Source organism: Kogia breviceps, chromosome 5, assembly GCF_026419965.1.
Source record: "Kogia breviceps isolate mKogBre1 chromosome 5, mKogBre1 haplotype 1, whole genome shotgun sequence".
Lineage (NCBI taxonomy): Eukaryota > Metazoa > Chordata > Mammalia > Artiodactyla > Physeteridae > Kogia > Kogia breviceps.
Genome location: NC_081314.1, coordinates 42,260,849 through 42,797,385, shown reverse-complemented (window position 1 = coordinate 42,797,385; position 536,537 = coordinate 42,260,849). Strand labels below are relative to the sequence as shown.

The 536,537-nt window shown below is 39.1% G+C and overlaps 2 protein-coding genes, 5 long non-coding RNA genes, 1 other non-coding gene and 1 pseudogene across 15 annotated transcripts; 5 read left to right on the top strand and 4 right to left on the bottom strand.

Annotated features, from left to right (window-relative positions):
- Nucleotides 1-59,990: 59,990 nt before the first annotated feature.
- Nucleotides 59,991-60,097, bottom strand: LOC131757913 (U6 spliceosomal RNA). The gene has a single exon (XR_009336060.1). It is a non-coding gene; the product is annotated as a U6 spliceosomal RNA (small nuclear RNA).
- Nucleotides 60,098-65,777: 5,680 nt separating this feature from the next.
- On the top strand, nt 65,778-68,646 carry LOC136794321 (uncharacterized). Of its 3 annotated transcripts, none has more exons than XR_010840917.1 (3): nt 65,778-65,936; nt 66,260-66,540; nt 67,945-68,646. It is a non-coding gene; the product is annotated as an uncharacterized lncRNA (long non-coding RNA). The 3 variants fall into 3 exon arrangements; XR_010840915.1 differs by having other exon boundaries at nt 65,795-65,936; nt 66,395-66,540; XR_010840916.1 differs by having other exon boundaries at nt 65,795-65,936; nt 66,257-66,540.
- Nucleotides 68,647-74,311: 5,665 nt separating this feature from the next.
- CCNL1 (cyclin L1) lies at nt 74,312-97,629 on the top strand. Of its 4 annotated transcripts, none has more exons than XR_010840651.1 (12): nt 74,312-75,320; nt 75,613-75,687; nt 76,191-76,300; nt 81,852-81,972; nt 83,004-83,068; nt 84,777-84,876; nt 85,000-85,104; nt 85,195-85,336; nt 85,581-85,692; nt 85,801-85,899; nt 87,997-88,215; nt 97,069-97,629. XR_010840651.1 is itself a non-coding variant. In XM_067033902.1 (11 exons), the coding sequence occupies exons 1-11, from the start codon at nt 75,018-75,020 to the stop codon at nt 88,010-88,012; spliced, it is 1,248 nt and encodes a 415-aa protein (XP_066890003.1). In that variant the 5' UTR covers nt 74,312-75,017; the 3' UTR covers nt 88,013-89,605. The 4 variants fall into 4 exon arrangements, 2 of the variants coding, with proteins under 2 accessions (XP_066890003.1, XP_058921577.1); XR_010840652.1 differs by lacking the exons at nt 87,997-88,215; nt 97,069-97,629 and adding exons at nt 83,307-84,423; nt 86,534-87,337; XM_067033902.1 differs by lacking the exon at nt 97,069-97,629 and having other exon boundaries at nt 87,997-89,605.
- Nucleotides 97,630-118,046: 20,417 nt separating this feature from the next.
- On the bottom strand, nt 118,047-129,488 carry LOC136794320 (uncharacterized). The gene is made up of 2 exons (XR_010840914.1): nt 129,329-129,488; nt 118,047-119,393 (listed from the first exon to the last, which is right to left on the bottom strand). It is a non-coding gene; the product is annotated as an uncharacterized lncRNA (long non-coding RNA).
- Nucleotides 129,489-139,052: 9,564 nt separating this feature from the next.
- Nucleotides 139,053-148,031, bottom strand: LOC136794319 (uncharacterized). The gene is made up of 3 exons (XR_010840913.1): nt 147,934-148,031; nt 146,295-146,352; nt 139,053-139,169 (listed from the first exon to the last, which is right to left on the bottom strand). It is a non-coding gene; the product is annotated as an uncharacterized lncRNA (long non-coding RNA).
- A 39,827-nt stretch (nt 148,032-187,858) lies between these two features.
- LOC131756798 (large ribosomal subunit protein uL29 pseudogene) lies at nt 187,859-191,170 on the top strand (annotated as a pseudogene).
- Nucleotides 191,171-192,752: 1,582 nt separating this feature from the next.
- LEKR1 (leucine, glutamate and lysine rich 1) lies at nt 192,753-435,250 on the bottom strand. Its single transcript, XM_067033492.1, has 12 exons — nt 435,182-435,250; nt 434,606-434,820; nt 337,188-337,307; nt 328,350-328,525; nt 313,890-314,075; nt 275,869-275,950; nt 261,330-261,407; nt 260,794-260,997; nt 232,500-232,593; nt 212,859-213,020; nt 209,052-209,351; nt 192,753-193,240 (listed from the first exon to the last, which is right to left on the bottom strand). Exons 1-12 carry the CDS (start codon nt 435,248-435,250, stop codon nt 192,836-192,838), a joined length of 2,091 nt encoding a protein of 696 aa, XP_066889593.1. The 3' UTR covers nt 192,753-192,835.
- A 28,159-nt stretch (nt 435,251-463,409) lies between these two features.
- Nucleotides 463,410-500,358, top strand: LOC136794234 (uncharacterized). 3 transcript variants are annotated; one of them, XR_010840647.1, is made up of 6 exons: nt 463,410-463,526; nt 463,952-464,129; nt 468,557-468,642; nt 478,586-478,657; nt 498,433-498,588; nt 500,152-500,358. It is a non-coding gene; the product is annotated as an uncharacterized lncRNA (long non-coding RNA). The 3 variants fall into 3 exon arrangements; XR_010840648.1 differs by lacking the exons at nt 478,586-478,657; nt 498,433-498,588; nt 500,152-500,358 and adding an exon at nt 469,301-470,285; XR_010840649.1 differs by lacking the exons at nt 478,586-478,657; nt 498,433-498,588; nt 500,152-500,358 and adding an exon at nt 468,823-469,076.
- Nucleotides 500,359-501,822: 1,464 nt separating this feature from the next.
- LOC136794235 (uncharacterized) lies at nt 501,823-520,368 on the top strand. The gene is made up of 3 exons (XR_010840650.1): nt 501,823-501,867; nt 516,731-516,880; nt 520,283-520,368. It is a non-coding gene; the product is annotated as an uncharacterized lncRNA (long non-coding RNA).
- Nucleotides 520,369-536,537: the final 16,169 nt, after the last annotated feature.

The window sequence follows — 536,537 nt, the reverse complement described above, 5'->3', positions numbered from 1 at the left end:
AAACCAAAGCAAAAGATTTTGAACAAAATTCAAGAAATTCAGCAAAACAAACAAAGACCTCTCTGAATTTTGGAAAGGATTTATCAGGCCTACAGACATCATACTAATGCAGATCCCGAGGCCCCTGAAAATATTAGAGTGGTAAATTTGACCTTTTGGGGCAAAGTGCCTCAGGTATCAAGAGAAAGTTGCAAAAATTAGATGGGACATTTGGAATGAACCCTTCTCAACTGGTAGATGTTGCTTTTAAAGTGTTGAACAGGGAACAACAACAGAAGAAAGAAGATGCAAAATGAAATGCCACTTTTTTGGCATTGGCATTGGATTCCCAGAGGCGAGTAACTGGAAGAGAGGTAAGCACCCATTGGGGAAGGAACAATGTGCTTACTGTAAGGAGGAGGAACACTGGAAAACAGATTGCCTAGGCTAAAACAGAAGAGCAATAAAAGACGAGAGCCTCTCATGGTAGAAAGAGAGGAACCCTCTGAAGAGGCCCAGGGGCTCCCTTGGACTTGAATGCCTAATTCTCCACAAAAGGATCTCCCTGGGTAAAATGGACAGTAGGGAATGAGCTGATTAAATCCCTGACAGACCTCACCCTGAAGTTTTTCACCAGAATAGCTTGACATCAGAGTCCCACCAGAACATGCTTTAAGCCTACAGATGGCACTCATGAAAACCCCAGAAAAGGAGACAGAGCTCTTTCCCCCACGGTCTTAAAAAATAACCCAAAGACTGCTGTCAGACATCCCCAGATGGGAACTCAACACAGAGGATCCTGTCCCACCAAGGACTGAAAAATAGACTTTACTCACATGCCTTGGACTGCGAGAAGTTTCAGATAACCTGCTAGTGTTTGTGTGGACATTTTTTTAGGATGAGTGGAAGCATATCCCACCTGGACAGAAAATCTCTGCAGTGATTCAAGCCCTCCTAGGGAAATTACCCACTGATTTGGATGAAGGCATTAAAACTGCATTCATCCTGGAGACCATGATCAACAGGAAAAAACCAAGAAAATGAATTATACATTAAAAAGGAATGTCGCTCAATACATCAAGAGACTAATTTAACTTGGGATAAGGCCTCACCAGTTGCCCTGCTCTTGAGGTTGTCCCCCAAAATGAAAAAGCCATTATGGAAATTATGATTATTTTGGTGTCTGTTACCACTAACTAAGCCCAGGCAGTTTGTTTTACATTTCAAATCACTGGAAAGGACAGGCTTAGGGTAGCGGTGTTGAGTAAGGTGAAAGTTCAAAGGCTGCTGAGGTTACAGTGATGGTAGCAGAGCAAAGTACTTCCACTTCAATTACAAAGTTCAAGAGGGCAAGGAGCCCCCTGAAGATGGAATTAAAACAGCAGATGCCACAGAGCTCTGGCTGCTGAGAATGCTGAAAACATGAAGCGACTAAATTGACTGTCTGGATTGCTGTGGGAGCAGACACTTTTGGTTTATACCTGCAAGGAGAGATGGAGAGATGCTTTCTGTAAATGAGAATGAATGACTTGAAGGTAATCTACTTAAATAGTGAGCTTGAGTCATCCTTACCTCTAAGGAAAACAAGCAGCCCCATATAGCTGAATATCTTTTTGGTGTTATTAGGGAGAATGACACCATTACTGTGATGTTTGTACACTTTACAGGTGTACCTGTTTTATTGCATTTCACCTTATTGTGCTTCGCAAATACTACATTTCTTTGTAAATTAAAGGTCTGTGGCAACCCTGCATCAAGAAAGTCATTTTTTCAACAGCATTTGCTCGCTTCCTGACTTTGTCCCATTTTGGTAATTCTTGCAGTATTTCAAACTTTTTCATTATTATATTTGTAATGGTCATCTGTGATCAGTGATCTTTTTTACTGTTGTAATTGTTTGGGGGCACCACAAACTGTGCCCGTATCAGATGCAAACTTAATTGAGAAATGTTGTTTGTGTTCTGACTGCTCTGCCGACCAGCCTTTCCCCATCTCTCTCCCTCTCCTTGGGCTTCCCTGTTCCCTGAGACACAATAATATTGAAACTCAGCCAACTGTAACCCTACAATGGCCTCTAAGTGTTCAAGTGAAAGAGTCACACACATCTCACTGTAAATCAAACACTAAAAATGACTAAGCTTAGTGAGGAAGGCATATCAACAGCTGAGGCAGGCCAAAAGCTAGGCCTCTTGCACCAAACAGTTAGCCAAATTGTAAATGCAAAGGAAAAGTTCTTGAAGAAAATTAAAAGTGCTACTCCAGTGAACACATGAATGATAAGAAAGAAAAACAGCCTCATTGCTGATATGGAGAAAGTAGTAATGGTCTGGACAGAAGATCACACCAACCACAACATTCCCTTAAGCCAAACCTAACCCAGAGCAAGGCCCTAATTCTCTTCAATTCTGTGAAGGCTGAGAGAGATCAAGAAGCTGCAGAAGAAATCTAACAGAGGTTGGTTAATGAGGTTTAAGGAAAGAAGCCATCTCCACAACATAAAAGTGCAGGGTGAAGCAGCAAGTGCTGAATGGAGGTGGCTACACTAAACAACGGATCTTCAGTGTAAACAAAACAGCCTTATGTAGGAAAGAGATGCCATCTAGGACTTTCATAGCTTGAGAGGAGATATCAATGCCTGGCTTCAAAGCTTCAAAGGACAGGCTGACTCTCTTGTTAGGGGCTAATGCAGCTAGTGATTGTAAATTGAAGCCAGTGCTCATTTACCATTCTGAAAATCCTAGGGCCCTTAAGAATTATGCTAAATCTACTCTGCCTCTGCTCTATAAATGGAAAAATAAAGCCTAGATGACAGCACATCTGTTAACAACATGATTTACTGAATATTTTAAGCCCACTGTTGAGACTTACTGCTCAGAAAAAAAACCCTGTCAAAATATTACTGCTCACTGATAACGCACCTGGTCACCCATGAGCTCTGATGGAGATGTACAATGAGATTTCATGCTTGCAAACACAACAGCCATTCTGCAGCCCATGAATCAAGGAATAATTTTGGCTTTCAAGACTTATTAGTTAAAAAAATACATTTTATAGTTCTATAGCTGTCATAGATAGTGATTCCTCTGATGGATCTGAGCAAAGCTAATTGAAAACCTTCTGGAAAAGATTAATCATTCTACATGCCATTAAGAACATTCATGATTCATGGGAAGAGGTCAAAATAACAATATTAACAGGGGTTTGGAAGAAGTTGATTCCAACCCTCATGGATGACTTTGATGGGTTCAAGCCTTCAGGGGAGGAAGTAACTGCAGTTGTGGTGGAAATAGCAAGAGAACTAAAATTGGAAGTGAGACCTGAAGCTGTGACTGAATTGCTGCAATCTCATGATAAAACTTTAATGGATGAGGAGTTTCTTCTTATGGATGAGCAAAGAACGTGGTTTCTTGAGATGGAATCTACTCCTGGTAAAGATGCTATGAAGATTGTTGAGATAACAGCAAAAGTTTTAAAACATTGCATAAACTTAGTTGATAAAGCAGTGGCAGGGTGTAAGAGGATTGACTCCCAATTCTGAAAGTTCTACTGTGGGTAAAATGCTATCAAACAGCATTGCAGGCTACAGAGAAGTGGTTCATGAAAGGAAGAACCAATTGATGCATCAAACATCATTGTCTTATTTCAAGGAATCGTCACAGCCACCCACCCTTCAGCAGCCGCCACCCTGATCAGTCAGCAGCATCAACATCAAGGCAAGACCCTCCACCAGCAAAAAGATTACAACTTGCTGAAGGCTCAGATGACGGTTAGCACTTTTTAGCAATAAAGTATTCCTTAGTTAAGGTATGTACATTGTTTTTTTAGACTTAATGCTATTGCACACTCAATAGACTACAGTATAGTGTAAATGTAACTTTTTACATACATTGGGAAACCAAAAATGTCTTGAGACTCACTTTATTGCAATATTCATTTTGTTGTGGTGGTCTGGAATCAAACACGCAATATCTCTGAGCTATGCCTATATATCTGCATGCCGCAGTTTCAATAGTAATGTTTCACCTATACGACTGCTTAACTCCACAGCAAGTATTTGAAAGGATGTGATTGTAGGTAGGCTATTATTTATTATGAAATTATTCAAAATAGGAAGACCTATAAAGAATAATAAAATGAACCTCTTACAACCACTACTTATGAAGAAAGCATTGCAAATGGATTTGAAGCTATGTATCTCCTCCCCAAATGTAATTCATTCCCTACCTTACACATGTAACTACTGTCCTGAATTTGGTAATTATCATTCCAATGCATTTCTACACATGTTTACTATGTATATATATAACCATAGCATTGTTTTATACTCTGTGTATTTAAACTTTACATAAATGGTGTGATACTGCATGAATCTTTCTCTATTTTTAAGTCTCACATTTGTGAGACTTATCTATCTTGATATATTTATCTCTAGTCGATTTTCAGTGCTATATATTATTCCCTTGCATTTGTTTCACTTTTTTATCCTTCTGGGTGATGGTTGTTTCTGGTCTTTGCAATGACAAAAAATATGAACATATTGAGTTTTTGTGTGCAAAGTCAAATATTTATTTGGCTGATGATTCTCAAAGTATGGTCCATAGACCCCTGATGGGCCCAAGACCCTTTCAGGCAATGCATGAGGTCAAAACCATTTTCATAATAACACAGATATATTTACCTTTTCCATTGTGTTGAGATTTGCTGGTGTAAAAGCAATGGTAGGCAACGTGACTGGCGCCTTACACAAACCAAGGCAGTGGCACCACTAGCAGTCATTGTATTCTTTACTACTGTACACTAGGGGTTAAAAAAAAACACTTAAGAATATTAGTTTATTAAATGTCAACTCTTACATCCTCATCTATTTAATGTTCTGTATGTCACAAGTAAGCACAAAGTACTTCTGTTGTGTGTCTGAGTGCAATAGTGTCTCAAGAAAAAGCACTTGTACAATTGAGTTGCAAAATTAACCATAATTTTTCTTTGTGGAATACTTTTTATTTGAAAGAACAACTGGCAGACAAACCGTGATTATTTCAGTCTTAGGTATTGGACAGACATTTTATCAAAATTAATGACATGAGTTTTCAAGCAAAAATTTGAATTTTTGAAACTTGAATCCAGTTGTCACCTTAACAACTTCTCAGTATTTCAAGATTTCTCTGATGAAATGAACAGTGACTTTTTTTTGTTATATAATGTAATTAAATACATCAACACTTGGAAAATCTGTATAACTCGGTAAACCAATATTTTCTAAATGACCAATACGAAATATTACAAAATGACCTATGGGTAAAAAAATCCTTCCAAAGTACAAGATAGATCATACATTTTAATAGATTATAAAAAGTTCATTGATAATGTTCAAATTCCTAATTTCAACTGACCTTTAAAAAACTACCACTTGTGGGCTCCCCTGGTGGCGCAGTGGTTGAGTCCGCCTGCTGATGCAGGGAACACGGGTTCGTGCCCCGGTCTGGGAAGATCCCACATAACGCGGAGCGGCTGGGCCCGTGAGCCATGGCCGCTGAGCCTGCGCGTCCAGAGCCTGTGCTCTGCAACCGAAGAGGCCACCGCAGTGAGAGGCCCGCGTACCGCAAAAACAGACAAACAAACAAAAAAAAACTACCACTTGTTAAGTTTGGAATATAGTATCAAGAAGAGCCACAATTATCTGAAAAGTCTACTATAATACTCCTCCCTTTTCTGATTCTATCTCTGTGTGAGTCTATTTTCTTCACATACTTCAATCAAAACAATATACTACTATAGACTGAATATAGAAACAAACACCAGCTGTCTTCTATTAAGCTAGAACTAAAGATATTTGCAGAAATGTAAAATAATGCCACTCTTATCACTAAAATTTTTGTTTTGGAAAATATAATTATTTTGTAAAAATGTTTTTCATGTTAACATGTAGTGGGCTTTTTACTTTTTAAATGACTTAATAAATGTATTTTTAAATTTCTCAACTTTATTTTCTAATACAGTAAATACTGATAGACATCACTCACATAAACAAAAGGTCTTTGGTATCCTCAATGATTTTTCAAGGTTTAAAAAGTTCCTGGGGGGACTTCGCTGGTGGTCCAGTGATTAAGAATCCATCTTGCAATGCAGGGGACACCAGTTAGATCCCTGGTCAGGGAACTAAGATCCCACATGCAGTAGGGCAGCTAAGCCTGCACACCACAACTGGAGAGCCTGAGTGCCGCAACTATGGAGCCCACGCACTCTAGAGCACATGTGCCACAGCAAGAGAGAAGCCCACGCACCACAACAAAGGGCCACTAAGACCCGCCACCCAACACAGCCAGTAAATAAATAAATAAATTTTTTAAAAATAAATAAATATTTTTAAAGAAAAAAGGTCCTGGGGCCAGAAATTTTAAGAACTGCTGCTAGAGGATATATCCAAGAGAAGAATTGCTAGATTGGATTTTATCTTTGCTAAATATTTCCAAATTATTCTCCAAAATCATTATCAATTTAAACTCTCTCATTTGCAGTATATGAGGATGTCCATTGCTCACATCCTTCTCAGCATTCTGGAATTGTTTCAGACTTAAAATTTTGCTATATCTCATAGGTGCCAAAGTGGTGATTGGGGAGATTATACACTTTCCATGTATTTATTGGCTCTACAGATTTTCTCTTCTTTGAAATTTCTGTTTACACTTTTTGTGCTTTCCTCTATTAAGTTGTCTTTTCATGTGAACTTTTAGGGACTCTTTACATTTTCCAGGCATGTATCCTAGCTAGTTTCTCTTTTTACACCTTTTAATTTTTAATATTTTTCTTTTATATAATGGATTTTATTAGAGATTACGTAAAATGCATAATAGTTATGGGTAACATTGATGCAAAACTCCTTCTATAATTAATTTTCCATAGTACCAGTTGACTTATCATTACAAAAAAATCTATTCATGAACTTCCCTTATTAAAATCTTTTACTGATTTTCATTGTATGACATCTAAGCCATCTGTTGTTGGATACCACTTATCTTTTCAGAATTCATTTTCCAGAATACTCTCCCAAGAAGCACATGGTTTAGTGCAGAATTTCCCAGACATTTTTGGTCACATAACACTCTTTATTTGTAAGTATTATAATGACAAAACACTAATGGGGCACAAAATAAAAGGCTCTCAAATTAAGGAGAGAAGTATAACTGATTTAATTATAGTAAAATATTATTGAAATTTGATGTATGATTTTATTTTTTAATTTTTATCTTATATTGGAGTATAGTTGATTTACAATGTTGTGTTTCAGGCATATAGCTAAGTGATTCAGTTATTCATGTACATATATCCATTCTTTTTCAGATTCTTTTCCCATATAGATTATTACAGAATATTGAGTAGGGTTCCCTGTGCCATATAGTAGGTCCTTGTTGATTATCTGTTTTATATATAGTGTGTATATGTTAATCCCAAACTCCTAATTTATTCCCTCCCCCCCCACATTTCACCTTTGGTAATCACAAATTTGATTTTGAAGTCTCTGAGTCTGTTTCTGTTTTGTAAATAGATTCATTTGTATCAATTTTTTAGATTCCACATACGAGTGGTATATGATATTTGTCTTTCTCCTTCTGACTTATTTCACTTAGTATGGTAATCTCTAGGTCCATCCACATTGCTGCAAATGGCATTATTTCATTCTTTTTTATGGCTGACTAATATTCCATTGTATATATGTGCCACATCTTCTTCATCCATTCCTCTGTCAATGGACATCTAGGTTGCTTCCATGTCTTGGCTATTGTAAATAGTGCTGCAGTGAACATTGGGGTGCTTATATCTTTTTGAATTATGGTTTTCTCTGGATATATGCCCAGGAATGGGATTGCTGGATCATATGGTAGCTCTGTTTTTAGTTTTTTAAGGAACCTTCATACTGTTCTCCATAGTGGTTGTGCAAATTTACATTCCCACCAACAGTGTAGGAGGGTTCCCTTTTCTCCACACCTTCTCCAGCATTTATTGTTTGTAGACTTTTTATGATAGCCGTTCTGACCGGTGTGAAGTGATACCTCATTGTATTGATAGTTTGTTTTCCACCACGCAGCTTGCATCTTAGTTCCCTGACCAGGGATTCAACCTGGGCAGCGGCAGTGAAATTGTTGAGTCCTAACCACTGGACCACCAGGGAATCCCCAACCTCAGTGTAGTTTTGACTTGCATTTCTCTAATTAGTGATGTTGAGCATCTGTTCATGTGCTTTTTGGCCATCTGTATGTCTTCTTTAATGAAATGTCTATTTAGATCTTCTGTGCATTTTTTGATAGGATAGTTTGTTTTTTCTGATACAGAGCTACATGAGCTATTTGTATATTTCAGAGATTAATCCCTTGTCAGTTGCCTCACTTGCAAGTATTTTCTCCCATTCTGTGGCTTGTCTTTTAGTTCTATTTATGGTTTCCTTTGCTGTGCAAAAGCTTTTAAGTTTCATTAGGTCCCATTTGTTTATTTTTGTTTTTATTTTCATTACTCTAGGATGTGGATGCAAAAGGATATTGCTGAGATTTATGTCAAAGAGTGTTCTGCCTATGTTTTCCTCTAAAAGTTTTATAGTATCTGACCTTACATTTAGGTCTTTAATCCATTTTGATTTTATTTTTGTGTATGGTGTTAGAGAATGTTCTAATTTCATTCTTTTACATGTAGCTGTCCAATTTTCCCAGTACCACTTATTGAAGAGGCTGTCTTTTCTCCATTGTATATTCTTGCTTCCTTTGTTGTAGATTAATTGACCAAAGGTGCATGGGTTTATTTCTGGGCTTTCTATCCTGTTCCATTGATCTATATTTGTGTTTTTGTGCTTGTAGCATACTGTCTTGATTACTGTAGCTTTGTAGTGTAGTCTGAAGTCAGGGAGCCTGATTCCTCCAGCTCCATATTTCTTTCTCAGGATTGCTTTGGCTGTTCAGGGACTTTTGTGTTTCCATACATATTTTAAATTTTTTTGTTCTAATTCTGTGAAAAATGCCATTGATAATTTTATACATATTGCGTTGAATCTTTACGTTGCTGTGGGTAGTAATAGTCTTTTTTTTTCATTTTTGAAATTAATTTTTATTGGAGTATAGTTGCTTTACAATGTTGTGTTAGTTCTTGCTGTACAGCAAAGCGAATCAGTTATACATATACATATGTCCCCTCTTATTTATTTATTTATTTTCCCCTCTTTTTTAATTGGAGTATAATTGCTTTACAATGGTGTGTTAGTTTCTGCTTTATAACAAAGTGAATCAGTTATACATATACATATGTTCCCATGTCTCTTCCCTCTTGCATCTCCCTCCCTCCCACCCTCCCTATCCCACCCCTCTAGGTGGTCACAAAGCACCGAGCTGATCTCCGTGTGCTATGCGGCTGCTTCCCACTAGCTACCTATTTTACGTTTGGTAGTGTATATATGTCCATGCCACTCTCTCACTTTGTCACAGCTTACCCTTCCCCCTCCCCATATACTCAAGTCCATTCTCTAGTAGGTCTGTGTCTTTATTCCCGTCTTACCCCTAGGTTCTTCATGACATATTTTTTTCTTAGATTCCATATATATGTGTTAGCATATGGTATTTGTCTTTCTCTTTCTGACTTACTTCACTCTGTATGACAGACTCTAGGTCCATCCACCTCACTACAAATAACTCAATTTCGTTTCTTTTTATGGCTGAGTAATATTCCATTGTATATATGTGCCACATCTTCTTTATCCATTCATCTGATGATGGACACTTAGGTTGCTTCCATCTCCTGGCTATTGTAAATAGAGCTACAATGAACATTTTGGTACCTAACTATTTTTGAATTATGGTTTTCTCAGGGTATATGCCCAGTAGTGGGATTGCTGGCTCATATGGTAGTTCTATTTGTAGTTATTTAAGGAACCTCCATACTGTTCTCCATAGTGGCTGTATCAGTTTATATTCCCACCAGCAGTGCAAGAGTGTTCTCTTTTCTCCACACCCTCTCCAGCATTTATTGTTTCTAGATTTTTTGATGATGGCCATTCTGACCAGTGTGACATGATATCTCATTGTAGTTTTGATTTGCATTTCTCTAATGATTAATGATGTTGAGCATTCTTTCATGTGTTTGTTGGCAATCTGTATATCTTCTTTGGAGAAATGTCTATTTAGGTCTTCTGCCCATTTTTGGATTGGGTTGTTTGTTTTTTTGTTATTGAGCTGCATGAGCTGCTTGTAAATTTTGGAGATTAATCCTTTGTCAGTAGCTTCATTTGCAAATATTTTCTCCCATTCTGAGGGTTGTCTTTTTGTCTTGTTTGTGGTTTCCTTTGCTTTCCGAAAGCTTTTAAGTTTCATTAGGTCCCATTTGTTTATTTTTGTTTTTATTTCCATTTCCCTAGGATGTGGGTCAAAAAGGATCTTGCTGTGATTTATGTCATTGAGTGTTCTGCCTATGTTTTCCTCTAAGAGTTCGATAGTGTCTGGCCTTACATTTAGGTCTTTAATCCATTTTGAGCTTATTTTTGTGTATGGTGCTAGGGAGTGTTCTAATCTCATACTTTTACATGTACCTGTCCAGTCTTCCCAGCACCACGTATTGAAGAGGCTGTCCTTTCTCCACTGTACATTCCTGCCTCCTTTATCAAAGATAAGGTGACCATATATGCGTGGGTTTATCTCTGGGCTTTCTATCCTGTTCCATTTATCTATATTTCTGTTTTTGTGCCTGTACCACACTGTCTTGATTACTGTAGCTTTGTAGTATAGTCTGAAGTTAGGAAGCCTGATTCCTCCAGCTCCATTTTTCATTCTCAAGATTGCTTTGGCTATTCGGGATCTTTTGTGTTTCCATACAAATTGTGAAATTTTTTGTTCTAGTTCTGTGAAAAATGCCAGTGGTAGTTTGATAGGGATTGCATTTAATCTGTAGATTGCTTTGGGTAGTAGAGTCATTTTCACAATGTTGAATCTTCCAATCAAAGAACATGATATATCTCTCCATCTGTTTGTATCGTCTTTGATTTCTTTCGTCAGTGTCTTATAGTTTTCTGCATACAGGTCTTTTGTCTCCTTACGTAGGTTAATTCCTACATATTTTATTCTTTTTCTTGCAATGGTAAATGGGAGTATTTCCTTTATTTCTCTTTCAGAATTTTCATCATTAGTGTATAGGAATGCAAGAGATTTCTGTGCATTAATTTTGTATCCTGCTACTTTACCAAATTCATTGATTAGCTCCAGTAGTTTTCTGGTAGAATCTTTAGGATTCTCTGTGTATAGTATCATGTCATCTGCAAACAATGACACCTTTACTTCTTCTTTTCTGATTTGGATTCCTTTTATTTCTTTTTCTTCTCTGATTGCTGTGGCTAAAACTTCCAAAACTATGTTGAATAATAGTGGTGAGAGTGGGCAATTTGTCTTGTTCCTGATCTTAGTGGAAATGGTTTCAGTTTTTCACCATTGAGAACAGTGTTGGCTGTGGGTTTGTCATATATGGCCTTTATTATGTTGAGGTAAGTTCCCTCTATGCCTACTTTCTGGAGAGTTTTTATCATAAATGGGTGTTGAATTTTGTCAAAAGCTTTTTCTGCATCTATTGAGATGACCATATTGCTTTTCTCCTTCAATTTGTTAATATGGTGCACCACATTGATTGATTTGTGTATATTGAAGAAGGCTTGCATTCCTGGGATAAACCCCACTTTATCATGGTGTTTGATCCTTTTAATGTGCTGTTGGATTCTGTTTGCTAGTATTTTGTTGAGGATTTTTGCATCTATGTTCATCAGTGATATTGGCCTGTAGTTTTCTTTCTTTGTGACATCTTTGTCTGGTTTTGGTACCATGGTGATGGTGGCCTCGTAGAATGCGTTTGGGAGTGTTCCTCCCTCTGCTGTATTTTGGAAGAGTTTGAGAAGGATAGGTGTTAGCTCGTCTCTAAATGTTTGGTAGATTTCACCTGTGAAGCCATGTGGTCCTGGGCTTTTGTTTGTTGGAAGATTTTTAATCACACTCTCAATTTCAGTGCTTGTGATTGGTCTGTTTATATTTTCTGTTTCTTCCTTTTTCAGTCTTGAAGGTTGTGCTTTTCTAAGAATTTGTCCATTTCTTCCAGGTTGTCCATTTTATTGGCATAGAGTTTCTTTTAGTAATCTCTCATGCTCCTTTGTATTTCTGCAGTGTCAGTTGTTACTTCTCCTTTTTCATTTTTAATTATATTGATTTGAGTCTTCTCCCTTTTTTTCTTGATGAATCTGGCTAATGGTTTATCAATTTTATTTATCTTCTCAAAGAACCAGCTTTTAGTTTTATTGATCTTTGCTGTTGTTTCCTTCATTTCTTTTTCATTTATTTCTGATCTGATCTTTATGATTTCTTTCCTTCTACTAACTTCGGGGATTTTTTTGTTCTTCTTTCTCTAATTGCTTTAAGTGTAAGGTTTGTTTGCTTATTTGAGTTGTTTCTTGAGTTAGGATTGTATTGCTATGAACTTCCCTCTTAGAACTGCTTTTGCTGCATCCCATGGGTGTTGAGTCATCGTGTTTACACTGTCATTTGTTTCTAGGTTTTTTTAATTTCCTCTTTGATTTCTTCAGTGATCCCTTGGTTATGAAGTAGTATATTGTTTAGCCTCCATGTGTTTGTATTTATTACAGGTTTTTTTTTTCTGTAATTGATATCTAGTCTCATAGTGTTGTGGTTGGAAATGATACTTGATACAATTTCAGTTTTCTTAAATTTACCAAGGCTTGATTTGTGACCCAGGATATGATCTATCCTGGAGAATGTTCTGTGCACACTTGAGAAGAAAGTGTATTCTGTTGTTTTTGGATGGAATGTCCTATAAATATCAATTAAGTCCATCTTGTTTAATGTATCATTTAAAGGTTGTGTTTCCTTATTTATTTTCATTTTGGATGATCTGTCCATTGGTGAAAGTGGGGTGTTAAAGTCCCCTACTATGACTGTGTTACTGTTGATTTCCCCTTGTATAGCTGTTAGCAATTGCCTTATGTATTGAGATGCTCCTATGTTGGCTACATAAATATTTACAATTGTTGTGTCTTTTTCTTGGGTTGATCCCTTAATCATTATGTAGGGATAATGTCTCTTGTAATAGTCTTTATTTTAAAGTCTATTTTGTCTGATATGAGAATTGCTACTCCAGTTTTCTTTCTTATTGTTTTCGCGGTACGCAGGCCTCTCACTGCTGTGGCCTCTCCCATTGCAGAGCACAGGCTCCGGACGCACAGGCTCAGTGGCCATGGCTCACGGGCCCTGCCGCTCCGCAGCATGTAGGATCCTCCCAGACTGGGGCACGAACCCACGTCCCCTGCATCAGCAGGCTGACTCCCAAACACTGCACCACCAGGGAAGCCCCTCCAGCTTTCTTTTGATTTCCATTTGCATGGAATATCTTTTTCCATCCCCTCACTTTCAGTCTGTATGTGTCCCTAGGTCTGAAGTGGGTGTCATGTAGACAGCATATATATGCGTCTTATTTTTGTATACATTTAGCCAGTCTATGTCTTTTGGTTGGAGCATTTAATCCATTTGCATTTAAGGTAATTATCAATATGTATGTTCCTATTATCATTTTCCTAATTGTTTTGGGTTTGTTATTATAGATCTTTTCCTTCTCTTGTGTTTCCTGCCTAGAGAAGTTCCTTTAGCATCTGTTGTAAAGCTGGTTTGGTGGTGCTGAATTCTCTTAGCTTTTGCTTGTCTGTAAAGTTTTTAATTTCTCCAAAGAATCTGAATGAGATCCTTGCCAGCTAGAGTAATCTTGGTTGTAGGTTTTTCCCTTTCATCACTTTAAATATGTCCTGCCACTTTCTTCTGACTTGTAGAGTTTCTGCTGAAAGATCAGCTGTTAACCTTATGGGGATTCCCTTGTATGTTATTTGTTATTTTTCCCTTGTTGCTTTTAGTATTTTTTCTTTGTATTTAATTTTTGATAGTTTGATTACTATGTGTCTTGGCATGTTTCTCCTTGGATTTATCCTGTTTGGTACTCTCTGTGCTTCCTGGACTTGATTAACTATTTCCTTTCCCATAGTAGGGAATTTTTCAACTATAATCTCTTCAAATATTTTCTCAGTCCCTTTCTTTTTCTCTTCTTCTGGGACCCCTGTAATTTGAATGTTGGTGTGTTTAATGTTGTCCCAGAGGTCTCTGACCCTGTCCTCAATTCTTTTCTTTCTTTTTTCTTTATTCTGCTCTGCAGTAGTTATTTCCACTATTTTATCTTCCAGGTCACTTATCTGTTCTTCTGCCTCAGTTATTCTGCTATTGAGTCCTTCTAGAGAATTTTTAATTTCATTTATTGTGTTGTTCATCATTGTCTGTTTGCTCTATAGTTCTTCTAGATCCTAGTTAAAAGTTCCTTGTATTTTCTCCATTCTATTTCCAATATTTTGGATCGTCTTTACTATCATTACTCTGAATTCTTCTCCGGTTAGACTGCCTATTTCCTCTTCATTTATTTATTCTGGTGGGTTTTTACCTTGCTCCTTCATCTGCTATGTATTTCTCTGTCTTCTCATTTTGCTTAACTTACTGTGTTTGGTGTCTCCTTTTAGCAGGCTGCAGGTTCGTAGTTCCCATTGTTTTTGGTGTCTGCCCCCAGTGGCTAATGTTGGTTCAGTGGAATGTGTAGGTGGAGGGGACTAGTGCCTGTATTCTGTTGGATGAGGCTGGATATTGTCTTTCTGGTGGGCAGGTCCACATCATGGTGGTGTGTTTTGGGGTGTCTGTGACCTTATTATGATTTTAGGCAGCCTCTCTACTAATAGGTGGGGTTGCATTCCTGTCTTGCTAGTTGTTTGGCATAGGGTGTCCAGCACTGTAGCTTGCTGGTCATTGAGTGGTGCTGGGTCTTAGAGTTGTGATGGAGCTCTTTTGCTGTTTGATATTACGTAGAACTAGGAGGTCTCTGGTGGACCAATGTCCTGATCTCGGCTCTCCCACCTCAGAGGCACAGGCCTGACACCCAGTCAGAGCACCAAGACCCTGTGAGCCACAGGGCTCAGAAGAAAAGGGAGAAGGAAGGGAGGGAAGGAGGGAGGGTGGGAAGGAAGGAAGGAAGGAAGAAAGAAAGAAGGCAAGAAAGACAGAAGGCAAAAAGGAAGGAAAAAAGAAGGAAAGAAGGAAGGAAAGACAGGAAGGAAAGACAGGAAGAAAGGAAGGGGAAAGTTATTAAAATAAAAAATAATAATTATTAAAAATTAAAAAGTATTTTTAAAAAGCAAGAAAAGAACATAGAAAGAAAGAGCAACCAAATTGAAAAACAAATCCACCAATGATAACAAGCACTAAAAACTATACTAAAAAAAAATAAATGGACAGACAGAACCCTAGGACAAATGGTAAAAGCAAAGCTATACAGACAAAATCACACAAAGAAACACACACATACACACAAAAAGAGAAAAAGGAAAAAAATATATGTATCATTGTTCCCAAAGTCCACCGCCTCAATTTGGGGATGATTCATTGTCTATTCAGGTATTCCACAGTTGCAGAGTACATCAAGTTGATTGTGGAGATATAATCCACTGCTCCTGAGGCTGCTGGGTGAGATTTCCCGTTCTCTTTTTTGTTCACACAGCTCCTGGGGTTCAGCTTTGGATTTGGCCCTGTCTCTGAATGTAGGTCCCCTGAGGTCATGTGTTCTTCACTCAGACAGGACAGGGTTAAAGGAGCAGCTGATTTGGGGACTCTGGCTCACTCAGGCCACGGGGAGGGAGGGGCACGGGTGCGGGGAGAGTCCGCGGTGGCAGAGGCCGGCGTTACGTTGCACCGGCCCGAGGCGCACCATGCGTTCTCCCGGGGAAGTTGTCCCTGGATCACGGGACCCTGGCGGTGGCGGGCTGCACGGGCTCCTGGGAGGGGAGGTGTGGAGAGTGACCTGGGCTTGCACACAGGCGTCTTGGTGGTGGCAGCAGCAGTAGCCTTCGCATTTATGCCCGTCTCTGGTGTCCATGCTGATAACCGTGGCTCGTGCCCATCTCTGGAGCTTGTTTAGGCTGTGTTCTGAATCCCCTCTCCTCGTGCACCCCAAAACAATGGTCTCTTGCCTCTTCGGCAGCTCCAGACCTTCTCCCGGTCTCCCTCCCGGCTAGCCATGGTGCACTAACCCCTTCAGGCTGTGTTCACGCCGCCAACCCCAGTCCTCTCCCGGCTTCCGACCAAAGCCCAAGCCTCAGCTCCCAGCCCCCGCCCACCCCGGCGGGTGAGCAGACGAGCCTCTCGGGCTGGTTAGTGCCGGTCGGCACTGATCCTCTGTGAGAATCTCTCCGCTTTGCCCTCCGCACCCTGATACTGCGCTCTCCTCCGTGGCTCCGGAGCTCCCGCCACCACCACCACCCGCAGTCTCTGCCCGCGAAGGGGCTTCTAGTGTGTGGGAACCTTTCCTCCTTCACGGCTCCCTCCCACTGGTGCAGGTCCCGTCCCTATTCTTTTGTCTCTGTTTATTCTTTTTTCTTTTGCCCTACCCAGGTACGTGGGGAGTTTCTTGCCTTTTGGGAGGTCTGAGGTCTTCTGCCAGCGTTCGGTAGGTGTTCTGTAGGAGAAGTTCCACGTGTAGATGTATTTCTGATGTATCTGTGGGGAGGAAGGTGATCTCCGTGTCTTACTCTTCTGCCATCATGAAGGTCTCCTCTCCCTTTTTTTCTTGATTAAAGGTTTATCAATTTTGTTTATCTTTTCAAACAACCAGTGTTTAGTTTCATTGATCTTTTCTATTGTTTTCTTCCTCTCTAAATTTTAAATTTTTTACTGAGATATAATTTACATACAATAAAACTTATACATCATAACTGTTTCATTTATGAGTTTTGACAGTTGTATAAGCCCACAATATCAACACCCAAAACAAGCTATAACATATTACTGTCACTCCAGAAAGTTCTTCATGTTCCTCCATAGCAGCAACCACCATAGATTAGTCTATTTCATAACTTCACATGAATGGGATCATACAGTCTATATTCCTTTGTGTCTAGCTTCCTCTCTCACCGTATGTTTAAGATTCATTCATATGATTATGTGTATCAGTAAATAATTCATTCCTTTTTATTACTGAGTACAATTTTGTTATACAAATATACCAACATTTGTTTATTCACTCTCCAGCAGATGGACATTTGAATTGCTTCCAGTTTTCAGCTATTGCAAGTAAAGCTGCTCTGAACATTCTTGTCACATTTTTGTGTGTGTGACACATGTTTTCATGTCCTTTGGGTAAAACACTTAGGAATGGAATGAAACACCTTCTAAATGTATGACCTAAATGTTTGACCTACACATTTTATCTTCCATACGTTTTTATTCATCTCTCACATATTTTGTCTCTTTGTACTACATTATATATAATCTCTTTAGATTTATCTCCCAGTTCACTCATTCTTCCTCCAATGATGTCTATCCAGCTGCTTATCCTATACACCAAGATTTCATTTCAATACTTTAATTTTCATCTCTAGGATTTCTATTTCATTTATTTTTTAATCTTCTAAGTATTTGTTAATAATATTCCTTTATTGTGATATTTTTATTATCTTTTGGGGGGTTCTAATCACAATGCTTCTTGTTTCTATTTGTTCTCACTCTTAGTAACATTTCTTCATGTGTTTATAATTTTGGTTTGAGTTCATGTTAGTGAGGTTTATTTGTGGGGTTTATGCTGTGGGAGTTATTTTGATCACATATGTGTGTGTGTGTGTGTGTGTGTATGTATATATATATATATATATATATATATATATATATATATATATATATATATATATATATATATATACACACACAGATCTGAATTCTTTTTTTCTACTCAGAGCCCAGAAGCAGACAATTTTTCCTGTCATTTCTCTTTGCCTGGACATCTCTTTTTTCTAGTGGATAGCCTTTGGAGAGTCCTCCATTTATGCAGAGCCTCAGTTCTACCTCCCCACCATTCATAGTTCAGGGCCTTGCCTCTGTCCCTACATGTCAGAAACCCAACCCTCTTGACTACCAAGCTCACCAAATGTTCCAAAGCAAGGTTGGGGCTGGTATCAGCACCACCTCACCACTGTTGGTGTCTTGTCCTGTGTTCAAGAGCTCAATATCTTAAAGACTACTGGTTATATTCAATCCCTCAGTTTCTAGATGTTTTCTATTGAGAATTTTTCAGGGTATCTAGTCTGTTAAGATGACAGAAACAGAAGTCCACAGGCTGTTGTTTCCTCCCACCAAAGTCAACAATGAGTAACAGCCACTATTCTGTTTTTCTGCAAGTCAGAGGTCAACTGCTTAGTGCTTAGAAAAGGGATATTATCCAGTTAACAAACAGACATACAGAAACTTCTTCCTATCTAAAAGTTCTTGTCTAATCCCTTTATCAGGCTATAAGAATTCCTGGATTACTCAAAAAGTTGGTGAATATGGAGAGCTTCCTGTGGGAGCATTCCAGGAAGTTTAATTGGGTATAGGAAATATGGAGGCATTTGAAGTGATCCTGGGCTCTCAAGCAAGTTCCATGTTCTTACAGTGTAAGGACACATTTGCTTAAAGATTCTACTCCATGTTTGCTTTCTTTTGCTTTGCTTTCAATCAAAGAAGCAGCTGATCTAAAAATAATTGAAACCTAAACTTAGCAAAAAAGACAAAAATTTCCCAGTGAATCTCATGAGGCAGAATTTGAGAAAGAGTATTATTAATCTAGAGAAATTGCAACTTGTTGAACTTGCTTGTTTAGCAACTGGACTGTAGGTCTGAGGAGGAAGACTGTGCCATTTCCCTGTAATCTCCAGCCCCCATATGAAGTGTTTTCTTTCCTAATTACTCTTTCAAAATCAAAACTTCTGTGTTAAAGGCCTTTTACTGAAAGGCAAATAAGAGAACAACATAAATTAGTGGTCAGAGAGGAGTGATTTTTTTTTTAATTGAGTGTAGTTGTGATTTACAATATTAATTTCAGGTATACAACAGTGATTCAGAATTTTTATAGATAATACTCCATTTAAACTTATTATAAGATATTGGCTATATTCCTTATGCTGTACAATATATCCTTATAGCTTATTTATTTTATGCATAGTAGTTTTATACCTCTTAATCCCCTGCCCTGGTCTTGCCCCTCCCTCCTTCCCTTTCCCCACTGTAACTACTAGTTTGTTCTCTATATCTCTGAGTCCGTGTTTTGTTATGTTTGTTCATTTGTTCTGTTTTTTAGATTCCACACATAAGTGGTAACATACACTTTCTGTCTGACTTTTTTCACTAAGCATAATACCCTCCAGATTCATCCATTTTGTTGCAATGGTATTATTTCATTCTTTTTTATGGCTGAGTAGTATTCCATTGTATATATATACACCACACCTTCTTTATCCATTCATCTGTTGATGGACACTTAGGTTGCTTCCATATCATGGCCATTGTAAATAATGCTGCTATGAACATTGGGGTGTATGTATCTTTTTGAGTTAGTATTCTAATATATACCCAGGAGTAGAATATCTGGATCATATGGCAGTTCTATTTTTAGTTTTTTGAGGTGCCTCCATACTGTTTTCCATAGTGGCTGTACCAATTACATTCCCACCAACAGTGTACAAGCGTTCCCTTTAGAGAAGAATGAGTTTTTAAAACCCCAGCCATTTACACAATTCCAGAGAATAAGATCTGATGGCACAAAAAAACTGTGACAATGGCTACCTCCTGATATGAAGAAAGTAAAATCCCTATGATGACTAAATACTCAAGAGTTAGACCTGAAGAATATTCAGGGGTAGGAGATGAAATGGGAGGGAAGAGGGTAATGTCATGAAAAAGAGTCACTAACTACAGAAATACACCAAAGCCCTAATCCATAAGGACTCACAGACTAGACCTTTCAAGCAACATTATGATGCTTTGGTCTTGGTGACCCGCCTTCTGTCCCTGCAGCCCTTCTTGCAGTAATTCTCTTTGGTGCCCTCGTCACATACAGCCTCCTACAGCCACCTCACACCCCACATCCCTGCCTCCCACACTAGAATACTCTGGTGCCCTCCACCCTCCTGTCGAGCAGAGTGGCTGGGTGAGGTAGGGAGGTGATCTGGGAAGATCCAGCAGCTGTACCAGGAGGCAGATGGAGGTTCCCAGAGGAGAGAGTAGGTGAAAGTCTGGAAGGTAGACAGCTCTGTGGTCAAAATGATGGTCTAGCCAAAGAGGGTAGATTCTGAGACTCTGGTCCCTGGGAGGATTGGTGGTGAGGGAAGCCAGGCAAGACTCCAGTTCAAAAGGCAGTAGGGACTAAGAAAGAGCAGAGGAAAGGAACTGTGAGGACCAGGGAGCTGTTAGTTGAAATAGATCCCATAACCAGTGGAGTGGTCACAGGGATGGAGACAGGAGTCTACGGGCCAGATCAAGGACTTGGTGTTGCAGATTATTTTGAGATATTAACAAAGGCCCTTCCCATGGGTCATTCTCCTAGCCTTCTTTGTGTCCATTACTCTTCCCGATTCAGCAAGAACAAAGAATCATATTCTTAGCCACTAGCTCCAAAACATGCTCTTAAAATTCATAACAGAACTGAGCTTATTAAAAGCCAAAATATTTTGATTTGTATGAATTGAGCTTTTGAGAGACAAAAGATTGTTTTGGTCCCAGAAGCTTGGCTTTGACTATCAGAATCCAATGGACTGAACACAAAGTTTATAATATAGTCAAAGTTTGTACTGTAAACAAGGGAGTTGGAAAGTGCAGGGTGATGATTATGCCATTTTTTTTCCTCCCCCAACAGCCACTGCCCACTCCCCAAGACCAGAGGAAAATCTCACAGATTTGAGGAAAGAAGGTAGTTGGGAAAAGAGAGCAGGGCAGTGAATAATTGATATGAATTCCTGAGAAAGGCATCTCCATATCCTGTGTATTCCAGCTTCAGACTCATGGTGCTAGAGTGGGAACCTGTAAGAGAAATCCCAGCTGGCTTTTTAGGGGGACATAAGAGCACAGGAAACTTCTACCTCTCATCTCAGGGTACAGCCCAGAGACGCTGAAAGCCTCTTGGAGAAGCCCATATCCAACATGAGGCTAGAGCGGATAACTGGCAAAGGCTAAGAGATGCCCATGTAGATGGGCCTGAGCGCAGCTTCATAGGGACTCAGCACCTCGGGGTGGTGCAGGAAAAGCAGTCAGGAGTTCCCTGGCCTCCCACTGAAAAGGGCTCAGATAAGCTAAGAGAGGTCCTGGAATGGGGAAGGAGGGCACAGGGCCCTGGAACTAGCAAATGGAGGCCCATTGGCCAATGTACAATGGTAAGAGCCAGAGAGATTGAATTACATTTTGTAGATGCCAGGAAAAGATATGAAGATGACTAGTAAACAGATTCATCCCCTTCACAAAAGCCTGGATAAGAGAGAAGCTGTCATCATCCCAAACCCCCAGAGCTTAGATCATCCATGGGAGACAGAGATACCTTGAATTAGCTGAATTAAGTGTTCTGCCACAGAATGGACATGGAAGCTCAAGGGCTAAATTAAATTCAGTTGTAGAGAAGTAAAGATAAATCTTTTGCACATCTGAACTTTGCAATTGTGAAATTTACACCTGTTAGGCAATCTAGATCCAGAATAACACTGGTTTAATACTGGAGCTCCTGAACTAGTGGTTTAGGGCACCATAAATTTTCTCTGATTAAATTTTACAGAGTTGAGATATACACCTAACTATATACCAGAATTTAGTATAAAAGCTACATTTCAGACCAGTGAGGAAAAGATTATTCAATAAGTGGAACTGGTATAACTAGGAACCACTTGGGAAAAAAATTATGCCAAATCCTCATCTTCTTATATGAAAGTAAATTTCATATAGATCAAATATTTAAACTCTAAAAAAGAAACTATAATAACACTTGAAGAAAACTGGATTGATTTATTTACAATCTTAGAATGGAGAAGACTTTCCTAAGAAAGAAACAAAACTCAGAAGCATAAAGAAGATTGATAAACTTGACTACAAAAATTTTTTAATTTATGTGTAATAAAAATTAATAATGAACAAAATCAAAAGACAGTTGGTAAACTTGGAAAACTGTTTAAAACCCATACTGTAAACAAAGAGCTAGTTTCCAAAATTTACAAGGAACAAGTATAATCAGTAAAGAAAAGGACGACCAACCATATAGAACACTGAACAAAGGATAAGAACAGGGAAAGCAAGAAAAGAGATACAAATGACCAATACACATATGAAAAGACGTTAAACCTCATTAATAATTATGGAAATGTAAACCAAAATAACTTTTTTTAATCTTTAAGATTGGCAAAAATCTAAGTTTGCTCTTATTGGTGAGGGCATGGAAACCAGACATCTTCATACAACTTTGCTTATTCTTTTTTTTTTTTTTTTTTTGCGGAGCGCAGGCTCCGCGGCCATGGCTCACGGGCCCAGCCGCTCCGCGGCACGTGGGATCCTCCCGGACCGGGGCACGAACCCGCGCCCCCTGCATCGGCAGGCGGACTCTCAACCACTGCGCCACCAGGGAAGCCCTTCATACAACTTTGAATAAGGGTAGTTGCTACGCTATGGCAACATGTATCAGATGTTTTAATCCATGTGCTTTTTATTCAGCAATTTCATTTTTAGGAACTTACAGTACAGATATACTTGAAAAAGTAGACCATTAAATATGTTCATTGCAACGTTGTTTTTAGTAGGAAAATATGGAAATTCTCTTTAAGTAGGCATGTAAGGAAAGATTGTTCAAGGCAGGCCACACCAATGGCAGGAACCTGGGGGGAACAAGGGGATCATAGACAATACATTCGAGTCACATTGAAGTTCAGTTATATTTCTCGGCTAATGAAATAATCCCTCATCCTTTATTCATACTGTGAAGTTTTGGTATCTTCTTTTTCACTTAACTCAGCCCCAAAATATTTGAGTCCTACTATGTTGTAAACATATTTTATTATATCTTTCTAATGGAGCTGGACCTTGAGGGACTGGTAAAATTTGACCAGGCAGAAAAGGCAGGAAGGGCATTATAGGAGGACAAACAAACATGAGGCTGTGGAAGTTTATGGTGGCTTGATGAGCAAAAAACAGCACATGTGAATTACAGGGTGTAGATGGGAGAAGCAGTGAAGCCAGAAAATGAGGCTGAAGCCAGACTGTGTTGCAGCAACCATTGCTTTTTCGCAAACAATCGTTATTATTAGATTTGTGTTTTAGAAAAACAACTCTGGCAGCCACATGCAGAGTGGAATGAAGAGGCAAGGAGGCAAGGAGGCCAGTTAGTTGATTGATGCACTAGGTGATGATGTCAGAACAAGGACAATGGAAGCCAGAACAGAGAAAGGAGAAAGGAATTGGCAACATTTTAGGTGATGTAGATGGAATATGGCTACAATTGACAGGACCTGGGCGTTTATTGGAAACGGAAGGCAAAGGAGGTGAAAACGTTTCCAGTTTCATAGACTATGAAAAGGTGACACTGTTTATCAACAGGAGTCTGGAAAGAAAGTCATTTTAATGGAGGGCTGGAAGACATGCTAAATTCTGGAGGTGTTGGGTTTGAGGTGCCTAGGGGGCACCCAGGCACAGATGTCTCATAGATATTTGGAAATACGGTTGGAACCTCCAAAGTGGAAAAAGACCGCTCCAGCACAGAGGTAATGCAAGATGAGAAGAGGGTAAAGGTAGAACTTTGGAGAACCCCTGCATTTCAGGGCCAGGTCAAGAAACGGGAGTCAGCAAAGCAATTGAAGGAGCAGCAGTGAGAGAGGTTGGAGAAAAAGTCATCCTCCGGAAGCCACATGTGGAGCCCGCCCTGAATTCAGGACTGCAGGGCAAGCCCTGCAGAGCCCCAAAATAAGATCAGCAGAGCAACCCGCCCCGCTCAGCCCCATTCTGATTCTCTCCAGCTGCTATATGGTGTTCGAAGTATTGTTCAGCTTTTCACATAAAACCTCTCAAACACTTTCTAAAAAAGTAAGTGGTATAATCCCCTTTGTCCCGGGATTCACAAATATGAAAAGATGCAATTTCCCTATGCCACCTGGCAAGTGAAGAGCACTGGAGCTCAGGGTTCTTCAGGCCTTAGTCCAAGAACCCAACAGCCCAAACCTTCCAAGCAAATGAACAAAAGCAACAAGATAAACCAGAGTTGGCAAAAAGTCATGCAGATCAAGTTACGTTTCTTTTCCATTTTTATGAAGAAACTTGCTACTCACAAAAATATTGAGTTCCTTTCCTACGTTTTATAGCATGGTGTTCCTGTTTCTTTTAAAATTTTATAAGAATTTCCCAACAATCCTCATGTTCCTTAAATCCTGATGAAGCCAAGGACATTTCTCAAGGCTGACTTTAGTTAGAATAATAAGGAATTGCTGGACCTTTTACTACTAAATGTTTAAGCATGTAATTAATCCTAAAGCCCTTCTGATTATCTGTTTGCTCAGAAAAAAATTGATCCTGATTGCAGTGACAGACTCTTAGACATGCCTTGGAATTTATATAAGAAACCAATGAGTTATTACAAAAGTAATTCAGATCTGTATATTGTGACTTAAAGCTGCCAAAACAAACTTAAGATGCAAAGATGTTTTTAATAAAGAATGTTTAAGAAAACAGCTACACAAGATGTATCCAAAATCAGAATATTTTATTAAATAGTATTTTTTAGAGTAAGAATACAAACCAGGCACTAGAAGTGAACTCAACAGGTGAAGGAATAGTTTTTTTCCTAAAATAGAGTACTAAGGACTCTGGAGCATAACTTGGAAGAATTATAAAAATTTTGTTTTATAAATCCAGTTTTTATATACATAAAGAAGAGTTCTCACATTTTCACAGACTGTCAGATATTTTAATAACTGGAAATTTTAATTCTGAATTAATCTAAATGAAAATTGACTTTATTTGGTACCAGCATGGTAAAATCCGCTCTCTTGGTGCCAAGGCAGCTGTGTCTATCCTATGGTGGAGGGGTGACTTTTTCTAATTTGCCCAGAAACTTCATGTAGGCTTCCAATGGTCCTGCTTGCTTCTCCTACAAATGCAAACTATATAGACATGTACAAAGCAGAAAAGCAAATCCTATCATCCACTCCCCAGGAAGTAACCACTATTAATATTTGATGTATATGCTTCCAGATGTTTCTTTTTACTGCTCAATTATTATATCTGGATAGGTAGATTTTTAACAATAGAAACATACCATAGTATTCTTCTTTAACTCACGCTTTTTTTGCTTTTAAGAATATATCAAGGGCTTCCCTGGTGGCGCAGTGGTTGAGAGTCCGCCTGCCAACACAGGGGACGCGGGTTCGTGCCCCGGCCCGGGAAGATCCCACATGCCGCGGAGCGGCTGGGCCCGTGAGCCATGGCCGTGGAGCCTGTGCTCCTCAACAGGAGAGGCTGCAACAGGAGAGGCCGCAACAGTGAGAGGCCCGTGTAACGCAAAAAAAAAAAAAAAAAGAATATATCAAGAACATATTATCTTTCCCAGCAACCTGTTTACATGAAACACTATACCAGGCATTCTTCTAGAGGCTAGGGATAAAAGTGAAAAGTAAAAAGAAAAGTTCTTGGAAAGCTTACTTTTTAGAAAAGAGAAGAGGGGGCAGAAGATAATAAATTTCAGTGAATAGTATGTACTTGAAAAAAATAGTTAAAGGGATAAAAAGTGGAGATAAAGGATATTTTATGTAGGGTAGTAGGTTGATCAGTGTGCCAGCAGGAAAAGAACTTCACTCTCAGATGATTCAAATGAAGTGGCTGATGAAGGAGCTGTTTACAGAGGCATGGAGAGGGATGCAGGGCAAAAGAGGGAAGGTGATACTATCCCAAGGGCTGAAGTGGCAAAGAAAGGAATAAACAGGGTCACAGGAGTGCCCAGTACCAGTGGGGACATGAAGAAAGTGCCTCTGGTGTTGTGGGGATACAGCTACTGCTAGAGATGCAAGCCTGAAGCAAAGAAGGATTGGGGAAGAAATACCTTGACCTTTCTCTGGTCCCTTTCTCTGCTGTCCTGCTGGTCCACTCGTTGGCAGAACCCCAAAGGAAGACAGAAGGCATGGGAGGTGGTGAGAAGTCATCAGATTTCAGATAATGTGAAGGTAGAACCAGTAGGTTTTGCTTATTGGTATAGGGACTGAAGGAAAGCAAAGTACCAGGGACGACACCTACGTTTTTAGCCTGAATTACTGGTTGAATAGAGTTACCATTATTGAGATGGAGATGGTTGGGGAAGAAGCTGGTTATGGAAGATAAAAGTCTGGGTTTTTCGGGCTTCCCTGGTGGCGCAGTGGTTGAGAGTCCGCCTGCCGATGCAGGGGACACGGGTTCGTGCCCCGGTCCGGGAAGATCCCACGTGCCGCGGAGCGGCTGGGCCCGTGAGCCATGGCCGCTGAGCCTGCGTGTCCAGAGCCTGTGCTCCACAACGGGAGAGGCCACAACAGTGAAAGCCAGCTTGTGAAGGAGTTTATTAGTCAGTGGCTTACCAACACACCCGTATATATCCCCACATGGGTCTGCAAGTTGGCTGGGTGCAGTCAGGGGGGCCAGGTTCAACCTGAGGCTCTCAGTTGGGCTCAGGTCTTCTTTCTAAGGCCCAGGCTGAAATGGCTGTATGTTTTTCTCATGGAGATGGCAGAATACAAGAGGTGGGTGCAGAAACATGCACTGTCTCCTAAGATCTTGGCTCAGAACTGGCACTGTCACCACTGCCCACATTCCATTGGCCAAATGAAGTCACATGGCCAAGCCCAACATCAATAAGGTATAAAAATATTATCCACCCACCGTGGGAAGCCGTTCAAATTTCCATAGCAAAGAACATGGATGTATCTTTGTATTATAGGAGAGAACTGGGAATCATAATCCTGATTTCTGCTGGTAGGATAAGACTTCTTAACATCATTGAGATCTTCAAAGACAGATGACTGGGGTTTCATACGTACGAGAATTTGATATACACAATACAATCTATTTGAAACCTCAGAAGCTCTCTGGATTTCTGGGTTCAGAATGATTAATCAGTGGTCTGAACCCCCATCTATCCCTTTCTTAATCTCCTAAACTGGTATTGAATTGTTGTCAGATGGGTCCCGATGATTTTATATTTATGAATTGAACACAAGCTTGCCCTCAGAAAACAGCCCTTCCCATCCTAATCTGGTTTGTGCTTGGAAAATTTCCTGCTTTAAGAACCTTAAGGTCTATAAATTTAAAAGAACTGTCTTCTCAGGCAAGCATTTTTTCATACAGATAGAGTTTCAGACTGGGGTCTGTCTGGAAATGGTGGGAGAAGGGGGACTGATAAGGGCTATTGCAAATGCCTGACTAAAATACTGGGCATAAGACAGTAGTGCCCAAAGTCCACTAAGCCATTATCAGATACAGTTCTACCACTGAGTTCTTAAAGATTTAAACAAAAAGAAATGAAAAAGGAAGACAGAAAAAAAAGATTTTCTTTGAAGTCTCAGAGTTGTTTGCCTCTGCAAACAGAAGTGTTGTTCTTGCCTCTTAGCAAAGTACTTTTCCTACTGATTCAACACTTCATTGCTTTTCTGTCTTCTCAGGACTTGCATGGGGGTCTTGTTCAGTGCTCAGGAATCTTTTTACTTAACTATTTCCAGAGACTTAGATCCTTTCATCTTTGTCCACAATTTCCTTCAGTTTGTTTCTTTTGATTCTGTTATTTGATGCTCTTCAGAGTTTGTTGAATCCTTGAAGCCATATTCCAACTCTCTTTAATGTTTTTAAACACACACACACACATTCATTTAAAGAAAAGTGAAATGTAGTTTGATGATCATGATGAATCACTAAACATATTGTTGGGTATTTTGGTCATCTTTCCTTTTCAGTGAGAAATTTTAGCTTCCATGTATTCTGCAGAGGCACTTACTCGCAATAACCCCTTCAAACCCCTCAGTACATTACCAAGTGCAAAACATCTCACTTCTTTTTTGGTCTGAATTTATGAGACAACAGTTCCAGAATCATGCCTTGCATTAAGGCCCCCAAATTCTTCCATGTTATAGTTCATATGAATCCTGAGGCAGAATCATGGAACAATGCAGTGTTAGGCCAGTCAGGGACAGAACGCCTGTATTTTATGCACTGTCATTATTTAAGCAAATTGCTTGGCTTCTTGAGTTTTAAAAGAAAAAGAAAAGGATAGTCTTGTGGCCATGTTTAGGTCTTTTACCTCTAAGTTATTTACCTTAATTTTATCTTGTTACTACTTTTGACATAAGAAAATAGACAACTGACTATATAGACACATTTTTTAATCCAGTTTATTAACTAGGTATTAAAATTCTCAGTCAAGGCACTGGATTGTCCACCTTTGTTGATGAATTTGAGATGTTTGCCATATTAAGAATTTGAATAAATAAAATTATTTTACTACCCTAAGCCACCCCAGCTCCCAAATATTAGAAAAATGTTTCATTTAATGAGGATTTATTAAGTGTCTTTTTGTTTAAGTGAAAAAGAATTGTTCCTTCTCTATTATCTCCCTCAGGAAATAATTTCTTGAAGGTAGATAGATACATTATATTCAATTAATTCCTAGTATAATATCCTAAGACAGTTTTATTAAGCCAGTGGTTATTCAGTTAATAATAATTAAAAGCATTTTTTCAGACTCAATCACTGATCACTTGGTAATAATTACCTCAAGAGAATAGCAAAATGGAGTCATAAATAATTGTTTGATTTCATCTGGTTTAAATTAATAGTATTTACCATGCCTTTCAATGGTTAAAGACAAGAATAGATGCCTTCGGGGTGAAATTTCATGAAGTGATTAGAGGGAGCAATGCTGACCCTTATTTTATACTATAATAGCTTTACAATCTAGTCTCTTCACCAGTAATTGTTAATTCCCACTATTTTCCAATCCTTCTGGGCATATTAAAAAAGGAAAGATTGTATATTAAAAGAGACTACCCTTCTGGCCCCAAATAAGAATCTAAATAAGGAATCTGAGTCTAATTATCCAGCATTACATTAGTCCCCAGAAGAAAAAACATGTTTAATCTTTTTTTTTTTTCGGTATGCGGGCCTCTCACTGTCGTGGCCTCTGCCGTTGCGGAGCACAGGCTCCGCGGCCACGGCTCACGGGCCCAGCCGCTCCACGGCATGTGGGATCTTTCCGGACCAGGGCACGAACCCGTGTACCTTACATCGACAGGCGGATTCTCAACCACTGCGCCACCAGGGAAGCCCAATCTTTTCATCTTTTTAGAAGACCTAGAGAAAGCCTCACTTCTCGTTGGTATGGAAAACAAATATGTAGTGTACATTGTTTCATTTCTTTTAAATTTTAGAATTTCAAATAGACCTTACTCTTCTTTTCCGTTTACTCCCTCCCCTTTTCCCTCGCTTTCCCGCCTCCAAAACATAGTCCCGAAGCCGCGAAGTGTGGCAGATTAAGGCAGGCATCTGCCCTCGAAGGAGAGGGCCACAGTGGCCCAGAGCAGGGTGTCAGAGCTCAAATCCAGCAAGACAGTGACCACCCAGGATGGCTGCCCTATGTGAGGTCAGAGCCAGAGCTGGGTATGCAACATGTCTGCAAAAGGGCAGCCTGGTGTATGTAGCCTGTCAGAGCCCATACAGGGTGAGGAAGACATCCAGGCACTGGGCTTGCCCAGCACAGAATGCTGAAGCCCAAGCAGGGTAATCAGGTGTCCCTGAGGTGAGGACAGCCCAGGACAGGGCATCTCAACTCGAGTGAAGTGAGTGTCCATGTGGGCAAGAGGGTGGCAGCAGAGATGGGTTACATACTAGGGGACTGATGAAATAAGTAAATAAATTAAGGACATTAAGAGTCAGGTTCCCCATGGTTGGAGAAGGAAGGTACAAATATGAGAAGGAAGAAAACTAGAATGGACCCCATGGTGTTGGATTGGAATTGGAGATATCAGTGTAAACTAATGATTTTCAATATAAATGGGTATAGAGACATAGAAAAGCATATAAATGCAAATGTGTCTTTATACATGCATGTAAATAAAACCATATTGTTTAAAGATACATTTGCATCTATGTTTGAGATATAGATATAGATGCCGATATAGATATAATAGATATAAGTAGATATAGATATAGATATGGATATTATATGGATATAGATATGGATATAGGTATGGATATAGATATGGATATGGATATAGATATGGATATAGATATGGATGTAGATATAGATATGGATATGGATATAGATACAGATATGGGTATGGATATAGATATGGATATAGATATAGATATGGATGTCTATCTCTTTCCACTGACAGGGCTTGGGAACAGCCACACTCATAGCAATGAACACACCTAACACCCAGATCTTGAGTTATAAATATGATTTGCCACTAATAGCAACCTAGATTTCTTAGAGAAATGGATGATTCTGGAACTGGGTCAGAGAGGGTATAAGATGAGCCTATAACATCTTATTATATCAGGAAGCAAGGAAGTGCTTCAAGAATGATGGGGGGGCTTCCCTGGTGGTGCAGTGGTTAAAAATCCACCTGCCAATGCAGGGGACAAGGGTTTGAGCCCAAGATCCCACATGCCACGGAGCAACTCAGTCCGAGCACCACAGCTACTGAGTCTGAGCTCTAGAGCCCGCAAGCCACAGCTATTGAAGCCCGCGCGCCTACAGCCCGTGCTCTGCAACAACAGAAGCCACCGCAATGAGAAGCCCTCACACCTCAATGAAGAGTAGCCCCCGCTCTCCGCAACTAGAGAAAGCCCCTGCGCAGCAACGAAGACCCAACACAGCCAAAAATAAATAAATAAAATAAACTTTTAAAAAATTTAGCATTAAAAAACAAAAAGAATGATGGGGAAATGTCAAAAGGACAGAGAAGCCAGCTGGAGGGGGCTGCCACTGGCCAAATCAGGGATAATTTGAGCATCAAAATAAAACTAATAATTACAACCTATTGAATAAAACAGGAAACCGTGACTCCAAACAGATTTAAATCATGAATGAATTAAAAGTTTCGTGAGAAACAGTTTCAAAGTACCAAAGAGAGTAAGAGTAACTTTCAATGGAAAAGCAGATGCCACCTTAACTAGGTGATCAAAGTGAACTTCATTAGCAATGGGACAAATCTAAAATTGTACATCACCTGATAGGTGTAGCAAAGAGAATGTTGTGGCCTGAATATAATCACGAAGAAATGTCAGAGGAGCCCAAATTAAAGGATATTGTACAAAACAACTAGCATGAGATTATTAAGTGTCAAGGTTGTGAAAGTCAAAGAAAGACCGACTTCAAGACTGAAGGAGACTAACATGACTGCTAAATACCATGTGTGATTCTGAACCGGATCCTTTTACTATAAAGTACATAATTAGGATTTGGCAAAACTGAAATGGGGGCTGACGATTAGAAGTTAGGAATGGGGCTTCCCTGGTGGCGCAGTGGTTGAGAGTCCGCCTGCCGATGCAGGGGACACGGGTTCATGCCCCGGTCTGGGAAGATCCCACATGCCACGGAGCGGCTGGGCCCGTGAGCCATGGCCGCTGAGCCTGCGCGTCCAGAGCCTGTGCTCCGCAGCGGGAGAGGCCACAACAGTGAGAGGCCCGCATACCGCAAAAACAAAAACAAACAAAAAAAAGAAGTTAGCAATGATTCAGTGTTCATTTCCTGATTTTGATGGTAATGGTTATTCTGTGGTCATGTAGGAAAATGTGCTTGTAAGGAAATGAACACTGAAGTATTTAAGAATGGTAAAACATCAGGTGAGCAATGTGCTCTCCAGTTGTTCAGGAAAACAAAAAGTTTTCTGTCCTGCGCTGTGCTTACAACTTTTCTAAATATTTACTACTGTTCCAAATTTTAAAATAAAATATTATATTTATAAAATATAATATTTATTTGAAAAATGAAATAAATCTCATTATTCAATTTGGATTGTTCCCACCTTTTATTTTGTATTTTCAGCATTACCCAAAATACATCTGGAGCTCCTCAAAGGTAAAGACTGCATCTTGATCAGTTTTGTACTGTCAAAGTACCTGGAACACAATAGTGTTGCTGAACTGAAAATGGATACATCTCTGTCACCTTCCTTATTTATAGTTGCAATTGTTACTTTTTCCTGTCAACTTTAATGATGCTTCAGGGAAAATATATTAAAATGGCAGTGCCTCTGAGAAATATTTCTCACTTGTCTCTTTTTGCCTCAACACATATCTCATTTAACCCCATCCCACCCCCCAAATAAAATAAAATAAAATAATAGAAATGCATGTCTTAAACAATCAAAGTCTTTATTATGTTTACAACTTAGTCATATCATTGTTGTTGATGATGATGATGATGTTGTTGTTTAGATTTTACCTTTAGGCTATTTTTTTCCTACCTTATCCACGTTTTAATATACAGGTCCCATATTTCCCTCAATACAAATTCCGCATAACCCACATTTTTTTTTTTTTTTACACACATCACACGTTAGGGCCCTTTAACTGACGTTTGTTGGCCACATTCTGAATTTTTTCTTGGCTTCCAAACAAACAATTTGAGTCATGATATGGGGAGCTACCTAAGGCCAGTCAGCCACTTATTTTGTCCAGCACAGCCATCTTTATACCAAGGCGGTGCTGTAGAAAGAATTTGACCGCTTTATTATATTTTGCCATTAGCATTTTATAAAATGTAGTGGAAAATAGGAAAATGAAATGGTTGATATTGGTGAAAAATATAGGTTTCATAAAAGTAATACTATTGAGATAAAGATGAAAATCAGTGGACATGCCAAAAGCTGTAGATTGCATTCCTATTCAAATGTTTTCATTGAACTTAACCCAGGTGACAGAGTGTTCTATTACAGGGGGAAAAAAGATCAAAATTACAGCACATATCATATGATATGTTAGAAATACATCTTTAAAGATTGTGTTTAAGTTGGTATAATTAGACTTACCTTATATGTTTGATATTCAATTTTCATTTATGCTATCAAGAAGGCTTTATATATGAAAGTAGCAGACTTCCTATAGGGTTCATGAGAGAAAAAGTCCACTCCTCTCCTAAAATTCAGATAACTTTTCCGGGTTTTTAATTTCCAGCAGCTGTGACTGAGAATGGAGGGACGGTTGAGAGCAATCATGTTGGTGGCCAAGACGATCACCTCCACCCTCAGCAATGATGCTGGAATTATAGATTCCCCCACCCACCCATAAATCTCATATATGAGTGTCCAGGAGAAATGATCATCTTTTTTTAAGCTGTGGGCTTGGTTAAAGCCAAGATTGTCATAGATTTTTATATAAGTTTTTCACTGGGTTTCAAAATTCAAACTCAATTCTAAGGGCTCTGTCCTACTGTTCTTTTCCTGTTTTGACAGAAAATGTCTAGAATGCAGGTCAGTTAAAGATAGAGAAGGGAGAGGAGAGGAGTGGACGGAGATGAGGAAGAGGAAGAGAAAGAAGAAAAGAAGGAAAAAGGGGAACAAGAGAAAAGGAAAGTGGAAATTAAGCAGAGAAAAGAAGGAAATGCTGATAAGAAGGACAACAAAGAAAACAAGACTAGCTCAGAGGGGTTCAGATTTGACTTCATGATCTATGGTGTCCATAAATCATGGACGCTAGATTCAGAGTGTTCCTTCTAACTTCTCCTCTTTTTCCTCATTATTGTCAAGACCACGTGGTCAGGACCCCCGTCACGGGGCTCTTATACAACTTCCAAGGCACCAGGTTAGTTAACAAGGACAATAACATTTGCATTTGCACAGTGCATCCCACTTTCTGTGTTTTTTTTAATTGAAGTATAGTTGATTTACAGTGTTGTGTTAATTTATGCTGTACAGCAAAGTTACTCAGTTATACACATATATACATTCTTTTTTTATATTCTTTTGCATTATGGTTTATCCCGGGAAACTGGATATAGTTTCCTGTGCTATACAGTAGGACCTTGTCGTCTATCCATTCTAAATGTAATAGTTTGCATCTACTAACCCCAAACTCCCAGTCCATGCCTTTCCCAACCCCCTCCTCCTTGGCAACCACAAGTCTGCTCTCTATGTCTGTGAATCTGTTTCTGTTTTGTAGGCAGGATCATTTGTGCCATATTTTAGATTCCACATATAAGAGATATCATATGGAATTTTGTTCTCTTTCTGACTTATTTCACTTACTGTGATAATCTCTAGTAGTGTCCATGTTGCTGCAAATGGCATTATTTCCTTCTTTTTATGTCTAAGTAATATTCCATTGTATATATGTACCACATCTTCTTTATCCATTCATCTGTTGATAGACATTTAGGTTATTTTCATGTCTTGGATCTTGTGAATAGTGCTGCTATGAACATAGGAGTGCATGTATCTTTTCGAATTACAGTTTTGTCCAGATATATGCCCAGGAGTGGAACTGCTGGATCATATGGTAATTCTATTTTTAGTTTTCTGAGGAACCTCCATACTGTTTTCCATAGTGGCTGCACCAACCTACATTCCCACCAACAGTGTAGGATGGTTCCCTTTTCTCCACACCCTCTCTAGTATCTGTTATTTGTAGACTTTTTAATGATGGCCATTCTGACTGGTGTGAGGTGGTACCTTATTATAGTTTTGATTTACATTTCTCTAATAATTAGCAATGTTGAGCATCTTTTCATGTGCCTATGGCCATCTGTATTTTTTCTTTGGAGAAATGTCTATTTAGGTCTTCTGCCCATTTTTCGATTGTGTTGTTTGTTTTTTTCTTGTTGAGTTGTATGAGCTGTATGTATATTTTGGAAATACATACATACATAAGCCCTTGTCAGTTGTATCATTTGCAAATATTTTCTCCCATTCTGTAGTCTGTCTTTTCGTTTTGTTTATGGTTTCCTTTGCTGTGCAAAAGCTTGTAAGTTTGATTAGGTCTCATTTGTTTATTTTTGTTGTTATTTCTATTGCCTTGGGAGACTGACCTAAGAAAACATTGGTACTGTTTATGTCCAAGAATGTTTTGCCTATGATCTCTTCTAGGAGGTTTATGGAGTCATGTCTTATGTTTAACTCCAAAACTCAAAACTCCATTTTTAGTTTATTTTTGTGTATGGTGAGAGAGTGTGTTCTAACTTCACTGATTTACAGGCAGCTGTCCAACTTTCCCAGCACCACTTGCTGGGGAGATGATCTTTTTCCCATTTTATATTCTTGCCTCCTTTGTCAAAGATTAATTGACCATCAGTGTGTGGGTTTATTTCTGGGCTGTCTATTCTGTTCCATTGATCCGTATGTCTGTTTTTGTACCAATACCACACTGTTTTGATTACTGTAGCTTTGCATTATTGTCTGAGGTCTGGGAGGGTTATGCCTCCTGCTTTGTTCTTTTTCCCCAAGATTGCTTTGGCAGTTCTGGGTCTTTTATGGTTCCATATAAATTTTTGGATTATTTGTTCTAGTTCCATGAAAAATGTCATGGGTAATTTGATAGGGTTCACATTAAATCTGTAGATTGGGGACTTCCCTCATGTCCAGTGGATAGGACTCCACACTCCCAATGCAGGGGGCCTGGGTTCGATCCCTGGTCACGGAGCTGGATCCTGCACACATGCTGCAACTAAGAGTTCACGTACTCAACTACACATCCTACATGCCACAACTAAACATGCTGCAACAAGGATCCCACATGCAATAACTGAGACCTGGCGCAGCCAAAATAAATAAATAATTAATTAATTAAATATTTTTTTAAATCTGTAGATTGCTTTGGATAGTATTGCCATTTTAACAATATTAATTCTTCCAATCCAAGACTGTGGGATAGCTTTTCATTTCTTTGAATACTCTTTAATTTCCTTTATTAATGTTTTATAGTTCTCAGCATATAGGTCTTTCATTTCCTTGGTCAGGTTTATTCCTAGTTTTGGGGGGGGGGGGGTTTTGGTGCAATTTTAAAAGGTACTGGTGTTTTACATTCCCTTTCTGATATTTCATTGTTAGTGTAAAGAAATGCAGCTGATTTCTGAATGTTAATCTTGTATCCTTCTACTTTGCTGAATTCATTTATAGTTTTAGTAGTTTTGGTGTGGAGTCCTTAGGGTTTTCTATATATAGTATGTCATCTGCATATATAGTAAGTCCCCTACATATGAACCTTCAAGTTGCGAACTTTCAAAGATGTGACTGTGCATCGCTCATCCAACTTATGGACCAGGGAGTTATAGTGACTTTCAAGAAATATTATTTATGTCACACTTTTCATCAGTAAAGGCAAATGACGAATCAGGAATAAACTTGTGACAATTTTAGATGGACTATAACATCTACAAGGCCATAAAAAACATTAACTTTGCTTGGAGTAAGGTTACGGCCATCACCATGAATGGTGTTTGGAAGAACCTTTGCCCACAGTTTGTTCACAATTTTTGTGGATTTGAGAAGGTGGATGAGGAGTCCAAAGAGGTCTTCAACAACTTACTGACCTTCATCGAGAAGCTGGAGCTAGATCTGCAAGAGGACGACTTCATTGAACTGCTTGCTGTGCAACATGAGGAGCTTACTAATGAAGGCCTGATGGAATTGGAGGCCCAGAGAAAGGACAAAGAGAAACAAAAGGAAGAAGAAGTAACTGAAGAACTGAAGAGATTCATGATGCAGGAAATGGCAAGGGGATTTTCTTTATTTGAGGAGGCACTGTTAGTTTTTGAGGCACAGGACCTGAACATAGAATGGTACACAAAGGTTGCAGCAGCCATTCAGAATGCAGTCCAGTGCTACTGTGTCATCTATGATGAGATAAAAAGAGCTACTACCCATACATCACTGGATCTTTTTTCAAGAGGGTAGATAGAATTGAATCCAGCAAGGAACCAGAACCTGTGCCAACAACGTCAGGTGTGAATGAAATTGCAACTTGCCCTCCATCTCCTGTTGCTGACAATCCTTCAGCTCTGCCATGTCCCACCTCCTCTTCCTCCTCCAGTCAGTAACTCTTCTTGCCTGTTCACTCGTTGCCAGCCTCCTTATGCCAGCTGTTGTACTGTACTACTGTACTTTTCAAGGTACTGTACTGTAAGATTAAAAATGTTTTCTTTATTTTTTGTGTTTGTTTTTTATTATTTGTGTGAAAAGTATTATAAACCTATTACATTACAGTACTATATAGCCGATTGTGTTAGCTGGGTACCTAGGCTAACTTTGTTGGACTTACAAACAAATTGGACTTACGAATGCACTCTTGGAACAGAACTCGTTCGTATGTAGAGGACTTACTGTAGTGACAATTTTACCTCTCCCCCTCCAATTTAGTCACCTTTTATTTCTTGTCTGATTGCTGTGGCTAGGACTTCCAACATCATGTTGAATAGAAGTGGTGAGAGTATGCATCCCACTTTCTGAAGCACCAGCACTTTGGTAACATTTTTGCTTTGTGGAAGCTGAGACCTAAAAGGATTTATTTTTTTTAAGAAAGGGGTAGGTGCCAGTTGTGAATGTCAGACTTTATCTCAGGTTTTGGCCTTATACTCAAAGCTCTGTTTTTGTGTTTTTCTTCCCATTCCACATTACTTGTGTGTTCAAAGTAAATAGAAAATCAATAGCCTTGCTTAGTCATAAGTAGAGAAACTATGGTGTTTAGTTTCTATGGCTGTGGTTAGGTAAGCCTCATAAAATTAGGAAACTAAGCCAATGCATACACCACATATAAAGACATATACTATATAACACCTCAAAGGTATTTCTAGGTGGTGAGATTTTAGACCATTTTTCTGTCTTGTATTTTCTAAATCTTCTACAATGAACATGTATCACTTTCATAAAAAAATTTGAGTCTAATGCAAACACAGGAAACATGTAAGAAATTTTATTTGAATCTCTTAACCTCTGCCCTCTTTCGTCTATACACATGCTAAAAGGTATAGGAGGAATATTCAAATAAATAGCATCGAATGACAGTAAGCAATAGTAATAATAACTACTCAGTGAAATTAAGAAAAATTGTATTTACCTCTGAGATTAAAAATATATATGTAATTTTTTGATTCTACATTGGCTATACCTCAGCTGCCAAAGTATTGTTGCCTATTTTAATCTAGAAAAACAATAACATTTTGCCATCTTCCCTTCCTCAAAGATTCCTGAGCCATAATAAACTATACGCAGCTCACAAATAAAAAACATTTCTGGAGAAGTGAGTATCAGCCAGCCTCAGGGCACACTGGATCGTAGAACAACCAAATAAAACTCATCACTGTACTTACTCAGGGGATATTGCTGAGGACTTTGTTTATTATTTTACTATACCCTCTATGAGAAGTTCTCCTGTTCCTCATAGTATCAGAAATGGCTTTTCTCCTGCTAAGTCAGTTTTGGGCCTATGTCTCTTTTTATATTAGCTGCTGAGCAAATATAACCCAACATGTAGCAAAGAGACATGTAGCAAAGAGCCCATGTAGCCCAACATGAGCAGAGACCCATCCTTACAGCACACACTGCAGGTACTAATATCACTCCTAGCTTCATCTGCATCTTTCCTACCCTCTTAGGGCCTTAGTTACCTTCATCCACTTGCTTTCTATTTTTATTTATCTCTTTATATCATGTATATTTTGGTAAATAATCTTAAATCCTTTGGGGGATAAGAAAGGCCATAAATAAATATATGTATGTATATAAATATATGTATTTATATATACATACATATACATTCTTATTGTGAACATATGAAGCATTGATTTTTGACTGTCAGTTATATTTTTCATAGCTTGTCTACCTACCACAGGTAATACTCAATAAATAACTTAAAATGTACTACCCTAAATTCTTGTTATTTATAATCTTTGCAGCCCATAGCCCTTAATATGTCATGAGCAATTAGTGGCAAAGCCATTTCTATCCAAAGTAACTACTTCAGGATCTGAATTCAACTATATGATCCCCTTGGCCTTGCTGTAGTGATACACACCTCTTAGAGTGTTAGCAGAATTTTCTAGATTGCCCTCAAGGGGAAATAGAAGTATTTCCTCCTTCAAGGTACTCTTTGACTGTAAAAACATCCATGACTTGTTTCTAGAGTTGGATATGGGAGAAGAGGGGCAAGAGTAGGAGGGAAACAGGGAGAGAGAATAATTTTGACATAATTTTAACTATATGCTCATAGAAAGACATGTATAACTATTTCCAGTTTTTGAAAAAGAAAATCAGATGCACATTAGGTAATGGTAAAAGTTATACAGTGGTTTACCATATTAGTGAATCAATAAATGTTGACATGGAGGCTGATGGCAGGGAGACCACATTTTCTCAAAATATTCCAAATAGAAACAAACACGCAAAAAAAGTGTGTGTGTGAGAAAGAGAGAGAGAGAAGGTGAGGCCAGCCAGGGAAAACCAGGACCACAGGAGAGTCAAAATGTGCTTCATTGAAAAGCCCTCCCTTTGATTATAAACAAAATTAGGAAGATCCCCAGCTTGATACTCATGAAAAACATATTTTCTAAGAAAAATATGGTTTTGATTTCTTAAGCTCTGATGATTACTTCTCTGTGGAGCTAACAGTCAGTGAATTTCTTTCTAACCAGTCATCACTTGCAACAAGTATGTTTTCAAAATGCTTTAGCTTACAGGGAATATAAAGTTGTGGTTCCAAAACACCCTCTCGAGATGTGGCTTAAGAAAGATTTCAAAGGAAGCTGCAGGTAGTGACATTTTCTTCTACTTCCACATCCTTTAAAGCTGTCATTGTTTTGGTGGTGGTGGTGGTGGTGTTTTGGGTGTTGTGGGGTTTTTTTGTTGTTGGAGTCCTCCACTGATATGGCTCTAGGGCAGGTAATACAGACTGAAATCTCAGAGATTGGCATGCAGATTCCTGAACTTCCACAAACCTTGAACAGGCACAACCAAACCAAACTTCCTAGAATCATAAACAACAGGGTGCAGAGGGAAATTGGGATACTACAATTCCCAAAGATATTATTGAAGTATTCCAGAAAAATGTCAGAAGTTATTTTATACAAAAATTTCACATCTTGTTCCACTAAGCACAGGATGAAATGAGTTTGGGGGTTCTTTTTAATTTTTTTTTTTAAATTTTTTAAATTTTTGTTTGCATTGGGTCTTCCACGTTGCTGCGCGCAGGCTTTCTCTAGTTGCGGCGAGCGGGGGCTACTCTTGGTTGCGGTGCGCGGGCTTCTCATTGCGGTGGCTTCTCTAATTGCAGAGCATGGGCTCCAGGTGTGTGGGCTTCAGTAGTTGTGGCTCTCGGGCTCTAGAGCGCAGGCTGAGTAATTGTGACGCACGGGCTTAGTTGCTCCGCGGCATGTGGGATCTTTCCGGAGCAGGGCTCGAACCCGTGTCCCCTGCATTGGCAGGCGGATTCTTAACCACTGCTCCACCAGGGAAGCCCCAGGATGAAATGGGTTTAAGATTCCTCTAGCAATTAGAGGTCACGGGCTATTTACATAGAGAAAGTGACAGGGTGATTAAGTGGGTAAAACTCGGCCCAGGCACATAGTCCTAGCCACTTCCACCCTCTCTGTAAAGAGGGTTAGCCAACATTTGCTGCACCATTATTGTGTGCCTGGCCCCATTTAGGCTGGGGGGACACAGGGATCAATAGAACTCTGTCCTCAAGGCTCTAATAGTCTAGAGCAGAAGAGAAGTTACCCAACAATTAATGCAAGAGGCAGCAAACATAGTAATTTAGAAGTCAGATATCTGAGTTTGAATTCTGGCCCTGGCTTGTAGCCTATAAGTGGCTGTGTGACTTTGAGAAAGTTATTTGACTTCTGTGCCTCGGTGTTTCATACACGCACGCACACATGTGCACACACATACATATTTACAGATACCCTTGAACAACACAGGTTTGAACTGCACAGATCTCCACTTAAATCTACTTAAATGGGGATTTTTTTCAATAGTAAATACTACAGTACTACACAATCTGTGATTGGCTGATGACTCCTCAGATCCAGAGAAACTGGGGCTATGGATGGCAGACTATAAATTACACATGGATTTTCAACTGTGGAAGATCAGCGCCCCTAACCCCTGTGTTGTTCAAAGGTCACCTGTACCTACATACACACATGCACACACACACATGCGCGTGCACACACACACACACAAAGCAGTTCCTCTTTCATATGGTGGTTGTGAGAGTTAACATATATTCATCACTTAGAAGATTGCCTTGCCCTTAGTAAGTGCTACATGTGTTTATTAAATAACTAAATAATAAAATTATAAACAAAGTCCGTAAGAGAACCCTGCATGACTCTGAGAATGAAGGAGGCATCTCTGCTAGCCAGAGAACATTAGGAATGGCCTATCAGAAGATACCGTGCTGGAACAGGTGCTATATGAGACTCAGCAAGAACAAGTCCAAGTTAACCAGAGGGGCAACTGAGAAAAGATGTGCTCCTTACCTCTTCCCCCAGTGTATCCACACAGCAAAGGAAATCAAACTAGAAACAGAGCCAGACTTCCACCCAATTTATAGAAGAAATTTTCTTATAGTTCTAGATTTAAAATTCAAGAGGATTTACATTTTATTCCCTAATGTATTTATGTTTGTTCCAAAATAAAAAAAAATAATAGTTTTTATTTCTCTCCATTGAGTAAAATTGATGTTGGGGCAGATGTGCCATGCCCCTCCTTGCTTCCCAGATCAGGTCAGGGGGTGACCTGATCTGGGAAGCAAGGTGGCAGAAGCATTAGAAGATATAAAGGCATGAAATTATTAGAAAGGGTGACATATTCAGGGTCAGTGTTAGCAGGTAAAACAGCTGGAGTATTGGTGGTTATGGAGTGAGCAGCACGGTCTCCGGGCAAACCCCACACCAGGCTATGCCAGGAGGAAACTCCACAGCAAGTATCCTACAAAAACCTCAGAAACTGCTATGGGGAATAGGACAGGGAGCCTGCTAGAGATAACTAAGGACAATCCCCCAAATCCAGATAGATAGATACATATATACTCTGCCCTGGGGCTCTTAATATTGAAAATACAGCTAAGATCAGAAGGAAAAATGTGACTGAGCAATTTTACCTCAGAGACAACTGTCCCCAGGATGTGACTTCACAAGGTGGTGTTTCTATGTGGTTTCTAGGTAGTTTTTATATATGCAGACCCAGAAATATGATTTTATCAACACTCTGAGTATGAAGCAGCCTCTCTGATTTTGGCTCGCATTAAACAAGCTCACAGAAATATATAAAGTGGGATGCTAATTCATCCACTTACAGTGAGAAAAACAACTTTCATCAAAGTAAAAAATACCAGATAATTATTGAGAAAACTATCTACCAAGCACTGACCTGAATACTTTACAAGTGTTATTGTATATAATTCTCAAAACAATCTTACAAGGTAGATGTCAGAGAAACTATTAATGCCCATGGATATCTCTGTGTACATCTACCTTTTCCTGCTTCCCTTGCAGCTCTACTGGACAATAGAATGTAAGCAGAAGTGATTGATATGGGTCACTTCTGAGCAGAGGTAATTACGTATATGATGTGCTTTCCCCAGGCTCTCTCTTTCCCAAACATGAAGCTGGGAGCAAAGGGTATGGTGGGCCAACAGACGGGAAGAAGAGGAAGGGAGGTGTTAAGGGGCAGGACGTCACAATGAGATCAAGACTGTTCTCCTTCCTAAATACACATTCCCAAGAACCAAGTCTGGTCTAGATGAGATTCCAGGACCCAAGTGAACAGAGAGAGACAAGAGGCTAGAATGGGCCTGTCGCAGGCTACATGGAGGAGTGCCAAGGGTGAGATTGAAAGAACAACCATTTCAGAGGGGTTGAGAAATGGGGGAGGTTGAAGAAAAAGTTGTGGTCAAAGGGAAAAAAAACAATTCAGTGGTAAAGTACTTCCATGTGATGATGAGGTCTAGGGTATGAACATACCAAGGGTTGGCAGAAGTGGAGAAGTAGAGGCTTAGGGATAGTCAAGGAATGATGATGAAAGGGTCTGGATGGGTCATTGAAATATCAAAATCTTAAAACCAAGACAAGACCTTAGATTTACGAAATCACAAATCCATTATTTAATATATAGCATACACAAACATAGACATCTGATATACTTGGAATCCTGCCTTATTTTCATTAGTGATTTTCTGCATCATACCCATGTGTCATCCAGACTGTTTTACTTTAAGTCCTATAGGACAGAAGTTTGATATAAAGCTTTAATTCAATATACTGGCCCTTGTTAACAAGAATAAATCATATATGCAAACTGACAAATCCTTGGAATGAACTTAATGAATTTATATTTTGATTTTGAGATATGTGATCATGAAGACATGAACTCTGCTCTTGTCTTCAACCAAGTATTTCCTTTTTTATTTTACCAGACAGAATATGGGTGATGTTTCACAGGTATAATAGAGTCATTCTTTTAAAACATTGTGCTTAAACAGTCCAGATTTTTAGTATTTTCTATTTTACAAATTTGCTATTTGTTTTCTTTAATTAAAAGTCTCTCAAAAAAAAAAAAAAAGTCTCTCCCAATACTCTTGGGGTAGATGTATTGGGGAAGAACTGTTATTAACTTGGTAACATATGCTGTTGCAATATTTCCAGAAAACACACCAGTGAAGACTTCTTGGCTTATGTCAGGGAACGGCCAAAAAATGCTATTAATAGTATGACCATCTCAAAGTTACTTGATGAGTTTCCACTTAATCAACTGAATCAACTTAATCAACGTGAAGAAATATTTATAGACAAAAACCATCAATACATACAGATGAGGCAAGCAGAACTGTACTAGCAAGGACTCTCTACTTCAAAAAAAAATGTTCTTCATAACCCTCTGTTGACTTTGAAATTCCTTTTACTGAGGACAAAGCTCATCTTTCAGAAAGAAAGAAAAGACTTAAAATATAATGTATCTCTAAAGGAGGTAATATACTGGCTGAAATTCACAAACTGGATTCTAGAACATTCTTAAGATCAGGTTTAATTAAATACAAGAATGTTGAGCTGTTGGGAAGGAAAGAGGCAAAAAATGAAATAAGGTGAAGACTGGTTAGAATTACATTTCCAGATTTATTTTGGCTAATGTTGTTATATACATTTCTCCTTAATTTTTATACTTCTTACCCACTCCGGCCTCACCTAGCACTGAACACTGCCTTTAAAAGTTACTTTAATTCCTGCCATCCACTATTCCCACTTACATAAAAACAGAACTATAATAACAATGCTTTTTCTTGGAAAATGTCCAAGATATTTAGACCAAAATTGTTATGCAAATGTAAAATATTGTAGTGGTGGGTGTGCTGTGGTATGCTTTATTAGGTCAAGGTCCCCAAAATATGTGCACTATTTGATAATCCTTTCTTCTGAGCTTACAAGATTGCCCTCCCCTGACATCAGGTCCAGCTCTCCAGAACTGCCTACATCCCACCTCATTGCACCTCAAGTGTGATGTCACCTCTGGTCTGCCTACAGTGATGGAAAACACACAATCAATGCCAGAAGAGACAGGGGGACTCAGGGTAGGTGAACTGCACCTGTGTCACACTTTTCAAGATGTAATGTATCCTTTAGGTGATTTAATGATTTTTGTGGGGTTGGGTGTTGGTAAGTGGATGCCACTAGATATGTGTGCTCTGGACACAGGCACGTTAATTTTACTTTCTGAGTCTAATATAACCACGGGGCACTGGAAACTGAATTTGCCCCATCTTCCCTCTGTGCCCTCATCTTTTTATTTTCTTTCTCAATGCATCTCTGGTCCTCTCTCACCAAGGACTGCATTATGATTAATGAGTTCACTGACTCTGAGAAAATAAATAGGCAAACTTGAGAACTAAAGCGCATCCCTGACCATTCCCTTTCCAATTTGAACAAAAGAATTAATGGAAACAAAAAAGGGAAGAGTCAAAGAAATTAAAATAACCAAAGTGGGTACTTTGAGAAAATATGCCCTAATGGCTGGGTACCCTTCAAGTAAGGCTCAAATAATCTACCTCCAAAATGATGCAAACAGAAAACAAACAAAAACATTTCTAACCTTATCACTTCCCAGTTTTGAGGCTGATTCTCCATAGAACAAAGTCAATTCAATGAAGGATTCAACTTGAACTCACTTTTGCCTTTAAATGAATATTTCAGACTTTCTTATTTCTTACCTAGAAAATCAGCTCAAATTTTTTACTTTGCTTTGCACCTATAACACTGACTTAAGCATAGCTTTATTTTTCTATTTGTTTGGTCAAAAACAAAATAAAGTACTTGACATTTCAAAATACCTTTGACCTTATCCAAAAAATTTCAACAGAGCCTCCAGAAAGCCTTTAAAACCACATCTATTACTTCATGCCTGGGATCATGTGTACTGAAGTATTTGTTAATATTCTCAAACGTCACAGGACTTTCTCCACTTAGTCTTTGACTGTGAAAGATGCTCTCAGTATAACTAATCCAATTGGCTATTGCAAACATTATTTTCAAGCCTTAAAGTGGGCCACAAAATTTACGCTGAGACACAAAGTCAATATATTTTAAAATTCTATAACCCCTTCCCCAACTTTTCTATACAGAAAAATATTCTTTAATTTTTTTCCCAGAAAATTACAAATTTACCATTTTCTTCTTCCCGTCTCCTCTTAATTAAATGGAATTTTTCCATTGTCTTGGACTGAAATTTAATCCTTCAGAATTCCCAGTTTCTCCCACATGGTTGAATGGAATGTTCAGCGGTTTTTAAGTAATATGCCTCATTAGGCAAGTAATCAACCAAAACAGACATTTATGATAGACTTAAAGTTCTCTAGTTTTAAGTAAACATATACTCTAAACGTTTTAATAAATCATACTTCTAAATATTCACTAAGAGTTTTACATTGAAAATAGACTACCAGATAAAAACCTCATATAACACCAGTCACGACACGCCAGCCAATGTTGTTGCAAAAGGCAGTGAGATCTAAGTATGAAGGAGTTAGAATAACTCAGCTGATAGTTGAAATCACTGGGACCATTGTAACTAAAACTTGGCCTTTTATTTAATTAAGTAAATAGTCTGAAGAAATATAAAGTCATTGAAAGAGATAGAGCTTGGCTCAGAAATACACAAGCCAAGCACTGTTTGTGGTGTTTGCTAATCCTCCTCCAGGCTAATTAGCTGACGAAGTCCATGGCAAATCCAAAGAAGGCTAAAGACGATTAAAGGAGTCAGAAGGAAAGCCTACAGCAACCTAGGAGGAAAGAATAAAGAAACTGAGGGACTTCCCTGGCAATCCAGTGGTTAAGACTCCGCTCTCCCAATGTAGGGGCACAGGTTTGATCCCTGGTCGGAGAACTAAGATCCTTCATGCTGCACAGTGCAGCCTAAAAAGAAGAGAAAGAAAAGAAATTGAGGTATTCCAGTGAGGAAAGAAAAATTGGGAGGCTGATTTCCAATAAGACTTCAGTTTAAAATGGCTGTTAAACAGGTCAGGGACAGACTGCTCTCCAATAGGACAAAACAAGAAAGGATGTCATGAATGTCAATACAAGGAATTAGACATAAGACAGACTCCATCTGACTGTTAAACTTTAGCCTGGATCACCACTGTGTGAAGAATGTGTGACACTGAATCCTCCAACACACCCAAGTTTCAAGATGGAAACAGGAAAGCAACTGGAAAAGAGGGGAAGAGGAATGTGTTTCTTGACAAAAGGTCTTGAGGAGATCCTGAGGGTGTCACACCACACATTATAGAGCAAGACTCCCTGCGAATCCTCTCTAACTCCTCTTTCCCCCCAAATTCCAATCCTTCTGGCAAATTCCACTACTCCAATCATCTCTGAGTCCGTGTCCCCCCTCGGGTCTCTCCTTCCTTCCCACTCTCTCTCTCTCCTCCTTCCTCAGGTCACTCCATCTCTTCCTCCTCGTCTCCCTCTAATTTTCTTTTTCTCCTTCCCAGCCTCTTTGTACTTCCTCCTCTCTCCTTCCCTCCAGCCCTCCCTCTTTTTCTCTACCCACCCCACACAAACACCTTTCCCACAGTAAGAAGGTGAGGAACTAAAAGCACTTGTGGTAGAATTTCTTTTTCTTTTTTCATTTTCTTTGTTTCTCCATAGAACAAAGTCAATTCAATGAAGGATTCAACTTGAACACACTTTTGCCTTTGGTTAGTAGTACTAACCAAAATCCAAAGCAGCTAAGAGACCAAAGGGCACTCCAAATATTCTGATCCCTACTCAGCCTTTTACTAGTGGGCATTCTGTGCCTCTAGTTAGTGTTTTGAGCTCTGGACCCTTTTTGTCAAACACAGGGCAATAGAAAAAGTCCCCCTTGCCATCCTGTCATTCTCACAATTGCACTTCCCCTATCATAGTGGAATCCCTTTCTTCCTAATTCTTTGAAAACAGATAGACGTACTTCCCCAGATGGGTGAAATGAGTTCTAACCAGCAATCACTGAACTATGTCACGTGAAATTTCAAGGTCCCTTCTAAAAATCCTGTGATTCTATAAAAACAAGGAAAGAAAAAGCAAGTTACATTTATGAAACTAGGTAGATGATTAAAACTAATTCATTATTATCCTTATTTCTGAATGAAGTAAAGCGTTTTTAATCTAAAGGTTATATTTTGTTGATCAAATACCTATTTTCTACAAGTTTCTACAATAATCGAACCATTCATTTTCCCTTTCTTCTACTCCAACTTCTGTTCAACTCTGTTTTGATGATTATCTTTACTGAAAAACAGTTCTTATCAATGGATTTGCTACTTGTAATTTTAGATGTGTTTGATCTGAGCAGGATTTGGATTTTATAACTGTTCAATATGCAAAGCTCTGGTGATATCCAAGAATCTTTGCCCTGAAAGATTTTTGGATGTGTGTGATTAGGTAGTCTACAACTTTAAAGAAAAGGAGAAAAGACAACTTGTTAGAATCTTTGCAGAAGCATCAGTTTAATAGTAAAATGCTGCCTCCTTCTGGATAAATTGTGTTAGGCATGATAAGCTTGTAAATCAGCTTATTTTATACAAGTAAAACATTTTTTAAAGAATTATAATCCTACTTTTTTTCATTAAAAAATAAAATTAGAGGACTAGACTAAGCCTTGAAAGATTACCTAGATTCTGCCTATGAGAGAGAGTATAAAACATCTAAATTATCTAACCTATAGTGGTGATTTAACTGTCTGACTTAAGATCTCTAACAGTAACTGAGAAAGTAGGAGATAGCAGATAAAATTGCAGTTAGCATGGTTTCACTTTTATATGAGGCTACCTTACTTAACATGCAGTTGGCATCGTCATTTATTCATGCACACATATTCATCTGCGTGCCTGGAAAAATGTGTGTGTGTGTTAATAAATGCAATGAAATACCTAGGTGTTCTAGTCTTAATTTTATGCCCGCAGTCATGTGTATTTTGGCAAGCCACTTAATCTCTCTGAGTCCCAGTTTCCTTATCTGTATACTGAGGATAATGGAACCATTGTTATCGACCTCAAAAATACTTTGTGAAGCTCACTGAAATCAACAAAGCACTGTGTGAGGTATTAACTTATTTATTATCGTTAAGGTTTTAACTGGTCACATGCCAGAAGTGAAAGAATAGAACCAGATTTGTGACCAACAAGAAGAAGAATGCTTAATGATGTCCTATTTATTGCATAAACACAGACAGCTAGTTTGGTTACACTCAATCAACTCTCTACTATCTGGAGTAAAAAGCTGAAGAGGAGGTTATAAATAACCTCAGATCACAATCATACAAAAGTCAAATTTACTCTCAATTCTCCAGGGGCAGTTTACCCCCACAGAGCCAAGAGAGCAGGTAGGTCTAACCAAGGTAGATCAAGGACCCAGCAGGTAGTTCAGGGACCAGAGCGAACCCTGTTTGCTCCACCTCATCCCTGAGCCAACATCTCCAACCCTACGTGGAGCCCCAGCCCAGGATGATCAAGGCTGACTGTGCCCTGGTTCTGTTAAAGGGACTTTTCATGATTCTCCCCAAATCCTTTAACCAAAGTAGTACTAAGCAAAATCCAAAGCAGCTAAGAGACCAAAGGACAGTCCAAATATTCTGATCCCTACTCAGCCTTTCACTAGTGGGCATTCTGTGCCTCAATTTTGTCTATAAAATGGGTATAACAATAGTACCTATTTAATTAGGTTGTTGTGAGTTAATGCAAGCAGAGTATTCAGAATAGCGTCTGGCACTTAAGCATTCAATATGTTAGCTGCTGCTACTACCACCACCATTATTATATCACACTAATTTGCTTGCCCATGGCACTCATTTATGGGCAATGATATGTCTCATAGCTCTTCAATTTTGTGAGACTGAAAATTGTTGATCCTTTAAACCCTTTAGCCATCATTATTTAGAATTTTGTTCCTATACTAGTTACCTCACAATACATATAATACTTCTTTTTACTTATCAGTTACAAAGTAATAAATTATAACTACTGGTGCTATTTAATGACCTAATAGCCAAACCAAGCAACAATTCTTTGTTTTGCAGCCATACGAGCAGATGCATCTGGAATAAGAGCTAGGACTTAGGCACATTTCAAGCTGTTAAACACTTTTTATGGTCAGGAAATAGTCCAGTTCCATTTCACTCAAACAACAGAAGCAGCTATAATATCCCTAATTCAAAACTATCTGGTAAATCACTCTAAGTAAAATACTAGAAGGCACCAAAACTGTTTTGATTGAGGACTAAAAATGACATTTGGCCACTAGATGGCATTTACATTATGTAGCAAGTTTCAGCTCATACTTGACCTATTTAAAATCCTAATTGCTTTGCACTTGGCTCAAGCACTGGCTGTTCATATATTTTGACACTGTGGGAACTCTCATGATTTGGCTGAATGGAGGCTTAGGAATATCTACAACCAGTCCTGCAGCTATGGACATAAAAATCATTAAATCCTTTTTTTTTTTTTTTTTTTTTTTTTTGCGGTACGCGGGCCTCTCACTGCTGTGGCCTCTCCCATTGCGGAGCACAGGCTCCGGGCGCGCAGGCTCAGCGGTCATGGCTCACGGGCCCAGCCGCTCCGCGGCATGTGGGATCTTCCTGGACCAGGGCACGAACCCGCGTCCCCTGTATCAGCAGGCGGACTCTCAACCACTGCGCCACCAGGGAAGCCCTAAAATCCTTTTGAGTTATGAAATAAGAAAAGTAATTTTAAATTTTTGCCTGAAATCTCCAGAACAGGGTATTTTGTTTTGTTTTTTTTTTTTAAGTAAATTATTGAGGGTAAGATTGAGAGACTGGATAACTTACGTCTTTTCAATTCACTGGTGTAACATGAAGTCTTAATAACCACAGAGCAGCATAATTCACAGGCAACTTGTCTCAGCTGGCCACAGGTACCTCCAGGCCTGGCCTCTAATGTTCTACTGGGTCCAGCAGCTTAATCCTATCTGCCATTTCCTTTTCAATTAATTCCTAGGAAAGGCCAGCCATAGACTAGTGAAATATCCCAGAGGAGAAAGAAATAGAATCTAATCCTCATTGAATAAAAAGCCTGTTATAAAGAAAGGGGAACAGTCAGATCAGTTATTTTTTCATCTCCCACAAGGATATTAGTAGAGAAACATTTTAAATTTCAACAATTAGACTTTAAGATAGCCATAAAGATGAAATAAAATATGTACTAAAATAAACTACAAAATAAATATGTGTATGTTCTTTCCATATAATAGAGGAAACACTTCTATTTGGGGAGATTTTGCACACAGACACCAAGGTAAGTGATGGTAGTAAGTGATGCTTTCTAGCTCTTTTCCTAGGTTTCAGAAAGTGCCCTGCTGCATTTAAGGCCTTTGGTGCTAAATTCAAGTTGTCCACTAGATGGCCCTAATACATATGAGTTCCTTTAACCGGTGGAACATTTAATCCCATGATAAAATAAAGTACTAACATATTTAATTATATTTGTGATTGAAGAAGTCCTCTTCTAAGGGAAAACCATGCAGTGATCGTCTACAAAGTTTAATAATGAATTATTAATTACCTAAAAGATAGAGAATTGAACGTTTGCTTTTCATCTCCTCTCTCAAACTCCCCTCAAAAGACAGAGAAGTAAAAGTTATAAATCCACAAGGAAATAAAGAAAAATATAAACAGTAGACCAACTCACATTTTTAGGAAGCTGGCAACCCAATAGCTGAATGTGACTAACCTAAGAAAAAGCTGAAACCAAAGCACCCACAGAGCAGGGAGCAGTGATTAGCAAGCCTATCCCATCCCAGGATTCTGGAGACTCAGAGATCAAAAGTGCCACTCCCAGGCTTCCCTGGTGGCGCAGTGGTTGAGAGTCCATCTGCCGATGCAGGGGACACGGGTTCGTGCCCTGGTCCGGGAGGATCCCACGTGCCGCGGAGCGGCTGGGCCCGTGAGCCATGGCCTCTGAGTCTGCGCGTCCGGAGCCTGTGCTCCGTAATGGGAGAGGCCACAACAGTGAGAGGCCCGCGTACCGAGAAAAAAAAAAAAAAAGTGCCACTCCCCCTTGCCCGTGGAAAGGCAGGGGCCAGAAGTAAATTGAAAATAGAATAATTTGGGGGGAAACCTACATACTGGTCTGCAAGAGTTCCCAGCCCCTTTGCCCACTCATTTCCCTGAAAGCTTTCTGACCAGACCGATTTACCCCCTCCAAAACTAGAGAGCCATAGATCCTCCTGTGCTCTAACAGAGGGCAAGGCTTCTAGAGATGGGCTCACTCCCGCCTTCATCCTCCATGCATCAGGCTTCCCCTTCCCACCAAAATCAGCTTTTTCAATCCTCACTCTTACGTACAAACAGACAGCCAAGGATCACCAAACATTTTAGGGAAATCTCCAACATAAGAGACACAGAGCAAGGCAAAAAGGAAAAAAAAAAAAAAAAATTGAAGAAACAGAATGCAGACAACAGAAGAAAATTTCAAAGTAACTAGTGTCCTCTGAAAAAGAAGAAAAACTGTTGGACCCGTGACGCAAGAATAAAGCGCTACTTTAAAGTTTTTGTAAAAAAGAAAGAAGCAATCAGAGAAAAATGGGCTTTTGAAAACTAACCCTGGGCTTCCCTGGTGGCGCAGTGGTTGAGAATCCGCCTGCCGATGCAGGGGACACGGGTTCGTGCCCCGGTTCAGGAAGATCCCACATGCCGCGGAGTGGCTGGGCCCGTGAGCCATGGCCGCTGAGCCTGCGCGTCCGGAGCCTGCGCTGCACAACGGGAGAGGCCACAACAGTGAGAGGCGCGCGTACCACAAAAAAAAAAAAAAAAAAAAAAAAAAAAACTAACCCTAACCCTAATTAGGGTATAGTATAATAACCAGAATGAAAACTATTTCAAAAGAAAGGTTAGAAGAGAATTTTAAGGAAACTTCCCATAAAATAAACAAAAAACAAAAAAGGGAAAAAGGATAGGAACATTAGGAGAAAATTCCAGGTGCCCCAACATTAGACTAATAGAAGTTCTGGAAAGAAATGAGAACAAAGCAAAGGGAAAAAATTATTGAATAAATAATAAAAGAACATTCCCTCAAACTTAAAGAAATGAATTTCCAGATTGAAAGCATCTACTTAATACCCAACTTACTGAATTAAAAAAAAAAAATCTAAGTTACATCACTGTACAATTTCAGAACATTTGGGCTAAAGAAATGATCCTAAAAGCCTTGGAGAAGGGGGGTATAGTATAGTTATACACATAGAACAGGTAATCAGAACATACTGGAGGGGCTTCCCTGGTGGTACAGTGGTTAAAAACCCACCTGCCAATGCAGGCGACCCGGGTTTGAGCCCTGGTCCAGAAAGATCCTACATGCTGTGGAGCAACTAAGCCCGTGCTGTACAACTACTGAGGCTGCGAGCCACAACTACTGAAGCCCACATGCCTAGAGCCCATGCTACAGAAGAGAAGCCACCACACTGAGAAGCCCGCGCACCACAACGAACAGTAGCCCCCGCTCACTGCAACTAGAGAAAGCCCGCATGCAGCAATGAAGACCCAACGCAGCCAAAAATAAATGATAATAAATAAAATAAATATTTTTTAAAAATCTTATCTATAAAAAAATAAATAAATAAATAAATTTTTTAAACATACTGGAAACCAGAACTCAGGAAAGTAGCAAGGCTGGAGAGATAGATTTCAGAGTCATCATACAAGTATGTGGAAGCTGAGGCAGGTGAGTAGGTGAAAGTTCTCAGGAAGAACACACACAGCCGCCTTCTAAGTCTTGGACCACAAAACTGATATAATAGCAGCTCACTGGGCAGTGGCCAGCCTATGCTTGCTACTAAAATGGGGGAGACCACGCTGAGTCATATTAGATCCTGAGGCAAAAGGGAAAATCAGTAATACTGATCCTGTCTACAGTGTTAAATAGTGTCTCCCAAAGATTTATGTCCACCGGAGCCTCAGAATGTGACCTTATTTGGAAATAGGGTCTTTGCAAATATAATTAGATTAAGATGAGATGAGATCATACTGGATTAGAATGGGCTCTAAATCCAGTGACTGGCATCCTTAGAAGATGAGGAAAGACACAGAGACACACAGGGAAGAAGGTCAGGGGTAGATGGAAGCACAGATTCGAGTGGTGCAGCTACAAGCCAAGAAAGTCCAAAGACTTTAGCAATCACCAGAAGCTAGGGGAGAGACATGAGGTTTCTCCCTGTAAGTGGCCAGCCTCCAGCACCGGGAGACAATACATTTCTGTTAAGCCATCCAGTTTATGGTGCTTTGTTACAGCAGCCCTAGGAAACTGATATGGCTTTATTTAAAATTTTGACATTTTATTATAGATTGCTTGGCATTAATTTTGATTTTTTTAAATACTACATTAAAATATCTTGATAAATGATTTTTGGACACCCCCTTAAATTTTGCCCCTGAAATCCAGGCCCTGGGGCATGTTTTAACTACTTTTAATGAATTGCTAACACATAACCTTCTCCTCAGTCAGTCATTTTGCAGAGACATATACTGTATATCCAAAGAACAAAGAGTAAAAGCAAGCAAGAATGATTTTTTTTTTAATTTTTGAATTTTATTTTATTTATTTTTTTATACAACAGGTTCTTATTAGTTATCTATTTTATACATATTAGTGTATATATGTCAATCCCAATCTCCCAATTCATCACACCACCACCACCACCCCACCATTTTCCCCCCTTGGTGTCCGTACATTTGTTCTATACCTCTGTGTCTCTATTTCTGCCCTGCAAACCAGTTCATCTGTACCATTTTTCCTGGCTCCACATATATGCATTAATATATAATATTTGTTTTTCTCTTACTGACTTACGTTACTCTGTGTGACAGAATCTAGAACCATCCACGCCTCTACAAATGACCCAATTTCGTTCCTTTTTATGGCTGAGTAATATTCCATTGTATATATGTACCACATCTTCTTTATCCATTCGTCTGTCAATGGGCATTTAGGTTGCTTCCGTGACCTGGCTATTGTAAATAGTGCTGCAATGAACATTGGGGTGCATGTGTCTTTTTGAATTATGGTTTTCCCTGGGTACATGCCCAGTAGTGGGATTGCTAGGTCATATGGTAATTGTATTTCTAGTTTTTTAAGGAACCTCCATACTGTTCTCCATAGTGGCTATATCAACTTACATTCCCACCAACAGTGCAAGAGGGTTCCCTTTTCTTCACACCCTCTCCAGCATTTGTTTTTTGTAGATTTTCTGAAGATGCCCATTCTAACTGGTGGGAGGTGATACCTCATTGTAGTTTTGATTTGCATTTCTCTAATAATTAGTGATGTTGAGCAGCTTTTCATGTGTTTTTTGGCCATCTGTATGTCTTCTTTGGAGAAATGTCTATTTAGGTCTTCTGCCCATTTTTGGATTGGGTTGTTTGTTTTCTTAATATTGAGCTGCATGGACTGTTTATATATTTTGGAGATTAATCTTTGTCCGTTGATTCGTTTGCAAATATTTTCTCCCATTCTGCGGGTTGTCTTATCGTCTCGTTTGAGGTTTCCTTTGCTTTCCGAAAGCTTTAAAGTTTCATTAGGTCCCATTTGTTTATTTTTGTTTTTATTTCCATTACTCTAGGAGGTGGATCAAAAAAGATCTTGCTGTGATTTATGTCAAAAAGTGTTCTTCCTGTGTTTTCCTCTAAGAGTTTTACAGTATCTGGCCTTACATTTAGGTCTTTAATCCATTTTGAGTTTATTTTTGTGTATGGTGTTAGGAAGTGTTCTAATTTCATTCTTTTACATGTAGCTGTCCAATTTTCCCAGCACCACCTATTGAAGAGACTGTCTTTTCTCCATTGTATATCCTTGCCTCCTTTGTCATAGATTAGTTGACCATATGTGCATGGGTTTATCTCTGGGCTTTCTATCCTGTTCCATTGATCTATATTTCTGTTTTTGTGCCAGTACTGTATTGTCTTGATTACTGTAGCTTTGTAGTATAGTCTGAAGTCAGGGAGTCTGATTCCTCCACCTCCGATTTTTTCCCTCAAGACTGCTTTGGCTGTTTGGGGTCTTTTCTGTCTCCATACAAATTTTAAGATTTCTTGTTCTAGTTCTGTAAAAAATGCCATTGGTAATTTGATAGGGATTGCATTGAATCTGTAGATTGCTTTGGGTAGTATAGTCATTTTCACAGTATTGATTCTTCCAATCCAAGAACATGGTATATCTCTCCATCTGTTTGTATCATCTTTAATTTCTTTCATTAGTGTCTTATAGTTTTCTGAATACAGGTCTTTTGTCTCCCTAGGTAGGTTTATACCTAGGTATTTTATTCTTTTTGTTGCAATGGTAAATGGGAGTATTTCCTTAATTTCTCTTTCATATTTTTCATCATTAGTGTATAGGAATGCAAGAGATTTCTGTGCAATAATTTTGTATCCTGCAACTTTACCAAATTCATTGATTAGCTCTAGTAGTTTTCTGGTGGCATCTTTAGGATTCTCTGTGTATAGTATCATGTCATCTGCAAACAGTGACAGTTTTACTTCTTCTTTTCCAATTTGTATTCCTTTTATTTCTTTTTCTTCTCTGACTGCCATGGCTAGGACTTCCAAAACTATGTTGAATAATAGGGGTAAGAGTGGACATCCTTGTCTTATTCCTGACCTTAGAGGAAATGCTTTCAGTTATTCACCATTGAGAATGATGTTTGCTGTGGGTTTGTCATATATGGTCTTTATTATGTTCAGATAGGTTCCCTCTATGCTCACTTTCTGGAGAGTTTTTATCATAAATGGGGGTTGAATTTTGTCAAAAGCTTTTTCTGCATCTATTGAGACGATCATATGGTTTTTATTCTTCAGTTTGTTAATATGGTGTATCACATTGATTGATTTGCATGTATTGAAGAATCCTTGCATCCCTGGGATAAATCCCACTTGATCATGGTGTATGATCCCTTTCATGTGTTCTTGGATTCTGTTTGCTAGTATTTTGTTGAGGATTTTTGCATCTATATTCACCAGTGATATATCTGTAATTTTCTTTTTTTGTAGTATCTTTGTCTGGTTTTGATATCAGGGTGATGGTGGCCTCATAGAATCAGTTTGGGAGTGTTCCTCCCTCTGCTGTATTTTGGAAGAGTTTGAGAAGGATAGGTGTTAGCTCTTCTCTAAATGTTTGATAGAAGTCACATGTGAAGCCATCTGGTCCTAGACTTTTGTTTGTTGGAAGATTTTTAATCACATTTTCAATTTCAGTGCTTGTGATTGGTCTGTTCATATTTTCTATTTCTTCCTGGTTCAGTCTTAGAAGGTTATACCTTCCTAAGAATGTGTCCATTTCTTCCAGGTTGTCCATTTTATTGGCATAGAGTTGCTTGTAATAGTCTCTTAGGATTCTTTGTATTTCTGCAGTGTCTGTTGTAACTTCTCCTTTTTCATTTGTAATTTTATTGATTTGAGTCCTCTCCCTCTTCTTCTTGATGAGTCTGGCTAATGTTTTATCAATTTTGTTTATCTTCTCAAAGAACCAGCTTTTAGTTTTATTGATCTTTACTATTGTTTTGTTCATTTCTATTTCATTTATTTCTGTTCTTATCTTTATCATTTCTTTCCTTCTACTAACTTTGGGGTTTTTTGTTCTTCTTTCTCTAGTTCCTTTAGGTGTAAGGTTAGATTGTTTATGTGAGATTTTTCTTGTTTCTTGAGATAGGATTGTACTGCTATAAACATTCCTCTTAGAACTGCTTTTGCTGCATCCCATAGGTTTTGGATCATCGTGGTTTTGTCGTCATTTGTCTCTAGGTATTTTTTTATTTCCTCTTTGATTTCTTCAGTGATCTCTTGGTTATTTAGTAATGTATTGTTTAGCCTCCATATGTTTGTGTTTTTTATGGTTTTTCCCTGCAGTTGATTTCTAATCTCATAGCATTGTGGTCAGAAAAGATGCTTGATATGATTTCAATTTTCTTAAATTTACTGAGGCTTGATTTGTGACCCAAGATGTGATCTATCTTGGAGAATGTTCCATGTGCACTTGAGAAGAAAGTGTAATCTCTTGGTTTTGGATGGACTGTCCTATAATTATCAATTAAATCTATCTGGTCTATTTCATTTAAAGCTTGTCTTTCCTGATTAATTTTCTGTTTGGATGATCTGTCCATGGGTGTAAATGAGGTGTTAAAGTCCCTCACTATTATTGTGTTACTGTTGATTTCCTCTTTTATAGCTGTTAGCAGTTGCCTTATGTATTGAGGTGCTTCTATATTGGGTGTATGTATATTTATAATAGTTATATCTTCTCCTTGGATTGATCCCTTGATCATTATGTAGTGTCCTTCCTTGTCTCTTGTAACATTCTTTATTTTAAAGTTTATTTTATCTGATATGACTATTGCCACTCCAGCTTTCTTTTGATTTCCATTTTCATGGAATATCTTTTTCCATCCCCTCACTTTCAGTCTGTATGTGTCCCTAGGTCTGAAGTGGATCTTTTGTAGACAACATATATACGGGTCTTGTTTTTGTATCCATTCAGCAAGCCTATGTCTTTTGGTTGGAGCATTTAATCCATTCAAGTTTAAGGTAATTATCGATATGTATGTTCCTATTACCATTTTCTTAATTGTTATGGGTTTGTTTATGTAGGTCCTTTTCTTCTCTTATGTTTCCCACTTAGAGAAGTTCCTTTAGCATTCGTTGTAGAGGTGGTTTGGTGGTGCTGAATTCTCTTAGCTTTTGCTTGTCTGTAAACGTTTTGATTTCTCTGTTGAATCTGAATGAGATCCTTGCTGGGTAGAGTAATCTTGTTGTAGGTTCTTCCCTTTCATCACTTTAAATATATTATGCCACCCCTTTCTGGCTTGTAGAGTTTCTGCTGAGAAATCAGCTGTTAACCTTATGGGATTTCTTTTGTATATTATTTGTCATTTTTCCCTTGTTGCTTTCAAAAATTTTTCTTTGTTTTAATTTTTGTCAATTTGATTACTATGTGTCTTGGCATGTTTCTCCTTGGGTTTATCCTTCCTGGGACTCTCTGAGCTTCCTGGACTTGGGTGGCTATTTCCTTTCCCTTGTTAGGGAAGTTTTCAACTATAATCTCTTCAAATATTTTCTCAGGTCCTTTCTCTCTCTCTTCTCTTTCTGGGACCCCTATAATGCAAATGTTGTTGCACTTAATGTTGTCCCAGATGTCTCTTAGGCTGTCTTCATTTCTTTTCATTCTTTATTCTGTTCCGCAGCAGTGAATTCCACCATTCCGTCTTCCAGGTCACTTATCCGTTCTTCTGCCTCAGTTATTCTGCTATTGATTCCCTCTAGTGTATTTTTCATTTCAGTCATTGTATTGTTCATCTCTGTTTGTTTGTTCTTTAATTCTTCTAGGTCTTTGATAAACATTTCTTGCATCTTCTCGATCTTTGCCTCCATTCTTTTTCCGAGGTCCTGGATCATCTTCACTATCATTATTGTGAATTCTTTTTCTGGAAAGTTGCCTATCACCACTTCATTTAGTTGTTTCTCTGGGGGTTTATGTTGTTCCTTCATCTGGTACAAAGTCCTCTGCCTTTTCATTTTGTCTGTCTTTCTGTGAATATGGTTTTCCTTCCACAGGGTGCAGAGTTGTAGTTCTTCTTGCGTCTGCTCAAGCAAGCATGGTTTTTAAATAAAAAGTTAATTTCTTCAACAAGGGATGATAATATGTTTTCCTCCCTCATTGCAGAAATGCAGCCCATCTCTCAGGAGGGACATACAGATATTGGCAGCCTTGTTTAAAAACAGTAAGCACAGTCTGATTATTCCATCTGCTTCCCCTGAGAAAGAAAAATAATTACATGGCAGTTTCAGTGGCCTTGGATTCCATGTAGGGAATTTTATTAATACATTGTATTCACTTTGAGAAAACATCTGAAGGAAAATTATTTTAGAGTTGAATGGGAGAGAGTTGGTTATTAGAGTAAGTGGCAGTTTTAGAACATGGCCCCAAGTCTTTTGACACTCCTTTCATGGAGAGGTGATGGTGCGTGGGGGTCCTATGGGCACACTTTTTTTCTTTTAATTGAAGTATAGTTGATTTAAAATGTTGTGTTGGGGCTCCCCTGGTGGCGCAGTGGTTGAGAGTCCGCCTGCCGATGCAGGGGACACGGGTTCGTGTCCCGGTCCGGGAAGATCCCACATGCCGCAGAGCGGCTGGGCCCGTGAGCCATGGCCGCTGAGCCTGCGCGTCCGGAGCCTGTGCTCCGCAACGGGAGAGGCCGCAACAGTGAGAGGCCCGTGTACCGCAAAATAAATAAATAAATAAAATAAAATGTTGTGTTAATTTCTGCTGTACAGCAAAATGACTTAGTTATACACATATATTCATTCTTATATTCTTTTCCATTATGGTTTATCCCAGGAGATTGGTTATAGTTCCCCATGCTATACAGTAGAACCTCGTTGTCCATGCATTCTAAATGCAATAGTTTGCATCTACTAACCCCAGACTCCCAGTCCATCCCCCCCACCCCCCTCCCCCTTGGCACCCAGAAGTCTGTTCTCTATATCTGTGAGTCTGTTTCTGTTTTGTACATAGGTTCATTTGTGCTGTATTTTAGATTCCACATATAAGTGATATCATATGGTATTTATTTTTCTCTTATTTCACTTAGTATGATAATCTCTAGTTGCAAAAAATATGGAATGCTTCACAAATTTGCGTGTCATCCTTGGGCAGCAGCCATGCTAATCTTTTCTGTATTGTTCCAATTTTAGTGTATGTGCTCCCAAAGCAAGCACTGGGCACACTTCTTGATTCTGGGCAGGGTTATGACTCCTTCAACCAAGAGACTACAGTGGACACAATAATGAGGCTGGGTCATAAAAGGTAATGCAGCATCAGCCTTACACACTAGAACACTCAAGCTTGGAGCCCTGAGCTGCCATGTAAAAGTCTAACTACCCTGAGAACATTAGCTGTAGGGAAATCAAGCCACATAAAGAAGACAAGTGCAATTACTTCTGTTGGCAGTCCCAGGCCCTGAGGCAGCCCAGCCCAAGGGATGAGACCTGAAATCTGAAGGAGGAGAGGTCCACCATCCCTGCTGTGCCCAGTCTGATTCCTGACCCACAAAACCTGTGAACATAATCAAATTGTTGTTTCAAGATGCTGAATTTGGGTCAAATCGTTATGCAGCAAAAGTAATTGCAAAAGAGTATGAGGGTCGAAGACATGTCAATATGAATGGGTAGATTCATTATCCAAAAATATTCCAGTCATCTGCAGAATGGAAGTTTATAATACTTTGGAATAAAAGTTTTTCCAAAATAATCTGGAGTAATCTTTGCACTTGTTTTCTATTATAGCTTCAGAGCAATGAAACATATAAAGCCCATCCCTTGTTCATGCTTTCTGTTCAAATTGCTTCTTAATTGTGAAAACCTCTATCTTAGTCATAAGACAGAAGGATAAAGTTAGTCAACCTTGCTGTTTGAACCCCCATTTCAAATTTTATCCCGTGAATGCAGATGTGAGTAAACTGCATCCTCAAGCTTCCTAATAAGAGAATGGATTAGCATAACTTCTCAGGTGACAATGCTATTTCATGTCTATATGTTTCACAGTTCTAGCAGTAAAAATGCTAATACTATTGCTGACATTTAAAAAACTAATATGACCCTTATTTTTGTTTGTATTTTAAAGCCACAAAAAATAAAATTAACCCCCAACAATGCTCCTGCTTTTTTTTTCCTTAAAACACAGTATATGATAAGGATAATGATAAAGTCCTATTAATATATAAAATGCTCATTAGAATAAGCAAACTTTGTGTCTACCATCCTGGAATCCAGGTTCTCAACTTATGGTAAGGTACAAGGTATACAAGTTGAAGAATCACCACCCTGGAATGTAGAATTTTTAAAAAAATGTAGTGAGGTGGACGGACATAGACTCTGTCATACAGAGTGAAGTAAGTCAGAAAGAGAAAAGCAAATACCGTGTGCTAACACATATATATGGAATCTAAAAAGGCGGTACTGATGAACCTAGTGGCAGAGCAGGAATAAAGATGCAGACGTAGAGAATGTACTTGAGGGCACAGGGAGGGAAGGGGAAGCTGGGATAAATTGAGAGAGTGGCATGGACATATATACCCTACCAAATGTAAAATAGATAGCTAGTGGGAAGCAGCTGCATAGCACAGGGAGATCAACTCGATGCTTTGTGATGACCTAGAGGGGTGGGATAGGGGAGGGAGACTCAACAGGGAAGGAATATGGGGATATATGTATACATATAGCTGATTCACTTTGTTGTACTTTGTTGTACAGCAGAAACTAACACAACACTGTAAGGCATCTATACTCCAATAAAGATGTGAACTATATAAAAAACAAATAAGATAAAATTCAGAAAAAGAAAGATGTGAAAAAAATGTAGAACAGTGCTTCTGTGAATTGTTGAATTCAAGGTAGACAAATAGTATTACACAGATATTATGGGAATAATAGAATTTATCATTTTCTATTTTTACTATTCAGCTACCAAATGTCATTGAAATGAATAATTCTTTTTTATTTTTCCTCCAACTCTATCAAGATATAATTGGCATATAATATTACATAAGTTTAAGGTGCACAATGTGATGATTTGATACAAATATATATTGCTAAATGTTTACCACAATAAGAGTAGTTAACACATCCTTCACCTCACATACAGTAATTACCATTTTTTGTTGTTGTTATTATGTTGAGAACATTTAAGATCTACTCTTACTGGGAAAACTGGATAAGCACGTGCAGAAGAATTTGACCCTTATCTTACGTCACTCAAAAAGATTAACTCAAAATGGATTAAAGACTTAAACATAAGACCTGAAACCCTAAAACTCCTAGAAGAAAACATAGCTGAAAAGCTCCTTGTCATTGGTCTTGGCAGCAATTTCCTGGATATGACACCAAAGGCACAAGCAACAAAAGCAAAAATCAATAGGTGGGACTACATCAAATTAAAAAGCTTTTGCACAGCAAAAGGAACAACCAACGAAATGAAAAAGCAACCTACAGAATGGAAGAATATATTTGCAAACCATATATCTGATAAGTCGTTCCAAAGTACTTAAAGAATTCATACAACTCAGCAAAAACAACAAAAAACCTTATTAAAAAGTAGGCAGAGGAATAGAATAGAGTTTTCAAAAACAACAGACAAATGGTCAACAGGCACATGAAAAGATGCTCCACACTACTAATCATCAGGGAAATGCAAATCAGAACCACAAGATATCACCTCATTCCTGTTAGAATGGCCATAGTTAAAAAGACAAGTGATAACAAGTGTTAGCAAAAGGTGTGAAGAAAAGGGAATCCTTTTGCACTGTTGGTGGGAATGCAGACTGGTACAGCCACTATGGAGAACAGTATGGAGTTTCTTCAAACAATTAAAAAATAGAACTACCGTATGATCCAGCAATCCCACTTCTGGGTATATATTCAAAGGAACTGAAATCAGGATCTCATCAAGATATCCACACTCCCATGTTTATTGCTGTATTATTTCACAATAGCCAAGATCTGGAAACAACCTAAGCATCCATTAATTGATGAATGGATGAAGAAAATGTGGTGTATATATAATGGAATACTATTCAGACATGAGAAAGAAGGAAATTCTGCTGTTTGAGACAACTTAGATGAAACTTGAGGGCAGTGTGCTAAGTGAAATAAGTCAGACAGAGTAAAACAAATACTATATGATCTCACTTATATGTGGAATCTAAAAAAGCCAAACTCAGAAAGCAGAGTCACCAGGAGCTAGGGGGTGGAGGAAATGGCAAAGTACTGGTGAAAGGGTACAAACTTCCAATTAGAAGATTAACAAGTTCTGGGGATTTAATGCACAGCATGGAGACTATAACTAATAATACTGTATTATATTTGAATGTTGCTAAGAGAGTAGATCCTAAATATTCTCACCACAGAAAAAGAAATGGTAATTATGTAACAGGAGGGAGGTGTTAGCTAACTATGGTGGTAATAATTTTGCAATACATGAATGTATCAAATCAGCACATTGCACACCTCATACAATGTTGTCAATTATATCTCAATAAAGCAGGGGGAATAAAAAAATCTACTCTCTAAGCAACTTTCAAGTATATAATACAGTATTGTTAACTATAGTCACCATCCTGTACACTACATGCCCAGAACGCATTCCTCTTACAACTGTAGTTGGTACCCTATGACTAATATCTCCACATTTCTTCTACCAGCCCCTGGTAAACACCATTCTACTGTCTGTTTCTGAGTTTGACTTTTGAAAATTCTACGTGTGAGATCATACAGTATTTGTCCCTCTTTATTTGACTTATTTCACTTAGCATAATGCCCTCAAGCTTCCAATTATTTTTAAATGATGGAATACAGAGCAGTGTATTTTCTTTCATGAAGGGAATTAAGACATAAACCAAACTTCAGGAGTAACTTTGAATGCTTTAGCAAAATACAAAGTATGTTTCCAGCCAACTTCTGCAAGTTATTGTTAACCAAGCAGAATAAGACAGACACCAAAGAGAGAAATTGATAATAAGAGAGCATACTTCAGTCAGTTGGCAATAGTGTACTTTAATGAACTCTATTATTCATTTTAAATTAGATGTTAATTCCTTATTATTATACATATTCACTCAGAGGCTATGGAATTGGAAATAGCAGCAGAGGTTCTGCTGCCTGTAACACTGGGCAAGGGATTCTCTGGGCTTTAGGTTCCCCAAGTGTAGAACAAGGATAACAAAAACCACCGGCAGGACTGGGCACAGGGGCCAACACGTTGAGAAGCCTACGGGGTGGCATGTAGTCTGCAATCACTGGTATATTATTTTATTATTTCACAGGTAGAACCCCTGTGATTGTTTCTTCTGGGGCAGCTAAAGCTACAGGTTTATTCTGTGAAAGACACAACTTATCTGAGGCAATGCATCACAGAGGCATGTGCAGGGACTGATTGAAAGTGATGTGTTTCTTGAGTTTTATAGAAACTACCTACAGCTATGTTGTTATTTTACGTTGAGTTTTGTATAATTTAGAGCATGTCTCTGTTTATATATATTTTTCTCCTCTTTCTGATTCTAAACAGCTCACCACACACTCCGTCCTTTCTTCTGTCTCTCCCTCTCTTTTCTTTCCTTCACTACTCTCTCTCTTACACACTCCTACTTTCACTGAACATCTATGGAAAGAAGTAGGAGGCAGCTTTTAGAAGAGGAAATTTTATATCTAACTATATACATACTATATATCTAACTAATCCCCCCCCCCAAACAAAACACCCTTAAAACAAGGAAATAAACTTTAAAAAGTCTTCTATTTCCTTTTATGGTCATTTAGGGAGAGGCATTTAAAGGAGGAAGGAAAGGCTGGCTCAACTATCACAAAACAACAACAAAAAAACCAGAGGAAGTTAAAGAAATAGAGAAAGCAAAGGGGAGGGAGGGGAGAAAGAAAACTCAGGAAGAAAACGAAAATCATGGAAAGTGGAAAAAAACAAGTGAGGTAGGAAGACAAGAAAAGAGGCAATAAAAGCTCAAGCTCAGCGGGTTCTAAAGACAGTCTTAGTCACGCTGGCCAGATTACTCGTATGGTGAAAGCAGTGGCCTGAATTCCACCCCTCTCAGGCAAATCACAGAAATCTTTGGGTCAATTTCATTGCCTGTAAAATGTAGACAAAACCTTTGCCCCTTATAAGTTTAAATTCTCATTTTATTTCTGATAACTTTTCACGTTGTCTTTAAGCAGCTTACAAAATGATTAATCACGGCTTCAAGTTCTTTAATAGCTTTTTATACCCAGCATTTCAAAATGCCACCCCTGGATTATTCAAATGGAAACTAAGTTAAAATCACATTAATCTCATCAAGCCGGACTAGGTACTGCTTATCCCAGCCTCCATACACAAAGTCGTCATTTTATGGATGTCACTCTTCCACTTTGCACACTAAGGGCACACATAAAAACGACAAGCAAAAGCCTTCAAATAAACCCAAATAACAACACATTTTACAGTTCTCTTTTAACAGAACTCCCAGTTTGGAAGATCAACTAGGGTGAGAGGGCGTGTTCACCCTTATTAGGAAACGGGCACAGTTTAAAGGCTTAATTCGAAGTCAGGAAATTACAAAAGAGGCTTCCTTTCCAAGAGAGGTTCAGGCCAGGGGAGGAGCAGACGACCTTCCTACCCACCCCGCCCTGCACTCGGCATCAGATTAGGACTAAGCCGCAGGATTCTGCCGCTGACGTCAAAAGAGGCCGGCTGCTGGGAGGGGCGGCGGGAAGGGCGGGCGACGACGCGACTGCGCAGGGGCGGAAGGCGGACGCACGGAGAAAGCACGCGAGCTAGATCCGGCAGCTGGCGGAGGGAGCCGCACGACCGCGGCCACGCGAGGGCAGGGCGCGCCGCGCGTGCGCGGGGCGTGGCTATAGTTCTGCAGTTTTTCCGGCATGTGAGCGTCTCTTCCCGGCCGCCTTCGCGGCCTGGCGGGCTCAGGCCTTCCTAGAAATGATGGGGTTGGCCCTCTCCTCCGTCATGACCGTTGTGAAATCATTACGCCCCCGGAGTCCACGGCAGCCCAGCCAGGTTTTGCACGTGTTCATTGTCCCCGGGCCGAGTACGGTCAAACTTTGCGGGGGTAGCGGGGCTTGGGGCGGGGCGGTGGTGGGGTCTGCACTCCCGGCACTTGTCTCGCGGGGTGTGGGCCCCAGGCTGACGCCGACTTGGTTGAAGGGGTTTCCAACTGACCACCCCCTTCGTTCACTTCCCCCACGGTAGAGCCCTCCGGGAAACCCACCTCTAGATCTGGGATGGCCCTTTAGCAGCTGGAGAAGGGAGTTACCGCCAGAGTCCTTCCGTAAAAATTGTAAATGCTGTAATAACTAATTAAATTCACTTTCTCAAAGCAGGCAGAATGTTGTGAGGTTCTTTATTGAGAAGGGCGAGCAAAGGGCAAGTGATGCTTGGTCTTCGCGTTTAAAAACAGTTCCTGAAACTATTGAGGGGATACAGTGGAGCTTTTCCAGCTTGTCTCTTCCCTGCAGCCACCTATTTCTCCCTGAACTTCCTCAGCCCAAGGAAGAGAGACCAGCTTGGGATTTCCGGGTCTACAGATGCAAAGCAGCCTAAAAGGAATCATATTAACAATGCCTAAAAGAGCCCACCTCCAGATCCTTTTTTAACTTGGAAGGTGAGATAGTCCTGCTGGGACTGAATGAATAAATATACACTAGTGATTAAACGTATGTATAAGACTATGTTCGTTATGTTTCTGTTCTGAAAATTAGGTATGCACTAGATATTTTTAAACCGAAAGGCAAAGCAATTAGTAACCCAGCAGACATCTCCCACTGACTCATGCTTCCCACCTTAAGGAGTAACTGGATTGCTTTTGAGATTCCAGTGTATGAAAATGCTATACACTTAAAGCAATTATATGTCAGCTCTAAGTAGTTGCTCTCAGGCTGTAGGATTTAGATACCTCTGAATTGTTTCCTGTTTTGTGAATAGAGAACTCTGTGGTAGTTTTAATTGGACGTCATGTGCCCCTTGCTGTGAAGCTTAGAGAAAGATTCAACATCATCTATGGAGTATTCCTGGGAAAATATTTAACCTGAATCTAATCATAATCTAATCACTGACAACTCCGAATTAAGGAACATGCTGCAAAATAGTTGACCTGGAATCATGAAAGATATCATAAAAGACAAAACCCTAGGGAATTGTTCTAAATTAAAGAAATGTGACAACTGGATGCAGGGAACTTGATATGAGGCTCATTTATTTTTATTTTATTATTTTTTAAAGAGGCTTATTTATTTTTATTTCATAATGTTCAAAATGGCTAATGTGGTCCTCAGATTCCCAGAAGTTACCTGCTGTTCCCTCTGAGAAAACTAATTAAATGTGTAGGGAGCTTCAGAAAAGCTGATTCTTATTATTCCTAAAAGTTTCTTCCGTGAAAGACCACTTGCGTTAAACACTTATCGGAAACAGAAAACACTACTAAATGAGGTCAGCTACTTCACTGCTCAAAATTATAACTCAATCCTTAAAAGGAAAATGGAATCATTTTTAAAATGTCATTTTTAGGGACTTGCTGGCCCTTTCTATTTTTAATTGCCTAGGCCCAGTTAGAGGGAAACAAACAAAGAATAATAAAAATGAAACTACTAGAAAAGCTTGAGGAAGTAAATGTTCTTTTATTTTATTATTCTTAATATTATAGCTTGAAGTAATTACTGCTTTACACCCTCCAGAGGTCCTGAGAGCCTCTAGAAATGAGGGCCTGTTCCTGAGTCCTTCACCTTCCAGCCCCTACCTACCTCTGCAGACTCATCAGTCCCTGGTGTACACACACTGTATTCTCACACACCAGAATATTCCTGGTGTAAGTCTTCTTTCAATTAAAATAGGTTTAAGATGAAATGGATAAAAAGGAAGTTATCTGTTCACATAACTGAAAATCCCAGGGGTAGCATATAGGATATGACTACAAGGAGGGGCCCATATGAAGTCTTGGATTGGGTTTCCATCTCTGGTCTCTGTTCTTTTTCTCTGCTGACTTCATTCTCAAACTGGTTCTCTTCTGCAGCTCCAGGCTTACGTCCTCCTTTCAGCAGTCCCAGCAGGAACAAGCACCTCTCTGCCTCCCCTGGCCAGGAGTACAGCCAAAGCCCTGGACTTGGCTGTTGTCCTGAACCAGTCACTGGGAGGAAGTGGGGAAGAGGTCAGCCCCACCTCAGCCACCTACAGTGAGAACGGAGAAGTTGTGGGTCCCCCAGGGAAAATGAAAGAAGGGAGACTGAACGCTGGGCAGGCTGAAACACAGTGTCCACTGTGTTTCTCAACACACCCAGCAATCTCATACCTCCCTGCCCCGGCCCCTGTTTTTCCTCTGCCTAAAATGCTCCTCCACAGTTATCCTTCTGACAAACACCTGTGCAGCCTTTAAAAGCCAGACCACACGTCACCTCCTTTTTGCCACCTTCTCTGTCTGTAAAATTACTCCATCCTTGGAACCGTTTCAGTACCTCATACCTATTTTCTATTATTATCAGACTGAATTGGATATTTTTAGAATAATTAATTGCAATTATATAAGTAATATATATTCATTATTAAAAAATTCAAAGAGTAATATCACTCAAAGAGTGGCCCATGGACTGTCACCAAACTCTGAACTGTTTGTTACGGTCCTCAATAAGTAGAGAAATTGAGAGTGAGTCTAAAACTTGTTTTGGCAATTTGACAGAACTTTATGTCTGTTGAATCTAACAATAAACAATTCACGGGACTTCCCTGGTGGTGCAGTGGTTAAGAATCCGCCTGCCAATGCAGAGGACATGGGTTCGAGCCCTGGTCCTGGAAGATTCCACATGCCGCGGAGCAACTAAGCCCGTGCTGTACAACTACTGAGCCTGCTCTCTGGAGCCCACAAGCCATAACTACTGAGCCTGGGTGCCACAACTACTGAAGCCCACACACCCCAAGTACTGAAGCCCATGCGCCTAGAGCCTGGCTCCACAGCAAGAGAAGGCACAGCAATGAGAAACCCACGCACCACAATGAAGAGTAGCCCCCACTCTCTGCAACTAGAGAAAGCCCACGCGCAACAACGAAGACCCAATGCAGCCAATAAATAAATACATTAATAATAATAATAATAATAATAATTTGCCTCTATTTGCATGGCTATTTATTGAGTGACAGGATTTTTTTTTTTCCCAGTAAGTCAACTACGGAGCTTCCAATACTTTCAGCCATTGGGTTCCACTTCCTCCATACCGAGATTATTAAAAGAGGTAAAATCATCTAATGTGCTTTAAAGCCTTGCCACTTAGTAAAGCTCTTAGACTAGCAGTATCAGTATCACTTGGGAGTTTTTTTGGAAATGGGGCTCTCAGTCTCCACCAGGTAATTTGTATACATCTTAAAGTTTGAGAAGCACTTCTTAAAGAATATCAGGAAATAGCAACTCTCACTGCACTGGTTTTCTATAACTGCTGTTTAAAATTACAACAAATTTAGTGGCTTAAAGCAACTAAATTATATTATCTTACAGTTCTGCAAGTTAGAAGCCCTAAATTAGTTTCAATGGGCCAAAACCCAGGTGTTGGCAGGGTCACACTCCTTTGATGTGGTCTGTTTGGAAGTCATGCCAATAAGCTCTTCTTACTCTTGAACTGCTGACTAAAACTAAGACTGGTTGGCCAATTTTTGACATGAAGTACCATAATGAATAAATCCATCCAAGGACCAGCTTGACTGGATTATTTGCAATCAGCAGATAGTTACTGAGTAGCTATTTGCAGCCTCATCTTTGGACCTTAATTTCTTTGCTTGAATAAAAGAGATGAGAGTAGATACTAACTTTAATCTAGCTCCAAAAGCAAACCTGTGGTTTTGTTAGCTTTACAGTTCAGTTTATCAAATTGGCACTGGCCTTAACTCTTGGTCACACATGCCCAGTTTCTGGAAACACCTCCAAAAACTCTCAGAGCTTTGGTCCATACTCAGTCACCAAACGACTTCACTATATTATTTCTGTGAGGTCCTGTCCTCTCAACTGCAACTCTCTGGGCACAGCAATTCCAACAGGCCTCCTGTTCTGCAGTCCAGGCCTATACAGAACAGAGGTTGTGGGCTATTTAAGTAGCCCACTGTGAGGACACAGAATAGAGCAGAAGTGGAAACATGGCTGATCTGCTACAAAGTGCTGCAAAAATAACAGGATAAATTGGGACCTGTAGCTCTCTGTTAGGGAGAGAGGGCTGTGGTGATAGGACAGGCACTTGAAGATGGAACTGACTTCTGGATGGAAAGGAGAAAGCAAGACCAGGCTGCCTATGGAAGGCCCTCGGAGAAAAACATGCAATTCAGTCCACAAGTTCTGATTACGTAGCTACCATATACACAGTGTCTATCAGGTTCTGTAGAGAATGCAAATAAATGCAAAAATGGTCTTATTTTTAAGGAGTCAATGAATTCACCCATGAACTAATCAAGTAACAACAATGCACGATAGTATGGAATCATATGTCAAAATATATACTAAAGGTCATAAATGCTAGGTCTTGGTTCAAGTTGAGACATAGAGGGGAATAAGGTGAGGTGGTAATGGGATAAGGAAATGAGTGACAAGGTAAGTTAAGATTGTGGAAAGCCTCAATTGCCAAAAGGTGTTTGATCTCTATCTTTTATCTTCAACATTTTTTTTTGAGGAAGTGGAAGAAGTAAACTGATATTTCAAGAGCAATTTAGAGATGTCCCAGGATGAACGAGGGATGGGAGAGACTGTAGGCAAGAAGACCATTTAGAAAGCTACTGTGATGGTCCAGGCATGAGATAACAGCAGATATAGTAGAATAGAACAGGCAGATTCAAGAACAATTTCCTTCCTTGAAGGAAGGAACAACAGGACTTAGTGACTAAAATACAATAAAGAAGAAATAACCAAAGATGAGTCTGAGGTTCAAGATGTCTGGATGATCAGAGTCAAAGAATTTTAGACCTGCAAGGGGTCCAGTTGGACTCCCTCACTTTAAGAAATAAGAAAACGGTGGTTAAGTGTCAGAACTGGTTCTCTGCAGAGCCAGCAGCAGAATGCCCAGGCCAGTGCTATTATGAGATTTACCAAGCAGTATATGCCTGAGTGTTAATTACATATAAATCATGTTCGGTCCCAACCAGTGGACCACCAGGGAATTCCCCAGAATGACTATTTCTAATGATGAGAGCAACCAGACCAGAATGCATTGTCATATAACTGCCACAGGACTAAATGAAAAAGTCATGTAACTACATGAATAGTTCATGTGTAAAGTCAGATAGTGTCTGATTTCTGCCATAAATAGAAACTTGATGAGCAACTTCTTAAGGTTCTAAGTGCTCCCTGTTGACATTAACCGTAATGACTTATACCTTCTCTGACTGCTTTTTGCACTTACTAGTCACCTTGACATTTGTCTGTGTGTGTACCATTCCCTTTATTAAGAGTGTACCTCCATCTAGGCGGGGGACTTACATTTCATTTGTCCTTAGCCTAAATTACAGTGTTGTGTTATTAAATTCTGCTGGTCTAACCAATTGCTGAAGAAATTAATGAAATTATGCCAATTGTAATTTTAGGATTAAAGAACCTGAATGTTTAAATATTAATGAAAAACATGCTCCCCTGAGAGGCTGCAGAGACTAATGGAATGAGAACTGATTTAAGTATCAGGAATATGATTCTTCAGTAGCCCCCAGGAGGTTACAGATAATTCCATTTTTCTCTTCAGTCATCATCTGAAGTCTGCAGGTCTTGGTAAGTAAAACTGCAACTTTAATTATCATTGATTTCCTTTTAGACATGGGAGAACTCAGGGTATACTAGTACTACGACCTCTGTTTGTTGAGAAAGAATATACAAAATATAATATAGACTTACCATTCTATTTTTATTTCGAATGACAACTCAGTCATTTACCTTCTTTTTAAAAAAATTTATTTTATTGACGTGTAGTTGATTTACAATGTTGTGTTAATTTCTGCTGCAAAGTGCTTCAGTTATACATATATATTTTTTTCATATTCATTTACCTTCTTAATGGAACAGTCTCACTTGTCTGAACTCATTGCTACTAAAGATTTTATGCAATTAAAACATACGCTTTACCTCTCCCTATTCTGGATCCTTTATAACTCTGAATAGGTCTTAGTCTTTCCACATTTTAATGTTGATGTTTTGGAAGTAGGTACATGGAAAAGCAACTTTCTTCAAAATAACTCAGGAATAATGTAACCTTTTCAAACCATGATTTTTCTGGAATTTGACTCTTAAAAGGATAGTCAAAAGTTTTTTTCAACTCCAGTCCTTAGACAACCTTGTGGAGCAGAGCCACTGGACCCATTACTTTCCATCTTCTGCATTAGTCATGAATTTTTTTTTAAAGTTAAAATTATAAGTATCAATAACATCACAGTTTAATGAGTTAATGCTAATCATATAAAATGTCGGCCCACTTCCTCTACCACCGTTGTTGAGCCTGAAGGGAGGAACAGTGAAAATAATCATGTCTATTGGATATAATTTGGGGTAGAGTCAGAAGGGAGTGGGAAATGGGCACAAAGTCGTGGAATAGTTTGTGTGGTTCTGCACTTCTGGAAATGATTGCCAGACACAGGAGGTGTGGGGAACAGGGAGGTCCACCTGGAAAAGATATCAGGAGTAGAGCAAGTAACCCCTCCTTCTCCCGGAACTTCTCACTCCTATGCTTGTGAACTTTTTTAGATTAATCATAGACCTAGAGATTAAAAAAAATTATGAAATATATCAAGACATCACCAAATCAGCCTGTTGGAGAGGCATGGTGGGAGACCCTCTAAATATTAGAAAAATGTTCCATTAAGAAATTAAAAATAAATATTACTCTCAAGTCATTACAAATATAGGTGGTGATTTATTTCACTGAAGCTCAATGTTTCAATGAAGCATATCACCAATTAGGTTTCTTTTCCCCTCTTTATTTTGAAATAATTGAAGCTTACCCCACTGATACTATCTTACACAACCATACTAGATGATCAGAACCAGGAAAACAGCATATCATCAATTAGTTTTTAAAGATTTCAAAGTTTGTTAAAGCATTTTAAATCCCTCCTGAATATTGGAGAGCGAAGTTTCCCTGGAAGCAGCCTAGTCAGAAAGGTGAACATGACATGCAGAGAGGTCAGGTATCTCTATTGGAGCAATGTTTCTCAATCCTGGCTGAGCATTCCAATATCTGGAGGATGGGCAAAATTCAAGCACTGGCTGGGCCCACCCCAAATCAATAAAATCAACCCCTACAAGTAAGACTCAGGCATCAGTATGTTTTAAACAGCTCCTCTGGGGAATTCCCTGGCAGACCAGTGGTTAGGACTCTGTGCTTTCACTACCAAGGGCCTGGGTTCAATCCCTGGTCAGGGAACTAAGATTCCACAAGCCACCGTGGCTCGACCAAAAATAAATAAAAGCTCCTCTGAAGATCCTTACGTGCAGCCAGAGTTCAGAAATACTGATGTAAGATTGATTTAATGACTTTTTAAAAATGAGGTTTTTGAATTTTTTTTTTTTTTTTTTTTTTTTTTTTTGGCTGCATCGGGTCTTAGCTGTGGCACATGGGATCTTCGTTGTGGCATGCGGGATCTTTCGTTGTGGCACACAGGCTTCTCTCTAGCTGTGGCCAAATCCTCCAGAGCGTGAAGGCTCACAGGGTCTGTAGTTACAGCTCGGGCTCTAGTGCGCACGGGCTTAGTTGCCCTGCAGCACGTGGGATCTTAGTTCCTCACCCACGTCCCCTGCATTGGAAGGCAGATTCTTAAGCAGTGGACCACCAGGGAAGTCCCTTGAATATGTTTTGCTTTAGTGACGTCACTGACAAATATTTCAATGTATTCAAACTCCCTTTGTCCTATAGATCCAGGCTTCAATTTTCTATAATTAAACTAAGCCTTATAACTGAGCTATGTAAGAGAAAGGCAATGGGACTTCTCATCCCTGGCCGTCTCCGAGGTTCAGGCAAGGGACAAAAAAATGGCTGGAGTAAATCAAGATTTACTCCTTTTCCTCCCACTCTAGCTTCTAGTAGTCTGGATCAGTATCATTATTTTCACTTCAATTCTGAGGAAATTTGGAGAACTGCTAATATCACAGAGGGAAAAATATGTATACAAAGGAGATTTTATTTCTCCCATACTACCTAATTGGAGTAACCACGCAGGAATACATAGACCCCAGGCATAATCAAGTTACCTCTGTAAAGTCTCGGCCTAAGACTATTTTCGGAAACTAGGGATTTTCCAGATTAGCGAAACCTGTGGCGTTGTCACTGGCTCAGGCCTGAGTTTCGCAAGCGAAGCTGCTAAAGCAGCCGCCCTCCCAGCCAATACGAAGCCTTCGCCTTACTTCAAAACCCCTGTGAACCACACGCTCATCGGGGAGTTTTTTGTTTTTTTGGGGTGGGGGGCCGAAGTAGTTCACATTCCTGTTTTCTAAAAATACTGTAAAGCACCCTTCTCCAGATTCCTTGCGGGTCACTTTAAATTACAAGTTCGTCCGTACACGACATCGGAGTAGCCTCTTCCACCCGCCAATGTGGGCGAAGGTCGACCCAACGCCTCCCTTTGTGCTCGCCGAAACTGCGCCACCTAAATGCGAAAAGTTAGAGGAAGAGAGACGGGAGCACAGGGACGCACATTCTAGACAAGTTGTCAACGCGCAGGAGTTACAGTAAATTTTGCAGACTCGAACTTGGGGATAAGGTATCTTGTAAAGCTATCTTGTTCGCCTCCCTTATTATACTTGTGGTTAAAAATATTACAAACGAGGCGGCCTGGGCTTGTTTTAGGAAATAGATCACCTCCTCGACCACTCTGGAGGCCCATCGGAGAGGGAACCCAGGTCACCCGAGCGTCCCGCCGCTCCCGGGCCAGTGCAAGGTTGAGGCGCCGCGGGTCCAGTCGAGGCCTGAAGGGACTAGTTGGCGCACGCCGGAGGGGCGTGGTGACGTCAGGGCGGAAGCGCACGCTGCGTGAAGCGGCCGAGAACCCGGCGGTCACGGGAATATCCGTCGCGCCGAGGACGCTGGTTAGTCTCTCTCCGGGTTCCGGCTGCGTTGGGCGTGCGTGCAGCTCGTTGAGACCATGGCGTCCGGGCCTCACCCCGCCGCGACCGCTGCCGCCGCCGCCTCCTCGGCCGCCCCGAGCGCAGGCGGCTCCAGCTCCGGCACGACGACCACGACGACGACCACGACGGGAGGGATCCTAATCGGCGACCGCCTGTACTCGGAAGTTTCGCTCACCATCGACCACTCGCTGATTCCGGAGGAGCGTCTCTCGCCCACTCCGTCCATGCAGGACGGGCTCGACCTGCCCAGCGAGACGGACTTGCGCATCCTGGGCTGCGAGCTCATCCAGGCCGCCGGCATTCTCCTTCGGCTGCCGCAGGTCAGTGCTCCGGCCCCGGGCCGACCTGCTGCGCCTCCCTCTCCGCTGCGTCCCGGTACCGCCAGGTCCCGGCCGGGTTGGGGGTGTCCTCCTGGGGCTCTCCAGCCGCGAGTCGCAGCTGGAGCCCGGGCATGCCGAGAGTGGGAGGGCGCCGGGCGACGGGAGGACGGAGACGGGAGCTGTTCGCGGCGGGGAGGGGGAGGGGAGCGAGCGGCGGCGGCACAAAATGGCGGCGGCGCCTGGTGCGGGCCCGCCTGACCCCTGCGCTTCCGTTTTTCTCTCTTGTCTGCAGGTGGCGATGGCAACGGGGCAGGTGTTGTTTCATCGTTTTTTCTATTCCAAATCTTTCGTCAAGCACAGTTTCGAGGTAAGTAGAGCGGGGGCGGGTGAAAGGGGATTTTTTTTCATCCGGAAATGGGAAGGAGGGCGGACGTGGTGTCAGCAGCCAGTCTTTCCAGAAAGGGAGTGGTTAGTTTCAGGCCTTTGTATCTAGTTCTCACCCACCGGGAAGTAGGGACTTTAGGAAAGTGTTTTAGAACCAAAAGATGGATCCTGAGCCCAGGTGCACTGTTATCAAGAATTAGAATTTTCAACCAAATGCAAAATTTCCTGTGAGATTGAGCTTGGCTCTGTATTCACAAGGGGGATTAAGCAATAAAAAGAAAGCATTACACTAGCATAGCCGGTAACTCTATGGCTTAGAAATGTCAACTGCGATTTCATTTCACCAAAGGTCCTAAAGTTCCTAGCTATGTCTTAAAGTTTTTTCAACAAGTTAAGTTCCTTAGACTTTGAGAGGGGTACTTTTTTCTAGCAGTACTCTGTAGTGCCATAATCTAACAACTTTTTATTGGATCATGGTTTTTTCAGATTGTTGCCATGGCATGTATTAATCTTGCATCAAAAATCGAAGAAGCACCTAGAAGAATAAGAGATGTGATTAATGTATTTCATCATCTACGCCAGTTAAGAGGAAAAAGGTAAGATTGGCATTATTGAACACAGATCTCTTGATACTGCTGTGCTGTGCACCAATCATCAGATCAAAACATTCTTTCCTCTCAAATTAAAACCGATGCAAGGGAAAACTAACTTTAATTTAGGTGTTAAAATTCACATAGGAATACGCTGATACTTAATTTGAAAAATCACAATTAACCAGTTATCTAAAGTTTGTAGAGGCAGTTGCATTTATGGACATTCCTAACAGTGCTGTGAAGCCAGTCCTGTGGTTTAAGATTAAACAAGAAAGGGGATACGTTTGACTCAAGTGTGAGTGTATTCTGTAAGTTATTTTTCCCCTCCCTTCTCTGGAAGACTGAAGGCTGGAAGTGTAAACACTGCAGTTCAAGTTAATTCTGTGGCAAAATTTTGTGTAGATTGTTTTTCCACGGGAAGTCCCAGTTAATTCCTTACCAATTGAGGTTGGTTTTTGTTAGAATACTTCTCAACATTGAACTACGATATATCCTATAATACCGGATCTGAAAGGACTGCAGGATGATAAAGTTTGGAGTCAAAGGGATTAAACAGGTATTTTGTTTTGGTCAGATGACCGTCTCAGTGAGTGGATTGCATTTAGATAAGGCCCATTTATTTATCTGATCTTGTAAGAAAATAGAGACCAAAATAGTGTTGTCTTTTAGGTGTCGTGGATACCTGGTAACACTTCATGTGTTCGTGTGAGGCAGTACCAAAAAGTTTTAGTTGCAGTGTTTTTGTCTATAGATGATCTCTAGTATGTGCTACAAAAGAATATACTTGGTGTAGATTAGTTCTTGTGTTCACTTTTTAAGGAATTGTGATGTTAGGTAAACTTGTATTCAGTTTGAAAGGAAGCTAGTTATAAAAGGATTTTAAGTCATTTTGAGGTTGGGTAACGGTTAGTACCCAATTAGTATCTTACGTGAGTGGTCTTTATTTTCTGAGTCTGTAAGTTGGCAGTAATGGAATTGTTCAGAGACAAGCCAATAGTAACCTTAAAATCTGAAACATTAATACCCAGATAGTTTTCACAGCATTTTTCAGTTTTCTACATTCTTTATTCTGCCGTCGTTTGTCATTAACTGTAACCATTTCCAGGGATAGACTGATTTTTTTAGTTTTCATTTTAAAATGTCTTTTAGCTTCTTAGTTGAGGAATCCCTAAAAATTGCGAAGTTTTCAAATTGGTATTTAGCATGGTGTGAGCTAAAACTTATATTTAGATTTAAGTGATTCTTCAGGGTGTTTAAACAAAATGACACTAATAAAAAGGTTTTGTATCTTTCGTCAAAGGATTCTGTGTTTGCTTAAAGGAAATAGTTTTGTTAGTATTCTTTGGACTATTGAGTTAATTATTATCATTTATTATTATCTGCTTTGAAATTTTTCTTTGAGTAGTGTTCCTTGATTTCAGAGTAGGTCCTCTTAACTATAAAAACCTTGGAATTTAAAACATCTCACCTAATTTGACTGTCGTGTCTGATGTAACTGTGGTTTTTTTTTTTTTTTTTCCTTTTGGTCATTATCGCAGAGAAATTGTGTCTCAATCGTAGAAGTCTGATTATAGCATGAAATTTAAAAGGAGTTGTTAATTGCATGGAAGTCTTTTTTTTTTTTAAGGCAGGATGTAAAAGTGTTCTATGCATATTACAAGTTTACTCAGACAGGTAGCTTGTATATGTTATTAACTTCAACTCTTTTTTCCCTTGCAACCGACTATACAGCGACCAGCTACATTTACCAAAGCCTGGGTGATGTGGAGTGGTACATAGCGATGAAGCTGTCGTCATGGCAACAGTGAGTGAAGTATCGAAAATCCCCAAGGAGAAGCCAGTGCTCTGAGAATAGGTCACTGGAATCGGGGACTAACAGGTTGGCCACTGGTGAACCATTTAGAAAAACTCCTGTTTCTTGTTATAAGCGTTTGTCTTTGCTGTCCAAGTTATTAGAACGATAGTTTAGTAATTTTTTGCATAGGTTAATGTAATTAGAAAGTACTATCAATATCACAGTTTAGTTAGGTAAAGTTATATATCAGTTTGTCTTATGGTGCTGTTTAATTTATGAGTAACTTTAAATTGAAGTGTGATCTTGCTAATAACAGAGGCATCGTTTTTATAGACTTTAGGTCACTGTATTTAAGTCCTGACTACGTATTAGAATCACCAGAGGAGCTTTTAGAAAGAACTAACGCCCAAGCCCCATCCTGGATTTTTTTTTCTCTCTCTCTTCAATTTTTTGTAGTTTGAGAATGGTTTTTTAAGCTCAGAATAAATGGCTGAATTTTAAAAGTAAGATTGCTTTTTTTTTCAGTAGTTTCCAATTATAATTTGCTTTTGAGATGTAGCATACTCCCAGCAAATTAAGAGTTTTATGTAGTTTTAAGGCACCTACCTTCATACTATAAGGCTTCTCTAAAAGAAGACAAATATTCGAAGCCTGGTGCAACCCACTCATTGGTGAATATGGTGAGGTATTTTTAACATGCATATAGATCATAGATTAGAGTTGGGAGGGAAGAGATCTTGCCGTTTAGTCCAGCCTTCTGCAGTTTATTTTGGTGGCTCTAAAAGTGTTTGTTTAAACACTGCCAAAGAAAGAACGTTCTTTTGAGGTTGGAATTACAAATTTCTGTAGGTTGAGTAGCAGTCTGCCTTCTTGTAAACTGATCTCGTTTAAGTATAGTCTCTTAAAGAACTTGTTCTTCATTTTCTTGGTCCTTTGTACCACGTGAGTGAGACAAACCATGTTTGGATCTGCTCCTAAATTTGTTATGGTTGTATTTCAAGATCATGTTGAAGGAAAAATAGCTATTCTAAGAGACCAGATAATAAACATCAAATGACCAGAACCCAGAATTTCATACTAAGATTAAAATTAGAAAATACTTTTTTTCATATAAATTAATCTGAAAAATCTGACCAAGTTAAAAGCAGAGGAGGTAGGTAGAGTTAGGTTTGGGTATTTTTTGAGCATGAAAATTTTTTTCTGAACAGATGGTTTCTTTTAAAAACATTTTAAAATGTTACCTCTTCAGACTTTTATTTGAAAGGAAAGTTTACGTAATTGGGGAGGAAGAAATTCTAGTAAGCCTTAATTCAATTTGATGTACTTGTTACCATATAAGGTACTAGTTGATACTTTAAAGAAACCATTTGCTTAGGCAGTTTGTATCTTTTTTACTGCTGTTATATGGGGACACTTTTTTTTTTTTTTTTACTTCTGATACAAAATAGTCTTTGTTAGTAGTGTAAATTATATATTCATCGAGCCTTCTTTGATTTGTGAGGTAAAACCAGTTCTGAGCAAAAAGAAGGTATCAGATTATACACCTACAAAGTTAACTTTGAAGACTACAGGTAATAGTAGGCCTAAGCAATAAGCTGCATACTTAGTGGAATTATAGTAGATAGTAGTTTGGTTTCCTTAATTGGTTTAATGTTGGGATTTTGACACAAAAAAATGGGAAAGTAAAGATTGCGGCAGAATGGATGGGAAATAATTTGCGTAAGCAGAATTAATGATTAAACCTGATTTGGGACTAATAGCCATAATTCAAATGTTTAGTTGGTTGATTGCAAAAAAATGAATTTTAACAGAATTTGAAATCAACTCTTAAAGCAAGTTTAGTAAGAGGTATAATGAATTTGTTCAACAAAAGTGGGGAAAAAAATGAGACAAACTGCTTTTATAATAATTTTATAAGGATCCTAATGGTGCAGTTTACTGTTTGAGTTGCACGTTAAGGGTTAAGGTGATGCTCAACTATAACACCAGAGGTATTCTGTCTCCTAATGAATACCTGATGAAAGGGCCATCAGATAACTAGTCCATCAGTTAGTTTTAAGTAGATTTGACTTTTTTTTCCCAAATTTTCTGTTTTAACATCTGAAAAATCATAAACCTTAAGATCTTTGGAATATGTTTTCATACATACATTGTTTTCATTTGAGTTAAATTTGGTTTTTTTCCAAAGAACAGTGAACCTGTAGCCTATTTGTCCTGATAAAAATGGGTTCATTATTAGAAATCAGCTCCCTCCCCAATTGTTGGCCGCATTTCTCACACCTTTCAAAGCTGTAAGAAGAATTGAATTGAGTGAAGGCCATTTTAAATATTGTTAACATGCTATTTCCCACCTTGTCAGCTTTGCCAACTTTTGTCTTATATCCAACTTGATAGAAATCGTATAGTATAGAATAACTAAAAATACTTAAGCATTCTAGTTTTATAATTTGAAAAAGAAAGAATGGTAGCTGATTGTTTTCACTCTGGAAGCATATCACTACAGGGTAATGAAGCTTATTTCAGATTCTTTTCTGATCTTCAAATGGGTCTCTAGGTTTTTGGCTAACATGGGCTTAAATTTTTCTGGATTTGGTGTGCATGGTAAAATGAGTTATAAGTGGGGACAATGTTCAGAATGACTGTCTTTTAAAATGTTGTGTTCTGCCCAGGGCAAAAGCTCTTGAATCTTTTGGCTGAAAATGAATTGAGTATGGGGAAAAGTATTTAATTGTTCTACCCAGATACATACCTTATCAGGGTCTTAATAAAAACATATTTTTTGTTGGTTGGATCTAAGAATGTCTCAAATGAAGGACATTGGGATATTTTATAGGCTTTAAAGTGAAAGTCTAAGTCCTGACAGACTTCTCATTAAGACACTAGTTTTCAATTTTAAGACTTAAAGATGTTTTAGTTGAAAGCATTTTTCCCCAGAGCATTGAACCACTGATACATCACCTTCTGCATCATAACTTTTGAAGCTATCATAATTTAGTCTGGCACAGAGACCTTGAGTACTCTTCTAGTTCATTATGGTTGGTCTGCCCATCTCTTTTGCCATTGCATACTAAAGTTACTATCTAATAATGACAACTCTGACCAAGTTTTGGCCTGGTTTTTATTGATCACTTCGAATTTTAAATCTGATTTTTAAAACATTTCTTTGGTAATTGAGCTGAATCTATAGTTCCCAGATTATTTTCTTTAACAGAGATTCTTAGATCAGTTTATTTAAACAAATTGCCCATTTAGGGCAATCTGAATTAGCTACCCACTGTTTTTTCCCCTAATTTTAATTTTGGCCTTAAATTAGCCAAGAGTTGATATTTTATAAAATGAGTAAAATCACTATAATCTTACGAGGCCTTTATAATACGTATTTTCAAGAGCACATTAGTTTTGTTCCTGGAGACTGTGGAGACTAACGAGGTTTGTGGAAATAAATCAGGCCGTCTGTCACCTAATATATATACCTAAAATATCTGGATGAAAAAAATCAACAAGGATGTATCTAAGAGCATTAGAGTGAATTTTTTTCATTGTAGGGTTTTGTTAGTAAACTAGGAACTGAGTCTAGAAAGTATATATTTAATTAGCATAACTTGGACAGCACAAGATTAATGCTTTTAACTTGTTTGCAGGAGTTTAAAAAGCTGGTTTCTGTTGCCAATAGTTGGTTGGAAGGGAAAATGGAGATGCCACAAATAAAATTTTTTGGATGTGCAAAACAGTTTTGATTTTATTTCTTACGAACTATAGGACTCCAAGCCCCCTGATCCTTGATCAGAACTACATTAACACCAAAAATCAAGTTATCAAGGCAGAGAGGAGGGTGCTAAAGGAGTTGGGATTTTGTGTTCATGTCAAGCATCCCCATAAGGTGAGTTGTAGAATACAGAAATTACGTTCGTAAGTATTAGGGTTTTTCTTAAAATTTTATTTTACATGAATTTATATTTGGGAGTTGGTTGTAAACAACTTTTTGGATATTGATATTTATCAGTAAAATGGGAGTTGAAAAGACTTGGGTTCAAATCTTTACTCTTTATTTTGTTCTTTTTGCTTCTGAGGTAACCCAGTTTCCATACCTAGAAAACAGATATTTTTAGATATTAGCCAAGGAATAAATAATATGTGTATCTGCAGAAGTACATGACAGTATGCTACCCTGTTGCATGGTGAAATGCTGAGTGTGGCTGCTCACTTTTAGCATTATTGAATGTTCTTAGGTTTCTCCAGTGTCTCTTGGCTTCCATATGCTCAACATAAGCCGTAGTGCGATGGTTAAGAGAACAAGTGCTCTGGGGGCAGGACCATCTGCACATAGAAACTTGTTTCTGCCATTAGTTGTGTGACCTAGGTAGATATCTGTTTCTCAGATTCTACATCTCTAAAATTGTAAAATGAGAGTGATGATAATACAGGTCCAGAAAGATCAGAACTGAGGTAAACTCATTTATATGAGTTTTTAAATTTATCATACTTCAGTGTGATAAACTTCACTGTAGAAATATTAGTGTTTGATTACTTCCCCACTCTGAGTTGTATATAATATGTATCATACCCATTGTGTAACTTTAAAAACATAGCAGTCTCTAGGGTTTTTGTACCTTGGGAAATTAATGAAATAATCATTTCCTGTCACATAAAACTTAGATACTGTTCTTAACTGATTTAACTTCCATTTTTTTTCCTGCACAATTTTGGAACATTACGTCTCCATATGAACTCTAGTAGCATAATAACCTACATTGACTCTCAGGTACATCTTAGTTGGTCTGTATTATTTATACAGTTCGTAGAAGAATTAAAACTTGCACCTAACATTTTCAGTTACTTACGTTCATTGAACTCTGTACTCTGAAAGAACCACCAGTATGCTAAACTGAGTTTTTTTCCCTTGTCCTTCAGATCATTGTTATGTATTTACAAGTCTTAGAATGTGAACGTAATCAAACCCTGGTTCAAACTGCCTGGTAAGTTGCTTTTTTACATTTCTTTCCTAGCCAGGAAAACAGAAGCAGAAATAAAGTAAGTTTCATTTTCCCTTTCCAAAATAATGAGATGAGTTTGTTTTGGTGGTTTTTGTTTTTTTGTTTTTTAATGAAAAGGTAAATAATGCTTATTTCTGCTTCCTGTTTTCTTGGCTTGACTAATTACTTTTAATGGAGAACTCAATTTAACTTTGTTCTTTTTTCTACTCTTTAATTAAAGGGTAGTCCATGATGGTAAGTCATAGAACTCTGCCCTCTGCACTTCAGCCCATGACCTCAGGATGGCCTGATTGGCTGCCCTGCTCTCCAGCCAATCCAGTGCAAGCTCTCATCCGAGATTCACTGAAGTGGTCCATATCCATCTGGCAGCATCTTCTAGTTCTGTCGGGGTGTCAAAAGGATTTGTATATTTGCTTCTAGAAGTAACTCTTCAACATGCCTATGTATTTAATGTATACCTGTAACTATCAAAATGAATAGTTCATTTTTGATAGATTTGTTGTCCAGCCATTATGAATTAAATGATTTTTGTTAGGAGTTTGACTAGATTTCTATTTTTTTTGGTATGTATAGCATGAATTCTACCAATGGAGACGGCAGCTTAAAATGGCACCATTACCATACTTGATGAATTCATAGCTGCTGGGCTATTGGAGGCAATAGTATTAGAAGAAGTACTTTATTTTTAAGAGATGTTAATATTAACATAGCACTTTAGAACTTACTTTGTGTGATTTGCAGTGCTTATTTAAAGTTAAAACAAGGAGTTCGTGGTTCAGCCACAACTACTGTCTTAAGACTGTTGATGATGTGCAGTACTTAAGTGATGTAATTCTTATGTTCTGGACTTATGACTGCCATGGTTCTTTTTGGGCTCAATAAATATTAGTAATACTAGAAAAGTCTCATTACTTTTATAAAATGCATGACATTTTTTAATATATGTTCTATAAAAAACAGATTTTTAGCTGTTTTCATGGGTAAGGAATTTTAAGAAATAGTCTTTTAGTTTAACCTTTTGAACTATTTGTAAAATTTCTTTAATACTTTAGGAATTTTGTGGGGAGGGTTCACTAATATAAAAGTCCAGTAATTTATTAACTGAAGTAGTTACTGCTTTTATTTATAAGTCACAAAAAGGTATGTAAACAAGGCTGTTGTATGTGTTTTTTGCTCTTCACTTCCCAACCTAGGTTTTCTGAAGTAGCTTACTTAGCTTTCTTAATATAATTTGGTGAGTGCTTACTGAAAATGCCTTTTTTACCCCTCTCACAGTATTGAGTTTTTGAAAGAACTTGATTGACACTGCTTTTCATTGTGGATAAAGGAGAGAGATGGTCAGTAATTAATGGCTTGAAGTATTGTTGGAGTGGTTTATTTCTGAAACTAGTCATGTCAGAACTAACTTCCATTGCTTTTCATAGAAATGTTTTTAAAAACTTTACGTTCTATTTGGAATAATAAGGAATTATTTTAAAGGACTTTGCTTATATATAGGAGACATGAAGAATGATTCTAGTGTTAAATTCTTATCTCTTACTGATTTTTGAGTTAAGAATTGTTATATGCTAGAATATTGAAGATGAAAATATGAGAAGAAAAAAGAATAAAGTAGATTGAGTCTCCAATTTTATGTAAGCTTCAGAAGAACTGGTTTACATACAAAGCTTATGGTTGAAATATTTTTCAGGAATTATATGAATGACAGTCTTCGAACCAATGTATTTGTTCGATTTCAACCAGAGACTATAGCATGTGCTTGCATCTACCTTGCAGCTAGAGCTCTTCAGGTAGGTTATATATATAGCCTGATATATATATTCTATAGTCCTGTAGGATAAATCACAAGAAGTATCAGTTCTCCTAATAAAAACTGAAAATTTCATCTAAACTGTTGTGTTTTTATGGTTTAGATTCCATTGCCAACTCGTCCCCATTGGTTTCTTCTTTTTGGTACTACTGAAGAGGAGATCCAGGAAATCTGCATAGAAACTCTCAGGCTTTATACCAGAAAAAAGGTAATTCTGTTTACTAGTGTTTGTGTTAATATTTTGTCATTGCTAAGAATCTACACTTCTGAGAAATACTAACTCCACTTCCTTCAACAGCCAAACTATGAATTGCTGGAAAAAGAAGTAGAGAAAAGAAAAGTGGCCTTACAAGAAGCCAAATTAAAAGCAAAGGGATTGAATCCCGATGGAACTCCAGCCCTTTCAACCCTTGGTGGATTTTCTCCAGCCTCTAAACCATGTAAGATTAATTCAGGATTGAAATGACTTGAGTACTGAAGATGTATGGTTATTAGAAAGCTTTAGCACTTAACAGTTGCATAGAAACAAAGATGTTAAGAAACTATTACTGTTTTCTCTCATGACAGCCAGCTGAGGACTGACACTTGGATGGTATTTGGAGTCACATTTAGAAACAAAACTGGCACTCTGTAAAATCTAATAGTTAACATGCCTTATTATGTTTTGTTTTGTTTTGTTAACAGCATCACCAAGAGAAGTAAAAGCTGAAGAGAAGTCGCCGATCTCCATTAATGTGAAGACAGTCAAAAAAGAACCTGAGGATAGACAACAGGCTTCCAAAAGCCCTTATAATGGGTGAGTATACTTGAGTTAGAAAAATGGCCCGAGGAATCTTTTTATGCGTTTAATTTCTAACGTACTTAGTATGCAACTAAAATATTGTGTGGGGTTTTTCTTTTTAAGTGTAAGAAAAGACAGCAAGAGAAGTAGAAATAGCAGAAGTGCAAGTCGATCGAGGTCAAGAACACGATCACGTTCTAGATCACATACTCCAAGAAGACAGTAAGTAAATACTCTCTTAGGGAAAGCAGTCTTATTTGGAGTAAAGGTTCTGGCTTTTTAAAAAAATTGCACATAGACTATTTTCAAAGTTAGGCTAGATTTAGGCTTAATATGAGGTAAATTGTGAGAAATGAGTTTGTAAATACGCTCTGTAGGCATGTGGCTTTTTTGTTTTGTGGTGGTGTATGTAGGGCATATTCTGTTTTTGTCCACGTTTTGTGAAGTATAGGGCCTGGCTGACCACTTAATTAATAACTAATAATCAGGACAGCCATAGCCAGAGAATCTTCGCTAATTAGCTTTATAATTAGATGGCTAGCTACTTATGGCTCTTCAGTGGTTCTTTTGAGCATGTGGGAGATAATTCAATAAATAGCTATCTAGGGCACTAAAAATTAATTACTCCCCTCCTTGGAATATAGACATATAGTAAATTTGTTCAAGATTTGTCTGATTCGTGAACAGGCTGGAGGAGAGGTAGCAAGGGGTGGGGAAGTACAATAAAAGTCTTCAGTCTGGCCTGTTACTGACACCATTCAATAGTTTTGTTTTGAACCTGCTATGATGAGCACCACCAAAACTAATCCGTCCCCAGTAGAAACTGAATCTAAACATCAAATTTTTATTATCTAAGTTATAATAATAGGCGGAGTCGATCTGGAACATACAGCTCGAGATCAAGAAGCAGGTCCCGCAGTCACAGTGAAAGCCCAAGAAGACATCATAATCATGGTTCTCCTCACCTTAAAGCCAAGCATACCAGAGATGATTTAAAAAGTTCAAATAGACATGGTCATAAAAGGAAAAAGTCTCGTTCTCGATCTCAGAGCAAGTCTCGGGATCACTCAGACGCTGTCAAGAAACACAGGCATGAAAGGGGACACCATAGGGACAGGCGTGAGAGATCTCGCTCCTTTGAGAGGTCTCACAAAGGCAAGCACCATGGTGGCAGTCGCTCAGGACATGGCAGGCACAGGCGCTGACTTTCTTCCTTTGAGCCTGCATCAACTTCTGATTTTCGCTATCTACAGTGTGATGTATGGACTCATAATTGAAACAAACATTAAAAGCAAACTGATTAGGATTTGATTTCTTAAAATACTCTAGGTCTCTAGAAACACTGAGGACATTTTCTTTTGAAAAGAACTATGGTTTTTTTTTGGGTTTTTTTTTTGCACATAAAATGCCCTAGCAGTATCTAATTGAAAACCATTGTCAGGTTCAATTGTAATTATTATAGTTGTGTATTGTTTATTGCTATAAGAACTGGAGAGTGAATTCTGTAAAAATGTATCTTATTTTTATACAGATGAAATTGCAGACACTGTTCTATTTAAGTGGTTATTTGTTTAAATGATGGTGAATACTTTCTTAACACTGGTTTGTCTGCATGTGTAAAGATTTTTACAAGGAAATAAAACACAAATCTTGTTTTTCTAAACAGCTTCATACATCTTATTTAAATAAATTATTGAGAAAAATTTTAATAGTAAAATGGCTGTACTGATTTTCTGACAGACCTGTTCTTTCCTCCGTTACATAAAGTTGGAGATTATTAAAATGTAATTCTTACCTGCATTGGGAGCTATCGTAGAAATCTTCTCTGTGTATATGGAAAAAGCAAATGGGTGTGGCCCAACAGTGTAACATTAAATGTTTTATTATAGCATGAAACTAAGTCAAAACTTGATTTGCACATAAATGGCACCATAAGGTTATTTTAAGTCGGTTTTAAGTACTATTGCAAAGGTGAGCAAACCAGAACTTTCAACATGACAGCAAATTAGAGACAACTATTGAACGTTAACATTTTTCTTGAGGTATTTAGTGACGCTTTTTATCTAAGCTAGGAGAACTAAGTAATAAGGTGAGCTGCCCACCCCCCCAGGCTGGCTGTTAAAGTCAAGTCTGACCACAAAGAAAAAAAGCCAGAAGTCATAGCCAAAATAATATTTTTAGAATTATTCACATGGAGTTATTTCCCCAATATTTTAGAAGTCAATTTAGAGATCATAAAGGCCATAATAAATATTGCTTTATAGTTAAAATTTTCCATTAAAATTTTTACCCATCTTGATTACTTACCTTGTCCACTAGACTTGGCTCCAAATGACTTGTTGCTGTTTCAAAAAATCAAATACACCCACAAAGAGATGAAGATTCACTGCCACTAAGGATGTTTAAAAAGAATAGTTACAGCTTCTGAAGAGGATTCCAAAGATTTCTGAACACGTTTCAGCAATGGCGGGCAGTGGGGCTGGAAAAAGTAGAAAGCCTCACAGGGAGACAAGATTCACTTGGATATAAAAATGTCGGGTATGATACTTAATCAGTTACATTTCTGACTATAAAGACTAACATGGCCTAGTATGAATGAGCAACTTCTGGAAGGATAAACAGTTATTTAAAGTGTTCTTTCTACATGTGCTTTTATGATACAGTTGCTGAACTGTATTTGTGCAGAGCTTAAACTGCCTCTAGTTTCTTTCCTTTACAAGACTGGCATGAAGAAAGGCACAGGCAAATGTCAAGGCCCTGTTTAACAAATTAATCCTGAATTCCTAATAGTGTAGAAATTTTTACCTAGCCTATCCTTGTTTGGAAATAGTACGCGGGTGAAGGGGTTTTGTGAAGATGGAGGATATGGAGGATACATCTGCGTGTGAGGTGAGGGTTGCATGTCAGACGTTGCTTTGGGGTGATAACTTTTCCTTGTGTCCTCATTTTAGTCTTGTGCTTTACTGAATCAGTTTTCTAGGTTGTCAAGAGCGTGACAACCTTACGCTGCTGTACCCAAATTGAAAAACTTAATTTTCAGACTTACCGGGAAAGTCGGGTACCCACCTCTTGGCTCTGAAAGTGATGATCAATTCTAGGTCAGGCAAGGTTGTTTATACCTCACCAACTCACCATTCCACCTCCCACCCTTACTTGGAAGAAAATTCCAGACAAATGATTTCATCACGTTATTTCAGTCCAAAAGGTAAGGACTTTTTAAACGTCCATAATATTTTTGTTATACTTAGAGTAATAGTAATGTCTTAGTATTCAGATTTCCCTTACTATCTCATTTGTTTTTATAATTGGTTTGTTCAAACAAGGTCTATATTTGGTTTAAATCACAGATTGTCCATCTTTTTTTTCCTTGAAATTTAAAGAAATTGGGTCATTTGTCTTGGAATTTTCCATATTCTGGGTTGGCTGATTGTAACCCTATGGTGTCCCTGAACACATTTTTCTGTCCTTGTAGATCTCAAGGCTTGGTAACTTTAATTTTTTTACTGAAGTTCAGAAGTCTGGGAACCCAGGCTATGTGTTATTCTGAAACGTACTAAATTACGGCCTCATTCACCAGGTATCTCACCAAGTTCCTGATGTTAATACATTACTGCTTGTGCCTCAACAGCCTTGTATGTATGCGCCCCATTTGTGTCTGTCCGCTCACCTTTGTTTTCTGCTGCAGCTGTAAATCTACAAATAAGATGTTTAGTATTCGTGCTAATGATTCTTAAGACAAGCCCTTTCATGGGGAAAGTCGAGTACCCACCTCTTGGCTCCAAAAGTAATGATCAATTCTAGGTCCAGCCTTGATCCCCTCGTGTCCCTTAGAGTGGCCACTCCTGTAGCTGGAAGACACAGTTTGACTTTGTAACCATTTGAACTTTGTCCATTTCTGGAATAAAAGGAACATGGGCTTCCATGTCAACTCTGCATTCAAGTTATTCCTCTTCTAAGGTGATGTGGCAAGTTATTTAACCTCTTGTCTGCAAACTGGCCCTTACCTCCCAGCATTGTGCACAGTATGTGTGTTAAGACATAAGGGGGTTCTATTTTTAACCCTGCAACCCAAACAATTCATGTTAGAAAGCACCTAACTACTTAGAGAAGTTTGAATTCTACATTTTCTATGAACACAGTTCAAAATACAGCTATTTCAGAATGCTGCCTTACTGAGATTAGCTCTGAATCTGAACAGTACAAGATTTTAATAATTAAAGCATGAAATAAACACCAGCCTCCTTGATTCCAGCTGTCCTCTTGACCCTTCTGCTTTTGCCACCTCTGCTCAGGATAATTCTAACCTAGTTCTAAGGACAGGAAATTCCTACCCTGCCTGGTTCTATGTCATCAAATTCCTTTCCTCTATCAACTGTCATCTCAATAGTAGGTGTAATAGCATTTCTATCGGTACGTCTTTGCCACGGTCCTTCAAACAGTAGCTAATGATGTATTGGAAACATTAATCCCATGTTGTTCTAATACATAAAACTTGCAGTGGTTTCTCATTTCACTCTACAAACCCCTGACTCCAACTGTATGTGATCTGACCCCTGCCAGCCTCTTCCTGATCAACCAACCTCTCCTCTTCCTCAAATGTGCACATCTATTCCTGGTCCTTCCCACTTGCTGTCCTCCCTGCTTGGGATGCTTTTCTTCCATATCTTGTGTGATAGGCTTCATTCAGGTCCCCTCTCCAGAGTCATCTCTCCAGAAATAAGCCCCTCTTGACAACCCCCATCAACATTCTATTCCTTGCTAACATTAACTTTTTCATAATGCTCGCCACTATCTGAAATTACCTTATTTTACTTTATCATTGACTCTCTTATTAGAATATAAGCTTCAAGAGAGCAGCAGAAATGTGATTTATTCATTACCGTATGGCCCTTACCTAATCCTACAACAGTGCTTGGCCTGCACTAGGATATGCAATAAATAATGAGGAATGAATGAATTTCACATACACTGATTTGCTGAATGGGACTTTTAAGCCCTCATCTTTCAAGTTTGAGTGCATGTTCTTATTCCAACTGCCTTTCAGTGAATGTGTATATTCCTTTCACCAGGTTCTAGGGTCCTGGAGCTCACAGACAAAAGGGGGCAGATAGATAAAACTACAGCCCAGGGGTAGCCAATTAGTGGGCCATGGGCCGAATCTCAGCTTGCTACCGGTATTTGGTTTGTGCAATGTTTGTTTTAGTGAACTAGCTGCTAACATTTTTTAATTGGAAATACATAAAAACCTAGACCTCCAACTTTTTTTAAAAATTAGAATACATGAGATCTACAATCCCTCAAGGCAACAATTGATTAGCACCAAGCAGCCCTCTGGTTGGGGTGTGCACACTACAGTGTGTTACAGTTCTGTCTACTCCCTCTCAATTGCAACAGCGAAGCAGGTATCAGTTTGCATTTATCACTGTGTGGATGGTGGTACCGTTCTTGGATCCTATGCCTTTTGCTCACTGATGTTATCTGCCTGAACCTTGCAGTAGACCCCCGACATCTCGAAAGATATCCAAGACCTATATGAATCCCCACATCTGTGAATGTGGCATTGTTTGTATAGGCTCCTGGGTCAGTTGAAAATCAGATTGTTTACTGTGCCCAACATTTCTCCACTAGTTAACCCGCAGTATAATGTGGTTTACCTTTTCAAACTGGAATTCCTCACTCGAGTGGCTTCATTGCTGGAGCACTTATAGAAAAATTCCACAAGTGGATTCTTCCTGGTTCTACATAGAGCATATGACACATCGGATCTTTGAACAGAGTACGAGGCACACCATCACGCTAAGCTGCCCGAGGCTCAGTATTCCACCCTAAATTACAAAACTGATTTTCCGCTCAAAGTATATTCTTTTTTGGGGCTTTTTCAAATAAACCAAGTTTCATTCATTGGACAATATCACACACACATGTATGTATATACACATATATATGGGGGGTGGTATAGTTGATGTAGTTTCAGGTGTACAACACAGTGATTCACAATTTTTAAAGGTTACGTTCCATTTGTACTTATAAAATACTGGCTATATTCCCTGTGTTGTACAATATATCCTTGTAGCTTACTTAGTTTATACATAATAGTTGGTACTTCTTAATCCGCTGCCCGTCTTGCCTCTTCCCCCTTCCCTCTCCCCACTGGTAACCACTAGTTTATTCTCTACATCTGTGAAGCTTTTTTGTTATACTCACTAGTTTTTTTAGATTCCACATGTAAGTGATATACAGTATTTGTCTTCCTCTGACTTATCTCACTTAGCATAATACCCTCCAAGTCCATCCATGTTGTAAATGGCAAGATTTCATTCTTTTTATGGCTGAGTAGTATTCCATTGTGTGTGTGTGTGTGTGTGTGTATATATATATATATATATATATATATATATATATTTATGTCACATCTTCTTTATCCATTCATCTGTTGATGGACACATGTTGCTTCCATGTCTTGGCTATTGTAAATAATGCTGCTGTGAACACTGGGGTGCATATATCTTTTCAAATTAATGGTTTCATTTTCTTCAGATACATGCCCAGGAGTGGAATTGCTGGATCATGTGGTAGTTCTATTTTCAGGTTTTGAGGAACCTCTATAATGTTTTCTACAGTGGCTGCACCAATTTACATTCCTACCAATACTGTACAAGGGTTCCCTTTTCTCCACATCCTCCTCAGCATTTATTTGCAGTCTTTTTGTTGTAGCAGACAACTTTTTTTTTTTTTTTTTTTTTTTTTTTTTTTTTTTTTTTTTTTTTTGCGGTACGCGGACCTCTCACTGTTGTGGCCTCTCCCGTTGTGGAGAACAGGCTCCGGACACGCAGGCTCAGCGGCCATGGCTCACGGGCCCAGCTGCTCCGCGGCATGTGGGATCTTCCCGGACCGGGGCACGAACCCGTGTCCCCTGCATCGGCAGGCGGATTCTCAACCACTGCGCCACCAGGGAAGCCCTTCAGACTACATTTTATACACGATTGAAAGTGAGAGTCAGCAAACTTCAGTCAAATTGCAAATGTCAAGTTTCTACTGTAATTGCATATACACCTGATGATAGCTTTCATGATAGGTTTCTACCTAGAGGAATAGGGCAGCGAAAGTCTTGATGCTCAGGTATGTGGCAGATAACCTGCATATAATTAATACCTGCTTGCAGGATACTTGCTATCTGGGTGGAGACAAACAATTTTTTTAAAAGCCAAGTAACATCCAAAGTAATCCTGAGTATATTTTAGGTCCAAGCAAGCAGTACACTGAGGGCTGAGTTCAAGAAGGAAGAGAGGGGCTTCCCTGGTGGCGCAATGGTTGAGAATCCGCCTGCCGATGCAGGGGTCACAGGTTCGTGCCCTGGTCCGGGAAGATCCCACATGCCGCAGAGCGGCTGGGCCCGTGAGCCATGGCCACTGAGCCTGTGCATCTGGAGCCTGTGCTCCGCAACGGGAGAGACCACAACAATGAGAGGCCCGCGTACCACAAAAAAAAAAAAAAAAAAAAAGGAAGAGGAACCGCTGTGGCCTAGGCGCCTTGGAAAGTTCATAGAGGATAAGGGAGCATGGGCTGGGCCTAGGATGGGAAGGATTTAAAAGGATAAGAAGGAAGAGGCAGTACAACCTCGAGGCAAGATTCGAGTTATAGACTCAGGGCAGCTTAGAGTGTGCCCAAGAGGGCACACTAGGCTCTGACAGGAGGGGCTCATGTGAGGCATAATGAACTAATATTGGAGCAGAAATGGTGAGGCTTATGGAGTCACACTGCCCAGGGTCTGCTGTCTAATTTTGCACATACTACTTAACCCCTCTAAGCTTCCATTTCCCAGCCGTGAATTAGTCGTTGAACCGGCTGTATTCAGATAAGCATTAAAGGAATTGTGCATATAATATACTTAGTGCAGTGTTAGGCTTGTAGTAAGTGTTAAATAAATAATGGTATTATCATTATTAACATCATCAGAGGCTTGGGGATGCCAGAATAAGGTGCCTTGTAGACCGGAGAGCCGTTTTAAGCAGATGGGTGGCTATTATTTTCCTAAGATTGCCCCAACAAATTACTACAAACTTGATGACTTAAAACAAATGTCTTCCTCCTCACAGTTCTGGAGGCTAGAAGACTGGAATCAAGGTGTCAGCAGGACCATGCTCCCTCCGAAGACTCTAGGGAAGAATCCTTCCTAGATTCTTCTGGCAATCCTTGGCTTGTAGCTGTGTCACTGCATTCTCTGCCTCCGTCTTCACATGGCTTTTTTCTCTGTATGTGTCCTCTTCTCATAAGGACACCAGTCATTAGATTTAGGGCCCACCGTAATCTAGCATGACCTCATTGTAACTAATTACATCTGCCAAGACACTATGTCCAAATAAGGTCACATTCTAAGGTTCTACATGGATGTGAATTTTGGGGGGACACTATTCAACTCACTACAGGGACATAAGAAAAAAAATGTTGAAAGAAATTGGAAACACTTTAAAAAACATTTTCATTTTGAAATAATTTTAGACATAAAAAAGTTGGCAAAAATACTACAAAGAATTCCTATATATCCTTCACCCAGGTTTCCCAAATATTAACGTTACCACACTTGCTTTATCACTCTCTCCCTCATACACACATGTGTATGTGTATGTAATGGATCTGATATTTTTGAGAGGAAGTTGTTACAGTCATGATGTCCCTTTACCTGTAAGTATCTCAGTGCATACTCCCTTAAAAAAAAGGACATTTCTCTTACATAGTCACAATATAATTATCAAAGTCAGGAAATTAACTTAATTGATCCCAAACTATAATCACTGACATTTTTCAAATATTGCCAATTTTCCTACCAATGTCCTTTTCCTGGTCCAGGATCCAATTTAGAATCACACGATGCCTTTAGTCCTTTCATCTGCAACAGTTCCTGTCTGTCTTTCATCACTTTGACATTTTTGTTTGGGGGAGATTTGTTTTATTTTTCCCAATATGATAGTTTGATAAATTTCAAATCTTTAAGGAAAATTGTAAGAGTAGTACAAGCACTACCCTTCTATTCATTACCTAAGATTCATTAATAGTTGATGTTTTGCTACACTTGCTTCGTATCTCTATGTATCTCTGTGTAGACACATATTTTTCATTTTCTTTTCTGAACGATTTGAGTTACTTCACCCCTAAATACCTTCACATGTAACACCCAAGATCAAGGACATTAGCCTACATAGCCACAATACAACTGTGCTCATGGTCAGGAAATTTAAACACTGATATGTGATACACAGTTTATGTTTCAATTCTTCAGACAGTTGTAGTAATGTCCTGTATAACTGTGGGTTGGTTGTTTGATCCAGGATCCAATCAAAGATTATCTATTGTATTTCGTTGAGTATCTCTTAGGCCACATTAATCTAGAAAATTCCCTGTGATTAGATTCATGTTAAACAGTTTTGTGAAGCATACATACTATATAGATGATTGCATATTCTCAGTGTATCACTAAGAGGGCACATGTCAATTCGTCCTACTATCGGTGATGTTAAATTTGATCACTTGACCGAGATGGTGTCTACCAGATTTCTTCACTGTAAAGGTATCTTTAACCTGTACTCTGTGGGGTTATACATGAAGACTGAGTCCTGTTCCTTGAGAGTTTTTACCAGTGGCTTTACCATCCATTCATGGCCTTGGCTGGAGAATGATTTTTCCAATTCTAGCTTGTTTAAACATTTATTCTTCTGAAAAGAAGAGCTTTCCCTTCACCTCTTCAATTTTTTTTTTTTCCTCTGGGTTGGGTCTTTGCTGCTATACATGGACTTTCTCTAGTTGTGGCGAGCGGGGGCTACTCTTTGTTGTGGTTGGTGCACGGGCTTCTCATTGCCGTGGCTTCTCTTGTTGCGGAGCTTGGGCTCTAGGGCACAGGCTCAGTAGTTGTGGTGCACGGGCTTAGTTGCTCTGCTGCATGTGGGATCTTACCAGGCCAGGGCTCAATCCTGTGTCACCCTGCACCGGCAGGCAGATTCTTAACCACTGTGCCACCAGGGAAGCCCCTCCACCTCCTTAATTTTTTAAAGTATCTATGGATTCATAGATTTTTAAAATTCAATGTGTTATAATTCATTCCTATCATTATTCATTATGATGTTGAAATCATGCCAAATTAGGCCAGTGGAAGCTCCTTTGACCTTTCAATATGCCCCCATTTGTTTTGGGGCATTACATTACTTTCTTGTACAACAAGATTATCCAGGCTCACCCGGTACTTTTTCTGCTTTCAACCTGGGAATGAGCCACTCCTCTAAGAAGTATAGGTTCCTTTAAGTGAGGGACCAAATTCTGGCTATTGGGGTGTCATTGTTTCTACACCTTTTTGTATGAAACTTCTGATTCCAATCCATCACTATAAGATTCTTTCCCTCTCCCCCACCCCCCACCCGGTCTAAAACAGTGGTTTTGTAGAATGTCCCTTAATTGGGGATTTTCCAGTATTTCCTTGTGGTTAGATCTGGGTTTTGATGCAGCAGAAGTGAGTGTCCTCTCAGTGCACCCTCTTAGGAGGCATATCATGTCCATTTGTGCCATTACTGATGGTGTCAGCTTTGATCATTGTGTTAAGGTAGTGTCTGCCAGTGTTCTCTACTTAAATGTTACTATTTTTACCTTTGTAATTAATCAGATACTTTAAGATCATATATTTTCATCATAATTCTGCCTGCTAACTTTAGCATCCATTGATGATTTTTGCCAGAAACATTTACTGAAAATAATTTTCTGGGACTTCCTTGGTGGACCAGTGGGTAAGGCTCTGCGCTCCCAATGCAGGGGGCCTGGGTTCGATCCCTGGTCAGGGAACTAGATCCCGCATGGATACCACAACTAAGAGTTTGCATGCCGCAACTAAAACATCCTGCATGCCGCAACTAAGACCAGGCGCAGCCAAAATAAATAAAATAATTTTCTAATTCTATAACATCATCCCTTCTACATGTATTAGTTAGAGTCTCACTGGAAGGAAGAGCATTTCTTCATTTGTAAATGGACTAATTTTGTGGGTTGTAATTCATTACTATCGTTATGTATTTTGTTGTTCAAATTATCCCAAATGTGGCCAATGGGAACCCCCTTAAGCTTTGAGATGAACATTTTAAAACTTTTCTTCACATGTGTGATTTACTGAACGATTCCACCATTTGTACATTCTCTGGAAGTGTAAAGAAGTTCTCGGGCTTTCTCATCAGCACTGGCTTTAGAGGGGATGAAGTGACTTTTGAAGGTCAAGATGCCTACAGTGCCAGTTCTTAGGGCTTCACATGGCTGAAATTTCCGGAACAACTGTCCTTCAGTCCAGGACAACCTCCCTCCCTCACGGATTATAATATAATAGTTTCCGTACTCTGACAATCTGTTCTTTCCCGACAGGGGCCTTTTAGTTTGCAGTACGAGGTAGTAATAAGCACTACCGCCACTAGAGGTCACTGTTTGGCTGGAGGCGCTGGAAGATCTCTCTCATCAGCTGACTCGTAAGCCTTATTCTGAACACAATAAGGACTTGTCTGTTTTCAAAGGAGCAGCAGTATCTTTAGACATGTCCACTTAAGCCTCATTTGGGCGCTTAATCAGACTTGAACCCTTGATAACAACTCTAAGAGTATATGACTTTGCTAAGTTCTGCTGGCAGAAGAATAGACAGCAACCCCAATATATATGTGCTCCGAGTTCCAGGTGCCGTTCTAGTTCACATATAGTAACTCATTAAGCATCTTTCAAAAACCCTGTGGTGGTGGGGAACCCACGAGGAGGTGACTTCACCCAGCTTACTAGCTGGTTGAGCCAGGATTCAACCCGAAATGGTTTGTTCATGTACTTACCCACGGTACTGTGTATCCACCTGCACGGCTTTGCTAAAGTCCCATTCTGATCTCATCTTTCCATGTCAAGCCTGGAATCACTGGCCTCTTTATAAACCGCTCACAGAATGAGATTTGAAATTGTCGAGTCTTTCATAGCCTGGCAGTGGATGCCGCTCACCTGCTGTGCCCTGGGAGCTCGTCCAGCAGTCGTGCCCTGGCCCACACCTCAGCCCAGCCTGCCTTCGTGGCGGCAAGCTGGCCAGTCTTGGGGTTGCTCCCAGTAACCCTGTGGCCCTGTTTAGTGTCATGCCCAGAGTATCCGAGGCCACCAGCTTTCCCCCACTTGGCCCTTTCTTCCTAGAAGCAGTAGCAGCCTGCTTTGGAAGCTGCTTCAAATTAAGCCCAAAGAGAGATACCTGATAAGGTCTGAGGTCTTTCCTCCTTGGCAGTGGGTGGTGGAAGGGTCATGGGTTCTGGAGTTAGACCAGCCTGCATTAGAAACCCGTTGGTCCTGATCAGTGCTTTGTGGCCTTGGATAGAATGGCTTAACTCCTCTGAGCCTGAGTTTCCTCATCTTTGCGTAAACAGTGATAACATTTCCCTGAATGCTGTGAGAATTAATGATATACATAAAGGACACCGGTACAGGGTAGGAGGTACTTGATAGATTTGACTGTTACCACTTCCTTAAAGGCACAGCCCAATCCCCACCAATCAGAAACGCTGAACCTGATGTCACAGCCTCGGTGGAGCTCTCCTTTTTACCAAACACGGGTGCTTCCTACTGCCTGTGTTATTTCTTGAGCAATGAAAACATTGGCAAGTGTCATCTCTTGTGCCTGGACTAATTCTCCAACTCGACTCCAATCAGAGCTGGGACGGTCCTTTATACAAACTCTAGACACCTCGTCTTAACCAGGGACCCAAAACTGTGCCCAGCACATGACTGTTGATGACAGAAACTAACTGAAGTCAGTTCACAAGTATTTATGGAGTATTTACCAAGTGTCAGGCCATGGGTGAGCCTCTGGGAACAGGGAGGAGATTAAAACCCAGAGCCCCACTGAAGGAGCTCCTGCTAAGGCTAACTTTTTCTGCAAAGGCCTGGAATAGTTCGTGCACTTTTCCAAGCATCCGATTCCCAGGGGAGGGCTTTCTTGGTCGAGGCAGTCTGGTTCACTGTTTTTCAAACAGGAGGCAAAAGCGAAGTCCACAGCCCAGAGCCTTTCACCCTGGAGAGCACATAACATGGCCTTTAGTGCTCGAGGACCCGGGGGGCCACTCTGGACCTCACAAGCTGCTCCAACCACCTGCTCCTTAAGACCCGGCAGCAGCCCCTGCTCTCACGGGGGTAAGAGATGGTGAGAGGAGATGGCCACGCCCTCCTCACCACGAGGGGGCAGTGTTAGACCGCAGGCGGCGGAGAACTCAGTCAGTGATGGGTTCCCTGGTGACTCACTCCAGCAATGTGGTGTCTGCATGATTTGTTCTTGGGTGGAGTGGAAAAAGGAGAGAGAATGGGTTGGAAAAAATGAAACCATCTGTGGAATTCGCAAGCTGCCACAGTCATGAGTTCAACTGATGTTCAAGTGACTCTAAGTATTTTTAGTGCAAAGCAATAAGGTAATTTGAGGGTTTCAGAAAACAAGCCCTGTCCAGAAACCCAAATGATAATTGAAGAAACACTATTCATTAGCAAAAGCTTTACTCTTTCCTTTGCAAAAACAAAATGACATTTTTTTTTTTCCAGGAAAAGGAAGGCTTTCAGAAGTTAAAAGAAACACAGTTGACTGAGTAAACCCCTCCCCACCCTTTGCAATTGAATAGAGAACCTTCCCTCTTATCTAGGTTCAGAACGCACAAGCTACCTCGGTATGGGCACTTCATAAATATTCATCGGTGATGAAAACGTCGAGAGTGCAAAGGTTCTGTCATCTCAAGAACCCTTCTGAAATGCCAGCAACTGAAGCAGGATCTCCACTATCCTCGGCAAATCTTGAACAAGAAAAGCCCAGTTCTGCTGGTTATGTGGGAAGAAACCGAACAAGGACAGTGGATTAATCCCTCCCAGAGTCTGGGGTTGTGACTGTCCTTACAAAGAGCAGAGCAAACTGAAGCCATGTGTAGGATTTTTTAAACAACCACTCCCAAAACATCCAAGCCATTGGGATTCAGTGAGTCCACTTTGTGGAAAAAACCTTCCCCACTTCCCTGTGCGTGGGAGAAGCAGGCTGTGCCTGTGAGCACACAGCTAATGTCAGAGCAGGGTGTGGTAGTGCATCTGTCATCTCAAACCATCCTGATCACGCTGTATCCATTGAGCTGAGGGACATTCAGAGAGAACATGGTGAAACCAATACATTGGTATGTTGTCGGGTCAAGGTCTGCTTGTTTTGGCCCGGGGAACACCCGGCCTTGGCCCGCGTGATCTCGATAAACAGAGATGAATGTACCTCAGTAACCATTGCCCAGACTGCCTGGGTTGGTGAAGCCGGGTTCTGGCGGAGTTGTGCCAGCAGGGCTTGGAGTCCTTCCATCAGAGAGCTGGGCTCCGTTGGCCCCTACAGAGACCCCTTTCTGGTTCTCTGTTTGCCAGTCGCTTACTCAGGCCAGAACAGGGGTAGGGCAGCCACTGCTTGGGTGTGGGCCTGGGCTATCTTAGGCCTGGAACAGAACAGCCCTATTTCCTCACACCAGCCCCCCAGGCTCCACCCACCGCCCACACCGCCAGCCCAAGGAATAGCTCTGTCCTCTCTGCACTAGAAGGGGACAAGTGGCTTCCCAGCTGTTCGGGGCTCCCAGGCGCTGGGGGGTCTCTGAGGCTAATGCCATTAGGAGCCGAAGCCCCTCTCATGGATTTGAACCCACAGCCAGCGTGGTGGCACGTGGGTGTGCAGGCCAGGCCCTGGGAGCACCATGGCACCAGCCACAGCTTCAGCCCTCTGACCGCGGCCTCGCTTGTGCACCTCTACCTCTAGTGCCCCCTCCCTCCCTCCTGCCATCCACCTTGTCCAAACTTGCCCTTTCATTCATCCTTCAGAGACTGATCCAGGACCTACATGCGCAAGGCAGACCTTTGCTGAGAGAGGTAGGCTATGGCTCCCTCCTCACAGATCCAAAAGGCCAGGAAGGAAAAGAGCATTAACTGAGGCCGTGCTTTGTGCCAAAAGCATCAGATGCAGGGTCTCTCTTAATCCTGCCCTCTCACCTGAGCAGAAGGTCTCATTATTCCCATGAGAACCTGAGGCCAAGAGCAGGGCCGCTGCCACCTGAGCTCACAGCTCAGCTTCGCTCCTCACCCTGTGTGACCCTGGGTGGCTGATCTGACCTACATGCCCACCTTGCCAGGAAAATGGGAATCAGGCTGTTGAAAGCACAGAAGGAGTTAACTTATGTAAAAAGTGCTGGGGTCTGCCCTGGTGGCACAGTGGTTAAGAATCCGCCTGCCAATGCAGGGGACACGGGTTTGAGCCCTGGTCCGGGAAGATCCCACATGCCACGGAACAACTAAGCCTGTGCGCTGTGACTACTGAGCCTGCGAGCCACAACTACTGAGCCCATGCACCACAACTACTGAAGCCTGCGCACCTAGAACCCGTGCTCCACAAGAGAAGCCCCTGCAATGAGAAGCCCGTGCACTGCAACGAAGAGTAACCCCCACTCGCCGCAATTAGAGAAAGCCCGCGTGTAGCGACGAAGACCCAATGCAGCCAAAAAATTAAAATTAAAAAAAAAAGCGTCAAGAGCAGCTGTGTTAGTTATCATCATATAGTATTAGCTTTATCATCATACAGTATTAGCTTTATACGTTAAAGATGAGAAAGCAGAGGCCACGGATCAGGTGTAAAGCACAGATTCTGGTGGGCTCCACGCAAATGCTCCCTCCAATCCCATGCTGTTTCTCTTTAACATTGTAAAGTGTGGTCCCATCCCAGGGATGGTTACACTGAGCCTTAAAAGTGAGTTTTAGACCACTATGTGGGAGAGAATTTGGAGAACCAGAGGTGCCGAAGTCTTATTTGGGCCCTGAAATTGTATCCCTTGAGCTGAAGGCTGCCAGCTGCCAGCGGTGGGCTCATTCCCCATCTCCGGGCAGGAAGGTCCAGCCTGCTCTGGAGAGGGCTGGCCCTGGTTCCTCCCCTCCTCTACTTGGCAGCCAGCTGAGACCACAGGATTCTGACTCTAACATCCTCGTCCCCATCCCTATCCTAAAATCTGAGTTGTTTTTCCTGAAAATATGGCAGAGGTGGAATTTAAACTCAAGCCCTCCTGGCTGCAAAGCCCATGGACTCTCCATCCTTATCTTGGTCAGCTGCCCATAGCTGGCCAGACATCTGTGGCAGACAGACAAATGAGGCCACTGGGATTGACACAGTCAGGACTCGGCCTTCATGTGTGGTGGAGGCAGGGAACAGGAAACTGGGCCAAAGGCCGAGGCTGCAGGCAGTGGAGCAGGACGGGCACAAACACATAAGTTATCCAATCACTCAACTTATAAATCCAATCAGTGGGGAGACCATACACACTAACCTAACATGCTTAACATGCTACGAGGGGCTCATTTCGGCCCCAAAGCAGAAAAGTATCCAGAGGTGTCTTGGGTCAGGCAAACTATGGTCTCAAGGGTGCAACATTTTCTGGAGCTAGGGGTTCCCTGGTGGCACAGTGGTTAAGGAATCCGCCTGCCAATGCACAAGTTTGAGCCCTGGTCCGGGAAGATCCCACATGCCACGGAGCAACTAAGCCCGTGTGCCAAAACTACTGAGCCTGCGCTCTAGAGCCCACGAGTCACAACTACTGAGCCCACGTGCCACAACTACTGAAGCCCGGGGGCCTAGAGCCCGTGCTCTGCAACAAGAGAAGCCACCACAATGAGAAGCCCGTGCACCGCGATGAAGAGTAGCCCCCATTTGCTGCAACTAGAGAAAGCCCGCGTGCAGCAACGAAGACCCAAAGCAGCCAAAATTAAATATATAAAATAAATTTATTTTAAAAAACCAAAAGAAAACATTTTCTGGAGCTTATCTCATGCCCTGAATTGATACTCTCCTAAGTAGCTTTGTGATCCTGGCCAAATCTCTCAGCCTCTCTGAACCTCAATTTACTAATACGTAAAGCCAGGCAGATAATCCCTACCTCACGGGGGTTTCCAATGGTTAAATGATTTGACGTATGCAAAAAGGCCAGGGGCTGGCATACAAGAGAGGTTTATGAAATGTGAGTATTCCTAGCCTGTGTAAGAACCCACATATAATCTCACTCAGTCTTTTCTGCACACTTGCTCGAATTTTCACGCCTCATATGGATAAAGAAGCAAGTCTTTGTGTCACTTCACTGCACTGTGGGTGTCAGAAGCCCTTCTCAGCAAACCCAGCACCTGTGATGGGTTGTCAACTGCCTTCCTGGGTCCCCGAGTCCTCTGTGATATGGCTGCCCACCTGCCGCTCCACTGTCAGTCCGTGTTTTCAGTGTTGTGCTTACAGCTTCCTCAAAGCAAGACGATATTTGGCACCAAACTGACAACATTCTTTTCAGTTCTGCCCATCATCCTGCCTGTTTAGGAGGAGGGGCTGGAGGGAGCCATGGAGGGAAGCCTCCAGAAGTCCAGCAACCTTTCATCCCTGTCCCAATGCCAGGAGGCTAAGTCTAAAAGGAAGCTCCTCTGAAGCCTGGGAAGAGGCCTGGGAGGGGTGTGAAGAGCTGTCTGGAATGTCCAAGGCTCTCAAGGAATCTCTGTCAGATGAGAAGGGAAAAGGAAAGTGCTTAGCCAGGTGAAAGGGCATGAGATTTCAGCTGCTAATTCATCATGACTAAAGGGTGACTATTGACTAGATTACTAATTCCACAGGTATGGAGGAAAAAGGCTTGTTGATTTTTGTGCAGCGTTCTCCTCTCCACCATGCAGAGTGGGAGTGATTCAACTCCCAGCACTCGAGGGCGAGGGGTGTGAAGCCAGAATCCCTGGGTTCAAGCTATGGTTCCACTCTCACCAGCATGTGACCTTTCAGACCCCAAATTCCTCATCTGAAAACAGGGGCAGTTGCTACCTGGGGCTGCTGCGAGCAGTCTGTGAGAACACTTCTCATAAAGAGGGAACCCAACTGTTATTTGTCACTTGTTATTGTTAATATGCAAGAGCCCTAATTTCTCTCCAGGCCAACTAGTGCTGCCTCAATATCAGCAAAGAGAAAGGTAGCTATTTATCAAGGCATTTTGCAATCTTTGGGGGTTTTAAAAGGCTTTTTAAAGGCTGAAGAAAAGCAGCCAAGCTGCTTTGGTTTCTCCATCTGTTCCTCCATCTTATCTCCATCATCTTGGGGGAAACACAGGCCCTTTTGGGGACGGCCTTGGCAAGTGGCCACCATCAGTCCCCAGGGCAGGCCTCCCCGTGGGCCTGGAGGAGCAGGCAGCAGCCGGGTAGCAGCCTGGGGAAGGGCGAGCTCCAACATGCTTCCCACCTCGGGACCAGGGCTGCATTATGCACTTTTGCCCTCATGGGGCACTTCCTCCATTAAAAAATATTTTAACATATATTTTTATGACTGCATTGGTATAAAAATAGATTGAATCCACGCTGGGTTCATTATTACATATTCATCCTTAATTTTTCTGATGATTTTGAGAAGATTGAAATTTAATTGGAAAGAAACTTATTATGGGCTTCCCTGGTGGTGCAGTGGTTAAGAATCCGCCTGCCAATGCAGAGGACACAGGTCCGGGAAGATCCCACCTGACAAGGAGCAACTAAGCCCGTGCGCCACAACTACTGAGCCCGTGTGCCACAACTACTGAAGCCCGAGCGCCTACAGCCCGTGCTCCGCAGCAGGAGGAGCCACCATGATGAGAAGCCCCCCGCTCACCACAACTAGAGAAAGCCGCGCATAGCAACGAAGACCCAAAAGCAGCCAAAAATAAATAAATAAATAAATAAATTTAAAAATTTTTTAAAAGAAACGAATTATGAGGAGCGGTTTAGCCACTAGGGGGCAGCACGAGCTCACCAAATGCTTATGGGACCCGGGGTGGCGGGTAAATCATGGGTGAGGACCCAGCAACTGGACTCCCACCACTGACTCACAAAGGCCTTTTGCTTCTCCCAGCGCTTCCTCTGAGAGGGCTGTGTTAGCGCCTCTCAGCCCCAGGAAGCAGGCGGGCGGGGCGGGACTTACTGCCCCTCTCCGGGCAGAGAGGCTCACCCGGGGAGGCGCGAGGTCACACGGTGACAGAGACGGGCGACCAGAATTTCCTGGCTCCTCCTGTGAGACTCTCCCTCGGAGCCTCGGCGGGGTGGGTGCTCCGAAGACCTGAGACTTTGGTGATGCTGGCGGCCCAGCCCTGCCACGTCCCACATCTCAACACTCGCCGGGGAGCAGCAGCCCCCGTTCCCATCCCGGCGTGGTGGTGGTGGGGGCCCTACAGTGCGACCCAGGCCCTGCCCCCCATCCCAGCCCCACCCCGCGTGCCTTTGTTCACTCGCTCTGCCCGGCCCCCAGGGGAGCCTCGCAGGTGGGAGATGTTCCCTCCGCTCCCCCCAGAACTGAGTGAGGACATCAAAGGCTCACACAAGGCGTTCGCTGTGCACAGGGTACAGGACGGACTCAGCGCGGGGCCGGGGGGCTGGGTGGCCTGGGCCAGGAGGTACAACAAAAAAGGAAAGACCAGAAACAAAACCAAACAGAACACCAGGCAGGAGATGATCTGATCTCCCGGAGGCTTTTCTGCCTTTCGGGGAACACCCAGCACGTGGCCGGCGGGAACAATAGGCCTTTCTCCCTTCCCGCAGCTGAGCACACGTCCAGGAGGGGGGCAGACCCTCTCCTGGAGGCCCCGTCTGCACGGAGCCTGGACCCCAGGGGAGGCTAGTTTACACACATAATTTGCGTTGTGTCCTTCTGCAGAGGTGAGGGTGGTGCCTAAACCCATGACATAAATACATGCTTCTCCTTGCTGGATGAGCAGAAAAAGGTTGTTTTTTTTTTTTTTGCGGTACGCGGGCCTCTCACTGTTGTGTGGCTCACGGACCCAGCCACTCCAGGGCATGTGGGATCTTCCCGGACAGGGGCACGAACCCGCGTCCCCTGCATCGGCAGGCGGACTCTCAACCACTGCGCCACCAGGGAAGCCCACTTTTTTTTTTCTTTTAAGGGGATACATGAGATGCCCGCTGACTCTGAAATGGATGTGGCAAAAGGCAACCCTGCTCTCTTTCAGAGAGCACCTGTTTGGTTCAAAGGGGCCAAGAAGGTTCTGGAACCTTGGCAAAGTGTGGCAGGGCCTGAGGCAGGGGGACGAGGCCTTACACAGAGGCCCTGGAAGGGTGGAGTGGGTGGATGGGGGCCCTGGGTGCTCCAGAGGCTCCAGGGACAGAAGTGACATCCACCCACTGAGCAGTGCCTGCCCTTGGGGTTACCACACAGGCAGGAGTCTCTCCCATCTCTCACACACGGTGACCCCAGTGCTGGTCTGGTTAGGCAGGCCCGATGATGAAGGAGGAATGATAGGCTTGTCACATGGATGAATAATAAGTCCCGGTCCAGTTTCTGGTCTCCACAGTCGCAACTCTGACCGCCTCCCCCAGGGGACTGGCACGTAGAGGTGACAGTCTAGCCTATCACCTAGATAGGCTGGCAGGAGCAGGACTGAGAAACCTGCTCAGGAAAGGAAAGGGGCCCTCGGCGGAATGCCTGGGTGCAGAGGCTGTGGCTCAGGAGCTTCGTGGCAGGGGGACAGATGTGTCTGTCAAGAGTCACAGGAAAACCTAAACCAAGGAAGGCTTGCATTGGGGGTAGCTGTGGCTTTCCCCAAGCCAAGTCAGACTCACCGTATTCAGGAATTCTGTGACAGAGGATGACTCACTTCCAGAACCAAAGAGGACTTTCAGGATGATCTATTCTGATCTCCTCAGATGGCTGCTGGAAGGGGCTTTGGAAGAAATATCATCAAACCCCTACATGGCCCAAAGGGATGGTGTGACTTGCTGAAGGCCCCAGAGCTGCTCAGAGGACAGGAACGGAAAGCCCTGGTTCCCTGATCTATGGCCCAGAGCTCTTGCTGATAGATGACACGACCTCGAAAATGGAAGGTGTAGGTGGCCTACAGGAGTCCTGAGGACCTGGGTGCCTCTCTGTGGCCCATGGGGCTGAGGGTGCAAAGTGAACCTTAATTTTAAGGCCAAACCAGGGAGGGAGGTGGGCCACCAAAACAGTACAATTTATCCGAGTAGCTGGAGAGCCAAAACACAACCAGCTCTAGATCACGTGACAGGGAAAGACATCTGTGACATGGTGTCTGAGGTTCCATCCATCTCCAGTGTTCAGAGACCTGCTGTTCTAGGATCCTGAGGCTCCAGGGAGATCAGAGGGAGCCTGTGTTCCAACTTGAGAGGAGCAGGCCTAAGAGGGCCGTGATTCATCTTGCTGGGCTTCCCTGGATCACTGGAGCAGCTCTGAGTCAGCAGGCATTTCTGAGATTGGCACCATCACCCAAGGCCTTTGATGGTGATTCAACGCATTGCCTTCCCCTGGAGAGGTCTCTCAGCCGGAAACTCCCACCTGTGCCTTCCAGGCCCCTCCTCTGCCTTTGGGAGAGCAAAGGGCTGCCTGCTTTCTCCCAGTCTCCTGTCCAGCGGGCTGTCAGAGCCTCCCCAGCCCAGGGTGGGGCTGTGGGCTGGGCAGCGCGCACTGGAACAACATCAGTTTGGCTTCTTGAGTTAAGCAACCAGATTTCTTCAAATCCTTATTTTGCCAAAGAAAAGAGGAGCATAGGGTTTAGATTTGGAAGATGCTTTAGAGCCCATTGTATTATTTCACCGCTGAAGAAACTGAAGTATGGACTGATTATGTGCTTTCCCCAAGATTACCCAGAGGTTATTTCCTCGAGGCCACCGTTTTGCCTGGCTAACCAGTAGGCCAGGGTGAGGGGTCCTCTGAGAGATGAACCACAGGCCAGCTCCTGTGTGGTGGCAGGTGGAATAATGCCGCCCGCCCTCGCTCCACAGACGTCCACCCTCTAGTCCCGGGAACCTGTGAATATATCACCTTACATGGCAAAAAGGACTCTGCAGGTATGATTAAGTTAAGGATCTTGAGGTGAAAGATCATTCTGGATTATCTGGGTGATAATCCCACAGACACAAGGATCCTTATAAGTGAAAGGAAGCAGGAGAGGCAGAGGCAGAGAGATTGGAAGATACTCTGCTGCTGGCTTTGAAGATGGGGGAAGGGGCTCTGATCCAAGGCGAGCAGGCTCTAGAAGCTGGAAAACTAAGGAGATTCCTCCCTGGCACCTCCAGAAGGAATCAGCCCTGCCTGCACCTTGATTTTAGCACAGAGAAACCCATTTCGGACTTCTGACCTCCACAACTGTAAAATAATAAATTTGTGTCGCTATACGCCACTAAGTTTGCGGTAATTTGTTACAGCAGCAACGGGTAAGTGACACTTGTCTTCTTGCCCCGCCTTCCCACACTGCTGTTCAGTCGGTGGTTTTAAAGATTATGTTTGAAAACTAATTTGCCACCCCTTGATTTCTACTTAATGTGATATAAACATAATTTAGAAGGTTACAGTAAAAATATGAAGTCCCTTTTCTTCAATAATGAGAGTTGTACATACTTGATCAAGTTGGACTCAGCTGGATCTAAAAAATAAAGTTTTCCTCTCATCATCACCCTTTTAAGCCCCCTCTGTTGAATTATTTCTTCAACTTTCGGGGGTGAAATGTGGGGCGTATCCTAAAGCTTTTTCGGTCACTTTCCGGTATTAAGAAACATCTCATTTTTAGGTATGGAAGTCCAGTCCAGCCTCCCATCAGAGCTTTAATCTCTCATCTAACTGGAAGCTTTCCCCATCTGAAGCCTGCAGACGTGCGGAGTCGGGCACTGGGCACAAAGGTGGTTGGCTTCCTGACTGGTCTCCCCCAACTTTTGTTTTTTGTGTTTTGTTTGTTTTTTGCGGTACGCGGGCCTCTCACTGTTGTGGCCTCTCCCATTGCGGAGCACAGGCTCCGGACGCGCAGGCTCAGCGGCCATGGCTCAGGGGCCCAGCCGCTCCGCGGCACGTGGGATCCTCCCGGACCGGGGCACGAACCCGCGTCCCCTGCATTGGCAGGCGGGCTCCCAACCACTGCGCCACCGGGGAAGCCCCCACCTGACTTTCCTACTGTCTGCCACTCACTTTGCCGGCTCCTGCTCCCAGAAGGGGGGGAGGCAAGAGGCAGGTCGATTTCACAGACTGGGAAGTGGCTGACGTCCAAATGACTGCTCCTTGCTCAAGGAGCATTTTGGAGATCTCCAACCACATGGGTCTCCAGCAAAGTGTCCCCACCCTTGGCTCCCTCCTACCAAACACTTCCCTCAGTCCCTCCACCTACCGTGCGCCTGGAAAGAACCCGACTTTCTATCAGAAGTGTTGCACTCCATCTTCTTGGGTGGGGACGCCTGCCAAGTCTCCACTTGACCACAGTGAACATACTTCTTTGCCTTCACCCAGCACTGCACCTGCAGGCCACCCTCACTCAGCCCTTCCTCTCCACTCTCCTGTCCCAGGCAGCTCTAGTCAGGGTCTCACCTTTAGATTTTTCCAGGTCAGTTTCCGTGTTATGAACCATCCTAGGCCAATCTGGCCTGGCACGACCATTGGGTTATTTGTGGGAAGTAATAGCAGCTGCCGATCCATAGAAGTAGGTGAGGTTGATTATTTCTTCACAACTCTGCTATTAGCTTATCATGAAAGCTCTTTGTCTTTGCACAAGAGACTCACTCAAGGGAAACGTCACAGTGTTGTAGAGGTAAGATTCAAATAAACTACAGGTTTAGCATCAGACAACCAGATTCCTTTAAACCAACTGCTAGCCACAGAACCCTTTAGGGATCAAACCTCTGGTGCCTTTTAGGGTACAGGCTACAGGCCCCTAGATCCACACTCAGTTCACACAAGTGTGAGGAGAGTCACAAACACTTGGCCAATCTACATAACTCCAGCCCTGTTAGTTTCACAAAATAAAATCCATTTTATTATGCTCATTATGCTAATTAGCAAAGCCTCTGATATCGTTCAAAGGTAGAGATAACTGTATATCCTCCTGTGGTAGCTGCCTCTGGAGTGTGTGGAAGGGCACAGTTTAACACACACAGTGTCACCCTGCCTAGTCAGAAGCATTTCAGTGTATATTAGACATTATGGCAGTCAGTATCGGGTCCTCCTAAACACCTGGGGACACAGGTCAGGCTCTCCTGAGAAGCCTCTCCCACATTCTGTCCCAGTCCTGTGACAGCAGGGGGCACAACCATTTCCACTGCTCTGCTTGGACCAGCCAGGAGACAAGATGTCCATCTCCCCTCCTGGGGGGCACCCCACCTTTTCTCCCAGTGGTTCTCTGGGAACTCCCTCCACTTGGCTTGAGGTCAAGAGTCATGTTCTCAGCGTACTGACAACTCACCACTCTTGTCTTCCACATCAAACCCCTCCCCTCCTCCCCACATCCCGAGGTGCTGGGCTCAGGGTCACTGAGCTCCATTTTATGGGCCACTGCTTAGCAAGTTCTGTGTGGATGGTCTTCTGCCCTCCATAGAATGTGGAATGGCCGCATAATACCCCTTGTTCTTAGCTTTAAGGGACTGGCTGAGATTCTGCAGCAGGAGGAAAAGCCCCCCTTAACATCCTGCTACTGAGCAACAGAATTTGTCGTTTCCCTTTTTGCCTCTATTGCTAAGACTAAGTTTAACACCCATCTGCAGTAACTTCTCCTTGGCCTAGAGTTTGGATACTCGTGGATCCGCCTCCCACTCTGCCTCCTTCCCCCGCCTCCCGGCAAATTCATTCACACCTTCTCTCTTCTGCTCCCCCCGCCCTCTGCTGCTGTTCTTTTGCCCTTGCTTTGATGATTTTGTTGCTCATTCACTTGCGAAGCTGAGGCAAAGTCATCTAGAAGTAAATGAATCATTTTTTAAAAAGTATAAAGTTTTACTACAAGTTTCTCCGTGGATGGTTCCATGAGGCATGAGAAAAACACGAGTGTTTTTCCTGCGAGAAGTTACACCACCAAAGATGCACAGATGGCATTTGTTTCACTACAAGTTACAATGGCCTTTCTCTTTGAATCAGATGATGAAAGCTACACTGTGTGACATTGGAGAGACATCTTCTGATCACAAGTTCCACAGAATCTGGACAAACACTGAAGGCAAAAGTTTAATGCAAACATTTCTTATTTTCAAAAGAGACTAATGATGGCTAAAGGAGCAGGAAACAAGACACAGGTGCCAGAGAATTCTGAGTGCTCTGGGAGTTGCTCTATAAGAAAAAGAGGGAAATAGACATCCATGCCTCTGAGAGTGTCAGAGCATCGTGTCAGGTGTCAAAACAGAGTTATACAGAGTCACTAGAAGGGACAGAGTAGCTCTATGGACTGCAATATCCAACTAAAACCTTCTGAAGTGTATTAATACAAGACAGACTGCACCGATTACGGGAGAGGGAGCAGGGTGGCGGGAGCAAAGGAAAAGGACAGTAACCAAGGCAAAGGATAGCAGTACCCATCCCTCAGTGCCCAGAAGAGGGGAGGGAGTTTTAGGGCCCACAGGCCTGTGGCAGGGCTACTCTGATATGAGGGGAGGGGCTGCAGCCAATGGACTCTGGGTAACGTGGATTCAGAGGAATTCCACATTTTTTGGTTCATGGTTTCATGATCCCCATCATGAAATGTGCAAATCGGGCTATTTTAGCTTGACGTCCTTCAGCATTTAATAAAGAGACTTCTGGTGGGGGCCTGGCTTTCCTTGGGGCTGGGAGAAGATGGGCTGGTACAGTCACAGCATATTAGGGTTCTAGGGAGACTAGTGTACTAGTGGTTCACTGTTCAGTGTAAACGAATACATAGGTCCTCTAGGTCAGCCTCAGTCTCCAGGCCTTGTACTTAGGATAAGGTTATCTCAGGGCTCTGCCTCCCCTTAGAGCAATGGCTCTCAGACTTTCATGGATGCCAGATCACCCAGAGGACCTGTTTTGCTGAGTTCTACTCCCCAAGAATCTGACTCAATAGGTCCAGGGTGGAGCCTGAGGATTTATGTTTTCAACAAGCAGCTCCGCGGTGATACTGAGCCGCGGGTCCAGGGATCACACTTTAAGAACCGCTAACTTCCCCCTGCCTAGGCTACTCCCCAGATCAACTGAATCTGGATTTCTAGGGGTGGGAGACAGGCATCAATATTTTAAAACCTACCTAGGCAGTTCCAAAGATGACCCCACTATCGAGATCTACCATTCCAAGTAAATGATTTCTTAACATAGGCAGACATAAAAACACCACCATCTGGGCAAGAAAGCAGCAATAAAATAACGCCGGGGGTATAACTGGGGAATGACAAATAACACCTATTGAAGGCTGACACTGTGCCAGGATTAACTACTTTGCTTCTCACAACAACTATACCCATTTTGTAGATGTATGAAACAGGCGGCCTGTGAGGTTAAGTAATCTGTCCAAGGTCATGCACCTGGTGACAGGGCTGGGCTTTGAACCCAGGCACCCTGGTCTCAGAGCCCCTGCCTGAGGCCTGCACTGTAGGACCCCGTGTCCTCAGTTCGTGGTAGTTTATTAACAGTCTTGCTCTCTGAGAGCAGAATTTACAGTGAACATGGAATGAGCCCCATCATCTATCAAACTGGGTTAGAATCTGGGACTCAGCACTTAATAGTCATGTAACTTGAGCAAGTCCTTTAGCCCTTCCGAGCTTTTTTTCTCAACGGGAAGATGAGTATAAAGTGCCTCCCTCAGAGTCCTGCAGGGAAGGTTAAAAAAATTTGCCTAGTACTCGACATATATGGTGTCTGGCACACAGCTGAGGCTCAAGAAATGTTTATTCTCTTCCCCTTCTCCATCAGCCATTCCTCTAAACGTCCTCAGAACCCCAAGAGTTTTTCCCAGTTGCTTCCTGAGTAACTTTGCTAATACTCCTTTCCTCACAGCTGGCAGATACCTTTGTACAAATAAATTCTAGGGAAATGAGAAAGTTTTCCTGCGGTATGGAAGGAAGCACAGATGTCAGGCTTTCTTGAACAATGAGTTGAGCACACTTGAATTAAGGAAATCTGTGCTACCACTTGAGGGAAAATAAGGAATGACTCATGAGCTGCGGTGTCCCAGCACATCCCAGATCAGCTGCACTGCACCCCCAGGGCCCAGGCACTGAGTGAGGCCTCCAGAGCTGCAAGGTGTGCAGAGTGTCAGTTGTTACTAAAAAAAAAAAGTACTGAAGCTTGTGAGTGACTCACTCGAAACAGTAATACATTCGACTAGCTATCTTTGTTGAGTTAAGAGAGGGTGGGAGAGAGGAGCAGAGCCAAGGACTGCTGGGACTGTACACAGCTCTGGTTAGGCCTTTGGTAGCCTTGAACGTGAATGTCACCTGAACAGACAACAAAACTAAAAAAGATAGCAGACAGTGTTGGAGACAGATTGAAAGAACATTTTGAGGCAATCTAGAATAACTAATTTTTATATCCTCTCAATTCTGGGAAGTTTCGAGGGGATCGTAAAAATAAGATATGAACAAAGATGGTATAAATAAGTCAGAAAAAGAAAAATCTGGTGGTGGTTGGGGAAAAGGGGTCATAGAATGGGAATTAATCCAGAAAAGCTAGGTTAGGAGGGATTCTTGAGATGGAGCAGAAAACGAAGCTCTGAGATTCCTGGCGCTGAAGGCAAAAAGAGCTGTATGATGCCTTCCGTGGCTTTCATTAATTGATAAAAGAAAGCACAGCCAAACTTTATCTTAGTACTAAAGTCCAAGTGGAAACTATTTGCAAGGGTTTTTTATATTCAGCGACATAATGAAAGTCTATGGCATTTTTACAGAGAATTTAAAGTTGCTCTTCACCTGACCATTTCTTAAAATGACATTGGATAAAAGCTTAGGGGCATGATGTTAAAGGATCTGAGAACACATCTCTATTGAGTATCAGAGTAATCTAATCCAGGAAGAGAACTCTGTGATTCCAGAGAAAGAAAAGTTTAGAGAATTGCCAAGTACCTTACATATTACCATCGCTGATTGTCTCAGCAACATCTAACTCCCTTTTTAAATGCAAAGATAAACATTATTTGAGAGCAGCATTTAATAGCTGTTTAATAAGAGTGTTTAACGACGAACAGTTTGATGTGTACGCAAGATATCGGAAATGCAGTGTGTGGAAGGAAAGAGAAGTACAGTTTTGTGTTTCTATTTGGACAAAAGGTGTTGAGGTGAAAGCCATTTGTGTAAATTCCAAACAGATTTTCAAATCTAGAAAAACAAAACCTCCATTGTGGATTAAGTCCTATTTTGAACAAAAGCTGGAATAGCTTCCTTTGGTTTCTGAAGCTAACAACAGCAAAAAGGGCACCTGTTTTGCATTTAAAAGAAGCAGGGGGAGACAGAAGTTCAGGACCAAAGAATCACCATAGTCTCCCTAAATGTATTACTATCATTACCATCATTAAATATATTTGCTTCTTAAGGCTAAAGAGGGCTTTCAGATGGTCAAAATATACTAGATGGTCACTGAATTGTGGCCTAGGACATCCTTCATTACAAATCTTGGCCTAAGGAAGCTTTAGGACTACCTCAGTTTAGGGCAGGGACCTGGGGTTCAGCTCTTCACCAGCTGACTTGAAGGTCTGGAGGGCCCCCAAGACCCCCTGGCATCTGGAAAGCCCTCCACAAACCCGGCCGCCACCTGCCATTTTCCGGCTGCTGGTCGACTGCTGAACAAACACAGGTCGTTTGCAAAAAGTACAAGGTTCAATTTGTCAGAGAGGGAAAAACAGACACCGAAGCACAGGAACACAGGCAAGGTCAAGGCCCGCCTGCGGCCGTCAGGGCGGAGACGGGAAGGGAGGCCTGAACGCTCGCTCCTCCGTCCTGCGGTGGGTGACCCTCGGGCCGCAGACCGTCAACCACACACCCCAGCCGGTTTCGGATTTCTGCCCGCGGGGCCTACCTTGCTTCTGACGGGCTGATAACGTCCAAAGTCCCAGACGGCAGGGGGATCCCTGGTACAAAGCCGCGGTTGGCGGGGCCACTGCCTTCCTCCCGACGCCCGTCTGGGCCCGCGGTGGCGGCCGAGGACGGAGCTTTGGGTCTGGACCGCGCGCTGCCGCCGCTGCCGTGACACACAGCGAGACCCTGCATCTTCCCGAGGCTCTGGCTTCCTCCTCAGTGACATGGGGCCAAGCCCAACACTAAGCGTCCTACCCGCATTAGCGGGATGTGAAAATACTTAGAAAATGGGAGCCTTGGTTGTCCTAAGTTAACTCACCTGTGAATCCCATTTCCTTCTTGACAGCTTTCCTAGATTAGAGTTGATTTTGGCCAATGGGTTTTCTCAGTTTCTCTTCCCTTATATTGATTCTAATTTTAAATGGATCTTTGCTTCCCACACCTAAAAGAATTATTTGACCTGTGGTTTCATGTTTCTACTCTGATGTTTTAAGTCCTATGTCTACATAGGCCTATAGGCCAAGAGCCAGATGTAAGATTTTCTGGACAGGGCCTGTTTTAGAACTACTTTTAAAATTTCTTTCTTTCTTTTTTTTTTTTTTTTTTTTTCTTTTCTTTTTTTTTGCTGCACCACAGGGCATGCAGGATGTTAGTTCCCCCACCAGGGATGGAACCCATGCCCCCTGTATTGGGAGCACGGAGTTTTAACCACTGGACCCCCAGGGAATTCCCCAGAACCACTTATATTCTCTTCTCCAAACATTTAGAATTGGGTTGATGGTGAAAACAATTTCAGGTATTTTAACCTTTGCCTGAGTATTTTTCTTCATTTTTCTATGTATAAAAATAAGTACATGTGGGCTTCCCTGTGGCGCAGTGGTTGAGAATCCGCCTGCCGATGCAGGGGACACGGGTTCGTGCCCCGGTCCGGGAAGATCCCACATACCACGGAGCGGCAGGGCCCGTGAGCCATGGCCGGTGAGCCTGCACGTCCGGAGCCTGCGCTCCGCAAAGGGAGAGGCCACAACAGTGAGAGGCCCGCGTACCACAAAAAAAAAAAAAATTAAAAAAAAAATAAATAAGTACATGTAATAGAGCAGGACCCTATGGGGCCTTCCCAGGACAGACCCCTCCCCCATATCCTCTGCTGTAGCTCCTCTCTGAAGTACCTAGATAATATTATCTGATGCATGTTTCCTAAGTTGTTCCACAGATGCTAAAACCACCACCAAATGGAAGAAATTAACTAGTTGATGATCATGAGCACATAGCCCCCAGACCTACTGGCCTCTAAGGGTTGATTATATTCACCCTTGTGACTCAGCCCTGTTACCTCACCATCAACCAATCAGAGGATTGTGCACGAGCTGATCAAGTACCCTGGGACTCCCCTCCCTCACCTTGCCTTTAAAAATGCTTTGCTGAAACCCGTCAGGGAGTTTGGGCTTTTTGAGCACTAGCTGTCCTTGACTCTGTACAGCACCCTGCAATAAATGCTGCACTTTCCTTCACCACAACCTGGTGTCAGTAAATTGGCTTTACTGCATGTGGGCAAGCAGACCCAAGTTTGGTTCAATAACATACATAGTTGAGATTACTCAACTCCATGTAATTTAACTCATAGATTAACTCTGCGTAATTTGGTACGCCCTACATTTTTTATTCAGTATCATAAGTGTTAGTGTTTTACCACATCATTTAAAAGTCTGTATGTAAAGATCATTTGTGATGGCTATTTCACCATTTAGTAGGCTATATCATATTTTACTAACTCATTCCCCTGCTATTAGACGTATGAGTGGTTTCCAAAGTTCTACTATAATAAATAATACTGAAATGAACATCTTCATAAAGCTTTTTCTGCTGCTTACCTCCTTAGAATAGATTTCCAGAAGAGGAAGTCTGGGTCAAAGTTTATGAACAGTTTCAAAAGACTTTTTGATATAATGATGTACAGAAGTAGCACTAAGATAGTTTGGAGCAATAGGGATTTCAACGAATAACTATGAAAATACCTGAAAAGAAGACAGAAAGGGAAAGATGGCATGGGGAATCTATTTAGAGTTGGGGCCTTGTTCTGAATAATATAAATAAATAGATGAAATTTCAAAAATACATGAAATAATTGTATGCTTTAAAATCTTATCCCTGGATGTTTAACTAGCTTTATTCATAGCTTACACTGAAGTATAAAGTCGGGGGAGTACCTGGCAGGGTGGGTAACAGCTGCTTACTCCCAGTACATTGGGACTTCTCAAGGAGCAATGCGTCCCCCACAACTGTCACCACAGTTTTGGTGACTACAGAAGTAGACGTGGTGACTACAGAAGTAGACTACAGAAGTAGGTATGAGCTTAGAGCTGTCCATCTAAACTCCTTCTTGAAGAAACCGAAGCTCAGTGTACCTTACACAGTGGTTCTTAACCCTAGCTGCATATTATAATCATCTAGGGATTTTTAGAAATCCAGGTTCTACCCCCAGATATTCTGATGCCATTGGTCTGTGGTGGGACCCAAGCCATCTGTATTATTTAACAGTTCCTTAGGTGATACTAATATGACCTAGGATTGAGAAGCTCTGGTATAGCAGGAAAAATATGGGCTTTAGAGTCACTCATATCTGGGTCAAATCCCAGTCACTCAAATCTGGGTCAAATAACACAGCTTTGTCATTTATTAGCTGTGTGATTTTCATTAGGTTAATGACCTTTCTCCTCCTCAGACTCCTCATTTGTAAATCATAAGATTGTCATGAAGATTAAATGAAATAACGTATGTAAAGTGTGTTTCAAGGTTCCTGGCACACAGTTGACATTCAAAAATGTTGGGTCCTTTAGAGTATACCTAAGGTCTCAAAGCTAGTTAGTTAATGGCCAAATTTAAAGCCCAGTCAGAACCATGCAGTACAACCAGTAGGCACCCACTGAATACTTGTTGATATTCCTTTGATAGGATAGTCTTTGAACATGAATATGCATGTTACTGAGAAGTTCAAAATCCATGTTGGGTTGATATTAGAACAATAAGACCTTACCTCATAGAGAGAGATTAATCTCACTTACTAGGCATTAATTTGCATCCAATTTTTAGATCTTTAGCTAAAAAGGAAACATTTTTATTCTGATAAAACAATTGATTATGATTGATCTCCTGCTAGGAAAGAAATACTTTTATAATTACATGAATGTTTGAGAATGTTTATGTAACTCATATAATAAGCTAAGGATATATTAGTTAAAGTATCATTTTTTTAAAATTGACATGACAATTTTAAGACCTCTCAAGCAATGAGCTAATACTATTTCCCTTCTCACTAACTTTAGCCTAAAGGTCTTTAGCATAATATTTTTTGTCTCCATTCTATGATAAATGATAGACAGGTAGATAGGACTGGATTTAGTTTCAAAAGACCTGGGATTGAGGCCTGGATCTGCCATTGACTGTGTGTAAACCCTGGATGATCATTTTTCTTTGCCCTTTGCCCTCTCATGAGTAAAATGAAGGCCTTCCTGGCATGATCTGGCTTTAGGACAAAGTGAGTGTAGAACTGTGATGCTGACCCAGTAGGACATAGTTATTAAATATTTATTAAGCACGTGCTGTGTGCCCAGCACTATAGTGGGAGGCCCTAGGGGAATTACAAAGCCTTGGGCCTTATGGGCAGTAGCTCGGAGGGTATCTAGAAGAAAATAAATCCCACAAATGAGGAACAACTAGGGGCTACTTTCCACCTAAGAGCTGTGATAAGTCCAGCCAAGCGACTCATGCAAGAAATAACTGGGAACATGTAAGAGATTACAACCACGGAGAAATGGAAGGGAGCTGAAATTCAATTTCTGCCTCTTAGCGCTTTTATTTCTCTTTGGTCTCAGGCACAAAGTCCTGGATGGTGATAACCTGAAACAAAACTGCGTAAAGCTCGATGGAGCCAGGCATTTCCTAACTGCACACTCCAGCCCTTCGTCCACATTCTACATCCCATTACTTTGCGCAGTTTCCAGCAGCCTCTGCAAGCCCCAGGCTTGGCCCCTTTCCTGCTTAGAACTTGTGTGCCTCCTACAGCTCTCGACAGAGCCCATACTGTGTAGTGGCTGCACAAAAGGGCACAGTATGCAAATGGCCGTGTAGGAAGTGTGGCAGCAGGAATGTTTCAGCTGTGCCATCTCACAGATGGCCCCTGGGGGGGCACGTTCCGAGCTGTGAGTCATAACCTTCGGCCGGGGTGAGCCGCTGATGAGGCTGGTGGGCATTTTTGTCTGACCCCATTGTAAGCAACTCCCCGAGTCCTTCAATTACCCATTTGTAACATTCTCTTCCAGCAGCCTGGGTGGGGGAAAAACAACCATGGCATCCCATATATAGAACCTCAAAAGTAAAGCTGCCTGGATAATGAAGATAGAAGATGAAGTTTGAGAAACTCACGATGGAAGAGTTTAACAACAGCTGCCTGTGAGAGTGTTGACTTGGAAGCTCTCGGAGCACTGGAAATGATTTCCTTAACAACGGAAGGAAAACTGAGCGGGGCACATGAGTGTTTCATTCATTTTTCAGACGAGTACAGCAGCATTGCCAGGGAAAGAGAATGTCTGCTCTAGTTCCAGGTTTTCGCCTTTGGCCCAGCCATGGACTCCCTGTGTTTTCTTGTGCAAATCATTTCATCTCCCTGGGTCTCAGTTTATCCATCTGTAAAATGACCGATTGATCCAAGTAAATTGTAAGGTCCTTCGTGACTGGAACATCCTGATTCTAGTCAAGCCATCTTGAAGGTTGCTAAATTTTGCAATGCTTCACCCAGAGAGCTCTAACTTGTGCAAGAGATGAATAAAGCTCACTCATTGACTTTCTGACCCAGTGGGTTGGGGCACCTCCACACCGCTGTGCTGTGCTGTGCTGCGCGGTGATGACGGGTCTCTGCCCTAGGAAAGAGAGAGCTATTTTGAGGCCGGGCTGATTAGAGATAAGGTGTCTCCTTTCTTCTCCGGGCTCTGGCCCTGATTCACCCAAAGCTCTTGGGCTTAAAGCTTAACCCTTAATGGAGGATGTAAGCTAACCCCTCTGCTTGCCTAGGACACTGGCGCCCGGTACCCAGCTTCCCGAGCCCCTGCTTTATCAGCGTCCGTTAAAACATTCTTTGACCTCTCCTTGCTTAGAGAGCATCTTTGAAGAGCAGCGCTTGCTTGTAACCTCTCTCCTTGACATCTCTTATTTGCTCTTTCCTGTTGTTCCCAGAGTCTTCTGGATTATATAAAGGAGAGCATCTCAGTAATCCTCTTTACAGCAAAGACATCTGGCCGCCCCTGTTGGGTCAGGGGATGGAAGTGTCACAAGATTCTTGAAAGTACTGGGCAAAGCTGCAAAATACTTTTGCACGGAAAAGCTCAGAACATGAATACATGAGTGACACAAAAGATCACTAGAGTTACGCTGCTTTTTTTGAGTTATGCTGCTTTTAGTGCCAACAAAATTAAACTATAAGGCAAAATTATTCTAATATTTTAATTTAAAAATTTCTATAAATCAACATATTTTTTTAAAAAGATATGTTACGAAGTGCTTGAGTTTTTTCCGTGTGTGTGTGTGTGTGTGTGTGTTTTCCATTTATTTCCACTCTTGGTGTGTTATCTCTGATTGATTTGTTTATTTTTTGGCTCGGGTATGTTGAAAGTGCCCTCGTGACACTTGACATGACAGGACTGTGAGGCTGTGGCTTGGGCTGTGCCTGATTTTATTCAGTTGCTCCATTCCTAACAAGCTGGATGCAGATGGAATTGTTAAGAACTGACTCATGTTTCAAAGACACTTGAGAGAGTTCATCTCTTTAAAAGAAATGTGCACCAAAGCCATTTCTAATGAGAATAATCACCCCTCTGTTTGTTTTGAAAATTAAGGTTTTTGAATTTTAAGTTTTCTTAAAGTAAGAGACAAAATACAATATGGAGAACACTGTTCTGGAGAAAGCTATGGAGTCACAATAACCCAAGACCGTGAGAAAATTATATTTACTTCTTTGAAGTTCTCGTTCTTTACCTGTGAAAATAGAATTGTGGGTATGTGTCGAGTTCACAGCTGTGGAGCTGGATGGTAGAACAAAAAGAGGCCAGCCTGGGCTCTAGGAGCCTGAGTTCCAGTTCAGGCTCTGTCCCTACCAGCTGTGTGACCTTGAAAAGGTCACTTTCTTCTTTGCACTTTGGTTTCCTCATCTATCATACGAGAAGTTTGTACACAGTGGTCTCTGAGTCTCTCTCAATTCTGACAGTTTAGGATTTGAACAATTTATTGTTTGAAAGCAGCTACAAAAAAGAAAGAGAGGTTGGTAGTATTGATTTCAGTTCAAGTTATGAAGCAGTTCGTGCACCTGTGCCATCTTGGGGCTGCGTTAGGCCTTGTGGAAGATATGAATTCAAGCTTTCATTTGCTCAACAAATGCTTATGAGCACCTATTGTGTGCCAGGCACTGTGCTAAGGGTCAGGGATATAGACATGAATAAAACCCAGCACATGTAGGGAGCTGTCAGTTACACAGAGGAGACAGGCACAGAAAAACCCATTTAAAAAATAACAATTTGCATAGTAAACCCATTAGGCTCTCAGATTCTTGATTAGCAACTAATATACCAAAGGGACATTCCTCACCCCACCTGCTCAGCTGTCACCTCACACCTTCTCACAGTCACTGGGTGGAGGTGAAGCCAGGGCTGCACAGTGATTGTCTTTAAAATTTTATCAAGTGTGTGTGTGTGTGTGTGTGTGTGTGTGTGTGTGTGTGTGTGTGTGTGTATGAGAGAGAGAGAGGTGGAAAACCTGTATGTAAACATTACTCAGTTTCAATAATTATCAACCTTGTTTAATCTGTACCTTTCCTCAACTCCAGATTATTTTGAAGCAAACCAAAGATTTCATATCATTTCATCTGTAGATATTTAAGAATGTATTACTAACAAAACAATGTTTCTTCTTTAAAGAACATCCTATAATGCTTGCAGTGGTCTGTTTCTTGATCTGCAGGCTGGCAATCTGGGTGTTTTCCCTTTACAAAAATTCATCAGCTGAACACATATGGTTTGTTTCAGTGTATACATTATACTTCAATAAAAAGACAAAACAAAACATAACCACAACACCATTACCATAGTTCAAAATGTAACAGCAATTCTTTAATAATAGGTCTTTAACTAGTGAGGAACGAGTTTAAGCAATGTGGGAATCCAGCAATAAAGATAGGTGTAGGGCATGATGAACGGGAGGGTCAACTAACCTGGCCTGGAGTTGGGGTGGGGGACACAGTTGGATGCCTATAAAGTGCCACGGTCATGTCCCTCACTTCCCTGTCCTGTAGTGGCCACAGGAGACGCACACACGGGCATTCACAGGCGTGCGCACGAAAGCGAGTGAGCGTGGCCTCAGAGGGTAGAACCTCTGGTAACTGCCTCTTAGTAGACATTTGGAAGAGAGGAGAAAGTTCTCAGGGTTAGCTAGGGCCTCCACAGGACTGTGTAGAGATGGTGAAAGATCTCCCTGTCTGCCCACAGAAGGGAAGCCTGGGGCGCTTAGCATTCTCAGAGCTGCTCCAAGCTGGGGGCCCTCAGAGCCGGGCCCAGGCCACGTGGGTGGCTCAGGGTTCACCCTGGGCACACCGCCAGCGCACACATGTGGCCATCCTGAGTGATGAAGAAGAGGCAAGAAAACGTACCTTTCTCACAGAGCTATTTTCCTTGCTATGTGCCCATACGCTCTATATGTTTTGTCTGGAATCCCTGGGAAGGCTCCCTTCTTGCTACCCCCACCTCAGAAGCTCTGCACATGGTTCAGAAAGAGCCAAGTATTTTGCACCTCCCCTGCCACCACCAGTACCACCCCATCCCTTGGATTTTTTCAGCCTCTAGTCCTGCCCACGCTGTGGAGGCAGCTCCCTGAGGCTCCTTTCTTCCCTGCCCTCAGACAATTCCTCAAGGCCCAGCGTCTCTGCTTGGGGCTGCCCTGTGGGCCCACTCTGTGGCTGACCTCTGCGGTCAGCATCCTCAGGAAGGCTGCAGTCAGGGCACAAGCAGTCCCTGCCTCCAGGGCAGTTGGGAAGGCAAGAGAGGATGATGCAGCCAATGCTCTCACCATGCAAGGAAGCTTTAATAAGCTTGAGTTCGGGGTATTAGTCCTGTTTTACTTTTACTTAAAAAACTTTCTGTGGCAGGAAATTTCCACGTTCACAGAGTAGCAGGGCACTATGAGTCTCATTCATTCATCACCCACAGCTTCCGCAGTTATCAACTCACGGCTGATCCTGTCTCACTTGTATCTCCACCTCTTCTCTCCCTCCTATGTTTCCTTCAACAACTGGATTATTTCAAAGCTAATCTCAGGGAATCTGTTCAAATTTTAAAATTTGTAGTTCTTTTTCAGTAGCGTGTATTGGCATGACTCAAATTTTAAAAGTACGAAAGGCTACAAAGAGAAGGGCGCTCCACCCCTCCTTGCCTCTGCCTCACTGTGTGGTGGATTAATGTCCACTGCATTTTGTAGCTTCTCCCAGTAACACACGCAGTTGGGAATTCCCTGGCGGTCCAGTGGTTAGGATTCTGTGCTTTCACTGCCAAGGGCCTGGGTTCAATCCCTGGTCAGGGAGATCCCAAGAAGCGTGGCCAAAAAACCCCCCAGAAACAAAAAACAAAAACACGGAGTCCATTTCTCTACCTTGAATTTGGGCTTGGTTGTGTGAATTGCTTTGGCCAAGGGGACTTTAGCCAACATCATGCAGGTAAAGGCTTGAAAGTGTTTGTGCACTGGGCTCGCTCTCTTGCTTCTAGGGACTCTGTTGTCATGTGCAAAAGCCCCAGTCGAGCCAACCCACATAAATGTGAACTGGGTAAAATGGTGATGGTTTTCCGCTACTAAGTTTAGCCTGGGTTGCTGTATAGCACAAGTCAACTGCTACCTTCCCAGCTCTCCCACCCGCCCAGGGAACATTCCTTCCCAGGGGATATAATACTAGCAGCTCGTGCAGCCTTCCAAGACAGTCCATGCATAAACAAGCATGTAAATACATGTTCTCCCTTCCCCACTCCCCTCTTTTTTTAAACAAACAATAACATACAGTTCCTAACCTAGTCATATTTGTTGGACGTAACTGTATTTTGGAGATCATTTCCTACCAGTGCACAAGGAGCTTCCTTTACAGCGTGCCATTGTATAAACACACCTTTGTATAACACACATTGTATAAACATCAGGCCTTTGTTGATGGCATTTTGATTGTTTCCAGTCTTCTGCTATGAACTCCATCATCGGCACACATGGGAGTATGTCTGGAGGACAAATTTCTAGCTGTGCTCCCAGGGTACAAGCACAGTGGGGCACCACATGGAACCCAAGCTGTAGGGAAGGACAAGCTTTCTGTTCCTCGGGCTGCCTCTTTTCTATGGGCCACAGCTGTGCAGCCGCCTATCCCCACAGTGTCCCTACCTGTCTCTTCTGCTGACAAGGGCAAACCTGCCAGGAATGAGCCCTCTTGAGTCTGTCCAGCTCACCTGGCCCTCTACCACCCAGGACACCATGGTGAGGGGTGCTCTGCCCCCGCCTCTCTTCCAAGCACTAGAATGTGACAACTCTGACATGAGAAGCTTCAGGAGAGTGCACAGCTGTGATTCTGGGGACAGTTCAAATGAGTTATCATTTACTGACAGACACTAACAAGGCCAACAAAGGCAAGAGTCCTGGTACAAACAAACCAGTGTCTGGGGCAGCAGGACACAGGGGTCTGTGTAGAATGAATTCTAATCAAACACCCTGCCCCGACGGCACCCCCAGGCCACGAACCCCAGGGAGTATTCGAGCCACAAACCTAAACAAACCAGAGCGGCCTGGATATGAAGTGTCCTTGCTGTATGGCATAGGGGCTGACACGGAGCAGTGGAGCCCATGCCGTGGACCCGTGAGCAAAGGCCCCCACCACCTCCCTGCTCCCCAGCGGGCTCCTCACTTCCTGTTCCAGTCCCCCAAGACCCACTTCTCAGAAGACTGGGCTCAGCTGGATCTCCCTGCTGCCTGGGAGGAAACAAGTTCCCAGAGGAGACTGGATCCCCACCCTGACCCGCTGCCCTCTGCGTGCTGCCCTCTGGGGAGCCGAGGCGGGAGTTGCTGTCTTTCTCTGCCACCGTGCCCCCCTTCCTCTCTCCTGCTTGGTGGAGCTCAGCATTTGCTCTGTTCCTTGTCAACACTTACGTAAACCTCCCCCTTCCTCCCGACTCTGGGCCTCACGGCTTTGCTCGCAGACCCCTGTGGTCGCTCCCGGTTTGGCAGGTGGCCACCATGTTCAGTGCCAGAGGTGGCTGGCCCTCCTCTGCCTGGGTGTGGGGAGAATCCTGGGCTTGGAGCTCCCAGAGTCGGGAGACGGTTCTGTCCACACCTGATAAGACTGACGCCGAGGTGAGGTCAGAGCCCGGCCAGGAGCCGGCTGGCCCGGGGCAGATAACCTGAGGATACTCGGGGCCCTCGGTGGCTCTCGGGAAGGAAGATACCTGCGCCAGCAAGTTAGCAAACTCCGGGGAACAGGGAGAAAGGAACAGGGAGTGGAAAGAAAGCCTGTGAGGGGGACCTGTGGTGCAGCCTTGGGGGTCCCCTAGGGGCCTCCATCTACCCACACTCATGGTCTTTATCTCCAAAGCTCGAGACACTCTGGAGAATTTTATCTCTCACTTCCTGTATCTCGGATGCTTGAGCTGCAGGAGAGTTGCACATTGCCAGGGGTTTTATTTACTCCCTGCCTGGGTCCCTCACGCCTGCAGAGGGTGGGCAAGGTTTCTCTTGATCTTCCTGCTTAAAAAATGGATCTTTAATAAATACTTGTTAGTTCATGGCTTAAAAAATCATGACTCTGCTTCTTGGGTAGAATTTAGTTTGGACAATACTAAATGGCTACTATTGATTGAGCCACAGCGGGCTGACGTTACCGCATTGAACCTCTCTGCAGGGTAGGTATGGCCTCCATTTAGTGGGGGAGAAAATGAAGCCACAGAGAGGCTGAAAGGCTTGCCCAAGCTCACACAACTTGCAAAAGGTTGGGCTGGGGTTTGAATCCCAGTCTGCAGGGCTCCAAAATTCAGGTTCCTTTCCCTCAGCACCTGAATGCTGCTCTGAGGTTGACGAGAAAAAACACTCAAGCTGGGAGCAAAACTTCCTTCTTCTCCTCCTGCTTATTGTTTTTGGTTTGGGGCCCATGATCAGCCCTTGCACCATGGCCATCTCTGGGCACCATGCAGAGGGCAGGCATCAGCAGGTCACTGTGAATAAGCAGAGAGCAGGGCCCGGTTGACATTTGGCTTTGCACATAGCAGTGGGAGAGTAAATGAGGGCAGACCTCTTTCCCACTCCCCTGGCATGAACTGGGGCTTGTTCTGGGCTAGTGAGAGAGAGGCTCACACAAATGTTGGCTGAGTATTTCTAAGGTTACTGAAATGGAACTAAAATGATAATAAAAATAATAAACTGTCAGATTCTTTCCCTTTATTCCAATCCCAAGTCTCTTATAAACTCTGTGCCTGTGGGCAATTTGGGGAAGTTGTATAACCTCCCCGAGGCTCATCTCTCCATTTTTATTTTTTGTTAATTTTTTATTTACTTATTTATTTAATTTATTTATTTTAAACATTTATTTATTCGGCTGTGTCAGGTCTTAGTTGCGGCACTTGGGATCTTCATTGTGGCATGTGGGATCTTTGTTGTGGCGTGCAGGCTCTAGAGGGCGTGGGCTTAGTAGCTGTGATGTGCAGGCTTAGTTGCCCTGTGGCACATGGGATCTTAGTTCCCCAACCAGGGATGGAACCCACGTCCCCTGCATTGGAAGGTGGATTCTTTTTTTTTTTTTAAGTTTTTTTTTTTTTTTGGCTGCGTTGGGTCTTCTTTGCTGTGCACAGGCTTTCTCTAGTTGTGGCGAGTGGGGGCTACTCCTTGTTGTGGAGCACAGGCTCTAGGAGCACGGGCTTCAGTAGTTGTGGCACATGGGCTCAGTAGTTGTGGCTTGCAGGCTCTAGAGCACAGGCTCAGTAGTTGTGGAACATGGGCTTAGTTGCTCTGTAGCATGTGGGATCTTCCTGGACCAGGGACCAAACCCGTGGTGTCCCCTGCATTGGCAGGTAGATTCTTAACCACTATGCCACCAGGGAAGTTCCAGAAGGTGGATTCTTAACCACTGGACCACCAGGGAAGTCCCTCTTTACTTTTAAAACAGGATCGTAACTGTAATGTGTTGTAAAACCCAATGCCTTGCACAGTGTTTGGCACATAGAACAGCCTCAATAAATGTTTAATGTTTGTGTGAATGCAATATAGGGACTGTCTGACTTATTTTGCTTTTCCTGTAGCACCTAGCATGCTCCGGACTTGTGCACGATGAATAAACATTTGTGACTTTGAGGTTGTCTTTATAGTTAAGAATGAGGACAAGCCCCATTGAAAAAAAAACAACAACAAAAACCCCCCAAAGAAACAAATAAACAAAAAATCAGCTCCACTTAAACACAGAGAAACTCCTGTTAAGAGAGCCCATGATTTGCTGCAGAACCCATGGGGCGCTGTGGTATTGGAATTAATAATAAAGGTGTGTTAATTCTCTGCCTTTGCCCTGGCTGCCTTCCAAGATGTAATGTGGAATCCTGCTGTTTCTGCTCCAGATAAATCATTGATAATCTTCAACCCACTGAGGGGCAAGTAATGGGGACGTACTCCCGTGTCCATGGCACTGATGAAATCAGATTTCTTGGAACCCATTTACCAGCGGATTTGAATCGGCCAGATTGCTTGCTGAGACTAAAATATTGCACACACGTGGCGACCTTGACTTGGCTGTTTCCATGAATCCTCTTTTCCCTTAAGCCATGGTTGACGTTTCCAAGTCAGATGGCAGGGATCGGGCTTCATCTTTATCTTTCCACTAATAATTATTGTCCAGATCTGGCCCACTCTCTGTGCATGCTCATTTCCTGGCATTGAGTCTGCTCTGATGGGAGCAGAGAGGCTGGGAGGGGAGAGGAAGGTGGCTGCAGGTGACTTTGAGGGCTGACACCTTCTCTTCTCTTCTTGGTTCCTCCGCTGGGGCTACTTTTGGGTAGCAAAACATTTCTCCCCCCACCTTCTGTCCACTCATCCATCTGTGCCTTCCTTTGTTTATCCACCCATTTATTTAAGACACACGAACTGAGACCCTGTTGAAGGGAAGCACTGTGGTGGCTGTGAGGGTACACAGAGAGGAGGGAGATTTGGACTTGGCTTTTGAAGAGCTGAATGCAGGCAGAGAAAAGACATGAACCTAAATAGGGCTAACACCCCCAAATACCAACAGTGGTTACCTCCAGGTAGCACATTTGAGTGGTTTTTAATCTCTTCTTTGTGAGTGTCTGTGTTTCTAATTTTTCCTTCAATAAGCATATATTAGTATTTGTGTAACAAAAGTTATTCAAAAGGTGAGGGCTTCCCTGGTGGCGCAGTGGTTGAGAGTCCGCCTGCCGATGCAGGGAACACAGGTTCGTGACCCGGTCCGGGAAGATCCCACATGCCGCGGAGCGGCTGGGCCCGTGAGCCATGACCGCTGAGCCTGTGCGTCCGGAGCCTGTGCTCTGCAATGGGAGAGACCACAACAGTGAGAGGCCCGTGTACCACAAAAAAACAAAACGAAACAAAAGGTGAGTACGTGGTAAACAGGTGCTAAGTGTACAGGGAGATGCAGATGAAAACACTGGGTAAGTAGAGAGGAGGAAAGTGCTATTTCCAGCCCAGGTGGATTTGCAAAGACTTTAGAAGAAGGTCATCGTTGAGCTGGGCCTTGAGGCTGGAGGGAGACCTTGCAGTGGTTGTCTGTGGGGTGCCCTGCCCAGCAGCTCTCCTCTCCTCTCCTCTGACTAGCTCCCCTCACTGTGGCCTGCAAGGAGTTACCTCTTTCCCAGTTGACCTTGCCCTCATCCCCATGGTATCATGCGGCTCCTTAACAAACGCCCTTGGGACTTCCCTGGTGGCACAGTGGTTAAGAATCCACCTGCCAATGCAGGGGACACGGGTTTGAGCCCTGGTCCGGGAAGATCCCACATGCTGCGGAGCAACTAAGCCTGTGCGCCACAACTACTGAAGTCCACGTGTCTACAGCCCACGCTCCGCAACAAGAGAAGCCATCGCGATGAAAAGCCTGCTCACTGCAACGAAGACCCAACACAGCCATAAATAAATAAATAAATTTATTTTTTAAAAAAGAAACGCCCTTATCTGAAAGCTTGGGAGGGCCCATCCTGGGGGAGAACGGGAAAGCTAGAGACACAGGTTTCAAAGGTGAGGGTTAGAGGCCATGCCCTCTGCCCTCTCGTTCTATAGATTCCCTGAGTAAACCAAGGACAGGCAGCTAGATCCCACGCCTTGCACAATTCCAGCTATGTGACATACTGGCAGCCGCACACTCAAATCATTTTGATCCCTCAACCTCTGCCCCCCAGCCAACCCCGGCTTCAACATCTTGTCTGCTCAAGAACAGTGTTCAGAGAATATAGGCTGCCACCCAGCTCAGGCGTTTCTTCTCGGGGAGGGGTTCCTGACCCCAAAAACACGCCTGGATCCGCTGGCCTGACTGTGACTCTCTGGCTGAGATGGGGGCTGTCTGGATGCGTGGGTGGAGGCAGCAAGGTCACGTGGCTTGTTTCTGTTTCATCTCACTCAGTTACTTTAGCAACAGGAGACAGCAGGAGGCCAAGCACCACCCACCACGGCCTCATCCATCAGTCCCTGGAGAGGCGTAGGGGGCGGAGGCAGCTCTTGGAAGTCAGGAGGCAAGGGTCCTGCCCAGGCTCTCCGGGTCCCTGGCTGGCTGCTCCCAACAACTTACCTCCTCCTTGGGCCTGTTCTAGACAGAATGGGCACCAAGTGCTCTCTGGACGCAGCTCAAGGAGGCGTAGAGGAGCACAGTCCTCTGGGGAGAAGACCGTACTGTTTCTGCTCTCGGTGGCTTTGGCAACTATTTGTCAGCCTGTCTTCTGCGACTTAACTTGTCCCTCGCCACCTGTGATACAGAAATGTTTGCTGACCAAACAGGCGATTGAACTCCAAGGAGGCCAGCACTTGGCAGTGCCTGGCCTACCAGGATGGATATTTCTTTAGCTGGGGAAGGAGGTAAACCTGGCTTTGGTTCTTAAGCATGAACTTGTAGAAGAAAAGAGATTGAGATAAAAAATAATTATGAGCAGCTCAACTCTACAAATATCCGTAACAAAAAAATAAAATAAATAAAAGTAATACCTTCGGCATGGTCTTTGAAATTCTCAGAAAATTGTTACATCCATTCTCGTGTCATGTTCTTATAACCATCCAGAGAGGCAGGCAGAGGAGATAGGATGACGTCCATGCTGCAATGGAGGACACTGAGTTCCAGGGAGGCTGATCCCAGGGTTTCTTGGATAATGGCTGAGCCAGACCTGGACCTCTGCCTTCTGGCCCCAGGACCTTTTCTTTAGACATGACTCATGAGAGCTATTACAAAGCAGAAGCATTCTCCAGCCTTGTTTGTGGTCATGATTCTCGGACTTAACACACATCAGACATCTTTCTGAAGAAGAAAGAAAACAAAGGTGCATTCATCCAACAAACAATTTTACTGCACATCTCCTATGTGCCAAGCTCTGGCCTAGGCACCAAGGATTCAAAAATGAACAAGGTGTGGTCTCCACTTCAGAGAAGCTCCATCTATAGGCACTTACTCTTGCTTAATTAAATCTCCCATTTTGGTGTTGGATGGAATCACCAACCATGAGATCCTCAAAGTAAAACCTCCCACTCTGCAACCATTTTTGTATCCCACCAGAACTCTAGCAGGCTGCAGCTATGATAAGAAAAGGTACGCTTCTCCTAAAATTCCTGGGAGGATAACCAGGAAAAGGGAGCAAAGATGAAAAGACTTAAGCAGGTGTTAAAGCCACCCCTGGCTCTGGGATGGGGCCTGGGCTGCAGGGAGGTGAGAGAGGCCCCCTGGCTTGGTCAGGAAGTGCTTCCAGGAAACCAGTGGGAAGCAGCCCGCTGGCCCAAGGCTCAGGGGCTGACAGGGTGTCAGAGAGGCAGCCTTGAGAACAGGTGCAAAGGGATGACAAAGGAACCTGAAGTCCTTTCTCTGAACATGCACAGCCATTAAAGTCCTATTTCCACAGATGGGGACTTAGGGGGGCCACACCCCACCTACAGCAAATCACTTTCTGACTTGATGTGTAGGATCTAAAAGGCAGAGGGGGACTTCCCTGGCGGTTCAGTGGTTAAGACTCCGTGCTTTCACTGAAGGAGGCACAGGTTCGATCCCTGGTCAGGGAAACCAAGGATCCCGCATACCATGTGGCAGCTTTGACAGTGGGGGACCAGTCACTGCAGCCTAAGGAAAACTGTTTAGCATTTTACCTCTTTCCCTGCACTGGGGCCAACCATGCCTTGTCCTAGGAACAGAAAAAGTGTTCGACAGCCTTTAGACTCCCTTAAAGCAGCTTTTATCTGCCCAGTGACATGGCAGTGTGAGGACACATTTCCACCTGAAGAACCCAAACTTTCCAGGTCTACATAGGGTTCCAATGATACACTCTTAACTGACAGGAAACAATCTCTACCTTAGATTTCTGCTTTCCTCTGCAGAATTTGTAGTCCAGCACACACTGCGGGTTAACCTCGGCAGCCCCAAAGACACAAGGGAAAGGGATTCAGAAAAACCCCACGGCTGAGTGAGTTGATGATACAAGCAGGGACATCAGAAGGCAAGTTAGGGCTCACAGGTTTCAGTTGTAATGTATAGGGATGTAACCCGTAACACAGGAAAAGAAATTCCTTGTGTTGTCTTGTTTTGTTTTGCTTATTAAGACCACCTCTCCCATCTTTAAAACAGCAAAGAAATGCTATAAGACCTGGACCACTGGTGCAAGTGACAAGCAGAGTTGAATTATCCTCGTGTGATAATCATGCAAAATTAGACCTGCAAAGTGGAAGAGGCCTTAGAGATCATCTAACTGACTGATTATTTTTCTGTGAAGAATCTGAAGCCTCCATCATAAAAATAATAGGAGTGGGGACTTCTCTGGTGGTCCAGTGGTTAAGAATCTGTCTTGCAATGCAGGGGATGCCAGTTCAGTCCCTGGTCAGGGAACTAAGATCCCACATGCCACGGGGCAACTCAGGCCACATGCCACAAGTAGAGAGCCCATGTGCCCTGGAGCCCGTGTGCCACGACAAGAGAGAGAAAACCCACACGAAAAGAGAGAGAAAACCTCCACAACTAGAGAGAAGCCCACGCACCACAATGAAAGAGCCCGTGTGTCACAACTAAGACCCAATGCAGCCAAAAATAAATAAATAAATAAATAATATTAAAAATATAGTAAGCCTGGTTACCTACCATTTATTGGCCTCCCACTCAGAACCCAGTGCTTGTGTAAAGAACTTGTACGAGTTTGCTAGGGTGGCTGTAACAAGGTACCACAAATTGGGGGTTGGGGCTTGAACAACAGCAATTTGTCTCGCGGTTCTGGGGGCTACAAGTTTGAGATCAAGGTGTTGGCAGAACTGGTTCCTTCTGAGTGCTAACTAAGAGAAGCTGTTTCATGCCTCTCTCTCCTAGCTTCCGGTGCTTTGCCGGCAACCTCGGGCATTCCTTGGCTTGTGGAAGCATCACCCTGACCTCTGCTTTCATATTCACCTGGTATTCTCCCTGAGCACATGCCTGTCTGTGTCCAAATTTCTTTTTAAAAATAAGGACACAGGTCAGATTGAATTAGGGCCCACCCCAATGACCTCATCTTCATTTAACTAACTGTATCTGCAATGACCCTATTTCCATAGAAGGTTATATTCAGAGGTACTGGGGTTAAAGCTTCAACAAATGAATTTGGTGGGGGGGACACAATTCAACCCATAACAGAACTCTGCTTACATTGTATCTGGTCCTCAGAGCAAGGCTGCAAGGTTGGTATGATCCGTATTCTACGGATGGGTCAGGCCCCGTTCGAGAAGTGGGCAGTACTGAGGGGCACAGCCAGGTGGTTGTGAAGAGCTTGGAGTCTGGAGCCAGGCTGCCCGGGTTGGTGGCCCAGCCTCACCTCCCACGAGTTAATGAATGTGGGACATTGTTTCACCTCCCTGTGCCTCAGTGTCTTCATCTGAAGAAACAGGGAGAATATAATTTCAAAACCTTAAAAGTTCCAAATGCCAAAAATTATAACTCATTTGGCAGCAAAACCTGATCTGAAATAAACACATTTGCTAGAGAAACCTGTCTTGAGTTACATGAGGCTACTTTACGTATGCACTATATACATCTCACTAAAGAAATATGAGTACATTTGATTACAGGATGCTGTCACAGATGCTACAGGATATTATGCAGCCTACAGTACATGCAATGCATTCACTTTCTCAAGACCCCAAGTTCTGATGCACCAAACACCGCTGGCCTTGAATATTTTTTTTTTTTTTTTTTTGGATACATCTTTACTGGAGTATAATTGCTTCACAATGCTGTGTTAGTTTCTGTTGTACAACAAAGTGAATCAGCTATACATATACATATATCCCCATATCCCCTCCCTCTTGTGTTTCCCTCCCACCCTCCCTATCCCACCCCTCTAGGTGGTCACAGAGCACAGAACTGATCTCCCTGTGCTATGCGGCTGCTTCCCACTAGCTATCTATTTTACATTTGGTAGTGTATACATTTCCAGGCCACTCTCTCACTTTGTCCCAGCTTACCCTTCCCCCTCCCCATGTCCTCAACTCCATTCTCTATGTCTGCGTCTTTATTCCTGCCCTGCCACTAGGTTCATCAGTACCACTTTTCATTTTTTTAGATTCCATATATATGTGTTAACATATATAAGATTATACTATACATACACAGTATACAAAAATAACATACATATTTGTTTTTCTCTTTCTGTCTCACTTCACTCTGTATGACAGACTCTAGGTCCATCCACCTCACTACAAATAACTCAGTTTCGTTTCTTTTTATGGCTGAGTAATATTCTACTGTATATATGTGCCACATTTTCTTTATCCATTCCTCTATCAATGGACATTTAGGTTGGTTCCATGTCCTGGCTATTGTAAATAGTGCTGCAATGAACACTGTGGTGCATGTCTCTCTTTTTTAAAAAAATAAATTTATTTACTTATTTATTTATGGCTGTGTTGGGTCTTAGTTTCTATGCGAGGGCTTTCTCTAGTTGTGGCAAGTGGGGGCCACTCTTCATCGTGGTGTGCGGGCCTCTCACTATTGCGGCCACTCTTATTGCGGAGCACAGGCTCCAGACGCACAGGCTCAGTAATTGTGGCTCACGGGCCCAGTTGCTCTGCGGCATGTGGGATCCTCCCAGACCAGGGCTCGAACCCATGTCCCCTGCATTGGCAGGCGGGCTCTCAACCACTGAGCCACCAGGGAAACCCCCATGTTTCTTTTTGAATTATGGTTTTCTCAGGGTATATGCCCAGTAGTGGGATTGCTGGGTCATATGGCAGTTCTATATTTCGTTTTTAAAGGAACCTCCATACTGTTCTCCATAGTGATTGTATCAATTTACATTCCCACCAACAGTGCAGAAGGATTGCTTTTCCACCACACCCTTTCCAGCATTTATTGTTTCTAGATTTTTTGATAATGGACATTCTGACTGTTGTGAGGTGATATCTCATTGTAGTTTTGATTTGCATTTCTCTAATAATTAGTGATGTTGAGCATCTTTTCATGTGCCTCTTGGCCATCTGTATGTCTTCTTTGGTGAAATGTTTATTTAGGTCGTCTGCCCATTTTTTAATTGGGTTGTTTGTTTTTTTTGATATTCAGCTCCATGAGCTGTTTGTATATTTTGGAGATTAATCCTTTGTCCGTTGTTTCATTTGCAAATATTTTTTCCCATTCTGAAGGTTGTCTTTTTGTCTTGTTTATGGTTTCCTTTGCTATGCAAAAGCTTTTAAGTTTAATTAGGTCCCATTTGTTTATTTTCATTTTTACTTTTACTACTCTAGGAGGTGGGTCAAAAAAGATCTTGCTGTGGTTTATGTCATGGAGTGTTCTGCCTATATTTTCCTCTAAGAGTTTTATAGTATCTTGTCTTATGTTTAGGTCTTTAATCCATTTGGAGTTTATTTTTGTGTATGGTGTTAGGTAGTGTTCTAATTTCTTTCTTTTACATGTAGCTGTCCAGTTTTCCCAGCACCACTTATTGAAGAGGCTGTCTTTTCTCTTTTGTATGTTCTTTCCTCCTTTGTTGTAAATTAGGTGACCATATGTGCATGGGTTTATCTCTGGGTTTTCTATCCTGTACCATTGATCTATATTTCTGTTTTTGTGCCAGTACCATACTGTCTTGATTACTGTAGCTTTGCAGTATAGTTTGAAGCTGGGGCACCTGATTCCTCCAGCACTGTTTTTCTTTCTCAAGATTGCCTTGGCTTGGGCTTCCCTGGTGGTGCAGTGGATAAGAATCTGCCTGCCAGTGCAGGGGACACAGGTTCGAGCCCTGGTCTGGGAAGATCCCACAGGTCACGGAGCAACTAAGCCTGTGTGCCACAACTATGGAGCCTGAACTCTAGAGCCCACGAGCCACAACTACCGAGCCCAAGTGCCACAACTACTGAAGCCTGCATGCCTAGAGCCCGTGCTCTGCAACAAGAGAAGCCACCACAATGAGAAGCCCACACACCACAACGAAGAGTAGCCCCCACTCGCCGCAACTAGAGAAAGCCTGCACACAGCAACAAAGGCCCAATGCGGCCAAATAAATAAATATATATATATATATAAATTTATTTTTTTAAAAAAGATTGCTTTGGCTATTCGGGGTCTTTTGTGTTTCCATACAAATTGTAAAATTTTTTTGTTCTAATTCTGTGAAGAATGCCATTGGTAGTTTGATAGGGATTGCATTGAATCTACTGATTGCTTTGGGTAGTATAGTCACTTGCACAATATTGATTCTTCCAATCCAAGAACATGGTATATCTCTCCATCTGTTTATGTCATCTTTGATTTCTGTCATCGGTGTTTTATAGTTTTCTGAGTACAAGTCTTTTGCCTCCTTAGGTAGGTTTATTCCTAGGTATTTTATTCTTTTTGATGTAATGGTAAATGGGATTGTTTCCTTAATTTCTCTTTCTGATTTTTCCTTGTTAGTGTATAGGAATGCAAGAGATTTCTGTGCGTTAATTTTGTATCCTGCGACCTTACCAAATTCATTGATTAGTTCTAGTAGTTTTCTGGTGGCATCTTAGGGCTTTCTATGTTTAGTATCATGTCATCTGCAAACAGTGACAGTTTTACTTCTTCTTTTCCAATTTGGATTCCTTTTATTTCTTTTTCTTCTCTGATTGCCATGGCTAGGACTTCCGAAACTATGTTGAATAAAAGTGGCGAGAGTGGACATCCTTGTCTTGTTCCTGATCTTAGTGGAAATGCTTTCAGTTTTTCACCATTGAGTATGATGTTTGCTGTGGGTTTGTCATATAAGGCCTTTATTATGTTGAGGTAGCTCCACTCTATGCTCACTTTCTGGAGAGTTTTTATCATAAATGGGTGCTGAATTTTGTCAAAAGCTTTTTCTGCATCTATTGAGATGATCATATGTTTTTTATTCCTACATTTGTTAATTTGTGTATCACATTGATTGATTTACGTATACTGAAGAATCCTTACATCCCTGGGATAAATCCCACTTGATCATGGTGTATGATCCTTTTAATGTGCTGTTAGATTCTGTTTGCTAGCATGTTTTCAGGATTTTTGCATGTATGTTCATCAGTGATATTGGTCTATAATTTTCTTTTTTGGTGAGATCTTTGTCTGGTTTTAGTATCAGGGTGATGGTGGCTTCGGAGAATGAATTTGGGAGTGTTCCTCCCTTTGCAATTTTTTGGAAGAGTTTGAGAAGGATTGGTGTTAGCTCTTGTCTAAATGTTTGATAGAATTCACCTGTGAAGCCATCTGGTCCTGGACCTTTGTTTGTTGGAAGATTTTAAATTACAGTTTCAATTTCATTACTTGTGATAGGTCTGTTTATACTGTCTAATTCTTCCTGGTTCAGTCTTGGAAAATTGTACCTTTCCAATAATTTGTCCATTTCTTCATGGTTGTCCATTTTATTGGCATATAGTTGTTTGTAGTAGTCTCTTATAATCCTTTGTATTTCTGAGATGTCAGTTGTCATTTCTCCTTTTTCATTTCTCATTTTATTGATTTGCATCCTCTCCCTTTTTTTCTTGATGAGTCTGGCTAAGGCTTTATCAGTTTTGTTTATCTTCTGAAAGAACCAACTTTCAGTTTTATTGATCTTTGCTATTGTTTTCTTCATTTCTATTTCATTTATTTCTGCTCTGTTCTTTATGATTCCTTTCCTTCTACTGACTTTGGGTTTTCTTTGTTCTTCCTCCTACTGTTCCTGTTCACTGAAGCAATCAAAGACGAAATAAACAAATACACAGAAACAAATGACAATGAAAACACGATGACCCAAAACCTATGGGATGCAGCAAAATCTATTCTAAGAGGAAAGTTTATAGCAATTCAGTCTCCCCTCAAGAAAAATCTCAAATAAACAATCTAACCCTACTCCTAAAGCAACTAGAGAAAGAAGCCTTGAACATTTTGAATTAAGTGATCGTGAACCTGCTGTCTGTCTGTCTGTCTATCTATCTATCTATCACAGGATTGTAATGAGGATTAAATGAGTTAATATTTGCACAGTGCTTAGAACATTACCTGGCACATAGTAAGCACTATGTGCATATATTTTAAATAAAATAATTTTAAAAAATAATGACTGTCTTGTTTAAATCACTCAGGTGGTAACCAGGAGAGAAGGTTCTGGCCACTGAGTGCAGGCATGTCTGACACTGGAAGCTGTGCTTTCTGTGTAGCCTGAGACACCTCTGACACACCAGCGCTGGGACTCATGTCCTTTGGTCCTTAAAACTAGCCTTGTTTATACAGTAAGCTGAAGCACTCTCTACCTTCTGAGAGGATTATTCAGTGAAACCAGGTCTCCTATTTGTATTAGTTTGGTAGGGTTGCCATAATAAAGTACCACAGACAGGGTGGCTTAAACAACAGAGGTTTATTTTCCCACAGTTCTGGAGGCTGGAAGTCTGAGATCAAGGTGTCTGCAGGGTTTTTTTCTGAGGCCCCTCACTAGCTTACAGATGGCTGCCTTCTCCCTATGTCCTCACATGGTCTTCCCTCTGTGTGTGCCTGTGTCCTAATCTCCTTTTCTTATAAGGACACCAGTCATATTGGATTAGGGCTCATTTAAAGACCTTATTTGAACTTAATTACCTCTTTAAAGTCTCAGTCTCCAAATACAGTCACATTCTGAGGTCCCAGGGGTTAGGACTTCAATATATGAATTTGGGGGTGTGGATCACAATTCAACTCCTGCCTCTATTTTAAGACACTAGATGAACTACCTCTCACACTAGCTGTACCCCATACACGTGCTGGCTCATTCCTGCCCCAGTGTTTTTCGAAGTGTGGTCAGGATCACCTAGAGTCCAATCACTTGGGCCCTTAATAAAAATAAGTTTGCCCCCTCAGCCTGTGAATCAGAATATGGGGGAGGGGATTGCAGGCCCCAGGTATGGAGCTTGCTTGGTTTTTTACATTTATATAAAGGCTTAGTTTAATTAAAGAGATTCAGGAAAAGTCAGGTAGCATGGTAGCTCCCACCTCATCCCCAACCCCCCTGCAGTCTCCTCCCCCACCTCTGATACCCCATCCCCAAAAGGGTTGAAAGAGGAGCTAGAGAGAGAGGGGCAGCCCTATGGGAAGTTGGAGGGGAGAGCACAGTGCATCCTGATGTCTCTTATAGTGTGGGTCACCCTACAGGGCAACATAGAGCCTACTCTCCCACTCAGAGCCTCGAGGTCCCCTTCAGCACAGACAGGCAGAGCTTTGCAGTGTAGGTGCCAGCAGGGGAGGCCGTCCTCCCAGGCAGTGCCAGGGTGCAGCCTGACCTCGGGCTCCAGTCATTTCCCGTGCGCAGCACCCCTGCCCCTGTCCCCAGCTCCTGGAGACCTGGAAGCTCTCCCTTGCCCCTCAGATTAGCAGAAGACCTGAGCCTTGGATCGTATTTAAGAGACAGCGATGGGGCATTTTCCAGAGCCCCAAGCTGAAGCAGCGAGCAAAGAGTGAGGTAGCTCCTGCATCCACGGACTCCACTCCAAAACATCCAGTGATGTTGCGGGAGGTTGGGTCATGCTGGCTTCCCGCAAGCTGATGTCGGGCACGGATTTACCATTTGCACGAGCACAGCCGATCAACCACGACCCAACCAACGTGAGCCTCTGGAGTGGGTGTCTGCTGCAGGTGTGTGTGCACACACCCTGTCCCACACTCGTGTCTGGGTGGCCACTAGCAAAACAGCAGTGAGCTGGACCCTAACCTGAAAAGGTTTTCCCAGCACCGTGACAACCATCAAAGCGAATGGCGATAATCCATCCTTCACCTTTCTTTGCTGGCTCTGGCTTAGATTCCTCATGTCTTAAAATACTTGCTTGGCTGGCAGTGACTCACCTGGACTAGCATTGAACAGAACAGGCAGGAGGTGCTTCCTTCTGAAGAACCGTCACAAACTTGCACAGCATCTGAGGTCTTTCATGTCACACATTGTTCCTGTCAAAGCGGAGACGTATTTCCTACTCTCTCGTCAAGGTTGGAGCTGCCAAAGAAAGTAAAGTGATTAGGATGTGTCAAACTTTGGCACTTGTCCTAAACAGTGTTTAAAGAAATCAGGTTTATCTGAGAATCTCTACCACATCCTCTACCCAGTGCAACAGGGGCCCCATTTTTGATAGGACACTCTCAAAACTGAAAGTTCATAGGTAGAATCAGTCACCTCCGTGTCGGGTCCTCTAGTGGCATCTCAGGCAGTGTCAAGCTCTAATTGTTGGGATTTCATGAATTCTGAGTACTTCACTGATTTAAGAACTCTCTGGAAGCTGGTAATTTTGAAACTGCATTGTTTGTAAACTGGAATTAATAAAAAGCAGGGTCAAAAGTTTTACTGTCCAGTAAACTGTGTTTATTCGTCCTCTCTTGATTCCACCTGAATTCTACAGGCTGTAAATTGAGGTTTATTGGAAGTCAGACCTGGATTCAAATCACAGGCTCACCACTTATTAGCTGTGTGACTTTGGCCAAGTTACAGCACTTCTCTGAATGTTTCCTCAACTGCCAAAGTGGAATTGATTCGATCTCCCACATTGCACAGTAGTGAATATTAAAAGAGATCACGAATGTCACAGTTGCTGGCACAGAGTCTGACCCATAGAGGCACATTCCCTTTCACATCTCTCCCTTTCCCCCTGCTATTTGAAATGAGCATCATTTCTGGCTCACTAATGTTCTAATATTGGCACATTTCAGTCTGTGGTTTTGCTTTTAGAATGTCATAAATAAACCTCCGGGAAAAATTAGAAATGATCAGTACACAGAGCCCAAGACCAGCAGTCTCTGAAGTCAGGAGAGATGGTTTTTATGTTCAGACAGAAAGACAGGAGCAAAGATACTTGGCAGGAGTAAGCAGCAGCAGGTTCCTCTTGAAAGCTTCCTTAAGAATTCTCTGTGAAGTGTGATAAGTCGGGGGCAGCTCCAGGGGCACAGGCAAGGTCCCCGGGAGCCCAGCCATCGCCACACGCGGCCTCCATCCTACACACCATCCCCCGTCGTCCACCCCTGGTCGGGTCCGGCTCCAGTCCCCGCTGACTTCTCCAGCTCTTCCCATCAGAACCTCAGGTTTTATTATTTGCTGGGTTTTCCCCTCATTCCTTCATCTGCTTGGTCTCAGCCTCCCACCAAAGAAAGGACAGGTTTGAGCCCCGCTACACCCCTTATTAGTTGGGTTATTATGGATAAATTACTTGGCCTCTTTGAAACTCAGTCTTCCCATCTGTAAATGGGGATCCTACATCGTTAGGTTGTTATATAAAGACCAATGTGAATAAAATGCATGTCAAAGTATTTTGCAAAGTGCTGAGAAAAAAAAGAATTCAAATCCCTCTTAGCATGTATACCTCACTGGCACATAGCAGGTGCTCAAAAATATACTTTAGGTCACGTTTTGATTACAAATCTTTGCCATGGGAATGCTGTGCAACACTCCAACGCACCAGGGGTCATCCCAAACAGTCCTCCAAGGGGCCCAAGTGTTCCTGGGTGGTTTCTGCAGAGAATGTGACATTTGCTGTGCGTTCGCCGTGTCCAGGCTCAGACTTGGGGACAGCTTGTACAATCTCCAAAGGATAGGTATTAACTAAGGTTCCCTCACCACGTGTGTGGCAAGTGAAGCCACATCAAGACTAATAATCCAGATATTAGTTTGTTACCACCATCTCTTACACAGAACTTAATCCCAGCAAAGCGCCTTCCCTCCTGTACATTTGGGGAGCCCCTGGGGTAAGATGTCTTACCCGTTCTCACCAACAAATCAATGGCTGGGTGCCAGGCCCCACCCCTTTCCCTGCCCTGCCTCTTCGCCCAGGCAAGACTGCACTGTGGAGAAGATGCCTTTCACCCCGTTATGCTCATTTCTGGGGTCCCCATTACGGCGAGCTTGTACCTCTGCAAACAATCTGTTAGCTTTTAGAGACAGCTTTGCCCAGGAATCAGACTTGGGGTAGGGCCCAGAATAGATTAACCACTGTTAGCACAGTGTACTCCAACCTACTCCCTTCTTGGACCTGGATGCTTTGCCCCTTGGCGAGCTTACCATGCTGGGCTCCTGGCAGCCACTCCAACCCCCGGGGGTTTCCCCACTAGCTCAGCAGATGGGACTGAATCCCAGTGCAGGCTCCAGCATGCAGGCTCCAGCTACACCAATGAAGAAAGGAAGGCTCAGAGGGGAAAGGAACTTACCCAAGGTCACGCAGCCAACAGGCGGCAGACAGCCAAACCCAGAGCAAAGTCCAAATCCCATGTTCTCTCTGATCCAAATCCCATGATCAAAGTGGCAACGTGACACACTGTTCTGACCCTGCAGTCCCTACAGCAGGGCACACTGTGCCGGTCACTGTTTACTGTACGTACTTTTCTCCTCCCCAGAGACTTCAGTCTCTTTCTGCTTGGTTTCTATTTGGATTTATGCTTTCAACATAAAAAGCTGGGGATTCCTTGCCATTTCACCCTCCTTAGCTCCCTCCCATTAGACTCATAATTTATCTCCATGTTATTTGGCTCATGGTTAAAAGTACCGTGGTGCTTATACAGAGATGAGAGAACAAGCAGGTCAACCTTAGCCAGGGTTAGTAGATCTGAGAAAAACACAAACCCCTTGGCTCGGTTCCCAAAGCCCCTACAACTTGGCCACCCTACACCAACCCTCTGCTCCAGCAGAAAGGTCCTGACCCTGAGTTCTCCTCATTCTGTCCCCACTGTAGCCTGGTGCCTAGAGGGGTGGGGCCTGTGCCCCCCATGTGCTCACACTAACACAGCTGTCCCTCCCAGCCCATTCCAATGACCTGGCGTCTGCCCCCCTTCCTCACTGACACTCCAGTTCCCAGCAGGGATCCACACCCAGTCCTGGCCCCAGCCCTCTTGGCCCAAGAACTTGACTTTCTATTGTGGCCTTGCCAAAGCTCTTCTTGGGGCGCTAGATGCCCCTTTTTCCCAAGATGCTGCCAGGGGACCTGCCTCCATCTAAACAAACCTCCTGACCCCCATTTCTTCCCCAAGCTTGAACTCTCTCGACTACCCTAGACTTGGGCTGTTATCAGCTCCACTCATCAGATGAGGAAACTCTTTTTTGGGAGGGAGGGGATGCACACCAGCCTGGCCTCCTGAGCTGGCCACTTCCTGGGGTCAGGCGACTTGTCGCTTTCTTTGGTGGGCTCCTAATGTACCAGCAGCCATGGCTCTTGGGTGCTCAGTCAATGCAGGGGTGAGGGTAGGGGGACTGAGTCTTCAGTTGGACTTCTTAAAAGACCTTAGTTTATACCGCATACCCCCCCACCTCACATTCCTGGTCCTTCCATTCTTTCTTTGTTCTCCATAGCCCTTATCACCATTCTGATAGCCTATGGGTCCCCTTCTCCAAGTAGAGAAGTGAGCTCCCTGAGACCTGAGGCTGCTTTGCTTGAGCACCTGGCCCACGGTGGGTGCTCAATAACTCTCTGTGGAACGGATGAGTGGAACGCCCGTGGCCTTGGCAGGCAGCACCAGAGCGCACACACCGAGGCGCTGGGAAGACCAGGAGCTCTCGTTTCTCAGCTGTCACAGAGGCCAGCTGCCTCAGGGCTGCCAAAGAGGATTTCCACACCTCCTCCATCTTAGCCGGGGCAATACAACGTCTACAAGGGCTTCCCAGCACTGCACTGGGTGTGGGAAAGGAAAAGCCTTCCCGCAGCTTCTTAACCTGCCTGGACTCGGCCATCCACCCTGCTGAAAAAGGGATTGTACCTGCTGCTTCTGCACGCCCTAGGCCTGTCATACCCCGACCCCGCGGCACCATCTCTCCTTCCCAGACATGAGCTGTCTTACCCACCTTTACACCCCAGTGCCCGGCGTGTGATAGATATTTGATGAATGCCTAGATTCCACGTGAGAAAGGCAGCCCCTTCTGAATTAATTATGTGACTCAAAATGCCAGGGCAGGATGAGTTTATTTCTCCTTTATTATGATTAATGATTTTATTTTTCCAAAGAGTTTTTCAATTCTGAGATTTAAGTTTTATATACTGTAAATTTTAAGATATCCCTCCTTTCAAAAAAGACACAGCATAAATTTTAGAGTAAAACTGATGGTTATGTTTTCTCTCCCTAGAACTTAAATATCTCTTTTATTGAGGGCCGATTTAAAAAAAAAATAATGTGGAGTGTTTTATGATACTGAAAATAAAAGTCTGTGAGGAAAAGCTGATGTTGTCTTTACTATCTCTCTTGGAATAATTAAACTTCGTATTTATTACAAAAAGCTTTTCTTAAAAAAAACAAAAAACAGGCAACAACTAATTATCCAGTTTCTCTTGGATTTAGGAGAGGGTGATTTACTTTCAAAAGAGGAAATAAGACACAGAGAAAAAGTAAGACAGTTGTTGTCACGTCCAAAAGAGGAGAGACCAAACAATTTCTAAATGGAACTATTTATGGATACTAAATAGTACTAAGTTTTAAACCAGACTGGACATTTCATTGATTATATTCCTCAAATTCAACAATCAGAACTTAATTTAGTCAGTGTGGTAAGAAAATTTAAGAAGAGAAAAATTCTGCTTTATGATTTTCTTCTTTTTTTAAAAAATTTATTTTTGATTGCATTGGGTCTTCGTCGCTGCATGCAGGCTTTCTCTAGCTGCAGCAAGCAGGGACTATACTCTTCGTTGCAGTGTGTGGGCTTCTCACTGTGGTGGCTTCTCGTGTTGTGCAGCACAGGCTCTAGGCTCGTGGACTTCAGGAGTTGCAGCACGCGGGCTCCATAGTTGCGGCATGTGGGCCCTAGAGCACACGGGCTTCAGTAGTTGTGGCTCGCGGGCTCTAAAGCACAGGCTCAGTAGTCATGGAGCACGGGCTTAGTTGCTCCGCGGCATGTGGGATCTTCCTGGACCAGGGATCGAACCCGTGTCCCCTGCATTGGCAGGCGGATTCTTAACCATTGCACCTCCAGGGAAGTCCTATGATTTTCAACATTAGTTATCTACGCTGATCACAATTTATGGATAAGTGTACAGGGGCCAGTTCACTTCATGCCGTGGAAATACTCCATTCGTCCCTGAGAGTTTTCGAAAGTTAAACCCCAGAAGGCAGTGTGGTGTTCCTCTGTTGTGCCTGCCTACATAACAATCAGTATGGCATTCCTGCTAACAGCATTCAGATTGTTTCTGGGGGGAGCCATGCCCCACCCCCTCTCAGTTCCAGAGGTTAGGAATAGTCATGTGACCTAGGCTTGGCCAATCAGGAATTGACTCAGAAGCGGGGACATGAGTAAAGCTGGGCCAATAGGAATCTGATTTGGGATTGTTGCTGGCGCTATTGAAACAGGTGTGCTTTCCTTTTGGGGATTGCTAACACTTGGAGCTGCGGTGTGAGAGTGAAGGCTACACAAAGGAAAGCAGACAGATGGTAAATTCAACTCACACTGCAACTTGGATGTATCAACAAACGTAATTTCTCTAGCTTACCCATAATCAATCTGGCCCTCCACTGGTTAGTAGGGGTTGAAACCGGTTTAAATCTTGGTGCAATCCAATAATTCCAATATCCTCTCTGAGAACAGGCTCAGTTTCTCAGATGGCCTCCCCCATCTGCTGCTCCACCAATAAAGATGATGGTGTCTGGCCAGTATTCACCTGTACCCTTCATTATGACTGAACTTGCTGATAAAATACTAAGATATGCCTGGAGCAGCTGGTAAACAGGTGCTGCCTTGAGTTCCCTAAGCACCTCCCACTGACCCCTCCCTGGGACTTTTCCCTAAGCTCCCCACAATCCATCAGTGAAAATGTTAATCCTGGAGACAGCAGGGCACTCCGTGCAGACTGGTCAATGAGCCTGAGCCCGTAAGATTTTAAAATGTTTTGGCTATCATCCCTGTAGGGTATATATAGTGGGGGTAGAAGGAGGGACTGTGCTTCTGCATCCTCATGGTGTTGAGAGAAAGGGAACTCCTGGCCTTGCACACACCCTTGAGTATAGCTGCCCGGTGTCTGCCCATGTCAGGACAAGGTCCACTTTTTGCCAGGACTGGGTGTGCTGCCAGCCTCTGATGTGAAGTCTGTGGATGGCGAGTTTGTAGTCTATCCACAAGTCTGAGGCATTGCTCCCTGGCTGACACAGCTTCTTCTTTGCTCTTCCAGGTGCTTCTGACTTCTGGCCATGAATTCCTATCAGTCCTGGCCCCAGGGGTCCGCCCTGCAGCCTGTACCACTGCATCACCCCACCACAGTGATCACCCTGGCAAGCTGGCCACAGACTTGTTGCTACATCTGGGTAGGGTCCAAGCTACACGGGGACCTAGCATAGCTTAAAAAGTCCATTGTGGGCCTCCCTCTGTCAGACCAAAATCAGGCTACCCAGGCTCTCCCTCTCATACTTCTGGAACCGTGGCAGGGGATAAGGTCTTCCCATGCCTGTGGGGCTAATCATTACTTTTCCACCACAGTTGCTCCTCCCAGCCCTCTGGTCTTGTTCTGCTGCTTCTGTCCTTCCACAGTCCCCCTTTCTCCCTCTATCTAGACCTCTCATACATAAAACCCAAGGTTTAGTCTACCAAACCCAGTCCTTGATCTTCTAAAGAGGAAGGTAATGGAATGTAGAGGCTATTTTCTCAAGGTAAGAGCTTGGATTACAGGGCTTTCATTTTGCTACCAACTCTTTTTTTTTTTTGCAGTACGCGGGCCTCTCACTGTTGTGGCCTCTCCCTCTGTGGAGCACAGGCTCCGGACGCGCAGGCTCAGCAGCCATGGCTCACGGGGCCAGCCGCTCTGCGGCATGTGGGATCTTCCCGGACCGGGGCACGAACCCATGCTCCCTGCATCAGCAGGCAGACTCTCAACCACTGCTCCACCAGGGAAGCCCCAAACTCTATTTTTTTTTTTTTTTTTTGTGGTATGCGGGCCTCTCACTGTGTGGCCTCTCCCGTTGCGGGGCACAGGCTCCGGACGCGCAGGCCCAGCGGCCATGGCTCACGGGCCCAGCCGCTCCGCGGCATGTGGGATCTTCCCGGACCGGGGCACGAACCCGTATCCCCTGCATCGGCAGGCGGACTCTCAACCACTGCGCCACCAGGGAAGCCCCCAAACTCTATTTTTGAATGTCAGAAGCTGAGTGTTACTTTTTCTTTCTCTTTGCATACCTTCTGGAAAGAATCTTCATCCCCTCCTCCAAACTTGAGTAGACTAAATTCATATGCTCTGAAAGGCAAAAGAGAAAAGCACACTAATAACTTCAAAACATAATCCCTATTCCTTGTGACAACATCTTTCAAGCACCCTAACCTAACCATGCCTGAAGCCAGTAGCCCAGTTTAGCAAACCAGTGGAATCCATTTTGGGTTTAGCTGGTTAGAGCTGGGTTTCAGTCACTTGCTACTTGGAGTCCTGACTGACGCGGGAATAACAGCAGCTATTTCACATGATTGTGTAGCATTCGGCACAGCTTCACACGCAAGTGGGGCTGGTTAAATGCATTTGATGATCAGATTGCTGCCATGGCTAGAACCTGACAAGGACAAAGCTCGTTTTGAAGAACTCCCCAAGTCCATTCCTAAACCTTGCAAATGCATTGCTTCCTCTCATATGGTAGAAGGAAAAGAACCAAGAGAGGAATCTTTCCTTTGGGTTATCTGGGGTCAGAATCCCCTCTCCTCCCATTCACCCCTGTGGAGGCTCTACTGAGACCCCATCCTATTCCTCCCTGTTAACCCTTCCTGCTTCTCCTTACCCTTTAAACATGTTTCAGTTTCCCGTAGCAAAAAGACAATAACAAAAAACTCATACCCAGGGACTTCCCTGGCAGTCCAGTGGTTACGACAATGAGCTTCCACTGCAGGGGCTTGGGGGCGCAGGGTTCATCCCTGGTCGGGGAACTAAGATCCCACATGCCCTGCAGCTCAGCCCAAACAAACACACAAACGAACAAACAAAAAAACAACTCAGGCCCAGTTGTAACTTCCCCTTGCGGGCCAACCAACTCTCCTGCAGCAGTGGGCCATAGCTACTACCCCTGCTTCCCCTCTGCCCTGACTCCATTGACTTCTAACCCACCGCGGCTTGGTTTCTGCTCTCACATCCCCACCGAAACTGGAATCACACGCGCCAATAACTTCCTCATTGTTGAGATCAACAGGCACATTCCAGGACTAGTGCGCTGAACCTCTCTGTGTCATTTCCCACTCCCAACCACCTCCTGAGCCTGGATAATCTCTTCATTTGGACTGTTTGATGCCACTTTTTTCCCCAGTTTTCTTCTCACGTCTCTGCCCCCTCCTCAGGATACCTATTTGATCCTTAGAAGCTGGTGTGTGTCAGGGTTCAGTTCTCATCCATCCCATGATCTTCTCCATCTGCCTGCTCTCTCTGGGTCATCTCAGCCCCGCCCCAGCTTCAGTGACTACCTGTGTCGACCCTTTCCCAGTGGGCATCTTCGGGCTTCTCTCCCATGCTTGGCACCTACAGTCCTGACTGCCTCCTGGATGTCTTCCCTGGAAGTCCCATAGGCACATTAAAATATATATTCAAAACAGGCCATCTTCCTCTCAGATTGGTTTCTATTCCTTTACTTGCTATCACAGTAAATGGTATCACCATCCGTGAAGCTGCACAAAGTACCTGGGAGTCCTGAATTCCTATTTTCCTTTCCCCTTTCCCTGCTTACTGAGGCAGACCCCTTGTACCTGGGTCCCCCAAAGCAGTGTGTGTAAATGGACGAATGAACTATGGGGGACACAGAAAACCAGGGCTCTAACTTGAGTCTAAAATTTGATGCTGGTTTACCTTTCACAGTTTTTCACTGCTTCTTCCTTAACAAGAGGGACAATCATTGTACCAGATGGTCTTCACCGCTGGTCATCTATGATTCAAGATGACTCCAGTCTGTTACCTCCGGTGCTTACCCACCATTCCTTCTTATCCACTTAACCCCATTGCTCCTGCTTGTGCCTGTCCCGCCTAGGAAAAGAGGAGAGAGGCCCCTGTGATAAAGTAGAACTTCAAACGTAAATTGCACCACCTGGCAGAACACATTTCACCCTGATAAGAGATCCCGATGTATCCCTGCAGCCACCAGGAGTCACAGTGAGGGTTGGGAGTGGAGGAAGGAAAGAGGGAGGGGGAAGGACAGGGCAGTAGGAGGAAAGATAAACAGAGGTCATTTCCTCCCTTCCTTGTCTTGCCAGGTCACGTAACCCTGTGTGAGTCTTCCCAAGTGCTGCGCGGCGCGGGAAAGTACCTGCCCTCTCTTGCAGACGACTTCTGTTTGGAAATGAGTACCCTGACCGTCTCATGAAAGCCTGTGCGCCTAGCACTTTCCACTTCTCAAAACATCGCATGAATATGTTTGAGTGACTTCCAAGTGCAGGCTTTGTGCTAAGCAATGTGCTCCTTATCTCATTTAAGCCCTGCGACCTTAGCAGGTAGGTCCTGTTTTTTATCTCCGCTTTGCAGACGAGGAAACTAGGGCTTAGAGAGGTTAACTGCTTCACAAGGCTATCCAGCTAGCAGTGCAGTCCTGCAAATCATCAAATCAAACCCAGGTCTGTTTCATTTTATGTCTAAGTCTGGGGTGGCCACGGTTACACTGCTTCTGATGTATTCGTGGTTATCTTCCATACCATACATACATTTAGGACATGGTACATCCAGGCGCTAGATAAACGCTCAGTGAAGTAGTGCCTAAACCACGCCAATAAGAGCTGGATCTGGTCCCAGCTGGCAGAATTCAGAAATGCAGCTTTAGGCGGTTCCCAATGCTTTCTTGTATCTCAATTTCCTCATCTGTAAAATGGAGGCACGAAGCAAACGTCCTCCAAGGAGCCTGTAGCATTCTGTGGCTCTATTCCAATAGTGCAGTGTCCCCAACACGCTGCCAGGAATCTGGACGGAGAGCGTGATCAAACGAGCAGTATTCTCCGCGGGCGCTCCCCTGCCCCACCGCTGACGCATGCGCCCTCGCCCGCCGCCCTAGCGCCGAGCCCAGAGCAACGCGGCCCCTCTCCGCGCATGTGCAAGCCCTGGTGGCCCGAGTGCGGACCGCGGGTGCAGAGACGGCTCCCTCCCCCGGCGCGGCGGAATCAGTGCCGTGGGTAGGGATGGGGTGATCCTGCCAGGAACGAGCCGGGGCTCACGGGGGATGCGCCCGGCCCTCGTTAGGAAAGGCCACAGCCTCCCCCAAGGCCCCTGGAAAGCTGTTCCCGTGCGGAAGAGTGTGTTCCAGCCTCCGCGCCTTCGCTCTGGACGTGCTGGGCGGCACAGAGAGGCCGTTCTTTCCCAACACAGATGGAAACGCTCCCCTGGCACTGCTGCCTGGGGTGTGGAGGAGGGGAGGGCCCCGCAGCTCTGCCGAAGCCAGGGAGGACTTTCCTCTCAAAAACCATACTGGTGATTAAAATGAAAACGTCTAAGGTCACCGAGGACATTTATCCAACTAGGAGTGGGGAATGGGAGGTGTGAGGCATCACCTGATAGTAGAAGCTCCTAAAGGGCAGCTGGCACTGCAGGGAGGCCCACCCTTCATTGCTGCTTAGGGATGAATAACAGAACCTAGACAGCTATTTTTACACTGGTTGAGAGAGAGAGGGGTGGGGGGAGCTACAGGGGACAGGACCTAGGGAGAGAGCAAGTGCAGCCTCTTCCCTACTCATCCCGTGATCTTTCTTATTCCTCTTCCCAATGCGGATTCCCTTCCCAGAAGTTAAGAATTATTTATTATTTTGAAATCAGAAAAGGAAGAAGGGTGCTAATCAAAAAGTTCCCTGAACAGTGAAAATAAATGAGATCTCAACATTCTGAAATTGCCCCTGTAGGTCGGTCCCCTCAGTCCTTTCTCCCCTTGTTTGCCATCTTTTGAATGTCCAGGTCTGAGGTTATGGATCTGAATTTTCTTTTCCCTACTCAGGGATCATGGAATGGCCTCTAGGAGGTTTGGGTCAGTGGGCTGGAGGAGACAAGGAAGCGGAGCCCTTCTACCAGGATGCTATTCAGGTTGTCACTGTTTACTGTATGACTTTGTCCTGAAAGGCCTGCTTCTTCAAACGGGGATTTTTAGGCCATGTTAAGTTCTGGGAAGGCAGAAGGATGTCCAGAAAGTGTGGTGGTTGCTTTCAATGTTCAGCTGATACGAGGCAGCCAGAGCCTGTGCCTGTGCTTTCGTCTGTCAGAATAAATATGGTGCTGAACTCACCAGTCCAAGGAGATGTACTATGGGAGATAGTCGCAAGTTGCGTGGGGAACCACTGCTGACATCAGCTCACTTCACACCACTCAGGCTACTTTGATTCCATTGAACTTCATTTCGTTTCCTCCCCAAGCCCTAACAAATCTGGAAAAAGGAGGCACAGAAAATAATTTCAAAAGTTAAACGAGGCATGAAATGACCCCTGACATTAAAGGGAGGTTGTAGAGGTTCACCATCTTAAGAGTTTGCTTAGAGGAACCGTTTAGAAGTTTTTGTCTGAGAATGATGGTGACCAAAAACAGAACAAAACAAACCCCTTACCGAGGAGGAAAGGTTACTTGGAGCTCTTTATTTCATTTGGCACTTCGAAGATTCACCAGATCACATTAAGGGTATAGGGTTGGGGATGTGTGGGGGCAGGATGAATGTGCTTCATCTGTGACTGATGTCTCCCACAAAGAGAAGAAAGTAATCTTTCCCTCTGCAAAGGGAAGTTGGAAGTCAAAGCTGTGGAGAAGCATCCAACCCAGAAGTACCACAGCCTCCCAGGTTCCAGCACAGCTGGACTCTTAGATATTCATCCACTTCTTCCAAAGGCAGGTCAAAGAAGATGGTGTTTTATTAAGGAGACAGTACAATTCAGGGGCTCTTTCATAGCAGAAACCACCCCCTGCCCCGGCCGCCAAACACCCCCATTATCTGTATTCCAGTTCCTTTTTAGCTGAGGTTGAGGGGAGACGCCCCCAAATGATCATTATTATTGTTTGCATGTATGTTTGTTTATTCTGTTTGGCTTTTAAAAACATAGCAGAACTTCTGTATCCAAATGGATAAAGACCCTGAGAGCTTTCAGATCACTAAGAAAAGTGGGAGCACAGCCATCCATATCCATTCCAGCAGACGATCCTATGCTAGTCCCCTCTCTTCTATCCCCAACAGGTTTAATGGTGGTGCCACACAGTATATTCAAGTGTGGGCAAGTTGATCCCTCCCTCCAGTCACCTTTACCGGACTGTCACTCTGTGTCTATAGCAAGTTAACCCAGGTCTGAAGATCAGAAAACCAGGCTCCTGAAGAGATGAGGTCTCACAAGAGATTAGTATGAATAATCTGCCTTTGCATATCTCCTATCAGCTATCATATTTATTTTTAAGAAATCTAAACTATTCGAGTTCAAAATTCAGTGTCTTTTTCCTGTGATATGGTACAGGAGAAGGGGTTCCGGAAGTGGCAACTTAATTTGTATCTAATTTCAGCAAAATAATTGCAGACTGCTCCCAGCCTGAATAAGCAGTGAGGTATAGCTCACAGTAGTTACTTATTTTAGAAGCACTCCCTCAGGATGAATGCTAGCTATTTTCAGTTGCATGTGGGAAAACCAAGGGCACTGCCAAGCTGTGGCAAGTTGGCATCGTGTATGAGCTGTCAACCTCGATACTTAGTTCCACTCAGATTCACTTCTGATTTTCAGTTGGCGTGTAACCTTTTTCTTTATTCACTTGGGGGTCCTCATCACTTCCTCTGTCTGCCTCCCTACCTTCCCATCTATCTCTATCCTCACAGGCAGCTTTGGCTGAATCCATCTAATAATAACAGTATGAGTACCAAGCGGGTTGTATAAAATCCTTAGGGAGAGATGTGAAATGAAGCACATTGTTCTTCAGGGCTCCTGGGGACCAGAGTGTACCCACTGACAAAACCAAACTAATATGCAGTGAAATTATACATCTTTCCCTATAATTTATGCAGAATACGATAATGCTGGGATCGTGCCTGAAATAGCTATGGTACCTATGGCAGGCAGCCTCTAAAACGGCCCAAAGATCACCACCTACTAGTAGTCACTCCCTGTATGAACCGTCCTCTCATGTGGGCTGGACCTAGCGACCCTCTAAACAAACAGAAGATGACAAAAGTGACAGGATGTCACTCCTGAGACTAGATAACAGAAGATGTCTTTTTGTACATCTCTCTCTCTCTCTCTCCCTCTCTATCTCTCTATCTCCGTCTGTCTCTCTGCCATAACTGCCATTTCATGAGCTTCCCTATGGATAGGTAGGTCCATGTGGTAAGGAACCGACGTCTCCAGCCAGGAGCCAGTGAGGACCTGAGGCCGCCAACAGCCATGTGAGCGAGCCTGGAGGGGGAGCCTGCCTCAGTGGACCCTTGAGATGACCGTAGGCCTGGCTGACACCTTGACTGCAGCCCGTGAGACCCGGAGCCAGAGGACCACTAAACTATGTCCGGACTGCTGACCACAGAAACTGTGAGATAATACATGACTGTTGTTTTAAGCACCTAAGTTTTGGAGTAACTTGTTATACAGTAGAAATACTATTATTAATACTAATATTCCCTTAAGCAGATAATTAGGAGCTTCCAGTGACCTCACCAGGGGTCTGTCTCCAGTCTCACCTCCTGCTATAGCCCCTGCCATCACCTCTGGGCCCACTTTTTGGCCACATCTTACTCCTAGGTATTTTTGTGTCTTTATATGAGCTGTTTCTTCTGCCTGAAATAAGCAGTCTCCTCTTCTCCATATAAATTCCTGCTCACCCCTTGACACCTGGCTCAGATGTCTTCTGGAAAACCTTCCTAACCTTCCTAACTCCGCCAGACAGAGCTCCTGTCCCCTGCCTTGGGCTTTGCCTCTGCCTGTGCTTCGTCACTCACGCTGTGCTGTCCTGATTGGCAGATGGGCTAGATTGCAACTCCTGGAAGGCAGGACACTTTTATTCATCTTCCAGTCCCTGTTACCTAGCACAGCACAGTGATAAAACACCATTTCTGGAACAGATCAATGGCTGTTTTGCAGAAGCAAGGATCCTAGGTAGCTAGTTCCACCACCAGCTGATGCAGAAATTTTACATAGCATCCTCTAAATGTGTGGTAGAAGAGTACTTTGAGTAATTGGACAATACATGAATTTTAAGCACTCAACTCAATCAGCAGATCCAACACTGTAGCAGCCTACAGTGTTGTAAGGCTCTCTTGGTCTGCTATCAACTCCTCAGCCCTTCAGTTAAGGTCATGGGAGTTGACAGTCCTGTAATCTGAGTTGTTGTCATTTCAACCCATGACCTTTGATTTGTTCCAGGCATCACAGACCTTCCTTCCCTTCATTTTTAGAGGAAGCTAGAAAGAAACCATGAAGGAAGGCATCCTTAGGGATAAACCTGGAAGAGGGGGGAGTTTTATTTGTATCCCAGTTGTATTTGTATAGCAATCTAGCCCATGAAGAGAGGGCTCATTGCAGGGGAGGTTGCTGGAAGATGGTATAGGTGTGGAATACGTTGTAAACCTATCTACTCTGTCACCACGTCCTGACAATTGTGCCTCCTATATAGAATCTTCCCCCTTTCTCTCCTCTGTAGCTCTTCTCCTAGTCTTGAATTCACCTATAACAGCTTCCTAACTGGTCTCATGACATCCACTTATGACCCTTTCCAAGCTCTTCTTTCCAAACTCTTGTGGCCAGAGCAATCTTTCTAAAATGCACATTTGATCACATCGCCTGTCCACTTAAACACTTCAGTGGCTCCCTTTGAATGGCCTAGCTCGAATCCAGCCTTGTCATGCATGCTGCCCACCTCCCTGTTTGTGCTGTGGTCACACTCGAGTCTTTCATGACTTTGAAGACACAAGTGCCATGCCACACGGAGATGCACAGACCCTCCTGCCCTAGTTAATCCTATTCCTTCAGATTTCATTTCACTCATCAATTCCTTAGAGATTTCCCTGATATCCCTTATTAAATCAAACCCCTTATTATGTACTTGGGGCACCACACATTGCAATGTCATGTTAATTTGCTTGGTTATTTGATCAAGGTCAGCTCCTTTTCTATTGTGTAAGTTCCATGAGGGCAGGCATCATGTCTGTTTTTGCCGACATTGTATTCTTGGTACCTAGTATGACCGGACAAAGAGTGGGCATTCAATACATATTTGTTGACTTGAAGTGAGTGAATTATGGGTGCTATTAAGGGTACATGGAGGAAAAGCAGAAATGCAGGAAGAATAAGGACTTAATGGAACCCAGAGCTGGGGCACAGGATGATAATTTGAATGCACGCCATCCTAAAATAGGATGTTGGAGTTTCTTTAGACTAATTGCAAAAGTTGCAGAGCGCACAACATTTATAGTTACATGTAACTTCCCTTCCCCCAGGCCACAGCCGCCTCAGGGAAAACCAAGGATTTCGGGTCAATTCCCAGAGGTCTTTGGCTCTGCCTTCTGAACAGCTCGCAGGCGCCACCCGCCTCTGACCGCAGCTCCACCCTTCTCCGCTGGGGGTGTAATGACCGCCTTGCTCTGGCTGCCCGTGCTGGCGCTTCTGCGCCCTCTCAACAGCGCCCCCGCACCCCCTCACCCCGGCGGAGAATTGTCCCCCCACCCGCTCCTCTCCGTAGGCGATTCCCATCCTTCCTCGGCTGTCATATCTCTCAGTAGTTTCTTAGCACACAAGTCATTTCCTCTTCTTTGTTTATGAATCTTAAATGGAAGCGTCTAGGGCCTGCCAGTTGGTGTCATTTCCCAGTCCTTGTTTCTTCCAGGGCCTGACAGGGCTGGAGGTGGCAACCGTTCATCCCGCAAACATTTACTGCATGAGAGAGAGAGAGACAGAGAGAGAGAGAGAGACAGAGAGAGAGAGAGAGATGAGCAGATGCGGCGCTGGTCCCAGGAACTTGTCATCTGCCGGGGGCACCTTCAGGTACCTTCACCTCTGAATGAGGTATTCAGCTGTCAGACGGTGGCTGAGAATCCATCCTCGCGACACTAATTTTTGCCCCGAGCCAGGAGTTCAGAAGAATGTTAATCTGCTTTTCTTCCAGCTTTCCTTACGCAGATGACAATATTATTACTCTCAGCTTTTACAGTGCAGGTCGATACACAGATCACAGGGTCCAAGAGGGCTCCTGAGTCATTTGAGAGAATTATCTTTTTTTCTTTTCTAGGTCTTCCATCTCTGCGAATCAGCGATGTGGAAAACCCGGCCCTCAGAAAAATTAAGGGAGGCTTGAAGTGAGCAAGCCAGAGCAGAGTGTTGGCAGGAGCTGAGGGCTGCTACGGTGGGAAAATCGAGCAGTGCGTCATCTGAGGGGCTCCGGGTGATGTCTGCCTCCTGTCAGCACCATCGGATCTCTTGGGCAGGGATGAAAATGCGCAGTACAGCTAGGGTATCCTAGAGGTGTGTGGTGTCCGGACAACCCGTGCCAGCCGCATTTACTTTTCCGAGTCATTTGAACAAAGCAGCTGTGGGGCTAAGCTTGCTGTGACGAGAACCCACAACAGATCCAGAAAGCCTCTGCCCTCACCGCCTTCGCTCCCGCAGCGCCGCACTCTTGTCTTTTTAGAGGTGTGAGCCTCATCTCACGGCAGCTGATGGATAAGCTGTCCCTCCGGGCTGTGTGCTCCTCCAGGCAGGCAGGAGGAACCTTGGCCCGGTTTCCTCCGTGTCTCCAGGGCCGGGCGCAGGGTGTGGCATCTAGTAGGTATCTGATGAATAAATGAATGGCTATAGGGACATATAGGAGGCATAAGAGGCCCCTACAGTGGGAATGGGTTCAATAGCACCATACTGTGTTGGTTCTCTACATTCTGCAGGACCCAAAGAAGGAATACTCTGTCCTTTCTAGAAAAGACATGTCTCGTGTGGGGATTGCACAAGGGAAGGTGCCGGCCAGCGGGGGATCAGGCAGGCAGAGGTAGAGGAAAATGGGGAAAACGACATAGGAAATGATGGTGTTCATCCTAGGGAGACTAAAGAGTATGCCAGGCGGAACCCTGATTCTCCAGGAAATTGACCGAGAATTCCTGGGAACCGGGCTGGGGGAGGCCCGCTCTCAGGGAGCCGCATCTCAGCCCCCGCAGAGACCCCCAGGCGGACTCCCGCGCTTTCCCACGGAGGTCCACTAGGGGGCAGGCGGAGGCAGGGGAAGAGGTCGGGCGGCAGCCAGCCGGCTCCTGGGCTGGGCGCCTCAGGCCGCAGTGCACCCAGGCTCACATCCAACACACTGGGCTGTTTGTATTACTCAGACAAGGCCCCGCCTCTCTTCCTGCCTGTTGTGGCCTCTGTGATTTTATACGGTGTGGCCTGTGACATGAGATACCACGAGACCATGGTAACCAAAGTACACAGCTCGGTGTGAATGTTAATAAACAGGAAAAAAAAGTAATCCCTGGTTTTCTTATTTTACTCACCATTTGTGGTTTTTCTGTCCCTGTTTCACATTTCCTTTATTATCCTGAACAATCAAGATGTACCCGAATTCCACTACTCTTTAAAATGAAAAGATAAATGGAGAAAATATGCCCTGGTCTCCTGTCATGTAGCCTTGAAAGTAGCGACTCATTTCCTCATGTGCGAGTTATCAGTTCCTCTGGATATCCTGCCAGCACGCCTCTTGTGTACCAACACATCATCTCAGGAGAAAATTATGTTCTTGATAATTCCCACATGCCTTGAAAAGTCATTTCCTTCTAAGAAACTCCTGATGATGGGAAATCTTAATTGGTTTAACTTTTTCCTAATCCTAAAGTATTGAATATAAACAGCACAACTGTCTTCCCATATAAATTATCCTCCTATACATATTATCAGGCCCACAGACCTGGGACTCAAATAAACTAGACTGAGCATGAAGGAATAAACATTTTACCAGGCCAGATCACAGAAATGAAAGTCTTTGTATAGAAATGAGCATTGCTTCATACAAAGTCAGAGGGTTTGAAAGTTGTTTTCCTTCCTGCTGAGAATGTCCGATTAGAAGCCCATCAGTGCTTGATAACATTAATAGAAAGCCTTGCTTTAATGAAGTTAAAGACTCTTCAATGAATTGCATCTTTAATTGTCATGAGAACAAACCAACCATATTACATGGGCCATTGGAAAATGGTAAAACCATCTTAAAAGAAACGGTTTTCTAGTGGAATCTGAATTCTTAAGCAAACCTTTCAGGCTGCAGACTTTCTTGAATGCTTCCCCTGATTTCATTCCAACAGCAATCACAGCTGGGAAATATAAAGTATGATGTCAAGTTACTTTAATGGTATGCAAAATTCTCAAGAATTTTCTAAATATATGCATTTCCAATGATACCATAGACCAGTTGGTCTAAAATTGTTTGACTTTCAATTAAAAACATAAACAAACAGGCTTGGATATATTTGGACACAATATTGCTGGTGGTTCCAGATTCCATTGTTTAAAGGTATTCCATAAATACGACAAAAAGTGTGGAGAAGGCATCCATCTGATGAGGTATTCAGGTTTACAAAGAAAGTAATTACAGGGCCAGAGACTCGGTGTCAGCCCTCATTCATCTAAATTCTCTTTCTCACATCAGCATAGCTTGACCTTGATTTTTTTAGAGGCAAGTAAAGGATACTGATGTAATTTGAATAAACCAGTTTTTAAAATTCCCTGAGGAGTCTGGAATCAGAAATTACAGGCTTGATGGACATAAGCTTGAAGGAGTAACCAACTCTTAAGTAATTATGGTGGTTTTAAAACAGTATCTTCCCTTCTTATTGAGCTAAAATTTCATCTTCTTTCTAGGGAACATTTATTTGTCCTATTCTTTGGAAAATACCCCAACGCTGGTTTCCATCCCTCCCCTCCCTGACATCTCCACCAGGCCCTTGGTGCCTCTGCAGTGGCCTCTGTGGTCAGTGGCCATCTCTGCTGCTAAATGACCTCCAACCTTCCTCGCCTTTCTCTGAGGGCAGGGGCCTCGCTTCTCTTCCTGACAAAGCACTTTCAGTCAACTCCTGGTTTTCTTCATGGTTGATTAAACTGTCTGTGTTTACTCAGGACCCTTCTCCTCTTTCTGTGTCCGGCTGCTGACCTTTCTGTGGGTTCATGGAAGAGGAGAAAGCTCACAGGGCAGCCCATCTGACTGCTTGTTTGCAACTCTGGTAAAGATTTGGTCCTGGAAAATGTTTAGGCCATTGAAATATTAGTATGTCTTCAAAGCATGTGACTTTCTGCCTGGGTAGGTTTCTGAGTTGCTGTTACTGAGTGAGGTCAGAGGCACGTAAACAACACTAGATGCCCTGTGAGTAAGAACTGCTAACATCTCTCTTGAACCTCACGGATGTTGATCATCTTGCCACTAGGCTCCACAGGGCTTCACACAGTTGTGGTTCCTAATAAGAGTAGGTATGGTCTTAATTGCTTGGAAATGGGAAGGAGAGAGAAACTGAAGCACAGGGAGTTTTGCTGAGTGGCCAAAAGACAAGCCAGAACAGATGCCTTAAATCAGAACGCCCTTTACAGAGATTCTTGTCAGCATGATACCTAATCCCCAGCCTGCATCCCTGGTCTGGGGCTCTCAGGCAAGCTCAGCTCCCCCCAGCGGCACCCAGGCTCTGGGCCCAGGTCAAATGCAATTTCTACCATGTGCAGGCATCCCCCCCTTCACCAAACACTATAACATCTACTTGTTGTACCTCTCAAAATGACATTTTTGTATTTTGCTTATTTGTGTGAATCTTAGGGGCACAGAGACTGTGCCTTCTGTACTTTTACTGCCTGGAAGCATGCAGTGCATACTTTAGTGAAAGTATAGATAAATGAAGGTACAGGTGGACATCATCTGAAGGCCGTCTCTTACGTTCCTTCAGTGCCACCTTACTCACCTGTGCTGACTCTTATCCTCCCTCACCATCTCTCAGAATATAGTCATCTCCCAGCTTGTACAACTGGCATGGCCTGACTTCTCCCTTTATTTGTTCATCTCAGCTTTATATAAAGCGCTACCTAGTTATCACTCTTCATCTCATATTGTAAACTCTTAGAGGACAGAGGTTCCATTGAACTCCCTTTGTCAATTAACTTGACTGTAACACAGAGAGAGGTTAGATGCTTAACGGACTTCAGAAGACGATGCTTAGAATCAGAGAAGTGGCTCCGCAGAGCTGACTGCTGGTCTTCTTCAAAGTGTCTGATGGTCCAGGACTTGCTGTATGTTCTCGGTCACCATTAAGCCCTCTCTTGTTATGAATCCCCCATATACATTTTGTTTGGTTTAGCAGCACGTGAGTTGGTGAGAGACCAGGAAAATCATTCTCTGAAGGCAAGGTTTCTCAGCAGCGGCTCTTTGACATTTTGGGATAATTCTTTGTGGTGGGGGCGGGGTGGTGGTGGTGCTGGGCGTGTGTGTTGCAGGGTGTTTAACAACATTCTTCATCTCTCCCTTAACTAGATGCTGGTCGTGTTCCCCAGCTGTGGCAACTAAAACCATCTCCAGACATTGTCAAATGTCCCTTTTAGTTGGGGTGGGGGCAGACACGCTGCTGGGGAGCCACTGTCTAAGGGATAAAAGCTGGAGGGAAAGAATGATCATAACCAGGGTTTCTTCCTTTCTTTGGAGGTTTCCTGGGTTTTTTTTAGAAAAATATAACCAGTCTGGTGCCCTGGCCTAACCAGTTTCAGGGAGAGTCTCCCAAAATGCATTTAAATTATACAGTACTTCACCTCTCTGCCTTTTTTTTCCCCTTAGGGGCCATTTTTTTCTCCCGTCATTACCACTGGGTTGGGCCCTGATTTCTGTGGCTTAATCCCATCTTGTTTCAGGAATCCCACTGACTTTTAACAAATTCTGAGGGGCACACGATGAACCTCTAGGAGAGGCAGCTGGCCAGAGGTGCTGGGCAGGGCTGCTTGATGTCCCCAGCCTGGACACTGCCCTGGTGAGGACATCGTGCTTGGGGATGTGCTCCTCCCTTTTGGGAAAAACTGGATTTTTAGCTCTTCCTTGGGAGTTAATAAGCCATTGGGGGCAATAACTCACACAAAACCAGGCTGCAAACCAGACCGCGACCGTATTTCCTTAAAACGCTTATCTCCTCAGAGCTCTGCCCAGGGTTTGAGCTCTGAATGTGGGCAGCGTGGATGTGGTCCAGAGTACATGCAGGGCCCCCAGGCCACAGGCTCCAGGCCCTGGCTGGGTACCTGGCCCCTTCTGTCTGTCTCAGCTGCCCAGGGATGACCCTTGTGTGCTGATGGGGGAGGGAGGGAGGAGGCTGTGGGATCTGAGAGGACAGTGAGAGCTGAAAAGATGTGCACGATCCTTAGACATCATTTACAGCTTCTGCTTCATTACAGGCCGAGCGCCAGTTACCCCTCCTGTGCAGACATCTTTCCAGTAGACACCGTGCCTTCCATTATCAGGAGGCCTGGGAAACAGCAATAGCTGTGATGGATGTGGGATCAGGACAGAGGTACTTGGATGACCTCATGAGATATTCTCTTCGGGCTGTGGGAAAGCCTGATGAAATAGCCCTGCTTCTGAGGAAAGTTCATTTCCCTAGAGAAGGGAACAGTCCCCACTGCCCTGGGGGAGCTGATCACTCGCCGAAGGGGGCTGATGGCCCCCGCAGGCTCTGGTTTTTCTGATCCCCATCTCCCTCCTTCCCTTGAGGACCATCTTCCTCTGTCATAATATACTTTACTCAAGGGTCTCGCCACTGTTTTTGCTAACACTGGGTCTCTCAGGAGTGACCTTTGGCATTCTGTGCACAGCTTTCAGAACCCAAGCATCAGTAGGGGTTTTTCCTGAGTGGAGCTGCAGCCTCATGGCTGCCCTGAGCGATAACCCCGTGTCAGGTGTGTTCTCCAGGCTTGTCACTGGGCCATATCCTGTGGGATGTCTTCTCCTTGACTGTGGTCTGATTTTGATAGACATTTCTGCTAAGTGGACAAGGAATGCCTTTGTGAAGTTCGTATGTCTCCTAATAGAGGGGCAGAAAAAAAAATAAAAGAACACCGTGGTCCCCATGTTTTTAACCAAGGAAAGCAGAAAGCCACCTCTTTTTCCATGCCATCAAGGTATCTGGTGCTGTCTTTGGAGCCTTGTTCATCAGAGGCTCTCTCCAGCTTGGGCTCTGGAGGGAGTGCAGCTCCACGGGACTGGCGGTAGGTCCTCAGAGGGTGGAAATGCATCAGCTCGACCCACTTTTCTGTCACAAACCAAGTGGGGAAATAAGCGAACCACATCGAGAGCCCTTTTTGCCACTTGAGTCATTCTCACTCCCATTGCTGGGCCTTTGTCGGAGTCCTTTGTCACTTCTGAAAATGTTATTTCTTAGGAAGTAAAAGAACAGTATGACCATGGTTAGTGCTGCTGTTAAGTTCTGTTACTTGAGGCACATTTACTATAATAGAAAAATGTGAATCTGACCAGTGTGTTACAAAGCTGGTTACTACCACAACTGTCAGCTTTGCCCCCACGGCACCTGCACTTCAAAAGCATGTTCTTCAAAAGCCATTGTGTTGGGGAAACGGGATGAACAGTGCTGTGAGGCTGATTTCTGTTCAGAAGGAAAGAGGAGAGAATGAAAAAAAGCCGTGTGGTTGCAACAGGGCTCTCTGCAAGTGTTGTTTCCACAATGGTCTGGTTCGTTGGTCAAGGATCTTGGTCAGGGATGTTCTGTATTTTCTCTGTGTATCTAGTTCGCATGACTTCTTGTTCAGCCCTGTCTCAGTCAATATTCTTCATGCTCATTTAGGCTAAATGTGCCTTTTCTTCCTTATAGGTGTCTCTGCTTCTCAGAGGCTTTCACACTTGGTGTGAGCATCCTCTACAGACATGAAAAGATATGAGGTCCTGGATCCCTAGGATCAACATGGAGCAGCTTTCTAGATCACTAATTTTACTCACAGACTTTTGGGAAATGATGTTTTATATGAAATAGTGATCTAACAATGGAGTTGTGTGCTCAGTTTGCATACATTTTATTTTTATTTTTTTTTACTTTTTTTAAAGCAAAGGCAGCAGGGCTGGAGCAAGGTGAGGAGGAAGGTGACAGGAAATATGGTTAGAGAGGTACTCACGGTCCAGATCTCAGAGGTCTTTTTTTTTTTTTTAAGATGTTGGGGGTAGGAGTTTTTATTAATTAATTTATTTATTTTTGCTGTGTTGGGTCTTCGTTTCTGTGCGAGGGCTTTCTCTAGTTGTGGCAAGTGGGGGCCACTCTTCATCGCAGTGTGCGGGCCTCTCACTATCGCGGCCTCTCTTGATGCAGAGCACAGGCTCAAGATGCGCAGGCTCAGTAGTTGTGGCTCACGGGCCTAGTTGCTCCGCGGTATGTGGGATCCTCCCAGACCAGGGCTCGAACCCGTGTCCCCTGCATTAGTAGACAGATTCTCAACCACTGCGCCACCAGGGAAGCCCTGCATACATTTTAAAGATAATGCACGATGCTTCAGAAACATTTTGTGCTGGTAGCAGATGCCATAAGCCACACCCCTGAGACTCCTGAAGTGGGTAGTATTATGGGTTGAATTGTGTCTCTCCAAATATGTTGAAGTTCTAACTCCTAGGACCTCAGAATATGAACTTATTTGGCAATAGGGTATTGCAGATGTAGTTCCTTAGGTGGGCCCCTAATCCAGTGTGACGGGCATCCTTATAAAAAGTGGAAATTAGACACAGACATGCACACGGGGAGAAGGCTATGTGAACGTGGAGGCAGAGATGGCAGTGATGTGTCTACCAAGCAAGGATGCCAAGGGTTGCCAGCAAACCCCCAGAAGCTAGGGGAAGGCCTGGAACAGATCCTTTCTCACAGCCTCAGAAGGAACTAACCTTGCTGACATGTTGATTTCAAACTTCTGGCCTCTGGAATCATGAGACAACATATTTCTGTTGTTGAAGCCCGTGGTACTTCGTTACAGGAGCTCTGAACAAACTAATCCAAGGGGTCAGTCTTTTCTCTCGCTGGAGGTGCTTCATAGGCGGGGTTTGAGATCCCCTGAACAGTGCCATTTAGGGTCAGACAGACCCAGCTTTGGATTCTGGCCATGCCATCTACAAGTCATGTGGCCTTGGGCATGGATCCAAAAGTCCCACTGCGAGGATATACTTATTTTTAAAATTTTTTAATTTTTAATAAATTTGTTTTATTTATTTATTTTTGGCTGTGCTGGGTCTTCGTTGCTGCACGCAGGCTTTCTCTAGTTGCGGTAAGCGGGGGCTACTCTTCGTTGCGGTGCACGGGCTTATCATTGAGGTGGATTCTCTTGTTGAAGAGCACAGGCTCTAGGTGCGTAGGCTTCAGTACTTGTGGCACGCGGGCTCGGTAGTTGTGGCTCGCGGCTCTAGAACGCAGGCTCAGTAGTTGTGATGCACAGGCTTAGTTGCTCCGCGGCATGTGGGATCTTCCCAGATCAGGGCTCGATCCTGTGTCCCCTGCATTGGCAGGGGGATTCTTAACCACTGTGCCACCAGGGGAGCCCCTCCATTGTGAAGATTTAAATGAGAGGCTGAGTATGATGATACCAGGCACGGGACCTGGTAACCTGGTGGGTTCTCGGTAGATATTACTCCTGTTTCCTTTTTCCCTTCTGACTTTCGTGTCCCTAGAGGTAATTTTGTCAGAGAGACAGGAGCTCAGGAGCCCTGGAGAGGTAAGATGACATCCTCAGTCACACCATGAGCTGGTGCAAGGTTGGATATCAAATCCAGGCCACCCGACTCCACACCTGTGCTGTGGTTCCCTATGATGTCGTCTTTGGGGGGCTCCCCACCGCCTGTTATAAAAATTCTCTGCACGTTTTCTCCCACAGACAGTTGCAAAGGTGATGAAATAGGTGACACTCTAGGCCCTGGATGCTCTTTGTACCATCTAGTGAGAAGTTCCTGCTATGGGTTCTTGCACTGTCCAGAAAGACTTCTTAACAGAAGAAATGCCTGTTACTTTATTGCTTACTTTGTTCTTCTTTTTACATATTCTTTAAAAAAATTTTTTAGTTGAAGTATAGTTGTACAATATTAGATAAGTTACAGGTGTACACTATAGTGATTCACAATTTTTAAAGGTTATACTTCATTTACAATTATTATAAAATATTTTCTATACTCCCTGTGTTGTGCAGTATATCCCTGTAGCTTAGTTTGTACCTCTTAATCTCCGACCCCTATATTGTCCCTCCTTCCCTCTCCCCACTGGTAACCACTAGTTTGTTCTCTATATCTGTGAGTCTGCTTCTTTGTTTTTGTTATATTCACCAGTTTGTTGTATGTTTTAGATTCCACGTATAAGTGATATACAGTATTTGTCTTTCTCTGACTTATTTCACTTGAGCATAATGCCCTCCAAGCTCATTCATGTTGTTGCAAATGGAAAAATTTCATTCTTTTAATGGTTTTAATAGTTGAGTAGTATTACACTGTATATATATACCACGTCTTCTTTATCCATTTATCTGTTGATGGACACTTAGGTTGCTTCCATGTCTTGGCAGTTATAAATAATGCTGCTATGAACAATGGGGTACATGTATCTTTTCGAGTTAGTGTTTTGTTGTTGTTTTTTTTTTTTTGATATATACCCGGGAGTGGAATTTCTGGGTCATATGGCAGTTCTATTTTTGAGAAACTTCCATACTGGTTCCACAGTGGGTGCACCAATTTACATTCCCATCAACAGTGTATGAGGGCTCTTAACATGTTAGCACAAAGTAACTATTCCTCATGAAAAGATTATATTTTGTTCAAAAGTGTTTTGCAATGTTCATTACAGGAAAAAAGGGCTTGGGCCTTTTAAGAAGAAACCAATTATAAAGTCTGAGGGCTGATCAAGGTTGTAACAACTGCGGAGCCCTGTCCTGCGGAAACACAGCCGGGTCCATAGTAATAAGCCATTGATAAGCAAGGGATTAAATTAGTTGGTGGTGACTAATTTCAGATGCAAAGTGGCTTGAGTTACATCTTCCTGATAGAGGAGAGTATTGGGGAAAAATCAGTTTGCAAATTTAGGAAGGTTGCTTAAGTTATGATTCAGTATCGATAAAGATCAAGGGTTTGGAGTCAAACCTGCACAGCTCTCGCCCTCTGCAAGAAAGCTGGACACCCTCCAGAGGAAGCTACAGTCTCCTTCCCCAGAACATGCCCAGGGCACCTCTCCACACAGTGTTGCAGACAGTTGCAGGGGGTACAGGTTTCCTCCTCCCACTCACTCTTAGGCCCCCCAACCTTGGGTTAAGAGCCATCACTTTCTCCCTTATTGGCCTCTTAAAAAAAAGCTAAGTGCTAGGTTAAAGGAAAGTTTATGATTTCTTTTCTATTTCATGCTAGAGCTGACTTGGGAAAAAAATTGTGTGGCCTGGAGTGAAGAATACTTATTGGTATAGTAGTGCTGATGAAAGAAACTAAAAATCAAGGTTTACTGAATGAAAAGAACAGAAGAGTTGGGAAGCTGTGGCTGGGCTTCAGGCTGACAGTGTGTGGTCCTGGGGCTTTGAGTCAGTGGCTGAGCCTCTTTCAGCCTCAGTTTCCCTGCCTGCACCCATGGAAGTAACAGTGCACACCTCACAGCTGCCTTGTGAGCAATAGATGGGACAATATCCTCGATCATAATGCACCGTGTAAACTGTTGTATGAATAGAAGGTGATATTAAATGGAAAATAAAGTTAGTGACAAAAATACCTAAGCATTTATATTTTTTCAAACTTTGTTCTGAAGTTTGAGGATTTTAATACACTCTAATAAAAAGTATATTTCATGAAAAAAAAAATGGGTCCTGTTCCATCCCATGTTTGAATTTCTATATCTCATGGAAAACCTAACCTAGAAGTTGCAAACCAGCTCCCAAATGTGTTATTTCGCTTGCAGGGTGTTAAACAAGTTTTGTTTCATTCATTTTTTAATCAGTTGCCAACATTTAAAACTAGAAGTTTTCTTATATAAAACAAAAACAAAACCTAGATTTCAGCTGCTTTGGGGGAAACAGAAGCTGAATTACTGGTGCAGCTGTCTGGGATTTCCCATGATTTACTGCTCCCCACCTTGGGTTGTTTGCTACCTCAGGCCAGCCATACCCAAGGCACCCCCATCTCCCTGGTATCATTTTCCCAGTAGTAGGACTAGAGTATCAAATAGCAACTCGATTTGAAAAATCATACCTGTAAAGAGACAGCAGGTGCTATAAGGATGCTCAAACAGGGGCTGTCTGGTCTCCTACCTTTAGCCGGGTCTACGTGGGTCAGGTTGGGTGAATGTGGCCGGCGTGGACAGAATTCCTTTCTCGTAAAGTGAGCACAGGATCCCTGTGAGGATTAAGTTAGATGACATATGTAAACAACTTGCAAGAATCAATGCTGGGTAAATGATAGCTCTGAGCAGGGCATCGGGGCATCACAAAGATTCTGACGAATAATCTGCAGTTCAAACTCCAGAAGTGATGGCCACAGTCAGGCAGCAGCCGAGCACCCGGGAGGATCAGGCTGAGGAATAAGGTGCCCCCTGAAACCACAGTTTCTGAGAACAAGGTTGCAGGCCCCCAGACTCACACAAGAAGACCAGGGATCCAAGGTGGAAACAGACCCTTGGTGTAACACAAATGCCCTTTGCCTTTGGCAAATCACTCCTATGTCACCAGGAGTATTAGAAAGCTCAGAAGATATGAAGGGCCACACACAGCAGATTTGATGTGTACCTGCTTCTACTCCAAAGAATATTAACCAGTGACAGCTTGGTGCTTTTGCCCTAAGCACTCACTTCCAGTGCAAATGCACAACTGACTTCCTGTAGAGAACCAGTGACCAGGAGCCTGAAAATCCATTGGGCAGCCTGGGCGTCTCCTGGGTGGGAGGGAGGCAGCTACTATGACCCTGGTTGGCGTTATCTTGGAAGGTACTGCCAATCCCTAGAAGCCATGCCCAGGGATGATCTCCCCACTTTCTTCTTCTCCCTGCCATGGATTCCTCCCAAGTCTGTTTTATAGGAAGTTGCCTTTCTTCTATTTCTTCTGAGCAGAAGGGGACCATCCCTGGGTTGAGCAAAAGATGAGTGAGTGATTAGTGGCTGCCGTAAAAGGAGCTCGTAAAGCATTTATGTTGTCACACAAAAAGGATCTGGTTTTTACACATCTGTCTTTTCAGTTCATTTGTGGCAGGTAGAAGGCTGCCAAAGTCATTTTATGACTCCAGGGGAAAGGCTCGCTTTAGGAAATGGGGTAGCCAAGGATCTGGTGTTTCCCCACACTGTTTCCTCCTTCATCTCATGACCTGACAAAAGCAGCTCTATGAGTCACACGCTGAGTGGCCTACTATTGAGGAAATAATCCATTTGCTATGGTAAACTAGGGATGTCCCTTAGAAAGAAAATCAGGGCTTTTCCTGGGTGGGTCTTGTCCTGGAGTGGGACAAATGATGCAGCAATGAGCCCCACATTGTGGATGTTGACGTGAATAGGGGTGCATTTTTCACAGGAAAATACAAGGTCATCTCGGTTCAAGCTGTAATCAAGGCAGAACTTCTGAACCAGGGTGGGAGGGTCCCCAGGGAGCCTGGATTCAGGGAAATCTGGGTTGGAGTGCTTCTTGGTAGCCACAGGCACTCGAGATCCCTGGGGAGTTCCACCCTCCACCCCTGTCCCCACCAAGGGAGGCTGTCTGCTCTGCCAAAAGCCTGAATTTCCTAAAATGGCTCCAGTATCCAAGGAATCCCTGGACAGACACTTTCCAGATGGACTATGGCTGCTGACTATTAACAGTCTCAACTGTTCCCCACATCTGCTTCTAGGAGATCTCACTGGCTCTGCTCCCTCAATCAGTAGAGATGAGGACACCTCACCTCCATAAATCTTGAGATTGGTGGCTTCTAATTGCCCTTTAGCCCTGCATTCACTCTCTCTCTCTCTCTCTCTCTCTCTCTCTCTCTCACACACACACACACACACACACACACACACACACATACACACGCACGCATGCACACGTGAGCTAAGATTATCTCCTTAATCTCTGGGCCATCAACTCTGGGCCGAACCACTTGGACAATGGTTACTCCCCTAAATCTGAAGAAGTATACCCCTTAGCCAATGTTTCCAATAAAAAATCCTGCTGTTTAGTATAGGTTTATTCTCTGTCTGAAATGTACAGAAATGTAATGGTCTCATGTGTGAGAGGGTGATGATCAGAGCTTGTCTGCTGGACCGGACAAAACTGAACCTGAGTATTTCTTGAGGTTTCTTTCATTCCTAGAATCTCATGATTCTGAGATCCTTCCAAATATACACACTCAAAGTGAGCTTTTCTAAAAACAAATTGGATGTCACACAAAATTAGTAACAACTGAACCAAGTACAGATCTTACTTGGTTCTGGCCCCAGGAGGAACTTGATAATTTACATTTTAGGTGAAAACTCTTCTCCCCTTTAAATACTGCATAAAAATGGCAAGATTCTCGACTGACTAGTAATGTTACCGTAGCAAACAAAGGGGAAACTATGAAAATCTGACACAGAAATATGTGGTCTGTTGTTCAAAAAAAAAATAAATGCAACCAAAAGAAGAAAGTTGGCCTCATCCTCCGTCCCAAAGCACCACGCAGCCCATGCCAGCCACCAGCACAGCCCTCTGGTCCTCTCCCACCAGGCAGGCCCCTGTCTTTGCTCAGTTCTTCCCAAGCCTTCAGCGCTTCCTGTCCCACTTTGAAGGCAGGGGTTTCTTCTTCTGTATTCACAGCGTGAATTCACAGTGTGAATTCTCCTTTCAGAGGACTTCTGAAGCCCACCTGCCCTCCAGGCCAGGGGGAGTTCATCTCTCTGTCTCAGGTTCCTAGCCCTTCGTATGAGGAGACAACTCTCAACACCGCTGGCTTATCTTCCCTTGTGTAGTTTGTACATGTGTCTGTCTCCACTGCTGGGATTAGACTTCCAGAAGGCAGAGACGCAATCCTATCTGTGGGCCCTTACACAAGTAGAGACATTTGATACATTTTAATGAAGTTTAAGTGAATTGAAGAAGGGTGACAATACCTCCACTCTAGATTTCTCTGTATATACCACAGATTACTTGGAATGTCATATGAGAGTGGGGATGACTTAGCAGATATTGTCAGGGTTTCTCAACCTTGGCACAAGTGACGTTTGGGGCAGATCATGCTTTGGTGTGGGGACTGTCCTGTGCATTGCAGGGTGTTTAGCAGCGTCGCTGGCCGCCTCCACCCTCCAGATGCCAGTAGCATTCCCCCTCCTCTCAAGTTGTGACAACCACAAATACCTGCAGACGTTGTCAATGTCCCTTGGGGTCAGAATGGCCCCGGTTTAGAACCACTGATATAGGTGATTCCCGAAGGAGAGGGAATCTTCCTGAGAGGAAGTATAAGACACTTTGCCCAGTGAGGAGCCTGCCCAGACCTGCCCCCTACTCCTATAATCATCACTGTTTTAATACATCAGCAGAAGGCAGCTATTTATAGCTTCTGGCCAAATATTTTACTCTGACAGGCTGTCACTGACAGGTTGCCAAACACTGGAATTTTCTTAAGTGGGGTGTGGAAAGAGAGAACAGGGTAAGGCCCATCCTCTGTGAAATATGAATATCTTTTTTTGGGAAGTTGTCGTCTTGGAGACAGCACAACAGCTACTAAGAGGTGCCTGGGGTCATGCCAGGAAGACAGAACAGGCAAAAAATAACAACAACAAAAGCTGAAATGAAAGACGTTTTTTCTTAGCAGGATGTGGGGAAACACCACTCTTAATAAATCAACACATACAAACTCAAGGAAGGTGTTCACCTATTTTGGCACAAGCCACAGAGCTGTGGGTGGAGATGGTTGGAATATTTTTGGTGTGCAGGGAGGTAACCCCACGGGTCATCCCTTTGGCCTCCGGATGCTGGGGCCATCCATCAGCCAGGCGGCAGCCCACAGGCAGGTGGAAATGTGATGAAGTGCGTTGGCTCAAACATGGCAAACAGTGTTCGGTGTTGGCCAAACCACCACCCTTGCTTTTCTTTTACACTATGACACTCTTTCATGTCAGGGAGCTGAGTCTGAGTGAGGCCCCAGTGGCCATGACGGACTCAAGGTCCAGGGCCCGGGAGAACTGCGGGGTTGTTTTTTTCCTCGCTGAGGCATTAAAGGTTGGTTTGTGAAGCAGTGACTGAGGCATTACACATTAATGGCTGCACAGGGACTTTGATTCCATGTATCTCGCGCTGACGTAGAAACTGGAGCTGTTATATAAGGTGTTGACTCACCACCCTTTCACGCAAGCCCCCCTCATCACATCATGTACCTCTCGGGGCCTGGGGGTGGGGAGAGTTGGGGGGTGGGGAGAGGGGGAGTGAGGCCTGCAGAGCTGCAGGGGTGGGACAGCTGAGGAAAGGCCTGAGGTTTGGGGGCAGCGCATCTTAGCACAGCTGCTGAGAGGACGTCTGCCTGCAATAGTGATAACCACCTGACTGCTCTCACCTTTGATTTCTGTTGGCTGCATTCAGATGTGGGGAGCCAGCTGGGGGCCTCTGGTGAGAAAATCAAAGATTGGAGGCAACAAACAGGTTGTCGATACCACACGCTCCTCTCTGACACTGAAAGAGAAACTCTGCTGAGATGCAGTTGGACTTAGCAAGGCCCTGTTGCATCAGGAGCAAACATGGGAACAAGGGCAAGAATGACATGAACTACAGTTTCTGCCCTGATGCACAGGTGCTGAAGCAAGATTTTGCACTTCTAAGGACAAGTCTGCAAAATAGGTACTGAAGGGGATGTGGGATCTGGGTGAGGGCAAGGTGGCCACACCCGGGATGCGGGGGCCCTCTGACCAGGACTGAGGGGCCCAGAGGAGAAGGAGGCTACGGGCACAAGTCAGTTCCGGGGTGACAGTCCGCCCTGGATAGCCCTGCAGACACTTGGCCTGCTCTCCGTCCCTCAGCCTTGCTCCCCACATGGGGCTAAGGGGCTCCCCTGGAGCAGCCCGGGGGAGGACAGAGCTGGCCGGGACAGACATTCTCTTCCTCGGGAAAGCAGCCCGGTGACTCACATATTCCAGGCAGGCAGTGCTGCACGTCTAGACTTAATTCTTGCTGTGATGCATCCAGGCTGCCTCCACACAACTAGCTATCAAAGTCCCTCTGGTCGGGCCTCATGGGGCCACACCCAGCACTTAGTTAGCCCAAAGCACACTAAGCAGACAAAGCCCTGGAAAATGGGAGGAAAAAAATGGGAATAATTTCATATTTCAGAAAAAAATATTGAAGTGTTCATCATGGGCAAAATCAGAACGTTGTTAATGTCTTTACACATTGTACGGCCGGGCAGTTTCTCACTTCTGTGTGTGCTGGGGCCACCGTAGCCCCTCCTGCCCCTCCGTCCTGCTTTGACCCTGGCCCCTGATGACGAGGCCACCCTCCCCTGCTCAGCAGGGGGCCTGGACCAACAGCCACCTCCCCAGTCCCCTCCGAGGTGCTGGAAGGTCTTTCTAGGGAGGTGTTGGGACCTTGCCGCAGCCCTGCAGACGTGAAGATCCTGTAGTTTTTTCTAGAACATGCCCTTGAAGGCAGACGTTGACCCTGGCAGCCAATGCAGGACCCTTCTTCCCACCTTGTGCCCCAACACCCACTTCCCAAGGGAGCAATTAATTAACTATAGTCCTGATCACCAGAGGGAATATCTTACTCAGCAGCATTCCACGATGATTCTCCTAATAAGAGAAATGATGGGAATCTGAGACCAGGGCTGCTGCCCTCTTCCCAGAAAGGGCAGAGCTGCCATTTGCTGACCACCCTCCTGTCCCAATGGGCCCTCCTTCCCCTTTATGACACTCTCCCATCCTAGGAACAGCCCCCTGACCCTGTGACATTTTGTGTCCCCCAAGTGCAATAAATCTTTGTCACCTTGCGTCTGTGCCTGAGATTTACCCGCCCTCTTTTCGTTCTGTCACTGCCTGGCTGAATGATGGGGTATCTGACAGGGCAATCTGGTCTCTTCTTCCTGTTCCCAAGTACAAGATGCACCTTCAGGGCTGGTGACCTTGTTCATCCCCCAGAATGAGGAGTAACTCCCATCAGCTGGCAGGGAAAGACAAAGCTGGGAGATACTGCCCCAAGGGGGAGAGCTCTTGGGGAGAACCAGCCTCCTAAAGTTAGCCCATGTCCTGATCCGTGTCCAGTAACCCCCCAACAAAGCCAGGCGACAATATCTTCTGGCTCCTCTGTTCCGCATCAGCTCACCAGGCGGAGGAGGGGACTCCAGCCAAGCAGAAGGCAGCATGAGGGTCCTGGCTTTCGCCCTCTGTCAAAACTCCTTCCAGCCCCCTTGCTCCCTGGTTGCTTTTAATCAGTCAAAGCCCAGTGTTCCAGATGAGACAGGAGCAGGGAGGGGAAGAGGCTAAAACTCTGTTCAAGCTAAAGTGGGATTTATTGTAATTGGTTGTTCATACTGACTTCCAGCACAGTGCCTCATACATTGTGGCTCAAATTTAGTATTTCTTATCCATGTCTCATCAAAGACTGATGGTCCCTGGGTCTCTTTTCATTTCCACAGAACCCTACTTTGGTGGGAGCGTGGCAGGGCGGGGAGGCAGGGGCTCAGTCTGGTAAGCGACTCTGGACTGAGAGATGAACGCTGGTTAAGTATTAGTGTACTTCCCCTGCCAGGTAAAGTGGTATGGTAGATAATTTTTGGTTTGGGTTGGCTGTGCCCTGAGTCACCTCTGGGAATTACTTCTTCCACATACCGGAAGCTGTTAGTCGAGGTGCCTGCCTGTCCCTGGCCCAAGGTCAGGCACTCAAATTTTTTGAGGTCAGTCAGATCTGCCTTCCCTGGAATCCGAAATTGGAGCAAAGTCATCAAAAGACAGAATCCAATTGGAGGTCATTCCTTATTCACAGCAGTGTACCCAGGTGACACTGGTGAGGGCGTCTTGTGTCTTAGACCCTTGATTCTGTGCTGCTTTCTGCCCATGAAGTTCCTCAGTTCCTGTCCATTTTGTCCTGGTTTCTGAGCCTGGTTTCCTAGCCATTGAGAAATTAGCTGTTTTTCCAGTAAATTCCCTTTTGGTGTAGATTATCCAGGGTTGGTTTCTGTTGCTTACCACCCAAGGAGCCCCAATTCACACATGCAATGAACCTGGGTTTCTGAGCATCCCTTAAGTCACACTTGGTTTCAGAATGTTGCCCCAAAATTGAAGCCAGGGAAGTCTTTTCATTTACCCAGACTCCGTAGTAATCATCTCCCAGCATCCATCTCTTTAGTTGCCAAGCCCATGCTGGTTATTAGCTGACTATGGTTTCCAACTTGCCTTTTGGTTTCTTGCAGTATTCTTTTGCTCAGTTCAGACTGGGCCAAATCTTTCCACCCTGTACCTGGGGAACAGATTTGCTTCCCACGCGTTCTGCTGCTCGATGCTCCTCAAACACTCACTAGGGAAATGCGAACTGGGACAATATTTTTGCAAACCAAATTGCAAAACCATAATCAAGAGCTTTAAAACATTCTTTCCTTCTGAACTAGTAATTCAACTAATTGAGGACTTTATCCTAAGAAAATTTTCAGAGAAGCAGAAAGATGACTAAGCATATTTATTACATTATTATTTTGTAGTAGCCAAAACTTGAAGAAAACTTAAAGGTCTAGCAGCAGGGAAATAAACAATGATCCGTTCATACGATGATATGTGATACACCCATTCAAAATCACAGTTCTGTGGAATATTTAATACTATGAGGAAACTCACACTATCTTGTGTACCAGGTGTAAAAAACCAGGACACAAACCTCTAAGTACGGAATCATCTCAATCCATTTTATTCAAATTGGGAAGGACTGCACCAACATATTAGCAGTGGTTATCTCTTTATGGTTTAGTAGGAAACCCTCTGAGGTAAGAACTATGTCTTACTTAAAGTTATAGCTCTAATTCCTAGCTCAGGTCCAGTCATACAGCTTGCCTGGTGAAGTAATGAGGAAGTTTCTTTTTATTTTTCCATAATTTTCATTTCTTTTAAATAATGAATGTGCATTCAGGTAAAATCAGATAAAAAACATTTTAGGCAATAAAGCTTCAGTGCATGAGGTTTATTGAAATTCTATTCATGCTTTAGGGTCCACAGGGAAGTTTTAAAACATGGTAACAAATATTTGATTGCTCCTTCTTAAGAGAGGTGGGTTCTGTGTCCCCTCCCTTTAAGTGGGACTGCTTCAACCAATGGGCGTAGTGGCAACGATGTTCTGTGACTTCTGAGGCTGTCATAAAAAGCCATGCAGTTTCTGCCACATTCGCTGAGGGTACTTGATACTGATGCCCTGAAGTGCAGTGTAAGAGCTCAACCACCCCAAGGCTGCCATTTTGGAGAGGCCATCTAAGGTGCTCTGGTCGGCATTCCAGCTGAACCTGTCCTTCATTCCAGGTGCCAGGCACATGAGTGAAGAGCCACCTTGGAAGTGGATGCTTCCAGCCCCCTGTTGTTTGACTCACTGCTAGCCAACTGGGGTCCAGACACTATGGAGCAGAGACAAGCTGTCCAAATTGTGTCTCATCCAAACTCCTGACCCACAGACTTCCTGAGCATGATAAAATGGTGATTGTTTTATGCCACTAAGTTTGAAGTGGTTAGAGAGCAGTAGATACAAAAACATTTCTCCTTAAACTCCCTCTTTGTGAAGCCTTTCCTGATCCTTCCTGTCCTTCCCATAATTCCATGACCTAAATTAAAACTAGTCATTCTTGTTTTCCAAAGCCCTTCTCTATACCTATATCAAAGTACTGACTCACCTTGCCTTTGGTTTCTCCAGATGATGAGTTCCTTAAGGGAAGCAACTGTGTGAGTCACTTTTGCATCCTCAGGGCAGTGTCCAGCACATGGAATCTAACTGATGGTCATTCTATTCCTTTTTCTATTAGTATAATGCACAAGAGAGACAAGAATTGACAGAGAAGCCAAATTTGGTGTGTGCATCAGGCTTTCATGGAGTTCTGGCTATCTCCATGCTTCTGGGCTGCAACTCAGTGCAGCAACGGGATGCACTGGGATGGCACTATGCCTGTAAACCACCCCAATTCTTAGTTTACTCAGGCTGCCATAACTGCAGGGTGACTTAAACCACAGAAACTAATTTTCTTACAGTTATGGAGGCTGAAAGTCCAAGAACAAGGCATTGGCAGGTTTGGCTTCTTCTGAGGCCCCTCTCCTTGGCTTGCAGATGGCAAGTCTTCTCACTGTGTCCTCACATGGTCTTTCCTCCATGCATGCACATGCCTGGTATCTCCTCCTCTTCTTATAAGGATACAGTCCCATTGAATTAGGGTCCCACCCTTATGTCCCCATTTATCTTTACCTCTTTAGAGATCCTGTCTCCAAATCCTGTTATAATTGAAACTGGGTCTTCCACGTATGAATTTAGGGTTGGGGAGAACACAATTCAGTCCATAACACAGTGGATTCTTAGTTATTGTTTACACTCCCTGTAGTTGTAGATGTCAGTGAAAAGAATGAATGAGCTCAGTGATCTACATTCTACCCACAGATACTTTCCTGGCTGTAAGTTCAGGCTTACGCTGTTCTTGTTCCCCTATCCATTTACATGATGGCCTGCTTAGGGGATAGACGTCTGTGAAAACTTGTCCTTCTCCACAGCCAATGGCAAGATCTGATCTCAGGTAGCTTTTGTTTGCTTGTTTTCTGTTTGGTGCCCAAGGAAACCTCAGACAAATCTTCAGTATAAGACAGTGCTGACTGCAAAGTGACGCACGACATGTCACTGTGTACAAGTGGGTGCTCTTCTGTTGCAACCTGGTCAGTTTACAATAGCTGAATAAACAGCATCTAAAATGGGGCTTGGGAGGGAAGCTGCCATCAGCAGTTGGAGGATGATTTAAGGACATGCAGGAATGCCAGGAGCTAGGGTGACTGGCAGCTAGTCTTTAGAACTTTTCTTCGTAAATTAATTCCTAGCAGTGTCTTTTTTTTTTTTGTCAATCTCTGTTTTATTGTTTTATATCACATTCCAAAAATGAGAGAGAGAGAGAGAGAGAGAGAGAGAGAGAGAGAGAGAGAACACAATCGTCTACTGAGTTGAATTGGACTTGGAACTATTTTACATCCATATCTGTGAGCTACAGGTGCTGAATAAGGCATGGAGCAAATATTCAAGGTCATACACTTGCCCTTTGCAATTCAAATTAAAGTGCACCTACCTTGCAATTTTTGCCCTTGTTTTCAGCTGGTCTTTGTCATACTACCTCACTATCAAACCAACCCTCTCCCCACCCCTCCTCCCACCTTACTTTCACCTCTTAAGGAATGAGAAAACGTTTCTTGTTCTGATTCACGCTATCACTAACGCATGCTCCACAAGAATCAATCAGCTTTCATTTTCACATAATGTAGCATGTTTACACAATTACCAACCACCCTGGTTGCATGGAGTGTTCTAATATTATAAAGTTCTTTATGTGAAAATCAGTTCTGAAATACATTTTTATCTGCCGGTTGAAATTGGTAAGAATTTTGTTCCAGTCTGTAAGAAGGCTTTATCCCTGCTCAGGATTATAAAGCTCTCAAGATTTTATCTTTCTTGAATTATCTAAAGGTAGGAAGAGATTCAATTTGCTAAGAGTCCTTGTTTCTGACACAAAGACAAATATCTGCTCCTGAGCTATACTTCACAAAGCAATGATTCATTTTAAAAACCTCTCAGGATCATGAATTCTCCAGATAGAAAAAAATGAACCTAAAAAAATGAACCTAAGTCTTGCTTTCTTCATTAATCTTAGTATATCCTCTCTCTGCTGCTTCATTTTAGAAAAGAGATATAATTACTATCTCTATGAGTCAGACTCATTGCCCAGCACTTGTTAGAAAATTAAAAAATATTTTCCCCACATCACACTACAAAGTGAGGCCATTGTTCTCATGCAGTTGCTGATGTTCATTCATTTGCCAAAATGACTATATTGGAGGCTTTAAAAGCCATAGTGATAATGAAAAACAACGACTAGAGACTTTTCCAAATGCCAATACATAAAGATAGTAACATGAACTTGATAAACTCTGATTTTCATTCTTTTTAAATTATTCGTAGATCAATAAGGGAGCGTCTGTTTCTCCCAGGCATGACGTAGCAGCAGATGCAGGCAGTTCAGAGTTGTCTTCTTAAACCATACCCCAGGTAGTTACTTAGGCATTAGGTATGGAATTCAGTCAATGCTAATTACAGAAGGAGACTCAATATGTGTGAATATGTTATTGACGTAAGAGATTAAGGGATAATTGTAAGTAAGGAAAACTGATATCATGACATAAAAACTATCCAGCTCAGGAAGGAGCAGAGTAAAATAAAAAATCTTTACACAGTCCATTTCTTGCCTAAATGCTATATAAAGAGATAAAGGTCAAAATACTCTCATTTTTTGGATAACAAATGTAGTGTTTGATCCTAGTGCTAAAGATCACTTAGATCATCACTTCTTTCAACTCTGCCATGCTTTTCATGACTTCAAAGGTTGTTTCTGTACAAACTAACTTGGAATTTACTTTGAATGAGAAATACAGGCTGCACAGTCACAGATTGTTTGGGGTAAGCAGGAGAGCTCTGCTAATGCTCTCACCCAGCCCAGCGTATAGGTAGAATGTCCAGGCCTTTGCCATGTGCACCGTGGGGGAAAAGCAAATGAGACGGTGCATGCCCTTGGCCAATGGTGATAGTAAGTGAAACAGAGTTTGGAAATGCCTCCAAAGTGAGGGACACTGTTACTAATTTTTGTCTTAATCTAGGCTTTTTTTTTTTTTTTTTTTTTTTTTTTTTTGCGGTATGCGGGCCTCTCACTGTTGTGGCCTCTCCCGTTGCGGAGCACAGGCTCCGGACGCGCAGGCCTAGTGGCCATGGCTCACGGGCTTAGTTGCTCCGCGGCATGTGGGATCTTCCCGGACAAGGGCACGAACCCGTGTCTCCTGCATCGGCAGGCGGATTCTCAACCACTGCGCCACCAGGGAAGCCCGGCTTTTTTGATTAAAAGTATTTTTTATATTCTTCTTTTCCTGAAGCCATGAATCTATACTGAATGAATTAGTGGAGAATTCATTCAACAGGAAATATATAACTTATGTTCTTCATCTCTTAAAGAAATTTCTTTTTTGATCCATTTCTTTGTAAATAATTGTGAGTTCAACAGTTTATTTATGACACAGTCATTGGAGCTCTTGGGGTTCATTCAAAATGCATTGGAGAATTGTTTAGAAGTGATTTGAAATCAGGTAACCAATGCTTTGTGGTCAAACACTGACTTGTTATCTGCAGAAAAGCAGGTTTTCATCTTCCTCTCTAAAATTTTTTACAGTATTTAATGCAAGAAATTAACTATCTGGTACAGATGTTTCTTAATTTATCACCTCAGCATAATGATTGGCACAAAGAGCTTAATAAATGTTTGTTGAATGAATGAATGAAGAGAAATAATATAAAGTTTAAAAGTATGGATAATTTTACTTAAAAATCAGCATTTCTTTTCAGGTTTAATTTTAGAGAGCAATGTCTGTTCTAATTTGCTATGGACTAAAAATAACCAAAAAATCAAAATAAATAAAATATATCCTGGGTATTTTCCAAACAGAAAATATATTCTACATTAAACACTATGTGGATTTGCTTCTCCCAGAAGCAGATGACTGGAGGAAATTTCTAGCTTTGACTTCTTATATTAAGAAAAAAGAGAAAGGTGGTCATTGGAATAATGGTAATTGAGGCCACTTTTGTTTCCATCCTTTGGTTCCCAGACCTCTGTATTCTTCTGACACAGTGCTTTATAGAGGTCTTCAATTCAGCACATATACTGCAGGGGGGTGGATATGTCCCCCCCATCTCCACAGAATATTTACTGCCTTTAGTTTGCTGAACTAGATATGCTAAAAGATTTACCCAGTGAAAACAACCAGAACGCTAGACAAAATAACAAAGAAAACACTTTTTAAAGGCATCAACAGATGGCACAGAAGTAAGGAATCTGCAGAAATCAAAAACAAGACAGAAGTAGCGACTTTGGGAGAGGAGAACCAAAGCCAGCTCTCTCAGTATTTCTTCCAAAACCTGGAAACCTTGTACTTTTTGGAAAATGTCTGATAGTGGAGGGGAGGAGATGAAGCCTTGGGCCCATGCAAAACTGGAAGTTTTATAGGAGACTCTCAGATAAAGCTGGAATCTCAAAGGGCTTTACCTTCAGTTCAAAGGATGAGTAAAAAATAACCTGCTATGCAGGAGACAGCCATGTATCTGATTTGATCTTTATGCTGGAGGAGAGTTGGATGAATTCTCACCTGAGAATCTGTACCTGCAGCCTGGCCCTCACGTGGCTTTTTGTATGAATTTACTTTATCTGCATCTGAAAAATTGAAAGAAGAGAATTTTAATATAAGTGCTCCAAGAATGTTTGTATAATCAAGAGCAATTGCAAATCTTTTATGGAAGAATGCAATCTCTACCCAGGTCTCAAAGAATTCCTATAGATAAAGTTCCAAGGAACTTAAGCTCACATAAAAACACACACAGGCATATTCTGCCCTTCCCCCCCACCCCACACAAGAAAATAAAGCACCATGAGTGAGAACCAACAGAAAGAGGCAGAAAAATCAGATCTGTAAAGATGATCAGACACAATATAAAATAAGCATGTTTGGTATGTTTGAAGAAATGAAAAGTTTGTGAACAAGGAATAAGAGAATTTTTAAAAACAAATCTAGCAGATTGGAGAAAAATTGAATGAAACTTTTAGAAATGGAAAACTGCTTTATGCAGAAAGATTATGAGGTCAAATGGAAGAAAGTCTGAGATGCAAGAACAAATGGTGAGCAAAGAAACTGATGAACATTGACTACATATAACAATAATAGTCATGTCTAATTTGTGAGGTTAAACAAACAAGATAGAATTCAAATATGGTCAAAATATAATATAAATTGGAACACTGTGAAAGTTGTAGTTATAATATTCTAAGGTACTTGCATTGTATGGGTGAAGCATCAAGAGATTAAGTAAGCATGTTAAAATGTCTGGGTAACTCCTGGGACTTCCCTGGTGGTCCAGTGGTAAAGAATCTGCCTTCCAATGCAGGGGACGTGGGTTCGATCCCTGGTCGAGAAACTAAGATCCCACATGCCACGGGGGAACTAAGCCTGTGCACCACAACTACTGAGCTCGCACGCCTCAGCAAGACAGCCCGCATGCTGCAAACTGCAGAACCTGAGAGCTCTGGAGCCCACGCACCACAATTAGAGAGAGAAAACCCGCACACCACAAGTAGAGAGAAGCCTGCATGCCACAATGAAGATCCGACGCAGCCGAAAAGTAAAAAATAAAATAAAATATTTTTTAAAAATGTCTGGGGGGCTTCCCTGGTGGCGCAGTGGTTGAGAGCCCGCCTGCCGATGCAGGGGACGCAGGTTCGTGCCCCGGTCTGGGAAGATCCCACATGCCGCGGAGCGGCTGGGCCCGTGAGCCATGGCCGCTGAGCCTGCGCGTCCGGAGCCTGTGCTCCACAAAGGGAGAGGCCACAACAGTGAGAGGCCCGCGTACCGCAAAATAAATAAATAAATAAAAATTTAAAAAAATAAATAAATAAAAAATAAAAATAAAAATGTCTGGGTAACTCCTAAAAATAGTTGTAGAGAAAATTACTTCCAAAGGAACAGAAGTAGGGTGTGATTGTGGGAATAAGAAAAAGAAACGAAAAAAGAAAATCTATTCAGAAGATGGCAAGTAGGAAAAAGAGAGAGAGTGGAAAGCACATAATAAGATGGTAGAAATACATCAAAGGAAGAAGAGCAAAGACAGAGTCTTAAGATACTTTGCTCCGAAACAAAACAATGGGAGTCCATCCATACTCTAAAACGTTCATTCACTCTATAATTTCATACTGTTAACAATGAAAAAGAGCATAAATGACTTTTGAGAACAAAAGGCTTTAATTTCAAGTATCTCAAGTACAGTAGTAGTTCAGCATATCAGAGACCATTCAGCTTATCAGAGACCAATGTTTCCCATAACAGGGCTTTTAATGGGATATTGGAAGGGGCTGCATCAAGGCCTTCTGTTTTATATTAATTTTATTTAAAGTTAAAAGAAACTTGAACTTTTGAAGATCTATGTCTCAAAAACGAACTTTTATAGACAATTTTTAGGAGCACTTTTATGATTACTAAATTTAGAATATGTTTTTATTCTTATAAATTTTGACCTTTGTCTTTATCTGGAGAGTTTTATCTTATGAACAGCTGTATAATTTGTTATTTCTCTCTCCTTCTGTACCAGTCTTAATACTCTTTTTCTCCTTTGTCTGTATTTAGAAGAAACTGCTTTTTTAAGGCTATAGCTAGGACACCATATTCTAGAAATAAATCAGGAAGCACAGGACCTAAAGACTTAATATAGAAAATGACATATTTTAAAAAAAGGAATGTGAGGCCTGTAATATTTTGCTTCTACAGGATGCTAAATCACTAGAGGGGCCTCATAAGATTGTGCAGTAGATCTTTTCTTAGGTCTGTTTTGTTATTTCCTATATGCTACTTACTTTCCTTTGTTCTGTAATGCTTTTTTCATAGCTTCTAAGTTGTTCCTTCCTTCCTTCCTTCCTTCCTTCTTTTCTGCCTTCCTTCTTGATTGCCCACTCTCAAATGAAGCTAGATCTTTATTTCAACAGATGATAGGTTACAGAGACATCTCTTAAGTTTGCTCTGGAATGAGGGTAACATCCCTTCTCAGAGACAAAACTAGGGAGTGGGGGAGGAAGGTGATGTACCTGGTCCCTGGTCCAGTTTTCAGCTTACAGTGCCTATTTGCCAGTCCAGGCTTTGTCACTTCCTAGCTGTGTGACTTGGGTGAGTTGCTTAACCTCTCTATGCCTCAGTTTTATCATCTGTAAAAGGAAGCTAATAAATATGTCAGCCTCATAGGGTTTCTGGGAGCATTAAATGAAATACTTTTAAAGCCCTTAGTATTGTACATTGCCCATGATAAACAATAAATATCTGCTATTATCATTTTCTTTATTATTGCTACTACTACTAGTAGTACTAGACTGTTGTTACTGCTGCTACTACTACTCCTACAAGTACCATCAGGTGCCTTTCTCTACCCAGCTGCTCAGCTTCTGTTATGCTGATCCACTGCTATTTGAGAGAACCCCACTTCCTAGGGTATAGTGCATCACTGCCCATCTCTCCCTCCTCACCACCACTCACACAAGATTCCTCTTTTCTTTTAGGAATGGCCATCTCAGAATGTTCCCAGCAAAGTAGCTTGGGTGCCTTGAGGGGCAGCACCCATGTGGTACAGCAATAGGGGGCCAGGCTCTTGCTGTGACTTGGTTGTGTGTGTTGTGCGTATGTGACCTTTCCTTTTCCATCACAGGGATTTTAATGGGATATTGGAAGGGGTTCCATCAAGGCCTGTTAGATGCCATGCCATTTTACACTGGAAATCTACTTTCTGCTTTTAAACCAGGGACACAGGTGTGGGCATAAGCCTGATGCCTGTGAAGACCTCGCCTTTCACTAGGCAAGGAGGACTCCATGCTTTTTTATTCATGCCATTTTGGTAATGAACGAAAACCCCTCAATCTAACCTGCAATGAGACCCTGATCCTAACCTGCGTTAACTAAAGGAGTATAATAGCCTCATTTTTACACACATTTAGATAAGTTAGAAGATCTGAGGCAAATTATTCCCTCAGGAGTACTAGGGACTAAATCTAAAGGCAGCCAAGGAAAACTGCTGAGACAACATTCTTATCATATTTTCAGGAAAGTTCAGAACTTTTACAAGAAGAGCTGTCCTGAAACTCATGATACTACATTTAGAGTAAGGTTTGTATTAAACTTTTAATGACTGAATTTCAATACTGTATGAATATACAATTTCTTCATTAAAAGTTTAGCTGCTTTTACACTAAAGAAGGTCAGAAGAGGCGTAAACAACAAAAATAAATAAATGGACATTTCATAAAGATGTGGTTGAAATACAGTCAGGATCATATACTCAGTCAGGTCACATGCCCTCAGACCCAGGCAGAAGCTCACCCTTTCTGGTGTCTTTCCAACAGCAGTCCCAATCCTGGAGGGGTTGGACGGTTGCAGAGACTCTGGGTATCTGGGGGCCATTGATAATTAAAGAGTGCACCTATTAAGTTAGTATTAGAAACATTTGGGATATTGGTAACTAAATTAGGAATAGCAATATAGATTCTATATACATATGCTACTGAAATGCATTATTACCAGTTTAAAACATCACATTACAGATGTTTTGACAAACATTTTCAAGGGCTTTTAATACATAAGCAAAATAAACTCTCATATTGGTTGTATGACTATATTTGATCATAAATAATAAAATCAAAACATGGAAAAATATCTCTTTCTATCAAATAGGGCCATCTTTCCCTACCAATATACTGTGTCCAGGGCACAAATGGTAAAAACAAGTATAATCTCTTTTCCCCAAGTTAATGTAATGTAGATATCAAGAATTTGACAGCATTAACATTTATTGGCTCAGAGTTCCAACCATGTACTTACAAAGAATTTAAGCCCTCCTTGACCCCAAACTTGATCTTTGTGTCTCACATTTCTCTTCACTGCTTCTCCTACTGCTGCCAGCTGGATATTGAAGGAGAACTTTTTCTTCTTGGTGATTGCAGGTCTGCCTTACACTGCGTAAAGCGGATGGGCTTGGTCGGTTCCGGGGTCTCTCCGGTTAACAGTATATTAAGCGTTCCATGGGAACATGGTCACAGAGAACCACAAGGACCCCACTGATGCTGCACTCAGAAATTTCCTCTTCTGTGATCTGGGCTCATGACTAGAAGAGGAAGGAGGTGGCTCTCAGGTCCTCTCCTTGATATTGGGAACTCTTGGGTGGAGGCAGGCCCAGGGAGGGGAGCCCAGCCTCTGTCTTGGATCTGAGGTCTGGGAGACCAACCCTCTGACCTGAGGTACCCTACTAAGTTATGCCCAGAAGGTCTAATGCTTCAATGCAAACAAGATTCTGGTTGATTTGACTTGCTAAGTTAGAACAGTGGCCTTTAACATGGAGTATGTGTACCCCAGGGGTACTTGAAGGTGTTGATGATCTGAAGTTCATAGAGCTTCCTGGATTTCCCCAACTTATAAATATTTCTGTTGAAATAAAGTGTCATGCTAGAAATGATATTTTAGTCCACGCTAGGATTTTCTGAGTTCACACACAAGTAGATTGTAGCCATGGGAATTAGACAATTTTGGACTGATGGGTCTCTTTTTTTTAAGCCTTGGCTTTGTCAAAGTATGCATTTGGAGGACAGTCTCATGAAAGCAAGGAGAAAATAACACTAGTAAGAAAGGCTGACTGTTAAAAATTACCCTTCCTGCAATGCATTTAAATATAAGCAGCTCTTTTCAGGTCTTCTTTAAAAAAAAAAAAAAAAAAAGATAAGTAAATAATTTATTTATTTTTGGCTGTGTTGGGTCTTCGTTGCTATGCACGGGCTTTCTCTAGTTACAGCGAGCAGGGGCTACCCTTCGTTGCAGTGCGTGTGCTTCTCATTGTGGTGGCTTCTCTTGCTGTGGAGCACGGGCTTTAGGCATGTGGGATCAGTAGTTGTGGCTCAAGGGCTGTAGAGCGCAGGCTCAGTAGTTGTGGCACACGGGCTTAGCTGCTCTGCGACATGTGGGATCTTCCTGGGCCAGGGCTCGAACCCATGTTCCCTGCATTGGCAGGTAGATTCTTAACCACTGCACCACCAGGGAAGCCTCTCAGGTCTTCTTGATATTTGTCCCCAGGACACTTCCTTATCTGGAAAGAAAAGAAACTTTAAATAGCAAAGCAGTATAGGTTAGTGTCACTAATTATTTTAAATGTAATTAGAATGTTTTCTTAGACTATCAAAATTTTGGAGATATACTAGATAAACTTTCTATGACATCTTTCCACTTGGCACTTATTATTCTATGAAGTAGTTAAAACAATTTTTTACCCGATACTGTTTCAAAGGTTTATTATAATACAGTAAAATCCTCATCTTATTTCATCATAAAATGTTTAATATTTTCTACATCTTACATATAAAATGTAAATAAGATCCTATGTACCGATCAATTATTTCTGACTGCATCTACCTCCTTTTTCATTAAATGTAAAGAGAAATATTAGATACTGATTCATGGTATCAAGAAATGCATTGTCAGCAAAACTTAACTTTTATACTTAATTATTTGTCAAAATTTATAATATATTTGTTATTTTAATAGTAGTATATTAATAACTGTAGTAACAACTCAATCCAGAAGAACTTTGTAAAGTTATGTACATGCTTTTGTAGTAATTTAGTATGATAGGAGAGCAATAAAAGGTTTACAATTAGAAAAATATATTAAAGTAACAGTTTTAGTTTTAAATGTACATATTTATAATATACTGGTTATCATTACAATATCCTTTGCAACTATTTAAATTTATGATGAAATGTTTTAGATGTCAACCTAAAAACGTGCAAGAGGTACATATTAAAAAAATATTTTTTTCAGGGTACATCAGCAAAAATATTGACCAACAATTCTGGAGGGAACATGTGTATAAGTCCTTACTTAATCACTGTTATTAAATAAGGTAGTGGATTCTTTTCTCCCTAACTTCACCTCTTTTCACTAACCTCAGTTCTATACTGAGTACCATCTTCCCCTTGGAAAAATAAAAAGATTCTAACTTTGAGATCCCATGAGATTCCAGATTAAACCTCAACCATTTAAAAAGTCTAGTAGTAGAAAATGGAAACCTGGCTGCCCTGGGTTTTAAGAAATTCTGCTTTAAATGAAAGAAGTAGTCACTTGAATCTTGACAGTAACCTTTATTCCCTAGAAATTTAAGGTTCCAGATAGGAAATTACAACTGTAGAACTCATTCACTTTAAGAAGGCAGAAGGCAGAAGGTGTCTCTTTAGATTAATGTGTTAGACCACATCAAGCTCACTTGGGAGAAAGGTGGATGTATCTTTCCATGGTGCCCAATGCAAAGCCAGATGTTTGTATTTTTCAGAAAACAAATATATTTCCAATGTTAAGTCATATGAAAGCCTCTACTTAAAAGTGCTTCAATATTCTAAATTATATGTCTGTCTAATTTTGGGGTTTGAATTATTATTATTTATGAGAATTAATAGTAATAACAAATAACCATACAAGTTAAATAACAGCAGTAAGTATGTTAATAAAAAGTATTCAAAATTTTTTAATGGCAAATGAATTCAATCCCTTTCACTATTTTCAGAATTCAAAAAGATTAGAGAATATGGCCACCCTGTGGTATAATGAGATGAGCTGACTTAATACTCACAGACAAGCGAGCATAGTGCCTTACTGTGTTAAATACAGATTTTGAAATTGAGAATCTGAATCAAATTCTCATTCAGTTCTACCTTTAAAATAAACTGATCTAGGTGTAATACTCAAGTTACTGTTTTATATTTAAGTGATTGCGAACTACTTTCAGGGGGAATAATGATACTCTAATATTTCCTTCATAATTCTAACAACTTATCTAAGTATTCTGTTTCACAAGCCTCAAAAGAAAACCAGCATTGTCAAATTTTCTTATGGGAATCAGATATCCAAATATATATCATTATGAGATTAAAATGTAAGGTTATTCAATGACTCACCAATGATCAAAATGAAAGTATTTCTATTGGATTTTTTAAAAATAACAAATCTCTAGTTCTTTTCAGGCTCAGAAATTTGGGTGATGATATAAGCTATTTATGAATATTGGCTGAATATTGATTTCCTTTAATTCACTAGTTTTCCTAGAGAGTTACAGATTCACAGTCAATAGGCAAAGAAGTAGAATTGAGTGCACTGGAAGCTGAGATGTTGAGTGGGTACACATGATGTGGGTGGCGGTGGTCTCAGATTAGGCATAAGGGAACCGAGTATGGCGAGGCAATTTCCATCTAACACTAACGCACAGCTCTTAGAGGTGGAATATGCCAGGGGCAATGGCACCACTGTGAGCAGTGATTCTCATACTTTTAACATGTATACGAACCACCTGAGGGTCTCATTAAAATCTGATTTCATGCAGCAGGTTTGGGTGTGAGGCCTGATATTCTGCATTTCTAACAAGCTCCCAGGAGACACTGATCCTGCTAAAGCACTCTGAGTAGCAAAATTTTAGAGCACTGATACTGTTCTTCCAGTGTAGAAATGAGATGTGTGGCCAAGAGTTGGAGGCTCAGGCTCTCTTGTCAAGTCAGCTGTTAAGCAACTATAAGAATGGAAAATTATTCAACATTTAAGGGACCTATTATCGCCTTCTGTAAAATTACAGGTCTGGACCAGATGATGTGTCAGGTCCCTTCAGAACTATAAAATTTAAGGACTTTAAGATAATCCTTACTTTTATTTTGGCTGCTATCTTCTGTATTTTCCCTCATAAATGGTTAGCAAAAGTCGGAAAGAAGTTTGTTGCATTGTATCACTCCCAAAGCTCACCACTGAGTTGTGGTTTGCATTCTTTGAGCCAAGATGATAGCTATTTTTAATGTCAATTTCCACATTCTTCTCTCATAATTCTTAGAACACTATTCAGATTTGTAGTTTGCTTTAAGGAGAATTCTTATGAATACTGAATCTGTGGGTTAGTTATCTGTTGCCCAAATGAAAAAGTAGTTCCTATTATTTCACATTTTCAGAGAAGCTGTAATATTCTTAAATAAAGGGTGATCCTTTAATTGGAACCAATTTCATACACTGCACCCCTGCTAAGTGGCAATGGCTGGTAATGGTTTCAAAGTGCATTTAACAGGGAACAAATTCTTTCCCTTCTCTGAATAGAATTTGAGTCAGCTGCTTCCTGTTTATTCCCATTATCAGCATCTTTATTCAGAACTTCATTAACTCTTGTTTGGACTACTTTACAAATCTACCGACTGGTGTTCCACCTCCAGCCTTTTCACTCTATAATTATTCCAATACAGCCCTGCCAGAGCTATGTTGCCAAATTTCAACAAAGTGCATGCCACTTCTAAGTCAAAATCCTGCTATGGGCTCTTATTCAACACCTCCAAGCTCTGGGGTCAACCTACCTTTTTCAGGTTCCCACTACTTCCCTTCACCAAGTATTTTCTACATATCTATGACTCTGTTTATACATGTCCTCTACCTGGTATACCTTCTTCTATAAAACTCTCCTCCATTCTTCAAGACCTATTGTAAATTCCAATTCTTGCTTAAAGTGTTCCCTGATTCTTCCATCAAAAAGTTGAACTCATATAACACCTTGTTTTTGATTCTCTTCCCAACACCTGCTGCCCTATATTGTAATCTCTGCATACACTTCCTCACTGCCCTCTACTATACAATTCTTGGGCATCTGTAGTACATCTTAATTATCATTGTAACTTTCACAGTGCTTTTTCAATTCTCCATATCTGTTGAAGAAACGAGTGAATATATAATATAGCCTAAGTATTAAGGCTATATTATGAGGGTAAGGGATTTTTAGTACATTTTTTACTCACTTAATGGATATAAAGCATTATACTATATAAATGCTAGAGCAGAGAGAAAACTTTCAATTTTCTGGATCATGGTAAATATTGCCATAGGATAAGTGTGTTTCAGATTCAACTATTGTTAAAACCTTTTATCTGTTAATTCAGAATATACAAAGATGATATAATTTATATTTCAGATTCTAAAGAAGCAACACAATTACACTGGCTTTACAATTTATTATTACACAGGGTTAATATTTTCAAAAGAAAAAGTAGAATTTCTTCCTTAAGATACCACAGACACTGCCTTAGGAATGCTTCCATTATTGTCTATCATGGTTTGGGATCATTAAAGGTGCCCTGCACAAGTCACAATATACATTAAATTATTTTCTTAAAACATGAAAGTAAAAAAATCCATAATTATTATGGGATTTGTGAACTTTGGACACACACCAAATTGATTTCCCATGCTCAATAAGAGTCAACATGATGGTTTGGAATTTTCAGCTACAGAGAATTAACCCTTTTAGGGTACCAGGTTGATCTATAAGTGCAATATTATAATTATCATAAGAAATTTAAAAGATAAAGCTTGAGAAAACTTGTTGCATAATCAAAAAGAAATTGGCTATAATCTGTAATATTACAAAAACTTTTAGACTAATAGAACATTAAAAGATCTTAGCTAACATAATTTTCAATATTAATTTCTCTTCCAGTCAATTCTATTGCCAGAAAATATAACTTTTAAGTAGTTCTGACTAACTATAGTCATTGAATTCAATAAACTTTTAAAAAATAGTGCTTGAGAAATCTATGTTAACTATAGAAAAATTCCCCCATCTTTGTCTACCAATCTAAGTTTAAAAGAAACAAATAGTATTATAATTTCCTAAGGAATATTTTCTATGATTTTCTTTTCTTTTGACACCTATAAATTCTTCCACTGAAGTCATGGAAAATGTATGTCTATAGGGAAATTAAAACTATTAGACTTAATATCCATTATATGCATTTGAGAGTCCTATTTTGCCATAATATTCACTGGTTTCTTAACATTCCTGATACTCTTTCATGCCAGGAGTTAATCAGTGCAAAAATCAAGGAAAGTTTGAATGTGTTCTTAACCCTCAGGTTACATACTCTAATGTTATTCTCTTTTCTAAGTGTCTTTCTTCAAAAGATAGAAGCACACAACCTAGACTGCTTCAGATGGTCTAGGTTGAAATAAATGTAAATATTGTCTCTGTGTTTATCTATGGAATTACCTCTCTGATATACGTGTGGAATATAATACAGCCTGACTGCAGATCATGATTCTATTCTCAGAGTGCCTATTTACTGAATTACTAATTGTAAAGTAAGAGTGTAACAACAAACTGAGAAACCAGGTTTTGCATGGATGGTCTTTATATCACTTTAGAAAAGCTTATGGGTGACGTTCTTTACAAATTTAAATATGTTCATAATTTAGAAAAAATGTATCCCCATGGTTCCTGAAGAGAGAACTGAAATTGCAAGATTGTGGAAAAGCATGTATAATATGACAACAAAGACTGTTGCCCAAAATATTCTCCTGTGCTTTTACTAGAGTTTCCACTAGCTTTTGCCATCCACCTTATGTCATGAGTATTTGTAATGTGAACATGCAAACACCAGATCAAAAACACTGAGGTCTGGTGCAGTAGTCTCCAGAGTGTGGCACGAGTACTGCTGGCATTACGCAAGATAATTTTAGGGGGTATATTAACAACATTTTGTATTTTAATAGATACATATTTATCTTAAAGTATATTAAACTCATTACTTTATAATTATTCCTCCTTGGGTCAAGCTTCCTTTTTACATAAATTTAAGTTTAAAAATTAAGTGCATTTAAAGAAAATATTAGGTAACCACAGTGTAGGTGCTTCTGACAAAAGTCATGATGGAGGTTTGGGACTCTCTGGTAAGCAGAAAAGTGAGGTGGAAAGGCTGGGTTCAGGTAATAGTGGTTCTGGTTCTAGCTCAGTCACTAACTAGCTGTCCCACCTTAGCCAAGTTAGACTTCTTTGAGCATCTATTCCTTATTTGTAAAGAGATTGTTGCTCTTTCCCTCTAAGAAGCGGCTGAGGCTGCCTGTACAGCCGTGACCAAGATTAAGGCACGAGACCTTGGAGGCAAGAAGGAGGAGCTGCTGAAACAGCAGGAGGACCTGAAGGTGGCGCTGTCTCAGCAGCGCGTCGCTAAAGTGACAAGAGGCGCAGCTTCTAAACTCTCCAAGGTCCGAGGTGTTAGCAAATCCATCGCCCATGTTCTCACCGTCATCAACCAGACTCGGAAGGAGAACCTCAGGAAATTATATAAGGGCGAGAAGTATAAACCCCTGGAACTGTGCCATGTGACGCCGGCTGAACAAACCCGAAGGGAACCTGAAGGCCAAGAGGCAGCTGCGGAAGGAGCCACACCAACCATGGAAATGCGTGATCAAGGCCTGATCATCCAGGCGTCAATAAAACACGAACAAACTGGCAAAAAAAAAAAAAAGAGAGAGAGATTGTTGGGGTTGGCCTCTAAGATCCACTCCAGCACCACCATTAGATGACGTTAGGTTCCCTTGTCAAATGCATTATACGCCAATCTCTGTAAAACAAAAGCAAGCATTGTTAAGACTTTATACACGATGTGCTCATTTAAACTAGTCAGGGAAGTTAGTGGAGCTAATGTGGAATTTTTTGAGGTTAAAACAGCTTAGATTAGATCAATCCTTTGAAAGATTGGATATAAATTTGATTTTGCTTAGTGATTTTACTTTTTTTGCACATGGGAGGGATTCCAAGTACCTTTGGATTCATCTATGTGGTGGCCAAATAGCAGAGAGTTTTATGTGCCATATTTCACATGTGTTAGTATCATTTTAATCTGGGAGTAAGAAGCCTGGATATCTATGATGCAGTCAGATGAAGGATTTGAGTAAAATCAGTCATGGAAGAAAAATACACTATTATTAGATGGATAAAATGATAAATACTAGCGTAAGGTAAAGAGTTGTGTTTTAAGAAATGGGAGGAGCCTGAAGCTTTAAGATTACATAAAATAGCTGGTCTGGTTTCTGGTTTTAATTTTTCACTCTGAAAATAGAAAACATGTTAACAAGATGCCCATTTTCAGGGGTAATACAATTTGAATCCCAAATTAGCACTACGTGCATCTACTAAACTGTCTTGAATTAGTTCTCTACACAATGGCTCCAGAATACTAGTTAAAACCAAAATCTGACCTGGAATACCAAAAAGCATTCAATGCAGAAAATCTCTACCAAGTAATACTTTCATGGCCAGGCTCCTTGTAATCGAAAATAATCTCTATAGTTTTAGAAATAAACCACCTTTTTTTTTTTTTTGCAGTATGCGGGCCTCTCACTGTTGTGGCCTCTCCTGTTGCGGAGCACAGGTTCCAGACACACAGGCTCAGTGTCCATGGCTCACGGGCCCAGCCGCTCCGCGGCATGTGGGATCCTCCCGGACACGAACCCGTGTCTCCTGCATCGGCAGGCGGACTCCCAACCACTGCGCCACCAGGGAAGCCCAACCATCTTTTTCTTGAGTTGGAGTTTCTGTCCCTTTTTCTAGAGGGTCCCCAGACTGTCTTCCTGAAGATTACTTCTGACGACACTTAAAAAGAAATTAGATTAACCAATTAGATTGTGAGGTGAAAAAGAGAAACTTTTGATTATGATGAACTTTGTGAATATTTGAATAAGCATTTTGAAAATTATCAAATTAAGGATTAAGTCTTTTCATTTTCTATTTGGAATACTAATTACATCTATTTAACCTATTCAGTTCAACAAACAAATGAACAAACACCAACAAAACCAATAAAATCTATTATTATTATTATTATTTTGTGGAAGTAGATCTGCTTGTAATGGTGCAAAAAAGTAGAAAAGATGCTATGGGTGAAAAATTTTACCTATGATCTCTAAAAGGGCATATTCATAGAGCACATCGAAACACACAATACATAAATATAGAAATTGGCCCTCTGGAATACCAACAACTTCATTATCTGTTGCAGTTTCAAAGGCTTCTTGGAAAATGTGGTTTCACAATTCGTTAGCTTTTCCAACTGTCTTGTTAAAAATATCTGTAAGTATGCATTCTTAATCTGTGGTAATAATTTGATCTTTTTCATCCTCATACAGTGAGTTTCTGGACTCTGGGAAAGACAGGCATGCTGTGTGGAGTTGCTCCTGACTTTGGCTCCATCACTGCTGACTCAGTCTCCTCTGCAGAATGACAGCCAGTCTCTGCCGGGTCTCACTGACTGAAGCCGGTCGACCCCGGGGAGGGTGTGGCTGGGGGAATGTGGGCAAACCTGAGCTGCTGACCCTGCTGGGCTGAGTTGAGGCTGGGGAAGCGGTGGGTTTTGACACTCCGTGCAGGCTGGGGAGTTTGATTCTCTTTTCGGAGTTCAGTCTTGCGAGCCTCTTCTCTCCCTGACTGCTGCTAGCTGCAACAGAGGAGGTTAGGCTGCCCTGGCATGGTGACAGGGGTAACCGTCCGCCGAGCTTCCTGAGCTCCAGGAGCTGTTCTCTGGCTTGACTCAAAGCCTCCGTCAGTTCAAAGCGTTCTTCACACTCTCTACGCACTGTTTCCTGAAGAAAAGTGTTCTGCAATGAGAAAAGGAAAGAAAAAACAGCCCTAGCTTTAAACAGTGTACATATGGATAGTTACTGGCAATATAAATTGAGAACTGAACTGGAAATCAGAGGTCTATGTTCTTTGACAGGGAAAAATAAGTCAAAAATGCAAATGACCTGTGAAGCTGGAAAGAACTTTAAGAGAACATTTGGTTCAACCCTCACAGTTTGCAGAAGAGGAACCAAGAGTTAGGGTCACTCAGATGATAGTGGTGGAGCTGGTGCTAGAACCCAGAACGTCCAATGCCTACTTCAGTGGGGTTTCAACTCCTCTGTGCCTGAGACAGTCTGTCCTGCACATGTGACGTCTGTAGTTAATATCTGTAGTGCAATTAAGTATGTTATTTTATTTATTTATTTATTTAAAATACATTTATTTATTAATTTTTTGGCTGCATTGGGTCTTTGTTGTTGTGCGTGGGCTTTCTCTAGTTGTGGCAAGCCGGGGCTTGCGAAGCATGGGCTCTAGGCACACGGGCTTCAGTAGTTGCAGCACACGTGTTCAGTAGTTGTGGCTCATGGGCTCTAGAGCACAGGCTCAGTAGTTGTGGCACACGGCCTTAGTTGCTCTGCGGCATGTAGGATCTTCCCAGGCCAGGGCTCGAACCTGTGTCTCCTGCATTGGCAGGTGGATTCTTAACCACTGCGCCACCAGGGAAGTCCCAAGTATGTTATTTTATAATGAAGGGAAACTGCAGTACATTACAGATAAAAATTGCTCGAATTATAAAATTGAAAGAATAAAATATATCAGCTCTAGCATTTAGATAATAAAATCAGTAATTTTATGTGATGCTTTCTCAGTAGAACTTAAATATACTGATGATCTGCTCTTTTGTAAGATATATATTGAAATAAAGAACAAAATCTGCTTTGAACTCCACTCAGCAACCGTGTATCAAGTTACTAGAAGCTGTAGTGGATACAGTTCCTACGCTCAAGAAGTCTGCAGCATCATAAGTTTGAGCAGAGCTGCTTTTTATGTCCCCAACATTGGTTGGAGCCAAGGGTGGATGCTATGAGGGTTAAGAGAAGGAAGAATTTTTTAATAGCCAGAGCTGTCCAAGGATACTCTGAAGGGTTGAATCTCACTTGACTGGGAGGTTTGGGAGCAAATTTAAGCTTCAAGCATGTGACTAGACTAGAGATCATTACAACTTCTTCAAATGATGAGACTCTACATTTCTAGTTGAAGAATGATAGCCATCTTTCATCTATGGAATTCATCAAAATTACTTCAAGCCCCATGGTAAGAATTAGGTCTTGGATCTCCCTAATTTCCTGACATTCATGTCTGCAGGGTGTCAAAAAAGAGATAGAAAAGTAAACACTTCAAAATGGTATCCAAATAAGTAAACACAATTCAAGTGATTGTGCTGTAGGATTTTTCAGCTGAAAATGATTTTCCATCAGGTTAGCTTGTTTGTAAAAACAGCCAAGGCATTCCCATGTCTGAGGCTCAGTGGAAAGCATCCTCCTAAGGGCTTACTGACTAATCTGCTGTCAGTGGAACTAAATAACAAAGCATCAGGGGAAGTAGCATCTTCCTGTATTTGAGTTTCTTGTGATTACGGTCAGAACGCCATCCAATTCCAAATTTGGTAATTAAAATTGCAGAATATGGAGCAATTTCAGATTAACAGTTGTACACTAATATTCTATAAAATCAGCGGCATGTCTGGGTCAAAGCCTCATCATTTACATATATTAGTAATAGACATATAAGAGCCATATATTCACATTTTTTTCAAATCATGGGGATTAATTACTTGCTTCCAGTTATTATTATTTTGGAGGAACAGGAGACCAAGGATGGTGTTTGTGGCTTTATCATGTGGTTCTCATTAACTCTTCCTGAAATACTTGTTAAAAAGGCAGGAGAGGGAGGGCTAGAGAAGAGGTTAATAAAGTGCCTTGTTAGGTGTCATCTCATTTCTTGCTCCCAACAATTATAGTTGACAAAGAAAGACACTGAAGATCACACTGGTATGTAACTTGCTGAGAGTAACCCAGCTTTGAAATGGTGGGGCCCCTGCCTGCCTCCAGAGCCTGGCTCCAAGCTGCCTATGCCTAAATTAATTGTCTAATTAATTATATCAAACATGCAGGGGCCATTTTGTTTCAGAACATTTAAGCAATAAAAAACAGTAAGACATCACATCTGGTTTTGCCCAACTTTTCTAAACTTAAACTAAACTTGCTTTTAAAATGAAAAAGAATCAATCATTTTGTTCCCTGTCTACCAGTAAACAGGCAAAATGTATTGAAGTGATTAGATTTACAGGGCTTTAAATAAGTTAGTATAAAAACTCTCTTGATTAAGAAAGCCATGGGAAAGAGTTAACTTTATGTGAATATATAAAAGAAAAAAATTATAGACGTTAACAATGTGGTCAATAAATGGGTGACATGAATAAAAGGTACACAAATATGGAAGGACAAAATGATGGGTGATGTGATGACAATGGCTCTCATTAAAATAAAAATAAAATTCAATCCATTTACTAAAATTAATTTCAGGGACTTCTCTGGTGTCTCAGTGGTTAAGAATACGCCTGCCAATGCAGGGGACACGGATTCGAACCCTAGTCCAGGAATATCCCACATGTTACGGAACAACTAAGCCCGTGTGCCACAACTACTGAGCCCGCATGCCTAGAGCCCGTGCTCTGCAACAGGAGAAGCTACCGCAATGAGAAGCACGCGCACCGCAACAAAGAGTAGCCCCTGCTCACCGCAACTAGAGAAAGCCCGCACGTAGCAACGAAGACCCAACGCAGCCAAAAATAATTAAGTAATTAATTAATTAAATTCAAGTCTCAAAGGAAAGGAGTAGTGCTCTATGGAAAACATCCATAAAGCAAGTCATTTAAAAGCTATTTCGGGCAAGTGACACTGCACTGAAGGAGGATATGAAAAGGTGGAGCGAACCCAAAATGTCCCCATAACAAGTACAGTGGGAGCACCCACTCTACCCGTCAACTCTAGACTGAATTTTGGAAGGGCTGCTGACCATCTTGGTCTGGGGCTCACTGCTCTGGAACTCATCCTTCTTCAAGGCTATTAGTTTCCAGAACAAAGGACAAATTCTCTTTTTTCTATTATTCCCCAAACCAGGAGGACCTCTAAACTGAGAACAGGATCCAAAGATAGGACATCTATTTTTATCTTTGTCATAAACACTATGAAATCTCAGATGAGTCTCACAATATCTGTATATACTCAGCCACCATTATTTCCTCCTTTAAAATTTGGATTATAACTCAGTTTTGTACAACATGTAGTTCAGATGTTAGAATTTATTCAATCATGGAATAAACAAATGGAAATAGAACACATCCAGTTTAGGGGACTGCTATTTCAGAGGTGGAGTGTGTGTGACAAGGCACGACAAGAGCACACGTGGATGTGGCCAGAGTCAGGGAGACACATTAGTGGAAAATTCCATCATATGTGGAAAAGAATCATTCACTCATGGTTAGATTGCTTTCAGCAATTTAGGCAAAATGTTTGTCTTTTGGGGTTGTTGATCTTTTTGTAAGGTTGTGTTGCTGCAGAATTTTAATATGTGTTTTCACTGAACAACACAGGAAAATGTCTAAGATGGAATATGTTCAGTAAGACTGAAAATCATGGGCAAACATGAGTATAATCAGTGAAGCTATAGCATTCTAAATGTTTTAGGTAAAAGTATCTTGGCCATATTTTAGCATGGTAAAATAGTGTTATCACTGGATCGCAACTAGACTGTAAGTCAAAATGGAAAGGGAGGCATGAGTCAGGTGAAGAGGGACAGTGAGTACAAATTCCTGGCAGCGAGAGAGGGAAAGTCACATCTCGGGACGACACATGGCTTAGTGTGACTCAAGGGCAGAGTGCAGAATGGGAGGAGAGACCAAGACTGAGGCAGGCAGGAGTAAGCAGGATCAGATCAAGGACGACTTTGACAACCTGCAAATATTAGAGTTTTAACTTAATGCTGAGGGCCATATGGAGTCATTGAAAGGTTTATTTCAAGCAGGGGGCTGGCACTGTCAAATCTGCAATAAAGGAAGATCGCTTTGCCAGCTCAGTAGAAAGTAGCCCTGAGTGGGGCAGGATGGGAGGCAGGGAGGATAGGAGGCCAGTTTTCATGGAGGAGGTTCCTATCCCGAGTGCCCCTTGGTTAGGGTGGTCTAGGAGAAGGGGAGCTAGCATTCCTGGGTCCTTAACCTCTGCCAATTGGTTGAGAGCATTATCTATAGATATGTCTACAACATTTTCAGATGAAGGCCACTTTGAATGGCCTTAAAATATGGCTTAATTGCACTTCCACTGGGAAAGTAAATTTCAAAATGAAAATATAAATTAGCTCACCATCTGTTTGAAATTTCTAATATTAAAAAATGGCCAATTTCCTCCACTCTTTGCAGTGTAAGAGTGGTTTATTTTTATGTTTGTTTTCATTTTTATCCTTAGAGACAGTTGGGTTACTTGCAATTTCAAAAACAGTGGAAGAAGCAAGAGAAGGTTTTGCTGGGTAACTTGATCATTCTGAAGGTGAGAATTCCATTTGTGATGGCAATCAGCTGTATTTGGCATAATTTGGGGGGAACATGCCAGGAAAGCAAGTCCTCAGTGAAAAAGAAGCACAGATGGGTGTCTTTGTTCATGCTTTATTATACCCAGTTAGGTCTGAACCAGTTATGCATTGATCAGATTACAGTTTCCACCAACCCAAACTAGATCTATCCTAGGCTGGCCAACTGGGTGGAGAGCTGAGGTGAAAGGAGACTGTGGAAAAGCTGTGGAAACCAGAAAGATGAGTAGGAGTTAGCAAAGGACGTGCCCAAACTTCCATTTAAGGCTTCTGTTCAACTAATCTGATCAGCCCCAACACTGCAGAAAAACAGTGTAAATGGCCTTTTGGAAAGGCATGAAGAATCTGAATAAATTTCCAGGAAAGAAGCAAAACGGATGTCAGGCAGGTTGTTCTTAAAATTGTATTTCTATGCTTGCAAACATAATGGACACTGTGAAATAACTATGGCAGACTTCGAACCAGAAGTAGAAACAGAGGGCAATACTCCCTTGGACTGATAGACTTCAAGAGCGGATTTTCAGGATGGAGTGGAAGAGCCTATGAAGTCACAGTGTTCAGAATTTACTTTCTAAGTCAGTAAGCCAATTTTAATTGAGACTTAACTAGTATTAATTAACTACAACAAAAAAACAATTTCTCCGTATTTTATTCTCATTCTGTCAAATTTCTGTCATCCATACTCTGCCTCAGGGCTGACTCTCCAATACATGAAAGACAGTCTTGCCTGGATCTGCCTCTCCACGACTGGAGATCCTCAATCTGAGCCCTCTACCCCTGCCAACCAACCCTAGGAATAGCCCCTCCGCACCTACACCCCATCCTCTTCTGTTCCCTGTGGAGCCAGAAGTTAGAGAGCCTCCCATTTACCCCTTTACTCTTTGGAAAAGACTCAGATGTTCTCTTTGTTCAGGCCCAAATTGTGAGCTACTCATTTTTTAATTTACTAACTTTGGTTTCTCATAAACGGAGTTACCAGAGAAATGTGTAGCATTTTCTCTATATCAAATAAATATAGAAATACAGTAAATGCATATCTTAAAACTAGGCAAATCCCTCTTGCAGAAAAGCTGTTTTCAAATGTATGTATTCCTAAATTTTAATTAGACCCATCCTTACCAGATGTATTAGTAAACTTTCCTAAACAAATAGGTTTTCTTCTTTTAAAATAGGCTTTACATTTGGAAAATATTCAGAACACCAAAAAATTTAAAAGTCATCCATAATCCCCCCAATTTTAAAAAGCTATAAGAAGTGAAACCTCTGCCTATCTCTTCTTATCCCCCAGTGGTGACCACTGTAAATAATTTGGGGAAAATTCTTCCTTCACTTTTTTTCCTGTCATTTCTCTATGTATGTGATCTTACAGAGAAACATATATACTCTCCTTTTTTGTTTTTTAAACAAAAAGAGATCCAAGATGCCAAGAGATGGTCAGGTGAACCAACAGAAACAGCAAAAACAGCTGTTGTAAAGAAAGAAAGCAAATACACATCTACAATGCATTAGCCACAATTCTGACATCCAAAAACTCAGTAAAGAAAAATGTGTCTAACTTGTAACATTTGGTAATAAAATCTGACTGGACTGATAATCTTGTTATTTCACTCAGTGGGGCCATTCCTGTGTTTCACTGAAGAAATATTAATGTCACTGCATGGAAAAGGCTACCCTAGATCTCCAGGGACATACGCATTTTGCTAACTTTCTAAAATTCAAAATTGAATTCCAAAACCTATCTGAAATCAAAGTTCTTATACAGGAGATTGTGAGCCTAAGTTGCATGCTCCTTTCCTTAGACACTTTCTTTCCTTAGAGTCCTTGTTAGTCTCCTCTTTTCCTCCTACCTCACTAGCTATTTCCTTTCTGTCACCATTGCCGAGTCTCCTCCTCCTCCCAGCCTCTCAGAGTTGGAGAGTTCTCAACCCTCTTCTTTTTTACCTCATGCCCTGGGTGATCTCATTCAGCCCCAAGGCTTAAGTATCAGCTACACGTGGACGTCTCCGAAATCAGCATTTCTGGTCAGCCTTCCCCTGAACATACCGCCCATTCAACACCTCCATTTGGATATCTAACATACATATTAAGGTTAATATGTCCCAAATCAAATTCTTGATATTCCTCCCCACTTGTATTCCTTGACTAGTGTTTCCCATCTCAGTAAATGGCACTTTCATTCTCAGTTGTTGAGATTCCAAACTCTGGAGTTATCCTTGACCCTTCCGACTCTTTCATATCATCCAACCCATCACCAACTTCTGTTGCCTCCATCTAGGAAATATATACCAAATCTGGCCACTTGTCACCTCCTTTACCACGATGACCATCAATGCTTTTCTAGACCTTTTCAAGGACCTTGTAATAGGTCTTTCTGCTTTCATTTTTGCCCCCCCCCCAACCTTGCAACCTATTTTCCACAAAGCAGTCAGAGTTATTCTCTAAAAATAAGTCAGATCATGTCACTCCCTTGTTCAAAATTCCCAGGTAGCTTTCATCACACTTAGAAAAAAATCCAAAGTCTTTACTGCCTTTAAAGACTCCACATGGGGCTTCCCTGGTGGCGCAGTGGTTGAGAGTCCGCCTGCCGATGCAGGGGACACAGGTTCGTGCCCCGGTCCAGGAAGATCCCACATGCCGCGGAGCAGCTAGGCCTGTGAGCCATGGCTGCTGAGCCTGTGCGTCTGGAGCCTGTGCTCCGCAACGGGAGAGGCCACAACAGTGAGAGGCCCGCCTACCGCAAACAAACAAACAAAAAAGACTCCACATGAATTGGCCCCTCCAACCTTGCTTTCTACCACATCCTCCTTGCTTACTAAGCTCCAGCAATGCTTGCTGACCTCCTTGTGGTTTCTTGAAGGTTCCCAGGATGTTCCTAGCCACAGGGCCTTTACACTTCCTGTTCGCTCTGCCTGGAATGTTATTTTCCTCACTTCAGGTCTGCTTGAATATTATCTCCTCAGAGAGTCCTCTGACTACCCCATCTAATACAGCACCTCTCCCTCAGAAAGTATGCCTTTACCCAAATTAATATTTCTTCTTAGCATCTATTAAAAAACAACTATTTACATGTTAAATGAGTGCATAAACAACTGCATTAAACCTATAATGAAAAAGGATATATATGTATATTATATATATTATATATATAATATATATATAATATATATATAAAACTGAATCACTTTGCTGTACACCAGAAACTAACACAACATTGTAAATCAACTCTACTTCAATAAAAAAATAAGATTAAAAAAACAAAAACAGCCACATTAGGCACACAGATGTATACCCAATCTTGCTTCCGGGATTCTGTGGGTTCATGGAGGAGCTCTCCTTTTGTTCAGACTTGAAGAATAAACAAAAGTGTGTTAGGCACCTGTTACTGAAATTTAAGCTAGAATCTGCTTTGTCTTAATTTTTAAATTTCTCATAATCTTAAAAAATATCTCATTAAGCTTCATATTCTGTTGTTTATTTGCTTTACTTGTAACTTTCCTGGTTTTTCTTCTATAACCTTGTCCTTTATCCTTTCCTCTGCTGCCCTCTCTATCAGGTCCTCTTTATAATTTACTCCTTTCCATTATTTTAAATTATTTTTTTAAAATTAAGGTAATATATTATTCATAGTTAAGAATTAAAATACTATAAAATTATAATGAAATAAAGTACTCCTTCACACTTACAAGTTCTGCCTCCCAGGAACAACCATTTTCAGGTTTTTAAGCTGTTTCTTACGATAGTTATCTCCGTAGTCCTAAATAATATCATTATACAGCTATCTCATGGTTTTCAGTTTTGAAGTCATTATCTACTGATTTCATAGATGAAAGACAAGGATTTAACTTCTTATTTCAACTTGTAACAGTTGTTTCTCTTCCCACCATTAGGAGATGTTTCTGCTCCTTTGGGAGAAGCTTCTATCACAATTTTATTGGAAAATCTTCCCAATTTCTATAGCAATTTTCAGTCAAATCTATATTCCACCTTATATGATTATAGTATATAAATATTATGTACATCTTAGCCATGCAGTGTACTATGATTACATTTTCTTTCCTGCAAAGTTTCCTTCTAGAGTTTATTATTATCCTGTTACTTCTCAGCTTAATTTTCTAGGTGTTGATAACTAATTTTTCACCAAACCTACTTACAGCAGTGTAAATAGCCTCTCAACATGTTCAAGCACTCCATGTAATCTATCAGTTCTCTTTTTTCTCAGAGACATACTTCTAAAAACCCTCCATTCTTCTGCTGAACTCAACCTGGTTACTCTCTAAATCTGTTGCACTGCTGTCATCCTTGGATTTCTTCCCACCATCATCCTGGGGAAATCTCTCTACCTCTCTCCTGTGCTGGAACACTCATTTCCTGATTCCTGTGACTTCTCCCTTCTTAGTTTACTCCCTCTTTGTGGTGTCATATACCTTCTAACAGCTCTCTGAGAAAGATTGCTAGGGAAGTACCGTTTTTGAGAACTTTAAAGTCTGAAAATATCCTTGACACTTGCATTTAATTGATCTTTTAGCAGGATATAGAATCCTAGGTTGGAAAAAATTTTCCTTCAGAATTTGGAAGCCATTGGCTTCTAGTTTCTACTGCTGTTGTAAAGATGTCATTTTGATTTCTAATCCTTTTTAAGTGACCCCTCCTTCTTTCCTGAACGCTTTTAAGTACTTATGTTTGTCCTTAAGGTAAGATATTTCATGATGCAGTGCTTTGGTGTGTTTGCTTTGCCATCCATCATGCTGAGTGGACCCTTTCAATATAGAAATGCCCTTCAGTACTCTGAAAAATTATTGGATTAGTTCCTGGATAGTTTTCTCCCTTCCATTTTCTCTGTTCTCTCTTTCTGGAACTCCTATTAATGAGGTATTAGATATCCTGGCTTGATCTTCTAATTTTCTTTTATTCTCTCCATCTCTTTGCCTTTTCCTTCTACTTTCTGGGTAATTTCTTCATCTTTATCATCTAAGACAAATATTAAATTTTTTATTTCAGTTCTTGTATTTTAATACTCATTCCTGTTCTTTTTTTTTTTAATAGCCTTCTGTTCATGTTTCATGGATACAATATCTTCTCTTTTCTCTCTAAGGATATTAATTGTGCTCTTTTTTGAAGCTCACTTTTGCTTCCCACATTGTTTTGTATCTGTCTCCTATGAGTTCTTTTTTTGCTTATTTGTTTGATCCTGACTTCTGCCTTTCATGTCAGAGGTGCTCCTCAAATGATTGGGGATTCTTGGCTTTTTAGGTTTAAAAATGAGTCTTCAAAATGTTACTGGAAGCTCTGTGTGCCTGCATAAGTGTTCATTTACCAGTATATGTCTCAGTGGGTAGATTGGACATGGATATAACTTTTACTTAAGAATATACAAACAGCTCACGCAGCTCAATATCAGAAAAACAAACAACCCAATCAAAAAAATGGGTTGAAGACCTAAACAGACATTTCTCCAAAGAAGACATACAGATGGCCAAGAGGCACATGAAAAGATGCTCGACATCATTAATTATTAGAGAAATGCAAATTAAAACTACAGTGAGGTATCACCTCACACTGGTCAGAATGGGCATCATCAAAAAATCTACAAACAATAAATGCTGGAGAGGGTGTGGAGAAAAAGGACCCCTCTTGCACTGTTGGTGGGAATGTACATTGATACAACCACTATGGAGAACAGTATGGAGGTTCTTTTAAAAACTAAAAATAGAACTACCATATGACCCAGCAATCCCACTTCTGGGCATATACCCAGAGAAAACCATAATTCAAAAAGACACATGCACCCCAATGTTCATTGAAGCACTATTTACAATAGCCAGGACATAGAAGCAACCTAAATGTCCACGAACAGAGGAATGGATAAGGAAGATATGGTGTGTGTATACAATGGAATATTACTCAGCCATTAAAAGGAATGAAATTGGGTCATTTGTAGAGATGTGGATGGACCTAGAGAGTGTCATACAGAGTGAAGTATGTCAGAAAGAGAAAAACAAATATTGTATATTAATGCATATTATGTGGAATCTAGAAAAATGGTATAGATGACCTTATTTGCAAAACAGAAATAGAGACACAGATGTAGAGAACAAATGTATGGATGCCAAGGGGGATGGGGGGGTGGGGTGAATTGGGAGATGGGGATTGACATATATACACTATTGATACTATGTATAAAATAGATAACTAATGAGAACCTACTGTATAGCACAGGGAACTCTACTCAGTGCTCTGTGGTGACCTACTAAATGGGAAGGAAATCTGAAAAAGAGGGAATATATGTATATGTATAGCTGATTCACTTTGCTGTACAGTAGAAACTAACATAACATTGAAAAGCAACTATACTCCAATAAAAAAAACCTTTTAATTAAAAGACCCCAATTGTCAGTAACCAGAGGTCTTTTCTTTTGAGCTAGCTCATTTCACCACAGAAGGCTCCTCCAGTTTTCTGGATATTGATAGATAAGCCTGGTTGTCTGTGTTTTGGGAAGTGAGTGGGTTACAGGGACTGGGAGGTCTCACGCTATAATACACAGACCTTCAGTCCAGCTCTTGCCTTATCCTATATTCTGCTGTTGTGTATCCTCAAGACCAAAGCCTCTTGCGTTCAGTTTTTCTAGAGTGTAAACCTTTGGTATCCTGCCAGGATGGTAGGTGGGGGCCACTTGGGGGTTAGAGAGGCCACCTAAGCATCTATTTGCTCCTTTTACAATAATTCAAACAGCCCTGTTTTTAGATCCACTCTTCTCTCCCTCTTTCAGAGGTATCTGGTGTCCTCAATTCCTGAGCCTTTCCAGTGTCATGTCACGTGATTGGGTTTGCTCCTTTTAGGATTCCGCATACTCCCACACTCTCCACAGGCATTAGGTTTCAATAGCCATAGCCTGCTGATTACCTCTCATCCATATCTTACTTTCCATTTTCCAAAATTTAGTCAATGTCTTTTCATCTAGTGTCACCTCCTTTCTTGTTCTTTTTTCCTTATGGATTTATTCACTTTTTATTAATTGACTGTCATTTTAGTGGTGTTTGGCATGGAAGCAGAGATAAACATATGCATTCAATTCTCCATGTTTAACCAAGAGTATTCCCTCCTATTTTTAAATCTTTCATTTTCATCAAATAGCTGCAGGAAGTAGTAGAATTTAAAACTTCTGCCCCTTATGTTTTCCTTATCTATAATTTTAAGACAACAAAAATATTGAACTCTCTGTACTGGCTTTCCTTTGATAGTTGTACATGAACTGTTTTTTCAGATTTACCACATTCTTCCTCTGGATCACAAGGCCCCTAACATCAGGGCCACACTCCCTTGATAGGACTCATACAGAGCTAGTAGGAAGGAAAACTGGCAGCAAGAAGCATGTGATCTATTTTAACCTGACTTTAAATGATAATGTCCTATTCTCCAACATATTATATTTCTTCTCTGACTTCCTACTTTTTATTTTTAATGTTCCAATTTTTATGTCTGTGTCTTCACCCTATAAAGAATTTCAGAAGCCCCCTTTTCACATTTACATTTCCCATACAGTTTTACTTCCCATTTTCTTTCTTCTATTGACCTGCACCTTTTGTTGCCTCACCTTCTTGACCCTTGTCACCTCACCTTCTTGACCCTTGTCTCCGTGGCAGCTCTCCACTAATCCCTGTTCCATGCAGGAATATCCATTTTGCCCTTTAGAGGCTATGGCTTTCCTCCTATCCTTGAGAACTTTCTTTACACAATTAAAAACAAAGTTCTATCTATTCTCTGGCCTCTTGAAGGAGGGCAGGACTTTCCTCCCCTTAATTAGCTTCCTTATTAGACCATTAATTTATCTTCTTTCTAATGGGAATTTGTTCTCCACTTAAATGAAGATGTTTTTTTTTTTTTTCTCCAGAACCTGAGAAATTTCAAGTGTCTGGAATGCATGGTCACAAAAAAGTAGTGCTTTTCACTTTACCTGTTAACAACCTTGATTCTTTCTGGTTCATAACTCCTATCACTTTTATTAGCTCATTTCCTATTTTTATAAGAATATTCTGGACTTTAGCATTCTTAACCAGAGAAGCAGCCTTAATTATTTACTCTTACAGTTCAGTTGTAATTATTTAACTTCTAATGGAAAGTCTGCCCTCAGGCATGTCCTTAGGTAACTACTTTTGTGCTGATCTCTTTCTATTCCCTAATAATGATCCATGATCATTTATATACCAACTTAGTGTTTTGTATCTTTCAAAAGTCCACATTTAAAAAAATAAAACTTTATCTCTAAGTGGCTTCCTTTTACAACTAACAAGCAGGAAGAACTCCAAATGTAGCTTCTTTTGTGTGAAAAAGATATTTGCTCTCCATTTTTAGCCTAGCTTTTCTTGCCAAAATTACCTACAGAGGCCCTGAGATTGGCAGCCTCTAAAATGGCTCCCAGTTATTCCTGCCCTCCTGCTATTCACAGCCTTGTGCAATCCCTTTGTGTTGAGTGTGTGCTGGACTTGTTGTTTCATCTCTAATGAATAGAATGCAGGAAAAGTAGTGGGATGCCACTTCTGAGATTAGTTTACAAAAAGACTGTGGCTTCTAGCTTGGGCACCTTCTCTTGCACGCTGTCATTCTCACTCACTGCTTTTGAGGGAAGCTAGCTGCCACATTGTAGGCTTTTTTTCTTTGGAGAGGTTCATGTTGGAAGAAACTGAGTGGGGACCTCTGACCAACAGCCAGCATTGAACTGAGGCTCTCAGCCCAACAGCCATGAGGAAATAAATCCTGCTGACAACTACATAAGTGAGCTTGGAAGCCAATGCTCCCCCAGTTGAGCCTTTAGATGAGACTGCAGCCCCTGACACCCTAACACCAACCTCATGAGAGGTCTTGAGCCAGAGGCATCCAGCTAAGCCCCACATTCAGATCCCTGACACTCAGAAACTATGAGATAATAAATGCTGTTTGAAGTACTGATTTTGATGACAATTTGTTATGCAACAATAGAAAACTAATGCAAGTCCTTAGGGCCAATTTTTTAGCTTTTAGTCTGTGCTTGTTATATGATAAGTTTCTTTTTAGGCCATTCTTTCCTTTGGATGCCAATTTAATTGCTCACATAATATTTTCTGTAAATTCCTCTTTGAAAGCAGAGAATGGCAGTTGCCAGTCTTGTTCATAATTGCATATTGATAACTAGCACAGTGCCTGGCACTTGAATAGTTGCCTATTATATATTTACTGGATTTGACCCTTCAGTCCTTTTCTACATGTCCTAGTTTATAAGTTACTCATCACTTTTCATATTGCCATTTCTTTTGGGGATTTAAGAGTTAGAAAACCTGCTGATCTAGTAACTTTGAGTTTTTTCTCCTTTAATCTGCTGTCCCTCCTCCTCTTGAACTTCAACACTGCTGTTTCATTTGAAGCATCACCTCTCTCCTTCTCCAGCTGAGCTGAATCCATGTGTGCTCACTCTTGCCACTCCTGCCTAGACTGGTGGAGCAGCTCCCTTTTTCAAGGGAGGCTGTGCTGCTGTATTCCAACAGGAGACACTCAGTCACGTAACACCCTAACCATCTGGTGGAGTAAGCACTAGTGTGTTTGTTGTCATTCTAAAAGTGAGAGAGAGAGAGAGAGAGAGAGAGAGAGAGAGTGTGTGTGTGTGTGTGTGTGTGTGTGTGTGTGTGTGTCCTGGATATGTTGAGTGCCAACCCTAAGGTCACTTTGGAATTTGGAAGCAGAATAACTAGAATCTGGTATCCTAAAAGAGGAAGCATAGAGATTCATGGAGATGAAGTTTGGAGAGTCAAATCTTGGAGATTCATATTTGAATCTTCACTCCACCATGTTGTGTGACCTTACAAATTATTCAAATATCTTGAGTCAGTTCCTCATCTGTAACATGGAAATAATTCCTACTCTATAGGGTTTTAGGCATACTAGATCAGGCATTATTCCTGATCTAGTATTCTGTTAATTCTACATTTTAACTTAAAATTTTTTTGCAATAGATTCACTTCATAATTATGATAGCATAAACTTTTAATTTGGGTTGATAATTTAAATACAGGAAGAAAACATGGTATATTTGTTAACTATCAATATTACTACTGGTACTTTCTTTTTATTCTTTTATTAAGCTGCCAATAAAACCAAAAAAAAATTACTCATCACTAATATTCAGAATCTTCCTCTATTTGCCTTTATTTGCTATACTGTCACAAATGGGGTCAAATATTCTAATGTGACAATATTCTAATTCTTGGCTATTGGAAAATTGCCCCACTGTCTTAATAAGTTTGGGCTGCTATAACAAAATACCAGAGGCTGTGTGGTTCAAACAACAAACATTATTTCTCACAGTTTGGGAGGCTGGGAAGTTCAAGAACAAGGTGCTAGCAGATTTGGTGTCTGGTGAGGGCTCACTTCCTGATTCAAGATGGCCATCCTCTTGCTGTGTCTTCACATGGTGGAAGGGGTGAGGAAGTTTTCTTTCATAAGGGCACTAACCCCATTCAGGAAATTAGTTCATCTCTCAAGATGTAATCACCTCCCACAGACCCACCTCCACATATTATCACACTGGGGATTAGGTTTCAACATATGAATTTGGGGGGACACACAAACATCCATTCCATAGCATCCACCATTTCTAAACTGCTCAGCAGTTCAGAAATAATATTTTCTTAGGAAAAAAATTTCAAATCGAAATAAGTCTACTCCAGTTTAAATAAAAACACTGCTGAAATAATCATGCATACATAGGAAAGAAGACCAATACATGTAAATTATCTTATAACTTTAGATTGACAGAAAAATAAAACCCTAAAGAACAATTGTTTTTAAAATATATTGTCCAAAATATTAAGGTAAGCAGAAAGTACTCTAAAAGTTTCTTTGGCAAAGATTTAATGTCACAACAAATAACATATAAATTTATAAAGATTTCTAATCTTAGAGGTTTTAAATGGTCATTTGCAACACAGTAGAACTGGCTGAGGAAAGCTTAGAGATTATGTAGTTAAATGTATTATTCATTTTACAGAAAAGGAAGCCAGGTCTGGAGAGGTTAAGTGCCTGCCTAGTTAAGGACAGAGCCAGGATATGACCCCAGATCTCTGATTAATAGTCCAGGACTCTTTGCATGACACCAAGCTACCTTTCCTGTTTTGTTTGTTGAAACAACATATACTCTTTCACTAATTGCAATGGTACCATCACCTGCTTCTTACCTCTTTCTGGGACTGGTTGAATTGCTGTATCAGTTGTGCTTGTGCCAGCATTACTCTTTCCAGTTCATCTGACTTCTGTTTCATTTCCTTCCTCAAGTCCTCTGAAACTGAATCATTATTGTCAATTTCCTTCTTCAAGCGTGATTCAAATTCTGCAACAAAATTTTTAAGGTTTTCCATTTCTTTTTCCTTTAACTCAGATTCTTCAGTATATTGAATATGGGATTCATGGAGTTTTTCTTCAAGAGTAGCCACTTTCAGCCTTAGATCTTTAGTAGCACCTTCAATTAAGTCAGATATCTGTAGGATAAATTTTGCATTAGTTTGTGGGTGATAGTCTCTAGGTAACCACAGAATTCTCATGGTTTTAAGAGGCTTATTCTAAATAACTGGTGTTCTGATCTGATGAAAACAAATCCTATGACATATATAGGCCTTCAAGATTTTAAAAGTTAAGACTAAAATTTTATTTTTATCAACTAAAATGGAATTGCATTAATCACTTGGGCATACTTGGAAATACATAAATCTCTGTGGCTGAACTGAGCTACCAAGGACAGTTCAAGTCTTGATCAAGTGCCTGTCTGGACTCACTTTAGTGTGGCTTTGGGACCTAGAAATGCCTGATGTTTGGGGATGCATGTAGGAGAGCACCACAGCTATAGTCTACTCAAACCATACCAGTTAAGTTTTCCTTCGATATATATTTTTTCTTTCTTGAATATGATGACTGGAGGTACCCTAGACACTACACCTTCTACAGAAGCCCTGCCCAACAGAACTTTCTGTGATGATAGAAATATTCTGTGCTGTCCTATATGGTAGCCACTAGCCACATGTGACTATTGATAGTGGTGTGCTCGTAAATGTTTAACAACAGACTCACACATACACACACAAAAGCCAGATTTATATCTAATTTCCATGGTGTGAATACTCTCACCATGGCCAATTCCAAGCTATGAAGGTGATATCACTGATCGTTGAGCTGGGAAGAAACGCACATAATAGGCTCTTGCTTGTTAGTATGGACTCTTGTGCATTTGAAACGTGGTGAACATGAGTGAGGAACTCAATTTTCAAGTTTATTTAATTTTAATTGATTGAAACTTAAGTAGACACATAATTAGACAGTGCAGTTCTAGAGGATACCAGAATACTTAGAAAATATACTGCTTCTGAAGGTGGTGCTTCTAGACAAAGAGAGGAAAGAATAACTTGAGAAACTTCTCCTCAAAGTCATGAAATTCTTTAGAAGGGAAAAGATTACTTTTTTTTTCCTTAAAAAGCAAAACAAATAACAGAAAACAGACCAGGAAGAGCAAAGCTCCTTCTGCTGCAACATATCCTTATTATTTATGCTATGGATATTGTCACATAAATATTAGTACAAGAAATCAGCCCATGAAGAATCTGGAAAACATTCATAGACCAAAGTTCCAAGGATTTTGTGAACCATTATTTAAGAGTTATGTATCGAAAATTTGTTTCAAATGTTAAATTTACATTAAGAATAACTTTTACAAGAAATCTGTTTACCATACTTAGTAATTTTATAAATTAAATTAATATTCCATTTTCTTCAATTAATCCAGGAAGGAAGAGGGCCACTGCTAGGTCTGAACAGTAGTTTCCTTCATCCAGAGGAGAGTTGACACTGAAACAGAGCAGGTTATCCTGGGGAGAGGAGGCTCACATAGCCACAAATATGTTTTGATTTTTTTTAAAGGGAGTCAACATTTAAAAAATCAAGGGACCTCCCTGGTGGCACAGTGGTCAAGAATTCACCTGCCAATGCAGGGGACACGAGTTCGAGCCCTCGTCCAGGAAGATCCCACATGCGGCGGAGCAACTAAGCCCATGCGCCACAACTACTGAGCCTGCGCTCTAGAGAAGCCACAGCTACTGAGCCTGTGTGCCACAACTACTGAAACCTGCACACCTAGCGCCCGTTCTCTGCAACAAGAGAAGCCACTGCAATGAGAAGCCTGCACACCGCAACGAAGAGTGGCCCCTGCTCACCACAACTAGAGAAAGCCCACACACAGCAATGAAGACCCAATGCAGCCAAAAATAAATAAGTAAATAAAGCTGAATAATATTCCTTTAAAAAAATAAAAAAATAAAAAATCAAGAGAAGTCACTCACAAAATCTGGACTTATGATTTCTCTTGAAAGACTATAGCCCTGGTAAGTTGGGGCCTGCCTTTCAGCATTCCCCTGCTGATGGTCCTGAGCCACCTGGGGACTGCAACAGCAGTCTCAAGGTTAGGGGAAAAAGGGGATGGGGGGCAGGAGTCAGGAAACAAGAGGCCTGTCTAGGATAGAATCTGTCCAGAAGAGGAGGGGCCTAAGGTGAGCCAGGCTACAAGTTCCCAGCACATGCTCCATTGTCCCAAAAGGACTTCACTTAACAAAACACAAATTAAGAGATAAAATTACTTTTTAAAAAAATTTTTAAGAATTTTTATTTTTTGGTGTGGACCATTTTTAAAGTTTTTATTGCATTTGTTACAATATTGCTTCTGTTTTATGTTTTGATGTTTTGGCCCCAAGGCATGTGGGATCTTAGCTCCCTGACCAGGGATCCAACTCACATTGGAAGTTAAACCCCCTGCATTGGAAGGGGGAGTCTTAACCACTAGACCACCAGGGAAGTACCCCCAGAGGTAAAATTATTAAGAATTTCAAGACAGCATTTGCAGAGTGTTAAAACTGAAAGGCCTTTTTGAGTGTGGGGACCTGTGGTGTTACACTCACGTGGCTGGCCCTGCCTATCGTTCCCAGTGAGCTACTACTATACCATACTCCCAATACACCAAAGTAGAGGCCATTAAGTCTCATTTAAGGCTAATTTACATAGACTCTTAATGAGTTTATTCACAAATATGACTTCACCACTGGGTCTTGGTTAATACACACACACACACACACACACACACACACACACACACACACATATTCTACTCTCAGGTCTTATGAAAACAAGGGAACCTTAACGAAACCTTGTATTATATTTAGGACACATTGTTTAAGAAATTACGGGGACTACCCTGGTGGTGCAGTGGTTAAGAATTCGCCTGCCAATGCAGGGCACATGGGTTCGATTCCTGGTCCGGGAAGATCCCACATGCCACAGAGCAACTAAGCCCGCGAACCACAACTACTAAAGCCCGCGTGCTTAGAGCCCGTGCTCTGCAACAAGAAAAGCCACCGCAATGAGAAGCCCACGCACCGCAACAAAGAGTAACCCCTGCTCACCGCAACTAGAGAAAACCTGCGCGCAGCAACGAAGACCCAACACAGCCAAAAATAAATAAATAAATAAAATAAAGTTAAAATGATACTTTGAAAAAAAGAAATTATGGAGATGTGGTTACATTTTAAAAATATTTCCCTTCATTCAAAAATATTTAAAGTTGAAAATATTTGCAATTAAAGAGGATAGGCTTTAATTGTTGGTAAAATTTTAATTATGTGAAACACCTCATTATCTTTTGTTGGATATTTGAGGTATTGGAACATCTAACCATGCTAATTATTAGTTATATAATTTATGCTGTTTTAAAACTAAGTTTATTTTAGTAGGAAAAAATACCATACATAGCTGGATGGTATGCTTATATAATTTATCTCAGTCATTCATTCTGGAGAATAGCCAAACCATTCTATCTACCTAAAACTAAGGCACAATGACCATGAGAAAAATCTACAGGAGTTATAAATATAGTGGTGTCCTTAGGAGGAAATAACCAACATCTACAGTTTCAAACCCATTAAATAATGATGAACATCATAATGACAGACCTTCATTTGTAGTTCTTCTTGTTCTTTCTTATACTTTTGGATTATTTCTTGGTGTTTTTCCTTTTCAATATCGAGTTCCAGTTTAACTTCTTTAAAGAGAAGAGCTTGCTCCTGAAATTCAACTAAATGTTGGGCTCTTTCCTTGGCGAGTTCAGCTTCAATCTAGAAAATAGCATTTAACACACAAATAGAGCCATTTTATCTTAAGATAAGTAAATTAAGCCTATTTTCAGACTCATATTTTTTCTCCCAGTTTTATTCAGATATAATTGACATACAGTGCTGTATAAGTTTAAGGTGTACAGCATAAAGACTTGACTTACATATATCCTGAAGTTATCACAATAAGTTTACTGAACATCCATCATCTCATATAGATACAAAATTAAAGAAATAGATTTTTTTTCTTGTGATGAGAACTAGGGATCTACTCATTTTAAAAATTCTAATCCTAATATTAATTTTTAACTTCTAATGTTTAAAAAAAATCTGACTCAGAACTCGGGCCAGAAAAGTTGACCTTAGGTCAAATAGTGTTACATCTTCTAAGACCATCAAAACCTGTAAAATGAGTAGAGAAGTTAGTACAATATATTATAACAGTTTTCAGAAATACTAAAAGCTTAATCTTCTGTACATTTATGGTATTAACTCAGTCCTTGCCAGCAACCTTATAAGGAAAAAAAAAATTTTGAGGCTCTTACACTAAGTTCTGCTGAAAACTAAGAATGGATACAAGGTATAAATGTCGATTTTAAAAAATGCTCCTTTCTTGATAGAGATCAGACAGTTTTGGGGTCAAAGTTATCATTTTAATGTGATTGAGGCCAGAAGGCTGATTGAAGGAAAACATAGTCAGTGATGCCCGTATCCAGATTTTGACTCACATAGAATCACAGTGCTGGAAGGGACCTTAGAAATCCCCTAGTTCATTTTCTCAAGCTTCCATGAATTGTGGAAGAATAAACAAAGGCTTTGGATTGAGTTTAAATCCTGGCTCTAAATCCTGGCTCTGCCACTCTAGTTGTGTGATCTGAAATTGTGACTGTAACCTCTCCTGATGTGGTTATAACTAATTCCCTTGGGGGTCATTATGAGGATTAAATGAGATGAAACATCTGTGTAAAGCTCTTGCACAAGCAGGAATTCAATAGTCAGTGGAGATTAGTTCTACATCCTGACTTCAGTCTCTACCATGGAATTTGCACCAAATCATTGTCTGCTCTGTGCCTCAACACCACCAAAAACCATAATTCACTCCTTCCCCAGCAGGCGTTTCCATTTTCAGACAGCGCTCAGCATTAGGAAGTTTTTCCTTTAGTTGAGCCAACATCTCTCTCCCTGTGGTTTTTAACCATTGGTTTTGGCTCTGTCTACTGGAGCGAGAGAACAAATCTATGAGTCCTGGAGTCATTTAGGCCTGGGAGACTATATAGTGGAGTAGAGAAGTGATCCCAGTGACAGGCCGGCTCGAGATTTACATTGTGCCATGATTATAAATTCTAAGAGGGAGTAAATGCCAGATAACTTGAGAGAAAAACTGTCATACATGACTTACTGTGACTGTGATTCTCAGGCCACTAAGAGGAGAAGAAAAGAGCTCAACCTGAATTTCTCAAGGGGATACTGAAACTAGGGTACCAGGAAACAGAAAGTTTGCTAAGAAAGTTTGCAGGAAGCCATTTAAATTACATAAAATCCACATAGAAGACTAGCCCCAGTGTGGGGTCTGTGGGATTTATTGCACTGGGTATAGGGCTGGTCATTTGCCTCAAGGCAAAACAGTTATGTTTATATTCAATGCATGGAGTTATTTTGGCTCTCTCAAAATAAATTTCTGGATTGTTTGAGGGAAAGGATACCGATAATCATTTAGGAACATGATAGAACTGTTCAGGTGTGTTGCTAGCAGAGTACAAAAGACCAGGAGAGCCTCAGGGCCCTCAGAAAAAAAAGCAGATGTTCTTCTGAATTCCAGGTACTTGTGTTCACTTGCCTCCTGGTAGCCATTTAGATACATCACAGGTGTCTCAAAAAAACTGTCTGAACCAGAGATCTTGATACAATCCCCTCCCCACCTGTTCCTTCCTCAATGCTCCCCATCTCAGGACACAGTACCATAAGCCATCGAGTTATTCAAGTCAGTAACTGGGGTAATCACCCTTCACACTTCTGTCTCCCTTACCCTCCACACCTAATCCAGCACCAAATCCTGTTCATTTTGCCTCCAAAAGATGCATCGAATCCATCCATTTCTCTACACCTCTACTTCCACCACCCTAGTTGTGGTCACCACCACGTCCTGAGTGGTCTCCTTACTTCTATTCTTGCCTCTCTCCAACACCTGATACACAGCAGAGTGCTCTTCACAGACTATAAATTGGATTATTTTATTCCTTCTTAGTGGTTTTTCAATGCATTAGTATAAAATCCAAACTCCCATACATGATCTTCTACAGGACCACCATCAGCCCATATGACACCTTCGTGTAAATCAACAAAGCATGCCTTCCTTAGATGAACACAGCCTTGGGCAGGGCACAAGACTTGGTGAGCAGAGCCCAGGCCGGATTCCAGCTCCCTTCTCTCCCTTGGCCTGTGCTATTAGTCATGATGCAACCTGAACACCATGTATGGCGGCCCTGGACTTCTCCAACCTGACTTTTACTGCTTTTCCCATTTGATTACTGTGCTTCAGCCACACTGGAATAGATAAGTCAAGAACACATGAAAGGAGGAATTAAAATGCAAAACATTCAGAAAACTTTGAGTTAATAGCCCACAAGATACCATGACACTATTTTTTAAAAAAGAGTAAACAAACATTTTTTGAGAAACTCAAGAAAAATTTGTGCTGAGGTACTAAAATATCAAGTGTTCAAAATTGTGTGGTTAATTGGTAGAGCCAAAGAGTTATTTTAGGATAAAAAGACATATTTCAAAATATGGATTCAAATTTAGAGAACAAGGATGTACATAAACTATGTGGGACAGGACAAACTAAATTAGATGACAGAAGGACTTGAGAAGAACATTTAAAAACAGAAGTTCTTTAAATTTATTACATTTAGCAAATCAGCAGAGTCCCTTGATGAAGAGGGAACAAAGGAAGCGTTCAAGGAAGGAAAGGGTGTGGCTGACCGGTTGAATGAGAAGAATGTTCTGTTCTACCTGAGTCAGGAAGAAAGGAGACCTTCTTGCCCCTGAACTGTTCCTTGGAATGAACTAGTGTAGGTAAGGGGAAGGGGAAAAAGGAAGGAATAGATGGAGGGTGGGAAAGAAAAACACTGTAGATAAAAAGAAGAGTGATTTACTATTACTGATTTGATTTTTAATTTGCACAACCTGAGAAAGAGAAGCAAAGTGATGAGCTTCAGGTGGGATTTCTAAACATTTAAGGAAGCTGCAGTGGGAAGCCAAAAGCCATCTGAATGTGTTGACTCCGTAGCACAGAGAGATGACTACTACTTCCTTCATGATCTGAAGAGTCTGAACAAAGTGATGAGCCCACAAACAATGATTTGCTTAAGCTGGTATATTGTCATTGAAAAGATGAATTCATACCAAATTGTCATGTTTACGTTTTTGACATGTTGATAAGAGCTGTTTGTTTAAAATATCTTAGAAGGCAGGACTTATGTTTATGCAAAATAAATGAATTAGGTGATGGTATATACATATATTATGAACTGCTTTAGACAATAACTGATAGTAGTTTTGAAAATCATGAAAATATTCTAATCTCTAAAAAACAGCATGAATAATATATGAGTTCAAGAGTTACACAAAGTAAAATCAATTATTATCTGTGTACACATTCCAGATTTTAATTCATCCATATCTTCCTCTAGCTCAAACTCTGTCTCCTCCCTGAAGGCCTTCTGATGACTTCCGAGCATTCTGAGTATGTTGTTTTTTAATTCCTTTTGTATTTGTTGTTGAAATGCATAATTAGAGTTTTATAATATTTCTGTCTAATACTAGTGTGAAAAATGCTATCTTTCCACTAATTATTTTCCAAGTGAGATCTTTGTGGTTGATTTTGATATCATTTTCTAACTGTTCATGGAGCCAAACACCAAATATAATCACTTATTACTTTGATGATCCCTTTAAAACCAAGGGAGTTTCTGATGTCAAAGTAGAAATCAGACCACTTGTTTATATTTGATGTACATATATCATTAAACAAAATATATCTCCTAAAAATAAATTAGTATACTATTTTCTAAAAGTTTAAAAACAAATACTGGTTGAAAACTAAATGCTTCAGATTATTTCTAAATTAACCACTGAATAAATACATTATAAAAGTAGATGACTATTCAAATACTAGGCTTTGTATTGTAGTAAAAAAATATGAATGCTAAGGAATCAGACTATGCACAGAAGTCCTGCCAAGAACTGAGTAAACTGAGGGCGGAAGGAGAGAATGTTCACCAAGTAAATTAAACAAGCTAGGTGGTACGGTACAGGGCCCTTTTCATCTACTATATCATTTAATTCTTACAACAACCCTGGAAAGAACATACAATAATTATTATTCCCACTGTCTACAGTAAGAAATAGTCTCAGAGAAATTAAGTGCCTTCACAAAGATCTTAGAGCTACTATGAGGTGGAGAGGGCTGCACACTCAGGTGTCTCTGGTGGACTCCATACCTCAGTGTGGTGAGTTTTTCCACACAGCTGTCTCCCTACACATCTACATGACATAGTGGTTAAGGGCATGGACTTGGTATTTATATAGTTTCAAAATATTGGGGGATATTTTTCCAGATAACTTTCTGTTAATGAATTCTAATTTGATTCCATTGTGGTTAGAGAAAATACTTTGTATGACTTGAATCCTTTTAAATTTATTGAGACATATTTACTCCCAGTATATGATCTACTTTAATAAATGTCCCATGCGCACTTGAGAAGAATGTGTATTCTGCTGTTAAATGGAGAATTCTACACATATCAATTAGGTCATATTTGGTAATAGTGTTTACTGTATCTCTTCAAAATAAATTATTATACTATTTTCCATAGTTTATATCCTTAATGAGTTTTCTGGATATTTTTCTATCCATTATTGAGAGAGGGCTATTGACATCTCTGACTCTAATTATAGATTTGTCTATTTCTCCTTGCAGTTCTATCATTTTTGCTTAATTTTTAAGTTCTGTTACTAGGTGGAAAACCATTTAGGATTATTATGTCTTCTTGGTGAACCAATCCCTTTATCATTATGAAATGACCTTCTTTATCTTTGGTAATATTCTAAATATTCTGATTTCTTTCTCTGAAATCTATTTTGATTGTAATGTAGCTACTTTAGCTTCTTTTGATTTATTCTAGCATATCTTTTTTCCATCCATTACTTTTAACCTATTTTTAAAAATATTTCTTTATATAAAAGTACATTTCTTATAGGCAACATATAGTAGAGTCTTGCATTTTTATCCAACATGACAATCTCTGTCTTTTAATGGGGGTATTTAGACTAGGGCTTGGCAAACCGTGGTCCACAGACTAAATTCAGCCATGACCATTTATTTGCATATCATCTATGGCTGCTTTTAAGCCACAATGGTGGAGTGGAGTGGTTGCAACAGAGGCTGTATGTTCCACAAATCAAAAATATTTTATTTACTAACTGGATCTTTATAGAAAAAGTTTGCTGACCCTGGTTTAGACCATTTATATTTCATTTGATTATTGATATGATTAGCTTTAAATCTATCTTGCTATGCATTTTCTATTTGGCCCATCTCATTTTTTTCCCCTCTTTTTCTGTCTTCTTTTGGATTATTTTTGAAATTCAATTTTATCTCCTTTGCTGGTTTATTAGCTGTAACTCTTTGTTTTTCTATTTTTGTGGTTGGTTTAGAGTTTATAGAATATATTTTTAACTTATTGCAATCTATCTTCTTGTGATATATCACTTCATATATTGTATAAGAATCTAAATATTCTCACCACCACTACCAAAACAACAAAGGTAATTATGTGAAGTGAAGGATATGTTAACGAACCCTATTGTAGTAATTATTTTGCAACATATATATGTGCGTGTCAGATCATCATGTTGTACATACTAAACTTAGAGTGTCACATGTCAATTATATCTCTATAAGGCTGGAGGAAAAAGGGGGCTGTGATGGTTGGTTGATGGATGAAACTAAAATGAAAGGACCCCTTCTTCCCTTCCTTAGATCTCCTGCCATTGTTCCGTACTCACCAACCCCAACCAAAAGTCAGAGGGTCCAGGAACTATTACTTTCATTCATTCACTTCAGGCTTTGGGGATAGAAAGCAGGGTTTCAAGGGTGTAGAGTGGCCAGAGTGGGGCAAATGAAAGGAATCTGGCTCAACCCATGAGGCAGATGGAGAAATTCTCAGAGAAGGGTAATCTGCCAGGAAGGTACACTCAGAAGGGTCCACTGTATTTCCCAGCTCATTGTCAGTTTGCCTACCCATTGCCCTATCTCTTGTGGCCCATCTTCTAACTGGAAACTTCAGGGGATATTTGTTATTTTCTTTTCTTTTTTTTTTTTTTTGTGGTATGCGGGCCTCTCACTGTTGTGGCCTCTCCCGTTGCGGAGCACAGGCTCTGGACGCACAGGCTCAGTGGCCATGGCTCACGGGCACAGCCGCTCCACTGCACGTGGGATCTTCCCGGACCGGGGCACGAACCCGTGTCCCCTGCATCGGCAGGCGGATTCTCAACCACTGCGCCACCAGGGAAGCCCTCTTTTCTTTTTTTTTTAGGGATTCATTCTTCCTCTATTGTCAGTCAATATGGTTGAGTGAGAATCTGTCCTGCAAGGGTGAGCATGTGACTCAGGTCCGAATGAATCAACATGCCCAGTCTTGCCAGCTGTGGTGATTGGTCCAAGACTAAGCACATGATTCAGTTAGAATCTGACAACCACAGTGAGTTTTTTGCTAAGAATGCAGAAAAGAGATGGGAGGAGCAACTGTTCCCTTTTTGCCATCAGGAGGGACAACTCTGAGTCTGAAAATGAAACCAATCTGGCAGAAAACCAGCTTGACAGCCCTGAATCCAGATGTGCCTGAAGGTAGCCCACCACTGAACTTTGCAGTTATGAGAGCCAATAAATTATATTTTCACTTAAAAGAATTAAAAAAAGAATTTCACAATAGTATACTTCCATCTTTCCCTTCCCAGCTATTGTGATATTGTTGTCATATATTTTGCTTCTACATGTTATAAATCTCATATTAGATTATTAATATTTTTGTTTAAATAGTCCATTATAATTTAAAGAAATTTAAATGATAAAAATATCATATTTATCCACATTGTTACCAATTCTGGTGTTCTACATTCCTTTGTATAGATCCATATTTCCATCTGGTATAATTTTCCTTCTGAATAAAGGACTTCTATTAACATTTCTTATAGTGTGGATGTGCTGGTGATACATTTTTTCTGGTTTTTTCATTCTGAAAAGATCTTTATGTCACCCTCATGTTTGAAAAATATTTTCACTTTGTATAGAATTCTAAGTTGACAGCTCTCACCACCACCCCCTCACCCCTGCCCCACCCTTCTTCTTTCAACACTTTCTGTCCCACTGTCTTCTTGCTTATATTGTTTATGATAAAAAAAATCTGCTCTCATCCTTATCTTTGTTCCTCATATATATCTTTTATTCTCTGATTGCTTTTAAGATTTTCTTTTTATTAATATTTTTGAGCAATTGGATTATAATGTTTGAGGTGTGCTAAGTTTCTTGAATATGCTTGAGGTTTGCTGAACTTCTTGAATCTGTGGGTTTATAGTTTTCATCAAATTTTGTTTTTTTTAGCTGTTATTTCTTCAAATATTTTTATATGCTCTCTTTCCTGTCCTTTGAGGAGTCCAGTTATACATATATTAGGCCACTTGAATTTGTCTCACAGCTCATTGATGCCCTTATTTTGTTCTGAGTCTCTTTTCTATTTTATTTCATTGCATAGTTTCTATTGCTGTGTCTTCAATTTAACTAATCTCTTCTTCTGGAATGTTTCATCTGCCATTAATCCCATCCAGTATACTTTTCATCCCAGACAATTGTAGTTTTCATCTCTATAAATTCAGTTTAGGTCTTTTTTATATCTTCCACATCTCTGCTTAACATGGTCAATTTTTCCTCTAGTTTTTGGACATATGGAATACAGTTATAATAACTGTTTTAATGTCCTTGCCTGCTAATTCTAACATCTGTGCCTTTCTGAGTCAATTTTTATTTGTTGATTTTTCTTCTCATTATGAGTCCTATTTTCCTGTTTCCATGCAGGGCAATTTTTGATTGGATGCTAGACATTGTGAATTTTATCTTGTTAAATGCTGGATATTTTTGTATTCTTATAAATATTCTTGAACTCTCTTCTGGGTTGTAGTTAAGTTTCTTGGAATCAGCTTGATTTTTTGTAATGCCTTCCTTTTAAAATTTGTTGAGCAGGACCAGCTCAGCATTTAGTCTAGGGCTAATTATTCCCTACTACTGATGCAAGACCCTTCTGAGAACTCTACCTAGTGCCCTATGAATTATAGGTTTTCCAGTCTGGCTGGTGAGAACAGGCATTATTATTGGTCTTGTGTAAGCATTTGGTACTCTTATCTCTGATCCTTTCATATGGTCTCCCTTGCTCTGGGTAGTTTCCCCATTTATATGCACTGAGCACACATATAATTAATGAGGATTCTTTGTAGACATCCAATATTCTTTCTCTGTGCAGCTGTCTCCTGAGAACACTATCCTGTGAATTCTAGCCACTTAGATTTCCTGGACTCTTCATAAGGTCTCCTCAACTCAGAGAATCTGCCAAACTCCACCTGTACCATGGCCTTAAATTTATTTCAAGGCACTAAGTTAGGCACAGGGGTTATCTTGTTTGTCTCTTATCTCCAAGAATCACTGTCCTTCATTGCCTGATGTCCAGTGTCTTGAAACCATTGTTTCTATCTTTTCTCCAGTGTTTTAGTTGTTTCAGGAAGGAGGGTAAAACTGGTTCCTGTTAGTCCACCTAAGCCAAATACAGACATTTTGGACTTTGTATTAGCTCTCATTTTTGAAGGGGGCGGAGGTGTTGTATCATTTCTCATTTCCTGGCTATATAACCTTGGCAAATTACCTAACTTCTCTGAGCTTTATTTTTTTCCATGTGCAAATGGGAATAATAATGTTAGAATGATTAAAATTATATTGATGAAAAGCACTTAGCACAAGGCTTGGCATATAGTAAACACTCTAATAATAGAGACTATTTTTATTATGTAGATTAAGAGTTTAAATCAGATGATCTTTGTAGGCTATTCCAGACCTAAAATTTTATGATTTTATTAATTCAATTTTGAAAATTACATGGCATAATTTAAAAAATTAAAGTATACCCTCAATATTCATTTTAACCATACATTAATTACACATAAATGAAAACTGATATTTTTTAAATGACGACTTTATCTCTGTCAAATTGTATTTTACAAGTTGTCTTTTTAAATTCCATTAACAGTACACTGAGGTACATTAGGAATTATTAGGCCATTTGGCTCTTCCATTTTAAAGAAGAATTTGAGATTTTTTTTTGCCTCACCCTTCAATGCTGGAATTATTTCTTGAAGTAAACTTTTTCTACCTGAGTTTTCACTATCATTCCATTTGCTTAGTCAGGAAGTAAGGTTTTGTTTGTTTTAACTACTGGTTTCTCAAAATGCTATGTACTGTTTAAAATGAGGTCAATAGTATAATTCTAAGATGTTCCATAATGTGATATCTTAGTAATAATCTAAGAAAATATTTGGTTGGAATTTGTTTATGGCACTATAAAGTGTTAGTCAATAGGTGACTATCACTTATTGTAAGCAGTCTGGCTGTGGGAAATTTTTAAATTACAACATTTTAACTGAAAAGTAACAACACTGCATTTGGAACCAATTTAAAATGTTCAGCATGCACATTAATTTGTTTTCTTCACATCAAAGCAATACTTGAAATAAACAAAAATCCATGATAATTAGTAAATACTCAGTTATTTTAAAATGTGCCATCCTTGTTGCATAGCAACTATTGATCCTATTATGTGCTTTTTACATACTCTAAAATAATTAAGCAAGGGCATAAATTGCTATCTACTTTTTTTGACTGTTAAAAGCATTTAAGTTATGAAGTTTATTCTAATATGTGTATTATACATTTGTAAAGGGAACATTTCATTCCTATGCAAAGGTACAATGACCCAAGAGAGATGACAATGTCATATTAGCGATTCTCCTTTCTCATGAAAGGACTTTCAAGGAACTTTTAATTCATAGTCTCAATAAGTAACACAGCCAAGCATAATTATCATTCGTTGGCTTTACTGGTCTGGATCTTGATTTACTGCTAAGCTAAATTATAAGATTTATGAACAAAAAGTCATGTCTTCTCAAAAGAATGAAATGTCCATTTATATTAAAGAAAATTACACAGGCCAAAATACATCTATGATATAATTAATTTATTAGAAAGATATCATGGTTTTAATAAGAACTTAGATAATCTCACATATGTTTATTTTCATCAATAAATTAACTTAGCATAAAGCAAGAACATATAGTTTTATATGGTCAGATGCTAACACAAACTTGGTCTGCATGCTTTGTTAGCACCTCAGGGATAGGGCACAGTAAGCAGCAGTACTAGAGTGTATCATGAATGCAGAGACTTCTTTTCCAGTGGATTATATCTGAAGGTCATTGGTGGGGTGTGACCAAAGAGATGAGGAACTTCTACATAAGCAAAGGCAGGAAGGTTCATTTTGTCAATCTAAGAGGAGCTCAGGAGTTTGAGGGAAAGGAATGATCTGTGAATCTCCATCTGCATTTCACTAATTCCATCAGTGAAATTTCTTTTATTTTTTCAAAGATTTATTTATTATTTATTTATTTATTTTATTTCTTTTTGGCTGCATTGGGTCTTAGTTGCGGTATGCAGGATCTTTTTTGAGGCATGCGGGATCTTCATTGTGGTGTGCAGGCTTCTCTCTAGTTGTGGCATGCAGGTTTTCTCTTCTCTAATTGTGGTGCACAGGCTCCAGGGTGCATGGGCTCTGTAGTTGTGGTGCACGGGCTCCAGAGTGTGTGGGCTCTGTAGTTTGTGGCAAGCAGGCTCTACTTGGGGCATGTGAGCTCAGTAGTTGTGGCATGTGGGCTTAGTTGCCCCGCGGCACATGGGATCTTAGTTCCCTGACCAGGGATTGAACCCGCATCCCCCTGCATTGTAAGGTGGATTCTTTACCACTGGACCACTAGGGAAGTACCCATCAGTGAAATTTCTGACTCAAAAGATGGGATCTTTATAATATCTCTTTATACATATTGCCAACGTGCCCTCCAAAAGGTTGTGTAATTTCCAGTCCCTTAAAGAGTAAGAATAAAAGACTATTTCACTAGACCTTCACCACAAGACAAAGTTGAAGCAATAAAAAATAATCTCTCCTTGCTTTAATTTGAATTTTTTGGATTGCTAGATAGGTGGATCATCTTTTCATATTTTTAAACATGGATTGGTAAGGGTAGGGAAAGTGAATAAGGATAGACTAACTAACCGAGTACACTGAGGTTAAAAAATATAGAAGTGTGGACTTTAGAGAAGAAGGAGAAGAAAAAGCCTATGCTGGAGGTTCCAAGTCAAGATGGCAGTGTGGAAAGATGCAGAGTTCCCATCTCCCCACAACTAGGGTGCCTGCCGGATGCTGGTGGTGGGCCCTGATGCCCAGGGAGATGGGAAGAACCCCCAAGCACACAGGTCGGATGTGGGGAGACTGAAGGGGGAGGAGAAGTGGAGCCTGGACAGGACTGGCACCCCTGAGGGGTGACTGAGAGGCAGGAGGGGGAGGGGTTCCCACGCCTGGAGGGACCCTCAGGGGCTCAGATCAGAGGGGGAGCAGGCCCAGTATTTTCCTTGCCCAATCAGCTGGGGAAGTCTGCCCAGCTCTTGGGCTGGGTCCTACACGCTCAGTGGTCCCCTCTGGGCCAGGTTGGTCCTGGGGGCATAGGAGGAAGTCCAGAAGAGAACAAGAGAGGCAGTTGAGAGGGGCCCTCCAGGACCAGAGGATCAGGAAATGAGCAGAGGATGTTTGCCCTGCCCACTCGGGCACTGGGAGTCTGCTGAGCTCCCAGGCCAGTCCCACGCCCTCCAAAGCCCCCTCCAGGCCACGTGGGTGCTGGGGGCATAGGAAGGAGGGTGGGGAGATCAGGAGAGGAAGGTGGGAAGGGACCTCCAGACTGGAGGAGCAGTAGAGGAGCAGAGGTCATTTGCACCACCCTCTGAGACCAGAGGCAAGAGGCATGCCTGGGCCCCTTCTGTTCTGTTGAGCCTAAGCCCCACATCCCACCCCCCCACCCCCCCCACTGCCTTTTCCAGCCCTTTGGGTCCTAAGCATAGGGCCCACCCACTGCCCAAACTTCACCCCTGCTTAGGCCCCACCCTCCACAGCTAAGGCCTTTTCCACTTTTTTTTTCCTCCTCCTCTTTTTTACTATTGTGGTTCTGTTTTACCTCCAGTTGTTGTTTCATCTATATTTTTATTTTTATTTTTTTCTAACATTGCTGTTAGTTTCCTATTCTAATTTTAGTTTTTAATTTGTTGTTGTTCTCCTTCTTTTTTTTTTTTTTTTTTTTTTTTGCTGTCCTGCATGGTTTGCAGGATCATGGTTCATGAGCCAGGAGTCGGGCCTGAGCTCCTGTGGTGGGAGCACTGAGTCCAAACCACTTATCTAAAAGAGAACCTCATACCCCAGGGAATATTCATCGGAGTAAGGTCTCCCAGAGGTCCTCATCACAGCACCAAGACACAGCTCTACCCAACAGCCTAGAAACTGCAGTGTTAGAAGCCACAGGCCAAACAACCAGTAAGACAGGAATACAATCCCATTCATTAAAAAAAAGAAAATAAAGTGAGACAGCAAAAAAATATGTCACAGAAGAAGGAGCAAGGTAAAAACCTACATGAGAGAATAAATGAAGAGGAAATAGGCAATCTACCTGAAAAAAAATTCAGAGTAATGATAGTAAAGATGATCCAGAATCTCAGAAATAGAATGGAAGCACAGATTGAGAAAATACAAGAAATGTTTAACGAAGATCTAGAACTAAAGAAAAAACAAACAGGGCTTCCCTGGTGGCGCAGTGGTTGAGAGTCCTCCTGCCAATGCAGGGGACCCGGGTTCGTGCCCCGGTCCGGGAGGATCCCACATGCTGCGGAGTGGCTGGGCCTGTGAGCCATGGCCACTGGGCCTGCGCATCAGGAGCCTGTGCTCCGTGGCAGGAGAGGCCACAGCAGTGAGGGGCCCATGTACGGCAAAAAATAAAATAAAATAAAAAAATAAAAATAAAGAACAAACAAACAAAGATGAACACCAAAATAACTGAAATGAAAAATACACCAGAAGGAATCAATAACAGAATAACTGAGTCAGAAGAACGAATACTTGTGCTGGAAGACAAAATGCTGGAAATAACTGCTGAGGAGCAGAATAAAGAAAAAAAAAAGATAAGAATTGAAGACAATCTCAGAGATGTCTGGGACAACATTACATGTACCAACATTCAAATTATAGGGGTCCCAGAAGAAGAAGAGAAAAAGAAAGGGTCTGAGAAAACATAAGAGATTATAGAGCAAAACTTCCCTAACACGGGAAAGGAAAGAGTCACCCAAGTCAGGAAGCACAGGGAGTCCCATACAGGATAAACCTTAGGAGAAACACATCAAGACACATATTAATCAAACTAACAAAAATTAAATTCAAAGAAAAAAAATTAAAAGCAGCAAGGGAAAAGCAAAAAATAACATACAAAGGAATCCCCATAAGGTTATCAGCTGATTTTTCAGGAGAAACTCTGCAGGCCACAAGGGAGTGTCAGGATATACTTAAAGTGATGAAAGAGGAAAACCTACAACCATACTCAGCAAGGATCTCATTCAGAATCAACGGAGAAATCAAAAGCTTTACAGACAGGCAAAAGCTAAGAGAATTCAGGACCACCAAATCAGCTTTACAACAAAGGCTAAAGAAACTTCTCTAGGTGGGAAACACAAGAGAAGAAAAAGACTCACAAAACCAAACCCCAAACAATTAAGAAAATGGTAATAGGAACATACATATCAACAATAAATTTGAATGTAAATGGATTAAATGCCCCAACAAAAGACACAGACTGGCTGAATGGATACAGAAACAAGACCCATATATATGTTGTCTACAAGAGGCCCACTTCAGACCTAGGGACACGTACAGACTGAAAGTGAAGGGATGCAAAAAGATATTCCAGGCAAATGGAAATCAAAAGAAAGCTGGAATAGTAATACTCATATCAGATAAAATAGACTTTAAAATAAAGACTGTTACAAGAGATAAGGAAGGATACTACATTATGATCAAGGGATCAATCCAAGAAGAATAAATAACAATTATAAATGTTTATGCACCCAACATAGGAGCACCTCAATACATAAGGCAAATGCTAACAACCATAAAAGGAGAAATCAACAGTAACAAAATAATAGTAGGGGATGTTAACACCCCACATACACCAATGGACAGATCATCCAAACAGAAAATAAATAAGGAAATGCAAGCTTTAAATGACACAATACACCAGATAGATTTAATTGACATTTATAGAACATTCCACCTGAAAGTAGAAGAATACACTTTCTTCTCAAGTGTACACAGAACATTCTCCAGGATAGATCACATCTTGGGTCACAAATCAAGCTTTGGAAAACTTAACAAAATTGAAATTGTACCAAGCATCTTTTCTGACCACAGCATTATGGGATTGGAAATCAATTACAGGAAAATACCTGTAAAAACCACAAATACATGGAGGCTAAACAGTGAACTACTAAATAACTAAGAGATCACTGGAGAAATCAAAGAAGAAATAAAAAAATACATAGAAACAAATGACAACAAAGACACAACAACCCAAAACTGATGGACACAGAGAAAGCAGTTCTAAGAGGGAAGTTTATAGTAATTCAATCTCACCTCAAGATGCAAGAAAAATCTCAAATAAAAAATCTAACCCTACACCAAAAGCAACTAAAGAAAGAAGAACAAACAATACCCAAAATCAGTAGAAGGAGAGAAATCATAAAGATCAGAGAAGAAATAAATGAAATAGAAACAAAGAAAACAATAGCAAAGATCAATAAAACTAAAAGCTGGTTCCTTGAGAATATAAACAAAACTGATAAAGCCTTAGCCAGACTCATCAAGAAAAAAAGGGAGAGGATGCAAATCAATAAAAGTAGAAATGAAAAAGGACAAATGACAACTGATATCATAGAAATACAAAAGATTATAAGAGACTACTACAAACAACTATATGCCAATAAAATGGACAACCTTGAAGAAATTGACAAATTCTTGGAAAGGTATAATTTTCCAAGACTGAACCAGTAAGAACTAGAAAATATGAAGAGACCTATCTCAAGTAATGAAATTGAAACTGTAATTAAAAATCTTCCAACAGGGCTTCCCTGGTGGCGCAGTGGTTGAGAATCCGCCTGCCGATGCAGGGGACACGGGTTCGTGCCCTGGTCCGGGAAGATCCCACATGCCATGGAGCAACTAAGCCCGTGAGCCATGGCCGCTAGGCCTGCGCGTCCGGAGCCTGTGCTCCGCAACGGGAGAGGCCACAACAGTGAGAGGCCCGCATACCGAAAAAAAAAAAAAAAAAAAAATCTTCCAACAAACAGAAGTCCAGGACCAGGATGGCTTCACAGGTGAATTCTATCAACATTTAGAGAAAAGCTAACACCCATCCTTCTCAAACTCTTCCAAAAAATTGCAGAGGAAGTAACACTCCCAAACTCATTCTGTGAGGCCACCATCACCCTGATACCAAAACCAGACAAAGATATCACCAAAAAAAGAAAATTATAGACCAATATCACTGATGAACATACATGCAAAAATCCTGAACAAAACACTAGCAAACAGAATCCAACAACATATTAAAAGGATCATACACCATGATCAGGTGGGATTTATCCCAGGGATGCAAGGATTCTTCAATATATGCAAATCAATCAATGTGATACACCATATTAACAAATTTAGGAATAAAAAAACATACGATCATCTCAATAGATGCAGAAAAAGCTTTTGACAAAATTCAACACCGATTCATGATAAAAACTCTCCAGAAAATGGGCATAGAGCGAAGCTACCTCAACTTAATAGAGGCCATGTTATGACAAACCCACAGCAAACATCATTCTCAATGGTGAAAAACTAAAAGCATTTCCAGTAAGATCAGGAACAAGACAAGGATGTGCACTCTTGCCACTCTTATTCAACATAGTTTTGGAAGTCCTAGTTATGGCAATCAGAGAAGAAAAAGAAATAAAAGGAATCCAAATTGGAAAAGAAGAAGTAAAACTCTCACTATTTGCAGATGACATGATACTACTATACATAGAAAATCCTAAAGATGTCACCAGAAAACTACTAGAACTAATCAATGAATTTGGTAAGGTTGCAGGATACAAAATTAATGCACATAAATCTGTGGTGCTCCTATACACTAACAAGGAAAAATCAGAAAGAGAAATTAAAGAAACAATCCCATTTACCATTGCAACAAAAAGAACAAAATACCTAGGAATAAACCTACTTAAGGAGGCAAAAGACTTGTACACAGAAAACTATAAAACACTGATGAAAGAAATCAAAGATGACATAAACAGATGGAGAAATATACCATGTTCTTGGATTGGAAGAATCAATATTGTGAAATGACTATACTACCCAAAGCAATCTACAGATTCAATGCAATCCCTATCAAACTACCAATGGAATTCTTCACAGAATTAGAACAAAAAGTTTACAATTCGTGTGGAAACACAAAAGACCCCGAATAGCCAAAGCAATCTTGAGAAAGAAAAACGGAGCTGGAGGAATCAGGCTTCCTGACTTCAAGCTATACTACAAAGCTACAGTAATCAAGACAGTATGGTACTGGTACAAAAACTGAAATATAGATCAATGGTACAAGATAGAATGCCCTGAGATAAACATACACACATATGGTCATCTAGTTTACGACAAAGGAGGCAAGAACATACAATGGAGAAAAGACAGCCTCTTCAATAAGTGGTGCTGGGAAAGCTAGACAACTACATGTAGAAGAATGAAATTAGAATACCACCTAACACCATATACAAAAGTAAACTCCAAATGGATTAAAGACCTAAATGTAAGACCATACACTATAAAACTCTTAGAAGAAAACATAGGAAAAACACTCTTTGACATAAAGCACAGCAAGATCTTTTATGACCCACCTCCTAGAGTAATGGGAATAAAAACAAAAATAAACAAATGGGAACTAATTAAACTTAAAAGGTTTTGCACAGCAAAGGAAACCATAAACAAGACAAAAAGAGAACCCTCAGAATGGGAGAAAATATTTGCAAATGAAATAACAGACAAAGGATTAATCTCCAAAATATACAAACAGCTCATGAAACTCAATATCAAAAAAACAAACAACCCAATCCAAAAATGGGTGGAAGACTTAAATAGACATTTCACCAAAGAAAACATACAGATGGCCAAGAGGCACATGAAAAGATGCTCAACATCACTAATTATTAGAGAAATGCAAATCAAAACTGCAATGAGGTATCACCTCACACTGGTCAGAAAGCTCATTATCAAAAAATCTAGGAAAAAGGGTGTGGTGAAAAAGGAACCGTCCTGCCCTGTTGGTGGGAATGTAAATTGATACAACCACTATGGAGAACAGTATGGAGGTTCCTTAAAAAACGAAAAATAGAACAACCATATGGCCCAGCAATCCCACTGCTGGGCATATACCCTGAGAAAATGGTAATTCAAAAAGAGACATGTACCACATTGTTCATTGCAGTACTATTTACAATAGCCAGGACATGGAACCAAGTCAGAAAGAGAAAAACAAATACCGTATGGTAATGCATATATATGGAATCTAAAAAAAAAAAAAAAATGGTACTGATGAACCTAGTGGCAGGGTAGGAATAAAGACGTAGACATAGAGAGTGGACTGGAGTATATGGGGGGAGGGAGTGGGAAGTTGGGGTGTAGTGAGAGTAACATCGACATATATACACTACCGAATGTAAAATAATTAGCTATTGGGAAGCAGCAGCATAGCACAGGAAGATCAGCTTGGTGCTTTGTGATGACCTAGAGAAGGGGGATGGGGAGCGGGGGAGGGAGGCTTAGGGGGGAGGGGGTGTGGGGATGTATGTGTGCATGTGGCTGATTCACTTTGTTGTACGACAGAGACTAACACAGTACTGTGAAGCAATTATACTTCAATAAAGATCTATAACAAAAAGAAGCCTATGCTATAAAATAAAAAGAATGAGACACTTAGAGCAACTTTAGTCCATATTCTCAAATTTTAATTGTTGCCCATATGGAACTGTTGCTATAGAGATCATTTTTGTTATAGCCTGAATGTGCTGTCCCCAAAGGATAAGGGAAGGGGGATTGATTTATAGAGGGCCAGACAGGTTGAGTATGGCCAACTGTGTGAAGACTGGAAATGAAAGTGACAAATTTAGAATTAACCTGAGCCAGCAACAATACCTAAAGGATTTCATCTGTGGATAGCAGAGTGGGGAATTCCAGGTGGAGACATTAGTTTGAAGGTGACCACCAATTGTTGCTTGAGGTTACAAGTTATAAGGTCTAGTCACCAAGGAGAAGCATCTGATGATAACCAAATAGGTTGTTGGGACTTCAGTCAAACAATCTGAATTTCAGTAGCCAGCTCTAGTTCTAGATGCACATGTAAGACATAATCAGAAAACCAAGACAGAAGGCTAGAGCTAGGATTAGGTACTGGTGGGGGAAAAGAAACAGCTTGGAAGGTTTCAGCACAGTATGCATGATAAAGCCAAGGGATCAATCAAAAAGTATGAGAACTTTATGACAGGGAGATGATGTCTATAGCCTCAATGACTAGAGCTGTGCAAGGCCTGAGAAGGCAGGGGCTAACAATTTTAAAAGTATGATTTGTATTCTTTAAAATTATGAAAGCAATACATACTCATTGTTGAAAGTTTGAAAACTATAGAAAAGTCCAAAGACAAAAGTCAATGCAATTTTTTCATACTCTAAAAGCAAACATCTTCTTTGTAAATAGTGAGCTAAATACTTATTCATTTTATTTGTCAAAAGTTTATAACTGAATAATTTTAAGTCATTGTTCATTCTCTTGTATTATCTTCTTAAAAGCAGATAAATCATAAGAATGAATTAATATTCCCCTGCTTTTAAGGATGTAGTCAAATGTAGATTCTGTCATTTTATGGGAAAAAAGGTAAATATTTAAAAGTAAAAATTATGCTTTTACATAAGAACTAAGAGCTATCTTAATCTTATAAGATTTCAAATTCTATTCTTATGTTTTAACTTCCTACTTTTCTAATATCTTGTGAAAAAACATATATTGTAAGTACGTTTGGTCTAGGAAATTCCAGAAAGAATCAAAGGTGTGCATAGAAGCAAAGAAACCTATCTGAAGTAGTCTGGCAAATGGACAGAATTTTTAAAAAACAAATAAGACACATGCTGCTGAAAGCCACATTATTGTTACCTTCTCCCTCTGGTTATCACTGTTCAGCATCTTCTGTCTAAGGGTTTCCTGCAACTGCTCCATGCTTTTCTGATGTGAAATCAGCATCAATTCCCTGAAAACCATAAACACAACAAATGAGTCAAGACACACCCTTAGTTAACCCTTTTAAAATTACGGTTCATGACTCAGGAATTATTTCACGACCCAGTCTGTTTATTCTTCTCTTTAGAAATATATATATACATATGTGTGTGTGTGTACTGCTACTACATACTATTTTAACTGTTATTAACAGCAATTTAAAAACACTGGCAACAAGGTAAGTATTTTCTCAGGCTTAATTTTTGCTTAATAAGTAATATTATTTTTGCATGAAATAATAACAACATATGTGTAGTCACAAATATAATAAAATACTATACATTGTGTATCTAAAGTTTATGACTAAATTCTAACACTAGGTAATATTTTGTTTCTTTAAAAAAGGAAAATGTGTTGGGATATGACACAAAATCAGCACGTTTGTGGTTCCTGCTAGATTTATTTTTCTTTTATTTATCTCAAGTGCTAATAGGAACAGACTGAATTAAGTAGAGGGTAATATCTGAGATGTGGTATAGTACAAAACATACTAGAAAATAGGAGAGAAAACACAAAGGACATTTTAATATTTTAATCCACGTAATTGGATCTTTTAAAAATAAATTTATTTATTTATTTATTTTTGGCTGTGTTGGGTCTTCGCTGCTGCACGCGAGCTTTCTCTAGTTGTGGTTAGTGGGGGCTACTATTCATTGTGGTGCGCGGGCTTCAGTAGTTGTGGCACGCAGGCTCAGTAGTTGTGGTACACGAGATTAGTTGCTCCGCAGCATGTGGGATCTTCCCATGTCCCCTGCTTTGGCAGGTGGATTCTTAACCACTGTGCCACCAGAGAAGTCCCCACGTAATTGGGTCTTAAAGCTAAGTTTGTGACCCTCTGGGTGGAAGTAAGTGTGGGAGATTCATGAGAACATTTCTCTAGGGGCCCTGAAGTTAAGACTTTAAATATCACAAGTGGTGGCAAAAGTATGCCTGTTGATCAAGGAGTCCCTCCACCCCCTTCTATAATCATCATAACCCTTCTTATTTTCTGTGTAGGTGATTCTTTTCCATTGCTTATTCCTCTTTCTAATTCCTTTGTTTTCCATCATCACCCTCTTTTCTTTAGTTCTGACCCCTTTTCTCAAACTTGTGACTTTCATTTATAACTGTCTGTTAGGCATCTCCACCCTGATGAGCCATCAACACCAAAGATTCCACACATCAAAAACCAAATTCATCATCATCTCCAATGGTCTTGCCTTTCCTTTTGACTTCTGAAACCTTCAACAGTCACAATTTTTAGCTTGAAATCCTTGAGTCATCTCTGACTTTTCCTTCTTATTGTCATCTCTGACTTTTCCTTCTTCTTGTCATCTCTGACTTTTCCTTCCTTCTTTCCACATCCATTCAGTAACAAGTTCTATGTATTCTGCTCCTTGGTGCACCTCGAACTATTTCCTCCCTTCCTTTCTGACTACTAACAGTTAAGGTTCTTGACTTTATTTCCCACCAAGAGTATTGTAATAGGCTGTCAATCTCTCTTGATCTCTATTCTCATCTCACTCTTACAGTATTATTAAACATTTTTTAATAAAAATAGTGCCTACATTTCTAGGCTAAAAAATTTTAAGGTCACGAACATAAAGACACATCAACTTGGTAACCAGGATTATGAATATTATTTGAGGAAAAATGATTGAAAAGAACAAAACTCCCCAGACTTTTTTTTTTCAGAACTGTGTCAGACTAGGTACTTTGACAACTTGCCTACTGAAAATAAGTAAAGTTATTTTTTCACTTATAAAAAAAATCTTAAAATTCATCAGTGATCTGGACAAAAATTTAGGAAGATGCAGGAAACACAAATCAAGAGAAAGGACAGAAAAAGGGTATCAGTGGAAAACTAGTGAAATTTGAATAAAGTCTATAGGTTAGTTAATTGTATTATACACATATTAATTTCTTAGTTTTTACATATGTGCCATGGTTATGAAAAATGGACCAGAAGGAAACAAATTCTCTGTACTGTTTCTGTAACTTTCTTTAAATACAAAATTATTCCAAACTAATGGTTTAAAAAAATGAAGTAAAAGGAAGAACCCCAACAATAAGTAGAGCATTGAAGTCAATTCTCACCTTGAAGGTACTTTCCAAATCTGATGTACTTGAGCATTAAATTTCACAGCCATGAAGGGCACTGGAGTCAGGAGAGAAAGGGAGAGCTTGAGAGGAAACTCACCTGCATAAAACTGCATCTCAAAGAGTAACACATGCGTATGCATTTTTGTCATACTGTATGTAAGAATATGAAATTCACACCCAGTATGTGTAAAATACAAATAACATCCCCTCTCAAGGAACAAAAAAGAAATTTCTGGCTTTGAAGTTTGGTGCTAGGTAGAGGGGAAAATACAAATCTCCCACAAGAATTTGTAAACACAAGCCAGTCCTAGTGCACGTTTGTATCCTGAATTCACACTGCCTGAGTGGTCCAAAAAGCTTCATATTGAGGAGATATCGTACAATGGTGTTAGGATAACCTTGCCTCCAGATGCCTGGTAGGAAAAACACCAATATGTTTGGGAGAAACCTATCTTCAACTTGAAACTCAGAGAATGAGCAGACACAAATGATAGCATAATCAAAGCCACAAATTCTATAGTATAGTATAGAATACTATAGAATAGTATTATATTCTATATTATACTATACTATATATACTATATATACTATATACTATATATATAGTATATAGTATATATACTATACTATATATATATACTATACTATATATATATACTATATATATATACTATATATATATACTATATAGTATATATACTATATATATACTATATATATATTATAGTATATTATATAGTATATATATATAGTATATATATACTATATACTATATATATACTATATATATAGTATATAGTATATATATGTATATACTATATATATACTATATATATAGTATATATACTATATATATACTATATATATACTATATACTATATTCTATAGTATAGAATACTATAGTATTCTATAGTATTTTCAGATATTGAACAAAAATAAGGATGTACAATATGTTGGAAGAAATAAAAGATTAATTTAAATGACTAATGAAATCTGAAACAAACCAATCAAATTTGTAGAAATGAAGCATATAATAACTGAGATTAAAAACTCAGTAGATGGTCCTATAGCTGATTATTCACAGCTAAAAATGAAGTAATAAACTGAAAGGGAGATTCAAAGAAATTATACAGGGTGTAGTAGTACATGATGTCAAAAATACGTAATGGGCTTCCCTGGTGGCGCAGTGGTTGAGAATCCGCCTGCCGATGCAGGAGACACGGGTTCGTGCCCTGGTCCGGGAAGATCCCACATGCCGCGGAGCAACTAAGCCCGTGAGCCATGGCCGCTAGGCCTGTGCGTCCGGAGCCTGTGCTCCACAACGGGAGAGGCCACAACAGTGAGAGGCCCGCATACCGAAAAAAAAAAAAAAAAAAAAAAAAAAAAAAAGTAAAATATAAAAGAGGTTGATATATGGAGGACAGAGTGAAAAGATCTAATATTTCTCTATTTACCATTTTAGAAGCAAATGAGAGAGAAAGGGAGAGGAAGGACATTACAGATTGATGAAAAATACCAACCTATAAATCTAGGAAGCCCAAAGGATTCCAAGCAAGATAAATAAAAATAAATCTCATATCTGGCACCTGGTAGTGAAAATGAAGAATATTGGAATTAAAAGAGATTTTACAAGATGCTGGAGAGGAAATAAAACATACTGTCTTCAAAGGAACTCAAACATATTTCAATATGTTTGAGTTTATTCTCCAGTAGAAACAAGGAAGGCCAAAGACAGCAAAATAATATATTAAAAATCCCATGAGAAAATAACCATCAATCTGAAGTTGGGTACCCAGCAAAACTATCTTTCAGAAAGAGGCCAAAATAAAATATGCTCAGAAAAATAAAATGTGAGTGTTTACTGCCAGCTAAATGACTTCTAAAAAATATGCTTTGCAGGAAGGATTATGATCTCAGAAGGAAGGTCAGACGATCAAGAAAAAATGGTGAGTAAAAGAACTGGCAAACACACAGGCAGGGAGGGCTTCTTGGGCATGTGATCAAGACAGCAGTACAGGGCCCATGTTCTGAAGGGGGCCCTGGGTTTCAGATTTAATGCTCTGTGGTCACCACTGAGAAATTCTTAATAATTTTATCTTTGAGTCTGTGTTTTGTAAGTGAGGTCTAATGGGACAGTCAAGCACATGCTGGGACCTTGGAGCCTCAGCTCACACAGAGTCCTCCTACCTCTCGCCACCTCCCTGTCTCCCCAGGATGGTTCTCAACCCTTTGCTCCCGGACCCTTGCCCAGCATCTGCTGTCATCCTCTGCTTCAGTGGCACGCATGGGGAATGTTGGGTCTGCCATGTGTGTCCTTTTGGCTGAGTCTGGGGCAGGGCCTTAGGTGCCTGTGAGAACCTGCATCCATGCTACGATTTCTCCATGCCCAAGGGAGCACAAGATTCAATAGCAAACAAATAAAAAAAGACCCTGACAAGTTAAGAGAAAGATGGTGAAGGAAAGGAAAAAGTTTCTTTCTTTTTTTGAAAGGGCTCCACGTTTTCATTTTATACTGGGCCTGAAAATTATGTAGCCAGCCCTGTATGTAAGTACTTATAAATAAATATCATCCGTATTAAATATTAGTTTTGACTGTGTGTAATCAGTGGGGCTAACAAAAGGATAAAACTAGAACACTAGACAAAAATGTAGAATATAGGATGGCAGGATGGCAACTATCAGGGTTCCAGTGTTATTCAAGAGAAGTTTGAGATATTCAAGAGAAGTTTGCATTATTCAAGAGAAGTTTGAGATATTAATTTTAGACTTCATTAAGCATGCATGGTAAAATCTCAGAAGTAACCACTAAAAGAATAGAATATGCCATGAGAAGAAGATGCACTAAGAAAATAAAAGAAACTCCAACAATATTGCCCCCGCCCAAGGCCCAAAAGGAGAAAAGAGTGTAGAAAAAGAGGGAGAAATTGATAGAAAACTTAACGTAACAATCATAATAATGGCAAATAAACTAAAATCATGAGTTAAGAGAAACAGGCTTGATAAAAGCAAACCCTAACCCTAACCCTAACCCTACATATTGGGTTAAGTAAAATATATTAATTAAGATAACTTTTACCTGTTTATTTTTACTCTTCTAATATGGCAACTGAAATTTTTAAAGTGACATATGTGGCTCACATTATACTACTACTGAACAGCACTGTTATAATCCATATTCTCTGAAAACAAAGAAACGTCAGTAACAAAAGATAAATATCTCCATGTATTTGGAACTTTTAAAAAATGTGTTTCTGAATAACTCTTGGGTCAAATGAAAAATCATAACTGATACTTCAAAATACTTAGAATTGAACAATAATGAAATTTCTACACATCAAAATTTATGAAATATAGCTAAGCAGAAAAGATAAATAAATTGTGGTATACTTCAGAATACAATACAGATGAAGAAATGAATGATTTTCAGCTACATGGACAAAAATCCCAGGGACATAATCTTGAGCACAAAGAATAAATCACTGACTAATATATATATAGTATAATTTTATTTCCATGAAGATGAAATATATGCAAAATCTAATTTTTTTTTTAGGAATACAAATATACGTGGTAAAATTATAGAGTGAAGAAAAGGAATAACAGGTGTTTTCTGTAGGTTTTTGTGGATGTCCTTTATCAGTTTGAGGAAGTTCCCATCTCTTCCTAGTTTGCTGAGAACCACAAAATGCAGGTTGGTGGTTACCTCTGAGCAAGGATGCCATGTGGTGGAATAAGGAGAAGCACCAAGGGACTTCAACGCTAATGGTAAGGCTCTTTTCCCTAAACTGAGCGTTCATTGTATTGTAGTTCTTCATACTTTATACCTATCTAAACCTTTTATGTAACTACTCAGTATTTATAAAAACAACTAATGATATAGCCTGAGCATAGAGTAGAATGGGCATCTGGAAAAAAGAGAATTAAAGGGAAAGACCAAGGAGAGAGAAATGGCAAGTGAGCAGGAGGGTGGGGTTTACTGCCCACTATGCACACTATGGACAAGGCAGTCCCTGGAGAGGCAGAGGGGAATGAGGGCAGGGTCCCTGTCCAAATGGTGCTTAAAAGCCAGCAACGTTGTAAAAGGAAGATTTATCTTTTAAAATGTGAGGCGGACCTAGCAGGTTCTGATGCTTGCTCAGCAGTCTCTAGGCTGAAGAAAGGAAGTGAAGCAGAAGGAACAAAGAATGAGGACAGTAAAAGTGGGATTACATTAAAACCTCAATTCTGGGCTTCCCTGGTGGCTCAGTCAGTGGTTGGGAGTCAGCCTGCCAATGCAGGGGATACGGGTTCGATCCCTGGCCCGGGAAGATCCCACATACCGCGGAGCAACTAAGCCCGTGAGCCACAACTGCTGAGCCCACATGCCACAACTACTGAAGCCCATGCACCTAGAGCCCGTACTCGGCAGCATGAGAGGCCACCGCAATGAGAGGCCCACTCACTGCAGCGAAGAGTAGCCCCCACTTGCTGCAACTAGAGAAAGCCCGCACGCAGCAACGAAGACCTAAAGCAGCCAAAAGTAAATAAACAAATACATTGAACAAACAAAACAAAACAAAAAAAACCCTCAATTCTGGCTTTCTTCCAAATATTTGGCCATTCCCGTCTCCTTTGCAGACTCATCTTTGCCGTCAATTACATGTTTGGTGTTCCTTAGCACTTTGTTCTGAGGCCTCTTTTTTTTCTCTCTACTCTTTCTCTAAGTGATCATATCCATGCCTATGGTTAAAATGCAATAGTTGCTGACAACTCCCAGATTTTATCTCCAGCTCACATCTGTTCTCTGAGTATCTGACTCATGTTTCCAGCTCTCACCTGACTGCTCTACTTTTATATTTCAGAGTCATCCAAAACTCAACATGTCTGTAATCCCAGAGGCTAACAAGGTCAGTTTATTTTTTGCTCATGATATATGTAATCTGCTGCTTTGCTCTGCATGTTTTGTTCCAGGATGTAGCCCAAGGAGCAATTCTTACCTGGGAATGCTGCTTTTGTGATAGAAAAGAAAAATTGCGAAAACATAGGATCTGTTAAAGTTTCTGCTCAGAATTAATGCGTGTCACTCCTCTCCCATTTTGATGGCAAGAACAAATCAAATGGCCAAGTCTGATGTGAATGAGGTGTGGATACTATAGTCCTCTCACCAGGAGGTGCACAGTAAGTCACCTGGCATCAGGTGGAGTCCATCACAACTCTGAAATCCTACTGGAAACGACTGTAAGGATTTCTACCCTGGAGGTAGAGAACATTCCTTGCTTAGACTGTGGTTCTTTCACTTGGGAGTGATTTCTCAATCCATTTTTCTCCATAGCTCCTGGTTTTCCTCTCTGAGATGTAATTTTTTTTTTTCATCATACAGCCTTGCCACATCAGAAGAGGGTGTTAGAAATTCTGCCCTGTTGAGAGACAGCTTTCTCAACTTCTTTCCTATCCACAGAAGATTTGGAAGAGAAATGGTTCCAAGAGAATTTTTTAAAAAAAGATTTATTGAGATATAATTGAAAACAGTAAACTGCATGTTTAAAGTACACACTTGGATGAGTTCTGACATATGCATAAACATATGTGTGTGAAACCATCACTGCAATCAAAATAATAATATATCCATCATCTCCAAAGGTTTCCCTATGCCCTTTTTTAATCCCTTACTCTTGACCTCTCGCCCCCCAGCAATCAAGAGTTTGCTTTCTGTCATTATACATTAGTTTGCACTTTCAGAATTCTATAAAAATTCTCTATATCTCATACAATATATTCTTTTTTGTGTGTTTGGCATTTTTCATTTAGCATAATTCCTTTTAGATTTGTCCATGTTGTACCATGAATCAATAGTTTATTATTATTATTTTTTGCTGAGTAGTATTTCATCATATGGATATACCACAATTTGTTTATCCATTCGCCTGCTGATGGACATTTAGGTTGTTTCACAGTTTTTGGCTATTACAAATATAGCTATTAATATCTGTGTACAAGTATTTGTATGGGTATGTCCCTTCATTTCTCTTGGGTAAATACCTAGGAGTGAAATGGCTAAGTAGCAAGGTAAGTGTATGTTAAACTTTTTAAGAAACCTCCATACTGTTTTCCAAAGAGTTGTACTGTTTTACATTCCAACCAGCAGAGTATGAGAGTTCCAGTTTCTCCACAACTTGCCAACAATTGGTATGTTCAGGCTTTTTAATTTTAGCCATTCTAGAATTGTGTGCTTGTGGGACTTCCCAGGCGGTGCAGTGGTTAAGATTCCGTGCTTCTACAGCAGGGGGCATGGGTTCCATCCCTCGTCAGGGAACTAATATCCCACGTGCAATGAGGTGTGGCCAAAAAAAAAAAAAAAAATCAATTAAAAAAATAGAAGTGTGTGGTCGCATCTCATTATGGTTTTAATTTGCATTTCCCTAATGACTAATGATGTTGAACGTATTTTTTATGTGCTTATTGGCCATCTGTATATCTTTGGTAAAGCGTCTGTTCAAATCTTTTGCTCATTTTTTATTGGGTTGTTTATGGTCATCTGAGTTTCTAAAGTTCTTTATATATTCTGAAGACAAGTCCTTTATGACATATATATTGTGCAAATCTATGACGATGGCTTGTCTTCATTCACTAAACAGTGCCTTTTAAAGAACAGAAGTTTTAACTTTGATGAAGTCCAATTTATCAGGGTTTTTTTCTTTTATGGATTGGGCTTTTGGGGTTGAATCTAAGAAATCTTTGCCTAATCCAAGGTCACAAAGATATGTTTCCTGTTTTCTCCTATAAGTTTTATAATTTTAGGTTTTATATTTAGATCTAGGATCTATTTTGAATTAATATCTCTATATACATTCCACAGTATGAATCCAAGTTCATTTTTTGCATATGGATATACAATTGTTCCAGTACCAATGGTGAAAAACACTATATGTTCTCCAATGAACTGCTTTGGCACCCATGTAGGAAATCAATTAACCATACATGTGTGCCTATTTTGGGATTCTCTATTCTGTTCCATTGATCTATCTTGAGATTAATACCACACTGTCTTGATTATTTGTAGCTTTACAATAAATCTTGAAGTTAGGTAGTGACTTTGATCTTTTGGCTCCTCAAAGTTTTTTCTAAGTTGTTTTGATTATTCTAGGTCCTTTTCATTTCCATATGAATTTTAAAATTAGCTTGTTAATTTGTACAAAAATGTTTGCTGGAGGTTTGATTGTGATTGCACTGAATCTATAAATCAATTTGGGGATAACTGTTAACAATATTGAGACTTCTGTTCCATGAACATTGTATATCTCTCCATTTATTTAGGTCCTCTTAATTTATCTCAGCAATGTTATGTAGTTTTCAATGTACAGGTTTGGCACATTATTTGTCAGATTCATTCCTAAGTATTTCATGTATTTGAAATATTTTGATAAATACTTCTTTTTAAATTTTGATTGTTCTGTGTAAATATATAGAAATTAATTTGGGTTTTGGATGTTGACTTTTTTCCTGCAATCTTTTGCCAAACTCACTTATTAGTTCTAGTAACTCCTTTTGTAGATTCCATGGGGTTTTCTATGTTAGTGAGCATATCATCTATGAATAAAAAATTTTATTTCTTCCTTTCCAGTCTGATGCCTTTTACTTCTTTTTCTTGCCTGACTGTACTGACTAAAACTTTCAGTACAATGTTGAACAGAACTGATGACAGCAGGTGTTTTTCTCTTGATCTTGATATTATGGGGAGAGTATGTAGTCTCTCACTATTAAGTATGATGTTATCTGTCAATTTTCTTAGATGCCCAGTATCAATTTGAAAAATTTTCCTCTATTTCTACTTTGCTGAGATTTTTTTAAAACTTAGGAATGAACATTCTGTTTTGCCAACCCCCTGTTTTGTTTCTATTGACATAATCATTGAATTTTTCTTTTTGAATAACAATAATTGATTTTTGAATGTTAAAACAATCTTACATTATTGGGATAAACTCCACATATTCATGATTTCTTTCATTTTTATGTTGCTGGATTCAATTTGCTAAAATTTTGTTTAGAAGTTTTGCATCTGTGCTCATGAGGGATGTTGGTCTGTTAATTTGCTTGTAATGCTTTTGTCAGATTTTGGTATCAGGGTAATACTGGCCTCATGAAGTAAGTTAAGAACTATTCCTTCCTCTTTCATTTCCTGGAAGAGTTTAAGTAGAATTAATACTATTTCTTCCTTAAATGCTTAATAAAATTCATCAGTGAAACCTTCTGGGCCTGAAGTTTTCTTTGTGGGAAAAAGTTAAACTATAAATTCAGGTCATCTATTCATTTTAGTGAACCTGGGTAGTTTATATTCCAAAAAAATGTATTCATTTTTCAGAGTTGTCAAAATTAATGGCATAGTCAAGCAAAAAATGGCTTTGTGGCACCATTTTTCCAACAGCGTTTGTTCACTTTGTGTCTCTGTAACATTTTGGTAAGTCTTGCAATATTTCAAAATTTTCATGATTATTATTTTGTAACGATGATCTGTGATCAGCGATCTTTGATATTACTTACTGAAGACTCAGATGGTGAGTAGCATTTTTTAGCAATAAAGTATTTTTGAATTTAAAAATTAATGGCATAAAGTTGTTTATAACATTCCTCTATTAATGTATTAATATCTGAAGAATGTAATGTGTCACCACTCTCATTTCTGATGTTGGTAAATTTTTGTCTTCTCTATCTTTTCCTGATGAGTCTGACTTGAGGTTTATTAATGTTATCGATCTCCTCAAAGAAACTGATTGTTTAATTGATATTCTATATTGTTTTACTTTTTTCTATGTCATTGATTTCTGCTCTGATCTTTATTATCTACTTTCTTATGCTTATCTTGGGTTCTGTTTGCTCTTCTTTTTCTAACTTCTTAAGGCGGAAGCTGACCTTTTCTCTTTTTTCACATAGACATTAATTGCCATAAATTTTCTCCCTGAAGTTTTGCTTTAGAGATGTTCCACACATTTTGATGTCTTCATTCCCATTTAGCTAAAAAATCTTTGTAATTTCCCCTTTGATATTTTCTTTGACCCATATCTCATTTAGAATTGTGTTATAGTTCACAAATATTTGGGAGATTTTACAGATACTTTTCTGTTATTTATTTCTAAGTTAATTACATTGTGACCAGAGAATACACTTTGTATGATTTGAGTCCTTTTAAATTTTCTTTGGTTTTGTTGTATAGCCAAATTTTATGGTCTATCTTGGTGAATATTTTGTATGCTATTGGAGAAAAAAAAATGTGTATTCTGCTGCTGTTGGGTGGAATGTTGTATAAATGTCAATTAGGTTAAGTTGATTGATTGTAAAGTTCAAGTCTTCTATAGCCTTACTAATTTTTCTGTGTACTTGTTTTATCTATTGTTAAGAGAGAGCTATTGACATCTCTAACAATAATTGTGAATTTGTCTACTTCTCCTTGTAGTTCTATCAATTTTTGCTTCACGTATTTTTAAGATCTGTATTAGAGGCACAAACATCTAGGATTGTCATGTCCTTCTGATGAACTGGTCTATTTATCATTATGAAATGAATTTATTTATTCCTGGTAATAGTCTTTGTTCTAAAATCTACCTTGCTTGATATTAATAAACACATTCTAGCTTCTTTTGATTAGTATCAGCATGGTATATCTTTTTCCATTCTTTTACTTTAGCCTTTTGTATCTTTACTTTTCAAATACACTTCCTGTAGGCAGTATATGGCCGAATCTTACTTTTTTATACAATCTGAAGATCTGTGTCTTTTAATTAGAATGTACAGACAATTTACATTTAATTGAATTGTGATACAGTTAGACTTAAATCCATCATCTTGCCTATTTGCCCCATCTGTTGTTTCCTTGGCTTTCTTTCTCTGCCTTCTTTTGGATTTTGTATATGGCTTATGATTTACTTTCATCTGCTTTGTTGGCATTTTAGCTATAACTCTTTGTTTAGTTTATTTAATGGTTGCTCTAGGGTTGATAATAGCTATTTTTAACTTGTCACAGTTGTGGTAGGCTAAATAATTGCCTTCAAAGATATCCATGTCCTAATCCCCAAAATCTGTAAATATGGCAAAAGGGACTTTGCAGATGTGATTACATTAAGGATCTTGAGATAAGGAGATTATCCTGGTTCATCTGGATATGCCTTAAGTATAATTATCAAGGTCTTTATGAGACAGAGGCAAGAAGGTTAATGTGTGTGTGTGTGGGGGGGAGGTGGTGATGTGACAATGGAAGCATAGATTAGATTTATGAGGCCAGGATCCAAGGAATGCCAGCAGCTTCTAAAAGCTGGAAGAAGCAAGGAATGGGTCCTCCCCTCGAGGCTCCAGAAAGAGCCAACCCTATTGACAACTTGATTTTAGCCCCTTAACACTCATTTGGACTTCTGACCCCCAGAACTGTATAAATTTGTGTTGTTTTAAGCCACTAAGTTTGTGGTAATTGTTATAGCAGAGATAGAAAATGATGCTGGTTTACCTTCAAATGTTATTACACAACTTTCAGGCATAAGAGTAGAATTTTATAATAGTAAACTTGATAAAATAAGGAGCAACAGTCAAGGTAAATAAAGTAGCACTTCACTTGGTTTTCAAAATACCAGTACCATAGAATGGTTGTGGCTCGCTATGTGCTTGTTAGAAATGGCTAGGCAGCAGAGTCCTGGCAATTTGATCCACTTTATTTCTTAAGCCAGGTTTCCTATTTGAAAAGAGCTCTTACTGATTAGAAAATTCCAATGAGCATTTTCAGATGGGTGCCTGTGAGTACATTAGAAGTTACCTTTACTATAAATTGGATGGTACTGAATATTTGAGATGCTCAAATTTTAGTCTCCCTGGAGACAGTTATAATTTTGATATCAACAAAAGTAGAATCCATTCCATATACATTCCTCTGATGGACCCAGTACAAAACACTGCTGTTATATGTATCCCTTTAGAATAAAAACTGAAAGGCTAGCAGATTATAGAAGCCAAAATATAGTAAGCCAAGTTTCAAACAAGGTTAATGAAGTGATAATTATTCACTGAATAAAGTTCCTTATGACATTTCCACAGAATATAAGGTGTTTTGAATGAACTGTTATAAAATTTATGAACTTGTGTTTGTGATGATAATTTTGCTTGATATTAAAGCTACAGAAATTAGGACTTTCATATCTCATTGATTCCTGCTGAGCCCCTGTTCTCAATTCTTCAGTGCAATTATTTAATGAGACAAGGCAGAAAGAATGATTATAAATGATGTTACAAACACACTGTCCTTGATTATCATGGAATGGGCACTGGGTAATGTATACAGAGATGATTATATATGTGTGAAAAAGATAATCTTGATTCTAAAAATAAAAATCACACTTATATAGTAAACTCAAGAAAGAGCTTGCACATTATTCAGGAATGTAAAAACATCTTAAGACATTGATAAAGAAAAAGCAGTCTTGCCTTGAAAGAAACCATAAAGGATCAACTTTGACTCTAGTGAGCCTTTCTGAGAGAAATTTAGAGGATTTCTAGAAATGAAATATTGTTAGAGGCATATTCATATTTTAAAAAGATGAAAATGTGTACCTGTTTTTGAGTATCATACAGATATCCAATTTCCTCTTTACAGCCAGTTCTAGAGGTATTCATGCTTTAGAATAATAAGAAACAACAGAGATTCAGGTCCTATATTTGGATTTTAGTAAGAAGCTGATAGAGAAGATCATCACTAGAATCTAGGAGTTTGAATTGATTTTTGGCAAGTCAGAAGCTGATTTGCTACCAGACAATGAGAGCTTCCGAGTTTTAAATCCTGTGATCAGTGGTTTAAATGGGATTAAATTCATTCCTACTCATCCATACATCCATCCAGCAAATATTTATTGAGTACCCAACTGTGTGTCAGGCATTAGGGATAGTCTCTAGGGATATGGTCATTCTTTCCACTCATTGGAAATATATTAATGCAATTTCCTATTTTTAGAAGATCCTGAGTGGTAAATGACTATATAAAGTGACATAATTCACAAGAGGTAAAGCTGGTTCAAGCTTGTACCAGCCTAGGGCTCTCTACCCTGTAACTTCATCAGATTTTTTTAAAAAATAACATTTTTGGAGTTGGCACAATAGGCAAATTAGGATCTACTCACAATTAAGAGTATTTATTTTTAAAAAAACATTAACTTTTAAATTCTTAGACCAAAAAGAAAATGAGAATCTAATTTCTTACATACATGCAAAAATCTAATTCCCTTAATTGTAGTTAAAAACATAACTGCAAACAAATGTCAAACCATAATGCCAAATGACAGCTTTAAATTCTGTTTCACAAGTTGTTCTTTTAGAGATGTCTTCACATTGTCAATCAAAAAGATAATTTTGATTTTGCCACAACTCCTGCCACTGTTAAAAGCAGTGTCTGTGATATCATAAGAAGTTTGGCAAGTCTCTTGTTCTGAGAGTTGTTGATAGACAGGAAATCAGAGAAAGAGGTATGTCTTGGGAAAAATATCTGATAAGGTTTGTTATTTTAGAATGATATTACTTAGAACACTTCATTTCATAACACTCTAAACTAACAGCATTGCATCCAAAATAAATCATTCCATGGACTAATCTTTACAACTCTAAGAGTAAAGCAGATAACACTGAATTCAACAGATATTTACTGAATATCTACATCACCAATGCAGGGTATAAAAGTTATATTGCTTTAAGAGGTTAGCAACCTAAATGAAGATGAAAGAAAGGAAATTAATACTTTCTGGGCACCTACAACCTACCAGGCACAATACTAGATGCTTTAATCTTCACAAGAAGATTAATTAATTAATTAATTAATTAGCTATTATTAATATGCCCATTTTACAGATAAGGAAAATGACCCTTAAAGTGGTTGAGCCAGTTGTCCAAACTTGACACTGGATTTAAACCTATGTTTGCCTAACTAAGTCCATTCTTTTTATACTAAGCCACACTACCACGAGGTAACAGAACCCTTGAAACCTTGCTTCCACATCCCTTTTTATATTCTACACTTCTTATTGCTTCTACCCTTCATGAAAGTATGACAAGCCTCATCAAAGTAACTAAACACCAAGTTTCTCTTCTTATAGAATGTGTTGTGAAATGTTTTTATTCTGCTTTTGTTCTGAAGATATAGCTCCACTTCCGACTTTGCTAAGGCACTAGAGAAAGGAAGACAAAAGTCACCATCTTATATTTATTAAATGAATGGGAGAATCCTGAAAGAGTGGAGAGTGGGGTAAGAAGGCAAGAGGAGGGGAAGAGGGGGTACTCTTGGATTTTCTGCTTTCTGCAGGGCTGGGAGTCCCCTGAAGACTCAGTGTTACAACATCATTGAGAAAAAGAAGCTGACAGAACTGATCCCTTCAAGACAAATGCTAAGGGAACTGTGTAAACTGTAGTGGAGGGAACACAGTTTATAAAGCTAGATACAACGGAGCTTGATTTCTGTCTTTGCCAGTTAGGTAGCCCTGGGCAAGACATTTAGCCTTGCTTAACTTCAGTTTCTTCAAGTGTAAAATGTGGAAAATGATACCTGCTTCACAAGAGAGGGTCACAGCTCTGTTAGCCAGGGCCTTTGTGCAAATTTGAAAATGGCTTGCCCTCTGGGTTGGTGAATTAGAAAAAGTGCTCCCTCTGGGTGGGGGCTGACCCAGGTACATAGACTTTGGTGAGGAAGGAATGGCATGCTTATGCAAGAAAAATAAGCCCCTTCCTCTGTGGCAAGTGGTGAGGAGAGCAGAGTTCAGGCTGGTTTTCAGGCCCCTGACCCTTTCTGATGAGCACCACACAACGATACATCTCACTCAGGGCAGTGTGAAGACAAGATCATGTCCACAGAAGCACCAAGAGGGCTCCCCATGACTGTGAAACCTGGAGATGGTATGTGAGAGAGCTTGAGAGGGAGAAAGCAGGGAGGAGAGAAGAAAGGAAGCAGGGAGGAAGGGAAGAGAGGGCCTGAAGAAACAGGTATGTTTGATCATGGGGTTCTGTCATATACAGAATGGGAAATTCCATGAACCTCCTGAAATAATTTGCTAGATTTTATGTACATTTCTCTGAGGTGAGGGTTTAGAGCAGTCAATTAAAAAAGAAAAAACAGGGGCTTCCCTGGTGGCGCAGTGGTTGAGAGTCCGCCTGCCGATGCAGGAGACACGGGTTCGTGCCCTGGTCCCGGAAGATCCCACATGCCGCGGAGCAGCTAGGCCCGTGAGCCATGGCCGCTAGGCCTGTGTGCCCGGAGCCTGTGCTCCGCAACGGGAGAGGCCACAACAGTGAGAGGCCCGCATACCGCAAAAAAAAAAAAAAAAAAAGAAAAGAGAAAGAGAAGAGGATGAGGAAATTGAAAAAGAAGTTAATGTTGTGGGTGTAGGAGGGGGAATAAAATCCTCCCCTATAGCCTCAAAGGTATGCTTCAGGGGGACAGGGAGCAATTAAGTAAATCTCACTTAAGATAGGTAAAGAGCTAGCTGATAGAGACACAGACAGATAACTGCTTATTTCACAGAACAATTTACACATAAGCCACTTGCCCCCAACTTTGGTCACAATGAAGCTTTTCCTCCAACGACATTCTTCACTAATCCTGTCATGTTACTGGCAAGTAAATTATAATAAGTATTTTTCTATATTTTTTCTTGGAATTTACTAAGATAGGGCCAACACAGCTCTTGGGGAGGAAGGCATAGGGTGCGGACTATTACAAACAGCTGTGTCTCTCAGCAGTACAGTTTTAGGCCACATGCTACTGCATAAATGAATTTCTCTGAGTGTTATATGTGGGCAGTCTCCAGGCTAAAACACATATGCCCTTCTAAAATGTATTTGTAAATTGGTTATAGGAAATTCCCAATACATTTTACTATAGAAATAATTTTCCATAAAAAAGGAATTAGGCCTGAAGGCCAGCCCACAAAACCCTATTTAATCCACAATACTTCTGAAGTAGTATCACAAATTCATAGTTCTGGCCCTGGCCTAAGAGACCCTGTAACCCAGAAGCATGAGAGCTGAGGGCTCTCTTTACACAGAATTTAAAAAATAGCCACACTTTTCTCTGGCACTGTCCCTGTGCCCTGCCCCACTCCTCCCCATCCAGCAAAGTAGACTCTCTCCAGGCCCGGTATGCCTGTGACCAAGCTGGCCAGGACTTCTCTACCCCCAGCATCCAGGATCCTGAAGGACCTACTTCTCTTCCTTGCAGTGGAGCCTCTTCTCCTAACAGAGCTTCCTCAGCTGAGTGTGGGGGAGAAAGCAATGCATAACTAATTAGATTTGTACTAATGTATGAGTTATTTCCTAGTCACTAACTCCTTTCCTGCTCCAAATTCAGAAGTTCTGCCAGTTTTTTCCCTAGCGTCAGTTCTGGCTTTTCATATCTTTTTTTCTTCCTCTTCTGAAACTACATACCTTCTAAGCCTCGCATTTTCCACAGTGGTCCCAATGGAAGCATGGGCAAGTGGCTCTGCTGTGGGGAGGGGTGGGGGAGGAGGGGCAGTGTGTGGAGGCTGCCTGAATTTGCAAAGCCCACACTGGCACCTTGAGTGAGTTGGGCTTTGGCCTTTAGAGAGCACATCTGGCAGCCTGGTTGGTTGCTGTCCTTCCACAGCAGTGGTTTGGGATCTTGCTGTGCAGCAGATTCCCAGGCACCGCCCAGTCCTACTGAACTAGAATCTCTGCTGGTCTCATCAAGCATCTCTATTTTAAGTTTTTTCCTGAGCCCAGCTTCTTTTTTTCGGGAAGGACTTTCACATCTCCAACTGCTTAAGGACACCTCTATTTAGAGATCCCATTGGTGCTTTAAATCAAAGCTCCAAGAGCAAATTTGCTCAGCTGAGAGACAGTTTACTGAAGGGAAGAAAGTAGAAGGAGGAAAGCCAAGTTCATGCATGAACCTGAAGGAATGTCTGCTGTCAGGTGATGGCAGGATGGAAGAGCAAAGAACCAAAACAGAGAGGAAAGGAGCAGGATAACAGGTTGCCCCTGAAGCCAAAGGAAGACAAAGTTTTAAGGCAGGTTTAGACAATAATGTCAAAGCCTCTGAAAGGTCATTTGTTCTTCAGGATGTCTTTTTAACCTGGCTCTCATATCTCCCCCTGGCTCAACATGGAGTAAGCCCTATCTGTTTGCTCTCATTCACTTGGTACAGACATTCAAATAACATAACAGAAACTGGCAGAGGGTGAGAGCTAAAGATTTTCATTTTTCTCATGTCTCTTAGGCTTAGCTATGCACAAAACCCTTTGATGAATATCAAAACAGTAAATGACCTGACTTGCCCCACTGCCTGTTGCCAATCCCTTCTCCACCCAGCAGCCAGAACCATCTTTCCACAGTGTCGGTACTTGCTTAAATCCCTCCAATGGTTTCTTTTCATTGCACTGAAACTAATACCCAAACTCCTACGGGCCTGTGAGGCCCTGAATGACGTGACCTTCACCTTCGCCCCTCACATTTGCTAGTCCTCGCATCATACTGCCACTTCCGAGAACTTACCAAGCTTTTTCTACTTGTAAAACTCTTCCCTGGCCCTTGGCATGGGAACCTCTTACTTGTCTTCCTTTATGTACCATTTTGGAAGTTACTTTTACAACCACCCTTTCCAAAGAAGGTACCCCTTCTATGAGTCTCTACTACAATACCCCTTCACTTATTTTATATTCATTATCACAATCTAGAATTATTCTGGTTAGTTCTCTATTTTTTTTGTTGTTTAACTGTTTGTCTCTCCTATTAGAATGTAAACTTCATGAGGACAGGGATGTTTCAGATTCACCATTGTATCCCCAGGGTATGTAGTACCTGGCACATAGTAAATGCTCAACAAATAACTGTTAACTGACTGAATTACCCAAAGTAAGTCATTCATTGACTCAACAGATATTTATTAAGTGAATACATGTGCCAGATTCTGAGGATACAATAGAAGACAAGGCAGGCAAAATCTGAAAGTGGCCTTGGACAAAGAAAAAAAAAAATGCTTATATCTAGGAGTAATCCTATGATAATATGATAACTTATTGGGCTGCAAGCACATTTTAATTTTTATTATGTGACAGACATCATGTCAGTAAACTTGGTGCCACCAAATGACTAAGTAATACCATGGCTGCTTTTGGATAGACTAAAGTATAGAGAGAAAAGAAAGAAAAGGGGCAAAGATGTAAGAGGAAAAAAAGAGGGGGGTAGAGGGGAGAAGAGAGGAGGAAGTAGTCCAGTGATGTCTCTGTTCTCTGAAAACTTAAAGAAATTATATTTACCACTTATAATAGAAGGTAAGATTAGAATCATACTAAATTTTTAAAAAATATGGCAAATATAGTATGCTATTTCAAAGCAATCAATCCCCTAAGAAAGCTCTATATTTATTTGAATGAAGTTATTAATCCTCAAAACATTCATGAAACTGCTGTCTTCAAATTGCTGCCAGAGATTATTTATTAAGCATAGAAAAAAGGAAAACATTTTACTTATTTTTAATTCCCAATAATATTTCCCAGATTGATTTCCCATCATTCTCCTTGAACTTGCTTTCATTGGACCTACTGAGATTGTTTTAAAAATCAAATTCATTCCTAAAGGTCAAAGATTCATCATACTAAGGATATTCTAAAACATGCACAGTTAAGCCAATCCTCAAAAAAGAGTTCCAGAAATGTTTGAACAAAGATAGAATCTTCTCAATGACCAGTATGAAGGAAACAGAATTCACCTGGATAAACAGCTAGATCTAATTAATCTGACATCACTGGAAATGGGGTATTCTGTACCTTTTATATACATAGAGTATGCAGCTGATTTTAATCATTCTGACTCAGTCATCATTATGGCCATCAATTATTAACCCATATTATAAATATAAGGGCATTCAAGATTACTGATGTGTGTAAGGCTGTTTGTCTCTATTGTATATTGGGCCAAACTGCAATTCTTTTAAAGTTTTTTGTTGGCACTTATAGTTTTTCTTTCTTCTTATGCATGGTCAATCTTTCAGCTGCCATTCCTTCTTGTTATTAGTAAGACTGGCTCTTGCCAATTTCCTGCTTATAAAATTACTGCTTCTAATACGCTATGGGCTTATCAGTGACACAACTGTGAAATGGCAGAAGTGGGGGTGGCATGAAGAGTCATGGAACTATAAGACACAACATCTTAGCGACAGGCAGGTTATTGGTATGGCAGGGTGAGGAAGAAATCGCGGATGGCAATAAGCTCTGCAATTGTTCATCTTACTAAACCAAAGAGAAGTAAATGTATATCATCCCAGGGAGGACCAGAGACAAGCCTTGTTTCTCTGTGAACTAGACAGACCTCTGACTAGCCTGGAGTAGAGACAGATGTGATCTAGGGCATAGTGTTGTTGGTTAGAACCTAATTCTAAGCTGCCTGCTACCAACTTCTGTGGCCCCACTCCCAGACTCCTCTGGGAGCAAATAGTTGCCCTTAAAAAGAATGAAAACAAGATTATAAATCTTCTAAATTAGAAAGCAGTCAAATACTCATAAAATAAAATGAATAAAATAAAAAATAAACTAAAAAATGAGCCACAACTAGGGCATCTGCTGGACGCTGGTGGGGGACCTTGATGCCCAAGGAGATGGAAGGAACCCCCGAGTGGCTGGGTAGGATGTAGGGGGCAGTGAGGGGGGAGGAGAAGTGGAGATTGGACAGGACCAGCACCCCTGAGGGGTGGTTGGGAGACGGGAGGGGTTCCCATGCCTGGAGGGACCCTAGAGGGCTTGGAGGATAAGGGGAGGTGCAGTGGGTATTTCTCCTACTCACTTGGGCCCCAGGAAACCTGCTGGGATCCCAGGCCAGGTCCTCCAACTTCTAGGGCCCCCTCTGGCTGTGTTGGTCCTGGCGGGAGGGGAAGAAGAGGAGAGGTAGATGGGGAGGGGCCCTCCGGGATTAGAGGATCAGGGGGGAGTGCGCCTACCATTTTCCCTACCCACTCAGGCTCCAGGGAGCCTGCTGGACTCCCAAGCCTGGTCCTCTGCCCTCTGAGGCTCCCTCTGGCCATGTGGGTCCTAGAGGTGTAAGATGGAGGGAGCAGGGGGAAAGATGACGAGAGGTGGACGGGGGACCCTCTGGGACCGGAGGATCAGGGGAAGCACAGCAGGTGTTTCTGCACACACTCGGACCCCACGAAGCCTGTTGGGCTTCCGGTCTGGTCCCTACATTCCGGGGCCCCTTCTGACCATGTGGGTCCTAGGGGCATGGTGGGAGGGAAGAAGAAGAGAGACCAATGGGAAGGGACCTTCCAGGATCAGAGGGAATGCACCTAGCATTTCCCCTGCCCACTTGGGCCCAGGGAGCCTGCTGGGGTCCCAGACCTGGTCCTCCACCCTCCAAGGCCAGAGGCACTCCTGGGTCCCTCTGCCACACTGAGCAAAAGCCCCACTCCCCCTGGGGCCTTGTCCGGCCCTGTGGGTCCTAAACATAGGCCCTGCACACTGCCTAAACCCTGCCCCTGCATAAGCCCCATCCTCCACAGCCAAGGACTTTTCAGGCTTTTTTTTTTTTTTTTTTAATCCTCCTCTTTTTTGACACTGTAGTTCTGTTTTATCTCCAGGTTGTTGTTTCATCTATATTTTAATTAAAAATTTTTTTTCTAAATATCTGTTAGTTTTCTAATATTATTTTATCTTTTACTCTTTGTTATTGTTCTGCTCCTTTCCTTCATTTCTTAAACCACAGGAATAAAAGAGAACCTCAGACCCCAGGGAATATTCATTGGAGTGAGGTCTCTTGGAGGTTCTCATCTTGGCACCAACACCCAGCTCTACCCAACAGCCTACAAACTCCAGTGCTGGAAGCCTCAGGACAAACAACCAGTAAGACCAGGACATAATCCCACCCACTAAAAAAAGAAAAATGAGAGGACAAAAAAATATGTCACAGAAAAAGGAGCAAGGTAAAAACATACAAGACCAAATAAATGAAGAGGAAATACGCAATCTACCTGAAAAAGAATTCAGAGTAATGATAGTAAACATGATGCATAATCTAGGAGATAGAATGGAGGCACGGATTAAGAAGATACAAGAAATATTTAACAAAGATCTAGAAGAATTAAAGAACAAACAAGCAGAGATGAACAACACAATAACCAAAATGAAAAATACACTAGAAGGAATCAATAACAGAATAACTAAGGCAGAAGAACAAATAAGTAAGCTGTAAGACAGAATGGTGGAAATAACTTCTGAGGAGCAGAATAAAGAAAAAAGAATGAAAAGAATTGAAGACAATCTCAGAGACCTCTGGGACAACACTAAATGCACCAATATTCGAATTATAGGGGTCCCAAAAGAAGAAGAGAAAAAGAAAGGTCTGAGAAAATATTTGAAGAAGTTAGAGTGGAAAACTTCACTAACATGGGAAAGGAAATAGTCACCCAAGTCAGGAAGTGCAGAGAGCCCCATACAGACAGGATAAACCCTAGGAGAAACACACCAAGACACATATTAATAAAACTAACAAAACTGAAATTCAAAGAAAAAATATTGAAAGCAGCAAGGGAAAAGCAAAAAATAACATACAAAGGAATATCTATAAGGTTATCAGCTGATTTTTTAGCAGAAACTCTGCAGGCCACAAGGGAGTGTCAGGATATACTTAAAGTAATGAAAGAGAAAAACCTACAACCAAGATTACTCTACCCAGCAAGGATCTCATTCAGATTCAATGGAGAAATCAACAGCTTTACAGACAGGCAAAAGCTAAGAGAATTTAGGACCACCAAACCAGCTTTACAACAAATGCTAAAGAAACTTCTCAAGGTGGGAAACACAAGAGAAGAAAACGACCCACAAAAACAAACCCCAAACAATTAAGAAAATGGTAATAGGAACATACATATCGACAATAAACTTGAATGTAAATGGATTAAATGCTCCAATCAAAAGACACAGACTGGCTGAATGGATACAGAAAGAAGACCCATATATATGCTGTCTACAAGAGGCCCACTTCAGACCTAGAGACACGTACAGACTGAAAGTGAAAGGATGCAAAAAGATATTCCATGCAAATGGAAATCAAAAGAAAGCTGGAGTAGCAATACTCATAACAGATAAAATAGACTTTAAAATAAAGACTGTTATAAGAGATAAGGAAGGACACTACATAATGATCAAGGTATCAATCCAAGAAGAAGCTATAACAATTATAAATATTAATGCACTTAACATAGGAGCACCTCAATACATAAGGCAAATGCTAACAACCATAAAAGGGGAAATTGACAGTAACACAATAATAGTATGGGACTTTAACACCTCGCTTACACCAATGGACAGATCATCCAAACAGAAAATAAATGAGGAAATGCAAGCTTTAAATGACACAGTAGACCAGATAGATTTAATTTATATTTATAGAACATTCCACCCGAAAGTGGCAAAATACACTTTCTTCTCAAGTGCACACAGAACATTCTCCAGGGGATATCACATCTTGGGTCATAAATCAAGCCTCGGAAAATTTAAGAAAACTGAAATTGTATCAAGCATCTTTTCTGACAACAACACTATGAGATTAGTAATCAATTACAGGAAAGAAACCTGTAAAAAAACACAAATACATGGAGGCTAAGCAGCATGCTACTAAATAGCCAAGAGATCACTGAAGAAATCAAAAATTACAAAGAGGGCTTCCCTGGTGGAGCAGTGGTTGTGAGTCTGCCTGCCGATGCAGGGGACGTGGGTTCTTGTCCTGGTCTGGGAGGATCCCACATGCCACGGAGCAGATAAGCCCGTGAGCCATGGCAGCTGGGCCTGTGCGTCCAGAGCCTGTGCCCCGCAACGGGAGAGGCCACAATGGTGAGAGGCCCGTGTATCACCAATAAATAAATAAATAAATAAAAATACAAAGAAACAAATGACCATGAAAACACAACAACTCAAAACCTATGGGATGCAGCAAAAGCAGTTCTAAGAGGGAATCTTATAGAAATTCGATTACACCTCAAGAAACAAGAAAATGTCAAATAAACAATCTAACCTTACACCTAAAGCAACTAGAGGAAGAAGAACAAAGAAAACCCAAAGTCAGTAGAAGGAGAGAAATCATAAAAATCAGAGCAGAAATAAATGAAATAGAAACGAAGAAAACAATAGCAATGATCAATAAAAGTAAAAGCTGGCTCTTTGAGAAGATAAACAAAATTGATAAACCTTTAGCCAGACTCATCAAGAAAAAAAAGAAGACTCAAATCAATAGAATTAGAAATGAAAAAGGAGAAGTAACAACTGACACTGCAGAAATACAAAGGGTTATAAGAGACTACTACAAAAAACTATATGCCAATAAAATGGACAACCTCAAAGAAGTGGACAAATTCTTGGAAAGGTACAATTTCCCAAGACTGAACCAGTAAGAACTAGAAAATATGAAGAGACCTATCTCAAGTAATGAAATTGAAACTGTAACTAAAAATCTTCCAACAAACAGAAGTCCAGGACCAGATGGCTTCACAGGTGAATTCTATCAACATTTAGAGAAAAGCTAACACCCATCCTTCTCAAACTCTTCCAAAAAATTGCAGAGGAAGTAACACTCCCAAACTCATTCTGTGAGGCCACCATCACCCTGATACCAAAACCAGACAAAGATATCACCAAAAAAAGAAAATTACAGACCAATATCACTGATTAACATAAATGCAAAAATCCTCAACAAAATACTAGCAAAAAGAATCCAACAACACCTTAAAAGGATTGTACACTATGATCAGGTGGGATTTATCCCAGGGATGGAAGGATTCTTCAATATATGCAAATCAATCAATGTCATATACCATATTAACAAATTAAGGAATAAAAACCATATGATCATTTTAATAGATGCAGAAAAAGCTTTTGACAAAATTCAACACCGATTCATGATAAAAACTCTCCAGAAAATGGGCATAGAGGGAACCTACCTCAACATAATAGAAGCCATCCACATATGACAAACCCACAGCAAACATCATTCTCAATGGTGAAAACCTGAAAGCATTTACGCTAAGATCAGGAACAAGACAAGGATGTCCAGTCTCGCAAGACAAAGATGTCCACACTCGCCACTCTTATTCAAGATAGTTTTGGAAGTTTTAGCCATGGCAATCAGAGAAAAAAAAGAAATAAAATTAATACAAATTGGAAAAGAAGAAGTAAAATTATCACTGTTTGCAGATGACATGATACTATACCCAGAAAATCCTAAAGATGCCACCTGAAAGAACTAATCAATGAATTTGGTAAGGTTGCAGGATACAAAATTCATGCACAGAAATCTGTGGCGCTCTGATACACTAACAAGGAAAAATCAGAAAGAGAAATTAAGGAAACAATGCCATTTACCATCACAACAAAAAGAATAAAATACCTAGGAATAAACCTACCTAAGGAGGCAAAAGACACTGATGAAAGAAATCAAAGATGACATAAACAGATGGAGAAATATACAATGTTCCTGGATTGGAAGAATCAATATTGTGAAAATGACTATACTATACTACCCAAAGCAATCTACAGATTCAATGCAAGCCCTATCAAATTACCAATAGCTTTCTTCACAGAATTACAACAAAAAATTTCATAATTTGTATGGAAACACAAAAGACCCTGAATAGCCAAAGCAATCTTGAGAAAGAAAAACAGAGCTGGAGGAATCAGGCTCCCTGACTTCAAACTATACTACAAATCTACAGTAATAAGAGTATGGTACTGGCAAAACAGAAAACAGAAATATAGAACAATGGTACAGGATAAAAAGCTCAGAGATAAACCCATGCACATATGGTCACCTAATTTATGACAAAGGAGGCAAGAACATACAATGGAGAAAAGACAGCCTCTTTAATAAGTAGTGCTGGGAAAACTGTACAGCTACATGTAAAAGAATGAAATTAGAGCACAACCTAATACCATACAGAAAAGTAAACTCAAAATGGATTAAATATCTAAATGTAAGACCGAACACTATAAAACTCTTAGAGGAAAACATAGGAAAAACACTCTTTGACATAAAGCACAGCAAGATCTTTTATGACCCACCTCCTAGAGTAATGAAAATAAAAACAAAAATAAGCAAAAGGGACCTAATTAAACTTAAAAGCTTTTGCACAGCAAAGGAAACCATAAACAAGACGAAAAGAAAACCCTCAGAGTGGGAGAAAATATTTGCAAACAAAGCAATGGACCAAGGATTAATCTCCAAAATATATAAACAGCTCATGGAGCTCAATATCAAGAAAACAAACAACCTAATCAAAAAATGGGCAGAAGACCTAAATAGACATTTCACCAAAGAAGACATACATATGGCCAAGAGGCACATGAAGAGATGCTCAAAAATCACTAATTATTAGAGAAATGCAAATCAAAACTACAATGAGGTATCACCTAACACAAGTCAGAATGGCCATCATCAAAAAATCTACTAACAATAAATGCTGGAGAGGGTGTGGAGAAAAGGGAACCCTCTTGCACTGTTGGTGGGAATGTAAATTGATACAGGCACTGTGAAGGACAGTATGGAGGTTCCTTAAAAAACTAAAAATAGAACTACCATATGATCCAGCAATCCTGCTACTGGGCATATACCCTGAGAAAACCATAATTCAAAAAGACACAGGTACCCCAATGTTCACTGCAGCACTATTTACAATAGCCAGGACATGGAAACACCCTAAATGTCCATCAACAGATGGATAAAGGAGATGTGGTACATATACATAATGGAATATTACTCAGCCATAAAAAGAAATGAAATTGGGTCATTTGTAGAGATGTGGATGGTCTAGAGTTTGTCAGATAGAGTGAAGTAAGCCAGAAAGAGAAAAACAAATATCATATATTGATGCATATATGTGGAATCTAGAAAAATGGTACAGATGAACCTATTTGCAGGGCAGGAATAGAGAGGTAGATGTAGAGAAAAGACATGTGGACACAGAGGGGGAAGAGGAGGGTGGGATGAACTGGGAGATTAGGATTGACATATATACACTACTATGCATAAAAAATAGCTAGCTAGTGGGAACATGCTATAAAGCACAGGAAGCACAGCTCAGTGCTCTGTGACGGGTGTTCCATGATGGGTGTGATGAGGGAGGGAGTGGGAGGGAGGTCCAAGAGGGAGGGGATACAGGTATACATATAGCTGATTAAATTCATTGTACAGCAGAAACTAAGCCAACATTGTAAAACAATTCTACTCCAATGAAAAGAATATGATAAAAGAATGAAAAACAAATAGCCAATTGTGCCTTCTATACACAGAGAATAATACAAGACAAAAATTCTTGCCCTTATGGAACTTCTGTTCTTATGGAATATAATAGTTATATCAATAAATGTAAATGGCATAATATGTCCCCTTAAAGACTCCTAGGTTTAATAAAAACCAGCAACCCCCCCAAATTTGTGCTATATATCAATATGAATTCAAAATAAAAGGATTCAGAAAGAATAAAAGACATATCAGGCAAATGAAAACAAAAAGAAAGAAAGCAGGGTTGAGATACTAAGTACAGATAAGTTTAATTTAAAGACAAATTAACTGAGCAAAAATAGCTAGATTGTGTGGAGGAATATGCTTCTTAGTATCCTTGATACTAATGCAACACCAGAGGTATCTTTGCTTGTGGAGAGTCCCCAATAACAGGTATTGACAAATAACAAAGAGAGAAGAAAAGTAGGAGCTAATAAAAGGAAAACGTGACATAAAAAGATGTTTTTCTGTTGGAAAATGATAGAATCCACCAATTATTGGCTGAGGTAAAGCTCAGTAGTATAAGTACCACACATGATCTTTTTGATTCTTTTCAACGAAAATGTAACACTAAATGCCATGTGGGTTCCATCTCTACTTGCACCAACTGTGTGATGTTAAGCAAGTCATTTAACCAATTTGGGATTCAGTTTAATCACTTATAAAATGAGGTGGTGGGATGCTATGACCTTTCAGGTGAAATATATCTTTAATCCTGTGATTTCACTGTTATCAAAATATATAGGACCTTGATGTTTCAAATATATATGGAATACTGACTTAAACATAAAATATATTTGGAAGAAATTATTCTTGACTGCACCTTTCACTTTTCAGTGTTACAACCTCTTGCTTTGTCTGATTCAGAAGAGTTTTGGTTATTTCCACTTCATTTTCTGCAAGATTAATTCTTCTTTTTAAGTCAGCTTCTTGCCTTTCTTTTGCAGTCAGTTCTTCCTGTAAAGTTTTATATATTTGTTGACAAGTCATTAAAGAGTCTTCCTTTTCTTTAAGCAATCTGGTGTGCCTAAAGTGGAATAAGAAAAAAATCCCAATATGCATTAAATACTATATTTTTATGTTTATCAAAGATATATAAATATCTCATTTAAAACTAGAGTACAACTTTAATTTTTAAAATAAGAACGTTATGTAAATGAATAGTTCTGTGATTTAAAAATTTTCCCATCCAGGCAAAGGCAAAATCAGTCAATAGCTTCAATATATTATAAACTTGAATTAGGTATTGTTTATGTAAACAATACAATTAGAAAAGCTAAGTACATTTTAAATGTTATTTAAAATATGGTTTCAAATTCAATTAATAAAACTATTAAATAAAAAATTTGCAGTGTATACCGTGACTCAGAAATAATGGATTCGAACTTCAGTTTTCTAAGTTCTCTTTGACACTCATCAGCTTCATTAGATTTATTCCTAAAATAATACAAAAGAGGTTCAAATATTTTATTTCAAAATAGTTGAAGTGTAATTTTTTTCCCTTTTTTAAAAACAGGTTTTTCATTTATTACTTTTCCTATCTTTATATTCTATTTGTGGTTACATATGCAGATTTTCTTGAAATTAGAAATATATAGTCAAAGGGTTTTTGTTTGCCAAAAAATAACCTAATCTGTTAGTCCAATTATATGTGCTTTTCCATATCATTATTTTACTCATCCATAAAAAAATTTCTTAGCATCTTCATATTATTATTTCTTTAAAGAAATAAATATTCAGTCCACTTCTATAATGGCCAAGTAATCTCCTATCAGACTGATCTGCATTTAAATAAAATGTCTAAGCTTTAGACAACATTTAAAAAGCAAACAAAAGAAAATACCCCTATGTGAAAGTGACCAAAAGCAGGAAGATTCTGGAGGAAAGTTGACACTGAGAATGAGGTGACAGCCATGGGGTCAGGGTTTTTTGTTGCCTTTTTTAAAAATGATTTTAAGCCTGAGGGCAGGCCCCAGTCTGCACCATACAGGAGAACCAAAATTCTGATAGAAAACTGGTAGAAAACTCACAGTCATTCTGTCTTGAAGAACTACAAGACAATGTTTGGGGACAACCACAGCTGCAGGAAAGTGAAAAGTGAACCCCAAATGGGAGTGAGCCAGTGGGAGGGAATCCCAAATACTGCATATAAACTCTGCCCATATGTCTGGCTGAGCCCTGAACTACAGGTGCCCTGGGAAGACTCCAAGCAGCCTAGTTAAAGATGAAAGAACTGAACTGAGATTTGAGCTGTTGCCATAGAGACAGAGTTTGAATTTTGAGGCCAACCAAATTAATTGCCTGCTTAAAGCAACACCACCCCTACCACCACCACCAACAACAACAGTATTTAGAGAAATATAACAGAATCTAGAATTTCCATAACATAACATTCACAATGTCCAGAATATAAAAAAATTACTCAACATAGGAAGACACAGAAAAGCATGACCTATTCTAAAGAGAAGAGACAGTTAATAGGGACTGACTCTGAGATGACCTGGATACTGAAATTAGCGGAGAAGGATTTCTGAAGGCACAGTTATAACTCGCTCAAAGACATAAAGGAAAATCTACTTCAATTTGTGAAAAAATAAAAAACCTCAGCACAGAAATAGAAATGGAAATTCTAAAATTGAAATAGACATTTGTCTTGATCTTATATGATTGGGTTTTGTAACAATACTCAAAAAGTTAACATATTAAGAAAGATTAATATTCCAGTCTGTATAGACTTCTCATTAATAATTTATTATATGAATGTAACTTAAAATAGCTTTGAAAGCTATTTTAATAAGTTTATAAATGTACAAAAAATGTTAGATTCTTAATGGGTTTGCCCTACTTGCAGAATAACTTTAATTCCTAATAAATAATAATTTATTTATATCATGAATATGAACAGCATTTATTTTTATTCATTTATTTTCTTTTCTAGCTTACAATAATAAAATTGTAAGCTACAGAAAATTACATAAACAATTATATAATGAATTATTACAAGGAAGAAACTCTTGCAACTACCATCCAGGTAAAAAAATAAAACCTAATCAGCTAGCCTAGAAGCTTCATATCCTGGGCCCAATAATAGCCAACTCCCTCCTCCCTAAATTGATCATTCTCATGAATTTTATGGTAATCACTGATTTTTTTTGGAGTTGTATTGCCCAAGTTTTATCCCTAAACACTATACTTTAGTTCTACTTTTTCTTTTATGAAAAAATGTTTTCTTAAAACATGTTTCCTTTAAACATGTTTCCTTTATTATCCACTTTTTGTAAAATAGCTTTAAGTATTATACTAACATACAATAAACTGCCCACAATGTGACAGATTTGACATATGTACAAGCACATGAAACCATCACCGTAATCAAGCAGCACATGAGCATACTTAGAGCCAGATACTGGTCTCTAATACCATTCGCATTCAAAGGAACAAGGACTACTCAGAGAAATGGGTGATTCCAAGGCTGGGGCAGAGTAGCTATACCTGAAACAGTTCGTTATACAGAAAGTAAGGAAGTGCTTATAAAAGAGGACGGGATCCAACGTCATAAGAGCCAGCCGGAAATGGCCCCCAGTGGCTAAGCTTAGAACAATTTGTGTGCCAAAATAATTAAGTACAATAATGAATTATAAGCCATTGAACAAAACAGGAGTTCATGAATCCCTACCAATAAGTAAATAAATAATGGGAAGCAGGGAGGCTCCTATTTAAAGTAGAATGCTGACGGCTTACTAATAAATGGTCAGGGAGACTTGGAGTTGGAAAAATCATCATCTAGCAATGACTGTCATAAAGATTAGGTGAGGCAAAAATCATTAATGGATGCTGTATTTAGGGATAAGTGTTGATGAAAAGCAGAGCATGTGTATGTGCCTAAAGTGTCTCTTATAGACTGCTTACTGGTTGAAAGGGAACAAAACCCCTCAGTAATAATACAGTGGAAAAATTGAGCAATACCTTGACGAGGTGATCAAAATTAACATCACCAATGAGAGTCAGATGATCATGTGCCTCCAGATGTGGTGCTCTGAGAAGTGCTCGTTCTAAAAAAGTATGAGGGGTTCTGCATTCTTCAAAAATGTCCATGTCTTAAAAAGACAAAGATGGACTGGAAATATTCCAGATTTAAGGAGGCTAAAGAGACATACCAAGTAGGCTGACCCTACCTGGACTATGTGCTAGAGGTGAAAATGCTAAAAGGCCCACTCAGAAAATTAGACTATGGATGCTAGATTAGAACATTATTAATGTAATTATTTATGTAAAATTATAACAATGATTACCCTCCTGGTTATATGAAGTATCATTGTCCTGAGGAAAGGCAGGCTGAACTATTTAGAAGTAAAGGGTCATGTTGTATGTAACTTATCCTCAAATGGTGCAGGAAAATTTGTGTGTGGGTTTCAGGGGGAGAGAGAGAGAGAAAAGGTTGAAGGGACAGGGGTAGGGGTGAGGGGAAAAAACAAATGGGTTAAAACATTAATAATAGATGAATCTGGGTAAAGCGTATTTGTGTGCTCTTTTTACTATCATCATGTTTACAAATTTTTGTAAGTTTGAAATTATTTCCAAGTAAAACATTAGAAAATAAAGAATAAGGAAAAGAGTAACATGCCCTTAAAAAGTGAGCAAAGGTTGTACTCATGTGAGTCACAAAGGAAAGAATACAAAGAGCCAAAGATGCAGGGGTACAATTTTTCATCAAACTAGGATTTTTTTTTCTTAGTTATACTACCCAGTATTAGCTAGGAACTGGAGAAATAGGTATTTACAAACACTTCTGAGATTATAAATCAATAAACTCTTATTGCAAGGTAATGGGTCATTATAAATTAAAAGTCTTAAAAATATGCAAGTATTAGTCTAGCAAAAATTATCCTAAGGAAATAGCTGCATGTGAATAGAAAGATTTAGCTCTAGGAATTTCAAAATATCTTGCTTATAAAAGTGAAAAATTTGGAATTTTTAAAATACAAGGGATTAGAAAATAAATTATGATTCATCCCCAGATTAGAATACTATATAGCTATTTGATAACTATAAATATGTAATGACATGGGAAAATATCCAGGATATATTACTAAGTGAAAATATGTTTAAAATATGCATTACTTAGAAAAATGGACTATAAGGATATCGAAATATAAAGACGATGTTCTTTTTTGTGGATTCTTGTATTTGCCAAGTTTTATACATTTACTTTTCAATCAAACAACAACGTTCCTTTTAGAAATGCTTTGAGATTCAGCAGCCCCAGCCACAACTTTCACTCTATGTTCAGACTCTTATACACACTTTTCCAAATCTAAAGTCAGGGACAGCAGAACACCTTTAAGTGGTTATTTTACTATGTGGACAATACATTTTGGCTGCAATTTAAAGAAAAACCTCCCTGGGCAGTCTACAATCCCAAGAACTTCCCTCACTATGGTTATCTCCCACCCCCATGCCGGTTAAGCCACTCTTTTTATGGTCTGCCCTTCACTGCCCAACTGTTATCTTCCCCTTCATTAGGATGGGAGGAATTGGAAGGAATAGAAAGAATGCCTACGTCTCTTTAAACACTGCATTCCTTCTTTTACCCTCAGCAAATAGTGTTAATCCTTTCTCTTCAACTGTTTTGAATAAGCCTTCAGAAAGGCCCCTGCTGCTCCTGCCAATCAAAGCAAAGGAAATAAGATAGAGTAGTTGGATATTTTCCTCTAATTTGAAAGGCAAGGGTCATACCATTCCACTTCTTTATGTGAAGTAGCCATTCTTTGATATTTCTACTTTGCTGTCCAAAAGGCATCTCAAATCCAACAGATCAAAAGCATTGTTTTGTATTTCCCTCACCCCCGTATCTATTTCTTTTACAGATTTTCCCGCTTCATTAAATGGCACCAACACATAATGATCCTAATAGGCAACACCTTATATGTCTCACACGAACCTCAAACCAGCCCTTACTCAGCCCTTGTTACAGTTGAGGAAACTGAAAACAGAGAGGTAAGTAACATGCCCAAGGTGACATAATGCTAAGTAGTAGTGCCCCAGCATCTGGATTTGGCTTCCAGGCTGTTAGTCACTATACTCTACTGCCTCTCAACTGTCTACCTGATGCTGAAAAGCCCCAAACCCCATCCTTTATTATTTCCTTTCTTTTCCAGTCCTCTTCCTCCCTGGCCACATCTACTCCATCAGTAAATCCTGTGAGAGTGACCCCTGGCATATATTTCTCTCCATCTCCACACTATAGCCTTACACTAAACCAGCCACTTCTCACTTGCATGAATGCTGGGCCTCCCACCTAGTCTCCCTGATCGCTCTTGCACTCCCACTTCAGTCCATTCTCCATGCAGCAACCATGCCAACCTTTTAAAACAAATCAAATCAGTTCACTCTATTGCCAAACCCTCCAGTAGTTTCCCTCTGCATAAATTCAAAATCCTTACTGGGCTTTGGACACACTGGTATATTCATTTCTCATTGCTGCTGTAACAAATTACCACAAATGTAGGGGTTTAAAACAACACAGATTTATAATCTTACATTTCTAAGGTAAGAAGACCTAAAATCAAGATGTCTTGAGGGCTGTGTTCCCCCTGGAAGCTCTAGAGGAGAATCTGTTTTCCTGCCTTTTCTAGCTTCTAGAGACCACATGCATTCCTTGGCTTGTGGCCCCTTCTTCCATATTCAAATCACATTACTCCAACCTCTGCTTCCATCCTCACATCCACTTTTGTGACTTTGACCCTCTTGCTTTCATCTTATAAGGACCTTTGCAGTTATAACATTGAGCCTGCCTGAATAATCCAACATAATCTCCCCAGCTCTATATCCCTAATTTAAACACGTGCAAAATCCCTTTTGCCGCATAGGATAATGTACTCACAGATTTCAGGGATTAGGACATGAAAATCTTTGGAAGCCGTTATTCCATCTACCACAACTGGCCTTCATGTTTCTTTAACTTGTAAAACTCACTCCCAAGAATTTTTTGTCCTTGATCTCTCTGCTTCCAGATGTTAGCTTATTAGCACTGTTAGCTCCTTTCTGTTACTCAGATCTTAACTCAAAGGTCATCTGCCCAGGGATGCCACTCTATCAAAAGGATACCACTCTTCCCCAACACTCACATTCTTTTATGCCTGTTTTTTATTTTTGCAGCACTTAATGTTACCTGAAATTACCTATGGTAGCTTGTCAATCTTGTTACTTCAGTATCTATTGCTTGTACACAAAAGAGTCATGGCACATAACTGCCTCTCCATGAGCATTTTGTGTTGAATGAGTCAATGAAGGAAACCTAGCCTGTTAAATCTAGGATCATGTGAAAGTGTATCTGTACTCTGACACTGGATTGCCACCAGGTCACCTGCTTTCTAGGTAAAAAATTCTCATGAATGATGACAGAAGAGGAAAACCAGGAGAACATTGTATCTTAGAAGGCAATAATAATGTTCCAAGAACATCTCAACTGTGCAAAATGTTGCTGTTATTTGGTCAAGAGCTTTATAAACAAGAAATTTATGCTGGTTATGGCTGATTATTGCTTACAATTATTAGTTAAATGAGGAGGAGGTGGTTGCTAATAAAATTAAAGTGTAAGTAGGTTACAAAGGTCCCCAAATTAGAAAATATATTTCATATCACCAGTTTAGACATATTCACTAGTAATGGATAAATTATTAATCATTTAAAGTGAATTTTGTTCTTTTCATTACATATGTTAAAATGAATACATTCACACTGTAAGCTATTTAAGCACTATATAAGTATATAGAGTAAAATAAGAGTCTCTATACACCCCTGACTCTCACTTCCAGAAGGAACTGTTGTAATACTATCAATCATTTATTCAATGAATTTGAATCCATATGTATTTGTATGTACATTCATATACATTTTTAACATGAACGGAATCATTTTTCTGGAGTCATATTTTTAATCTCTAAAATTCCTAATAGCTTTTTTTTGGCTAACAGCCTGTTCTTTAATGGTTACAATCCTGGACATACTTTGAAGTATATCCTAACTTTAAAATTTTATTTTAACATCTTCTGTTTGCTATTTAACAATTTCTCTAGGTGTTAAAGCTTTTCTGTGTGAATTCAGAGCCATGTGAACAAGGTTGGGGGAAGGTTTATCTCACATACCTGGTAATCTTTGGCTGGGTGTTCATCCTAATTTTAAGCCTAAAATTCTGGTTTGTTGTCTGCTTTGCTGTTTATTGTTGCCCTAGATTGTTTCTGAAGGTTGTGATGGAGGGGCAGAGTACGGTGGGGGCACTGGAGGTTTATCTTGGGATGTGGGGACCGTGGCCTCTGGGGTTCAGTAGCTGGCAGGCTCCCCAGCTCCAGTCCCCACACTCATTGCTTTATTCTGGGTACAGATGCCTTGCAAATGCTGCTTCACACAGAACCTGTTGATTGGAGGTGGGGTGAGGCTGGTGAGGGGCCAGTGACTTAAATGTTCCAAATATGATCCCTCAGAATGCGCATCATTGGATAACCTGAATCAGAATCATGTGTGTGTGGAGGGGGGAGTGCATTACAAATGCAGATTGCTCAGGGACACCCCAAACCCAAATTTAAAGCCAGAATGTCTGTGGGAATGGAGCCCAGAAACTGATCCTGGGATTGGGTCTGTGAGGGAGGTCATATTGTAATACACAGTTTCAGTAAACTACCCAGGATTCTTCTGCAGATTGGAGTTTGAGAAACACTGTTCTGATGATTTGCCTTATCCCACTCCCTTCTCTTGTGTTAACTGATTCCAAGTAAAGTCCTGCCTGTCACATGCACACCACACAATTGGTTTTCCTCTAGTTTATTCCTCTGCAGAGTTGACCCTTTTTATTATCCTTCGTAAGTATTCTCTTTCAGGAATTCCTAAAAATTTCTCACCCTCTATAGCAGCCTTTCTTATTAGTCCTATTTAGTTATCTTATCCTATATACATATATGTAAAATAAAAGTGTTATTTCCTAGTTCTCGCTCCCTTTCTCTCTCTCTACATAAATATTTAAAAGTAATAAAGTTGCATTTCATAGCATCCGTATTTTTCATTACTTCAGGAGGGTCTTCCCTAAATTAATCTAGATATTATGACACAAATAAATTTGTAGAAAATGTCATCAATTTTCAGATCATCACTAACACTCTACCTCTAGTAAACATTACTAGTTACCTTCTGGACATGTACTATAGCTGTCTTCCTGGCCATCAGAGCCCCATTATCATCTGTTCTCAGGGTAAATCCTGCCTGACCTGAGCTAACTGTGGTAGTCCTGTTCCCCTTGCCAGTGATTCATTTAGGAGAGGGTATGTAAAGGGTTCTAGCCAAGAGATGTAAGGAGAGGGCTGTTTGGTGGCTTCTGAGAAATTTTTATCTCACTTCTAAGGAGACACCAGAACAACAGGCCCTTCCTGCCACTGCAGTGGTTACATTTGGATGTGGTACCTGGAATTGCAGCCATGTCATGATCATAGGGGACTTAGCCTTTGGGTGAAGCCAGTGCTGAGGGCAGCAGAATAGAGACAGGAAGAACATCAAGATCCTTGGTGATATTGTTGAGTCACTGGATTGACTAAACCTGAAACCACTCTACCTCTGTTCCTTATGGCTCAAAGAATCCTAAGTGATAAAATCTCTATTTTCAAATATACAAGTTCTTATAAACCTTGGAAAATATTTTCTTATAAATCTTAGGAAAAAAAGAACCCAAAGTTCATCCATTTAAAAACTGCTTTTTCCCCTTAAGTAAAAACCCACAAAACTTATATCCAAACATTAAAAAATCTTTAAACAAAACAATTATCCTAAGCTGGATGGGTGAAACTCATTCCTCACCCCAGCCCCCACAAAGAGTGAGGATTAAAATTTTTAAAAAATCTGATTTCACACCACCTTCCAATTTCTGGAAGTTCAAACAGGTTTGGGTATATAGAGCAAATCTTCAATTTATTAAGAAATGGAATGTCAAAAATTTTGAGTGAATTATTTTGACCTCAAACTGAATTTACCATAAAACAATGGCCAAGTTGCAAATTTGGTTTTAACCTATATATAAAATAGTACTTACATACTACTAGGGACTTCCTGAGCTCTGTGTACCCTGAGCAGTTCCAGGCTCTGATCACCCTGAGCAGTCCCAGGCTCTGATCCTACATGCTTGCCCTACTCAACTTCATCCTAGTAGTGAAGGAGGGTAGACGGAGTAGAGATGGAAGAGCTAGGTACAGGCAGCACAGAGAAAGGTCTCCAGCAGTTGAGATCATTTAACTGGCTTTATCTTTCATCAAGTTTTCTAAAAGTGGATACTCTGCCCATTTTCTAATTTTAAAAAGTTCTCACACAGGTAGGAAGCACCAGTTTTATTATAAACTGAAACAACAGCATCAGTATTTCTACAATTCTACAGTGATTTCCTCCAGGTAATTCATTTGATGGACTTTACTGAGTGGTATTTTCTCCCTCCAACTCCAATCTACTCTGACTCTTATTTCTCAGCACTCATAAATTATATTAAAAATTAACAAAAATATCACAAAGCATGTATTAATATTAAATGGGCTGTGGCCTGATGAGGCAGGCCCTCCGCATGAAACATTCACAAGGTCAAAGCCCTCCTTGCTGTAACTAGAGGGTGGGGATTAACGATTTTCTGGCAATTCCCATCTTGCTTCTTTTTTTCATGTATCTTCTCATCAGAAAGTTCTTGCTGGGTGCAGTGAGTCATGCTACGACCTCTTGCCCACTTATTCCTTCAACCCCAACTATCATACACAGACAGTTGAACTATTATTTACTGAACTGTTGACCACAGTGTTATAAAGCATGAATATTTGCTTTTTCTTCGCTTTTGAAAATAAATTATTTTGCTACAAATAATCAAAGTTTACATTAATTTGATAGAGTATTTTTGGAATTTGTTCTTCCTTGTGTTGTTAAGAATTTTGTTGAACATATTGTTCTTAGGAATAGTCCATGGTCAACACAACATTTGGTTGCTAAGAATTTTGAGTATTTCTATTTCTTATGAGCTTCATCCTTCTAAAATATAGGAACTGAAAACCAAAGCTACCAGATTACATACCACAAAGTAAAAGAATTTATTTACTTTTCAAAGATTATATAAATTCTATTTTAGTGTTATAATTATAGATGTACTATATTGATACTATCATTTTTGAAATTTCTGAAATAAAACCATTTTTAAAAGAAATTGAGAGGGCAGACAGCAGAAACAAGAAGAACTACAATCCTGCAGCCTGTGGAACAAAAACCACATTCACAGAAAGATAGACAAGATGAAAAGTCAGAGGGCTATGTACCAGATGAAGGAACAAAATAAAACCCCAGAAAAACAACTAAATGAAGGGAGATAGGCAACCTTCCAGAAAAAGAATTCACAATAGTGATAGTGAAGATGATCCATGACCTCAGAAATAGAATGGAGGCAAAGATCGCAAAGATGCAAGAAACGTTTAACAAAGACATAGAAGAATTAAAGAACAAACAAACAGAGATGAACAATACAATAACTGAAATGCAAACTACACTAGAAGGAATCAATAGCAGAATAATTGAGGCAGAAGAATGGATAAGTGACCTGGAAGACAGAATGGTGGAATTCACTGCTGCAGAACAGAATAAAGAAAACAGGATGAAAAGAAATGAAGGCAGCCTAAGAGACCTCTGGGACAACATTAAACGCAACAACATTTGCATTATAGGGGTCCCAGAAGGAGAAGAGAGAGAGAAAGGACCAGAGAAAAGATTTGAAGAGATTATAGTCGAAAACTTCCCTAACATGGGAAAGGAAAATGCAGAGAGTCCCATACAGGATAAACCCAAGGAAAAACACACTGAGACACAAAGTAATCAAATGGGCAAAAATTAAAGACAAAGAAAAATTATTGAAAGCAGAAAGGGAAAAAAGACAAATAACATACAAGGGAACTCCCATAAGGTTAATAGCTGACTTCTCAGCAGAAACTCTACAAGCCAGAAGGGAGTGGTCTGATATACTTAAAGGGATGAAAGGGAAGAACCTACAGCCAAGATTACTCTACTTCGCAAGGATCTCATTCAGATTCGATGGAGAAATCAAAAGCTTTACACAGCAGCAAAAGCTAAGATAATTCAGCACCACAAAACCAGCTCTACAACAAATGATAAAGGAACTTCTCTAAGTGGGAAACACAAGAGAAGAAAAGGACCTACAAAAACAAACCCAAAACAATTAAGAAAATGGTCATAGGAACATACATATCAATAATTACCTTAAACGGGAATGGATTAAATGTGCCAACCAAAAGACACAGGCTTGCTGAATGGATACAAAAACAAGACCTATATATATGCTGTCTACAAAAGACCCACTTCAGACTTAGGGATACATACAGACTGAAAGTGAGGGGATGGAAAAAGATATTCCATGCAAATGGAAATCAAAAGAAAGCTGGAGTAGCAATACTCATATCAGATAAAATAGACTTTAAAATAAAGACTGTTACAAGAGATAAGGAAGGACACCACATTATGATCAAGGGATCAATCCAAGAAGCAGATATAATAATTATAAATATATATGCACCCAAAATAGGAGCACCTCAATACATAAGGGAACTGCTAACAGCTATAAAAGAGGAAATCTACAGTAACACAATAATAGTGGAGGACTTTAACACCTCACTTACACCAATGGACAGATCATCCAAAATGAAAATAAATAAGGGAACAGAAGCTTTAAATGACACAATAGACCAGATAGATTTAAGTGATATTTATAGGACATTCATCCAAAAACAGCAGATTACACTTTCTTCTCAAGTGCTCATGGAACATTCTCTAGGATAGATCATATCTTGGGTCACAATTCAAGCCTCAGTAAATTTAAGAAAATTGAAATCATATCAAGCATCTTTTCTGACCACAATGCTATGAGATTAGAAAGGAATTATAGGGAAAAAAACGTAAAAAACACAAACACATTGAGGCTAAACAATACGTTACTAAATAACCAAGAGATCACTGAGGAAATCAAAAAATACCTATAGACAAATGACAATGAAAATGCGATGATCCAAAAGCTATGGGATGCAGCAAAAGCAGTTCTAAGAGGGAAGTTTATAACAATACAAGCCTAACTCAAGAAACAAGAAAAATCTCAAATAAACAATCTAACCTTACACCTAAAGGAACTAGAGAAAGAAAAACAAACAAAACCCAAAGTTAGCAGAAGGAAAGAAATCATAAAGATCAGAGCAGAAATAAGTGAAATAGAAACAAAGAAAACAATAGCAAAGATCAATAAAACTAAAAGCTGGTTCTTTGAGAAGATACACAAAATTGATAAACCATTAGCCAGACTCATCAAGAAAATAGGGAGAGGACTCAAATCACTAAAATTAGAAATGAAAAAGGAGAAGTTACAACAGACACTATAGAAATACAAAGCATCCTAAGAGACTATTACAACCAACTTTATGCCAATAAAGTGGACAACCTGGAAGAAATGGACAAATTCTTATAAATGTATAACCTTCCAAGACTGAACCAGGAAGAAACAGAAAATATGAACAGACCAATCATAAGTAATGAAATTGAAACTGTGACTAAAAATCTTCCAACAAACAAAAGTCCAGGACCAGATGGCTCCACAGGTGAATTCTATCAAACATTTAGAGAAGAGCTAACACCTATCCTCAAATTCTTCCAAAAAATTGTGGAGGAAGGAACACTCCCAAACTCATTCTATGAGGCCACCATCACCCTGATACCAAAATCAGACAAAGACACTACAAAAAAAAAATTACAGACCAATATCACTGATGAATATTGATGCAAAAATCCTCAACAAAATACTAGCAAACAGAATCCAACAACACATTAAAAAGATTATACACCATGATCAAGTGGGATTTATCCCAGGGATGTATCCCAGGGATTCTTCAATATACACAAATCAATCAATGTGATACACCATATTAACAAATTGAAGAAAAAAAAACATATGATCATCTCAATAGATGCAGAAAAAGCTTTTGACAAAGTTCAACACCTATTTATGATAAAAACTCTCCAGAAAGTGGGCATAGAGGGAACCTACCTCAACTTAATAAAGGCCATATACGACAAACCCACAGCAAACATCATTCTCAATGGTGAAAAATTGAAAGCATTTCCTCTAAGATCAGGAACAAGACTAAGATAATATCACTATTATTCAACATAGTTTTGGAAGTCCTAGACACGGCAATCAGAGAAAAAAAAGAAATAAAAGGAATCCAAATCAGAAAAGAAGAAGTAAAACTGTCACTGTTTGCAGATGACATGATACTACATAGAGAATCCTAAAGATGCCAGCAGAAAACTACTAGAGCCAATCAATGAATTTGGTAAAGTTACAGGATTCAAACTTAATGCTCAGAAATCTCTGGCATTCCTATACACTGATGATGAAAACTCTGAAAGAGAAATTAAGAAACACTCTCATTTACCATTGCAACGAAAAGAATAAAATACCTAGGAATAAACGTACCTAGGGAGACAAAAGACCTGTGTGCAGAAAACTATAAGACACTGATGAAAGAAATTAAAGATGATACCAACAGATGGAGAGATATACCATGTTCTTGGATTGGAAGAATCAATATTGTGAAAATGACTATACTACCCAAAGCAATCTACAGATTCAGTGCAATCCCTATCAAATGACAAATGGCATTTTTTACAGAACTAGAACAAAAAATCTTAAATTTTGTATGGAGACACAAAAGACCCTGAAGAGCCAAAGCAGTCTTGAGGGAATAAAATGGAACTGGAGGAATCAGACTCCCTGACTTCAGACTATACTACAAAGCTACAGTAATCTAGACAATATGGTACTGGCACAAAAACAGAAACATAGATCAATGGAACAAGATAGAAAGCCCAGAGATAAACTCACACACCTGTGGTCAACTAATCTATGACAAAGGAGGCAAGGATATACTATGGAGAAAAGACAGTCTCTAGGATATGCTATGGAGAAAAGACAGTCTCTTCAATAAGTGGTGCTGGGAAAACTGAACAGCTACCTGTGAAAGAATGAAAGTAGAACACTCTGTAACACCATACACAAAAATAAACTCAAAATGGATTAGAGACCTAAATGTAAGCCCGGATACTATAAAACTCTTAGAGAAAAACATAGGAAGAATACTCTTTGACATAAATCACAGCAAGATCTTTTTTGATCCACCTCCTAGAGTAATGGAAATAAAACCAAAAATAAAAAAACGGGACCTAATGAAACCTAAAAGCTTTCGCACAGCAAAGGAAACCATACATAAGATGAAAAATAAGTAAATAAATAAATAAAATAAATGGTACTCTGGATATTTTACAAGGGCATTTTCTTATCATTTGTTTTCTAATATTTTCTCTCTCACTTACATAAGGCATAAGCACTCCAGAATTTCAAAGATACTTAACTGTCTTTTTGAACCTAAAATTGATTATTTATTTATTTATTATACAGCATGTTCTTATTAGTTATCTATTTTATACATATTAGTGTATATATGTCAATCCCAATAATCTTATGAAACATCTTCAATGTTGTTTCTTCCAGACAGATAATAAAGAGATAATAAGACAAAAAGTTCAGAGAACATTAAGTTACTACACTTGAATAATCAGGGAAAGTTTAATACCTGGATAGGTAAGTTTCCTACTGAGATAAAGAAACATTTCATATATTTAAAAATATTTACAGGTCCTTCAATATAGGCCAGAAAAGTATCTGATAAAAACTGCAGTAGACCATACCAACACATCCAAATTACTGCCCAGAGTCACAGAGAACACATGCAGGTCTTTCTAAATTCTTACAGGTTGTTTAAGTTTACCATCTTACATGAGCTTTTCTTTGTAGTTGTCCATCTCAGTCACTGCCTTCTGAAGTTTTAGCCCAAGTGCTTCAACTTGACACTGTAGATCTGGAATGACATAATGTGTTCTTCTGATTAGTACATTTTAAATGTCCAGATATTTTCATAGAGTAAACCACATTCTTTTAGCATTGCCACTCACCTCCTGAAGAACAATGCAGCTGTTTATTCCACTTTGCTTGGATGACCATATGTAGCTCATCCCTACTCTGAAATCCCACAGAATTAATAGGTTTTGACACTCAATTTATTGGCCTCTTTCTGCACCCAACATCATGCTACTTTTCAAACAGCTAATAGGCTAAATTTTACTGATGTTTTCAAAGGAAATTTATGTCGCTGGCACAGATATGAATTTTTGATCATATGGCTCACTTCTGAAACACTTGACTCTTGTGGCCTGGAACTTAGAAGTATTGCTAAGGCCTCCCAGTAGAACTGAAATAGGTAAACCATGTGCAAGGCTTCCAGTAAAGAATCTGTTAACTCAGGGTAGTGTCTAATAGGCATTTTAATGACTTTCAAACCAAGAAAATACAAGCAGGCAATTGCCTTCCACAGAGTCTTGAAGTGAGGAATTCAAGTAGTGTTTGAGAAAGATTATTCAGGCAGCCACGTCTCACATGTGTGGATGCAGAGCTGAAACTAAAGCAGAAAGAACATATGGCTTGAATGATCTGAGACCCACCATTAGCCTGTGTGTGTAGACTAAGATCTGAACCCCAGACCCAATAACAGGCCTTGTTGGTACTCTTTCTGGGAAAAGGTGGAAAACAAATTTACACAGGTGGATTAACTGACTTCTATGAAGAAAATAATTTTAAACATTGGAATTTATAAAATTTCCATGTTACATCTGTTCAGGTGTTTTAATAACATATTTATAATAGTAAACTTTAAAATTATTTTTAAAAATATTTTGATAGATCTTTATTGGAGAATAATTGTTTCACAATAGTGTGTTAGTTATGTTGCACAACAAAGTGAATCAGCCATATGCATATATATGTCCCCATATCCCCTCCTTCTTAAGCCTCTCTCCCATCCTCCCTATCCCACCCCTCTAGGTCATCGCAAAGCACTGAGCCGATCTCCCTGTGCTATGTTGCTGCTTCCCACCAGCCAACTATTTTACATTTGGTAGTGTATATATGTCAATGACACTCTCATTTTGCCCCAGCTTCACCCTCCCACCCCATGTCCTCAAGTCCATTTTCTATGTCTACCTATATATTCCTGCCCTGCAACTAGGTTCATCAATACCACTATTTGTTTTTTAGATTCCATATATATGTGTTAGCATATGGTATTTGTTTTTCTCTTTCTGACTTACTTCACTCTGTATGACAGACTCTAGGTCCACCCACCTCACTACAAATAACTCAATTTCGTTTCTTTTTATGGCTGAGTAATATTGCATTGTATATATGTGCCACATCTTCTTTATCCATTCATCTGTCAGTAGACATTTAGGTTCGTTCCATGTCCAGGCTATTGTAAATAGTGCTGCAATGAACATTGTGGTACATGTCTCTTTTTGAATTATGGTTTTCTCAGGGTATATGCCCAGTAGTGGGATTGCTGGGTCATATGGCAGTTCTATATTTCATTTTTTAAGGAACCCCCATACTGTTTTCCATAGTGGTTGTATCAATTTACATTCCCACCAACAGTGCAGGAGGGTTCCCTTTCACCATACCCTTTCCAGCATTTATTGTTTCTATATATTTTGATAATGGCCATTCTGACCGGTATGAGGTGATACCTCATTGTAGTTTTGATTTTCATTTCTCTAATAATTAGTGATGTTGAGCATCTTTTCATGTGCCTCTTGGCCATCTGTATGTCTTCATTGGTGAAATGTCTATTTAAGTCTTCCACCCATTTTTTAACTGGATTGTTTGTTTTTTTGATATTGAGCTCCATGAGCTATTTGTATATTTTGGAGATTAATCTTTTGTCTGTTGTTTCATCAGCAAATATTTTCTCCCATTCTGAGGGTTGTCTTTTTGTCTTGTTTATGGTTTCCATTGCTGTGCAAAAGCTTTTAAGTTTAATTAGGTCCCATTTGTTTATTTTTGTTTTTATATCCCTTACTCTAGGAGGTGGGTCAAAAAAGATCTTGCTGTGGTTTATGACAAAGAGTGTTTTTACTACATTTTCCTCTAAGAGTTTTATAGTGTATTGTCTTACATTTAAGTCTTTAATCCATTTGTAGCTTATTTTGGGGTATGGTGTTAGGTAGTGTTCTAATTTCATTCTTTTACATGTAGCTGTCCAGTTTTCCCAGTACCACTTATTGAAGAGTTTGTCTTTTCTTGCCTCCTTTGTCATAAATTAGGTGACCATATGTGCATGCGTTTATCTCTGGGCACTCTATCTTGTACCATTGATTTATATTTTTGTTTTTGTGCCAGTACCATACTCTCTTGATTACTGTAGCTTTGTGGTACAGTTTGAAGTTCAGGAGCCTGATTCCTCCGTTTTTCTTTTTCAAGATTGCTTTGGCTATTCAGGGTCTTTTGTGTTTCCATATGAATTGTAAGGGTTTTTTGTTCTAATTCTGTGAAGAATGCCATTGGTGGTTTGATAGGGATTGCATTGACTCTGTAGCTTGTTTTGGGTACTATAGTCATTTTCACAATATTGATTCTTCCAATCCAAGAACATGGTATATTTCTCCATCTGTTTATGTTATCTTTGATTTCTTTCATCAGTGTCTTATAGTTTTCTGAGTACAGGTCTTTTGCCTCCTTAGGTAAGTTTATTCCTAGGTATTTTCTTCTTTTTGTTGCAATGGTAAATGGGAGTGTTTCCTTAATTTCTCTTTCTGATTTTTTGTTGGTGGTGTATAGGAATGCCAGAGATTTCTGTGCATTAATTTTGTATCCTGCAACCTTACCAAATGTCAGTGATATTGGTCTATAATTTTCTTTCTTTGTGATACCTTTTTCTGGTTTTGTTATCAGGGTGATGGTGGCTTCATAGAATATGTTTGGGAGTTAAACTTTAAAAACTTTATGCATCCATACAAATGTATAAAATTTCTATATGTATCTTCAGTCTGCCTTCTTAACTTTGTTTCATGAAAATGAGCCAGTTCCTTAAATCAGAAAATAAATTCACTGTAAACAAATGTTTTAATTAGAATTTACTAGATATTGGTATAAATCTTTGTTTATTCAGCATGTTCATATATATTAATGTTATCCCTCATATTGCTACATAAGTGCAAACAGCCCCATTTTTCAGATGATGAGAAATGAGATTTTCTTTGATTCTCTTGCCTAGTATCTTACAGTGAATAAATGCATTAGCCAGCAGTCAAACTGACAAGATTTTAAACTCGGGTAAGGGGATCTATTTGAGAGAATGGCTCCTTGAATAAATAAATAATTCAATATGGACTTACTTCATAGATAATATTTGTATGGTACATCTTTTCTACTTATCAAGTAATATCATTATATGAGAGAAAAGATAAAATAACATACACATAGAGAATTTAGTTTTGAGGGTAACCATTTGAAACAAGGCAATCTCTAATGAATGTTGCATAATGTGTTGCTTTGTTATTAAGTACATGTGGGCTTGCAGAGGGTCCTATTCACACAGGCACAGCTGAAACATTTCTGCCCATCCTCTGAAAAATAAAGAGGGAAGAAAGTTGATGTTTGTTGATGGTATACTATTCCAGGCACTTTGCAGGGTGCTTTCTCCTATTTCATTTAATTCATAGTCACAACTATCATGAAAGACAGATACACATTTTATTTTTACTAGAAGGCTCTAAGAATCAGAGTAATTAACTAACTTATCAAAGGTCACAGAGCTAGTTAGAAGTGATACCGTTATTCAAACTGAGGTTGGCTTCATCCCCAAATCCTTATCTCTCTAACTCTCTTACACTGATTGTCAAAAATATAAAAGCTAAAAGGAGATATGATATTTGTCCATGAAAATGTGGTTAGTGTGGCCATATATTTATTCAGTATATCCTAGAATATTTAAAGAGGTATACTTAAGACAAATGAAAAGTATTATTTATTACTACATAAAATATGTAGTGAATTAGTCTAATGTCTAATTCCAAGAGGTGGCTTAGATTTTAGAAAGTTTAAAAATTAATATAGTTAATGAAAGATATTAAGACAAACATGGTATCCTTGTGACTGACTTAGTAACACTGACATCAGAGAGAACAATTATACCTTTCTCTTAAATGTCCCTTGGTGCTTTTGTCAGAATATAATCCTAAACTAGATGAAGGATGGATCTGAGCCCACATGATAAATTCTATGTTATTACTTCTAAATGTAGCTATTGTTAAGAGGAAGAACTGATTATCTTAAAAATAAACTCCAAAGAACTGGTACCTGATATGTGAATTTTATGCTATTAATTATCAATTATCTAATAATTGGTAGAATAGTAGACAGTAAAAATGGTAGCTAGTTCAAAACCCATTTTTACAGCATTGTGAAGTATTCTTAGGATCACATTTGAATATACTTGTGCATCAAAGTTCAAGAATTTACTAGGTTTAAAGGAAAATAAACTACACAATCATGACCCAACTCAAGAAAGCAAAGGCTATTATACTTTCCAGTATTATTCTCTCTACATACCCACCTAAATCTCCCTTTCTCCCTATTTCAAGATAAACATAGATCCTTAGTCTTTAAATCACAGTACCCAATGAGTAGGGAAGCCAGTTCCTTCAGATTATTCACTATGTATTTACAGCATCTCTAAGTAAAAACAGGGAAAGCAAATAAATGTTTTACTTTAAAACACAGAAACCTCTGGAGGTTGTCGTGTGGAAATATAAATAATGTCAACAAATAAATCATTTTACTTAAGGAGAGAAGATACCATGTAGAATCGAGAAAAATAGAGTCATTATGAATAATCCATAATGTAAACAGCCCACCAGTGTATAGCTACAAGCTGGTTAATGTATTTTCAAAGCTTTTTTTTGTTGTTACCTTTGAATATATTTTCTGTAATAAAGAAGTGCTAAGAATTATTTTAAAAATATATAGGACATATTTTTACTGTTCTGAATGAGGTATAAGCATGTTATTGGTTTATTATTGGTTCTGATAGACAAGTGGGGCCCTTTTGTTTCTGGAAGCAGAGTGCCCAGTTCCTGTCCTTAATAAATAAAGGCACATAGTTAGGCTAAGCAGCAGAGAGATTAAGCCACCTGCATAAGACAGCTCCTTCAGTTCCTGATGCAAAGAGTTCTTAAATAAGTGTATTGTTCTGTGTAGCCCTTCTCTATGGTTAAATAAATTCAACTTCAATTTTCTGTCATTCAGCATGACATTGGATTATGAGGCAAAAGGCCCTGAATGCCTACAAAAAGAAAGGAAGCATTGGCTTTAAACACCGTGCAGATGTAAGGCAGAACCCATGGAAACAATCCAAAATTTACAACAGCAAATTCTACTATAATGTGCGTTCTTTGCAGATATTAAATAAGAAGCAAATGATTTGAAATGAAGACAAAAAGGAGCTCTTAGCCTCTCTTCATATGAAGCCAGCTGCTTGCTGGATAGCATTACATAGGCATCAGATTTGGGGTAATTAGTCATTTAAGAGAATCCTGTTATTCCAAAAGGTTTCTAGGATCTACAAATACAAAAGGTATTCATAGTTAGCTATTTTATAGCAGTATATAAAACTTTACAGTCACTTGGAGGGTATATTAAGTTAGTATACTGTTTGAGAAAACAATAAACAAAATCTTTATAGTGGAAAGATATTTCAAGCTTAAAATTTTCTGGATAAAGAAAACATCAAAAAATTTTAAAAAAATCTGATTCAAAGTACAATATGAAAGAAAATGATTCCAGGTTCAAGCAGCAGAATGGAGGAACAAGCAGGCAGGAGAATTGGCACCCAGAAATACAGATCCAGGAGAATTTTTTTTAATGAAAAGGTGAAGGCTATATATATATTTTTAATGGTACAGATAATAGATGAAAAGGAAAAACAAAAACTCACTGCTCTTTTAATACACTCCTAGACAGGGTAACATAGAGGTAGAGTGCAGGAACTCCAAAGCCAGACTGCCTAACTTCAAATCCTGGCTCTGCTTCCTCCTAAGTAAGTGACTTTAGGTATTTTAGTTTCCTAATCTATAAAATGGTTATTACAGCATAGGATTGTTTTGGGAATTAAGTTACTTAATATATGTAAAGAGGAGAACAGTGTCAGGCACACATAACTACTGTTATCATCATTGGGGGTGGTAATAAGGTTACCCCCTCACTTCTGTTCTGAATCTCATCACTTCTTGCCTGAGGACCTCATTCTTGCAGTTGGGCCTGGTGTCATCAGTGGTTATCTTTGTATGGGGAAGAGTAAAACTGAAGGTTTTAACTACATATTTTTAAAAAATCTACAGAGTAACTATGATAACATGTTAAAACTTGTAAAATACAGGTGATGGATCCACACACATTTGTTATATTATTCTCCGTATTTTTCAGTGTTTGACTATTTTATAGATGTATTGTTTAGGGAGGGGTCTTGCTTGTACAGATCAAGTATAGTATGTTCTGTACTAAGGAGTCTAATCAACTCAGTTCTGTGTGTCCAGGGTACAAAAGAACACAAGGGGAATAGAACTTGGTGGGGGTGGGGGATGAGGTTGAAACTGTAAAAACAAGCTATCTGATTTTGTGAATAGGGAGCAGAGAAATTCAGTCGCAGTTGAAGGGAGATATGGTAATGAGGAAGGTTCTTTATTTTGTTTTTGTTTTTGTTTTAAGATATCAGGCCATATTTATTTGCATTTAATTAGAGAGTGCCCACACTTGTGAATTTAATGTATGCCTTCAAACCTGTACCTATGTGTGAAAAAATAGTACTTTTTGGAGATGTTTTTAAAAACTACACAAATGATGTGAAGCTATAAATCTCATTTTAATTCTTACTTTTTTCACTACATTGTTTTTGAGACCTATCCATATAGCTATATGTAGATATGATTTATTCCTTTCTGACTGATATATAATATTTAATTGTGTGCACATACCACATTTTACTGATCTAGTCCAATAGTGATGAAACCTAGTTTGCTTACAACTTAGCATCACAACAAATAATCCTGCAATAGAAGCTTTTTACCAGAGGTGGGATCAAGATGGCAGAGTAGAAGGACCCTGAGCACTCAGGCAGGAACAGAACCAGTTCCACAGTGGAGACTACTATCACCAGCATGGCCGTGAGAACACACACTTGGGAAGGAGTGGAACCAGCTCAGTAGTGTGACTCAACCCCTCCAGCCCTGACCCAGCTTCTAACCAAGGCATGCATACCAGGGAAAAAGTGGAACCAGCTCAGAAGTGCAGCCCGAATCCTTCAGGCCACAGCCACGCCCCCAACTAAGTTGGAGACTGCCATCACATGAGGGAGAAGCAGAACTCCCTTGGGGCTCTTGCTCCAGCCCATTGGGCTCTGGACCAACCCCTGATAGGGCGCTGACTTCCATGGAGCCTAGGAAGAGCCCTGGTTCGCACCTGGTTCTAGTTCCAGCCCCTCCGAATCCAGCCCTACCTTGCACCACAGTGGCAGCTGCCAGTGCACCCTGGGGGAAGATCTGTCCTGTGCTCACTTCAGATCCAGCTCTCCTAGCAAAGCCACTGGGCATGTGCATACTATATAGGGACACTTCCACATAGCAACATGCCCTCAAGACCAGGATAGGTAAATGGCTCACCTAACTTCATAGGAAAAAACAGAGAAAACTAAACAGAATGAGAAGATAGAGGAATATGTTTCAAATGAAAGAACAAGATAAATCCCCTGAAAAACTCTAAAAGAAACAGAGATAAAAAATTATCTGATAAAGAGTTCAAAGCAATAGTAATAAGAATGTTAACTGAACTTCAGAAAAAAAAATAGACGAACACAATGAGAACTTTAACAAAGATGTAGAAAATATAAAAAAGAACCAGTCAGAACTGAAGAATACAATAACTAAAGTGAAAAATATACTAGAAGAAATTAACAGCAAGATTATGTGATACAGAATGCATAAGTGGTCTGAAAGATAGAACAGTGGAAATCACCCAATCAGAACAGCAGAAAGAAAAACAAATTTTAAAAAATGAGAATAGTTTAAGGGACTTCTAGGGCAACATCAAGTGTACTAACATTTGTATTATAGGGGTCACAGAAAGAGAAGAGAGAGAGAAAGGGGTAGAAAAGGTATTTGATGAAATTATGGTTGAAAACTTCTCTAACCTGAAGAAGGAAACAGATATCCAAGTATAAAAAGCACAGAGAACCCCATACAATATGAACCCAAAGAGACCCACACTAAGATATATCATAATTAAAATGGCAAAAGTTAAAGAGAGAATTTTAAAGGCAGCAAGAGAAAAAAAAGAGTCACATACAAGGGAACATCCACAAGTTTACCAGCTGATTTTTCAGCAGAAACTTTGCAGTCCAGAAAGGAGTGGCATGATATATTTAAAGTGCTGAAAATAAAAACCCTAAAACCTAGGATATACTACCCAGAAAGTTTATCATTCAGAATTAGAGAGATAAAGAGCTTCCCAGACAAGGAAAAACTAAGAGTTCTTCAATACTAAACTGACCTTACAAGAAATGTTAAAGGGTCTTTTTTAGGTAAAAAAGAAAAGGCTACAACCGAAATAAGAAAACCTAGGAAGGGAAAAATCCCACTGGTAAAGGCTAATAGATAGTAAAGGCAGTGGACCAACCACTTAAATAAGCTAGTATGAATGATAAAAGATAAAAATTGTAAAATCAACTAAAACTGCAATAGATAGCTAAGGGATAGGCATAAAAATGTAAAATATGATGTCAAAAACACAAACTGGGGAGGAGGAGGGAGTAAAAATTGTAGATCTTTTAGAATGTGTTTGAACTTAAATGACTATCAGCTTAAAACAAGTAGATATAGTTATAGGTCAATATATATAAACTCCATGGTAACCACAAATCAAAAAACCTACAATAGATACACAAAAATTAGAGAGAAAGAAACACTAACATAACACTAAAGAAAATCATCAAACCACAAAGGAAAGAGACTAATAGAAGAACAGAAAAGAACTACAAAAACGTTGGAAAACAAGTAACAAAATGGCAATAAGTACATACCTATCAATAATCACTTTAAATGTCGATGGACTAAATGCCCCAATCAAAACACATAGGGTGGCTAACTGGATTAAACACAAGACCCATATATGCTGCCTATAAGAAACTCACTTCAGAGAAAAAAAACACACACTGACTGAAAGGGAGGGGATGAAAAAAGATATTTCATGCAAATGGAAACCATAAGAAAATGAGGGTAGGAATACTCATAACAGACGAAGTAGACTTTAAAACAAAGTCTACAGGGACTTCTCTGGTGGTCCAGTGGTTAAGACTCCATGCTTCACTGCAGGCAGCATGGGTTCAATCCCTGGTTGGGGAACTAAGATCTCACATGCCACACAGTGTGGCCAAAAAACAAAACAAAAACAAACTCAAAGTCTACAATAAAAGACAAAAAGGGGCATTATATAATGATATAGATCAGCACAAGAAGAGAATATAAAATTTGTAAACATATATGCACCTAATATAGAAGCACCTAAATATATAAAGCAAATATTAACAGGTATAAAGGGAAAAATTGACTGTAAAACAATAATACTAGGGGACTTTAACACCCCACTTATATCAATGGACAGATCATCCAGACAGAAAATCAATAAGGAAACAGAATGACAGAATGCCTTAAATGACACAGAAGACCAGCTAGACTTAACAGATATCTATAGGACATTCCATCCCAAAACAGCAGAATACACATTCTTTTCAAGTGCACATGGAATGTTCTCCAGGATAGATCACATACTATGACACAAAACAAGTCTCAATAAATTAAGGAAGATAGAAATTATATCAAGCATCTTTTCTGACCACAGCAGTATGAAATTAGAAGGTACTAAAAAACCAAGGATTCAACAAAGGAATCAAAGAGGAAATCCAAAAATACCTAAGATAAATGAAAATTCAAAACACAACTTTCCAAAATCTAGGGGATGCAGCAAAAGCAGTTCCAAGAAGAAAGTTTAGAGTGATACAGGCCCACCTCAAGAAATAAGACGAATAACAACACAAATAAACAACACAACCTACCATTTAAAGGAATTAGAAAAAGAATAAACAAAACCCAAAGTCAGCAGAAAAAAAGGAAATAAATAAAGCTCAGAGTGGAAATAAATAAAATAGAAAAAAAATAGAAAAGACTGATGAACACAAGAGCTATTTTTTGACAGACAAACAAAACTGATAAGCCTTTAGTCAGACTCATTAAAAAAAAAGATGCAAAAAAAACAAAAAAAAACAACAAAAAAAGGGGCTTCCCTGGTGGCGCAGTGGTTGAGAATCCGCCTGCCGATGCAGGGGATATGGGTTCGTGCCCCGGTCCGGGAAGATCCCACATGCCGCGGAGCGGCTGGGCCCGTGAGCCATGGCCGCTGAGCCTGCGCGTCCAGAGCCTGTGCCCCGCAATGGGAGAGGCCACAACAGTGAGAGGCCCGCGTACCACAAAAAAAAAAAAAAAAAAAAGATGACTCAAAATTAGAAATGAAAGAGAAGTTACAACTGATATCACAGAAATACAAACAAGAGAAATAGAATGCTATGAACAGTTATATGCCAACAAATTGGGACAACCTAGAAGAAATGAATAAATTCCCAGAAGCATACAAAACTTAATCAGGAAGAAATAGACAATGTGAACAGACCTATTACTAGTATTGAAATTGAATAAGTAATCAAAAAACTTCCAGCAAATAAAACAGGTTCACAAGGCAATTCTACCAAACATATAAAGAAGCGTTAATAGCTGTCCTTCTCAAACTATTCCAAAAGATTGAGGAGGAGGGAAAACTCACAAACTCATTTTATAAGGCCACTATTATCCTGATACCAAAACCAAACAAAGATACTACAAAAAAAGAAAATTACACACCAATATCTCTGATGAATATAGATGCGAATGTCCTCAACAAAGTATTAGCAAAGTGAATTCAACAATACATAAAAAGGATCACACATCATGATCATGGGATTTAACCCAGGGATGCAAGGATGGTCCAATATCTGTAAATGAATCTATGTGAAACTGTGATATACATCAACAACATAAAGGATGAAAATGACATGATCTCAACAAATTCAGAAAGAGCATTTGACAAAATTCAACATTAATTCGTAATAAATATTATCATCAAAGTTGTTATAGAGAGAACATACCTTAACATAATAAGGGCCATTTATGACAAACCCAAGCTAACATTATAGTTAATGGTGAAAAGCTGAAAACTTTTCTTCTAAGATCAGGAACAAGACTAGGAGGCTCATTCTTGCCATTTCTATTTAACATGGTATGGGAAGTTCTAGCCACAGAAATCAGATGATAAAAAATAAATAAATAAAAGGAATCCAAATTGGAAAGGAAGAAGTAAAATTGTCACTATTTGCAGATGACATGATATTATATACAGAAAATCCTAAAGTATCCATCAAAAAAGCTACTAGAACTAATAAATGATTCAGTAAAATTGCAAGATATAAGATTAATATACAGTAATCTGTTGCTTTTCTATACACTAATAATGAACTATCAGGAAGAAAAATTAAGAAAACTATCCATTTGCAATTGCATCAAAAAGAATAAAATACCTAGGAATAAATTTAGCCAAGGAGGTGAAAGACCAATACTCTGTAAACTATAAGACATTGTTGAAGGACACTGAAGATGATACAAATAATGGAAAGATATCCTGTGTTCATGGATTGGAAGAATTAATATTGTTAAAATGTCCATACTACTCAAAGAAATCTACAGATTTAATGTAATCCCTGTCAAAATACTCATGACATTTTCCACAGAACTGGAACAAATAATCCTAAAATTTGTATGGAATCACAAAAGACCCCGAATAGCCAAAGCAATGTTCAGAAAAAAGAACAAAGGTGGAGGTACCATGATCCTTGACTTTGGAGTATGCTGCAAAGCTACAGTAATCAAAGCGTATGGTACCAGCACAAAAACAGACACATAGATCAATGGAACCAAATAGAGAGCTCAGAAATAAACCCATGCACATATGGTCAATGAATCTATGACCAAGGAGAAAAGAATATACAATGGGGAAAAGATAGTCTCTTCAACAAGTAGTATTGGGAAAACTAGAAAGCTACAGGTAAAAGAATGAAATTAGAACATTTTCTCATACCACATACAAAAATAAACTCAAAATGAATTAAAGATATAAATGTAAGATCAGAAACCATAAAACTCCTAGAAGAAAACAGGCAGCACACTCTTTGACATAGGTCTTAGAGTTTTGTTTTGTTTTTGTTTTTTGGATCCGTCTCCTTGGGCAAGGGAAACAAGAGCAAAAATAAACAAATGGGATATAATAAAACTTAAAACATTTTGCACAGCAAAGGAAACCATCAACCAAATGAAAAGGTAACCTACCTACTGAATGGGAGAAGATATTTGCAAATGATATGTCTGATAAGGGGTTAATATCCCAAATATACAAAGAACTAATATAATTCAATATTAAAACAAACAAACAACATGATTTAAAAATGGGCAGAAAACCTGAATAGGCATTTTTCTACAGAAGACATACAGATGGCCCACAGACACATGAAAAGATGCTCAACATCCCTAATTATCAGGGAAATGCAAATCAAACAAATGAGGTATCACCTCACAACTGTCAGTATGGCTATTGTCAAAATGACAAAAAATGTTAAGTATTGATGAGGATGTGTTGAAAAGGGAACCCTTGTACACTGTTGGTGTGACTGTAAACTGGTACAGCCACTATGGAAGACAGTATGGAAGTTCCTTAAAAACAGAAAAATAGAACTGCCATATGATACAGCAATTCCACTCCTGGGTATATATCCAAAGAAAACAAAATACTAATTTGAAAAAAATATATGCACCCTAATGTTCATAGCAGCATTATTTACAATAGCCAAGATATGGAAGCAACCTAAGTGCCCATCAATAGATGAATGTATAAAGAAGAAGTGGTATATATATATATATATATATATATATATATATATATATATATATATATATATATATACACACACACAATGAAATATTAGCCATAGAAAAGAATGAAATTTTGCCATTTGCAACAGCTTCGATTGAGTTGGAGGGTATTACGCTTAGTGAAATAAGTCAGACAGAGAAAGACAAATACTGTATGTTATCACTTATATGTGGAATCTAAAAAATAAAACAAATGAACAAATAATAAAACAGAAACAGACTCACAGATACAAAGAACAAACTATTGGTTACCAGTTGGAAGAGGTGTGAACGGAGGGGCAAAATGGAGGAAGGAGATCAAACTACTAGGTACAAAATAAATTAGATACAAGAATGGGAATAAGACACAGCACAGGGAATATAGTCAATATTTTATAATAACTTTAAATGGAGTATATTCTATAAAAATATGGAATCACTCTGTTGTACACTTGAAACTAATATAATATTGTTAAGTCAATTATACTTCAATTAAAAATAAATAAATAAATAATTTTTAAAAAGCTTTTAACCCATCTTCATGTGTACTTATAGCGGAGTTTTTCTGTAGTATAATCCCTGGAGCGAAATCATGAGGTCATAGGGATACACATACTTAAATAATGCCAAATGGTTCCCAGGATGGAGGCACCAGCTTACACCGTCAGCTCACTGAATGAAGGTTCTTGCTTTCCCGATACTTACTAGAAAAGGTATTAAAAAAATCTTTTTTTTAGGGTGCAAAGGTAGTGTCTCATTGTTGGTTTAGTTTGCAGTTCTCTGCTTACTACTGAAACTGATCATCTCATTTTATACTTCTTAGTCATTCATATTTCCCTTTTCATGACTTGCCTTTTCCCCAGTCTCTTTTCTATCCATTTCAATAGTTTTCTTCTTCATCCTCTGTAGAAATAGCATTTTTTCAAGGTTATGAATGACTCTATGTTGGAAATTCCAAAATTTAATTGTTATTATCTAATTCAAATTTTCAGCAGCATTTGACACAATTGTTTACTTCCTTTTGCTTTATTTATTTTTTAACATCTTTATTGGAGTATAATTGCTTTACAATGGTGTGTTAGTTTCTGTTGTATAACAAAGTGAATCAGCTATACATATACATACATCCTCATATCTCCTCCCTCTTGCGTCTCCTTCCCACCCCTCTAGGTAGACAAAAAGCACCGAGCTGATCTTCCTGTGCTATGTAGCTGCTTCCCACTAACTATCTATTTTACATTTGGTAATGTATATATAAGTCCATGCCACTCTTTCACTTCATCCCAGCTTACCCTTCCCTCTCCCCCTGTCCTCAAGTCCATTCTCTATGTCTGCATCTTTATTCCTGTCCTGGCCCTAGGTTCTTCAGAACCATTTTTTTTTTTTTTTTTAGATTCCATATATATGTGTTAGCATACTGTATTTGTTTTTCTCTTTCTGACTTACTTCACTCTATGACAGATGCTAGGTCCATCCACCTCACTACAAATAACTCAATTTCGTTTCCTTTTATGGCTGAGTAATATTCCATTGTATATATGTGCCACATCTTCTTTATCCATTCATCTGTCGATGGACACTTAGGTTTCTTCCATGTCCTGGCTATTGTAAACAGAGCTGCAATGAATATTTTGGTACATGTCTCTTTTTGAATTATGGTTTTCTCAGGGTATATGCCCAGTAGTGGGATTACTGGGTCTTATGGTAGTTCTATTTTTAGATTTTTAAGGAACCTCCATATTGTTCTCTATACTGGCTGTATCAATTTACATTCCCACCAACAGTGCAACAGGGTTCCCCCTTTTCTCCACACCTCTCCAGCATTTATTGTTTGTAGATTTTTTGGTGATGGCCATTCTGACTTGTGTGAGGTGATACCTCATTGTAGTTTTGATTTGCATTTCTCTAATGATTAGTGATGTTGAGCATTCTTTCATGTGTTTGTTGGCAATCTGTATATCTTTGGAGAAATGTCTCTTTAGGTCTTCTGCCCATTTTTGCATTGGGTTGTTTGTTTTTTTGATATTGAGCTGAATGAACTGCTTGTAAATTTTGGAGATTAATCCTTTGTCAGTTGCTTCATTTGCAAATATTTTCTCCCATTCTGAGGGTGGTCTTTTTGTCTTGTTTATGGTTTCCTTTGCTGTGCAAAAGCTTTTAAGTTTCATTAGGTCCCATTTGTTTATTTTTGTTTTTATTTCCATTTCTCTAGGAGGTGAGTCAAAAAGGATCTTGCTGTGATTTATATCATGGAGTGTTTACTTTTTTGAAACACTCCTCTGGTTTCCTTTACACTATTTTGTTTCCTCCACCCTTGTTCACTTTTGCATTGGCTACTTCTTCTCAGTCTCTATTGATGATTCTCATTCTTAGGTACACTCTAAGTACTAGAAATCACCAGAGGTTCAGTCCTTAGCCCTTTTCTCTACCTGCATTTCCTCCCTAGTTGATCTCATCTAGTCTCATAGCTTTGAATAGCATTTATAGCCACATCTTCCATCATCAGCATCATCAGCATCATCACCATCACAGACAGTAAGTGCTGAGTATTTGCTATGTGCCAGACACTACATTCTAAGTGCATTACATTCACTTAATCTTCCCAATGTAAACTAACTAGAATGTAAGTTCCATGAGAGTGGGAACCTTATCTTTTATACTCATAGTGTTTGAGACAAGGAAGGTGCTCAACAAATTACTGTTGAAAGAATGAATGAAAGTTTGGAAATACTAGAAATAAGAATTCCAGCAAATAAAGTTTTAAAATTATATACCTAAGATTAAAGTGGATGGAACTGAAAGAGTTGTGCAGTTTTCATTGGTAACACCTAATATGTATCTTGGCATTAAAAGGCAAGTTTCTTATAAATATGTTATTTTATTTCAATAGACTCTTACTGACTACCTATTCTGTTTAGGTAGGATCCATACTAGCTAGATTCAATGTACAAATATCAATAAGATATATTTCCTTGTCATTAGAGAAATTACAATCAAGTGTCTCGTTTTCCTTCATGAATGATAGATTATGTTTTAAATTACAAATCAATAACTCCTTTAAACTTAAACTTGTTTTACTTTTCTACAATTTTAAATGATTTTATTTAGTTATGTTGTTAGTTAATCACATGGCTGAAGTTGTGGGATTTCTGATCAGACATAACTGATGTGAATGAACACAATCAGTATTTTGCATTTAGATGTCATCTATATGTATAAATTATTGTACCACAGTTTGATGAGCTTAGCACTTCACAAAAGTAATATATCACTTAATTTTTTAAATAAGCATTAACAGAGAAAACCTTTACAGATTTAAGAATGTATACAAATAATAGAAGAAAGTTCTTTAATGAGTATTCAACTATATCAATTGCAAATTAACATATTTTAACTTAAGCAAACATTTCATAAATCTCAGATGGTGAATACAGTCACTTGGAAAGTTCATTTCATTTTAGGGTTTATATTTCAGAGGTTTAATTCACATCTATTGTGAAACAAGTATACTTGAAGTACATTAACATTTTCCGCATAATGCCAGAAGGGACTGAAATAACATTTGGAGATTTTTATAAATCAGATGATAGAACAGGTGTGGCTATACAGCTAATAAGTTATAATTTGGTCGAGATGTACTTATATTAAAATCAGAAAATTATTTATCTGGGTCTGTGTGGGGAGGGGAGAGTGGATTAAATTAAGCTAAGGAGATAATCAGATATTTAAAATTTGGAAATAAATTTTCTTCTAATACTAAGGATCAAGAATTTGCTTCAGAATGCAAAAAAGATGCTTCTAAACCTCCACTGTATTTTTTTATTCTGAAGATTAAAACTAGCCAAATATAATATAAAGATAATTGTCACTAATGGGGGCTTATAAAATATTACAAATCATGAATGGATAAGATAGAAGGAGTCTTAAATTCTAAAAATCATTTAACCACTCTTTCTCAACTGGCAATCCTCATGATTTAGAAACTTCTGAATACAATAGAACATTACTTTGTTTTCTGATAAATTTGTACAAATAAGTAAATTCACAAAATTATATATATCCCATTATTTTACGTATGTATGAATTTTATATATGTATTTATATATTATATTATATATAAAATAATGAGATTTTTCAAGACTGAAATATATTAGTAATAGATATGGATAGCCTAGAGTGAAGTAAGTAGGAAGGGACAGGGACTTATATTGAACAGAATATTAGCTGAAAACATGTATGGGATTAAAAAAGGAAAAGACAGGGATAATAATAAAGTAAATGAATAAATGGAATATAGAGAAGTTTAGATCTAAAAATATTTAAGAGATTTTTAAATAGTCACATAATCACATAAACACCAACTTTCTTTAATCAATTAGTGTGTTTTACAATCAGAATGCTTACAGAGATTCCTGTGTGCAGCACTGATTCTATGCAAACTGGGAAGGAGATGGAGTGCATCTTCAGCCACACAGAGTACTGATTCTTTTTGCTGCTCTTTCTCCTTGTTGTGCTGGGATGGCAGCAAAATAGGCAAAGGACAAGAATTTCTTCCAAAGAATGCTTTCATGCTACAAAACTACTTTGTGCTAATTGCATTTTAAAATTCTACCATGGGGACTTCCTTCGCAGTCCAGTGGTTAAGACTTTGTGCTCCCAATGCAGGGGGCACAGGTTCGATCCCCGGTTGGGGAGGAACTAAGATCCCGCATGCCACACAATGCATACCACATGGGCACAGCCAAAAATAAAATAAAAATAAAATAAAATGTCATTCTATTGTCTCTGGGTAGTTATTTAAAAAATAAAATAAAAAGTCTACCACACAATTACATAATTTAAAGGTAGTAAGCATAAAACCAAAAACATTTTATAACTTTAAGAATAATCTGAAGGCTACACTAACACATATGTGAAAAGATTTAGCTATGGGGATGTTTATTGCAATATTTTAACAGAAAAGAGTATAAACAATTGTCCAAAAATATGATATGATTAAAAATTATGATTCATCCAAATTCAGAATATTATGAATATTTTTGACATGGAAAGATTTCATAATGGAAGAAATGGATGAGGTGGATATTATAAAACTCTATTATTCCACTCATAAAAAAATATATTTTCAAAACAGAAAGTCTAGGAGGATACACATCAAATGTTTATAAAACTATGCAAATGTTGGAATTTCCTAATCAATAGTGAACATGGCTTATTTTGGTAATGGAGAAAAAAAGAATCATATTAAAGTGGCCTAACACTGAACAACATAATATACATATACCCATCTTACAACCTATTTCATAACCTATCAAGCATTTGTGTAACCCACTGCCAGGTGTCTACTATTCTCTGGACCTCTTCTACCTTCCCCTTATAGAAACTTGTTGTTACTACCAGTACTGGAAGTACCTGGTATAGTAGCTTTCTCTGAAGTATAAGTTAATATAACAATGTGTATGCTTTGATGCTCACAAGCAGTGGAGTTCAAGCAGTTAAGAGCCCAAGTTTTGGCAGCATAGTTCTGGACTCAGGTTCCAATTCTGCTGATTAGTGGCTGTTGCCTTGGGCAAATGACTTAATTCCTTTAAGCCACAGTAATCTCATTTGTAAGTTGGAGATAATAAAAGGGCTTAGCTCAGGAGGATTATAATAAGGGGGTACACAGTGGCTTCCCTGTGTTTGACATGTGGTTAATGCCTTGTGAATGTTAGCTATTATATAGACTGTAGTAGGAAAGCTACTTTACTTCATAGGAATGACTTTTTTTTTAATGATGTAAGGAGAGTATTAGTGATTAGCTAGTAGGAAAGAGATGCTGGTAAGAAGTGAGACATTGAACATGGGGTGGGGAAGGGGGATGGATCATTTATTTCTCATTCAGATAGTGTTGCTATTACTCATGGCCCATAAATGTGGATGATTTGTAAATGTCTATGAACAGCAGGTGTGCTGTGTGCCTGGTTGAGTCCATGTGTGAAAGAGTGGCTGTGAGTGCTGTTAGGAGTGTGCTCATATGGGTGTTAGGGATAGGGCAGAGGATCACTCCCTCCTCTCACTGGTCGGCTGAAGCTTTCCCGAGAATGCAGCATGCTTAGTGTAGAAGCTATGTATAATACAGAAGATCTGCTCCTAATCAAGCCTAGACTTCATGATATAGGTGTCTAATTAATAATGCTGAATGACCAAATCAATTGACTGGTGACTGAATGGGCAGAAGACGACTAAGAAACAGGATTGCATCACATTATGCCACAAGTACAGAATTGAAGAAGGAATAAATGGGGCAGGGAGTGGCCAAGATGGTGCAGTAGGAAAACCCTGAGGTCACCTCCTACCCATGCGCACACCAAAATTACAACTGTTTACAGAGTAATTATCTGTAAGAATGACCTGAAGACTAACAGAAAAGATTTTCCACAACTAAGGATATAAAGAAGGAACTACAATGAGACAAATAGGAGGGGCAGAGAAACAATATAGTCAAGACCCATACTCTCTGGTAGGTGATCAATAAATGGGGGGATAATAATAATTGTGGAATTTCTCCCCAAGGAACAGGGGGTCCAAGACCCAAACCAGGCTCCCTAGCCTGGGAGGGCTACACCAGGAAGACAAGCCCCAGAACATCTGGCTTTGGAGGCCAGCGGGGCTTGTGTATGGAAGAGCTGGATGGCTCAAGGAAATGGAGACTCCCCTCTTAAAGGGTGCATGCAAAATCACACATGTTCTGAGTCCCAGCATAGAGCCAGTAGCTTGAAAGAAGCCTGGGTCAGACCTACTTGCTCATCTTAGAGAGCCTCCCAGAGATATAGGAGACAACTGGGGCTTCCCCTGGGGATGGAGACGCTGGAAACAGCCATTTTGGGGATCTTGTTCTACCAGCAGGACTCTGGCAAGCACCATTTGGAGTCCTCCCTCTAGACTATTAGTACTGGGGGCTTACCCACACACCAACAAGCTGACACAAGCCCTGGGATCCTCATGCCTGGCAGCCAGCTGCCCTGGGACCCAGCTCTGTCCATCACAGTGTCAGTGGCCAGCTCCACCTACCAATGCACCCACAGTAGTCATCCTCGCCACAACAGAAGGCCTACACAGCCCACATAAGAGCATGTATACAGAATATAGCTCTCATGACCAGATGGGAGTGTGCCTGCTGGGCCCCATAGAACATCTCCTACATTAGGCCACTTCTAGATCAGAAGATATAATCAACCTACCTAATACATAGAAATAAACAGATAATTAGGCAAAATTAGTAGACAGAGGAATATGTTTCAAACAGAAGAACAAGAAAAAACTGAGAAAAAAAAGAACTAAATGAACTAGAGATAAGAAATCTACCCATAAAACACTTTAAGGTAACAATCACAAAGAAGCTCAAGGAACTTGGGAGAATGGATGAACTCATGACAAGTTCACTGAAGAGTTAGAAAATATAAAGAAGAACCAAACAGAGCTGAAGAATAATATAATTGAAATTTAAAAATATATTAGAAGGAATCAACAATAGATTAGATGATACAAAAGAACAGATCACTGATCTGGAAGTCAGAGAAGTGGAAATCACCCAAGCTAAACAGAAACAATAAAAGCGCTTTTTAAATGAGGATAGTTTAAGAGACCTCTGGGACAACAGCAAGTATACTCACATTTGCATTATAGGGATCTGAGAAGGAGAAGACAGAGAGAGAAAGGAGCAAAAAACTTATTTGAAGAAATAATAGCTAAAATTTTTCATAACCTGGGAAAGGAAAAAGACATCTACGTCCAGGAAGCACAGAAAGGACCAAACAATATCAATCCAAAGAAGTCCACACCAAGGCACATTACAATTAAAATGGCAAAAATTGAAGATAAGAGAGAATCATAAAAGCAAAAAGAGAAAAGTAACTAGTTACATACAAGGGAACTCCCATAAGACCATTGGCTAACTTTTTAACAGAAACTTTGTAGGCCAGAAGGGAGTGGCACAATATATTCAAAGTGCTAGGGCTTCCCTGGTGGTGCAGTGGTTGAGAGTCTGCCTGCCGATGCAGGGGACACGGGTTCGTGCCCCAGTCCGGGAGGATCCCACATGCCGCGGAGCCGCTAGGCCTGTGAGCCATGGCCGCTGAGCCTGCGTGCCCGGAGCCTGTGCTCTGCAATGGGAGAGGCCACAACAGTGAGAGGCCCGTGTACTGCAAATATAAATAAATAAATAAATAAATAAAGTGCTGAAAGAAAAAACTCACTATTCCAGGAGGAGGAAGGGGAGGGAGGAGGAAGGGGGGAGGGCAGTGGAGGGGGCAAGGGAGGGGAGGGGGAGGGCGGAGGAGGAGTAGAAGAAGAAGAAGAAAATTATAGGCTAATATTACAAATGAATATAGAAGTAAAAATCCTCAACAAAATATTCACTGAATTCAACAATATATTGAGGACCATACACTATAATCAAGTTGGATTTATCCCAGGGATGCACGAATGGTTCAACATCTGCAAACCAATCAGTATTATAAACCACACTAACATTGATAGATACATGGATAAAGAAGGTGTGGTATATATATACACAATAGAATATTCCTGAGCTTCCCTGGTGGTGCAGTGGTTGAGAGCCCCCCTGCCGATGCAGGGGACATGGGTTCGTGCCCCGGTCCAGGAAGATCCCACATGCCCCGGAGCGGCTGGGCCCGTGAGCCATGTTTGCTGAGCCTGCACATCCAGAGCCTGTGCTCCGCAACGGGAGAGGCCACAACAGTGAGAGGCCCGTGTACTGCAAAAAACAAAGAATATTCCTCAGCCTTAAAATATATGAAACCTTGCCATTTGCAACAACAAGGATGGTCTTAGGGGGTATTATGCTAAGTAAAATAAGTCAGACAAAGACAAACATGCATGATTTCACTGATATGTGGAATGTAAAAAACAAAACAAACAAAATGAAAACAGACTCATAGAGAACAAATGGGTATTTGCCAGAGGAAAGGGGTAGGGGGTGGTGAAATAGGTGAAGGGGATTAAGAGGTACAGATCTCCAGTTATATAATAAATAAGTCACATGGATATAATATACAGCATTAAGAAGATGGTCCAAAATATTGTAATAACTTTATATGGGGACAGATGGTTACTAGACATTGTGGTGATCATTTCATAATGTCTGCAATTGTCAAATCATTATGTCATTCACCTGAAATTAACACAATATTGTAAGTCAGCTATATCTCAATAATTAAGAAAGAATGAATGGTCTGAATCTTTCTGAGAGAGGGAGACTTAGGAATTGAGGCAAAGGACAGAGTCCACAGGATTAAAAAAAAAGATGTATAAAATTTAACCCAAGGACCTGGGGGGGATAGTGCAGTTAAGGAGAAGTCAGAGAAGGTGGTAAGCCTAAGACCTAGCCTTAAAAGAGAAAAACCATGCTGGAGGGGAAGAATGAGGAGAGGAAGAGGTTTGCAATGGCACAGGTGAAACATGACTAGATAATAAACCAGAAATACCGCTATCTCAAAGGTGAGAAAGAAGTCTCAGAGAAGAGATAACCACCCTAAGGAGTGGATGCTTAAGATCACTGTAGAACATTCTAAGATTCAAACATTTGTAAAATGGAGAAAATATGTAAAACAGAGATAATCTTTATAGGAAAGCTCAAAGTTGGAAGCAAATGAAAAATAAAGGAAACAAAGATAATCTTATAAGACTCCAGTGATCAAAGACGAAGTGGCTTCTACAGGAGACCCTTGTTACTCTCCATATTCCAGTCGTGACCTGGTTTTACTTAAGAACTCTCTGAGTTCTAGTTAAGACCATTCGGTTTGCAACTGGTCTAGAGTCCCTAGGATAACCAAGCAGCCCACAGTATCCCAATATCAAGCTAATAATCTTTTTTAAGAGCTGTTGGAATATCCTATGATAAATGATAATGGAAAAGAATTTGAAAAAGAGTATAAATATAACCTCCTTCCCTACCTCTACTCCTACTTCTTTCTCTTTGAGAAAACCTGTTTTTGAAATAAAGAATTTTTTTTCTTAAAAAAAAAAAAAAAGCTGTTGGATTTAGTAAAACTAAGGATCACTGCAAACCTCCTTGGTTTTCTGTTTGTAAAATCAGCACTTTTTTTTTTTGGAAGCCAAAGTTACATTATTCCTTCTGGAGGAGTTCAAGGCTTCATAAGGAATCATAGGGCTGGTCAATTCACCACAGTGAACTCCCTTTGAAAATCATGCCTGGCAGTTAAGGTCAGAGTGGAACTCTGTTCAGAGACTCTTCCATCTGCCATGCAATAGATGACTCCTGAATTAATCACAGCCACTCCCTTCCTCAGCATCCTGTTCTAAGAGCAGGCAAACTGTTGTTACAACTAACCAATGCTGACTGCAAAATAAATTAGTGGAGGCAAAGGGACCTTTGGGTAAACAAATTAAAATTCATAGTTTTCCTTGGTCATTAAAGGAGGATTTAAGGAAATTCTACTACTTTTATCCTAAATATAATGATTTGGTTTGCTATCATACCAGAGAAACCACTTTAGAATGGTGGTTTAATATTTTCTATATGTGTAGTTCTTTTGTGCTCCTACATTTTATCTGTTGATTCTCCTAACATTCCAAGGTAGTTAAGGAAAGCTATTATATTCCCATTTTATAGATGAAGTAACTGAGTCAAAGAAATTGCATAATAAAGGATAATGTATCCAGAAGTCCTGTAAAAGGCATAAACTTGCCAGAAAGTGGAAGTGTTTGATTCCTGGATCAGTATTTTTTTTTAATGAACCATATCACTCATTTTGATTTCTTTCACTTTGAGGAGCTACTAATTAAGGAATGCAGTACTTACACATTCCACAACATGGATAAAACTCAAAAACATTACGGTAAGTCAAAGAAAACAGACAAGAAAGATCACGTCATATGATTCTATTTACATGAAATGTCCAGAACAGGCAAATCTATAGAGAAAGAAAATAAATTAATTATTGGTGGGGAGGGGCAGGAGGGCAAAGGAAATGACTATTAATGACTAGGATGTTTCTTTGGGGGATGATAGAAATGCTCTAAAATTAGATTATGGTGATGGTCATACAATTCTGTAAATATCCTAAAACCCACTGGGTTGTACTCTTAAAATGCATGAATTTTATGATATTTAAAATATTTCTCAATAAGGCTATTTTTTAAAAGTTCAAATAGGATGGTAAAACATTATGTGCCAAATAATTAATGTTTATGTATTATTTATTATACCAAAGAGCTTCCTGTAAGAAAAAAAATCCATCCAAAAGAGTTTTCACTAGGAATAAATATGAAACTTGGTCAAATAAATTTTAGGAAGATTAATGCTAAAGTGATTTTTCTGAACTGTGTCTTCCAATATTTGTGACTGCTGACAAAAAGTAAAGGACACTCTTTTCTATCAGGTGGAAGGAAAATCATTTAAGTGAACAGGTTTGTGGGTCACAATGACCTCTAAGAGGAGTACTATCAATTGAGATAAATTATGCATTTTGGAAGTTATGTTAGTGTGAGCTAAACATAAAATTACAAAAGTTATATAAATAAATCTTTAAAAGGGAACCAAGAATTTAGCCTCTAAAATTTCATTTTATAAGTTACTTTCCTGTGAAAAAGATGAAAGTTTGGCATTAATAGTTAGGCTGCTAATTAGTGTCTATGATATACTCTTAAACCACTATTATATGGACTAGAATTATCATATTACTTAAATCTTCAAGCATCTATGTCTCAAAAGACAAAAGGGAAATGTGAGCAGAATGAAGTTAAAATTTTTATGTAGAAAAGTAACGATCATAAATACTATATTCTTGAATCAAAGTTGAAATTGTTCAGTGGTGATTTAAAAGAAAAAAGTATCAATGTAGAAATACAAATATTTATGTAATATTGGAAACAAGCAAAAGGCATCAGAGTTAGGATAAGAATTACAGTCTATGAGAGCCCGAAAGGGCCTCCGAGGTCTTAGGCGAACCCATTAGTTACTTAGATGTGGACACACACTCATCAGGGCTAAATGGCATGTCAGGGCCACCTGGCTAATGTCTAGAGGGTCATCATCTTCTGATTCTTGGCCTAGAATGATTTCAATTAAGACCACATTGGTGGAGAACATGGGTGGGGGGTAGAGGCTGGAAGACACAACAGAGAGATAGTTTAAAATGGAGAAAGATAAATTTATTCTAAAAGGAGGTATGGGATTATGAAATATTAGAACTTTAAATTTTACTTTTATAAGTAAACACAATAATGATATAGTATTCAGCACAGGTTTAAAAATTCAGAACATAAAAAAAGTTTCATGTTAGTTAGAAGTATGACATGTTAACTCATTTATTAAGAGAGAAAACCTAAGAGAGAATAAGGAACAACTAACAGCATAAATAATAAGCCACAGTACAGAAGTTCAAGTGAGATGAATTAAGAGATTGCAAGATACAGGGGAAATAGATAGTAAAGAATTTGAATACTCTGAAAGAAAAAACGGGACAGAAGGTGGGACAGAAAATTAGGCTAGGAAAACAGAAGGGGAGATGTTCAACTAGGACTAGAAAAGAAGCCTTATTGTGATGCTTATCACTTAAAGCTGGTTCTGCAACTGTGGAGAAGCCAGTAACATGACTTGTAAGAAAGAATATAAACAATGCAAATGCTTAGAATTGGACTTAAGATTATTAATTATAAAAAGCTATTTACAAAGCTCATATTGAAAAGTCAATTTAAATACTTTCTATTGTATGCTTTGAACAAATAATTATGTTTCTTCAAACAAGACACAGGGAGAGTCAAGAGATGACTAGTTTATCAGTCTGCCCTTATTTTCATTTGCCAAAAGAAAATCTAAAATGCTATGCCCATTATGTTAATCCAGTAATTTATCTGGGGAGAAGATATTCACTGTGATGCATGGTTTTTCCTCTTCTCAAATAACTGACATGATTTTGAAAAGATATTAATAAGCTGGAAAAGCTATCGATGATAATTATTGAGATAACAGAAAATCTTAAGCACATTAATTGGCCAGTAATAGAAAAATTAGGCATGCATTTAAAAGAAAGCCGACTAAGAAGCAAGATTGTTGAAGTTCATGAAAATTATAAATGTCATAAGATGGTAGAGAAAGTAAAAGTAAAGTAATTTGAATGGCAACAAAATTTGAGCTAGAGAAATTTATAGCATATTCTTAATATAGAGGACAAAAAAAAAAAAGGCTGTTAAGAATGGCTAAAATTAAGAGTGTTGGCACATATAACCAGTATGGAGCCAGGAGGTCAGACATCCAATGAAGACCTGTGAACAGGTGGAGAGCACCTGCACACCAGAAGTCAAAGTGAAGTCGAGGCCAGCTGGCTCGCATGTGGTTAATGCTGAATAAATATTTGCTGAAAAATGAAGTTATTCTCAGGATATGGTCAGCCCAGCACCAACATAAGGGAACAGATGAGTTGTGGTAAGAGGCTGGTTCAATAGATAGTGGGCAGAGATAAAGGCAGATTATAACAAATAGAAAATAGGTACTGAGAGGTGGGGAGCAGAGGGGCTGGCATGGACCACTGGAGATGGGTACACCTGTGAAAGTCCCCAATAGACCCTAGAGGGGAGAAGAAAGTGTACCAAGTATGGGAATACAACACTGCCAAGACCTGAGATGGAAACTTTGCTGTCTTTCCTGCACTTGTAGTTCTATAGCTTTCCTAAACCACTGTAACCACTTTTGTAAAATGAATTGGAGAGAAACAATATACTGGAGCAATCATTTCGCCAGAGGGTACTTGTGGATAAAGTAAGAGGCACATTAATAAACATTTTTCTATATGGTCTGACATTTCTACTGAGAACTTGACATGGGAATAAGATTGTTGTGGGGTAAAACAACAACAACAACCTGGTGCCCTTCATGGATAGGTTCATAGGAAGTGCTACCTGTCATCTTGAATTAAGAGAAACTTTAATGATCCTGTCCACTCTGACCTACCAATTTTCAATGGTTTCAACCAAGTGAGAGGTGACAGATAGCCTTTTAAGATAGTTTCTTTCTCTGTTTACACAGTTTGGATATTGTTACCCATGGAGTGAATCTATTCAACACTAGCAGCAGAAACCTTAATTTAGTTTTGAAATTATGTGCCATTTTGCTCTGCAATTACACTGTCCTTTAGATGAATCTGTATTACATCTATAACTACGCAATCTCTACATGTAGAACTGAATAGATCGGCTGCACTTTATGCAGCTGATCTATTTATAACACCCATTTATGATAAAAACTCTCCAGAAAGTGGGCATAGAGGGAACCCATTTCAACATAATAAAAGCCATATATGACAAACCCACAGCAAACATCATTCTCAATAGTGAAAAACTGAAAGCATCTCCTCTGAGATCAGAATAAGACAAGGATGTGCACTTTTGCCACTATTATTCAACACAGGTTTGGAAGTCCTAGCCATGGCAATCAGAGAAGAAAAAGAAATTAAAGGAATCCAAATTGAAAAGGAAGACGTAAAATTATCACTGTCTGCAGATGACATGATACTATACATAGAAAACCCTAAAGATGCTACCAGAAAATGACTAGAGTTCATCAATGAATTTGCTAAAGTTGCAGGATATAAAATTAATACACAGAAATCTCTTGCACTCCTATACACTAACAGTGAATGATCAGAAAGAGAAATCAAGGAACAATCTCATTTACCATCTCATCAAAAAAAAATAAAATACTGAGGAATAAACCTACCTAAGGAGGCAAAAGACCTATACTCAGAAAACTATAAGATACTGATGAAAGAAATAAAAGATGACACAAACAGATGCAGAGATATACCATGTTCTTGGATTGGAAGAATCAACATTGTGAAAATGACTATACTACTCAAAGCAATCTACAGATTCATTGCAATCCCTATCAAATTACCAATGGCATTTTTCACAGAATTAGAACAAAAAATTTTACAATTTGCATGGAAACACAAAAGACCATGCATAGCCAAAGCAATCTTAAGAAAGAAAAATGGAGCTGGAGGAATCAGGCTCCCTGACTTCAGACTATACTACAAAGCTACAATAATCAAGATAGTATAGTACTGGCACAAAAACATAAATATAGATCAATGGAACAGTATAGAAAGCCCAGAGATATACCTACGCACCTATGGACACCTAATCTATGACAAAAGAGGCAAGAATATACAATGAAGAAAAACAGTCTCTTCAATAAGTGGTTCTGGGAAAACTGGACAGCTACATGTAAAAGAATGAAATTAGAACATACCCTAGGATTTAGGATTAAAGACCTAAATGTAAGGCTGGATACTATAAAACTCTTAGAGGAAAACATAGACAAGACTCTCTGACATAATTTGCAACAAGATCTTTTTCAATCTACCTCTTAGAGTAATGAAAATAAAAACAAAAATAAACAAATGGGACTTAATTAAACTTAAAAGCTTTTGCACAGCAACAGAAACCATAAACAAGACAAAAAGACAACCCTCAGAATGGGAGAAAATATTTGCAGATGAAACAACAGAGGATTAATCTTCAAAATATACAAACAGCTCATGGCACTCAATATCAAAAAAACAAACAATCCAGTTAAAAAATGGGTAGAAGACCTAAACAGACATTTCACCAAGGAAGACATACAGATGGCCAAGAGGCACATGAAAAGATGTTCAACATCACTAATTATTACAGAAATGAAAATCAAAACTACAATGAGGTATCAACTCATGCCAGACATCTGGAACAGTCACTATGGAGGATGCTATGGAGGTTCCTTAAAAAACTAAAAATAGAGCTACCATATGATCCAGCAATCCTACTACTGGGCATATACCCAGAGAAGAACATAATTCAAAAAGACACATGCACCCCAATGTTCATTGCAGCACTATTTACAATAGCCAGGTCATGGAAGCAACCTAAGTGTCCATTGACAGAGGAATGGATAAAGAAGATGTGGTGCATATATACAATGGAATATTACTCAGCCATAAAAAAGAAAAAAAACAATGCCATTTGCAGCAACATGGATGGATCTAGAGACTGTCATACTGAGTGAAGTAAGTCAGACACAGAAAGACAAATATCATATGATATCACTTATATGTGGAATCTTTAAAAAGGGTACAGGGCTTCCCTGGTGGCGCAGTGGTTGAGAGCCTGCCTGCTGATGCAGGGGACATGGGTTCATGCCCCGGTCCGGGAGGATCCCACATGCCGCGGAGCGGCTGGGCCCGTGAGCCATGGCCACTGGGCCTGCATGTCCGGAGCCTGTGCTCCGCAACGGGAGAGGCCACAGCAGTGAGAGGCCCGTGTACCGCACAAAAAAAAAAAAAAAAAAAAGGGTACAAATAAACTTATTTACAAAACAGAAATAGAGTTACAAATGTAGAAAACAAACTTATGGTTACAGGGGGGTAAGGAGGAGGAGGGATAAATTGGAAGATTGGGATTGACACATACACACTACTGTATATAAAATAGATAATTAATAAGGACCTAATGAATAGCACAGGGAACTCTACTCAATGATCTGTAATGGCCTATATGTGAAAAGAATCTAAAAATGAGGGGATATATGTGTATGTATAACAGATTCACTTTGCTGTACACCTGAAATTAACACAACATTGTAAATCAACTATCCCCAAAAAATATTTTTTAAAAACTCTAAATAATGTTCCAAGTGATGGTATATGATAATTTATTGCCTATTTCATTAGAGTTGGGAATAAATTCTTGCTAATCACCATTAAAATATGATCTTTGCATGTAAATAATGTTCTTCTGAAGTTTTCTAAACATAAATTCACAAAGAGATTACTTGATCACAAATATTTTTATGGGTTAGAGAAATATAATAACAATTTTTTATCACCAAAGGAAGGGAAGCTTTATCACTAAAGTGTTTGTACTAATTTAAAAGGAGGTAAATGTTTTATTTTTGTTTAGTTATTAGTAATTCAATGTTTCTTGCTTGTTTACCAAATTTCCTGTGTTAATTATCTGTTTCTGTTTTTCAACCATTTGCCTGCTTGGGGTCTTGGAGTTTTCTCACACAGTTGAATAAATTCTTTATATGGTATGGATAGTAACCCTTTGCATACCATATATGATACAAATATTTTTTTTTCCATCTTCTATTTTTAGGTTTGGCAGTTTTTGAATTCAGAGATTATATTTTTTTACAGGCAAAATCTGTTAATATTACTCTTTGCAATTTCTGAAGTGCTGCTTTATCCCTCTGAGATTAGGGTAAGTTCCATATCTTTTTTTGGTGCTAGTTTTTCCTGTTATTTTTTTCCTATTTAATTCGAGGTTTCTTTGGGTGTATTTTGGGTTATTTTGTTTTAGTTACCCCTACACCACTTATTACATAATTTTGCTTTTCCCATTTGTTAGTGATCCTTATATTAAAATAGATTCTACTTCTGTATTTGCTATTCTGTTCTAAAAATAACATTGCCATTTTTACAGCTTCTACACACTCCTATAATAACATATTCAAAATATGCTAGAGCTAGGCAGCCAAACGTGGTTCTTACTTTTCAGACTATTTTAAAAATATGTTTTTTCCAAGATCTGACATGACAGCAATTGACACCAAGCAGCAGAAGCAGTAGAAAATTTATTCCAAGATCAATCTGTGTTCAGGACCATAGGAGGAGGTAGGGGATCATGCAGGGTATCCAGTGCTTTAAGGACACAGCAGCTGTACCCTCCCAGATGGTTCTTGTGGCATGATTTTGGCTGTGTTTCTGGCAGTTCTAGCTTCACGGTTTTCTAACCATCTTCTAGGCCTGATTCTTCCACCTTCTCAAAGATTTTGAATATCTAAATAATATCCCTTCAGTAAATTTCTTTGATGATTAGACTTAGTTTCTGGTACTTGCAACTAAGAAACCTCACTAATGCTTAATCTATTCTATTCCATTCTATTTATTATATATATTTTTTACATAGAGACGTTTTATTAGCATTTTTACAGCAACGCGTCCCAGGAGTGGACAGATCCTCAGCGCACAGCCCACTGAGCTGTGAGCGATGAGTCAGAGGGAAACAATTATTGTACAGAGTGCAGACAAAGGATCATCCCAAGCTTCAAACAGGAGACGTAAAATCACTTTACAAAAATGTAAATAAAAATAACACCTATTTTTCTATTTTAAAAAGTGCCATCTCTCGAGTGGCAGAGGATGGAAAGTCCCAGTACCCGGTGACCCAGTAGCCCTGATGCTCAAGGGGCCGGGCCCGCCCTGTTTTCTAAAGCTTAATATAAGCATCCCAGATCTTCATCTTTCATACTCCTTCTCTACAATTTTCGTTCCTACTAATTTCTTCAGTGCGTCAGCCTCACAGCTACCAGCCTTCATCAAAACGTTAAGACCAGAGACTCCCTTTGTAAGGCTTAAATCTGAGTAAAGAGTGAAGAGACAAAACACCAAATCTTAAAAAGCCAAAGGATAGTGGAGCCAGTGCCAATGCACTTCTTTTAAATTAAGCCATTTCTTTCTTTCTTTCTTTTTTACTGTGCTACAACGTAAACATGCTTTTTCCTATTTTCCTTATTCTTATTGTTAAGCTAGTACCAAATTTTCCTTATCATAGGAACCACCTTGAGCACTTATTAAAAGTAGAGAGTCTTAGATTCTTGGAGATACTCAGTATGTTCTGACTGATATGCAAGAATGTACATTTTCAATAGGTTCCTTTATTATCCCCACACATGCATTTCCACAGTCCCAGATGTTCTTGTGGTCAGGCAATTTTGGAAAACACTGTCCTATCTTTAATTCCTAGAAGATTTGCTAGGCCAATGGTCCATTTTTGTGAGAGGGGTAAAATCCACCACCTCTTTTTTTTTTAAGGAAAAGGAGTTCAGTGTTTTCATATGCTTTTTTGGAATTGACAGAAATGATTAATGAGCTAACAGGCTTTGTCTCAACAGAGATCTGGGTTTGAATCTCAGAAGTGTGACCATGGCCTACGTCTCTATGTCTGATAGGAAGAATAAAAGCTTTCACATTAGAATACTGTGAGGATTATTAGATAAGGGAAAATTAGTCAAATGCTTAATACTAGTCAAATGACTGACACAGAGAGAGTTCCTAGCTAGTGAAAATGTTTTCCCTTTCTTCTCTTGTCTTTATTCCCATAAATCACTTTTTTTTTCAAACATAGAAAGTTAGTTACTTGACTTAACACTTAACTACCTATTACATGCATTATAAGATATGTTCCCTAATGTCTTACTGTTCTTTTAAGAAACTAAAACATTCACGGAAATGGCTTATCTTAGAAACCAGATTAAAATGATGAAATAAAAGAGAAATAAGGATAATAATCTTTGGGGCGAATTGCATTTTTGGGAAAGTTATGTATAACTGTGAAATGTATATTTTAGCAAATCTGTCCTAAATCTGTTCTTCTCTCTGAAGTCTAAAATAACAGCATGGCATAGTAAGAGTTTTATTTTACTTATAACTTCATTAATTTTTAAAATGAGTAATACATTCAAGTGGTTCAAAATATTTTTAAAAGTATCAAATATACAGTTGAAATTGTTACACTGATATTCATAATATAAATAGGTCTATAATATTCTTTTCTTTTAATATCTTTGTCTTGATTTTGGTAACAGGGTTACCTTGCCTTGTAGGGTGAGTTGGAAAATATTTCCAATTTTTGGTTTTTAGAAAATATTGTGTAAAATTAGGATCCTCTCTTCCTTTAAAGTTGGTAGAACTTGCTTGTTAAATAATCTAGCACTTTCCTGGTGAGAAGATATTGCTGCAATTTCTTGAATAGTTATAGGAACATTTAATTTTTCTGAGTAAGTCTTGGTAAGATATATTTTTCTAATAATATGTCCATTTCATCTAAGATTTCAAAGTTGTTGGCAAAAGTTGTTGGCAGTATTCACTTTTCTTTTTACTTTTTATCTGTAGGCACTGTTACTGTTTCATGCCTTATATTTTTCATTTGTATCTTCTCTCTTCCTATTATCAAACTTGCTAGAGGTTTGTCTATTTTATTTTATTTTTTTATCAATGTTTTGTTTTATTGATCTTCTTTATCATAATTTTGTTTTCTATTTCATTGACTGCTGCTTTTATTTTTATTGTATTTTTTTCTTCTACGTTCTTTGAGTTTATTCCATACTTCTGATATAAGTATTTAAAGCTATAGATCTCCCTCAAAGCACCACTTTGGCTACATCCCACAAGTTTTTGATGCATAGTGTTTTTTAATACCATTCAATTCCAGATATTTTATATTCATTATAATTTCTGCTTAAACTCCAAAGTTATTTAGCAGTGTGTTTTTGTAAAATTGTAAATGGTACAAGGATGCCCACTATCCCTATTCTAGTCAAAACTGTATATGAAGTCCTAGCCAGTATACATGTCATGAACCAATTGAGTGATCCAACTGAATAATCCTGAGGTCCAATGGAAAAAAAAAAAAGAAAAGAAATAAGAAAAAATGAGAGATAGGGAAATCTAACAAGCTTCCAGGTAAATGAATGAGTTATCTTTAAAGGAAAAAGAATAAGAGCTGTAGGTAGACTTCTCATTTGCAACACTGAAAGCTAGAAGTCAAAGCAATAGCATAAACAGTCTACTGAGAGAAAAGAACTCAAGTATTCTACACCTAGCTAAGTTAGCATTACAACCATCAAGTTGAGAATTATATTTTATTTTGAATTTCTAAGGAACATTTACAAAACTTGATCATGTACTCCACATAAAGAAAAGCTTAACAAATTCAAAGAGGTATTATGTCACATTATTTAATCAGAATATCCCTAAGTTAAATAAATAATAATAAAGTAACACCCTTGCAAAACAAATTAGAAACTAAGAAATGTATTCCTAGATAACCCTTTAACCTAAGAAAAAATAAGAAATACTGAGTATTTAGATAGCATTGAAAAAGAAAATAATATTAAAAGCAACGAGATACAAAGTTTACTCAAACAAAACTTTATACTTTGAAATGCCTCTATTATTAAACAAATAAGGTGAGAAATAAAAGAACTTAGTAGTCCTTTCAGAAGTCTATAAAATGAAAACAAAAAACAAAAAGAAACTAGGAAGAAAAAGTTAATAAACATAGAAGTCAAAAGTAATGTCATGGAAAATAAAAGTAGTAGAAAGGGGCTTCACTGGTGGCACAGTGGTTCAGAATCTGCCTGCCTATGTAGGGGACACAGGTTCGAGCCCTGGTCTGGGAAGATCCCACATGCCACGGAGCAACTGGGCCCATGAGCCACAACTACTGAGCCTGCGCGTCTGGAGCCTATGTTCCACAACAAGAGAGGCTGCCATAGTGAGAGGCCCGCACACTGCGATGAAGAGTTGCCCCCGCTTGCTGCAACTGGAGAAAGCCCTTGCACAGAAACGAAGATCCAACACAGCCAAAAATAAATAAATAAATAAATTTAAATTCATTAAAAAAAAAAAACACTCCCCCATTTAGTTGATAATTACTTCATTCTTTAAAAAAAAAAAAGCAGTAGAAAGCATTAAAAAAGAAAAACCAAAAACCCAAAAGCTAGTTCTTTGAAAGCCTGATAAATAATAAGAGATAAATAAAAGTAGATACCATTAAAAATCAGAAATCAGGTATCACCACAGATAGAGGAGATATTTAAAAAATAAGAGTATTACATGCCATATTATGGATATAAATCTGAAATCTTAGAGAAAAATGAATGATTTCCTGTCAAAATATAAATAATAAAAACAGCTCAGAAGAACTGAAGATTTAAATAGTCAAATTACTATAGAAAACTCTGGAAACATTAAATAATTACCATTTAAAGAGGCACCAGAATCAGATGAGTTCATATTTGAATTTTACTTAATGATACTGGGTTCACATTCAAGTTTTATCTAACCTTTAAAAAACAGACAATCAAATGTTATTAAACCTATTTATTAACATCACTTAATTTTAACATAAAACTCTAATTAGTGCCCCTTAATAAAGAAAAATTATAGACCAATCTCATTTATAAATGTAGGTACTGAACTTATAAATAAAACATAACCATGTAGAAAATGATATGTAAAAAAGTAGTATCAGGAAATTTAGTAATACGAATCCATTTTACCAGTTGGTTAAAGGAGAAAAAACATGCTTAATATCAATAGATGCTGAAAAGGCATATAACAAAATCCAAAAGCATTTCTAATAAAACATTTAAGTAAAGTTGGAATAGAAGGAAAATATTTGATTAAAAATAAACAATATTTACCAAAAACCAAACATCAAATATAATTCCAAGTGAAAAAACACTGAATGATTTCAATTAAAATCAGGAAGTAGACAAGAATGATCACTGTCACCATTATTATTTAACACAGTTTCAGAGGTTCAAATAGATTTAATAAGATGAACAAGACAAGAAATAAGATAAAATATATAAACATTGGAAAAGAATAGATGAACTCTTTTGGGGGGGCATTGGGGCTGGTCATATAAATGCACAACTAGAAAATCCAAGAGACACTAAATAAAAACTACTAGAAGTAATATGAGAATTTTGTAAATTTAATGGATATGAGACAAATATATAAAAATCAATAGCCTTTTTTCATCTATCAATACCAGGACATTGAGATAGAGCAAATAGTTCATTCACAGTAGATGCAAATATGATAGTCATAAATTTTAAAATAATGGCAAAGAAACATTCAAATAAAACTATAAAATTTTATTAAAGAACATAAAATAAGGACATACCATATCCTTGAATGAATAAACTTTTATAATATTAAAAAGACTTAGTATCACTAAAAATATCAATTCTCTAAAAATTAGTATAAATATAATGTAATCCCAATTAGAATCCCTGTTAATATCAGAATTTAATGACATTATCTTAAAGTTTATGTAGAAGAATACCTGCTGTGAATATGTAATAAAAGTATACAGACTGGAAGAGAAAAACTTTACTATATATCTATCAGAGTCTTTGGATTAGAGGTAAATAAATGATCTTAAAGTTCAAATCAAAGAATAACTGCCTTCAAATATATTTTTTAAAAGTAAAAACAAAGGAGAGAGAATAAACTTTACTAGCTATGAGAATATACTATTAAGTCAAATGAATATGATATTAATGGTATATCTAATAAATTAGTGGAACAGAAAAGAGAATACAATAATAGATACTAGCATTTGTGAAATTTTGACATATGACAGATAGTAGGTTTATTTAGTGGGAGAAGGATGGATTATTTAATACATAATACTGATACAACTGGCTATATATTTGGAAAGAATAAAACTGGAGCCCCAAATCTCACATCATATAACAAATAAATTCCATACGTGCTACTGACTTAAATGAAAGAAAACCCAAGAGACCATATGTACAATCTAGGAATGGAGTGGACTGTTTTAACCAAGACTAACCAGAAGCAATAAAAGACATTAATTTGCTGATACCCAAAAGAAAAACTTTGATATGGTGCAATTTACTGTGAAAAGTCAATAGACAAATTATACATGAGAAAAAAATTGAATATAGAAGATAATTACTTTACTATACAAACTGCTCTTAAAAACTGTTAAAGAAAATTCTAGTAATACAATAGAACTTTGGCAAAATCTATGAACAGGTAATTCACAAGAGAAAAATTAAAATATCTGATTTTAAAGTTTGTATCTAGTTTCATATCGCTTCCAAATTCATGTGACAACTTCTCTTCTCTTTCAGAATCAGTTCCTCTCCAGATTTCTCTAGTCTGTGGTGTGCTCCCATCATTAAAGACTTCCAAGCAAAGAAATTCAGAGCCCTTCTGTGACTTCTTTCTCGCCCTTGTCTACTCAGCCAGGTGTTTACCTCTCTATTCCTGGGTAGTCCTCTCAACCCTGATTCTATTTGAGCCTTTCCAGTATGGCCATGGAGAGGGTCAAGGAGACATAGTGGGACGAGCATGAGTCTTGGAGTCCAACTAGGTTTGCTTTCACTCCCTGCCATTTACCAGCTATGTGGGAACAAGTATGTTACCTCTCTGGACCTTCATTCTCTCCTCTGTAAGATGGGATAATTATACCTGCTATTCATGATCATTGTGAGAAGTGACAGAAGTAATTTACGTACAGTGCTAACATGGTTTCTAGCACACATTAGGACCTAAAAAATGTTAGTTCTCTACCCTACTTCAGTTTCTTATGGTTAGTCTAGGGACTGGGTTACCAGCAAAGTTATTTTCTAAATGGCTACCTGACTCCAATTTCTTGATATTTGGAACACCTCCATATGTTGATAGTAGCTTAATTTTGCTAAAACACTGCTTGTGTTATATCATTCTCCTGTTTACCAATTTTCAAAGATTCCTTACTGCCTTCAGGAAAAAGTACAAACCCCATAGCCTTACTGCTAACATACTCATTGTTCTAAGGTAAAAATTTTAAAATCTTGCCCAAGGTTCCCAAAACATAATTTTTAACCTTTTCATTTGGGAAAATAAAGGAATGCCTAAAAATTTGGAATCACCTTATATAACAACAGCATATGCTATATTTTCCTTCGGTATTCTAAACTACCATCCACTGGGAATAATGATATACAAAAGAAAATTCTACTTTGTTTTCCTGAAATCTCACTTTGTACTTGAAATGTCTTTAATATATTCACTTAATACTTGCCACTCTAAATGGCAGAATAGGAATGGATTATAGCAAACATTTATCACAGAAACATTTATTGGCATTGTTATTAATAATTAGGCATATTTACAACACAAACTAGTTAAAACAAGATTTTGTTGTGATCATGAAAGAAATAAAAATTTAGACATTACTTTATTATGTCTAGTTGCTAACAACAGCAAAAAGTAATTATTTTACCTAGTACTTCCTTTTGCAAGTCATGGCATCTGATTTGCAAGTTCATTTCCTGTTGTTTGGATGTCTCAGTTTGCTGAGATCTCAATATGGCTGCATTTGACAACAATTTCAGATTTTTCATGTCCTCTTCAAGGCATACATTATTTCTCTGGGACACTGTCAAACTTTTATTTAGCATCTTTATTTCTGTAAAGAAAATTCAAAGTTTACAAATAGATAACACTGGATCATAAAACATTTCTTAAAAAATGATTATTTTCTTTATAAAATGAATAACTGAAAGCCAACATGACTTCTCTGAGAGTATAGTGACACCTAACCAAAAAGTTAAGTTTTAATTTAGTAGTTATTCTGAAAAAGAAATGAAAAAAGGACTGTATTGCTAAATGATGCATGAAACCTTTTAGTAGCTTTTTTAAGCCTTTAAATTGTATTAAATGGCAATCCTTCCTGCTTTTTAAATACTCACATGAATGAATAAAATAATATCCATGTAATGTTCTGGGTTTTATTGAAATTAAATTGTTTTCTTGGCAACATGATTCAGAAAAGTAAATTTAAATGTGTTAGCATGAGCTGGTTGGGAAGTATTTCTAGGAAATAACTAGGACATATTCTATACAAATTATGAAGAAAGGTGATGGGGTGGAGAGAAATAAAAGGATATAGTGTCTAAACCTAATAAATTTATGGGCAGAAAGTATTAGCTAATATATCTTAATGGTTCTAATAACACTCTGTCCCCTCAAAATAAGAGCAGAATTTCATCATAGCAATCAATTCTCATTATTCTATCTACTTAGATTAAGTTTAATAAAAATATGCCTTCACAGTATTATGTAGATTTAAATGTGCTAATTTTATATAATTTTGTGAGAAATGCATGGAACATTTTATCCTTCAGAATGATAATTATCAAGGTCTCCCTTGCTTAGTGTTTTCAGCACTGCTGCCTTAAGCCACCATTAAAATATACAAACACACATGCAATAATAATAAAAATACTATAAAATTTGTACAACCACAATTAACTGAACTGATGAGGATGTGATCTACATGAAAATCTGGACAGTCTGCTTTTTCAGAGAGCTCACTTGGCATTTCTTCCTTGCTTAGCTCATCGTGGACTATGTGATGGGTTTAGTGTGTTACTGGGTGTCTAAGGAGATTGGCTTGGTTTACTGGTCTTGGAGCCATCACAGCAGAAATAGTAGCTACATGGCCCAGCGAAGACCAGAAGTAGACATCCATGAGACAGACATGACTGCAGAGGCAATATGGCCAGTAAATGGTTACAGTAGAAGTAAAGCAGTATGCTGAACAGAGCACAGAGAAGAGAGCATGTCCCAAGGGATGGTGATGAGTAGGATCAGGAATGTGGTCTAAGGAGAGAAAAGCAAAATGCCTTTCTGTGGGAAGAAAGCACATCTGGAAGAAAAGGTGGCATTTAAAGTAGACCTAGGGCATGAACACAAGGGGTCTTGGCACCATCTTCACCTTTAATTCCTACTCAAAACGGAAAACCTAGAGAAATAAATTGGCAGGGATCAAATAAGTGGGGGTCTACTATATTCCAATGGTTCCTTTATATGGGAATCTTTTCCCCTAGGAATAGCTATATGCTTTTAAAAATTTATGGATATGTTCCTATTTGTGTGAGGAAAACTACTAACAGTAGTACATAGAACTTTTTTTTAATGTAGTTAAAGAAAATAAGGAGATTGAAATTTTTCTTCAGGCCTAAAAAGTCTTCCTGGGTAATTTTTCTAGCCATAATGGTAGCTTCTTATGGCTGAATAAACTGTACCATACTGTAACCATATCTGTCTATGATTAAGTCAGAATGACGCTGCAGAGGAGTACACACATGCTGTGACCTATTTATCGTTTGCCAGAATGGTACTGCTTAGGTTCACAGGCTGACTCTCTTAGTGTACACTACTATCTGTCTCTAAAATAACTCTTTGTGTCAATGTGACTTTCTGACATTAAAAGAATAAGAATTTGCAATACAACTTCATTTGTGAAATATATTCTAACACATGGAAAAGTACAGTAAGATTTTTAACAGGAGGTTTCTAACATGGAAATAGGAGAGTAAACTCAATGAGGGTCAATTAACTCATCCTTGGCAAATTATACATCCCCTGTACCTATGGCAATCCTGGTGTCAAATACTTAATCCTACTTTCATCATTAATACAACTTCATGGGCTTCCCTGGTGGCGCAGTGGTTGAGAGTCCGCCTGCCGATGCAGGAGACACGGGTTCGTGCCCTGGTCCGGGAAGATCCCACATGCCGCGGAGCGACTGAGCCCGTGAGCCATGGCCGCTGGGCCTGCGCGTCCGGAGCCTGTGCTCCGCAATGGGAGAGGCCACAACAGTGAGAGGCCCGCATACCGCAAAAAAAAAAAAAAAAAAAAAAAAACAACTTCATAATTGCCACTTATGTGTTCCAATTTGGGTTCATAAATTATGATCAACCTATTCTGGTCATTGTACCCACCATACACTTTCCCTGTCTTTGCACCTCCCCATGAAGAAGGTCCTCCTAGCCTCATACGTTGGACCTACCACAGCTCTTAGGCTACCTCTGCCTGGAAATCTTTCCTGACCAGATCTGTAACTTGCGCCAATTACACCATTTTTATGGCACTGTTCATATGCATACATGTGACCTACTATTAGACTGTAAGTTATTTTAGGCCAGAGGTAATATCTCATTCATTTTTTATCCCTCCCATAATTTCTGCCACAACATTCTAGAATTAACAGAAGCTCAATAAATAGCTAACAAGTGAGTAAAGGCATTATCGCACTAAGCTTCTAATATACCACTAGTTGAAAATCCTAAATATGTGTTTATCTTAACTCTCCCTTCACTTCAGAGGCAAGCATTTTGAGCCCCAAATTATTTAATGTAAGACTTGATAAGGCAGTAACACACACATCTAAAAGAAGGAAACATTTTTAATAGGATAAACAAATAGGCCTATTCTATCCCCAATTTCATCAGTTTTATGAAAAATGTGGACTACATTTCTAAGCCTAATTCAGAACTTGAATTTTAAAAGTTCAAGAGCTATTTGGTCAATAGTTATTTTGAGAGTGGAAGCAAATTGATTCTATGCTTGCTAAAATATTCTGCCTTGGTAAAAATATTATTTTTTTCTGAAATTTCTTCTACTAAAATAGCTATGCTCTGATTTGAGAAAACCTAATCTATGAAAAGTTAGACTTTAAAATATTGATTACGGGGCTTCCCTGGTGGCGCAGTGGTTGAGAATCCGCCTGCCGATGCAGGAGACACGGGTTCGTGCCCTGGTCCGGGAAGATCCCACATGCCGCGGAGCAACTGGGCCCGTGAGCCATGGCCGCTAGGCCTGTGTGCCCGGAGCCTGTGCTCGGCAACGGGAGAGGCCACAACAGTGAGAGGCCCGCATACCGCAAAAAAAAAAATAAATAAATAAAATAAAATAAAATATTGATTACATAAAGTGATAACCACTAATTAGAAGAATAGGAAACACTTCATTTTTATCTTCTACTTAATATTCAGCATACTTTGTCAGCAAGAAAACATTAAACAATGCCTTTTTCTAGAAACTTCCTATTTTGGACTTTGATTTTAAATGTAAATTAATTTTAATGTGAAAATCTTTTAAAGTATCTGAATAATGTGTGCAGTGTATATGGGGTTTACTACATTTATTAGTTTGCTAGGGCTGCCATAACAGAGTATCACAGACTGGATGGCTTAATCAATAGAAATTCATTTCTCACAGTTCTGTTGGCTAGAAGTCTGAGATCAAGGTGTCAGGGTTGGTTTCTTCTGAGGGTCATAAAGGACAGGTCTGTTCCAGGCCTCTCTACTTGGCTTGTAGATGGCCGCCTTCTCCCTGTGTCTTCACATTGTCTTCTCTCTGTGTGTGTCTGTTTCTAAATTTCCTCTTCTTGTAAGGATACCAGTCATTTTGGATTAGAGCCCACCTGTTAAATTTAATTGTTTCTTTAAGAACCCTAACTCCAAATATAGTTATATTCCAAGGTACCAGGGAGTTAGGACTTCAACATATGAATTTGAGAGAGACACATTTCAGCCCATAATGCTATATTTTAGAATAATTATTGGCATTTATGTTGTGATTATAAATATGCAAAAATAGGTGAGCATGTGGAGTATAGAAGATAAAATGGAAAACTGAAAACAACTGAGTTAGTATAGAGGAATTAGGAGTTTATTTTACTTCTTATGAAGATGTTTCAAGTTTTATTTTACATCAACTTTTCAAATGAAGAACTATGCCGTGCAGAATCAACTCACACCATAAGGATATATCCATGTGATCACGAATAAAAGCTAGTATTGAAAAAAAGTATGTTATTTAAAATGTTTGTAATATTGTCAGAGTTTATAGCCAATAGATGTTTTTAGCTTTTAAAGTAAGTGTGACAGAATTTGCTAGCTGATGCAAGTATAATTATTAGTATTAATCTCATACAATTTATTTGCCTTCATAAAATTTTTCTGTTGTTCTTAGTCCTGTTAGCTTAGTCAATGAATTTAAAATTATGTTACATCATTAAGTTTTTAGGAAGCCTCTATAACCTTATTACCAAGGCATACTGATATAAAATAATATTTTAAAACTCTGAAACACTAGATTTATTATTTAATGAAGGGATCATAAAACACTATATAGGTTTTTTTAAAAAAAAACTATTTTGAAATACTTAGAGATTTACAGGAAGTTGTAAAGAAATGTACAGAAGGTCATGTGCTGCTTTTATTCCTCCTTTCCCCATGTTGACACTTTGTATAACTACAGTACTCTATCAAAATTAAGAAACTGCTCTTGGTATAATCCACAGAGCTAATTCAGATTTCACCAGTTATACACGCCTTTCTGTGTGTGTGTGTGTGTGTGTGTGTGTGTGTGTGTGTGTGTGTGTGTGTATAGCTCTATGCAATTTTATCACATATGTAGCTTTGTATAACTACCAACACGACCAAAACAGGATTATTCTATCACCACAAAGCTACCTCCTGCTACCCCTTTATAGCCACACCTACTCTTATCCCCACCACCATCCCTAATCCCTGGCAACAACTAACCTGTTCTCCTTCTCTATAATTTTGTTATTTCAAGAATGCTACATAAACAGACTCATATAATATGTAACCTTTTTGAGGCTGGATTTTTTTTCATGCAGCATAGTCCCTTGAGCATGTATTAATAATCTGTACCTTTTTTTATTGCTGAGTAGTATCCCAGTTTGTTCTTCATTCACTGAAGGACATTTGGGTTGTTTTCAATTTTGGTTATTATAAATAAAGCTGCTATGAACGTGTATGTACAGTTATCTGCATGAACTTAGGTTTTCATTTCTTTGGGACAAATGCCTAAAAGTGCAACAGCTCAGTCATGTGGTAAGTGTGTGCCTTTTTAGTTTTAGAGGAGATTGAAAACTTATTTTCTAGAATGGCTGTACCATGTTACATTCCCACCAGCAATACTGATTTGGTTTCTCTGATCCTTGACAACATTTGCTTTGCTCAATTAACATTTTAGACATTGTAGTAGATATGCAGTAGTATCTCATTATGGTTTTAATTTGCATTTTCCTAATCATTAATGATATTGAACATTTTTTTCTTGTGCTTATTTGCCACCTGTATATCCTCTTTGATGAAATTTCTGCTCATTTATTTTGCCCATTTTCTAATTGCACTATTTTTTTGATGTAGAGCTTTGAGAGTTTACAAAAAATAGATTCCAGATACAAGCCCTTTGTCAGATATGTGCTTTGCAAATATTTTCTCCCAGTCTGTAACTTGCTTTTCCATTCTTTTAACAGGGTCTTTCGCAAAGGAAAAGTTTTTAATTTTGCTGCAGTCCAATTTATCAATTTTTCCTTTTATGTATCATGCTTTTAAGTTCAAGTCTAAGAATCCTAGGTCACAAAGATTTTCATTTTTTCCTAAAAGTTTAATAATTTTATATTTTACATTTAAGTCTATGATCCATTTTGAGTTAAATTTTTTATAAGGTGTGAGGTCTGGATCAAAGTTTTTGATATCCAGCACCACTTGTTGAAAGGCTAGGCTATCCTCTACTGAAGTGCTTGTGCATCCTTGTCAAAAATGAGTTGGGCTGTATAAAACATATAAGCTACAAGGATATGTTGTAAAATACAGGGAATATAGTGAACATTTTATAATAACTATAAATGGAATATAACCTTTAAATATTGTGAATCACTATGTTGTACATCTGAAACTTATAAAATATTGTACATCAACTATACCTCAATTAAAAAAAAAAACCCAGTTGGGCATATTCATGTGGGTCTAAATAAATAATTACATATATATTTAATTTTAAAATTTAATTGTGAAATAATTGACATTCATCACTGTATAAGTTTAAGGTGTACACCATGATGGTCTAATTTACATAGAGTGTGAAATGATTACCACAATAGGTTTAGTAACACCCATAATTTCATATAGATATAATAAAAAGAAAAAGAATTCTCCTTGTGATGAGAACTCTCAGGATTTACTCTCTTAACAACTTTCCTATATATCAGAGCAGTGTTAACTATAGTCATCATGTTGTACATTATGTCCCTAGTAATTATTTATCTTATAACTGGAAGATTGTACATTTTGACAACCTTACTCCAACTCCCCCTCTCCCTAACCACCTCCACCTCTGATAGCCACAAATCTGATCTCTTTTTCTATGAGTCTGATGTATAGTTTTTCTTGTTTGTTTATTTATTTATTTAGATTCTACATACGAGGAGATCATACAGTATTTGTCTTTCTCTGACCTATTGGGTTGGCCCAAAAGTTCATTCGGGTTTTTCCATAAGCTGTAACGGAAAAACCCGAATGAAATTTTTGGCCATCCCAATGTTTCACTTAGCATAACATCTTGAAGGTCAATTCATGTTGTCCCAAATGGTAGAATTTCCATTTTTATGGCTGAATAATATTCCACTGTGTGTGTGTGTATATATATATATATACACACACACACACCCCCATTCACCCATTAATGGATACAGGTTGTTTCCATGTCTTGGCTATTGTAAATAATTCCACTATGAACATGGGGGTACAGATATATTTTGGAGTTAGTGTTAATAAACTTAGGTAAAAGCTTAATTGAATAGTCAAGACAACAAACTAGAAATAAGAAACAGTAACAAAATAAAAGGGTGCATTAAGCCCTTATAATTTTTGTAAATAGGAAATAAGCTAAAATAAAATTATAACATTTTAACAGTTTTAAAGTATAAAAAGTTCATTTCACTATTTATACCAGCATTGTCCAATAGAAATACAATGCAAGCCACATATATACATTAAGAATTTCTAGGGCTTCCCTGGTGGCACAGTGGTTGAGAGTCCGCCTGCTGATGCAGGGGACACGGGTTCGTGCCCCGGTCCGGGAAGATCCCACATGCCACGGAGCAGCTAGGGCCGTGAACCATGGCCTCTGACCCTGCACGTCCGGAGCCTGTGCTCCGCAACGGGAAAGGCCACAACAGTGAGAGGCCCGTGTACTATAAAAAAAAAAAAAAAAAAAAAAAAATTATATTGTGAAATTGGTATGTTTATATATTTACTAGAACTGTTGCTAAATTTAAAGTGTGCTCAAATTGATCAGAGATTATAAAAAGGCAAGCATCAGCATATTTGTCATTTTGCATATACTGGTACATGTTTGTATATATGCGCCCTGAGGCTTCGATTGTGCTGATAGCATTGAGTAAGAAGAAATTTTTTTTTAAATGAGGGGGAAAAACCCTTACAATAATATAGCTTCACTTTCACACACCCCAACTGTTATGGTCACTAAGCTCTTGCTTGGAAATTAAATATACTGTCCTTGTGTATGTATTTCCATCTCTGAGCTTTTGCAATCTCCACTGTGTAACTTCCAAACAAAGCCCTCACACTTCTGATATAAAAGCAATATGATTTACTATAATGGTAAATGTTAAAGTTAAGGGTTGAAAACTACCTTCTGTCTTCTCATGTTAGATAAAATGTAAAAGGTAATACTACTTGATTCTTCAATACCACTTTTAGGAATTTACTATGTTAAAGAAAAAAAATGGGACAAGATCATAGAGATTCATGAGTAAAGATGTTCACTGAAACCTTATTTATAAAAGCAAAAACTATGATCAACCTAAATGTCCACAAATAGAAAGCCAGTTAAATAAGTTAAGATACATTCCTACAATGAGATGCTATGTCAACATAGTTTACACAGTTAGTTGGCATGACTGTATATTTCCATGATATATTATTAAGTATATATATCTATGCAGTGAAAATAAAGATTAGAAAGTTCTATATCAAAATGTTAACAGCAGATATCTTTGTGTAATGAGATTGTAGATGATGTTCACTTCCTTCCTTGTTCTTTTTCTGTATTTTCGATGTTTTAACATTGAGGCTATTTTATGTTTATAGTCAGAAAAATCCTTAAAGACATTTGAATTTGAGGGACAAAAAAGAAACATCGTTTTGCATTTCCCTCCTTAAAGTTCAAAAAATAAGTTTCAAAGAAGCTTTAAAAATCAGATTGAGAATTTTACTACTGATAGTAACCCATGGCTTCAGGCAGACATAATTCATAAACAAAGCCTCTCCTTTCTCCTTACTCTCTCCCTAAATATAGAAGTAATAAGTGAGCATTATCAAAAACATTTAGAAAATACTCAGAGGTTTTAAAAGGAACACAAAAATTATCAGGTTTAATCTGGGTTAAAATTTGGGTGTCATTTATTTCCATTTAAATTCTACAATGTTCACTGAGTACCTACTCTGTGACAGGCAAAATTCTCTTAAAACACTAGGAAGACAGCATTCAGCAAAGCCATCAAAATTCCTGTCCTCCTGGAGATTATAGCCTAGTGTGAGGAGTCTGGCAGTAAACACGTAAATCAGTAAATGGATAAGAATATTTCTGACAGTGATAAATGTTATTAAAAATGAAACAGAAAAATAGGATAGAGAAGTGTAAGGGAAGACTACTTTAACTAGGATGGCCAGCAAAGATCTCTCTGAAGAGGTGACCTCTGAACCAAGACGTAAGTCATAAGAAAGGGCAGCTACTTGTTCTGGGAGACCCTTAGCTAATCTCCCCTTCATGTACCTGCAGTACTTCCCTCTGTCCTTATATTATATGGGTACATTCAGTGAGAATAAAGTGAGTGGGCTTTTAAAGTGAGGAAGGAGTAATATTCCTCCATGCAGAGGGGTTGTCAGTACTTCCTTGCTTTTCTATCTCTTTCTGTGATGGTAACATATTGCAGTCTATGTGCTCGTCTGTGGTTTACCTAAACTAAGCCCTAAAGGGGACAATTAGCTTAAAAGATTCCCCCAAATAAATCATGCATTAGGGAAGATACTAATAATGCAACACAAATGAAAACAAAAACAGGTAGAGCTGATGCTTCTCCTATTCTGGTATGACTGAGTTCATCATTACTGACATTATGAGGTAAATATTCTATAATAAGATGTGACAAGACACTCAAAAATGAGAAAATTATCTAGAAGTGATTTGAATGTGGATTAATATCCTCTATATGTGTCCCACTAAAATGGCTAAAATTTAAAAGATTGACAACACTAGGTGTTGACAAGGATATGGAGTAACTAGAACCCTCATACTTTGCTGGTAGGGATTTAAAAGGATCAACCACTTTGGAAAACTATTGGGTAGTTTCTTAAAAAGTTAAATATAACTTACCATAAGACCAGCCATTCTACTCCTAGGTATTTATAGGAAAAAAACAAAGGCATACATTCATCAAAAGATATATGTGACTGTTCAAATAATGGAAATGATGCATAAAATAGAGTATATCTATATTATTAACTATAGTGGACACTGTCAGTACCCTGCCCATATCCCTTGAACCTTTCAATGTTCTTCTACCATCTTCCAGTTCCCACTATTTGCATCTCTGTGCTGGAGGAATCTTTTCCCTGGAACTGCAGAAAGTAGCATTTCTCACCAAATGGCAGACTACAGGTGCCAAGGAGTTTACACTGTCTGGGAGCAGCCCTTAACCAATGACTCTTGGGAGTTGATGTCCAGCTCCCTCACTCCTTGAGTGAGGAATTCTGAGGCATGTGTTTTAAACCATTTCTCAGTTTCTTCATGGGATTAAGCTCCAGTTGCCCACTGCAATAGTGCAACCTTTATTGGCTGCCTTTCTGTCCCTATACCTGCGTGACCTTCACTTCACAAATAAACTACCTGCATTTGTACCTTTGATTCAATGTCTGGTGAACTAAGACACTAACATACATGTGATATTTTATCTATATTAATATTGATCTCAAAAACATAACTGAATGAGAAAAGCAAGTTCAAAGTATAAGATACCATCTATATAAAATTTAAAATCTAATGTAAAAATAATACAATTAGTACATGCATACATATTAAAGTATAACAATTATATTTGAAATATATTTTCTTTTTTTAAAGGTAAAGTGTTAAAAATTAACAATTTTTGCAGTTGAAAACATGGTTGTTATAATATTCATCTGTATTTGTCCAAATTTAATTCTCAAAATTAGTTAAAAATTTTAAGAGTATTGTCATATACAACTCATTTCTAAAGGCACATTTTATATAATAAAATTAGGAAACTGAAGTTATATGGTTAGAATGCTTTCTTTTTCTAACATTTAACTATAAAAAATTTAAAAATATACAGAAAAGTTGGAAGAACTGTACTGTGAACTCAAATTATACACACCACCTAGATTCTTCAATTAACATTTTACTATATTTGCTTTATAACATAGCTATTCCTCTATCCATCTTACATATTTATGCATTTCAAGATAAGTCAATATATTTGACTCCCTAAATACTTCAGCATGCACATTGTTAATTAGTGTTCAATATAGATTTCTAATTTTTGAGTGAAATTTACCCACAAAGAAATGCATAAATCTCAAATGTACCAATAGTTGAGTTTTGAAAAATCCATCCACTGTGTAACCCAAACCTCTATCAAAATAGAGAGCATTACTATCACCAAAGAAAGTGCCCTCATGCCCCCTTTCCAGTCAATCCTCCCCTTTGAGGTAACTTCTGTTTTTGATTTTTTTTTTCCCACTATAGATTAGTTTTGCCTATTCTAGAACATCATATAAATGGAATCTTACAATGTGCATTATTTGTGTAAGGTTACTTTCAGGCAGCGTAATATTTTTGATGTTTATCCAAGTTACTGCATTACTGTAGTTCATTCTATAGTCCATTGTTTATTCAGCTGTTCTTTTTGATAATACATTCTACTGATGTACTTCTGGGCTTTTACCAACTTAAGGCTATTTTGAATAAAGTTGCTGAATATTTTTATGGACATACGTTTTCATTTGGGGGAGATGGTAAATTCCAAAGAGAAGAATTTCAGAGACATCAGACAGATGTATCTTTAGTTTTATAAAAAGCAGTCAGATCCTTTTTCAAAGTGGCTGTAACATTTTATACTCTCACCAATTTGTTTGAGAGTTCCAGTTGCCCTCCTTCCTCACCAAAATTTGCTGTTGTCATTTTTTTTCATTTTAGCCAACCTAGTGTGTATGTACTGGTATCTCACTGTGGTTTCAATTTGCATTTCCCTATGACTCATAATGCTGAGCACCTTTTCATGTCCTTATTGGCCATTTGTGTATCTTTCCTTGTAAAGTGTCTATTCAAATCTTTTAGCCATTTTTGGTTGGATCACTTGTCCTTTTACTATTGACTTGTAGGTGTGCTTTATGTAACCTGGACAGCAGTCCTTTGTCACAGATTTTCTAAAAATTTTCTCTGTCTGTGGCTTACCTATGCATTTTCTTAATGGCATCTTTTGATGAGTGGAAGTTTTTAACTTTAAGTCTAATTCATCAATTTTTGTTCTTTTGGTATTCTTACTTCTGTGTCCTATCCAAGAAACCTTCATTTACTACCAATTCATGAAGATATTTTCCTGTTTCTTCTTTTATTGTTTTAGCTTTTATATTTAGCTCTGATTAATCCTGAATTAATTTGTATGGAGTTAAGGAGTCAAGGTATATTTTCCTATATGGCTATTCAGTTGTTCCAGCACAATTTGTTGAAAGACTTTCTTTTTCCCATTGAATTGTTTTGGTGCCTTGTCAAAAGTGAAATGATCATTATCAACAGGGGTCACTTACAAGGCTATTTTGTTCCATTGATCTATTGTTGATCCATATGCCAGTATTACATTGACTTGACTACTGTGATTTTATAATAAATCTTAGAGTCAGATGATGTTAATTCTCCATTATTATTAGCTTTATATATAGCTTTTTGTATTTTTTTTATTGGTTGCTCTAGGAATTATACATCCTTAATTTCTTAGTCTACATAGAATGAATGTTGCACCATGTCACATAAAATAAGAAAAGCGTGCAAACATATGGATCTATTACCCCATCCTCCTGTCCTTTATGCTCTAGCTGTCATATGTTAAATCAACATACTTTATAACCTCCACCATATAATATTATAATTCTTATTTTAAATGAGCATAGACAGTTTTTCAATTCAAAGGAAAAAAGAGTTTAATATTTACTGATATTTATTACTTATGGTACATTTTAACCCTCCCTGGCGCTCTGTTCACTTTTTTCAGTGTTTATCTCTCTTCTTCAAATTGAATAATTTCTATTGATCTATCTTAAAGTTCATTGATTCTTTCTTTGGTAATTACAATATGCTATAAAAGTCTATCCAGTAAATTTTTATTTTAGATATTGTATTTTTTAATTCTTGACTTTCCAATTTTTAATAGTTTCTTGCTGAGATTTTCTCTCTTTTCATTCATTATTAGCTTATTTTCCTCTGTCATTGAACATAGTTAACAGCTGATTTGAAATCCTAGTCAGCTAATTATATCATCTGGCCCACCTCAGGATTGGTCTCTATTGACTGTCTACTCTTTTGAGTAGAAGCCATTTTCCTGTTTCTTCCCAGTTCAAGTAGTTTTGGATTGTATCCTAAACATTGTGGATATTATATTATGGAGACTCTGAATTCTGTTATATTCCTCTAGAGTATTGATTTTTTTTTTTTTTTTTTTTGGTATAGCTTTGTTTTAACAGGTAGTTAACTTGGCTGAACTCAAATACTAAAGACTGTTTCCCCTAGGGTAGATAGCAGGTAATGTCAATTGCTTTAGCCTTAGCTGAGCTACTTAAGAGTCTTCCCTGTACACATGTGTTTTAGGGATAAGCCAGAGATTTGGGAAGAATTTATATGCAAAATTTGAGCTCTCACTTTCTATCTCTTTTCGAGGATATCCTCTCACTTCTCAAAGCTGGGGCTGCCTTGATCTCTGTCCTCCAGTCTTAAAGCCAAAAAGACTATAGATTTCTATCAAAGTTCTAGCTTCCCTGCTTGGAATAGATTGTACCCTACCCTCAATCTAATAGCTATTAAAAAAAAAACACCAAAACAAACAACAATAACAAACAGGGAATTCACCCAGTGCCATCTCCTTCTTTCAATTAAAAAAATAATAGATTTTCTTAGTTCAGTTTTAGATTCATAGTAAAATTAAGCAGAAAGTACAGAAAATTCCCAGATACTCCCTGCCCCCCACACATGCATAGCTTCCCCCACCATCAACATCCTGCACCACAATGGTACATTTTTTACAATTAATGAACCTGCATTGGCACATCATTACCATCCCAAATCTATAACTCATATTAAGGGTACACTCTGGGCATTGTATATTCTATGGGTTTTGGCAAAATGTATAAAGACAGCTATCTACCATTATACTATACAAAATAGTTTCACTGCCCTAAAATACTCCATGCTCTACCTATTCATCCTTCCTTCCTACACTGGCAACCACTGACCTCTTTACTATTTCCACAGTTTTGCCTTTTCCAGAATGTCATATATTACATTTGGAATCATCCAGTACATAGCCATTTTAGATTGGCTTTTTTCAGATAGCAATAGGTCTTCTTTCAATTTTTCTTATGTTCCCTCTATGTGCTTGGTCTTGGTCACTCTCCAGTGTTTTTAGGTAGTTACTTTGCCCAGAATTTATAGTTGTTATCTGTGGGAAATCTGATCTAATTAGAGCTACTCAGCCATTAACAGAAAAAAAGTTTTAAAATACAAATTTGTACATTTAACAGGAATAACCAGACTTCTAGTCACAGTTCAAGATTGATTACCAGAGCTTATCTTAGATCAGATGTATAATTATTAAATTTCAGGGATGGAATGGATCTTAATGGTCATCTAGTATATTAACAAATAACAGGTTTAAAATTAATCATAATTCCCATCACATAAAATGAAGTATCATTATTTCATTACTTATGATATACCATTTACCAAAAAAAGGACGATTATGTTCTAAATATATATAACAAACCTGTCAAGGCTGTTTCACTTATGGATTTAATTTGTAGAAAAACTTCTCCTTTCAGTGAAGTCCAGTTTTGAAAATTATCATATACTTCATTTTTAATACTGGTTAGCTCTCTTTTACTAAAAGTAAGTAATGAAAGAGTCTTATTCCAGAGATAATTGTATTCTGTCAATCTCTGACTGTAAAGAAGGAAAAATTAGGATTTTTAAAAATGGCAAGCATAATAACAAATATGTATTTGAAAAAAGGTTTTCTCTGAAAAATGGTTTTTCAGTGACCATACAATCTACTGTTTAAATGGAGACAGTTATGAAAGTAAAAATAGGTGTTATCTGCACTATGCTGAGATAACATATAAACTGGGGTTATCCCAGGAAGACTGAGGTATATTCTCACCCCAACTCCTTTCCATTATGTTATAATATTTTAACTATAAATAAAGATAGCTAACCACTTTCATATACATTTTTCTATTAACCTTTTAAAATTAATTTAACAGCAAACATTTAATGAAGGAAATTCAGTCAAAAGTGACTTAGTCAGGACTTCCCTGGTGGTGCAGTGGTTAAGAATCCACCTGCCAATGCAGGGGACATGGGTTTGATCCCTGGTCTGGGAAGATCCCACATGCCACGGAGCAACTAAGCCCATGTGCCACAACTACAGAGACTGTGCTCTAGAGCCCACAAGCCACAACTACTGAGCCCACGTGCCACAACTACTGAAGCCCACACACCTAGAGCCCGTGCTCCACAACAAGAGAAACCACCATAATGAGAAGCCCGAACACCTCAATGAAGAGTAGTGCCCACTTGCTGCAACTAGAGAAAGCCCGCCTGCATCAACGAAGACCTAATGCAGCCAAAAATAAATAAATAAAATAAATTTTAAAAATAAAAAAGTGACTTAGTCACTGAGCCTAAAAGAGAATCTCAGATTTGTAGACAGCATTCTTCCTGTGCTATATCCCTACAGGCAGTGTAAAACCTGGAGTAATAATAAGTGAAACCTTTTTAAGTGACTGATCCAGTGCTTTTCCCACATCAAATGCCACAGCTCAAAGTAACCACATGTTTTTTACCATCTCAATGATTTTTATTACTTCAGATGTCCTGGCTATCATTTACCTAATAAGCAAGATGCAGACATGGATATGAGTGTTATCAGCAAAAAGATAATGACTGAAGCCATGGGAGTTAATTGTTTGGTTAATATTTATCTACCTAAGTAGACTAAGATCTGTTATGCAGAGACTGTATCTGTCTTGTTCATCACAGTCTCCCTTGCACGTAGCACAGTACCTACCACATAGTATGTACTCAACACATATTGATGAATGAATGAATGAGTGAAAAAAATAGATCTGTCGGAGGAATAAAGAAGTAAGAAATACTGAGGATAAAATACTGGACAACACTAATATTTATGGGAATAAATCAGTAAAGAAATCCTCAAAGGAGACAAGGAAGGAGCAACCAGTGAGTCAGAAGAAAAGCCAAAAAGATAACATCGGAAAAGCCAGGGGATAAGAGAATTTAAAGTATAGAGTAGTGGTCAGTGTTTAAGGCCTCAGACAAAGGGTGAACAGAGTCCATTATATCCGGTATTAAGGAGGTCTTCGGTGACCTTAGAGAGAGGCTTCAGGTAGGAAAATACTGAGCAGTAAAGCAGAAGTGAGAAATAGTTATGTGGTACCAGCAATCAAGAACCTTGATTGAGTCAGCAAGGAGAGAAAAAGGAAGATACACAATAGAATGGTTTGTTAGGATGGGAGACACCTGTGTGTTTACAGAGCTGAGCAGACAGTATGAGTGCAGTCACAGAGGCCAAAAAACACAGGCAAGAGATGTGATCATTTCTTGTGCAAAGAGCTATAAAGAAAGGACAGATGTAAAACAAAGGCTGAAAGATTAGCCTTTGCCAGGAAGAAGAAGGGTGGTGTCATTCTGTGTAGTTAATTAATAAGGTCCACCTGAGTGACCAAAAGCCACAGGGAATCCTCAATCAGCATGCAGACCTGGGAACTAAGAGAGATGTTGATTTCAAAAAAAAAAAATCAAAGAAAGGGGTGGGGGTGAGGGAGGGATGGATTGGGAGGTTGAGGTTAGCAGATGCAAACTATTACATATAGAATGGATAAACAACAAGGTCCTACTGTATAGCACAGGAACTATATTCAATATCCTGAGATAAACCATAATGGAAAAGAATATAAAAATGAATGTATGTAACATGTATAACTGAATCACTTTGCTGTACAGCAGAAATTAACACAACATTGTAAATCAACTATACTTCAATTTTAAAAAGCCAAAAAAAAAAAAAAAAATCAAAGAAAGAGTCCAACAGATCACTAAAGCAAAGGGGAGCAATGGTGAGGATGGGAAGTTTGAATGCGAAGCTAGGAAGTGGTAAGACAGAGACAAGAACTATGAACTAAGTCAAGGTTAAAGGCCTAATGGGCCAAATGTAAGGCAGCTGCTGGGTGCAAGTCATGTACATGGGGGTCAAGGCCTAAAGGGATATTTGATAGAAGAAAGACCAGATACGGATGCATGTGCTTCTGTAGGGAAAAAACGCAGGAAACAGAAAAATCAAGCCTCTTAGCGAAGAGCAGATCCATCACATTTTGTGCGGCCTAGATCTTATATGATTGGTGTGAATAGAGGGATGGCTTTCTTGTAAAAGATGACTACAAAATTAGGTTTAAAAGTGTGCACTTATAGATTGAGAAAAATCATTACAAATAAAATTGTAGAAGTTAATAAATCTCATCAATATCACAAAATACAGAAAATCAATGTAACTTTTAAATAAGTAACAGCTCTACAATACTTTTTTGTCTACAATTTTTGGCTACATGCTTTATAAGCACCTTTTCATATGAGAACCATTTTATAATAATACTTTGTGTGGAGAGAATATAAAAATTATACAGCCTTTCATCTATCAAGGCCATTAGTTTTATTATCTGTGGTAGTTTAGAAAGATTCTTTTAGCTTCACAGCCCATTATTGGTAATATCATGTAAATATTAAGCATTGTCAAATTTGGGAAAATACTTGTAAATATTTTTCATATATGATAAAATATTTGGCATTTCAAGTTTTCTTGGAAAATGATATCTTAAATTGTCTTTGAAATAGTGAAACTCATGAACCAGCTTATCTCAGATGTCCTTGAAGCGGTATACTATGATTTTTATGTTATATTCAGTGATGTCAGCAGCTTTGGTCAAATCAGCAAGAAAGTTAAATCTTTCTCCAATGTATTCAAATAATTAACTCCTCTTCATTGAATGGATTACAAAATAATCCAAGAGATTTTATTGAAAATGTATCTCTTATTATGTAATCTGAAAAAATGTTATAATTTGCTTTTATGACAGAATAATTTCTATTGTTTAGATTGTTCATCTTTATTGCTTTTACTCATTAATTCAAAAAAATTCCTACACATCCCTATTTTTAGTCTGTAATGTCTTGCTTGTGTAATTGAAGCAGTCTAAAATGTCTTTCCAAAAGGCAGTTATAATGTATATTCCCAACACAACTTTCTCTCTCAGATCCCTCAAATGCCAGTGACTACTCCAAAGGCATACTGACATCAGAAGTAGGAGAAGGGAAATCAGAGTGCAAAAAGACAGAATTTTTACAATTATAATTTAAAACCATCTTACTTTTGCCAGGGGCCCTCCCAGAAGCTTGGAAGGGGGTCCTGAGTGCAGAATTCTGAAACTTAAGTATCATTTGACTCACAGGAAATATGCCTGTGTTGTTAACTTTAACTCTCTTTGTGAAATACAAGGCAAGACACACAGCTGGTGAGAGATGAGTAGCACAAAGAATTTTAAGCAGAATATTGAGGATTTAGAACAGTATTGAAGAAAAGGGCCTGGTGTTTAACAACCCTTAAGTGGATACAAAGACTGAGGGTTTTAAGGGTCAATAAGCAGAGGTAAAAGTAGCTGGAGTATTGGTAAATTCCTCTATGCAGAAACATGCTCTATGAAGAAAATCCTAAAGAATACACACACACACACACACACACACACACACACACAAATACTAGAATAAATGGGTTCATCAAGATCACAGGATACATAAACCATGTGCAAAAACCACTCTGTTTCTAGCAATGATGAATCCCAAAAATAAAGTTAAGAAAAAAATCCCACTTGTCATAACATCAAAAAGAATAAAATATTTAGAAATAAACTTAATAAAAGGAGTGCAAGACTTGTATACTAAAAACAAAACATTTCTGAGAGAACTAAAGATCTCAGTGGAAAGATATATGGATTCTTGGATTGAAAAATTCAACATTTTTAAAATGGTAATTCTCCCCAAATTCATCTATAGATTTAATCCTATACCTATCAAAATCCCAGTAGGCTATTTTTCAGAAATTGACAAGATGATACTAAAATTTATATGGAAATACAAGGTTCCCAGAATAACCAAAATAATCTTGAAAACAAAGAAATTTGAAGGGCTTACATTTCTTTATCTCAAAATTCACTAAAAATTAAACTATTCAAGAGAGTGTGGTACTGACATTAAGAACAGATATACATCAATAGATGAATAAAATAGAATAGAGAGTCCAGAAATAATTCCTTCCGTTCATGGTAAATTGATTTTAGGTAAAGGGACCAAGACAACTCAATAGGGAAAGAATAGTCTTTTTAACAAACAGTGCTAGAATAATTGAATATTCACATGAAAAGAAAAGATGAATTTAGATCCTTACTTTACATCATTCACAAGAGTTAAAATGGATCACAGACCTAAATGTAAGAGCTAAAACTATAAAACCTTTAGAAGAAACTACTGGAAAAAATCTTTGTGACATTTGGTTAGGCAGAGTTCTTACATACATTACCAGAAGCACAATCCCTAAAAGAAAACATTGGTTAAACTGTATTTCATTAAAAATAATAACTTTTGTTCTTCGAAAAGACACAATTAAAAAAACGAAAAGACTTGCCACAGAATGGGAGAAAATATTTGCAAATCATATTTCAAATAAAAGACTTGTACCCAGAACATACAAAGAACTCTTATAATCTGATAACAAGAAAACAAACCAATGAAAAATAGAAAAAATATTTTAATAGATATTTCACCAAATAACCATAAAAATGGTTAATAAGCACACGAAAAGATGTTCAACACCATTAGTCATTTGGGAAACACAAATCAAAGCACAATGAGGGAGCTTCCCTGGTGGCACAGTGGTTAAGCGTCTGCCTGCCGACGCAGGGGATACAGGTTCATGCCCTGGTCCGGGAAGATCCCACATGCTGCGGAGCAGCTAGGCCTGTGAGCCATGGCCACTGAGCCTGTGCGTCCAGAGCCTGTGCTCCACAACGGGAGAGGCCACAACAGTGAGAGGCCCGCGTACCACAAAAAAAAAAAAAAAAAAAAGCACAATGAGGTACCATTTCACAGCCTCTAGAATGGCTACTATAAAAAAAAGACAGACAATAAGAAATGTTATCAAGAACACAGTGAAAGTAGAATCCTCATTCCTGGTAGGAATGTAAAATAGTGCAGCCACTTTGCAAAATAGTTTTGCAGTTTCTTAAAGGTTAAATATCAATTTACCATATGATTCAGTAATTCTACACTTAGGTATATACTCAAAAGAAACAAAACATACATTCACACAAAGACTTACTTCATGTAAGTCTTCATGAATGTTTATAGCAGCATTATTCATAAGTGCCAACAAGCGGAAACAAGCCAAATGTCCTTCAACTAATAAATGCATAAATAGAATGTGGTATGTTCACACAATGGAACACTATTTAGCAATAAAAAGGAACAAAGTACTGATGCATGATACAACATGGATAAACATCAAAAACATTATTGAAAGATGTCAGATATAAAAGACCACATATTGTAGGATTCCATATATTTGAATTGTCCAGAGAAATACAAATCTATAGAAACAGAAAGAAGATAAGCAATTGCCTAGGATTGATGGTGAAGGTAGAGATTGCAAATGGCATGAGGATCTATCTTCTCAGGATGACTCAAGTACGTTTACTAAAAATCATTACATTGTCTACTTAAAAGGGGTGGATTTTGTAGTATGTAACTTATATCTCAATAAGGCTGTTTTAAAAAAGACATGAGCTGATTATGGGATCAAGGCTAGAAAACAAAGTAAGGCCAGGAAATGGTTGGGAAAATCAGAAAACAAAACAAACAAACAAACAAAAACTAGAAGCCTTAATGTGGCTGAAGAGTTGGCATGAAAGTCAGAGATTTGGGGAGTTGGCTTGAAAACTTCAGAGATGACAGAGTCTGGATTTACAAACAAGAAAAATTAAAAGATAAGTATATTTCAAACAAATTATGAAAGATTCATAATAGGAATCCTATAAAAAGTAAGCGCTACCAAAATATTTCAAATATAGATTGATTTAGAATATTGGAGTTGTACACAACTTTATATAAAGTGAAGTATACCTATATTTCATATTGGTTTTCAGTATCTATTTTACAGGTTTTCACAAGTTAATTTCCATTCTCAAAAGACACTTTATTTTGAATAGCAGTTGTGCTGAGCCAACTGAGGCACACCACAGCTACTCCTCATCACCCCCTTGGGAGAGACAGGTTGGAAATGAGGTCAGGGAAAATACAAAGCATGAAGAACACTTTGCTGGAGGCTAGGTGATTAAGCCCTATTGCAATTAAACAAATGAGAGAATAATTTTAAAAGAGCAAAGTGACTCAAAGACAGTGCATTGATCTCTTGAAAGTTCCTTTTGGACTCCGTAAATAAAGATGATTACATCTGAGTATCTAAAGCTCAAGCTTCTTTGCTTTACCACTTTAAAAGAGAAGATTATAAGCTCCTTTTCTTTATCCACAGCAAACTCAAAGTTTTACGTTCTGGTAGATATTTTTTTAAAAATAATCAGTAAACTAGTTTAAAATGAGCTTTTAGTAATGCAACAAAATCACTGAACTCTACAACTTTTGGTTTGATTTTATTTTCACCAGACTGCCTTTTCCCATGCAATGTACCTACTAGTGAGAGTATTAATAAAACCTATAATTATTTTTATTCATCTGTCACAAACCTTTATTTATACTGTCTAGTTAAATGGTTACTTCTAAAATTTCTAGTAAGTGTTACTTTTTATATAAATCAGATGCAGAACTCCTAATTTGTGATCTTTCGTCTAAAAGTAAATAAAAACCACAGATCCTTTGAAAACATTTGAAAAAATAAGCAGTAAAAGTATAATGCAAAATTATGACAAAATTACAACACAGAATAAAAGTAACATTTAAATATGTATAAGTTTCTTCAAGAATTTAAAATACTACAAATTACATGTAAAATGTGAATAATAAAGACTGACTTTATCAGTCCATAATATCCTGAAGCAGCATTAATTGTCTAATCTAGTTCTAGTCTAATCTTTAAAATTTAGTCAATCCTGCCACCCATAATGGCATCTCTGGATAAAACAAATGGGACTTCCCAAACGGACCTGAGCCAAAGCTATTGTTGGGGCCAAGACTGAATACTGATGGTCCTGACTAAAATGGAGAGTTGGGGTCACCTGGGTGATATCCTGCTGGTTCAATGCTAGATTTCTAGGACAGGACAGAGAAGATTTCTGATGACAAAAATTGTCATCTGTTTTGTGAGTAGACTCATTCATTCATTCAAAAATTATTTATTTAGCATCAGTTATGTGTAAGGCATTAATGAAAGGTTAGATGGCTAACAGGTTATCACCAGATATTGCATAAAAAAATTATTAGCCCAGATAATTTTTTTTCTCTCTGTTTTTTTTCTTTTTACAAACCTTTGTGTTGAGTGCTGACTTTCAATAGATCGCAGCGAGGGAGCTGCTCTGCTACGTACGAAACCCCGACCCAGAAGCAGGTCGTCTATGAATGGTTTAGCACCAGGTTCCCCACGAACATGCGGTGCGTGATGGGTGAGAGGGCGGCCGCCTTTCTGGCCACAACCCGTGTCCCAGGACGAAGGGATCTCCACACCAGACCCCGGTCCCGATGCGCAGTGGGGCGTGCTGCGCTGCACCCCAGGGGACACAGGCGGCGGCCCGCCAGCGGGGACGGCCAGATAATTTTTTTAACAGGACAATATTCCCAATAATAATAAGTAGATTGGAAAAAATAAGAACATTAAAAGTATTTACCTGGCATATTATTTTTAGTCATCCTGAACCTGTGTCTATTTATAATGTTTATTTAACTTATTTCCCTTTTATAAGAGCTAAAAGTTACTCAATTTAAAAATTAATCATTTTTTCTGATATTCTCAATATATTCAACTCCATTTTTAAAAAGTACTTCCTATTTTCTTTAGAACATTGGGCTTTACCTTTAGTTATTATAAAGCCTTCAAAGATTACATAAAAGCAGATTTAACACCATTTATATTGGAAATTTCTAAATTTAGGAAGTCTATTATTATCCAGTTAGAAAGTTTCCCCATTCTATTCTTTTCATGTCACTGAACAGGAGATCAAGTATACCAAGAAATATATGGCCAAGAGGAAAATGAATTAGTTACTGTGCTTTCATCCTAAATGTCACTGCAAAATCAGAACAAGGTGTTTGCCTAATTTAAATGTTATTGGCAAAACTATTTAGTTGAGATAATAGTTTTTAAAAAGTGAAGTGTTTCCATTTTTTTCAACAACACTATAATACTATAATATTAAACTATATAAATACAGAAACTATATTACTAAAAGGTGTTTGAATGTTTACAAAGTTAGTATTAAATGAGTGTATATTTTCAATACTATAATTTTCAATTCTTTAAAGATAATCTTACCTGAAGATTTGTGATTGTTTTTGTTTAATTTTTAACTCATGTTGCAACTTACTCAATTCTTTCTGTACTCTGTGAAAGTCATTTTGGTGACTTTTTAACTGCATGCTTGCATCTCGAATTCTAAAAATATAAACAAATAACTATTATAAGCCTAAATATTTCCTCATGAGTACTTTATCAAAATTTAAATCCACTTTTTTCATTACAGCACTATTTACAATAGCCAGGACATGGAAGCAAACTAAATGTCCATAAACAGAGGTATGGATAAAGAAGATGTGGTACATATATGCAATGGAATATTACTCAGCCATAAAAAGAACAAAATAATGCCATTTTCAGCAACATGGATGAACCTAGAGATTGTCATACTGAGTGAAGTAAGTCAGACACAGAAAAGACAAGTATCATATAATACTGCTTATATGTGGAATCTAAAAATAGGGTACAAATGAACATAGTTACAAAACAGAAGTAGAGTCACAGATGTATCAATAGAAAAAAACTTATGGTTACCAGCAGATAAGGAAGGGGAGGGATAAACTGGGAGATTGGGATTGACATATATACACTACTAAATATAAAATAGATAATTAATAAGAACCTACTGTACAGCACAGGGAGCTCTACTCAGTACTCTGTAATGGGCTATGGGAAAAAAATCTTAAAAAAGAGTGGATATATGTATAACTGATTCACTTTGCTGTACACCTGAAACTAACACAACATAGTAAATCAACTATACTCCAATTAAAAAAATTTAAAATTTTAAATCCATTTTTAATAAAAAGAAAAGAAAACTATGGGGGGGACCTTCAAGATGGTGGAGAAACAAGATGTGGAGATCACCTTCCTCCCCACAATTACATAAAAAATACATCTACATGTGGAACAATTCTTACAGAACACCTACTGAATGCTGGCAGAAGACCTCAGACTTCCCAAAAGGCAAGAAAATCCCCACGTACCTGGGTAGGGCAAAAAAACCCCAGAAAAAACAGAGACAAAAGAATAGGATAGGACAGGATCTGCACTTCTGGGAGGGAGCTGTAAAAGAGTAAAAGTTTGTACACACTAGGAAGCCCCTTCACTGGTAGAGATGGGAGGTGGGTGGGGGGGAAGCTTTGGAGCCATGGAGGAGAGCGCAACAACAGGGGTGCAGAGGGCAAAGCAGAGAGATTCCTGCACAGAGGATCAATGCTGACTAGCATTCACAAGCCAGAGACAATTTTCTGCTCACCCGCCAGGGCAGGTGGGGGCTGGGAGCTAAGGCTCAGGTTTCGGAGGTCAGATCCCAGGGAGAGGACTGGGGTTGGCTGCATGAAGACAGCCTGAAGGGGGCTAGTGCACTAAAACTAGCTGGGATGGAGTCAGGGAAAAAGTCTGGACCTGCCAAAGAGGCAAGAGACCATTGTTTCGGGGTGTGTGAGGAGAGGGGATTCCTTCCATGTGTGCCCACAGGAGACAGAGCACCACCTAAGCAAGCTCCAGAGATGGGCATGAGCTGTGGCTAGCAGCTCAGACCACAGAGATGCGCATGAAATGCTAACGCTGCTGCCGCTGCCACCAAGAATCCTATGTGCAAACACAGGTCACTACGCATACCCCCCCACCAACCCCACAGAAGCCTGTGCAGCACACCACTGCCACTGTCCCCAGATCCAGGAACAACTTCCCTGGGAGAACACACAGAGCATCTCAGGCTGTTGTAATGTCATGCTGGCCTCTGCTGCTGCAGGCTCCTGCTGCTGCAGGCTCCCATCGCATTCCAATTATGACTACCATACCCCTCCCTCTCCCCAGCCTGGGACAGCAAAAGAGACCTAATCAGCCGCTGCTTTAACCCTCTCCTGTTTGGGTGGGGAACAGATACCTGAGGGCAACCTACACAGAGAGGTTGGGCCAAAACAAAAGCTGAACCCCAGGAGCTGTGAGAACAAAGAAGAGAAAGAGAAATCTCTCCCAGCAGCCTCAGGGGCAGCAGATTACATTCCCACAATCAACTAGATGAACCCTGCATCTGTGGAATACCTGAATAGACAATGAATATTCCCAAAATTGAGGCAGGGGACTTTGGGAGCACCTGTAGACTAGGGGTTTGCTGTCTGCAACTGATTTGTTTCTGATTTTTATGTTTATATTAGTTTAGTTTTTAGTGGTTGCTATCATTGGTGGATTTGTTTATTGGTTTGGTTGCTCTCTTTTTTTAAATTTTATTATTTCTTTATTTTATAATTTAAAAAAAAATTTTTTTTTTCTTCCCTTTTCTTTGTTCCTTTTCTTCTGATCCACATGGCTGACAGGGACTTGGTGCTCCAGCTGGGTGTGAAGCCTGAGCCTCTGAGGTGGGAGAGCCAAGTCCAGGACATTGGAACACCAGAGAGACGTCCCAGCTCCACATAATACCAATTAGTGAGAGCTCTCCCAGAGATCTCCGTCTCAATGCTAAGACCCAGCTCCACCCAACAGCCAGCAAGCTCCAGTGCTGGATGCCACATGCCTAACAACTAGCAAGGCAGGAACACAACCTCACTCATCAGCAGAGAGGCTGCCTAAAATCACACTAAGTTCACAGACATCCCAAAACACAAAATTGGACACAGCCTGCCCACCAGAAAGACAAGATCCAGCCCCACCCACCAGAACACAGGCACCAGGCCCAACCACCAAGAAGCCTACACAGGCCACTGAACCAACCTCACTCACTGGGGGCAGACACCAAAAACAACGGGAGCTATGAACTTGCAGCCTGGGAAAAGGAGATCCCAAACACAGTAAGTTAAACAAAATGAGAAGACAGAGAAATATGCAACAGATGAAGGAGCAAGGTAAAAACCCACCAGACCAAACAAATGAAGAGGAAATAGGCAGTCTACCTGAAAAAGAATTCAGAATAATGATAGTAAAGATGATCCAAAATCTTGGAAATAGAATGGAAAAAATACAAGAAACGTTTAAAAAGGACTTAGAAGAACTAAAGACCAAACAACAATGATGAACACCGCAATAAACGAAATTTAAAATTCTTTAGAGGGAATCAATAGCAGAATAACTGAGGCAGAAGAACAGATAAGTGACCTGGAAGTTAAAATAGTGGAAATAACCACTGAAGACCAGAATAAAGAAAAAAGAATGAAAAGAATTGAGGGCAGTCTCAGAGACCTCTCGGACAACATTAAACATGCCAACATTCAAATTATAGGGGTCCCAGAAGAAGACCTGGGTCTGATAAAATATTTGAAGAGATTATAGTTGAAAATTTCCCTAATATGAGAAAGGAAATAATCAATCAAGTCCAGGAAGTGAAGAGAGTTCCACACAGGACAAATCAAGGAGAAACACGCCAAGACACATATTAATCAAACTATCAAAAATTAAATACAAAGGAAAAACATTAAAAGCAGCAAGGGAAAAGCAACAAATAAAATACAAGGGAATCCCCATAAGGTTAACAGATGATCTTTCTGCAGAAACACTGCAAGCCAGAAGGGACTGGCAGGACATATTTAAAGTGATGAAAGGGAAAAATCTACAACCAAGATTACTCTACCCAGCAAGGATCTCATTCAGATTTGACAGAGAAATTAAAACCTATACAGACAAGGAGAAGTTAAGAGAATTCAGCACCACCAAACCAGCTTTACAATAAATGCTAAATGAACTTTGCTAGGCAGGAAACACAAGAGAAGGAAAAGACTTACAAAAACAAACCCAAAACAATTATGAAAATGGTAAAAGGAACATACATATCGAAAATTACCTTAAATGCAAATGGATTAAATGCTCCAACGAAAAGACACAGACTGGCTGAATGGATACAAAAACAAGATCCATATATATGCTGTCTACAAGACACCTGCTTCAGACCTAGGGACACATACAGACTGAATGTGAGGAGATGGAAAAAGATATTCCATGCAAATGGAAATCAAAAGAAAGCTGGAGTAGCAATTATCATATCAGACAAAATAGACTTTAAAATAAAATTACAAGATACAAAGAAGGACACTACATAATGATCAAGCAATCAATCCAAGATGAAGATATAACAATTGTAAATATTTATGCACCCAACATAGAAGCACCTCAACACATATGGCAAATGCTCACAACCATAAAAGGGGAAATTAACAGTAACACAGTAATACTAGGTGACTTTAAAACCTCACTTTAGCTAATGGACAAATAATCCAAAATGAAAATAAATAAGGAAACACAAGCCTTAAATAACATATTAGACAAGATGGACTTAATTGATATTTATAGGACATTCCATCCAAAAACAAAAAAATACACTTTTTTTCTCAAATGCTCATGGAACATTCTCCAGGATAGATCATATCATGGGTCACAAATCAAGCCTCGGTAAATTTAAGGAACTTCAAACTGTATCAGGTACCTTTTCCAACCACAATGCTATGAGACAGGAAAAAAACTGTAAAAAATACAAACACTTGGAAGCTAAATGATACGCTACTAAATAACCAAGAGATCACTGAAGAAATAAAAAAATACCTAGAGGGGCTTCCCTGGTGGCGCAGTGGTTGAGAGCCCACCTGCCGATGCAGGGGACACGGGTTCGTGCCCCGGTCCGGGAATATCCCACATGCCACGGAGTGGCTGGGTCCGTGAGCCATGGTCGCTAAGCCTGTGCATCCGGAGCCAGTGCTCTGCAATGGGAGAGGCCACAACAGTGAGAGTCCCGTGTACAGCAAAAAAAAAAAAAAAAAAACAACAACAACAACCTAGAAACAAATGACAATGAAAACACAATGATCCAAAACCTATGGGATGCAGCAAAAGCAGTTCTAAGAGGGAAGTTTATAGCAGTACAATCCTACCTCAAGAAACATCTCAAATAACCTAACCTTACACCTAAAGCAATTAGAGAAAGAAGAACAAAAAAACCCCAAAGTAGCAGAAGGAAAGAAATCATAAAGATCTGGCAGAAATAAATGAAAAAGAAATGAAAGAAACAATAGTAAAGATCAATAAAACTAAAAGTTGGTTCTTTGAGAAAATAAACAAAATTGATAAACCATTAGCCAGACTCATCAAGAAAAAAAGAGAGAAGACTCAAATCAACTGAATTAGAAATGAAAAAGGAGAAGTAACAAATGACACTGAAGAAATACAAAAGATCATGAGAGATTACTACAAGCAAATATATGCCAATCAAATGGACAACCTGAGTGGAGAAGAGAGAAGATGGCAGAAGAGTAAGATGCAGAGATCACCTTCCTCCCCACAGATACATCAGAAATACATCTACACGTGAAACTGCTCCTATAGAACACCCACTGAACGCTGGTAGAAGACCTCAGACCTCCCAAAAGGCAAGAAACACCCCACGTACCTGGGTAGGGCAAAAGAAAAAAGAATAAACAGAAACAAAAGAATAGGGACGGGACCTGCACCAGTGGGAGGGAGCTGTGGAGGAAAGTTTTCCACACACTAGGAAGCCCCTTCATGGGCGGAGACTGTGGATGGAGGAGGGGGGAAGCTTCAGAGCCACAGAGGAGAGCACAGCCACAGGGGTGCAGAGGGCAAAGCGGAGAGATTCCCACACAGAGGATTGGTGCCAACCGGCACTCACCAGCCCGAGAGGCTTGTCTGCTCACCTGCTGGGGTGGGCGGGGGTTGGGAGTTGAGTCTCGGGCTTCAGTTGGATCCCAGGGAGAGGTCTGGAGTTGGCAGCGTGAAAACAGCCTGAAGGGGTTAGTGCACCATGGCTACCTGGGAGGGGGTCTGGGAGAAGTCTGGAGCTGCAGAAGAGGCAAGAAACCTTTTCTTCCCTCTTTGCTTCCTGGTACACGAGGAGAGGGGATTAACCGCACGTCGTAAAGGAGGTCCAGAAATGGGCGTGAGCCGCGGCTGTCGGCATGGACACCAGAGACGGGTGTGGGACGCTAGGGTTTCTGCTGCTGCCACCAAGAGGCCTGTGTGCGAGCACAGGTCACCTTCCACACCTCCCCTTCCAGGAGCCTGTGCAGCCCACCACTTCCAGGGTCCCGGGATCCAGGGCCAGCTTCCCTGGGAGAAGGTGCGGCGCGCCTCAGGCTGGTACAGCGTCACACTGGCCTCTGCCGCCACAGGCTCGCCCCGCATCTGTGCCCCTCCCTCCCCCCGGCCTGAGACAGAGCCCCCAAATCAGCTGCTCCTTTAACCCTGTCCTGTCTGAGAGAAGAGCAGACGCCCTCAGACGACCGACACACAGAGGCGGGGCCAAGTCCAAAGCTGAACCCCAGGAGCTGTGCAAACAAAGAAGAGAGGGAGACGTCTCTCCCAGTAGCCTCAGAAGCAGCGGATTAAAGCTCCACAATCAACTTGAAGTGCCCTGCATCTGTGGAAAACCTGAATAGACAGAGAAATATCCCAAGTTGAGGAGGTGGACTTTGGGAGCGAGATATATTATTATTTTCCCCTTTTTTTTTTCTTTTTGTGAGTGTGTATGTGTGTGCTGCTGTGTGATATTTTGTCTGTATAGCTTTGCTTTCACCATTTGTCCTAGGGTTCTCACCGAACAGTTTTTTTAAATAAAATTTTTCTTCTTAATAGTATTTTTTATTTTAATAACTATATTTTATCCTACTTTATTTTATCTTCTTTTCTTTCTTCCTTTCTTCCTTTCTTTCTTCCTTCCTTTCTTCCTCCTTTCTTCCTTCCTCCCTTCCTTCCTTCCTTCCTTCCTCTCTTCCTTCCTCCCTTTCTTCCTCCCTTCCTTCCTTCCTTTCTTGCTTTCTTCCTTCCTTCATTTCTTCCTTCCTTCCTTTCTTCCTTCCTTCCTTTCTTCCTCCCTTCCTATTTTTTCTGCCTTTTATTTTGAGCCGTGTGGATTAAAGGATCCTGGCACTCCAGCCAGACATCAGGGCTGTGTCTCTGAGGTGGGAGGACCAACCTCAGGACACTGGTCCACAAGAGACCTCCCAGCTCCACGCAATATCAAATGGCGAAAATCTCCCAGAGATCTCCATCTCAACACCAAGACCCAGCTTTACTCAAGGACCAGCAACGTACAGTGCTGGACACCCTATGCCCAACAAATAGCAAGACAGGACTACAGCCCCATCCATTAGCAGAGAGGCTGCCTAAAATCATAATAAGAATACCAACATCCCAAAACACACCACAAGACGTGGACCTGCCCACCAGAAAGACAAGATCCAGCCTCATCCACCAGAACATAGGCACTAGTCCCCCCAACCAGGAAACCTACTTAACCCACTGAACCAACTTTAGCCACTGGGGACAGTCACCAAAAACAACGGGAACTACGAACCTGCAGCCTGCAAAAAGGTGACCCCAAACACAGTAAGCAAAATGAAAAGACAGAAAAACACAAGCAGATGAAGGAGCAAGGTAAAAACCCACCAGACCTAACAAATGAAGAGGAAATAGGCAGTCTACCTGAAAAAGAATTCAGAATAATGACAGTAAAGATGATCCAAAATCTTGGAAATAGAATGGACAAATTGCAAGAAACATTTAACAAGGACCTAGAAGGAATAAAGAGGAAGCAAGCAATAATGAGCAACACCATAAATGAAATTAAAAATACTCTAGATGGGATCAATAGCAGAATAACTGAGGCAGAGAATGGATAAGCGACCTGGAAGGTAAAATAGTGGAAATAACTACTGCAGAGCAGAATAAAGAAAAAAGAATGAAAAGAACTGAGGACAGTCTTAGAGACCTCTGGGAGAACATTAAATGCACCAACATTCGAATTATAGGGGTCCCAGAAGAAGAAGAGAAAAAGAAAGGGACTGAAAAAATATTTGAAGAAATTATAGCTGAAAACTTCCCTAATATAAGAAAGGAAATAGTCAATCAAGTCCAGGAAGCACAGAGAGTCCCATACAGGATAAATCCAAGGAGAAACACGCCAAGACACATAATAATCAAACTGTCAAAAATTAAATACAAAGAAAACATATTAAAAGCAGCAAGGGAAAAACAACAAATAACATACAAGGGAATCCCCATAAGGTTAACATCTGATCTTTCAGCAGAAACTCTACAAGCCAGAAGGGAGTGGCAGGACATATTTAAAATGATGAAGGAAAAAAACCTACAACCAAGATGACTCTACCCAGCAAGGATCTCATTCAGATTTGATGGAGAAATTAAAACCTTTACAGACAAGCAAAAGCTGAGAGAGTTCAGCACCACCAAACCAGCTTTACAACAAATGCTAAAGGAAATTCTCTAGGCAAGAAATACCAGAGAAGGAAAAGACCTACAAGAACAAACCGGAAACAATTAAGTAAATGGTAATAGGAACATACATATTGATAATTACCTTAAATGTAAATGGATTAAATGCTCCCACCAAAAGACACAGACTGGCTGAATGGATACAAAAACAAGACCCATATATATGCTGTCTACCAGAGACCCACTTCAGACCTAGGAACACATACAGACTGAAAGTGAGAGGATGGAAAAAGATATTGCATGCAAATGGAAATCAGAAGAAAGCTGGAGTAGCAATTCTCATATCAGACAAAATAGACTTTAAAATAAAAACTACTGCAAGAGACAAAGAAGGGCACTACATAATGATCAAGGGATCGATCCATGAAGAAGATATAACAATTGTAAATATTTATGCACCCAACATAGGAGCACCTCAATACATAAGGCAAATACTAACAGACATAAAAGGGGAAATCGACAGTAACACAATCATAGTAGGGGACTTTAACACCCCACTTTCACCAATGGACAGATCATCCAAAATGAAAATAAATAAGGAAACACAAGCTTTAAATGATACATTACACAAGATGGACGTCATTGATATTTACAGGACATTCCATCCAAAAACAACAGAATACACATTTTTCTCAAGTGGTCATGGAACATTCTTCAGGATAGTTCATATATTGGGTCACAAATCTAGCCTTGGTAAATTTAAGAAAATTGAAATCATATCAAGTATCTTTTCCGACCACAATGCTATGAGACTAGATATCAATTATAGGAAAAGATCTGTAAAAAATACAAAAACACATGCAGGCTAAACAATACACTACTTAATAACGAAGTGATCACTGAAGAAATCAAAGAGGAAATCAAAAAATACTTAGAAACAAATGACAATGGAGACACGATGACCCAAAACCTATGGGATGAAGCAAAAGCAGTTCTAAGAGGGAAGTTGATAGCAATACAGTCCTATCTTAAGAAACAGGAAACATCTCGAATAAACAACCTAACTTTGCACCGAAAGCAATTAGAGAAAGAACAAAAAAACCCCAAATTTAGCAGAAGGAAAGAAATCATAAAGATCAGATCAGAAATAAATGAAAAAGAAATGAAGAAAATGATAGCAAAGATCAATAAAACTAAAAGCTGGTTCTTTGAGAAGATAAATAAAATTGATAAACCATTAGCCAGACTCATCAAGAATAAAAGGGAGAAGACTCAAATCAATAGAATTAGAAATGAAAAAGGAGATGTAACAGCTGACACTGCAGAAATACAAAAGATTATTAGAGATTACTATAAGCAACTGTATGCCAATAAAATGGACAACCTAAAAGAAATGGACAAATTCTTAGAAATGCACAATCTGCCGAGACTGAACCAGGAAGAAATAGAAAATATGAACAGACCAATCACAAGCACTGAAATTGCAACTGTGATGAAAAATCTTCCAGCAAACAAAAGCCCAGGACCAGATGGCTTCACAGGCAAATTCTATCAAACATTTAGAGAAGAGCTAACACCTATCCTTCTCAAGCTCTTCCAAAAGATAGCAGAGGGAGGAACACTCCCAAAATCATTCTATGAGGCCACCATCACCCTGATACCAAAACCAGACAAAAATACTACAAAAAAAGAAAACTACAGACCAATATCACTGATGAACATAGATGCAAAAATCCTCAACAAAATACTAGCAAACAGAATCCAACAGCACATTAAAAGGATCATACAGCATGATCAAGTGGGGTTTATCCCAGAAATGCAAGGATTCTTCAATATACGCAAATCAACAAACTGAAGAAGAAAAAACATATGATCAACTCAATAGATGCAGGGAAAGCTTTTGACAAAAATCAACACCCATTTATGATAAAAAAAAAAAAAAACCTACAGAAAGTAGGCATAGAGAGAACTTTCCTCAACATAATAGAGGCCATATATGACAAACCCACAGCCAGCATCATTCTCAATGGTGAAAAACTGAAACCATTTCCACTAAAATCAGGAATAAGACAAGGTTGCCCACTCTCACCAGTCTTATTCAACATAGTTTTGGAAGTTCTTGCCACAGCAATCAGAGAAGAAAAAGAAATAAAAGGAATCCAAATCAGAAAAGAAGAAGTAAAGCTGTCACTGTTTGCAGATGACATGATACTATACATAGAGAATCTTAAGGATGCTTCCAGAAAACTACTAGAGCTAATCAATGAATTTGGTAAAGTAACAGGATACAAAATTAATGCACAGAAATTTCTGGCATTCTTATACACTAATGATGAAAAATCTGAGAGTGAAATTAAGAAAACACTCCCATTTACCATTGCAACAAAAAGAATAAAATATCTAGGAATAAACCTACCTAAGGAGACAAAAGACCTGTATGCAGAAAACTATAAGACACTGATGAAAGAAATTAAAGATGACACAAATAGGTGGAGGAATATACCATGTTGTTGGATTGGAAGAATCAACATTGTGAAAATGACTCTACTACCCAAAGCAATCTACAGATTCAATGCAATCCCTATCAAACTACCACTGGCATTTTTCACAGAACTAGAACAAAAATTTTCACAATTTGTATGGAAACACAAAAGACCCCGAATAGCCAAAGCAATCTTGAGAACAAAAAATGGAGCTGGAGGGATCAGGCTCCCTGACTTCAGACTATACTACAAAGCTACAGTAATCAAGACAGCATGGTACTGGTACAAAAACAGAAATATAGATCAATGGAACAGCATAGAAAGCCCAGGGATAAACCCACACACATATGGTCACCTTATCTTTGATAAAGGAGGGAAGGATATACAGTGGAGCAAAGACAGCCTCTTCAATAAGTGGTGCTGGGAAAACTGGACAGGTACATGTAAAGGTGTGAAATTAGAACACTCCCTAACACCATACACAAAAATAAACTCAAAATAGATTAAAGACCTACATGTAAGGCCAGACACTATCAAACTCTTAGAGGAAAACATAGGCAGAACACTCTATGACATAAATCACAGCAAGAACCTTTTTGACCCATCTCCTAGAGAAATGGAAGTAAAAACAAAAACAAACCAATGGGACCTAATGAAACTTAAAAGCTTTTGCACAGCAAAGGATACCATGAACAAGACCAAAAGACAACCCTCAGAATGGGAGAAAATATTTGCAAATGAAGCAACTTAATATCCAAAATTTATAAGCAACTCATGCAGCTCAATATCAAAAATCAAACAACCCAATCCAAAAATGGGCAGAAGACCTAAATAGACATTTCTCCAAAGAAGATATACATATTGCCAACAAGCACATTGAAAGGATGCTCAACATCACCAATCATTAGAGAATTGCAAATCAAAACCACAATAAGGCCATTCTCACACCAGTCAGGATGGCCATCATCAAAAAATCTACAAACAGGGCTTCCCTGGTGGCGCAGTGGTTGAGAATCCGCCTGCTGATGCAGGGGACATGGGTTCGTGCCCCGGTCCGGGAAGATCCCACATGCCGCGGAGTGGCTGGGCCCGTGAGCCATGGCCGCTGAGCCTGTGCGTCCAGAGCCTGTGCTCCACAATGGGAGAGGCCACAACAGTGAGAGGCCCACGTACCACAAAAAAAAAAAAAAAATCTACAAACAATAAATGCTGGAGAGGGTGAGGAGAAAAGGGAACCCTCTTGCACTGTTGTAAATGTAAATTGATACAGCCACTATGGAGAACAGTATGGAGGTTCCTTTAAAAAACTAAAAATAGAACTACCATATGACCCAGCAATACCACCACTGGGCATATACCCTGAGAAAACCATAAACCAAAAAGAGACATCTACCACAGTGTTCATTGCAGCACAATAGCCAGGACATGGAAGCAACCTAAGTGTCCATCTACAGACGAATGGATAAAGATGTGGTACATATATACAATGGAGTATTACTCAGCCATAAAAAGAAATGAAATTGAGTTATTTGTAGTGACTTGGATGGACCTAGAGTCTGTCATACAGAGTGAAGTAGGTCAGAAAGAGAAAAACAAATACCGGATGCTAACACATATATACGAAATCTTTAAAAATATGGTTCTGATGAACCTAGGGGCAGGACAGTAATAAAGATGCAGACGTAGAGAATGGGCTTGAGGACACGGGGAGGGGGAAGGGTAAGCTGGGACGAAGTGAGAGAGTAACATTGACATATATACATTATGAAATGTAAAATAGATAACTAGTGGGAAGCAGCTGCATAATACAGGGAGATCAGCTCGGTGCTTTGTGACCACCTAGAGGGGTGGGATAGGGAGGGTGGGAGAGAGGCGCAAGAGGGAGGGGATATAGGGATGTATGTATACGTATAGCTGATTCGCTTTGTTATACAGCAGAAACTAACACAACATTGTAAAGTAACTATACTCCAATAAAGATGTTAAAAATAAAAAATAAAAAATAAACTATGCTTCTCTTATATGCTAAATAAATGTACAGAGAAAGTATAGAGAGACACATACCAAATAGCCATTTTCCCTGGGGAGGAGAGTGGAACTCTCAGGCAGGGAAAAGGCAACAAATATTGAAGGGAAGCATAACTTTATATCTTTTGTATTGTTTGAATTTTTGCAATGAACGTGTATTTTTACTTGTAATACTAATTTAAATGTACCTGAACAAATAATTTAACTTTTATAAAGTAATACATGTACATACTTAAAATGTCAAATATTTCTAAAAGAGTTATAAGAAAAAAGTAATCATTTGATTTTACCCCAATTCTCACTGCCCAAAATAACTACTTTCAACTTATTTTCTTCTAGTATTTAACTCTGTATTATTAAATAACATGCTTATACTGTTATTTCTTAAATTTCATTTTAGATATTGTCTAGTGAATAAATCCATTAAATCTGGTTCTGCTACTTAATATAACTGAGACCTGAATATGATGACTTAAATATACAAAATATATTATCTTGCATAAAACAAATGTATTGGTAGCCAGTCCAATGCTGATATGATAGCTTTAGAATGTCATCAGGGCCCCAGGATCCTTCCAACTCTGTGGTCTACTATCTTTGGTGTGTGTCCATTATTCTCATGGTCTATGATAATGGCAGAAATGCCAACTATCACTTTCCCATTCCAGACCATCAGCAGTAGAAGACTCCTCTGTCCCTTTCAAGGATATTTCCTGGAAGTACCACTGTATACTTCTGCTGAACCTAGACACCTGGCTGTACCTAGCTGCAAGTTAAGCTGTGAAATGTAGTCTTTTAACTAGAAAGATTAACCCCCAGATATATCCATAGTTCTATTTCTAAGGAAGAAAGAAGAATGTATGTTGGGATAAGTACCTTGCAGTCTCTAACACAATTGTAATAAGAATTAACCCTCCTATACATATCTACACACCTATACAGACACACATATACACACGCACACACACAGAGCCTTCCTCCCCTCCTCCTCCCAATATAGTTAAATCAATCTTTTTATCCAGTGTTGATATTATTCTTCACTATGGGCTACATTTTATGCCATGATCACATTTCTTTTTTTGTACAACTTTTTGTTGTCCCTGGATTTAAAAACATCTCCTTTTCTTCCTTCTTAGTTTTTTGTGAGCCCATCACTTCTGAATCTTACAGAGGTGTAATCCTCCTCTCTCGATACCTTTAGCACAGCAAATAATCCTTCCATATCATTTCTTTTCCAGAGGCAGCCTTCCTAGAGCTCTCCACTCCCCTGCTCTAGTCTCATTATGCTCTGGTTTGACTATACAACTGTCATTCTGGGACTTCCCTTCCTTATCATTTCAGCTTTCTTTCATGTCAGATCTCCTGTATCCTGGTTCTAAAGTCTTCCTCCTCCTTGGTTTACTCCTTTTGGTGGAGTAAATCCTCCAAGAGCTTTTTGTGCATGAGAGGTAAATCTGAGACCTTGATAATCTGAAAATATCTTTATTTGATCTCAGACTGAACAGTTTAGCTGGATGTAGAATCATAGAGGAGGAAAGTAATCTTCATCAGAAAATTAGGGCTTTGTTCTACTGTTTCTTAACTGTTAATGTTGCTTCTGAGAAGTCCAATGACATTCTAATTCCTACTGCTTTGTGTGATACATGGTAGGTGCTCCCCACCCTGTCTCCACCCCAGTTCAGAAGGTTTAAAAGTTTCTCTTTTCATTTTGTATTCTTAAATTTGATCACAATATATCTTCATGTTAGTCTTTTGTCATTCTCTGTATTGGGTGCATGGTGAATACTTCCTTTGGAAATGGATGTCTTTGAATTCCAGGAATTTTTCCCTAGGAAGAGGAGAAAGATTCCTTCCCCTCCATTTTCTCTATTTTCTTTCTGGAGCATCTTTCTATTTTTTTGAATGTGGAGCTTCCCAGAGAGATCTTCTAATTTTCTTACCCTTTCTTTGCCATTTACCACTTTTGACATTTTGTTCTACTTTCATTATCTTCCAACCTGCCTATGAAATTTTAAATTTCTGCTATCATTTTTTAATTATCAAGAATTCTTGGGCTTCCCTGGTGGCGCAGTGGTTGGGAGTCCGCCTGCCGATTCAGGGGGCGCGGGTTCGTGCCCCAGTCCAGGAGGATCCCACATGCCGCAGAGCGGCTGGGCCCGTGGGCCATGGCCGCTGGGCCTGTGCGTCCGGAGCCTGTGCTCTGCAACAGGAGAGGCCACGATGGTGAGAGGCCCGCGTACCACTAAAAAAAAAAAAAAAAAAAAAAAAAGAATTCTTATTCTCCAAAAGGTCCTCTTTTTACTGTACCTGGTTTTTGTTTCATTGATACCATTTATTGTTTATTTTTTTGAGGTTATCAATTATAATGTGTTTTTAAAGTTTTCTTCAGCTCACTGCATTGCTTCTGTTTCCTTTGGGTTTGTTTCTTTCTCTCTTTACTTTTTGTCTTTCACATTTGAGGCATCTCTCAAAAATCTGGAGATCCTTTATTGTCTATTCATATTTAAGAATGAGGCACTTAAAAGGATATTTGGTCCAGTTTCTACAAGTTAATGATGACAAAGGGAGAAAAGGGGGAAGAGAATTTTCAAAATAAAAAAGAAGGAAAGTGACAGTCAAATGGGATACATTGACCTTGTACAGAATCAGATTCAAACAAATAAACTGTAAAAAAAATACTTCTTTTTTAAGAATTGAGGAAATTTGATTATGGACTGGGAATTAGATAATACTGAGGAACTGTTGTTAATTTGGGGCTAATAATACTGTTGTTATGTAAGAAAATGGCACGTCAAACTGAAGTAGGGACTTCCCTGGTGGTGCAGTGGTTAAGAATCCACGTGCCAATGTAGGGGACACGGGTTCAAGCCCTGGTATGGGAAGATCCCACATGCCATGGAGCAACTAAGCCGGTGCGCCACAACTACTGAGCCTGTACTCCAGAGCCTGTGAGCTACAACTACTGAGCCTGCGAGCCACAACTACTGAAGCCCATGCGCCTAGAGCATGTGCTCCACAACAAAGAGAAGACACCACAATGAGAAGCCTGCGCACCACAATGAAGAGTAGCCCCTGCTCTCACAACTAGAGAAAGCCCATGAGCAGCAACAAAGACCCAATGCAGCCAAAAATAAATAAATACATTTATTTTTTTAAAAAAACAAACTGAAGTAAACAGGGATGAAAACAGTATGGAGTCTTGGATCTGCCTTGAATTACTTCAGCAAACAAGAATAGGAACAGATGAAACACATATAACAAAATCTTGGTAATTTTTGAATCTGTGTTAATTGGTATTTATTATACTATGTTCTCTTTAGAAAAATGAATGAATGAGGTACTGAAATGCTGTCTGTAAGCTTGTGCATGTGGGTGTGTGTGTGTGCACGTGTATGTGTATACAGTAGTTGTTAAATGATGGGTTTCACTGTGGTGAGATCAGGTGAGGAACTAGCTGTTTTGATAGTACCTATGCCATCTGCCCGAATCAGGGAAGGGTAATTATCAGCCTTCGGGAAGGTAGACTGGGAAGAAGTTCTGAAAAGCCTAAAAGCGCCTTTAAAATATTTTTCATGAATTGTACTATTTCCAGTCCCATTTTGTACCCTGAAGGTATTTCTCTAAGCATACTAAGGGGAAAATAAATCAGCTGAATTTGTTTTCAGGAGTCACACCTTAAAAATAAATTAACAGAGGAACGTAGAAAAAAGGTTAAGAAAATATATACCAGACAGATGCTTTAAAATGATAAAAGATATACATTAACATTAATAACTAGCAAGACATTAAATGGAACAACACTTTTATTTTGATAAAAAGCTGAATTTACCATGAAAAATACTAATTATGAGCCTTTGTATACCCAAAACATAGCCTCAAATTATATAAAGGAAAAATCTGTTAAAAATCCAATAAGAACAAATTAATAATCATAATAAAAGGTATTAACACATTTCTCACAGAAATGGTCACAATGACATGAAAAATAGGTAAAGATATTGAGGATTTGAATAACATAATTAACAAGCTTAATGTATGGCCATAATCGGAACTTATATCTAATCATCATTTCTTCCAAACAGATGATATAACCACAAAAATTGACCATGTAATCAGCCACAACTGACATTTTAATATATTCATAAAAAGAAAAAAATATTATATCCACATTCATTGTCCACAATAAAATTACATGAAAATTGACAACAAACGGTAGTCAAAAACCTCATACATGGAAACTTCGACATACATCTGATAAACCTTGGGCCAAAGAGGAAATAGAAATCGAGTTATAAACTATTTAGAAATAAATGATAATGGAAGCACTATTTATCAAAGTATTTAGAAGAAAATTTATAGCTTTAAATATTTACTTTTAAAAAAACAATGAATGTGTACTCTGAATGTCACAATCCAGGAGAAAAGCACAAATGACAAAAAACAATGAATTATGAACATAAGCAAGGCAATCCCAGTAGCAATGAGCACACCGAAAGCCAATATCTTGGTTTCTAAATATTATTCTCCAGTAAAAGACATCAGGAGATCTTAGAGAACTGGTTGATTCCAGGGGTGGGGCAGGAAAAATTTAAGATGAACATAGAACATTTTATGATGCCAGAAAGTAAGGAAGAGTTCAAAAGAAGACAGAGGCATGTTGAAAGGCACAGGTGCCACCTCAAAGAGCTCCTAATGGCCAAACTGGAACAACTGAGCAACAAAATAAATAACTATAGTATTGGATTATAAGCCACAAAATAAAAGTGAATGAGTCCATACTGACATTAACAAATAACTGAATAAACAAATGGGAGAAGGAACAGCTGTTCCTTACAGAGAAATTCCAGTTAATAAACATAGAAGGAATAAGAATAAGAAAATTAGAAGAGCACAGTAATAACTGTTACAAGCAAAATCTATGCTAAAAAGTAGGTGAAAGTTTGAGGAGAAACAGAATACTTGAATATTCTCAAAGTTTCTACCCTAAGATATTTATTAATTGTAAAGGGAAAAATAATAATTTTACAGTGGAGGAACCTGGCATACATCACCTTAGCCAAGTGATCAAGGTTTAACATCATCTGTATTAAGACATATTGACATCACATACACTCTGACATGATACACTGAGAAGGGCATATCACTTCTGTGGTATTCTTGAAAAAAATGAACAATATTAAATTATGCATAAACCTCAGACAAACCCAAATTGAGGGGATTCTACAAAACAACTGACCAGTTCTCTTCAAAAACCTTGAGTCATAAAAGACAAAGAAAGATTGAGGAACTGTCACCTAAAAAGATATGAGGTCTAAATGCAATCAGTGATTCCAGATTGAATCCTGGACTGGGAAAAAAAAAAAAAAACATGTCATTGAAAAAACTGATAAAATCAAATAAAGTCTGTAGGTTAGTTAATAGTATAATACCAATGTTAATTTCTTAGTTTTTATAATTGTACCAAAGTTATGAAAGTTGTTAGCATTATGGGAAGCTGGGTATATGGGAACTCTCTGTACTATTTTTGCAACTTTCTATAAATCTAAAATTATTTCAAAATAAAAAGTTAAAAAAATCACTTGTACAAATTTAATGAATAATTTGTACATGTCAAATGTATCTGTTATAAACTATGGTGTAAGAAGGTGGGTATACTTTAAATTTTGTAAGTTATGCATTTTTATATAGCAAAAACAGAAGAAAACACCTTCACGGTCAATATTAGAGAAACATTAGTTAACCTATATTCCTATGGAATACCATATATTAAAAAAAAAGAATAAAGTAGATTTCTATGTCTTGGCATGGAAAGAATACTAAGACTTAACAAGAAGAAAAAAGAAAAGCAAGTTGTAATTTACAGATCAACAAGAGTTTTCAAACACTCCTATTGGGAATGTAAATTAACACAACTACTTTGAGTAAATAGTAGGATCTACTAAGCCTGGCCATACACATAATGCCATGACCCAGAATTTCCACACCTGGTACATATCCAACAGAAAAATGTACTCAAATATGTACCAAAGACATGCACACAAATGTTCATGGCAGCACTGATTTTAATAGCCCCAAATTGGAAACAGCCAAATGCTCACCCACAGTAGAATAGATAAATCCATTGTGGTATATTCATACCATGGAAAACTGAACAGCAATAAGAGTGAATGAACAGCAGCTACCCATAGCAAGATGAATACTTCTTGCAAACATAATGCTAAGTGAAGTAAACCAGACAAAATAATATGCACCATATGATTCCATTTACATAAAGTTCAAAAACAGGCAAAATTAATCTATGGTGTTATAATTCAACATAGTAGTTCCTTTGGGTGGGTGACAGTAAGATAAGTACAAGAGAGCTTCTAGGGGGATGCTGATTAATCTTCAGTTTCATGATCCAGATGCTGATTACATGGGAAATTCACTTTGTGAAATTTAATTTAGTTGTACATGTATTATTTGTGCATTTTTCTCTTATATATGTTATACTTCAATAAAAATTTATTAAAATAAAAAATTAAATAAAATGAGAATTTAAAAAAACACCTAGACAGTCTCATTATGTGTAAGTACATCTAAGGTTGATAAATAGGGAAAAAAGTCCAGAAATATTAGAAGGATTTTAACCTTATATAGTACTTTGCAGGGTTACATGAAATTTGTATTAAACATTCCTTAATAAAACATGAGGAATACAGCCAATATTTTGTGATAATTGTAAATGGAAGGAGGAGGCAAGATGGCGTAATAGGAAGATGCAGAATTTGTCACCCCTCACAAGTATATCAAGAATACCTCTATAAATGGAACATTTCTCACAGAGCACCTGCTGAACATTAGGGGAAGACTTCAGACACCTAAAAGGACAAGAAAAATCCCCTCACAACTCGGTAGGACAAAAGAAAGAAGAAAAAAAAGAAAAGAGGAATCAAAAAAGGGACCAGCAACCCCGGTGGGAAGCTGAAGGTGAGGGGAGGTCCCTGAACTCAGAAAATCCCTCACGGTGGAGAAATCAGCTGGGACAGAAGGAGACCTTCAGGGGATCAAAGGAGAATGCAGTGGACGGCCTGTGGAAGGCAGGACAAAGTAAGAACTGCGTGCATAGTCTGTGCTGCAGCTCTGCACATCCCAGCCTGAGTCGTGAGTCACCTGTTGCTGAGGGGGACTGGTTGCTGGAAAGTGGGGTTTGGAGCACGGACGCAGGTAGAGGACAGCTGTTGGCTGTATAAAGACAGCCTGAAGCAACAGGAGTTGCTTCAGTTGCTCCTGTGCAACAGGAGTTCCCAGTTGCACAACTGGGAAAGTTTGTGGAAAAAAGCCCAGAACACCATAGAAGCAAGGCATCATTGTTGAGTGGTGCTCAAGGGGCGGGGCCACTATTACAACCCCTTTCCCCACATGCCAGCTTCTTCAGCCTCCAGGGGAACTGGAAAGGGCTCCCATCTGAGTAGTTCGCCTGTCCCTCAAGCCAAGGCCTCCTCCGCCCACATAGGCTCTGGGGTCCTGAGTGCCCCTGCATGAGATGGAAATCTGCCAATGTTGGTGGGGGCTGAGTACTAAAGTGAGGTGTTAAGAGAGAGGATCTGGGGGAGACGAATGCTATTAGCTGTGTGAATACAACAGAGGGGATGGGAGTGAGGAGCACCATGGCTGGGAATGCCCCTAGAGGAAGCGTGATCTGCCGAGGAAATGAGGCACCATTGTTGAGAGGTGTGCAAGGGATGGGGCGGCCACTGGCCCCCAATGCCAGCCCTTGCCTCTGTGGGCACTGGCAGGGATTCCCACCAGACTGGGCATGCCACAGTCTGTTGCAACTGCCTGCTGGTCCCTGCCACCACAGGCAACTTGCACATACCCCAGTTGTGGCTGCTGTACCCCTCCCTAGGTGGAAGAAGTAAGTGTTCCCTAATCAGCCACTGCTTTCTCTTCCTCTCACCTGGGCAGGGAACAGATGCCTGAGAGTGATGCACATGCAGAGATGGGGCCAAAACCAAAGCTGAGCCCCAGGGGCAGGGAGACTAAGAAAAAGGAAAGGAAATCTTTCCATGAAGGTGCACAAGCTGCAGATTAAATCCCTGAGATCGGCTTGGTATATCCTGCGTCTGAGGAATACCTGAAGAGACAATGAGTGTTCCCACAATTGAAACTGGTCTAGTCTTAGCAGCAGTGGACTTTGGGGACAAGTACATGTGGGAGTTGGGGCAGGGCATTGTCTGAGCTGATCCCACAGTGCCCAGAGCCAATCCCCACCTCCCCAGGAGGCCCTCCAATACCTCCAGGTAGGTCTTTGGACTCTGCAGGCCAGAAGGGAGTAGCAGGACATATTTAAAGTAATGAAAGGGAAGAACCTACAACCAATATTACTCTACCCAGCAAGGATCTCATTCAGATTCAACAGAGAAATCAAAAGCTTTACAGAGAAGCAAAACTAACAGAATTCAGCACCACCAAACCAGCATTATAACAAATGCTAAAGGAACTTCTCTAGGTGGGAAAGACAAGAGAAGAAAAAGACGTACAAAAAAAAAAAAAAAAAAAAAAACCAAAACAATTAAGAAAATGGTAATAGGAACAAACATATCAATAATTACCTTAAATGCAAATGGATTAAATACTCCAACGAAAAGACACAGACTGGCTGAATGGATACAAAAACAAGACCCATATATATGCTGTCTACAAGAGACTCACTTCAGACCTAGGGACACATACAGACTGAAAATGAGGGGATGAAAAAAGATATTCCATGCAAATGGAAATCAAAAGAAAGCTGGAGTAGCAATTCTCATATCAGACAAAATAGACTTTAAAATAAAGACTATTATAAGAGACAAGGAGGGACACTACATAATGATCAAGGGATCAATCCAAGAATATATAACAATTGTAAATATTTATGCACCCAAGATAGGAGCACCTCAATACATAAGGCAAATGCTAACAGCCATAAAAAGGGAAACTGACAGTAACACAATACTGGTGGGGGACTAACACCCCACCTACACCAATAGACAGATCACCAGACAGAAAATAGATAAGGAAACACAAGATTTAAATGACACATTAGACCAGACAATTAATATTTATAGGACATTCCATCTGAAAGCAACAGAAAATACTTTCTTCTCAAGTACACACAGAACATTTTCCAAGGTAGATCATATTTTGGTTCACAAAACAAGCCTCAGTAAATTTAAGAAAATTGAAATCATATCAAGCATTCTTTTCTGACCACAATGCTATGAGATTAGAAATCAATTACAGGAAAAAAACTGTAAAAAACACAGGCACATGGAGGCTAAACAATACACTACTAAATAACCAGGAGATCACTAAAGAAATAAAAAATACCTAGAAACAAATGACAATGAAAACATGATGACCCAAGACCTATGGAATGCAGCAAAAGCAGTTCTAAGAGGGACGTTTATAGCAATACAATCTTACCTCAAGAAACAAGAAATATCTCAAATAAACAACATAACCTTACACCTAAAGCAACTAGATAAAGAAGAATGAACAAAACCCAAAACTAGTAGAAGGAAAGAAATCATAAAAATCAGAGGAGAAATAAATGAAATAGAAACAGAAAAAAAATAGCAAAGATCAATAAAATTAAAAGTTGGATCTTTGAAAAGATAAACAAAACAGATAAACCTTTAGCCAGACTCATCAAGAAAAAAAAAGGGAGAGGACTCAAATAAATAAAATAGAAATCAAAAAGAAGTTACAACTGACACTGCAGAAATACAAAGGATTGTAAGAGACTACTACAAGCACCTATATGCCAGTAAAATGGAAAACCTGGAAGAAATTGAAAAGTTCTTAGAAAAGTACAACCTGCCAAGACTGAACCAGGAAGAAATAGAAAATATGAACAGACCAATCACAAGTAATGAAATTGAACCTATGATTAAAAATCTTCCAACAAACAAAAGTCCAGGACCAGAGGGTTTCACGGGCAAATTCTATCAAATATTTAGAGAAGAACTAACACCTATCCTTCTCATACTCTTTCAAAAAATTGCAGTGGGGGACTTCCCTGGTGGCACAGAGGTTAAGAATCCACCTGCCGATGCAGGGGACATGGGTTTGATCTCACATGCCGCAGAGCAACTAAGCCAGTGTGCCACAACTACTGAGCCTGTGCTCTAGAGCCCACAAGCCACAACTACTGAGCCCGTGTGCCACAACTACTGAAGCCCATGCACCTAGAGCCTCTGCTCCACAACAAGAGAAGCCACAGCAATGAGAAGCCCGCACACCACAATGAAGAGTAGCCCCACTCACTGCAACTAGAGAAAACCCATGTGCAGCAATGAAGACCCAATGCAGACAAAAATAAATACATTTATTTCTGAAAAAAAGAAAAGAACTATACTCTTAAAAAAAAAATTGCAGTGGGAGGAACACTCTCAAACTCATTCTACAAGGCCACCATCACCCTGATACCAAAACCAGACAAACATACCACAAGAAAAGAACCTTACATGCCAATATCACTGATGAATACAGATGCAAAAATCCTCAACAAAATACTAGCAAACCAAATCCAACAACACATTAAAAGGATCATACACCATGATCAAGTGGGATTTATCCCAGTGATGCAAGGTTTCTTCAATATATGCAAATCAATGTGATACACCATATTAACAGATTGAAGAATAAAAACCATATGATCATCTCAATAGATACAGAAAGAGCTTTTAATAAAATTCAACACCAATTTATCCAAAAAACTCTCCAGAAAGTGGGCATAGAGGGAACCTACCTCAACATAATAAAGCCTATATATGACAAACCCACAGCAAACATCATTCTCAATGGTGAAAAACTGAAAGCATTTCCTCTAAGATCAAGAACAAGACAAGGGTGTCCACTCTCGGCACTATTATTCAACATGGTTTTGGAAGTCCTAGCCATGGCAATCAGAGAAGAAAAAGAAATAAAAGGAATCCAAATCAGAAAAGAAGTAAAACTGTCACTGTTTGCAGATGACATACTATACATAGAAAATACTAAAGATGCCACCAGAAAACTACTAGAGCTAATCAATGAATTTAGTAAAGCCACAGGATACAAAATTAATACATAGAAATCTCCTGCATTCCTATACATTAATAACAAAAGATCAGAAAAAGAAATCAAGGAATCATTTACCATTGCAACAAAAAGAATAAAATACCTAGAAATAAACATGCCTAAGGAGATGAAAGAACTGTACACAGAAAACTATAAGATAATGAAGAAAGAAATTAAAGATGATACCAACAGATGGAGAGATATACCATGTTCTTGGATTGGAAGAATCAATATTGTGAAAATGACTATAATACTCAAAGCAATCTAAAGATTCAATGCAATCCCTATCAAATTACCAATGGCATTTTTCACAGAATTAGAATAAAAAATTTCACAACTTCTATGGAAACAGAAAAGACCATGCATAGCCAAAGCAATCTTGAGAAAGAAAAACGAAGCTAGAGGAATCAGGCGCCCCAACTTCAGACTATACTACAAAGCTACAGTAATCAAGACAGTACGGTACTAGCACAAAAACAGAAATATAGATCTATGTAACAGGACAGAAAGTCCAGATATAAACCCACACACCTATGGAACCCTAATCTATGACAAAGGAGGCAAGAACATACAATGGAGAAAAGACAGTCTCTTCAATAAGTGGTGCTGGGAAAACTGGACAGCTACATGTAAAAGAATGAAATTAGAACACTCCCTAACACCATACACAAAAATAAAATAAAAATGGATTAGACACCTAAATGTAAGACCAGACACTGTAAAACTCTTGGAGGAAAACACAGGCAGAACACTCTTATGACATAAATCACAGCAAGATCTTTTTTGACCCGTCGCCTAGAGTAATGAGAATAAAAACAAAAACAAAGGGAACCTAACTAAACATAAAAGCTTTTACACAGCAAAGGAAACCATAAACAAGATGAAAAGACAACCCTCAGAATGGGAGAAAGTATTTGCAAATGAAGCAACTCAAAGGATTAATCTCCAAAATATACAAATAGTTCATGCAGCTCAATATCAAAAAAGCAAACAACGCAATCAAAAAATGGGTGGAAGACCTAAATAGATATTTCTCCAAAGAAGATATACAGATTGCCAACAAACACATGCAAGGACCCTCAACATCACTAATCATTAGAGAAATGCAAATCAAAACTACAATGAGGGGACTTCCCTGGTGGTCCAGTGGTGAAGAATCCACCTTCCAATGCAGGGGACACCGGTTTGATCCCTGGTCAGGGAACTAAGATCCTACATGCTGTGGGACAACTAAGCCCACGTGCCACAACTGCTCAGCTCGCACACCTCAGCAAGAGAGGCTGGTGCTGCAACTACAGAGCCCATGTGCTCTGAAGCCGGCATACTCTGGAGCCCATGTACCACAACTAGAGAGAGAAAAACCCACACGCCACAACTAGAGAGAAGCCCGTGCACCACAACAAAAGATCCTGCGTGTCTCAACGAACAGATCCCGTGTGCCACAACTAAGACCCAAAGCAGCCAAAGAAAAATAATAATAATAATAACAAAGAAGAAAAAAACCTACAAGGAGGTATCACCTCACACCGGTCAGAATGGCCATCATCAAAAAGTCTACAAACAATAAATGCTGGAGAGGGTGTGGAGAAAAGGGAACCCTCATGCACTCTTGGTGGGAATGTAAATTGATACAGCCACTATGGAGAACAGTATGGAGGTTCCTTAGAAAACTAAAATTGAACTACCATATGACCCAGCAATCCCATTACTGGGCATATACCCAGAAAAAACCATAATTCAAAAAGACACATGCGAAAGTAAATTGGATAGAGGGACGGCTTAAAGATGGCGGAAGGGTAAGACGCAGAGATCTCCTTCCTCCTCACAGAGACATCAGAAATACATCTACACGAGGAACTTCTCCTATAGAACACCCACCGAACGCTGGCAGAAGACCTCAGACCTCCAAAAAGGCAAGAAACTCCCCACATATCTGGGTAGGGCAAAAGAAAAAAGAATAAACAGGGACAAAAGAATAGGGACGGGACCTACGCCAGTGGGAGGGAGCCGTGAAGGAGGAAAGACTCCCACACACTAGAGGCCCCTTCGCGGGCGGAGAAGGGCGCCGGAGGGGGAAGCTCCGGAGCCGCGGAGGAGAGCGCAGCCACAGGGGTGCGGAGGGCAAAGCAGAGAGATTCCCGCAGAGGATCGGTGCCGACCGGCACTCACCAGTCCGAGAGGCTTGTCTGCTCGCCTGCCGGGGAGGGCGGGGCCTGGAGCTGAGGCTCAGGCTTCAGTCGGATCCCAGGGAAAGGTCTGGAATTGGCAGAGTGAAGACAGCTTGAAGGGGGCTAGTGTGCCACGGCTGGCCGGGAGGGAGTTCGGGAGAAGTCTGGAGCTGCCGAAGAGGCAAGAGACCTTTTCCTCCCTCTTTGCTGCCTGGGCGCGAGGAGAGGGGATTAAGTGCGCCGCTTGAAGGAGCCCCAGGGGCGGGCAAGGAGCTGCCGAAAAGACAAGAGATTTTTTCTTGCCTCTTTGCTTCCTCCGGTGTGAGGTGAGGGGATTAAGAGCACCGTGTAGAGGAACTCCAGAAACGGGCGCGAGCCGCGTCTGTCGGCACGGACAGTAGAGACGGGTGTCGGACGCTAAGGTTGCTGCTGCCGCCACCAAGAGGCCTGTGTGCGAGCACAGGTCACTCTCCACACCGGCCCTCCTGGGAGCCCGTGCGGCCCGCCACTGCCGGGGTCCCGGGATCCAGGGACAGCTTCCCTGGGAGAACGCACGGCGCGCCTTGAGCCTGTGCAGCGTCACGCCGGCCTCTGACGTCACGGACTCGCCCCGCCCCCGTGCCACTCCCTCCCCCCAGCCTGAGTGAGCTGGAGCCCCCGAATCAACTGCTCCTTTAACATCGTCCTGTCTGAGCGAAGGGCAGTCGCACTCGGACAACCTACACGCAGAGGCGGGACCAAGTCCAAAGCTGAACCCCAGGAGCTGTGCGAACAGAGAGGAGAGGGGGCGGTCTCTCCCAGCAGCCTCAGAAGCAGTGGATTAAAGCTCCACAATCAACTTTAAGTGCCCTGCAGCTGTTGAAAACCTGAATAGACAACGAATCATCCCAAGTTGAGGAGGTGGACTTTGGGAGCAAGATATACTATTAATTTCCCTTTTTTTTTCTTTTTGTGAGTGTGTATGCGTGTGCTGCTGTGTGAGATTTTGTCTGTATAGCTTTGCTTTCACCATTTGTCCTAGGGTTAGACCGACCCATTTTCCTGTTTTTTTTTTTTTTAAGGAAATTTTTCTTCTTAATAATTATTTTTTATTTTAATAACTATATTTTATACTACTGTCTTCTCCCTTTCTTTCTTCCTTTCTTCCTTCCTTTCTTCCCTCCTTCCCTCCTTTCTCCCTTCCTTCCCCCTTCTTTCCTCCCTTCCTCTCTTCCTTCCTCCCTTTCTTCCTCTGCACCTTCCTTCCTTCCTTTCTTGCTTCCTTCCTTCATTTCTTCCTTCCTTTCTTCCTTCCTTCCCTCCCTCCCTCCTTCCTTCCTTTTCTTTCCTTTCTATTTATTCTACCTTTTATTTTGAGCCGCATGGATTAAAGGTTCTTGGCGCCCCAGCCAGGCACCAGGGCGGTGTCCCTGAGGTGGGAGAACCAACCTCAAGACACTAGTCCACAAGAGACCTCCCAGCTCCACGTAATATCAGACGGCGAAAATCTCCCAGAAATCTCCATCTCAACACCAAGACCCAGCTTCAATCAAGGACCAGCAAAGAACAGTGCTGGACACCCTATCCCCAACAAAGAGCAAGACAGGTCTACAGCCCCATCCATTAGCAGAGAGACTGCCTAAAATCATAATAAGGTTGCCAACATCCCCAAACACACCACCAGACGAGGACCTGCCCATCAGAAAGACAAGATCCAGCCTCATCCACCAGAACAGAGGCACTAGTCCCCCCAACCAGGGAATCTACTCAACCCACTGAACCAACCTTAGCCACTGGGGACAGCCACCAAAAACAACAGGAACTACGAACCTGCAGCGTGCAAAAAGGAGACCCCAAACACAGTAAGATAAGCGAAATGAGAAGACAGAAAAACACACAACAGATGAAGGAGCAAGATAAAAACATACCAGACCTAACAGATGAAGAGGTAATAGCCAATCTACCTGAAAGAGAATTTAGAATAATGATGGTGAAGATGATGCAAAATCTTGGAAATAGAATAGACAATTTGCAAGAAACAGTTAACAGGGACCTAGAAGAAATAAAGAGGAAGCAAGAAACGATGAGCAACACAATAAATGAAATTAAAAATACTCTAGATGGAATCAATAGCAGAATAACTGAGGCAGAAGGACGGATAAGTGACCTGGAAGATAAAATAGTGGAAATAACTACTGCAGAGCAGAAAAAAGAAAAAAGAATGAAAAGAACTGAGGACAGTCTCAGAGACCTCTGGGACAACATTAAACGCACCAACATTCGAATTATAGGGGTCCCAGAAGAAGAAGAGAAAAAGAAAGGGACTGAGAAAATATTTGAAGAGATTATAGTTGAAAACTTCCCTAATATAGGAAAGGAAATAATCAATCAAGTCCAGGAAGCACAGAGAGTTCCATACAGGATAAACCCAAAGAGAAACACGCCAAGACACATAATAATCAAACTGTCAAAAATTAAATACAAAGAAAACATATTAAAAGCAGCAAGGGAAAAACAACAAATAACACACAAGGGAATCCCCATAAGATTAACATCTGATCTTTCAGCAGAAACTCTACAAGCCAGAAGGGAGTGGCAGGACATATTTAAAGTGATGAAGGAAAAAAACCTACAACCAAGATTCCTCTACCCAGCAAGGATCTCATTCAGATTTGATGGAGAAATTAAAACCTTTACAGACAAGCAAAAGCTGAGAGAGTTCAGCACCACCAAACCAGCTCTACAACAAATCCTAAAGGAACTTCTCTAGGCAAGAAACACAAGAGAAGGAAAAGACCTACAAGAACAACCCGAAACAATTAAGTAAATGGCAATAGGAACATACATATCGATAATTACCTTAAATGTAAATGGATTAAATGCTCCCACCAAAAGACACAGACTGGCTGAATGGATACAAAAACAAGACCCATATATATGCTGTCTACAAGAGACCCACTTCAGACCTAGGGACACATACAGACTGAAAGTAAGGGGATGGAAAAAGATATTCCATGCAAATGGAAATCAGAAGAAAGCTGGAGTAGCAATTCTCATATCAGACAAAATAGACTTTAAAATAAAGACTATTACAAGAGACAAAGAAGGACACTACATAATGATCAAGGGATCGATCCATGAAGAAGATATAACAATTGTAAATATTTATGCACCCAACATAGGAGCACCTCAATACATAAGGCAAATACTAACAGCCTTAAAAGGGGAAATCGACAGTAACACAATTATAATGGGGGACTTTAACACCCCACTTTCACCAATGGACAGATCATCCAAAATGAAAATAAATAAGGAAACACAAGCTTTAAATGATACATTACACAAGATGGATTTAATTGATATTTATAGGACATTCCATCCAAAAACAACAGAATACACATTTTTCTCAAGTGCTCATGGAACATTCTCCAGGATTGATCATATATTGGGTTACAAATCTAGCCTTGGCAAATTTAAGAAAATTGAAATCGTATCAAGTATCTTTTCCGACCACAACGCTATGAGACTAGATATCAATTATAGGAAAAGATCTGTAAAAAATACAAACACATGGAGGCTAAACAATACACTACTTAATAACGAAGTGATCACTGAAGAATTCAAAGAGGAAATCAAAAAATACTTAGAAACAAATTACAATGGAGACACAACGACCCAAAACCTATGGGATACAGCAAAAGCAGTTCTAAGAGGCAAGTTTATAGCAATACAATCATACCTTAAGAAACAGGAAACATCTCGAATAAACAACCTAACTTTGCACTTAAAGCAATTAGAGAAAGAAGAACAAAAAAACCCCAAATTTAGCAGAAGGAAAGAAATCATAAAGATCAGATCAGAAATAAATGAAAAAGAAGTGAAGGAAACAATAGCAAAGATCAATAAAACTAAAAGCTGGTTCTTTGAGAAGATAAATAAAATTGATAAACCATTAGCCAGACTCATCAAGAATAAAAGGGAGAAGACTCAAATCAATAGAATTAGAAATGAAAAAGGAGATGTAACAACTGACACTGCAGAAATACAAAAGATTATTAGAGATTACTACAAGCAACTGTATGCCAATAAAATGGACAACCTGGAAGAAATGGACAAATTCTTAGAAATGCACAACCTGCCGAGACTGAACCAGGAAGAAATAGAAAATTTGAACAGACCAATCACAAGTACTGAAATTGAAACTGTGATGAAAAATCTTCCAGCAAACAAAAGCCCAGGACCAGATGGCTTCACAGGCGAATTCTATCAAACATTTAGAGAAGAGCTAACACCTATCCTTCTCAAACTCTTCCAACAGATAGCAGAGGGAGGAACACTCCCAAACTCATTCTATGAGGCCAACATCACCCTGATACCAAAACCAGACAAAGACGTCACAAAGAAAGAAAACTACAGGCCAATATCACTGATGAACATAGATGCAAAAATCCTCAACAAAATATTAGCAAACAGAATCCAACAGCACATTAAAAGGATCATACACCATGATCAAGTGGGGTTTATCCCAGGAATGCAAGGATTCTTCAATATACGCAAATCAATCAACGTGATACACCATATCAACAAACTGAAGGAGAAAAACCATATGATCATCTCAATAGATGCAGAGAAAGCTTTTGACAAAATTCAACACTCATTTATGATAAAAACATACACCATGATCAAGTGGGGTTTATCCCAGGAATGCAAGGATTCTTCAATATACGCAAATCAATCAACGTGATACACCATATCAACAAACTGAAGGAGAAAAACCATATGATCATCTCAATAGATGCAGAGAAAGCTTTTGACAAAATTCAACACTCATTTATGATAAAAACCTTGCAGAAAGTAGGCATACAGGGAACTTTCCTCAACATAATAAAGGCCATATATGACAAACCCACAGCTAGCATCGTTCTCAATGGTGAAAAACTGAAACCATTTCCACTAAGATCAGGAACAAGACAAGGTTGCCCACTCTCACCACTCTTATTCAACATAGTTTTGGAAGTTCTAGCCACAGCAATCAGAGAAGAAAAAGAAATAAAAGGAATCCAAATAGGAAAAGAAGAAGTAAAGCTGTCACTGTTTGCAGATGACATGATACTATACATAGAGAATCCTAAGGATGCTACCAGAAAACTACTAGAGCTAATCAATGACTTTGGTAAAGTTGCAGGATACAAAATTAATGCACAGAAATCTCTGGCATTCTTATACACTAATGATGAAAAATCTGAGATTGAAATTAAGAAAACACTCCCATTTACCATTGCAACAAAAAGAATAAAATATCTAGGAATAAACCTACCTAAGGAGACAAAAGACTTGTATGCAGAAAACTATAAGACACTTATGAAAGAAATTAAAGATGATACAAATAGGTGGAGAAATATACCATGTTCTTGGATTGGAAGAATCAACATTGTGAAAATGACTATACTACCCAAAGCAATCTACAGATTCAATGCAATCCCTATCAAATTACCACTGGCATTTTTTACAGAACTAGAACAAAAAATTTCACAATTTGTATGGAAACACAAAAGACCCCAAATAGCCAAAGCAATCTTGAGAACGAGAAATGGAGCTGGAGGAATTAGGCTCCCGGACTTCAGACTCTACTACAAGGCTACAGTAATCAAGACAATATGGTACTGGCACAAAAACAGAAATATAGATCAATGGATCAGGATAGAGAGCCCAGAGATAAACCCACACACATATGGTCACCTTATCTTTGATAAAGGAGGGAAGGATATACAGTGGAGAAAAGACAGCCTCTTCAATAAGTGGTGCTGGGAAAACTGGACAGCTACATGTAAAAGTATGAAATTAGAACAATCCCTAACACCACACACAAAAATAAACTCAAAATGGGTTAAAGACCTAAATGTAAGGCCAGACACTATCAAACTCTTAGAGGAAAACATAGGCAGAACACTATACGACATAAATCACAGCAAGATCCTTTTTGACCCATCTCCTAGAGAAATGGAAATAAAAACACAAATAAACAAATGGGACCTAATGAAACTTAAAAGCTTTTGCACAGCAAAGGATACCATAAACAAGACCAAAAGACAACCCTCAGAATGGGAGAAAATATTTGCAAATGAAGCAACTGACAAAGGATTAATTTCCAAAATTTATAAGCAACTCATGCAGCTCAATAACAAAAAAACAAACAACCCAATCCAAAAATGGGCAGAAGAACTAAATAGACATTTCTCCAAAGAAGATATACAGATTGCTAACAAACACATGAAAGAATGCTCAACCTCATTAATCATTAGAGAAATGCAAATCAAAACTACAATGAGATATCATCTCACACCGGTCAGATTGGCCATCATCAAAAACTCTAGAAACAATAAATGCTGGAGAGGGTGTGGAGAAAAGGGAACCCTCTTGCACTGCTGGTGGGAATGTAAATTGATACAGCCGCTATGGAGAACAGTATGGAGGTTCCTTAAAAAACTACAAATAGAACTACCATACGACCCAGCAATCCCACTACTGGGCATATACCCTGAGAAAACCATAATTCAGAAAGACTCATGTACCAAAATATTCATTGCAGCTCTATTTACAATAGCCAGGACATGGAAGCAACCTAAGTGTCCATCAACAGATGAATGGATAAAGAAGATGTGGCACATATATACAATGGAATATTACTCAGCCATAAAAAGAAATGAAACTGAGTTATTTATAATGAGGTGGATGGACCTGGAGTCTGTCATACAGAGTGAAGTAAGTCAGAAGGAGAAAAACAAATACCGTATGCTAACACATATATATGGACTCTAAGGGAAAAAAATGTCATGAAGAGATTAGTGGTAGGACGGGAATAAAACACAGACTTACTCGAGCATGGACTTGAGGATATGGGGAGGGGGAAGGGTGGGCTGAGACGAAGTGAGAGAGTGGCAGGGACATATACACACTATCAAATGTAAATTAGATAGCTAGTGGGAAGCTGCTGCATAGCACAGGGAGATCACCTCTGTGCTTTGTGACCACCTAGAGGGGTGGGATAGGGAGGGTGGGAGAGAGGGTGATGCAAGAGGGAAGACATATGGGAACATATGTATATGTATAACTGATTCAGTTTGTTGTAAAGGAAAAACTAACACTATTGTAAAACAATTATACTCCAATAAAGATGTTAAAAAAAATAAATAAATAAAAATAAAGTAAATTGGAAAAAAAAAAAAAAGACACATGCACCCCAATGTTCATTGAAGCACTATTTACAATAGCCAAGACATGGAAGCAACCTAAATGTCCATTGACAGAGGAATGGATAAAGAAGATGCGGTGCATATATACAATGGAATATTACATAGCCATAAAAAGGAACAAAATTGGGTCATTTGTTGAGACATGGATGGACCTAGAGACTGTCATACAGAGTGAAGTAAGTCCGAAAGAGAAAAACAAATATTGTATATTAATGCATATATATGAAATCTAGAAAAATGGTATAGATGATCTTATTTTCAAAGCAGAAGTAGAGACACAGACATAGAGAACAAATGTATGGATACCAAGGGGAAAAGGGGGTGGGTGGAAGGAATTGAGGGATTTGGATTGACATATATACACTATTGATACTCTGTATAAAATAGATAACTAATGAGAACATACTGTATAGCACAGGGAACTCTACTTGATGCTCTGTGGTGACCTAAATGGGAAGTACATCCAAAAAAGAGGGGAAATATGTATACATATAGCAGATTTACTTTGCTGTGCAGTAGAAACTAACACAACATTGTAAAGCAACTATACTCCAATAAAAAAATTTTTTTAAGTCAAATCACGGGCTTCCTTGGTGGCGCAGTGGTTGGGAGTCCGCCTGCCGGTGCAGGGGATACGGGTTCATGCACTGGTCCAGGATGATCCCACATGCCGCGGAGCAGCTGGGCCCGTGGGCCATGGCCGCTGAGCCTGCACGTCCCGAGCCTGTGCTCTGCAATGGGAGAGGCCGCAACGGTGAGAGGTCCGCGTACCACACACACACACACACACACAAAAAGTCAAATCACTATGTAGTACACCTAAAGCTAGCATAATATGATACATTAACCATATTTCAATAAAAATTTAAAATAAATTAAAAATTTTTTATTGGAGTATACTTGATTTATAATATTGTGTTAGTTTTAGGTGTACAGCATATTGATTCAGTATTTTTGCAAGTTATATTCCATTATAGGTTATTATGAGATAATGGGTATAATTACCTATGCTATATAGTATATCCTTTAAATTAAAATTTAAAAAAATAAAACTGACTGGAGCTATCGTCAGTGCTACCACTTAAAAAAAAAAAAAAACTGTTAATGGAGTGTAACCTTTAAGAATTGTATAAAAATAAAATTCTTTTAAAAAGCCCACTCCAACTATTAAGATTAACCGAGAAAAGAATTCTAAGACTGTTTTTTAAGAAAACATTTTTCTTTTTATAATTAAAAAAAACACACATTAAAACACTTCCCTGGTGGCGCAGTGGTTGAGAATCTGCCTGCCGATGCAGGGGACACGGGTTCGTGCCCCGGTCCGGGAAGATCCCACATGCCGCGGAGCGGCTGGGCCCGTGAGCCATGGCCGCTGAGCCTGTGCGTCCGGAGCCTGTGCTCCGCAACGGGAGAGGCCACAACAGTGAGAGGTCCGCGTACCACAAAAAAAAACCAAAAAAAAAAAAAAAAAAAAAAAACCACTTTCCAAGGTCACTTATTTTGATATATTCCCCCAAATGAATGTTACATATAAATAGTATCTCAAACCCTCTGTCAACACTTCCTGAGAAGTTAGGTCACATTAGTTCACTCTGTTCTGGTTTTGCTAACTCCACTTCTTTCAAATCAAACTGATACGGTTAAAAATGACATGCCTGAAAGGTCCTTATGTTCACTTCTACTGTATATATTATATCAACTTTATGAAATAAATAATTCACAAAATATTGCAATCCAATATGCACCGTGCAAGCACGTGGTTTTCTCTAAGAGTCATAATTCTGCACAGAATTTGAACACTATGTTGACTGATGTGAGGACATGCTGTTGTCTAGTCAGAGGGTGTTCCAAAAACAGTGGGACTAACAGCATGTTCTAGCGGACAGAGTCCTGTACTGGAATTAGACGACTTGTATTATAACCCTCTTGCCAACGCAACCATGAGAACAACACATTTATTACTGTTATCTATTTTCCAGTTTTTCCCATAGCCAACTTGATCAAAATGGATTGTGGTAAGAATCACAGAGTTGTAAAACAAATTTGGGAAAGGTATTACTGTATCTTCTTAATTATTTTCATTTGGATCATCTATTGACATTATTCGTAATGAAAATATTCTAAAGGAAAATACTTTAAAATGTCCTTTTAACTTCCCTCCACTCTGTAGTCAAACACTTTAGAAAAGACAACCAAAAAGCTGATCCCGTCATTGGGTATTTTACCACCTGAAACCTAAACTCTTTTTTGTTAAGCTTCTGATTCTAAGGATTCATTTATTTTTAGTCTTTCCATCAAACTGGTTTTGCAGCAATCTGAGATGACAGGTGGAAGTTCAGGGTCTGAAAAAAATAAAGTGGGGGATTTTCAGGATTGTATCCTACCAAGATCTGACAGGCAAAGGCATCTAACTATCAAGGGGAAAATTAGAACTTGCAACAAAGAAATCAATCAAAATAAGATAGTACTTCAAGTGTTCTTGGGAAATGGATTTTAGACATTGACATACAACTGCCAAGAAGTGGCTTCTGTAACCACTTTTTTGGAATCATTCACTACCTAAATTCATCCAGAAAATTAAATTACCTTTCTAGAAAATAAAGAATGGGGGTGGGAAGCCCACGTATACAGGTAGATAAATCACTCAGGATTCAATAAAACTAGAAAGAATTCTTATTTCTCAGAGAAAAGTCATAAGTACTTTGTGAAACTACAGAGGCAGAACCCAAACTTCTTTACCTATTATCAGGACCTATGGCAACTTCATAAATGTCAGCAGGTCCTCAGCAGGAGATTGCAAAGGACCAGAAATGTCACTAACATACAAGTGTATAGAACAGTAGCAATATTTAAGACAAAATTATTTGTGAATACAAACACAATTTCCTCTTGAGTGGCATTCTACAGGTTTTATTTTAAAAATTAGCGTGATACTTATTTCTATCTTCCTACAAAAGTTCTTAGTTACTAAAATATATTCTTTTGCTAAAGTAGTTTTAAATTTATCCTGAAGAGTCATTACCCTGTACAATGTACTCCTTTAGTTTGACTCCTTCTAAAATGTGCTTGCCCTATTGAGTTAAAGATCAGGAATATTTAGCTTTGCTAACAGGTAGGGGTTTCAAAAGTCTAACATTAATAAGCCATCGCTTGACTTTGATACACATTCATATTCATTCCCTCCTCTCTCCTCTCCCCTCTTGTCTCTGTCTCTCCCCACCCTCTCCCAATAAGGAGAGAAAATGGTACCTTGCATTGGACTGAATCTACATTGCTTGTTAAATTAACCTCATTTAACTAACCTCATTTGTGCTTTATTCAGTCTTTGATTATTCATTTATTTCCCCCCGGTCTCTTTAATATGTAGAGAGTCTATTAAAATAATAGATCTTCCCTTGATTAAATACGATAATGTTAAGCTTTACTAGTGCAGAAGCAGAAGTTAAAACCCTTAACCCTCATATAACAAAAAACCAAGCACACAATTCTGTATTTTAGGGTTGATATATATAGTTCATAAAATGGAGGCAAAATCTTTTACTGTATTTTTCTTGAAAGTAAATAAATAAAAGACAATTTAGAGAAAAACTGAAATCTCCATTGTTTTAAAGTTCTCTTAATAAAATCACGTTGTTTATATAAAATACTGTCTTAAATATTGCTACCATCACTTTAAAGTCCTCTGAATAAAAATTACCTTATTTATTCTTTAATGCAAGAATTTATGTTTCTTACTTCCCTAATTGTTCTCTCCTGAGAGTTCCAGTAGCATAGTAGGCACTGATAAATATTCTTCTATTGATTAACTCTAAAGGATGAAAAAGCATATAAAATCTTTGGATATCCTCTCTTTTTCATGTAGTAGTTAGCTACTACTTTGTCCATCTAACATATTCCTTTTCTTTTGGGAATCATCAATGCTTCCTTCTACCCCACTCTTACAGACCCAACCATTCATATGACGGCCACAGACAGAAGTTTCCATGTTCTATGACTCAACCCCAGTGGCTTAGTGGACGAAACACCTGCCCCAAACTGGGTCAGAGCTCTGATCCAGGATTATTTTCTTGGGACTACAGAAAACAGCAGACAGTCCCTCTCAGGTGGCAGTAGATGTAAGAAGTAAAACTTAGGCATTGTGGGCAACAATTTTTCCTTTTGGTAAAGAAAGCCAATCAGCAGTTTAAGAGAATAAAGGCAAAATGCAAAGAAAAGCAGAAATGAAAGACAAAAAAAAAAGGAAAATCTTAGGGCTGGTCATGTCCTTTGTTCAGGTTATTCCTGAAGCCTAGCTTCATAGACGCTTCCACTGTTCAAATTTTTCCTTGAAATCTGTGATCTATTAAACACTTTCTGCCTATGCCAGTTCAAACTAGATTTTAGTCCTTACAACCAAGAGTCCTAACTAATAGTGTTTGAAGACTGAATGCTTTCTACCAGTCCTTAAGAATGAAAAACATATAGTTAAAGAAGCAAATGATGATAAATGGGCAATTCAGAGAAAAGAAATATTCTGAGTAAAAAACCCCCCAAAATGTATATCACTAAAATTCAGAGAAATAGAAACTGAAACAATAATATTTTAATCTAATAAATTAACAAAGCTTTAACAAAAATGAGCATATCCAATATTGGCAAGTTACAATGAAACAGCATTCTCTTACATCATTTGTGGAAGAATAAATTTTTATAAACTGTTTTTATAATATATTTTGAAACTGTGCATTAAGAAGCTTAAAAGTATTCATATTCTTTGACCCAGGAATTCCACTGCTCGGATCTAGCCCTAATACAGAAAACATTTTTCTTTGCTTTGGCTTTGAAGAAAGCCAATCACCAAGTAATCTGCAGTAGCAAAATTCTGAGAGTAATACAAATGCTTGGTAAGAAAGTGATTTATTAATTTATTCAATGCAGTATTAGTAATTAGAAATAATTTTATAGTCAGTGTGTGTAATAACAGAAAAATGCTTATATTATGGTACTGGATTTTTAAAAATCAGAATATCAGATTGCAAAATTAAATGTTTTTAAAACTATATATATATAAACAAAATAATTCAGGCATGCCTTTGACTATGAAAGTTTTTAATAATATAAGCTAGATATTATTTAACAGGTTAACAGGGAACATAATTTGCATTCTGAAGACTGATTTTACTGAAAAGTTGATGCTTACAGGTATTAGCACCTTGTGTGAAGGGATAAAATCTGTTGTTCTCCAAATTCAGGAAACACACGGCTACTCTGTGTAAGGGGCTGGCTGTTGAGTTGGCTGCCTCCTTACTTTACTGTTGGTGGTTCTGACGCACAATTCCTAGAAACCCAATTTCAGTACAGTTTTACAGGCTGTTCAGGATGTTCTCAGTGATATTTAAGTATATGTTTGTCCCTTAGCTAAACTATATTTATTATTTTTATCCTGCAATAGTAAAATATCTATAAAAGATTTTTAAACTTTTATTAAAATTCTTAGAGAAAAACAATGTTTTCATTGTGAAATTCTCAGCTTCTAAATCTCTTTTTCTCATTGAAATATATATTTTTTATGTGATTTTTAAAGTTTTGGGGGGTAATACAACGAACACATTTTAAAAGAAGAAACTGACTCTAAAAGTTAATATCAGCTATCATAGGAAGTAAAGTTGAGGTAATCTTTTTCATCTACTTTCTACTTTCTTTTTTTGGTGGGGAGGGTTGGCACGCTGCATGCCTCACAGAATCTTAGTTCCCTGACCAGGGATGGAACCCGTGCCCCCTGCAGTGGAAGCGCAGAGTCCTAACCACTGGACCGCCAGGGAAGTCCCTACTTTCTACTTTCCAAATATTCCATAATGTGTACAGCAAAAATAAGACAGTTAATTTTTGCTAAAGAATAGATACTACATCAGCAAATCATCTACAAATTAACATTTGAAATGATTAAAAAAATGAGTACATCTGAAACACAGTACGGTAACCCATTTATTAATGTGTCCCAAAATATCATTAGATTACATCAGTTGTTTTTGTTTTATTTTTGCGGTACACGGGCCTCTCACTGTTGTGGCCTCTCCCGTTGTGGAGCACAGGCTCCGGACGCGCAGGCTCAGCGGCCATGGCTCACAGGCCTAGCCACTCCACGGCATGTGGGATCCTCCCGGACCGGGGCACTAAGCCGTTTCCCCGGCATCGGCAGGCGGACTCTCAACCACTGCACCACCAGGGAAGCCCTACATCAGTTGTTTTAAACAATAGTCTAACATCTCTTTTTCTTTGAAGAGGTTCAAGAGAGCTGTACGTAAGCTTCTAGAAATAACATATACAACTATAAGATGTTCAAAGAATCATTAAAATTTAAGGTTTCCTTTTCTTCCCACTTTTAGGTTTGAAATAGTAACCTTGGTTCAATAAAAGGAAAAGAGAGGATGTGACAGTTTCAGGTCACTATTTGTATCTTCTGATAAAATTGTGATTACACTAGGGAGAAAAAAGAAAGATGAAAGTCATTCACTTTAATCTATGTGTTACATGCCCATGATGTGCATGATACCACACCAGACACCATTTATTTATTTGGATATAAAGGAATGGTACCTGTCCTCGAGGGACTCATGGTTAGATGTGGCAGAGAGCAAAAAAGAAGGTAGTTACATTTCAGTGCTATAAAAATGGTAAAGGAAAAAGGCAGATGAGAGGAGGCAGAGAAAAGCAAGTAATCAGCTGCTCTTTCTGTGTCCTGGAAAGCATGAAGAACTTTCTGATTAGAGAAGTCTCTCTGATTTCATCATAAATGCTGTTGTAAACAGGCAAGGAGGGAGGGGAGAGGAAAAGAGGGAGGAGGTCCGCCAAGTGTAATGGAGGGAAGAAATGAAGATTTGTTAGAAAAACTTAATTTCCTTCTCAAAATATTTAATGATCATCAAAAAAAAAAAAAAGAGTTATTGTGGTTACTCCCGAATCAAAGGTCATTCAAAGAAGTTCATTAATACTGCAGTGACATTTTAAATGCATGCAAAATCTTTTCAACAAGGTATTACATGCTCTTTATTTCACCATTCAAAGAGAATGAGAAAAATAGGAAAAAAATTTAAGTAGTATTTATTTAAAATTCAACTTATTGCCTGCCATATTCTGAGGAAATAGTTATGAAATATTCTCCAACTGAAAATTGTTAAATCATATAAATATATAGTAGCCAAAATATTCTTGCAGTTAAGAAAACTATTTTACTTTTGGCCAGTTTTTCTGCTATCATTGTTTTACTAAATATTTTCTAACTCAAATCCTACAACCTTAAACTGAAAGTTTCCTAATGGCAATGCCGGTAGGAAATGTAATGTGACTTTTTTCGATCATCATATAATGGTACTGTGGCCTCAAATTAATTTTAAGCAGATGCTTATAAGGTTCACAAAAGACACCTCAGCTACAGGGTTGGCTAGGAACATTGTTACACTAGTTTCTTTGTAAAGAGTTCAGCTATAGACAGAACAGAGAACTAATCTGGTGTGAGGACTTGCCAGGGTTTTGCTGTGAACAATCTTAGATTTGCCTAATTTAGAAGCTGCAAACCAGTTCCTGAACATGTTTTATTTGACTTGCAGAGTGGGTTTTTTTTCTTTTTTTTTAATGAGCACCAGTTGAAAATTTGAGGGATTTTACATAAAGATCCAGATTCTCTGCTTTTTCTGTAAAAATCAAGTAATTCAGAAACAGTGGCCCACATTTCTATCTCCTGGAGCAGCTGCCTCATTTAATGAGCCTGTACTTTTCCAATCACCGTAGTTCACATCCAGCCTGTTTTGTTCACTTACTCTGGATACCTGTTTTGCTCCATAGGAATTTGATTTGCCATTCTGCCTACTTCTAAAATGAGCCCAACTGAATGAACATTTGGCTACTTCAAATATTTTTTTCTCTGAAAATTATGAAAGGTGGTTGCCTGCCATTCACTTGAGGAATTCTGTAGAATAAATGAACTCTATTTTTAGTTTTAGAAACAAAAAACTATATATCTATCTCTATCTATCTATCTAGAAAGAAAGAGAGGAAGAGAGAGAGAGAGAGAGAGAGAGAATGGTAAAACCATAGAGAAAAATCTAAGTTAATACTGACAGTTACCAAGATATTAAAACTTGAAGGCAAGGAGAAACCATGAGGGCTCCAAAACTGCAGTGGTTCCTTAATTGAAAGATTAGCTGATATCTACCATACTGACAGCAATTTGGTTCAACCACAGCTGGCAAGAATAGGCCTTTTTCATCTCCTTTCCCTTTAAACAATAAAAACAATAACAACTGCAGCAAGAACTGATCCAGCACCAACTATACAAAAGGCACATGCAACATGCATTACAGATATTCTGATTGCAATCTTTTGGGGTTTAGCTCCAGCTTCTCAATTTCCTTTCAGTTCCAATCAAGGGATTTTCACCAGATATTTAGCAGTTTTTCAACAGATCAAATGTTTCATTAACCCTTATTTTAATGTTGTCAAGGTGTTTTCTACAGTAAGCCCCCACCACAATTACAATGGTTTCATAGTAAACTAAGATTAGAAAAAACAGATTTCTTTACTGTAAGACTTCTCACAACTTTTACTATGCTAATGTATAAAGAGAATCACCAAGAAAAGATAAATGTACAGAATGTTCTAAACTTAAAATTTGAGTATAGAATACTTTTTCAGTAACATTTATCAGGAATCCCTTGGAATACACTTTGAGTGTGTTCTATTTTCAGTATTAATTTAATAATCATTCTAAGTGGTTACTTTTATTTTAAGTGTTGTTCATTTCAATAGGGTATCAGAACATATCAGCAAAAGGCAGAAAGTCAAGCAGATAGCAGCTACTCCCAACAAGAATAGAGATTCTTCTTTCCTATTGAGTCCTGAAGAGGACTCACATCTGGCCACATAAGCTGTCCCCTTCAGAGGGACTCCTGCCCAGGATGTATTCTGCCCCATTAAAGGCTTCCTTTCCCTATATACTATTTCAGGCATGGTCTGAGGCTCTGCTCTCCAAGCTTTCTTGATAATCAAACTGGTTTCCAGTTCTGGATCCTTTGTTTCACCTCTAAGTTCACCCTTGGCCCACTGTTTTCAACTTGGAAGACTCCTTGAGCAGGCCAATGTGCCCAATCCTGTCCTCCACCTGCAGGGGGCGATTGGGGCATGTTCCCTAACCCAAAACCAAATTTCTTCCTCAGATCTAGACACTTTCTTTGATTTTGAGAGAAGAGCTATAGGACTGTATCTAAAAATGCCATTCCTGAGATTAGTTCAAGATGGCAGAGTAGAAGGACATGCTCTCACTCCCTCTTTCGAGAATACTGAATCACAACTAACTGCTGAACAATCATTGACAGAAAGACACTGGAATTCACCAAAAAAGACACCCCACACGCAAAGACAAAGGAGAAGCTGCAATGAGATGGTAGGAGGGGTGCTATCACAATAAAATCAAATCCCATAAGTGCTGAATGTGTGACTCACAAACTGGAGAACACTTATACCACAGAAGTCCACCCACTGGAGTGAAGGTTCTAAGCTACATGTCAGGCTTCCCAACCTGGGGGTCTGACAATGGGAGGAGGAATTCCTAGAGAATCAGACTTTGGAGGCTAGTGGGATTTGATTGCAGGACTTTAGCAGGACTGGAGGAAACAGTGACTCCACTCTTGAAGGGCACACACAAAGTAGTGTGTGCAATGGGACCCAGGGGAAGGAGCAGTGACCCCACAGGAGACTGAACCAGACCTACCTGATAGTAGGTTGGAGGGTCTTCTGCGGAGGCAGGGGGAAGCTGTGGCTCACCAAGTGACAAGGACACTGGCAGCAGAAGTTCTGGGAAGTACTCTTTGGAGTGAGCCCTCCCAGAGACCATCATTAGCCCCACCAAAGAGCATGGGTAGGCTCCAGTGTTGGGTTGCCTCAGGCCACACAACCAACAGGGAGGAAACCCAGCCAAACCCATCAGCAGACAAGCGGATTAAAGTTTTATTGAGCTCTACCCACCACCAGTCCCTCCCATCAGGAAACTTCCACAAGCCTCTTAGATAGCCTCATCCACCAGAGGGCAGACAGCAGAAGCAAGAAAAACCATAATCCTGCAGCATGTGGAACAAAAACCACATTCACAGAAAGATAGACAAGATGAAAAGGCAGAGGACTATGTATCAGATGAAAGAACAAGATAAAAATCCCAGAAAAACAACTAAATGAAATGGAGGTAGGCAATCTTCCAGAAAAAGAATTCAGAATAATGATAGTGAAGATGATCTAGGACCTCGGGAAAAAAATGGAGGCAAAGATCGAGAAGATGCAAGAAATGTTTCACAAAGATCTAGAAGAATTAAAGGACAAACAAACAGAGATAAACAATACAATAACTGAAATGAAAAATACACTAGACGGAATTAATAGCAGAATAACTGAGGCAGAAGGACGGATAAGTGACCTGGAAGACAGAATGGTGGAATTCACTGCTGCAGAACAGAATAAAGAAAAAAAAATGAAAGGAAATGAAGACAGCCTAAGAGACCTCTGGGACAACATTAAATGCAGCAATATTCACATTATAGGGGTCCCAGGAAGAGAAGAGAGAGAGAAAGGAACAGAGAAAATATTTGAAGAGATTATAGTCGAAAACTTCCCTAACATGGGAAAGGAAACAACCACCCAAGTCCGGGAAGCACAGAGGGTCCCATACAGGATAAACCCAAGGAGAAACACTCTGAGACACATAGGAATCAAATTGGCAAAAATTAAAGACAAAGAAAAAACTTTGAAAGCAGCAAGGGAAAAACAAATAACACACAAGGGAACTCTCATAAGGTTAACAGCTGATTTCTCAGCAGAAACTCTCTAAGCCAGAAGGGAGTGGCATGATATACTTAAAGTGATGAAAGGGAAGAACCTACAACCAAGATTACTCTACCCAGCAAGGATCTCACTCACATTCGATAGAGAAATCAAAACCTTTAGAGACAAGCAAAAGCTAAAAGAATTCAGCACCACCAAACCAGCTCTACAACAAATGATAAAGGATCTTCTCTAAGTGGGAAACACAAGAGAAGAAAAGGACCTACAAAAACAAACCCAAAACAATTAAGAAAATGATAACTGGAACATACATATCAACAATTACCTTAAACATGAATGGATTAAATGCTCCAACCAAAAGACAGAAAATGGCTGAATGGATACAAAAACAAGACCCATATATATGCTGTCTACAAGAGACCCACTTCAGACCTAGGGACACATACAGACTGAAAGTGAGGGGATGGAAAAAGATATTCCAAGCAAATGGAAATCAAAAGAAAGCTGGAGTAGCAATACTCGTATCAGATAAAATACATTTTAAAATAAAGAATGTTAGAAGAGACAAGGAGGACACTACATAATTATCAAGGAATCAATCCAAGAAGATATAACAATTATAAATATATATGCATTCAACATAGGAGCACCTCAATACATAAGGCAACTGCTAACAGCTAAAAAGGAGGAAATCAACAGTACCACAATAATAGTGCAGGACTTTAACACCTCACTTACACCAATGGATAAATCATCCAAACAGAAAATCAAGAAGGAAATATAAGCTTTAAATACACAATAGACCACATAGATTTAATTGATATTTATAGGACATTCCATCCAAAAACAGCAGATTACACTTTCTTCTTAAGTGCACATGAAACATTCTCCAGGACAGATCATATCTTGGTCACAAATCAAGCCTCAGTAAATTTAAGAAAATTGAAATCATATCAAGCATCTTTTCTGACCACAACACTATGAGATTAGAAATCAATTACAGGGAAAAAACATAAAAAACACAAACACATGGAGGCTAAACAATACGTTACTAAACAACCAAGAGATCACTGAAGAATTCAAAGACGAAATAAAAAAATACCTAGAGACAAATGACAATGAAAACACGACAATCCAAAACCTATGGGATGCAGCAAAAGCAGTTCTAAGAGGGAAGTTTATAGCTATACAAGCCTACCTCAAGAAACTAGAAAAACCTCAAATAAACAATCAAACGTTACACCTGAAGGAACTAGAGAAAGAACAACAAACAAAACACAAAGTTAGCAGAAGGAAAGAAATCATAAAGATCAGAGCAGAAATAAATGAAAAAGAAACAAAACAATAGCAAAGATCAATATGACTAAAAGCTGGTTCTTTGAGAAGATACACAAAATTGATAAACCATTAGCCAGACTCATCAAGAAAAATAGAAAGAGGACTCTAATCAATAAAATTAGAAATGAAAAAGGAGAAGTTACAACAGACACCACAGAAATACAAAGCATCCTAAGAGACTACTACAAGCAACTTTAGGCCAATAAAATGGACAACCTGGAAGAAATGGACAAATTCTTAGAAAGGTATAACCTTCCAAGACTGAACCAGGAAGAAACAGAAAATGTGAACAGACCAATCACAAGTAATGAAATTGAAACTGTGATTAAAAATCTTCCAACAAACAAAAGTCTTGGACCAGATGGCTTCACAGGTGACTTCTATCAAACATTTAGAGAAGAGCTAACACCCATCCTTCTCAAACTGTTCCAAAAAATTGCAGAGGAAGGAAAACTCCCAAACTCATTCAATGAAGCCACCATCACCCTGATACCAAAACCAGACAAAGATACTACAAAAAAAGAAAATTACAGACCAATATGATGATGAATATAGATGCAAAAATCCTCAACAAAATACTAGCAAACAGAATCCAACAACACATTAAAAAGATTATACACCATGATCAAGTGGGATTTACTGCAAGAATTCTTCAATATACACAAATCAATCAATATGACACACCATATTAACAAATTGAAGAAGAAAAACCATATGATCATCTCAATAGATGCAGAAAAAGCTTTTGACAAAATTCAACACCCATTTATGATAAAAACTCTCCAGAAAGTGGGCACAGAGGGAACCTACTTCAACATAATAAAAGCCATATATGACAAATCCACAGCAAACATCATTCTCAATGGTGAAAAACTGAAAGCATTTCCTCTAAGATCAGGAACAAGACAAGGATGTCCACTCTCACCACTATTATTCAACATAGTTTTCGAAGTCCTGGCCATGGTAATCAGAGAAGAAAAAGAAATAAATGGAATACAAATTGGAAAAGAAGAAGTAAAACTGTCACTGTTTGCAGATGACATGATACTATACATAGAGAATCCTGAAGATGCCACCAGAAAACTATTAGAGCTAATTAATGAATTTGGTAAATTGCAGGATATAAAATTAATGCACAGAAATCTCTTGCATTCCTATACACTCATGATGAAAATTCTGAAAGAGAAATTAAGGAAACACTCCCATTTACCACTGCAACAAAAAACCTAGGAAAAAACCTACCTAGGGAGACAAAAGACCCATATGTAGAAAACTATAAGACATTGATGAAAAAAATTAAATATGATACCAACAGATGGAGAGATATACCAAGCTCTTGGATTGAAAGAATCAATATTGTGAAAATGACTATACTACCCAAAGCAATCTACAGATTCAATGCAATCCCTATCAAATTACCAATGGGATTTTTTACAGAACTAGAACAAAAAATCTTAAAATTCATGTAATTCAAAAAGACACATGCACCCCAATGTTCACTGCAGCACTATTTACAATAGCCAGGTCATGGAAGCAACCTAAATGCCCATCAACAGACGAATGGATAAAGAAGATGTGGTACATATATACAATGGAATATTACTCAGTCATAAAAAGGAATGAAACTGGGTCATTTGTAGAGACGTGGATGCATCTAGAGACTCATACAGAGTGAAGTAAGTCAGAAAGAGAAAAACAAATATAGTATATTAATGCAAATAGATGGAACCTAGAAAATGGTACAGATGAACCGGTTTGCAGGGCAGAAATTGAGACACAGAAGTAGAGAAAAAACATATGGACACCAAGGGGGGAAAGCGGTGGGGGTTGGGAGTTGTTGTGTGATGAATTGGGAGATTGGGATTGACATGTATACAGTGATGTGTATAAAATGGATGACTAATAAGGAAAAAAAAAAAGTAAAAATACACTCCCCTCCCAAAAAATAAAAAAAATAAAAAAGAACCACATAGCTCATCCAGTCAATTCCCAGAACAGTGAGAGATAATAATAAATGATTGTCATTATGTACAGTTAGTGTGAAATAGTTCCTGTAAAAAAATGATCAATTCTTGGACTCTGGCAAAAAAATAAAATAAAATAAAATAAAATAAATAAAGATGCTATTCCTATAAGTTTGGTGAAGTTGAATGTTAATTTTTCTTCTTGTTAAAGATCAGTAAAGCCAATCCAAAAGATACGTGAAGTGAGCTAATGAAGAGTATATTGTCATACCCACAGCTTGTCACGTTGTCAAATCCACAAAATCTGATCTGATCTTCACATACTTCCCAAGCAGCCCACATCATGAACTTCAAGATCCGTGGATAAAAATTATAGCCAAGGAAGGTTTTTCCAATGCCATTCCTTCACCAGGATCTTGAAGACAGAAACTACATTATTTCTTTTAGACTTCTTCACTCTCCAAAATATAGAACCTGAAACCTCCCGATAGCAAAGGCATAGTTAGAAATCCTGAGCCCCTCAATAACAGAGATTCTCCTATGTATCTTGACCTAACAAGCCTCCAGTGTCCCACAAAGGGCTCTATTGAGAAACAGAAGCCAGCTAAGGGAGACCTCTTGAAAGTTTTTGGATAGTTCCTTCACTGCAAACAGGAAGCTACCATTAGTAGGCCTGAGGTGCTTCAAACTAGCTGACCATCCAACCAAGCTAAATCTTAGCAATAATTCTCTCCACTCAGTCTCACCTATTCGTTTATTCATTCATCAAGAACTTCAGTTAATGGTTGGTTGGTCAACCTGCACTAAAGGTAAGTACTATAACAGCAGGCATGCACAGAATTTTTTGTGAGCACAGAGGAGGATTCAGTCAAGGAAGTTAGAGTGGTGAAGGATGAGTTAGGGTCAGTATGGAGCAGAGGAGGGCATAATAAGAAAGTAATTTCAGAAGGGCATTAGCCAAAGCAGAGAAGGTTGAGAAAAACTGGCATATTCTGGTTAATTCTTAGTGGTTCCCATGGAGTGAAAACAATTAAGGATAAACTGAAGATCATGTGAGCCATGTTATGGAATGTACACTTTTCCCTCAGTGCTATGGGGTCCCTGGGGGATTTGAGGCAGGAATCAGATTTGCCTTTTAGAAAGATTGCTCTGCCAGAAGTCACCTAAAAAACTTCCAATGAGGGCTTCCGGTGATGCAGTGGTTGAGAGTCCGCCTGTCGATGCAGGGGACACGGGTTTGTGCCCCGGTCCAGGAAGATCCCACATGCCATGGAGTGGCTAGCCCTGTGAGCCATGGCCGCTGAGCCTGTGCTTCTGGAGCCTGTGCTCCACAACGGGAGAGGCCACAACAGTGAGAGGCCCGCATACCATAAAAAAAAAAAAAAAAAAAAAAAAGAACTTCCAAAGAGACTTAGGCTCAGGAATATTTGAGGGGAAGAAGAACCTCCTCCTCCTATCAGTATATACTCCAACTGAGTCCTCTCCTTTAGAATCTTGTTTCTCCTATACAGCTCAACTTATAGATGCTCTCATTGAGTGATAGCATCAATCAGTGCTTATTCTACTTCACAACTACTGCCACATCATTTCCCCACTTAGAGACTCGAACTCCTGCCCTCATGCCTTTCTCCTCTCTCCTCCTCTCTTTCCTGCTTGTTATGACACCAGTTCTGACCCCAGGCCTGAGTTCAACAGCCCTGCACAACTCTCTGCACCAATTCATTCTTGTTGCTGAATTTTTTATGCTCCATTAATAAATAGGCTTCCATCTTGGTTTCTTTTTTTTTTTTAATTTATGTATTTATTTATTTATTTTGGGCTGTGCTGGGTCTTCATTACTGTGCGAGGGCTTTCTCTAGTTGTGGCAAATGGGGGCCACGCTTCATCGCGGTGCGTGGGCCTCTCACTATCGCGGCCTCTCTTGTTGTGGAGTACAGGCTCCAGACGCGCAGGCTCAGCAGTTGTGGCTCACAGGCCCAGATGCTCTGCCGCATGTGGGATCCTCCCAGACCAGGGCTCGAACCCGTGTCCCCCACATTAGCAGGCAGATTCCCAACCACTGTGCCACCAGGGAAGCTCTATCTTGGTTTCTTGTCATCTTTTCTTCTATTGGTAACCCCATCTAAGATTAGATCCTTAATATTCTCTTTCCAGGCCAGGATCACAGTCTTACAATTCAGTTTCTCTAATTGTCACTGACTGAGTGATTAAATCAACTTTTGGGTTCCCCAACATGAGCCCTGCTATCTGTTGGGGAAATTTATTAGTTATTAGTACTTTGCCTTGAACTTCTCATGTTAATTTTTATCCAACACATCAACTTAGAAATTCAAGGGATGTGTGTGGAAGGAGAGGAAGTAGTAAAAGTCTACACCTATACAGTACCTAAGGCTGAGGCTGTTTTCCTTAGCACCTGTTCTAGCCAATGGAGGAGCATAATTCCAGGTCCCAGCCCCTTCTAGTAAGCTATATGCTTGTCATAAGAAACCAAGCCAACCTTCACTTGAGCTCAGGAAGGTGATAACTGCCATTTATTCTAACTGTTCTCTCAGATGATAACCTGGCTCCTCAGACTGATCCTCACTGACACCTAAATCTTATGTTGCATGCCATAAAATCATCATGTTATACTTCTCCTTTGCTACCCTTTAAGTGTTTCCTTCCCTTATCCAGATTTAAAAGATTCATAAATGCTTCAATTCTTCCACTCTTAGAAATTAGATAGAACTTCCCTGGTGGTGCAGTGGTTAAGTATCCGCCTACCAATGCAGGGGACATGGGTTCAAGCCCTGGTGCAGGAAGATCCCACATGCCGTGGAACAACTAAGCCCATGCGCCACAACTACTGAGCCTGTGCTCTAGAGCCCATGAGCCACAACTACTGAAGCCTGTGCACTAGAGCCCATGCTTTGCAACAAGAGAAGCCACCGCAATGAGAAGCCTGCACACCACAACAAAGAGTAGCCCCCGCTCGCCGCAACTACAGAAAGCCTGTGCTCAGCACCACAATGCAGCCATAAATAAATTAATTTTAAAAAAGAAACTAGATAGTATTGGGCCTATGCTATAGGATTTATAATTTATTGAATATGTAATCCAGAGGGCAAAAGTGAATACTTTTTCTTACCCTTTAGTAATTTTGAATTTATTTCTCAAAATTAAAATTCTCCTGAATAAAGTTGGTGGTATAGTGATCCTTGATTTCAGACTATATTACAAAGCTATAGCCGAAACAGTATGGTACTGGCACAGAAACAGACACATAGATCAATGGAACAGAATTGAGAGCTCAGAGATAAACCCACACATATAGGGACAATTAATTTACAACAAGTGAGCAAAGAACATACAATGGAGAAAGGATAGTCTCTTCAGTAAATGGTGTTGGGAAAACTGGACAGATACATGCAAAAGAATGAAATTAGACTACTGTCTTACACCATACACAAAAAAATAACTCAAAAGGGATAAAAGACTTGAACGTAAAACATGAAACAGTAAAACTCCTAGAAGAAAACATAGTGGTAAACTCATTGCACTGGTCTTAGCCATGTTTTTGTGGATCTGTCTCCAAAGACAAGGGAAACAAAAGCAAAAATAAACAGATGGGATTACATTAAACTTTATAAAAAGCTTCTGCACAGTGAAACTATTATCAAAATGAAAAAACAACCTATGGACTGAGAGAAAATATTTGCAAACCATATATCCAATAGGGAATTAATATCCAAACTATATAAGAAACTCATACAACTCAATATCAAAAAAATAATAACCTGATTTATAAATGGACAAAGGACTTGAATAGACACTTTTCCAAAGAAAACATACAAATAGCCAATAATATATGAAAAGGTGCTCAATATCACTAATCGTCAGGGAAATGCAAATCAAAATATCACCTCTGTTGACTGAAAAAAAAAAATGTACAACGTGAGAGCTGTGAGTTAAGTTTTATTTAGGGCAAAATGAGGACTATAGCCCAGGAGACAGCATTTCAGATAGCTCTGAGAAACTGCTTCAAAGAGGTAGGGGGGAAGGTCATTGTGTATGTGACGTTGGTGAAGGGGGAGTACATGCAATCAAGCACATATTTTTTGCAGAAGGCTTTTGCTAGTCTCATGAAGGTTACTGCTAGTCACAAGGAGCATACGTCACCATGAAGGATTTTAGTGCTTTTCTAGATATGAGGAGATGCAAGAATAGGGCTCATAAAATCATCTCCTGAAAAGATCTAACTATCTGAAGACCTATTCTGCCAGTTTTTCCCAGAGCAGAGTGCCTCATTCCTGATCTCCACCCTGAACTCCTTTCAGGGGGTGTTGACGGTCAGCAACTGCAGTGGCTCATAATTTGATTATTGTAGAGGTAGATAGCAAGTGCCAATTTGTAGGTGACAGGGCCCCCTCATGGTCATAAATTCGACCATGGTTTGGGAGCCATTACATGACCACTTCAAGTGCCAATTCGTAGGTGACACTTCACACCTGTTACAATGGCTATTATCAAAAAGACAAGGAATAACAAATGTTGGAGAGGATGTGGAGAAAGTGGAACCTTCCTATTCTTTTGGTGGGACTGTAAATTTGTGCAGCCACTATGGAAAATAGAACGGAGATTCCTCAAAAAATTAAGAAAACAATTACCATATGACCCAGCTATTCCACTTCTGGGTAATTATCCAAAGGACACAAAAACTCTAATTCAAAAAGATATATGCATCCCTATGTTCACTGTAGTATTACTTACAGTAGCCAAGATATGGAAACAACCTAAGTGTCCACTGATGGATAAACAGATAAAGGAGCTGTGGTATGTAGAAACAATGGAATACTACTCAGACACTAAAAGAATGAAATCCTGCCACTTGTGACAACATGGATGGACCCTGAGGGTATTATGCTAAGTGAAATAAGTCAGCCAAAGACAAATACTTATGATTTCACTCATACGTGGATTATAAAACAAAATAAACAAACAAAACAAAAGCAAACTCATAGATACAGAGAACAGATTAGTGGTTACCAGAGGGGAAAGAGGTTGAGGGGTAGGCAAAATGAGTGAAGGGGGTCAATTGTATGGTGATGGATGGTAACTAGATTTATGGTGATGATCACTTTGTAGTGTATACAGATGTCGAATTATAATGCGGTATACCTGAAACTTATAAAATAAAAAAAATTCTCCTAGAGTGTCATAGTATAAACAAGCATAAAGATGCTTATCTAGCGTCTCATAAACACTGCTGTCATGTTTGATTTAAAAAAAAAAAAACACAACTTTTAGAAAATAACTGCCCATATCCAAGGTTGCTGCCTCTTTTCTTATCCACCCTCTGTCAAAGTAATGCTCTATCAGGGGCAGGCTGATAGTGCTGATCTCAATCAACAGCATAGAGACACCACAGAGTTGCCTGGTAAATATAATGCAATATTACAATTTAATTGACTCCAAATATACTAACAGGGAATTTCTGATAGTTGGAACAAAGACTGGGCTGAAGTTTGTCTGCATTACTTATGATGGAAATATTAATTTAATAATCACTTACAAACTTCAGAAAAATACTTAAGTATGAAATGTTTACATTTAGAAAGAATTAAAAAGTTTAACATTAGATTTAAGGGTTATTAAATCAAATCGATGAAGTATTAAATCACATAGTGCTTTGTCATCCTGGTTTTATTACTTATATATACTTCAATGAATTAAAATTATATATTAAAAATTCTCTCATTTAGATATTTAGCAATCTAGATTGCTCTTGGCAAACAATGCTGAATTTTGAGGTCAATTACCATTTGTGAGATTTGACTTCTTTTAATTTTGGCATTTAAATAAATGAGTTAGTTCAGTATGCTACTTTATATGTTGCTATTTTATTGACAGCAAAACATTTATTTTTCAAAATCATATTTTCCTACAGTTCAAAAAACTTTTATAACAATGACAACAATAACAACAAAAATAATTAACTCTACTGAGTGCCAGACACTGTGCTTAATAATTTACATGAAACATCACAATATTCCTATGAGATTAATTCATAACCAGCCCCATTTGACAGGTAAAGGAATGAAGAGTCAGAGAGGTAAACAAGCTGAACGAGGCCACACAACTAGCAAGGATGGAGCCAGGATTTGAACCCAGGCATCCTAACTCTCATCCTGCTACTAACATGGAATTGACCATACTTTGCTCTGATCTTGTACATTTGATTATTTATTTACATATCACTTTAGAAGATGGATTATTATATGCATATTGTACTTCGACTTCTGTCTTGATTGAATTGATACTTAATGGGGAATGACAGGAATCGAGGAGTAGGAAATGGTCTTATTAAGAAAGGGAATTGGGCTTCCCTGGTGGCGCAGTGGTTGAGAGTCCGCCTGCCGATGCAGGAGACACGGGTTCGTGCCCTGGTCCGGGAGGATCCCACATGCCGCGGAGCGGCTAAGCCCGTGAGCCATGGCCGCTGAGCCTGTGCGTCCGGAGCCTGTGCTCCGCAACGGGAGAGGCCACAACAGTGAGAGGCCCGCATACCGCAAAAAAAAAAAAAAAAAAAAAAAAAAAAAAAAAAAAAAAAAAAAAGAAAGGGAATTGAGCAGCAGCTAAAAATGTTATGCACATGAAGTTAAGCAGAAGATTAACTTTACACATATTCCCAAATATACATTTTCTTTTTAATCCCCTCACAAAACCCAGGAGTTCACAGAGGGAAAGAGTTCACTGGTAATTCTCAGGAACCTTTGTTTCATGGGCATAAAATGTTTTCAGAATCAACCCCAGTTAGTCTCTGTCTTTCAGCACGGTAAGAATTTGGCATGCTGCTCCTTTCCTCCTTAGAGAGAAATCTAAATGCTTGCCAAAGCGCTTAATATTCTAGCTTCCACAGCAAATCTCTTTCATCTCCTTCTAACTTCCTCCAAATTGGCTTCAGATTTGGGCAAAAGAAAGAAAGGCACTGGAGGAAAGAGGCACAAGGGGGGTTGTTGGTGTTGCTATTTTTTTCTACTGCAACAAACAAAACATGCTTATAATTATGTGAAACATATTTTTTTAGTAAAATTCTTGCTATCAACCCTAGAAAGCTCTCGAGGTGCAGCTTCCCTCTCACAACAGCGTAAAACCCCAGGCCAATGTTATAGTGTAAATGAGGTACTAAATGATTGGCTTCCAACTCATTGACAATTTTGAGTTTTACTTTCTATAGCTAACTTCTTTTTTCCTCTAAAAGTGATAGGAAATAGAGAATATTATAACCTATTCTTCTAGATATAAAGATATGAGTGAATAAAATATCTAGCCAAAGAAAACAAGATTAATAAAGAAATCTAGGATTTAACATTTACAAGAAGATAAGCTTTCCATTTCAGAAAATAAGAGCTCTAAAACAGGTTTTACTAACGTTTCGTTTTTCAGAGGCATAAACATAATATGTTTTTCTGCTCATATTCTACTTATCTTTTCATTAAGTTAAAAAAAAAAAAGACAGGCTTGTGTTTGGAATGTGACGCTGGTGAGAAAGACCTGAAAACACTGGATAAAGTCTGACACAGAACAATGGTGACAAATATTCCAAGAAAATTCTGCCTTTAACAGATCCAACTTTAAAAGAAATAAAAGACAGCAAAAGGCTAAAAGCAAAAGATTAAAGAAAGAGAAAACAAATAAATCTAAGCAAAAGGAAAGGAGCAATAGGACACAGCACATAATTAGCTATCCCTTTCCTCAGATTAGCAGCCTCCCAGATCTGCTGGATATTCTAACTAGACATTTCCAATCTTTTTATTTTTGTTTCTCTCTCTGTGCCTCTCCAAAATCTTCTGACTTAATATCAAAAGAAAGCTATTAACCTCATTTCACAAAATTACTTATTTTACAAAACCAAGGTTATTAACAAAAGGATAAGGACAACACAAATCAGAGATCTATGCACGGCTCAGTGAGAGTGTTGTGAATTTGGCACTAGTTTTTTTCTTGGCCATACTGTATTTCCAGTCTAAGCATGAGTCTGGGATATATTCTGCTGTTAAGATTGGCCATACATACTACCTTGCCTCCCTATTCCCTGATTGTATCATTATGTTCACTCTTATCATAATTCTATTTGCATGTTAATGACAGAACATGGACTGAACAACTCTCTTGAGTTTGTCAAAATAATAACAGAATGATGCAAAATATATACAAATGAATATTCATATGTCTTTCGTAAGATATACCACCGGGGAAAAAAATAGAAAATGATGAGTCATTCATGAATAAATAAGTGAACAAGTTAACATAAATCTTTATCTACAGATTTTTTTCAAATGGCAAGGGGAGGGTCAGAAGAATTACCCTGATTCCAGCACCTTACCACAATAATTACATTCCATTTAAAATTTTAAAAAAATTTCCAGTAGATAAAAATGATTCTAAATTAGATTAACATTAGGATTATAACTCATATAAATTATATGAGTTGCTATTTGAGTGCTCTCCCCTGAGCAATAACCAGGGGACTTTCAGTAATATACCAATAAAGCAGAATATAGAAAGTATCATTCAAATATTTTTAAATAGAGAAATTGGAACTCAAAGCTACCATTCTGATGGCCACACAAAACATCTAAAAAATAATCCTAATATTTATGAATACATGTTTTTAATTATGAAGTCTTGTTCCCTGAAAAAAAAATCTATATCATTTTACTAACATATAATTTGAAAAAGAATGTTCTCCATGAAAATAAATGTGATTTTCTTTTACCTTTATCTCGTGTACAATGTGAGTCTTTGCACACAAAGGGTCCTGACGGAAAAAAAAGCTTTAAAAAAATGTTTAAGTTCATAAACATAATTACTGACAAATGAAAAATGTATAATTATTACAAAGTAAAAATTTTTTTCTTGTTCTCTGAGCCTTGATTAAAAGCTAATACCACATTTAAATATGCATTTTCCTTCTTCCAAGCTTCCTTGCAACACTCCATCCCCAATTTAGATAAGGAAAATGTCATAAATCATTTTCCATTTTTCCTTTCTCTCTGTTTCTCTGCTCCCCATTCTGAGCTCAGGCACAGGTATTCAACAAGATGCTGACTGGTAGCAGGTAAAATACATCCCTCCTCTTCTGAGAGCAGATGATGACAAAACCCAGGAGTAATCATATACAGGTGACAAAACTCAGAATAAAAACTCATGTCCATTAACAGAAAAATGGAATATAAATTCTAGGAAATTGTTATGATTCGATATTTTAAATTATATTGAATGATGTGCTTTCCAATGTGTCATTGACAGTCATCTGAAACCATGAAGAAGCAAAGCAAGAGCATCTTTCATAGCAATCTAATCGTTTATCTGGGTACAAATATCAGAGGATTCAGCATGAGTGAGGTTGCCTGATGAGAACAGAAACCGAAATGCCAGGAGGCATATTAAAAGCCAGTGTAAATGATGCAATTCATAGCAGACAGCCATCTAGAGGCCTACATGCATTTACTGTTAACAGAAAACAAAGGTGGCAGCAAGAGATATGTTCCATTTCTCCACCCTTGACATGAATATCATTTATAATACAGAACAACACATAAGCTTGAGTACTTTCCAGGAGGTGTGTAAACATTTCTTTGTTATGGACAGTGGTAAAATCAAAATGAAATGTAATATGAAAACCTTAGCTTCATGATTAATATCATGCATTTCAATCACTCAGCAAACTAGCAAACACCTCCCATGCACGCACCACTATGTGCTAGGTCCTATGGGTAATATAGGGGAAGATAAAGACAGTTACTGCCCTCAAGGCTTTTGACATATTAAAAAGGCAAGACTTAAGAACAAACACCAACAAAAATACAAAATAAGACAATACCTACTCAACTGCTAAATGGTTTGCTTGAAAATGTAAGTGCTATATTATATCAAAAAGATTATTATGGGCTGGAATAAACAGAGTTAACATCATAAAAAAGAAAGATCTTGAAGAATCAAAATAATCTAAGGAAAAAGAAAGAAATGAAATGGGTAGTTTATTTTGGCTTGGGAAAAAATATGTGCAAACACACAAATGAGAATGGCCTCAGAAAGTTTTATACTAATTCATATCTGTATCAAAATTACAGACTTTTTACATATGCAAATGAGTTATTTTCCCACGATTAATCATACGTCCTAGGATAGTTCCAGTTTAAGCTTATTATTCAAGAATAATTACTGAGGGGCTTCCCTGGTGGCGCAGTGGTTGAGAATCTGCCTGCTAAGGCCGGGGATACAGGTTCGAGCCCTGGTCTGGGAGGATCCCACATGCCGCGGAGCAACTGGGCCCGTGAGCCACAACTACTGAGCCTGCGCGACTGGAGCCTGTGCTCCGCAACAAGAGAGGCCGCGACAGTGAGAGGCCCGCGCACCGCGATGAAGAGTGGCCCCCACTTGCCACAACTGGAGAAAGCCCTCACACAGAAATGAAGACCCAACACAGCCAAAAATAAATAAATAAATTTATTTAAAAAAAAAAAAAGAATAATTACTGAGGGGAGGAAAACCTAAATTGCAAATGACAAACTGCTGATGGCTCACTCTGGACAACTCTGAAAGGGACCTAGTCATAGTACTGCCTCCATAATATTGTGCAATTTACCTCTAGGAACTTGACTGGGTCCCCATAGTAGATATTGAAGAAAAACCCCCTTCTTCTGATTCTAGCAGAGAGAATGGAAAATGAATATGCCAGAGCACTTTGTTCTTAATAAGACCTGAACTCAGGGGAAACCAGTCAACCAGAACCTAACCTGCTGAGGTATTATCAGAGGCCTTGCTAAGGGAGATACCCAACTCCAGCTTACTCCAGCCATCCTGTCCCAAATAAGAGCTGGGGATGGAAGGTGGGCAGGGGTGGAGGTGGGAAACCTTATGACGTTCACAGGAGAAAGGCTCACTACAAGACTGAGACTTAATCACAGGACTACAGATCACTTCCCTTCCCTCAACACCTCACCACTACATTACTAAAGGCCTATTGAGAGCAGTTCCTTTTACCTTGTACATTATGTCCAGCCATCAAGAAAAAATTATAAGGCATACCAAAAGGCAAAAAAACACAATTTGAGTATACAGAGCAAGCATCAGAACCAGGCATGGCAGGGATATTGGAATTATCAGACTGTGAATTTAAAACAACTATGATTAATATACTAAGGTTAATATGCTCAAATGTACAAAGTAGATAGAATGCAAGAGCAGACGGGCAATGAAAGAGAGATGGAAATGTTAAGAAAAACTTAAAAAGAAATATTAGCGACAAAAAAAAACTATAACAGAAATGAAGAACACTTGATGGGCTTATTAGTAGATAGTACAGTTGAGGAAAGGATCTCTAAGTTATCAATATACCAATATATATTTGATATATCAATAGAATACTTGAACCTAAAAAAGCAAAGAGAACTAAGACTGAAAAAAACAGAACAGAATATCCAAGTATTGTGGGACAACTATAAAAGGTATAACACATGCATACTGGGAACAAGAGAAGAAGAAAAAGAGAAGGAACAAAATAAATATTTGAAAAATAATGACTGAGCATTTCCCCAGATTCATGTTAGATACCAAAGGACAGATCCAGGAACCTCAGAGAACACCATACAGGATAAGTGAAAACAAACAAACAAACAATAAAAAATAAACAAACAAACAAAAACACCCCACAATGCATACTCAGGCACATCATCTCCAAACTAAAGAAAATCAAAGATAAATTTAAAAATCCTGAAAGAGGCCAGAGGGCAGAAACGCTTATCTATATAGGAACAAAGATAAGATTTACATGTGACTTCTGGCTCAGAAACCTTTGTGAACAAGAAGAGAGTCGATAAATATTCAAAGTGTTAAGAGAAAAAGACCCACCAACCTAGAATTCTGTATGCTGTGAAACTATCCTTCAAATGTGAAGGAGAAATGAAGGCTTTCCAAACAAAAGTTGAGGAAATTTGTTGCCAGTAGACTTGCCTTGCAAGAAATATTTTTAAAGTTTTTTAGAGAGAAGGAAAATAATATAGGTGAGAAATTAGGATCTAAATAAAGACAGGAAGAGCATCAAAGAAGGAAGTTAGGGTTAAAAAAATAACATGTTTTTCTTATTCTTTTTTTTTTTTTTTTTTTTTTTTTTTTTTGCAGTAGATGGGCCTCTCACTGTGTGGCCTCTCCCATTGCAGAGCACAGGCTCCAGACGCGCAGGCTCAGTGGCCATGGCCCACGGGCCCAGCCGCTCCACGGCATGTGGGATCCTCCCGGACCGGGGCACGAACCCATGTCCCCTGCATCAGTAGGCAGACTCTCAACCACTGTGCCACCAGGGAAGCCCATGTTTTTCTTATTCTTAATTCATCTAACAGCTCACAGTTTGCTCAAAATGATAATAGCAACAATGTATTTGATTATGAATGCTTATGTATATAACTTATCAGTATATATAGGCTTATGTACATATAAGTGAAATTAATAACAGCAATGATACAAGGGATCGGAGGAAGAAATCAGGATTATTTTGTCATTATAAGGTACACATAATACTACTGATGAAGTGGTATAGTGTTATTTGAAAGTGAACTTCAATTAGCTGTAAATATATATTGCAAACCCTAAGGCAACCACTGAAAACATAGAAAAATAAGTAGAATTGATATGTCAAAAAGAGAAAAGAAGGGCTTCCCTGGTGGCGCAGTGGTTGAGAGTCCACCTGCTGATGCAGGGGACGCAGGTTCATGCCCCGGTCCGGGAGGATCCCACATGCCACAGAGCGGCTAGGCCCGTGAGCCATCGCTGCTGAGCCTGGGCTTCCAGGGCCTGTGCTCCACAGCGGGAGAGGCTGCAGCAGTGAGAGGCCCATGTACCGGAAAAAAAAAAAAAATAGAGGAAAGAAAAGAGCATCATATAAAATGTTCAGTTAAAAACACAAAAGATGGGACTTCCCTGGTGGCACAGTGGTTAAGAATCCACCTGCCAATGCAGGGGACATGGGTTCGATCCCTGGTCCGGGAAGATCCCACATGCCGCGGAGCAACTGAGCCTGTGTGCCACAACTACTGAGCCTGTGCTCTAGAGCCCGCGAGCCACAGCTACTGAGCCCATGTGCCACAACTACTGAAGCCCATGTGCCTTGAGCCTGTGCTCCACAACAAGAGAAGCCACTGCAATGAGAAGCCCACGCACCACAATGAAGAGTAGCCCCCGCTTGCTGCAACTATAGAAAGCCTGCACACGGCAATGAAGACCCAATACAGCCAAAAATAAATAAATAAATAAATTTGTTTAAAAAAAAAAAAACACAAAAGATAGGAAAAGAGTAGAAGATTTTAAAAAAGAGCAAAGAACAAGGGCAATAAGTAGAAAGCAGTACAAATATGGTAGAAATTAATTCAACTATATCAATAATCACTTTGAATGGGAAAGGTCTAAGTACACCAATTAAAAGATAGATAATCAGAGTGGATCCTAAAAACAAAAAAATAATAATGAATCAACTATATGTTGTCTGTAAGAAACCTACTTTAAATATAAAGACACATGCAGATTAAAGGATTAAAAATAAACAAATGAGACAACATGAAACTAAAAAGGTTTTACACAGTGAAGGAAACTATCAACAAAACAAAAAGGCCACCTACTGAATAGGAGAAGACATTTGCAAACAATATATCTGATAAAGGGTTAATATCCAAAATATACCAAGAACAAACAACCCAATTAAAAATTGGGCAGAGTACCCAAAAAGACATTTTTCCAAAGAAGATCTACAGATAGCCAACAGACACAATAAAAGGCACTTGACATCACTAATCATCAGGGAAATGCAAATCAAAACCACAATGAGATATCACTTCACACCTGTCAGAACGACTATTATTCAAAAAGACAACAAATAACAAATGTTGGCAAGGTTGTGCAGAAAAAGGAACCCTTGTACACTGTTTGTAGGAATGTAAATTGGTGCAGCCACTATGGAAAACAGTATGGAAGTTCCTCAAGAAATTAAAAATAGGAGTACCATATGATCCAGCAATTCCACTCCTGGGCATATATCTGAAGAAAACAAAAACACTAATTCAAAAAGATACACGAACTCTAATATTCATAGCAACATTATTTACAATAGCTAAGATATGGAAGCAATATAAGTGCCCATCAATAGACAAATGGATAAAGAAGATGTGAGATACACACAAATGCACAATGAAATATTTCTTAATTTCTCTTTTTGATAGTTTGTCATTAGTGTATGGAAATGCAACAAATTTCTGCATGTTAATTTTGTAACCTACAAATTTACTGAATTCATTTATTATTTCTAACAGTTTTTCTGATGGCTTCTTTAGAATTTTTTACATATAGTATGTCATCTGCAAACAATGACAGTTTTATTTCTTCCTTTCCAATTAGGATTATTTTCATTTCTTTTTCTTGTCTGACTGCGTTGCCTAGGATTTCCAATACTATGTTGAATAAAAGTGGTGAGAGTGGGCATTCTTGTTTTGTTCCTGATCTTAGAGGAAATGCTTTCACCTTTTCACTGTTGAGTATGATGTGAACTGTGGGTTTGTCCATATATAGCCTTTATTATGTTGAGGTATGTTACCTCTATACCCACTTTGGTGAGAGTTTTTATCATAAATTATTGTTTTGTCAAAAATTTTTCCTTTATCTATGGAGATGAGCATATGATTTTTATTCTTTGGTTTGTTAATATGGTGTATCATATTGATTTGTGAATATTGAACAATCCTTGCATCCCTGGGATAAATCCCACTTGATTGTGGTGTGTGATCCTTCTAACGTATTGTTGAATTTGGTTTGCTAATATTTTGTTGAGGATTTTTGCATCTATGTCCATGAGTGATATTGGTCTTTAACTCTCTCTCTCCTTTTTTTTTCGGTGGTATTTTTGTCTGGTTTTGGTATCAGAGTGATGATGCTAGCCTCATAGTATGAGTTCAGAAGCATTTCTTCCTCTTCAGTTTTTGGAAATAGTTTGAGAAAAATAGGTGTTAACTCTTCTTTAAATGTCTATTAGAATTCACCTGTGAAGATACCTGGTCCTGGACTTTTGTTTGTTGGGAGTTTTTTCGTCTTGTTTTGTTTTTTTACTGATTCAATTTCATTACTAGAAATCAGTATGCCCATATTTTCTATTTCTTCCTGATGTAGCCTGGGGACATTGTACATTTCCAGGAATTTATCCGTTTCTTCTAGGTTGTCCAATTTATTGGTATATAATTGTTCATCGTAATCTCTTATGATCTTTTCTTATTCTATGTTGCTTGCAACTTCTCTTTCATTTCTGATTTTATTGATTGGGTCCTCTCTTTTTTTTCTTGATGAGTCTGTCTAAAGTCTTGTCAACTTTGCTTATCTTTTCAAAGAACCAGCTCTTAGTGTCATTAAGCTTTTCTATTGCTATTTTCAGTCTCTAATTTATTTCCACTCTGACCTTTATTACTTCTTTCCTTCTACTAACTTTGAGTTGTGTTTTTTCTTCTTTTTCTAGTTCCTTTAGGTGCAAAATTAGATTGGTTAATACTGTAATTGTTTCCTGAGGTAGCCCTGTAATGCTATAAACTTCCTTCTAAGAACTGCTTTTACTGTGTCCCATAAATTTTGGATTGTTTTGTTTCCATTTTCATTTTTGTCCAGGCATTTTCTGATTGCCTTTTGGATTTTTTCAATGACCCATTGTTTATTTAGTAGCATACTTTTTAGCCTCCGTGTATTTGTGTTTTTTACAGTTTTTTTTCTTGTATTTAATTTCTAGTCTCACACTTTTGTAGTCAGAAAAGATGCCTGATATTTCAATCTTCTTAAATGTATTAAGACTTGTTTTGTGGCCTAGCATGTGATCCATCCTGGAGAGTATTCCATGTGTAGTTATTTTTGGATAGAATGTTCTGTATATGCCTATTAACAAGATTTGAAATAATGTGTCATTTGAGGCCAGTGTTTCCTTATTAATTTTCTGTCTGGATGATCTGTCCATTATATAAGTGGGGTGTTAAAGTCCCCTACGATTATTGTATTACTATTTCTCCCTTTATGTTTGTTAATATTTGGCTTTATGTATTTAGGTGCTCCCATATTGGGTGCATATATACTTACAATCGTTATTTCTTCTTCTTGGATTGATCCGTTGATCATTAGGTAATGTTCTTCTTTGTCCCTTGTTATAGTCTTTGTTTTGAAGTCTCTTTTGTCCAATATAAGCATTGCTACCCCACCATTCTTTTCATTTCCAGTTCCATGGAATATCTTTTTCCATCCTCTCACTTTCAGTTTGTTTCTTTGGGTTTGAAGTGAGTCTCTTGTAGGCAACATATGTATGAGTCTTTTTTTTTTTTTTTTAATCTATTCAGCCACTCTATGTCTTTTGATTATTTAGTCCATTTACATTTAAAGTAATTATTGATAGGTATGTACCTCTTATCATTTTGTTAATTGTTTTCTGGTTGTTTTTGTAGTTCTTTTTGTTCTTTTCTTCTTCTTATGCTGTCTTCCCTTTTGATATGATGACTACCTTTAGTGTTAGGTTTGCATTCGTTTCTTTTGTGTGTGTGCATCCATTATAAGTTTTTGTTTTATGGTTACTCTGAGGTTATACAAATATAACAACCTATATTTACAGGTGACTATTTTAACTCAAAACTCTCTTAAGTTTGAATACATTCTAACAAACCTCCCTCCCTTAAATTTATCCCTTAAATACTTATTGTAGATACAGATGGTTTTACTTGTTTTATCTTTTAACCTTCCTATAGCTTTATAATTGATTGATCCATTACATTTCCTGTATGTTTGCCTTTACCAATGAGAGTTTTCCTTTCATAATTTTCTTATTTCTAGTTGTAGCCTTTTCTTTTCCACTTAAAGAAGTCCTCTTAACATTTCTTGTAAGGCCAGTTTAGTGGTGCTGAACTCTTTTAGCTTTTGCTTGTCTGTAAAACTCTTTATCTCTCCTTCAATTCTGAATGATAAACTTGCTGGATAGAATATTCTTTGTTGTAGGTTTTTTTTTTCCTTTTAGCACTTTGAATATAATATATCATGTCACTCCCTTCTGGCCTGCAAATTTTCTGCTGAGCAGTTAGCTGGTGGTCTTATGGTAGTTCCCTTGTAGCTAAGTAGCTTTTCTCTTGCTGCTTTTAAGATCCTTTCTGTAATTTCTGCTATTTTAATTAAATGTCTTGGTGCAGACCTCTTTGGGTTCATCTTGTTTGGGACTCTCTGTCCTTCCTGGAATTTAATGTCTGTTTCCTTCCTCAGGTTAGGGAAGTTTTCAGCTATTATTTCTTCAAATAAATTCTCTGCCCCTTTCTCTCTCTTCTTCTGGGACTCCTATAATTTGTATGTTATTAAGATTAATGTTGTCTCTGAGGTTTCTTAAACTGTCCTTATTTTTTTAAAACTCTTTTCTCTTTTTCCTGTTCAGCTTGGGTGATTTCCACTTTTCTATCTTCCATATCATGGGCCAGTTCCTCTGCATCTTCTAATCTACTATTGATTCCTTCTAGTATATATATTTTTTATTTCAGTTATTTTATTTTACAGTTCTATTTGGTTCTTTTTTATAGTTTCTAACTCTTTATAAATTCTTTTTTATAGTTTCTAACTCTTTATAAATTCTCACTGTGTCTATCCATTCTTCTCCTCAGTTCGATAAGCATCTTTATGATCATTACCTTGAACTCTTTATTGGGTAGACTGCTTATCTCCATTTCATTGGTGCATTTTCTGAGGCTTTGCCTTGTTCCTTCATTTGGAACATATTCCTCTGTCTTTTCACTTTGCCCAATTCTCTGTTTATTTCTATGCATTAGGTAGGTCAGTTATATGTCCCGATCTTGGAGAAGTGGCCTTATGTAGGAGACTTCCTATGGGGCCCAGCAGCACACCCCCTCTAATCACCAGAGGTATATGTTATAGGGATATTACCTATGGAAACTACATGCACCCTTCTGTTGTGGTGGGGCCAACTACTGTGGGCACATTGGTAGGTGGGGCTTGACCTCAGCCTGGCTAGCTGCAAGGCCCTGCCTTGTGTGGTGGCTGTGGTCCACTGGTGTGTGGGGCAGGCTCCTCACACAGCTGGCTTTGTGGCCCAACAGCCCGTGGTTGCTGGGGGGTAACTGGTTCATGAAGCCAGCTCCTTCCATGGCTACTTGTGCATCTTGGTGGCACATGGCAGCTGCCGACACACTGGTAGGCAGGGCTGGCTCCCTGTGCATCTGGCTGGCCCAGGGGCATGCAGCTGCTGCAGGCCTGCTGATGGGCAGGGCAAGCCCCCAGCACTAATCAGCTAGAGAAAGAACTCCAAAATAGTGCCTCCCAGCACCAGTGTCATCACAGTAGAATGAGCTGCCCAAAATGGCTGTTGCCAGTGTCTCCAACACCAGAGGGAGTCCTGCCTCTCTATGAGGGTCTCCAAAATCAGCAAGTGGGTCTGAGTCAGGCTCCTTTCAAGCTATTGCCTCATGCACTGGTACTTGGAGCATGTGAGATTTTGCACCTGCACTTTAAAGGGTGGAGTCTCCATTTCCTATACCCCTCTGGCTCTCCCAAATTTAAGCCCTGCTTGTTTTCAAAGCCAGACATTCTGGGGGCTTATCTTCCCAGTGCAGGACCCCCAGGCTGGGGAGCCCAACGTGAGGCTCAGGACCCCTTGCTCCTTAGGCAGGACCTCTGCAGTTGTGATATCTCTCTCATTTTGGGGTTGCTGACCCAGGGGTGTGGTTCTTCACAATAACTGCATCTCTACCCCTCCTACTCATCCTGTTGTAGTTCATTCTTTATCTCTTTAGTTATCGACATCTTTTCTGCTACTCTTCGGGTCATCTCATAAATAGTTGTTCTGTAAACAGCTGTAATTTTGGTGTGTCTGTGAGAGTGGGTGAGTTCAGAGTCTTCCTACTCCACCATCTTGGGGAAGCTCCCAAGACATAACAATTGTTAACATGTAGGTGCTAACAACAGAGCACCAAAGTACCTGAGACAAAAAGTTATAGAACTGTAATGGGAAATAGGTGCATCCACTATTATAGTTGCAGATTTCAACACCCTTCCATCAGAAATGAATGGATCCAGTAGACAGAAAATCAGTAAGGAAATAATTGAACTCAGTAACACCATCACAACTATATAATTGATATCTGTAGACAACTTCATCCAACAGGAGTAGAATACACATTCTTCTCAAGATCAATGGAACATTCATCAAGATATACTACATTCTGGACCATAAAACACATCTTAACAAATGTAAAAGAATATAAATCATACACAAGAGTAGAGTCTGCTCTAAGGTTACAAGAAATTAAACTAGAAATAACAGAAAAATACCTGGAAAATCCCCCAAAATGTGAAGATTAAATTACACACTTCTAAATAACATGAGTCCCAATAGAAATCTCAAAAGAAATGTTAGGATATTTCAAACTAAATGAAATGAAAACATACCTTATCAAAATTTGTGGGATGAAGCAAAGGCAGTGTTTAGAAGCAAATTTATAGTATTGAATGCATATATTAGAAAATGAGAAAGATCTACTAACCAATAATCTAATCTTCTAACTTAGAAAATTAGAAAAAGAAGAGAAAATTAAATCCTAAGTAAACAGAATAAAAGAATTAATAATTAGAGCAGAAATGAAATTAAAAACAGAAGATCACTTGAGGAAATCAATGAAACCAAAAGCTGTTTCTTTGATAAAAATCAATAAAATCAATAAGTCTCTAACTAGGCTAACTATGAAAAAAAGAGAGAGGACACAAATTACTAATAACATAAATGAAAGAGACTTCACTACAGATAACATTTAAAAAGTAAAAGGATAATAAAGGAATACTATGAATAACTCTATGCCCACAAATTTGATAACCTAGGTGAAACACACCAATTCCTTGGAAGAACTGTCAAAACTCACACAAGAATAAATAGACAATCTGGATAGGACTATACCTAGATAAGAAATTGTATCAATAATTAACAGCCTTCCAAAAGAGAAACAACAAGGCCCAGATGGGTTCTTTGGTGAATTCTAACAAATATTTAAGAAATAAAATATACCAATTCTTCATGATCTCTTTCAGAGGATAGAAGCAGAGGGAATACTTCTTAGTTCATTTGACAAGGCCAGCATTACCCTAATACCAAAATCAGACAAAACATTACAAGAGGGCTTCCCTGGTGGCATAGTGGTTGAGAGTCTGCCTGCCGATGCAGGGGACACGGGTTCGTGCCCCAGTCCAGGAAGATCCCACGTGCACGGCTAGGCCCGTGAGCCATGGCCGCTGAGCCTGCGCATCCGGAGCCTGTGCTCCTCAACAGGAGAGACCACAACAGTGAGAGGCCCACGTACCACAAAAAAAAAAAAAAATTACAAGAAAAGAAAACTACAGAGTAACATTTCTCATAAACACAGATGCAAAATTTTTCAAAAAATTATTAGCATATTGAATCCAAAAAAGTTTTAAAATATAGAGACCACAGCCAAGTAGGATTTAATCCAGGTATGCAAGGTTCGTTCAACATTTGAAAGTCAGTTAATGTAATCCATCACATCAACAGCCTCAAAAAGAAAAATCACATAATCATATCAATAGATGCAGAAAAAAACATTTCACAAATCCAACATCCATCATGGTAAAAATTCATAGTAAACTAGGAATAGAGGGGAACTTTCTCAACTTAATAAAGACGATCCACACAAAAAAACTATAACTAAGTCATACTTAATGGTGAGAAACTGAAGATTTCCTTCTAATATCAGGTACAAGGCAAGGATATCACCTCTCATCACTCCTTTTCAACACCATATTGAAGTCCTTTTTAATGCAATAAGGCAAAAGAAGGAACTAAAAGGTATACAGATTGGAAAGGGAGACATGAAACTGTCTTTGTTCTCAGATGACATGATCACCTATGTAGAAAATCTGGAACTAATAAGTGATTATAGCAAGGTTAAAGGATGCAAAGTTAATATACAAAAATAAATCACTTTCCTGTATACCATGAACACATGGAATTTAAAATTAAAAAACACATTACCATTTACCTTAGCACCCCTCAAAAGGAAATACTTAGGTATAAATCTAACAAAATACGTACAAGATCTGTATGAGGAAAACTACAAAACTCTGATGAAAGAAATCAAAGAAGAATTAAGAGATATTCCACATTTATGAATAGGAAGACAATATTGTCAAGGTGTCAGTTTTCTCCAACTTGATGTATAGATTCAATTCAATGTCAAAGTACCACAAGTTATTTTATAGATACCAATAAACTGATTCTGAGATTTATATGGAGAAACAAAAGACCCAGAATAGCCAACACAGTACTGAAGGCAGAATAAAGTTGAAAGAGATACTACCTGACTTCCGGATTTTCTATAAAACTACAATAATCAAGATAGTGTGGTACTGGTGAAAGAATAGATAAATAGATTAATGGAACAAAATAGAGAGTCCAGAAGTAGAAATACATAAATATGGATAACTGATCTTTCTTTCCTGGGGGGGGGGGGTGGCCATGCCACACGGCCTGTGGGATCCTAATTACCAGACCAGGGATCAAATCCCAGCCTCTGGCAGTGAAAGCACTGAGTCCCAACCACTGGACTGCCAGGGAATTCCCTACGGTCAACTGATCTTTGACAAAGGAGCAAAGGCAATACAATGGAGCAAAGACAGTCTCTTCAAGACATGGTGCTAGAACAAGATGTTCACTTGCAAAAAAATGAATGGAGACACAGACCTTAACACCCTTTACAAAAATTAACTCAAATGAATTATAGACCTGACATAAAATACAAAACTATAAAAATCCTAGAAGATAACATAGGAGAAAACCTAGATGACCTTGGGTACAGCAGTGACTTTTTAGATACAACACTAAAGGCAAGATTCATAAAAGAAACAACTGATAAGTTCGACTTCATTAAATTTAAAAACTGCAAAAGGCAATATCTAGAGAATTAGAAGAAAAACCATAGAATGGGAGAAAATATTTGCAAAAGACATATCTGACAAAGGTCTGTTATCCAAAATATACAAAGAACTCTTTAAACTCAACAATGAGAAAACAAACAACCCAATTAAAAAATGGACCACAGACCTTAATAGACACCCAACTAAAGAAGTTAGGGCAAATGAGCATATGAAAAGATGGTCCACATCATATGTCATCAGTGCAAATTAAACAAAAATGAGATGGCCTATTAGAACGCCAAAATACAGAACACTGACAACACCAAGAGCTGGTGATGATGTAGAGCAACAGAAGCTGTCATACATTGCTGATGGAAATGCAGGCACTTTGGAAGACAGTTCAGCAGTTTCTTACAAAACTAAATATACTCTTATCATATGATACAGCAATCATAGTCCTTGATACCTATATACGAATATTTATAGCAGCCTTATTCATAACTGCCAAAACTTGTAAGCAAAAAAGATTTCCTTCAGTAGGTAACTGGATAAATAAACTGTGGTACATACAGACAATGGATATTATTCAGTGCTAAAAGAAACCATGAAAAGACATTGAGGAAACTTAAAAGCATATTACTAAGTACAAGAAGCCAATGTGAAAAGGCTACATACTGTATGATTCCAACTATATCACCTTCTGGAAAAGGTAAAACTATGGACTCAAGAGAAAGATCAGTGGTGGCTGAGGGGAGGGGTAGATGAACAGGTAGAAGACAGAAAATTTTTAGGGCAGTGTAACTATTTTGTATGATACAACACATGGATATACATCATTATACATTTGCCAAACCTACAGAATACAACACCAAAAGGGAACCCTAAGAAAAACTATGGACTTTGGGCAATTATGATATGTAAATATAGGTTGATCCTTACACTTCTGGTGAGTGATATTGATAATGGGGCAGGCTATGCATGTGTGGAAGAAGAGAGGATATGGGAAGTCTTGGTACCTCCCTATTAATTTTGTTGTGAACCTAAAACTGCTTTAAAAAATAAAGTCTCAAAGAATAATTCTTAATAACATCCATTTGACTCTCATAAAGTTCCCAATTTGGATCTGAATTTTATGGTCCTCTTACTTATAATGTGCTGTCTCAGCAGAGAATTATACTACTTGACATCCTTGCATTTAATAAAGGTTGTTTTGTATTAAACACCATTGAGAAGAACCTTTGCCAAGATATATCCTTGATTCTGACTTTTATAAAAATATGTAAATTTCTAAATTATCTGGGATGTACCACCACAAGATTGATCCAAATGTCTATGAGCATCTTTAGATTATGAAAGTATAGAAGCTACCATTTTAGGGGATTTCATTGTTAGAAACCAAATTAAACCTGATTCATAGCCTTCCCTAATGAAATAACATCTTCAATCCACAATCAACATCATCATTGATGAACATTTGTTGGGCATCTGCTATATGCAGGGCAGTATTCAGGGTGGATAGGGTTGAGTGGGGAAAGGGTGACACACAAAAAATAAGATATGGTCTTGATTCTCCAGCAGTATAATCTACTGGTTGTTGTTTATCCACCCATCTGTCCATCCATCTCATCCATCCCAACCACCCATCCATCCATGCATTCATCCATGCATTCATCCACTATCATAAAAGAGCACATGCTAGGTACCAAATAAGTGATGTAGGTAGCAAGTTCATTTATCAGGGATTGCATCTGGTTACATACAACAGAAAACAGACTACAGTATACTAACGATATAATGATTAATTATTCTCATATAACAAGAAGTCTGGGGAGAGGCATTTCAGGGACAGTAGAAGGGTACTAAGATGTCATCAATGACCCAGACTCCTTCTGTCTTTCTTAGAATGTCATACTCACCCTCCTCACAGTAACCTCACCATTACAGAAGGCTGATCTGCCTCCAGCCTGTCCTCTGAATTTCAGGTAGGAAGAATAAAAAGGAAACCACAAAGGGGAGGAGGAGTGTAAAATTTCCCACAAACCCCCAGCAGATTTTCACTTACATCTAATTGATAGTATGTTCATAGAAAGTCCCCCTTAATTGCAAGTGAATCTGGGAAAGTGAGCGTCTAGCCTTTTCAGCATCTACAGAGAAAGGTCAGATCTACTGCTTACAAGAATCAAAGAGTGGAGAATTTTTCCAACACAGGAAGCCACTATACACTTTTCATATCTGATTATAAATTAATCAAATCAAAAAAATATTTGGGAGTGCTACTATGTGACAGACGGTCTGTTAGGTGGTGGGGATAAATAAAGCAAAGAATAAGATTGGTTTTCACAGAACTCACATTAAAGCCAGGAATGCAAACATTAAACAAATAACTATAAGTATGAAGAGCACTATAAACATGGAAAACAAAGAATATCATGGGGTCAGGGAATTCCTGAGGACCTGGCATTTTAGCTGAGACCTGGAAAAGGAAATAGAAGAACGTGGAAGGGGGAAGAGTCCCCAGGAGAAAGTACAGTACATTCAAAGGGTATGGTTGAGAGTATGGTACATCTTAGGAACTGAAAAAAAAAAAAAAAGTCTAGGATGACTGGAACAAAGCAGGTGAGGCTGGGGTATAACCAAGGGTCACAGATTATATAGAGTCTCAAACCATAAAGAGGATTTTGGACTTTATTCTAATGAAAATGCAAACCTATGGCAGGTACAGTGGTAGAGTATAATGGTCAGATATGTATTTTGACACAAACATCTTGGGTACAGACTAAAGAACAGATTCATTCAGGTCATGTAGTGAGACTACTGTAGATGTCCAAACAGAGAATGGACCAGGATGGTGGCTGTATGGATTGAGAAACATACAGACAGATTGAAGAGATATTCAGGAAGAAGGTGATAAAATAGGAAAAATCAAGGAATGCCCAGGAATGATAATAATCATAATTTTAATATAAGTAATTTATGTATTTTATTAAATGTACATATATATAAACACTTCAAAACAACCCTATTTAATACTCAGAATAACCTTGTGATATAGGTAGCAGCATTACTCCCATTTTACAGAGTAGGAAACTGAAGCAAGTCCATAACACAAATAACCTGTGGAGCCAAGATTCAAACCCAGTCAATCTGATTACAGAACCCAGATTCTCAACACTACCTTAAATGCTGCCTAGTAATAATGGGGGAAACATTTCCTGGCATTAAGAAGACAAAAGGGGCTTCCCTGGTGGCACAGTGGTCAAGAATCCGCCTGCCAATGCAGGGGACACAGGTTCGAGCCCTGGTCCAGGAAGATCCCACATGCCACGGAGCAACTAAGCCCGTGCACCACAACTACTGAGCCTGCACTCTAGAGCCTGCGAGCCACAACTACTGAGCACGTGAGCCACAACTACTGAAGCCCGTGCACCTCGAGCCTGTGCTCCACAACAAGAGAAGCCACCACTATGAGAAGCCCGTGCACCACAACAAAGAGTAGGCCCCACGCACTGCAACTAGAGAAAGCCCACGCGCAGCAACAAAGACCCAACACAGCCAAAAATAAATAAATAAATAAATTTTTTTTAAAAAAAGAAGAGTAGCAGATGTGGACAGAAGATGACCAGTTCATCGTGGGGCACTGCTGAAGCCTGTGATTTAGCCAGGTGGAAATGTTGATTGGAGAGTTGAATAGATTAGCCTGGAGCTCAGAAGATAAGTTAGAAGTAAAAGTGGAGATTCACAAGCCCACAACACAAAGAGAGTAACTGAGGCCTTGGGACCGGATAAGAGCAGCTGGAAACTGAAGAGAAAATGTAGAATCAAAATAGAAAAGAGTAGGTCTCCAAAGACAGTGTCTTCATGCCATTGCTTGCCATAGCCATATTTGTCTGGTTTCTTCAACTAACCCAAATAGTGATGTTACAGAAAAGACAACAAATTTAATCAACTGTGTGAGCACCGTTATTTAATCTTTTTGTTTGCTTATCCATCTATAAAATGGATATAACAGGAGTTTCTAATCATACCTCACTCAATGAGTTAATTCAGTTTTCTCCAATTTGAAAGTGTTCCCATTTAGAAATATGTAAATAGTGAAGAATCTAAAAAGAAACAAAAATGCACACTTTTTGAAGATGCATTAATTTGAACCCACAACAAATAAATATCATTCTATTCCTAAGCTAAAATAACATGTCCTGACTTGTTTGTTCAGGCCTGGTGGTGAGGCAGTAAGGAGCTGGGTGGAATGGTGAGGATAGAAAGAAAACTAACTAAAGGAAACGTAAGCAGGGCTGGGTGGTTTAGAATGGTCTTGCTGCCTCCAGCGTTAGAGGGCAGCTACCTAGCGCCTGATAGGATTGGCTTCAATAGGGCAGATAGTGCAGGTTCTCACTAGGGCCTCACTGCCCTCCTGAATTACCTCCATAGAGCTCTCATAGATTTCTTCTAGTGCTAAGTCAGCCTTGCTTAAATAAATAAACGTAAAAAAAAAATAAATAAAATCCACCTCCCCAAACCCTTCTTCCAATCCTACTCCTACAAAAAACCTTTCAGAAATCCCTAAAAGCTCAGGTAGAAGGATTTGCAGGAAAGCTGCACTTAACTGTTGAACCTCAGGATTTACATATTCCGTTTCTTGGTTTTTATCCAACAGCTCCCTCCGTTTCTCCCCTATGCTGTTAATTTTATTATGTCCTTTTAAAACACCTCATACCCTTTTTGGAAAGAAGGGGATATGATAAATAAAAGTAACAATTAAGTTCTAAAGTTATGCTTTCTACAAAATCTCTACTCCACCAAGCAGAAAACACACGGTATGAACCTAATCAAAGTTGGGCTAGGCATTTTAAAACCCCCAATTAAACTGAAGTTAATTGTCATGATAGAGCTGAGATTAGGATAGTTCCTAGATACAAGAACTTCCCTTGTGATATTGGGCAATGCTTAGATATCCAAAGTAGGTGGGAATGTGATGCTATCTGTGGGGGGGGTGGGGACTATATGCTATCAACCTTAGTTAAAAAACCCAGAAAGGGGGCTTCCCTGGTGGCGCAGTGGTTGAGAGTCCGCCTGCCGATGCAGGAGACACGGGTTCGTGCCCTGGTCCGGGAGGATCCCACATGCCGCGGAGCGGCTGGGCCCGTGAGCCATGGCCGCTGGGCCTGTGCGTCCGGAGCCTGTGCTCCGCGGCGGGGGAGGCCACGGCAGTGAGAGGCCCGCATACCACAAAAAAAAAAAAAAAAAAAAACAGAAAGGAAAAAAAAAGGAAGGTGAGGGAAGTGAAAAGAACTGAATTCCTGCCAGACACAGAGTAATGTATATATCATCCCAGTGAAGTAGCTATGTCTCTGACCATTTTATAGATGAAAAAATCAAAAGTACAAAAAGAGGGAATCCTCTGGTGCTCCAACGATTAGGACTCAGTGCTTTCACTACCAAGGCCCCAGGTTCAGTCCTTGGTCGGGGAACTAAGATCCCACAAGCCCCACAGTGTGGCCGGAAAAAAAAAAAAAAAAAGCTATATGTTAAAAGTACAAAAAGATTACGAGGCAAGGTCATGGGGCTAAGCAATAGCACAGAACCTCTACTGTTTATACTATACCATACACTACTTCCCTTCATTTATTCTTTTAATCCCACTAGGATTTAGTCCAATACAAACTGTATTTTATGTTATAATGATAACTTATTTAAGTAAGGGAAATTCAAGGAGGAAAGATAAATAGAAGGAATACTGAATGTCTGGGACAGAAACTCTATAGCAGGGGTCCCCAACCCTGGGGATTGGTACAGGTCCATAGCCTGTTAGGAACCGGGCCACACAGCAGGAGGTGAGTGGCAGGAGAGCGAGTGAAGCTTCATCTGCTGCTCCCCATTGCTCCCCATCACTTGCATTACCACATAAACCATCCCCCCATCTCCCCCCCAACCCCCCCCACCCCACGTCCGTGGAAAAATTGTCTTCCACCAAACTGGTCCCGGGTGCCAAAAATGTTGGTGACCGCTGCTCTGCCATGTTGCTTAAAAAGCTTGAAGGAGGGCTTCCCTGGTGGCACAGTGGTTGAGAATCCGCCTGCCGATGCAGGGGATACGGGTTCGTGCCCCGGTCCGGGAAGATCCCACGTGCCGCGGAGCGGCTGGGCCCGTGAGCCATGGCCACTGGGCCTGCGCGTCCGGAGCCTGTGCTCCACAACGGGAGAGGCCACAACAGTGAGAGGCCCGCGTACCACAAAAAAAAAAAAAAAAAAAAAAGCAGAAAAAAAAAATGTACTTTATTTTGGTACATGTTGCTATAGCAACAACATAATGATACACAGAAGAGCTTTCAAAGTTATACTGGTAATAAAAGATATCCAAGAATACATAGGTCTATCAATCTCCATAACCTTGCCAGATCTAGTAACAAGAAACCCATGTAAATATTATTTATATCAACAGTAAAAACCAGCTGTCAACTTCTAGTATTTACTGTTTGTATGTGTCCACAGGGAAAAGGAATAATGGAAAACAGTATGCTCTATACCTAAGTACTTTGGTCTGGAACACAATTAGTGCTGGTACAGGAGGAAAATGAAAAGATAATAAAGGGATTAGCTGGTCTTAGAGCTACATGGTATGAATAAAACCTGTTTAGGTTTCTCAAAGTTTAATTAATGCATAGTATAAATATCAATATAATAAATTCATATCCATACATCTAGAATAAGAGAAACATGATATAAACGTCTAGGTTTAAATTATTTGCTACTAACACCCTGTGTCTATTGGAGTCATTTTTCAGTGGCCTGAAAAAGAACCAGTGCTCTTCCAAATGGTACTCAACCTTTTTTTTCCTGCCTTCCCCATGTTCATATGCCCAATCACACTCTCATCAGTAACAGCTTTTATTTCACTGTGGAGGTTTCCCACTTGGCGCCAAAAGGCAAATCAGAATCTTAGGAGAGAGGTGAAGCTTTGAGAAAGCCCCTAGATATTTGAAATGAATGCCTAGGAAGTATGCCCAAACTATGAGAGCTATAGTTCTGCATCAGTTTTTTGTTCTATAAAATCTTGATTATTCAAAATTCAGTTGTCCCAAACATTTTTAACATGTATGCCTCTTACACTACCTTCCATAGACAACAGAGAGTACTGTACAAGTAAAAAAGTTGAGCCTGAATAAGACGGGTGCAAAAGACAAGACCTTTAAAAAAGGGAGCCCTTGATAGGTTTCTTTTCTTGAGATAACTATTTTTTTCCCCCTCTTAAGGAACTAAAGTAAGCAGCCATGTGTTATTTTCTGGAGGGAAATGTAATGTCCAGAGAGGCAGGCCTTGCTAGTGTCTTCTTCCTTACAACAGACCCTGTTATTTCAGGAAGCAATGAGCCAACTCCCTGAAGTTAGTTCCCCAGACTCCCCTGCAGTTGTGGGAAAGCTTTTGACCTCCTGTCACTGGCATTTCCCCTGACTGCTTCCCCCTTCATATTTCTGCCTAGAAATGTACTTTTGACAGTGCAGAAGCCATCTTGAGATTATGAGGAGATCAGCATGAGACTGAAGGCCTACTCACTGAGAAAGACAGAATGAGAGATGGAAAAGGGCTGGATCCCTGGTGACATTCTGAGCTGCCTACAGACCCCTTATTTTTGATTCAAGAAACAAATAAAACCTTGTCCATTTGAGCCACTTGCTCCAGAATGCATTCCTAACTGACATAACTGGTCTATGAGGGAGGTAGTTTTGGCAGAGGAAGATAATGACTTACAAAATCTGCCTTGTTTGCCCCATTATCCTCTACTCCAGCCAGGTACATCTATTTCCTCCAATTGTCTTCATTTATAAACTTGTAGATGCTCTGTTAATTTGATCCCAAACTGTGGACTCAATCTGGCTCTGTGAACACTTGGTATGTACCTATGCCCCTTCCTTGGGCTGACTGGTCTAGATTTGACTTCTACAGCTCACCTGATTTGTGAGAATGGCCAATTATGATCAACAGAACTCTTAAGTCTAGTTCCTCATGGACAGGCCTATCCTTCCACTGCTTAAATTTCCATGCACCATCTCAATTTGGCATAAGCAAAAGAGAAATCAAAAAGGAAATATTTAGCAGGCATGTACAGATGCATATATTTAACTACTAACTTTTGTGACCTACCTATTAACATTGTGAGAATTTAAGCCATTACTTAAAAAAAATGTTCTTAGTTACTCAAAACAATATTTAAGTTGACTAAAAAATCAACACAAGGTCACAACCAAGATGGAGTAGCACTGCTTCAGGACTTGAGAAACGCCAAGGCAATGAGATCCCTGAGTTTGCTTATTGTCTCCCATACATCCCATAGAGTGCTACAGAAGTTTCCAACCCAGAACCACCAACAGCCACAGACAAAAAAAAAAAAACTAAGAAAAGTCTGATCTACTTAGCTGATCAGGGAAAGCCTGACTAAACAATAGAAAACAATCTTGGTAATAGCTGCCTTCTCTTGCCAATTATCAACTGTTAAACTGTACCCCCACACACACCTCACGGTTTAAGGGCAGACACAACTGAGCAGAGAGTTGATCTTCCACACCACCACAGCCCTGCCCCATAGATGCAGGTGGTGCACTCCAGATCACCTGGCCGGTATAGTATCAGTGGGGTAAGCCGAGAGCCGATCTTCCGTTCCCCTCTGTAGAAGGAAGATATGTTCCCATTCCCCCACACGGTAGTGTCAGTGGGGCCAATGGGGAGCTGAGCCTCCACCCCAACCCTGCACCAATGAATCTGAACAAAGCGGTACAAGTTGTTAGTAGTAAGCACTCACTTCCCTTACACTCCTTGTGTCAGTGAGGCCCAGTGGGGAACTAAACCCAACTGGCAGCAAAGAGACCAAAGGAAGCAGTGAAAAACAGGACTGGTGGCACTCTTATTCTGACTTCCTACCCATATCCTGTGTCAGAGAGTCTCAGTCAGAAGCCTCCAGCTGCACACAGTATCAGTGAGGTAGAAAAAGGTAGTGAGACAGAGTAGTCAACACCCTGCTTCCCTTCCTCTGATGCCAGTGGGACATGCAGGGAGCTGAGCCTCTACTCCTAGCTGGCATAAATGAGGCAGAATCAGGGCTGGTTGGCACCCTACTTCTCCCATCCTTTGGTGTCAGTGGGGCACAGAGAGAAACCAAGCTTCTGCCCCCACCCCGCTGCAAAAAAGCAGTGTGAGACAGCTCTCTGGTTCCCCCCTCCCTGGTGACAGTGAGTTCAGGGGGGAACTGATCTTATATCCCCATGCAGAGACACAAGGCTGTGCAAGTTGGTGACCTACTTTTGCCAGAAAGGTGTGAATGGGGCCAAGGGCAATATGTTAACTTCAACTTCACCAGTCTGATACAAGGCAGTGTGAGTCAAAACCCAACTTTTGCTAAAGTAGTGTCACTGAACCTAGCAAGAAGCTGAACAAACATACCCATTTGGCTTTCATGCTTTATCTCAACAAGGGGAATGTATGCTAAAAAAAAAAAGATTGAATAGGATCCAGAGTCTCAAAGTATAACCTCCAAAATAATCAAGGCTCAATGGAAAATCACTCATCATGGAACCAGGAAAATCATAATGTTCACGAGAAAAGATAATCAACAGACCCAACACTGAGATGAATCAGATGTTGGAATTATCTGACAAGGATTATAAAGCAGCCATCATAAAAATTCTTTTAAAAGCAATTAAAAATTCTCTTGAAACAAAAGAAAAATAAAGAAAATCTCAACAAAGAAATAGAAGTTACAAAAAACCAAACAGAAATGATAGAACTGAAAGATATAACTGAAAGAAAAAAAGAAAAAAAACCTCACTGGACGGGCTCAACAGCAGAGTTTAAGGACAGAAGATAGAATCAGTGAATGTTAGGATAGATCAACAGAATTCACCAATCTGAACAAGAATGAAAATAGACAGAAAGAATAATTAACAGAGTCTCAGAGACCTGTGTGACAATAACAAAAAAGCTAGCATTCATATGATCAGAGTCTGAGAAGGAGAGGAGAGAGAGGAAGTAGGATTAAATAATATTCAAAGAAATAATGGTTGAAAACTTGTAATCATGGCAAGAGATATAAACCTACAGATTCAACAAGCTGTAGGGAAGATCCCATTCTATCCTAATAGAATAAACCCAAAGAAATCCATGTTAAGACAGATCATAATTGAATTATGATAAATTATGCATCTATATTGCAATAACTAGAGCAACCACTAAGAAACCTATACAAAGCAATATACTTAAAACACTATAAGTCAAGATATAATCCTAAAAATGCTCAACAAACCAATCTGAATGTAAGAAAGAGAAACAGAAGAGAACCAGAAGAAACAAACTGAACACAAATAAAATGACATATGTAAACCCTAACATATCAACAATTACCTAAATATATATGTAAATCTAAATACACCAATTAAGAGACAGGCAGAGTGGATTAAAAAAAAACCATACTTTAACAATATGCTGTCTATAAGACCCACTTCAAATTCAATGACATCGGTAGATTGAGAGTAAAATGGAAAAAATATACTATGTAAACACTTTTTTTTTAAAAGCAGGAGTTGCTATATTAACAAAGTATAAGACAAAGTAGACTTCAGAGCAAAAAATTTTACTAGAGACAAAGAAGAATATTACACAATGATAAAAGGATCAATCCACCAGGAAGACATAACAATCCTAAATATGTTCATATCAAACAAAACAGCTACAAAATAGGTGAAGCAAAAATTATATTACTCAGAGAGAAACAGACAATTCACAATTAGAGTTGGAGACTTCCAACACTCCACTCTTAGCAACTGACAGAATCATTAGACAGAAGATCAGCAAGGAAATGAAAGAACCCAAAACCATCAACCACCAGGTTTTAATTGCCATATTTAGAAAACTTCACCCAACAACAGCAGCATACACTTTTTCTTTTCAAGTACTCATGGAACAGTTGCCAAAGCAAGTGCCTATCTTTGGCCATAAAACAAGTTTCAACCAAAATTTAAAAGTTGAAATCATACAGAGTATGTTCCCTGACCATAATGGAATCAAACTAGAAATTATTAACAGAAAGATGACAGGAAAGTCTACAAATACTTGGAAACTACACAACACACTTCTAAATAATCTGTATGTCAAAGGAAATGTTAAGAATTATACACAAACACACAAAACTGAATGAAAATGAAAATACAACATATCAGAATATGTGCAGCACAACTAAAGCAGTGAAGAGAGTAAATTTATGAGTGAAATTTTCTAATATCCAAAGAGAAATCTACTTGGGCAACTGTCAAGGGAAAGGGAAAAGCAAATATTTTAAATATGCCAGAGCTTTCTATTATGTTTAACAAGACCTGCCCTCAGGAGAAACTATTTTACCAGAACTTAACCTGCTGGAATATTATCAGAGCCTAACTAACCTGGCAAAGGGAAAAACCCAGCCCTAGCCCAGCTCTAGAAATCCTGTCCCACCTAAGGTCAGGGGGGTGGGTATGGAAGATATGGCAACTGAGAAATATCTGTGTTCACAGTCCACAGGCAAAGGCTCACTACAAGACTGAGACATAATCATAGGACTGTAGAGCACTTCTCCTCCCTCGACACTATCACCACATTACTAAAGGCCTATATACTACAATTCCTTTTACCAGTATTTCATGTCCACCTATCAACAAAAACTTACAGTGTATACTAAAAGGCAAAAAAACAGTTTGAAGAGACTAAACAAGCATCAAAACCAGAGTGAGATATAGCAGGAATGTTGGAATTATCAGACCAGAATTTTTTTTTTAAATTATGATTAATATGAAAAGGGATTTAATAGAAAAAGTAGACAACATGCAAGAACAGACAGATAACGTAAGCAGAGACATGGAACTTCAAAGAAAGAATCAAAAAATGCTAGAGATAAAAAAAACACTGTAACAGAAATGAATAATGCCTTTGATTGGCTGATTAGTAGATGTCACTGAGGAAAGAATCCCTGTGCTGGAGGATATGACAATAGAACTGAAAAGTTGCTAAAACTAAAAAGCAAAGAAAAATTTTTTTTAAGTAATAGAATATCCAAGAACTTTGGGACAACTATAAAAAGTATAATGTATACATAATAGGAATACCAGAAGGAGAAGAGAAAGGAAAAGAAGAAATATTTGAAACAATGATTGACAATTTCCTCCAAATTAATGTCAGACACCAAACAACAGATCCAGGAACTTCAGAGAACACCAAGCAGGATAAATGCCAACTAAGACTTAACATCTCCAAACTACAGAAAATCAAGGATAAACTCCAGAAAGAAATGAAAGGATAAAAACACTTTACCTATGGAGGAACAAAGATAAAACATATCCAACTTCTCCACAGAAATCATGAAAGCAAAAAACAGTGGAGTGAAATATTTAAAGTTTGAGAGAGAAGACAACCATCAACCTAGAATTCTGTACCCTGAGAAATTATCCTTCCAAGGTAAAGTAGAAATAAGACTTTCTCAGGCAAACAAAAATTGAAGAAATTTGCTGCCCGTAGATCTGCTTTGCAAGAAATTTTAAAAGAAGCTCTTCAGAAAGAAGGAAAACAATATAGGACAGAAATTCAGATCAACATAAAGAAAAAGAACATAAGGAGAAGGAATAAGTGAAGGCAAAATAAAAACATTTCCTTATTTTTAATTGGTCTAATAGGTAACAGTTTATTCAAACTAATAGGAGCAACAATGTATCTGATTAACTATGAGATATCTATATATAGATATTTATGTGTGCTTACTTATAAGTAAAATGCATGGCAGCAGTGATACAAAGGATGGGAGGGAAGAATTAGGAATATTTTGTTATTATAAGGCACTTGCACTACCCATGAAGCAGTGAAGTGCTATTTAAAAGTAGACATGGATTAGTTAGAAAAATATATTGCAAACTCTTAGGGAACACCTTAAAAAAGTGAGAAAAAGAAGTATAACTGATATTCTAAGAAAGAGAAATGGAATTGTATTAAATGCTGTCAAATCCACAAAAGGCAGAAAAAAAGTGTGGAAGACAAAAATAAGAACAAAGAAAAAGGGCAGCAAATAGAAAACAATAACCAAAAAATGGTAGATGTTGATCCAATTATATCAGTCATTACTTTGAATATCAATGGTCTAAATATACCAATTAAAAAACAGAGACTGTCAGAGTAGATCAAAAAGCAAGACCCAACTATAATGCTATCTTCAAGAAACACACTTTAAATATAAAGACACATACAGACTAAAAATAAAGGGGTGGAGAAAGATATATCATGTTAACACTGATCAAAAGAAAATGAGAGTATATTAGTTTCAGACAGAGAAGACTTCAAAGCAAGGAAAGTTATCAGAAATAAAGAGGGGGGGCTTCACTGGTGGCGCAGTGATTGAGAATTTGCCTGCCAATGCAGGGGACACGGGTTCAAGCCCTGGTCTGGGAAGATCCCACATGCTGCGGAGCAACTAGGCCCATGAGCCACAACTACTGAGCTTGTGCATCTGGAACTTGTGCTCCACAACAAGAGAGGCCACGAAGTGAGAGGCCCATGAACCGCGATGAAGAGTGGCCCCCTCTCACCACAACTAGAGAAAGCCCTTGCACAGAAACGAAGACCCAACACAGTCAAAAATAAATAAATAAATAAACAATTTTTTTTAAAAAAAGAATGCATTGCTTTAAAAAAAAAAGAAATAAAGAGGGGTATTATATAAGGATAAAGGTGTCAATGCTCTAAGAAGAGATAATAATCCTTAACAAGACAGCCTAACAATAGAGCATCAAAATATGTAAGGCAAAAGCTGATAGAGCTGCAAGAAGAAACAGATTAATTCACTATTACAATTGGAGACTTTAACACCCTTTTATCAAAAATGGACAGATCCAGGAGGCAGATAATCAGTGAGGACATAGTTGAACTCAACAGCATCATCAATCAACTGATGTAACTGACATCTATGGATGACTTCACCCAACAACAGCAGTGTAATACATTCTTCTCAAGTTCACATGAAACATTAACCAAGATAGACCACATTCTGGACCATAAAGCACATCCTAACATATTTAAAGGAATAAAAATCATACAATGTCTGCATTTAGACAGCAATGAAATTAAACTAGAAATTAAACAGAAAGAGCTAGGAAATCCCAAAATACTTGGAGATTAAACAACACACTTCTGATTAACAGGTGTATCGAAGAAATCACAGAGAAATTTTAAAATACTTTGAAATAAATGAAAGTGAAAATACAATATTGAAATTTGTGGGATGCAGCAAAGCAGTGGTTACAGGGAAACTTATGGCATTGAAAACATTTATTTGAAAAGAGGAAAGATCTAAAATCAATAATTTAAGCTTCCACCTTAGGAAACTAGAAAAAAAAGAGCAAATTAAATACAAAGTAAGCAGAAGAAAAGAAATAATAATAATTAGAGTAGAAATCAATGAAACTGAAATAGGAAATCAATAGAGAAAAATCAATAAAACCAAAAGCTGGTTCTTTAAAAAGATCAATAAAATTGATAATCTTCAGGTAAGGTGAACAAAGAAGAAGAGAGAAGATACAAATTGCTAGTATCAGAAATTAAGAGGAGTCATCACTAGAGATCCCTCAAAAAACTAAAAACAAAATTACCATATGATCCAGCAATTCTACTCCTGGGTATATATCCAAAGAAAATGAAAACATTAACTCAAAAAGATATATACACCCCAATGTTCATAGCAGCATTATTTACAATAGCCAAAATATGAATGCAACCTAAGTGTCCATAGAGAGATGAATGGATAAAGATGTGGTGTATATATATACAATGGAATACTACTCAGCCATAAAAAAAGAATGAAATCTTTCCATTTGTAACAACATGGATGGATTTGGAGGGCATTATGCTAAATGACATGTTAGAAAGATGAACACTGTATGATATCACTTATATGCAGAAAAATAAAACAAACTAATGAATACAACAAAATGAAAACAGACTCATAGATATAAAGAATAAACTAGTGGTTACCAGTGGGGAGAGAAAAGGGGGAAGGGGCAATATAAGAGTAGGGCACTCAGAGGTACAAACTATTATGTATAAAGTAAACTACAAGGATATACTGTACAACACAGGGAATACAGCCAATATTTTATAATAACTATAAATGGAGTGTAACCTTTAAAAATTTAGAACCACTATGTGTACACCTGTAACATATATTATACATCAACTATACTTCAACAGGAAAAAGTATTAAAAACATTTTTTTAAATACTATGAATAACTCTAGGCCACCAAATTTGATCACCAAGATAATATGAATCAACTTCTTAAAAGATATGCCAAAACTCACACAACTCACATAAGAATAAGTAGACAATCTGAATATAACTGTATTTATAAAAGAAATATCATCAACAATTAATAAACTTCCAAAGCACCGGGCCCAGATGGATTCACTGATAAATTCTACCAAATTTTTTACTTTCCTTAAAAAATTCTACCATTTTTTAAGGAAAAAATTATACCAATTCTCTCTTCCAAAAGATTGATGTGAAGAGAATATTTCCCAACTCATTCAATGAGGCCAGAATTACCCTAATGCCAAACCAGACAAAAATTCAAGAAAAGTATAGAGCAATATCTCTCATGAACACAGATGTAAAACTTCTCAATAAAATATTAGCAAATCAAATTTTAAAATATATTTTAAAAATTATGCACCACAACCAAATGGGATTTATTCCAGGTATCAAACCTGGTTCAACATTCAAAAATCGATTAATGTAATCCATCACATCAACAGGCTAAAGAAGAAAAGTCACATAATCATATCAATAGATGAAGAAAAAACATTTGGCAAAATCCAACATTCATTCATGTTAAAAACTATCAGCAGGGACTTCCCTGGCAGTCCAGTGGTTAAGAATCTGCCTTCCAATGTAGGGGATGTGGGTTCGATCCCTGGTGGGGGAACTAAGATCCCACATGCCATGGGGCAACTAAGCTCACGTGCTCTAGAGCCTGCAAACCACAACTAGAGAGAAGTCCACACACTGCAATGAAAGAACCCACATGCTGCAACTAAGACCCAATGCAGCCAAATAAATTAAATAAATAAATAAATACTAAAAAAAAACTGTCAGCAAACTAGGAATAGAGAGACACTTCCTTAGTTTTATAAAGAACATTTAGGGAATTCCCTGGAGGTCCAGTGGTTAGGACTCTGCACTTCCACTGAAGGGGGCACAGGTTCAATCCCTGGTCAGGGAACTAACATCCCACATGCCATACAGAGCAGCAAAAAAATAAATAAAAGAAATTTACAAAAAATCTACAGTTCATATCATATTTAACAGTGAAAAACTTGAAGGTTTCCTGCTAAGATCAAGAACAAAACAAGGATGTCCCCTCTCACCACTGCTATTTAACACTGTATCTGAAGTTCTAACTAATGCAATAAGACAAGAAAAAAAAATAAAGGTATACAGATTGGGAAAGAAGAAATAAAACTGTCTTTGTTCACTGATGACATGATCACCTATACAGAAAACCTGAAAGAATCAACAAAGAAACAAAGAATCAACAAAGAAACTTGGAACTAACAAGTGCTTATAGCAAGGTTGCAAGATAGAAGGTTAATTATACAAAAGTCAGTAACTTTCCTATATACCATGAACGTATGGAGTTTGAAATTAAAACTCATTACCATTTACATTAGTGCCTCCCAAAAATGTAGTTATAAATGTACAAACTCTAATGAAATATGTATAAGAACTATGTGAGGAAAACTATAAAATTCATATGGACAAAAACAAAGAAGAACTAAATAAGTGAAGAGATATTCCATGTTTGTGCATAGTTAAGATTCAATATTGTCAAGACATCAATTCTTCCCAACTTGATCTATAGATTTAATTCAATCCCAAACAAAAATCTCAGTAAGTTATTTTGTGGATATGGACAAACAAATTCTGAAGTTTATATGGAGAGGCAAAAGACCCAGAATAGACAACTCAATATTGAAGGAAAAGAACAATATTGAAGAACTGATACTGCCTGGATTCAAGACTTACTATAAGGCTACAATATTCAAGATACTGTGATTTGGGTAGAAGACATATAGATTAATGGAACAGAACAGAGTCCAGAAATAAAACCAAATAAATATTGTCAACTGATCTTTGACAAAGGAGCAAAGGCAACGTAATGGAGCAAAGACATGTGGAGATGGAAACAACTAGACAACATCTACATGCAAAGAAAAAAAAGGAATCTAGACATAGGTCATACACACTTCACAAAAATTAACTCAGATAAATCATAGACCTAATGTAAAATACAAAACTGTAAAACTCCTTTAAGATAACACAAGAGAAAACCTAGATGACCTTGGGTACAGCAGTGACTTTTCAGATACAACTCCAAAGGCAAGATTCATGAAAGAAACAATAAGCAGGACTTCATTAAATTTTAAAACTTCTGCTCTACAAAAGAGAATGTCAAGAGAAATGGAAGACAAGCCACATACTGGGAGAAAATGTTTGCAAAAGACATCTGATAAAGAACTATTATTCAAAATATACAAAGAACTTCTAAAACTCAACAATAAGAAAACAAACTATCTGATTTAAAATGGACAAAAGACCTGAACAAACACCTCAGTGAGGAAGATATACAGATAACAAGCATATTAAAAGATGTTCAACCTAATATCATCAAGGAAATGTAAATTAAAACAACAATGAGATACTACTACACACCTATTAGAATGGCCAAAATCCAAAACACCAACAACACCAAAGCATGGTGAGAATTTGGTAACAGGAACTCTCAATCATTGCTGCAGGGAACACAAAATGATAGAGTCACTTTGGAAGACAATTTGGTAGATTCTCACAAATTATACATATTTTTACTATATGATTCAGCAATCACACTCTTTGGTATTTACCCAAAGGAGCTGAAAATATGTGTTCACACAAAAACCTGCACATGGATATTTACAGCAGCTTTATTCATAACTGCCAAAACTTGGAAGCAACCCAGGTGTCCTTCAGTTGGTGAGTAGATAAATAAACTGAGGTTCATCCAGAGAATGGGATATTATTCAGTGCTAAAAAGAAACTAGCTATCAAGCCATGAAAAGATGTGGAGTAAATTTAAATGCATATTACTAACTGAAAGAAGCTAATCTGAAAAAGCTACACACTATATGATTCCAACAATATGACATTCTGGAAAAGGCAAAACTATGGAGACAACAAATAGAACATTCATTGTCCATCCTTAGAGGGGAGGGAGGGACAAACAGGCAGAACGGAACACAGAGGATTCTGTATAATAATCTGTATTATTATACAGAATAATAATACAGATTATTATTCTGTATAATACTACAATGGTAGATACATGGCATTACACATTTGCCAAAACCCATGGAATGTACAGAGCCAAGAGTGAACCCAAATGTAAGCTATCGATTTGGGGTGATAATGATGTGCGAAGGTAGGTTCATTGACTATAACAAATGTTTCACTGTGAAATGGGATGTATACAGTGGGGGAAGTTGTAAGTGTGTAGGGGCAGTGGGTATATGGGAACTCTCTGTACATTCCACTAGATTTTGCTGTGAACCTAAAACTGCTCTAAAAATTAAAGTTTATTGATTTTTTTAAGTCAGTTACCAAAGGGAAGAGGGGAGGGGGAAGGGCAAATTACAGTTATGGGATTAAGAGATACAAACTACTATGTATAAAATAGATAAGCAACAAAGAATACAGCACAGGGGATTATAGCCATTGTCTGGTAATAACTGTGAATGGAGCATAACCTGTAAAAATACTGAATCATTATGCTGTACATCTGAAATTAATATAATATTATAAATCAACTATACTTCAATAAAAAAGCCAGTATGAAACATTTGTGAAGTGTAAGGTTACAAAATATAATTTAAAAAATCAAGTGTTAGAAACAGGCATCATTAGAAAATCTACAAACAGCAAATGCTAGAGACGGTGTGGAGAAAAGGGAACCTTCTTGCACTGTTGGTGGGAATGTAAACTGATACAGCCACTATGGAGAACAGTATGGAGACTCCTTAAAAAACTAAAAATAGAACTACCATATGACCCAGAAATCCCACTCCTGAGCATATACCCAGAGAAAAACATAATTCAAAAAGACATATGCACCCCAATGTTCACTGCAGCACTATTTACAATAGCCAAGACATGGAAGCAACCTAAATGCCCATCGACAGACGAATGGATAAAGAAGATGTGGTACATATATACAATGGAATATTACTCAGCCATAAAAAGGAACAAAATTGGGTCACTTGTAGAGACGTGGATGGACCTAGAGACTGTCATACAGAGTGAAGTTAAGTCAGAAAGAGGAAAAAAAATCATATATTAATGCATATATGTGGAATCTAGAAAAATGGTAGAGATGAACCAGTGTTCAAGGTAGAAATTGAGACACAGATGTAGAGAACAAACGTATGGACACCAAGGGGGGGAAGCAGGGGGGGAGTGTGGGTGGGATGCATTGGGAGATTGGAATTGACATATATACACTAATATGTATAAAATAGATAACTAATAAGAACCTGCTGTATAAAAATAAATAATTTTTTTAAAAAATCAAGTGTTAGAAAAGTTAAAGTAGGTCAAGAAAAATATTCTATACTAAAACATATGTAATCCAAAAAGAGAGGTCTTAAAAATCCCATCGGCCTAACTTTGAAATAGATAGAAATGGACAAACCCCATTCATTTTGGAAGATTTTAATATTCCCCTATGGTTTGCCAAGTGAAATAGGCAAGAATAAGCAAAGACATACAGATTTTGAATAGCACAATTAACCGGTGCACTTTAATGGATCTATTAAAAAGTTATATCCCTAATACAAAGAACATGCCTCATTTTCTTTTTTTTCTTACCTTATCAAAATAGGTAAGAAGTGGATTTATTTAGAGAGATAGACACTCCACAGACAGTGTGGGCCATCTCAGAAGGCGAGAGGCCCCGAAACATGGGGTGGTTAGTTTTTAGGGACTGGGTAATTTCATAGGCTAATGAGTGTAAGGATTATTCCAACTATTTTGAGGAAGGGGAGGGAATTTCCAGGAATTGGGCCACTGCCCACTTTTTGGCCTTTTATGGTTAGCCTTAGAACTGTCATGACACTGGTGGGTATGTTATTTAGCATGCTAATGTATTACAAAGAGCATATAATGAGGCTCAAGGTTCACTGGAAGTCAAGTCTTCTGCCATCTTGGACCTAGTTGAGAACATGCCTCATTTTCAAGTAGTTATGGAGTAGTTCCAAAAACTCACTGTTTTTTAAACTCTCAGTAAGTTCTTCTAAATAAGTCAGATTCTCTGTCCACGGTGGAATAAAAAATAGACATAAATAAAAAGATAGCAAAACAAAAAAGGTATCCACTTAGAAAACTTAAAAAATGTTCTTCCAAAAGTCTTAGATTAAAAAGGAAATAAAAACTGAACTCTCATTTTATTTAAAAGTAAATAAAAATAAAACACTGTTATCAAAATTTTGTTGTGAAAACTTATTACCACACGGAAACTTAATAACTTTAAATGTAACTACTAGGAAAAGAGACTGAAAATTAGCCAAGGCTTTGGTGAGGTAACTAGTAAGAAAACTAGAATTTTTTTAAAGGATAATAAATAAATAAAAATGAGTGTAAATTAATGAAATAGTAAAGAAACTGATTTGATCAATTAAGCTAAAATCTGGTTTTTTGAAAAGGTCAATAAAATAGACAAATCTGTTTCTTTTCTTAGGGAAAAAAAGTTTCCTCTTCCCTCTCTTTATCCTGTCTCTCTCTTAATCAAACACAAATAATCATCCCAAGAAAAGATAAAGGGGGTCATAACAGATACAGAGGAAATTTTTTAAATAAAAGGATACCACATATTACTAACAAGAAACTTGAAATGTAAGTGAAATACTTGTTTTTCTAGGAAAATATCAATTTCTAAAATTGACTCAGGAAGAGGTAAAATCCACAAATAAACCAATAAGTACAGAGGACACATAATGAGTCATCAAAATTCTACCTCCCAAAAAAGATACAAGCATACTCTTTATGAAGGATATCTGACAAAGCTGCAAGGAACAGGCAACTCATGTGTTATTCAACATATCTGGTGTACACAAAAGGTGAAAGGCTTCTTAACATTTTTCAAGAGGCTAGTTTAAGCCAGTATTTATACTATAAAACAAGACCTCACCTGTGAATATGGATGCAAAAATCTGTGTAAAACATTAGCAAATTAATCCACCACCATATTAAATATAAATAATTTTCATAAAATTTCTCACACATAACTAGTAATAAGGATAACTATTTTAGTGGTACAAAGACATTTTATTTTAATAATTATATCTTTATTTTTAACCTTCTATTTATGGCAAGTGATAATGTTTTCCCACTTACTTATCTTACAGAAAATTTCCTTTAAACATATATATTAGATGGAGCATTTATGGAAAAATAGTACAGAGTGCTCATAGCTGTAAGCAAATGCATAAAATTTAGGGAGCTCTAAAATACACACCATAATCGAAATGGCTTTATACCAAAAATGTAAGTATAGCTTAATATTAGAAAATATATTAGGAAAAGTGATGTCAACAACATGGTAGAGTGAATATATAGGTAAGTGAAGATAAGATGTTACCTAAAAAAGGACTATTTTATTTATGAGACATTTTATACAAACTTCATGGTAACCACAAAACATAAATCTAGAGCAGAGACATGAAATATAAAAAAAGAGGTAACTGAGAAAAACATCATAGAAAACCACTAAACCAAAATGGCAGGCAGAACCACAAGGAAAAAGAAATAATGGAGAAATAGAGCAACCAGAAAACAAGATAAAATGGCAGTACTAAGTCTTCATCTATCAATAATCACCCTAATGTAAATGGATTGAATTCACTAATCAAAAGACACAGAGTGGCTGGATTGATTAAAAAGCAAGACCCAACTGTATGCTGCCTCCAAGAAACTCACCTCAGCTCTAAAGACAAACACAGGCTCAGAGTGAAAGAATGGAAGATGATACTCCAAGCATATGGCAGCCAAAAGAAAGTGGGTATAGACATACTCACATCAGACAAAACAGACTTCAAGCCAAAAAAGTTAACATGAGACAATAATGGATAGTACATAATGATAAAGGGATAATTCATCAAGAAGACATAACAGTTATTAATATATATGCACCTAATCTAGGAACACCAAAATATATAAAACACTTATTAGCAGACCTAGAGAGAGAAACTGATAGCAACCCAGTAATAGTAGGGAACTTTAACACTCCACTTACATCAATAAATAGATCATCTAGACAGAAAGTCAACAAGGAAACACTAGCCTTATGTGAAATATTAGACCAGATGGATGTGACAGATTTGTACAGAAAATTCCATTCCAATGCAGCAGAGTACACATTTTCTTTCAAGTGTGCATGAAACTTTCTGAAGAATAGACTATATGTTGGGACATAAAACAAGTCTCAATAAATTTGAAGACTGAAATCATATGAATCATCCTTCCCAATCATAATGGTATGGAAACAGAAATCAACTACAAGAAGAAAGCTGGAAAAGTCACAAATATGTGAGCCTGAACAACATGGTACTTAACAACTATTGGTTCAATGAAGAAATGTAAGAAGAAATAAAAAATTACCTGAAAACAAATGAAAATAAGAATACAAAATACCAAAATCTATGGAATGCAAAAAAAGCAGTTCTAAGAGAGAAGTTTATAGCAATACAGGCTTACCTCAAGAAACAAGAAAAGTCTCAATGAAACAAGAACAATATTAAACAATCTAACCATACATGTAAAGGAACTAGAAAAAGAAGAACAAATAAAGTCCGAAGTCAGTAGAAGGAAGGAAATAATAAAGATCAGAGAGGATATAAATGAAATAGAGACTAAAAAAAATAGAAAAGGTCAATGAAACTAAGATCTGGTTCTTTGCAAAGATAAACAAAACTGACAAACCTTTAGCTAGACTAACTAAGAAAAAAGAGAGAGAGGAGGCTCTGTTAATAAAATCAATAAAATCAGAAACAAAAGAGAAGAAATAACAATGGATACCACAAAAATACAAAGGATTATAACAAAATATAATGAACAGCTATATGCCAAAAATTGGACAACCTAGAAATGGACAAATTCTTAGAATCATACAACTTTCCAAGACTGAGTCATGAAGAAACAGAAAATCTGAATAGACCAATACTAGTACAGAGATGGAAACAGCAATCCAAAGGTTCCCATGAAACAAAAGTCCACCAGAAGACCAGAGGGCCTCACAGGTAAATTCTACTAAATATTCAAAGAAGATTTAATATCTATCCCTCTCAAACTACTCCAAAAAACCTGAAGAGTAAGGAAGACTTCCTAACTCATTTTTATGAGGTCAACATCACTGTGATACAAAAACCAGACAATGACCACACACACAAAATTACAGGCCAATATCTCTGATGAACATAGATGCAAAAATTCTCAAAAAATATTAGATTAATAAAACAATTGATTAAAAGTATAATAACCTTGATCAAGTGGGATTTATTCCAGGGATGCAGGGATGCTTCAACTTCCACAAATCAATCAACGTGATACATCACTATAACAAAGTGAAGGATAAAAACTATGATCTCATCTCACAGATGTAGAAAAAGCATTTGACAAGATTCAACACCCATTATGATAGAAATTCTCAATAAAGTTAGTATAGAAGGAATGTACCTCAACATAATAAAGGGCACATATGACAAACCCACAGCTAACATGATACCCAATGGTGAAAAACTGAAAGCTATCCCTCTAAAATCACGAACAAGACAACGATATGCACTCTCACCACTCTAAGTCCACATAATACTGGAAGTTTAACCAGAGCAATCGTGCAAGAAAAATAAGTAAAAAGCATCCAAATTGAAAAGGAAGAAGTAAAATTGTCACTATTTGCAGACGATATAATTTTAGATATAGAAAACCCTAAAGACTCCACAAAAAAAACTACTAGAAATAATAAATGAGTAAAGTTCCAGGGTACAAAATCAACATACAAAAATCAGTTGGGTTTCTATACACTAATAATGAGTTAGCAGAAAGAGAAATTAAGAAAATTCTATTTACAACTGCATCAAAATGAATAAAACACCCAGAAATAAATTTAACCAAGGAGGTGAAAGACCTGAAAACTCTAAGACATTGTTGAAAGAAACTGAAGAAGACTCAAACAAATAGATAGTCCATGCTCATGGACTGAAAGAATTAACATTGTTAAAATGTCCATATTACCTAAAGCAATCTACAGATTCAATGCAATCCCCATCAAAGTCCCAAAGACATTGTTCACAGAAGTAAAACAAAAAATTCTAAAATGTATATGGAACCACAAAAGACCCTAAATAGCCAAAACGATTCTGAGGAAAAAAGAATAAAGCTAGAGGTATCACACTCCCTGATTTCAAACAATATTTCAAAGCCATAGTAATCAAAATAGCATGGTATTGACAGAAAAAGATACATAGATCAATGGAACAGAATTGAGAGCCCAGAAATAAACCCATGCATGTAGGGACAAATAATTTACAACAAAGAAGATAGAAAAGCATTTGTTAAAATTCAATTCCTGATTAAAATATTAACCTTAAGAATCTAGAAAAAAAGGGAAATTCCTTTGATAAAAGTCATCTTTAAGAAACCTATAGCCAACACCCAATTTAACACAGAAACACACTAGATGGGTTCACATTAAATCAGAAATAAGATAAAGATGCACTCTACAAGTTTACTGTTCAATACTGTTCTAAAGGTCTAATCCAAGTTAACGAGACAAAAAGGATGGGGAGTGGGGAACTATTAGAAATTTAAAGGTAAGACATTTATTATTTGCATATAATGTGATTGTCTTATATATGTGTACTTGTGTGTATATAAAATGAATATATGTAATATATTCAAGAAAATCAACTGAAAAACAAATACAATAAAAGAATTCAGTAAGTGAGCTAGTTACAAAGTCAATATATGAAAATCAATAGCATTCAGAAAAATTTAAAAATCTAATGAACAAAAAGATCCCATCCCCAATAGCAACAAAACTTACATGTCCAGGAATTAAACTAATATGGAATGTGCAAGAAAATTCCAAAATTTTATTGAGGGATTTAAACAAAGCCTGAATAAATGGAGGAAAAATACCATGTTCCAGGATAAAAAGACTGAAGATTATAAAGATTTCAATTCTTAAGATGTCAAATTGTTCTAGAAAGCAAATGCAACTCCAATCTAAATCATAATATAGAATCTGATAAGCTTATTCTAATTCATCTAGAAAATATGTTAGAAAAACCAGGGTAACATGAAAAGCAAAACAAACAGTTGTCCTACAAAATATCAAAACATATAAAGCAAAAGTGGTTAAAAGTGTGTTGCTGTCCCACTCCTATACACTGGATATTTGTGTCCCCCCAAAACTCTTAAGTTAAAATCTATTGCCCAATGTGATGATGTTTGGAGGTGGGGCCTTTGGGAGGTGATTAGGTCCTAAGGATGAAGCTCTCATGAATGGGATTAGTATCCATATAAAAGAGACTCCAGACAGCTCCCTTGCCTTCTCTGCCATATGACACAGCAAGAAGACATCATCTATGAACCAGGAAGGGGCTCTCACCAAGTAACAAATATGCTAGCACTTTGATCCTATGCTTCCCAGCCTCCAGAACTGTGAGAAATAAATAATATTGTTATAAGTCACCCAGTCTACTACTTTGTTATAGCAGCCCAAATGGACTAAGACACCCAGTGATAGATAATAGATCAATAGCATAAAACAGAGTCCAGAATAAGACTATAATAGGTGGCATTTCAAATCAAGTGAGAAAGGATGAAGAATTTAAAGAATGATATTGGGACAACAATAAATAAATAAATAAATATTTATAAAACAACAACAAAAAAACCCATGAACTTATAAATCTAACTCATAAACAGATTAAAAGCCTTACCAAAACAACAACACTATAAAATTTCTAAACTTATGTTGTTTTTCAACTTGCTTGAATCTAGGTTAGCAAAAGCCAGAGTAAGTTTCTGTTGTTTGCAACCAAAAGGACTTGACACAGAACCCTTACCAGAATTTGGCATATTTTTTAAAAACTGATACAGAAAAAAAATACAATAAACAATAAGATAAGCAACCATGAGAAAATATTAGCAATATGTAAGCAAAGTATGAGTCCATATTATATTAAAAACTCCTATATATAAACAAAAAATACAAATAATACTGTAGAAAATTGGACAATATATATGAACAAGTAATTCATTGATGAAATATAAATATTTAATAAACATATGAAAAAAGTTCAACCTCACTAGCAATAAAGAAACACAAATTAAATAACAATGAAGTAACATTTTTTCTGCTGAAGAAAAAAGTGAAAATTTGAGAAAAATTAAGAAGACTCCAGTATTAACAAGATGTAGGGAAATGACCACTTTATAAACTATTGGCCAAATATAAATTAACCCTATCTTCTCAAGGGACAGTTTGGTATAATGTGCATCAAAATTTTAAATTGATATTTACTTTCTTTTCAGGAATTCCACTTCTAGGCATTTATCCTATGGAAAACATATGTACACAAGAATATAAATAAAACTACCATGTGTAATCATAAATACTGAAATAATCTAAATGTTGAAAAGAGAAACGGTTAAGTAAATTATAGCATATTCTTAGTAAGGAAGACTTTGCAGCAGTTAAGAACAAGATAGATCTATATGCATTAACATGGAACAATTTCCAGTATATAAAATTAAGTGGCAAAAGTCACAGACCAATATTTATTATATTATTTATTATATTACTTATATTAAAAATAGTTTTAAAACTACATGGTATAAAAAAACATTACATATATTTAAAAGATATATCTATAATAAAGTTTAAGGCAAAATGAAGGATCTAGAAAGATATATACCAAACCATTAAAAGTGTTTTTTAATTTTTTATCTCCAGTAAGAAGAAAGCAATCAGAAGGATAAAAAAGGACTTTCTTGCCTTTTCTTCTATATATTAATACTTCTTTTATTTTGTATGTATTATTTATATAATACAATATATTATTCAAGAAAGTGGGAGTAAACACTTTCTTGAATAAAATATTGTATTATATAAATAATACATAAATATACAAACAAAAGAATCTGACAGGTAAAACCCTCCAAATTTAAAATTTTAAACTAAATATTTTAAATCTTTAATTTTTCCACTCTAACATTATTAAATACTTTACTATTTGGACTTGAAATTCAAGAAAATATAACAAAATTTTCTTAGCAAAGGACTAAGAATTGACATTTAATGTAATTATTCAAATTTGTAATAAAGTTTAATAGGAGTATTTAATCCTAAGAGATTTAAGAAAGTTTCCACTTTATAAGGACACGATTTCATTATATTCATTAGTTCATAGTTTACTAACATCAACTGTCGATATTTTAAATGGAGACATATTTATTCAAAGGAAAAGCCACGCAACAACAGAAAAAACCCTTTTGTAGAAGTGCTTGTATAAGCTCAGTGAGGTATCTTTAGGTAGACTAACTTGCTTATTAGACTCAACAGCATTAGGAAACCAATCTTTAATTTTATTCCAGTTTCAGTGATTTAGAATCATGTGCCAATTTTAATGTTTTGGCCTCCTTTTCATAACAGGAAATCCTTATTCTATAAATCTAAATATTCAAGCACATTTAAAAACAAATGTTAGATATCAAAACTACCAAAATTCACCTTATTTTTGATAGACAAATCTTCCTAATGATAAAATTAAGATATATATCTGGGAAAAGTTAAATAAACCCATCTCAACTTATAGTTACTGAATCAATTGGTTTCTAATTATTGATAGAAATATACACCTCAAAGGAATGCTCAAATTATATTTAAGAAGTATATTTAGTAATCAGTAATAATTAATAAACAAACTCAAATGTATTAAGGTGTAAATTATACTTGATGCAGAGAAATTCTAGAAAAACATAGTCAAGTCTATATTCTGTACTTTTCTTCCAAACTAAATAAATGACACACAAGAATAACATATTCTAACCTTTCCATTTTAGATTCATTGTCAATTTTGTACTGTTCAAAATCTTGGCTAAGAGACTGTAGCATTTCTTGAAGGCTCTTTTCACGTTCTACACTTCCTTGATAAAATTTCATCTCTTTTTCCATCGCTTTCACTTTTTCTTCCATAGCCTTAAACTCATGTAGAATTAGATAGCTGACTCCACAGTACTTACAAACTTTTTCTTCAGGAGACATCTAGAAAATAAAACAGACATTTACTGAAGTGATATTTTTTAAATTCTAAAACATAACGTTCAACTGAAGATGTTATTGTAACCATGTTGGTTAAATGAAGTAAATGTATACTGTGCTATGCCATGGAGTAATAATTGCAACATTGCATACATCTGGATAAAATTTTAAAAACTGGCATGATATCGACTGACACAAAATTTTGGAATTAGAATAGGGTTGTTCAGAGTAATAATTTCTCCATGGTATCTCTAAGAAAGATTTACTCTTGAAATACTTTCCATAAAATAAAACTAAAAATGATGAAAACATCTTTACAATTATTATTTTAAGATGAGTTTTCCATGATGTGGGAATAAATCACTGGCCTTTCACTGCCAACTGCACTGTGATCCTGGAGATGCTTCTTAGCTTCTTCAGATCTCATTTCCATCATTTATAAAACTATGGCATTGGGCCAAATGAACTCTAAGTTCCTGTTCAGTTTTTTAACATTTTAAGATTTTTATAGAATTTAGCATTCTGTCATAAAACCAGAAATAGGAGAAACGCTTTGAACCTAATCTCTTCTGCCTAAATCAGATAGTACTTTTCCTCTCAGGTAGGTATGATTATACCTATTTGACACTTAAGGAAATGAGGACTACTGAAGTTAGATAACCAGATGCTAAGTAGAGAAGTCGGCATTAAACCCAAGTCTATTTTAAAATCAGCACTTATGCCTGTAACCATTTGTATCATATTTATCTACCATGTGAATGTCAGCTAAATCCTCTTACTTCCTTCAGATAAAATGCTTATATATCTTTGGTCAGATAGGGGCAGTGAAAAATGGAATTTTAGCAAAGTCAAGAGAGAGGTAATTATTTTTTCTGTCTCAAGTATATAAATATTCTTCAAGTAGCCTCTACTTGTCTCACTATTCACAAAGATAAGACAAAGCTTTGTTAAATATTTGCTCCAGGGAACTAAAACTAAAGCAAAACTTGGATTATACAAGGAATGCTTACTCTTAATGCAACCTCCCTTAGGACGTAGAAACTGCTCCTATAACTGAGTGATGCCACCATATCTTCCTATCAATGCCATCCACCACCTGTGCCTATCCATGCCATTATACAAGAGATGGTTGAAACAAACTAATAATAATTTTTGAGAGGACAGACAGCAGAAGCAAGAAGAAATACAATCCTGCAGCCTGTGGAACAAAAACCACATTCACAGAAAGATAGACAAGATGGAAAGGCAGAGGGATATGTACCACATGAAGGAACAAAATAAAACACCAGAAAACAAATAAATGAAGTGGAGATAGGCAACCTTCCAGAAAAAGAATTCAGAATAATGATAGTGAAGATGATAAAAAACCTCGGAATAAGAGTAGAGGCAAAGATCGAGACGATGCATGAAATGTTTAAGAAAGAGCTAGAAGAATTGAAGAACAAACACCTGGAAGAATTAAAGAACAAACAAACAGAGATAAACAATACAATAACTGAAATGAAAAATACAGGAGAAGGAATCAATAGCAAAATAACTGAGGCATAAGCACAGATAAGTGACCTGGAAGACAGAATGGTGGAATTTACTGCCACAGAACAGAATAAAGAAAAAAGAATGAAAAGAAATGAAGACAGCCTAACAGACCTCTGGGACAACACTAAACGTAACAACATTCGCATTATAGGGGTCCCAGAAGGAGAAGAGAGGGAGAAAGGGTGCAAGAAAATATTTTATGAGTTTATAGTATAAAACTTCCCTAACATGGGAAAGGAAATAGCCACCCAAGTCCAGTAAGTGCAGAGAGTCATAGGCAGGATAAACTCAAGGAGAAACATGCCTAGACACATAGTAATGAAACTGACAAAAATTAAACACAAAGAAAAATTATGGAAAGCAACAAGGGAAAAATGACAAATAACATACAAGGGAACTTCCATAAGGTTAACAGCTGATTTCTCAGCAGAAACTCTCTAAGGCAGAAGGGAGTGGCATGATATATTTAAAGTGATGAAAGGGAAGAACCTACAACCAAGATTACTTGACCAGCAAGGATCTCATTCAGATTCTACAGAGAACTCAAAAGCTTTACAGACAAGTTAAAGCTAAGAGAATTCAGCACCACCAAACCAGCTCTACAACAAATGCAAAAGGAACTTCTCTAACTGAGAAACACAGGAGAAGAAAAGGACCTACAAAACCAAACCCAAACCAATTAAGAAAATGGTAATAGGAACATACATATTGATAATTACCTTAAAGGTGAATGGATTACATGCTGCAATCAAAAGACACAGGCTTGCTGAAAGGATACAAAAACAAGACCCATATAAATGCTGTCTACAAGAGACCCACTTCAGACCTAGGGACACATACAGACTGAAAGTGAGGGGATGGAAAAAGACATTCCATGCAAATGGAAATCAAAAGAAAGCTGGAGTAGCAATACTCATCAGGTAAAATAGACTTTAAATTAAAGAATGTTATAAGAGACAAGGAAGGACACCACATAATGATCAAGGGATCAATCCAAGAAGAAGATATAACAATTATAAATATATATGCACCCAACATAGGAGCACCTCAATACATAAGGCAACTGCTAACAGCTAAAAAAGAGGAAATCAACAGTACCACAATAATACTGGGGGACTTAAAACACCTCACTTACACCAATGGACAGATCATCCAAACAGAAAATTAATAAGGAAACACAAGCTTTAAATAACACAATAGACCAGGTAGATTTTATTGATATTTATAGGACATTCCATCCAAAAACAGCACATTACACTTTCTTCTTAAGTGCACACAGAATATTCTCCAGGACAGATCACATCTTGGGTCACAAATCAAGCCTCAGTAAATTTGAGAAAATTGAAATTATATCAAGCATCTTTTCAGACCACAACACTATGAGATTAGAAATCAATTACAGGGAAAAAATATAAAAAACACAAACATATGAAGGATAAACAATATGTTACTAAATAACCAAGAGATCACTGAAGAAATCAAAGAGGAAATCAAAAAATACCTAGAGACAAATGACAATGAAAACACGACAATCCAAAACCTATGGGATGCAGCAAAAGCAGTTCTAAGAGGGAAGTTTATAGCTATACAAGCCTACCTCAAGGAACAAGAAAAATCTCAAATAAACAATCTAACCTTACACCTAAAGGAACTAGAGAAAGAACAACAAACAAAACCCAAAGTTAGTGGAAGGAAAGAAATCATAAAGATCAGAGCAGAAATAAGTGAAATAGAAACAAAGAAAACAATAGCAAAGATCAATAAAACTAAAAGCCGGTTCTTTAAGAAGATAAACAAAATTGATAAACCTTTAGCCAGACACATCAAAAAAAGAGGGAGAGGACTCAAATCAATAAAACTAGAAAAGAAAAAGGAGAAGTTACAATGGACACCACAGAAATACAAAGCATCATAAGAGACTACTACAAGCAACCCTATGCCAATAAAATGTATAACCTGGAAGAAATGGACAAATTCTTAGGAAGGTATAACCTTCCAAGACATAACCAGGAAGAAATATAAAATATGAACACACCAATCACAAGTAATGAAATTGAAACTGTGATTTAAAATCTTCCAACAGGGCTTCCCTGGTGGCACAGTGGTTGAGGGTCCACCTGCCGATGTGGGGGACATGGGTTCGTGCCCTGGTCCAGGAAGATCCCACATGCCACAGAGCAGCTGGGCCCGTGAGCCATGGCTGCTGAGCCTGCACGTCCAGAGCCTGTGCTCCGCAACGGGAGAGGCGACAACAGTGAGAGGCCCGCATACCAAAAAAAAAAAAAACTCCAACAAACAAAAGTCCAGGACCTGATGGTTTCACAGGTGCATTCTATCAAACATTTAGAGAAAAGCTAAGACCCATCCTTCTCAAACTCTTCCTAAACATTGAAGAGGAAGGAACAGTCCCAAACTGATTCTATGAGGCCACCATCACTCCGATACCAAAACCAGAAAAAGATACAAAAAAAGAAAATTACAGACTAGTATCACTGATGAATATAGATGCAAAAATCCTCAACAGAATACTAGCAAACAGAATCCAACAACACATTAAAAGAATTATACACCATGATCAAGTGGGATTTATCCCAGGGATGCAAGGATTCTTCAATATACGCAAATCAATCAATGTGATACACCAAATTAACAAACTGAAGAAGAAAAACCATATGATCATCTCAATCAGAAAAAGCTTTTGACAAAATTCAACACTCATTTATGATAAAAACTCTCCAGAAAGTGGGCATAGAGGGAAGCTACCTCAACATAATAAAGGCCATATATGACAAACCCACAGCCAACATCATTCTTAATGGTGGAAAAAATGAAAGCATTTCCTCTAAGATCCAGAAGAAGACAAGGATGTCCACTCTTGCCACTATTATTCAACATAGTTTTGGAAGTCCTAGCCACAACAATCAGAGAAGAAAAAGAAATAAAAGGAATACAAATTTGAAAAGAAGAAGTAAAACTGTCACTGTTTGCAGATGACATGATACTATACATAAAGAATGCTAAAGATGCCAGCAGAAAACTACTAGAGCTAATCAATGAATTTGGTAAAGTAGCAGGATACAAAATTTGTGCACAGAAATCTCTTGCATTCCTATAAACTAATGATGAAAAATCTGAAAGAGAAATTAAGGAAACACTTCCATTTACCACTGCAACAAAAAGAATAAAATACCTAGGCATAAACCTACCTAGGGAGACAAAAGACCTGTATGTAGAAAACTATAAGACACTGATGAAAGAAATTAAAGACAATACAAACAGATGGAGAGATATACCATCTTCTTGGATTGGAAGAATCAATATTGTCAAAATGACTATACTACCCAAAGCAATCTACAGATTCAATGCAATCCCTATCAAATTACCAATGGCATTTTTTACAGAACTAGAACAAGAAATCTTAAAATTTGTATGGAGACACAAAAGACCCCGAATAGCCAAAGCAGTCTTGAGGGGAAAAAACGGAGGTGGAGGAATCAGACTCCCTGACTTCAGACTATACTACAAAGCTACAGTAATCAAGACAGTATGGTACTGGTACAAAACCGGAAATATAGATGAATGGAACAGGATAGAAAGCCCAGAGATAAACCCACGCACCTATGGTCACCTAATCTATGACAAGGAGGCAAAGATATACAATGGAGAAAAGACAGTCTCTTCAGTAAGTGGTTCTGGGAAAACGGGACGGCTACATGTAAAGGAATGAAATTAGAACACTCCCTAACACCATACACAAAAATAAACTCAAAATGGATTTGAGACCTAAATGTAAGATGGGACACTATAAAACTCTTAGAGGAAAACATAGGAAGAACACTCTTTGACATAAATCACAGCGAGATCTTTTTTGATCCACCTCCTAGAGTAATGGAAATAAAAACAAAAATAAACAAATGGGACCTAATGAAACTTAAAAGCTTTTGCAAAGCAAAGGAAACTACAAACAAGACAAAAGATAACCCTCAGAATGGGAGAAAATATTTGTAAATGAATCATCAGACAAAGGATTAATCTCCAAAACATATAAACCGCTCATGCAGCTCAATATTAAAAAAACAAACAACCCAATCCAAAAGTGGACAGAAGACCTAAATAGACATTTCTCCAAAGAAGACATACAGATGGCCAAGAAGCACATGAAAAGCTGCTCAACATCATTAATTATTAGAGAAATGCAAATCAAAACTACAATGAGGTATCACCTGACAGCAGTTAGAATGGGCATGATCAGAAAATCTACACACAACAAATGCTGGAGAGGGTGTGGAGAAAAAGGAACCCTCTTGCACTGTTGGTGGGAATATAAATTGATACAGCCGCTATGGAGAACAGTATGGAGGTTCCTTTAAAAACTAAAAATAGAATTATCATATGACCCAGCAATCCCACTACTGGGCATATACCCAGAGAAAACCATAATTCAAAAAGACACATGCACTCCAGTGTTCATTGTGGCACTATTTACAATAGCCAGGTCATGGAAGCAACCTAAATGCCCATTGACAGACAAATGGATAAAGAAGAATTGGTATATATATACAATGGAATATTACTCAGCCATAATGAGGAACAAAATTGGGTCATTTGTAGAGACTTGGATGGATCTGGAGACTGTCATACAGAGTAAGTCAGCAAGAGAATAACAAATATCGTATATTAACGCATATATGTGGAACCTAGAAAAATGTACAGTTGAACCGGTTTGCAGGGCAGAAATAGAGACACAGATGTAGAGAACAAATGTATGGACACCAAGGGGGGAAAGTGGTAGGGGTGGTGGTGTGATGAATTGGGAGATAGGGATTGACATATGTGTAGAATGGATAACTAATAAGAACGTGCTGTATAAAAAAATAAAATTCAAAAAAATTTTTTATACATTAACATTTTTCTCATTTAAACTTAAATAATAAAAAATTCAAATTAAAACCATGATATAATACTATGGGATACAGATAAATGACTACATCAATCACCTAACTGCCACTGACACCAAATTTACTGATTTATAAAACAAGTTTGAAAGAAATCATAAAGATAACCTGGTTCAAGCTCTTGATGGGTTTATTGAGACTATTCCAAGCTAGATAAGTTGTTATCCAGACTCTATTTCAGCATCCCAAGTGATGGGAAATTACTTTGTAAAGCAGCCTGTTCCATCCTCTGATGGTTTTGTCTATGAGGAAATTCTTTCTCTTGCTGACCCCAAATCTTCCTCCCTGCAGCATCCACAGGTCCTAGACCACCTGGCAACCATGAGGAATAACCCAGGCCTTATTCTAATATTTAAAGAGAGCTATTAGGAACACTCTGTATCTTCTAATTCTCCAGGTCAACACTTCCAATTCCTTCAGCTGTTTCCCATATGACATGGTTTTGAATTGCTTCCTCATTCTAGATAATTTTCTCTGAACTCGTTCCAGTGTTCTCTATCTGTTTCAAGGTATGGTGCCCAGAATTGAATACTTCAGCTGGTCTCACTAAAGCAGAATAAGAGAGGACTCAAACTTCCCTCATTAGACTATCTCATTAATAATACCATTAGTAACATCATCTTATACAACCTTAGATCACAATGGTCTTTTGTATTTCTGGCAATTATATGTTGCTATTATATACTATAACTGGTTTTTATGTTAAATAAAGCCCCTATTTAAAAACACGCTGCACTGTAAAAACCATGTCTCATTATACTGAATATACCAATCCATTCCTTCCCACTTATTTCTGCTTTTGTAGAGAATCCACCTTCCACAGTCCTGACTGCTCTGTGTGGTTATATGACTAAAACCCCCTCCACCCATCCACCCTACCATGGTATGGCTGAGTGGTGGATGAGGGTTGGACATAAGACCTAGAAGAACCAAGCCCTGAGCTGGGATGAGCCAGCTAGGCCTGTAAGTGTTGAAGACCAGGCAATTTGGACACCTTTAGGGTGGCCATAATAAAGAAGGGTCATGTGCAATATACAGAGTAAGCCACATTATCGGGATGAGAGAGAAGAATGAGCAGACACATAGAGAGAAGATGAGAAAAAGACATTGTGGATCCAGAGTAAGAGAGGAAAAAATGGAACCATTCAGTGTCTCATACCCAATGAACTTCCAATTCCTTACTTCAGTCCCTCATGAGACCTAGTTGCCCTACTTGCCCTTCGGGATCCATGCCCAATCTTCCTCCACTATTCTCTCTTTTTCCCCTAAAGCTACCTATTCCTTACAACCAATAACCCTCATTTTATTATGTGAGCATTTGGCTTTTCAGATGCAAGTGCAGAACAAGAAATATAACTGCAAATATAAATAAATAAATTTTTTATGTATATATACACATACATATGTATGTTTTAAACTCAGACTTTAGTGACTTCAGTACCCAGAAAATTCTAAGCTTTGTATCTTCTGCAAAACTGATCCTTGCAAGTTGTTTTATCCATCTAATTTATTGATAAAAAATGTTGAATATGACAAAGTTGAGGCTATGGTATATCATATCTGCTTGCTTGATACTAATCCACTACTCTGCACATTACAGATTCAGTGCTTCAGATGGTTATTAAACTACACAATTATTTGTGTAACCAGTTTGTATTTACTCATATTGTCTTTAGGAATATTAAGACAAACTGTCAAATGCCTTCATAAAGTCCATATATTCTATGTCAACTACAGTTCCTGGATCTAGTGACTTTACACAAAATGGAATGGCAAGGCCTACGTGCTGGTTCTCTTCAAGAACATAAAATTGGCTCAAGGGTTATTATTTTCTCTAATATCTCCTCACAAATCACCTTTTTTCTTTTTATAAATATATTTATTTTATTTATTTATTTTTGGCTGTGTTGGGTCTTCATTGCTGCGCACAGACTTTCTCTAATTGTGGCAAGTGAGGGCTTCTCTTCGTTGCGGTGCGTGGGCTTCTCATTGCGGTGGCTTCTCTTGTTGCGGAGCACGGGCTCTAGGCACACAGGCTTCAGTAGTTGCAGCACACGGGCTCAGCAGTTGTGGCTCGCAGGCTCCAGAGCGCAGGCTCAGTAGTTGTGGCACATGGGCTTAGTTGCTCCATGGCACGTGGGATCTTCCCAGACCAGGGCTCAAACCTGTGTCCCCTGCATTGGCAGGTGGATTCTCAACCACTGAACCACCAGGGAAGCCCACAAATCACCCTTTAATATTACATTCTAGAATCCTTTCTGGGAGTTCCCTGGTTGTAATTTATGGTCATTCTGTACATGGAATGGTATTTGTACATTATCCTCTTACTCTCTACGCATTCTCAAAGATCATCAAGAGTGGCTTTGCAATCCCACTGAAAGGTACTATCAGTCCCCAGGAATATAATTCATCCAGGTCAAGAGACCTGAACTAATGCAGAGAATATGGGTATTTTCTTACAATCCCTTTGCCCATCATGAGTTTTGGTTCCTTCTCATCAATTTGAAAATTATATTCTTACTCTAAGGAAATTTCATCCTTAACCTATTAATCACAGTTCTTTCCCTGCTCCTAGGAAAGTGCCATATCCTTATTCTAAATAAAACTCTTGCTGGATGGAGCTTATGTGCAGCCTGATGTACAAAACACAAACAGTATAAACTCCACAATTGTGAGCTATCAAAATGTTATTACACCATGGCAATCATCGTGGGGAAAGCTGAAAATAAGTGAAATATACATTTTGTAGAACAGGTCTTCTAGAAGTTCAGCAGAGGAAGCCAAAACATGATACTCATTATGATCTAGGAAACAAGACAAATTATAAAGTAATAGGTCCATAAGAGTAGACTCTATACTTTACTTAGTACAACCTGAATCACTGTGTAAAACAAATATATTGAACAAAAGTTTTCAATGCTATTAAATTGTAAATAGTTTTCTGTAAGTAAAACTGCAACAGGAAAATATAAAAACGCTTTCAAATTCTTTGTATCTACATAGGCTAATTACTTAGGACATTTCTGTGAAACTTGAGAAGATATGAAATACTAAAAGTATGTTCCCAGATGAGATAAGTAAAACTTAGATGTTTTTTGTGAAATATAATATGTGCTTCATTCTTATAACTTGGTGTTATATCATCTCGTTGTGTAAGTAAAATAAGAACATGCTGTCATTCTTGAGAAAAGAGCTATCATTAGCAGGATGCTTTTGTTTTTACAAGATGCACTTTGGAGGAGGCATCAACAAATGCAGTATATTGAACAAACACAGAGCCATTTAAAAATAAATTGTAAAATAAACTTCTCAAATGTACTATCTGTAGTTTTAAAATTATAGTTATTTAATATAAAAATGATGCAAATTTTTTAAAAGGTTAAATTAGGCTTCAGATCCTTTTCAAAACTCCTGTCTGTGCTTCAAGTGGAAAAAGCACTCAGTAACCTCCTGCTGCACAAGCGAAGCATTCTCTGATCCAAAAATTGTTCTTCCTTCCTTTCCCCACCCATCTCATGCTTTTTGTGCTTGCGTAAGGAGGAAAGAAACAGAGAAACTATTCCACTGCTGTAAAAATGACAGCAATATAAAATGTTAACCTTTCTAAGAAGTTTTACATTTAAAAAAATATGCCTTTACTCAAAACAATGAGCGTCTATCTAGTGAATTTCATTCAGATTGGGAGAAACCTTTTGAGACAGGACAGTGGACCTTCTGAGTCATTAGCAACACAGACCACCTGACCATTTCATAAGGCCATCAAGACCCTTCCTTTCAATAAGTCAACTGGCTGCACCACCAATTTAAAAATCAATTTGGGGGCTTCCCTGGTGGCACAGTGGTTGAGAGTCCGCCTGCCGATGCAGGGGACACGGGTTCGTGCACCGGTCTGGGAGGATCCCATATGCCATGGAGTGGCTGGGCCTGTGCGTCCGGAGCCTGTGCTCTGCGATGGGAGAGGCCACAGCAGTGAGAGGCCCGTGTACCGCAAAAAAAAAAAAAAAAAGAAAAAAAAAAATCAATTTGGTAAAGACCATCTACCCAAAACCCCTAAACCTACATTCCCAGCAATATGGGTTTTTTTAGATACAGACAGTATTCTTCTCAAATTTATATGACAAGGCAAAGGAACTAGAAAAACTAAAACTGTCTTGAAAAAGAAGGATAAAGCAGGATAAGCACTTTACCTGATTTCAAGTCATACTATTATACACTAATCAACACTATGTGGTATTTGTCAAAGGATAGATGCATAGATCAATGGAATAGAATAGAGAACCAAGAAATAGATCAATATAAATATGCCAAACTGATTTTTGGCAGAGGTGTAAAAACAATTCAGTAAAGGAAAAACAGCCTTCTCAGCAAATGGTCCTGAAACAATTAGATATCCGTAGGTTTAAAAAAAAAAAAAAAGGACCTCAACCTAAACCTCACACCCCATACAAAAATTAACTTACAGTGGGTCATGGACTAAAATGTAAAACATAAAAATTTGATTTCAGAAGAAAACAGCTTAGGAGGAAATCTTCAGGATCTAAACCAGGGAAACAGTTTTTACACCTGATACCAAAAGCATGAACCATAAAAGGAAAAATTGATAACCTGAATTGCACCAAAATTTAAAACTTTTGCCCTGTAAAGAGGATGAAATGACAAGCTACAGACTGGGAAAAAATATTTGCAAGCCACATATCTGACAAAGGACTAGTATCTAGATTATATAAAGAATTCTCAAAACTCAACAGTTTAAAAAAAATCCAATCAGAAAATGGTCAAAAGGCATGAAGAGACATCTCACCTAAAAGTATACACAGACGACAGGACTTCGCTGGTGACACAGTGGTTAAGAATCCACCTGCCAGTGCAGGGGACATGGGTTCAATCCCTGGTCCGGGAAGATCCCACATGCCACGGAGCAACTAAGCCCATGCACCACAACTACTGAGCCTGTGCTCTAGAGCCTGCGAGCCACAAATACTGAGCTCATGTGCCACAACTACTGAAGCCCGTGTGCCTAGAGCCCAGGTTCCACAACAAAAGAAGCCACTGCAATGAGAAGCCCATGCATGGCAACTAGAGAAAAGCCCACACGCAGCAATGAAACCCCAATGCAGCCAAAAATTTTTTTTAAATTTTTAATTAAAATTTTTTTTTTAAAAAGATACACAGATGCCAAATAAGCACATGAAAAGATATTCAATATCATTAGCCATTAGGAAAACGCAAATTAAAACTTTAATGAGCTATCACTTCACACCTATCAGAAAGGTTATAATAAAAACTAATGAGAGTGGTACAATATACTTAAAGTTATAAAAGGGAAAAACCTACAATGAAGAATACTCTACCCAGCAAGACTCTCATTCAGATTTGATGGAGAGATCAAAAGCTTTACAGACAAGCAAAAGCTAAAAGAGTTCAGCACTACCAAACCAGCTTTACAAGAAATGTTAACAGGATTTCCATAAGCAAAAAAAAAAGGCCACAACTAGAAACATGAAAATTACAACGGGAAAAAGCTCAGGCAAACACATAGTAAATATAGGAAATCAAACAGGCACAAAGCTAGTAGGAAGGTTAAAAGACAAAAGTAATAAAATCATCTATACCCACAATAAGCAGTTAAGGGATACACAAAACAATCAGATGTAAAATACTATGTCAAAAAGAATAATCGTGAGGGGAGGAGAGTACAAATGCAAGATTGTAAAAGTACATTTGAAATTAAGAGATCAGCAACTTAAAACAATCAAATATATATACATATATATTGCTATTTATAAATCTCATGGTAACCACAAACCAAAAATCTATAATAGATACATACACAAAAAAGAAAAAAGAATCCAAACATAGTACTAAGGACAGTCATCACATCACAAGAGGAAAGAACAAAAGAAGAAGAAAGGAACACAAAAGACCTTAAAAAAAATAACAAAATGGTAATAAGAACATACATATCAATAATTACTTTAAATGTAAATAGACTAAATGCTCCAATCAAAAGACACGGAGTGGCTGAATGGAAACAAAAACAAGACCCGTATATATGCTGCCTACAGGAGATTCACTTCAGATCTAAAGACACACACAGACAGAAAATGAAGGGATGGAAAAAGGTATTCATTGCAAATGGAAATCAAAAGAAAGCCAGGGTATAAATACTTGCATCAGACAAATAGACTTTAAAACAAAGAATGTTACACAAGTCAAAGAAGGACATTACATAATGATCAAGGGCTTAATCCAAGAAGATGTAACAATCTCAAATATATAAGCACTTAACATAGGAGCATCTAAATACATAAAGCAGATACTAACAGATATAAAGGGAGAAGTTGACAGTAATACAATAATAGTAGGGGACTTTAACACCCAATTTACATCAATGGACAGATCATCCAAACAGAAAATTAATAAGGAAACACTGGCCTTAATGACACACTAGACCAGATGAACTTAATAGATATACATAGAACCTTCCATCAAAAAGCAGAAGAATACACATTCTTTTCAAATGCACATGGAATATTCTCCAGGATAGTTCATGTACAAGGCCACAAAACAAGCCTTGGTAAATTTAAGAAAACTGAAATCATATCAAGCATCTTTTCCAACCACAATGCTATGAGACTAGAAATCAACTACAAGAAAAATAAACTGTAAAAAACACAAACATGTGGAAGTTAAACAATATGCTACTAAACAAGCAATGGTTCACTGAAGAAATCAAAGAAGAAATTAAAAAATACATGGAGACAAAAGAAAATGAAAACACAACAATCCAAAATCTACAGGATGCAGTAAAAAAGCAGTTCTAAGAGGGAAGTTTATAGCGATACAAGTTTACCTCAGGAAACAAGAAAAATCTCAAATAAACAATCTAACATTACACCTAAGGAAACTAGAAAAAGAAAAACAAACAAAACCCAAAGTTAGTGGAAGGAAAGAAATCATAAAGATCAGAGCAGAAACAAATTAAATAGAGACTTTATTTTTTGTTGTTTTTGTTTTTGTTTTTTTGTGGTACATGGGTCTCTCACTGTTGTGGCCTCTCCCGTTGCGGAGCACAGGCTCCGGATGCGCAGGCTCAGCAGCCATGGCTCACAGGCCCAGCCGCTCTGTGGCATGTGGGATCTTCACAGACCGGGGCACGAACCCGTGTCCCCTGCATCGGCAGGCGGACTCTCAACCACTGCGCCACCAGGGAAGCCCATAGAGACTTTAAAAAACAATATAAAAGATCAATAAAACTAAGAGCTGGTTGTTTGACAAGATAAACAAAATTGATAAACCTTCAGCCAGACTCACCAAGAAAAAAAGAGAAAGGACCCAAATCAATAAAATCAGAATGAAAAAGGAGAAGTTACAACAGACACCATAGAAATACAAAGGATCATCAGAGACTACTAAGAACAACTGTATGCCAATACAATGGACAACCTAGAAGAAATGGACAAATTCCTAGAAATGTACAATCTCCAAAGAATGAACCAGGAAAAAATAAAAAATATGAACAGACCAACTACCAGTAATGAGACTGAATCAGTTTTTTAAAACTCTCAAAAAACAAAAGTCCAGGACCAGATAGCTTCACAGGTGAATTCTACCAAACATTTAGAGAAGAGTTAATACTTAGCCTTCTCAAACTATTCCAGAAAATTGCAGAGGAACGAATGCTTCCAAATTCATTCTATGAGCCCAGCATAACCCTGATACTAAACCAAGACAAATATCACAAACAAAAAAAGAAACTACAAGCTAATATCATTAATGAACATAGATGCAAAAATGCTCAACCAAATATTAGCAAACTGAATCAAACAATACATTAAAAGGATCATATACCATGTTCAAGTGGGATTTATCCCAGGGTTGCAAGGATTTTTCAATATCTGCAAATCAATGTAATACACCACATTAACAAATTGAAGAATAAGAACCATATGATCATCTCAATAGATGCAGAAAAAGCTTTTGACAAAATCCAACACCCATTTATGGTAAAAACTCTCCAGAAAGTGGGCATAGAGGGAACATACCTCAACATAATAAAGGTGATATACGACAAACCTACAGCTAACATACTCAATGGTGAAAAGCGGAAAGCATTTCCTCTAAGATCAGGAACAAGACAAAGATGCTCACAGTCACCATTTTTGTTCAACATAGTATTGGAAGTCTTAGCCATGGCTATTAGATAAGAAAAATAAATAAAAGGAATTCTAATTGGAATGGAAGAAGTAAAACTGTCATGGCTTGCAGATGACACGATACTATACATAGAAAATCCTAAGAATGCCACCAAAAAATTACTAGAGCTCACCAATGAATCTGGTAAAGTTTCAGGATACAAAATAAATGTGCAGAAATCTGTTGCATTTCTATACACTAACAATAAACTATCAGAAAGAGAAATTAAGAAAACAGTCACATCAAAAAGAATAAAATACCTAGGAATAAACCTACCCAAAGAGGTAAGGAAAACTATAAAACACTGATAAAAGAAACTGACAATGACACAAACAGATGGAAAGATATACTGTGTTCATGGACTGGAAGAACTAATATTGTTAAAATGACCATATTACATTGAATCCCTATTAAAATACCAACGGCATTTTTCACAGAACTAGAACAAATAATTTTTAAATTTGTATGGAAATACAAAAGACCCCCAATAGCCAGAACAATGTTGAGAAAGAACAGGGCTGGAAGTATCATGCTCCCTGACTTCAGACTATAATACAAATCTACAGTAATCAAAACAGTATGATGCTGGCACAAAAACAGAAAAAACAAACAAACAGATCATTGGAGCAGAACAGAGAGGCAGGAATAAACTAACATACCTATGGTAAATTAATCTACGACAAAGGAGACAACAATATATAATGGAGAAAAGATAGTCTCTTCAATAAGTGGTGCTGGGAAAACTGGACAGCTACATGTAAAAGAATGAAACTAGAACATTTTCTAACATCAAATACAAAAATAAACTCAAAATGGATTAAAGACCTAAATGTAAGACTGGAAATCATAAAACTCCTAGAAGAAAACAGGTGGAACTCTCTTTGACATAAATTACAATATTTTTTTGACCTTTCTCTTGAAGCAAAGGAAATAAAAACAAAAATAAGCAAATGGGACATAATCAAACCTTTTGCACAGCAAAGGAAACCTTTGACAAAACAAAAAGACAATCTACTGAATCGGAAAAATATTTGCAAATGATAATATTGATAAGGGGTTAATAATCAAAATATAAACAGCTCAAACAACTCAATATCAAAAAAACCCCAAATAACTAAATTTAAAAATGGACATAAGACTTGAATAAACCTTTTCCCATGGACAACAGGCACATGAAAAGATGCTCAACATTGTTAACCATTAGAGAAATGCAAATGAAAAACCACAAGGAGATATTATCTCACACCTGTCAGAATGGTTGTCATCAAAAAGAACTCAACAGGGGTTTCCCTGGTGGCGCAGTGGTTGGGAGTCCACCTGCCGATGCAGGGGACACAGGTTTGTGCCCCAGTCCAGGAGGATCCCACATGCTGTGGAGCAGCTGAGCCTGTGGGCCATGGCCACTGAGTCTGCGCGTCCAGAGCCTGTGCTCCGCAACAGGAGAGGCCACAGCAGTGAGAGGCCCGTGTACCATAAAAAAAAAAAAAAAAAGAACTCAACAACTCAACAAATGTGGGCAAGGATGCAGAGAAGAAAAAAACCCTCATACACTGTTGGTGGGAATGTAAATTGGTGCAGCCACTGTGGCAAACGGTATGGAAGTTTCTCAAAAAAACTAAAAATAGAACTACCACATGATCTAGCAATTCCACTCCTGGGTGCATATCCAAAAAAAATGAAAACACTAATTCAAAAAGATACATGCACCCCAATGTTCATAGCAGCATTACTTAAAATATCCACAGATACGGAAACTACTTAAGTGTCCATCAACAGATGAATGGATAAAGAAGATGTGAATGGAATACTACTCAGCCTTTAAAAAAATGAAATTTCGCCATCTGCAATGACATGGATGGACTTGGCAGGTATTATGCTAAGTGAAATAAGTCAGGCAAAGACAAATATTGTATGATATCACTTATATGAGGAATCTAAAAAATACAACAAACTAGTGAATATACCAAAAAGGAAAAATAATCACAGATAAAGAGGACAATCCAGTGGTTACCAGTGGGTAGAGGGAAAGGAAGACAGGCAAGATAGGGGTAGGGGATTAAGAGGTACAAACTACTGTGTATAAAATAAAGAAGCCACAAGGATATATTATACAGCACAGGGAATATAGCCAATATGTTACAGTAACTGTAAATGGAGTATAACCTCTAAAAATTGTGAATCTGTTGTACACCTAAAATTATATAATTTTGTACATTGACTATACCTCAATAAAAAAATTTTTTTTATACTAATGACAACATCAACGCTAAAGATGCAGAGAAACTGGATCACTCATACACTGCTGGTGAGGATGTAAAATGTTATAGCCCTCTGGAAAAGTTTGGTAGTGTTTTAGAAAACTAAACATGGAACTACCAAACAACCTAGCAATTGTACTTGGGCATTTATCACAGGAAAATAAAAACATAAGTTCACATAAAAACCAATACATTAATATTTATAGCAGCTTTATTCATAATAGCCAAAAACTGGAAAAAACTCAGACGTTCTTCAACAGGTTAAACAAATTGTACTACATTCATACCATGGAATGCTACTCAGCAATAAAAAGGAATAAACTACAGATAAACACAACAACAACATGTATAAAACTCCACAGAATTACAGCTGAGAGAAAAAAAGTAATCTCAAAGACTACATATTGCATGACTCCATTTTTATAACATTCTTGAAATGACAAAATTATTGGAGACCTGATCAATGGTTCCCAGAGGTCATGAATTGGAAGAGGGAGAGTGGAGGTGTGTAAGAGGGGAGGCTGAGGTGAATGCAGCTATAAAAGGGTAACATGAGGAATCTTTGTTAACTGTTTAAGTTAACTTTGTTAACTTAACTGTGTAAATGTCGATATCCTGGTTGTGATATTGTAGTATAGTTTTGCCAGGTGTTACCAATGGAGGAAGCTGGGGAAAGGGTACATGAGATCTCTTGGTATCATTTCTCACAACTGCTTGTGAGTCTACAATGATCTCAAAATTAAAAGTTTAATTTAAAAATAATAAAATATTGTAGGAGACTTTAACACCCCACTTTTCATCAAAGGATAGATCATCCAGAGAATCAACAAGGAAACACAGGCCTTAAATGATACATTAAACCAGACGGCCTTAATTGATATTTATAGAGCATTCCATCCAAAAGCAGCAGAACACACATTCTTCTTAAGTGCACACAGAACATTCTCCAAGACTGACCACATGCTGGGCCACAAAGCAGGCCTTGGTAAATTTAAGAAAATTGAAATCGTATAAAGCACCTTTTCCAACCACAACACCATGAGATTAGGAATAAATTACAAGAAAAAAACACTGTTAAAAACACAAACACGTGGAGGCTAAGCAATATGCTACTAAACAGCCAATGGATCACTGAAGAAATCAAAGAGGAAATAAAAAAATACCTAGAGACAAATGAAAATGAAAGCACAACAATCCAAAATCTATGGGATACAGCAAAAGTAGTTCTAAGAGGGAAGTTTATAGCAATAAAATCTTACCTCAGGAAACAAGAAAAATCTCAAATAAACGACCTAACCTTAACACCTGAAGCAATGAGAGAAAGAAGAAGAAACAAAACCTAAAGTTAGTAGAAGGAAAGAAATCATAAAGATCAGAGCAGAAATAAATGAAATAGAGACAAAGAAAACAACAACAAAGATCAATGAAACTAAAAGCTGGTTCTTTAAAAGATAAGCAAAATGATAAACCTTTAGCAAGACTCAAGAAAAAAAAGGGAGAGGACTGAAATCAGTACAATTAGAAAGGAAAAAGGAGAAGTTAAAACCAACACCACAGAAATAAAAAGTATCATAAGAAACTACAAGCAACTGTATGCAAATAAAATGGACAACCTGGAAGAAATGGACAAATTCTTAGAAAGGTACAAGCTCCCAAGACTGAACCAGGAAGAAACAGAAAATATGAAGAGACCAATCACAATTAATGAAATTGAAACTGTGATTTAAAAACTCCCAACAAACAAAAGTCCAGGACCTGATGGCTTCACAGGTGAATTCTATCAAATATTTAGAGAAGAGCTAACAACTAGCCTTCTGAAACCATTCCAAAAAACTGTAGAGGAAGGAACACTCCCATACTCATTCTATGAGGCCACCATCACCCTGATTACAAAACCAGACAAAGATACCACAAAAAAAGAAATTACAGGCCAATATCACTGGTGAAGATAGATGCAAAAATCCTCAACAAAATACTAGCAATCTGAATCCAACAATACATTAAAAAGATCATACACCATGATCAAGTGGGATTTATCCCAGGGATGGAAGGATTTTTCAATATCTGCAAATCAATCAGTGTGATACACCACTGTAACAAATTGAAGAATAAACACCATATGATCACCTCAATTGATGCAGAAAAGGCTTCTGACAAAATTGAACACCGATTTATGATAAAAACTCTCCAGAAAGTGGGCATAAAGGGAACATAACATAATAAAGGCCATATACGACAAACCTACAGCTAACATGATAGTCAACAGTGAAAAGCTGAAAACATTTCCTCTAAGATCAGGAACAAGACAAGGATGTCCACTCTTGTCACTATTATTCAACAGTTTTGGAAGTCCTAGCCATGGCAAACAGAGAAGAAAAAGAAATAAAAGGAATCCAAATTGGAAAAGAAGTTAAACTGTCACTATATGCATATGACATGATACTATACATAGAAAATCCTAAAAATGTTACCAGAAAACTACTAGAGCTCATTAATGAATCTGGTAAAGTTGCAGTTACAAAATTAATACACAGAAATGTTGCATTCCTATACACTAACAACGAAAGATCAGAAAGAGAAACTCAAGAAACAATCCCATTTACCATCGTATCAAAAAGAGTAAAATACCAAGGAATAAAGCTACCTAAGGGAGACAAAAGACCTGTATTCAGAAAACTATAACAATATAAGATGCTGATTAAAGAAATCGAAGATGACACAAACAGATGGAAAGATATACCATGTTCTTGGATTGGAAGAATCAATACTGTCAAAATGACTATACTACCCAAGGCAATCTACAGATTCAATGCAATCCCTATCAAATTACTAATGGCATTTTTCACAGAACTAGAACCAAAAAATCTTAAAATTTGTATGGAGACATGAAAGACCCCAAATAGCCAAAGCAATCTTGAGAAAGAAAAATGGAGCTGGAGGAATCAGGCTCCCTAACTTCAGGCTATACTACAAAGCTATAGTCATCAAAACAGTATGGTACTGGCACAAAAATAGAAATATAGATCAGTGGAACAGGACAGAACACCAAGAAACAAACCCCTGCACCTATGGTCAATTAATCTACAACAAAGGAGGCAAGACTATACAATGGAGGAAAGACAGTCTCTTCAATAAATTGTGCTGGGAAAACTAGATAGCCACATATAAAAAAATGAAATTAGAACATTCTTTAACACCATACACATAAGTAAACTCTAAATGGCTTAAAGATCTAAATGTGAGACTGGAGATTATAAAACTCTTAGAGGAGAACATAGGCAGAACACTCTCTGACATAAATCACAGCAATATCTTTTTCGATCCATCTCCCAGAATAATGGAAATAAAAATAAACAAATGGAACCTAATTAAACTCAAAAGCTTTTGTACAGCAAAGGAAATCATAAACAAAACAAAAAGAAAACCCACAGAACGGGAGAAAATATTTGCAAATGACGTGACTGACAAGGGATTAGTCTTCAAAATTTACAAACAGCTCATGCAGCTTAATATTATCAAAACAAACAACCCAATCAAAAAATGGGCAGAAGACCTAAATAGACATTTCTCCAAAGAAGACATACAGATGGCCAAGAAGCACATGAAAAGATGTTCAACATCACTAATTATTAGAGGAATGCAAATCAAAACTACGAGATATACCCTCACATCAGTCAAAATGGCTATCATCAAAAAATTCACAAACAACAAATGCTAGAGAGGGTTTGGAGAGAAGGGAACCTTCCTACACTGTTGGTGGGAATGTAAGTTGGTACAACCACTATGGAGAACAGTATGGAGGTTCCTTAAAAAACTAAAAATAGAGCTACCATATGATCCTGCAATCCCACCCATGGGCAAATATCTGGAGAAAAACATGGTTCTAAAGGATACATGCACCCCAATGTTCATTGAAGCACTGTTTACAATAGCCAAGACATGGAAGCAACCTAAATGTCCATTGACAGAGGAATGGATAAAGAAGATGTGGTACATATATACAATGGAATATTATTCAGCCACTAAAAAGAATGAAATAATTCCCTTTGCAGCAACATGGATGGACCTAGAGATCGTCATACTGAGTAAAGTAACTCAGGCAGAGAAAGCAAGATATGTTATATCGGTTATATGCAGAATCTAAAAAGAAATGATACAAACAAACTTATTTACAAAACAGACACAGACTCACAGACTTAGAGAAGAACTTTTGGTTACCAGTGAGGAAGGTTAGGGGGAAAGGATAGTTAGGGAGTGGGGGATTGACATGTACACACTGCTATATTTAAAATGGATAACAACAAGGACTTACTGTATAACACAGGGAACTCTGCTTAGTATTATGTAACAACCTAAATGGGAAAAGAATTTGAAAAAGAATAGATACATGTATATGTATCACTGAAAAAAAAATAATGTTGACAATAAAGATAATGGTTTAAGGCTATATGTGTGTGTGTGTATATATATATATATATATATATATATATATATATATATATATATATATATGTAAATCTGGGACTAAAATACCAGAGGTTAATCCATAAAGAAATTTTATTGAGCAATTTTAAGAAATGTTGTTTTCATACACAAATTATACATGACACACCTATGTTTCTTTTGTCATTAGTTTCAAAAGCACAATTACTTAAAAAGACAACACATATACCCACACACCCATACACACATCACTACTTTTTCCAGGATGCTAGTGCTAATGTTTCTAAGACAATTTTCCCTTTTTTCTCTATTTTAACTGAACACAAAATCTGACCCTAGCCACAGTGGCCCAAAATGACCTGGAAAATTAAGTTTATTTTTTCTGGCAATTACAATCTGTGCTTGGAAATATAAAACTGTTATTCTGAATAAATTTCAAAGTTCCAAAGTACTAAAATTACTTTACTGAAACAGGACAAAATGAGCTGTTACTGGTAGGGAAAGGGATTGTTATCCCAGAAAGAACAGTGTGCTCTCCAGCCCTTGCACTGCCACTTCTGTTTTGTAAAATAAATAACTCTGGTCTCTTTATTTTACTTTGTGTCCTGTGGTAATAAATATCTCCTGAAGCTAAAATCCTATTACAAGTGCTCATTTTGTCACCATTTAAAAAAATAAGAGATCAGTTCTACTTTTGCAAAATAACTGATTTTTCCACTGATTTGTTGAGGTTGTTCTGACTTCTGTGTGTGTCTTCTAGCAAAAACAGCAAAAAAGAAAGTTATTCATTGCTTGTTTTCTAAAAAGAGGAGTCCATATGTCTCTGAGATAGGTGGACATTCAAGAGCGGAAGAAATATAGAATTATTACTTTGCTGATCTATAAATGTTGTTTTAGTTTTAAACTGTGGCAATAAAATCCCAAACACAGAACTATACTATCATTACAGGTACATTCTGCTTTCAGAATGCTAGATGAAAATTCTAGCAAAGCTACTGCTTATCGGAGGTCAGAGACAGGTAGGAGTCAGCTCAGTCTAGAGAGTAGATTTACAGATATGATCTAAGTACATATAGAAGTAAGCTGTGGAGTCTAGCAGCAAAGGGGATAAGTATGGTCTTGCCGTCCAGCCCATGGGCCTGTTTTACATTTTCTGCCAGTTGGGGAAATGGGAACCTGAAACATGTTTTATGCTCAATCAGAAATTATGATAAAAAGCAAAAAGGTTAGGGGGTGATAGATAGTCAAAAGATTATCTTATTCTTTCTTCCCTAAGATGAGACCGGGCAGGAAAGGGGGCGGCATGATTTAACAATCTTCGCTTTCTAATCAGGCAATGGACTCTCTAACTAGAGCTTATTATCATCAGCATTCTTCTCCACACTCTTCCTTTGGTGGCCATCTCCCCCTGCCCCCCACACACACTTTTTCTTTTTCTTGCAACTCTTTCTACCGCTACCTATTTTACTATTAGTAGTACAGTGTAGTACAGCCATTTTCATTTCCTTTATCACATATCTTTCATGTATTTCATCAACCATCCCATTTCCATACCATACAGCAAAAGTACAGAAAGAAATAAAGAGGAAAGACTCCCCTTACCTTCCCTTCCTTGATTTCTACACTAACCTTCCTTGACTACACACAGAAAAAAAGGAAACACAGCAGGGCCTTCTCTAGAAAGAATAGCCAGCATAAAAACTAACATAAAAAGTTAACGAAAGAACAAGAAAAAAAAAAAAAAAAAGCCTTTGAAAGACCTCTCTGTCACTGTACACTGATCCACCCATCTCATGTCTTTTTCTATCCAATAAAGAACTGTAGCACAATTTACAAGCCATTATGAAACACAAAGATTTGTTTTATCTTAATAATGAAATGGTTATAATCTGAAGTACTCCTATTACTATTATAAGCTATATATCTATCTAACATGATTGTGTATAGAATGATGTACGCAAGCTGACTAAATAGATATACTGGCTGATCACTAGGCAATTTAACCAGTTACATTACGGACAATCAGGAGGAATCAAATATAGGTAAGAAGTTATGGAAAACAAGTAACTGACATGCTCAGACCAAGCTTTAATAGGCTGTGGGATGCCTGTACATATTTTTGGTTGCTTTATCATCAAGTACCCAAAACAGTGTCTGGCATATTATAGGCACCTGATAAATATTTGTTGTACAAATGTATCTAACTTAGGTCTGAAAAACTGCAAAGCTGCACTTTATACTCTAAACATTTAGCAGGCCAAGGGCTACTATCAGCTCACTTGTCCAGGACCTTAGGCAACTGATAGCCTCCTCACCTCTCTGCACTATATGGACGGCTGCCTGCCATTCAAGCTTTAAGAATATAACCATATTTATAAAATGCTTGGTTTTAGCATTTTTAAACAATTTACTTAAACATTAAAAAAAAATGCATTCTTCAAGTCATAAAAACTCTGTTAAAATAAATACATACTCTTTCACGCATTTGAAACACTTATGTTGTTAAACATTCTCTAACCTGGCCAGTTTCTTCTCACCAGTAAGCTTTTGTTCTCTAGGCCCAGAATGCCCTATTCCCTGTCTGTCTCTAGAAATATTTAGCTTTCAAGGGCCAATTCCAGTTATATCTCCTGCATAAAGATCCTCCCTTGACCATCCTAATCTAATACTCAGGGATTCCTCTCCCCACCTTCTCCATTTTCAGAGAAGATATTATCTTATGTGACATTTAAATCAAACACTATCTTTTAGAGGGTTTTTTTTTTTTCATGTCATTATATATCTGCTTCCTGACAGATGACTGGTATCTGATTATGGGTATTGTTTCTTGCAGATTGTTTTGTTTTGTTTCTTTTAATCTCTACCACACCAGGCTAGTACATGGAAGTAACTCAGTTGAGGGAGAGATAGGACACTCCATGTCTTCAAATACATCTAGGCACCATTTCTCAGGTAAGCATAGCAGAGCTGAGTTCCCTCTGTGCTTACTCTCTCATACTTAAAAGGTGAAGCAAATTAAATGCAATGGTTTAAAAGGTCTTTTCTGGTAACTGGACTTTCCCTTCCAGTTCCTGCTAGATTGCCATTTACATAAATCTAAAGAACATGCAGTAGAAGTAAGCATCAAGTTAAATCAATGGCATGATTAATGTTAACAGGCAGCCCAAAACAACATGCACAAAGGATAAAAGCATATCTGAGAGCTGACTGCAATTTTTAATTAAAAACTAACGACTGGTGCTTAATTAAGAGCTGACTATAGATTTACTTTAAAAACTGAATGATTAATGACAGTTAAGGTTTGAGGTTTTAATTCATAATTTGTCAGTTTCAAAGAGATATATTTTTAATTATGCTGTTAGCAATGTATGCATTGCCAAACTAAACATGGGAGAAACGCTTTGGCCTGAGGACAGCTATAAATTAACAGGGAGGAAAGTAGCATAGCAACGGTGAAAAAGAATTGATTGTTAACCAGATTAAATGAGTTGATATCTATGTAAGGCCTTAAAACACATAAAATAAGAATTAAGGTGAAACTGAAATAGACCCTTAAAGAGAGACACACTTAAAATGTTTGCATCATAAAAAGTTACAAACTAATTATAATTTCTGTGGTGGTTTACTACTAATTATTTGTTTTGCAAATATAGAATAAATATCACTTAAAATTTTAAACAGACCCATTTATGTCAGTTGGCTTTTATTTTTTTAATTAGTTTTTGTTTGTTTTCTGAAAAGCTGCTAGAAAAATATCTAAATATAGTATTTGGCCATTGCTGGAGCCCTCTTTTCACAAGAGCTCCACAAACACCTGGTCAAATACCATGCCAGAATTATATATCTGTCTTTTTTCACAGGTTGAACATTCTTTGCACTGAATTCAATTCTACAGTTTTGACCATTACAATTATTCCCTTTCCTACCCCACCAATTCACTGCAGACAGATCCTCTGACTAAAATAAATATAAAACCTCTGAATTCATTCTCCCATGTTTTAGAATTATCTGTTAAAATGCTCCTAATGTTGTGCTGTAATAACATAATATCATACCTTTTGGATTTCTTCAGGTAATGCATGCATGGGAATGTGACGATCCATAATTTCTCAAGATATACTGAGGGAGCTCTGAAGTAAAATAATCTAAAAACATTGATGGTGATAGTCAGAATTAAAACAATGTGCAGAAAATTCAAATTAAAAGAAATAAATTCCTAGGACTATTTGGGGATCAACGGTGATAACTGTTTCAACAGATGTTTGTTTCATCAACTCAATGTTAAAATGTACAAATGGGTTTTTTTCAGTTAGTTATGAGGCCAATAGAACAGGAAAGACCTCGAGAGAGACTACTGAATTAGAAATAATACTTTCTCTCTTTGGAACTTTATAGTCTAATTGTAACTTCTGTGGTGGTTTACTACTAGCTATTTGCTTTGCAAATACAGAATAAGGATAACAAAATTTTAAACAGATCGATTTATTTCATTTAAAATAAAGTTTTTTTTCTGAAAAGCTTCTAGAAAAAATATCTAAATAGAGTATTTAAGTTCAGCAGATAAGAAAAGCAATTGTGACATGAATGCTGGTTTAAATGATGAAGTACAGAAAAAGATATTTAGAGTTATCAGGTTACGTATGATATGCAGGCACCTGAACAGAAGAGTCATCAAAGCATGAGAAGCCAAGTGCCAATTTTACCACAGATGGACATTTATATAATTTTTATGCAGATGTTTTACCTGTAGTAGATTTTCATTTTCTAATAAAACAATTCAATACAAACCTCTATCACTACTTTCATAAAACCACACAAGATGAAGGGGCACTTTGGGTTCTTTTTTTTAAATCTTTCCCAAATATGGAGAAAGAATAGACAGTCCAGTTTCAGGAGTGAGAGAGATATATATATAGAAAGAGAGAGAGAGAGAGAGACAGAGGAGTAGGGAAGGGGGACAGCAGAGTAAGATGATACAGGCACAATTCCATAGCAGGAAAGAAGGCCTGAGGGCCAGGAGTTGTAGACAAGGAACAATCTAGAAGTTCAGGAAAAAAAAATGTCTTATCTTTCTCATGGGAGTAGGGAATTAGTGAAGGCTGCCTGAGGTGGTTTACTTTTGATCAGGACAAGATTTTGACAGAGAGACTGAAGAGGCATAGTACTCTATTAGAGACAGTAACCCCAGCAACATAGTAAGGTGCCAGGAAAATTGTAGTTGACAAAAATTCCTGTAGAGGCAGTATTTTTTTTAATTGTGCGAGTATTGGTGGAAGAGAGGATTTCCCATCCCCTGTGGTAGCACAGAGTTCCACGTTTTAATGAGCTGCTGTTTAAAACAAATAGCTAATGGGCTGTCTTCTGACATCAACATAATGTGTTTCTGCGTGCGGGGGTGGGGAGTAAAGTTAACTGACGTAGTTAACATAGGCCCACATGGCCAAGTACATAATCATCTGATGTTTGGCAGACTGTCAGGGTGATGTGGCAAGAGCTCATTCCTCACAGAAAGCTCATTATTCTCATTTCTGCCATTTTACAATGGGCTCACCATCGGTAAAATAAGATGGCATCATCTTAATTAAACTCTATTGGGAGCAGAATTTTTTCTAAAATTACCAACTGAATCTTATTTTTAAATTTCACGCATAAATTCATTTAAGAGCATGGATCTAGAGACACTATAAACAAGGTATAGTGGAACAGTATCGTTATTCTAAATCTATTCCAATTTTGTGGCCTTACTATACCAAGTGGGAAAAATTGGTTGGTCTGATTACTGAGGAAAAATTAAAAATAAAATATCCTGCCAATCCAGAAAATCTCTCCATGATGCAGAGAGAAAACAATTTTATTACTGAATAAGCATTTAACTAGACTGATGCACAGCACAGCTAATCTGCTAATGAGATTACAAAGACAGAAGGAAATCCCACTCTTTTTATACAGCCAAACAGATACACTCCATTACATACAATGTTCTCAAGGTAAATGATAACTTGTCCTCAGCACAGCTTGCTATACTCTTTCATAGTTTGTTTTAAATTCAACTGGTAATTGAAGTAGCCACCTGTGCTAGCTAAGAGCGTTTGTTCTAAGGAATACATATCTCTATGACAAAGCAGGTGGTTACTAGAAGTACGAAACTCTCAAGGTAATATGGAGATAGGGGCCTTATCTTCCTTGATGTTTACATTTTAAAGAAATGGTTCCCAGGTGTTCCAGAAGAACATTCTGGGTCTTTAAAATATGTGCATACATATTAAAGGAATAGAGGAAGCCCTCACAAATAAGAGGTTTCCCAAGAAAGGGAGGCGAGAGGTCTCTTTCCCTTTAGGCAAGAGGGAAATTTTTTAATTTTTAATTTGCTCTTGCATTGTTTTACGTTTTTTATCAAAAGAGACCCTTTTTATTCTCTCACATTACACACTGTAGACTGCCCTTAGACAGGAGGTGAGGTGATAACCGGCAGCAGCCGCGTAGGTATTTCTGAACCTCCTCTCTGACAGGATCAGGAGGCAGATGTCAAAAATACAGACACGTCCCCGATTGCTCACTTCCGATTCCCTTCCTGACACCAGTGTCACGTTGGGCCATTAACTCACGTTCAGCTCTCAGGCCCTTCCCTAAAGAACTATTCCCTTGGTGTGAATCACCCACAGATGAGTAGGTCAGGGTCAGGTGAAGCGGAAGTTCACGTCCTAAGACTTTTCTAAAGCGGCGGGATTTTCCAAAGAGAAACCAACCAAAACGGCTGAAAGTGTTTTGAAATCTGTCCCTTTCTAACTCCGTTCCATCGGGACCTGAGGTGGCAGGAAGAGGAGAAGGAGGAGGAGGGGATGCGGGGTGAGGCCGAGCCGCGCACTCGCGGGGAGAAGAGGGCGTCGGGCCCGGCGGGCTTGCGGTGACATGACAGGGGCTGCAGCTGGGGTCAGAGGTTAGGCGCCGGGCCCATCCCCTGGGCGCGAGACCACGGCTCGGCTTTCCGGCCCCCTCCCCGGGAGCCAGCACGCCGCCGCTCCGAAACTGCGCCCGGGGACCGGGTCATCCCAGGGCTCAAGGAAGCCTTCCATTGTCTCTCACCTAGACTTAGATTCTGCCGGGTGCGAAACGGCTTTCCCGGTCTCCCAGGAGACCGTGCTGCACGTCGGCCTGACGTCAGGGCGTGATGACGTCACGTCCACGCCGCTCCCCAACGCAGAAGCGGGACTTCCCGGGCGCCGCTCGGGGTCCCAAGTGCTGCGCGGAAGCGGGAAATCTCGTGGCGGGGCTCGGAGAAAGGGCTGGGCTTACGCTGGGGGCTGTGAGAGGGAGGCAATGGGTGAGAAGGGCGAGGCAGGGGAGGGCGGGCTGGAGTCGTGGGGGCGACTGCTGGGATGGAGGGAGACGTTCCCAGCCATGCGGCGGGTTGGAGAGACGCTGGCTGAGGTGGAGGCCAAAGTCCGTCCACCTCTCACGTCAGGCCCCAGAGTCCTTGTGGCTGACGCAGCAGTGGGCAATTATTGTTCTTGAGCGGAAAGAAGAGAGATGCCTGTAGAGGTCATGGGTGTAAAGGGAAGCTCTGGTCTCAGTCATTGCAGGGAGAGCAAGTTAATTGGGAAGGTGTTAGTAAAATTTTCATACTGGTCCAAAAGTAGTCAAGATGAAGGGCTTAGTTCAAAAGATATCTTGAGACCCGCTAGTCCACAATTTATAGAAGGCTGCCCACCCTTACACGTGACTTATTTTCCTTTCTTCGTTCAAAAGAAAGTGTTTATGGATGACCTACTACGTAATAAGCAACTGCATACCAGGCTGGGGTGATGCTGAGTGACTGAATCCATGCAGGGGACTCGTTCATAGTCCAGATCTCTCCTTTGAGGATTTTATAAGGTCCGAAATGCAGCTCTTCCAAGAAATAGAACATTCGCAGCTTGCTAGCCGGGTAAGAGACTTACTACTATTGAATGAAATAAGCTTGAGTAAATACAAAGAAAATACAAAATACACTTAACCTGATTGATATTTTTGCCCCAACGCCTACCAGTGACTGTTTCCACTCCTTAAAAGAGAGCATCTTTCTTCATTTGGAAAAGATAAGCAATAATTAGAGGATGGAAGAGAGGATTAAGGGAAGCAGAGGACAGCCAATGAAGTGGTCAAATACAGCATATTTATGAGAAATGCAAAGAACTTTCAGAGCTGTTCATCCTCAGCATGTTTCTTTGAGGGACAATGAAGTAGGACTGTTCTCATTTTCTAACAATGGGGCTTTAGGTTAGGGGGTTTAGCATCCAGATCCATGGAGTGCTTTATCTGGAACAGGAATTGCACACCTAAAGCAAGATCACTCTTCTGAGGCTAGTTTGGCTATTGTATGATTATTAGCATTAATAATATTTATTGAGTACTTTGTATATATGATAAGAAAACACTTTAAGGATGGGAGAAGATCCAGCTGCAAGGCTGTAATTCATTGTGTGGTCTCATTTCACCTGTGCTTATTCATCTCTACAGTGACATTGAGACCGATTTTCCTTCCACTGTAAATGTCCCTTAGACATTCACACTGTCCAGTAAGATAGGCACATGTGACTACTTAATTTGGTTAAAATGAAATAAAATTTCAAATTCCATTCCTTTATTGCACTAGCCACATTTTAAGTCATCCTCAGTAGTCACATGTTGCTACCACATGAGAGAGCACATATATACAACATTTTCATCATCAAAGAAAGTTCTGCTGAACACTGGTAGACCCAGTAAGAATTTATAGGATAAACAAGAGTTGATAAATTGTGAAGAATAGATCTTGTTAAAAGAGCAGCAGTGAAAAGTTGTATTCCTGAACACCACAGACCCACCCCTACTGAGGGTAGCCTCACTCCATATAAGGAACCAGCTCGCTCCCCACACCACCTCTACCCCACCCCCGCAGGGAGCAAGCAAGAGAACCTGTTGTTTTCGCTCCCTAGTGCTGCAGCAGGATTCCCAGTAAAGCTTTGCCTGGAAGGGGAAAAAAAAAAAAAAAAGATAAACATGAAGAGTTGTAACAAGGTTTTACAAAACAGGTTTTTTTGTTTTGTTTTTTGTGGTACGTGGGCCTCTCACTGTTGTGGCCTCTCCTGTTGCGGGGCACAGGCTCCGGACGTGCAGGCTCAGCGGCCATGGCTCACGGGCCCAGCTGCTCCGCGGCATGTGGGACCTTCCCAAACCGGGGCACGAACCCGTGTCCCCTGCATCGGCAGGCGGATTCTCAACCACTGCGCCACCAGGGAAGCCCACAAAACAGTTTTTTTAAAAAGTAATCCAAAAAGTCTCTTCCCTTTGTTGGTGTGTGTTTTTTCTTGACTCTTGGTTGGTTTCAGTCTCTCCCTTTACCTCTCCAGGTTTTTTTTTCCTTGTCCCTTTTGTTTTTCCAGTCCTTTTCCCCACCCCATTACTGGCCATACTGGAACTGAAGTAGAATTTAAAGCATTTCCATCATTGGACATACTGAATAAAGTTTTGTTTTATCCTCTTCTTAAATTTTAAACCAGTTAAGTTTCACTTTTTATTGTGACTTTTAAAAATAATCAGTAAGAACCAAATTGAGTTCCTTTTAACCTCTTCTGTGACCCTTTTTATTATTTTTCTCCTGTGGGTCAATGACCCCTGAGAGGAAAAAAAAAAAAAAAATACTCCCTAGTTTTGGAAGTAGAGCCTCTGTAAAGTGATAAACTAGGGCTTTCCACATGGTCCGCATACCTTTGTGTTGTAGCATTAACATTTGTGAGAACACAAGTGTCTGTGCTTCTGTTATGAATTTGAATTTACCTAAGATATTTATCCAGCAAGGCACTGTCATTCATCCCATTCATTCTGGTAAGTAATATTATGCCCCCCCTCTTCTCTCCCTGTCCCCACATGAAAAGCATTTGGGAGAATAGGTACTTTGTCTGCAAGTCTGATACAAAGACCAGGAAGTCTACCCAAGATGGCTTATTTTAAAGTGAGCTCAAAACTGTACAAAGGGAGCATGACAAAATTACAGTTAGCCCAACTTTATTTTTATCCTGTGAATCAGAACACAGTACAGCACAACACTGAGATCCTCAAAAGTTTGAAAAAAATCGTTGCAGACGGGCTTCCCAGATTGGAAGCAACAATGGTTTTCACTGCTATTTCTGGGTTCCATCCAATGCAAATGCAGAATTTTTTAAAAGCTAACATTTACTGGGCTCTTTCCTGGCATTTCATACACAATGTCTCATTCATGGAGAATCCTACCAAACATAACTCAGTCAGATCCTATTTATTGTTTACTCTCACTCAAATGATGGAAGTGGCCAAGGGCATGACCCAACACTTGAGCACTAAAGTATACTAGGACCGAATCTGAGTGTAAGCAGAAGCACCTGGGACTCCGGTATTGGGTTAGCTGACTCTGCCACCCAGCCAGGGGCCTCAGCCTGCTATGGGTGTCACATGTAAATACCCAAGAAGTATTTAATTCTGGAAATGTAACTTTGTGTTATACATACTTTTTTCATAACTTTTCCCATACAGCTTCATTTTTTTAAAAAAGTCAGCTACAAGTGACCACCTGCTTTTTGTACTTACCACATTTTATTCCCACCAAAATGTAGATAGGATTTTCTTTTCTGTTTTTTTTTAACTGCTAATCAATAGTTAGACTCCTTTGTAAAACTGCTTTGTCTATTTTGAACCCCAAATAACTCTGGTCTAGAGATGGCTTGAACACAAAATACTATTTGTGGGTTTAGACTGTATATTTTTGAATCCATCACAGGTGCAGTGTAAACTAGAGTACCTAATAAAATGAAGGTCACAATGTTTAAATAGTGCTCCTCTCTAGGAGTTCAAATGTTTTGTCATCTGTGCAGAAATAAATTGTGTACTGAACTCTTTTTAGCCCTGAGAATATGATTATTGAACAAAATTTCCAATGAGACAAGTTACGCCTTAAAGCAATAAACATCTACTTTCAAATATTAAAAGTCAAGCTCAACAGTGAAACCTTTGATGATCATAAATGTATGCTTTTGTGGCCTGTTCACTATTGGTAAGAGCTTTACCCAAAAATGTACTGTGTACCAAATATAGTTTAATATTTGTCAAATGAATATTTATTTTTGAGATATAACTGACATATAACATTATATTAGTTCCAGGTATCCAACAGAGTGATTCAATGTTTGTTTATATTGTAAAATAATCACAAGTCTAGTTAACATCCATCACTACACATAGATAACAAACTTTTTTTCTTGTGATGAGAGCTTTTAAGATCTACTCTCTTAGCATCTTTCAAATATAAAATACAGTCACGATGCTGAACATTACATCCCTAGGACTTATTTATTTTCATGAATATATTTTAAAACACAAAAAGAATAAAGCTCTAACGGTAGTGACTTAAAACTCTTGTAACCCATTTGATGCTCAAAAATATGGCACTGGGGCTTCCCTGGTGGCGCAGTGATTGAGAGCCCGCCTGCTGATGCAGGGGACACGGGTTCGTGCCCCGGTCAGGTAAGATCCCACATGCCGCAGAGCGGCTGGGCCCCTAAGCCATGGCCGCTGAGCCTGCGCGTCCGGAGCCTGTGCTCCGCAACTGGAGAGGCCACAACAGTGAGAGGCCCGCGTACCGAAAAAAAAAAAAAATATATGGCACTGATAGTTTTTTAAACCTTAGCATCCAATATCTAGCCTATAACAAATGTTAATGAATTCAAAGACCGAACATAGACAACTGCCTTATGCATTTATAAAACAACTTTTTTATTTTGCGGTACGTGGGCCTCGTCACTGCTGTGGCCTCCTCCCATTGCGGGGCACAGGTTCCGGGATGCGCAGGCTCAGCGGCCATGGCTCACGGGCCTAGCCGCTGCGCGGCATGTGGGATCTTACCTGACCGGGGCACGAACCCGTGTCCCCTGCATCAGCAGGCGGACTCTCAACCACTGTGCCACCAGGGAAGCCCTAAAAAACTTTTTAAAGAACTTGCTTGTTTAATGAAATTATTACTTGTTTCTGAGATTTCCGTAAGATTCTAATGAAGCATCTAAGAGCCTAATATTTGTTTTGATAAGTGATTGGCAGAAGTGATTTCATTCTACTTTTATAGAGATGTTCATGATTCTGCACCTATAATTTTAGTTAGCTATGGAATTTATAAGAATCGAATTAGGACAATTTTCCTGTCATTTTGTTATATCTCTATTAATAGAATATTTTAATACCATTAAATAAGGAGTTGTGAATCATCTTAAAGAGATTTTCTTATGAACTAAAATCAAACATTATTATCAGATCTATCAAACAACTGAATTTTTTTTTCTTTTTTTTTTTTTTGGCTGCACCATGCAGGATCTTAGTTCCCTGAACCTGTGCCCCATGCAGTGGAAGCGCAGAGTCCTAACCACTGGACCGTCAGGGAATTCCCTATCAAACAGGTAAAAAAAGATTAAAGTAATGATAGCCCTGGTTTGCAAGGGTGTAGAGCAACTAGCACTCTTAAACACTGCTTTTAGGTGAAAAAATTAATGTATTTTAATACATTATGTTTTAAATACCTTGAAATGTTCAAAACTATTATAGTGGACACCTGATTCCCCCTTCTTCCTTTTGTTCAGGAATCCAGACCTCATCACCCTCCCCTCCCCTCCCTCCACCCCTAAGCACATGTGAATCAGCCCAACTCCAGGAATGAGCTCAGATTAGGTCAATTCTACTGGCCACTTCCCCTTTACCAGTTATTTAAATCAGGGATGAGCCTATGACCCAATTCTCCAAGAGAAGGCTGCTGTAAGCTTATGGGAGAGTTCTTTGTTATCGGCACATATATTTAGTGTTCATCACAGTCTTGTTTATAATGTTTAAAAATCTGAAATACCAAAATGAAATAAATTGACTTATCAAACAAGAATATTGTGCAGCTGTTTAAAATGATGATGTAGTTTATTGGTGATGAATGTCCCAGTGAATTCTATTCTTTTTTTCTATGAAAAAAAAGCAAGTTACAAATAGTGTTATACATTTTTAAAACGTATTCCACATAACATTCTAAATATACATTTTGTTAATTATTACTATCAATGTATATTCTGTTAGAATATCAAGGTACCTCACAGAATCAACAGAAGAGCTAAATAACCAAGCTTCAAGAAAGCAGGAAACAGGACTGCTTTGAGAACTCTGGAACTCTAAGAAGTCATGGAAAGTCTCAGCCCTTTGAATCTACCACTTACTGAAAGTTGGTTCCTTTCTCTTTTACAGTCTCTGCATGTGGCAGGGCAGTGGTGGCTGACAGGCCAGTTTTGACACCAAGAGGAAAAGGGGCTTCTATTCCCAACCTCCAGTTAGAAAAATGCCAGGAAATGACTGTTTAGCACACCTTGAGTTACACACCGATTCCTTGACCAAATCACTGAAGCCAGGAGGAGACAGATACCTGCCTCCTGACCAATTGTGGTGACCAGGGAGGCAAGGCCACACATGATGACACCTCCCTTTCTAATTACATGTCTAGAAGAATAAGGCAGAAGCAGAATCCGAGAAGGGGCAGTTCTGTCCCAGAAGACAGGAAGAGTGCTAGGCAGATAAAATAACCGTTCCTACATTCACAAGTGAGAATCTGAGTTAGCTGGGAGAACATTTTAAAATTAAACAGTGAGGGCTTCCCTGGTGGCGCAGTGGTTGGGAGTCCGCCTGCCGATGCGGGGGGCGCGGGTTCGTGCCCTGGTCCGGGAGGAATCCCGCATGCTGCGGAGCGGCTGGGCCCGTGGGCCATGGCCGCTGGGCCTGCGCGTCCGGAGCCTGTGCTCCGCGGCGGGAGAGGCCACAGCAGTGAGAGACCCGCGTACAGCAAAAAAAAAAAAAAAAAAATTAAACAGTGAATCTTGCTGTCTTTCCACATGTGGTAAATTGAGAGGTGAACATGTGTCTTCTAAAAGACCTTTCTGGGAGTTTATGATAGGTATCCTAACCCCGGAGAAGCCCCTCTTATATAATGGTGTGCTACTTGTGTAACAAGTGTGTGTGTAACTAGGCACCACAGGCCCAAGGGTAATAATAGGGAAATAAATAAAAGCATAGATCCACCAAATCAAACTTTAAATAAATAAAATAAGTTAATGTGGAATTTTGAGAGCTTAGACGACTGGAGTGGTTTTGTGTGTTAAACTGTCTTGGTGTTAATATTTTTTTCTCTCCAAACTTGATTTATCTACAAATCAACAAATATTTGAATTATATAAACAGATATCTGTGAAAAAAAACATTTTTCCCGCACATGATCTTGAGAAGGAACTTGGATTATGGCGTCCTGTGAAGTCACTTTTTTTTCTTTTAAATGTCCTTGGGACTCTTGAGTCAACATGTAATAGAGGGCTCTCCAGTTACTACGCCATTAAAATCAGGCACCTCTTCTTTTAAAATAAAACACTGGCAAGAACGCTTCTAGGAGGAATGACAGTTTGCCCAGCATCACGACTCTGTTGCTAATTCTTGAGCAGAGTGCACAAAATTTGCGTCCTAAAGCCACCGTCCTTGCTCTGATTCCTTCCTGTGTTAGCATGTCACGCGAACCGCACCTGTGTGCCCTGACTCTTAATGTAAAGCTTTCTTTGGAAAGTCTCCCCGGAACGACTGCTTATTGATAGAGCAGCTCTGGTTGCCAGTTCGTTTAATACATCCTGTCTGAGCGGGTTTTATTACCGAATGTTACCCAGGTTCCGATAACAAGGAGACGCCGTGTCCTCTCCGGTGAACTCACTCCCCGTACCAGAAATATAGCGTGACTCCTCTCCCCACTGCCGTTGTAAAACTGGAAACCGGGCGCCGCCCTCCTGCACCTGTGCTCCAGCCCCGCGATGGCGGCGGCGGCTGCCGGCGAGGCTGCGAGGGCGGACCCAGGCACGAAGTGCGTGCAGCCGCTGGGCCGCGGGTCACGCAACCCCGCGGCCCCGCCCCCGCCAGTTGCGCTCGCCGCTTCCGCGCTCACCCGGGCTTCCTGGCCGGCCAAGTGCCGCTTCGCGTGCCGACCCGGCCGCCTAAGCCCGCGAAGAATCCGGTTCCGCCCGGCCCCCGCCGCCGACTTGAGCCCGAGCGGCTGATGCGCTCATTTTAAGGCCGAAAAGTGCCCAGCTCCGCTGCTGTAAAGCAAACAGCCCGGGCGGCGGGACGAGGGCGAAGGGGAACGCGGGCGAGGAATCGGTCTCGCCCCGCGGACACCTGTCAGCTTCCTGAGCTGCCCCGGCGCTTGTTCGCTGCCTGCCTTGCCCAGGAGCTCGGTCGCGAGCCACAGCAGCCTCGCGCCCTACCGGTGTTGCGCCCCGGGACAGGGACGCCCAGGAAGGGGGTCGCGAGCCCCCCTCCCCCAGCGCCCCACCGCAGCCCTGCCTGCGGGAACCCAGGGCGCACGTGAGGCGAGTGGCGTTGCCGGGCGACTGACCACGTTGACCCGGCGCTTTTCCACTCCGAGGGGTTTGGCAGCTGTGCGTCAGGGGGCGGTGAGGGACAGGGCCGAGGCTGAGAAGAACGAGGGCCACCGCCTGGGAGGTCAGGTTATTTGTTGACGTCCGGATGCCGTCTTTCTGCAGCCTGAGAACGGCGGCGTGGTGACAAGCAGGCTGGGTCTCCAAGGAGCGGCGAGGCGCGTCTGCACGAAGTCTCCGGGGTGGGCGCGCCGGCGGCCCTGGCGCCTCTCACGCTACGCCGCGTGCCGCCGAGGCTGCGCGTGTCGTGACGAGCGGCGATGAGCTTAGTCAGTTACCACAGCATCAGGGCTGGGAAGTGCAGCCTGTCACGCACCCCAGCCTCTGCGGCGCGCCGGCCCTGACCCGGCGGCTTGGCCGCGCCGGCTCTGGCAGAGGGAGCTGGGGGTGAATCAGCCCCTTCCAGGGGCTAGAAAATGCGACGTGCACAGTTACGGGGTGGATTCCATGAGCAAACGCGTTTGATAACGCACACTGATAATGACCTCTGTGAGTCGGTATCTTATACCTTGCCCAGTAGGTAACTGTCTAAAAACCACTCTAACACGGAACTCAAAAGTCGTTAAAATGTGCCTTTAATTTGCTTATATTACTTCGTTCGACAGGCGGTGCACAGGGTTTACATATGCGTGCATGAAATTCAATCTACACAGTCAAGTCTGGAGGCATGGTTTGGCAAGAGGGATAATTGTGAATTCAGTACGAGAGTCAGGGTACAAACAGTATGATTACTTAAAAGGACAAATGAACTGAAAAAAAAAAAAATGGACCACGACACGAGGAAGCCATTACATTCATCTTTTCATGGTCTTGAACATCTTGTACCAACTCAGCTATAACACACAGCAGAAACATAATTAGACACAGAAAGCGCAAGTATTTAGCTGCACCAAGCAAACATAAAAAATAAAAAAGCTTTATATTATAGACACATGATTGACAACCATAACATAAGAGAGGTATATCTTTAAATTTTTTTCTATTTCAGTCATTTCCTTAGGATACATGTGACTCACTGGTAGGTATGCCACTATGAAACAAATAGGATTAATCACAAAATGCAGAAAAATCTCTGCTCTGAATTTTAAATATTTGTTATGATAAATTCTTTTTAATAGATTGCAGTGTTCCTATGACGCAAGTTCAGTAAGGAAATAGGGACTTGAACCTAAGTGCCTAGCAAACTGCATCAAATGAATGTTTTGAATGAAGTAAATGAATGAATGTGTAGGCAGTGAATGAATGAATGTGTAGGCAGGCCTCTGATGGTTAGAGCTGTGAACTAAAATGCCTTGAGTAATGCAGCCCTGCCACTGACTCATGTGGGATTCTGGTATGATGGAAATAATGCTTACAGCATACCTACTTCACCAGAGGTGTGGGGAGAACTATTCCTTACTCACCAAAGGTGCTTTGAGATCTTTGGAGGAAGGTGATACATTCAAATATTATAAATAATGCACTGCAATTATGATGGCCCATATATAAAATTAGAAAAGTATAAAATAATGTTTAAATACAACTGTGCCACCAATTTTTGTTTGTACTTTGTCTATCAAGTACTGAACTACAGTGTGGGAGGCTGCATCCTTACATAATCTATTTGGTTTATAGACGTTTTATTGTCAGTTGACAAATAGCTCAAGATGTGCTATGGACGTTTTATGTTTATTTATTTATTTTTAGCTGCACCGAGTAGCTTGCGGGATCTTAGTTCCCAGACCAGGGATAGAACCCGGGACCTCAGCAGTGAAAGCACAGAGTCCTAATCACTGGACCACCACGTAATTCCCTGCAATGGAAGTTTTAAATAATTGATATTTGAGTAGTATTTGTGGTGATGGTATTTTATAAGAGAGCTGAGACCGCTGGCCTGTGAAGTGCCTAGAAGAAAACTTATTTTGGATGACTTTCTAATTTGATCTGTGGAATCTTGAAAGCAAGAGACCATCTTGGTGTATCTTCCTGATGCTCAGTGACTGAAAGTCTAGGATTAGAGATTTACTTAATCAGCATATTAAGGGACCTACTGTGTGCCAGGCATTGTTATAGATGTTGGGGATAGAGCAGTAAACAGACAAAACTGATTGATTACTTAATGTTTAAATGTTTTTGCCTCTATTTAAATGCAAACCACCTTAGGAATAGTAATACAGTATGTACATCTTTGTGTAAATGTAAAATTAGCTTCTCATCTCAGCTTTTAGAAGAGATCTCCTGAGAGGGAAAGGAAGTCACTACAGAGTGGTAAGTGGTTTTAACTTGAATCAGAAGGCAGATACCATGCTTAATCAGCCTCTTCTATTTAGAAAATCATAAGACGAAATCACTCGGTACTGCCTGTTTTCCATTATTCTTCATTTCAAAGTTGCCCACATCTTTCTTAATGCCCTCTGCTATCATTGTAAGGCTCTGTATACCCTTTCCGCCCAGCCGCCATACACTTGTGCGGTTTGTTGACTGCATAATGGTGCCTGGCAGAGGAGGTGGGGAGGCTTTGAACTCCAGCCCCTAGCTTCACCTCCTAAGATATATGCCATCCACCTGAGGAAGGGGTGCCTTCTTAAAAATTTGAACAAAGCACCATAGGGCGCAGGGGCTCTCTTTGTTCTTCAGAGTTCTCAGCCACCTAGCTCCCATCTGCCCGTTGACGTGTATTTTCATACTGTATTTAATAGCACTGCTCTGTTGTGAGTCGCAAGACAGGGAGCACTGGGGGATGGGGAGAAGCCAAGGCTGAAGGAGAAATGAACCAGCCCCTGTCAGCTTCCAGGATGTCCAATTAATATCTAGATCAATGGGGACTTCCCTGGTGGCGCAGTGGTTAAGAATCCGCCTGCCAATGCAGGGGACACAGGTTCAAGCCCTGGTCCGGGAAGATCCCACATGCCGCGGAGCTACTAAGCCCAAGTGCCACAACTACTGAAGCCCGCGGGTCTAGAGTCCGTGCTCCACAAGAAGAGAAACTACCACAATGGGAAACCCACGCACCGCAACGAAGATTAGCTCCCGCTCACCGCAACTAGAGAAAGCACGCGCACGGCAACGAAAACCCGACGCAGCCAAAAATAAATAAATTTATTTTTTTAAAAAAAATCTAGATCAATGAAGACTAGACAAGGCATGATGCTGTGTGAATGTTCTGCAGCAAAAGTGAAACAATGCTGGAGCAAAAACCTGCCTTTTCCGTTTTAGCAAACTGGAAGACCTGTCAACTCACAACTGGCTGCTCAGTACTGCATTGCAACCGGAGAACACGATACCATCAGACAACATGGCTCAACCTTTTGGTTGAGCTTATTTGTAGGATTTGATGTCAGATGATTTGATAGAGGATATATGTCCTGCTGAACCCTGGGGACAGCCTTGGTATTAAAGCCTTTTCCTTTTCCCATTGCTAACTTCTTTGTGGACTGTTGATGATAATTGATGTTGCAAACAATGAGTGGTAGAGACTGCAGTCAAGATGTAGTTACCTGATTAGTCCAAACTCCTGCAGGGGAGACGTGCAAATAGATAAGCCCCAACAGGACCTAAAGAACCATGTGGTTTTGAAATCCTGGGTGGATGGGCCCCACCCTGTATACACCTTAAATCTCCTGGTACTCTGGTATAATTATTGCTCAACAACTCAGGGGATGAGTTAATTAGATCTTCGTATGATTTGATTATAATAAACTTACTAAAACGTGTAAATGTGTGCATAAGATAGATATATTTTTAAAACACGGAATTTATATCATATAAGAGCATAAAAATGATCCAACTGCATTAACATCTTTTAAAATATAGTCCTTTCTAATAATTGTTAAGCAGATAATTTTGTAGTTTAACATATAGGACTAAAGCAAATGCAACATATGAAGGAATGTGTTTACTCAGCACTACACAATTTATCATTTCACTTATCAAGTAAAGATTCCTATGGTATTTCTTAATTAATGATTATTATTTACAAAATCCTTTAGAGAGTATTGCTTTCAGTTTTATGTGGTTTCAAAGTGGAGAAACAGATGAAAGATTCTATAAACCTTATACCTACCAAAGATAAGAAAGCAATTGTGGAACTTTACAGATAGAAGACACCTGGTAAATATAGTTTGTTATTATAAGCTGATTAATATAATTCCCTACTTGAGACAATAAATGTAGCACACAATAGATTGTCTCCTGTTTGATGAGAGAGACTGCTTGTTGTTGATATTTGCATGTACTAGTACCACCCAATAAATGGTGATGATTGAATGAATCAATTAATGAATGAATATGAGAGAAAACCCATAAGAACTATCCTCCAAGCACTTAACTCTAATCCCTAGGCCCTCCCAGTTTCTCTCTTACTGAGTGCCTTCCCAGATTATTGATGCCTTACATGAGCAATCAGGAAAAAGGAAGCAATACAGATGGGAGGCTAGCTGTGGTCAGATGCCTCTGAAATGAACAAGATATTTGCAGATGTTTCAACAAGTGGAGGGGTTGGGCTGAGTCTAGGCCACAGGAAACAACTTCCACACCTTGGGGCTAGTACAATAAAGGTATCATCACTCACAAGCACAGGATTCTGCTGGAAACTTGAAAAGGCACTCAAGGTTGGAATGCTGCATGAATCCAGACCTGCCTCAGGAATGCCACAAGTGATCAGAATTAAGTATAGACATTAATGTGATTTGTAAAAATGGCAGTAAGGATCATGGTTATCTGGGAATCAAATCCTTTAATCACTTTGGACAGAACTAATGAAACTAGAAGAAACCATCACTGATTTTGAGAGTCTCCTAAATTAGTTGGCCTTTGGCTTTCGGAGAGCAAAGTTCAAATTCCAGTTCCTGTCTGACAGGAAAATAAGTCAGACACAAAGTAGATAGATAGTCATTTATTTATTTATTTATTTATTTTTAGATAGTCTTTTAGACTCCAAACTGAAACAGCAGGGCATAAAGGAGATCTGAGTCTTGAAGAACATTTGTGTTTGGAATTGCTGAATTCATTCACCTATTGTGGTATTTTTCACTGTGCCTTTTGAGGCTGTTCACTTTAGATTTATGATATTTGTCTTTGTTGGCAAATCTGTGCAAATGTAAATGAGGAGTTTTATATTTTCTAATGGAAAATTTCGAAATTCTATGTTCTGTGCATGTTCTCTTCTGGAGCATGTTAACTATCTGTGTAGTGGACGATGGAGCACATGATTATAAGTATCAACTGCTTGATAAGATAGTCATAAGATACAAAGACACCTTAAAAAGCTCAGAACTAGGCACAGCCATTTGCTGGCTTTGTGCCCTGGTCATATTACTACCCAAGCCTATTTTCTCATCTCTAATATGGTAACAATTGGAGGATGGTTTTGGTTTTGGCTCAGAGGGCAAGGAACAGACTATTTTCTAAAACAATTTTCTGAACACTTGGCAACATTGGATTTGTTCCATAAAATCCTAAACTTTTAAAGTGAGAAGACCTTATAGTAGCATAGCTGTAGACACTTTACTAATAGAGTTAAGCTTTTTATCACCCCCAAATGAAAGTTTTTTGAAAAATTATAAAGAATAAAAGAAAATGCTGGCACTATTGACTGGGATATTTGGGGGGGTAGAGCAAAATTAATTAACCCTAACATTATTAGAGAATTATACATATGTTGCTATTCTAAGTGAATTGCCCTTTCAGAATATTGGAATTCAATATACAAAGACTAGATGCCAATGCTGGCAGAAAATCCTTTCATCTTTAAAAAAAAAACAAAACAAAACTGTGTATGAGATTTGCTGCAACTCCCTATTATAGAAGTAGATCAACAGAGCAAAGAAGAAATCTAAATGGCATCAAGACACCAAATTCCTCATTTTATGGGTGAGGAAACAAATTCAGAGAGGATAATTTATTTTTAAATTATAATAATATTATTATTATTATTATTACAGGTGCTATGCAAGGCACCAGTCTTGCTTCTGGGCATTCAGCAGTGAACCAAACAGATGTGGTTTCTTGCCTTGAATCATACAATTAATGGAGGAGCTGGAACCAGAAATAAGTTTGTAGATTTCTAATTAAAAGAGCTTGCATTGATCAAGGACTGACTCTGGACCAGGCCCTAAGTGTTTCACCTACATTAACTCTTGAAATCTTCACTAACGTATAGTAGGGTGGAATGTGTCTTTCCACTCCTGTCGTTTCCTCCTGGGTGGAGGGAGCTCCATAAATGTAATAATCCTGGCTCCTCCCTCGACATCTGAGTTTGGAAAGAGTAACAGCACATGAGTAGCCCAGCATCTTCTCTTCTTTAGGACTGAGCTGTCCTGAAGGGAATGTTTGTTCTTCTTTGCTCTTCCAGGCCCAATGATGAACAGGGCAGAGGAGGCCTTTTTAGGTCTTGTAAGTGGGAAAAGAAGTCTCATACTGAGGTTTGAAATGAGGAAGGTAACTGTCAAATATCAGCTTTCTCATCAATAAAATCTCTGTCTGTATGTATGCAAGAGAGAAGCATTTCATAAACATAAGAGTAAATAAGCAAGTGTTTACTGTTGTATTTGAACCATCCCAAACCAGCCAAGTTCTCTCCATTGTGTATATCTGTGCCTCATATTCTGACCTCACCTGCCACAGCATCCAGGAAATAATGTCTTATAATATCAATATAACCTTCTGGGATCGTGTGGCCCGAGCAGCAGAGCAGCTTGCATAGCAGCCTGGACCTGTTGCAGATGGTACATAAAACTAACCATCATACTTTCTAAACAGATTTGGTCCAATTTCCTTAATTTCTAAAACTGTTTGCAGTTGGGCTTTTTGGGAGACAGAGTGGCCAGATGATAGGAACTTGGGATTTATAGAATTAGAAGACTTAGATTTGAGTCTACCCTGGGTAAGTCTCTCTAACTTTGAACCTCTGTTTTTCCTCTAGATGACAACACAGATTCAGATTGCCTTACTGAGCTCACTTGGTTGCTTGAGGCCCAAAGAGGAAAATGAATGTGTAAGTGCTTTGTAAACTGTAAAGAACTATAAAAAATGTTAGTTGTTTTGCAGGCTTAAAGGGCAATCTTTTAAATCATAGTTCTCATTTTTGCTATGGATTTTAAGCTTAATTTATACAAAGGTGTTTGTATGGTTCGGTGGTTCATAGTGGACTAGAGGGTTATTATTTAAAGGCTGAGAACCACCCTCCAACTAAGCTCTCCCCTCTTCCAACCACCATTATATACTTAATTAATGTAATTAACAAATAAAAACCTCTCTTCCATTGCTGTCTAAATTTTTACCATTAGTCTTTTGCATTACATAATGCCTCTCTCAGTGACTCCCTTTGAATTTTGAGCAGGTTTGTAAAATACTTGCCCAGTAAGAAGAAGCAGCAGTACACATAAGAATTGGAGTAGAGTTGGGAAGGATAAAAGAAAAGCTGCAAGCAGGTGAAAGGTGCAGAAGAGTCTGGGCTATAAATTTCAACCAAAAGTACTGATAAGGAAACAGGAGGGAGCATAAGGTCACCAAGAGCAAGGGAACACGGTTTCAAAGTGGCACCTTTAACACAAATTGTTTTAAGGCTTGCTCCCTCTGATCAATCTACCATATCTCAACCTGGAAGTTGGAAGAAATAGATTCTAGTCCTGCCTCAGTGACCATCTAGCTGGGTAACACTGGGTATGTAACTTTGTCTGCTGGGCTCTCATTGTCATTATCTGTAAAATGAAAGTTTTAGACAAATATTCTCTAAAGCCATTTCTACAACAAATATTCTATAATTCTAGCAAAGAGCCCATAAGTTTCCTCCTCTTTCAACATTTAAGTCTTATCTTCCTCCAGGGGAGAAATTGTCTTAGAAATGTGATAAGAAGTAGGGATATGTGTGTGTTTGTGTGTGTTTGTGTAGACACCAATGGTAAAGTTACATCAGAACATCATAAGCCAGAGAGAAGCATTTCATAAAAAATAAAAACAGAGTAATTAAGCAATTGTACACTATCATACTTGAACCATTTCTCTTATAAGCAAAGGAACTTCCCAAGAAGTTGTTCCAATTATAGTTGTATTCAGACATGATCACAGTCCAGTTAAAAAACTGTTGAGCCTTACCAACAATACTTCGAATATTTAAAAAAACACACCAGCATTTAAAGCAGGCCACCAGTGTAAAAACATCGTCACTAAGAGAACAAATGAATAAAATATGTACAATAGTTGTTAAATCCTCAAAACAATACATTTTTCTCCTGAGTATAGAGGACAGACTCTCCATGTTTTTCTGCATGGTGATAATTCTGTTCACTGGATAGTAGATTTAAGCAAAAGGAATTACAGAAAGAGGCCAGCTATATGACCTCAGGCATTAAAAACAAAATGGTTTAGGAAGGGGGATTCACTGATTCAGTATCAATCATTATGAGAATCTGGTGGAATCAAAGGCATTCCTGCGTCTTCCATGTACTTTAATAAACTATTAATAACTTAGGCTTCTATTAAATACAATTCTACTCTCAGAACCAACAAAAAGATAGCAATACTATTCTCATTTTTCTAGCTTATATTGATGACCTATCTCAAGCACTCTTTTCTGTTAAACCTGACTATGTCTTCCAGAACTAAGGACAGCAAGCATTACTAGAAGGCTAGAGATAGGAGACCAGAGAAAATTAAGGAGTCTGGGGAGGGAAGATAGTATACAAGAAAGACCTTGACCTTTGAACTGAAACTTGGGCTCAAACCCTGGTTCCACTAAGTCTAAGCACTTAACTTCTGCAGGTCTGATTTTTCTCATCTGTAAAATGGGGCTAATATCTGCCTTGCAGTTGTGAAAAATAATAATACCACATGCGAAGCACCTAACAGGTACTCAGTATACAGGAGATGTTACCATTGTTCCTTTGTAAATTATGTCTCAATAGAGCAAATAACTCTCTCCTCCCTGTTTTAAATTTGAAAGAATGTTCCTCCCAGGTCTTAACTCCTATGAAACTATGCTGTTTCAGAAAAGTTTTGTAGTTTCCTTGAAACTACCTGGGAAAATAATAATGGTCTTCAGAATAGAATCTACCTTCTGACATTAAAAAAAAAAAAAAAAAAGGAAAAGGAAGGGGAAAAGAGGAGGAAGGAAAGGAAGAGAAGGATTAAAAAAAAAACTGAAAGAAATCAAAAGAAGAAAATTAGCAGAAGCAAAAAGGAAAAGGAAAGAGGAGACCCAGGTCTTGCACTGGCATTTAGCCATATTCAAAGGTTACTTAAGTCCTCTGAATGGTTTTCATGAAAATCCCAAGGCTTCTCTTGCTTGACTCACCCTATCATAATAGTCCTTTGAATTGAAATACTTTTTTCCTAGATTTTTTCCAGACTGTCTATTCACCCTTTAAGGTTCTTACTGAATCTCACTGGGGGTCCAACATATGTAAAGTACACATCTTACTAGGTGCTTTATTTGAGTTACCTCATTTACAAGGGACAGTAGCCTTGAAAGGTGGGTAGTATCACTGCTTTATACAAGGCAGCAATGAGAAATTGTCACCTAGCCAGAAAAGAGTCAAGCCAGGAATGGATCCCAGGACTGTAAGATCCAAAAACCTTCATTTTGTTCCTTTCCATCACAATGTGCATACCCCTGATCCTGTTCATCAGAATTAATGGGCCCTTCCTCCCCTCTTTCAGCACTTGGCTTATCCTTTTATCACTGCAATTATTTCACTCCCTTTTGTGTTTTAATTTATTATTTTAAGTCTTTCTTCTGCCAGTTCTATTCCATTTATCAAACATTTGTTGAGCATCATCTATGGGTAAAATACTGGATTATATCCAGGCTCTAAGAAGACTAAATTTTTGTTTTGTTTTGGTTTCGTATTATTATTACCTTGTTTTTTGAATTGTGGTTAAAAACACGTAACATAAATTTTACCATCTTAACCATTTAAAAATGTACAGTTCAGTAGTGTTAACTATACTTACTTAGTTGTGGACCTGTAAATTATCTTATTAATATCTGTAATCCCCATAGAGCCTAGCACGTATTTGCTGGATGTCAGGACTTTGTCACCCAATCCCCAAACTGCCAATCCCCAAATGTCATTGTTCCTGAGTCCATTGTGCCCAAAGAAATCCTAGGTAGCCCTGTTGGCAAGGATAGAGTTAATATTTCTAAGACAAATTCTTTTAAATACTTCCTACCTAAGAGCTGTCATACATCCCAGGTCTCTAATTTTATTTACTCATTTTCAAAATGGGTTATAAATTCACATGGTTCAAAATTCAATAAGTATAAAAGTGTACAGGAAGAATTCTCCAACTCACTCCCCAGCCATCCAATTTCCCTCCCTGGTGGCAACCTTTATTATCCTTATTATTTTTTATATATATAAGCAAAAACACACACTCACACAAACATTTCCTCTGTCCTACCTTGTACACAAACTGGAGCATGTTATTCACACTTGCTTTTTTCACTTAATATATCTTGAAAGTCATTCCATTTAGTACATTCAATTTTTACATTTTATAGTCCCATATAATATATTAATAAATTCCCTATTGATCAACATTTAAGCATTTTGGGGGGCCAGTCTTTTGCTAGTAAAACATGACTGCAGTGAACAGCATCTACCTATATCATTTTGCAAATGTGCAAGGATATCTGTCAGATAAATTTCTAGGCTTGCAATTACTTGGTCAAGATGTGTACATTTGTGGTTTTAGCAGACATTGCTGGAAATTTTTACATTGCCGCTTCCCCACTCCACTCCCTAGCAGTTGAGAATTGTTGCAGTATAATGAGAGATGTTACTTACTGACAATGGCAGTGCTGTTCCCCATGTTAACAGTGTGGAGGCAGAAAAAATAGAATCATCATACCCCCCAGCTACTTTGGTCAGTATTTCTGATTTATGAAAGAAAGAATCTGCTTGACCAGGCTTGTTGTGTCCAGCCAAGCCTCAAGGTCTCCCAGAGTCAGTAGCCCAGGGTTATTTACCAGCCTTGGGTCGCATGCTCAACTAGAATTCAGTCTTGTGGCTCAGGGTCAGCCTGATGAGCCCGGGGCTGCCTCTCCAGCAGGGGTTATGGAAAGAGCAGGATTCCTTCAGAAGGAGCCTCAGCAGGCAGATACTGGGATTAGGACATCTATAGGGTGACTGTAATCCCAGTTTTCCCAGGATGGTCCCAAGTTAGGTCTGTGGTCTGGCATCATTACCAGCAGTGCTCCCTTTCATGCTCAAAAATGTCTCAATTTGGACTATAACTTACTAATATCTCATAAGGTAGGGCAGTGCTATTCATATTGTAGTGTAAGGAGCCCTGGGGTTTGTAAAGGTGCCTGGGGAGAGACTTTCAGAGGGAAAGGGAGACACCAAACAGGTGGGATTTGGGACCCATTGCCACTGTCTAATGTGACTAAGAGTTTAAGCTTATAATAACTAAGCACATTCTACCTGAGTTAGATGGTTCTCAGAACTTTTAAATCATTCGTCCCCTTTCTACTGACACATGTGTACTATTGGGCATTTTCTCTACCAGAATAGATCATTGAAAACCTCTTGAGGCAGTAATCCCTTGACCTTCACAGATATAATATCTGCACTTACCTAGTCATTTGACAGTGCAGATGGGGCCCAGCCTTAAACTAATGGATCACTTGTGGCTTTTAACAGGAACTTCCTCAGCAGTACTTTCACCCCATGCAGAGTCAGAACATGGAGTCTGGTCTAGGTGAGAGAATGGGCAAGAATGACATTTTGAATTCAGTTCAAAGATGCTGCACTTTGATTTATTTCCAAAGTAGCATGTAGGCAGTGCAAAGCGTAGACATGAGGTAAGGCAGATGCAGCTATCCATTGCCTCCTTTGTTTTTCACAGAGACATCATAAATTTGGTGGTCTTGGCAGCCTGAAGAGGTGAGATGTCTGGGAGGTCAGGGGAGCCCAGAAGTGTGGACTCACTATCTTTCATACCTCCACACACATTAGCAACCAGAAAAAAATGTATGCTACCATATAAGGCAAAAATGTAGTTACTCAGTAAGCTGTTTCATTCAGGCTAATGTCCAGATTGTAGACCTTGAAATGCTTGCTGTGCCCAGCCTGGGGCAGTCACTCCTTATCTACACCTGGGCGGCAGGGTGTAGGAGTTTTCCACTTATTTTGTAGGCCGGCCCGGCCTTGGTCTACCACAAACATATTTAGCCTTTAAGTTCTCAAACAAACTCTTGGCCTTCTCCTGAATTAACACAGGCTAAAGGACATCTGTGTTGATTCTGATCATCTATCTCCGTGGGCAAGGCTTTCCATTTTGTTAATCACTGTGCCGCATCTCTTGCTGATTACTCTTGATTGCAAAAGCCCAGCTCTTCAATTCTGCCTGATTCTCTTTGTCCTTCAGAACTATTCCTTCTGGGAAGCAACTCAGCCCTTGTACACATGCAACTCTCATCATTTTCTCATTTAAAATGTTTATTCTCTCCACTTCGGTTTCCATCACAGCCATATGTGTCTTCTTACCAGCTCTTCCAATGGTCCCATGGCCTTTGTACTTTCTGGACAAAACAGAGTCAAGAGGGTTCATAAAGTACCCCCATATATAGGCACGATCACAGCAAACATGGCAGTGACTAAAAGATGGCCACTGACAACTGGTAATGTCATTAGTCTATACCACACTGGACAGATGAAATTTTCCTGTGGAGCATAGTTTTGTTTAAATCTATGAAAGTACATTGGTTTAAGATTCTTAAATAGTTTCCCTTCCTCTTTCTCCCTGTTTCACTTCTTTTCTTCCCTTTCTCAACCTCTCAACCAAAGAAAGTTTAAGATCAATTTGTAGAGTCCAAAGAAGCTGATTATGGCTTGAATGACAGAAGGAAAATGGGTAGAATGGCCAGTGAAAACAGGGAGGCTGCAAAAGTAAAAAAGGAAGAAGGGTGGAGCAGATCACTGCTAACTTGAATCTCCTAGATGTCCATAAAGTTAGAATTTAATTTGTATCAGTTTGTAAAAACAAACACAAGTCCAGCTCCACCCTGCCAGCCCCTCCCAGCAGGGGAGGATTATATTACAGGAGGGATTATACTAAGAGAAGATTATATTTTCCACACACCAATATTAGGGTTGGCTTTCTGACTTGCTTTGACTAATGTGAGTAGAAGGGACATGTGACACTTCTAGCAGAGCTTTAAAAGCTATTGCATGGTTCTGCCGCTGCTTTTCTCTCTGCTGTAAAATTACAAGTGTGTCACAGGTAGGGATTGCTCCTTCAGTCCAAGCCCTGAGATAAAGATGATGTGGAACAGAACATGAATGAGAAATTAAATCAGAAAACAACGTTCGTTGTTGTAAACCACTATCAAGATCGTGTGTTATTGCACCATAATGTAGCTTGACCTGACTGATAAGACATTCATTCCAGAAGGCAGAGAGACCAGTAGTAGGGATGTGTGGGAAGGGAAATACAAGTCAAGTCGATTGTGGCCCAACGAGACAGGAAATTTAGGTGCCAGTCAGATATCAAGAAAACCTCCAACGGGAACAATATAGGCTCTGACAGGAAGATCCAGGATCAGAGGAACCAAATGGAGCAAACCTACACGATGACTTTCCTTCAGGAGATAGGAGGGGAGAAAAAGGACACAAAATTCAGAATGCACAAAAGAGCAAAAGTCTGTAGAGTAGAAATGAAATAGTCTTTTGGGGATAGGACTAAGAGAAACTTCAAGCCCTTTCTTTCCTCTGGGCCAAGTTTGACTGCCTGTGGTATGATTGAAAGCCCCAGGTGGAATTCTTAATGTATCCCACACAATCTCCATGAGGCACAGTACCATTTCAGAGAGGACATGGGAGCTGTAGTAGTTCAGGTCCAGCCTACTGCCTGGGCCCAATTCCTATGGTTAGTTGCAAACTGTGGAGGCGGCAGGGGTCCTAGGCCCTGGATTGGTCTATAGCTTTTTTTTTTTTTTTTTTTTTTTTTTCCGTACGCGGGCCCCTCACGGGCCCAGCCGCTCCACGGCATGTGGGATCCTCTGAGACCGGGGCATGAACTGCATCGGCAGGTGGACTCCCAACCACTGCGCCACCAGGGAAGCCCCTGGTCTATAGCTTTTTAAGGCAGTTTTCTACTTTTCTATATTCTTCATTTCATATGGGTTTTGGATCCAATTGATCTTGAAAGCCAGGATTCTAATTTTCTCTCTGGAGCTGAGAGAAGTTGTGTTTAGAGATGAGTTTTTCCCCATAGGTTGAGGATTGTTGTATGAGATTATCATTGTTGTATGCATTGTTAACATTGTTTCCAAGATGGATAACTCCTGCCTGTACCAGGTACAGAGTGTGAGGTCACAGTCACACATACAGCCTAGGTCTCTGGGTTGCAGGAGGGCAGTGGTTCCCTCGAGGTGTGGTTCTCAGAGCATCAGCATTACCTGGAAAATTGTTGGAATGCAAATTCTTGAGCCTCATCCAACACCTACTGAATTTAAGACTCTGGGAGTGGGGCCCAGCAATTTGTGCTTTAACAAGCCCTCCAGGGGATTCTGATGCACACTTAAATTTGAGAACCACTGCATTAGGGGCATCAGTCTAAATAACAAACATGTGTCGCTTTCTCAAGGCAAGTCTTAGTAGCCCCAGGCTTAGAGTCAGGGATCAACCCCACACCCTCCTTTGAGCTTATTAACTGATCATCCACTCCAGGTGGCCAGCAGGGCTCACTATCTTCATAGTGCATCTCAAAGTGGAGGAGGTGATGGATATGGTTCAGGCCTCCTTGTAGTGCTGTAATGAACACCTTAGCTGGCCCCTCTTGGGCCGATCCAGCTTGAATCTAGGTCATCTTTGGGAGCCATAGACAAATATAACTTTCACTAATCTCTTGTCTCCCTTTACATAATGTCCATGTAAGACTAAAGAGGCCGCTGATGAAATCCACCCTGTGAGGTCAATATTATCTCCATTTCCACACAAGAAAACAGTGCTGTGGAAACTTAAATAATTTGCCACAATCATAAGGTTAGTAAGTGATAGAGTTGGGATTTAAATCCAGTCAAACATTAGAATAAACTGGGAAATCGTTTGGAACATTCCCAGATGAACACTTAGAATCCTGCTCTGAAAAATACTATCTACATTGATTTAACAGCAAATGTCAAAAGTGTCCTCCTCTTGTATTAACCTGCCGTCACCAGTCATTTGCTTTCCAAAATTAAGCAGTTGACTCAAACATTAATAAATGAAGATGTAATTCTAACTTCAAGAGAGATGTATTGTCATTTCTCTTAGACTATTTGCTCTGTAAAATTTTCTTCAAACTTAAGGGCAAGAGATGCCAACCTCCCCTGAACTCCAAGCTCTACACAGCTCCCCTGGGATGTCTAATAGGCACCTCACACTGAACATGCACAAACAGAACTCTTCATTCCTCTTCCCCAAACTCTTCCTCCCCGGTCCTCCCTGTCTCAGTAAACACACCATCGTGGTCAAGCCGAAATTTTAGGAGCCATTTTCCACTCCTCCCTTTCCCCTTTCTCCTGTATCTATCTACCTCATCAGCACGTCCTGGTAGTTCTACTTCCAAAATGTATTTTAAATCTATACACTTTTCCATCACTACTGCTACCACCTAGTCCAAGCCATCATCATCTCTCACCTGGACTACTGATTCACCTCCCAATCAGACTTCCTGTATTTACCATCCCACCTCCTAAAATCTGTTTTCCACACATATTGTGAGTAAGCTTTTAAAAGTATACTGGCTCTTGTCACCCTCAAGTGTAAGCCCTCCAGAGGTTTCCCATGGCATTTAAAATGAAATCCAAATTCCTTCCGATGGCCTACAAAGGCCCCACAGGATCCAGCCCCTGATGATTCCCTGACCTCACCTCCTCCACACTCCCCTTTGCTCACCTCTCCTCTGCCCCTCTGTCCACCTTTCTTTTCTTCAGCAGGACAGCCTCTGGGGCTCATTGCTGCCACAGGGTAACAATGCTGTTCCCTCTACCTGCAGACTTCTTTCTTGGGACCTTGAATTGACTGTCTAGGATATCAGCTTTTAGCTCTCAGAGCAAATGTCATTTCCTAATAAAAACCTTCCCTAATGACCCTATTTAAAATAGTGCATCTCTACCCTATCATAGTATATGCATTTATTGCTTTCACAGGAGGGAATCAGAACATGCACCTCTAAATACACTGCCGAGGCCATATTTATTATATTGAGCTGAAGGCAATTGAAAAACAGCAGGTGCAAAAGGGCTCTCTGCCTTTCCCCATTTCTACCTAAAAGCAGGGCATAAATTTCCAGTGAAAAAGATGCCATCCTGGTACCAGAAAGAACAAAACATTCTTATCTGGAGATGAGGAGTTGATACCAAGATGAATCTTCACAAACAAATCTTACTAAAATAACCCGTCTCTTCCGTTAGGTACCCCCATATATTTCCTAGTCACTTTCCCACAATTTACCACGCCTGTAACCCAAAACCCAAAACCCTTTCCTTTCTCTAGTTACTTCTCCACAATTTATCACCCTTTGTTAAAATGGTATATAGGCCCCCAAGTCTAACTGCTTCTTTAGGGTTTTCACCTCTTTCCTATGAAGCCCCTGTGCCATGTGAAATTTATTAACATCAGATAAAATGTGTATGTTAATAATTTCTGCTGTTTAATCTGTCACTTGTCAGCTTAATTTGCAGGTCCTAGCGACAGATTGTAAGAAAGTAGAGGAAAAGTTTTTCCTCCCCTGTGATAGCACTTACCTATCAAAATTTATATTGCTTCTCCCTTTATTTACTATTTTGTTTAATGTCATCCCCCCTAAAATGTAAGCTCAATGAAGGTAAGAACTTATTTGTTCTGTTTACCACCATATCTATAGGCCTAGCATGTAGTCATTGCTCAATAAATATTTGTTGAACAACTGAATTTGTACAGAGGGGATATAGCTTAGGCCCCAAGGAGAGTGACATATTTGAGAGAGAATATTGATGGAAAAACCCCACTAACTGACCACCATTGATAGAACTCTTTGTTTCAGGTCCTGAACACAAGCCAAGCTACCACCTTAATGGAGCATTTACTAAATGCTCAGGCAACAGATCTTTTAGTTAAAAGAGAAAGGAAAGCATAATGTGTGAAATAAAAATTTCACTCATGGACTTGACAGAATATTGAATAGAAGAATAGAGAAAACCAAAATTAAAAAATTATAAAGTTAGCACCCTCTCAATGGCCCATGGGAAAATATCACCCAGTTTAATACAGAGGAGAGAGGTTTACACCAGGAAGTTCTAGGCAGACAACAAGAACAGCCAAGTTGCATCCTTTTGAAATGCCTGACTTTGAGGACAAATTTAATTAAAATAAGAAGTAGTACATGATTTGAAGTTAGGATCAAAGACCACTACACAGAACAGAAAAGGGAAACAAGAGTGCAAGTAAAATTTTCTTTTGAGCCATGCAGGCTGATAGGTGTCTCAAGAGACTGGGAAAGATCTACTGCTTTTAAAGAGTTTCAGTGTTTTCTCTTGTGTCTTCTTTCCCAGAGAGGAGTTAATCCTGACAACTACACTGCTGTCTTATTCCTCTTCATTCACCATGGAGCACCTGCCCTCCAAAGTCTACCTTGTATGGAGAGGAAAGTAGACAGTATTTTTTGGAAATATGGTTTTCACAGTTCCACCTTGAATCATGGTATTTCTATTCTATTTTATTCTATTCTATTCTATATTATTTCATACTACATTATTTCATATTATATTATTTCATGTTATACTAAGCTAGCGTTTGCTTTTGAATGAAGAAGTTGTGGATATTTAATCAGAATGTTGCCAGCTCCAATGTCATAAAAATTGTAATATGTACTAAGTTTGGCCTAGATGGGCTTCCAATTCTGTTTTGTTTTTTATATTTTTCTCTCCCATCTGTCTAGAACTTGAAAACACACACACACACAAGAGAGAGAGGAAGACAACTCTGAAGATTTGAAGGGAGGCAAATTGAACAGCCAGGAAAGAGCGTTGTAAGGCATACAGTAAGAATCTAAAAGTAGAACAAATATCAAAGAACAAAAGCCTGATTTTAAAAAGCAGTTTTAGCATAGAATCCTGGGAAGAGAAAAGGGATGGGGCAGCAGGGGGGATGTGGTCAGGAAGAGAGAGCAGGAAAGAGAGTCAGGGAGAGACAGACACAGAGAGGAGACAGAGAGAAATTAGTAAACCGTGTTCTGATCAACAGTGGATTCAAACTAACTCAAGTTTGAAGCAGGGGCATTTGCTGAGTTGACAGTGATAGCAGCCCTCCAAAAAACAGTGGGTTTGCCCAGGTACATCACAGTCTCTGATGGCCCATGATGGCCTCTTCAGGTTTCATGTGCCTCCTGACCCTTCACATGAAGAGCTTGCTGTGGCTGATCTGATGTGTTGCTACTAGAATAAGAAATTAATAGAAATTTATGTAGTGTATTATGCTACAATGATATGTCTCCTCCTGTGATCACTATTTTATTAGCCAAGAAGTACCTATAAAATGTTTGTGTAGGGAAATACCAAAGCAGAAAACGAACTGATTTTTTTAAAACATGAACTTCTTAAAATATAAAAGATGTTACATACACGCACACACACACACACACCTTCTTTTATATACTGAGAGTGTCATAAAATGATGTAAATATAGAGACTGTTGTAAATAATCATTTCTGCTTTAAGCTAGTATAGGAAATACATTTTTGTGATTCTTTCTAAAAATTGGTGTTTGTTTTTTTTTAAAATTTATTTATTTATTTTTGGCTGTGTTGGGTCTTCGTTTCTGTGCGAGGGCTTTCTCTAGTTGTGGCAAGCAGGGGCCACTCTTCATCGCGGTGCGCGGGCCTCTCACTATCGCAGCCTCTCTTGTTGCGGAGCACAGGCCCCAGATGCGCAAGCTCAGTAGCTGTGGCTCACAGGCCCAGTTGCTCTGCGGCATGTGGGATCTTCCCAGACCAGGGCTCGAACCTGTGTCCCCTGCATTAGCAGGCAGATTCTCAACCACTGCACCACCAGGGAAGCCCTAAAAATTGGTTTTTAAAAAAGGAATGTCACAAGGGAAGTTATAACTGGAAAATTATGCAAAAAAATAAATCTGATAAGAAGTTCTCTCCTTGTCAGAATAGGCCTGGGATAAGGGGAAATGAATTTAAAGAGATGTTTAATTGCATCATGTCTTTCTCTCTAATCCATTTGCACATCATTTGATGTCACTAATGTCAGTTTATTAGCAGTGTGGTGGAATTAGTATCAAACAGCCCTATATTCAAATTCCAGTTCTAGTAGGCCCATGCTGGGTGAGTCACATAATCTCTCCAAGGCAAGCTATTTTCATCTATAAAATGGGGACCATAGGATTGTGGTAAGGATAGTATAAAGATAATATATATAAAAAATCTGGCACAATGTACAGTGCACAGTCCTAGTAATTATTACTAATTACATTCATTTGATAAATATTTATCATGTGCCTTCAGTATGGTAGGCATTGTTCTATGTGCTAGGGGTAGGAGTCAGGGCTGCCTGTGGGATTATACAAATTGTGTACAAAGCAAATCCACAGGCCATCATTTACCTCATCAACCAAAGGAACAGTGTACCTGTGAGCTAGGAATATACAACCTTGGGAGCCCTACTTTGTTGCCCTAACAGTGGAAAATAAAATGGGTAAATCTTACACTCTCATGAAAGGAATAATATTTACTATTATAGCTTCACACTTTATAAAATCCCTATTGTTCACCATAAGGGTAGCTATTTAGTAAGCCAATAAGTGCTATTTAAGCAGTTACCAAATATTCAATGCTATTCTAAGTGGAGTAGGCAATGTAGAAGTAAGAGGGTTTGCCTTATTTCTCAGTTAAGCAGTTTCAACTCCAGTTGAGGAGTCAAGATACACAAAATGGGGACAAAATATATTTAAGTGCTAATTTGCATGACGTAATTAAGTAAGGCAGATCCCACTTTGCTTGGGAGTATAGGACGTAAAAATGACTATGCGAGCTGAAGCTGTGCCAAGTGATCTTCATAATCAATAGGAAATAATATGATTATTCCAAGACCTTTAAAATTTTTTGTGAAAACATTAAAACTCCTCTTAAGGCCAGTTATAAATGTATAGGGAGAAGAAAAAAGTAGTAAACACAGGTATTCAGTAAACTATTATTTGAAGCATTAGAAACATTGAGGATTAAAGTATTTTACTTCCTTGTAAAAAACATACCAAGAGTAGTTTCAGCAGTACTTACTGTCTTATCGTACAACTTACATCTTTTCCTTGCTTTGGCAAAATTGTCATATTTCTTTCTAAGTCTGGATCAGCTTCCAACATTTTATCCTTTGCATGTTCAATGTTGTGACACGTCTCCAAGATCTTCCTTAATATGAAGTATTTTACTGGATTCACTTCCTCTTGGACATCGTCATCCTTTTCATCACAACCACTTTCCTCTTTAATGTCATTAGTTTGCCTTCACTAAGTGCTTCTTGCTGCATACGTAGAGGGTCTCACACTGGAGCAGTGACAACATTGCTACAGTCAGCTATTTCTTCTATAACCCCAATCCTCATACGGATTTCAATTCCAGCTTTATCTCTTTTTGTACTTTGCTGTACTTTCATCATTGTTGTGCAATTCATTTTTTTGATTGACCATTTCTGTACAATGTCACAGAGGTTTATCGCTGGGAGACAAGGAAGCAGTGCAACTGCACACTTTGCTATCTGTGTGATAGCAAACAGATCTGGGTGAACTGAATAACAGATGTGAGGTGACCATACAGACTTTGGAGGAAGTGATGTGATTAGTCATGGGTCATGATGCGCATCTGTTATTTACATAGTGATTTGTATGCTGAAGTGCTAGGAGCGAAGTTTGTACTTTATGCAGTTACTCACAGTTAATATACCACGTAGCATGCTAACTAAAATGAACTGTGTTATTGGGGCCCTGGTGTTATGTAATTAAAGTGTAGTACTGAAACTCACGCATGTCAGAACCATGTAGAGGACTGCCTATTCTACATCATCTTTGTTAGTTTTTAGCATATATTAATGGAAAAATATGTGCTCATGATAGAAAGCTATCTCATGTTATAACTGAACTGGATTAAACATGGAAGGATAATAAGGGTAATACATCAAAGTGAAGTGTTAAACATGTACCTTAACATAACATAAATAAAGCTAATAAAAACTTCTACTAAATCACAGATTAGTACACCTAGTATGGAGCAGTATGGCACTAGAGGCCAGAGTTCAGTGGCTTCTGGTGTTTCTCACACTCTATTCCGTCTTTCTTTCCCTCCTATTTTTGTGTTTTTGTTTTTCTTTTCTTCCAATGAAGCTCAGATACAATTAAATGTAATATATTTTATTAATAATAGCAACACAGAACCTAATTTGTATAAAAATATGTCTCTATCTCCCTCCTCCTTTTTTACCCTTCTAATCTATCCTTCTATCTGAGTATAAGCACCCAGATGATGTTTTTCTGCTCATAATAATGATGATATCATTACGAAGTAGTGGGAACTGAGATGATTTTTTTCATGTTCATATTTGTACTGTGTTCATTGTTTGAATTCTTCATGACAAGCATTGATGAACATGTTAATGTTTATGAAAGCAGTAGTGATTTTCCTCAAAATCAAAACAATAACATTTGAAAGCATTTTTTAAATAATTGAGGGAGGGACTTCCCCAGCAGTCCAGTGGTTAAGACTCTGCCTTCCAATGCAGGAGGTGCAGGTTTGAACCCTGGTCGAGGAGCTAAGATCCCACATGCTGCGGGGTGTGGCCGAAAACTAAAATAAATAAAATAATTGAAGGAAATCTTTTAGAATTTTCCTAATTGACCAAGCAAATTTCCTCAGAGTTTTTCTGAGGAAGGCACAATTTGGCATTTTGAATGGGAAAATAGGTCCTTGATCTTTTCCTCTACACTCATTTTATGAGCTTGATTATTCTTAAAAGAAACTGACAATAGCCATGGGTCTTCCTATAAAACAATCAACTTCTTATTCTTTAAATTAACCCTCACTTTCTGCTCTACTAAAAGTAATTCCTCTACTGTGAAGAACAATTTTTTTGTTGTTGATGAAATTGTAAGCTCCATGGGCGCTTACAACCATATCTTCTTCATTCTTGCACATAGGCACTGAATAAACATTTGTGGGTATAAAAGGTTTTTAATTTTTTTCTTAAAATATAAAATTAATGCTTTGCTATGTTAAGAGTAAAGAGCTAGTTTAAAAGTCTGCCTGAAATTTTGGTTTGTTTTGTTTTGTTTTCAAACTCAGAGCTTTCAAGTTCAGGACTATCAGCCTTCCTAGACTATACAGAGAGGCTGCAGATTCTAGGAAAACACTCAGGTTTACATTCAAATATTAAGTAATCATCAATAGTAAGTGAAAATGAGAGAGAAGCCATCCAAGTCTAAGTTTTGTATTCCTTTAAATTTTGCTTCAAATAACACTTTCTTATAGTAAAACATATTAGTGTTTATTACACTGATGTAGAATAGCTGCATGCTTCTAGCAAGCTATTTTTTCCTAAACCCTAGTTGAAAAATGGGCTTTGTGCTTTTTTCCTTGATTGAACAGATCAATTTAAAAAAAAAAAAAAAAAGAACAAATACCTACTTACACTGTACTCAGCCTTGCTATGGATATAATCAGGGTTGAGTTTTTTGACCTGTTTCTCTTCTTTACATTACCTCCTGGGGAATTCCCTAGTGGCCTAGTGATTAGGATTCTGGGCTTTCACTGCTGTGGCCCTGGTTCAGTCCTGTAAGCTGCATGCTGTGGCCAAATAACAAACAAACAAACAAACAAAACAAATACATTACCTCCTGGGAGTTCTGCTTCTCTCTTAGCCTCAATTTCTATTGTTACAAAGAGTAGTTCTAAACCTCTCTCCTGTCCTACCCTGTTACCCCCAAAGCCTCTTTAATTTTATATTTCTAGTTGTTTATATGTCTCATGATCCCCTAAGAGTTAGTATCTTGATAGAATTTTCTCTCATCTTAGTCACCAAGGTCACTCCCCAAATGGCCTCCAACTCTGAAACTTGAGACTTCCTCACAACAGTTTTTCTCCTCTGATGGTTCTGATTTGCATCAATCCATTCTGTTCTGTGTTTGTGCTGCTTACTTTCCTTCATTTCTACCACTGCTGACTGAATCCTAATCCTCTTTATCCCTGGATTGTCCACAGCCTCCACCCAGAGCTCCTGACCCCAATCCATTCTGCATTCGGCAGGCAGAGTAGACTCTCAGCCACCCTTTTCATCTTTGTTCTGCCTGTTGGAATCTATAGCAATTCCCTAAAATTAACTGTATTTTATCAGCTTCCATTTAAGAACTTCCATTATTTACCTCCTTTTCTTATCAAATTATGCTACTTTCTTGTTAAGAACTGAGCATTTATAATCAAATTATGTTACTTCCCTGTGGGAAACCTCATTTCACTCCAGACTTCTTACCAAGGCCTAATAAGTGTCTGCCTATCTTTCTGACCTTGTTTCCTACCGCACTTGCCACAGCTCACTCTGCTTTAGTTCACTCGTTTCTTCTGTTCCTTCCTGCCCAAAGCCCTTGGCACTAGCTTTTCCCTCTGACTTGAAGCTCTCTGCCTAGATCATTGCATGACTGGCTTCTTCTCATCATTTGATGCAACTCAAATGATGCATCAGATGCACTGATGCAACTCAGTGCAACTGCTGTCTCCTCAGAGAAGTCTTCCCTGACCATCCTGTCTAATGTGCATTCACAGCTGCTACTGTCACATCTCTTAGTTTTATTTTATTCATAGTACTTTATATTATTTTTTACTTGTTTATTACCTGTCTGTGCCACTGGAAAAAACAGTCCACAAGAAACCAAACCTTGCCTCTCTTGTTTGCTGCTGTATCTACAGGGCCTAGACAAGTGCCCAGCACACAGTTAGAGCTCAAGAAATATTTTTTGAGTGAATGATAGTGACATGATTTTTACTCCCTGATTAAGTCAAGCCATACTCTGTGCTGTATTGCATGTACATTAACAAATTATTAATCATGTGTTTTCTTTATTCTATTTCCCTCTACTGCATTAGCCTTACTGTTCCTTCTTATGAATTTGTATTAATCATTTCCTTCAAGATTTAGCACAAATGCCTCTTGCAAAACCCTTCTCAAATTCTTCCTGCCATGAGCATTCTATTACTTCTCCCCCACAGATTTACCACATCATTTTCATGATATTATCTTGTGCTTTAAAAAAAAAATCAGTGTTGCTTTATAATTATAATTTTTTTTCTTTTTGAAGTCATCTGAAATTGTTTGCTTACTGAGAGAAGGTGTAGTTAAGTGGTGGAAGTTTTGGACTGGGAGTCCAGGAGAACAATTCCAGACTTTGAACAGGCCATTTCCCACATCTGTAAATGGAAGAGTTAATCTAGACCAGGGGTTGCAAAATGGCAGCCCACAGGTTGAATAAGGCCCACAGATGTGCTTCATCTGGCCTTAGGAAAATTCAAAATAGTTGGCAATGTTTAAAAATTGGGAAATTTTTGGAAAGCTTGGAATTCTACCCTCTCTGAAAAAGAACCAACAGATCAGGCAACAAGAAGCCTATATTTCTGCATGGCAGCAAATCCATTGATAAGCAAAGTAACTGTCCCTTAACACAGGGCAAGAACTCTCTGATGTGACCTGGTACCCTAGTGACCTGGGCACTTCACTTGTTTATGCTAACTCTCCATTAGAGTTCGAATATATAACCCCAAGACTATATTACCTCTGGGGTCCCTTCTAACTCTATGATGCTGGATAAATGTATCTTATCTCTCTACTCAGACTTAAAGTTCTTGAAGGACAGTGCCTAGTTCTTTTTCTTTGCTTATGCAGGTTATAGTGCTGGGCATAAAGCAGGTGCCTAAAAGTTTTTTGTTGAGGGATTTCCCTGGCAGTCCAGTGGTTAAGGCTCCATACTCCCAATGCAGGGGCCATGGGTTCGATCTATGGTTGGGGAACTAAGATCCCACATGCTGTGTGGTGTGGCCAAAAAAAAAAAAAAAAAAAGAGTTGCTTGTTGAACATTAAATTTAGTTATATACACAGATATGCAATAAAAAAACAGATACTACCTAATAAAAAATTTATTACAAATGTTTGTTTGGCTTTTATAAAGAAAGACATCCTATCAAATGCAATTAAAATACTGACACAGAGTTTGTGTGATATGGAAAATTTACTTCTGGACAGATACCAACCAGATGAAGTTTCATTTAGGCAGGAGAAAAGAAATGTAGTCCCTTAGTCTCCTTTCTCTGTATGTAACTCCCACTGATGGTTCATTGTAGTTATGTGGGCGTATCAAGAGCAGACTGTACTTAAGAGATGGAAAAATATTGCTGTTTGCCCTCCCAAGTAACAATCATGTGTTCAACAGCTGGGACTTGCTGAGACCCTCATTTGTTATAATGCCAATTATTACCTTTGCTGTGTTCCCACAAAATATTTGGCATGGTACAAGACCACCATATTTAATAAATCCCTTTATTCTTTTTGCAAAATCTTTAACTTTTAATGGGAACACATCACACTAAAACATTTTCCATGGATTAACAGCAACAGCTAAAAGATTCCGCGCCGAAGTTGGGCCATACTTGGTACATTGAGGTGAATGGAAGTCTCAGGTCTGTAACTGAGAGCAGATTTAGCACCAGGGTTGTCAAAGACTATAGTCTGAACACTTTCTTCTCCATTTTTCCATTTTCTACTATAAAGAGTACTCATAGATAACATAAATATTTCATTTGAGAAAAGACTACATTCCTCAGAAACTGTCTATGATAACAAAGGACATAGTTGATACTATGCCTTTCATATTAATACCAGAATAAATATTTTTTATAAAGTTTGAATAACTTTAATATTTGAAAAATATTTTAGAAATTTACATTTATTTGGAACATTATATTCTAACGAATTAAAAGACAAATAAGTTAAGCTAATTTAAAATGTCAGCACTTAATTTGGACAGTTTTAACCTCTAATTTTTTATCATGTGTGCAGGGACTGAGCTGGTGTGTTCTTTTATACTATCTATGAAAAAATGGCTTAGTAAATAACTGACAGTATAAATAATATCTGAAAGAAAGCATTTACTTATCAAAGAAGATAATTTGTCTTCTAACACTTGAGATTTCTTTTACTTATAAAACATTCTATTCAAAGTGTAGGCAAGACCAGAACTTCTTGGATACACTAATCATTTTTATCTATTAACTAAATCTAGGTCTGAACTGCCAGCACTTGTTAGTCATTTTTCTCATTACTGTATGTACTTGAAAGTAATAAAGCTGCATTTCCTGCAAAATGGCCCAGTTGGTCCAGATTAGTGCGTTTTTCTATATGTATTTATATTTGAGTTTGGATAATTTTCATCTTCCATTGATGTCTAAACCATTGCAAATTAAAGAAATCTAGTTGCACCAACAGTGAAGTAGAGTAGAAGAAACCTTTCTGCAAGCTGTGTGATTTTAACCATGCTGAGCCTTAGTTTCCTTGCTTATAAAATGGGGGTGATAATAGTATCTATTTCCTAGAGATATTAAGAGGTTAATAGAGATAAGGCAAGCATTCTCTTAGTAAATAAGGTCCATGTTATCATGATCATTCCTAATATATGTTGAAGATCCTGTGTAATAAATTATGCATCTTCTTTTTTTGAATTTTATTTTATTGCATCTTCTAATTTATACTGCATTATTCCCATTTTGCAGATAAAGCCACTGAGACTCAGAGAATTAAGAAACAGATCACACATGTTGAAGAACATCCTCCTAACAGCTTCTGCTTGTAAGCTAGCTGTGAACAAGGCACTATTTTGCTACAAAAGCAATCTTAGAAATTAACCAGCACAGAGTCAATGGTCAACAGTTAGTAGTGACTGCAGTTCTGAGACTGGTTTTCATATATGCTTTGTAGGAGCAACCTCAGTATTTTGAGGTTGTACCCTGTGCAGGCGATATGAATCATCACCTACCCATCCACTCCTCCACACTCTGATGCTCTCCATTATGAATTGAATCCTAAGAAATTCCTATCTCATTACTCCCCAAGGGTTTTCAGCCACAGTCATCTCTGACTTGTATTTTCACCCTCCTAGTTAATTGCTTTCTTAGACTCTCATTGCTAGTTGATGTCCACCTCAGCAAATAACTTTGCATCATTATAGAGGAACAAGATAGTGTCTGGATTGCAGATTGGTTTAGAAATACTGCATTTTCCAATTCATACCACTCCATGACCCAGTAACCTGCTGGAGGACATGGCCCTGGGTACAGAGGTGACTCTCCATGAAACATTGTTTCCCTAGATTCTTTTTCCCTACTACCTGAAATAGGTTAATGGAAGGAGAGGCATGTTTGTGGTGGTGGTAACAGTGGTGGTGGTACTGGTGGTAGAGTTGGTGTTGGTAACAGGTGGTGATACTAGTGATGGTAGAAAGAATCTGTTCAACTACATTGGCACCTCACCCAGCAAATATTTGTATGGATGTAGGAATTCATTTTACTTTGATAAATTTGAACTTATCTTGTCAATGTTTCATAGTTTATCAGGAGCATATGACGTTAAAATTGAAAGTTCCCAAATATACAGTATCTCTATTTTCCTCAAGTGGCAAAGGTCTTCATATGTTTGGTTATTTTTTTTTCCTTTAAAATTTAAAATATCTTTTCACCACTTGCCTAAAATAAATGCATTTAACATAAGGCCAGGGGTAAAATGAAACCACGTCATATGGATTCAGGTAACTTCTCAATTCTTGGGAATTCTAGGTGTGGTACCTGTGCTAACCGACCATCAACTCCCAAATGGATTCTAAGTATTTTATGGAGAAATACAATATTATGCATGTCATGTTGAGTAACTGAACTATTTAGAAGAAACTCCAAAAGATACTTTATATCAACAAAGTATTTCTAGATGTGTTTCTAGATCACAAGCTGCGCACCTAGGAGCAAAAGATATTATAATGAGCTCAATCTCAGCCTTAGAAGAGGCAGAAAGAAGAGTAGACTAGGACCACACCCTGTGAAAAAGCCTTAGGACAGCCTCAAAAAGCACATAAAAGAACACGAGTGAAGCTTGGGCAGGGTGCAGAACAAAATTTCCTGGCCCTTTTATGGATCTGTCTGTTCTTGCAGTCTATGACCTCAGGGCTCTGCAGCCTCCTTCCTGGGTCTGTCAAATGGAGGAATGCAACTCCAGGACGTGGAGAAAGCCTGAGCTATGCACTATAAAACTCAGATCCTTTGCTCTAGCAGTAGTTAAAAGAACAAAATTATTATAATTACTAGGCGTAACTTTAGTCTCTGAATCAAATCTTCCCCTAAATGTGCACCCTGGATCTGCACGTCTGTTACCAAGAAAAGAAGGTGACTGCAGGAATAGGAAAAGACTTCTGCTGAAATGCTGGATTTTACACTGTTTTCTAGAACCTGTCATAATAATCACCTGCAGAGCTACAATTTCGGCAATACGAGCTGGCGACCTAACCTAACGTCACTGTATCTTGGATTGTCAGAGTGTCTCTCCATGTACCCAGACCTGCCTCATTCTCTTCCTGCTTTCCTCTGTGCTTCATTAACACTGCCCACTTCTTTCAACCACCCGGTTGAAATAGAGAAGCCATGAGCCAGAGTGGCCACTGAGCATAAGTAATGAAGCCAGTCTGAAGTAAGTATAAAATACACACTGGATTTCCAAGACTTAGTATGAAAAAAAGTGAAATATCTCATTAATAATTTTTCATATTGCTTTCAGGTTGAAATGAGAATAATTTAGACATATTGACTTAAATAAAACATGATTAAAATTAGCGTTTCTTCTTCCTATTTTTGAATGTGGCTACTAGAAAGTTAAAAATTACAAATGGGACTTACCTTTTTGGCTCACATTATATTTCTATTCTATAGTGGTCTAAAGAGTTTCCATTCCTTTGCTTTAGCAAGCTCTATTTAAGAAAAAACATCTCCTTAGACAATAGCCTCTAAAAATGTTTAATATTTTTATATAAATATCAGATAGTTTCAAATGGAATATCAACTAAATTCAGCATTTTTAACTCTTTAAAAGAATGAATTTATGTATCCAAAACAAAGCCAGTTGTACTGGAAATTCAAATCTATTAAGCTGTAGGTCAGATAATGGGACAAGCAGTGGTACTAATCCTTTTTTGTGTCATGGACCCATATTGTTCATTGAGCAAGTATTTATCATGTGCCTACTGTATTCAAGACTATGTCAGGCTCTGGAATTACAGCTGATAAGTCTGAGGAAAGTTCTAGACCCTCTCCCCAGAAAAAAAAGCATATATATATGTGTGTGTGTGTGTGTGTGTGTGTGTGTGTGTGTGTGTGTATGCATTTAATTTTAGGCTCTTGTGAATCTTCTGAAGCCCATCCATGAATCCTCAATTAATCATTTCTAAATTTGAGAACAGAGCATGGGCTTCAGGGCTAGATAGATCTGGGTTTGACTACTGGTTCCACTAGTTATTGAGGTGACCTTGGGCGGTAATTTATCTCTGTAAGTCCTAGTTTCCTCATCTATAAGATGGGGAGACTTGAAACAAATAGTGGGGTATGAGAAGGATTAACATTGAGATATATAAAGGCCTTCCTTGCATAGTCCTTCTTAAGCACCTGAGTAGACACTTAACAGATCATAACTATTATTTCTCATCTTGCCTTATGTGAGGAAGTGGCTCAAAAGAGTAAGTTAGAGGATGGATTCTTTAAGTCTGAATCTTCCTTTCTATGTCAAGTTCTTAAGTTTTATAGTAACCCTAGAGGTTAGTTTCTGAAACAAAAATAAGAGGTTGGTTCTGCAACCAAGCCATGACCTTTCAAATAAGTTGTCCAAAAATGGTGTGTGAGTGTTCTGGGGTAATATGACTGTACAGAACTGAGAACACATCTTCCCACACCTTGAGAGATACTGTGTGGTATATGCATATGTTTTTCTGTGGTTTGAAAACAAACAAATTTTTGTCTTCAAATCTTACAGATGAGTTTCTGTTTGGGGCACGTTATTTTGTTTGTTTGTTTAGAAGACTGTCATTTTATATATATGTATACAGATATAGATATATATATCTCTTACAGGCAGTCTGAAGACAGCTTCCAGCAGGCACAAGCAAACTTTGGAATGTAAGTGGCCCTAAATGAATAAGAACTTGGGCTAAGAAGCCAAATGCCATGCTATTCCTATACTTCTTGTCCTTCCAAAGCCACACTCTGGAATGATCCATCCTCCAAATTATTAAGTGAAAGGTAGAATGACTCACCAACTACCAGGCGATGAGGGTAAATCAGTCTTGTCATAATTTTACCGACCCCTCTTTCCACTCACAAAAACAAGTTATGTGTGGTATTTATGTACATCTGTGTTGCTGGGCATTTTCCAAATGCCTCTTGGAGAACATTAAACAGGAAATTGATGCCACAGGGCAAATATTCATTCTCCCATCCTCTCTCACAAAAACAAGTACAGATTTGCTGTGGCTAGACTGACTTCCTGCAGTGTGCTGTTGCTTATTCGATTTTACACTAGAAGGAAAAAAACCCCACACATTCTCTGTTTCAATTTAGGCCATGTTGAAAATGGCTAAAATGCATAAACAAAAAAGCTTCCCTCATGAGAGCACTGAAGTATAGAATTCAATGCTTTATAAAATCACAAAATTCAAAGGTTAATGATTGTTCTTCATGCCTGCTGATGAAAGTCAATTTGTATCACATTAGACACATCAGATTTGGTTTAAACAGCATGTGCTCTAGTTTTCAAATGGAAAAACTTTAAGCATTTGGCCACTCACTGCAGCTTTTCATGTAGGGATAGTATCTTTTTCTAACCTTTTGCAGTGGTCCTTGGTTAGTGGCCTCCTCAATATCCATTGCTCCCTACTCACTTCCTTATCAGCCCAGAAAATGTTTGGGGATTCATGAGGCTCTGGAAAAACTTAATCTTCTTCCAGCCCCAGGAATAGAGGAAGTGACTCAGGTTAAACTATTCAATGCATTCTGTCCCCCAGCCACAGAGATTTGTTCAAAGGGGGCATGTGACCTAAGCTCATCCAATCAAAGTGAATCTTGAGGCATTTTCTGGGAAAAAGTCATTCTCTTTTTCCTGGTAGACAAGAACGCTGAAGCAATTGGCAGTCATCTTAGGGTCATAATGGGGACTAGCCTTGAAATAAAGCAAATACAATGGAGGGCTTAACAGAGAAACTGAATTAAACTGGGTCCCAGATGTCATCATTTTACTGCTGGAGTAAGCTTGACCTGAAGATCTATCTCTAGACCATTTAACAATATAAACCATTAAACCCCCATGTTGTTTATACTAGCTTGATTCAATTTTTCTGTAATTTGCAACCAAAGCTTCATAAGTGCCATACCTATCTGTTAGAAAATATTTATAAAAGAAAGGGAAAAGGATAAAGAGAGAATCTAATGGGCTACTTTTAAGGTTAATTTCATAACTAAGTATAAAAGAGCAAGACCAATAAGGAAAAGAAGAGTGGTTGCTACTGAGAACAGGTTGAGGAAAAAATGTCTCACAACGATGAGTAGCCACCATAGCAATGTCCTGTAGGAGACAAGTCAATCCATGTACCCCTCCCTGGGCCCAGGCGGGGTGGGGCGTGAGGGTTTAGCAGCAAAAAGGCTCTACCCTGAGGGTAAGGCCCTCTCCAGCAGCTCCTGGATTAAACCACTTAGCAACATATACAGTTTGCAATTTCAACATCATTTGACCTTCATCCTCTTAGTTGGTCCTTACCACCTCCCTCTGAAGAATTATATATTATTATTATGTCCCATTTTATAGACGGAGAAACTGAGGTCCAGAGACTCCAAGTTGTACATATAATAAACAAGCAGTAGAGAGTGGACATAGAGCTCAGATCTTCTTAAACATACATCATTCTTGAAGGTTGTCCTTTTCGTATTATATTTGGTAATTGGGTTATCTAGAATGATGCCTGGAGGTATTTGACATCTGGCTTCATCCCTTCTGTTTCCTTTGCTTTTGCCGTCACCGACATTAGCCAGAGTTTATTTTGTCCACTTGGTCACCATAATTTCCTTCAGTAGTGCTTCACGCTCTGAAAGTATCCCCTCTCTACCTCCCATGACGCGACACCATCAAAACTCCTATTTCCTCAGTCCCTTAAGAGAACAAACTGCAAGGAATGCGCTTGCTGAATGAATGCACACTTTGGTGTGAAATACTGGTAACAACTTTAAGTGTTAATCCTATCTCTGAACATAAGTACTTTATAAGTGGGCATTTGGGGAGGTTTTGACTTCCATTGAAGAAGTCAATCTCTCAGTATGAATTTCAGGCAGTGTGGCAAATTGGAGGCAGAATATTTTGGGTAGGTGCCCTTGCTGGTAATCTTGCTACATAAATCACTTTTTCTTCACCTACACACAAGGCTCCACTCTGCTCCAGCCCATGACTTATCAGATAACTTTGGATACACTTTGATCCTTGTACAGAACTACTCTTTCACCAGCCTAACTTGGACTCGATTACTCCCAAAGTAGTTCTGTACATCTCAAAGCTTCATTTGGCAAACACTACTGAGAGCTTATATGATGGCATGATGCAGCATGCAGGCACACTAAGAGCCTGGTGTGTGGATTCGACTAAGACACCATGTTATTTAGGCTATTTCAAGTGGCAAGGTACAGAGGCCTATTTGGGACACTTCAGGAGATGGAAATTACTAGAAAGATAGATGGGGAACTATGGAGCTATAAAAAGCAGCTTTTAGCTGGCTCACAGAGAACTAGAACATAGTACAGTATGCAGCAAGAGCTTATGACACCCTCATGAAACAAGAGCTCTGGTCATCTGGTCATTGCGTCAGGCTTATTTATCCTTGCTCTAGTGAGTCCACTAGACTCAATTACTGTGACTCAGCTACTCTCAATCTTCATTTACTTTCCTTTCTTTCTGACTAACTTTTCCCCACCTCATGGATTCTACTACCTCAATGCTTCTGTTTTGAGACTTTGAACGGCATGTCTCTAGGTCTTTGTTGTTCTCTCCTGCTTATAGCCCACTTTTTGTCTCCATTCAAAGGCTCCAAGAGAGGATCTGTTTGGATCCATTGGTTACTGCCTAGTTCTGAGCATCTATTTTGGGCTAAGTTCTCAATCCAGGCCCCCCATGAGTTCCCTGTGGACCAGGCAACAACCCCTGGTTTATCCAGTCATGTGCTCCTAAGCATGGCAATCCTTGGCAGGTCCCTGGGACTCTGAAGAATCCACCTGGAAGATTTCCTTCTCTGCTCGTTTTAGCAACAATCCTTTCCCAAAGAAAACAAAACAAAAAAGTAAGACTAGACTAGCCAGAGCAGAATGACAGGTCACAATATATATAGTGGCAATTTGGAAGAAAAGAACAGACTATTAGAGCGTTAGGGTACTAAGTATCGAAAGCAACATGTGAAAAATAAGGCAGCAAAGTACTAGGCTACTAAAAAACATGATCTAATTTAATTAAGACCTAAAAAGAATGTTATATGTTCCAAATGTACCTTAAGGACAAGATAATTGAGAATCACAATGGTAGCTCACAGAAACATGAAATACAAGAGCTGGAGAGTACATGGCAGGCCACTTGTCCAGCCCTCTCATTTCATAATTGGGGAAAGCGCATAGAAGTTAACTGACCACTTAATTAAATTCACACAATTGCTGGTGGAGCCCTGACTCCTGAATGATGACCAATAAACCACAAGTCTATATTTCTGAGCTAGTAATGGATTTTTCCTTCCTTAAAAATGGGGTGGATCACATTTAATGCTCAAAGGACTGTACTGATTGTACCAGTGAATGTGGACAAGGGCAAATAACAAAGTTGGGACATAGTGGTTTGAAGTATTTACACAAGATAACGTCTGTGTTTTCCACAGGGAAACAGAATATAGTGAGGTGTAACAGAAAAGGGCCAAAAAGTAAGAGTTTAGAATCTCAGATTCAAGTCTCACTCCTGCCACCAACCATCTGTATACACTTGGACTGCTATCAACTTCCTAGGCCTCAGGTTCTTCATCTGTCTAAGGAAAAATTAGGCCAGATGACAACTCAGGCCCCATGTACCCATGACTTCTCTAGCTCTGCCCATTCTGGCAATGACAACACCTACTTTTTGGAGTTAAGTTCATTGGGCCAGGAGTACCAAACCAGCTGATTGCCTGTCAGCTAAATTGAGAATTTAATTATATGTTCTCAGAACTATCTAAAGGCAAGTGGACTATGAAATGGATTTGGCCTTTCATGAAATCTTGGCTTAGATTTGTTGCCATCTCTAAAAGTACCAAGAAAGGCATTTAAAATCATAACATTTCATAGAGAAAAAGAAAAAGGGTTTCTATAGTGCACCATTTATGGAGACCTTTAAGCATTTTTTTCTTTCTAATAAGCTTAAGATGGAAGAGACTTGACAATTATCCAGTACACAAAGTGGCATTTAATATACTCTCATAGTAATAAATTTTGATGGGTGTAAAACTAAAAATGGATTATGTAAAGAGAAGGGTCTCCTGCTTGGAAGTCATACTCTGAGACTGCCAATAAATCTTTAGGCCATTGGCAGGGCCACTACAGATGGTTATACCCTAAAAAAAGTCTAAGGGGTGCCACTCACCTAGAACCTATGTGGGTGGTGCCCTCTGGAGTTGTACACTGCACAAGTCACAAAATAGTCCATAGTGACCATGCCCATAGAAATATTAGTGATATCTTTCAGAATACCATGTGTGGTAAATGATAATTCAACAGTCTGCTTATCTTACTAGCTCTTCTTGTATTTCAGAACAAGCAACTATTCAAAATAACAAGCATGTCACAAAATTATTTCAATTTGACAAAGAAAACGTATTTTCATTTACTTAACCACCTTTTCGGTCGCTATCACATTCAGTTGTGGTGAATATCCAGTTCCAAGAATAGCCTGGATTTTAATCTCAGCTTTGGCATCTCCTACTAGTTATGTGAGCTTTGGGAATGCTACTTAACCTCTCTGCATATCATTTTCCACATATATAAAATATGGATGATAATAGTACCTATATCGTAAGGTTTTTATAAGAATTGAATTAAACATGTTCATATTTTAAAGTACTTAGAACAGTGCCTAACACATACTAAGCATTTTGTATGGATGTGTTAAATAAGTAAAAAATACAAGTACCTATTTGTTATCATTGACTATTCCAGTATATTCTATCTCTTAAACAGAATGTTGTATTAGCCATAGTACACTTTCAGTTACACATCCAACTAATATTTTACTAAGACAATAATTAAAGTTGAGAGAAAAATAACATATTGAGAGTTGTTTAAACCTCTCCTTCTCTAAAATAGATTAGACACGAAAAATACGGGTTAAAGAACCACACTCTTAGTGATAAAGTACTATTTAAGATTTTAAAACAAATGTGTAAGTTCAGTATTTTAGACCTAAATTGAATTGTCAGACAAAGTGAAAAGAACACCTAGGTGAACACCCTCTTATAGGTTTCACTTCTTCTTCCAAAGTCATAAATATAAATTGTTTTCCTAAGCTGACTGTGGCCCATTTCATTATGAGAATATATAAATTCAAAGAAGTTAATTTGCTCTACTAATCTGAATTTATTACCCAAATAGCATAACAACAATATTAGAAGGAAGGAAATACCATTAACACTCATACCCTAACACATCAGTTGTTTCAATTTTTCTTTGTTTCTTTCTATATCAAGTCTTTTTGCATAGTGGTTGAAAAAAAAAGTAAGATGCTTAATAAGCCTCAGTCATCTGTCCTCTTTACTTATCCTCTTTTCTAATCCCTCTGGGAGAAGTTTTTATCCATTCAGTAAATATTTATTGAACACTTCCTGTGTGCCAAGCACTGTTCCAGGTGCTGGCATATAATGATGAACAAGACAGCCTAAGGCCCCAGTCCTCCAAGAACTTAATTCTAGTTGGGAATAAATATGTAAACCAATAAATAAATAAAATAATTCCAGACATTTTGGGGTCAGGGAAGTCCCCTCTGAGGATATTTGAACTGTTAGAAGAATGATAAGGAGTTATAAGCCATCCAATGAGCTGAAGGCATCTGGAGGAACACATGCAAAAGCCCTGACATGGGAAACAGCTTAGCATATTTGAGGAAGCAGAAGGAGGCCAATGGGAATGGAATTAGTGAGCAGAGACCCAAGAGGTAGACAAGAGTCAGCTTCATAGGGCCTGTAGGCAGTGGTGAGGAGTTTAAGATTTTATTCTAAGTGCAACAAGAAGGCTTTGGAAGGTTTTAACCAGAGGCAGCACATGTTCTGTCCTTACTCTTAGGTTACTTTGGTTGCTTAGTGGAGAGTGAATTATGGGGAGGCAAGAACAGGAGACAGGCCCATTAGCAGATTATTGCAGTAGTCAAAGCAAGAGAGGATGGTGGCTTAGACTCAGATGATGGCAGTGGAAATGGAGTAAAGTAGAGGGATTCAAGATATATTTTGGAAGTAGCACCTACAAACTTGTCAATGGATTAGATACAGAGAATGAGGAAAAGGGAAGAATCTAGAATGACTGAGATCTCAGTTTTTTGGGTTAAGCAACTGGGTATACGATGGGGGTATTTACTTAGACTGAGAGAGAAACATATTTAGGGCAGAATTGAAGAGTTCTTTTTTTAATGTACATTTAGTTTGTAACACCTATTTGGAATTCAACTGGAAATGTTAGTTGTGCAATTAGATACATGAGTCTGAAGCTTAGGTCAGTTACATAACTGGGAGACATCAGCACATAGTAACCTTTAAAGCCATAGGACCAGAAGAAAATTAAGGAGAGAGAATTGAAAACTAGGCCCTGCAACAGTCCAACTTTCAGATTTTAGGCAGAGGAGAAATAGCCAGCTATAAAAATTGAGACTAGTTCAGTGGTTTAGGAAGAAAATCAGGACAACGTGATGTTTCTTGAAGTCCAGAGCATAAATTGTGTCAAAAAGGAGAGTTCTTATGAATGCTGTTAACAGCTCAAGTAAAGTGAGAATGAAGAAAAATTTGATTTGGCAATACGGAGGTTTTTGGTGATTTTGACAAGATCAATTTTAGTGAAGTCCTAGGGATTGATGCTAGGATGGAATGGGTTGAGATTGAATGAATTTAATGCAATTCCAGTAAAAATCCAAATAGAATATTTCTTAAAAATTGACAAATTGATTCTAAAATACATATAGAAAAGCAAAGGGCCTAGAATAGCCAAATTACTCTTAAAGAACAATGGGAGATTTTTCATATCAGATATCAAGACTTGTTAAAAATATAAAATAGTTACGGAACATTGATATATGGACATGCATGGCAGTGCATGGCAGATTATTCAGTAAATGAAATGACTGGTTACCCATATGGAAAGAGTAAAATTGAATCCCTACCTCACATCATCCTGATATATCAATTACAGGTGGATTGGGAATGTAAAGTGAAGGTCAACATTTTTTTTTAACTTTTAGGAGAAATTTTTTTGAAATTTTATAACCTCAGGGTAGAGAAGAATTTCTTAAATTAAGATACACAAAGTTCTAACCATTAAAACAAAGAATGATATGGGCTTCCCTGGTGGTGCAGTGGTTGAGAATCTGCCTGCCAGATGCAGGGGATATGGGTTTGAGCCCTGGTCTGGGAAGATCCCTCATGCCACGGAGCAAACTGGGCCTGTGAGCCACAACTACTGAGCCTGCGCGTCTGGAGCCTGTGCTCCGGAACAAGAGAGGCTGTGACAGTGAGAGGCCCGCACACCACGATGAAGAGTGGCCCCCGCTTGCCACAACTAGAGAAAGCCCTCGCACAGAAACGAAGACCCAACACAGCCAAAAATAAATAAATAAATTTATTAAAAAAAAAAAAAAAGAATGATAAATCTGACTACATTAAAATTAAGAACATTTGCTTCTGAAAAGACACCATTTAGAAAGTGAAAACTCAAATCACAAACTATAGTAGAATAGGAGATGTTTGCAACAACTACAACCAACAAAGGATTAGAAGCCAGGATATCTCAAGATCTCCTACCAATCAATTCAAAAGACAAGTAAGTGACTTTACAGAAAAAGCAAAGGACATACAAAGAAATTTCATAGTAGGGAAATCCTTAACAGCAAATAGGCATATTGGAAGATGTCCAGCCTTTTTTTTCTTTTCTTTTTTTTTTTTTTTTTGTGCTAGGCGGGCCTCTCACTGTTGTGGCCTCTCCCGTTGCAGAGCACAGGCTCCGGACGCGCAGGCTCAGCGGCCATGGCTCACGGGCCCAGCCGCTCCGCGGCATGTGGGATCTTCCCGGACCAGGGCACGAACCCGTGTCCCCTGCATCAGCAGGCGGACTCTCAACCACTGCGCCACCAGGGAAGCCCCCCAGCCTTTTTAATAATTAAAAAAGATGGAAATTAAGATGATAATGAGATAACATTTTACATCTGATAGATTGACAAAATTAAGAAGTCAAGCAATACCAGGTATTGGAAAGGATACAGTCAACAGAAACTCTTAAAAATACTGCTGAGAAAAAAAGAAAATACTGCTGAGAATTCAAATGGGTTAAAACCAACTTGAAAAACTATTAGCATTATTTTATAAAATTGAATAATCATGTAGCCCAACAATTCCATCCCTGATAATACCCTAATGAAATGGATGCCTTGTTCATTGCCTCACTGTTCATAACAGTACAAATGAGAAACAACACAAACATCCATTGACCAGAAAATGGATTAATAAATTATAGAACATTCTCATAATGCATTACATTTAAGCATAAATGCTTTACATTTAAGAATGAACTGCACCTACATGAAACAATATGGAAAAATCAAGTTCCATATATAGAGTATGATAACATTTTTGCAACACTCAGAAACAAATACATCATATTGTTTGGTGATACACTATCCAAGACCCATCCTAAGGTATCATTGCAGCGCCATATCAGCCGGGCTTCTCTGAGGAACAGGCAGTTTGAACAGGTTGCAGCTGAGGAATTGAGGAATAAACTTTTTGTTCTGTGATTTCTCACTGAATGTCTCCAGGAAGTTCACATACACACACCCATCCACTCCCTGCCCTGCGCAGGTCTGACCCAGAGGTGTGGGGTAAAGGGGGGGGAACACAGAACACTGGAATCTGAATCTGAATTTGTCGTTGGTTCTTCCTCTCAGCTGCAGAAGCCTTTTTCATTCCGTGGAACAGGAACTTGCCGTATATCCTATCCTGTGTATTCCTTCTCTGTGGCTCCCTAGAATAAACTATGGTTTATTGGCTCTTCATAAGGCTTTTGTACTTTTGAGTCGATCTTTTTCTATTTCAAAAAGCCAAATTTTTGCAAATCAAAAGGGCTTACCCTCAGGCTATTTTGTTTCCCTAGGTAATTAAAAAACTATTTTGAACTTCAAAAATCTAGGCAATGACCTCTTTATTCTATGCTGTATCAAATACTCCTTTCTTAGGCTTTATATTCGAGGTATACTCTTAATGGCAATGAGGGTGAATAAAACCTGAACTACTGAAAAATGCAAGAGATATTAAAAAATAATATTTTCCTCTGATCCTTAGCATGGGATTACCTGCCCTTCAGACCAAAGTGTCCCTTTCTGTCATTCCAATTGCTCTGCCCGATACTTTCCCAATCCATTTTGCATTCCAGCTACAACAGATTTCATACTTGTACTTCCTAAGAGCACAGAGCACTTTGATGGCATCATGCCTTTGCACGTGCAGTTTCCTTTTGCCTGAAATACCCTCCTTTTAAGCCTGCCTCCTCATTTTATAAGGTAAACTCCTAAACTGGAGATTAAGCTATTTTCCATCAGTGCCAAACCCACATTTCTCTGGGGCTGGGACTATGCAAACCAGCTTTGTTTTTAGACAGCAGAATTCCTTTTGGTTTCTGTCAATAGGGGGCACTAAAGGAAGACTGGGAGACCAGAAGGCCTGAGGAAGTTGAAGGGACTTGTTCCTTCCTATTTGCTTGCAGTTCCTGTAAAGTCACCCAGTAGTGACCCTTCATCCTGACAACAGCAGTTGTTTCCGTCCCTAGAAGAACCAGCTTCATCTTACCTACCTCAGAAACACCACACCAGCCAGCCCTATCTCTTCCTCCAAGGTCCGGGTCCCATCTCTGCACAGCACTTCATTCAGCTTCTAAACTCTGATAACCCTGGTCTCTTCCCTTTGTTTGCTTAGACCTAGAGGTGGTAGTTGCTTCCTGAAGTTGCTGTCTCTGTGAAATCTCAGTGTTCCCTTTTGCGTTTTCAATTCTCCAAGACCTGACTAACTAATTTCTTATGTTAAATTTTCTCTGTTAAAATGTTTAATGTGCTTTTGTTTTCCTGACTGATATTTGTCCTCTGTTAAGTGAAAGGTAGCAGGGTATGTCACCCCAAAATATGCCATTTTGATGTAAGGATTATTTAGGGCTGAAGGCAATTGAGAAGAAACAGATACAAGAAAAGCTCTCTGCCCTCCCCTATTTGCCTAAAAGTAAGACATAAATTTGTAAAGGTGTTCTCCCATCCCTTCTCTACCAGGAAGAACAGAAGTTAATTACCCCAGAGATAGCTACATAACAGACTTTACTAACTAGCCCTTATCTTCCATTAATTCCCCCATATATTTACCCTCCCACGATTTGCTGTCCTAGAAATTCAAAGTCTTTTTCCTTTGTCTTGTCGCTTCTCTAACATATCTATTTTTTTTTTTTGTTAAGATGCTATGAAGCACAAGTTCTAACCACCTCTTTGAGTTACTCATCACTGACTGCTCCCATGTATGTGTGCAGTGCATGCACTAAGACTTTTGTTTGTTTTTCTCTTGTTAATCTGTCTTTTGTCAGTCTTATTTGCAGAGCCCCAGCCAATAAACCTAAGATGAGTAGAGGGAAAAGATTTTCCTTCCCTACATAGGACTACCTGGACCATTTATGCACTCCCTCCCCATCAAAGTGTTTGTTTTTGTGCTTCCCCAGTACCTTTTAGATGGCTCCTTTGAAGAGCTTATCACAGTGTGTTATAATGACTTTCTTATATGAGTGTCCCACCATTGTGTTGTTAGCCTCTCAGAAGTAAAGATTTTGTCTTATTCATCTTTATGGTACCTGTACCTATCTCAATAAATATACACTCAATAACTGATCCTTGAATTAACAAATGAACAATCAAATGATTGCCTGAATACTATAGTAGTTATGTATTTTATCATGCTAAAACTACAATGACATCTCTTTATCTACAGAATAAATCACAAGGCCTTCCTTGATCTGACCCTTTCCTCTCTGGCTTTATCTCCCTCCCACCCCTGTTATTTTAGCCATACTGAATGGCTCTCAGCTCCCAGAACACACCTCTAGGCCTCTGGCCTCACTGTCCTTTTGTTGTCGGAAAAATGGGGCGTGAGAGGATGGTCATGTCCCAGGTCCTAGGTGAGTTGCTGGGATAGGCTGCCAAGTGAGGGTCCTTGGCTTCACAGAGGAAAGAATTCAAAAACAAGCCATAGTAAAGTGAAAGCAGGTTTATTGAGAGAGATACACACTCCAGGGACAGAATGTGGGCCATCTCAGAAGGCACTGAGAGTAGCGCTGGGGGATACACATTCCATAGACAGAATGCAGCCTGTCTCAAAAGGTGAGAGAGCCCAGAGGTGTGGGGGTGATTAGTCTTTATGGGCTAGATAATTTCATAGGCAAAAGAGAGGGAGGAATATTCCAACTATTTTTGGAGAAGGGGTGGAGATTTCCAGGAATTGGGGCACGGCCCACTTTTTGGCCTGCATGGTCGGTCTTGGAATTGTCATGGCACTTGTGGGCATGTCATTTAGCATATACTAATGTATTACAATGAGTGCATAATGAGGTTCAAGGTCTGCTGGGAATCAGGGCTTCCACCATCTTGGGCCTAGTAGGTTCTAACTGGTTTTTGCTGTATTCTGTTCTTCGTAATGGTTGTGTCATTCTTTTACTAGTTGTGCCCTGCCCCCTTCCTGTCTCACTTTCTTCCTAAAATGCTTGGTTCATGTCTGACTCCCTTACTATCCTGCAAGCTATTTGTGGTATTCCTTTATTTCCACTGCCTAGGAGAGTTCTGGGATAGAGTAGATACTTAGTGTATAATTATTAAATAAGCATTTCCATACTGCTGCAGTTTCCATTATAATTCTGATACTTGTGCAATACTTTATGCAGGTTATGTGCCACAATTTACTTAATCACTACTTTAGTATTGGATATTAAGATAGTTTCCAGGTCCACTGTTATAATCAATACAGTAGAGTACCTTTTTGTGCAAAGAGCTTGTTTTCTCATAAAGAGAGTTATTATTTTTTTGTTTTTCTTCAGAGAAGGGTAGAGTATTATTTAGTACAAAAAGGAGTTTCATTTTTATCAGTTGGTATCAATGGTGATAGACCATAGATGGTAGGCTAGAGGATGTTTTGGGGGTCATCATGTCTAGAAGACCAGTGAAATACTTTGATTCACAAGTTGAAAAATTTTCCTAGTATTTTCAAGTTGCCAATGTCCAAGTATTCTAGACCAAGTATATCTACATGCCTGAATCCTCATTGTCTCCAGCTTCTCTGGAGTACACAGAGGCAGACCTTGGAGATGGGCTGGTTGGAGTTTGAGGAACAGGATAATGTACCGAATATAATTAGCTGGTCAATAGAAATTAAAATCAACTGAAACCGCTATCTTCAAATCATACCAAATTTCATTTTCACTTTATTTAGAAACCTCCAAAAAATAAAGGAATTCCTTAATACACAAAACAGAAACACTCATGCAAATTTGTCTAAATAGAAGTCCCCTCTATTGAACTTTGTTTTCCTAGTTTTCATTTTGTAACTGGAGATGTGTTTCCAACATGACATGAAGTCCAGCCGGCATCCTTTCCTAAGCTGTTTTCTGACCACTATAGTTTCAAACAGGTTTAGAATTTCCAAACTAAAGAAGAAGAGAGAGGTAGATAGACAGGAAAGTGGTGCAAGCTTAAAACTGACTTGACTTCTAGCTTTGGGACAGAAACCTTCCTGGACCTGTGGCCTCATCCATGAATTGAGTAGAAAGTCCCCAAAGCCCTTCCTAACTCTGAATTTCCATGACCTCAGATATTTTAGTCCTGATATGTGCAGAGACCTCAACGAAGCTCAAATTATCTTTTGGCTTCCCTGAGTTTTAAGAACTAATAGTGCAGCCTAACTCCCTTGCAGGTGTAAGTCATCTTACATCCCCTTTCCAGATTAAAAACAAAAACAAAAAACAAAAAAGACCAAAGAATTAACTGCTGTGACTCCTCAGGAAATCTTTGTCTACTTCATTCATTATGATTTGTATGTTCTTCTTCTTCCAGATCTATGTGGAGTCTGACTTGAACTCATTTTGCATTCTTTGTTGACAGAGAATCCTGAAATAAATCTCTTAAAAGCTGCAAAAGACATTGTTGCCCAATTTAGCTGAACCTAATCAGGAGAAACCTAATGGAAATGAATGGCTCTTCCTTGCAATTTATCAAGATTGTTTTTGATTTTATATTGCTGTTGTTATTGTTGTTTTTAGCCCAGAGTTAAAGAATATTCACTTCAATTTGGAGAAGTCACTCTGGGCCATGCCACATGCCCTGGGCTTAGTTTGCAGATAACGAAAGGCCTGCTGTCTCCTCTGCTCCTTCAGGTTTACCCACAATTTATCAGAAGAAAAGGCATTCATACAGCTCCATGTTTCATTTTATTCAGCCAGCCAGTTCCTCCAATTTCCTCTCCAAAAGCACATGCAGCTGTTTATAAAATGCTTCTATTTAGAAGTCCTCCTTAGGAGGCAAAAGGAAATCTTAGGCTTCTTTCGGATAACGTTTTGCGAATAAGGCTGAGAATAAAAAATATATTCCTATTTGTAAGGAGAAAAATCAATGCTGCCACCCCTACCAAGAGAGATCAGTGTCCTCACCATGGACCTCTGCTTAGGAAAGGTGGCATTCAAAGGCAACCAGCCCTCTTTACTGCTAGCTTATTGGGCTGGGAGCCAGGACTGCCATGATCCAGTTTAACTAACTGGGAGGAATTGTTTTCAAGGGGAGATGGAGGTCATTAATCAGGGCAGCCCATATTTAGCTATCTCAGCGTTCTGAAGTGATATTAGACACGGAAAGTGATGAAAATCAAACAGGAATTTTCAGTAAGGGCAGCTGGTCACTATTAGGAAAGCAGATTTCCCCTGTACTATTCTTCTTTGTTTGAATTCAAGCAGTGAACATTTCGCAAAGTCCGAATGATATGATAAATGATCCAGTAAGTCATGACACAATGCAATGTATATTTTAAATACAAGCCAGAATTTGTTATTTAATTAGAATGTTGCTTAAAATGAGAACAATGTTCTTTTATCATAATTATAGTCTTGGGACTTCCCTGGCAGTCCAGTGGTTAAGACTCCATGCTCCCAATGCAGGGGGCACAGGTTCGATCCCTGGTCGGGGAACTACGATCCTGCATGCCGCATGGCACGGCCAAAAATAATAATAATAATAATAGCTTCAGTTTAGTAAAAGGCAGCATTTCACTTCTTTGTCATCATTATCAAGCAATTGTGCACTCAAATAGTCAAGAAACTTTTCTTAAACACCTACTGTGTGCTAGTCTAATTCTGATTTAGAAGCTTAATTCTGGTCTCATTCACTACATTTTTTTTTTTTTTTTTTTTTTTTTTTGCCGTACGCGGGCCTCTCACTGTTGTGGCCTCTCCCGTTGCGGAGCACAGGCTCCGGACGCGCAGGCTCAGCAGCCATGGCTCATGGGCCTAGCCTCTCTGCGGCATGTGGGCTCTTCCCAGACCAGGGCATGAATCCGGGTCCCCTGCATTGGCAGGTGGACTACCAACCACTGTGCCACCAGGGAAGCCCACTACATTATTTTTAATGCAAAAATTAAAACTAAAATGTTATACTTTAAGGTCTTTTCCTATTATTCTGTAGGCTGGAAGAGAGAAAATTGCCCAGGCAACTTCTACTACTATTTCAGTAAGAGATGAGTCTTAAGTTTGAAGATACAGCCCTGAACAAGACAGAAAAGTTCCCTGCTCATGAGGAGGTGTCTTTCTCCAGGGGTCAGCAGATAATAAATAGGTAAATAAATAATTGAAAAATAATTATAGATGATAAGTGCTACAATTAAAAAAAAAAAACAACAAGATGTTTTGATAGAGACTGACTGGCAAAGAAAGGGATAACTGCTCTAAGGTGGTTATGGAAGAATCATTCAGGAGGTAACATATGATCTTAGACCTGAATAATGAGGAAGGCCCCAGCCGTGGAAAATCTGGAGGAAGAACCTGGGGAGCATCCAGAGAAAGCCCAAAGGGGATAACCTTGGCATGGTCAAGGAATAGGAAGAAGGACAAGGTGCCTGCAGGCTGTGAGTTAAAAGAGATCTAGGAGATGAGGTTGTAGAGGTAGGAAGAGGCTAGATAATGCAAGTCCTGTAGACCACAGTAAAGTACAACTGGAAAACACGAAAGAGTGCAGGCTATCAGTATTATTTATGTTTTAAAGTTATCATTCTGGGGCTTCCCTGGTGGCACAGTGGTTGAGAGTCCGCCTGCTGATGCAGGGGACACAGGTTCGTGCCCCGGTCTGGGAGGATCCCACATGCCGCGGAGCGGCTGGGCCCGTGAGCCATGGCCGCTGAGCCTGCGCGTCCGGAGCCTGTGCTCCGCAACGGGAGAGGCCACAACAGTGAGAGGCCCGCGTACGACAAAAAAAAAAAAAAAAAAAAAAGTTATCATTCTGGCTGCTTTATGGGAGACAGATGGAAGCAAGAAGGCTAGCTTAGAGTAATTGAGGTAAGTGATTAGTAGCTTAATATTGGCAGAGACAGGAAGTAAAGTGGATGGATTTGAGATGTTTTAGAAGCAAGAACCTCCAAACTTGCTGAAGATTTAGATATGAAGGTGAGGGAAATGTAGGAAACCAGGAAAAAGGTTAAGGTTTGAACAACCTTTTTGCTCAAAAAGGTGCATGACAGTGTCATGAGATGGAGAGTGGAATTCAGGGTGGAGGGGAGGAAAAGGTTTGAGGTGAAGGTAAGAATAGAGAATTCTTTGCAGCTCTGTAACATGGGAGATTTCTGTTGGACACCTGACTGGAGATCTGAAGACTGGAGAAATAAAAGTAGGTGAGGTTTGTAAAAGATAACGTAAAGCTATGGCAGGAGAGAGAAGCGGGAAGCCCAGGACCAGGCCACAAGGTGCTCAAATACTAGAGGTTCAGGATAGTGTGACAAGGAACTTGTCGTAGTACTTAATATACTGTAAATGGAGGCCAAACACTGGGTATGAAATGCATTAGAGGAGGAATCAAAGGCGACATAAACATCCTGAAAGCTGCAGCACTCTGATACATTAACTTTCTGCTGTGGTGAAAATAAAGATGAAAACCATTTTGTCTGAGTTAGCAAATACCATGGAAAAATAAATGAAGATCTTTATTCCATGAGGGTATTTATAACACATGACTGTCTCCGCATCACTGCTGCCTTTGTAAGCAGTTCTTCAGATGGTGTGATTTGTCTAAGCATAGGGGTGCTCTGGGATGAGTTTGGGGGGATATACAGCACACCTTTGCTTATTCAAGATTTGGAGAGTCTTGTTTGTTAATACTGAGTCATTTCCCCAAAGATGGGGTGGGAATCTTATGTCTATGTGTACAATCTCTGGATTAGTTCTACAGAAGTGATGGTTCAATCTAGTCAGTTCTTAGGAACCAAGCTCTTAGAAGTCTTCTAAGGGACTGCTCTCATGTTAATATGATAAGCCAGCTCTGCCACTTTCTGGCTATATGTCCTGAGACGAGTTACCCAAGTTCTTCAAGTCTCAGTTCCCTCATTTATAAATGATGACAATACTTCACAAGCTTGTGATGAGCTTGAATGAGATACTATGTCCTGATTGACTAAGCCAGTGCATCAATGAGTCAATAATGATGTTCAATAAATCTTAGTCTCTTCTCTCTCTTTTCATCCCAGTAACACACTGTAACCCACTAAAACCCCAGGTAATTCTGATTCTGACCCCATTCACTACGTTACTTTTTGAATGTAAAAATTAAAACTAAAATGTTACAGTTATAGGTCACTTCCTGAATCAGTGATCCTTTTTGTGAGCTGACAGAGGGAAAATTGCCTAGGCAACTTCTACTGTTATTTCAGTATGAGAAAGATTCTCAGTCTTGAGCAGCACTCTTTCTCAGTCTGGGTAATTACCTCAGCATTGGTACAGTGCTTGTAACTTCCTATTTAAATTCTAGAATTTGAGTCTAGCATCTAAACTCAGTAAGAACAGAGAAACTTCCAGTCAATTGCTTGCCAGATTTCCCTATTGTACACAGTTCAATAAACCTGTCACAGAACTACTGCCATTTTTTCCCATTTCATTTGTTAATTCAACCAGTATATAAGGAGGCCCTACTAGGTGCCCAACACAGTGTAGACATGGGAGTGACCATGATGAGCAGGATGGACACAGTTCCTGAACTTACTCTTGCACAGGCCAAGGTTAACCCACCTGTTCCACTGGCAGAGAAGTGGATTTTCTCCTCTGCTCCATTCCCAAGAGGTCATCTACTTAGATGAAAATGCAACTTGTTTAAGATTCCTGGAATTGTTTGGAAATATGAACTAAAGGTGATTGCCATCTTCTCCCAGACAGCTTTCTCTTTAATTGAGGAATAGAATCTGCTTCCTTTGTGTGTGTATTTTTAATTATAAAAATAAAACATGCTTGCTTTAAAATGTGTTAATCTCCCCCAAAATAGGAAGCTTCTCTTCCTTTCCAGAACAGAAGCTATTAACTGCTAGAATTTGGTGTCTACACTTCCCAGACGTTTTTTCTAAGCAGATACAAATGCATATCTGTGCATACCCACCCCCATGTCCCATAGACAGACAATGTTTTGCTTTTACGAAGATAATATCATACTGTTCTGTAACTTGATTTTTTTTTCACTTAGCAGTATGTCATGGACATATCATTTCAGCATATTAATCTACCTACGCTTTTAGCATGCTACACAATAGTCATGGAATTACTCAGTCATGGTTATTTTTTTAACCATTCTTCTACCGATAGAACTTTGTTTCCAATTTATTGATATTAGAGACAATTATTTAGTAAATGTGCTTGTACATACGTATTTTCTCATTTATGTGTGCTTATCTATAGACTAGAATTCCTCTAAGTGGAATTGCTCGGTCAAAGGGGTTGTGCGTTTTAAACTTTGATAATGTGAAATTGCCTTCAAGAAAGATGACACCCAATTTAGTTTCCTGTCAACACTATATGAGAATACTCACTTCCTCCCTCTCTGAATATTATCATTCTTAAGTTTGCCATTCTGATAGGAAAACTGGAATTTCATTTTAGTTTGCAAACTTCTGGTTTCCACTTTGACATGTAAAAAGCTTGGAAAACACCATTCCCATACTTACAAAAAAAAAAGCTGGACAAACTGAAAATCAATGACTTTTCTTAGATCCATCACAGAATTGAAGTTTCAAGATAAACCACACCCTGAAACCTGGAGAGACAGGTGCATCCAGAGATATACAACAGAAGCCACTGGAGCGGTAAGGGTGGGACCACTTAATTTAACTAATAATTGTGACGAATTGCTGGAGGCTGAGTGTGGATTAGTGTGAGTGAGAAACACCTGGGGCCCCAATCATAGGAGGGCCCCACATTTTCGAGGTCTTTTTCCCCCAGGAACCCCACTAAGTTCTCATGGTGAGGATCTGAGAAAAATCTCCTCCTCACCCTGGGGTAGGGGGGTGGTGGAGATGGGAAGAGTAGCAAAGGTATAAGCCTCCTGGATTCTTCTCCATAACAAAGGCCCACTCTCCAGGGACAACACTGAATCCTTATCCCACTTGGAGGCAGGGATTTCCACCCTACTCCAGCCCCTAGCCTTCTGGTCTCAACTAAAAAAAACCCCAAAATACAGTTAACAGGACACTGGGAATGGAGTATGACATGGGGGGATTGTCCTATATACTTAGTGAGGAGGAAGAGAAACACTTTTAAGACACAGGCCCACCAAAGATGGACTTAATCAGATTATAGAACACTTCCCTTCCCCACACCTTACTGCCATTCCAATAAGCTTCCAATGGATTACAGCTGTAAGATCTGAAAAGCCCAAGGCTCTCTGAGTGGGAGTACAAAGGGAAGCCCAAAGCCAAGAGAGGATACAAAAATAAGGACACCAGAGGAATTTGAAGGCTGTGGAACTTTTAACTACAACAAACTTTAAACATAATCTGACTCCAAGCCAGATTAACATAACTCCTTACACTAAAGGCCTATTTACCTCACTACCTATTACTGATACAACATATCTGGCTTTCAACCAAAAAAATTACAAGGCATACTAAAAGACAAGATAAAACACAGTCTGAAGACACAAAGCAAGCATCAGAACCAGATTCAGATATAATACAGATGTTGGAATTATCAGACAATGAATTCAAAATAACTATGATTAATATGTTTTAAAGCACTAATACAGGACTTCCCTGGTGGCACAGTGGTTAAGAATCCACCTGCCAATGCAAAGGACACGGGTTCAAGCCCTGGTCTGGGAAGATCCCACATGCCATGGAGCAACTAAGCCCATGTGCCACAACTACTGAGCCCTCATGCCACAACTACTGAAGCCCACATGCCTAGAGCTCATGCTCCGCAACAAGAGAAGCCACTGCAATAAGAAGTCTGTTTACCAGAACAGAGAGTAGCCCCTGCTCGCCCCAACTAGAGAAAGCCCATGTGCAGCAACGAAGACCCAACACAGCCAAAATTATATAAATAAACAAAACACCCCCCACATTAAAAAAAAAAAGCACTAATACAAAGATAAACAGCATGTAAAACCAATTCAGTAATGTCAGCAAAAAGATGGAAACTATGAGAATCAGAAGGAAATACTAGAAATGAAAAGCTGTAATGGAAATTAAGAATGTTTTCAGTGGGCTCATCTACTGGACACGGTGAGGAAAGAAACAGTGAATTTGCAGTAGCTCAATAGAAACTTCCCAAATTGAAACTCAAAGAGAAAAAACAATTTTAAAAAACAGAACATTCAAAAACTGTGAGACAATATCAAAAGGGCTAACGTGTGACTGGAATACTGGAAGGAGAAGGGAACAGGGCATAAACAAGATTTGAAATAATAATGTCAGAATTTTCCAAAATCAGTTATAGACAGCAAACCCCCACAGACACCAAGCAAGATAAAAAAGAAAAAAGAAAAATCAAAACCTAGACATTTTATTTCCCACCTCTTTATACCAGTGAAGCTTGGAATCCTGGCAATTTGTATTTTTTCTCTAAATTAACTGTTCATATTGTTTGACTATTTTTCTTATAGATTTACAGGAATATTTTATATATTATGCATAGTAATCCTTTTTCTGTTATGTACATGGCAGGTATTTTCTCCCATAACTTTGTCTGTGGAGCCTTTAACCATACTCAAATATTTAAAATATTTTTGATCAATTTTGTCAATCTTTTTTAAAAAAATAATTTCTATTTATTTAGTTATTTATTTTAAAATTATTTTTATTTATTATTTATTTTTGGCTGGTTGGGTCTTCATTACTACGCATGGGCTGTCTCTAGTTGCAGCGAGCAGGAGCTACTTTTTGTTGTGCACAGCCTTCTCATTGCAGTGGCTTCTCTTGTTGCTGAGCACAGGCTCTAGGCACATGGGCTTCAGTAGTTGCAGCATGTGGGCTCAGTAGTTGCGGCTCATGGGGTCTAGAGCACAGGCTCAGTAGTTGTGGTGCACAAGTTTAGTTGCTCTGCAGCATGTGGGATCTTCCCAGACCGGGGATCAAACCCATGTCCCCTGCACTAGCAGACAGATTCTTAACCACTGCACCACCAGGGAAGTCCCTTCTTTTTCTTTCTTAATTTCTGGTTTTTATTTGCTTAGAGATGACCTTTAACTTCCCCAAATTATAAAAAGATTCCTTTTTTTCTTTGAATACTTTTTTATATTCAACATATAGCTCTTTAATGTATATGGAATTCATTATCATGTATGTTATGAAGTAAAGATATACTTTACTATTTTCTAATTAATAACAATTTTCTAATACCAATTAGCAAATAGTCTACTTTTCCCTCCATTAAAATGCCACCTTTATTATTGAAAGATACATATTGAAAATCCTATCCTTCACCTACCTATTTATTTATTTATTTATTTATTTATATTTTTTTATTTTTATTTATTTATTTATTTTTTTGCGGTATGCGGGCCTCTCACTGTTGTGGCCTCTCCCATTGCGGAGCACAGGCACCGGACACGCAGGCTCAGCGGCCATGGCCCAGGGGCCCAGCCGCTCCACGGCATGTGGGATCTTCCCGGACCGGGGCACGAACCCGTGTCTCCTGCATCGGCATGCGGACTCTCAACCACTGCGCCACCAGGGAAGCCCCATCTACCTATTTATGACAAACTATTTTTGGACCTTCAATTCCACTTTAGTGAACTATTGATTTATTTCTGTGCTAAAAATCACTTTTTATAATTACTATAGCTTTATATTATGTTTAAATGCTCTATTTGGTGAGGTAGGTCATTTTTCTTGTTCTGCTTTTTCAACTCTATCTTTGCTGTTTTTACCCATTTGCCATTTAGAATGACCATGTCAAATTTTATTTTTTAAAATGCTAATGGGATTTTGATTGGAGTTGATTAAATTTAGATATTAATTTAGGAAAAAATCAACAGCTTTATAACCTTCAGTCTCTCCATCCAATAACACAGGCATTTCTGCCATTATTTAGCTCTTCCTTTATATCCTCTTGGGTAAGGTTTTATAGTTTTCTTCATATGGGTCTTGTGTACTTCTTTTAGGTTTATTCTTTCTATAGCAGATAATCTGTATTGTTTTGTTGCTATTGTAATTGCAATTCTTCTAATTATAGTAAAGTTTTTTGTTTTTTGTATATTGATATAATATCTGGTCACATTAGTAAATTTTAACTCTTATTAGTTCTAATTTTTTTCCAATTAATTGTCTTGGATTTCCTAAGTAGATTTTTACAATAACCACAAATGATAACTTTTCTATTTATTTCTACCATTTACATCTAATATCTTTTTCTTGCCTTATTACATTTACACAACACATTATTAACTAGTAATGATAATCATACACATCCTTTAAAAAAAATTAATAGGATTGCATCTAGTATTTCACTATTATGAATAATATTTATTACAGTTTCTGATAAGAAAGTTTTCCTTCTACTCTTAGCTTGCTAATAATGTTCAAAAGATACAAGCATTCATTTTTGATACACTTTGAAACATCTATTAAGATGATCATGTGTATTTTTTCTTTTAATCTATACATGTAATGGATTACTTTAACAGATTTCCTAACGTGTAAACATTCTTGCATTCTTATGTAAACACTAGTTGGTTACAGTATTTTATTCTTCTAATACATTTTGGTTTGCTATTATTTTATTTAAGACTTCTTAAATATCTGATTCATGAGTTGTATTGATGTTGTCATTTTTTTTTCTTCTTTAATTTTTTAAATTACTTTTTAAACTGAAGTATAGTTGATTTACAATGTGTCACTTTCAGGTGTATAGGAAAGTGATTCAGTTATAATATATATATATATAAATATATATATATAATTTTTCAGATTCTTTTCCCTTATAGGTTATTACAAAATACTGAGTATAGTTCTCTGTGCTATACAGTAGATCCTTGTTGGTTATATATTTTATATATAGTAGTGTATCTATGTTAATCCCAAATTCCTAATTTGTCCCTCCCCCGCCTTCCTCTTTGGTAACCATAAGTTTGTTTTCTATGTCTGTGGGTCTATTTCTGTTTTATATATAAGTTCATTCGTATCTTTTTTTTTTTTAGATTCCACATATAAGTGATATCATGTGACATTTGCGTCTCTCTGTCTGACTTACTTCACTTAGTATGATCATCTCTAGGTCCATCCGTGTTGCTGGAAATGACATTATTTCATTCTTTCTTATGGCTGAGTAATATTCCATTGTATATATGTACCACATCTTCTTTATCCATTCCTCTGTCAATGGACATTTAGGCTGCTTCCGTGTCTTGGTTATTGTAAATAGTGCTGCAATGAACATTGTGTTGCATGTATCTTTTTGAATTATGGTTATTCCTAGATGCCTAGGAGTGGGATTGCTGGATCATATGGTAGGTCTATTTTTAATTTTTAAGGAACCTCCATACTGTTCTCCATAGTGGCTGTACCAATTTACATTCCCACCAAGAGTGCAGGAGCGTTCCTTTTTCTCCACACCCTCTTCAGCATTTATTATTTGTAGACTTTTTGATGATGGGCATTCTGACCTGTGTGAGGTAATACCTCACTGTATCTTTCTTTTTTTTTTTTTTTTTTTTAACTTGTATGTGTTTTGTACTAAGCTTAAGTATCAGGGTTATGTTGTCCTTATTCATTACATGGGATGTTTTCTCTCTTTGTCTTTGCTCTATAACAATTTAAATAACTAAGAAATTATCTGCTCCTTGAGGAAATAGTCTCTGGGGAACTGATATACCAATTTTTTCTTGTGTAATTTTCAAGACTTTCTCACTGTTCTGAGCCTGCTAACGGTACCCCTTCTGGTTTCTTAGCTCTGTTGTTGATTATTCTAACTTTTTATATTCTTGTGTTATTTCAATGAGATTTTGAGTAGGGTATTTGGTCAATCATCTTGAAAGGTTTTCTATCTTTTTGAATACTCTCAAACAGATCAAATAATAGAGAAATTATCTGTATCTTGAAGGCTTGCTAGGACTTGCCAGTGAACCATCTGAACCTGGGCCACCTCTTCGTCTATGATTTATTCTGGTGTACTTCTTCCTGAACTCATAAAAGTCAGTCTGTCTGCTGGACTTGGGACTCATATTTAGATATTGCCTCTCAAGAAGACCCACTTGATTTCATACATTCTACCCTTGGGGAAGAGTTTTGTTTTGTTCTCCATTTTAGCAAACCCAGCCATGGCTTCTTATGTGTCTAGAATGGCAAAATCAGTCAACTGTTTTTCTCTCTTAAGTGTCCCCTCTTGGTTCCATAGTGCATTTTTAACCAATATAAACAAAATATGAAGTGAGTGTAATTTAAAAAAATATATCAAATATTCGAAGTGAGTATTGTCCTGATAATTTAGACTACCAGACACATAAGCTGCACATTTAGTCAATGGTGGCTTTTGAAAGGAGGTTGGTTAGTCCACCTATACGTTTGATGTGTTCACATCACATGTGTTTGAATATCTGACCATTAAGTCTCGCATTCCCTTGGAAGGAACAACCCGGAGGATTTTCTGCATTGAGAGATAATTCAACTCAAAGGTGAGTATCTCTTAAGGGATGAGGGGTTGAGAGTAAGAGATACAAAAAAAACAGCAATAAGAATAAAACCACCTCCAGAAATCAGGCTTACAGTGCAAAATTTTTTTATTATAAGATTTATTTTATGCTGCAAATTCTTACATGTCCTCATTAAATGGATATACATTTGTCATAGGGAAAACAATATGACTGTTAAGAGAATGATGAAAGCTTAGTCTTAAGTAGTATAAGTCATGAAAAACAAAGAGTAAAAAAGCATCCAGGAGGGTTTCATTCACCAAGAGCTGAATCTTTCACAAGATTTAACTTTCACACTTTAGCAATTTGTATAATTGCTACAATTGCCACCAGTCCCTCATGCAAATCTTCTGATATTCCTAAATGAGAATTGCCAGCAGTTGCTTGTCAGTCATGTGCTGCTACATGACTTACCTAGTCTGAATTATATATAACATCTCAGCACCATACTCAAAAAGGACTGTTAAGCCTGTTAGCATCTTTCCTCAGGTCCAGAGTGTTTCAGGAATCTTTGAAGTTGATGGTGCAGTGGAGCAAAGCTTTCTGTTCAAAGGGCAGCATCTTCCAAAGCAAGCTGATTAAGCCCCATTCCAAGCGCACCCTTTCCTTGTTGCTAGATTGAGCTCCATTCCTTCTCCCCACCATATCTGGGAAGATGCCATTGGGGGGGGGGATCTTCCCAAATAACACCCAACAGAGTTACATCTCCTATAGCAATATCAATGACTGAGCATTAAGAACCAGAGTCTAAACTGCACCCAGGAGCTCATGAAATCTGCTCTATGTGCCTGCTTATGGAACAGGGCAGGGGATTTTCTGTCTTAAGTAGCAAGGCATGCCATGCATCTGGAAGGAGAAGCAGGCCCTGAAATGTTCACAGCATGCTGCAGCTGAATGTTTTCTCTCATCTTCAGAAGATAAACTCTCTTCTTCAGAAGTTTTGATTTGTTTTCTTTGAATTCCAAAAATCCATACAGGGAGGGGAGACAAGTCAGGCAAGCAATCCCATAATGCTTCTTATGCGAGAGCCACTTTCAGACAGGCTATTGTGTTTGCAGAGCTTTACTCTGCTGCATCACAAGGCACAGAGATGAGCCTGTGAAAATCCCTGAAGTGGAGTGATGAGAATGGGGCAAAGAGGAAATAACCTTTTATCAAGTCTTAACTTAGGCCCAGGAACTGTGCCTGCACCAGTCCAGAACAGCAGAGAATGCCCTTTTTTTTTTTTTTAACCTCTAAATTTCTGTTTGTTGCTTTTTCTTAACCAAACCACAAAGAACCACAACCTTTCCCAAATGAATCACAGAAGATCCACGGTTCTCAGCACTTTTTTTTTTTTTTTTTTTTTTGCGGTACGTGGGCCTCTCACTGTTGTGGCCTTTCCCATTGCAGAGCACAGGCTCCAGACACGCAGGCTCAGCGGCCATGGCTCACAGGCCCAGCCGCTCTGCGGCATGTGGAATCCTCCCGGACCGGGGCACGAACTCGCGTCCCCTGCCTCGGCAGGCGGACTCTCAACCACTGCACCACCAGGGAAGTCCCTCAGCATTTATTTTTAAATAACGTGTTTTGTCATATTATGGAAAGTCATAAATAGTCATAAATAAATAGTCATAAATAGTCATAAATCTTAAAATTCAGACATTAAAAAATGTGTAGCCTTCTATCCTTAATTCCAAGGAAATGTTGAGAGTTATTTATTTTTGAAGACCAGCATTATTTTGGTGGCAACCTTTGGGGTTTTACTTTACTAGTGAAAGACAGTGATTCATCTTGCCCTCACTAAGGCAAACCCAAGATAAGCTTGATGATTCTTTAAGAGGTAGAGTCAGGGACACTTGTTAGCAAACACTTTTCTAACTTGTCAGAGGCTAATTACTTTTGATGTGTGGTTTTTATCAAATACCTTCTAAAGAAACTGCAATGTCTTTCCTGAATTTTTTCTTTGCAAGAGTCTATTTCTAATAGCACATTCAATCTTATGTAGTAGTTTCTCATTTGTATGAAAGTTGCTGTCTTTTGTATTTGCTTTTCTACTGATTTCCATAGAAATCATTCTTGCCCTTCTGTGAGGAGTACAGGAGCCAAGGCTCTGATGTGACCCCTGGTAGCGAAAGCAGGTCCGCACAGATGTGGTACAGAGCTTCCCAGCTCCAAAACATGTGCGAGCACACAGAACTCTCTTTACTTTTCAGTCTCAGAATTAGTGGATTTATTGGGCTGGTGCTGACATAAAAAATGAAATGAAACATCTGATTGTAACAGCTGCACAAAATTTGGACTCATGTAAACTGGTCTGACATCACACGTTCTGCATGTGAGTTCCATGAGTATTCTCCATATGGTGCTAATACAATAACATGCCTACAAAGTCCCTGTGGTTTATGGCATGATGAGCTCCAGAGCTGAGGAAATAAAGCCAGGAAGCCTACGCCATTTGCCGAATGGAGCTAGCTTTGGGTAATATCTCATTCTCACTGAGCTACTCAGGCTCACTAGGAGCAGGAAGCCATGCTGGGCATAGTACCAGCAGTAAGCTTTATGTTGGAGATTCTGGTCCCCTCTCCTTGGAAGGGGTGGGAGTGAGGTCTCACAATGTTTTTTTGCCTTACTCCATAGAAAAATAGATGTGGGAGTGTAAAGGAGTTGCCAAAGCCACCTTACTCCTTCCCGGCAGTCAGGAAAAGGCAGGTAGAAAGAGAGAAAGAGAACATAATGGCTCAACAGAAATCCTGGCGAGATCTAGCAGTCCTTTGGTGGGGAGGCTGGAGTTCTGCCCAGGGCACACGGTGGCATTGATCAGATCAGTGACACCCCACACTGACCCACAGCTATAAACACAATCTGCACATGTTCCCTTTCTTCAGCTAAAGGCGGGAGGGGCAGGGGTGGTCCAGGCATTTGGCAAGTAGTTCGTGTTGCTCTGACAGGCTGTACATGTGGCCTAGAAAAAATTCTGTCCTTATTTAATTTTTGAAAATGACTCAAAGACACTTGTTTATCTGTTGGCAGATTAACCTCACAGAGGATGAGTTTTTGAAAATACTTAGCGGCAGTTTAGCTTTCCCTGTTTGCTCAGCATAATGCTGGATTGCTTCCCTCAACATCAGTTTCCAGGCTCAGAGAAAACACACTGTTAAGTGTAGCATTGTAAACAGATTCGTCTGATAGACTTTCAAGGTCAATGAACTTATTGAATGCAGCACCTATTTGCATGAGAGAATTCGTAAGTGGGTATATCAGGTTGGGGTCCCTCATATTTTAGAGCAGCACTTATTGACTGTATGTGATAGTCTGTTCTAGCTCTGTTGAGCACTAAATACACAGAGGCAGAAAGAGATCTCCCAGACTGAATTTCAAGAGTTGCAAGGGTGGAGACAGAGTCTTTGGGCCCAAGTGAGGATTTTCATGGTCTGAGAAAGGGAAGGGAGAAAAAAAAAGGTAAGGATAGGAGAAATCTCAGATCAGGAGAGTAATGAACATTCTCAGATTGTTATAAAGCATTTCAAAATAAAAAAAGATCAGTGCTACCTAGCTAATTTTTTCCTCCAGTAAAACATATCTTTAGTCTTCTTAAATCATAAGCAGAACAGAATTACATTAATAAAAAATCACTTCATAAACAATTTTACTAAAATTTATTCATTCTGTAAAATTGGAAGCACCTGAGATTTTGATTGACACAAAACGTAAGTTAAAAGGTAAGCTTAATACTGGAATCATTGTGTAGTACACCGTAAGGTCAATTGTAAAATTCTCCTTTGTTTTGACCATCTATGCAACGGCTCTCCTCCATCTTGATGGGCAATGTAGAGATGATTGTTAAAGAAAAGCAAATAGGTTTATGAGGAATTCTGGTCTAATCTCCTGGGGCCCAAGGTGGTGGCTTAGAACCATCCCACTGCAGCTGAGATCAGAGAGTCTATTTGGGGTTCTATCTAGGTTCTAGACCATTCTCTAATTGCCCAACTGGACTTAAACAAACTATACAGTGTTAATGAACTGTGTGGCCACATCTGCCTCTGCCAGGCATACTACGGCCCTGATGCATGCTGTTAGGTCACCACATGTTAATTATCTTTCAGGTTTTCTGCACATTCTTTTCTAAACAAGGCAGCCCTGCCAACTTGTCAACAGGGCATTATTCTCTAAAAACGAAGTTACTTTCTTTTTGCCGGAGAATGCCCACAATGACTTTCTCAGAGATCTGGGAATAGAAACAAGATTGTACCTTTCACTGCCTCTTTAATTTAAAGGAGAAAAAAAAAAATCTCTGTAAGCTAATATGCAGCTTCATTGGTTATTATAGTATTGCAAGCTTCTCTGATTTAAACCAGAGAACAGGAAATGTCACCTTCTCAGCTGGTAGAGAAGAAAAAAACATGCAGGTGGATGGTGTGAAATTTAAGCAGACTTGGGAAAGAACTAATCCATGTTTAGAATTCTCCACTGGAGATGTGTTTTGACAGTTCTCTGGTGGTTTCCTGTTTTGGTTTGCCCACTTCATGTTAATGCATGAGGCAGCATGATATAGCTGAAAAATCATGGGTTTTGAGGTCAAGTGTCCCACTCCTGTCACTTTCAGCTAGGCTAGTCACCTATTTCTCTGAGCTTCAGGTTATAAATCTGATAATTCGGGTAATGATACTTAACTCAATGAATTGCTGTGAGAAGTAAAATGATAATGAATATATGCTGCCTGCTACTTGCTAGCTGTGTGACTTTGTGCAAATTACTTAATCTCTATGCCTAGATTTTGTCATCTATGAAATGGGGTTAAACCCCTGAGTTGTGGTGAGGATTACATAAGTTAATACAAGTAAAGTGCTTAGAATACTGCCTAGCATACAGTATGCTGCTACATACTTAGCTCTAAATGTTTTCTGTTATTTCTATTTATCAGGTGGTATAGATATGTTACTTATTTTTTCAGGTGTACTTCACTTTATACTAATTTAAATACAGCAGAATCTATATTTATAATTCAATTATTACTGAGTATTTTGTGCAGAGCACTAAGATAAGTGCTGTATATGAATATAAATTAGGGGGATAGTTATCTATGTTGCAAAAGGGAATAGCAATGGGCTTGAGGACACGGGGAGGGGGAAGGGTAAGCTGGGATGAAGTGAGACAGTGGCATGGACATATATACACTACCAAACGTAAAACAGATAGCTAGTGGGAAGTAGCCGCATAGCACAGGGAGATCAGCTCAGTGCTTTGTGACCACCTAGAGGGGTGGAAAAGGGAGGGTGGGAGGGAGACGCAAGAGGGAGGAGATATGGAGATATACATATATGTATAACTGATTCACTTTGTTATAAAGCAGAAACTAACACACCATTGTAAAGCAATTATACTCCAATAAAGATGTTAAAAAAAAAGGGGGGGGGGAATAGCAAGGCAGTGCTTCAATTCAAGAATTCATTTTGACAGTACCCACTATTGTTTTCAACACAACTTGAAGTACAGAAGACATGTAACACATCCTTCAAGGAGTGTTTTAAATATATTTTTATAATTCTAATATTAATGTGTGGTCATAGTGGAAAATTTTAGAAAATACTGATAAGCAATAATTATTATTATTATAACAATAGTAATAAAATGAAATCTAAATCACCTATATTGCCACCACCAAGAGATAGATATTTCTCACACTTTTGTTTAAATTATTTTGGTTTGTGTGTGTGTGTGTGTGTAGGTGTACACAAAATTAGAATCATACTGCTTTTAAAAATTTAATAAATCATAAACATCTTTCCATGTTACTAAATTTTCTTCTCTTTTCATTATTATTTTAAAAATTTTTTTTGAAACAGTTTTGGATCTAAAGAAGAATGGTAAAAATAGTGCAGAGCTATTTCTACTTAAATATTTGTCTACTCTTTTTAGCATACTTTGGTGGATCTTGCCTTCAGCAACGATTACTGTGGTATTTTAATGGTGATTTTCTATTTCCCTCATGTCCCTTCTGTATTTATTTATCGGTATTCTTCTCTGAGGAAGAGCTGTTCCTTCTCTCCCATATATTTATTTAATCATTTATATCCATGTGGACTCATGAACATTTATTTTATTCTTTTTGTTAAAATCTAATATTGTACTATTGCTTTTTATTTTGTTGTTCAAATTGTTCCAGCTTTGATTATTGGGAGCTCTTTCAGATTGGTTCCTATGCACTTTTTGTACTGCCTACATTCAAACACCACATATGCTCCAGGATCATCAACTACCCCAGCCCCTGGAATCAAACAGTTCTCCAAAGATCCCTGATGTCTTATATTGGAGGGTGGTATTTAGAAACCAATACCATCAGGAGTTAGGTGTTCACCTTGTTACTGAGGTGTTGCTATTTCTAACCCCTCTCAGTAGATAGAGCCAAGAATGTGTGTGTGTGTGTGTGTGTAAGTATACATTAATTCATGCATACACACATATCTATAGTTCTGCACCAATTTATCTGTATATATTTATTTTATTTTTTTTGTGTGTGTGTGGTATGTGGGCCTCTCACTGTTGTGGCCTTTCCCGTTGCGGAGCACAGGCTCCGGACGCGCAGGCTCAGCGGCCATGGCTCACGGGCCCAGCCGCTCCGCGGCATGTGGGATCTTCCCGGACCGGGGCACGAACCCGTGTCCCCTGCATCAGCAGGCGGATTCTCAACCACTGCGCCACCAGGGAAGCCCTATCTGTGTATATTTAAAACTTTTTCAAATTTAACATTTAAAACATGGGTGCATATTGATACCTTTGAATCCAGTTGAGCACCACAGGAGTCATCACAGCCTTCCCTGTTTTCTTATGTGTTCTTTCTCCAATAGTGAGAGACCTGACTCTGATTATCTACAATATATTTAGCTATTTGTTTAATCCAACTATACAAAATAAGTAGTGTCAGAATTCGTAACCCATCCCCCTGTGAGAAACAACTGAAGTGCAGTGTTTGTGTACTTTAACCTTGCATCAAAACAAAACACTGTTTATCTAAAGTTACATAGGTTGGCTCCTTTTCTCCTCATCCTCCTTCAGTGTGCTTATGTGATCCATTTATAATAAGTTAAATGCATTTGTCACAATCTGCATTCCACCTTTTCTCCCACATCCTGGTAGATTTTTTTTTTTTTTTTTTTACCTGTAGTAAAATTCACTTTTTGTGCTGTATGTTTCTATCAGGTTTGGCAAATGCATAGAGTAGTATTATCAACCATCATTCTATACACAATTGCATCAACCCAAAGTTTCTCCTGCTATTCCTGTAGAGACAACTCCCACAGCCCCTGATCCATCAGCTACTCGTTGGTTTTCCTCCTTACAATCTTGCCCTTTCCAGAGTGCCATGTGAGTAGAACCCAACAATTCTGGGTCTGGCTTCTTTCACCTTGTAAGATGCAGGTAAGATTCATGCATGCTATTTTGTGAATCAGTAGTTCATTCATTCTATTGCTGAAAGTATTCTATTATGTACCACAGTTTGTAGAACATCTAGGTTGTTTCCAATTTTAAAGCAGCTATGAATATTTACTTACAGGTTTTGGTACGAACGTTTTCTTTTCTTTTGGATGTACACCTGAGAGTGGGATTGCTGGGTCACGTAGTAGGTATATGTTTACCTTTATAAGAAACAGCCAAACTTTCACAAAGTGGCTGTGCCATGTTGCATCCTCATCAGCACTTGGTATTGCTAGGTTTTTTACATTTTAAATATTCGAATAGACATATTGTGGTACCTTATTGTGGTTTTAATTTATATTTCCCTAATGATTAATGATGGTGAACGTTTTTCTTATGCTTGTTTTTCATCTGAATATGTTCTTAGGTAAAGTATACGTTCAGCTCTTTTCCTGTTTTAAAACATTGGTTTTGTTGTTTTTTTGTTTTTTTGCAGTTCACGGGCCTCTCACTGTTGTGGCCTCTCTCGTTGCGGAGCACAGGCTCCGGACGCGCAGGCTCGGCGGCCATGGCTCACGGGCCCAGCAGCTTCGCAGCATGTGGGACCTTCCCGGACCGGGGCACGAACCCGCGTCCCCTGCATCGGCAGGCAGACTCTCAACCACTGTGCCACCAGGGAAGCCCTGGGTTGTTTTCCGATTGTTACGATTTATGAGTTCTTTATATATTCTGGATATAAGTCCTTTGTCAAATATGATTTTAAAATATTTTCTCCCAGTTTGTGACTTACCTTTTCATTCTCTTAATCAAAAGCAGAAGTTTTTACAGTGAAAATTTTTTTATTTTAATAATACAGTCCAGTTTATTAACTTTTTTTCTTTCATGGATCATGACTTTGTTGTTGAATCTTAAAAACTCTTTGCCTAACTCAGGCTTCCTCAATGGTGGCACTATTAACATTTTGGACTGGATAATTCTTTGCTGTGAGGGTCTGTTCTGTGCATTGTAGAACGTTTAGCAGCATCCCTGGCCTCTACCCTTTAGATGCCTGTAGAACTCCCTCCTCCCCCACCCCTGCCACCTATTCATGATGATCAAAAACGTTCTAGACATTGCCAAATGTCCCCTGGCATATAAAGGTGACTTTGTTCCGAATCACTGGCCTAATCCAAGGCCATGCACATCATTTTCTCCTGTGTTTTCTTTGAGAAGGCTTTTGGTTTTATGTTTTATATTTTAGGTCTATGATTCATTTTAAGTTAATTTTTGTGTGAGGTATGAGATACAGGCTAAGGAGGTTTTTTTTCCCTTTGCATATTCAGTTGTTCTAGAACCATTTGTTTGAAGAGACTGTCTTCTCTATTGAATTGTAGTTGCCTTACTGTCAAAACTCAGTTGACTGTATTTATGTGGTTTTATTTCTGGTCTCTTCTGTTCCATTGATCTATGTGTCTATCCTTTCTCCATAACCACTGTATTGATTACTATAGCATTACAGTAACACTGAATTACAGTGTGAGTCCTCCAACTTTGTTATTCTTTTTCAAAATTTTTTGGCAATTCTCGTTCCTTTGCCTTTCCATATAAACTTTAAAACCACCATGTCAATACCTATGTACAAGCCTGCTGGATTTTTTCATTGGAATTGCATTGAATCTATATAATGAATTGGGGAGATATAACATCTTAATAATATTAAATCTTCTAATCCAAGAGCATGATCTGTTTCTCCATTAGTTTGGGTCTTCTTACTTTTTTTTTCCTTTAGCATTTTGTATTTTTAGTATTTTTGTTCTTTGCATCATGCAGAACCCACATAATTTTTTTATATTTATACCTGAGTTGGGTTTTTTGGCGCAATTGTAAATGGTATTGTTATTTTAATTTTGAATTTCAATTGTTCAGTGTTAGTGTATAGAAATACCATGGTTTTGTTTGCACTGACTTTGTATCCTGAGAATTTATTAAACTCATTTAGTTGTTCTAAGAGCTTTTGTGTAGATTATTTGGAAATTTCTACATGGATATTTTGAACTGGATAATTCTTTGTTGTGGGAGGCTGTGGATAGATGACGTGCCTTTTATTTATTTCCATGTCTTGTCTTACTGTAATGGCTAGGAGTCCCCGTATGATGTTAAATAGGTGTAGTGAAAGTGGATATCTTTTGCCTTTTTATCTATCTTAGACGTAAAGTATTGAGTCTTTAACTATTTAGTATGATGTTAGGCAAAGGCTTTTTGTAGATGTCTTTTATTAGGTTTCGGAAGTTTCTCTAACTAGTTTGCTGAGGGTTTTAATCATGATTCGGGGTAGAATTTTGTCAAATGCTTTTCTTGCATCTATTTTCTTCTTTAGTCTGTTATTATGGTGCCTTACATTGACTGATTTTCAAATATCGAGCCAGTGTTACATTCCTGTGAGCAATGCTACTTGGCTGTGATGTATTATCTTTTTTATATTCTCTGCATTAAATTTGCTAACATTTTGGTAAGAATTATTTTTCATCTGTGTTCATGAAGGATGTTGCTCTGTAGTTTTCTTCTTTCATGATGTTTTTTTTGGCCTTGGTATAAGGGCAATTCTGGTGTCATTTCTGTTTTCTGAAAAAAGTTGTGTTAAATTTATATTATTTATTTCTTATATGTTTGATAGAATTCACTGTTGAATTCTATCTATTTGGGCCTGGAGATTTCTTTTTGGAAGGTTTTTAAAGTACAAATTAAATTTCTTTAATAGATATAAGACTTCTGATTTATCTAGTTTCTTCTTGAGTGAGCTTTAGTAATTTGTACCTTTCCTGGATTCCATTTCCTATAAGTTGTTAAATTTCTGGGCATAGAGTTGTTCATAATATACCCTTACAATCTTGTTAATATTTGTAGGGTCTGTAATGATATCCCCTCTTTTGTTCCTGATGTTTTTAATTTATATCTTTTCTCTTTT

Excerpts from the sequence above, each read along its gene's own strand:
- LEKR1 (XM_067033492.1), bottom strand. The coding sequence starts at position 435,250 with ATGGAAATGAGATCTGAAGAAGCTAAGAAGCATCTCCAGGATCACAGT. Across the intron at positions 261,408-275,868 it reads AACTACAAAGAAAAGCTCAT|GAATAAATCTAATGAAGCTG; the intron begins GTAAGATGGTAA and ends GTATTATTTTAG. Across the intron at positions 213,021-232,499 it reads GTGATAACCAGAGGGAGAAG|ATTGAAGCTGAACTCGCCAA; the intron begins GTAACAATAATG and ends GCTATTTTCTAG.
- CCNL1 (XM_059065594.2), top strand. The coding sequence starts at position 75,018 with ATGGCGTCCGGGCCTCACCCCGCCGCGACCGCTGCCGCCGCCGCCTCC. Across the intron at positions 85,105-85,194 it reads GGCTTTATACCAGAAAAAAG|CCAAACTATGAATTGCTGGA; the intron begins GTAATTCTGTTT and ends TTCCTTCAACAG. Across the intron at positions 85,900-86,533 it reads TCACATACTCCAAGAAGACA|TTATAATAATAGGCGGAGTC; the intron begins GTAAGTAAATAC and ends TTATTATCTAAG.